Source organism: Saimiri boliviensis, chromosome 21 (assembly GCF_048565385.1).
Source record: "Saimiri boliviensis isolate mSaiBol1 chromosome 21, mSaiBol1.pri, whole genome shotgun sequence".
Taxonomy (NCBI): domain Eukaryota; kingdom Metazoa; phylum Chordata; class Mammalia; order Primates; family Cebidae; genus Saimiri; species Saimiri boliviensis.
The window spans coordinates 27,619,508-28,192,055 of NC_133469.1; the positions used below are offsets into that span (position 1 = coordinate 27,619,508).

The 572,548-nt window shown below is 48.1% G+C and overlaps 7 protein-coding genes and 1 long non-coding RNA gene across 23 annotated transcripts in view; 5 read left to right on the plus strand and 3 right to left on the minus strand.

Annotated features, from left to right (window-relative positions):
* Positions 1–584: 584 nt before the first annotated feature.
* SGSM1 (small G protein signaling modulator 1) lies at positions 585–93,181 on the plus strand. Of its 3 annotated transcripts, XM_039462332.2 has the most exons (26): positions 585–722; positions 820–863; positions 30,572–30,647; positions 33,037–33,199; positions 35,708–35,860; positions 37,352–37,419; positions 37,641–37,786; positions 37,905–38,036; positions 41,230–41,354; positions 48,207–48,274; positions 49,407–49,570; positions 49,755–49,887; positions 56,230–56,394; positions 58,238–58,376; positions 61,450–61,514; positions 65,225–65,370; positions 67,463–67,591; positions 69,973–70,155; positions 71,736–71,804; positions 73,228–73,815; positions 77,733–77,857; positions 81,421–81,503; positions 82,819–82,928; positions 86,694–86,790; positions 88,495–88,662; positions 90,258–93,181. In XM_039462332.2, exons 1-26 carry the CDS (start codon positions 704–706, stop codon positions 90,344–90,346), a joined length of 3,447 nt encoding a protein of 1,148 aa, XP_039318266.1. In that variant the 5' UTR covers positions 585–703; the 3' UTR covers positions 90,347–93,181. The 3 variants fall into 3 exon arrangements, with proteins under 3 accessions (XP_039318266.1, XP_039318267.1, XP_074247093.1); XM_039462333.2 differs by lacking the exon at positions 56,230–56,394 and having other exon boundaries at positions 589–722; XM_074390992.1 differs by lacking the exons at positions 56,230–56,394; positions 71,736–71,804 and having other exon boundaries at positions 589–722.
* A 6,824-nt stretch (positions 93,182–100,005) lies between these two features.
* Positions 100,006–111,596, minus strand: LHFPL7 (LHFPL tetraspan subfamily member 7). Of its 2 annotated transcripts, none has more exons than XM_010349209.3 (4): positions 111,479–111,596; positions 104,908–105,024; positions 103,499–103,637; positions 100,006–100,494 (listed from the first exon to the last, which is right to left on the minus strand). In XM_010349209.3, the coding sequence occupies exons 2-4, from the start codon at positions 104,950–104,952 to the stop codon at positions 100,232–100,234; spliced, it is 447 nt and encodes a 148-aa protein (XP_010347511.1). In that variant the 5' UTR covers positions 104,953–105,024; positions 111,479–111,596; the 3' UTR covers positions 100,006–100,231. The 2 variants fall into 2 exon arrangements, with proteins under 2 accessions (XP_010347511.1, XP_039318269.1); XM_039462335.2 differs by having other exon boundaries at positions 104,908–105,125.
* Positions 111,597–117,896: 6,300 nt separating this feature from the next.
* KIAA1671 (KIAA1671 ortholog) lies at positions 117,897–364,684 on the plus strand. Of its 9 annotated transcripts, none has more exons than XM_039462324.2 (13): positions 117,897–117,987; positions 198,722–198,873; positions 200,993–202,576; positions 205,396–205,483; positions 210,126–212,867; positions 222,103–222,237; positions 339,730–339,848; positions 343,131–343,380; positions 346,855–347,029; positions 348,862–348,986; positions 351,647–351,789; positions 357,149–357,231; positions 359,183–364,684. In XM_039462324.2, the coding sequence occupies exons 3-12, from the start codon at positions 201,048–201,050 to the stop codon at positions 357,225–357,227; spliced, it is 5,385 nt and encodes a 1,794-aa protein (XP_039318258.2). In that variant the 5' UTR covers positions 117,897–117,987; positions 198,722–198,873; positions 200,993–201,047; the 3' UTR covers positions 357,228–357,231; positions 359,183–364,684. The 9 variants fall into 9 exon arrangements, with proteins under 9 accessions (XP_039318258.2, XP_039318259.2, XP_074246988.1 ...); XM_039462325.2 differs by having other exon boundaries at positions 200,996–202,576; XM_074390887.1 differs by lacking the exon at positions 359,183–364,684 and adding an exon at positions 359,067–359,176.
* LOC104652958 (uncharacterized) lies at positions 245,613–246,545 on the minus strand. Its single transcript, XM_039462346.2, has one exon. It carries the CDS (start codon positions 246,543–246,545, stop codon positions 245,613–245,615), a length of 933 nt encoding a protein of 310 aa, XP_039318280.2.
* An 86-nt stretch (positions 364,685–364,770) lies between the features above and the next one.
* On the plus strand, positions 364,771–374,223 carry CRYBB3 (crystallin beta B3). The gene is made up of 5 exons (XM_074390889.1): positions 364,771–368,272; positions 369,765–369,883; positions 370,861–370,993; positions 372,280–372,422; positions 373,787–374,223. Exons 1-5 carry the CDS (start codon positions 368,198–368,200, stop codon positions 373,950–373,952), a joined length of 636 nt encoding a protein of 211 aa, XP_074246990.1. The 5' UTR covers positions 364,771–368,197; the 3' UTR covers positions 373,953–374,223.
* Positions 374,224–377,057: 2,834 nt separating this feature from the next.
* CRYBB2 (crystallin beta B2) lies at positions 377,058–393,343 on the plus strand. 2 transcript variants are annotated; one of them, XM_074390869.1, is made up of 6 exons: positions 377,058–383,358; positions 385,090–385,169; positions 388,577–388,695; positions 389,312–389,444; positions 391,010–391,152; positions 393,078–393,343. In XM_074390869.1, the coding sequence occupies exons 2-6, from the start codon at positions 385,116–385,118 to the stop codon at positions 393,244–393,246; spliced, it is 618 nt and encodes a 205-aa protein (XP_074246970.1). In that variant the 5' UTR covers positions 377,058–383,358; positions 385,090–385,115; the 3' UTR covers positions 393,247–393,343. The 2 variants fall into 2 exon arrangements, with proteins under 2 accessions (XP_074246970.1, XP_010347514.2); XM_010349212.3 differs by having other exon boundaries at positions 377,058–385,169; positions 393,078–393,331.
* Positions 393,344–480,165: 86,822 nt separating this feature from the next.
* LOC104652951 (uncharacterized) lies at positions 480,166–484,666 on the minus strand. The gene is made up of 3 exons (XR_012515373.1): positions 484,510–484,666; positions 483,062–483,465; positions 480,166–480,618 (listed from the first exon to the last, which is right to left on the minus strand). It is a non-coding gene; the product is annotated as an uncharacterized LOC104652951 (long non-coding RNA).
* Positions 483,193–572,548, plus strand: part of GRK3 (G protein-coupled receptor kinase 3) — a 144,195-nt gene continuing 54,839 nt past the window's right edge. The window contains exons 1-6 of one of the 4 annotated variants that reach the window (XM_074390769.1): positions 483,193–483,285; positions 519,903–519,979; positions 552,151–552,224; positions 564,956–565,057; positions 567,316–567,390; positions 571,372–571,433. In XM_074390769.1, the coding sequence (XP_074246870.1) occupies positions 519,916–519,979; positions 552,151–552,224; positions 564,956–565,057; positions 567,316–567,390; positions 571,372–571,433 (377 nt within the window). In that variant the 5' untranslated portion in view covers positions 483,193–483,285; positions 519,903–519,915. The other 3 variants (XM_039462500.2, XM_074390771.1, XM_074390770.1) reach the window with 3 other exon arrangements.

Below are 572,548 nucleotides of genomic sequence, written 5' to 3' on the forward strand. Positions count from 1 at the left end.
TAATTTTTGTATTTTTAGTAGAGACGGGGTTTCGCCATGTTGGCCAGGCTGGTCTCGAACTCCTGACCTCGTGATCCGCCCGCCTCGGCCTCCCAAAGTGCTGAGATTACAGGCGTGAGCCACCGCGCCCGGGCTATATCCATTTTAAAGATGAGAAAACTGAGGCTTGGAGAATGTCGGTAGTAGCCCCACCATCTCCTACCGCTTCCTGGAACCAGGCCCACAGAGGAGGGTTCACGAAGGGCGCTTTCCTTCCCGACCCCAGGGGAGCGGGAGGGACACGGGCGCTGGCATGGAGGGTGGGGGAGCCCGAAAGGCCAGGGCGCTGGGTGCAGGGAAGCGTGCGCGGGGGCTTTCCGGAGGGGCGGGGCGGCCGCGGAGGGTCCTGACGTCGGACCCCCTCGGGCCGTCAATCAGCGCTCGGCCCCGCCCCGCCGCGCAGTGGCTTTCCAGATGGGCGGGGCGGCCGCGGCGGGTCCTGACGTCGGACGCCCTCGGGCCGTCAATCAGCGCTCGGCCCCGTCCCGCCGCGGGGTGACTTTCCGGAGGGGCGGGGCGGCCGCGGCGGGTCCTGACGTCGGACTCCCTCGGGCCGTCAATCAGCGCTCGGCCCCGCCCCGCCGCGGCTGCAGCTGCCGCGCCAAGGCCGGAGGAGCAGCCGCCGCCCCCACCTCCCGGACTGGGAACTCAGCGGCTCGGAGCCATGGCCTCGGCCACCGCGGGTAAGGGGCTGCGGGACACGGGGGCGGCGGGAGGGCAGCCCCTGGCCCCCGCGCCCACCCCTCGGCCGACCCGCGGCTCTCGCGTCTTGTCCCACAGAGGCGGAGACCCGGCAGAGGCTGCTACGCACCGTCAAGAAGGAGGTGGGTGCCAGGGTGGGGCGCAGGGCAGGACCCCCCACCCCCCGGGCAGGGGGCAGCAGCAGCCAAGCTGGGGGGGGGCGGGGGAGGAAGAGTCTCCGTGGAAGGGTGGCCTCTGGCGGTGGAAGGGCGGCCAGACCTGGTGTGGGGCTCACCTGGGTGGGCATCGACCTCCCGCAGGGCTGGAGGAGCGGCGAGGGAGTTTGGGGGTGGGCGTGGGTATGGAGGGGGCTTTGGCTGTTCGGGGGCTGTGTGTGGGGGCGGATGCAGCGTGAGGGTCCTCAAGTGTCCCAGTAGGACCTCCTCTTGTGGAGGAGCAGGTGGGTGCGGCAGAGGGAGGGGACCTTCCAAGAGAGACAGGCTGCTGAGGGGACCCCCCACAGGGTGTGCTGGGGGAAGGGCTCTCAATGGGGCTGCCAAAGGTGGGGTACGTTCCAGGAAAAGGGAGAGGTTCGATTTGGGAAAATAAAGCTTCCCTCCTCAGCCTCCAAATTCTCAGTCCTTGGAGCCACCTCCAGGAGCCAGGAGACTCCCTCCCTGAGAGTCCCGGGTGAGTGAGCTGCTCCCTTGGCAGTAGGGACCCCCTCACCCCCACCCCCACCCCACACACTCAGAGGGTGAGAATCAGAGAGGTTCTTCTGCCCCTCCACTCTCCCTGGGGTCAGCGGAGAGCCCAGTCTAGTCTTTAGGGCTAACGGCCAATGACCTCCCAGAACCCCATTGACAGGGAGAATTTATAGTCCTTGGGGCCTGGGGTGGCATTTTGTCACCTGGACTGTGTGCTCTGGTGTGTACGCCTGCGTGGGTGAGGACCTGTGGCTGTGAGTATGGCAAATGAGAATGTCTGGGCGTCTGTCTGGAGATATCCAAGTGTATCTCTTAGCATTGTGTGTACACATATCTATATGTGTCTGTGTGTAGATCTGTTTTTGTGAGGGTGCGTCTGTGTGTGTGTATTGTGTGATGCATGAGTCTGTGTGAATAAGTGATGCCGTGACTCTGCATGTGTATCTTGAGTGGGTGTGTGGCATGTGATGCATGAGTCTGTGAATAATGAGGGCTGTGACTCCGTGTGTGTGTGTGTGTGTGTGTACGCGCGTGCACGCATGTGTGTGTTGCCCTCCCCATTCTCCAGCCTCAGGCTCGATGGCCGCTGTGTCTTCGTGACTTTTGAACCTTATGAGTGCTTAGCTCAAGACCTTGCATGGCAGCAGACCTTGTGGGCTGGCCTGGTTTCAGGGCCTGGCTTTGAGTGTGTGTGTGTGTGTGTGTGTGTTGGGGTGTCGGCTGAGATGGCAGCATCAAGCAGCACTGATGACCCCTCCTTCCTTGCACAGTGGCACGCAGCCACCAAGGGCAGCCTGGAGGCTTGGACCTGTTGCTGCCCCTCCCTCCTCAGGGAGCATGGGTATGTGTCTGTGTGTGTGTGTGTGTCTCTGTGTGTGGCATGTCCTATTTTGTTTAAAGAATCAGCTCCAGGGATGGTTGCACATTCTAGCATTTTCGAATGAGACACCCAAAATACATTGGATCCCTCGGAAAGGCCCGGAAGTTTTCAGCTGAGCCCCTGTACAGATTCCTGTGGGTACTCCAAGGGACTCTGTCTAGACCCTCTTTTCAGCGGAACTCACAGACCAACAACCTTCTCATGACTATCTCCAGGGGAGGGGCGTATACCTTACAAAACACCTGCTGTCTTTTCGTTCATGGTTTAACCAGACCCACGTGTAATATGTGCCCCCAAGATGTTTTTGCCTGGAGTAGCTTTGTTTTTATTTATTTGTTTATTTTACTATTAAAAAAAAAAACCATTTTCCTGAAAAGAGATCACATCATAGGTAACTCTGTTTTTAAGGCGATGGTTGAATTGGGGCAGGGGGTGCAGGCAGAAGAGAACACCAGTAAACATCTATCTGGAGAAGGCTGTCGCTGAGACCCAGGTCCCAGCTCAGCTACCAGATTGAGCTTGGTTTCCTGAACAGGTCCCTTCTCCTCTCCAGGACTCAGTTTCTCGATCTGCAGAAGGATACATTGGTACCAGTGCCCTTTGAGGTTTGATCTGTGTCAGTCTAGTTTGGGTCTTGGGCTCAGAAAGGGTGGGTAACTTGCACAAGATCATCCAGCCAAGATGAGACAGAGCTGGGACTTACCCCCCAGGTCTTTTTGATGTCACAGCCAAACTCTGACCCTCCCATCCCTCAAATGTGCTCATCCAAATGCACACGGTGCCACTCCTTGGACAGAATGTGTGGGTGGTACAGTTTCCATTGAACAGATGAGAACACTGTAGCCTAGAGACAATAAGATGATTTTATTTATTTACTTTTTTTCCTTTGAGACAGTATCTGTATCACCAGGCTGGAGTGCAGTGGCGTGATCTCCGCTCACTGCAACCTCCGCCTCCCGGGTTCAAGCGATTCTCCTGACTTAGTCTGCCGAGTAGCTGGGACTACAGGGGCCCACCACCACTCCCAGCTAATTTTTGTATTTTTTAGTAGAGACAGGGTTTCACCATGTTGGCCAGGCTGGTCTCGATCTTCTGACCTCATGATCCACCCGCCTCAGCCTCCCAAAGTGCTGGGATTACAGGCATGAGCCATCACGCCCGGCCAATAAGTGATTATTTCAAGGGGACAGAACCAGTGCAGGGGGCAGGCTCCAGTCTTCTGTCTTGGAGCTCCTATTCAGCATCGCTATCCTGAGAAGATGGCGGCCACTCTGTGCCCCACCCAAAGCATGTCTCTCCTGTCCTTTCCTTTCTTTGCTTACCTCTTTGCGGGGGCATCTCTCTCAGTGTCAGAGAGCCAGTCTTCAGTGGAATAGAAGGGAAAGCTCTTTGCCTAGAAATCTGAGAGTCAAGTCGGGTCTTCCTCCTCCTGGGTTCAGAGGAGCCACATCTCTACCTGTCACAGCCTCACCCAGGCACTGCATTGTGTGTACTCATATCTATGTGTGTCTGTGTGTATATGTTTTCTGTGTGTTGATCTGTTTTCTCAGCCTTCTTTCTAGAAGGGCTGCCCTAACAATCAACAACTCTAGATAGGCTGCGCCGCTCTGCAAGCTTTGCAAAAGCCTGTTGCAGCCACCAAGGGGCCAGCAGAGATTGGGAGCTGGAAACTGTCCAGTGCTGACCTGGGGAGCCAGTAGGACCCAGCACCCATGAGGCAGGTCAACAAGCAACTTTGGGATCAACTAGAGCTGAATTCCAATCCCAGATGCATATTGACTGAGGGCTGTGTGTCAGACCCTGGTCTAGGTCCTGTGGAAATAGCAGGGACAGGCTCCCTTGTAAACAGACCGCATCCCTGTCCTTCTGGGGCTGACCTTGCAGTGGTAGAAACAGACCCCCAACAGATCCTTGATCATATTTACCAGGATAATTACAGGCTGTGCACAGAGATGTGAAGGACAGGCATCCAGGGCTTAGAGAACGCAAAACAGGGAGAACTGACCATGTGCAGGGGCCCCGGATGTGTCGCTTCAGAAGACAGGTGAAAGATGAGTCTGACTTTCAGGTGAAGATATGGGGGTTGGGAGAGACTAGGGAAAACCGTTCCTGGCAGAGGGATTTATACATGCAGAAGCTTTGTGGCCGGAGGGAGCACTGTGAACTTGAAGGAACTGAAGTGACTGGAGCAGAGAGAAAGGAGAAAGGTGCAGAGGCAGAGAAGGCAGAGCATGGGGTCTTATCCCAAAAGGAAGGGGAAGGGAATGGGGAGGGCACCATGAACAGGGAAAGAAGGTGAGGGAGATGAAATTGATGGGCTGTTCACTGCACAATCTTGGACAAGATCTGTCTTTACCTTTATCAGTGTGTGGGTTTTGGTTTATTCATAATGGGGATGAAAATGATTCAGCTGGCAGGATAAACCCTTTGAGAACACCCACCACATTAGCCTGAGCTCCTCCAGGGCAAGCGTTCTTACCACCCACCCCCGCACCCCCCTGGCTCTGTCCTTGGTACCACCAGGAGAAAGCTGGAAATAAGGTGGCCTCAGTGTGATTTCCTCCAGTTAAATCCCACCAGCTCTATCTTGGCTCCTTCCTGGCTTGCTTTTCCCTCCCTGCCACCCCTTAATTTTGTTTTGGTTCCCGGAGCGAGCGAGGACTGGCTTCTTGTTGCCGTGACAACCGCCATTAAGGGAGCCAGCTATGTGATGCCTGTTGATAATGCAAGGAAAGTGACTAACTGCCTTGTTTTTCCGCCTCTTAGCTGGGCCTAGACAGCCTCTTAATTGGAGGGGAGAATGCAGGGGCTGGTAGGAGGCAGATGAGACCCCAGGAAGGAGACAGGGAGATGAGGCAGGTCCTGGAGGGGAAGCTACATTTAGCTCTGCAGACTGGAACTGGTGAAAGGGCTATAATTGTGGAGCCACCGTCACAGCTGCTGAGCAGAGCGTGTTTGGAGGACTGAGCCTCCCAGCCTCTGGGTTAGGGGCAATGAGATGGGAGAGGAAGGCAGGACTTGCTGAGAAGGTTGGAGAAAAACGAGAAAAGCGATTGCTGTTGCCATGGGGACCCTGCTGTTTGACCCTGTGGTTCTTAATGAAGGGGAGCCATTTTGTCTCCCATCCCTAGGTTGGCTAGATACCATCCAGGTCGCCCAGTTAAATTTGACTTTAAGATAAACAGTGAGTAAGTTTTTAGTATGAGTATGTATTGCTAAATCTGGCAGCCCTACTCCAGGGGACATTTGGCAATGTCTGGAAATATTTTTGGTTGTCACAGTTGGGGGTGCTACTGGCATCTAGTGAGAAGAGGCCAGGGATGCTGCTCACGTTCCTGCAATACGCAAGACACCCCCTCAGCCCACCACCAGTAGCAGCACAAAGAATTGGCCAGCTCATAATGGCAACGCTGTTAAGGCAGGGAAATCTCCCCCTGCCCCTGCCCATCCTGCACCCACCTTGCCCTTCACTCCTCTAGGCTGGGCTGATATGAATGTCATATTTTCGTTTATTTTTTTGAGACGGAGTCTTGCTCTGTCACCAGACTGGAGTGCAGTGGCACCATCTTGGCTCACTGCAACTTCTGCCTCCTGGGTTCAAGCAGTTCTCCTGCCTCAGCCTCCTGAGTAGCTGGGACCGCAGGTGCACGCCACCATGCCTGGCTAATTTTTTTTTTTGTATTTTTAGTAGAGACGGGGTTTTACCATGTTGGCCAGGACGGTCTCAACCTTTTGACCCCTTGATCTACCTGCCTAGGCCTCCCAAAGTGCTGGGATTACAGGTGTGAACCACCATGCCAGGCCAGGAATGTCCTATTCTTGAACAACTCATTCTCACTGTTAGATTGTTTTAGATGCATATTTGGGGTCCAGAGCAGGGGTGGGAGGCAGTGAATGAAGTCTTGGCTCCCTAGCGATGCCATTTTGGGAAAGCTTCCCTAGAATGCCCCAGTTTCTCACCTATAAAATGGACTTAGGCCATAGAAGAGAGATTGTACTGTGTAATAACATTAGTAGTTCCTGGCTGGACCTGGTGCTCATGCCTGTAATCCTAGCACTTTGGGAAGCCGAAGTGGGAGGATCACTTCAGGCCAGGAGTTTGGGGCCAGCCTGGGCAACATAGCAAGACCCCATCTCTACAGAAAACAAAATAAAAATGGCCGGGCATTGTGGTGAATGCCTGTAATCCTAGCTCTTTGAGAGGCTGAGGCAGGAGGATCCCTTGAGCCCAGGAAGTTGAGGCTTCAGTGAGCTGTGATCGTATCACTGCACTCCAGCCAAGGCAACAGAGCAAGACCCCGTCTCAAAAAAAAAAAAAAAAAAAAAAAAAAAAAAAAAAAATGCGGCCAGGCATGGTGGCTCATACCTGTAATCCCAGCACTTTGGGAGGCCAAGGCGGGGGGATCACTTGAGGTCAGGCGTTTAAGACCAGCCTGGCCAGCAAACATGGTAAAACCTCATCTCTTCTAAAAATACAAAAATTAGCTGGGTGTGGTAGCATGTGCTTGTAATCCCAGCTATTTGGGAGGCTGAGGCAGGAGAATCGCTTGAACCCAGGAGGTAGAGGTTGCAGGGAGCTGAGATGGTGCTACTGCACTCCAGGCTGGGTGACAGAGTGAGACTCCATCTCAAAAAAAAAAAAAAAAAAAGCAATTCCTAATTTCCTGCCTGTTTGCTGGGGGCTTACTCTGTGCTGGGCACTGTGCCATGAACTTTCTGAGCATTTATCTCCTTCACTCCTCGTAAAAGCCCTAAGGGAGAGAGTCCTCAGCTTTTTCCTTGATGGATGAGGCACTGGAGGCACAGAGATGTTATGTATGCAGCTCACTTTAAGGTCCCACAGTCAGTCCGTGGGGAAGTCAGGATTGAAACCTCACATTGCCAAGATCTGGAGGGGGTGGCCTCATGACCTTGGCTTACAGTGGGCAGTGGTGGGGAGCTATGAGCTTCAGAAAAGTCCCTGGAAGCACAGCTTGGGTTCAGGCGTGTGCAGGGGAAGGAAATGGGACAGGAAAGGTCCGTTTGTCCTAGCGTGTGCAGGGCTGTTAGTGCCAGGCTGTGACATTTGAACTTTCCACCGTGGATAATGGGGAACTATAGAAGATTTATGAGCAAGGGAGGGTTTTGGTTAGAACTGTACTTCAGGAAGTTTCAGCAGGGACCAGGATAGAAAGTTTCTGCCTGCTCTTAGAAGAAAACTCTCTCCCTCCCTCCCTCCCTCCCTTTCTTCCTCCCTCCTTCCTCCCTTCCTTCCTCAAATATTTATTGAGCATCTACTATGTGCCAGGTCCTGTTCTAGAAGCTGCAGCCTGAGAAGTGAATAAAGCAAAGTCTTTGCTCATATCCCCTCATTCAGTGTATAGTATATGGTAGGAGGGCATACAGAGAAAACAATAAATATATATTAAAGATGACAAGGGCTCCAAGGAAAATAAAGGGTGCAGAGGGATGGGAAAGGCTTGCCGGAGCAGGTGGTCAGGGATGGCCTCACTGATGGGATGGCATTTGAGCAGAGACCTGAAGGAAGGAAGGGCGCCGTGTTGACATCTGCAGGAAATGTGTGCCTGGCAGAGGGAACAGCATATGCAGAGGTTGTGAGTTGGGAACAGAGACCAGCTAGGAGGCCAGTGAGGCTGCAGTGAAGTCGGCAAGAGTAGACAAGAGGGTAGAGAGAGTGGGAGATTGATTATTCAAGACCTTTTCCCATCGGAGGCTTTGGCTTTGACTCTGGGTGAGATAGGAGCCATGGGAGTATTTTGAGCAGGGGAGGAACAGGCAAGCTTTGGGGACAAGTCGGGAGGAAGCAAAGACACCAGATCATCGGATAAGAGAGGAAACGTCTGTCTTTGCTGAGCTTTCCATTCTTAGGCTGGCATCATAGCCCCCCCACCCCCTACTTGCCCCGCTGTGCCAAGGAGAGGCTCCAAAAATGCATGTGCTTGAATGAAAGCAGGAATGCCAGGTGGGCTATTTTGGGGCTCTCTGATGCTTCCAGGATTGACTCAAATCAGCTTGCGTGTGACGTGTTTGCTGGCTTGAGAGGACAGAAACTCTCCTCATGAATAATGCAGCCATATCCGCCCGATGCGTCTTGATGCTTTTTCAGGTCTCTGGCAACCTGGCTTCCGGGAGCTTTTGCTGGTGCTGAGCGTCTGCAGCAGCTTGGGCATCCTGGTTCGATGTGGCGAGGCTGCCAGGAAGGCCCCTGACTTGCTTGGTTGTGTCTCTTGCACCACCTGGCTGGGTCTCCCCCAGCCACCTCATGAGGTGCTCCAGAAGCTGGTGGTAGCATTTGTTGCAGGTTGGCACGTAGGAAAGGGCATTTTGGTCACCCCTGAGGGCCCTCAGTTGCTGTCTGCAGAGCCCAGGATGGGAAGTGGGGAGTCCGGTGTCTTTGTTGCAGTTCCGTCCCCAGTAGTGGGTGTGGCTCCTAACAGGTCTGTTCACAAGGTCTCATTTTTCGGCTTTCTAAGTGGACGAGGTTGGACAGCTCCAGGATTCTAAGAACCTCAACTCATCTCATTTGGCCAGCCTCACTCTCTGAGAGCCAAATCTTTCATGTTTTCTCTATTCTGAATTTGCCACGTCTGTATTGAGGATGATTAAAACTAAGTAGCTGATAAGAGTTTTTTGAGTGCCTTCAGTTCGCTCAAGGGAAACAAAACCAGGGCTTAACTAACGTCATTCTCATGGGATAAAGATTTTTAAAAACCCCAAAACCAGCATATACTGAGCATTTCTTGTTGATGACCTCATTATTTATTGATACCCCATGAAGTGCATAAAACATCCTCTTTTATGGATAAGGAAATCGAGGCACAGGGATGGCAGGGAACTCCCTGTAAGGTCACAGAGATTGTCATTGGTGCAGCCCAGGGGTCTGGCCGCACAAACCCGCACAGGGTTCCGAGCTCCACTGAGAGTATGGGGTCAGGGAGAAGGCCAGATTTTGGAACCACACAGCCCTAGGTTCAAATAGTGGCCCTGCCATTTAGTAGCTGCATGAACCTGTCTGACACTAGTTTCCTCGTGTGTCAGATGACAAGGATTTCTGTTCTAGGAGTGTGCAAACCCTTGAAGTTGTACAAACCCCTTGTCCTTGCTGTATGGAGAGAGTATCCTCAGCTTTTGTCAGGACCTCTAAGGAATCCACAACCCAAATACCCAAAGACGCTTCAGCATCACCCTGTGTCTTAGTTGGGGCTGGTGTAACAAAAGTACCATGACCGGGTGGCTTCTAAACGACAGGAATTCTCACAGTTCTGGTGGCTAGAAGTCTGAGATCAGGGTAGCAGCATGGTTGGTGTCTGGTGAGGGCCCTCTTCCTTTTTGCAAGCTGTAGACTTCTCCTCATGTCCTCACATGGTGGAAAGCAGGTGAGAGAAGTCTTTGGGGTCTCTTTTATAAGAGCACAAATCGTGGCTGGGCTCAGTGGCTTACGCCTGTAATCCAAGCACTTTGAGAGGCCGAGGTAGGGGGATCACCTGAGGTCAGGAGTTCAAGACCAGCCTGGCCAACATGGTGAAACCCTGTGTCTACTAAAATTACAAAATTGTCCAGGCGTGGTGGCGGGCCCCTGTAATCCCAGCTACTCAGGAGACTGAAGCAGGAGAATCTTTTGAACCCAGGAGGCGGAGGTTGCAGTGAGCTGAGATTGTGCCACTGCACTCTAGCCTGGGCAACAGAGTGAGATTCCATCTCAGAAAAAAGAAAAGGAAAGAAAAAAAAAAAAAAAAGAACATTAATTCCATCCAAATCCAAGGCCAAGAGCCACCCTCATGACTTAATGACCTCCCAGAAGCCCTTTCTTCTAATACCACCACTTTGGGGATTAGGATTTTAAAATACGAATTTTCGAGGGGTATGTCAGAACATTCAGTCTGTAACTCCCTGCAGGATGTGCAAATCAGAGATGAATGCAATACGGTTTTCTGTCCTCAGTGTGCCCAGAAATGAAGTGGTACCTCTTAGTTTCCAAACCAGTTCCAGTAATAATAGCTTTCTAACAAAAATAACAATAATCACAACCCCAGTAATAATTATAATTAGCATTTATTGGGCACCTACTCTCTCCAGGCCTGCCTTGTTCCAGTATATTAGCCACGAGTCACCAGTGCTTATCTACATTTCAATCAAGTTAAATTTAAATTAAATTTAAAATGCAATTCTTCAGTCACACTAGCCACATTTCAAGTGCCCAGTAGCCGCGTATGATCGGTGATACTGTGGGACGGCACAGGGATCGAGCGTTTCCCCAGAAGTCTAACCTGTTCTAGACAGTGTGCCGTGCACTTTGCATTCATTAGTATATGTAATGTGAAAAGTAAACAAACTCAAAAACCATCAGAGGGAACAGATGAGGAAACTGAGGCCCAAGGTCACCCAGCAAATGGCAGAGCTGGAGACTGACCTGTGCGTGTGTTTACTACCCAGAGCGCCTCCCTTGATCTGGCACCGGCTGGGTGCTGCACCCTGTTTGAGGTCCTTATGATCCTGTTTGACAGATAAGTACTGTACATTGAAGCACAGAGAAGTGAAGTGACTTGCCCAAGGTCATGCCGCTGGGAAGAGGTGGAGACAGGATTTGAAGCCAGTGTTTAGACACACTATTGAATTGCTGCTCTTCCTTCTAAGGCCGGGTGGAGGTGGTTAGTCCCTATCCAGAAAGATAATAAATGCTTTCTGATGTATCCTGATGGACCTGTGTGTGTTTTAAGCAGCTGTTTGGGAATTTCGTTTTCCTATTTTCGGCAGCTGCCCAAACCACCTTCCCCACCCCACCCCCCCAACGTTTGGCCATCTTCCAGGGATCTTGGGCGAGCTCTGAGTCTGCGTGTATCTTCCTCATCCGGGAGGCCCCTGGGTCTGGGGAGATGGGGGTGCTTCCAGGGGAGCCAGACGCAAGCAGTGGGCAGGCTCCCAGGAGAAGGCCAGCCAGTCTCCAGGGTGTGGGCTAGGAATGGAAAACGTGCAGGCCGGCTTCTCTGGGGATGGAGGAGGCCAGGGAGCATTTTCACAGCTCCATCCTCTCCTGTGCATGGGCGTGGCAGCCTGAAGGACCTTTATACCAGGATGGCCCCGGGAGAATGCCCTGGAATCAGGCCCCAGGGGAGCCTTCTTGTCAAGGGGTGTCTGAGGAACCTGGGCAGGGTGATAAGAGGAGGCTCATTTGTAGGAACCCCTGCCCCAGAACACCCCTTCCAGGTTGTGGCAGGTTGGCGGGTCCTCACACTGTCACAGAACCATGCTGGCACCTATTTACAGCAAGCCGGTAAACGATTAACTGGGGCCAGGCTGGCAGTAGCCAAGTTAGCGGTGTTTGCTTCTCCCGTAAGCCCCAGTAACCACATTTAGGGCAGGTTACGCAGGGAGGGATTGAAGGAAGAATTTTTCTAATACTCTGAAGACCCACAGGCCACTGCTCTGTGACTTTTCATTCCCCGCTCCCCACTGCCACCTACCCCATGGCGTGGACCGACTGTAGGACACCGCTCTGTGGCTTTGCTTTTGTGATCTATGCCGTGTGGAAGTGACAGGAAAGATGGAAGGGTGTGGGCAGAAAGTGGGGGGCCAGTGTGTCCTGGAACCGCATGTGAGAGCGAGTCCAGGACAGGAAGCTTTGATCCGTCCACTCACCAGCATTTGCTGAGCACTTAACTGGACGCCAGGCTCTGTGCTGGGCATGGGGGAGACAGCAGGGAGCACACCAGGTGAGATCCCTACCCGCAACCTAGAGGGCAGAGGCAGATGGTGACCATGGCAACAGGTGGAGAAGCATGATGAATTCAGAAATGGATGAGAAAACAGCCATACAGCCGGGGGAGAGAGGCCGGGCTGAGGCAGGTAGGTGGCAGCTTACCTAGGCAGTCATGGCAGGCCTCAGAAGGTGGTATATGAGCTGATCTGTTTTTGTTTCTGAGATGGAGTTTCACTCCGTCACCCAGGCTGGAGTGCAATGGTGCGATCTCGGCTCACTGCAACTTCTGCCTCCCGGGTTCAAGTGATTCTCCCTCCTCAGCCTGAGTACCTGGGTTTACAGGTGCCCGCTATCATGCCCAGCTAATTGTTGTATTTTCAGTAGGGATGGGGTTTGACCATGTTAGGCAGGCTGGTCTCCATTACAGGCACGAGCCACCGCGCCCCGCCTGAGCTGATATCTTAATGATGAAAAGACAAGGCTGTGCAGAGAACTAGGAAGGGCAGAGAGCATGGCAGGAACAAAGGCACTGAGGCAGCGAGGAGCCTGCAGCATTGGAGGAAGGCAAGGGAGCAGGAAGTGAGGAGGAGCGCGATAGGAGACAGGCCAGGGACATCGTTCCCTGGAACGTCCCCTGTGGAGGTGGCAGGGAAGGTTTCTGAGCTGACACCGCCGGACACCTTCTCTACAAAAGCCCCAAAGCCCATTGCAGGTCATAGTGGGCTGCGAGCACAGGGGAGCCCATTGCGAAGGAGGCGCTTAGCCTGTCTGCTGAAAGTCAGGATCCCTGCCAACATCTTCTGTGACTGACAGTGTGAGGAAAGGACATGGTTTTCTTATTCCGCCCCCCAACCCCAAAGTTTGTATTTAAGACTTTTATTAAAGTCTTTTTAGAGCAGTCTTAGCTTCGCAGAAAAACTGAGCAGAAGGTGCAGAGGTTTCCCACATATCCTTGACCCTCCACACGTGTAGCCTTCACTCTGTCACTGTCCGCGGCCAGAGTGGTGCCTCTGTTAGAATGAATGAACCCACATGGACGCTTATCCCCCAGAGTCTGCAGCTGACATCGGGGTTCACTCTCGGTGCTGTGCCTTCTGTGGGCTCGGACGAATGTCTGATGGTGTGCATCCACCATCGCAGTATCACACAGAGAGTGTTTCCAGCGCCCTGCAAACCTCCCATGCCTTACCTGTTCGTCTCTGTTTCCTTCCCGACCCCTGGCAGCCCCTGATCTTTTCATAGCTCCATAGCTTTGCCTCTTCCAGAATGTCATATTGTTGGAATTGCGTAGTACGTAGCCTTTTCAGATTGGTTTCTCTCGCTTAGTAAAAGGCATTTAAGATAGGCTATTTCTTCTTGTCACCATGATTCCTCTTGGGGAGCTGACGTGGAGCAGAGAGGGAGCCAGGTGGTGCTGGGCGTGCAGGGAGAGCTGTACTGTGAGAAATGATAGCCAAGGGCAGAGATGGAGCTGGCAGGTGCCGCGTCCCCTGGCCCCACGAGCAGCAAGTTGGCTGTGACTGTGATGTTCAGCCTCAGTGGGCTAAGGGAGCAAGTGCATGGCTCGCCCTACCACTGGGGTCCCCACTGCAATATGGGGCTCCAGAGCAAGAGACTTTAAGTCCCAGCCTCCTCACAGGTCTGATGGCGTTCACCTCTCACAGCTCTGCTGCCTCATTGGGAAAATGGGAATAGCAGAGGCACCTACAATGCATGGTAGTTGCAAATCTTTGGGCTCAAGTGTGTAAAGCACCCAGTTGTGGGAAACACCCGTAGGTGTATCTTGAATGAATGAACAAACCTGTGTGCCGGGCTCAGTGCAGGAAAGACAGTCTTGGATTTGAATCTTGCCCTGCCATTTCCAAGCCTTGTGCTCTCAGGTGAGTCATTTCAACTGACCAGAACTCAGTTTCCTCATCTGGAAAGCAAAGAGAGTAATTGTACCCATTTTACAGAATTACATGGAGAGTAGATGAGATCATACTCCAAGCCATAGTGCTGGGCACTCAGTAAACATTTTATAAATAAAAGCTGGCCAGGCACAGTGGCTCACACCTGTAATCCCAGCACTTTGGGAGCCTGAGGCAGGTGGATCACGAGGTCAGGAGTTTGAGACCACCCTGGCCAACGTGGCAAAACCCTGTCTCTACTATAAATACAAAAAATTAGCAGGGTATGGTGGTGCCCACCTGTAGTTCCAGTTACTCAGGAGGCTGAGGCAGGAGAATTGCTTGAATCAGGGAGGCGGAGGTTGGAGTGAGCTAAGATCGCACCACTGCATTCCAGCCTGGGTGACAGAGTGAGACTCTGTCTCAAAAAAATAAAAATAAAAATAAAAAAAGAAATGCTGGATATGATGACTTAAAACAAATGTGTTAAGTACTGAGTAGGCAGCAGCTATTGTGTCAAACGTTTGAAAGGTATTGTCTTGGCTGGGCGCAGTGGCTCATGCCTGTAATCCCAGCACTTTGGGAGACTGAGGCAGGCAGATCACTTGAGGCCAAGAGTTCAAGACCAGCCTGGGCAACATTTAAAAAGAAATGGCTAGGCGTGGTGGTGTGTATCTGTAGTTCCAGCTACTCAGGAGGCCGAGGCGGGAGGACTGCTTGAGCCCAGGAGTTCAAGTCTGCCGTGAGCCATGATCATGTCACCGCACTCCAGCCTGGACAACACACTCTCTCTCTAAAAATATATTCAAATAAATAAATGTATTATCTTATGCCAGTGAGGCAGATGCTGCTGATATCACCCATTTCACAGATGGGAAAGCTGAGGCCCAGAGAAAGGACAGGATTTGCCTAAGGTCATGCATGGATAAGCTAGCATTGGAATTCTGGGAGTCTGATTCAGGGCCTGATGCAGCAGGTGTTACTCCAGGAGCTCAGAAGAAGACCGGCGTGGAGTGCTGGGCTCGCGAGGGAATGTGGAGAGGGCCATGTGACGTGGCCCTGGAAAATAGGAGGATTTTTCCAGAGCTGGAGGAGACCGAGCTGGGAATGGGTGAGGATGTCAAGTGGAGGGGCCTGCATGGGCAAGGACCAGGAGGTGAGAGTCACCTGGGTCACACAGAAGAAATGGCACCTGTGACTGGAGCCTAGGGTGTGGGACAGGAAAGGGACAGGATTCAACAGGGAAGAAGGTTTGGCCACAGTATGGAGGCAGACACAGCTTGCGGAGCTGGGGCACCGTCTCTCCCCCATCCCCCACCCCAAGTCTGTTTGTGTCTGTCCTTTGGAGCTTCCCAAAATACTCCTGTCCCCACCCCATCACCACCACCAGCCCCGCTCCAGCCCCTCCCAACTGTCACCTCCCGTGTGCCTCACCCAGAATAAATTTAAAAATTACGAGCCGCCAGCTCTTTCCGTAGACTGCTTCTCCCTGATACAATGCCCTTGCATCTGTTCCTTCTTTGAAGCTCCACGGCAGCTATGTGGGGGCAGTCACAGGGGCGATTTTTTTTCTCTCCTTTAGAGTGGGAGAAATTGAGGCTTGGAGAGTTAATTTATATTTGTTCTTCAGATTTTGAGCCATCACCACCTTCAGGAAGCCCTCCCTGACCTTCCCCGCTGCCCTGTCAGGTCTGGTGTCTTCGTTATTTGTTCTCCTAGAACCAAGGTGCAAAGAACTGGTCTCACTTTGTCATCATTTATCCACTTTGTGATCTCGTTTATATCTCTTCATCTCCCTGGACTGTAGTGCTTGTGAAGACAGGGACCGTGTCTGCCTGCTGAGTGCGTGAATGACAGTGTTGCTCCCGTGATATGCGCGGGGAGGGAGGTATTAACGGGAAATGGAAGAGGCACACTTGTCCCGGCTTAGGGGAGTCCAGGAAGGGTTCCAGGATGAGGCGGCACCTTGGCTGAAGCTTGAAGGCTGCATTGCAGCTAGCCAGCTGGAGCATTCGCGGAGGGTCATCTGGCAGAAGGCGCCACACGAGCAATGGTACGGAAGTGAGCATGTAGTGCCACCTCTGGGGACCAGGGCTGAGGGTCAGTGGTCCAGGCAGGGCTGAAGATGCTGGTCCGTGCATCTTGTCCTGGGAATCCCACGAGCCTGTGCCTGCAGCAGAGTGGTACAACCTGCCCTACGCTTGCTCCCGTTGCCCTAGTGGTTGCTGAGGGGCTTCTGAGTCACCCCCTCTTCTCTCCACTTTCCTCACATGCTGAGTCATTTTTGGTTGTTTTGAGATGGAGTGTCTCTCTGTTGCCCAGGCTGGAGTGTAGTGGCATGATCTTGGCTCACCGCAACCTCTACCTCCTAGATTCAAGCAGTTGAACCCTGCCTCAGTTACCTGGTAGCTGGGATTACAGGCTTGCACCACCATACCCGGCTAAGTTTCGTATATTTAATAGAGATGGGGTTTCACCATACTGGTCAGCCTGGTCTCAAACTCCTGACGTTAGGTGATCCACCTGCCTCAGCCTCCCAAAGTGTTGGGGTCCTAGGCGTAAGCCACCATGCCCGGCCTGAGAGTTATTTTTAAAGCCACCCCGCAGGGCCCCCCAGGCATCCTCTCCACTGCGAGTTTCTTCTGCAGGTAAGCGTCAGGGAGCCCATGTCATAAGTGGGTGCCAGCTCGGTGGTCCGCACCCCACCTCAACCACCGGAGACCCCAGGCGGGGAGTAGAGGTGGGGCGCTCTGAGTTAGCAGGGCCTTGGAGGAGCAGGGGGCAGCCTGGCTTGGGTGATTTTTATTTAGACCTACTGTGTGCCACAAGCACTGTGCTGGGTGCTTTAAACCAGGGGTGTCTATAGGCCAAATCCAACCTGTTTGTACCCACCCTTTACATGTTCAAAGGGTTATAAAAACCCTTTGAAACATACTGTGAGATAGATTGTGTGTGGCCTGAAAATAGGTCACATACAATTTGTATTTGCCAGATTTGGCAAATAAAAATTCAGAATGCCTTAAGTTTGAATCTCAGAGAATCATCAACAGTCTGTATAGCATTTGGTGCATAGCTATACTCAAAAGATTATTCCTTATTGATCTGAAATCGAGATTTAACTGGGCATCCTGTGATTTGTCAGGCCGTCCCACCCCGAACCCTAAAATATTTGCCACCCAACCCTTTACAGAAAAAATTTACTGATCCCAGCTTTAAACACATATCAATGGGATCTAGAGCCAGGGAGGCTTAGGACACCCCCTAGAACCAAGCTCAGTAAGCATTAGCTGCTGGTGTTAATGTTGCTAATGTAGTCCGATTGATTGTCAGCATTTATTGAGCACCTACTGTGTTGCCCGGGCACTGTCGTAGGGATTCAAGCTCTTCATGGGAGAGATGAACACTAAATGGATGAGCACAGAGATGTATAAAGAGAGGTCAAGTGCATGAGTCCTAAGGAAGAGAACACAGCAGAGGAAAAGGGTGGTAATGGCAGGTGTGAGGCCCTGTATCAGTCAAGGTGATCAGGGAGCCTCTCCGAGGGGCAGACACATAATGGAGTGGGGATGTGGCTTCCTGGGGGCTACCCCTTCTCCAACCCTCATGGCGTGCCTGGCCCTGTTCCAGTGCTATGTATGTTTTGCTCATGGAATCCTCACACAGCAGCCCTGTGAGGTGATGCAGGTACCGTCCCCATTTCACAGATGAGGAAACTGAGGCCCGAGGTCAGCCAGCAAATGGCAGAGCTGGAGATTGACTTGTTTATGCTTTTACCTCCCTAGAGTGCCTCCATGGATCTGGCACTGGCTGCGTGCTGGGTCCTGTTTGAGGCTCTCTGCGTCTATTTTCTGCAATCTTTATGACAGCCCTGCACCCGGGGGTATGTTTCCCATCTAGGGCCCTGAGGAGTAAACCCAACCCATACAGTATGGGGAGGCAGGGAAGAGTGGCAAGTTAATGTGGAACTGGCAGGATTCAAGGTGGGCAGCAGAAGGTACCTGGGTGTGGGCAGGTGGTACGTGAGAGGGCGGGAGAAGATAGGGCAGGCCCAGGAGACCCAGAAGTCCCCCTTCCTACTTCACAGATTGTGCTGGGTTTCCTTGCCTGGAATTAGCGTTCACTCGCCCTGAGTCCCTCCTGAGATTAATCCTCTTTTTATGCTGTTTAAATATTTGCAGGTGGAGAGAAGGAGGGAGGGAGGGTGGGGCTGGAGGTGGTGGGGCAGGTGCTCAGAGGCCTGATGTGGTGGAGCGGGGCGGGGCTGCAGCCCCAGGGACTAGCCGGGAGGTGGGAAGCCCAGGGAAGGCGGCACACTGAGCTGAAGGCCTCAGCAGCCGGCCATTCACCTGCCGCCCATGAGCACCTCCTGGGTAGTCTGAGTCATTTCAAGTGCCTCTATCATTTGAAGAATCCCTGCTGTGTGTCAGGTAGCATCTCCATGATCTCATTCAGGCCTCCTCAAATGTGGATATCTGTAAAGTGAGGTAACAGCCTAAGAGGGAGGGGTGCTGTTACCACCCACCTCACTTTGCAGGTATCCACATGAGGTTGGAAACTTGCCCAACATCACACACACAGTGAGTAGCTAGGATTCGACCCCAGGTCAGTGACTCCACATTCTGGGCTCTCAGCCTCTCTCAGCTGCCTCCTGACACCCTGTCCTTTATGCTAATTTGCTGGCTCCAGAAGGAATGAGCTCCCCATCATTGGAGGACTACAAGCAGGTGTTGGAGGACCCCTTAGAATGGATGCTGGGGAGGAATAAAAGCCTCCTGACCACCTGGACCTTTGTGGACCCCCATCTCCTGAAAGACTCCCCTTTGGGTATGATTCGTACAGTCTTTCCAGTGAACCCAGTTCTCCTAACTCCTAGGGTGGTGTTTCTTTTGGTCCTCAAGTTGGGAGAGGCTGAGGAATCCCTTCTCACGGGTTTCCTAGCACCTTGATTTTCAGATGACCCAGTACTGGGCAGGTCTGGCGGCCGGGCTTTAAGGCAGGCCATCAGACAGGCCTAGGTTCAAATTCCAGCAGTGCCCCTTCCTGGCTGTGTGACCCTGGGAAAATTGCATAAACTCCCTGACCCTCAGTTTACACTCCCATCAGCCCCATCTTTAAAATGGGAATAATAATGGCTTTTTGAGGATTAAATAAGTGTTCTATAAAAGCACCTGGCACATAGAGGATGTTCAAGTAAGGAACTTTAACAAATTTATGGGGAAAAAAAAATACACCTCATTAAAAAGTGGGCAAATGACATGAACAGACACTTCTCAGAAGAAGACATGCATGTGGCCAACAAGTATATGAAAAAAAGCTCAACCTCACTGATCATTAGTGAAATACCATCTCACACCAGTCCGAATGGCTCATTTTTTTTGTCTTGCTCTGTTGCCCAGGCTGGAGTGCTGTGGTACAGTCCCAGCCCACTGCAGTCTCCGCCTCCTGGGTTCCAGCAATTCTCCTGCCTCAGCTGCAATTACAGGTGCCTGTAATTCCCAGCATCTGTAGCTGGTTTACAGGTGCCTGCCACCATGCCCAGCTGATTTTTTTAAATTTTTAGTAGAGACCAGATTTCACCATGTTGCCCAGGCTGGTCTCGAACTCCTGACCTCGTGATCCACCCACTTTGGCCTCCCAAAGTGCTGGGATTACAGGCTTGAGCCACCATGCCCAGCCACAATGGCTAATTACTAAAAAGTCAAAAAATTGGGCATATGTTATCAGGATTCTGTGTGCTCGCCATGTATGTGTGGCAAGTGCCGGGCACATATAGATAAGAGGAATAGTATTATTTTCAGAGACAGTCACTGGCTGAAGCTTCCAGAGGTGCAGTCAAGAGTGTGGGTTTAGCTTCCATTTCTGCTCACTATATGACCTTGGGCCTGTTATTTAATCTTTCTGCCCCTCAGTCTTATCATCTGAGAACTGGGTATGAAATACAACCTGTCCTCACAGCACTGCAGAGAGGGCATAATGAGCAAATAATACAGATCAAACCTAGATGCCACCTGTTCAGCTGAGGCTGGCACATGAGGAGGGCTTGGTCAGAGGGAGAGATGATGAGGATGATGAAGATGGTGGGAATGGTGCTCTCGGTGGATCTGTTACTTCACTAGGGTTGCCCTAACAGGGTACCCGGAATGGGCGGCTTGCACGACAGAAACTGATTTTCTCACAGCTCTGGAAACTGGAAATCCAACATCAAGGTGTCTGACGGACTGGTTCCTTCTGAACTCTGTGGGGGAAGGATCTGATCAAGCCTCCCTTCTTGGCTCATAAGTGGCCATCTTCTCCCTGATCTTCACATGATCTTCCCTATGTATCTGTGTCTAAATTTCCTCCTTTATTTATTTATTTATTTATTTATTTATTTGAGACAGAGTTTCATCTTGTTGCCCAGGTTGGACGGCAGTAGCATGATCTTGGCTCACTGCAACCTCTGCCTCCTGGCTTCAAGTGATTCTCCTGTCTCAGCCTCCGGAGTAGCTAGGATTATAGGCACCTGCCACCACACCTGGCTAATTTTTGTATTTTTAGTAGAGACAGGGTTTCACCATGTTGGCCAGGCTGGTCTGGACCTCCTGACCTCAGGTGATCTACCCACCCTGACCTCCCAAAGTGCTGAGCCACTGTGCCTGGCCAGTTACTCTTTTTTTTTTCTTTTTTGAGACAGAGCCTTGCGCTGTTGCCAGGGTGGAGTGTGGTGGCATGATCTCAGCTCACTGCAATCCTGGGTTCAAGCTATTCCCCCTGCCTCAGCCTCCCAAGTAGCTGGGACTACAGGTGCGTGCCACCACGCCTGGCTAATTTTTTGTACTTTAGTAGAGATGGAGTTTCACCATGTTGGCCATGATCTGACCTCATGATCTGCCTGTCTCGCCCTCCCAAAGTGCTGGGATTACAGTTGTGAGCCACCGTGCCCAGCCCCAATTTCCTCTTCCTATAAGGGCACTTACATTCACATTGGATTAGGACCCACCCTAATGACCTGATTTTTGACTTAGTCACCTCTGTCAAGACCTAATCTCCAAAGACAGCACATTCTGAGACAGCAGGGTTAAGATTTCCACATATGCAGTTGGAGTGAAGGGGATACAGTTAAGCCCATAGCAGTCGGGGAGGTGACCATTCTGCGTGATCAGATTTCTGAGGGTGGAAGAGGCATGACACAGGAAAGGAAGGGAGGATGAGGGCATCCCAGACAGTGGGAGGTCAGAGGAGTAAGTGGGGAGACCCTGAGGGGTGCTGCCTGCTTGAAGGCATCTGCTTGTTGGTGACAGAGCTAGAACTTTCCAAAGCTGGCATGCCCCCCTTCCACCCTCCCACCATGTGCTCTGGAGAAAGCCAGGGGTTTGCCACATGTCCTGAGGGAGCTCATGGCTTCCTTTTGTGGAGGGAACAGGTGGAGCCTGGTAGCCTCTGTGTTCACCATGAGGGAGAACACAGACAGGTGGCCGGGCTCCTATGTCAGAGCCACTCTGGAGGTGACAGCAGATGGCTGCCTCCAAGGAACAGGAGGACGTTAGCAGGACAGCTACAACCTTAAGAGAGAGCCGGCCACGGTGTATGGGAGTTGTCAGTCACGTCAGCACTGACCCCGAGTGCTGTCCCAGACTGCGGACCACCTAAGTATGCTGTCTGGGTCATGACTTGGGATAGAGGGGCAGTTCTTTTGGCTGGAGCTGCTAAGTAGACCAGCCTGGTGGATGGAGCCAAATGTTCCTGTGCAGTGTTGGTCCTCAGGCCAAATCCAGCCCTCCCCTGGTTTTTGTGAATAAAGTTTTATTGGGACACAGCCATGCCCATTCATTTCAATACATAAATGAATATGTAGCTGCTTTCATGCTACAAGGGCAGAGTTGAATAGTTAACATGGAGACCATGTTACCAGCAAAGCAGAAATTATTTACTCTCTGGACCTTTACAGAAAAGAGTTGCCGACCCTTGGTCCTCTGCTTTGTAGTCTAAAGTCTTGAGTGTCAGGCTTGGCCCTGGCCCTTCCTGGCTGTAATGATTTAGAGAAATACCCCCTGCCCTCTGAGTCTTAACTGCCTCCTCAGCCCGTAGGGATTGTATTCACCTGAAGTTGTGAGGCAAGGCAGGCGGGAGAGAGCTTTACAAACTGCAACTCGCTCAAGACATACTAGTTTTTCTCTGCGTTCAACCTGCCTGTTGCCCACTCTCCCTCCTCACGCCCTAGGCAAAACTCCTTTCCATACCTGCTCCATACTGCCCTTAGTGGTGGGGTTTCCCCCTGCAAAGTTTTGTTCTTTTCTTAACCCGATTTTTACCTGCATAAACACGCCTGATGAGTAGGGAGGTGGGATGCACAGACCAGATGTAACTTGGTCCAGGGAAGCAGGGGTGTCTCCGTCATCATGATTCAAATGCTGCTGATTATGGAGCACACACTGTATACCAGGCCCTGTGCTAAAAGCTTTGCCCGCGTCGTCTCATCTAAACCTCCCCATCAGGGCATTCATTCAACAGATAGATACTGAATGCCTGCTCTGTGCCGGGCACTCTGGGAGTAGAGCCCCAGATGGCAGAGATGAATTCCTGACCTCATGGAGTGTGGAGGCCACTAAATCAGAGAGTTAGGGAATAAGGCAAATAAGGAAAATCATGAAGGACTATGGAGAGAAAAAAGGTAGAAAATGGGGTATGTAGTGTATCAAGTCGGGTGAGGGTCGGGGAGTTGCAATTTTAAATAGGATGGTCAGGGAAGGTGACATTTGAAGAAAGAGTTGAGGTTTCTGGGGAAAGAGCGTTCCGGGCAAAGGGAACAGAAGTTGCAAAGGACATGAGATGGGCAAACATCAGGGAAGCCTGTGTATATAGAGTAGGTGTTGGGATGGGGGAGAGGGGCTTGGGAGGTCAGCAGAGGGCCCTCCCTGTGGGGGGTGGTGAGGACTTGGACTGTTACTCTGGAGGAGATGGGTGCCATAGAATAGTTCTGGGCAGAGGAGGAACCTGGTTTGATGGAACTTTCTGTAAAAAGAAAAACATTCATTTATTTATATTGTGTGAATACACAACATATGCACATTTTAAAATGGTAAAATATACATAATTTAAAATTTGCCTTCTTAACCATTTTAAAATATACCGTTCAATGTTGAGTACGTTTACATTCCATGTGCCAACTTCCAGATCTCTTTTTGAAAGATAAACTCGACACGCATTAAATAACACCTCCCCATTTCTCCTCTCCCCAGCCCCCCAGCGACCGTCATTCTCCTTGCTTTCTCTTTTAAATTTGACAACTCTAAGTACCTCATATAAGTGGAATCATGAAGTATTTCTTCATTTGTGTCTCGATTATTTCACTTAGCACAATGTCCTCAAGGTTCATTCATGTTTTAGCATGTGTCAGAATTTCCTTCCTTTTTAAGGCTGGGTAGTATTCCATTGTGTGTGTAGACCACATTTCGTCTATCCTTTCAGCCATCGATGGACACTTGGGTTCCTTCCACCTTGTGGCTGCTGTGAATAATACTGCTGTGAACATGGGTGTACAAATTTGGCTTTGAGACTTTGCCTTCAGTTGTTTTGAGTATATGCCCAGAAGTGGAATAACTGGATCATATGCTAATTGTATGGTTAGTCTTTGGAAGAACTACCATACCGTTGACCGTAGCAGCTCCACCACGTTGCCTTCTGATCATTGCGCAAGGGTTCCGGTTGCTCCATATCCCCACCAGCATTTCATAGCAGCCTCCTAATAGGTGTGAGTGGTATCTCACTGTGGTTATGATTTACATTTCCCTAACGATTAATCACGTTGAGCATCTTTTCATGTGCTTGTTGGTCATTGGTATATCTTCTTCAGAGAAATGCCTATTCAAGTCCTTTGTCCATTTTTGAATTCGGTTGCTTTTTGTTGTGGAGTTGAAGTTCTTCATAGAGTCTGGACATTAACCCTGTATCATGTACCTGATTTGCGGATGTTTTCTTCTATTCCATGGGTTGCCTTTTCCACTCTGTTTATTGTGTCCTTTGATGCACAAAAGGTTTTAACTTTGCTGTCCAATTTATCTGTTTTTACTTTCATTACTCCTGCATTTGGTGTCATATCCGAGAAATCATTGTCAAATCCGACGTCATGAAGCTTTCCCCCTGTTTTCTTACAGGATTTTTATAGATTTAGCTTGTATTTAAGTCTTTGGTCCATTTTGCATTAATTTCTATATGTGGGGTAAGGTAAGGGTCCAATTTTATTCTTTTGTATGTAGCTCTCCAGTTTTCCCAACACCATTTGTTGAAAAGATGATCCTTTTGTTACTGAAATACCAGGGGTTTGGTCTAGGTCCTGCTGCTGACTGCACAGAAAGTCGATCACTGAAATGACAAGTATTTCCAAGGAAGATTTAATCGAGTGCTGCAGCTAAAGAGATGGGAGCTCAGTCTCAAATCCATCTCCGAGTGACTAAAACTAGGCATCTATATAGCTGGGAAGAAATGCAACAATGTGTAAGAAAGCAAGAACCAGGGAGTGACAGGGAAGCAATCATGGGGAATGAGGGGGTCCCCCCACTATCTGATGTGGCGGGTTTCAGTTCTCTGATACTTTGAGAGGCCCGAAAGACCTTCTCTGAGGAAGGAACTCAGATAAATACAAGCTTCAAGCTTTTTAAGACTGCAAGGGTCAGTTTCTATGTTTATCAAAAAGAAGAGTTTATGGTGCAATTGGGTCAGTTTCACTTTCCCCTTTGAATGGGCATGGCCCCCTTGACAAAACTTATTTGATGTGAGGTTTTAGTTATATATGTGAGGTTTTGGTTCTGGGCTCTCTATTCCATTTGTCTAAATTTTATTTATTTATTTATTTGTTTATTGCTTTGCTCTTCATTTTGAAGATTTTTCAAGATTGTTTGGCATTGAGGGTTCCGTGAAATGTTTCTTGATATTAATTTTAGGATAGATAGTTATGTTTCTGCAGAAAATAAGAAGCACCATTGGGATTTTGATAGAAATTTCATTGAATCTGTCAATTACTTTGTAATGTCAACATTTTAGCAATATAAAGCCTTCTAAACCATGAACAGAGGATGCCTTTCCATTTATTTGTCTTGTTTTTATTTTGAGACAGAGTTGCTCTTTTGCCCAGGCTGGAGTGGTGTGATCACGGCTCACTGCTGCCTCAACCTTCTGGCCCAAGCTGTCCTTCCACTTCAGGCTCTCAAGTAGCTGGGATTGCAGGTGCATGCCACCATGCCTGGTTAATTAATTAATTAATTAGTTTATTAATTTATTTTTTTTTTGTAGAAGTGGGATTTCACTGTGTTGTCCAGGCTGGTCTCAAACTCCTGAGCTCAAGTGAACCTTTGACCTCAGCCTCAGCCTCTGAAAATGCTGGGATTACAGGCATGAGCCACTGCACAGTGCCTGACCATAATCCTTTTTTTTTTTTTTTTGAGATGGAATCTTGCTCTGTTGACCAAGCTGGAGTGCAGTGGCGCAATCTCAACTCACTGCAACATCCGCCTCCTGGATTCTAGCGATTCTCCTGCCTCAGCCTCCCAAGTAGCTGGGACTATAGGTGTGTACCACTATGCCTAGCTAGTTTTTTTGTTTTTTGAGGTTTTTTTTTTGATTTTTAGTAGAGACAGAGTTTCACGGAGTGTTAACCAGGATGGTCTCAATCTCCTGACCTTGTGATCCGCCCACCTCGGCCTCCCAGAGTGCTGGGATTACAGGCGAGAGCCACCAAGCCTGGCTCATAATCATTTTAATATGCTGTTGAATTCTGTTTTCTAGTATTTTGTTGACGATTCTTGCATGCATATTCATCATGGATATTGGTCTGTAGTTTTTTTTGTGTCCTTGACTGGCTTAGGTTTCAGGGTAGTCCTGACCTTATAAAATGAGTTTGGAAGTGTTCTTGCCTCTTTAATATTTTTGGAAGAATTTGAGAAGAATTGGTTCGCTTCTTTTGGTTTGGTAGAATTCAGCAGTGAAGCCCTGTGGTCCTGGGCTTTTCATTACTGGAAGGTTTTCAGCTTACTGATTCCATCTCCCTGCTACAATATGTCTGTTAAGATTTTCTATTTCTTACTGATTTGGTTTGTAGATTGTGTGTTTCTAAGAATTTATTCATCTTATCTAGGTTATCCAATTTGTTGGCATACGTTTGTTTATAGTATTCCCTTATAATGCTTTTTTCTGTGGCATCAGTTGTTATGTCCTCACTTTCATTTCTGATTTTAATTTTGAGAATCCTCTTTTTTTTGTGTGTGGTCAGTCTGGCCAACGGTTTGTCAATCTTGTTGATCTTTTGGACAAACCATCTCTTGGTTTTGTTAATTTTCTCTGTTTTTTAATTGTTCATTTATGGCCGCTCTAATCTTTACTTTCTAATTGATTAATTATTTACTTATTTTTTTGAGATGAGGTCACGCTCTGTCACCTAGGCTGAAGTGCAGTGGTACAATCTCGGCTCACTGCCAAGATCCCTGCCAGAACCTCTCTACCGATTCTCCCGCCTGTCTCCAAAGTAGCTGGGATTACAGGCATCTACTATCATGCCCGGCTAATTTTTTTGTATTTTAGTAGAGATGGGGTTTCACCATGTTGGCCAGGCTGGTCTTGAACTGCTGACCTCTGGTGATCCGCCTGCCTCAGCCTCCCAAAGTGCTGGGATTACAGGTATGAGCCACCTTGCCCAGTCTAATTTTTAATATTTCCTTCTTTCTGCTAGCTTTGGATTTAGTTTGTTCTTCTTTCTCTAGTTTGTTAAGGTGTGCCGGTAACTTGTTTCTTTGAGCTCTTTCTTATTTTAACGTAAGCATTTTCAGCTGTAAGTTCCTTCCTAATACTGCTTTTATGGCATCCCACAGGTTTGGCCATGTTGGGTTTTTGTTTTCATTTAACTCAATACATGTTCTAATTTCCCTTGAGATTTCTTCTTTGACTCCTTGGTTAAGAGTATGTTAAGACTCATTTTTGTGGATTTTCTAGTTTTCCTTCTGCTCTTGATTTTTTGTTTCATTCCATTGTGAATGAGAAAGATGCTTCGTATGATTTCATTTTTTAAAAGTTGCAATGACTAGTTTTGCATCCTAATACATTCTCCCTCCCGGAGGATGTTCCACGTACACTTGAGAAAAGTGGGTATCCTGCTGATCCTGAGTGGGGTGTCTGTACGTGTCTGTTAAGTCCAATTGTTGCTTTGCAGTGTTGCTCAAGGCCTGTGTTTCCTTATTGATACTCTATCTGGTTTCTCTTGACTTACCTTTTAACGAGATCCTTCTGGCTGCATGAAACTGAGCTTCTTAGAAGTAGATACAGGGCAACCAGTAAGAGTCTACCGCATTGATTCTGGGGAGAGGTGATGGTGACTTGGACCAGGGAGGTGGCAGTGGGGAGGGTGAGAAACGGTTGGAATCTGAGGACATTTTGAAGGTCTATCCAACATATTTGACGGAATCTTTAGAAGTTGGTACTGTTATCCTAAGGAGGTAAAGGAATTTGCCCAAAGTCTGATAAATGGCTCATCCAGGATTTGAACCCAGGTCTGTCTGTCCCCAGATTCTCAGTTCTTAATTAACCATGTGCTTTCCTGAAAGTGCTCCTGACCCAGTTGTCTGGGCTCCCCACCCACAATGCCTCCTTGACGGTCCTCTACCATCTATGACTGAGCCTGAACTCACTCCCTCTGCTACTATATCCCCAAATGTCATCAGGGTCTGGGTGATTGGCAGCTGTCTTCTAGCAATTTCTCAGCTTCACCATGTCCTGCCTTAGAGGAGCAAAGAAAAGAAGGAGGCAGATTCCCGCAGAGGGGAGAGAGATGTGCAAACGCTCTGAGACCACATGGGCTTCATGACATGTTGTAGAAGGACCTCAGCCCCTGGAGGCAGACAAACCTGGATCCAAGCCTCGAATCCACTCCTCGCCAGCTGTGTGACCCCAAGAATATGCCACCTCTCTGGGCCTCTGTTTCCTCCCTTGACCAATAGGGATAATAATGTTACTCTCCATTATCTACAACTATGGTTATAAGAAAATGTTTCTTTTTCAAATAAAATATTCTACCAAAGGCTGAGATCCATCATGATTCTTGGAGCCAATCATTTTTCAAAGAGAACTTTATTGAGCACATACCACGTGCTGGAACTCGAGGTGGTTGCTGGCACCATAGCTATAAAGCAAGGAAACATAGAATGCTTGCCCTCATGGCGATCAGAGCCTGGCAGGGAAAACGAGTTGCTGACCAAATGTTATACATCTGACGGGTGTTTCAAAAGCAGCTTCTCTAGGAACCCAAGCATGGGAATTTGATGTCCTGAACAGAAAACCTTCCAGCCAGGGCCAAAATAACAATGACAGCGGGGGCCAGGTAAGGTTTCAGGCAGAGGTGACGACCTGCAGGCAGCCGACATTTATTGGAGCCCACGCGTGCCAGGCCCTGTGCTCCGCACCTGATGATCGTTGTCTTATGCAGTCTTCCCAAGCGCCTTGAGGCTGGTGCTATTCCTATAACCTTTTTAACGAAGGAAAAACTAGGGTTCAGAGAAGTGACATGATTTGCCTGAGGAAACACAGCTAATAATGGGAGGAGCCAAGATACGGCAATTGGGAGCCACGATGAGAGGAGAAAAAAAAATGTGAAAAGTTTGAATTTCTGCTCTGCTCCTTCCTACTGTGTGACCTTGGGCGGGCCAATTTGCCTCCGTAAGACTCAGTTTCCATATCTGTAACATGAAGCCAATTTCCTGGGCCTCCCTAGGTAGTTTTCAGGCTTAGAAATGCTGCAGGTGACCCCAGCTTGGAGTTGGTGGAGCACGGAGGTCGGTAGCTGTTCATGGTGCTGATGCTGACTTGGTTGTGTTGGGTAGGGGTGCTGAGCCAGCTCTGTGCGGAACACTGCCATGTGTTTCTGCAGAGAAGGTGGACAGGGATTCACCGAACTCTGCATCTCCAGGAGGTAAACAGAAGGCAGGGAGAGGGGACAGGGAGGGCCTGGGACAGCTCTCAGCTGGATGCATGGACGTGCTGGCATGGTAGAGTCTGGATGGGCCACAGGACAGTGGGAAAGGGTGTGGGGACCCATTGGGTAGGCGTAACTCAGAACTTTGCTTTGTTTACCGCAACGTCAGAACCCTCAGGGTGATGTAGAGCTGGAACAGGCCTTTGGGATTGTCTTTTCCAACTTCCTCAATCTCAAAGTGGGGAAACTGAGGCCCAGAGAGGAGACAGTCTTTGCTTAAATCCCACAATGACTCTGGGCAGAATCGGGCCCAGAATCCAGTAGAAAAGAAGGGAATTCAGGCTGCCAGAGGATCGACGCCAAGAGCAGAAGCACAGCTGCCCTTTGGCACTGTGTCCCCGTGCCTGGCACATTAGAGGCACTCAGGTGAGAGTTGTTGAGCAAGTGAGTGCACTGGGAACAGCACACAGCCTAGGTGTCTGTCCTGAGCTGCAACCCGTGACAAGCCAGCGTTGCCTCCTGGGCAGGTGCCTTTATTTCGCTAAGCATCCGTTTCCTAAAATAAGATCAGAAACTCAGTTGGGAGGTGTCCGAGCAGGCTGCAGGGCAAGTTTTTTACCCTGCAGCCTCCTGATTCCTTTATGTATCTCATTTATTCATTCATACGCGGATTCATTTATTCATTCAGTCATTTAGAAAATGTAGATTGAGCTTCTGCCCTTGTGGAACTTAAATGCTAGAAGAGAGAGACAGATAGTCAACAAATCAACTCATAGAATGGGAATAGTGGTAGGTCGGGCGCAACGGTTCACACCTGTAATCCCAGCACTTTGGGAGGCGGGCAGATCACTCGAGACCCGCCTGGCCAACGTGTTGAAACCCCATCTCTACTAAAAATAGAAAAATCAGCCAGATGTGGTAGCATGCACCTGTAATCCCAGCTACTCGGTAGGCAGAGGCAGGAGAATGGCTTAAACCTGGCAGGTGGAGGTTGCAATGAGCCAAGATCGTGCCACTGCACTCCAGCCTGCAAGAATGAGACTTTGTCTCAAACAAAACAAAACAAAACAAAACAAAAAGGAGGCCAGGTGCGGTGGCTCAGGCCTGTAATCTCCGCACTTTGGGAAGCCGCAGTGGGCGGATCACCTGCCATCAGGAGTTCGAGACCAGCCTGACCAACATGGAGTAACCCTGTCTCTACTAAAAATACAAAATCGCCGGGGGTGGTGGTGCATATCTGTAATCCCAGCTACTCGGGAGGCTGAGGCAGGAGAACTGCTTGAACCTGGGAAGCAGAGGTTGCAGTGAACTGAGATCGTGCCATTGCATTCCAGCCTGGACAACAAGAGCGAAACTCTTGTCTCAATAAATAAATAAATAAAAAGAATGGGAATAGTGGCGAGTGCCCTACAGGAACTAAAATAAGGGATGGGATTGGGGAGGGGAATGCCTTAGACAATGTGGTCAGGAAAGGAGATGATGTTTTTGTGTGATACCTGAGAGAAGCAGGAGCCTACTGTGCAAAGAACCTGAACAAATAATTGATAAAATGGGAAGCATGTGGCTGTGACAGTCCTGAGACCTACAGAAGACAAGGTGAGGAGGTGGGAAGGAAAGCAGCTATGAAAACATCCCCAGCAGCCCGAAAAGCCTTGTGGGGAGCAATGCAGCTCTTTTGGGGTACCTATACCCAGGTTACCTTGGTCACCTCGGACCTCTTCCCCTCCGGCCGCCTCTGCCTTCCAGGTGAAGCAGATCATGGAGGAGGCTGTGACACGCAAGTTTGTCCACGAAGACAGCAGCCACATCATCTCCTTCTGTGGTGAGTCTGTGGCCTGGGAAAGTGGCTTCTTTCTCTGTGGGCTGCCTCAGGGAAGTGGTGTCTTTGAGCCAATGTTTTGCTTTATAACTCTGAAGTTATTTTGGGGCTCCGGATGGGAGACTCCATTGGAGAATTTGACAATGCAGAACAGTGTAGAGAAACAATTAAAAATAACTTCCTTACCCCATGAAGAGGTCAGTGTGGTTAACACTGTAGGGGTTGTCTTCCCTCCCCCTGGGCAATGTTCACACCGACCACGCTCCAAGTGACACTGTCTTGCATCTGAGGAATGGGCTCCTGTCCTTCACTCTGCCTGTGGCTATTGCTAGGTAAAGGGAGAGGGTAGATGGGGAATTTTTTAAAAAGGGAACTATGAGCCCTTGACACATCCTGAAGGGTGACATCCATCTGGCTCGGCAAAGGACGCAGGCCCAGGGCTCAGGGCGTGACTCAGCCATGTCTCCTTGAACCAGCTCTGCTCACAAGCTTCCAGAAATAAACCGATGCCCAGGCTCTTGGTGTACTTTGAGAATGGCTAGGGATGTGTTCTGAGTGTCCCCGGGGTTGGGATAATCAGTGTGTACATAGAAGTTGGAGCTGGATTTTAATTTAATAATTGGAGTGTCTCATAATGAAGGACATGTTCTAATTCCCCTCCCATGATCTTGGTCCTGTGGAGAGGCCTGAGCTAGAAGAGCTGGTCAGCCTGTCAGCTGCTGTCCAAATGGCTGGGGGCCCCACCCCACGAGGCCCACAGCATGCTGAGCACACACTGTGACCCAGGAGGCTACCGGTCTCAGTTCACCCCCTTTTCCGCCAGGCAGACCTGGACTCATCTCTGCTGCTTTCTCTTAATTGACGTTGGGCAAGATCTTTTTTTTTTTTTTTTTTGAGACGGGGTCTCACTCTGTCACCCAGGGTGGAGTGCAGTGGTGCAGTCACAGCTCACTGCAGCCTCAACCTCCTGGGCTTAAGCATTCCTCCCACCTCAGCCTCCCGAGTAGCTGGGACCACAGGAATGTGCCGCCACACCCGGCTAATGTTTAAATTTTCTGTAAAGATGGAGTCTTGCTATATTGTCAGGGCTGGTCTTAAATTTCTAGGTTCAAGCAAACCTCTCTCCTTACCTCCCAAAGTGAAGATCTTATTTTTTAAGTGGGATATCTTTATTTAAACCGAAAGCTACACACACATACACAGACGCCCATATACACACACATCAAATTACATACATATATGTATGTGTATATGTACATATATGCATTCCCAGCTTTTTATTTTTTCCTGAATATTTTTATTTTCGAATAAAGTCATATGCATGTCCATGTTAAGACTTGGTAGCATGCCTACCAATTAAAGGCTTAGAGGAATAAAAGTGATAAAATATTATAAAAATTCTGCAACTCTATTCAAAATATTTGGGTGGGAGAACTGGAATGGCAGTAAATGAAGCCTAAAGAATCTCCTTGAGTTTTCTTTTCTCCACTGTTTCTTGTAAGCCATTGTCACAAAGAATTAAACAATGTCTCCAAAGCCTGAATAGACAGTTAACTTACATCAGCATACGCAAATGAAAAGTACTGCATACGGACCAGACGTGGTGGCTCATGCCTGTAATCTCAGCATTTTGGGAGGCCGAGGTGGGTGGATCATGAGGTCAGGAGTTCAAGACCAGCCTGGCCAAGATGGTGAAACTCCATCTCTACTAAAAATACAAAAAAGTAGCTGGGCGTAGTGGCACGTGCCTGTAATCCCAGCTACTCAGGAGGCGGAGGCAGAGAATTGTTTAAACCGGGGAGGCGGAGGCTGCGGTGAGCTGAGATCCTGCCACTGCACTCCAGCCTGGGCGACAGAGCAAGACTCCGTCTCAAAAAAAAAAAAAAAAAACTGCATACGTAAGTTAAAAATAAGATATCTAAGAGATCATCTCCTGGAATATTTTAAATCCATGGGCAGATTAGGCAATATTTGAATATTTGACCATTCATGGAAAACAAAGTTATTTGGTAACTCAAAACAAAACAAAACAAAAAACCAGAAACAGTGACGAGACCCAAACTTCTCAATATTCCTCCTTGCACATAGCATACCCTTGGTCAGGCTCTGCCCCCCTGGGGCACTGCTCTTTAGAGCTTGCATTTCATGTAAATAGCTTACATTTAATTGTGTCACAAGAATTAGGAAAGGTACACCTTAACAGTTATCCGACACCCATCGGGTGCCTAGTAAGAAGTACTTGTTACGTAGTTGCGAGGTCCCCGTCTCTGGGGTAAGACAGAAGGTGAGAAGATCCAGAGGGCTCTCTTCGGTTCCCGTGTCTGACAGAAGCCCTGGGCCGTGCTGGGAAGCGTGGGCAGGGCAGGGCCTGCTGACTGCCATGTCCCCGCAGCGGCTGTGGAGGCTTGCGTCCTGCACGGGCTTCGGCGGCGGGCGGCCGGCTTCCTACGCAGCAACAAGATCGCGGCTCTCTTTATGAAAGTGGGCAAGAGCTTCCCGCCGGCGGAGGATCTGAGCCGCAAGGTGCAAGACCTGGAGCAGCTGATCGAGAGCGCGTGAGTGCAAAGCGTGGGGCGCAGGTGGGAGCAGCTTCCCAGAGAATAGTTCACAGTCCTCCCTGGGCCCCAAGAGAGCCCGCACCCCCCCCCACCGTCTCTCTCTTTACTCTCCATCCTGCTCTTTAAACCCACCAGACTCTTTCCCACCCCGGGGTCTTTGCATGTGCCACACCCTCCACCAGGCTCACGCATCTGATTGTCTGTAGCTGCTTTCTTGTCATTATTCAGACTTTACGTTAGCTCAGAAAATTCCGGCCCTCACCCCATCTTCTCTTGGGTATCACCGTTTATTTTCCTCCCAGTTGTTATTGATTGACCATCTGTAGTTACTCACGTAAGGTTTATTTGTTTTCTCTCTGTCCCACTTGACGCTGAACCCAATGAGAGGAGGCAACTAGATCTGTTTTTCCCCATTACGTCCCAAGCGTCTGGGACAGTGTCTAGAACCTAGCAGATGCCCAAGAAACAATTGTTGGAGTGAGTGCCTACTGGGAGCCAGCCACAGCCTATTCTAAATGCAGCGTAAACAAAATTTGATGGAACCAATATGGACTCTGTCTGCATGGAAGCTGCCCACCTTGTCCCCACGTGCCATCAAGTGGCTCCCCATCATATCACTGTGTGATATGATACAAGGGCCTCATATCAATAGGCATATTATATCACATTGCAATACACTGATTAGAAGTTAAAAAAAAAAACAACTCAAAGTACCTTTGAAGGGGTGAGGTGGCTTCTCTCCTCGTCATGGTGGCTGGTGGTGTGTGCTGTGGGGAGGCTCATCGACGGAGTGTGTGCGTGTGAGTACCGTCAGCCAGAGCCACTCCCTGGGAGGTCCTGACTGTACAGCCAACCCCCCTGTCCACAGCCTGGTCAGGGATGACAAATTTGGTTTCAACTCCTGGCAACAGTTGTGGTGCTGGTGGCTTCCCAGAGGAATGTGCTGTGATTTTGAAGCTGTGATCAGACGTCCTGGGGAAAAGCACGTGGATTGATTGGTCATATCTGTCAAGGGCAAAGGCAGGGAAGACGCAAGCGTGTCAGATGTTTGCCGTCTCTGCTGTGGGTGGTCACTCCACTTCACTGGATGAGAATAGCCCTTTCTTTGGCTCTCAGGCCCTGCCTGCCCAGGGCTACCGGCCAGAACTGTGTGGTGGTCAGAGCCCAGGATTTGACCCTGCCAACTCCCATTTGGAATAACTTCTCAGCCAGCTGGTCTTTGGGTACCTTCCAGTCCATCTGCTGAGTTCCCAGGTGTTTGCAGATAACTTCTTAAAGGGTTAGATTTGTCATGGGCCTTCCACAACACTGGGAGTGACCACCTAATGGAGGAATTAGAGATGCATTTATTCATATATGCAATCATTCATTCACGAACGTTTACTAAGCTTCCTCTGTACGTCAGCCACTGTGCTGGGCCCTGGAGATAGGCATGAAGAGGGCCCATGCTTGCCACATGGCAGCCTCTCAGTATTTTATTTTTATTTTTTTGAGACAGAGTTTCGCTCTTGTTACCCAGCCTGGAGTGCAATGGCGCGATCTCGGCTCACCGCAACCTCCGCCTCCTGGGCTCAGGCAGTTCTCCTGCCTCAGCCTCCCGAGTAGCTGGGATTACAGGCACGTGCCACCATGCCCAGCTAATTTTTTGTATCTTTAGTAGAGACGGGGTTTCACCATGTTGACCGGGATGGTCTCGATCTCTTGACCTCGTGATCCACCCGCCTCGGCCTCCCAAAGTGCTGGGATTACAGGCTTGAGCCACCGCGCCTGGCCAGTATTTTATTTTTTTAAAAAAGAGTTGCCTATTTCATATCCTCAAGATGACAGTGTGGAGGGGAAGACAGAAAAGTGAGCAGGGAGTGCGGCTGCAGAGGCTGACGGCACGGACCAGCTTTGGTTGGTCCAAGAGGGCTTCCTGTATGTAGAGGGTGAAGCCCACGCTGAGACCTGAAGTATGAGAGGGATCCGCCTGGGAGTGGGTGGGGAGGGAACCAGGAAGAAGCAGAAGCCCAGGGAAAGGTTTCAGATGAGATGCTGGTGGCCTCAGGCATCTGCACATATCTCTGTCTGGCTGAATCATGGAGTGAGAAGGGTTAGTGGTAAGGAGCTTGCCGGAGAGGTGAGTGGGGCAAGGTCTTGGAGCTCTCTGCCTGTCGTGTTGAAGAGCTTGCCTCCCAAGGGCACTGGGGAGCCACTCAAGGATCTACACTTGAAGACTCTTCTTGGCCAGCACTCCTTTCCAGAGGAGAGAGGTGAGGGGATATCAGTATGAGAACCTGGCTTTTGCCCACTGGCAGTGTAGGAAAGTGTCTGTTTAACCACATCTGCACACTCACCTGGTATTATTATTTTTTCAACTCCTGACCAGCTTGCTGGCAGCAATGTGGGCTCTTGTTGTTTAGCGGCCACGCCTTCATTTCCCCGAGAGAGAATCTCTCGTTTGCCTATTGGTCCTGTGGATTTGCTCTCGTGAGTATCTGTTCCCCTCCTTTATCGGTCTTGAAGGAGAAACCAGATCCAGGGCCTCCAGGAGAACGTGCGGAAGCTGCCGAAGCTGCCCAACTTGTCCCCACTTGCCATCAAGCATCTGTGGATTCGCACGGCCTTGTTTGAGAAGGTCCTGGACAAAATCGTGCATTACCTTGTGGAAAACAGCAGGTGAGAGGGAAAGACCAGACACCTGACCGTGCTCTGCCTCCACCTGTTGGCCGTCATGGGAATTGCACCCCCGGCACAAGCTGCTTGCTTTTTTTCCTTGACAGCCACCAAGTTTGAAAGCGATTAAATGCTTGGAACCTTGGGAAGATTCATGAGCTTAATGGCAGTGCAAGGTCTTCGAAGCATAGGGATCCTGGGTTTCTTCTTTCTCCTGTGGATTACTCCACCCAATAACTGTGGCCCTAGAAAATCGCTTAGCCTCTCTGTGCCTATTGTCTCTTTTGGTAAATGGCATGGAGACTCCTGAGACTCCCAAAAAATGAGAAGGGAATTTGGTGAATATGCAGTGTTTTGAAAATGCATGGTGAGCCTTTTCACATTTTCTCCACTAGCTTAATCTGATGTGAAAGTTTTATAGTATGAGCCCTCTTGGGTAAGCATTCATCCATGCATTCATTCATCCAGCAAATATTTCATGAGCATCTGCTGTGTACTGGCTCTAACCTAGATGTCAGGGATACAGGGGTGATGCCTATCATGTTATAGAGCTTGTACATCATCTCAAGAGCAGTGAGGAGCCATGGAAACATTTATTATGATACATCTCATGGCCAATATGCCTCTCCCGCCCCCAAGAGGTGGCAGGAAGGGACAGAGAGAGAAAGAGAGAAATATCCCAGAATCTCCCCATGTTTCGGAATATGAAAGTGCCGGATTAACCACATCTTTACAAAGTGGTTGCTTTTATTATTATTGTTTGCCCCTTTGCAAGGAAAATCTCCATGAAAGTGGAGAGAAAAGTCCCTCTTCTCATGAAGTTCACGTGCTTGCAAGGAACACCAGTCCACAGTCGTGGTGATAACATGTGATGGGTGTTCCAAGGGGGTGTGCCGGTGTTTCATCTTCTCCCGGTGGTCAGGGAAAGCGTCCCAGATGGTGCAACCGTTAAGCTTCCATGTGAAGATCATGGAGGCATCAGCCAGATGATGGGATGGGGAACAAAGTGTTTCCGGTGGAGGAAACACAGGTGCAGAGCCTCGTGGCAGGAGGGAAACTGCAAGAAATCCAAGCTCTGGATCTCCAAGCGGGAGGATCGCTTGAGCCCAGGAATTCAAGACCAACCTTGGCAACATAATGAGACCCTGTCTCTACAAAAAATTAAAAAATTAGCCAGGTGTGGTGGTGCATGCCTCTAGAGCCAGCTGATCAGGGCTGAAATGGAAGGATCGTTTGAGCCCAGGAGTTTGAGGTTACAGTGTACTTTGATTGTGCCACTGCACTCCAGCCTGGGCAACAGAGAAAAACCTTATCTCAAAAAAGAAGTCTTTCTGTCAGCCCTATGAACTATATTATTATTATCCCCATTTTACAGATGGGGCAGCTGGGGCTCTGGGTGGTCACTAAATGACACTTGGGATTGAACTCCGGTCTGTGGATTGTACTTCCTCTGCTGGCCTCCATCCAAACCTGCATGTTCTCTCCTCTTGCTAGTAAATACTATGAGAAGGAAGCTCTCCTGATGGACCCTGTGGATGGCCCCATCCTTGCGTCTTTGTTGGGTAAGTAGTCCTGTGCACTGAGCTTCATCTAGACTCTTGGTCTTGAGTCTCAGGGGCACCTCCTCAGGGACTCTGTCACCCCTGTCCAGCCTCACCCATTGAAACGCAGCACTGTTCTAGCTGGCTAGAGGGGAGGGGAGTGAGATGGGCAGCCATCTGGTAGTCAGTGAGTGGGAGGACTTTCCGCGACAGTGGGTTCCCAGCCCCCACATGCCCCTCAGTGGGGCCCTGTGCCCTAGAGTACACCAAGATGAAGACTGCAGATCACTTCTGGACCGACCCCTCGGCTGATGAACTTGTCCAGAGGCACCGCATTCACAGCTCCCATGTGCGGCAGGACTCGCCCACCAAGCGTCCTGCCCTCTGTGTGAGTGGGGCGGATGGTGGGGCTGTGGGAGGGACCTTGCATGGGGGCAGGAAACAGGGTAGGAGCCCTCAGGGTCACTGCGGGCCTCTTCCCTCTATCTCCCCTCGCGCTCTACCAGATCCAGAAGAGGCATTCCAGTGGCAGCATGGACGACCGGCCATCTCTCTCTGCCCGCGACTACGTGGAGTCCCTGCATCAGAACTCCCGTGCCACCCTGCTCTATGGCAAAAACAACGTTCTGGTTCAGCCGGTGAGAGGTTATCGTGGGCCCAGATCTTGCACTGAGGGTCTCACTCCAGGCTGTAGAGGAAGAATTCCCTCTGGCTCCAGGTTGCCAGTCCGTTCTCCATCTGTCCACTCACCCATGCACACATCCACCCAGGCAACACCTATTCAATCGTCCATCTGTATTTACACCCACCCGTCCTTAGATCCATCCATCCACCCATCTTTACATTCATCCATCCACTCATATTTACATTTCATATATCCGTCCATCCGTCCGTCCGTCCGTCCATCCATCCATCCATCTTTACATTCATCCATCCACTCATATTTACATTTCATATATCCATCCATCCGTCCGTCCGTCCGTCCATCCGTCCATCCATCTATCCATCCATCCATCCATCTTTACATCCATCCATCCACTCATATTTACATTTCATATATCCATCCATGCATCCATCCATCCATCCATCCATCCATCCATCCATCCATCCATCCATCTGTCCCTTTATTTTCCCATCCATCTCTTCACTCACCTGCATACCCAGGCTTCTGTCTGTTCACTGTCTTCTCACTCACTGATTTCAGCAAACGTTTCCATGGACCTGCTATGTGCTTGGGTGTGTATGATGTCAAGATCTTCATTCTCATGGCCAGTATTTCTTGATGCTTCCTATGTGTCAGGCACTGTGCAAAGTGTTTTCAACTGTATTAGCTCTGAAACTTCCCAACGACCCTTTGAGGCAGGTACTGTTTTTACAGGCCTCGGTATTACCATCTGATAATTAATTCCCTGCCTGGACAGGGGAAGTAACGTGCAGACAGTTATGATTTGAATTCAGGCCAGCTGATGCCAGAGTCAGTGCCATCCCTCAGTCACCTTCTCTGCCCCATCACGCGCTGGGCTCCAGGGATGAGTGGCAAGCAAGGCATATGTGGTTCCTGCCTTTAGGCAGTGTCTCCTTCAGCTGTCCCCTGCCCGGGGCCATTTGGTTGCATGGTCATTGTGGTGTTTGGGCAAACCATCAGCCACTTCATCTCTGCAGTCACAGTTTTAATCACTGGGTGATGTTGAGCAAGTCACTTTTCCCTCCAAGCCTCCATATCTGCGTCACAGTGGGTCCAAAACCCTATTGCCACAAGTCTAAGAAGCCAAGACACTAATTTAAGGTATACCATTTCTTAACATAATCTCAAACAATTCAAAATGCTATTTAGATTTTATACAATTTTTTTTTTTTTTTTGCTATTTAGAAATTTTACCCTATACTTTTCGAAAGAGGTCTTTGAAACTTATATGGATGTAGTTTTGTTTTTTAAATCTATATCGCTTTTATAAGTAACACAAAGGGAAAATATCATTGAAATACATTGAGATAGTCTTCAAACTTCTTCAGTTCAGAGTTCCATCTTCTCTATCACTTTTTGACTTAGGAGTCATCAGTGCCCGCATTTTTCCATACATCATTTTCTGCTCCATCAGGAGAAGGAGTTAGCAATCATCTGTGGGCCAGATGTGGCCCTCCACTTGTTTTTAGCAATCAAGTTTTATTGGAACACAGCTACAACCTGTGACTGCTTTCAGGCCTTGCTGGCGGAGTTGAGGGGTTGCAGCCGAGCTTGTGTAGCTTACAAAACCAACAAATATTCCCTATTTGTCCCCTTACACAAAACGTTTGGTGTCCCCTGACCCAGCACAGGAAGTACAGTGTTTCTTGCAAGAATGTCCACTCTCATCTCAGGGATGGTTTTTTTTTGTTTGTTTTTGTTTTTGTTTTTGAGACGGCGTCTCACTCTGTTGCCCAGCCTGGGGTGCAATAGTGTGATTGCAGCTCACTGCACACTCTGCCTCCCAGGTTCAAGTGATTTTCCTGCCTGAGCCTCCTGAGTAGCTGGGATTACAGGCACCTGCCACCACACCCAGCCAATTTTTGTACTATTAGTAGAGGTGGGGTTTCACTATGTTGGCCAAGATGAACATGAACTTCTGACCTCAGGTGATCTGCCCGCCTCAGCCTCCCAGAGTGCTGGGATTACAGGTGTGAGCTACCACACCTGGCCTTTTTTTTTTTTTTTTTTTTTTTTTTTTTCCACACGGTCTCACTGCCACCCAGGCTGGAGTGCAGTGGTATAATCATGGCTTACTGCAGTCTCAAACCCCTGGGCTCAAGCAATCCTCCCACCTCAGCTTCCTGAGTAGCTGGGATTACAGGGGTGTTCCACCATGCCTGGCTCATTTTTAAATTATTTTTTGTAGAGATGAGATCTTGCTCTGTTGACCAGGCTGATCTAAAACTCCTGAGCTCAGGTAATTCTCCCGCCTCAGCCTTCCAAACCTCTGGGATTGCAAGTGTGAGCCACTGCCCCCAGCCTGTGATAGTTCTTAAATCCTGTAAAGTATTTGGTTGTTGCTTTACAAGAAAATCTTGGCGGGGCATGGTGGCTCACACCTGTAATCCTAGGACTTTGGTAGCCCAAGGTGGGCAGATCACCTGAGGTTAGGAGTTCAAGACCAGCCTGGCCAAGATGGCAAAACCTCATCTTTACTTAAAAAAAAAATACAAAAATTAGCTGGGTGTGATGGCAGGTACCTGTAATCCCAGCTACTTGGGGGTCCGAGGCGGAAGAATTGCTTGAACCTGGGGAGCAGACATTTCAGTGAGCCGAGATCGCACCACTGCCCTCCAGCCTTGGCAACAGAGCAAGACTCCATCTTAAAAAAAAAAAAAAAAAAAAAAAAGAAGGAAAGAAAGAAAATCTGGACTTGGGGGCTTCCCTGCAGGGAAAAACACATGCCTAGCCTGCCAGCATCACACAGGCACTCTACCACTCTTCCCTCTTAAACCTGGCCAAGATAAATGCCTTCTGTTTTGAAAAGCGTCATTTTCAGTGGGGCAGAGCCTCCTTCCTGGTTCTAAAGGAAGCTGGGGTCAGGGACGCTTGAGCTCAGGAGGAAGTCATGAGTGTGAAAGTGGTGGGGGTGGGAGGCTTTCTAGAGCTGGATGACGTAGAACCCATCCTGGGAGGCTGGCTGCAAGTGGCTTTGCTTAGCATGGCCATCTGGAAGGAAGCATAGAGTCTTCTAAGTGGCCAGGGCCTTGAAGGGATTAACCCAACCTCTTAGTTCCGATTAGGTGTACTTGAGTCACGTGGGCTGCGACCTATGTCCCCAGCGACTCCAGCACCGTGGCTAGACCTGAGTCCTCTCTCTGCAGAGGGACGACATGGAGGCTGTGCCAGGGTACCTGTCCCTGCACCAGACGGCTGATGTCATGACCTTGAAGTGGACGCCCAACCAGCTGATGAACGGGTCTGTGGGGGACCTGGACTATGAGAAGAGGTAGGGCACTGGGTCTGCTCTGCGTCCTGTGGGTTCCTCCACTCCCCTTGGCACAAGGAAGTTCCTTCCCGGGGAAAGGAAGCTTGCATCTCACCCTGCTTCTGCCCGCTACTCTGCCTGGCTGTTAGGGCCACTTGACTCAGCCTCCCTGCAGCTCTGGCCTCCTGGGAAACTCAAAGGCTTGGGAGAATCTGGAAACCAACTGGAAGAGTCTTAGGGCATGGGAGTTGGTGGCAATGCCCTGGACAAAATCCAGAGGGAGAAATCTTTATAAAGCTCTCCTATGCCTGCAAATGGCAAATATTCTTCGGTCTCTGTCCTCTCTTGCATCACTCAGTAAAAAAGGAAGGCAGGAGGTATTAGCGAGTATCTGGTCCAGGGCTGTGGTCTCCCATGAAATCCTGGGATTTCTAAGACCCAGCAAAGGCTTTAGAGTCACGCTTGGAAGAAGTACTGGGACAGAGGATTCCCTGCTTCAATGCCTGGGTTCCAGCTCAGTCAGGGAAGACTTCAGGAGCAACAGAGAAAGCCATGGTGCAGAGGTGCGGCCGGTTCCAGTATTTCAGGTTGAAGAGTCTCGGCTGCTGGTGGGGAGGAAAAGCAATGGTTTTTGCTACTCCAAGTCCACATCTCATCTTAATTTCTTCTACATTTTATTGCTTTCCTAAAAAACCCTTTTACAATGAAGAATTTTTAACCTAAAGATAGACAGAACTCAGGTACCCATCAGCCTGCCCTCATGGCAGCAAACCCATTCCCTCCTCCCCAGTAGTCTGAAGCAACAGGCAGACATGATATGATTTCATCTGTAAATATCTTAATGTGCGTCTCCAAGAAAATAAGGAGTCTTTTCAAGAAACATCACCAGAAGGCTATTACCGTGTTCCGTTTAATGTGAAGGCCTGGTGTGGTTAACATCAGACTTTGGAGTGATTACAAGTGTTCTCGGTTGGACGTGGTGGCTCACGCCTGTAATCCCAGCACTTTGGGAGGCTGAGGTGGATGGATCGTGAGGTCAGAAGTTCGAGACCAGGGTGACCAATATGGTGAAACCCCCGTCTCTACTAAAAATACAGAAATTTGCTGGGTGTGGTGGCGCACACCTGTAATCACAGCTGCTCAGGAGACTGAGGCAGAAGAATTGCTTGAACCCAGGAGGCGGAGGTTGCAGTGAGCTGAGATTGTGCCACTGCACTCCAGCCTGGGTGACAGAGTGAGACCTCTGTCTCAAAAAAAAAAAAAAAAGTATTCTCTAAGCTGGTCACTTCCTGTGGAGGAGTCACCATCTGTCCTCAGAGCTGGTCAGTTGGCAAGACAATTGTCCCGTGATGGCACAATAACTCAGCTCCAGTCAGACCCTGCAGTCTCTCTCTCTTTTTAAACATTTAAATGTTTAAATTTTATTTAATTACTTTTTTTTTTTTTTTTGAAACAGAGTTTCACTCTCTCACCCAGGCTGGAGTACAGTGGCTCAATCTCGGCTCACTGCAACCTCCACCTCCTGGGTTCAAGTGATTCTCTCACTTCAGCCTCCCGAGTAGCTGAGATTACAGAGACCTGCCACCACACTCAGCTAATTTTTGTATTTTCAGTAGAGATGGGGTTTCATCATGTTGGCCAAGCTGGTCTCAAACTCCTGACCTCAAGTGATCTGCCCATCTTGGCCTCACAAAGTTATTATTTATTTTATTTCTATTTTATTTTATATGGAGATGGTGTCTCGTTTTGTTGCCCAGGGTGGTCTTGAACTTCTGGCTTCAAGCAAGCCTCTAATCTTGGCTTCCCAGACTCTAGAGTTTCTAATCGGGAGACTGTCATGGAAGAATAGGGGAAGGGGGCCAGGAGTGATGGCTCATACCTGTAATCCCAGCACTTTGGGAGGCTGAGGGGGACAAATCACGAGGTCAGGAGATCGAGACCATCCTGGCTAGCAGGGTGAAACCCGGTCTCTACTAAAAATACAAAACATTAGCTGGATGTGGTGACACATGCCTGTAGTCCTAGCTACTTGGGAGCTGAGGCAGTAGAATCACCTGTATCCAGGAGGCGGAGGTTGCAGTGAGCCAAGATCACACCACTGCACTCCAGCGTGGGTGACAGAGCGACACCCCATCTCCAAAAAAAACAAACCAAAAAAAGAATAAGGGAGGGGTCCCAGGGGTGCTCTGGGCCTGGAACCTCATCTCACCCTCTTCCTCCTAAACCTTGGTTTAAAGCCTTCTTTGACCTCCCTGCTAAGTCCAGATCACACAGCCCCGAATCTCCTTGGTAGCACTTAGAGAACTGCAGGGGCACAGTGGATCTGTGCCTGTATACCTGCCGTCTTACCCTCGAGAGCTCAGTGCCTTAAAGACAAGGGTCCTGTCTTGTTTGCATCGGATCCCCAGCCCCTGCCACAGCTTGTAGCACATAGTAGGTGCTCAGATCAGCTTTGTGAAATGCAGCAGGGAAGTCAGGCGACCTGCATTCATTCACTGGATGTTTGCTAAGCACCTACTCCATGCCAGCCACTGTGCTAGATGCAAGGGAGACGGCAGTTGTAGAAAAGGAGGGGGAGTCTTTACCTCTTCAGAGCTTACATTCTACTGAAAGACAATGAATGGGCAGGAGAGGGATGGATATTTGCTATGGGACCCAGCCTTTGCTCCGTCCTCACCTTGCTGGATGTGACACACCAGGGGTGTGTCACTGCACCTCAGTAAGTCTCAGGGTTCCCTTTCTATTAAATGGGGAAGTAGGGCGAGATGGTCTCCTTAGGATTCAAGGCATTCCCAAGGGGTCTGCAGGGGCTTCTCAAACGTTGAAGTGTCTTGGACCCAACGTCAAAGCTTTAACAGCTTGAGGAGCCTGTTTGTTGCCTGGACTTGAGCCAGGGTTGTGGGGACCAGAAACCTGACTCTAGTGTTTTGGGAAAAGCACTGGATGCAGTGAGTGCCAAGCCCTGCCCCCAGCTCAGATCATCGGGGACCCCATGTTTCTGCATCATCTTCTGTTTGTGAACGGGTACCTCATAGGTGCTTTGATACTGAGTTCTGGCTGAATCAGACCTTCCAAGGTCATTACCCAGGAGCTGGGGGGTCCCTAGCCCTGGGCTGTGAACCCCTGTCTCTCCTTGTTATTCTCACTAGAGAACCTGAGGCTCAGTGGAAGATAAAAGGCAGGAATCAGAAATGTGGGGGTTGGTGTGTGGGGAAGGGGTTTACCCAGGAGCTCCAGCATCCCTTGGGGGACCGTGAAGCAATGGACTGGGGAGGCTTTTGTCTGACCTTGTACGGGAGCTATTTTTACTTTTCATAGCCAACCTCACTCCTGCACAGCCGCAATCTTCACTTACCAGCTAAAGAGCTGGATATTGGGGTTCTGGAGTCAGGCTGGACTTGCCTCCAATCTGAACCCTACTGTGTGGAGAGCAGTGGGACCCTCCTACCCTGCTGGTGGGACAACCAACTTATGGACTGGTTCGGCATTTTCTTGTAACATCCCCTTATCATGTGGCCCAGCAATTCCACTCCCAGGAATCTACCCAAGAGAAATGAACACTTACGCCCACACAAAAACTTACAAATGCTCATAACAGCATTATTCGTAATCGCCTAAGGCTGGAAGCAACCCAAACGTCCATCCACTGGAGAATGGATACAGACATTTGTGGTCCATCCATGCAGCAGAATATTATTTGTCCATAAAAGGGTTTGAATCACCGGTGGACATTACAACATGGATGAACCTCAAAAGCGTTATACCACGTGAAAGAAGCCAGCCGCAAAGGTCACCTGTTGTAGGATTCCATTTAGATGACAGGTCCAGAAAAAGGCACATCTGTAGAGTCAGCAAGCAGCTTGTCAGTTGCCTAGGGCTGTGGGTGGGGATGGAAGATTGACTCCCAACAGGCAAGAGGAATCTTTTGGGGGTGGTAGAAATGTTCTAAAACTGCCTTGTGATGATGGTTGCCCAGATCTGCACATTTACTCATCAGACTGTACACTTACGGTGAGTAAATTCTATGGTGTGTAAATTACACCTCAGTGAAGCTGTTAAAACATGCAAAAGAAAACTAGAAACTCAGCCCTTGCTCCTTCCTAGCTATGCGGCCTGGGACGATCAACTCCACTTCCTTGAGTCTCAGATTATTTATCTTTAAGATGGGAATGTGGTAAGGGAGCCTCTGAATAAGCACGTAGGGAGAATTTTTTTTTTTTTTTTGAGACGTAGTTTCGCTCTTGTTACCCAGGCTGGAGTGCAATGGCGCGATCTCGGCTCACCGCAACCTCCGCCTCCTGGTTTCAAGCAATTCTCCTGCCTCAGCCTCCTGAGTAGCTGGGATTACAGGGACACGCCACCATGCCCAGCTAATTTTTGTATTTTTAGTAGAGACGAGGTTTCACCATGTTGACCAGGCTGGTCTCAATCTCTTGACCTCGTGATCCACCCGCTTCGGCCTCCCAAGTGCTGGGATTATAGATATGAGCCACCACGTCCAGCCATACTCTGTTTACTTATTTATTTATTTATTTTGAGACGGAGTTTCACTCTTGTTACCCAGGCTGGAGTGCAATGGCGTGATCTTGCTTCACCGCAACCTCCACCTCCTGGGTTCAGGCAATTCTCCTGCCTCAGCTTCCTGAGTAGCTCGGATTACAGGCATGTGCCACCATGCCCAGCTACTTTTTTGTATTTTTAGTAGAGACGGGGTTTCACCATGTTGACCAGGATGGTCTCGATCTCTTGACCTCGGGTGATCCACCCGCCTCGGCCTCCCAAAGTGCTGGGATTACAGGCGTGAGCCACCATGCCTGGCCAGGGAGAATTTATGTAACAGAAGTGCATAGGAAACCCTTAGCTGGGAGCCTGGCACCTGGACAGGGCTGTTAGTCATGGGGGCTGTTGGTGTCGCTTTCATGGGTCCGAAGAGACTGCGGCTGCAGAGCTCCTTGCTGATGGCTGGTGGTGGCTGGTGGTGGCTTCATTTGCTGGGCATTTCCAGTGCTCAGCATTCACTATACACTGTGAACATTCTCTGAGCATCACAGAGAAGTGAACGAAACAGAGCCCCTCTGCTGCCGGTGTTGAGCACCCTTTGGGGAATCAGGAGAAGACACGTACTTGCAATGCTGGGCACCCAGGGATGTGGGAGCCCGGGGAGGGACACCTTGGCGAGACTGGCTATGTGAGGGGCTCAACAGAGGCGGCTGCTCCTGTGTCCTTGACTGTCCTTGAAGGGCATTTACTTCCGTGAACTCTGGTGAGGCTGATTCTGTTGCAGGCCAGGGCAGGAAGGGCTTTCAAAGAGAAAAGGTCCCCAGCAGTGTGACTTGAGGGTTTCTCTGAGCCTCTTCCACTTTTCTCACTTTACAGCTGGGAAAACTGAGGGCCAGAAAGGGATAAGAAGTGGCTCATGTCTCTGGTGGAAGTGGGATTTGAACACTGTCTGACCTTGAAGTCTGTGTTAGTTTGGGTCCTCCAAGAAGCAGGCACCAAGACAGAGATTTACTGGGGACGTACCTGTGCAGGTTAAGGGAGGGGCAGGAGTGGACGGGCAGAGCCTTCAGGCTGCCATGCAGGGAGGGAGAGGAGGAGGGACGGAAGGTTGGGCAGAAGGAGTCTGAGCCAGCACAGCTCTAAGAATGGCCGGGTCACATGGAAGTCTCCTGGACTGTTGACTGAGAAGAGTCCCTTGTCTGGCAGGAACGGGTGGCACTAGTACCCAGGCATGCTAGGTCCTGGCTGGGAGCAGCCCAGGGGAGCCTGGCTTCGGTGCAAACATGGCCTCCGAAGTTGATCAGCACGGCTCCCCTCAGCAAGGTCTTCCGAAGGAGATCTGATGGCGCATTTCCGTGGCCACCGCAAAGCCCGAGTTCCTGTGGTCTCCATCTCCTGTGTGTTCTGATGGGAAAAGCTATTTGTTTCAGGACAGCTACAAGGTTTTCAGCTGGAAATGGAAACACTTAAATAAGTCATCACAGGGACCACTTCCCAGGAATGTACTTTTTAATGTGTCAGCTCTGCTCAGCCCTTCAAATAAGTGATTCTATTTAATCCTCACAGCAACACTGTAGGGGGGTATCCCTCTAGCCTCCATTTTATAGATGAGGAAACTGAGGCTCAGAGAAACCCTCAAGTCACACTGCTGGGGACCTGTGAAGCTGTTGAGTGGCTATTCCAGCTCCTGCCCATGGACACATGGTGGCCTGGAGCTAGGATGTGAGTTAGTCAAGACTCTTAGATGCCAGTTAGTGAAAACCAAAGTCAAGCTGACTTAAGCACTGGCCCATGTGAGCTGACACTCCAGGGGCAGTGGCTTCGGGCATGGATGGATCCAGGGACTTGAATGATAGGGACCTGCATTCTTTGCGTCTCTCTGCTCCGTCTTCCTGTCTGTTGGCGCCTTTCTCAGGCACGGTTGCTTCCGTCTTCCGACTTCTGTCCTTACCACTGGTCTCCAGGCCGAACGGGGCAGCTCTCTCCCACTCATTCCAATGTAAATCTAATAATCCAGTCTCATTGGTTTTGCCAGTCAGGAGTCAGTCCTGCACGGAACACTGTGGCTGGAGCAATGAGACAGCCTGGCCTGGGTCGGGTGGCCGGCCACTCCTGGAGTCCCAGGGTGGAGAGTGGGTGACGTCCACCTCACCTCCCATATGGACTGGGGGTGGGGAGGATGATAACCTCGGGAAATTGGGTTTCTTGAGACCAGAAGAAGGGGAGATAGCGTCTGGGCAGCTGGGACCCAGATGCTGGGGAGCCGGTGGGAAGGGTGGAGGAGCTCCTGGGTGTGGTCTGCTGGCCTCTGAGCCCCTCCCCACAACGGGGTAGGCAGAAGTCCTGCAAGCCTGACCCTCCCTCCCCTTCCAGCGTCTACTGGGACTATGCCATGACCATCCGCTTGGAGGAGATTGTGTACCTGCACTGCCACCAGCAAGGTAGGGACCCTGGGGACAGGAAGGGGTCTGTATTCCCTCTTGGATCCCCTGCCTGTCTCCAGCCCTGCCTACTCATTAGCATCAGGAGACCGTGATATGGTGGACACCACATATTACCTGTGCAACCTTAGGCAAGCGACCTCACCTCTCTGTGCCTCAGTGTCCCCATCTGTAATGGGATTATAACAGCACCCTCTCATGGGGTAGTTGTGAAGATGAAATGATGTATGTTACGGGCTCAGCATGACACCCATCTGTGGCTATGGTGTTAGCCGCTGACACTTACTAAGCATTGCCAGTGTGCCAAGCACAGTTCTGAGCACTGACACTCCTGTTACTCAGTCATCACAACCACCGCGTGACAGGGGTGACATCAGTTCCATTTTGGAGGAGAGGAAGCAGCTTAGTATAAGGGTACACAGCCTGGAAGCTCCAGAGCTGGGACTGGATCCAGCTTTTTGTGACTGCAAAGTCAGTGCTCTGAAGATCTGGGGTCAGTAACTGCAGCATTCCTTTAAAGACAGAAGCAAGTACAGTCCGAGGAAGCAGAGGGCCATCCTGCTTTAGGAATGAACTGGATTCAGACCCAGACTTTGCCACCGATAAGCTGTGTGACCTTGCGGAAGTTACTTAATCTCTCTGAGCTTTGGTTTCATCATTTGTAAAATCGGCAATAATAGATAGGACTCATAGGGATATTGTATTTCAATAAGGTAGTGCCTCTGACATGCGGTGCTTGTATTCAGTAAGTGCTCACTACGGGCTAGCCAGAGTCAGCTACTGCCCTGGGACAGGGGAAGTCTAAAGGCCTCTGTACAAAAATAGATCAGGTAGATTTGTAGAGGATTCCTGAGGCGTGGAGGATGCTAGGGGGCATCTTTTTCCTTTGGTGGGTAACGTCAGGGAGGTCAGCTCTGCTCTTCACCAGTCAGAGATGGATGGTGAGTGAGTTGAGGGAGGCTCAGGGGACGTAAACACTGCTCCCGACCTTTGCCCAGGCTTTCCCCAGAGCTCAGAGCAGGATCCCTGGGTCTGGCTTGGCACCGCTGGGGGATGCGTTTGCAGGGAGGGGCTGTCACCATGCCTCATAGTGACTTCCCGCTGGGTCTTCTCTGGCTGGTGGTGGTGGCAGTGGACAGCGGCGGGACGGTGGTATTGGTCAGCCAGGACGGGATCCAGAGGCCACCCTTCCGCTTCCCCAAGGGTGGGCACCTCCTGCAGTTCCTCTCGTGCCTGGAGAATGGGCTGCTCCCTCATGGGCAGCTGGACCCGCCACTGTGGTCTCAGCGGGGGAAGGTGAGTGATCATGGGGACCCAGGGAGGCTGGGGTGGAGGCTGGTCACAGAGAGGGGTGGTTTTTGCCTGTGTGCCCTTAATGTGGCTTTATGGCCTCATGCACTCCCCACTGATGCCCCCAGACGGCACAGACTGTGGGGACAGATGTATCCCAAGGACCTTGCTTTGGGATTCGTTCTTGCAGGGCAAAGTGTTTCCTAAACTGCGCAAGCGAAGCCCTCAGAGTTCTGCCGAGTCCACATCTTCAGACAAAGACGATGACGAGGCCACGGATTACGTGTTCAGGATCATCTACCCTGGCATGCAGTCGGAATTCGGTGAGCTGCCCTGAACCGGGCCCCGGGACTCACCTGCTAACTGATCCTCTCCTGGTGTTTGGAACTAGACGATGACAGGTCTGGATTCTGGGATTCACAGGAGGATCTGGAAACAGGAAGTTGGTTTCTTAGCAGCATCAGTTTCGCCCTAGATGGGAACAAGTAACCACCCTCTCCTTGACTAATAGAGATGCCACTGGGAGAGGTGGCCTGGGGTAGTGGCAACGGCATAGGCTGTGGAATCCTGGCTGAACTCGGGCAAGTCACGTCAGCCCTCTGTGTCTCAGTTTCCTCATCCTTAAAACGGGCATGTTCATAGCACCAGTTTCATAGAGTCATTCTGGGGATTAAACGAGATAAAGTGGCTGGGTATGTCGGCTCACACCTGTAATCCCAGCACCTTGGGAGGCCGAGGTGGGTAGATTGCCTGAGCCCAGGAGTTAAAAGACCAGCCTGGGCAACATGGTGAAACCCTGTCTCTACAAAAACTACAAAAATTAGCCAGGCGTGGTGGCATGCATCTATGGTCCCAGCTATGTGGGAGGCTGAGGTGGGAGGATCACCTGAGCCTGGGGAGGTCGAGGCTGCAGTAAGCCGTGATTGTGCCATTTCACTCCTGCCTGGGCAACATAATGAGGCCCTATCTCAAAATGAATGCAAATTAAAACAGTTCTAAAATGAGATAAGGCATTTTGCACATAGAGAACATTCAAATGTTGTTAATATTCTACTTCACTTTGTTGTTGTTGTTGTTGTTGTTGTTGTTTGAGACAGAGTCTCACTCTGTCACCAGGCTGGAGTACAGTGGTATGCGTGATCTCAGCTCACTGCAGCCTCCACCTCCCGAGTTCAAGCGATTCTCCTGCCTCAGCTTCCAGGGTACCTGGGACTACAGGTGCATGCCACCACGCCCAGCTAATTTTTGTATTTTTAGTAGAAGCGGGGTTTCACCGTGTTGGCCAGGATGGTCTCGATTTCTTGACCTTGTGATCCGCCCGCCTCAGCCTCCCAAAGTGCTGGGATTACAGGCGTGAGCCACCGCGCCCAGCCTACTTCATCTTGTTATATGGATTCAGTGAGATGATGAGATATATTCAGTGTAGTAATAAGTGAGGAGTGGCTGGGCATGGTGGCTCACGCCTGTAATCCCAGCACTTTGGGAGGCTGAGGCGGGCGGATCACAAGGTCAAGAAATCGAGACCATCCTGGTCAACATGGTGAAACCCCGTCTCTACTAAGAATACAAAAAATTAGCTGGGCGTGGTGGCGCGTGCCTGTAATCCCAGCTACTCGGGAGGCTGAGGCAGGAGAATTGCCTGAACCCAGGAGGCGGAGGTTGCGGTGAGCCGAGATCGCGCCATTGCACTCCAGCCTGGGTAACAAGAGCGAAACTCCGTCTCAAAAAAAATAAAAATAAAAAGTAAGTGAGGAGTAAGGCCTTGCACACAGCAGACCCTCAGTAAGTTACAGCCAAACTACGCCAGCAGAGGCGAAGCAGAGCACTCGGCACTGGCGCATGAGACGGTGACGAACATGAAGCAGGTTGCACGGTGACTGTCGTGACACAGATGCATAGCAAATGAAAGTTCCTACTACTAAGATCATCATTGTTATGGGGCTGTGGTGAGTATTCAGTGAATTAAGATTTGGAAAGTACTTAGAGGAGGGCCTGGCGTTTATGAAGCCTTGTGTGGGCGTCTGTTAAACAAATCAGTATTGAGGGGTAGGTTCTTTCTCTTCACTTCATTTTATTTAACCTGCAGCGGCCCTGATGTCCCCATCCCGTGGATAATGGCTCTGAGCCCCTCTTTGCTGAAGTCGCCACGTGCTAGGCAGTCAGGCTCTCTTGAGAGCAGATGTCCACCTGGGGCAGACTGGAATCCCTTAAGCGCTGCAGAGTATCCTGAAGTGTTCATGGCCATGTCTGTTCCTGCCCTGGATCAGGGCCTCCCAGCCACTCCATGGAACCAGGTGCCCACAATCCCGGCTGGACACCGAGGCTGTTGCGGGCCCCAAGGCTGAAACAGGCTCCATGTGTGAGGGTGAAATCCCCTGGGATTCTGAACAGCTTCTGTTCTGTTGCCCAAGAGCTTGGGCTTCCCACCGCTGTGAAGACCAACATTCATTAAGTGCTCCACTGGAGAGCCAGTTAGCAGAGAGGGCCAGATCCCCGTAGGTAGCTGCCTTCCCAGGAAACTCCGCAGCTTCTCCTCCCACGGGTAACGTGCAGCCCCCCTAGGAGCTAGGCAGAGTGCTGGCTGTTTCATTTACTGGGAGATTCTCCATGTCCTCCTCCTGTGGCTTGATGTGGGCCAGTGGAGCAGACACTGGCTGTGCGCCCCACCTCCTCAGCATTTCTTATAGTGTGCGTGCTGTTCAACTGCCAGCTGCAGCTCCCTGCCTCAGTATCCCTTTGCCTGAGGGTTTTCTCTGGCCACCGGAGTCGCTTCTGGCCAGGAATGGGGCATATTGGAAGCGTCAGGGAACCAGCGCCTTCCTGGAGCAGCCCCTTAGCTCATGGCTGATAGGAGTTAGTGCATCAGCGTGCCAGCGCCCTCTCCCTTTGTGGGGCAAGCTCTGGCATGCGTGTTCTGCACAGCCTCCCAGAGGGTCGATGGGAGATTAAGTGCCGTTACCCCTCGTGGGACCTTGGGTGGCAACCAACCCTTTACCCCCTGTCCTTTCCCTCCTTTGTCTCCTTTGCCTCTCCCTTACTGACTGCCTTGGGAACTTGCATTTGGATCCTGGTCTGCCTTTGAGGAAACCCCCAACTAATTTGGTTTGTCTAGAACTGGACATCTGGACCTTAGGGCTTCTGACACTGGGGATGGAATAATTCTTTGTTGTAGAGGGAGCTCCTGTGCATTGTGGGATGCTGAGCGCCCACTAGATGCCGAGTAGCAGACTTACTTTGCTTTAAGTTATGACAACCAAATATGACTCCAGGTATTGCCAAGTGTCCTCTGGAGGGCGACAGAATTGCCTGTGGTTGAGAACCATTGGTTTGGAGCAAGGAATGCATCACTGTATTCAGCTCTGCCACTGCAGTGCAGTTAAGTGACCTGTCCTCTGCAGGCCTCACTTCCACCTCTGTAGAATGGGGTAACAGCATTCCCCACCAGCATCATATTCTGAGGAGCCAGCAAGATCATTCCTAAAACACCTGGTGACCTGGCACGGGGCCTGATGCTTGGCAGATGCTCAGTGAGCAATAGTAGGTCTCGTGTCTTGAGTGCCACTGGGTGCCAGACCCACTTCTGTCTGCTGTCCTGCCACCCCTATCTTAATTCTTTCTGTCCCCACCATAGCCCTCCCAGGCAAGTACCATTGTCATCACCATCCCCCATTTTTGCAAGGAGGAAATTGATCCACAGAAGGGTTAAACGACTGGTCTAGGATCACACAACCAATTCTTGTCATGGCTGGAATTTGAAAGCAGGAGGTCTGGCTCTAGAGCCTGTACCTCTAACCACCACTCCATGCATATTATGTTGACTGGCAGGAAGAGGGCATTGTGGTTTCACTGCCTTCATCCTCAAGGTCAGCTTCAACGCATGTGGAAATGGTAACCACGTTCTTGGTTGATTTTCTGGGGCCTGAGCCACACAGGCTCAACAAAACCAGTCATCTTACAGTTTCTATCTTTGAGAGGTATGAAGTCGTTTCTGGAGTAGTGCCTAAATCAGAAGTCAGCAAGCCCCTTTCCATGGGCCAAATTCGGCCCACTCACTTGTTGTAAATAAAGTTTTATTGGAACACAGCCACATCCATTCATTTATGTATCGTCTATGGCTGCTTTCGTGCCACAGCAGCAGAGGTGAATCATTGTGACAGAGATCATATGGCCCACAAAATTGGAAGTATTTACTCTCACGTCTTAATAGAAGAAATTTGCAGATAACGTGCCTTAAATAATTAGAAAAGAATTTCACCCTGTGGGGGGGAGGTGTGACTATAGATGTTTGTAAACTGCCTCTCAGTGTCCCTTCTGCCCTGTCTCCTCTGGGTTCTTTGCCTGCCCCTTGTGCTCTGGGGAGGAACAGACAAGTCCCAAAATATGTAGACAGTTTACATTAGATCAAGGCATTCTCAGACCCCTCTGCTTCTGAGATTGTCTTTGTACTGTCTAGCAGGGTAGCCATGTGCTACATGTGGCTCTTGAGCACTTGAAATGTCGCCAGGGTGAATGGAGATGTGCCAGAAGTGTAAAACACACACATGATTTTGAGACTTTGTTAAAAAAAAAAAAAGGCTTAATGATTTTATATTGATTATATGTTAAAATAGTAACACTTTGGATAGATTAGGTTTGACAAAATATATTGTTGGAATTGATTTTACCTGTTCTTTTAAACTTTCAATGTGGCTACTAAAATTTTTAAATTATACCGGGCTCAGTGGCTCATGTCTGTTATCCCAGCACTTTGGGAGGCTGTGGCGGGTGGATCATGAGGTCAGGAGATTGAGATCATTCTGGCCAACACGGTGAAACCCCCATCTCTACTAAAATACAAAAAATTAGCCAGGCGTGGTAGCATGTGCTTGTCATCCCAGCTGCTCTGGAGGCTGAGGCAGGGGAATCACTTGAATCCAGGAGGGGGAGATTGCAGTGAGCCAAGATCATGCCACTATATTCTAGCCTGGTGACAGAGTGAGACTCTGTCCAAAAAAAAAAAAAAAAAAAGTGGCTCAGTTGTAATTTTTTTTTTTTTTTTTTTTTTTTTTTTTTTTTTTTTTTTGGAGGCAGGGTCTCGCTCTGTTGCCCAGGCTGGAGTGCAGTGGTATGATCATGGCTCAGTACAGCCTCAGCCTCCTGGGCTCAGTCGATCCTTCCACCTCAGCCTCCTGGGTAGCTGGAACCACAGGCACAGGCCACCACACCTGGCTACCTTTTTTTTTTTTTTTTTGGATTTTTTGTAGAGATGGGGTTTTGCCATGTAGCCCAGGCTGGACTTGAACTCCCGGGCTCAACAATTCACTCGCCTCAGCCTTTCAAAGTCCTGGGATTGCAGGCTTGAGCCCCTGCCTGGCCTCTTGATTGTGTTTCTATTGGATAGTGCTGGTCTAGTTTCGGGTTTCTTAACCCTCAGCACTGTTGACATTTAAGGCCGAATAATTCCTTGTGCGGGGGTTGCCTTGTGTATTGTAAGATGTTGAGCAGTTCCCTGGCCTCCAGCTGCTAGATGACAGTAGCACCTAACGAATCCTCAAGGCATGACAGCCCAAAATGTCTCCCGACATAGACAAGATTGCCCTGGTTGAGCACAGATGGTGGGGAGGGATAAGTATCGATGGGAAACCAGCTGAGGGGGAAAGAGTAAGATCAGATTCAGGTCCTCAGGCCAGGCACAGTGGCTCATGTAACCCCAGCACTTTGGGAGGCTGAGGCAGGAGGATGGCTTGAGCCCAGGAATTTGAGACCAGCTTGGGCAACATGGTGAAACCCCATCTCTACCAAAAATTTTAAAACGTTAGCTGGCCATGCCAGTGTGTGCCGGTAGTCCCAGCCACTCAGGAGACTGAGTCTGGGAGATCAGGGCTGCAGCGAGCCGTGTTTGTACCTCGTTGGGAACTGGGCTCTTCTGCTTATTAGCTGGGTGGTCTTGGGCATGTTGCTTAAACTCTCCATGCCTGTTTTCTAATCTTATGTAAAAGAGAATAATGATATGTAATCCCAGCACTTTGGGAGGCCGAGGTGGGTGGATCACGAGGTCAAGAGATCGAGACCATCCTGGTCAACATAGTGAAACCCCGTCTCTACTAAAAATACAAAAAAATTAGCTGGGCATGGTGGTGCGTGCCTGTAGTCCCAGCTACTCAGGAGGCTGAGGCAGGAGAATTGCCTGAACCCAGGAGGCGGAGGAGATCGGTGAGCCGAGATCGCTAATAATAGTACTGTACTCAGTAGGGACAGCTGTTTGTAGCGGAAAGAAGAGAGGGACTTTAGTCAAAAAGACTAGAAATGTCTGTTACTACCTGACAGGGCTTTGGGTGATTAAGTTGTACAATTAAGTTGTGCCATCATTCTGAGCCTCAGTTTCTTCTGAAAAATAGAAGAAGGAGGATGTATCCCTACAGGGTCGCGAAGGACAGTAATTGCTTTGCTTAGGTTTGCTCAGGTCGCAAACTGCCTAGCCTGACACTCAGCACATAGTAGGCAATTTATAAAAATCAGCGTTTTTTTTTTTTTTTCTTGTAATTGAACACAGGATATGTGGAAGCGGTGTAGAGCTGGGCAAAGGGAGGGTTGGAGCCCCCAAGAATTGGCTCTTCCACCTGTCTCAGTTTCCTGCCCACTGCAGAACCCCCACCTGACTGGTTCTTTTCGTTTCGTGTCTCAAGTTGCCCCCAGCCTCTTGGGCAGCACTTCCCCCGTCTCTGTGGGCCCTGCCTGGATGATGGTTCCTGCAGGCCAGTCCATGCTGGTGGTGGCCAGAGGGAGCCAGTGGGAGCGAGCCAGATGGGACGCTACTCTCCCCACGCCGAGCCTGAAGGAGCAGCTTCCCAGTAATGCCTGGGATCTCCCCTTCCCCAGGGACTGGTGCCAGCCACCTCTGCCATGTTGTCATTTGAGTCCTGGTCCCAAGGGAGATGGAGGCAGGAAGGGAGATGCAGGCAGAGAGATCGATGCCCTCCTGCTGTCCAGCCTCCACCCTGCAGAAGGCAGCTTGCGGTGTTGTAGGTTGAGCAGCAGAGGGATCAATTGGTGATGTCTGCACGGATGTGAGTGCGAGAGGCTGGGAGGGGGAAGGCACGGTTGCCATACTTGGGCTACACTGGTCAGTGCATCCCTGAGATTGGCTAAGAACTGTAGGGGCTATTTTTCTAGAACATTTTACAGGGGCTTGTTGGACTTTCTTGCCTAGCTCATGGGTGAGACTACATGGGGAAGGATAGCGTAAGAAGCCTCTTTGGTGTTTGCAAGAACCGCATGGTGGTGTAGGCAGCTCCCTCTTCTGTCAGTGGGTAGGGGCTGACCTCGTCAGCTACTGAGTGCTCTGATGGAAAGAGGACCCATTCCACAACTCTCCCTTACCTTGGGGCCCAAGGGAAGAGTCAGGCCGGTTGTCCTGTGGGGACCATGACGTGGGGGAAAAAGTGTGCAACTCTCTTCATTTCCTACAGCAGGGTTACAAAACTAAGATGCATGGGCTGCATTCAGCTGCATTCTGTACTAGCCTATGAGCTAAGAATGGTTTTTCAAATTTTAAATGATCTTAAAAAGCCAAAAGGAGAGTAGTATTTTGTGACTTGAAAATGATAGGACATTAACATTTCAGTATTTACAAATAAGGTTTTATTACAACATTTGCGTGCTTCCTTTTTTACATTTTGTTTAGGGCTCCTTTTGCACTAAAGCAGAGTCTGGTGCTCATGACCGAGACCAAATGGCTTGCAAATGCTAAAATATTTACTAGCTGTCCCTTTACAGAAAGACTTTATGGATCCCTGTTTTCAAGAAAATAAAGCTTTTGCACCTGTCTAGGACTACCGAGAGGCCAGGAAATTGACTATAAAAATTGTAGTGCTTATGTCCCCAGTATGTTTGTTACGTGGTTTTGTAGGCACTGCAGCTTCTACACAGCTGAGAAAGAAAAATAAATAAAGGAAACCATGAATGCTGTATCCTGTGAGTGGCTGGTCAGGAATCACCAGTGTCCAAAAGTTAGGAAATCAGAGTCTGTTGAATGTACCTGCTGCATCAAAATTGCTTTAGAAATAGAGATTTGAGAGCTCTGTCTCCAGGATTAGTTGAGTAGGCCAGGAGTGTGGGGCAGGCATATTGGTTTTTAACAAGCCTCCCACGTGATTTTAGGGAGTCGCTAATAAGTTTGAGACCTGCTTGGTGGAGCACCTTTAACCTCAGAACCATGGACAGCGCAAGTGTCGGCTTCACTGGGTCTCTTGCCCTTGAATGCCCTGCCTTATCTGTTGAGTCAGGCTCCCTTCCATCTCACCCATGAGGCCTGTCTCCTCCAGAATCACCCAGCAGGCTCCCCTTCCCTCCTGCTGCATCCTGTGAGCATGACTAAGTGACAACATGGTGAGGCTTGGCCTTCTGCCCTGGGATTGGGCCTGTTCCCTTGGCTGTTGCCTCTCTGTGTCTTCTCTCTTTGGCGATCATCAGCTCTGCCCATCTGCTAGGGCCCCAGATTTTGGTGGTGGCTTTCACTGGATCAGGCAGACTCAAGGATGATTGGGGCTGCTGTTTCCTACTGTCACCTTTAGGGTCTTTTCCTATCTCTGTGCTGCCTGGGGTGGGTGCGCTGCTTGCTCTGAGGTGATGTTTCTGTGACCCACTTGGGTTTAACCAGGATGATTCTTCTGCCCCCACTTCTATCCACCACAGTCCCCCAGGATCTGATGGATGTCTCTGTGAGCAATCTCCCGTCCCTATGGCAACCCAGTCCTCGGAAGTCCTCCTGTTCATCCTGTTCACAGAGTGGCTCGGCTGATGGTAGCTCAACCAATGGCTGCAACCACGAGAGGTACGAGGGGCTCGGGCTGCAGGTGGAGGGAGCTGAAGCATGTACCAGAGATCTGTAGATGCCCATACCTCACCCTGCACTCAATTCAGAGGAGTCAGCCAGATCTATGTGAAATCCTAGCTGTTGGAGCTTACATGTACTAGTCAGGTTAAACAAGGTTATGGTGCAGAAATAAACTCCTAAAATCTCAGTGGCTTTTTTACAACAGAAGTTTATTTATCATGCATGCCTTGTTTCTATCATGGGTCAGCTGGTGGCTCTGTTTTTTCCACGAGAAAGGGCCTGGCTGATGGAGCAACTACCATCTTGAATGTTGCCAGTCACAGTGACAGGGAGAGGTAGCTCAGCAGGGGCTTGAACCCACAATAAAAAGGCTCTGCCCAAAAGGAGCACATGTCATATCCAGTCACACTCCATTGGTCCCGTTAACAAGGAGACAGTAAGTGCAGCCCTACTATACACCTGGAAGGCAGAATAATCCCAGAAATATTATTTAATGACAACCACTTTCCAGCTTGCTCCTCCACACAGTGGAAATTCCTGTTCTTACTTTATATGCCTGTGGTAAGGACTAGCTCAAGTCATGGTTTAACGTGGCCACAGTGTGGCACCTGCACGTGGTACTATTCAGTAAATGACACTTACTATCTTGCTGTATAAAGAGAAATCTCAAGCGCATCTCCTATTTGCCTGTAGATCTTTTGTCTCTTTGGAACTATACAGCCAATTCATGAGACTGGTTTTGTTTCCCCCTGGTACAACCTGGCCTGGCCTGAGAGAATCACCTTTTGTCCTTGCTGGGCTTATGTCTCAGTGGGTGGTCCAGTCATCAGCCATAGGATATAAGGGGTGGGGGCCGGCATCAAATTTTTGAAGCCATCCAACTCCTGGTTCCTCAGGGTGTGGTCTGTGAACAAGCATCAGCACCCGGGCAGATCCTCAGTCTCTCATCCCAAACTTCCTGAATCAGAACCCGTATTGGTTCTGATTTTTTGGAAACAGAGTCTCTCTCTGTTGGCCCAGGCTGGAGTGCAATGGCATGATCTTGGCTTACTGCAACCTCTGCCTCCCAGGTTTAAGTGATTCTCCTGCCTCAGGCATGTGCCACCATGCCTGGCTAATTTTTGTATTTTTAGTAGAGATGGGGTTTCACCATGTTGACCATGCTGGTCTTGAACTCCTGACCTCAAGTGATCTGCTTGCCTTGTCCTCCCAAAGTGCTGGGATTGCAGATGTGAGCCACTGCGCCCGGCCTGGAGATTCTCTTTTGTTGTTGAGACAGAGTCTTGCTCTCTTGCCCAGGCTGGAGTGCAGTGGCACGATCTTGGCTCACTGCAACCTCCGCCTCCTGGGTTCCAGTGATTCTCCGGTCTCAGCTTCCTGAGTAGCTTGGACTACAGGCACGCGCCCCCACACCCAGCTAATTTTTGCGTTTTTTAGTAGAGATGGGGTTTCCACCATATTGGCTGGGCTCTTCACAAACTCCTGACCTTGTGATCCGCCCACCTCAGCCTCCCAAAGTGCTGGGATTACAGGCATAAGCCACCATGCCTGGCTGAGATTTTCTTATTGTACATCAGAATCACCTGGGCCAAGTGGCAAAACATATCAGTTCATGGACTATTTCCTAGAAGTCCTGGCTGAGTAGGTATGTGCAGGGCCCAGGAATCCACATACTGGAGAAGCTCCAAGTAACTCTTGGGCTGATGGTCCATGGACCAGTGAGAAATGCTGCTGTAACCCATCGCCCCCTCTCCTGTTGTAACATCTGCTTATACACATGGAGTGATGGAGAGCTCACTACCTTGCACAAAGCCAGGTCTGCAGTGGGAAAGCTGCTGATGTGACCCTGTTCTCATGTAAACTGAGCAAGTCTGAGCCTCACCAATGTGAGGGCACAAAGGGGGACTCTTTACTGTTTAATGCGCCTGACTACACAACGGAGGACTCTTTACTGTTTTGTTTTGGTTTGTTTTTATAAAGACGGGGTTGCACCATGTTGGTCAGGCTGGTCTTGAACTCCCGATCTCAGGTGATCTGCCCGCCTTGGCCTCCAAAGTGCTTGGATTACAGGCGTGAGCCACCACGCCTGGCCCTCTTTACTGTTTAATGTGCCTAACTGGAGGACTTCAGCTATGCTCCTCCTGCCCCGCCCCAGTCTACCTGTTTTTTCTGGATGTCTCTTGGGATGTCCTGAGAACAAATACGCAGATATTCTTTCATTCTATCCTTTAGGACAGTGTATAGCATTCCCTTCAACAGTCCTGGATTTCTCCACCAATGCTAGAATCTGACTCCTCTCACCTCTTTCAGCCAAAAAAGTTCCCCAAAATTCCCACGTGAGGAGAAGCCTTGAGACCTCACCTACTTGACAATCAGCCAGACTCTGAATCCCAATTTGGCTCAGCTTGGTTCAGCTGTGTCACTTTGGAAATCAGAACTCTTTGCAAGTGATGGAAACCCACTTCAAACTGGATCAAGTAAAAAAGAAAATTTGTTGGCATCACTGAGACGTCCAGAGGCACAGCGGCTTCAGGCATGGCTGGATACAGATGTCGAAACAGGAATCTCTGCTTCCTCAGCTCTTGGCTCTGCGTGTCTCTGTGATGGTTCCAGCCTCAGGCAGGCCCTTCCTATGCATTGGCAAAGATCACTCCCAGCAGCCGCTGCCTTATATCCCACGGACTTAGAAACCCAAGCAGAAAAGTGGAATTCCTAGTCATTGCAACAAAAGTCCCACAGCTGATTCTCATTAGCTCAGGTTGGGTAACATGACCATCTCTGCCCCAATCACTATGACTCCAGCCTGGGTCCTGTAGTGGCCAGTCATCCCCATGCAAACCACACGGGCGGAGAGTTGTGGAGAGTGTGATTTCTCAAGGGAAACTCAGGTTGCTGGGAGCAGAAAGGGCAATGATACTGGGCAGGTAGAGGTGACAGCAGCCCTCCCTACAGTTCCCCTGAATGGCTGATTTTAATCTGTCCTCTAGAGATAACGCACCATGCTCTTCTCCAGAAAATCTGGGCTGTATTTAGATTTATTCTAAGCATCTCCCTCTTTCTCCACCTGCAGGGCTCCCCTGAAACTTCTCTGTGACAATATGAAGTACCAGATCCTCTCCAGAGCCTTCTATGGATGTACGTATGGGGCTTCATTGCCACTGTGGTCTTCATGGAGCAGCTGTTGGTGCCTGCCGTATGCCAGCAACATCAAGAGATATTGGCTCTTGATGGAGTTTGAACCTCTCCTCTATCCCCTAGATGTCTGGTTTCAGTGACGTTACATGAACCTCTCTGAGCCTCAGTTTCCTTGTCTACCGATTGGGGGTAAATTTTATTCCTGCATCCTGAGAGACGACAGTGGACAGTGAGATTTGGTTTAATCACACTGCATCCCCAGGTGCCGCAGCGGAGGACTTGTTTCTCAGGATCGAATGAGGACCACGTAGAAAGCCCCTAGTGTCTGATACTGCATGCTGTAGGTGCTCAATAAATGTCAGTTTCCTTCTCTCATGGGCAGAAGCAGCAGAAAGAGTAAGGTGACCATATCCCTACCCCAAAACTTAAATATTAAATTCACAGTACTCATATTCTGATTACTCTTATTTAACAGATGGAGACACTAAGGCACAGAGAGGCAGAATGACTTGCCTGAGGTCACACAGCTAGCAAGTGGCAGAGCTGGGACTCAAACCCTGGCCTGTTTGACTCCAAAAGCGTTGTGTTTTCCTCTCTGCTGTCTCTCTCTCTCTCTCTTTTTTTTTTTTTTGAGACAGAGTCTCACTCTGTCTCTGTCACCTAGGCTAGAGTGCAGTGGCGTGACCTCGGCTCACTGCAACTTCTACCTCCTGGTTCAAGTGATTCTCCAGCCTTTGCCTCCCGAGTAGCTGGGATTACAGGCGTCCACCACCACACCCAGCTAATTTTTGTATTTTTAGTAGAGATAGATTTCCAGGCTGGTCTCAAACTCCTGACCTCAAGTGATCCGCCCGCCTCGGCCTCCCACAGTGCTCAGATTACAGGTGTGAGCCACCATGCCCACCTGTCCCTGCTGTCTTGATTTTTTGGTTTTATTTCCCCAGCTTCACAGCCTAGATGGGGAAGATGGGTAGGTATTTTCAGGGATCCTAGAAACATCTTAATACAACCTGCATGGGCCTGAGCACCTGCAGAGGCAGGGAGAGTGTGATTGTACTAGGAGACGGGTTTTATCTGTTCTGTTGCCACCCGTCCTCAGTGCCTCATGCAGGACCTGGCATGAAGCAGGCATTGGGGAAGCATTTATTGGACCCAAATGGAATATCTTCCTGCAGGAAGGGGTGGGGGTCGGGATGGGTCTGGAACAAGGTCATTGGACAATGTGGCTTATCCCTAACAGCGACTGAGAACCCAGGTTCTGGAGCCAGGTGGCCTGGTTTCAGATCCCAGACATGTGACTTGGGCAAGTAACATAACCAGTTTGTACCTCAGTTTACCCCATCTATACCATGGAGCTAATAATAGTACCTGCTTCCTAAGGTTGTGGGGAGGATGGGATGGGTTAAGTTACGCAACTCTGGGAACAGCTTCATACCGTGTAATGTGTGCTGTGTAAATGTGAGCTGTTACATCATCGGCATCCTCATGATCTTCACCATTCTCATCACCCCCCCAGTGTCTCTTTTGTTAAAGCGTAGTCTGCAGTCTCCAGAAGGTCCAGGGTTCTCTCTGAGAATTTAGGATGCAGTAGCCTTGGAGAGCCAGAAGGAGGGGGCACAGCCAGAGCAAACAGCACCGGCTGGAATTTGCTGAGGCACTTGACCCAACACCATCCAGGTGCCAGCATGGGCCAGATAAGGGGTGTCACGTTGGTGGGCATGCTTTAAGAAGGCAGGGCAATCTTTGAAGGCAGACTGGGTGCCCCTTCAACATCTCCCTGGTTATTGACTTGGAGGCCTTTCTAATCCAGCTGCAATTTTTATATTTTTTAAAGTTTTAATTTAAAATTTCTATTTTTATTTTAGTTTTTTGAGACAGGGTCTCACATTGTCACCACAGCTAGACTGCAGTGGCACCATCATGGTTGACTGTAGCCTCCACGTCCCTGGCTCAAGTGATCCTCCCACCTCAGCCTCCTGAGTAGCTGGAACTACAGGCATGAGTAGCTGAAATTACAGGCATGTGCCACCATGCCTGGCTAATTTTTTTTTTTTTTTTTTTTTTTTTGGTATTTTAGTAGAGATGGGGTTTCACCATGTTGGCCAGGGTGGTCTCGATCTCCTGACCTTGTGATCTGCCTGCCTCAGCCTCCCAAAGTGCTGGGATTACAGGCGTGAGCCCCAGCACCCGGCCACCTAGCTAATTTTTTGTATTTTTTTGTAGAGGTGTGGTCTCACTGTGTTGCCCAGGCTGGTCGTGCACTCCTGAGCGCAACACATCTGCCCACCTAGACTTCCCAAAGTGCAGGGATTACAGGCTTGAGCCACTGTGCCCCGCCCTGTTTTTAATTTATTTTTTAAAAGATGTATTGTACATATTTTAGGAGTACGTATGATATATTGATAGATGTATCCATTGTGTACCGATCAAGTCTGCGTAATGGTGAAATTTCATCACTTTCAAACATTTATCTTTGGGGAGCATTACAGTTCTTCTTTAATAGCTATTTTGAAATACACATAAATTCTTAACTGTAATTTCTCTCCTGTACCAGCCAATACAAGAATGTATTCCATCTAACTATATTTTTGTGCCATTAACCAACGTCTTTGCATCCTCCTTCTACCTCCTTCCCTCTCTAGCTCCTGGTAAGTACCAGTCCACTCTCTACCTCCATGAAAACTACCTGTTGAGATCCTATATATTAAGTAAGAACATGTGATATTTGTCTTTCTGTGCCTCGTGTTTTTTTGCTTAACATAACCTCCAGTTCCATCCACGTTGCTACACATGATAGGATTTCGTTCCTTTTTATGGCTGAATAATATTCCATTGCATTCATCTACCACAGTTTCTTTATCCATTCATTCATTGATGGACACTTGGGTTGATTCTGTATCTTGGCTATTGGGAATGGTGCTGCAGTAAACGTGGGGGTGCAGATATCTCTTTGATATGCTGATTGCCTTTCTTTCGGATGAATACTCTCATTCAGCTGCAGTTCGAACAGGAGTTGTCCACATTTCACCTTCTCTTTCTTGCCGTATGAATTAGAGGCAGACAGAGGCACAGCAAGCCCACAGAGTCACTGGCCACCTTCCTTTCTGCCCTTTCTCTGCCTCTAGCCTATGAATTAAATGCTTTGGCTTGGAGCAGAGAACTGGGTGCCATCACCCTGACTGAGGCTGAGAAAGGTGATAAGGCTTCCCCAGGGTCATAGAGCTATTTACAGTCCAGCCAGCAAGTGCGTCAAGCCCCGTCTTCCTTGTCTAGAAAAGAGGAAGTTTACAAGAATTCACTGAGTCGTGAAGTTTAGTAAGATCCAGAGTGGGCCAGGTGCAGTGGCTTGTGCCTGTAATCCCAGCACTTTGGGAGGCCAAAGCAGGAAGATCACTTGAGTCCAGGAGTTCCAGGCCAGCCTGGGCAAGATGACAAAACCCTGTCTCTACAAAAAAAAAAAAAAAAAAAAAAAAAAATTACCAGACATGCTGGCACATGCCTCCAGCCCCAGCTGCTCGGGAGGCTGTGGTGGGAGGATTGTTTCAGCCTGGGAGGTTGAGGCTGCAGTGAGCCAAGTAATAGAGCAAGACTCTGTCTCAAAACAAAAATTTGAAAAGATGGTGGGTGGGACACCATTCGGGAAGCCCCATGAGATAAGGTGAGGGGCTTCAGGTGGTGGCTGATGACACTTTCCCTCCCTCCCTCAACAGGGCTGGCCTACTGCAGACATCTGTCCACCGTGAGGACCCACCTGTCAGCCCTGGTCAATCACAGGATCGTGTCTCAGAACTTGCCCTGCGATGCTGGACAGGGGCTGACAGCCGGGATCTGGGAGCAGCACCTTCAGGATAGCACAGTAAGGCTCAGCCGGGCTTGCTCTGCGGTGATGCAGAGGCTGCAGGGGGCCATCTTATTACCTGGGAAATAAGCCCACCTGTTGTGGGGACTCTAGCTGACGTGCTTGGATTCTGCATATGCAAATTGGAGTTCTCCTTTTCTTGAGAGTTCCAAGACCCACAACTCACTGCTGCCTGTGAGTGTGGAAATTGAATGGGAGGTAAAACACGCTGACCTGGAAGGAGTAAAGAACAAATCGGTCTGTAAGCATTTATCATTAAGCATCATCTGGGCCGGGCGCAGTGGCTCATGCCTGTAATCTCAGCACTTTGGGAGGCCAAGGCGGGTGGATCACTTGAGGCCAGGAGTTCAAGACCAGCATGGCTAACATGGTGAAACCCTGCCTCTACAAAAATACAAAAATTAGTTTGTCATTCTGGTTGAATACACCTAAGAGTAAAGTAAAATAGGCTTTTAATATTGGAATGTGACTAGATGAGACGGAACAGGCCCCGGGGCCCTTCAGGGCAGCCCTCTAACACCATCGCCACTTCCCATAACACATGTAGTTAGAACCTGCTGGCCTCACAGCTCAACTAAGTGTAACTGCAAAACCTTTGCCTGAAAATGAAATTTTAAAAAAGAAACAAACTCAACTCCACGATACATCACATACCTGTTAAAGTCATCCTGGTGTGCACAAAAGATCGTCTATGAAGTAGTAGCTACGTTTGTTCATTTTGGATTAATTTGCTTCACAGAAATTTTCTTAGAGCTGAGTCAAGATTAATAATTGCAAGGTAATATTTTCTTTTCTTTCTTTCTTTTTTTTTTTTTTTTTAAGATGGAGTCTTGCTCTGTGGCCAGGCTGGAGTGCAGTGGCATGATCTCGACTCACTGCAACCTCTGCCTCCTGGGTTCAAGTGATTCTCCTGCCTCAGCCTCCTGAGTAGCTGAGACTGCAGGCACACGCCACCACGCCCAGCTAATTTTTTATATTTTAGTAGAGACAGGGTTTCACCATGTAGGCCAGGCTGGTCTCCAACTGCTGACCTCAGGTCATTCACCTGCCTCGGCCTCCCAAAGTGCTAGGATTACAGGGCTGAGCCACTGCACCTGACCAATAATATTTTCGAATAAGCATAAGACAAAAAATGGGCTGAAAATTAATTAAAATATTAATTCCTTATAGCCTGCCCTTTCTCTTTTTATGAAGACGGGCTTATACTACGTATGTTTTACCACTTATATTTTTTCACTTAACGATACACATTGAGCACTTTTTCTTGTGGGTCCCCATAGATGCACCCCTCGATCTTTTACAGCTCTGTGTTGCGTACTTGTGTAGGGACACACATTCACCCATTGCTGGGCAGTTGGAAGGTTGCCTGGGCTTGGCTTTTTTGTACGATGCCACGATAAATAACCAAGTACCTATGATTTTGCTTATTCAGGCCAGGGTATCTGAGGGCTAGGTCCAAGAAACAGGACTGCCGGATCACCGAAGTAGATCATAATGATACAGTTAGGGTGTTGCCAATTAGTATTCTAGAAGGGCAGGTGCACAGGAGTTGAGGAATATTGGTGAGAAGTTAGCTCAGGGCGGCCGGGCATGGTGGCTCTATGTCTGTAATCCCAGCACTTCTGGAGGCCAAGGTGGGTGGATCACCTGAGGTCGTGAGTTTGAGACCAGCCTGACCAACATAGTGAAACCCTATCTCTACTAAAAATACAAAAATTAGCCAGGCATGGTGGGATGAGCCTGTAATCCCAGCCACTCAGGAGGCTGAGGCAGGAGAATCGCTTGAACCTGGGAGGCGGAGGTTGCAGTGAGTCAAGATTGCACCACTGCGTTCCAGCCTGGGTGACAGAGTGACTCCATCTCAAAAAAAAAAAAAAAAAAAAAAAAGAAGAAGAAGAAGATAGCTCAGGGTGGCTGGGTGCAGTGGCTCACACCTTTAATCCCAGTACTTTGGGAGGCCAAGGCAGGCCAATCACTGGAGGTCGGGAGTTTAAGACCAGCCTGGCCAACATGGTAAAACCCCATGTCTACTAAAACCACCCCTGGTCTTCTGTTGACTAAACTCTTTACTCCTCCCCACCTACCACAGAGTTACGAGGAGCAGGAGCTGCTGCGCCTCATCTACTATGGGGGCATCCAGCCTGAGATCCGCAAGGCTGTGTGGCCCTTCCTCCTGGGCCACTACCAGTTCGGGATGACGGAAACAGAAAGGAAGGAGGTTGGTTACCCGCCATGGGCACTGGGGTGTTTGACAACAAAAGGAGCCAGAGAGTGTGGGATTGGGGAGCTCTGGTCTCGTGCTGGACCAAGGAGGGGCAGGAGATACAGGGGAGATGGAACCTGAAGGCGGCTCTGTCCGGTAGGAACACAACACAAGCCACATGGGGAATTCTTAACGTCTTTAAATGTCAGACTAAGTGTAGATTCATATGCAGTTGTGAGAGCTGAATGCAGAGAAATCTCATACATCTTTTGCCCAGTTTTTTTTCTGTTGGTAACATCTTGCAAAACGTTGAGGCCGGAAGATATCAGAACCAGAGAATTGACATTGATGTAATATACTCATCTTAATCAGACTTTCCCATATTATTTTTGCCCTCTGTAGTGTGTGTGTGTGTGTGTGTGTGTGTGTGTGTGTGTGTGTGTGTTTTCTTTACAGTTTTCTCACATGTGTAGATCTGTGTCCATCACCACGGCCGACATACAGAACACTTTTAATGCTATAAGGACCCCCACGTTGTTTTATAGAGCCAGACTCACCTCCCCCATACCCACACCCTACCCCTAATCCCTGGCAATCACTAATAATATGTTCTTCATTTCTATAATTCTGTCATTTCAAGAATGTTATAAATTGGAATGAGACGGTGTGTAACATTTGGGGATTGATTTTTTTTCACTCAGCATAAATCCTCATTCAAGTTGCTGAGAGTATCGAGAGTTGATTCCTTTTGATGGCTGAGTAGTATTCCATGATATGGATGTAGCAAAGTTTAACTTTCACCTGTTGCTAGACAGCTGAGTTTTTTCTAGTGTTTTGGCTGTTGCTAATCAAACCGTAATGAATATTTGTGTACAGTTTTTGTATGAGTATAAATTGTCATTTCTCTGGGATAAATGATGAAGAATGTAATTGCTGGGTCATATATTAGTTGCATGTTCAGTTTTATGTGAAACTTACAAACTTTCACAATAGCACATGCCTTTAGTCCCAGCTGTGGGAGGCTGGCGCAAGAGAGTCACTTGAGCTCAGGAGTTCAAGTTCAGCCAGGACAACATCTGGAGACACTGTCTCTAAGGAGAAAAAAAGAAGGTGCCACCCTTTTGCAGTGGCTGTACCATTTTATATGTCCACCAGCAAAATGGGAGTGCTCCACTTCATCTTCGCCAGGCTTTTGTCTTGTCACTATATTTAATTTCAGCCACCTGACACGTGTTTGTTTTTATTTGCATTTTCCAAATGGCTAGTGAAGTTTAAGGTCTTTTCATGTGTTTATTTGCCATTATGTATCTTCTCTGGTGAAATACCTGCTAACGTCTTTTGTCCACTTTCTAATTGGATTGTTTTTTTTTTTTTTCCTGTACAGTTAGAGAGTCCTTTATATACTCTGACAACAGTCCTTAGTTAGGATGTGGGACTTGCACATATTTTCTTCTAGTCTGTAACTTCTCATCTTGTAACAAGCAGGATCTTCTGCAAAACAATTTTTTAAATTTTTAATGAAACTCAGTTTATCAATTTTTCCTCTTCTGAATCGTGCTTTTGGTGTCACGTCTAAGAAATTTTGCCTAGCCCTAGGTCTTGATCTTCTCCTACGATTTATCCTAAAAGTTGTCTATTTTGCATTTGATGTAAAATCTTTTGATTTTTTTTTTTTTTTTTTGAGACGGAGTTTCGCTCTTGTTACCCAGGCTGGAGTGCAATGGCGCGATCTCAGCTCACCGCAACCTCCGCCTCCTGGGTTCAGGCGATTCTCCTGCCTCAGCCTCCTGAGCAGCTGGGATTACAGGCACGCGCCACCATGCCCAGCTAATTTTTGTATTTTTAGTAGAGACAGGGTTTCACCATGTTGGCCAGGCAACTCTCAAACTCCTGACCTCAGGTGATCCACCCGCCTCGGCCTCCCAAAGTGCTGGGATTATAGGCGTGAGCCACCGCCCCCCTGGCCTTAAATGCATTTTTGACTTAAGATATTTTCAATTTAGGATGCATTTATTGGGACATAACCCCATCATAAGTCGAGAAGCATTGGTAATTATAAGTTCACAGGAAGCTGCAAAAGGTAACAGAGGCCCCAGGTGCCCATCACCCAGCTTTCCCCAGTGGTAACAGTTTATGTAACTAAAGTACCCTGTCAGAATCAGAGCATTAACACTGGCACAATACAGCTAGCTAGACTACAGGCCTTACTAGGATTTCAGCAGATCTTGCATCTGCTTGTGTATGTTTTTATGTGTGTGTAGTTCCATGACATTTCATCAAGATGAGATTCATTTCAGTATTTTCTTTAACCAGATATATCCAATATGTTATCCCTCTGTTGACACCTTGGGGCCCCTCTGTTGACACCTCAGGTGACATTGCATCTGCCCTGGCAGGTGGACGAGCAGATGCATGCCTGCTACGCACAGACCATGGCCGAGTGGCTGGGCTGCGAGGCGATCGTGCGGCAGAGGGAGCGGGAGTCCCACGCAGCCGCCCTGGCCAAATGCTCGTCCGGGGCCAGCCTGGACAGCCACCTGCACCGGATGATGCACAGGGACTCAACCATCAGCAACGAGGTGATGGGCAGCTGGCCTCGGGGGAGCCAGGGGCTGGGGTCTGCTTCACTGGGCTGTTCTAAGAGTGGTGAAGGCTGGGTACCTGGGGGCCTGGTGACAGTCTCACCCCTGGCTTTTTCTTTAAGAGGGGGGTGACTTTGGAATCAGACCTGAGTTCAGACTCTAGTCCCACCATTTTATGGTTCTGGGGTGTCCTACCAGTACCTTTTCTTCTTCTGGGCCCAGTCTTCTGCATCTGTAAAATGGGAATAACCAGGTGTAAAGGAGGTTTGTGTACAGTCCAGACAAGACAATGTGTATAAAGTGCCCAGCACACTGCCTGACTCTCACTGATCCAGCAAATGCTTGTTGAGTATCTACTGCGTGCAGGTACTCCTGGGAGTATCCTGGGATATCAGGAATGTTCCAGTGACCCAGACAGGCTTGTCTGACCTCCCAGAACCTTAAGCTTAACAGCCCAAAGTAGGAGCTCAGAAAAAAAGTTAATTCTTGGCCGAGGACAGTGGCTCACACCTGTAATCCCAGTACTTTGAGAGGCCGAGGCAGGTGGATCACCTGAGGTCAGGAGTTTGAGACCAGACTGGCCAACATGGTGAAATGCTGTCTCTACTAAAAATATAAAAATTATATTTTTTATATAGCCTGTAATCCCAGCTACTTGGGAGGCTGAGGCAAGAGAATCACTTGAACCCAGGAAGTGGAGGTTGCAGTGAGCTGAGATTGCGCCACTGCACTCCAGCCTGGGCAACAAGAGCAAAACTCCATCTCAAAAAAACAAACAAAAAAAAACACGTTAACTCTCTTCACCAGTGATTGTATCAGTCATCAGTTGCCACAATAACAGTGAGTAACAACCAACCACCAAAAATCAATGTGGGTCAGCTGGGAAGTTCTGTTCTTAGCTGGGCTGGGTGAGGCTTATTCTGGCACCAGCTGCCTGTAGCTGGTCAACTAAAGCACTTATTTATCTCGATTGCTCTCTCTTATTTGTCTGGGGTGACTCAGCTGTGCTCCACGTGCCTCACTGCCCAGCAGGTTAGCCCAGCCATGCCCTCATGGTGAAAGCACATGCCATAGAGAGAAAACAGAAATGCACAGGGGGATTGAAGCCTCTGCTGAGTCAAGTTTGCTAACATCCCATTGACAAAAGCAAGCCACATGGCCAAGTCTAGTGTCAGAGTAGACACGGACTATGAGGTTGTAGGGCAGAACCATGTATACAGGAATCAGGTTTAAAAAAAAAAAAAAATGGAGCCATGAGTAGAACCAGTTACTCTGTGAGTTGAACTGAAATATTAGCCAGAAGTCTCAACTACAGAGCAGTTAAAGGTGGGATGCAGTAGTTGCAGAGGTGAGAGGTGGGGACCCAGAGGTCAAAGTGGTCTCTGAGGAGGTTCCAGGAAGCAGGGAGTGGTCTCCCGCTTTCATTTTACAGCTAGGAAGCTGATGCTGTGAGAGAGGACTTGTGCAGGTTAGGAATAGAGATGAAACTAGACTTCCTGGCTCCCAGCCCAGCCGACCCTCTGCTCTGGGCAGGGTGCAACCTCACCCTCCCTCCCTCCTGCTCCTTTTTCTCTCAGTCCTCTCAGAGCTGCAGTTCGGGCCACCAGAACATCCGCCTACACAGTGACTCCAGCAGCAGCACACAGGTGACCTTGTGGAGTCCCCGCCCCCTGCCACCCATGTCTCTCCCTTTTGCCTGGGGTCATGGGGATTGGGTGTCCATCATCTGCAGGTCACCTTTTGCTTTATTTGTTTTAGCTTTTTATATTGGCATTAAACATCATTTTTTTTTAGTGATGAAAGAAATATGTGGATCTGTCACCCCTGTAAAACACTAAAACGTTGCAGGGAAAGTCAACAGCTGCTTTGATCGTCCTTAATCTCTGCCTGCCCTCCCTTGAAATAACACCACTATCGTCAGTTTGCAGTGTTTCTTTCAAAACCTTCTGTATGACTGTACAGACACAGGAATATGTAGATAATATATAGCAGTTTGGTAAATGTTTTAAAAATGTGTACATAAATGTCATCCTATCCGTTGTTCCAGCCTGGGCAACAGAGCGAGCCTCCATCTTAAATAAATAAATACACACACATATACATAAAGATAAAATTACGTGCACATGGTAAAAGTCTGTATGAAGAAAAGCAACTGTCTCCGCTTATTTTTGTTCCCTATTACCCCTCCCCAGAGTAAACTGCAGGCAGGACGTGGTGGCTCATGCCTGTAATCTCAGCACTTTGGGAGGCCTAGGTGGGCAGATCACTTGAGGTCGGGAGTTCGAGACCAGCCTGACTAACGTGGTGGACCCCCATCTCTACTGAAAATTCAAAAATTAGCTGGGCATGGTGGCAGATGCCTGTAATTCCAGCTACTTGGAAGGATGAGGCAGGAGAATCGCTTGAACCTGGGAGGTGGAGGTTGCAGTGAGCTGAGATTGTGCCACTGCACTCCAAGCTGGGTGACAGAGCGAGACTCCATCTCAAACAAAACAAAACAAAACAGAGTCAAATGCAGTACTTTATTTCTTTCTAGATTATTCTATGCATGTACAAGCACAGAGGTCACTTTTTATTGTTTCAGATGGTGTCTCACTCCCACTGCCCAGGCTGGTGTGCTGTGGCACAGTCCCAGCTCACTGAAGCCTTGAGTCCCTGGGCTCAGGTGATTCTTCTACCTCAGCCCCCCAAGCACCTGAGGTGTGCACCACCACACCAAAATACCACACTCATTTTTTTGGTATTTTTTGCAGACCGGATTTCACCACCTTGCCCAGGCTGGTGTCGAACTCCTGGGCTCAAGCAGTCCGCCTGCCTCAGCCTTCCAAAGTGCTGGGATTGCAGGCGTGAGCCACCATGCACAGCCTACATTGCTTTCTTATTTGTCACAAATGGGAGCCTATCTTCCACCTTGTTTCGCCTCACTCTTTTCCCTGGCTGTATGATATTCCACTGCATGCTTGATTCATATTTAAGCCGATCACCTGTTGTTGGATATTTAGGTTGCTGCTGTAAGTAGCGCTGCCGTGGACATGTGGGTTCATCTGTTTTTGCGCACCTTGTCCTCAGGTGTTTGAGTCTGTGGATGAGGTGGAGCAGGCGGAGGCTGAAGGCAGGTCGGAGGAGAAACAGCCCAAGATCCCCAATGGGAACCTAGTGAACGGCACCTGTTCCCCAGACTCGGGCCATCCTTCCTCGCATAACTTCTCTTCGGGCTTCTCAGAGCACTCAGAGCCCAGCCTGAGCACAGAAGACAGTGTCCTGGATGCCCAGCGGAACACCCCCCCGGTGCTGCGACCTGGGGATGGCAGTGTGGATGACAGGCAGAGCAGCGAGGCCACCACATCCCAGGATGAGGCCCCCCGGGAGGAGCTGGCCGTGCAGGACAGCCTGGAGAGCGACCTCCTGGCCAACGAGAGCATGGACGAGTTCATGTCCATCACGGGCAGCATGGACGTGGCCCTGCCTGAAAAGGACGATGTTGTGATGGAGAGCTGGAGGGACAGCGAGGCAGAGAAACGTGGCCAGGCGGATAGCGAGGACAACCTCTCGGAGGAGCCTGAGATGGAGAGTCTCTTCCCTGCTCTGGCTTCTCTGGCTGTGACTACTTCTGCTAACGAGGTGTCCCCCGTGTCTTCCAGCGGCGTCACCTACTCTGTAAGTCGCCAGAACCCTCCGTTCCATTTCCTTCTTTCTGGCTGCAGGAGGGAGGGGTGTACTACAAGCCGGGTATCCGGAATGACCCAGGAGTCAGACCTCTGGTTCCCTGCATTTCTTTTTCCATCATGGAGGATTCACTGTAGAAACCCATTTGGGAGAGAAGGTCATATAGTATCTTAAAAAGGCAGGCTTGGCCGGGCACGGTGGCTCAAGCCTGTAATCCCAGCACTTTGGGAGGCCGAGGCAGGTGGATCACGAGGTCAAGAGATCGAGACCATCCTGGTCAATGAGGTGAAACCTCGTCTCTACTAAAAGTAGAAAAAATTAGCTGGGCATGGTGGCGCGTGCCTGTGATCCCAGCTACTCAGGAGGCTGAGGCAGGAGAATTGCCTGAACCCAGGAGGCGGAGGTTGCGGTGAGCCGAGATCGCACCACTGCACTCCAGCCTGGGTAACAAGAGTGAAACTCCGCTTCAAAAAAAAAAAAAAAAAAAAAAAAAAAAAAAAAAAAAAAAAAGGCAGGCTTTGCTGTCAACTGTGCTGGGTTCGAATCCCACCTTCAGCAAGTCACTTTATGCTTCTGAGCCTCAGTTTTCCTATACGTCTCTTCCTTTCCTGAGTGGTTTTCAGAATAAGTGAGTTGAAGTCCGATGTGCCTGCTGCATGGTAACCACCCAGTCGACAGCAGCCTTGTGACTTAGGTCCACTCCCTTGTAAATATTCAAATTTGGTTTCTTACCAGAAAGACTAAGCCAAAGGACGTCATTTGAAAGGGAGGGTTGTATTCATTTATTTTTTAAAAGAACTTGTGATTTCTTTCAAAGATAGGCAAATCCATCCAGGGTCAAACACTTAGAAAAGGTTGAATATTAAACCCAGAAGATACCTGCCCATCTCACCCCATTTAACCCTCCCCAGAGGCAATCATATTTACTTATTCTGCCCAAATTATCCAGTGTTGACCCCATGTCTCTGACACACCGGCATTGCTGCTGCTTGATAATTTTTTCTTTCAGTTTTAGACATTTTCTAGTAACTCCCCACTATGAAAGAGGATGACCGCCGGGCGCGGTGGCTCACGCCTGTAATCCCAGCCCTTTGGCAGGCGGAGGCGCGCGGACCACGAGGTCAACAGATCGAGACCATCTTGGCCAACGTGGTGAAACCCCGTCTCTACTAAAAATACAAAAAAATTAGCCGGGCATGGTGGCACGCGCCTGTGGTCCCAGCTACTCGGGAGGCTGAGGTGGAAGAATCGCTTGAACCCAGGAGGCGGAGGTTGCAGTGAGCCGAGATTGAGCCACTGCACTCCAGCCTGGCGACAGAGCAAGACTCCGTCTCAAAAGAAAAAGGATAGTTTAGTTCCCATTTCCTCCCAACCCCCAGCTCTTACCACACGTGACCCCATCCCATCCCTGTCCTTCTAATATAGTTATGTAATGATTTAAATGTGTATAGTGTTACCATATTTTTATGCATATACTGTAAATGTCAGTGCTTGCATATTTATTTATTTATTTATTTATTTAGAAACAGTGTCTAGGTCTGCTGCCAGGCTGGAGTGCAGTGGTGGGATCTCGGCTCACTGCAACCTCTGCCTCCCAGATTCAAGCAATTCTCCAGCCTCAGCTTCCCAAGTAGCTGGGACTGCAGGTGCATGCCACCACACCCAGCTAATTTTTTGTATTTTTCGTAGAGACAGGGTCTCACCATGTTGGCCAAGATGGTCTCAATCTCTTAACCTCATGATTTGCCTGCCTCGGCCTCCCAAAGTGCTGGGATTATAGGCGTGAGCCACTGTGCCCAGCTGCTTGCATTATTTTAACAGTATAATACATAAGCCATGCAGTAAACTGCTCTAATTTTTATCTTTCCTGCAAAAAAACAGAATAGTTTTTCCAGATGTGTTTTTATTTTCCTGTTTGCTTTTTCTTAGTTTGCTGCATATTTAAAGTCAATTCACCCCCAGAAGTCTTTATCGTTTTCCTAAATCTCTTTTTTTTTTTTTTTTTTTTTGAGATGGAGTTTCGCTCTTGTTACCCAGGCTGGAGTGCAATGGCGCGATCTTGGCTCACCGCAACCTCCGCCTCCTGGGTTCAGGCAATTCTCCTGCCTCAGCCTCCTGAGTAGCTGGGATTACAGGCACGAGCCACCATGTCCAGCTAATTTTTTGTATTTTTAGTAGAGACGGGGTTTCACCATGTTGACCAGGATGGTCTCGATCTCTTGATCTCATGATCCACCTGCCTCGGCCTCCCAAAGTGCTGGGATTACAGGCGTGAGCCACCACGCCCGGCCCCTAAATCTCTTTTCAAACATTCAAACTTACCAGGTTTTCTGTTTGTTCTGTGTGTTTAAGGAGTTCTCTCCAAAACACTACTGAGGCCCTGCACTCCACTGCACTGATGTGTCGTTATCATTCACTGTCTTGCTTCATCCTTGTCTTGAGCTTCCTTTTGTATCGTCACGTTTTCCTTTCTCTTAGCCTCCTCTTTGGTTTAGTTGAACCACATACCTCAGTGGCATCTACTTTTTTGCTTTTCATTTTTCTTCTACTGCAGGCCTCTAGTCTGGGATCATTGCATTTTTGTATGAAGTTCCTTTAGAATTTCTTTTAGCAGAGTTTCTCATTTGTATTTATCGTGAGTTGTATGCATTTTGCCCTCATTCTTGAAAGAGTCCCACTGAATACGCAACTCGAGATTGCAGGGATAGTTTCTCAGGACTTTGAAGATACTGTTCCCCTGTCTCCCAAGTTCCATTGTTGCTGTTGAGAAATCAGATGTCCAATTGTCATTCCTTTAAAGATAATCTTTTGTTCTTGGCTACTTTTTTTTTTTTTTTTTTGAGACAAAGCATTACTCTGTCACTCAGGCTGGGGTGCAGTGGCACAATCTCAGCTCACTGGCAACTTCCACCTCCCAGATTCAGGCAGTTCTCCTGCCTCAGCCTCCCGAGTAGCTGGGATTACAGGTGTGTGCCACCACACCCAGCTAATTTTTGTATTTTTAGTACAGGTAGTATTTTGCCATGTTGGTCAGGCTGGTCTCAAACTCCAGACCTCAGGTGATCTGCCTGCCTCAGCTTCCCAAAGTGCTGGGATTACAGGCATTAACCACTGTTCCTGGCCCCTTTGGCTACTTTTAAGATTTTTTTTTTTTTTTTTTTTTTTTTTTGGTCTTGTGTGTGATTATGTGTCTAGGTATGGGTTTCTTTTCCTCAGATGTTTCTTCTTATCTTGTCATATCATTGAGCCATTTCAAAATTAAGGTTATTGTTCAAGGCAGCCAGGCCAGTTGATTAGCAGAATTTGACCTCTGTTCAGTCCTTCCATCCCCTTCTCCAGTTTTCAGCAGGGAGAGGTTCGTTTCCAGCTATAGCGGTAACTCTCTGAGGGAGAATTTTCATCCTGCAAATTAAAAGACCCTCTGGCCAGGCGCGGTGGCTCACACCTGTCATCCCAACACTTTGGGAGGCCGAGGCGGGCGGGTCATGAGGTCAGGAGATCGAGACCATCCTGGCTGACATGGTGAAACCCGGTCTCTACTAAAAATACAAAAATTAGCTGGGCGTGGTGGCGCACACCTGTAGTCCTAGCTACTTGGGAGGCTGAGGCAGGAGAACTGCCTGAACCCAGGAGGTGGTTGTAGAGATGGTGCAACTGCACTTCAGCCTGGTGACACTGTGAGACTCTGTCTCAAAAAAAAAAAAAAGAAACAAAAACAAACAAACAAAAACCACCCTCTCAGAAAACAAACAAACAAAATCAGACACCTAACTGGTCCAGGTGGGAGATGCCTTTTTAGTGACAACAGGAGAAGATGAGGAGGAGGGAATAGGGTTCCTGCCCCCGCGTGGGGAGTCAGATGTAATTTTTCATTTCTCCCCCTCATCCCCCGCCTCGGTGGCCTGTAGCCAGAGCTGCTGGACCTGTACACGGTGAACCTGCACCGCATCGAGAAGGATGTGCAGAGGTGTGACCGCAACTACTGGTACTTCACGCCGGCCAACTTGGAGAAGCTGCGTAACATCATGTGCAGGTGGCTGGTGGCAGCGAGGGGATCAGGGGGATGGGATGCAGGGGTGAGATGGGGACACAGGGGGCCCACCTAGAAGTTATTTCAGCTTCTGAAGTTGACGTCATACTCACCTAGGATCTTACTTTAGCCCACAATGAAAATGCAGTAACGATAATAATATAGAACATTTATTAAGCACTTATTGTATACCAGCCACTGTCCTGAGTCCTATACTATCATCACTCACTTATTCCTCAACCCTTTGAGATGAATATTAACCCCTTTTATACGGGACGATGCGGAGGCTCCAGGAAGAGCCTCATTGCTGAGTGGGCGTTGGGCGATGGCTGAGCGGGAACTCAGCTGCGACTCCCTGGCTCTCGAATCTGTTCTTTTTCCTTTTTTTTTTCCCTTTAAGCCAAGATCTAAGATGGCTTATTACTGTTCACTAAAAAGATATTATTCCTGTAATCCCAGCATTCTGGGAGGCTGATGTGGGAGGATCACTTGAGTTCCTCACAGACTTCAAAAAAGTAGAGACCAGCCTGGGCAACATAGTGAGACCCTATCACTACAAAATAGTTTTTAAAAACCCAAAACTCAACATTTAGCTGGACATAGTGGCATGCACCTGTAGTCCTAGCTACTCAGGAGGTGGAGGCGGGAGGATAGCTTGAGCTCAGAGTTAGAGGGTTGCAATGAGCTGTGATTGTACCATTGTACAGTCGCGCCACTGTACTCCAGCCTGGGTGACAGAGCGAGACCCCATCTCTAAAAAAAATAATGAAAAATTATTGTTGATATTTCTAAACATGCGAAAGTAACACACACTTGTTAAAAATCTAAATCACGGCCGGGCGCGGTGGCTCAAGCCTGTAATCCCAGCACTTTGGGAGGCCGAGGCGGGTGGATCATGGGGTCAAGAGATCGAGACCATCCTGATCAACATGGTGAAACCCCGTCTCTACTAAAAATACAAAAAATTAGCTGGGCGTGGTGGCGCGTGCCTGTAATCCAAGCTACTCAGGAGGCTGAGGCAGGAGAATTGCCTGAACCCAGGAGGCGGAGGTTGCGGTGAGCCGAGATCGCGCCATTGCACTCCAGCCTGGGTAACAAGAGCGAAACTCCGTCTCAAAAAAAAAAAAAAAATCTAAATCACGGCCAGCGCAGTGGCTCACACCTATAATCCCAGCACTTTGGGAGGCCGAGGCGGGTGGATCACCTGAGGTCAGGAGTTTGAGACCAGCCTGACCAACATGGTGAAACCCCATCTCTAGTAAAAATACAAAAATTAGCTGGACGTGGTGGTGCACACATGTAATCCCAGCTACTCAGGAGGCTGAGTCAGGAGAATCGCTTGAACCCGGGAGGTGGAGGTTGCAGTGAGCTATAATCATGGCATTGCACTCCAGCCTGGGAGACAGAATGAGACTCTGTCTTAAAAAGAAAAAAAAATCTAAATCAGTCACAACTCTAATTCCTGCACTTTGGGAGACCAAGACAGGAGGATCGCTTGAGGTCAGGAGTTTGAGACAAGCCTGGGCAACATAACAAGACCCCATCTCTACAAAAGTTTTAATAAATTAGCCAGGCATGATGGTGTGTGCCTATAGTCCCAGCTACCCTGGGAGGCTGAGGAGGCAGGATGGCTTGAGCCTGGGAGGTTGAGGCTGCAATGAACTGTGATCACACCACTGCACTCCAGCCTGGGCAATCAAAGAAATTAGAAGTTCATAAGACAGAGAAACTCTCCTTTCATCTCTGCCCATCAGTGCCACTTACCCAGAATTATGACTCCTAACTATTGAGTAATATCTAATGGATTATATATTGTATAACATAATATGAATGTACTTTTTTTTGAGACAGGGTCTTGTTCAGGCGCCAGGCTGGAGTCCAGTGGTGCGATCTCAGCTCACTGCAACCTCCGTCTTCCGTGTTCAAGCAATTCTCCTGCCTCAGCCTCCCAAGTAGCTGGGACCACAGGCGCACGCCACCATGCCCATCTAATTTTTGTATTTTTTAGTAGAAAGGGGGTTTCACCATGTTGGCCAGGCTGGTTTCGATCTCTTGACCTCATGATCGCCCACCTCGGCCTCCCAAAGTGCTGGGATTACAGGCATGAGCCACTGTGCCTGGCCTACTTTTTTTTTTTTTTTAATGGAGACGGAGTCTTGCTCTGTCACCCAGGCTGGAGTACAGTGGTGCTATCTTGGCTAATTACAACCTCTGCCTCCTGGGTTCAAGCAGTTCTCCTACCTCAGCCTCCCGAGTAGCTGGGATTACAGCCACACGCTGCCGCACCTAGCTAATTTTTCATATTTTAGTAGAAATGGGGTTTCACCATGTTGCCCAGGCTGGTCTCAAACTTCTGAGCTCAGGCAGTCGGCCCGCCTCAGCATCCCAAAGTGCTAGGATTACTAGCATGAGCTGTCGTACCTGGCCTGAATGTACATAACTTTTCAATGTTTTAAACTGATATAGACTGATGAGTGTTACATCATTTTAATGTAACACTTAAAAAGGGCTGGGAAGAAGTAAAAATGAACTGACTTCTCCCTGGTTAAGGCATAAGGAGAAATCCTGGAAGACTTCACAGAGGTGGTGACCTTTTGAGATGGATTTTGACAAAATTAAGAAAACTAACGAAACCATAGGCCAGGCACAGTGGCTCATGCCTGTAATTATAGCACTTTGGGATACTGAGGTCAGGAGTTCGAGACCAGCCTGGCCAACATGGTGAAACCCTGTCTCTACTAAAAATACAAAAATTAGCCAGATGTGGTGGCACACACTTGTAATCCCAGCTACTTGGGAGGTTGAGGCAGGAGATTTGCTTGAACCCGGGAGGTGGAGGTTCCAGTGGGCCAAGATTGTGCCATTGCACTCAGCCTGGGCAAAAAGAGTGAAACTATGTCTCAACAAAACAAAACAAAAGAAAAGGAAAACTAAATAAACCGTGTAGCATAGAGGCTAAGGCCTCCTAGGTTCAAATACTGCCTCCGTCACTTATTAGGTGTATGATTTGGGGCATGTCATTTATCTGTCTATGCTTCAGTCCCTCGTCTGTGAAATGGGATAATAATGGTCCATATTTCACATGACCAGTTTGAAAATAGCGTGTGGAGTATACAGTAAGGGCTCAGTAAATATAAGCTGTTATTAGCAAGGGGAAGATGGGAATTCCTGACAAAGGGATCCCAAAGGGACCTGTAGGGGACAGTTACAGAGACGTATATTTGGGGTTTATTTGTTCAAAGTGAATATGTCAATGTAGCTGGCGAGGAAGACAGAAGTGACGTTTGAGGATGTGAAGATGGGTTGGGAGGAGGTTATTACTCCTTGTACCCCTAGTGAAGGAGTTTGGAGAACATCCCAGCAGACAGCAGGGGGCTTGTGCGAGTTTTGAGCCTAAAGAGGCCTCCTTGAGTAACGCTGCTGACTGCACATAGGCTATTTGAAGAGAGAGATTGGAGACAGGGATGCAGGCCAGAGGCTGAGGAACTGGGGACCGATGGGGAAGGGGGACTGGGTTGGAGAGGCAGGTCGTGGCTGCCATCATTGGCCCCTTGTGTCTCTTCTAGTTACATCTGGCAGCACATCGAGATCGGCTATGTCCAGGGCATGTGTGATCTTCTGGCCCCACTGCTGGTCATCCTGGATGACGGTGAGTGTGTCCTTCCTGCCTCAGGGCTGGGGGTGCGTTTCCTTTCCACTGCGCGGCAGAGGGGTTAACCTCACTTTGTGACTCTGTGGAATGTGGCTCCAGCCAGGTGTTCTGAAGGCCTGTCTGGTGAACCCATCAAGATCCCAGTGAAATCAAAAGTCCTTTAGTTCCTTGGTGCCCCGTACTTAACAGACAGGCCTTCGCTAGCCACTGACTATATGAACCCGAATGAGAGCAAACCAAAAAACACAACAACCCCAGACGGCTTCACCGGTGAGTTCTAGGAAGCGTTTAAAGAAGAATCAATGCCAGTTCTTCACAAACTCCTCAAAAAAGTAGAAAAGGAAGGAACGCTTCTTAACTTATTCAATAAAGCCAGACCTTATATGAGGACTGGGTGTCTCATTGGCACCCAGCCACCAACACCAGACCAATATCCTTCATGAATACAAATGCGGAAATTCTCAACAAAATACCAGTACACTTAATCCACCGAGATTTAAAACATATTATATGCCATGACCAAGTAGGTTTATCTCCAGAATGCAAGGGTGATTTGACATGCAAAAATCAGTCAGTTTCATTCACCACATTACCAAAATAAAGGAGAAAACCCACACAATCATCTCCATTGGCACAGAAAAACAAAACAAAATGCAACACACTTTCATAATAAAATTCAACAGAGCAGGTGTAGAAGGGAAGTGAACGTGAAAGAGGGCATCTCAGAAAACGTCACAAATACCATCAGGCTCAATGGTGAAAAACGGACACTTCCTAAGAGCAGAAGCAAGACAAGCGTGTCCACTTCTGCCACCTTAGGTTCAAGCCAGGGCAATTAAGAGAGAAAAAGAAGTAAAAGTCATTCAGATTGGAAAGAAAGTAACACTATCTCTGTTCACAGATAATATGATTTTGCATATAGATCTTAAGTAATAAAAAAAAAAATTAGAACTGATAAACAAGTTTGTCAAAGTGGCATCTGCTTCTGGTGAGGTCCTCAGAAAACTTCCAATCATGGTGGATGGTGAAGGGGAGCCAGCGTGTCACACGGCAAGAGAGGGAGGGAAGGAGTGCCAGGCTCTTTTAAACAACCAGATCGCACGTGAACGCCACAGAGTGAGAATTCACTCGTGACTGCGAGGACAGCCCCGAGCCGTTCATGAGGAATCCACCCCCATGACCCAAACACTTCCCACGAGCTCCACCGCCAACACGGAGGCCATATTTCACCATCAGAGTCGGAGGGGACAGACATCCAGACCATGTCACTCGGGCAGCAGGGGCAGCTGACTTTTCTGTGCTGCTTCCTCAGAGGCCCTTGCCTTCAGCTGCTTCACGGAACTCATGAAGAGGATGAGCCAGAACTTCCCCCACGGAGGCGCCATGGACACGCACTTTGCAAACATGAGGTCGTTGATCCAGGTATGACTCGGAGTCTGGTTCTGCTTCGGACGTTTTGGGGAAACAGTAAGTCAAGCTTAGTGGCTTCAGACTGAGCTATTGAGAGCCAACAGAGTCTCACTCTGTCACCGGGCTAGAGTGCAGTGGCACAATCTCAGCTCACTGCAACCTCTGCCTCCCGGGTTCAAGCAATTCTCCTGCCTCAGCCTCCCGAGTAGCTGGGACTACAGGCACATACCACCACGCCCAGCTAATTTTTGTATTTTTAGTAGAGATGGGGTTTCACCATGTTGGCCAGGCTGGTCTCGATCTCCTGACCTTGTGATCCACCCACCTCAGCCTCCCAAAGTGCTGAAATTACTGGCGTGAGCCACTGCACCTGGCCTCTTCTATATATATATATATATATATAGAAGATATATAGAATATATATATATATATAATAGAATATATATATATGTATATATTTGGTTCATTTGGATTGTGAAATGCCTATTCATATGCTTTGCCAACTTTATATGTACATTTTCCCCATCATTAGCATCATTTTGTAGATATTTTTCTTTTCGTACATTCTTTTTCAAACATACTTTTTTCCCTCACTGAATAGCATATCCGATAGCTGGAGGTATTCTTCCACCATCTGTTTTCTTAACAACAGTTTTGTTAAAATATAATTTAGATACGTAAAATTCCCCATTTTGAAGTGTATGATTCAGTGGCTTTTAGGATATCACAGAGTTATGCAACCATCACCAATTTGAGAACATTTTCATTACCCCGGAAGGAAACTCTTCACCCACCATCAGCCACTCCCCATCCCCTTTGTCTCCCCAGCCCCTGAAAAACCAATCAGCTACTTTCTGTTTCTGTGGATTTGCCTTTTCTAAACATTTCATATAAATTGAATCACATACTAAGTGGCCTTTTGTGACTGGCCTCTTTGACCTAGCATTTTGATATCAAGGTTCACCATGTATGTTTGATGCACTGTAGCACATATCAAAACTTAGCTTGAGGCTGGGCATGGTGGCTGACGCCTGTAATCCCAGCACTTTGGGAGGTCAAGGCAGGTAGATCACCTGAGGTCAGGAGTTCAAGACCAGCCTGGCCAACATGGTGAAACCCTGTCTCTACTATTACAAAAATTAGCCGGGCGTAGTGGCAGGTACCTGTAATCCCAGCTACTTAGGAGGCTGAGGCATGAGAATCACTTGAATCCGAGAGGCTGAGGTTGCAGTGAGCTGAGATTGTGCCACTGCACTCCAGCCAGGGCAATAGAGCAAGACTCAGTCTCAAAAACAAACAAACTTAGTTTATTTTTATTGCCAGATAATATTAAATTAGATGGTATGGGTGTGTCACTTTTTATGTATCCATTCATGTCTTGATGGCATTTGAGTTGTTGGCTATTATGAGTAATGCTGTTACACTCATTCATTCATGTACAGATTTTTATGTGGATATGTTTTTGTTTTGTTTTTCTAGACAAGGTCTCACTCTGTCACCCAGGCTGAAGACAGTGGTGTAATCATAGTTCATTGCAGCCTTGAGCTCCTGGGTTCAAGTGATACTCCCTCTTTAGCCTCCTGAGTAGCTTGGACTACATGCCCATGCCACCATGCCAGGCTAATTAAAAAGATTTTTTTTTTATAGAGATGGGATCTTACTATATTGCCCAGGCTGGTCTCAAACTCCTGGCCTCAAGTGATCCTCTTGCCTTGGCCTCCCAAAATGCTGAGCCACCACATTCTTCTTGGGGATACTCCTAAGAGTGGAATTGCTACATCACGTGGAAATTCTGTGTTTAAGTTTCTGAGTCATTACCGAACTGTTTTCCACAGCAGGCACACCATTTTACATTCTCAGAAGCAGTGTGTGCGGGTTCCAATTTCTCTGCATCCTTGCTAACACTTGTTATTATCTGTCATTTTGAATTTTAACTATCCTAGTAAGTGTGAATTGGTATCTTGTTTTTTGTTTGTTGTTGTTGTTGTTGTTTTTGAGACAAGAGTCTCACTCTGTTGCCCAGGCTGGAGTACAATGGCGTGGTCTCGGCTCACTGCAACCTTCGCCTCTCAGGTTCAAGCAATTCTCCTGTCTCAGCCTCCTGAGTAGCTGGGATTACAGGTGCCCACCACCACTCGCGGCTAATTTTTGTGTTTTTAATAGAGACGAGGTTTCACCATGTTGGCCAGGCTGGTCTTGAACTCCTGACCTCGTGATCCGCTCACCTGTGTTTCCAAATTGCTGGGATTACAGGTGTGAGCCACCGCGCCCATCCTTGTGGTTTTGATGTGCATTTTCCTAAGGACTAAGGGTGCTGAGCATCTTTCACGCGCTTCTTGACCATTTGTGAATCTTCTTTGAAGAAATGCAGGGTCCAGCCCTACAGGGTCGTGGGGTGTCCCCGATGGCTGTGCTGAGGCCTGGGTCCGGGAAGTAAAGAGACAAGACACTGGAAATGACTGGATAAGCACAGCCGGGCTGGGAGGCCAACGCCACTTGTAAGCAGAGACAGGCGAGGCCCCGAGCATCCAAGCGCATCTGTATTTATTAGGTATAGGTCAGGGGGAAGGATAGTGAGTGAGGTCATCTTAAGATAGTGATAGAGTGAAGACATTAACGTGAGGGATAAGCAAAGGGCCCACCTCCATTAGGTCAGTGAGCCAAGGAGGTGGGCAGTACAAGGGGCCCACCCCCACTAGGTCACCAAGGCAAGCGGGTAGGCAGTGTGCGGTAAGGAGCGTGCAGTGTGCAACAACTCTTACCTAGGGGCAGGCAACTTCTAAGGATCCCTATGGGAGGAGTCTTCTAAGGATCCCGATGGGAGGAGTCTTCGAGACAGCATAGTTGGAAGAGAGCTGACAGGCTATACAGCCACCTCGGCGCGATTATACTGGAGGGGTTTTAAGCCCTCAGATATTTGCGAGATTGCCAGCCTGAGGCCAGCCTTCCACCAGAACTGGACACAAGCTACTACAGCTCCCTTGCAGGAGGAGTGACTCTTGCTCCAAGCCTGCCATACAGCGGGTATCTTTACGATACTGAACGCTGCCGCCTGGGCTGGCCTGCCGTGTAGTGCGTGCCCTTTCAGGCGGGGGCACTGCCACCGGGGCCGTTGATTCTTGTCCCGGTATGGCTTTTTCCCTAGTGCATGCTCTGTGCCATGTCTGCTCTAGATACTCCTCCGACTACAAACTGAAATATGGTTAGATGTATAAAAGGAACTAAATGAGCAGTAAGCTCTTCAGGCACGAATTGTGCCGGGGGTCTGCTTAGCTCTCCTTCCTCGGTGCCCAGGACGGAGTTACCCACGGAGAAATGACTATTCAGACCCTTTCCCATTTTTGAAACTGCACCTGGCTCCTTCTTTTTTTTCAAGTGAAGTCTCACTCTGTTGCCCAGGCTGAAGTGTAGTGGTGTGATCCTGGCCCCCTGGGGTCTCCACCTCCCGGGTTCAAGCAGTTCTCCTGCCTCAGCCTCCCGAGAATCTGGGATTACAGGTGCATGCCACCACACCCGGCCAATTTTTTATATTTTTGGTAGAGATGGGGTTTCATCATGTTGGCCAGGCTGGTCTCAAACTCCTGACCTTGTGATCCACTGGCCTCGGCCTCCCAAAGTTCTGGGACTACAGGCATGAGCCACTGCGCCTGGCCTACCGCAGCTGGCTGCTAAGGGCTATGTGGAGTCTGGTGTGCCAATGTACCACCATTTATTCGGCTGTCTCCTCTGCTCCAACCTTTTCCCCGGAGGCTGATGCTGCCTTTCCTTCCTTGACAGATCCTGGACTCAGAGTTGTTCGAGCTGATGCATCAGAACGGGGACTACACTCACTTCTACTTCTGCTACCGCTGGTTCCTGCTGGATTTCAAGCGAGGTACAGACTTTAAACTGGGGACCTGTCTCCAGACTCTTGGTAGCAGAACTTTCAGGGGGAAAGATCCCACGGAGATGAGGTTGAGGGGTTTGCAGCACAGGCAGCAGAGGAGAGTTTGCAGAGTTTAGACTGTTGCTTCGCCTGCCTTACACTGGCACTCTGCAGTGGGTGCCGTTAAGATCTTCATCTTACCAGTGAGGAGACCGAGGCTGAGAAGGGTTTACTTCTGAGCTAGGGCGAGTACAGCCAGGATCTGAACCCACCTCTTCCATTCGTATCAGAGCCCAAGAACTCTAAAGCCCATGAGGCAGGGTTTATTTCATGCATGTTTCCAACATGACTTAAAAGTGATGTATAGCACAGTACCTTGTTGCTATTGTTCAGATTTGGGGTGATGTTAGTAATTATAATAATACCTGACATGGGCCAGGAGCAGTGGCTCATGCCAGTAATCCCAGCACTTTGGGAGGCCAAGGCCAGAGGATCACAAGGTCAAAAGATCAAGACCATCCTGGTTAACACAGTGAAACCCTGTCTCTACTAAAAATACAAAAAATTAGCCAGGTGTGGTGGCACACACCTGTAGTCCCAGCTACTCAGGAGGCTCAGGCAGGAGAATCGCTTGAACTTGGGAGGAAGAGGTTGCAGTGAGCTGAGACGGCACCACTGCACTTCAGCCCGGGCAGCAGAGAGAGACTCCACCTCAAAAAAAAAAAAAAAAAAGAAAAAAAAAAAAAGGGTCAGGCGCTGTGGCTTACACCTGTAAGCCCAGCACTTTGGGAGGCCAAGGCAGGCGAATCACAAGGTCAGGAGTTTGAGACCGGCCTGGGTAACATGGTGAAACCCCGTCTCTACTAAAAATACAAAAAACTTAGCTGGGTGTAGTGACAGGCGCCAGTAGTCCCAGCTACTCAGGAGGCTGAAGCAGGAGAATGGTTTGAACCCAAGAGGCAGAGGCTGTAGAGAGCCAAGACTGAGCCACTGCACTCCAGCTTAGGCTGTGACAGAATGAGACTCTGTCTCAAAAAAAAAAAAAAACAAACAAACAAAAAAAAACTCTGATATGTATGGTGTTTTAGTGCCATGCACTGTGCTGAGTCATTTGTATGCATTAGCTCTTTAGTCTTTTTCTGCTGTCAGCTTCACCCCACTTATAGGTGAGGAAAGAGAGAGGCTCATGGAGAAGTAAGTACCCCAGCGTCCCCTTACCAGGAAGTGATGGCGGAAGGATTCACATCAAGTGAATCGAACATAGGAAGCCTTGCTTTTAACCATCACTCAGAAACTACAGCAGCCTCTGCCAGTGTGTAGGGGAAGGGAGAGAGGCCTCCAGGGGTGCTAATGGAGATTGGGGTGCAGGGATAGCAGGTGTTGCTGGTCGAAGGGGCAGAGCAAGGACAGATCTGTGTAATTCAAACCCACACATGCCTGGTTCCTCCACTCATGGAACGTCAGAGCCAGAAGGAACTTAGCACTCACCTGGTTCACACAGCCCATTCTACAGATGGGGAAAACTGAGGTTTCTGGTGGTCAAATGACAGAGTCCAGATCTCCTGCCTTTTGACCTGAGTTCTGTCCACTGCACCAGGTCAGAGGTGTAAGGCAAAACTTGCCTGGGGTTTTCCCAGAGGGACTTCCCAAGGGAGGGCCACGCTGTGAGCCCGGTCGCCAGTTCTCTCCCCACGCGTGTCGGTGTCTTGGCAGAACTGGTCTATGATGACGTCTTCCTGGTCTGGGAGACCATCTGGGCAGCCAAACATGTCTCCTCTGCGCACTACGTCCTGTTCATCGCGCTGGCTCTGGTGGAAGTCTACCGCGACATCATTTTGGAGAACAACATGGATTTCACAGACATCATCAAATTCTTTAACGGTACCCACACGACTGGGGCCTCATGAGAGGGGTGCAGGCTTCTGCAGGCCCCTTCTGGGGGTCTCAGGAGGCATGAGAATGGGCTGAGATGGATGTACGTTGAAGGGAATGAAGAGGGCTCTGCCCACTTCTTATGGCTATTCCCAGAAAGACAAGTTGACATCGTGTCATGCTGAGGGTGCCTTTTTCTCAGGGGTCCGGCAGAGGGAGCACGGGTGTTGAAATCAGCTCAGGGGCAAAGCCTGGTTCTACCGCTGACCAGCTGTGTCCATGGACAAGTCACGTTCCCCCCTCATATGTGAAATGGGGCAGCAATGTCTGCTTCGGAGTGTTGACATGCAGAGGAAGAGCAGGCCCAGGACAGCAATTGAATTAACACAAAAAAGACACAGCCTTTGAAATGAGACAGATGTGAATTCTGATCCAGGCTCTTGGGAGCTGTGTGACCTTGTCCAAGTGACTTCACGTCTCTAGGCCTCGGATTCTTCAGGGATAAGATGGTACTAACACTCCGTCACTCACAGGGAGGCCCAGAGGATTACATGAGACAGCATGGGTAAACCCCAGCATGCTCACACGAGGGAACTAATAATTGAAAGCTATGGTCCCTGTTATCACAATTTAATTTTTTTTAATGAAAGAAAGTTCTGGAGAAAAAAAAAACAATTGTGACCTCACTTTTAAAACATTAGTAGGGTTCTCACTTTAAACTTTTTTTTTTTTTTTTTTGAGATGGAGTTTCGCTCTTGTTACCCAGGCTGAAGTGCAATGCTTTGTGTAAAAAAAGAAAAAATTATAACAGCACCTCAGGCCAAAAGTTTCATTTAGTAAGTAGTTAGGTCCAAACCACTTAACAAATATTTATATCCTAACAACTTAGAAGCCATTGAAAAAATAATACATACATATCTTTAAAAAATAACATTTTCACTTCATTCCTAAATAAGCACAATTGCTAATGGGGTGTGTGCACCTGCTGGGCTTTGCACACCTTCTCAGGCCTCGGAAAGGGACTGCACACCACCCCTTTCGTTTTCTGCTCCATAGTGACTTGCACGTGGTACTTGCTTTGTATTGCAGCTGCTGCTGAAAACCTGGCTTTGCAAAATCAGAGAGTCAATGATGGGATGCCGGGCACGGTGGCTCATCTTTGTAATCTCAGCTTTTTGGGAGGCCAAGGCAGGCGGATTACTTGAGGCCAGGAGTTCCAGACCAGCCTGGCCAACGTGGTGAAAGCCTGTCTCTACTAAAAGAGCAAAAATTAGCCGAGCATGGTGGTGCACACCGGGAATCCCAGCTACTCAGGAGGCTGAGGCAGGAGAATCACCCGAGCTTGGGAGGTGGAGGTTGCAGTGAGCCGAGATCACGCCACTGCACGCTCCAGCATGAGCAACAGAGTGAGACCTTGTCTCAAAAGAAAAAAAAAAGCAAGTTATTAATGGGAGCGTAGTGAAATGTGTGAACTCACTCCAGCTAACAGTTGACATGGCACTCAACTTTGGTGGAGTGTTGCTGCGCTTCCCTCAGAGTACCCAAATACTCCACAGACTGGACACGGAAGGAGGCTCATGAGATTTTTCCTTCTGCTCTTTCAGAAATGGCTGAGCGACACAACACCAAGCAAGTCCTGAAGCTGGCGCGGGACCTCGTGTACAAGGTGCAGACTCTGATCGAGAACAAGTGAGGGGCACCTCACCCAGGCAGCCTCTGCTGAGATGCCACCTGTTCCTCGACTGACTTTTCCTCCTGGCCGGACGGCCACCCCAGGAGCGGGGTCCTGGTGTCTGTTCACAAGCATGGACTTCAGTGCAGAAAGAAACTACCCTGACTTTCACTTCTGGGCAGATGGGGTGGAGGGAGTACCCCTTCAATTCAGCCTTACGTTTTCCTGTTTGACCAAAGATTGCCCAAGTCTGGCGTGCCCCGCTTACAGGAGGTGGGGCTTGTTGGTGGGGCAGGACCCAGCTTTGTTTTCCTGATGTCCGGAATGACCTTCTTCTTTCCCTATTCCTCCAAACCGTCTTGTGAGATGAGACCTGGGAGGGCATTTCTTTTTGGAAATCGATGTAGAAGAGGTCTGTGGGGCTGCCTCTGCGCTGCTTTGCAAGGGGCCTTTGGAGATGTTCTGGCCATGCTAAAGACTGGCTTAGAGATCAACCCTCCATCTCCACATTGCTGATATTTGGGGCCAGGTGACTCTTTTTGAGGGGATTGTCCCCTGCATTGGAGGATGCTGAGCAGCATTCCTGGTGTCACCGGATGCCAGTAGGATCATTCCCTACCCACACCCCTGGTTGTGACAACCCCCAAAAATGTCTCTAGACATTGCCAAGTGTTCCCTGCAGGCAAAATTGGCCCCATTTGAGGACCACCGACTTGGAGGAGGGGCTACGAATGTAATTCCTGCCCCATTCTTCTGATGCTAAGCCACCCTGGTCCTGAGGCCTCCCTCACTTAGAAAAGGCACGCAGGAGGCCGGGCATGGTGGCTCATGCCTGTAACCCCAGCACTTTGAGAGGCCAAGGTGGGCGGGTCATGAGGTCAGAAGTTTGAGACCAGCCTGGCCAATATAGTGAAACCCTGGCTCTACTAAAAATACAAAAAGAAAAAGAAAAAGAAAAAGAAAAAGGCCAGGTGCAGTGGCTCACACCTGTGATTCCAGCACTTTGGGAGGCTGAGGCAGGTGGATCACGAAGTCAGGAGATCAAGAGCATCCTGGCCAACATAGTGAAACTCCATCTCTACTAAAAAGACAAAAATTAGCTGGACATTGTGGTGTGCACCTGTAGTCCCAGCTATCTGGGAGGCTGCGGTGGGAGAATTGCTTGAACCCAGGAGGTGGAGGTTGCAGTGAGCCGAGATCGCGCCACTGCATTCCAGCCTGGTGACGGAGTGAGACTCTGTCTCAGAAAAATAAAAATAAAAATAGCTGGGCATGGTGGTGGGCACCCTGTAACCTCAGCTACTTCAGACTGAGACAGGAGAATAGCTTGAACCTGGTAGGCAGAGGCTGCAGTGAGCTGAGATCACGCCACTGCACTCCAGCTCGAGTGTCAGTGTGAGACGGTCTCAAAAAAGAAGGCGCTTAGGAGTCCCTCACACATCTCTCTTGGGAGTCTGGGATTCGATTTCTTGTATTTTCTCCTTTTCTCTCCTGTGTCTGATGCCAGGAGATTTTCAAGAAAAGCATCTCCCCACATAGGTGGTGGGACCCAAAAAGTGTCCGGAGGCCTGAGACAAGAGCTCTTTGGGATCCTGCTCGGAGCCCCCCAGGCAGGGCAGAGCCTACATCCTGCTGCCAGCTTGCAGGAAAAACTGCCTCACCTTCCAAGTATTGGGTCTTGCAAAGGTGTGTGTTTTGTGAAAGCTGCTGGATGGTGGGGGAGGGCGGCTTTTCTCTAAGTGCGGTTACTCGGGACAAAGGAGGGAAAGGAAGGCAGAGGTCGGCCAGGGTAGAGTCTGGTGTGTGTTTTCCTTGGGAAATACCTGCTGAAGAACCAGATGCAGGGCTGTGCTGGGTCTGGGAACAGTGCCCTGCAGGGCTTCACACAAGAGTGTCACCAAACCACAAACAGACCCGAAGTGAGCGAGTTTACTCTGCCTACGTCCTTTCGATAGAGCAGTATGGCCGCTCTTCTGTTCTGAGAATGCACCCAGAATCGGAGAAACCCAGCAAGTATCTGAGGGAGACCTGCCACCTCTAGGGTGGTCAGAGAATGACAGCTGGGGTTCTGGAGAGGGGAGAGGATAGGTGAAGCAGCGAGGCGAAGCGTTTTCGGAGGGGCGTATTAGTCCTCCCACCCTGAGCACGCCGGGACGGAAACGCATCCTTGCCTTGTGTGCTTGTGAAGGCTGCTTGCCCTCGGCTGCAGCATCTTCAACGGCACCCGAACCGCCAGCCTCTGCCCAACCTCTGGTGCAGGGTGGATGGAGGTCTAGTCAGCCCTTCCTGACGACAGCTCCGTGGGAGATGCAAGGCTACAGTAGCCTTCACGGCTCCCAGCTCCTACCCCACCCCACTAAAGCAGAAACGGGAGACAGCAGCGTTCTGGCTGCCGTCAGACTTGGGTTGCCTGTCCTAGGTACCCCAGCTTCCCAGGACAAGAAGAAATGTGCAGAAGGCCCCTCTGGAGAAAACGGTATTTTGCTCTTCAGCTGTTCGCTACAGAGGATGTTATTTTAGCAAGAGCCAGGTCCCAGACCTTCTGATTCCTATTTATTTTTTTAACAGACTAGTCTCAAAGTACAGCACAAAATCTCTTCTCTGCCTTCTCTCATGATGTTCCAGAGAGCATCTGTGGTCGTGATTTGGCATAAGTCATATTTATTTGGTTTACTGTGCCTATTCAGATCTCTGTACATTGTGTGTGTTTCTGTGTCCTGGATTGGATGCGTGAGAGTTGTTTTGTCTGTGGAGTGCACTCTTTTTTTTCAGTGTGGCCCACATATCTTGTAAGTGTTTGCTGAAGAGTTGTGTCTATATATAGAGAAAGTATATATAAACAGAGAAATATGTGAATCGGTTATTTTTTGTGTCTTTTTTTTATTTGAAAGAAATGTTTCCTTCTGAAGACTGTGTCCTCCCACTCACACCCTAGTGACCCTACATGGGGTCAGATTTTTGTGATAGCTGCCTGGCCTTTTCCCAGAAAAGGTGAATCACTCCTGACCTCTTGTATTAGTTGGCTCTTACCACAAGTAGTGCTGCATTACAAATTACCCAAAATGTAGTAGTTTAAAACAGCCATGTATTTAGCTCATACTCCTGTGAGTCAGCAGTCCAGGCTGGGTTCAGCTGGGAGGTTCTTCTGTTCTCAGCCAGAACGCTTCTTTATGTGTCTGTGATCCGCTGATGTCCAGATAAGCAACTCTGCTTCTGATGGTTGTCGGGCTGTTGGCCAGGGTCGTAGGAAAAACTGGATTCCGCATCTCCCATCCTCCAGCAGGCTAGCTTAGGCTTGTTTACATGGCTGTGATGGCAGATGCCAGGAAAGTCAGCTGAAGCATGCACTCTCTCTTGGTGTCAGCTTCACTGGCATAAAGTCATTTCTGCCACATTCTGTTGGTCAGAGTAAGTCACATAGCTAAGCCCAGATTCAAAGGGTAGGAAAATAGACTAGACTTCCTGATGAGAGTCTATGGACAGTGACACTGAAAAGGAGCATGGGCCAGGCACAGTGGCTCAGCCCTATAATCCCAGCACTTTGGGAGGCCAAACCAGGAGGATCACCTGAGGCCAAGAATTTAAGACCAGCCTGGGCAACATAATGATACTCTGTCCCTACAAAAAAAAAAAAAATTAGCTGGACGTGGTAGCTACTGTGGTCCCAGCTACTCAGGAGGCTGAAGTGGGATGATTGCTTGAGCCCAAGAGACCGAGGTTGCAGTGAGACGTGGTCATACCACTGGAACTCAGCCTGGGTGACAATGCAAAACCCTGTCTCAACAAAAGAAAAGGGCACAGATGCAGGGTGGGAGATAATTGAGGCCATTTTTGTGAAGAGTCTAGCACATTCCCAAAGGTCCTGTGCACCACAGGCATTGCCAGTCCGTCAGCTATTTGACGTGGGAGCACAGCTCTAAATTAACACTTCCCTGAATCCCGACTGCTGAGCTAGCTCATTTCTCACCTCTGATGCTCCCAAAGACAGCAAGTTCACTTCCCCCGACATCTCTGGGTCTCACTCATGGCTGCCATTCAGAACTATAGTCATCAGGCAGTGAGCACCTTGCACAGATCCCCACCTCTGTCAGTCTCTAAACATGGACTGAGGAAAACTGGTTTTCAGCTACAGACGCACAGCCTGATTTAATATAATGAGCACCATCAAAACTTCAGGTTTTAAATTGAAAAAGATTTCCAACTAAGCTAGCAAAGTAGAGGAGTTTCCAGGAGGCATTGGCTGCTTGGGTGTGCCACGTCACCGCCTTCTTGGAAGACTCTTAGCAGGAGCAAGAATGAAACCCATGGCAGCCAGCAGGTGGAAGCTCTTATTTGGGACATACGCTTCCGCCTCGGGAAAGCTTCTCGGCAAATACTGGTCCTGATGTTGCCACTGTCCCTTGGAACCTCCAGTCTAGTTTCTCTAACTTCAACCTAAACTCCATCTGTTGGGCTCTCCTCCTGGAGGGCTTCACTCTTGTTTGCAGCTGCCTGGCATGGCCAGACCTGGGGAGTGCTGGGTACCTGTTGCGTGTCCACAGATGCCTGGTCATGGGCACTATTGGCCTCTGATCATTAGCAATACATTTTATGGGGGAAAAAATCCTAAGAACATTTGTGCTTTCGTAAAGGCTTTTCTAACGACATACACTTGGGCTGGGCATGGTGACTCACACCTGTAATCCCAGCACTTTGGGGAGGCCAAGGAGGGTGGATCTCGAGGTCAAGAGATCAAGACCATCCTGGCCAACATGATGAAACCCCGTCTCTACTAAAATACAAAACTTAGCTGGGCATGATGGTGCGTGCCTGTAATCCCAGCTTCTCAGGAGGCTGAGGCAGGATCATCACTTGAACCCGGGAGGCGGAGGTTGCAGTGAGCCAAGATCGTGCCACTGCACTCCAGTCGGGCAACAGAGCGAGGCTCCATCTCAAAAAAAAAAAGTTTCTTTTGCCAAGGTTGAGGATGTGCCCATGATGCCACAGCCTCAGGAAGTCCTGAGGACATGTGCCCAAGGTGGTTGAGACACTGCTTGGTTTTATACATTTTAGGGAGACCTGAGACATCAGTCAATATATGTAAGAAGTACATTGGTTCGTTCTGGAAAGGCGGAACAGCTTGAAGCAAATACAAAAGACTTGAAGTGGGAAGAAGCCTACAGGTCACCGGTGAGTGGGACACAAGCTTGCATTCTTTTCAGTTTCTGATTGGCCTTTCCAAAGGAGGCAATCCGACAGGCATGGCTCTCAGTGAGCAGAGGGCTACTTTGAATAGAATTCGAGGCAGGTTTACCCTAAGTCATTTCTAGTGCGTTTTCCTTAGTGATTTGGGGGACCACGATATTTTCCTTTCGCACCTCTCAGCCTGAGTTTCCACTTCTGCAAAGGGGAGATAATAATTCCTCCTTTGGTTCTGGACTGAGCCTCGGCCCCTCCGCCTCATTCGCTGGAACCCTCTGCCCCTCAGCATCACTGAGGATGGGGCTGGGAACCCGTTTGTCCTAAGTTCCCACCATCTGTCTTTCTCGGGTTCTCAGGCGAGACTTTGAAACTTCAGAGAATGTGCCTGTAGGAGGAGACCTTTGGAAAAGGCGAGCCTTGGGCCCTCCTGGGCTGTGTCTTAGAGAAATTCCGAAATCGGGTGTGATGAGGCCGTCAGTTCTTGACGGGAGCAGCATTTACAGTGATCTGCACCTGCTTCTGCTGTCAGGAAAGGGCTCCCCAGCGCCACATCTTTCTGGCCTCATCAGCTTGAGCCCAGGACAGGTATAAACTCTGGAGGAGCACAGTTTGATACTTCATGAAGTACCAGCCTGGCAATTCATTTCTAAGTCAACTTCAGCAGAATTCAAATGACCGTCAGGATTGTGGAGACTTTCCATTACACAAGGATGTGCGACAGGGACCCTCTGGTGTCTTCCTGGCTTGCTTTTTTCTGATTTGTAGGCACAGTAATTTCCAGGCTTTGTAGGTGCGGGACTCCTTGCAGACAATGAATGCCTCTTGTTTTGATAAAGAAAACATAGCCCTCCATCTGTTGCCATATAAAGACAACAGAGTCTCTCTGTAACTGATTTAGCTTTATGGGCTGGAGAATCATTCCCTTTGGCATTGCTGAAACGGAGCAAAGAGAAAGTTAAGAAACTTGAGGACTGTAGTGAGATTATTACAGAGAAGAGGTAGCATGTTCCAAGCACCAGGAGGTGATGTGTAGACTGAGTTTGGGTTCTGCTTGGTGGCTTCCACTTGCCCCTCGTTGTACTGGGATCTGCCTGAGGCTTAAGGAATCTTCCCACGTGAGACTGGTTTGCTTCTGATAACAGTTGAAATGAACCACTTGTCTTCAAGTCCATTTGAACACCTTGTGGTATCATCCTAGATTTTCTATTACTTTTTTTCTGTTCTATTCAGTTTTTAAAAGCTGTCAAGTTGTTCTTATTGTTCTTACTGCAAGATAAACATCAAGCTGCCTTCTCTGTGATCTATGTGTCTTCAGAGTAATAGAATCACTCTTGGGGGTTGTTCATGTATATTCTCGGGTGGGTGTTTCAAGCCAAAAGAGTTTGATTATGATGAGCTGGATGGGTGGGGACAGAGGAAACAAATCCAGGTGTTATTTTGCATCTACCACAGAGTCTGACAGATCTAGGTTCAAATCCCAGCTCCTCCACTGATAGGCTGTGTGGCCTTGGGCAAGTCGTTTGACCTCTCTGAGCCTCAATTATCGCTTCTGTGAAGTTGGGATAAGAAAGACTCCCTTAAAGAGAGAAATGACCCTTGAATGTTTCTGCCTGCTCGGCATCCTGCCCCACTTCCAGTACCAGCAATCCCCCAGCATCCTTTGGGGAACTCTAACGGTGACCTTCTAGTGAGACCGCTGACATGCTCCTCCCTGCCCAGGGGTGGACACATGGCCCGTTGCAGGCTGATCAGAGTCCTTCCCTGGGATTTATATATACCAAGAGAGGAAAGAGAAGTTCACTCTTTCCTCTGGGGCAGGTATGCTAGGACAGGCCAGCCTAGGGCCGCCTATGACCATGTCTCCTGCAGAAAGGAGTCAGGTGTGGCTGGGTCCAGGTGTTCAGATGAAGTTTTTGTTTTGTTTTGTTTTGTTTTGAGATGGAGTTTCACTCTTGTTACCCAGGCTGGAGTGCAGTGGCGCAATCTTGGCTCACCTCAACCTCCGCCTCCTGGGTTCAAGCGATTCTCCCGCCTCAGCCTCCCGAGTAGCTGGGAGTACAGGCGTGCGCCACCATGCCCAGCTAATTTTTGTATTTTTAGTAGAGACGGGGTTTCACCATGTTGACCAGGATGGTCTCCATCTCTTGACCTTGTGATCCACCCGCCTCGGCCTCCCAAAGTGCTGGGATTATAGGCTTGAGCCACCGTGCCCCGCTTAGATGAAGTTTTTAGAGCTCCACCTCTCTCCATCTCGTCCTCCATGCTGGCTTCCACAGAGCCTATGCCCAACTCTGAGTCAAACCTTCTGGCCAGGCTCGATTTGCCAGAAGGGCAAATCTTAAAGCCCAAGGTAGCCGCAGAGTGGATGCAGGTCATTTTTTTACAGGGAGATTAGGTGCTGCTCCCAAAGAAGAGCAATGTGTCAAGACAGGAGAAAACCAACAGATCGACTCCTGACAAAGCAAGCAGCATGCGCCAAGCTGGAGAGGTGGGAATATTCCCCAACCCAGCTGAGGGTCAGGCTGCTATTTCTCGTGGCCCAATAAAGAGACGCAGATGAACTGGTGAGGAAGAAAGTTTTTATTTCTGTAACTGGTTACAGGGAGATGGCCTGGAAATTATTGCCAGACCAACTCAAAATTACAAAGTTTTTCAGAGCTTTTATATCTTCTAAGTTATATGTCTGCATGTAAGTGTGCATTCGTCTAAAGGCATGAGTGGGCCGTGGGCAGTGCTTTGTACCGGTAACCCCAGCACTCTGGGAAGCTGTTTGAGACCAGCCTGGCCAATATGGTGAAACCCCATCTCTACTGAAAATACAAAAATATTAGCTGGGTGTGGTGGCACAAACCTGCAATCCCAGCTACTCAGGAGGTTGAGGCATGAGAATCGTTTGAACCCAGGAGGCGGAGGTTGCAGTGAGCTGAGATCACACCATTGCACTCCAGCCTGGGCAACAAGAGCGAAACTTGGTCTCATAAATAAATAAATAAATAAATAAATTAATTAATTAATTAATAAAAAATGACTTCTTTTAATCTATAACTAAGGTCTGAGTCTTGAAGAGCTTCCTCCGGAGCCTCCATAAATTTACTTAATCTAAATGGGTCCAAGTAGTGGGGTGATTACCCTTATCTCCTGCTGAATCACAGGTTTTTGGGGAATTCCTTCAGGCCTCCAATAAACTTGTTTGTGGAGGCCTGGGGAGTTTCTTCAGACTCCCGATAAAACTTGTTTAATCCTAAATGGATCCTGTTCAGAATTCCTTCATTGTTTTGTCATGCTTTGAGGCCCAGGAAAGGCCTCGGCAAAACTCTTGGTGGGCTTTTGTTCCATTCCAGCCTTTGTATAAGGGCACTGGCTTTTAATATTTAACTTAACCACTCGGTATTGAAAAAGTGGTTACAGAGGCCTGCATTTGGTGAGACCTGACCTGCTGCAGGCCTCACTGTGGCTGGAAGGAGAGGCATAGGGGTTGGGTGGGTGACAAGAGAGAGTCTGAAGAGACAGGTTGGAAATGGATTCTAAAGAGTCCCAAGTAACAGTGTAGTTTCCACGTCAGTGGGATTATTTGCATGAGGGATGAGACAAGTCCTTAACTCCTTCTCCCGCACCCAACATTGGCTCAAAATATTTTTTTTTTGAGATGGAGTCTCGCTGTGTTGCCAGGCTGGAGTGCAGTGGCGTGATCTCAGCTCACTGCAACCTCTGCCTCCAGGGTTCAAGCAACTCTCCTGCTTCAGCCTCCCAAGTAGCTGGGACTACAGGTGTGTACCATTACACCTAGCTAATTTTTGTATTTTTAGTAGAGGCAGGGTTTCACCACAGTGATCAGACTGATCTTGAACTCCTGATCTTGTGATCCACCCACTTCGGCCTCCCAAAGTGCTGGGATTACAGGTGTGAGCCACCACACCTCAGCCCATTGGCTCAAAATCTTGTACATAATAGGCACTCACTAAATATTTAATGAGAAAATAAATAATTTAAAAATTACCTAGAAAAGGAAAAATTATAAAAAGAGAAGGGAGAGGCTGGGCACGGAGGCTCACGCCTGTAATCCCAGTACTCTAGGAGGCCAAAGCAGGTGGATCACGAGGTCAGGAGTTCAAGACCATCCTGGCTAACATGGTGAAATCCCATTTCTACTAAAATACAAAAAATTAGCAGGGCATGGTGGTGGGCATCTGTAGTCCCAGCTACTCTGGAGGCTGAGGCAGGAGAATCGCTTGAACTCGGGAGGCGAAGATTGCAGGGAGCCGTGATCATGCCACTGCACTCCAGCCTGGGTGACAGAGAGAGACTCCGTCTCAAAAAAAAAAAAAAAAAAGAAGAGAAAATATGCACATGCCCATTAAACAATGTAGCTTTTGAGTGACAGCCATGAACTCAGAATTAGCCTGGGCACTTTTCATGAAGATGCTGAATTCTCAGCACAGTCCTATGAGGTAAGGATTATAATAATAGTAGCTAATGTTTATTGAACACTATGGGCCGGACATGGTGCAAAGTGCTTTATTTACCTAGAGTATTTCCAGTGAATTCTCACAACAATCTTATGAGGTAAGCATGATTGCAACTTTCATTTTCCAGAAGAAAAAACTGTTCCAGAGAGGTAAAGTGGCTTGCCTGAAGTCACACAGCAAGAAGGAGCAAAGGTGGGATTGGAATTTGGCTGCCTCATGATTTCATAAAACTCTGGAGTTTGCTCCTCCCAGGAGATGTTTATTTGTTCATTTCTGGCACGAGGATAATTCTCTCGGTGGCACTGGAGAAGATGATGGTTCTCCCTTGGACCTCGGTCGTGTGGGGCCAGCTGATGATGGGTAGGAGGCTGACCAGGACCGCACTGAGGATAGCGGTTATGTAACCCCAACCCAGCTGGCACTTCCCACCGTGGTACATGGAGGAGGCTTCGCAGACTTCCTTGACGAATGGAGAGGCCAGGCCGATTGGGAATACCAACAGCCCCACAATCATGGCAGTGGCTGGAGATAGCAGGAAGGAAAGCCAATGTGTTGGCCAAGGGGCAGCTCACTAGCCTTCCATCCCACAATTCATCCACCCACCATCCACCCACCATCCACCCAACCATCTATCCACTCACCCATTCATTCATTTGCTTATTGATTGGCTCATCTCTCGTTTTATGCACCCACTCAACTATGCTTCCTGCTATCTGTCCATTCACTAATCTGTCCATTCAAACATACTCTTACCCACTTATTTTCTCTATCCTTCTATTGACATATCCATTCACATATAGATCCATCTATCCATTTTCCTACTTAACCACCTGCTTCCACTCGTCCATCCACCCACCCATCATCCATCCTCATCCAGTCTACTCATTTTCTTTATCCATCCACTAAAATATCCAGCCATTCATTCATTGTTTATCCATCCACTAACCAACTCACTCATTTATGACATTTCCTAACCCACCCAGCCATCCATTCACTTATTTATGGCTCAGCTCTCCTTTGATCAATTATACCCGCTCACTCAACTACACCTCCACTCTTCTTTCCAGCTGCTCATCTATCTGCTCAACCATGTTCATCTCCACTTATTCTCTCTCTCCCTCTGTGCACCTATTTGCTCACCTATTCATCTGTCCATCTGCCTACTTAGCCACCTACCCTCCACCCATCCTTCCATCCACCCATCCCTCATCCTACATCAATCCAACTATGTTCTATTCTATCCATTTTTCCTATCCTTCCATCCATCCACCCACCCATCCATCCATCCATCCACCCACCCATCCCTCATCCTCCATCAGTCCAACTATATTCCATTCTATCCATTTTTCCTGTCCTTCCATCCATCCACCCATCCATCCACCCATCCATCCATCCATCCATCCACCCATCCCTCATCCTCCATCAATCCAACTATATTCCATTCTATCAATTTTTCCTATCCTTCCATCCATCCACCCATCCATCCACCCATCCATCCATCCACTAATACATCCATCTATGCATCCATCAGTTCATTCATCCGCTTACCAACACACTCATTCATCCATTCAGCCGCTTACCCACCCAACCACGTGTTCATTCATCAAAATTCCACCTAACTGTTAGCGGTGCTGCAGTGGACATTAGTGATACCAACGAAATAACTGGACACCTTCTTGCTTCCAAGGCAGTCATAACAGAAATCAGAAGATCCCCTGGCCTCCCTTGCTGCTCTCCAGCCACGCTTGTCTACTTTCAGTTCCCTGCACATGCCTTGCTCTCTTGTCTCCATGCCTCTGTCCTTTGTGTTCCCATGACCAGAAATGACCTTGTACTCTTAGCTAACTGCTGCTCATCCTTCCACACTCAGCTCAAGTGGCACCTCCTCCAAGAAGCTTGCCTTAACCCATCCATACACTGGGCCCATCCATACACTGGGCCCATCCATACAGGTGCTTCCTGGAGTTTTTCCTAGCATCCTTTGCTCATCTCCATCATGTAAAACACAGCTGATGCCCTTCAACACCCCACCAACTAGACACTGCAAGCAAGCCTAGGACAAGAATCATGTCTTCACCAGTTGATTCAGCAAAGGTTTATTGTGCACCTCTTATGTGTAAAGCACTGTAGGGGCTGGTGATAACAAGACAGACAGACATGTCCTTGTCCTCATGAAGCTGATGTTCTTTGGAGAAAGAGGGACAATAATCAAGTAGACAGATTAGATATTTCAGATAAGTATGGGCTATAAAAAATATAGGCCGGGCGCGGTGGCTCACGCCAGCACTTTGGGAGGCCAAGGCGGGCAGATCACAAGGTCAGGAGCTTGAGACCATTTTGGCCAACATAGTGAAACCCGTCTCTACTAAAATACAAAAAGTTAGCCAGGTGTGATGGTGCACACCTGTAATCTCAGCTACTCAGAAGGCTGAGGCAGGGGAATTGCTTGAACCCAGGAGATGGAGGTTAGAGTGAGCCGAGATCGCACCACCGCACTCCAGCGTGGGTGACAGAGAAAGACTCCGTCTCAAAATAGAGAAAAGAAAAATATAAAGCAAAGTAAGATGGAGAATCCAAGGAGAGGGAAGCTCCCTTAGCTGTAAGTCATGGAAGACCTCCTGGAGGCAGTGGTATCTAAGCAGAGCCCATAAGGAAATGAGTAGCAAGACCTGAGAAAATCTGGGGAAAGAGGGGTCCAGCAGAGGGAGCAAGTGTGGTGTTTATGAGCAACAGATTGCAAATCAGAGTAGCTAGAGCACACTGAGACTGGCAGGGGAAGAAAGAGATGAGGTTGGTAAGGGATCGGGGGCTGGGTTAGGTGGAGCCTCATAGGCTACAATAAGCAATTTGGATTTTACTCTGAGTATGATGGGAAAGTGACTGGAGGGTGGATAAACCAGCCTGAGTGGCATGATCTGATGTCAGCTTAACAGGACTCGTTCATCCAGTGTGCGGCCAAATCGACACTGAGGGGGAACAGTGAGAACAGTGAGACCTGTGAGGGGCTTATTGCTGTAATCCAGGCAAGAGATGGTGGAGAATTAATTGAATGAGGATTGCAGTGAAGACCAGGCTAGTACATTCAAAAACTACCTATGAATTAGAGAAAAGCAGTTTCAACTTCTCAAGAGATGTAGTCTTGCAGGTTCACAGCTTAGCAAGTGAAGCATGGGCTAGATTTCGGCACCTTCTCAGTTCACAGCTGGGCATGCTTGCAGTGCACAACATCCTCAACCGTGTATGGTGGCCCTGGTAAGGATGACACGAAGTGGATGGATGAGAGAGAAACGAAGGGGGACAGATGATTAGGAATGGGTCAGCTGAGAGCAGGAATCGGTGGCACTAAGGATGTCATCTCTCCTTCCCCCTGATTTCTGGCTTACCGAAGGACTGGGGATAATCAACAGTCCTCAGGTTCATCTCTGAGATCGGACTCAAGAGGCCAACCTCTGCTCACAGATCATTCATTCATTCATTCCATGAATTCGTTTAGAGTACTGACCACATGCCTGTGCATTGGATTTACCTGCCACTGCCTGCACCCCCGGTATCGGACCACTGCTTCCCCTTGGGCACAGCCCCTTAGGGGCCACAGCCCAGGACAGGAGGAAAACTGCATTGAAGGCCAGCAGGAGCCAGCTTCCAAGGAGCATCACAGCTGAGACCTGCAGGGAAGAGATAGAAGGAAGGGTATTGGCTGGGGCAGGGGCAGGAGGGCACTCCCTCTGCTCATTGACCACCTTCTGAGTCCTCTCAGCATCACCACGTGCTCTGTGCTATTATGATCCCCATTTTACATAGAAACTGTTGAAGAAAATAAATTGTCCGATGAAAGTGCAAGAAATTGAAGTCATTTGCCTCAAATCATGGCTAATTAAGTGGCAGAGCCAGAATTAAGTTCCACATTGACTGACCACCACATGGCACCTTTATTAAGCAATTGCTACATGTGAGGATCATCAGGAGAGGCACCTGGTGGCTGCTGTTACATCACCCTTAGAACGATCGACGTGGAAGGCTGCATATTCTTCCTTAGAGGTGAGGAGTCCTTTCTCATTCTCCCCATTGTTGGTTTTGGCAGCATGCATTGTAACAGGGACTTTTAACACCTTAGCTATCTTCCACTTTATTTTCTTTTTTTGACAGAGTCTCACTCTATCACACAGGCCGGAGTGCAGTGGTACAATCTCAGCTCACTGCAACCTCCACCTCCCAGGTTCAAGCGATTGCGGTGCCTCAGCCTCCTGAGTAGCTGGGCTACAGGCATGCACCACCATGCCCAGCTAATTTTTTGTGTTTTAGTAGAGATGGGGTTTCACCATGTTGGCTAGGATGGTCTCAATCTCCTAACCTCATGATCTGCCCGCCTCAGCCTCCCAAAGTGCTGGGATTACAGGCGTGAGCCACCACGCCTGGCCAGCTTTGATCTGTAAACCTAGCAGTGTTTAGAGGGTGGCCAGGTAGGAGAGTGCAGGTTGTATACTGCACAACTCTCAGACGTGTTGGGGACTGTCATAGATTTGCAAACTGATCACCGTGACTTTCCAGCAGGGGACAGTAGAGCGTCCTGAAGAAGGGAGGCCTTTTCCTAAATTGCAGGCAGGTGCTATATTGACTGACAGCTGCCTTTGGAATCATCCTGCGTGTTTGCTGAATTATCAGTAGCTGGACCGCACTCCGCGCCTACAGAGACAGGGGATCCCAGTGTAGCAGAGAACCTGACATTTTTGCAGAGTTCCACCGGTGTTTCTGAAGGGCTGTCAGGTTTACACATCTCTGTGCTCAGTTCTAAGGAGAGTAATGGCAAATGTATAGGTATTGGGACACCCAGGCAGTGAGGAAAGCATCCTTGAATTCCACTCAGTCAACTTTCCTGCCCTGATGAGTTTCACCGAAGCCCCCGAAAACCCAGCGACTTGGTGTGCCGGGTCTCACCTTCCAGGCAAAGTCAGGAATGTCCTCCAGGGAACTGAAGGTCATGCAGCTTTGGTTCCAGCTGTCACCCTGAGGCCAGGAGCAGTAGGTGAGGATGCCAAAGGAGAAGGTCGAGGTCTGGAACCAGGCAGGGGAGATGAGGCTGAGGGCTGAGATGCAGGTCAGAGAGAGCCCCAGAGCTGCCCGCACGCTGCTCAACATTAGGAAGTATTGCTGACCTAGGGGTCAGTGTTGAAGATGACTGATGGAGACTGCAGGGAGAAGGAGAGAAACGAGCAGGCAGAGGTGCTCCCTAGCCAGGGATCTCGTGCTATGATCAGATCAGAGATAATCAGCTCCCCCTTGAGACTGGCGATGCAATGGGAGGTAGTAATAACTGTGGTCTTGTCCTGGGGGTTACTTTGCCCTAACAAATTCTAGAAGTCCAAGCCCCAAGTCCTAGAATAAATGTAAGCCCTCACAGACCTTTGGATATTTGCCCCTCCGCCTTCCACATGCTGCACCGTCCTCACTGGTCCATGGAGGGCTCTTCCGATATTTCATTCATACTTTCATTTGTTCATTTGTACATTCATCCATTCATTTATCCATTCTTTCTGCTTCTACCCAAATGGGACACCTTTTAAAAATTCATACACATATGCCCTTTCTTCCTTCTTTCCTTCCTTGCCCCCCCACCCTTTTTTTTTTGAGACAAGAGTCTTGCTCTGTCACCACATGCCAGGCTGGAGGGCAGTGGTGCCATCTTAGCTAACTGTAACCTCCACCTCCCAGGTTCAAGTAATTCTCCTGCCTCAGCCTCCCGAGTAGTTGGGACTACAGGCGTGTGCCACCACGCCCAGCTAAATGTTTGTATTTTTTTAGTAGAGATGGGGTTTCACCATATTGGCCAGGATGGTCTCGATCTCTTGACCTCGTCATCTGCCTGCCTTGTCTTCCCAATACAGGTGTGAGCCACCGTGCCCAGCCCCTTCCTTCCTTTTCTAAGAGAAAGGCCTTGCTTTGTTGCCCAGGCTGGAGTGCAGTGGCATGATCATAGCTCACTGCTGCCTCAAACTCCTAGGCTCAAGTGATCCTCCTACCTCAGCCTGCTGAGTAGCTGGGACTACTGAGGCACACCACCATGTCCAGCTAATTTATCTTTTTATTTTTTGCAGAGACATGCCATCACATGTGGCTAATTAGAATTTTTTTTTTAGAAAGAGTTTCGCTCTTGCTCTTGTTACCCAGGCTGGAGTGCAATGGCACGATCTCAGCTCACCGCAACCTCCACCTCCTGGGTTCAGGCAATTCTCCTGCCTCAGCCTCCTGAGTAGCTGGGATTACAGGCGTGCACCACCATGCCCAGCTAATTTTTTGTATTTTTAGTAGAGACGGGGTTTCACTGTGTTGACCAGGATGGTCTCGATCTCTTGACCTCGTGATCCACCCACCTCGGCCTCCCAAAGTGCTGGGATTACAGGCTTGAGCCACCGCGCCCGGCCCAGAAATATTTTTTCTTTTTTGTGGAAACAGCATCTCCCTATATTGCCCAGGCTGGCCTCAAGCAACACAGATGCTGTTTATAGCAGCTCCCCTGTTTTTAAGTTTCAATTATTTAATGCATGTCATTTTTTGTGGAGATTTTGCAAAATTGGTGTGGTGCTATAATGCATGCATTTCTCATTGCTGCAGATGGTATTATCTTTTTTTTTTTTTTTTTTGAGACTGAGTCTCGCTCTGTTGTCCAGGCTGGAGTGCAGTGGCACCATGTCGGCTCACTGCAACCTCTGTCTCCCAGTTTCAAGCGATTCTCCTGCCTCAGCCTTCCAGTACCTGGGACTACAGGTGCGCACCACCACACCTGGCTAATTTTTGTATTTGTAGTAGAGATGGGGTTTCACGACGCTGGCCAAGCTGGCAGACGGTATTATCTTATGTATTGCATTCTGCCTCCTACTTTCGGGCTGAAGCACCGTGGTTTTAGACGGATGCGTGTTGCCATGTGTATACCTGTCCTACCTGTCTTGGTTTGGGTTCCTTTGAAGCGGATCCCAAGGGTCTGACTTCCTAATATCATCACCTTGGGGGTTAGGGCTTCAACATATAATTTTTTTTTTTTTTTTTTTTTTTTGAGATGGAATCTCGCTCTGTCGCCCAGGCTGGAGGGCAGTGGCGCCATCTCAGCTCACTGCAACTTCCGCCTCCCGGGTTCAAGGGATTCTCCTTCCTTAGCCTCCCAAGTAGGTGGGACTACAGGCGGTTGCCACCACGCCCAGCTAATTTTTCTGTATTTTTAGTAGAGACGGAGTTTCGCTGTGTTAGCCAGTTTGGTCTCCATCTCCTGACATTGTGATCCGCCAGCCTTGGCCTCCCAAAGGGCTGGGATTACGGGTGTGAGCCACTGCCCCAGCCAGGGTTTCAACATATAAATTTTGGGCGGACATAAATATTCAGTCCATAGCAAGACTCTAGTGAGAATCTGTTGAATGTGGTTTGATTTTGCTTATATTTGTTCTTTTTTTTGGGGGGGGGGAAGGGCATGTTTTCCAATGGAAATTAAAATGTATTTTAATAATAGTGGCTGAGGCTGGAAGGCGATTTGCTAGCATACATACAGCCAACCCTACCATTGATGGCCGGATAGGAAGGCCAGAAGGGTGAGTCTGCCCAAGGGCACTCAGGGTCACAAGCCGCTGAGCTGTCAACCAGGCCAAGGGCACCTAGGCCGATTTTCCAGGCTACTGCCATCAACCTCGGCTTTCACTTTGGCCACCTAAGCCCAGCCACCCACTAAACATGTCGGGAATGCTGGGGTTGGAGGCCAGCCAACCCCTCCACCATATCCCAGCTGCGGGACGTGGGGCAGGTGGCTCCATGGCTCTGGGCCTCAGTTTCTGCATCTATGCAAGAAGATTATGAACCCCTTCATCTGTACTAGGGGCAGAAAGTGTTGGGATCAGTCAGTGGGCATGGTGGTATGATGAAAACGGCAGAGAAGCCCAGATCCTCCCCTTCCCATCTATAGGAGCTTAGGGAGATGGCCCCACCTCTCTGGAAAATGGGAGAGGGGGTTGTTGTAAAGTTTCAAGGGTGTTAAAATACGTGTGTGTACGGGGGGCGGGGGTGCAGGGGGAGGAGCAGAGATCAGCCTGGACAGGTAGGTCTGGGTCAAGTTGCATGGGCTTTTAACTCCAAGATTAGAAAAACCTCGTAGCTGCTCGCCAGCAAGTGAAATGCGCTCCCTCGAGTGAGAGGGGACAGTATTTTTGTGGGGTTGTTTTTATCCCTACACCAAAATCAGCCTTTCCTTTGGGTTGGCAAGATCCTGAGGGGTGTAATTCCAGCCAGGAAGCTGGGGAGAGCTGAATCCGTGGCGGCCTGTGATTGTACCTCTCTCTGGCTGTACCAGTGGCTCTCCAGGTGTTTCTGACCTTGAAAGGAGTTTTGTTTTCCAGATAAAGCTCAATGTGATCTGGGAAAATCACACCAACCGTCCAGGTACCCAGAAACCTAAATGAGGCATTAAACCCAAAACCACATCCGGCCAGGCTGCCATTAGCAGGAATCCACCTAAGGGAAGCTTGAAAGGGACTATTTTCTCCTCTGGCTCAGTGGGCTTTTAATAGCAGTCAAGAATTTCTGGGCGCTGCAGTCTAAGCACCTGTAAGCCTTGTGGCCACCTGATGAGGTAGATACTGCTGTCATTGCTCCCATTTTACAGATGACGAAACTGAGGCTCAGGAAGTGAGCCATAGAACTGGGACTCACACTTAGGGAATCAGGCTCTGGTTCTGGGCCCTAAAACCAAAGGGATATTAAGGACTTAATTTGAAGTCTAATTAACCCAGTGGCTTACTAGGGCTGCCCAGGGTTAGGGCACGGAACTGTCCCATCAGCTCTACCCTGGGAGCAGGGATGGTTCCAAAGAAGCCATAGGAAGCCACAGGCAGAATCTCAGCAGGAGAAATCGGTTTGGGAGTTTTGAGGTGGCTGCTACGGACTTGCTATGTCAAGCTAAGTCCCTTTCTTCTTCTGGCTTCACATTTTTCTCCGTAAACTGGAGGGAGTTAAATCATTCATTAACTTTAATGCGCCCAGCTCAATGTGACCCCTTAACCCCATACCCCCAGGATACAGCGGTGAATGGGACACAGTCCCTGCCTTCAAGGAGTTTAGAGTTTTGTGGGCAAGACAGACCCACAAGATTACAGCAACGTGTCTGCTCATCCATTCAACAAATACGGGGTGTCTGCGATGTTCCCGGAACTGTTTTAGATGCCGGGGGGAATCCGCAGTGAGGAAAACAGGCGAAGCCCCTCTTTATGGAACTTAGGCTCTGGAGGGAGACGGAGGGAGGGAGGGAGGAAATTAGCCAGTCAATATGTAATATGCTAGATGTCAATAAGTGCCCTAGGGAAAAATCACGCGTTGGAGGGGGACAGCAAGTGATTGGGTGACTGGGGGATGCTCACTAAAGCTCCGTGAGAAGGAGACCTTTGAACTGGGGCCTGAAGAAGGTGATGGAGGGAGCCACGTGGAGAGGGGTCAGAGCAGGGAGCAGGTGCAAAGGCTCTTAGCACATCTGAGGATGCAGAGGGCCGTGTGAAACTAGGAAAGGAAAGAGCAGTGGGCGTTGTAGTAGGGATAAGTCTTGCTCCGTTGCCCAGGCTGGAGCACACTGGTGCAATCACAGCTCACTGTGGTCTCAACCTCCTGGGCTAAAGCAATCCTCCCACCTCAGCCTCCCAGGTAGCTGGGGCTATAGGCGTGCACCACCATACCTGGCCTTTTTTTTCTTTTCTTTTTTATAGAGATGAGGTCTCTCTATGTTGTCTAGGCTGGTCTTGAACTCCTGGCTTCAAGAGATTCTCCTGTTTCAATCTCCCAAAGTTTGGAGATTACAGGCATAAGCCACTGCACCTAGTCTGACTTTTTTTTTTTTTTTTGAAACGGAGTTTCGCTCTGTCACCCAGGCTGGAGTGCAATGGTGCAATCTCGGCTCACCGCAACCTCCGCCTCCTGGGTTCAGGCAATTTTCCTGCCTCAGCCTCCTGAGTAGCTGGGATTACAGGCACGTGCCACCATGCCCAGCTAATTTTTTGTATTTTTAGTAGAGACGGGGTTTCACCATGTTGACCAGGATGGTCTCGATCTCTCGACCTCGTGATCCACCCACCTCGGCCTCCCAAAGTGCTGGGATTACAGGCTTGAGCCACCGCGCCTGGCTAGTCTGACTTTTGACTTGTGAGTGTGGTAGAGAGTCTTCGGCTGGTCTTTAGCAGGGGAATGGCATGAACTATCTTAGGTTTTCAAAACCATCCTGGCTCCTGGGTGGAGAACAGGCAGAAGGGAAGGAGGGTGAAACCTTCAGAAGATGACTCTTTAGTCAGACAAGAGTCAGAGGTGGCTGTGGATGGCCATGGAGGTAGGGGTAGGGAAGGGGACAAAGAGTGGTCAGATTCTGGATCTATCTTGAAGGGCAAAGGCTGATCAGATTTGCTAAAAGAGTCCACCTGGGGTGTGAGGGAAAGCCAAGAGGCAAGGATGCCCCCAGGGCTTCCGACCTGGGACTGAGAACCTGCCGAAGCAACAGGTTTTCTGGGGCAGGTGGAGGTGTCTGAGTGTGAAGTTGTGTAAGTGAAGCTTGAGATGTCTATCTTCTCCAACCCATCAACTGGTATGTTTACAGGTATGAGCGCAGGCACGGCTCCACACCATGAAAAAGCCTGGGGTGACATTGGGGACAAGCACAGAGGAAGGGCACCCGGTCCAGCCTGGGGGGGTGCAGGCGACGTCCAGGCTGAAATGCACAGATGGGCAAACTAGGTCTGGGGAGGAGGTTTCCTTTCATCTCTTTTCACATCCTCCCAGCTATGCAGCCAGGTGAGTCCAACTACTGGGTCTATTCCAACATCTGTTACAAATTGGCTATGCCACATAGGGCAAACTCTGTAATGGCTCTGAGCCTCAGGTTCCCGGTCTACAAAAGAAAGGTCAGCGGGACTCAACCTTTTAGAGGTGATGCATTCCTTTGAAGATGCGATGTAAAACTATGGATGTTGGTTGGGTGCAGTGGCTCATGCCTGTAATCTCAGCACTTTGGGAGGCTGAGGTGGACGGATCACCTGAGGTCAGGAGTTCGAGACCAGCCTGGCCAATATGGCAAAACCCCGTGTCTACTAAAAATGCAAAAATTAGTCTGGCATGGTAGGCGGGTGCCTGTAGTCCCAACTACTCAGGAGACTGAGGCAGAAGAATCGCTTGAACCTGGGAGGCGGAGGTTGCAGTGAGCCGAGATCACACCACTCTACTCCAGCCTGGGCAACAGAGCAAGACTCTGTCTCAAACAAACAAACAAAACAAAACCATGGATGTTTCCACGTGCACTCTCACACGAGCAAGCATGCACACATGAGCGCGCGCGCGCGCACACACACACACACACACACACACACACACACACACACTATTGTATGTCATTTCAGAGGCTCCTGGAACCCCTGATGCCCATCATAGCCCCTGAGCAGTGCTCTGCACTGTCCCAGTTTCCTTCCCTCCCCTCTCAGGTCACTTTTCCCTCCAGACTCACCACACGTTAGACCCTGCAACGTGGCCAACCTCTGCTCAGCCTCCTGCTTTCAATCCACATCTGTGACCTTGTAAAATTCTCCTTTCCTTTGAAGGAAGAATGGCACTCGTAGAACAATGCCCAGGCACGCTTGATAAACTGGTCTGAGGGGGTGTGTGTGTGCGCATTTTCCTTTCCGCTTCCTTAAAGCAATAGCCTTTCACTCCAGGCTTCTAGGTGGCCTGAACGAAGAGAGGAAAGCCAGCCCCAAGTGGGGACAAGGGGTGGATGTGGTGTTATTTCTCAGATCTTCCCCAAGAGCTGTGAACTTCTCAAAGTCAGGCACTGTGTCTTAAATATCTTTATCCTTAGCACAAGACTTGGCATAGAGTAGGGGCTGGTATTTTCTTTAGGTATAAGTGATGGAAGCACAATTCAAATTGGCTCAAGTAGAGATGAGAAATGTATCGGCTCACATAACTGAAAATTCTCTGGAATGGGCTTCAGGCACAGCAGGATCCAGGTAAATAAGCAATGTCTTCAGAGCCCCTCTCTCTCCACCTCTCAGTTCTGTGTTCTGCTCGGTTGGCTTCACTCTCAGGCAGATTCTCTCCAATAATATTGTATTTTGGTGGCTCCAGGCTGACATTCCCAGACTCAGCAACCCCAGAGAGAAGAAAGCCCCTCTTTGCACACAATTGCAGCAGGTGTGTTGTGATTAACGACATCTGGACAAACTTGGCGCACATGCCCACCACGAACGAATCACTGCGGTCAGGCAAATAGGATGGTCCGATCGGCCAGACCTCCATCCTGTGTCCTGGGGTTGAGGGTTGAGGGTTGGAAACTGACGCCCAAATAAGGGTGTCAGGAGGCTTACCCGCCTTGAAACTCCATGGACTGAGTGTAGGGGATGGGATTCTTTCCTGGAGGAAAACGGAGATGCTGTTGGCAGAGGGGAGGTGGCCGTTGGAAGGTGAGAACAAGAGACCCCCCCTCAGTGTACGGGACATGCTAGCTTTTCCCTGCAGCTTCACGAATGAGCACCCAGCAGCTGGTATTGTTGGAAGAGGGAGGTTTCCAGCCAGTTAGAGGCAGAAAATCTGAGTGAAGCCCGAGACGCAGGCTTCAAGTCCCAGCTCTGCCACCTCAGTCAGTGTGACCGGAGTTGGGGCTTCTCTGCCTCCTTGGCCTCAGTTTCTCTACCTGTAAAATGAGGGCATCTGACGTGGTGGTTGCCAGGATGTTTTTCCCACTCATTCATTCATGTATCCGTTTTTCCCCTTTCAATCGATATGTGTTGAAGGGCACTGGAGTTAGCCTAAACTGGATCTGGATTTCATTCCGATGCTGACTTGCGGTATCAGGCTTGACTGAGGCACCTTCTCAGGTGTGCCCAGCCGCGTCCCTCCCCAGCAGCCACTAGCGCCAGACAAGATCCAGCCTCTTCTTACTTTTGCCTGCAGGCGGTTTGGGTCAGTTGCTGCAGTCACTCGGCCACCTCGGCCTGCATCTCCCGCTGTCATTCAAGCAGACCTGACCCGATTTAAGGGAGGGAGCCCTGGACCCTCCTCATCTGGGCTCAGGTGGAACTGACTTCCCTTGGGGCTGTCTGGAGGCACCGATAACACTGTTGGGCCCAACTGTGACTAATGGCGGACGGGATGCCGTCAGCTGAGATCGCGCCATTGCACTCCAGCCTGCACGACAGAGCAAGACTCTGTCTCCAAAAAATCAATAAATAAAAACCCAACTGCATGTCCCTCAGATCTTAGCTTCTACATCAGTTCCTCAAAGAAGCCATCCCTAACCACCAAAACTACCAAAACTGATTAGATGTCGCAGCATCTGGGGCTGGTACCCGCATCCATTAAAGTGCTGATCACACTGTAGTAGAATTGCCCCAGCCAATGAAGTCCTTGCCCTCCGTCATCCCTTCCACGGTCTGTCTGTTTCACGTGGCTTCTGTAGCCAGCCTAGTAAGGCATGTCTTATATTTGCTCTCCCTCCTCTCTTGCCTTGAAGTCCCCTTCCCTTCACCCTTGCTGAGCTGGGATTTCCTTCTTTCTTTCTTTCTTTTTTTTGAGACGGAGTTTCACTCTTGCTGCTCAGGCTGGACTGCAGTGGCATGATCTCGGCTCACCGCAACCTCCGCGTTCAAGTGATTCTCCTGCCTCAGCCTCCCGAGCAGCTGGGATTATAGGCATGTGCCACCACGCCCGGCTAATTTTGTATTTTCAGTAGAGACGGGGTTTCTCCATGTTGGTCAGGCTGGTCTCGAATTCCCGACCTCAGGTGATCTGCCCGCCTCAGCTTCCCAAAATGCTGGGATTTAACAGGTGTGAGCCTCTGCGCCTGGCCTGCTGAGCTGGGATTTTATCCCTAATAAAGCATTAGCATATAAAATTTGCCTTGGCCTCTGTTTTCCAGGGATCCAGGCTGAAATGCTAGCTGCGTGACCTTGGGCAACTTACTTAACCTCTCTGAGCTTCAGATCCTTCATCTGTAAAAAGGTAAATAATAGAACAACATCTCAGCGGGGCACAGTGGCTCATGCTTGTAACCCCAGCACTTTGGGAGGTTGAAGTGGGTGAATCACTTGAACCAGGAGTTCAAAACCAGCCTGGGCAACATGGCAAAATCCCGTCCCTACAAAAATACAAAAGTTAGCTGAGCATAGTAATGCACGTCTTGGGTCCCAGTTGCTCAGGAGCTTGAGGCTGGGGAATGGCTTGAGCCCAGGAGGGCAAGATTGCAGTAAGCCAAGATTGTGCAGTCCAGTCCGGGTGACACAGCAGGACTTTGTCTAATAATAATAATAGAGCATGTCTTAAAAGTTGTTGTGGAGTTTAATGAGACAGCACAGGCAAAATACTTGGCTGAAGAAATGAGAGCCTTCATTAGTATCATTACCATGAACCAAAAGCTGGATTCCAGCACTTGAAAACATTTACCCAACATTGACCTTCGTGAATATTTATTGGGTGTCAACTCTGTTTCAGGTAATACACTGGCCTCTTCCCACAAGGACTTAGCCTAGAAAATGAAAGAAAAGTCACTGGGCAATTATACTACAGTGTGATCAGCACTTTAATGGATGCGGGTACCAGCCCCAGATGCTGCGACATCTAATCAGTTTTGGTAGTTTTGGTGGTTAGGGATGGCTTCTTGGAGGAACTGATGTAGAAGCTAAGATCTGAGGGACATGCAGTTGGGTTTTTATTTATTTATTTTTTTGAGACAGAGTCTTGCTCTGTCACGCAGGCTGGAGTGCAATGGCGCGATCTCAGCTGACTGCAACTTCTACCTCTTGGGTTCAAGCGATTCTTCTGCCTCAGCCTCCCAAGTAGCTGGGACTATAAGCATGTACCACCACACCCGGCTAATTTTTGTAGTTTTGTTGAAATGGGGTTTTACCACATTGGCCAGGCTGGTCTTGAACTCCTGACCTCGTGATCCGCCTGCCTCAGCCTCCCAAAGTGCTGGGATTACAGGCGTGAGCCACGGCGCCCGGCCCAGGGACATGTAGCTGTTAACCAGATGATGGGGAGGCAGAGGGCAAAGTCTTCCTGGCAGGGGTAAGGGCATGGGCAAAGGACTAGAGTTGAGGGAAAACATCTCAAAGAACATACTGGTTCTCACCCTCGAGATGCAGGTAAATTTCAGGAAAAACAAAATGGATGAATATGCACCAATGAAAATGCATGAACATGGCCTTTGCAAGGAGTGTGTGAGGTGTAGAGCTATACTCTATTCCAATATGCTAGCCAGGGCCACGTGTGGATTTTAAAATTTATGCCAATTGGCTGGGCGCGGTGGCTCACACCTGTAATCCCAGCACTTTGGAAGGACGAGGCGGGCAGATCATGACGTCAAGAGATCGAGACCATCCTGGCCAACATGGGGAAACCCCGTCTCTACTAAAAAAATACAAAATTAGCTGGGTGTGGTGGCATGCACCTGTAGTCCCAGCTACTTGGGAGGCTGAGGCAGGAGAATTGCTTGAACCTGGGAGGCGGAGGTTGCAGTGAGCTGAGATCCCGCCACTGCACTCCAGCCTGGCAGCTGGCAACAGAGCGAGACTCTGTCTCAAAAAAAAAAAAAAAAAAAAAAAAGCTAATTAAAATTAAGTAAAATATAAAACTTAGTTCCCTAGTCTCCCTGACCTCCTTTTAAGTACTCAGTAGTCATCTGTGGCTAATGTTGGACAGTGCAGATATAGAAAGTTCTATTGCACAAAGCTGACAGAGGCTAATCAGGACAGACTTCCTGGAGGAAGGGGCAGAAGAGTGCAAGGAAAGGTTCTGGGAAAATCCCTGGGGAAGCACTGCGCTCTATTCTCAGAAAGAGAAAAGCCAGGGCTGGGAAGGTGAGATGGGGAGAGGGAGGGGTGTTGCCTCTGGAAACAGTGTACAACCTGACACCTCTTTGGTTAGGGTTTACCTCTGGGTATGTGCGAGGTGGCATCTCTCACCTAGGTGGGAAGACACAGGAATAGAAGGGGAGCCAGCTAAGGTGGGGCTGAACCAGGAAGTCCTGCCCCTTCTGGGTCCAGGTTCAGGAGGACTCTGGGAGTTGTAGTTCAGCACTTCTAGAATCCTCCTGAAGCTTGACAGGGATAGAAGAGCTTACGCCAGCTGGGCATCTCTTGGGGCGGAGAGGGGGGTTGATGGTTAGGGTTGGGGAAATGTCTGGATTTGGAGTGTCCGTGGTGGGTAGGGTGGCAGGAGGAGGACTGTCTTGTCCCCTCCCATCCTTATGTTCTGGGATAGAGAGAAGATGCCGGGGTTGAAGACTGCATTGGCTAGGTAACTGAGAAACACGAACATTTCGTTAAACAGAACCCCCAGCCTACGCATTCTGGTTCATGGAGATTTGCCCAGGAGAGACGGGAAGCTCCCATAAGGTTAGGGAGGAGGGGCAGCAGATGTCACGTCATCAGCTGTTGGTCATTCATGCACTCAGCATATATTCTTTGAGCACCTACTGTGTGCCAAGCCCTGTTCTAGTCACCGGGAATCGGGATTGAATGAAAGACAGACGTCCCTTCCTCCAGGAGTTCTAGATAAAAGAACAGACCATCAACAGTGATTTGCCTTTGATGGTAGAACATACACATGCCAGGTAAAAGCCTGACTTCCATGAATGTTGAAGGATTTTAAGTTTCAATCCAGCCATTCCTGGTCTCCTCCTCACAAACTTCTCTCTGGAAGTGGGACTCATTGTAAAAGCAGCTGGGTTTGATCCTTTTGATGATTGTACTCAAGATACCCAGATAATAAGCAGAATGTTCTGAGATGCGAGACTTCATGGGACCTCTGCCGTCCGATTTCTGGGCTCCAGCACTGTGCACAAGTCAGCCGGGGGTTCTCGGGCTGCTGTCTGGTAAACAGGGCGTACCCTGTTTGGGTCTGAGGGTGATCAGACCTTCAAAAGGGTTGCAGTGGAAACGGTGTGTAACGGGAGCTGCCCTTGCTTTTTACACACACCCATCAACCGAAGAGCAAGCTGAGGCACGAAGTCTTCCCACCAATCCTCCTGAAGCCACAGTGTGTGATGTCCTTTTCTTTCTCAACTTTATTGCCTATCTTGCTTATAGTAAAGGCACATTGATTTTAGGTCCTCCAGTTATTCATGCTCTGTACATTTCCCATCGGAGCACATGTCACAGATGCAATAGATACACTCGTGAAATTGTTTGTTTTGATATCTGTAAGCTGCACAACAGCCTGGATTTTGCCAGCTGCCCACCACTGGGTCTCCAGCACCCAGCATGCGATAGGTGCTTAATAAAGATCTGCTGAATGAAATGGGTAAAGGATAACGAAACAGGTATTTTCTCTTTCAGAGCCGACTTCCTACAATTGTCTCAACTTGTCCACAAGTTCCTATATCCATTACCCCACAACCCACAGCCCAACACAGTGGCAGGAAGATTCCCATACAGTAGGCGCCCCGGCGGAGTGAACTCCCGGGTGCAGTCCCCCTATTTGCCGCGAGGGGGCGCCAGCACCGCGCACAGACCTTGCCAGCCCCCGGGCCGGCACCTGCACCCCAGGCAAGCCAAGCCTACATTTAGACAGAGCCTCCTGAACTCCTGGGCTGCATTAGGTTCGGGGTCGCAGGCTGGGCAGCGGGTCGGTGCCCGTGGTGGAGGGATCCTGGCCGGTGACTGGGGAACATCCAGGAGACGCGGGAGGCGACCGGGAGCAACGCTCCCAGTTGCACCGAGCGGGTTCGGGGCTCGAGGGGCGGGAACGTTTCCGGGAGGGGTGTCCGGGCGAGTCGTGACCTCTGACCGCCGGAGAGATCCCAGGCCCAGGCGCTACTGCCGACCCGGGTTTTGCCGGCTCTGCTCCCCTCCGCGCAGGCGCGGCCGCCTGCAGTTCCCATGGTGACGGGGGCGCGTCCCCGCCCGAGGCCCCGCCCCCAGCAGGCTAGGCTGCGCTGGGCTGCGGGCGCCGCGGGCAGGTGCCGCGGGCTGCGGGCAGGTGGCGGCGCGGCGCGGGCTGGCTGGCGGCGGCTCCACGGTAGGTTGCGCAGCGGCTGTGGGGAGTCGGGGCCGGCTGGTCGCCTCCAGTCCCCGGCCCGCGAGGTAGCTGGGGGTGACGGCGGCTAGCGAGGGCCGCCAAGTTTCTGCCCGGCCGAGGCCCCGGGAGAAAAGTTGGCAAAGTTGGCCGGGGAAGAGGCGGGGACCCGAAGGATTTCCCCAGACTCCGGGTCTGCGGGGAGGGAGGATTCCGGTTTGGGAGCCGGGGAATCCGTCTCCCGAGACTTGGGAGTGGATCCCGCGGGAAGATCCCGCACAGGGCAACCAATGGATCACGTGCCACCTGATTGGCGACTTGGGAGTCGATCCCTGGAGGGGATTGGGCGCTGGAGGCCTGGGGTCCCACTGGATCCCCAGTCAGGGGTGACTGCGGAGGGTGATTCGGGATTGGGAGCTAGAGGATCAATCTCCTCCCATGCCGGGCTGAGCCTTGGGAATGGATTCAGAGAGATCCGGCGGCCGGGAGCTGAGGGATCTCTGGAGATCTGGGTTACTTAGCCTGGAGCTGCTAGGGTCTGGACATCCGTGTGGGTCGGAGGCCCCGAAGGTGGACAGTGTGGAGCAAGGGCGATGATTGAGACGGAGCCCCGGGCGAAGGGAGCCCGGAAGACAGCGGGGGTGTTTCGGGGGCGTGAGAAGGGCGGCGCGGGGCCCCTCCGGCGCGGAGGCTCTGGACGCGTCCTCCTGGCCTGGCCTGGCCTGCGCCCCCTTCCGCTCGTCTTCACAGGGCAGAGGCGCCTTGATGGGATTAAGGCTCAGCCCCCCTGCTCCCAGGCAGGCCCGCGTGGTCCCCGCCCCGGTGGCGGCGCGGCCCGCCCGGGCTCTCGGGTGGGGCCCCCGGGATGGGAAGCGGCTCATTGACCCCCAGCCGAACCTGACCTTTTCACGCCCTCTCGGCACACAGTCGCCTGGGAGTGGGGGCGCTGCGCGGTGAAACCGTGCTATTTGTCCAGTCCTGGAGCAGGCTTTGACCTCGGAGCCGCGCGATGCCTAGGTGGCCAGGGCTTCCTGCCTGCCGTGACTGAACTTTCTGTAGCCAGCAGCAGCCATTATATTTTGGAAGGGAAAGGACTGTACCTGTTGCACAAAGAACACTTTCTTTGCAGCTTCTTTGTGACCTTGGGGAAAACGCTGAACCTATCTGAGTCCGGATAGGAATTCTCTGGGCCAAATGGGCTTGGCCTAGGAGGGTCTGCATTCTCCCTCTTCTAGGAGGCTGGCAGGATGGATCGGGATGAAGGGTATGAAACAGGCAGGGGCTCTGGAAGTATCAGTGCCTCTCTCAGTCTATGGCCCCTCCTTTCCCATGCCCCATCCCTCGTGCTTGCCCTGCAATATCTACAGATTCCAGAAACTCTACTTGCTGTCTTTTGAAACTGCAGGATTAGAGAGATAGTGAGCTTAGCCTTTCTTCCAAATGAGTTAATTGCCCCTGTGGTCCCCCCTGGCAGATGGAAGCTCTGAAGTTTGGCTAATGAGTAACCAGGACATTTGGACAAGGCTTCTCCCTTGGCCTAGCTTTCCCTCTGCGAATCCATCAAGGCTCCCGGACAAACCCGTGTGCACCCCGGACGCTGGTGCCTCCTTCCTTCCTGTAGCAGCCGGGGACAGTTCCTGAGGAATGTATACAGACACAAGCCCAGATCTTCGTGGCTCTGGTGGGGGAAGGGGGAACCTTTTTAAAGGATTTGCATGCTTTTGAAAGGGTGCAATTACCCAAGAGAAGTGCAGAGTTTCAGTGCAGTGTCTGGGCATATAATTCAGCTGGGCACGTGAACAGGTTGGCTCCATCAGCCAGCGTGTATCGAGCACCTACCGCATCTGGAGTGCTGTGGAAATGGCGTTGGAGTTATTTTCCGTCTATGGAGCAGTCAGCTTACCCGCTAGTCTAGTACTGATTATTGATGTTGGGGTTACATTTCTCACCCTAGCTTCACAGACTGGAAGCTGCTCCTACCCCCATGGAGGACCTAGAGGCTTTTTTTTTTTTTTTTTTTTTTTTTTTTTTTTTTTTTTTTTAAGATGCGAGTCTCACTCTGTAGTCCAGGCTGGAGTGCAGTGGTGCAATCTCGGCTGGCTGCGATCTCCACTCACTGCAACCCTGCGCCTCCCGGGTTCAAGCAATTCCCCTGCCTCAGCCTCCTGAGTAGCTGGGACTACAGGCATGCGTTGCCATGCCTGACTAATTTTTTGTATTTTAGTAGAGATGGGGTTTCACCCTGTTGCCCAGGATGGTCTCGATCTCCTGACCTCGTGATCCTCCCCTCCCAAAGTGCTGGGATTCCAGGCGTGAGCCACTGCACCCAGCCAATTTTTGTATTTTTAGTAGAGATGGGGTTTCACCATGTTGGCCAGGCTGGTCTGAAAGTCTTGACCTCAGGTGATCTGCCCACTTTGGCCTCCCAAAGTGCTGGGATTCCAGGCGTGAGCCACCGCACCCAGCCAGGGCTGTTTTTTAGTCAAGGCTGACGGTGGCAGGAGAGTGAAGGAGCCAGGTGTCTGGCTCTGAGCATTTCTCCTCCCAGGCTACATCTCTGACCAACTCAGAAAAAGAGCCTTACAGGGATATTTTATATGTGCATTCATTCATTCATTTATCATTTGTTCCTTCAACAAATATTTCAAGACAACTGTGTCAAAGATGAGGCTAACCACACCCTTAAGGGGATACTTTATGTCCTTAACTTTATGTGCCTTTGTGAACATAAGGCACTTGTCTGGAAGGGGAGAACCATGATCATACGAAGAAGGGCTGATGCCGTTGGCTGTAAGGAGGGATAGGGGTCAGAGAGTTCAGTTTTCTGGTCAGCCAATGGGAAGAACTTGGTGTTACTGTCCACGGAAATGGAACAGCTTGTGCAGAGGCCTGGCGCTAGGGGAGTGCCTAGGGTGTTGACTGGGGCAGGCCGGCCATGCTTAGTGGTTTGGACTTTATTCCTGGGGTGTGGGGCGCTGTGGATCCCAGTGGAAGGTTCTCTGCAGGTGGGGGTATATAGATAGTCAGATGTGTGTTTTGGGAAGCTTGCCGTGGCTGGTGTGGGGAGGCTGGGGGCCAGTAATCAGGCTGCTAGAAAAATCCAGATGAGAGACCATGGTGGACTGGACTTAGAGATGGGGCAGTGGGGTCAAAGGGTGCTCATTGACAACTTTGACATTGATCGGTGTAATATTTGGCGAGCCACTCACTTTGAAGATCCCTTCCTCAAGGTGGGCATAACAGTCTACCTGGGGGAAGGAACCCCTGAGAGGAGGTGGTATCAGTACTTAAGAACCCTATGCCTGCCTGCCCAGGGGTGGACATAAAACGTTCCAGTCCTCAGGGACTTCCCGTGGGGAGACGTGGGGCACATTATTCCCACTTCACGGCTGCAGGGCTCTGTGGCGTGGTGAGGTCTTTGCCAGGCAGCAGTGGCCAAGCAGGAATTTGAACTCACTTCCAACTTGCAACTAGTGGCTATTTGGAGTCAGGTTAAGCAGTGGAGAAGCAACAGGGGCGGGTGGGTTTGGGTTGGGTGCAGTCGGGGTAAACTGAAGGAGGCTTCCAGGAGGAGACGGATAGAAAGGAGGGAGCCAGCCGGGGGTACCTGAGGGCAAACCCTGGCCTTGCCCCTCTTGGCTGTGGCCTTGGGCACGGTTGTGGTTCTGAGGCTTGACTTCCTTATCTGTAAAGAGGGCTCATGATAGGATGCCCCCATTCTCAAAGGGTTATTACGTGAGTTTGACGAAGCCGCACATGGCCAGTGCTAGGCCCCGTGTCGGTGCTCTGTAAGGGGCGGGTATGATTATTATCAGGATAGCCTGTCATCAGGATAAGTTCCAGGCGGGTGGTGCTTTGCTCAACCTGCCGTGTGTATGTGTGTTGAGGGGAGGGGGGGGGGACTGAGCACGGTGATACTTGAGCTGAGTCTTAAAGGATGAGTAGGAGGGAGGGCTGGGGGCATTCCAGGCAGAAGCAAAAGAACCGCACGCTACTTGATATACCCACAATTCAGGGTGTGCTGAATGAATAAAAGACCATGGGCAGCAAAAATTCTCTTTATACCCTGGACACTTCCTGAATATCTAAATCTGAAGGCTTTGGCAGGTTTAGGGCAGAGAGGAGGGCAGGAGCATCTCTGTCCAGGAGTTCCCCTCCAGATTACAGAAGTGTGAACCTAGGCAAGCCACATCCCCCTGGGACCCCAGGGTCTTCCTCTGTAAAACAGCAGGACTGGAGAGAATGTAGGTAAAGCACAGAGGGCGTCAGAGCAGCCACTGTTATGCCGGAATCCGGGCTGAGCTCTTCTGTTCCTTTTTTAGTCTTTACAACAAACCCAGGTGGTGCCTGTTTTTGAGACCCTCGACTTTACAGTTCATGAAACTGAGGCTTCAAGAGGTTACGTACTTGCTATGAGGTCACGCAGCTGCAAAGTGGAAGAGCTGGGATTTGAACCCAAAGCTGTCGGCCTCAAAGCCATGCCCTTCCCACTTCTGTGGCCCCCAACACGAGGAGGGGCGCTTCTGCCTGGTCTTACTACTCAAATTGTTGCCATTTAAAAAGAAGCTAAGGCCAGGCTCAGTGGCTCCCATCCACTGTGGAGGCTGAGCTGGGAGATGGGAGGATTGCTTGAGCCCCGGAGTTTGGGACCAGCCTGGGCAATATAGCGAGACTCTGTCTCTAAAAAAAAAAAAAAAAACAATTTAAGGCCAGGTGTGGTGGCTCATGCCTGTAATCTTAGCACTTTGGGAGGCCGAGGTGGGCGAATCACCTGGGGTCAGGAGTTCAAGACAGCCTGGCCAACATGGTGAAACCCCATCTCTACTAAAAATACAAAAATCAGCCAGGCGTGATGGCAGGTGCCTGTTATCCCAGCTATTCAGGAGGCTGAGGCAGGAGAATCACTTGAACCCTGGAGGTGGAGGTTGTAGTGAGCCGAGATCGTGCCATTGCACTCCAGCCTGGGTGACAGAGCAAGACTCCATCTCAAAAAAACAAAGAAAAGTAAAGAAAAGAAAATCCAAACAATTTAAAATTTGCCTGACTGGCTGGGCACAGTGGCTCATGCCTGTAATTTCACCACTTTGGGAGGCGGAGGCAGGCGGATCATCCGAGGTCAGGAGTTTGAGACTAGCTTGGCCAACATGGTGAAACTCCATCTCTACTAAAAAAAAAAAAAAAAAAAATTAGCCAGGTGTGGTGACAGTTGCCTGTAATCCCAGCTACTCAGGAGGCTGAGGCAGGAGAATCGCTTGAACCTGGGAGGCAGAGACTGCAGTGAGCTAGATTGTGCCACTGCACTCCAGCCTGGGCAACAGAGTGAGACTCAGTCTCAAAAAGTAAAAATAGGCTGGGCGCAGTGGCTAACGCCAGTAATCCCAGCACTTTGGGAGGCCAGCGCGGGTGGATCACCTGAGGTCGGGAGTCTGAGACCAGCCTGAGCAACATGGAGAAACCCTGTCTCTACTAAAAGTACAGAGCTAGCTGGGTGTGGTGGCAAATGCCTGTGATCCCAGCTGCTCAGGCAGGAGAATCACTTGAACCCAGGAGGCAGAGGTTGTGGTGATGTGGTGAGCTGAGGTCATGCCATTGCACTCCAGCCTGGGCAACAAGAGCAAGTAGAAATAGGCCGGGCATGGTGGCTCACGCCTGTAATCCCAGCACTTTGGGAGGCTGGAGCGGGCAGATCACCTGAGGTCGGGAGTTTGAGACCAGCCTGACCAACGTGGAGAAACCCCGTCTCTACTAAAAATACAAAACATTAGCTGGGCGTGGTGGCGCATGCCTGGAATCCCAGCTACTTGGGAGGCTGAGGCAGGAGAGTCACTTGAACCTGGGAGGCAGAGGTTGCTGTAAGCCGAGATTGCGTATCACACACACTCCAGCCTGGGTGACAGAGCGAGACTGTCTCAAAAAAAAAAAAAAAAAAAAAAAAAAAAGAGCAAAAGGAAGCTAACAAACTGAATTGAGGCGCGCGGGCGCGCGCGCGCACACACACACACACACACACACCCCCACATTTTCCTTCAATGCAGTGAATCTTTTACTGAGCATCTTAGGTGGGCAAGGCACTCAACTTGTGAAAAATTCCAAAGATCACCTGCCCTTAGGAATCCTCTGGTCAAGGGCACGAGAGGGAGGAAGGGGGCGGGGCAAGGTGAGACAAGCCAGCAAATCATGGTGGAGTTGACTTCTGGGTAGAAGCTATCACAGCTCCATTTGTTAATTGCTCAGTTAAGTGACCTTTGAAATCTTCTGTAGCCTTGTCTCTATTAAGCAGATGAAATACATTTCCAAAGCATGATCTTTGGATGTTTACATGACTGAGTCAGAAATAATAAACACATCAAAATTATTTCGTATTACGAAAACAGTGTACAATGCACTGAGCCCTTCCCAGATGGCAAAATAATATTCTAGAAAGTAAAAAGCGAGTCTCCTAACCCGGACTTCCAGTCCTGCTTCTGAAAGAGCCAGCAGTCTCTCCTGATAATCTAGAAACTTTGCACACACACACGTTCTGTTTACTTCCATCCACATTCCTATTGTACTCTGCAAATGATCAAGGTTATTCTTACCTTCAATTTGGAGCCAGATGGAAGGAGTTGAACCCTAGCTGTGCCACTTAGGGGCTGTGTGACTTTAGGCACGTGACTTAACTTCTCCGAGCCCATTTCCTTACCGGAGAGTGGGGAGGCAGATGGTTATGTGCTCAGTATGTGTTGATGCTGTTATGATCCTCATTATTGCTAGCAGTGGTTCTTGTGGAGTTAGGATTTTTAATGACTTTCCCCCTACCTTCAGCTCCTAGGAGGCAGAAACCCTACTTACCTTCACTGCTCTTTGTATTACAGCCAGTGCTCGACTTACGACCATGGTCGGGACCACAGAGCGGGCGTAACACGACTTGGTCGTAAGTCGAGTAGGCTCTATGTACAGTTGAAATGGTGCACGCGGAGATGGTAGTGCTGCCGGAAGCTGGTCCGCACTGTTGGTCGCCCAGCTGGGCAATGTTTGCGCTGCCAGACGGGGAGCAGTCGTGGCTAGCGATTGTGGTCATAAAGCCGAACGGTTGTGAGTTGCATAGGTCGTAAGTCGATCAATACCTGTATTCCTAACTGGTACCGCTGGACGCAGAGTTGGTGCTCAGGACATAGCTGTGAAATACACCAACGAATCCACATGTGTAAACATATTCTTTTAACAAAAATAGTGACAACAGTAATAAAGAGTTTCACATGGGAATTAATAATAGACTTGGGGCCAGATGTGGTGGCGCACACCTGTAATCCCCAGTACTTTGGGAGGCCACGGCAGGAAGATCGCCTGAGGTGGAGAGACCAAGAGCAGCCTGGCTAACATGGAGAAACCCTGTCTCTACTAAAAATACAAAATTTAGCTGATGTGGTGGCGCGTGCCTGGAATCCCAGCTACTCAGGAGGCTGAGGCGGGAGAGTCGCTTGAACCCGGGAGGTGGACGTTGCAGTGAGCTGAGATGGTGCCATTGCACTCCATCCTGGGCAATAAGAGTAAAACTCTGTCTCAAAAAAGTAAAACAATTAAAAAAAAAAAAGATTTGGGGACTTTTCCATTTCAGATTGTATTGATGTACCTCATTCTTTTTGAAAGCTGAATAAGGCCAGGCGTGATGGCACACTCCTGTAATCCTGGCACTTTGGGAGGCCAGGTGGATCGCTTGAGGTCAGGAGTTCGAGACCAGCCTGGCCAACATGGTGAAACCCCCTCTCTACTAAAAATACAAAAATAGCTGGGCGTGGTAGCTGTAATTCCAGCTACTTGGGAGGCTGAGGCAGGAGAATCGCTTGAACCCGGCAGGTGGAGGTTGCAGTGAGCCAAGATCGTATCCTTGTACTCAGGCCGTTGGCCTGAGGGAATGTGAGACTTCTTATAAGTGGCACAATATTTTTTAATCCCTTGGGGTTCTTTTTGTTGCTGTTTTTCTTTGGATACAGGGTCTTGCTCCATCATCCAGGCTGGAGTGCAGTGGTGCGATCTCAATTCACTGCAGCTTCGACCTCCAAGACTCAGGTGGTCCTCCCACCTCAGCCTCCCAAAGTGCTGGGATTACAAATGTGAGCCAGCACACCCAGGCTGGCCCTTGGGTTTTAATACACACTGCCAGGGACTGTATCTTGGAAGATATTTGCCCATGTACACATGAGTCTTTCTGGAAATACGTGGTCCCTGTATTAGTCGGGCTTTTCTGTGATCATACTGTGTAACAGACATCGACATCACAGTGGTCTTTATTTTTTTTATTTTTATTTTTTTTTGAGACGGAGTTTCGCTCTTGTTACCCAGGCTGGAGTGCAATGGCGCGATCTCGGCTCACCGCAACTTCCGCCTCCTGGGTTCAGGCGATTCTCCTGCCTCAACCTCCTGAGTAGCTGGGATTACAGGCATGTGCCACCATGCCCAGCTAATGTTTTGTGTTTTTAGTAGAGACAGGGTTTCACCATGTTGACCAGGATGGTGTTGATCTCTTGACCTCGTGATCCACCCACCTCAGCCTCCCAAAGTGCTGGGATTACAGGCGTGAGCCACCGCGCCCGGCCCACAGTGGTCTTTAACAGCAAACATTTGTTTCATGTTCATGAGTCAGCAGGTAGCTTGGCTGAGCTTAGCTAGGCTCTGCCAGCCAGGCTGGACCCCAGGCTTTGGATTGGGTTTAGGTCTGCCTCATGAATCTTCACCCAGATTCCCAGGCGGAAGGGCAACAGCCAGCCAGGGCGTGTTCTTCAACAGAAGCCTTCTTTCTGAACTGAGAAGCTGTGACTTCTGCTCTTATGCTGTGGGCTGAAGCAGGTCACATGGCAAGGCTGACATCAATGACTTGAGGTCTACTCCTCTCATGGAGGCTGAATAAATATTTACTGAACAATAATAGAACCTGCCACAATCATGTTTCTGATGGGGCGGGAGGGGTCCTTGCAGGAGTAGAGGGTCTTTCTGGAGGGCACAGGTAAGAATCATGGCTTGTGATCTGTGTGGGACAAGTCACCTCAGAGCAGAGGCTCTGGGTAAGGAGACCTGGTTTGAGTTTATAATCTGGGCCAGGCAGTTCACTAACTGAGTCACAGTCTCCTCATCTGGAAAATGGGAATAATTTGTCTTCTCTAGCGAGCTGCTGGGAAGCTCAACGATTTGACTACATAAGGAGGGTGCTTTATATCTGTGATGTGAGGTGGGAAATGAGAGGTGATTGTCTTGATGATGATTTTTGTGCCAGGGCTGGTTTATAATTCTCTGAGCCGTGATACCTGTAGCCAGTAGAGTGAGAGAACGCAGCGACGCCACGGTGAGACCGTGGGAGGGATAGGCCTGGCTTTGCATCCCGGCTCTCCCCGTTATGAGCCACGTGACTTTTGCTCAGCCTCATCACGTCCCTCAGCCTCAGTTTGCCTGTCTATAAAAGGGACACAGCCTGCCTGCTTGTACCCATTAACGAGTACTGTGAAATGCTTGGCATGAGGTAGGTGGTAACCAAATGGTGGCTGTGAGGATTGGCATGGAGCTGGGGAGTCCTGCTAGGGGCAGAATGAGGAATTCTGCAACCCGTTCCCTTGGGAATACTGCAGGGAACCTAGCGCTAGACTGCTTGGATTCCAATTCCAGCTCCATCACTTACCAGCTGTGTGGCCTTGTGCAAGGCAGTTAACCTCTCTGGGCCTCAGTTTCCTCCTCTGCCAACTGGGAGTAATGATAGAGCCTGCCTCATGAGGTTGACAAGCAATAATGTGTTAACACATAGTACCTGCTAATGAATTTACATGAGCCTTAGCTGAAATTGTTAGGATTATTAGCATTATTACTAGTCTGTGGAGGCCCAGAGAGGTGGTTTCCCTTCCTGGGAGCCACCAGGGCCTTGGGGAAAGGAGTGATGAGAAGGAGATGTTTTTTGGGCCCCTGCTTCTGAGCTGGTGTGCCTTCCCTCTGCTGCTGCAGCTGACATAGGTCACCCCAGAGCAGGTCTCAGGATGGACAAAGTGCCTTTACCAACCACATAACCCTCCTGAGTCCTGAAGCAGCCCTGATCGAGCCAGGGAAGAGTCATGGGGAGCTCTGATCTGAGAAATACTTAAATGGCACCACTATGAAAGCACTCAGCAAGCTTCCAACAGCCCAGGTTTATGAGTATCCAAGGAGGCCACCGGAGCTAGGTGCAGGGTTAGAGGCCACTCACTCTCTCCTTCAGTTGTTCACTCCATAAAAATGTATCATGTGGCTGGGCGTGGTGGCTGTCGCCTGTAATCCCAGTACTTTGGGAGGCCAAGGCGGGCAGATCACGAGGTTAGGAGTTCGAGACCAGCCTGTCCATCATTGTGAAACTGTCTTTACTAAAAATGCAAAAATTAGCTGGGCGTGGTGGTAGGTGCCTGTACTCCCAGCTATGCAGGAGGCTGAGGCAGGAGAATTGCTTGAAACCAGAAGGCGGAGGTTGCAGTGAGCCGGGATCACGCCACTGCACTCCAGCCTGGGCAACAGGAGTGAAACTTCGTCTCAAAAAACAAAACAAAACAAAACAAGTATCATGTATATCAATGGGCTCATGCCAAGTCTGGGGAGAATGAGAATCTGCTGGGTATCAGGAGTGGGTTTCCAAAGTAAGCTGGGTGGGAGGTAGCATCTGCGGTGGCTCAGGCTTGGGCTCCCTGTGTGACCCTGGGCAGCTGGCTCCATGTCTCTTAGCGTTTCCCATCTGCGCATTGATCAGATGGGCACTGTGTCATTGGTGGTGAGAAATGACATCCCTTGACCTGTGTGGTGGCTTCTGCCTGGCCTCTTTGCCTTTAGAAGTTTGTGGAAGATAACCAAGGCTGCCTCTCATCTTAATGCAGACCCCGCTTTTGAGAATAATAATGTTATCTGTAATAAAACAAAAATATGTCTGGGCATGGTGTCATACACCTGTAATCCCAGCACTTTGTGGGGCTAAGGCAGGTGGATCACTTGAGGTCAGGAGTTCGAGACCAGCCTGGCCAATGTGATGAAAATACAAAAATACAAAAATTAGCCAGGCGTGGTGGTGTACATTTGTTACCCCACTACTCATGAGGCTGAGACAGGAGAATCGTTTGAACCCGGGAGGCTGAGGTTGCAGTGGGCTGAGATCACACCTTTGCACTCCAGCCTGGGTGACAAGAGTGAAATTCCACCTTAAAAAAAAAAAAGGGGAGACGTCCCCCATAAAAAGAAGAGCTTAAGGTTTTTTAAAAAAAAAAAAAGTGTGTAAGTTGTCCGAAAGAATGGTTTTATAAATTATAATGTAAACCCTCCTTGTTTGTTGTGGTAACAGAAATAGCAACAATGGCAATAATAAAAAGTAAAAGCTAAACATTGGCTCACTGCTTCTCCTGGGCCAGTTTCTCTGCCATAAATTGCATGTGTTATTTTATAGGATCCTCATAACAACTTATGAAGAAAGATGCTAGTGTTATTCCCATCTTACAGATGAGGAAACTGAGACCCCAGGAGATGAAACGCCTTGCTTTTCCGGCCAGTGGCAGGCAGGGAGGACTAGAGCTTTGTTATGATGACATGAGAATCTCATTCCAGCGCAGTACCTCTGCCTGTTGGAGAAACAGCTGTATTTTCACAGGCCCCAGGCCAGAGCCAAGGTTCCAAGCTGACTTTGTGTTGATATTTCTTTTCTTTTTGTTTCGCTTGCTCAGTGAGGAAAGTTTTTTTTTTGGGGGGGGGGGAGTCCTGTTTACCCATGGCATAGTGAGCACTTCGGAGGGAAAGAAACTTTGGAGTGCAGGGGCCTCCCTGCAGAAGGGGAGCCCAGCGGGTGCCCTGGGTGTCCTGAGGTCACGGTGCACTCACACCACCCGGCCTGTCTGGACTTGAAGCCTGGGTCATGGCAGGCACTGCCCATTCAGCCTTGCCAAGGACCCTGGGCAGGGCTGGAGAGTGTCTTGGTTAGGGAACTCCCAGCGTCCTTTGGCCTGAGAAGCTGCCTGAATTTGTCTTTCCCTTTCATTCTGGGGCCCAGCACTGGGAAAGCCCTTGCGTGTGTCTAGAATGATTGCTGACCTCCGTACCTTGGACTGTACTTATGTGAAGCGATTCTAGGCCATGAGAGAGAATATAGAATAGAATGTATTAAAATGAGCCCTAGGCTGGGCATGGTGGCTCATGCCTGGAACCTTAGTGCTTTGGGAGGCCGAGGTGGGAGGATCACTTGAGTCTGGACATTTGAGACCAGCCTGAGCAACAGAGTGAGACCCTCTTAAATTTTTTTAATTTAAAAAAAATTTAGGCCAGGCGTGGTGGCTCATGCCTGTAATCCCAGCACTTCGGGAGGCCAAGGCGGGTGGATCACGAGGTCAGGAATTCGAGACCAGCCTGACCAAGATGTTGAAACTCCGTCTCTACTAAAAACACAAAAATTAGCTGGGTGTGGTGACACACACCTGTAATCCCAGCTACTCAGGAGGCTGAGGCAAGAGAATCGCTTGAACCTGGGAGGCGGAGGTTGCAGTGAGCCAAGATCATGCCACTGCACTCCAGCCTGGGCGACAGAGTGAGACTTCATCGCAAAAAAAAAAAAAAAAAAAAAAAAAAATTAACCAGGCATGGTGGTGCACACCTGTAGTCTCAACTGCCCCGGAGGCTGAGGCCTGAGGATAGCTTGATCCACGGATGGTTGAGGTTGCAGTGTGCTGTGATTGTGCCACTGCACTCCAGCCTGGGTGACAGAGCAAGACCCTGTTGCAAATGAAGGAATGAATGAATAAATGAATGAATGAGTTCTAGGCCTGAAGTCAGACTTCCTGAGTTTTACTCTAGCTTCTCTGCTGTGTGTTCTGGGGTATATCCCTTCTCCTCTCTGGGCCTTTTTTTTACAGGAGGACAAGGAACTGCCTAGGTAGATTCTAGAGCCTTTTATTTCTCCCATATATTCTGGGAAGAGTTAAAACCAGCCTTTTAAAAGACAGGGCCTAGAAAAACCACAATTTGCTGACAGAGCCTACTGCATGCCAAGTCCCTTGTTAGGGAGGTACTGTGTTAGGTGCCTTCTTGTCAAATGCCCGGAATGATTCGGGCAGTTGGTATTACTAACCCCCTTTACAGTTGAGGCAACGGAGGCTCGGAGTGGTAAAGCCCTCCTCAGCGTTGTGAGCTTGGGGTAAGAGGCCGCAGAGCCTGAGTTTGAACTCAGGTCTTCCTCCTGCACAGCTCTGATTCCATCAGAAAAACCTTCTCTCCCCTCAGAAGTTCAGTGCCATGCGTCCTTTCTTCTCTTGGGATAGTTGATCATTTTCTTTTCTTTTCTTTTTTTTTTTTTTTTTGAGACGGAGTTTCGCTCTTGCTACCCAGGCTGGAGTGTAACAGCGCGATCTCGGCTCACCGCAACCTCCGCTTCCCGGGTTCAGGCAATTCTCCTGCCTCAGCCTCCTGAGTAGCTGGGATTACAGGCACGCGCCACCACGCCCAGCTCATTTTTTTGTATTTTTAGTAGAGACGGGGTTTCACCATGTTGACCAGGATGGTCTCGATCTCTTGACCTCGTGATCCACCCGCCTCGGCCTCCCAAGATCATTTTCGTCTTTGTTATTTATTGAGCACCTACTGCTTACCAGGGCCTGTGCTGGGCCCTGGGCCTCAGAGCTCCCTGGAGCCTGGCCTCTGCCCTCAAAAAGGACAGAGAAGAGGAGGCAGAGAAAAGCAGACGTAGGACTCTGACCTCAGCTCGGCCCTGTCATCCCCCAGCCTTGAAGCAAAACCGTTTCCCTTGATGCACTTAAGACTTGGATGAGACAGGATGATTTGGCAGCCAGCAGACCACCTTCTTGGAGAGGCAAAATGTGCCTGGTTACTGTCAGATTTAACTCGAGAAAGGCAGTGGTAATGCTTCCAAGTCCTGCCACCAAGCAGATGTCTTAATCATAGCCCCTCTGCTTCCCTGTCGTTTAATTCATGAAAAGGTAGGGAAGCGGGACGGCGGGGCAGGGGAGAGGAAGCAAAAGGCATGGAGGAGTTTTTGGAACGCCCAGAATGCTGGCTGACCCAGCAGAGCAGGTGTGGGCCGTCTTCCCTGGCTTTGGTTGGAGTCTGTTGGGCATGCATGGAGGCTCTCTGGGTGCCATCCAGTTCCTGTCCTTGAGGCCCGAGTCACCCCTGGGAAGCCAGCTCTCCTGTGAGTGCAGCTGCAGCCTGTGGTGGAAGACGGCGCCAGGGTTCGGAGCCAGGCAGTCCTGGGTCACGTCCTGGCTCTGTTTTCTCCCCTGCCATGGGAATAATTTCCCATGTCCGCCCCAGCATCCACACCCATGGAATGGGGGTGCTCATATCTGTCTTTCAGCCTCGCTGGGAGCCCTTAGCAGGGTCACATGGTGAACGCTGGGACAAATGGGGTGTCCGTGCGGTTCTTTTTGGGGGGATGAGGGGATGGTGATGTTAAGTGAAGCCCCCCCTGTGTTCATGGAGCTCTCTATAGAACGGAGACATTCCCAGACTGTGGTTGATTACATTATCTTATCTACTGGAGGGCCCTTCTACTAACCTGGCCTTCCCTCCACACCATGCATGTGTTGGCATGAGATGACTTTCTTTTCATTTTCCAAACTGATCACTTTTATGCTCTTTTTATCCTTACGATGCAGCGATACACTTTTATGGTTTAGTTTTGTTGAGTCAGGGTCTCGCTGTGTCACCCAGGCAGGAGTGCAGTGGTGCGATCGCGGCTCACTGCAGCCTCCACCTCTCAGGCTCAGGCACTTCTCCCACCTCAGCCACCTGACTAGCTGGGACTACAGGCGTGTGCCGCCGTGCTGGCTAATTTTTAAGATTTTTTTGCAGAGACGGAATCTCCCTTTGTCACCCAGGCTGGTCTTAAACTCCTGGACTCAAGTGATCTGTCCACCTCAGCTTCCCAAAGTGCTGGCACTACAGGTGTGGGCCACCATGCCCGGCCTCATTCTTGTTGTCAAACATTTCAAAATGTAGTTGTCCTTTAGTATACTTAGGGGATTGGTTCCAGGACCTCCCTCAGATACCCGAATCTGAGCATGCTCAAGTCCTTTATATAAAATGGTGTAGTATTTGCATATAACCTACGCATATCTTCCCGAATACGTTAAATCATCTCTGGATTACTTACGATACCTAATCCAGTGTGAGTGCTAGGTAAAGAGATGTCGTACTATATTGTTTAGGGAATAATGACCAAAATGCCTGCATGTTCGTTACAGGCACCACCATCCGTTTTTTACAAACAATATTTTTCATCCAAGCTTGGTTGACTCCGTGGATGTGAAACCCACAGATACTGAGGGCTGACTGTAAGAGAAACAAGAAGGAGATACAACTCATAATCCCACATTCTAAAGATAACTGGTGCTAATATTCTGGGCTATGATTTTAGACTTGTTCATCACACCCTGCATACATACATATTGATTGAGATTTCAGCTCTGTGTCTTGGGGCGTGTGTAGAATGCGGGCTTTATACTGAGGTGGCTTATGTGAAACCCTGGCTGTCTAACCCCTTGGCTGTGTGACCTTAGGCAGGTTACTATCCAATTCGAACTTCAGTTTCTGTTCCGTAAAACCGAGTCGCTGTGAGGATTAAATGAGTTAAAGTCCATGCGCTGTTTAGAGAGGGGCCCCTTCTATGGATGCTGTAATTGATAACTAGTGAATTTAGAACACAGGCTTCAGAGAAGACCCCCACCCCCAGGCATGGCGCAAAGGTGCTTTCTTTAGCTCCTGAAGTGGGAGCTGCTCAGAACGGGGCTTGCGCCAGGGAGTTTCACTCACACAAAGCACTGGGCAAGCTCTCAAGCCAGTCCTGATCTTTATCGCTCCAGGATGCTTCCTGTCCCTGCCGAGGCCTGGGCATTGTCCAAATTAAAGCCACCAGACGGTCCCAGCAGGCTGGGAGGTGGCCCCTGTAAAATGAGCTCACCAAGAACCCTTCTACCTCCCTCGCTGACTGAGCAGTGGCTTCTGGAGGACAGGCTCCAGGGGAGAAGGGTAAGGTCAGCTGGCTACCTCCAAGAAGCTCTGAAAGCTGTGTCACCTGGACACTGTGGGATCCCAGAAGGCCAGAGAGAGGAAAGGGCGGGGGGAGCCTTAGGGCAGGGCAAGTAATAGAGCCCGGTTTTCAGAGGGGAGTTTGGGCTTGGAGACATCTGTAGGGAAGTGAAGGTGCCCTGTACTAGCTCTGTGACCTTGAACCAATAAATTGCACAACCTGGTCCATCCTTGGTTTCCTTGTCTATAAAATGAGGCGAATGGAGCCGGGTGCGGTGGCTCATGCCTGTAATCCTAGCACTTTGGGAGGCTGAGGCGGGCGGATCACCTGAGGTCAGGAGTTCGAGACCAACCTGTCCAATATAGTGAAACCCCGTCTTTAAAAAAAAAAATGGGGCTAACGGTAGGGCTTGCCTAATAGGGTAGATGTGCCTTTATCATGTAAAGGCTTCCAGCACAGCCAGCCACATACCTCTTCCTCCTCCTCATCGTCATCTGGTACAGCAATCCAATTTTTGGCTTCCCTGGGCTACATTGGAAGAAGAAAAGTTGCTCAGGCCACACGTAAAATACACTAACACTAACAATAGTTGATGAGCTAAAAAAAAAAATCTCATAATGTTTTAAGAAAGTTTATGAATTTGTGCTGGGCTCGATTTAAAGCTGTCCTGTAGTCTGCGGGTCATGGTTTGGACAAACGTGATCTGGTACATTTATACATCACCGACAATGCAGACCGAGCCAGACCCTGTGCTGACCACTTGCTATGCACTCTCACTGAATCATCTAAATCAACTGTAGCCACTGTTATTTATTTATTTGTTTATTTATTTAGAGACGGCGTTTTGCTCTTGTTGGCCAGGCTGGAGTGCAATGGTGCGATCTTGGCTCACTGCAACCTCCACCTCCTGGGTTCCAGCGATTCTCCTGCCTCAGCTTCCTGAGTAGCTGGGATTATGGGCACACACCACCACATCTGACTAATTTTGTGTTTTTAGTAGATACAGGGTCTCACTGTGTTGGTCAGGCTGGTCTCGAACTCCTGACCTCAGGTGATCTGCCCGCTTTGGTGGGCTCCGAGCCAGCTGCTTTATTAACACTACCATCGGCGCAGTGGCTTACGCCTGTAATCCCAGCACTTTGGGAGGCCAAGGCAGGCGGATCACCTGAGATCAGGAGTTCGAAACCAGCCTGGCCAACATGCCGAAAACCCCGTCTCTACTAAAAATACAAAAAAAGTAGCCGGACTTAGTGGCTGGTGTCAGTAATCCCACCTACTCTGGAGGCTGAGGCAGGAGAATCGCTGGAACCCGGGAGGCGGAGGTTGCAGTGAGCCGAGATTGAGCCATTACATTCCAGCCTGGGTGACAGAGCAGGACTCCATTTCAAAAAAACAAAAAACAAAAAACTGCTCTCTAGCTGTCTGATTCCCCCTGGGAAGGGCTCAGTGAAGGCCAGCCGTAGTGGGTTATTCCTGTTTTTGCTGGTGCTACCCAGAGCTGTCTGTGTGAGACATAGCTCCCTTTCCAACTCAATAGCCGCAAATGGGGGCATCTACCTCTTCAGCAGAAGTGAGTCTTCCACTGGGGCTGTTCTTGAGAAGAGCTCCCTTTTTTTCTTCTTCATGACACCTGAGTGCCACGCCAGGTGTCCCTTAGTTTGTGGTCCCTTGAGCCCTGTTTATCTGTTTTAGTTTCCCTGAAGGATAGCTGCTGAATCTTGGGGTTATCCCATGGGGTCCCCCAGTGTGAATGTTGTACCCACAACAACGGGACATTCCCAGTGCCTCTTTCAGATTTGCGGGTGATACATCTGGCGGTTGTGGGATGTGGTACTGAATCTGTACCCGGAAGTTGGTGTTTTTTGGGGGGTCGTGGATGATGAAGGAAAGAGTTTGGCTTGTAGGCAGAGGGTTGGAAGGGTACCCGGGCTTCCCCTGTGTTGCTGGCCTGGGCTGTGGCCTGAGTGCCTCCTCAGACAGGCTGGCATTCTTAACGTGCCACCGTTTCCAGAGAGGTTTCTTTACCCCGGCTGGAGTGACATGGCGCGATCTCGGCTCACCGCAACCTCCGCCTCCTGGGTTCAGGCAATTCTCCTGCCTCAGCCTCCTGAGTAGCTGGGATTACAGGCACGCGTCACCATGCCCAGCTAATTTTTTGTATTTTTAGTAGAGACAGGATTTCACCATGTTGACCAGGATGGTCTCGATCTCTTGACCTCGTGATCCACCCACCTCGGCCTCCCAAAGTGCTGGGATTACAGGCGTGAGCCACCGCGCGTGGCCCCCAGAGAGGTTTCTTTAGCAGTGCATCCAAAGGGAGCATGAATTGGGGATTTCATGTTCCAGGGTGTGTCTAGTGGGAGGGGCTGAGGGAGGGTAGGTGCCTGGAATAGGCTAGGGTCCCATCTGGTGACTTAGTTTCCCTTCTTCCTGGTCAGGGCTTTGAAGTTCTAGATCATGCTAGAGAGAGATGGGAACCTTTAAATGTAAGTCTTTCTGTGGTGTCTATTCCTAAAACAATGAGGATCATTGCAGAACGTGGAGGAAAAACAGGTAGGTAGGTAGGCAGAACGTTATCACCCAGATAGGGCAGTGGTTAATAACAATGAAAATCGTGGTCATGAACATAGTTAACAATGACTGAACACTGGCCACATGTTTTACCTTATTTCACTACTCAGAAAATAGTGCTCTGAGAGATCGACATTCAGCACCCTGTGCCCATAAGCATATTATCTGAACTACCCATTCATTCTTCTGTCTGCCATCTGTCTGCTTTCCATCCATTCTTCCATCCATGCCTGCATTTTGCATTCATCATCTACCTGACCATTCATCCGCTCCTCCATCTGTCCATCCGTCCGTCCATCCATCCGTATATACATCCATGCATTTATCCATCCATCCATGCGTATATCCATGCATGCATGTGTGTATTCATGTAACATTTCATTCATCTTTCCTTCCATCCACTTATCTATCCTTCCTTCTTTCTATCCATCTGTCCGCCTACCTTCCCTCTACTTATTCTTTCTCTTTTCCCTCTGATTTTTTCTCTCTTTCTTTCCTCTCTCCCTCTTTCCCTCCCTCCCTCTTTCCCTCCTTCCTTCCATCCATCCATCCATCCATCCATCCATCCATCTCATCTAACAATATTTATTAAGCACCTTCTCTGTGCCAGGCACTGTTCTGGGCCCCAAGGAGGCAGCAGGGTCCAGTGCCTTCATAGTCGTGACATTCTAGTGGGGAGAAGCAGGTACAAAAATCAGTTCATAAACCAGAACTTTAGATAATGATTAAGAGAGATGGTGGCTCAAGCCTGTAATCCCAGCACTTTGGGAGGCCGAGGCGGGTGGATCACAAGGTCAAGAGATCGAGACCATCCTGGTCAACATGGTGACACCCCGTCTCTACTAAAAATACAAAAAATTAGCTGGGCATGGTGGCGCGTGCCTGTAATCCCAGCTAATCAGGAGGCTGAGGCAGGAGAATTGCCTGAACCCAGGAGGCGGAGGTTGCGGTGAGCCGAGATCGCGCCATTGCACTCCAGCCTGGGTAACAAGAGCGAAACTCCGTCTCAAAAAAAAAAAAAAAAAAAAAAAAAAGAGAGAGATGGTAAAAATAAAAGAAGGCAATGTGGAAGATGGTGTGTGCTTTCGATGGGATGGCTAGGGAAGGACTCTGGGAGGAAGTGACCTATGCGCTGAGACCTGAAGGAGGCAAGGGGCCATCCGAAGAGCCCAGGGGAAGGTGTTGTAGGTAGCAGGACTGGTGTGTGCCAAGGCCCTGAGGCAGGAGCAAGCTGGGCATCGTGCTGGGAGGCCTGAAGGCACAGGGAGCCAGGGGGAGAGGTTGAGGAGGCGGGGCCAGTGCAGGGCAATGTGGGGTTTATTTTAACTGCAGCTGCCTTGCATGGCAGGACTTGGTTTGGGCTTTTGAAAAGTCCTGGGTGCTGAAAAGGGAATGGACTTGTGCTCTGGGGCGGGAGTGGAGGCCGGCAGGACGGTGAGGAGGCTGCTTCTGTGCAGGTGGGCAGGGTGGGAGTGCACAGGGAAGGACAGCCCTCCTCATGACCCTCCCATTCCCTGTTCTCAGTATGGACCCCAAACTGCAGATGACTTTTTTTTTTTTTTTTTTTTTTTGAGACAGAGTCTTGCTCTGTTACCCAGGCTGGAGTGCAGTGGTGTGGTCTCAGTTCACTGCAACCTCCACCTCCCAGTTCAAGCAATTCTCCTGTCTCAGCGTCCCTAGTAGCTGGGATTACAAGCGTGTGCCAGCATGCCTGGCTACTTTTTTTGTATTTTTAGTAGAGACGGGGTTTCACCATGTTGGCCAGGCTGGTTCTAACTTCTGAGCTCAAGTAACCCGCCCTGAGCTCAGAAGTTAGCCTGAGCGCGGTGGCTCAAGCCTGTAATCCCAGCACTTTGGGAGGCCGAGTCGGGTGGATCACGAGGTCAAGAGATCGAGACCATCCTGGTCAACAAGGTGAAACACTGTCTCTACTAAAAATACAAAAACTTAGCTGGGCATGGTGGCGCGTGCCTGTAATCCCAGCTACTCAGGAGGCTGAGGCAGGAGAATTGCCTGAATCCAGGAGGTGGAGGTTGCGGTGAGCCGAGATCGCGCCATTGCACTCCAGCCTGAGTAACAAGAGCGAAACGCCGTCTCAAAAAAAAAAAAAAGTGTCTCAGCCTCTCAAATTGCTAGGATTACAGACAGGAGCCATCGAACATGGCCATTGCATATGGTTACTTATATATTTGTTTCTCTAATACTGCCTGTCTCCTCTATGGAACTATGAAGGTCCAGGAGGACAGGGCCTTTGCTTCCTGCCCTGTCTCAAGTATGGTTCCTGGCACATAGTAGAGAAACTTAATAAATATTTGTCAAATGAACGACTGATAAGTTCCACCCCCCAAATCTAGGTGAAAATAGTAATGATGCTGAATAATAGAGATGACTACATATTGATAATAATAGGCCTGGGCTTGGTGGCTCTGGCCTGTAATCCTGGCACATCGGGAGGCTGAGGTGGGCTGTTCACCTGAGGCTGGGAGTTTGAGACCAGCCTGACCAACATGGAGAAACCCCGTCTCTACTAAAAGTACAAAATTAGCCGGGTGTGGTGGCGCGTGCCTGTAATCCCAGCTGCTCAGGAGGCCGAGGCAGGAGAGTCGCTTGAACCCAGGAGGTGGAGGTTGCGGTGAGCTGAGATTGTGCTATTGCACTCCAGCCTGGGCATCAAGAGTGAAACTCCGTCTCAAATAATAATAATAATAATAATGACAGTAATACAAGTAGCAAGCCTGTGCTGAATATGCTGTGTAGACCGGGGCCTGGCCCTGCCCACCCTCTGCCCACTTGCACTTCATTGGTGGTTTGCACGATGGGACTTTCACCAGCTCTGGGTGGCCCTGTCACCTGGCAGGTCTTTAGGAAGTGACCGGCTGATTTGCAGGCTGCGTGCCCTTTTGGGAAAGGATTTATCAGCCGGACTTGGGTCTGGGTGGGGCAGGTTTGGGTGAGGCCTCTCAGCTGCAGGAGTTAGAACTTCAGTGTAAGCTGAGGACTGAAGTTCACGTTTCCAGCCTGACTCTTCCCGGCCCTGTGACTTTGGGCAGGTCCCACCCTCTCCATGAGCCTTCATGTGTGAAGCGATGGTGGTGACAGGTAGCAATACTACTGTTTGTTAACCCCCCCGGATGTGCCAGGTACTGTGTTAGGTACCTTAGTTCTCACGGTGACACACTATGAGGCAGGAACTATTCTTATTCTCGTTTTCCAGATGAGGAAACTGAGGTTGAGAGAGCTTAAGTCATTAGCCCATGGTCAGTCGGCTAGAGGTGGTGGAGCTGGGATTTGAACCCATGTAAAGCTAAGGCATGAACTCAGAGTTTAAACTCCAAACTGCAGTCATTCTTATATCACTGGGATTTTCTTTATATGTGTATATACCACCTGGGCTGTTTTTCGGTTAATATTTTTCTTGAACTTGTCTCTTTTCCAGTACAGTCGTATTAAGACAGAATTCACTTATCATCCAGTTCACTTCTTTTTTTTTTTTTTTTTTTTTTTGAGACAGGATCTCTCTGTTGCCCAGGCTGGAGAGCAATGGTGTGATCTTGGCTCACTGCAGCCTCTACTTCCCGGGTTCAAGCAATTCTCCTGTCTCAGCCCCCCACGTAGCTGGGACTACAGGCGTACTCTGCCTCGCTCAGCTAATTTTTGTATTTTTAGTAGAGACAGAGTTTCACCATACTGGTCAGTCTGGTCTCGAACTCCTGACCTCAGGTGATCCACCCGTCTCGGCCTCCCATAGTACTGGGATTACAGGCGTGAGTCACCATGCCCAGCCCAGTTCCCCTCTTTAAAGTACACAGTTCAGTGGTTTTTAGCATATTGATAAATATGTGCAACTCTCACCATGACTGATTTTGGAACATTTTCATTACTACCAAAAGGAAACCCAATACCCATTAGTGGTGCCCTTCACCAATTTCCTCCCCAGCCTTGGATAACCACTAATCTACTTTCTCTATGGATTTGCCCATTCTGGGCATTTCATATAAATGGGATCATACAATATGTGACATTTTGGGACTGACATATTTAACTTAGCAGAACTTTTTTTTTTTTTTTGAGATGGAGTCTCACTCTGTCGCTCAGGCTGGAGTGCAGTGGCGCAATCTTGGCTCACTGCAACCTCCGCCTCCAGGGTTCAAGTAATTCTCCTGCTGCAGCCTCCTGAGTAGCTGGGACTACAGGTGCACGCCACCACGCCCAGCTAATTTTTGTATTTTTATTAGAGACAGGGTTTCACCTTTTGGCCAGGATAATCTCGATCTCCTAATCTTGTGATCCACCTGCCTTGGCCTCCCAAAGTGTTGGGATTACAGGCGTGAGCCACTGCACCCGGCCACTTCATTCCTTTTTAAATTTGTTTTGAGACAGGATCCCACTGTGTCACCCAGACTGGAGTGCAGTGGTACAATCATAGCTCACTGCACCTTCTACCTACTAGGCTCAAGCAATCCTCCTGCTTCAGCCTCCCAGGTAGCTGAGGTACAGGTATATACCACCATGCCTGGCTAATTTTTTTTATTTTTAGTAGAGATGGAGTTTTGCTATGTTGCTCAGGCTTGTCTAGAACTTCTGAGTTCAAGTGCTGGGATTACAGCTGTGAGCCACACTGCTCCTGGCTGTGACCAGCGCTGACTGTTCCCACGTATGTGCTACACCCATGCACATATTGAAATATGTGAAATTGCCATTTTATAGGTCAAGAATGGCAGATACCAAAATTTCATAGGGTACAACCTCAGGAAGACCCCATCATATAGGCAGTATTGATACAAATCAATACTGATTTCTTTCTCCAGATGAGAAAACTGAGGCTCAGAGAGCGAATTGACTCGACCGAGGAAACACAGCCAGGATGGCGCAGAGCGGAATCCAAATTCCCCGTCGATTTCAGTCTGTTCCTCCTGCTTCCCTTTGTGCTTGGTGATGCTGCTGCTGACTCACCAGCAGGGGATGAGAGCTTCGGCTAATTTGTTCAGCAGCAGGGATGGGTTTCCCTGCACCATCCACACTCCCGCCAGTGTTCAGCATGGGCTTCCTGTGAGGCTACTGGACGCCTTGTGGGAAGGGGCAGGCATTGGGGTGGGAATGGGGACTGAGCAGGTTTGTGGATTTCTAGTCTCTGGGGCCTCAGACCGCATGGTCCTCCCCCGCCCCACCCTGAGCCAGCGACGGCAGGCCCTTGGCCCTGCTGCAGCTGGGAACACTGAGCCGGGCACATCCCCCTGGGAAGAACTGCTCCACATTCTGCAGTTCCCTGTTTATGGAGCAAGCAGAACCCCCAGGGGTGGGCACTGGATCCCAGCCCTAACAAGGCTGTCTGGATTTTCGTGCCTTTTTTTTTTTTTTTTTTTTGAGGGGGAAGCTTTCTTTTTTCAGAGGAGGTAACAAAAGGCTTAGAGAGCATGAGTATTTTGCTGAAGGTCATTCAGCCAGCCAGGAGCTGAGCAGGGACAAGATGCTAGGTTTTGGCTTCCCAATCCTGTTTCTTTCTACCTGCCATCCCTCTCTGCCTCCCCCACCCTTCCTGGGCCCCCCTGTTGTTGTATGTGGAGGTCTGTCCATGCCGCCCCCCACCCACCTTCCAGTGGGTATGAACTGCTCAGGGGTGCTGAGGCCCAGGAACTGTCGGGGTGAGGCTCGAACACCCACTGGCCACCTGCCAGACTTGGACACTCCCACCTGTGACGCAGAGAGCCCACGGGGCTGGTGGCGACATGAAGATGCTCTCGGCACCCAGCACCCGGGTGGGTGGAAGAACGGGTTTGGGCTCTTTCCCCACCTGCTCCCCACATACTGGGGCCCACCCCTAGCTCAGCCCATGGGGGACCTGCCTCTGGCTGCGCCTGGGACTGCAGGGCCCTCGTGCAAGAGACACATTGCCAGGCTGTGGTGCCTGGCCTGGGGACTCTGGCTTCTCAGAGACCTGCCAGTCTGGAGTGGGACCTTTTTTTTTTTTTTTTTTTTCAGACTGAGTCTTGCTCTGTCGCCCAGGCTGGAGTGCGGTGGTGTGGTCTTGCCTCACTGCAACCTCCGCCTCCCGGGTTCAAGTGATTCTCCTGCCTCAGCTTCCCGGTAGCTGGGAGGAGTCGGACTATGTTATTGGGTCAGGGGAGGATAGAGCAAAGCAGGTAGGCTCCCGCGTCCTGTAGGTTCGAGTCCTCTGCTTCACCACTTGCTGCCTGTGAGATTCTGGGAAATCCATGGCCTCAGTGTCTCTGCCTGTACAATGGGAATTACATTAACAGTTGAACCACCTCACAGAGCTGTCGTGAGGACCGGCTGAGAGGCTGCCCGTGAGGTTCTGAGCCCAGTGCGGAGCGTGTTGTCGGCAGCTGTTATTACGGTGACTGTCAATGTGCTCATCATACGGACGTCTCCGTAATCAGCATCAGACACATTCACGTGTGTTTCCTGGTGAACTGGCTTCGTCGGAATGGCGTTTCTTTGAAAAAAGGGAAACTGACGGGGCAATGGAAGCAGGAGGTGGATCATGTGACCCTTTAAAGGCTCTTGGTGTCCAGGCTTTTTGGATAAAAGGTTTGGTCCACGCCTGGGACTGTGAGCTGTTGTCTGCTCCTCCAGAACCTTGATAAACAGGGCTGGAGGCCCGAGTGAAGCTCGGGGGAGATGGTGGGGGGCTTCTTACCCCCCCAGCTTCCTCCTTGGAACAGCGTCCAGGTCTGGCCTCACAGAGCCTGTGAATCCGAAGCAGAAAGGCCTGCATGTGTCTGAGACCCTCTAACTCTGATCACTTGGGGAATCTACCTCCCCTGGCCCACCCTGGGGCTCCAGAGGACCCCCAGGGGTCTGCTGTGCTGACATGCCAGGACCGTGGACTGGCTTCCTGCCCTTAGATTCCCAGGGTGGGGGGCGGAGGGGCGGGGCCTGCTGCAGCCCAGAGCAGGCAGGGCCTTGGCCTGCATCCCCCTGCAAGTGGAGACAGAGGATTCTTGGCTCTGGGCTCTGGGCAGGGACATTTTATTTATTGCTGAGTTGGCCTCTGTCCTCACAGTTTAATTTCTTAGCTTTCCCACATTCGTCACCATAGTGCTTATTCCATAGTCCTAAGTGGCTTCTTGTCCTAAACAAACCAAATCCAAAGGCCAAAAGTCTCCCTGGACCTGCAGAGCGTCTTGTGAGTATCATTCAAAACCTCGGGGCTCCAGCAGGGTGTGGAGCAGGAAATGATCGTCACCGCCACCACCACGACCCTAATCATAGCAGTTAACGTACTGAGCGAATGCTGTGAACTAGGCACTCTGCAAATCACTTTTTACTGATTAACTCCGTCCCTCCCCCAGCAGCCCCAGGAGGCAGGTGATATGCTTTGGCTCCGTGTCCCCGCCCCAATCTCATCTTGAATCGTCCGTCTGTAATTCCCCTGTGTTGTGGGACGGACCCAGTGGGAGACCATTTGAATCATGGCGGTGGTTTCCCCCGTGCTGTTCTTGGGGGAGTGATTACCAGCTCTTACACAAGAGCTGATTGTTTTCTCAGGGGTTTTCACGTTTGCCTCTTCTTCATTTTTCTCTTGCCGCCGTCATGTAAAAAGCGTCTTTCACCTCCCGCCATGATTCTGAGGTCTCCCCAGCCATGTGGAACTCTAAGGCCTATTAAACCTCTTTTGCTTCCCAGTCTCAGGTATGTCTCTATCAGCAGCATGAAAACAGATTAATATGGCAGGCATAATTACTTTTATACCCATTTTACACCTGAAGAAACTGAGGCACAGAAGCAAAGTAACTTCAAGGCGGGAAGCTAGCATGTCATAGAACTAGGTTTTGAATTCAAGCAGCTGGGACCCATGACTATGCCCCAGTGTCTGACTTGTTTAAAAAAATCCCTCTTTTGGCCAGGCATGGTGGCTCATGCCTGTAATCCCAGCACTTTGGGAAGCCAAGGTGGGCAGATCACAAGGTCAGGGGATCAATACCATCCTGGCCAACATGGCGAAACTCTGTCTCTACTAAAAATACAAAAATTAGCTGGGCGTGGTGGCGCATGCCTGTAATCCCAGCTGCTGGGGAGGCTGAGGCAGGAGAATCACTTGAACCAGGGAGTCAGGGGTTGCAGTGAGCTGAGAAGGCGCCACTGTACTCCAGCCTGGATGACAGAACAAGACTCCGTCTCAAAAAAGAAAATCCCACTTTTAAAAACTGTGAAATACTAGGTACATTTACCATCGTAATCTCTGTCTCTTTCTTTCTCTCTCTCTCTTTTTTAAGGAATCTTGCTGTCACCCAGGCTGGAGTGCAGTGGTACAATCTTGGCTCACTACAACCTCCGCCTCCTGGGTTCAAGCGATTCTCCTGCTTCAGCCTTCCGAGTAGCTGGGACTACAGGCGTGCACCACCATGCCCAGCTTATTTTTGTATTCTTAGTAGAGATGGGGTTTCACCATGTTGGCCAGGCTGGTCTTGAACTCCTGACCTCAGGTGATATGCCTGTCTTGGCCTCCCACAGTGCTGGGATTGTAGGTGTGAGGCACCCCTCCCAGTAAGCCATCTTAATCTTTTTTTTTTTTTTTCTGGCAGAGCCTTGCTCTGTTGTCCAGGCTGGAGTGCAGTGGTGCAATCCTGACTCACTGCAACCTTTGCCGCCTGGTTTCAAGTGATTCTCATGCCTCAGTCTCCCAAGTAGCTGGGATTAAAGGTGACCGCCACCATGCCTAGCTAGTGTGTGTGTGTGTGTGTGTGTGTGTGTATTTTTTTTCAATACAGACAGGTTTCTGTCATGTTGTCCAGGCTGCTCTTGAACTCCTGACCTTGGGTGATCCACCCGCCTCGACCTCCCACAGTGCTTAGGATTACAGGTGTGAACCACCGTGCCCGGCCAATCATCTTCATCGTTTTTAAGTTTACAGTTTGGTGGCATAAGTACATTCACATGGTTATGCAACCATTACCACCATCCCTTTCCAGAACTCTCTTTTCTTCCCAAACTGAAACTCTTCTATCCATGAACAACTCCCCATGCCCCCTCCCCCAACCCCTGGCAACCACTGTTCTGCATTCTTTCTCTGTGAATTGACTGCTTTAGGCATCTGATATAAGTGAACCATACAGTATTTGGCCTATTGTGATTGGTATATTTCACTTAGCAAAATGTCTTCAAGTTTCATCTGTGTTGTAGCATGTAAGGATTCCCGCCCCCCCCCCCCCACCCTTTTTTTTTTAAACAGAGTCTTGCTCTGTAGCCAGGCTGGAGTGCAGTGGCACAATCTCAGCTCACTGCAACCTCCGTCTCCTGGGTTCAAGTTATTCTCCTCCCTCAGCCTCCTGAGTAGCTGGGACTATAGGCACATGCCACCACGCCCGGCTAATTTTTTGTATTTTGTTGGAGATGGGGTTTCACTGTGACCAGGATGGTCTCGATCTCCTGACTTTGTGATCCACCTGCCTTGGCTTCCCAAATTACTGGGATTACAGGCATGAGCCACTGTGCCCGGCTTCCCTTCTTTTTTAAGGCTGGATAATATTCCATTGTATGGCTAGACCACATTATTTATTCATCAGTGGACGCTAGACTCGTTTTAGCTAGTGTGAATAAAGTCCCTACATTCAGTTTCTTTGGTTTTATACCCAAAAGTGGAATTGCTGGATGATACGCTAATCCTGTTTTTTGTTTTTGTTTTTGTTTTTTTGAGACGAAGTCTCACTCTGTCACCACCAGGTTGATTCTCCTGCCTCAGCCTCCCAAGTAGCTGGGACTATAGGCGTGCGCCACCATGCCCACCTAATTTTGGTATTTTTAGTAGAAATGGGGTTTCACCACATTGGCCAGGATGGTCTTGATCTCTTGACCTTGTAATCCACCTCCTCAGCCTCCCAAAGTCCTGGGATTACAGGCGTGAGCTGCCGCACCCGGCCCACTGATCCTGTTTGGAACGTTTTAGGAAACAGCCGTACCGTCTTCCACAGCGGCTGCACCATTTTACACTCCCGCCAGTGGCACAGCAGGCTTTCAATTTCTCCCCATCTTTGTCAACACTTGTTACTTTCTGTGTGTATGTTTTACTGTAGCCGTTGTTAAGGGTATGGCTGGCATGTGATTTAATTTGTGGGGGATTCGTGGGCTCTGTGTTTGTTGGGCCTCTGTCTCTATGTGAGGTGAGGTGCCCGGCAGGGTCTGGTTCCTGCTAGAATGTTGGTCACATCATGCTGTGTTTTCTGGAAATACTTTGTTCTCCCTCACTGGACTGTGGACTTTCCGAGGATGTACCCTGGTGTCCCCACGGAGAGCTGGCCTGGGTGAGATGCTGAGGAAATACTTAAGAACCCACTTCTCACTGACCCCAGGCACACCCTGGTGTGTGTCTTTGGTGGGAGAAATGCTTGAACCCTGCGTTCATTCTTCCAGAGTGCTCTACGCTTGCTAGGGAAGAAGCAGCCCCGGAGTGCCTGAGACGTGACTCTTAGCCCTGGATGCTCTGGAGAAACTCCCTGGAAAGCTTCATAAAAATACAGATGCTGGAACCACCATCTAGAGACTCAGGCTCAGCTGGTCTGGGGCGGGACCTGGGTATCTGTATGCAAAGGGAAAATTCGGCCAGTTGTGGCCCATGCCCGTAATCCCAGCACTTCGGGAGGCCAAGGCGGGAGGATTGATTGAGCCAGGAGTTTGAAACCAGCCTAGGCAACATGGCAAGACCCCCATCTCTACAAAAGATAGAAAAATGAGCTGAGTGTGGTGGCATGCGCCTGTATATCCAGCTACCCGGGAGACCAAGGTGGAGGATCGCCTGAGCCTGAGAGGTGGAAGCTGCAGCGAGCTGTGATTGTGCCACTGCACTCCAGTGTGGGTGACAAAGCAAGACTTTGGCAAACAAAACAAAACAAAACAAAAATGGAAAACTCCCCACGTGATTCTTACGGCACCTGGCCTGAGAGGCTTAACCATGTATCCCTGGACTCTGCCTGAATTAGCTGAGGAGAGACATGCGTATACGTGTACATCATGGGTAAAGTAAGTGAATGAATGAATGAATGAATGAATGAGAGTCTTCCCAAGCTCTGTCATCCAGTGATTTTTTTTCCACATCTTTTTACTTCCCGTGTTACTATTCCCCTAACTCTTTAAAACCACCCCACCTAGTTGTACTCAAACAATTCTGTGTATTATTACGGTCAATGGACGACACCAGCGATCCTGGCCATAAATAGATGACTTTAAAAACACAGACAAAGGGGCCAAACAGGGTCATCCGGTTCCCACTAAATAAATGCCGCTTTCGCTGCAGGTTTTTGCACCAGAAGAGATCTTATCCTCTCTCTTTGCTGAAAAGCATGATTAGCAAGTGTTGCGGAACCGTTAAAGACAGGCTGGCACCTCATGGAGACTTCCTTCTGGCTGGAACTCCTTTCCTTCCATGAGTCAGTGCTACTGAATGTCCATTCCCTGGACTGTGCCTCCCACACTCATCAATGCAGAGCTAGGGAGTGAGGGGGTGTGAGGCAGGAGCCAGGTGGGTGCAGGGTTGTGGATCTGTATGGGTGAGGGCCTGTTTCTTGAGTGGCCTTTGCTGGTCGCTGGCATCTGCCCTGTGGGTGCTGGGGTAACCAGAGTCCAGGGCATCCCTTGCCCTACAGGAGCCCCAGAACCTCAGGAGGGCCCAAGAGGCTTTTATCTCCAGGGTCATTGAGCTGGGATGGTCCCTGCCAAGGTCATGGCGTTGGCTGGGCACAGAGCCCAGAGGGCACAGGCCTGGGGGTTGGGAATCGGGAGGGAGAGGGAGCTTCTCCTGCAGGACCCAAGTCCTTGCAGGGTGAGTGCCAGCATCCTGGCTCCTTCCATGACTTGTGGGGAGGCCAGTGGTCTGGGTGCTGGTTCCCCTGGCCTGCTTCCACCTGCTGTGTGACCTGGGATGAGTCCCTGGGCCTCTCTGAGCTTCATTCCAGGCATCTGTCAAATCCATTTGAAAAGTACTCCTCTGATATCTGCTGTGGGCCAGGCTCTGTGCTGGGTGCTGCAGGGAGCCCTGCCGCTGACATCCTTCTCTCTTGGGGTCTGTGGGCTGGAGGGAGAGGCAGATATTGCAGGAGGAATAAAGAAGACCAGGATACTTTGAAGAAAATGAAGGATGAACTTTAGCTGAGGAGACAGCTTAGGCTTTTCTGAGTGCGCCTTACCAAATTATCACAGTGTGGGTGGTTTCAAACAACAGCAGTATATTCCCCGACATTCTCGAGGCTAATAGTGTCCTCAGGTCCACACCACGTCCGTGGCTATAAAGGAGAATCCCTCCTTTCTTCTTCCAGCTTCCAGTGGCTTCCGACCATTGTTGGCCTTCCGTGGCTTCTAGCTGTGTGTCTGTGTCTTCTTTTTTTTATAAGGACACTAGTCACTGGATTAGGGTCTGCTCTAATGTATAGTGACCTCGTTCAGACCTAACTAATTTTATCTACAAGAACTCTGTTTCCAAAGAAGATCACATTCTGAGATTCCAGGTGGCCCTGAATTTTGGGGAGACACCATTTCTTCTATTACATTGTAAAGCAGGCGTCCCCAAACTTTTTACACAGGGGGCCAGTTCGCTGTCCCTCGGACCGTTGGAGGGCCGCCACATACTGTGCTCCTCTCACTGACCACCAATGAAAGAGGTGCCCCTTCCTGAAGTGCGGCGGGGGGCCGGATAAATGGCCTCAGGGGGCCGTAGTTTGGGGACGCCTGTTGTAAAGGGCCGTGAAATCTCAGACCTAAAGGCTGTGTTTATGGTGGGGGATGGGGGGGTCAAAGTGGGGTTGTTTCAGCAGAGGGAACAGCTTTTGCAAAGGCTTTGTGGCACAGAGGCCTGCGTGAGTGTGCAGTGGGGGCTGAAGCCAGGGGTCTGGGGGCCTGGGGTCTGGGCCCGTGGAAAGGTGTTCGGATGTAACTCTCAATGCCCCTCAGGGGCTTAAGCAGGGACATGTTGTGGTTGGATTCCCTTTTAGAAGACGGTTACTTAACTAGGAAGGGGCTTGACAGTGACTGAGGGTATATGCCTTAAGGGTTACCCTCAAGCACACTTAGATTCCTCCAGTGTTCTAAGCCCCAAACCCCTTGCAGATAGGTAGAGAAGTACTGTTATCTCTTGAGGAAATGCAGGCCCAGAGAGGCTAAGCAGTTTTCTCAGGGTCACACAGCTAGGAGAAAGAACGCTCAAGGCTCCAGCTAACATCTTTAGTCTTGTAAGTTGTCAACACACCTGGAGGCAGGGGACCATCCTCAAATACAGCTGGATGTCCAGGGCATGGGAAAGGTCCCAGGACAGGGAGCACTGATTTCATACCTGTTGGTGCAGGTGATGCGTCATCTGCCCAGTCAAGAGACAGGGTTAGCTACTGGGCAAGGGATAAGGTAGCTTCAGCAACTTAGTAAGCGCAGAATGAATTCCCTTGTATCTGTGAGCTCCGGTGAATTTTCCCATTCAGAACAAAGCTCAGGACAGAGGAGAAAAAGCAGGCAAACAGCAGTCAGTGCTGAGCTGTGTCCACCAAGGAGCATGTTAGAGGGCTGTTCTAGACTCTTAGGCCCGCGGCCCCACGGCAAGATAATTCCATCCATTCCAGAACCACGGAGCTGCTGGTGCTCTGATTTTTTGGATCTATATTCACGTGGAGAAGAACTTTCTTCTTACTGGGAAGTAAAAATACATCTCTATTCAGATAAAACATCTCTATTCACATTCCAAACTGGGAACATACCAGTTTTTCCCACACTGGGATTTAAAACATAAATTAGGTGCTGTCTCCGAGGTATTGAGGATGCTAATATCCTCCTAAGAGATGGACTTGTTGGCTGGATCTGAAATTCTCCGTGGAGTGAAAGGCCCTTATTTCCTGCCCTGTGTCTTGTTTCTTCAGTTCCCTCTTTGTCTCAGTGCCTTTTGAGAGAGGAAGAGAGGGAGGGAGTGTGTGTGTGTGTGTGTGTGTGTGTGTGTGTGTGTGTGTGTGTGTGTCTGGGGAGGGGAGAGAGAGAAAATGAGAGAGAGGAACTACTCTGATCTCCGACGCCACCAGAAACCTCTGGAATAGCTCTTTTCCATTGAGGATTTTTCTCCAGCTGTGTTTTGAGAGGGCTGGGGGGTGGCCCTTCAGGAGAAATCTGCGTCAGTAAGTGCCGATGGCATCTCCTGACTGCTGGGATGGGCACCTTCCCCAGCAAGGTGGAGCGATGCCGTGTGTGCGTGTGCATGGTATGGGGGTTGGGGACGTGTGAAAGACAGGAGTTAAATTTGGTCCCGGATCTGAAGACAGGTTTCCTTCCTCTCCTGTGAAAGGCCCTGTCTCAGATGAATCATGTCCCAGACGTGATCAGCGTTCTGGGCCCACACAATGGCAAGGCCAGTCTGGTGCTGTTGGAGGGATGCCTGCCCAGGGGATGTCAGACTCTGGTTTGGGACTCTGGAGGGACTTTGGGCCACCCCAAGGGATGACGCCTGTGGCTTCGACCAGAGCATCTTCCCTATGCAGTCTTCCCTCTGTATCTGTGGGAGACTGGGTTCCAGGACCCTCCTTGGGTACCAAAATCCTCAGAAGCTCAAATCCCTGATACAAAATGGTGTAGTATTTGCATCTAACCTATACACATCCTCCCAGATGCTTTCAGTCATCTCAAGATTACTTATGATAGTTTATACAATGTAAATACCAGGTAGGTAGTTGCTATACTACATTGTTTATGAAATATGACAAGAATAAAAACCTCTGTACCTGTTCAATACTGATGGAGTGCAGTGGCCTCTCAGGTTCAAGCAATTCTCCTGCCTCAGCCTCCCAAGTATCTGGGATTACAGACGCACGCCACTGCGCCCAGCTAATTTTTTAATTTTTAGTAGAGATGAGGTTTCATCCTGTTGACCAGGCTGGTCTTGAACTCTTGACCTCATGATCCACCCGCCTCCACCTCCCAAAGTGCTGGGATTACAGGCGGGAGTCACCACACCCAATTCATTTCCCAAATATTTTCGATCAGTGATTAATTGAATCCATAGATGTAGAGCCCATGGATACAGAGGGCTTACTGAATATTCATTTCATTCATCCACTCTCCCACCCACCGACCCACCCATCGCAAGCCTGATGCACAGCCCTGTGCTGAGGGCAGGGCCTCATGTTAATCATCCACCCACCAATTGTTATTTGAACATCTGTCAAGAGGCTGACCCCTTTCAAGCGCTAGGGAGCAGCCACAGAAATGAAGGACAAGGACCCTCACCCTCTAGAGGTCACAGCCTAAAGCAGGAGTCAGCCAGCTTCTCCTGTAAAGGACCAGATAGTAAATATTTTCAGCTTTGCAGACTGTAGCACCTCTGTCACACCTGCTGGCCTCCGCGGTCAGCCAGAGACAGGATGTAAATGAGCGGGCGTGGCTATGGTTTGACTCCAATCACAAGTTATTTACAGCCACACATATCTGATTTTTTTTTGTTTTTGGAGATGGAGTCTTGCTCTGTATCCAGGCTGGAGTGCAGTGGCGTGATCTCGGCTCACTGCAACCTCCATCTTCTGGGTTCAAATGATTCTCCTGCCTCAGCCTCACAAGTAGCTGGGACTACAGGCGTGCTCCATCAGCTAATTTTTGTATTTTTAGTAGAGATGGGGTTTCATCATGTTGGCCAGGATGGTCTCGATCTCCTGACCTTGTGATCCGCCTACCTCAGCCTCCCAAAAATGCTGGGATTACAGGCGTGAGCCACCGCGCCTGGCCTGGATTTTGTAATTTCTCCTTGGTCTAGGTTGGCGTCTTCTGCAGGGCAGGGATCAAGGCTTGTTCACTTCCGTATCCATAGGGCTTGGTACATAGCAGGTATTTGGGGGTCAGCACCTAGCAGTGAGAACCTAAGGGCAATAAGATGAGACCCCAGCCCTGGAAGAAGACGGACAAGTGATGGGTAGCTCTGGTTCAGGGGATGAGGCAGGAGGATTCCTTGAGCCTAGGCGAGGCTGCAGTGAGCTGTGATCATGCCACTGTACACCAGCCTGGGCAACAGAGCAGGACCCTGCCTCTAAAAAATAAAATGAATTGGTGGGGTGGTGGCTCACGCCTGTAATCCCAGCACTTTGGGAGGCCAAGGCAGGCAGATCACGAGGTCAGGAGATTGAGACCATCCTGGCCAACACGGTGAAACCCCATCTCTACTAAAAATACAAAAAAATTAGCTGGGCATGATGGTGGATGCCTGTAGTCCCAGTGACTCGGGAAGCTGAGGCAGGAGAATTGCTTAAACCCGGGAGGCGGAAGTTGCAGTGAGCTGAGATCACGCCACTGCACTACAGCCTGGGTGACAGTGCGAAACTCTGTCTCAAAAAAAAAAAATAATAATAATAATAAAATGAAATAAAACAAGAAAGATTAGCTTCCGCTGGGCACTGTGGTGTGTGCCTGTAGTCCCACCTATTCAGGAGGCTGAGGTGGGAGGATCACTTGAGCCCGGGAGTTCTGGGCTGTAGTGTGCCATGCCGATCAGGTGTCTGCACTAAGTTTGACATCAGTATGGTGACCTCCTGGGAGTGGAGGACCACCAGGTTGCCTAAGGAGGGGTAAACTGGCCCAGGTCGGAAACAGAGCAGGTCAAAACTCCTGTGCTGATCAGTAGTGGGATTGCGCCTGTGAATAGCCACTGCACTCCAGCCTGGGCAACATAGCGAGACCCTGTCTCTTAAAAAGAAAAAAAAAAAAAAAAAAGATTCACTTCCATCAGGTGCTTGGCACAGGGCAGAGGTGCAGGAAATGTGTTCTTAGTTCCGTAAGGATGACGCTGCGTGGGGCTTCGGTGGGCTAAACCAGAACTAAAGAAAAACATCCAGATCATAATGCCTAGAAGGGTGAATGGGACCTCACATGAGGAAAAAAGTGGTGGGAAAGGCAGGGGAGCCATTGTATTAGTCCATTCTCACAGAGCTATAAAGAACGTCCTAGATTGTGATGCTCCCCTCCCTGTGTCCAGTGTAAAATGCAATTAAAAAAAAAAAAGCCCTAAGACTAGGTAATTTATAAAAAAAGAAGTTTAAATGAGTCACAGTTCTTCATGTCTGGGGAAGCCTCTGGAAACTTACAATCATGGTGGAAGGGGAGGCAGGCACGTCTTACATGGCGGCAAGTGAGAGAGAGAGAGAGAGAGAGAGAGAGAGAGAGAGAGAGACAGAGACAGAGACAGAGACAGGCTGAGTGAAGGGGGAAGAGCCCCTCATAAAATCATCAGATCATGACTCACTGCCATGAGAACAGCATGGGAGAAACAGCCCCCATGATTCAATCACCTCCCACCACGTCCCTCCCTGGACACATGGAGATTATGGGAATTACAACTGAGATGCGATTCGGGTGGGGACCCAGAGCCAAACTGTAAAGCTGTGCCTTCCAGTCCCTCTACCTCCCAGACTTGCACTTCTCACCGCTGGATGATCCCTGGCGTCTCTCTGGGAGTTATTAAAAAAATGCTCATGGGCTGGGCATGGTGGTTCACATTTGTAATCCCAGCACTTTGGGAGGCTGAGGCGGGTGGATTGTTTGAGATCAAGAGTTCAAGACCAGCCTGACCAACATGATGAAATCCCGTCTTTACTAAAAATACAAAAGTTAGCTGGATGTGGTGGTGCATGCCTGTAATCCCAGCTACTCGGGAGGCTGAGGCAGGAGAATCACTTGAATTTGGCAGTGAGCTGAGATCGTACCATTGCAGTCCAGCCTGGGCAACCGAACAAGACTCTGTCTCAAAAAAAAAAAAAAAAAAAAAAAGCCCTTGTCTGGGCCCCACCTGCAGAAATTCTGATTTCCCCCAGTACTCCCTCTGGTTATAGATATTGATCCATTCCTTCTTCTACCTTGGAATGGTGAGGGCTTCTGTGTTAGTTCTCTGTGGCTGCCACAACAATAACCACAAACTTAGTGGCTTTGAACAACAGATATTTACCCTTTAATAGTTCTGGAAATTGGAAGTCCTGTGTCAGTTTCCCTGAACAGAAACCAAGGCATAGCCGGGCTGTGCTCTCCCCAGGAGCGTCAGGACTCTTCCCAGCTGTCAGAGACTCCCGCATGCCTTGCGGTAGGGACCCTTCTCCGTCTTCGAAACCAGCCGCACGGCATCTTCGAGTTTCTCTTTGCCGAGGTTGTCACGTGGCCTTTTCTCTTCTGTCGTCAAATCTCCCTCTGCTTCCCTCGTGTAAGGACATGTGATTAGATTTAGGACGATCTCCCCATCTTAAGATCCCTAATTTAAACACATCTGCAAAGCCTCTTTCTTTCCACGTAAGGTCACATTCACCAGTTCAGCTGTTGTTGAGCCCCCTAGAGGGTGGCATCCTCCTTGTAGTCCTGAGAATGCATTTTCTGCATCTCTGGCCGTGCCAAACACTCCCTGACAGCAAATTTTAAAAAATTGTTTTTTTCTTTGGAGACAGTCTTGCTCTGTTGCTCACGCTGGAGTGCCATGGTGTGATTATAGCTCATTGCAGCCTCAGATTCCTGGGCTCAAGTGACCCTCTTTCCTGCCTCAGCCTCCTGGCTAACCAAGACTACAGGCATACGCCACCACACCTGGGTAATTATTTTATTTTTTGCAGAGGTGGGATCTTGCTGTGTTGCCCAGGCTGGCTTCAAACAATCCTCCCACCTCAGCCTCCAGAATAGCAGAGATTACAGGTGTGCACCACCACCCCTGGCTAAATGACAGCTATTTTTATAGATTCCTGCTAGATTGGGCATATTATGTGTGCTTTGCAATTGAATACTGAGACATGGGGAAGGAGAATTACTTTCTAAGCAGAATGTACATTGGAGCCCCGCCCTGTAGCCTCTGACCCCTGTGATGTCTGCCTTCTCTACAGTCATCTCCAGAGCTCTCTGCCCTGGGGCAGGAGATTCCATCTACAGCATCCCAGGACTGTCAAGACTCCTGCCCAGATCACAGCCCTGCAAACTGGAACACTTGTTATTTTTAGGGGTATCTGTATTCTGAACCCCTTCCTCAGTGGGAATGATTCCAATTTTTGCTTCATATGATCCTTTGGACAGAAAATCACTATTTATATTAGTTCTTCAAAAATGGGTTTGGGGCCGGGCACAGTGGCTCACGCCTGTAATCCTAATCCTTTGGGAGACCGAGGTGGATGGGTCACTTGAGGTCATGAGTTTGGGACCAGCCTGGCCAACATCGTGAAACCCCATCTCTACTAAAAAATACGAAAGTTAGCTGAGCGTGGTGGCCAATGCCTGTAGACTCAGCTACTCAGGAGACTGAGACAGGAGAATCACTTGAACCTGGGAGGTGGAGGTTGCAGTGAGCCAAGGTGTCCCTACTGCCTCCTGGGTTCAAGGGATTGTCCTGCCTCAGCCTCCCGAGTAGCTGAGACTACAAGGCACCCACCACCACACCCAGCTAAATTTTTTGTGTTTTTAATAGAGACAGGGTTTCACTATATTGGCCGGGCTGGCCTCGAACTCCTGACCTTGTGATTTGCCTGCCTCGGCCTCCCAAAGGGCTGGGATCATAGGCGTGAGCCACTGAACCATGGTGATCTATTGCCTTCATAGCCCTGGTCAGCTCTGAGCTCAGTCTCCTCACTGCTGTAACAAGGGAGCTAGGGCTTAGTGGTCTTTAAAATGAAAACTTTGAACTTCTAAGCCCTATGAATTCAGGGCTGGTCAGGGATCTGGGACGATGCACTGGCCCAAAGCTAGAGTGGGAGAAGGTCTGACCCTGAGCCACAGGAAAGGGAGAGTCCCTGGGTGGAGAAGAAACTATTTGGGACGAGTTCCCGAAGCTTAGCAAGAGCTCTAGAGCCCCTTTCCCCACCACTCCCCGAGAAAACACGCACTATTGTCTTAGCTGCAGTTTTGGTGCTGGGAGGGTGTGCGGGGTTAGTGTCCGCCTAGCGAAGGGACTTCTGCCAAAGGGACTCTTGTTTATTTGAGATCGGAACAAAAAAAGGCTGTCCTCTTAAAACCACAGCTCCAGAAACCTTGTTGGGGTTTTGGGATCAAAGAGGAAGCTGAGAGGAAGCTGTTTCTGGCTCTTTGTTAAACATTAAAAACATAATTCTTCTGATAGAACATTGTGAATACCAGACAGCAGGAACAAGAAATACTCAGAAGCCCATCATCATTGGGCAAGCACCGTGAAATTTTGGCAGGGTAACTTTTTTGTTTTTTCTTTTTGAGGCACAAGAGTCTTGCTCTGTCACCCAGGCTGGAGTGAGATAGCATAATCTCAGCTCCGTGCAACCTCCGTCTCCTGAGTTCAAGTGATTCTCCTGCCCCAGTCTCCCAAGTAGCTGGGATTACAGGCACCGGGCATCATGTCCAGATAACTTTTGTATTTTTAGTCAAACTATCCTCCTATCTCAGCCTCCAGAGTATCTGGGATGCCAGGTGTGTGCCACCACGCCTGGCTAATTTAATTAGATTTTTTTTTTTTTAAAATATGGAGTATTGTTTTTGTTGCCCAGGCTGGAGTGCACTGGTACAGTCTGGGCTCACTGCAACCTCTGCCTCCCGGGTTCAAGCGCTTCTCCTGCCTCAGCCTCCTGAGTAGCTGGGATTACTGGTGTCCATCACCACGACTGGCTAATTTTTTTTTTTTTTTTTTTGTATTTTTAGTAGAGACGGGTTTTACCATGTTGGATAGGCTGGTCTCTAATACCCGACCTCAGATGATCCACCCGCCTTGGCCTCCCAAAGCTCTGGAATTACACGCGTGAGCCACCATGCCTGGCCATTTTAAAATTTTGGGGGAGAGATTAATGTGGCCATGCTGCCTAGGCTGGTCTCAAACTCCTGGCCTCAAGTAATCCTCCTACCTTGGCCTCCCAAAGTGCTGGGATTATAAGTGTGAGCTACCGTGCCTGCCTCATACCTTCCTGATCTGCCCCTTTTACTCTCATTACAGTTTGTATCGAAACGTTCATTGGGTTTCTCTGAGTTCTTCTCATCTTCCGGTCCCCAGACTGTGTGCTGCCTGGGGTAGGGATGTGACCTGCTTACCTGCCTGCTGTTTGTTGCTGTAACCTCAGGGCTCCGAAGGGGATAAGGGAGTCTTGGTTTCATGCCTCTTAGATGTTCATTCTTGTTTTGTGAAAATAGGGCCTCAGCTTTCCTCTTCCAACGGTTGAGTGGGGGCAGGTGAGCAAGTTTTATGATAGGGTGGGGGAATAAACTTTTAGTCCCCAAACATGAAGCAAAAATGAAATGGCCCCACAGACACATGCCACCTCATCAGGTTCCTCCACTGCTGTACCACGTGCATATGGATCTGCGTGATGACAGCGGTTACCATGGAGATTCTGAGACGTCATGGCCACCGTGAGAAGAACAGGAGTTGCTCTTTATTGAGCACTTACTATGTGTCAGGCACTGTGCTGGTGCTCTTCATGCATTTACTCATTTCATCCTCACGGCAGCCTCTGAGAGAGATGCTATCATTATCCCCGTGTTACAGATGAGGAAACGGAGGCTCAGGGAGAGAGTCGTTTGCCCAGGGTCACATAGACTGTAAGTGGCTGGGGCAGGATAGAAATCCAGATGGGGCCGGGCGCAGTGGCTCACACCTATAATCCTAGCACTTTGGGAGGCTGAGGTGGGCGGATCACAAGGTCAAGAGATCGAGACCATCCTGGCCAACGTGGTGAAACCCCGACTCTACTAAAAATACAAAAATTAGCTGGGCGTGGTGGCGCGTGCCTGTCATCCCAGCTACTCGGGAGGCTGAGGCAGGAGAATTGCTTGAACCTGGGAGGCAGAGGTTGCGGTGAGCCGAGATCATGCCACTACATTCCAGCCTGGGTGACAGAGCAAGACTGTCTCAAAAAGTCAAAGAAGAAAAAGAAAAAGAAATCCAGATGGGATGGTTCTTCCAGGTTCTGTGTCTGTACCTCCAGGGTCCCCCACTCCTCACACACCCACACCTAAGCCTCTCCGTGCACACCACAGCCACTTAGACCTAAACCACACACCTTGCTGTCAGGCCCCCGCCCCAGCCCCTGCCCTGTCTGTTCTATGTCCATCACCGTCACACAGCCAGGCTTCCACACTCCCTCTGACCCTTCACAAGCACCAGGACACAGCTCCCAGCCCCACAGGCAGAGTGACCAGAGGACATGTGTACTGTCACTGTTCTGTTATTTTTTTTTTAGTTAAAGTCTTGCTTGGTTGCCCAGGCTGGAGTACAGTTGCAGGATTTCAGCTTGCTTCAACCTCTGTCTCCTGGGTTCAAGGGATTTTCCTGCCTCAGCCTGCTGAGTAGCTGGGATTACAGGCACTTGTCACCAAGCTGGGCTAATTTTTATATTTTTAGTAAAGACAGGGTTTCACCATGTTGGCCAGGATGGGCTCAAACTCCTGACCTTAGGTGATACACCTGTCTCGGACTCCAAAAGCGCTGGGATTCCAGGTGTGAGCCACCTCGCCCGGCCCGTTACTGTCGTGTGCTCCTCCCTAGGCACCTCCCACATATGACTCAGTACCCCCAAACATACACAGACATATCACGCCCACCCTACCTCCTGGAAACATGTTCCCTGGCCCCCCCCACACACCGATGCTCACACATGTGCATGCCCCACGTGCACCCAGGCCAGCAGCAGCCGTTCATGGTGGGATTAGGTTTGGATTGAGAACCACTACCTCCAGCCCAGTGCTGGTGTGGACAGGCCACTTCTGGAGTGTCAACATGTGGGACACAGCAGGCACCTGCTCACACCCTGGCCTTGCCCTTCCTTGAAGGGTGGAGCAACCGTGGCCCTACGGTGGCCCGGCCTGCGGGTGGCAGCTTCTCGAGTGTTGGTCTGGGATTCCTGCCAGAGGCCAGAGGCCCAGTCTTCCCTCCTCATCTGTAGGAAAGGCCAGGGCTCGGTGGGTGAGCCAGACTCTGAACTAGGTCCTTCTTGCCCAGCCGGGGAAATTGAGGCTCGGGTGCCATGGCCGAGGTCATAAGCCAGGACCAAAGGCTTCCGCTTGACCACACTGCCCCACTTCTGGCCGAGGGCTGGCCCAGGCAGCTCCTGTCACCCAGGCCTCCTCTGGGGACACTTCCTTCCTTATTTCGTTTTATTTTTTTTGAGATGGAGTCTTGCTCTCTCACCCAGGCTGGAGTGCGGTGGCCCGATCTTGGCTCACTGCAACCTCCGCCTCCCAGGTTCAAGCGATTCTCCTGCCTCAGTCTCCCAAGTAACTGGGATTACAGGTGCCCACCACCACTCCCAGCTAATTTTTTTGTATTTTCAGTAGAAGATGGGGTTTCCCCACGTTGGTCAGACTGGTCACGAACTCATGACCGCAGGGTGTTCCCCCCACTTTGGCCTCCCAAAGTGCTGGGATTACTGGCAAGAGCCACCGCGCCTGGCCCCTTCCTTCCTTATCTTTAGGATTGTCCCCTCTCTTTCTTTCTGCCACTCCAGCAGAGCGGATCAGCCTTGTGGCTCTGGAGTTTGACAAGATGAGTGACCTTGGACAGACAGTTCATCTCTTTCAACCTGTTTGCTCCTTTCTGATGCAGGGAGAATAATAATCCCCGTAGTCACTGAGTCATTGTGAGCGATCATGGCCAGAATCTCCATTCCGAGTTAATTCCGGAGCCGGGGATGTGTGTAACCAGCGTGGCCTGTGTGCTTGTTTTCTCATTGAGGTTGTTATTTCCTCTGGTGTTGGGCACTGGGCTTTGCCCTGTCTCCTCCCGTCTCTTCCTGTCCCCTCCTTGGCATGGCTACATTAGCATTTTTGGGTTTGGGCTCGGAGGACCCCTCCTCCCATTTGTAGAGCGGGCAGGACATGACTCATGTCTACACTGGCAGGCACTACCCTTGGCGTAACTGGCCACACCCAAAACTGATGTCCTGAGAGATTGTCTCTGGGGCTTAGGGATGTCACCTTTGGGGCATTGGAACAGTGGATGGAGTTTGGACCCTGTAGGAGCTGAGTTACCCTAAAGAGCTGGATTCCTTAAGGATGTCCATGCCTGGGGCTCTGTCAGGAGACTGGAGTCTTAACTTTCAGGGTTCACATGGTGACTAGTAGGCTCTGGGCTTTTACTGGGGTCTCAGATGGAGGGAATGTACCTACCACATGCCTGTAAAATTGTGTCTGTTTGCCATTACTGAGCTCTGTAAACACTGCATTTTTTCCCCTGCTTGACTGAACACTGGCCCTGTCTTGTTCATACCTGTATCTCTGGCTTTAGGGCGGTGCCTGGCACTTAGTAGGAGACTGCTAAAAGTTTCATCAATAAATGAACAGTGGCTGGGTGTGGTGGCTCAGGCCTGTAATCCCAGCACTTTGGGAGGCCGGGGCAGGTGGATCGCCCAAGGTCGGGAGTTTGAGACCAACCTGGCCAACATGGTGAAACCCACTCTCTACTAAAAATACAAAAATTAGCCAGGTGTGGTGGTGGGTGCCTGTAGTCCCAGCTACTCGGGAGACTGAGGCAGAAGCATGGTTGAACCTGGGAGGCAGAGGCTGCGGTGAGCCAGTACACTCCAGCCTGGGCGACAGAGCAAGACTCCCATCTCAAAACCAAAACCAAAACCAAAAACAACGGCAAGCACTTTTTTTTTTTTTTTTTTTTTTAGTCGGGGTTTCTCCATGTTGGTCAGGCTGGTCTCGAACTCCTGACCTCAGGTGATCCACCCACCTCGGCCTCCCAAAGTTCTGGGATTACAGGTGTGAGCCACCGCACCTGGCCCGCCAAGCACTTTTTGATGTATGTTCTTATCAAATAAGCTACTATTCAAAGCAGATAGGATGGTTTAATCCATCTAACAGGTGGGGAGACTGAGGTTTGGGAGGTTAAGAAACTTGCCCATGCTCATAGAGGTAGGATTTGAACCTGAGTCTGCGCACTGTTGACTGCCAGCCAAAGCTCTCTCCCCGCTGAGACTCGCAGGTGCCAGCTGCTGATCTTGAAGCCAGCCTCTCTGCCTTTCCCTCTATCTGCCTCGGAGCCAGCAGCTCTCACCTGGATGCACAGGACGGAGGATGCTGACATGGGAGATGCTGTCCCCCCACCAGGAGTGGAGACTCAGTGAGCCTCCTGGCAGGCAGGCGCTAACTCCACCCTCTCCCGCTCAGGAAAGCAGATTGGAGTGCTGGGAGGCAGGGTGAAGGAGGTGATTCTGGGTGGCCTCAGAGTCCTGCCAGACACTGTCCATTGTTCTCTCTCCAAACTCAGCCCATGCCACTTTCCTTCACCCTACTCCGGCTGTGCAGTCAGAAATTTCTATTCCTTCCATGCCCAGAGTGCTTCTCTGACTCTAGACCTCATGACTTTCCCTTGGCTGGCTCCCTCTCACTGTAGGTTATGCAGCTGAAATGTCACATCCTCTAGGAAGCCTTCCCGATTGCCCAACCCATGCAGCCCAGCCGTGATTCACATCACAGACCCGGTTCTCTTCACCTCCCTTGTCACATGCTACCATCTTCGTCTTGGCGCGTGGCTTATCCACTGCCTGTCTTTTCCACCCTCCACCCACTAAACCCCATGCAAACAGGAACTGTTGGGTTTATCCGTATCTATCACCAAACATGGGGGATGGCACATAGTAGGTCAGTACATCTTTTGGGTACATTGGTAAAAGAGCAGCTTTTTAAAAATTCAGCAAGTGCAGGTGTTAGAACCTCATCATCTTGGTAGTCAGTGGTTTGCCGACACATTTCAAAATGGGGTGCGTCTCCCCACTGCCACTATACCTTAGGAGAGAGCTTGTATTCCAAGCCAGTCCTTCCATCGTGAGTCAGAGATTCTAAGAAAGAGGAGGGTCATAGGTTGGGTTTCCCCAGAAGCAGAGCGTCAGTCAAGAGTGCAAAGGCAAGCAGTGTGTTTGGGTAGCAATGTACCTTTAGGGCGAGATAAGGAGCAGGTTCCCTTGCGGGGCAGCTGGGGCTGAGCTGTGCTGGGGACCTCTGGGGGCCTACAGAACATGCCATTCAATTATCCGACCTGAGTGCTAGGGAGCTGGGGTGTTTATCTCCCAGCTGCAGAAAGTTATCCACCAGTGCTGAGAGGATTTGGGTGGAGTCCAGCAGTATTTGCTGTGACAGAGCCGGCCCTTCCCAGGTACCCCATGGTGCCTGGGGTGCCACACCTCTGATGAGGACCTGGCTGGCTCCAGCAGGAAGAGAGTTACCGTGGCTCAGGTGAACCAGCGCATGAGGTCAAGGGAGTGGCTTCCCTGTTCCTGCTTCTGCCTGAAATCCAGGGCTGTTTGCAGAAAGGTGCCTCTCTGGGCATATGAGGATCTCTGAGGCCAGCAAGGTCATTTTCTTCAGGTCTTCTTTTAAGGATGAGTGGTATCATCATCAGAGCTGTTGTGTACTGAGCACCTGCTGTATACACTCTCCGGGCCTCTTTGCTTCCGTGTGTCCTTTGGCATGGGGTTGGGGGGGTGTCCACTCTATCCCCTTGGGATGGGGGACAAACCGTGTCCCTCTTGATACCTTCCGGCCACGTCCCTGCATTTGTGCAGAAGCTGTGCAGCCTAACTCTGAAGGCTCCTTTCTTATCCCAGTCTCTGCTGTATGTAAGCTTTATTTTTGGCAGGGGACAGGGTCTCACTCTGTTGCCCAGGCTGGAGTGCAGTGGTGCAGTCCTGGCTCACTTCCCTGTCTCAAGCGATCCTCCCACCTCTGCCTCCCTGGTAGTTGGGACGACAGGCAGGTGCCACCAGGCACCTGTGTTCTGTGTAGAGACGGGGTTTAACCATGTTGCCCAGGCTGGCCTCCAGCTCCTGAGCTCAAGCTGTCCACTGCCGTGGCCTCCCAAAGTGCTGGGATTACAGGCATGAGCCACTGTGCCCAACTCCAGTCTCTTTAAATAATGAATAATAATAGTGTTGTGAGGACAATTACTGATGGAGGTGTTGACCATTATGCGATCTCATTTAATCTTCACAAAAGCATGTGAAATACCTACCCTTCCTTTTTCTTTTGACCGGAATCCCACTCTGTCTCCAAGATCTTGGCTCACTGCAACCTCCACCTCCTGGGTTCAAGCGATTCTTCTGCCTCCGCCTCCCAAGTAGCGGGGACTACAGGCACCTGCCACCCACCCGGCTCATTTTTGTGTGTGTATTTTTAGTAGAAGCCAGGTTTCACCATGTTAGCCAGGATGGTCTCGATCTCCTGACCTTGTGACCTGCCCAGCTCAGTCTCCCAAAGTGCTAGGATTACAAGCATGAGCCACCATGCCCGTCCGCTTCCATTTTATGGATGAGGAAGCTGAGACTCAGAGAGGTAGAGTGAGTTGCCCAAGGTCACACAGCGAGTACAGGTGGACACAGCTGGCTCTGGAAGTCCCTGTTCTGAATGGCCGTACAGAGGGACACAGACAGAGAGAGGAGACTTGGGGCCCCCAGCTGCCACTCCTGCATGTCACGCCCTGACGGCAGTGTCCTGTGAACTCCTAACGTGATTTATGCTGGGTAAAATCGGGATCTGGGAGAAGTGAAGCCAGGTGGTGTTTACTGAATTTAGGAGATTGTAGAGTGTTTTTCTCTAACAAGGCCAGGTCAGTCATCTTCAGGGGAGGAGCCCACGAGGACTCATTTGGGAACCGACCCCTGTGTGTGCAGGTCGCTATGCTGAGAGCTGGTGATGGGGCAGGGTGACTCAGTGGAAGGCTCCCTCAGACTCAGAGGCATGTTTTAGAGCTTCATTGCTGAAAAGGTAGGTCCTTCTGGGCATTGCGAACCAGCAAGTAGACCCTCCCGACATGTGCACATGTGCACCTTATGGATTACATGTCACCTTACAGCCTGGCCCCTGGGCTGGACACTGGAATTGCCATTCCTTTTGAGACTTAGATTTGGGAGACACTGTGTCATTCCGGAGTGCGGGTGAGTCCATGAAAGCCTTAAGTTCTGTCTTATGCTGGGTTCCCCAGAAGGAGAGCTTGGGACAGGAATTCTATGAAAGTGATTGATTTATCACGCCTGTAATCCCAGCACTTTGGGAGGCCGAGGCGGGTGGATCACGAGGTCAAGAGATCGAGACCATCCTGGTCAACATGGTGAAACCCCGTCTCTACTAAAAATACAAAAAATTAGCTGGGCATGGTGGCGCGTGCCTGTAATCCCACCTACTCGGGAGGCTGAGGCAGGAGAATTGCCTGAACCCAGGAGGTGGAGGTTGCAGTGAGCCGAGATCGTGCCATTGCACTCCAGCCTGGGTAACAAGAGCGGAACTCTGTCTCAAAAAAAAAAAAAAAAAAAAGAAAGAAAGTGAAACCCTGTCTGTACTAAAACTACAAAAATTAGCTGGGTGTGGTGGCACTTGCCAGTAATCCCAACTACTCAGGAGACTGAGGCAGGAGAATCACTTGAACCCAGGAGGCGGAGGTTGCAGTGAACAGAGATCTCACCACTGCACTCCAGCCTGGGTGGCACAGCGAGACTCCTTCTCAAAAAAAAAAAAAAGAAAAGTGATTGATTGGAGTTGTGACTCATGAGTCCCCGAGAGAGGGATGGGGGGGTAGGGCAGGGGAGGGGACATTTGGCTTCAGCCCAGTCCCCTGGGGCACTCTGAAGCCACAGAGTAAGTCCTGCCTTGAGGCAAGGGTAAGTAGCTCCTTGAAAGCCATTGGCTGTGGGAAGAGGGATTTACCAGGAGGGGTGGAGACTGTGGACCAGCTTGTTGGAGGACAGCCCTCTTGGAAAAGGGTGTAACCATGACCTGTGAGCAGAAAACCTTCAAAGCAGCTGGGGGCTGGGTACAGCAGCAGGAAAGGGGAGTTGCGGGAGGGGCAGATCCAACAGCATCTCCCTTAGGCTGCAGCGCTGGATTCATCCCTCATTGGCTGTGTGACCTGAGGCCAGCCTCTCAGGGCCCGAATTTCACCTTCTGTACGCCAGGGTCCTGCAGAGAGCCGCTATGGGCTCTATCGTATTCTTACCCTCCATGCAATGACTTCCTGATTTACTTCAGCAGATGTTTATTATGTGCCTAACACATGTCAGGTACCTTGCAAGGCTCTATACAACCGAAAGGGTCTCTGCCTTCAGGGAGGAAGGCAGACAGATCAGCAGGCAGAACACAGGGGGGTTGGTGTCACAAAGAAACAGAGAATTATGGGAACCAAAGTCTACCTGGGCTGGTGGCAGGGGTCTGGGAAGGCTTCTTGGAAGAAGAGGTGTCTAATTAGGGACCCATGCGCATTAGCAGTCGTGGGTACTGATGTCGCTCAGGAAAAAGAGAAGGCGACTGGCAGCTTTCTGTGGGTCTCTTTCCCATCCCAGGACGGAATTCTTCCAGATCTTGACTTCTCCCATGTCTTGCTTGAGAGAGGAAATTGCTGGTGTGAAAAACAGTCACAACGAAACTGACCGTGATGTGTGGGACGATCAGCTAGGAGCTGGGAGGGAAAGGGTGCCGGTCGGGGTTGTCGCTGTTGAGAATCATGGCTCGCGGGAGGCAGAGCATGAGGCTGGTGGAGCCAGTTGATGGTGGGGACAGGAGATGAGGTCTCTGTGGTAGACTAGAGGAGGTAAGGCAAGGCCGTGGCGGGGCGTGTGGACTTCATTCTGTGAGCACTTGGAGGCCACGGGAAGTTGTGGGTTGGCCTCCTTAAGCATAATGTACATACAGGAAGGTACACACGTTTTAGATGTCAACTAGACACACGTTTACATATGTATACAACATGTAATCACCCATATCAAGATACAGAACATTCCCAGGTCCTCAGAGAGGGTCTTTATACCCCTTCCTGGTCACAGTCCCCAATGGTAATTGCTGTTCTACCTTCTGTCACCCTACCTCATAAAAATTTCGCCGGAATTTCATATACATGCCATTTTACAGAACATTTTAGAATCCTGCTTGTTTTGCAAACCTTAATGCCTGTGGTATTTATCCATGTTTTTCCCTTACTTGTTTTACATTTTTTTATTTTTTTGAGATGGAGTCTCACTGTTGCCAGGCTGAGTGCAGTGGCATGATCTCGGCTCACTGCAACCTCCACCTTCTGGGTTCAAGTGATTCTCTTGCCTCAGCCTCCTGAGTAGCTGGGACTACAGGTGTGTGCCATTACGCCCAGCTAATTTTTGTATTTTTAGTAAAGGTGGGGTTTCATCATGTTGACCGGGATAGTCTCGATCTCTTGACGTCATGATCTGCCCACCTTGGCCTCCCAAAATGCTGGGCTTACAGGCGCGAGCCTGGCCTATCCATGTTTTTTTCTTGTTGCCATACGAATATTTTTTAGTTACAATGGGGATGCATCCTGATAAACCCATCATTAGTCAAAAATATTGTAAGTCAAAGTTGCATTTAGGTTAGGTATGGTGGCACATACTTGTAATCTCAGCACTTTGTGGGGCTGAGGCAGAAGGATCGCCTGGGCCCAGGAGTTTTAGACTAGCCTGAGCAACATGGTGAAAACTCTCTCTCCAAAAACAGAACATAAAACACAACAACAAAAAATTAGATGCGTACGGCAGATCTAGCTACTTGGGAGGCTGAGGTGGGAGGATCACTTGAGCCGGGAGGGCAGGCTGCACTGAGCCATGATTGCACCAGTGCACTCCAGCCTGGGTGACAAAAAGTAAGACCCTGTCTCAAAAACAAAAGAAATTGGCTGGGTGCAGTGGTTCATGCTTCCCAGCACTTTGGGAGGTCGAGGCAGGTGGATCATGAGGTCAGGAGATCGAGACCATCCTGGCCAATGTGGTGAAACGCTGTCTCTACTAAAAATACAAAAAAAAAAAAAAAAATAGCTAGGTGTGGTGAGACGTGCCCGTAACCCCAACTACCTGGGAGGCTGAGGCAGGAGAATCGCTTGAACACGGGAGACGGAGATTGCAGTGAGCTGAGATCGTGCCACGGCTCTCCAGCCTGGTGACAGAGCAAAAAAAAACCCCTGGTGACAGAGCATCAAAACAAACAAACAAAAACAAAATAAATTGCATTTAATACTCTGATAAATGTATCACTTATTGTAAAGTTTAAAAACTGTAAGTGGAGCCATCACAAGTGAAACCATCCTATGTTGGAGACTATTTTTGCAGCTTCTTTTGTTTATTGCTGTATTATGTGCTATCATGTGAATGTGCCACAATGTATGTATCAAGTGTAGTGCTGATGGACAGTTGATGGTTTCCAGGTTCTGACTAGTAAGGAGGAAGCTATTGCAAACATTCACATATAAGTCTTTTCGTAGATTCAAGCATTTCCATTGAGTAGATACCTAGGAGTAGAATTGCCAGGTCTTAAGTTAAGAGTAGAGATTCAGCTTTTTTTTTTTTTTTTTTTTTTGAGACGGAGTTTTGCTCTTGTTACCCAGGCTGGAGTGCAATGGCACGATCTCGGCTCACGGCAACCTCCATCTCCTGGGTTCAAGCAATTCTCCGGCGTCAGCCTCCTGAGTAGCTGGGATTACAGGCATACGCCACCATGCCCAGCTAATTTTTTGTATTTTTAGTAGAGACGGGGTTTCACCATGTTGACCAGGACGGTCTCGATCTCTTGACCTCATGATCCACCCGCCTCGGCCTCCCAAAGTGCTGGGATTACAGGCTTGAGCCACCGTGCCTGGCTGCCCTTTTTTTTTTTTTTTTTTTTTTTGAGATGGAGTCTCTCTCTGTCACCAGGCTGGAGTGCAGTGGTGCGATCTCAGCTCACTGCAACCTCCATCTCTCGGGTTCAAGCGATTCTCCTGCCTCAGCCTCCCAAGTAGCTGGAATTACAGGTGCGTGCCATCATGCCCGGCTAATTTTTGTATTTTTAGTAGAGATGGGGTTTCACCGTCTTGGTCAGGCTCGTCTCGAACTCCTGACCTCATGATCCACCTGCCTCGGCCTCCCAAAGTGCTGAGATTACAGGCGTGAGCCACCGGGCCTGGCTGAGATTCAGCGTTAATAGGTCCTGCCAGTCTCTATAACCTTAGCCATTGTGGAAGATGTGCAGTAGTATAGTATTTTATAAGCTATATAGTGTATAGTGTATAGTGTACACACACACACACACACACACACACACACACAAACAAAACGCGTGCACATTAGGGTCTTGCTCTGTCACCCAGGCTGGAGTGCACTGGCGCAATCATGGCTCACTGCAGGCTTGACCTTCTGGGTTCAATCCACCCACCTCAGCCTCCTGGGTGGCTGAGACTACAAGCATGCACCATTATGCCTGGCTAACTTTTTAATTTTTTGCAAAGACAGGGTCTCCCCATATTGCTTAGAATCGTCTCAAACTCCTGGCTCAAGTGATCCTCTCTCCTCAGCCTCCCAAAGTGCTGGGATTGTAGGTATGAGCCACCGCACCTGGCCTTGAGGAGTATGGTATCTCATTGTATTTGCTTTGTTTTCTTATTGTAGCTTTTGTGTTGTTTTAGCCCCGGCTGGACTGCAGTGGCATAATCTTGGCTTACTGCAACCTCTGCCTCCCGGGTTCAAGAGATTTTCATGCCTCAGCCTCCCAAGTAGCTGGGATTACAGGAGCACGCCACTCTGCCTGGATAATTTTTGTATATTTAGTCAAGCTGAGGTTTCACCATGTTGGCCAGCCTGGTCTGGAACTCCTGGCCTCAAGTGATCTGCCTGCCTCGGCCTCCCAAAGTGCAAGGATTTACAGGCATGAGCCACCGCACCTGGTCTTTTATTTTTTAAATTTTTTTTGAATAGAGGTGGGTTCTTGCCCTGTTTCCTGGGCTGGTCATGAACTGGCCTCAAGCAATTCTCCTGCCTTGGCATACCAAAGTACTTCGATTATAGGCATGAGCCACTGCTCCTGACCCTCATTGTCTTTTTGTGTTTTTCCAATGACCAATGAAGTTGAGCTTTTTTTTCATGTGCTTATTGATCACATGGAGATCTCTCTCTCTCTCTCTCTCTCTCTCTCTCTCTCTCTCTCACTCTGTGTGTGTGTGTGTGTGTAGTACCCATTTGAGTCTTTTGTGCTTAAAAGAAAAAACTGAGTTGTCTTTTTTCTTACTGACTTGTAGTTCTTTATATTTCTGAACAGAGTGCTTTGTGAAATATGTATGTATGTGTATGTAGGTGTGTATATACATGTATGTGTGTGTGTACATACATGCATATGTATCTATGTCTATGTATATACTTTTTTTTTAATATTTTGAGATGGAGTCTCACTCTGTTGTCCAGGCTAGAGTGCAGTGGTGCCATCTCAGCTCACTACAACCTCTGCCTCCCATGTTCAAGCAATTCTTCTGCCTCAGCCTCCCGAGTAGCTGGGACTGCAGGTGTGTGCCACTATGCCCGGCTAATTTTTTTTTTTTTTGTATTTTTAGTAGAGATGGGGTTTCACCATGTTAGCTGGAATGGTCTCGATCTCTTGACCTTGTGATCCGCTTGTCTCAGCCTCCCAAGGTGTTGGGATTACAGGCGTGAGCCACCGTGCCCAGTGTATATACATATTTTTAATCCCAGTCTATGACTTGCTTATGTCATTCTTAATGGTGTCTTCTAATGAACAAAAGTTTCACTTAAGATCAATCTATTCCATGTTTTCCTCTAGAAATGTTGTGAAGATTTTCACTGAAAGATTTTTGTGTAGGGGATAAAATGTTTGCAGTTACATTTTGGAAAGTTGATGTCTGCCCCAGTAGGGATGTGGCCATCGGGGAGGCTGATGGAGTCCTCCAAGCAGGAGAAGGTGGTGGTCTGAACTGGAGTGGGGGGAGATTGGCCCAGGGAGTAGATGGAGGGAAGTGGGGGATGTGGAGAGATATTCAGAGGCAGACTGAATAGGATTAGAGTGGGGTATGATCTCTTAGAATCCTTTAGGGCACTTTCTATTTTAAAAAATGCTAACTCATGAGTCCCTGGAGCAGACCATCCTGCCAGGCCTGTCCAGCCTGTCTCCCACACCTGGCAGGCCTGAACAGCTGTTGGTTTTCACACCTGCTGTGTGGTCCTGTTGGCCCGTAACACAGGATTCCTGTAGCTGGGAGAACCTGCGTTTATAGCATCCTTGGACTAAAGCAATTTTTACATTATGTAAATAAGTATATACTTTTATGTTATATAAATATACAATATAAAATATATAATTGTATGTAAGTATATGCATTTATATACATATACAGACATACATACATACATATACACACACATATTGCATCATCAATCAGGAACTCTAAGTTCTAGTGGTAATTCTGACTGGCAAGTGTCCCACCTCTGATTAGGAAAAACACTTCTCTCTCCTATTTCCCATTGTCCTGCCCTAAAAAACAAGCAGGCTTGCCTTATTTTTGGAGTTAGCATTTGTCATGGAGGTGCTGTGGTTTAATGGTCCAGGAAGAAAACCACTTTGGAGTTTCTGCTCCTGGTAACCATTGGTAACCGGTGGGTAGGGGAAGCTCAGCATGTTCAGCTGTTTTAGGTTGGGCTTCCCCAGAAGCAGGCCCAGAGACAAGGAGGGAAACATGAATGGCTTTTTGGGGAACTGACCCCAGCAGCACTGTTGGACGAGAGTGGAAAGTGAGACAGGGAAGCCAAGAGGCCAGACGGGGAGTGTTAAGAAAACCACACACCTCAGGCTTCTTCCCCAGAGGAGGGAGGGAGCTGGGGTATTGATACACCAACTTCCTTCGTCTTTGGCGGAGGGCTGCTCTGGGGCATTAATTGGCTGCGTTTCTGTCCTGAGCTGCTCCCACAGCCAAAAACCAGGCCTTTAGCCAGAAAAACAGCAGATGTCCTTGGGCCATCTTCTGTTTCTAGAGGTGAAGACCGCAATGTTCTTAGCTTACCTTCTGCATTTACAGGTGAATGCCAAGGGCAAAGGGCTGGGCACCAGTGGCGGTCGCTGAACCCTCCTTGAGAAACATTTGGATGCTGTGACATTTGTATATTTGGAAATTTAGTCCGTCGAACTTTATGTTTTAACTTCATGGTCTTTTTTTTTTTTTTTTTTTTTCAGACAAGGTCTCACTCTGTAACCCAGGCTGGAGTACAGTGAGGCCATCTCAGCTCACTGCAGCTGCCCCTTCTGGGGATCAAGCGATTCTCCAGCCTCAGCCTCCCAAGTAGTTGGGACTACAGGCACAAGCCTCCCACGCCCAGCTAATTTTTGTAGAGATGGGGTTTTGCCATGTTGCCCAGGGTGGTCTCGAACTCCTGAGCTCAAAGTGATTCACCCGCCTCAGCCTCCCAAAGTGCTGGGATTACAGGCCTGAGCCAGTGTGCCTGGCCTGTTTGGCATTTTTTAAAAAACTTTTTTTTTTTGTTTTGAGACAGAGTCTCACTCCGTCACCAGGCACCAGGCTGGAGTGCAGTGGCACAACCTCTGCTCACCGCAACCTCTGCCTCCTGGGTTCAGGCAATTCTCCTGCCTCAGCCTCCCGAGTAACTGGGACTACAGGTGCGCACCGCCACGCCCAGCTAATTTTTTTTGTATTTTTAGTAGAGACGGGGTTTCACCATGTTGGCCAGGATGGTCTCGAACTCTTGACCTTGTGATCCGCCCACTTTGGCCTCCCAAAGTTCTGGGATTACAGGCGTGAGCCACCGCGCCCGGCCTAAAAAACTTTCTTTTCCCTTCTTACTACAAACACGTTCATTTATCAGAAGGCAACACAGCAAAGGAATCAAGAGAGTGGGCTTCATGGTGTTAGTGTCTCTGAGTCTCAATTTCCTCATCCGTAAGATGGGGGTAAAATACCACCTGCCTCCGAGGTGGCTGGGATAAATCATTTTTTTGTCTGTGAAGCATTTCACATAGAAACTGGCTACACATCCAAATACAAATACTTCTCTTGTTATCGTTACATAAAACTTATAACGGCCGGGCGCGGTAGCTCAAGCCTGTAATCCCAGCACTTTGGGAGGCCGAGGTGGGTGGATCACGAGGTCAAGAGATCGAGACCATCCTGGTCAACATAGTGAAACCCCGTCTCTACTCAAAATACAAAAAATTAGCTGGGCATGGTGGCGCGTGCCTGTAATCCCAGCTACTCAGGAGGCTGAGGCAGGAGAATTGCCTGAACCCAGGAGGCGGAGGTTGCGGTGAGCCGAGATGGCACCATTGCACTCCAGCCTGGGTAACAAGAGCGAAACTCCGTCTCAAAAAAAAAAAAAAAAAACCCTTATAACTACACAAAAAAGATTAAAATCAGCCATAGCCTTACCTTTTTTCACTTGGAGATAATTTTTGTAAACATTTTCACATGTGTTCCTCTTTCTCTCAGTATCCATACATACATTCAAATTTATATACCCATCCTTCTGCCTCTATATAAAATGGAAAATAGGATTTTTTTTTTTTTTTTTGAGACAGGGTTTCACTCTGTTGTTCAAGCTGTTTTGCAATGGTTTAATTGTAGCGCACTGTAGCCTTCAACTCCTGGGCTCCAGTGATCCTCCTACCTGAGCCTCACGAGTAGCTGGGTCTGCAGGTGCAAACCAGCACACCTGGCTAATTGTTGTAGTTTTCGTAGAGATTGGAGGGGGCGTCTCACTATGTTGCCCGAGCTGGCCTTGAACTCCTGGCCTTAAGTGAGACTTTGGCCTCCCGAAGCACCTGGGATGACAGGTGTGAGCCACCAGGCCCGACTGAAATGGGCTCTTATGTTCATATTGTACCTCTGTGTTAAATTTGACTTTTATTTATTTGGCTAGCTAATACATTCGATTCAAAGTGAAAAGATGCCCAAGTGTGGACACGAAAAATTCTCTCTACCATCCCTGTTCCTCCATCTGCCCATTTCCCTGCCCTTCAGGGAACACACTTAAAACTTAGTTTTAATTTATTTTACGTCCCCCCAAACTCTTTGTAACTGCTTTTAGCTGAAAGCATAGAATATTTGATTGTAGTCATTACAACTCATTAAGTGTCAATCAGTGTATCTTGAATGAATTCCATATAGGTGACAAAGGTTACCTTAGAAATTGAAAGGTTGGCCGGGCACGGTGGCTCACCCCTGTCATCCCAGCACTTTGGGAGGCCCAGGCAGGTGGATCACTTGAGGCTGGAAGTTTGAGACCAGCCTGACCAACGTGGAGAAACCCCGTCTCTACTAAAAAAAAAAAAAAATACAAAAATATTAGCTGGGTGTGGTGGCGCGTGCCCGTAATCCCAGCTACTTGGGAGGCTGAGGCAGGAGAATCGCTTGAACCCAGGAGGCAGAGGTTGCAGTGGAGATAGAGATTTTCCTAGTGCCTGTATGTTGGTTAATAAGGGAGACGGATTTGGGGGTGGAGGGGGCTGTGGTGGATCATGCAAACTCACTGCACTCCCCGGTCTAAACCACAAGTGCTCTCTTCCTGTAATAATAACTCACTTCACTCCCTGTATCCTCCGCTAAGCAGAACCCTTCATTAACCCAAGATCTCTACTCTACCTGCCTCATCGGAGTGCGCCCGGCATTTAAGCAGAGGGACAAAGATGTCAAAATAAACTCTTCTCAGTGGTGCCAAAGGTCATACATAGCTCCTTCCAGTGAGGAAGTAATTCGTGGTTAAATTAAATAAGGTGGCCGGGTGCAGCGGCTCATGCCTGCAGTCCCAGCACTTTGGGAGGCTGAGGTGGGCGGATTACGAGGTCAAGAGATCAAGACCATCCTGGCCAACGTGGTGAAACCCATCTCTATTAAAAATACAAAAATTAGCTGGGCGTGGTGGCGGGTGCCTGTAGTTCCAGCTACTTGGGAGGCTGAGGCAGGAGAATTGTTTGAAACCGGGAGGCAGAGAGGTTGCAGTGAGCCAAGATCCTGCCACTGCACTCCTGCCTGGCGTCTGGCAACACAGCAAGAATCTGTCCCCCCCCACCAAAAAAAAAAGAAAAAGAAAAGAAATAAGGTTGGGTCTGGGGTTGGACCATCAGCCCTGTGTCTTCCTGTGTTGAGAAGGCAGAGAATGCAGCTAGAAGATCTGAGTTTTGAGTGCCAGCTCTGCCTTTTCCCACTCAAGTGACTTCCTCTTTCTGAGCCTCAGTTTCACATCTGTATAATGGGGTTCTGCAGTGCTGTCCAGGAGAACTTTGCATGCTCTCCAGTGGGGTACCTAGCCTTGTGCACCTGTGGAGTGCTTGAAATGACACCTGTGTAACTAGAGCACTGAGCTGCCAATTTTAAGAGTCTTTTTTCAAGCCGGGCGCGGTGGCTCACGCCTGTAATCCCAGCCCTTTGGGAGGTTGACGTGGGCGGATCACCTGAGGTCAGGAGTTCAAGACCAGCCTGACCAGTATGGTGAAACCCCATCTTTAAAAAAAATAAAATAGCCGGGCGCGGTGGCTCAAGCCTGTAATCCCAGCACTTTGGGAGGCCGAGGCGGGTGGATCACGAGGTCAAGAGATCGAGACCGTCCTGGTCAACATGGTGAAACCCCGTCTCTTCTAAAAATACAAAAAAATTAGCTGGGCATGGTGGCGCGTGCCTGTAATCCCAGCTACTCAGGAGGCCGAGGCAGGAGAATTGCCTGAACCCAGGAGGCGGAGGTTGCGGTGAGCCGAGATCGCGCCATTGCACTCCAGCCTGGGTAACAAGAGCGAAACTCCGTCTCAAAAAAAAAAAAAAAAAAATAAAACAAAATAAAATAATAAAATAAAATAAAATAAAATAAAATAAAAAGAAAAACAAGTTTCTTTCTTTTCTTTCTTTTTTTTTTTTGAGATGGGGTTTTCACTCTTGTTGCCCAGGCTGGAGTGCAATGGCACGATCTCAGCTCACTGCAACCTCCACCCCTCACCCCGGTTCAAGTGATTCTCTTGCCTCAGCCTCTGGAGTAGCTGGGATTACAGGCACGTGCCACCATGCCCAGCTAATTTTTGTACTTTTGGTAGAGACGGGGTTTCACCATGTTGACCAGGATGGTCTCGATCTCTTGACCTCGTGATCCACCTGCCTTGGCCTCGCAAAGTGCTGGGATTACAGATGTGAGCCACCACGTCCACCGTCTTTTTTTTTTTTTTTTTTTTTCCTGAGGCACAGTCTCCCTCTGTTACCCAGGCTGGATGGAGTGCAGTGGCATGATCTTGGCTCACTGCAAACTCCGCCTCCCAGGTTCAAGTGATTCTCCTGCCTCAGCCTCCCGAGTAGCTGGGACTGCAGGTATCTGCCACCATGCCTGGCTAGTTTTTTGTATTTTTAGTAGAGATGGGAGTTCACCATGTTGGCCACTGGTCTCAAACTCCTGACCTCAGGTGATCCACACACCTTGGCCGCCCAAAGTGCTAGGATTGCAGGCATGAGCCACTGCACCTGGCCTTTATGTCATTTTAAATGAACTGATATTTAAATTTTAGTAACTACATGGGAAGTACAGTATCAGGGCCTACCTCCCAGGATTCGATGCTGTTAAATGCTTAACAATTAGCAACGGGAGAATTGAGGTGTCTGGTGGCCCTGGGGGGCTGACCCAGACAAAGAACTTCCTGAGTTGTGGTCTTCAGGGTTATTCAGGTGGCCATTCAGCTCAATACTGCCTCCTTCAGGAAGCCCTCCCCTTTTATCCCCAGCCAAGTTAAGCTCTGTACACATTTCCTATGGTGCTGTAACAGATTCTTACAATTTAGTAGTTTAAACAAATCTCTTACTTTATAGCTGTGGCGGTCGGAATGAGTGTGTCCCTTCTGAGGCTCTTGCGGATAATCCAATCCTTGCCTTTTCTGGCTCCTAGAGGTTGTGTCATTCCTTGGATTTCGGCCTCACATCGCTGTTTCTGTCCTCGCATTCTCTCTGAGTCCGCCTTTCCTGCCTTTCTCTTATGAGGACCCTTGTGGTGACACTGGGCTCAGAGGATCCAGGATAATCTTCCTGTCTCAAGGGCCTTAACTTAATCACACCTGCGAAGTCCCTTTTGCCGTGAAGGCACTATATCTGTGGGTTTGGGGGATTAGGACCAGCCATCTTGAGGAGCCATTAATTCTGTTCACTGCAGTCTCTTCTTCCTGTGGGTTTCCGTCATGCCTCTGAGCCCCACGCTGCTGCGGTCACCATCTGTGGCCATGCCTGCCTCCTGCACCAGACCGTGCCTCAAGGACAAGAATGTTCTGCCCCCAAAACTTGCCAGAATACCTGCTCTGAGCTGGGTGGGCCCTGTGCTACCCTGGAGTTAGAAGGTCTGCTCGTGTTGAGGGAGGAGGTGGGACTCGACTCTGGAGGTGGGGCTCAGACTCTGGACCAGACTGAAACAGGGAAGAGGCGAAAGCCCGTCTCTGTAAGACATGTCCACCAGTGCCATGTCCGTTTATTGTTACCATGGCAACACACAGTTGTTATGGCCCCTTTCCATGGCAACTACCTGATGACCCGGAAGTTAGCATTTCTTTTCTAGAAATTTCGGCATAATTTTCCCCTTGACTTGCATGTAATTAAAAGTGGGCATAAACATGACTCCAGAACTGCCTCTGAGCTGCCACTCTGGGCATGCTGCCTGTGGGGCAGCCCTGCTCTGCTGCTGTACCCTGCCGCTTCGAGAAAAGTGGCTGTTGGCCGGGCGTGGTGGCTCATGCCTGTAATCCCAGCACTTTGGGAGGCTGAGGCGGGTGGATCATCTGAGGTCAGGGGTTTGAACCAGCCTGGTCAACATGGTGAAACCCCGTTTCTACTAAAATTACAAAAATTAGCCAGGCGTGGTGGCAGGTGCCTGTAATCCCAGCTACTCCGGAGGCTGAGGCAGGAGAATATCTTGAACCCAGGAGGTGGAGGTTGCAGTGACCTGGGATTGTGCCACTGCACTCCAGCCTGGGAGACAGTGTGAGACTCCATCTCAAAAAAAAAAAAAAAAAAAAAAAAAAAAAAGCAAAAGTAACATCACTGGCTCACCAGTTCTTTCCTGGGCAAAGTCAAGAAACTCCCAGACCAAACCCCAATTTTGGGGCTTGTCTGCCCTGCCTCAGCTCACTACGTGGTTGGCCACTGTAAATCACTTTGCCTTTCCAAACCTCAGTTTACCACCCTGTAAAATGGGGTTAGTAATAGCATCAACCCCAGGAGGGTCATTGAGGGTATTAACACACATGCATGTAGGGCCTTTGGTATGTCACCGGCACTTGGGTAACACTTCATAACACAGCAACTATTGATGCTTCGAAGATGAACAGGGTGGGATTTCGATTGAGGCCACGTGCGTTCAAATCCTGGCTCCACCATCTGGGCCACTTGCTCCTCCTCCCTTGTTGTCATCATTCATGAAATGGGCCTCATCATGAGACCCAGCCTCAGAGGGTGGGTTAAATGGGGAGATTCATTTAATGCGCTGTCTGGCACAAAATCAGTGGTAACGATTTAAGGATGATAATGACTAATACCAGACTTTCCCAGGGCCCGGCACTTACGGATCTAAGGACAGTGCAGCCCAATAAACTTGGAATGGTTCACCGAGTTCCCTTTTTGTGGTTAGGGCAAGTGTGTCTCTTCAGCTAGATGGAGGCCCAGGAATCGGCCTGTTGTCATGCCCCGAGGTTGGCAGTGCCAGGCCCTGATGGGTTCATGGAGCCTTGGACTTCGGTGTCAGAGGAAGAGGAGCCAGATGGTTGCCTGAAGGATGTGGGAGGCTCAGAGATCCTCCTGGGGAAACAAGGAGAGGACCTGTCAGCTGTCGCTTTGTCACTTTGGGTTTATTGGTATAGACGGCATAGAAACGGAAATGGGGAGTGGAGGGGAGGGTACTGTGTGCTGCAGACAGAGATGGACCCAAGACACAGCATCAGGACATGGGCTCTGTCTCAACCACCCTTGAGGCTTTTCTTGCCTCCTGGCTTAAGGGGTTGTTGTTTGGTGTTTGTATTTCTTGTCACCCTCCCTTCTCCAATTTTGTTTTTTTTTGTTGTTTTTTTTTTTGTTTTGTTTTGTTTTGTTTTGAGACAGAGTCTCACTCTGTCACCCAGGCTGGAGTGCAGTGGCGCAATCTCACCTCCCTGCAACCTCTGCCTCCCAGGTTCAGGTGATTCTCCTGTTTCAGCCTCCCAAGTAGCTGGGATTGCAGGCACCTGCCACCACACTCGGCTAATTTTTTGTATTTTTAGTTGAGATGGGATTTTGCCATGTTGGTCAGGCTGGTCTCGAACTCCTGACCCCAGGTGATCTTCCTACCTCGGCCTCCCAAAGTGCTGCGATTACAGGTATGAGCCACCTCACCCGGGCCCCTTCCCCACTTTTAATCAAGACCTGTACAGGTGACAGACTTGTATGAATCACAGGCCAGACTTATCCAGTTGAACAACATCCATTTGGCAAATTGTCTCTCATCACCCCCTCCCTAGCTGTGAAATGACACGATTCAACAGTGGATAAAGGCAGACTTCTGGGTTGGGTGCGGTGGCTCATGCCTGTAATCCCAGCACTTTGGGAGGCCCAGGTGGACGGATCGTGAGGTTATGAGATCGAGACCACCAGCCTGGCTAACACGGCAAAACCTTGTCTCTACTAAAAATACAAAAATTAGCCAGATGTAGTGGCACTCGCCGGTAGTCCCAACTACTCAAGAGGCTGAGGCAGGAGAATCGCTTGAAGGAGGGAAGTGGAGGCTGCAGTGAGTCAAGATTGCGCAACTGTACTCCAGCCTGGGTGACAGAGTGAGATTCTGTCTTAAAAAAAAAAAAAGGTGGATTCCCTTGAATTACTGCCTCTTCCAGATTGTTTCTTTAGAAAGCTACTGCTTCGGATCTTAAATGTTTAGACAGTTCCCCTCTCCCCGCACCTCTGCAATTTCATCAACTCACAAATATATCTGCGAGTCTTCATATTCTGTTTGCACATTCATTGTGCATTTGTAGAGACCAGTTATGTACCAAGCCTGCTGGTAGATGTTTTATACGCACTGTCTTCTTTAATCCTCAGATTTGAGGTAGGTGTCTTTGATCTCACTCATAAAGAAACTGGTTTTTGAGAGGTTAAGTGGCTCCGTTAAAGGCACTACAGCCACTGTGTGCACTTAGAGGGCATCTGCCGGCTGAATCCATTTGCACCAAACTCCCTGTGTCCATTAGGATTATTTTTGCCTGCACGTAATAGAAACCCAAAGTAACAATGGCTTAAGTGGGTAGAGTTTATTGTTTTTCACATAAAAAATCGAGAGGAGAGTCAGTGGTTTAACTATAATATATCAGGTTATTTTCTGTGTCACTATCCTTAAATGGGCTTGTGGTCTCTTTGTCCCAAGATGGTTGCCATGACTCCAGGCATCATATTCTTGTTCCAGGTAGGAAGGAGAGGCCGTACCACAAGCTGTATCTGCCTGGGTTTTTTTTTTTTTTTGAGACAATTTCACTCTGTTGCCAGACTGGAGTGCAATAGCGTGATCTCAGCTCACCGCAACCTCTGCCTTCTGGGTTCAAGCAATTCTCCTGCCTTAGCCTCCTGAGTAGCTGGGACTATAGCTGTCTGCCACCACACCTGGGTAAATTTGCATTTTTAGTAGAGACAGGGTTTCACCATGTTGGCCAGGCTGTTGTTGAACTGTTGACTTCAGGGGATCTGTCCACCTTGGCCCCCCAAAGTGCTGGGATTATAGGCGTGGGCCACTGTGCCCGGCTCACTTCTAACTTTCTTTTTCTTTTTTTTTTTTTTGAGACGGAGTTTCGCTCTTGTTACCCAGGCTGGAGTGCAATGGCACGATCTCAGCTCACTGCAACCTCCGCCTTCTGGGTTCAGGCAATTCTCCTGCCTCAGCCTCCTGAGTAGCTGGGATTACAGGCACGCGCCACCATGCCCAGCTAATTTTTTGTATTTTTAGTAGAGACGGGGTTTCACCATGTTGACCAGGATGGTCTCGATCTCTTGACCTTGTGATCCACCCGCCTCGGCCTCTCAAAGTGCTGGGATTACAGGCGTGAGTCACCACGCCCGGCCCACGTCTAACTTTCAATAGCCAAGCAAAAACCTCCCTAGAAGTCTTCCCCATTTTCCTGAAGGTCTCAAATATTTTTTAAAAATCAAAATTGGGTCACATGGCCACTTTGAGCTGCAAAGGAAGCTGAAAAAAGCAAGTCTCTGGCTTGTTAGTTTTAAGGAGGGAAGCTGTCAGAGAGTGTGCATCTGTCCCGTTGACGCCAATATCGTGTTCTTTCCGCTTTCCTGGTGATTTCCCTGTTCAGATTAAAGAAACAAAAACCCCATGAGTTACTACCGTGTCCACTTAACTCCTGTACTGTTGTGCTTTATTTTTAAACGTTTTGTTTTTTTTTTTTTGGAGACAGAGTCTCACTCTGTCGCCCAGGCTGGAGTGCTGTGGCATGACCTCAGCTCACTGCAACCTCCACCACCTCCTGGGTTCAAATAATTCTCCTGTACCCGAGTAGCTGGGACTATAGAGATGCATCACCATGCCTGGCTAATTTTTGTATTTTTAGTAGAGACAGGGTTTCACCATGTTGGCCAGGCTGGTCTCAAACTGCTGACCTCAGGTGATCCACCTGCCTCAGCCTCCCAAAGTAAAGTGCTGAGATTATAGGCGTGAGCCACCATGCCAGGCCACTTTTCCCTTTCTCAAAAGTTAAATATATTTGTTTTAAAAGGAACCTTTCATAAACTCTATTGTAAACAGAAAACCAGCGTTGCTTGTTGTAAGTAGAAAAATAACAGTAAAAAATAAATATAATAAAAAAAATCAGCTGCTACTACAGCAGCTAATGGTCTGAGCATGAGGCTGTTTTCTTCTGTTAAATTGGGAGATGAGCAGATGATGGAGATATAAGTGTTAAAGTCATAGTGGCACCCAGCAGAGACTGTCTAGCAACTTCTGAAAGCTCCCATGAGGATTAGAAAGGCAATCAGGCATTTTAGAGCTGTGCCTGGCTATCAGAGCCTGCTAAAGCCACCTTGTCTCCCAGGTGGCTACCTCCCGACTCTCAGGAACTCAATCCTGTCCCACTCGGTCTGTCCTGTGCCAGGCACTGAGTAGGTTCTAGGAAGGGGAACTCAGAGTAGAGGGGTTTTATCCTCTGTGTAGAGGGGGATGGCACTGGATGGGTGATGTCAATCTTGTTAGAGTGAGAGTCTCAGGCTTTTCTCTGGTGCAAGGCATTTTGATCAAGTCAATTACCCTGGAGGTTTGGAAGTCATTTTGGCCCAGGAAAGCAGCATAGGCTTCCTGGAAGAGGCCTCCTTTAAACTGCTCTGAAAGGATGAGTAGTAATCAGGGTAATGGACATTGTAGTGGGGGTAAAGGGCTGTCTATGAAGAAGGGATAGGATGAAAAAGACACTCAAGTCATTGTATTTGTTTGAGAACGTGAGACTGTGGTCAGGGTCTGTAGTATTGACTAGGTTGATTATTTTGGTGGGGGGTGGGTGGGGATTGGGGAGGTTGCCCAAGGCAATGGACAGTGGGAACCATTGATGATTTTAGAGCTGGGGAGTGATCAGACTGTCCCAGGATTTGGAGCTTTGCACATAAGGCAGCATTTGGACCAGCATAATCGAATTCTTTCAGAAATCTGTTTGTGCCTGGAGGGAATTATTTCTTTATTTTTCTTGCAATGCAATATGCACATCTCAGCCTCCCTAAGGAGAGTGCGTGTTATGCTTAGATTTTTCTGAGTCAAGCATTGTGCTGCTGTGTTTTATGTTGAATTGAACTTGAGGATTGAGTTTCCTCTGCTCCAAACACCAGTTCCGGGGCTGGGTCTTCCTTCCTGCTCCCTCTTCCTACACCAGGCTGGACACACACAGCCGCTGGGCTGGTCCCAGACTCACTTGTCTCTGTGAACTCTTCAGATTGCCCTTGGAAACCTTCTAGTCAAGTTTATGATGATCTTGCCATAAAGTAGAGCCAGTAAAGCTCCAGGTGAGGGCAAGGCCTGGTTTATTGCTCATTAGACATCTTTATTGAGTCCGCCCCAGGGGAGGGATTGAGAACCCTGACCTCCTAAGCTTTGAACTGAGTCACCTTAAGTGTGATTCAGCATATATCCAAAGTTCCAGAAGTAATGTGCTCCCTTTGAACAGAATAGCCCAATTCTAGGCAAAATTTCACTTGGGAAAATAATTGTATGTGGATGTGCGTTGCAATGCTGGTTTTAAAGTTCACTGATTGGCACGCTGACTGTTAAAGGATCCAGCGGTGGGGGATCGGTTATCTGATATTCATATAATGGAATATGATGAAAGTTGTAGAAACTGCTATATAGGGTATAAAGCTATTGTCCTCCCAAAGTGCTGGGACTAGAAGCACACACCACCATGCCCAGCAGATTATTTTATCTTTCTTTCATAATGGATCTTGCTATGTTGACCAGACTTGTTTCCAACTCCTGGCCTCAGGCTATTCTCCCGCCTCAGCCTCTGAATGTGTTGAGATCACAGGTGTGAGCCACCATACCTGGCTGGATGAAGGATTATTAAAAACACTTTTGCTCGGGCTGGACACGGTGGGTGGTGGCTCACGTCTGTAATCCCAGCACTTTGGGAGGCCGAGACGGGTGGATCACAAGGTCAGGAGATCGAGACCATCCTGGCCGACATGATCAAACCCTGTCTCTACTAAAATACAAAAAATTAGCTGGGCATGGTGGCGCGTGCCTGTAATTCCAGCTAACTGGGAGGCTGAGGCTGAAGAATTGCTTGAACCCGGGAGGGGGAGGTTGTAGTGAGCCACGATCGTGTCACTGCAACAGGCGTGTGCCACCACGACCTAACGACCTGACCAGCCTGGGGACAGAGCAAGACTATCTCAAAAAACAAAAAAACACTTTTGCTCGTGTGTATTTCTGAATTTTTTTGTTGTTTTCATGTGGAACACCTGAAGAAGTCTAGTGGTGGGGTGAGTCGGAGCCAAGAGCTTTGGGTATTTGAAGGAGGACATCCTACTCTTAGGGGAAGTCCAGTCTCAGGAGACTAAGATCTCCCCAGTCTAGAGCAGGGGTCAGCAGATTTTTGTCTGTAAAGAGCTATAGTAAATATTTTAGGTTTTCTGGTTCATATGGCCTCAACTCTGTCACTAAGTCAGAGCCTTAGATAAAGGCTCTTGATTGAAGGAGGCCATAGTCTGGGCAATATGGTGAAAGCCTTTCTCTACAAAAACTTAAAAAAATTAGCAGGTCGGCCAGGTAGGATGGCTCACACCTATAATCCCAGCACTTTGGGAGGCCGAGGCAGGCGGATCACAAGGTTAGGAGTTTGAGACCAGCCTGGGCAACACAGTAGAACCCCATCTCTACTAAAATGCAAAAAATGAGCTGCGTGTGGTGGCAGATACTTGTAATCCCAGCTACTCAGGAGGCTGAGGTAGAGAATCCCTTGAGCCCGGGAGGTGGAGGTTGCAATGAGCCGATTGTGCCACTGCACTCCAGCCTGGGTGACAGAGTGAGACCTGGTCTCAAAAAAAAAAAAAAAAAAAAAAAAAAATTAGCAGGTCATGGTGGTGTGTGCCTGTAGTCCCAACTAGTTAGAAGGCTGAGGTGGGAAGATTGCTTGAGCCCAGGACATTGACGCTGCAGTGAGCTGAGATGGAGCCTGGAACACAGAGCCCCTTGTCTCTTAAAAAAAGAAGCAGCAGCAGCCATAGATAATATATAAATAAATGGCTGTTTCTGTGTTCCAATAAAACTTTATTTGCAAAAACAGGTCCCTGGGCTAGTTTGGCCTGTGGACTCTAGTTTGCCAATTTCTGATCTAGAGGAAAACAAGGTTGGGGGGGGGCGGGAAGCAGCTTAATTAATGGTTTCAGTGAATGCTCAGCCAGTCCAAAAATAACACAAATTGTAGGAAGGAACAGGCCAATGAAAACTGAAAAGACGGATGTTTAAGCAGAGAGGTAAAAATAAGTCGTAACATTGTTCGTCCACATCAGCAGTTGCACCTGGACAAGGGGCCTGGGAGAGGCAGTTTGGATTATGCTTTAGAAGGTCTAAAAGGCAAATCATATTAAAGGCTCTGACAAGTCCTGCTGGAATGACGCCTGTTTACCATTGTTGAACCCAGCATTTTCCACAATTATTATTATTATTTTTTAAAGAGGTGGGGTTTCTCCATTTTGGTCAGATTGCTCACAAACTCCCGACCTCAGGTGAGCCGCCCACCTCAGCCTGCTGAAGTGCTGGGATTACAGGCATGAGCCACCTTGCCCTGCCCACAGTCTTTTAATATACCACAGAATGCTTTTGTGGGTGTGAGTGTGCCCTGTGCACATCCCATGGTCCAGGGGAAGTTTGGGGAAAGCCATCTCAAGCTGTTCCCCTGAATTCCAGAGTCAGAAATGCCAGATGTGCTGAACACTAATGATGGAATTTACACAAGAGTTGAGGCTTTGCTAATTGTGGCAATTCTTAGAGAAACAGTACACACTCCGTAAGAAAATTAGCTCTGCTACTTCTGTCATTTTGAAGTAAGAATTTCTGTATTTTTGTATTTTTTTTTTGTATTTTGTATTTTGTATTTTTTTGTATTTTAAGTAGTATTTTGTATTTTGTATTTTTTTTGTATTTTACAAAATTTTTTTGTATTTTTTTTTAATAAGAAAAAGAATAAAGAAGAGGAAGAAAGAGAAAGAGGAAGAGGGAGAGAGGATGGGGGTATTGCTTTATGCCCGGGCTAGAATGCAATCTAAATATGGGTATGCCTATAATTGTCCTTACTGATGAAGATATAAGAGAAAATGAGGGAAGAGAATAACAAACAAGGAGCCAACCAAAATTTCATTTAAACTTCTAAGTTGATATGATGTGGTACTGATAAGAGTATATATTTTGTATATTTAAAGTGGAGAGTTCTATAAATGTTAATTACATTTACTTGTTCCAGATCTGAGTTCAAGTCCTGGATATAGTTGTTAATTTTCTGTCTCACTGATTTGTCTAATATTAATGTTGAAGTCTCCCACTATTATTATGTGAGAGTCTAAGTCTCTTTATAAGTCTTGTATGTCTGGGTATTCCTGTATTGGGTGCGTGTATATTTAGGATCTTTAGCTCTTCTTGTTGCATTGATCCTTTTATCATTGTATAATGTCCTTCTTTGCTTCTTTTAATCTTTGTTGCTTAATTGTAACTTCTGGTTTTTATTTATTTATTTTAGCTCTCTGGTTGGTTGGTAAATCTTTCTCCATCCCTTGTTTTGAGTCTTTGTGTATCCTTGAATGTGAGATGGGTCTGGATGCAGCATACTGATGGGTTTTAGTTATTTATTCAAATTGCCTGTCTGTCTTTGGATTGGGGGATTTAGTCAATTTAAATTTAGAATTAATAATAATATATGTGTGTTTAATAATGCCATTTAATATTAACTGGCTATTTTGCCCATTAGTTGATGTAAATTCTTCATTATATTGATGCTCTTTTTAATAATTTTTTAAGAAAGGCTGATACTGTTTGTTCCTTTCTATGTGTAGTGGTTCTTTCAGAAGCTCTTGTAAAGCAGGCCTGGTGGTGATGAAATCTCTGAGTGCTTGCTTATTCACAAAAAACTTTATTTTTCCTTCACTTTTGAAGCTTAGTTTGGCAGGATGTGAAATTCTGGGTTGAAAGTTCTTTTCTTTAAGGATATTGAATATTGGTCCCCACTCTCTTCTAGCTTGTAGGGTTTCTGCTGAGAGATCTGCTGTGAGTCTGATAGGCTTCCCTTTGTGGGTAACCTGACCTTTCTCTCTGGCTGCCCTTAGTATTTTCTCCTTCATTTCAACCCTGGTGAATCTGACGATTATGTGCCTTGGAGTTGCTCTTCTTGAGGAATATCTCTGTGGTGTTCTCTGTATTACCTGGAGTTGAATATTATCCTGCCTTACTAGGTTGGGAAAATTTTCCTGAATAATGTCCTGAAGCATATTTTCCATCTTGGATTCATTCTCTTCGTCACATTCAGGTACACCTATCAAGCGTAGATTAGGTCTTTTCACATAGTCCCATATTTCTTGGAGACTTTGCTCGTTCCTTTTTATCCTTTTTTCTCTAATCTTGTCTTCTTGTTTTATTTCATTGAGTTGGTCTTCGACCTCTGATATCCTTTCTTCTGCTTGATCAATTCGGCTGTTAAAACTTGTGCATACTTCACGTAGTTCTCGTGTTTTTCAGCTCCATCAATTCACTTATTTTCCTCTCTAAATTGTGTGTTCTTGTTAACATTTCGTCAAATCTTTTTTCAAAGTTCTTAGTTACTTTAGATTGGTTTAGAATAAGTTCTTTTAATTCACAGAAGTTTCTTATTATCCACATTTTGAAGCCTGCTTCTGTAATTGGAACACACTCGTTCTCCATCAAGCCTTGTTTCGTTGCTGATGAGGAACTGTGATCCCCTGCTGAGGGAGAGGCGTTCTGATCTTGGGTATTCTCAGTCTTTTTTGGCTGTTTTCTTCCCTTCATTATCAATTTATCCATCTGTGGTCTTTGTATTTACCGTCTTTGTAATTGGGTTTCTGAGTGGACGTCCAACTTATTGATTCTCAGCGCCGAAATCTGAGCAACCCACTGCGCCGACTAAATCAGCAGCGTTAAGATTGACGGTGCTTTTCTGACTCTGCACCGAGAACCGACGCACTGAGGCGCTGGCAAAACCGCCTCGCCGGTCACAAGAGTCGCGCTGGCGACCCGTGGGGCTCCTCCGCTGGGAATCTCCTGGTGCGTGAGCAACAAGAATTCATGTGAAGGTGTGGCGTCCTCTCGTTCTTTGTGCTTTTACTGGGAGCTACAATCCCGAGCAGCTAGTGATCAGCCAGCTTGGATCTCTCCTTGAAATAAGAATTTCATTTGACCCCCCTCAACACTTCTTTATGGAGCACCGACTTTTTAGGGAATCACAGGGGCTTCCTTAAGAGAAACTAAGAATACACATCTCAGAATCCAGAAGGTTGTTCTCCATGGGGCGACTGTGTCAGTTGCAGAGAAAAGTGGAAAACAACTGATGAGTCTTGGGCAGGCATCCCCAAACTTTTTACACAGGGGGCCAGTTCACTGTCCCTCAGACCGCTGGAGGGCTGCCAAATACTGTGCTCCTCTCACTGACCACCAATGAAAGAGGTGCCCCTTCCTGAAGTGTGGCCGGGGCCGGATAAATGGCCTCAGGGGGCCGCATGCGGCCCACGGGCTGTAGTTTGGGGACGCCTAGTCTTGGGGTTGAGCTGAATCAGAATCACAGAGTCTGACAGGAAATTTGGCCGGGTGAGGTGGCTCACACCTGTAATTCCAGCACTTTGGGAGGCCAAGGTGGGTAGATCACGAGATCAGGGGTTCGAGACCAACCTGACCAACACGGTGAAACCCCGTCTCTACTAAAAATATAAAAATTAGCTAGGCATGGTGGTGTGTGCCTGTAATCCCAGCTACTCAGCAGGAGAATTGCTTGAACCTGTGAAGTAGAGGTGGCAGTGGGCTGAGATCGTGTCACTGCACTCCAGCCTGGACAAGAGTGAGACTCCGTTTAAAAAAAAAAAAAAAAGACAGGAAATTTAGCAAGTGCTGTTCAGCCTCTTGTGTCTGAGGCCCAGACTAAGGCAGGGGCTTGCCCAAAGCCGTCATTGCAGGTTCCTAGAGGAGGTGGGTCAAAAACTAGGGCGAGGGACATAGATTCGTTTTACAAAGTATCCAGAGATGGCAAATATACGGAGGTAGAAAGTAGATTAGTGGTTGCCAGGGGCCTGAGGGAGAGGGGAATGGGGAATGATTACTTAAGGAGTATGGGATTTCCTTGGGGATTATGAAAACGTTTTGGAACTACATAGGGGTGGTGGTCGTGATATACTATAGGCAAGCCCCAGAAGTGGGGCTTAGCCTGGGAGTGTTCTTGGATTTGCCCAGGAAGGAATTCGGGTGAGCCAGTGGTGTTAAACAGCAACTGTGGCCGGGCGTGGTGGCTCATGGTTGTCATCCTAACACTTAGGGAGGCTGAGGTGGATGGCTCACTTGAGGTTGGGAGTTCGAGACCAGCCTGGCCAACACAGTGAAACCCCCGTCTCTACTAAAAACACACAAAAATTATCTGCTTGTGGTGGTGGGCGCCTGTAATCCCAGCTACCTGAGAGGCTGGGGAAGGAGAATTGCTTGAACCCAGGAGGTGGAGGCTGCAGTGAGCTGAGATGGCGCTACTTCACTCCAGCCTGGGCAACAGAGTGAGACTCCTTCTCAAAAGAAAACAAAAAGCAAAAAACCCAGCAACTGTTCTTGAGGCAGCAGCGTATGGCAGTTCCGCAGTCATGTTCATACTCACTTTTAATTATATGCAAATTAAGGGGTGGTTTATGCAGAACTTTCTAGAAAAGAGATGTAACTCCTGGGTTTGTCGGTTGTTGCCCTAGAAAGGGGCGGTAACTTGTGGATGTTGCCATGGCAATAGTAGACTGACAGCAGGTAGGTACACTGCCCTGACCTGTTTTAGCTAGTCTTCAATTTGGTCCGGGGTCTGAGCCCTGCTTCCAGAGCTGAGTGCCACCTCCTACCTCAGTTGCATGATATAAATGTACTAAAGGCCGCTGCACTGTGAACTTGAAATGGTTGAAATAGTAAATTTGGGGCCGGGCGTGGTGGCTCAAGCCTGTAATCCCAGCACTTTGGGAGGCCGAGGCCGGTGGATCACGAGGTCAGGAGATCGAGACCATCCTGGTCAACATGGTGAAACCCCGTCTCTACTAAAAATACAAAAAATTAGCTGGGCATGGTGGCTCGTGCCTGTAATCCCAGCTACTCAGGAGGCTGAGGCAGGAGAATTGCCTGAACCCAGAAGGCGGAGGTTGCGGTGAGCCGAGATCGCGCCATTGCACTCCAGCCTGGGTAACAAGGGCGAAACTCCGTCTCAAAATAAATAAATAAATAAATAAATAAATAAATAAATAAATAAATAAGTAAAAAGAAATAGTAAATTTTATGTTAGGTGATTTCTACCCCAATTTTTTTAAAAGGAGGATGATTGAATAATTTCTTGACCAAACCTAGACATCTTAGAGAGTAAAAGGGGCCTGTCCCAGGTAAACCGGCAGGTGGGATCACCCTGACTAAAACCATCTTGTTCTGGCTCCTCAGCCAGGGCTCCTTACACCTGGATGCAACCTGGACTCAAGTTAACGAAAGTGTTTTCAGGGTAACCAAAGTGTTACATTCTGCTGCATCGGGACACCTCTCATTTTTAGAAAGTTGAATGTCTCCACAGCCCACTTTCCCCCACAGAGGGTAAATGAACTGTGTCCCGACCGCGTTTATCCCATGCCTTTGGGCCTTTGCATATGCATTTGCTCTGCTGACACCAGCCTTCTCCTCCTCTGCTTGGCTGACTTCTCTCCAGTCTCAGGTGTGATGCCTTCTCTTCCAGGAAGGCTTCCCTGACCACTCTTTCTTCGGGCTTGTATAACTCCCACGTCTGCCCCCATCAGGGCACCTCCCAAATTTCAGTGTTTCCTTTACACCGCCCCTACTACCCTGTGCACCACTGTGATCAGGAATGCTTCCCACTGCGTTCCCTGCCCAGGCAAAGTCCAGCAAAGACCGTGAGGGCTTTTAGTAGAGATTCACGTGGAGGACATGGGCCCCCATGAGCTGGGTCACGTGGTAACTAGAGCTTAAGTAAGCATTTGGTTCCCTTTATATTTGCTTTTTGGTTGTTTATAGGTTTTTGATTTTTTTTTTTTTTATTGTAGTAAAATACACATCACATTAAATTGACCATTTTAACCATCTTTAAGTGTACAGCTTGGTGGTGTTAAGTACACTCACATTGTTGTGTGACCATCATCACCATCCATCTCTAGAACTTCTTCATCTTCTCATTTTGAAACTCTGTATCCATTAAACAGAACTCCCCATTCCCTCTTCCCCCCAGCCCGTGGCAACCACCATTCTACTTTCTGTCTTTATGAATTTGCCTAAACACCTCCAATGAATGAAATCTCACAGCACCGGTCCTTAGATGTCTGGCTAATTTCATTTAGCTTACTTATGTCTTCAGGAGTCCTCCACCTTGCAGCATATTGTAGAGTTTCCTTCCTTTTGAAGGCTGAGTAATATTCCATTATACGGATAGACTACGTTTTGTTTATCCATCCATTGATGGATATTTGGTTGTTTTCACCTTTTGGTTATTATGAATAATGCTACTTTGAACATTGAGGAACAATATCTGCTTTCAATTTTGGGAGGGTATCCTCTTAGGAGTAGAATTTCTAGATTCTGTGTTTAGTTTCCTGAGGAACTCCTGTAGTAATTCCCACAGTGAATGTGCCATTTTATATTCCTACCAGCAAGCTATAAGGTTCTTGTTTCTGCGCATCTTCTCCCACAGCTGTTTTCTGTTTTTGTTGTTATTGTTTGTTTTGTTTTACTAAGTAATGGCCACTCTCATGGGTGGGAAGTGCCTTTTAATTTGAACGCCATAACAAGCAGTTGTTTTAATTAAGCCCATGTGGACTTTGCTAGAAATCTGATAGAAAGGGAGGGTGGGATCACAATTCCAGCCACCCACGAGCAAGTCACGGCACTCCAGCCTCAGTTTACTCATCTGTAAATGGAAGTTGTGATAGGACCTGCGTCTTTGGGTTGGTAAAGGGATGAAATAATCCTTGTAAAGCATTTCGTGTAGTGTCTGGCACATGGTGTGAGCTTAATAAACGATAGTTATTTTTTTATTCTTATTTTTTGAGACAGAGTCTAGCTCTGTTTCCCAGGCTGGAGTGCAATGGCACCATCTCAACTCACTGCAACCTCTGTCTCCTGGGTTCAAGCGATTCTCCTTCCTTAGCCTCCTCAGTAGCTGGGATTACAGGCATGCACAACCACAGCAGGCTAATTTTTGTATTTTTAGTAGAGATGGGGTTTTATTGTCTTGGCCAGATTGGTCTTGAACTCATGACCTCGTGATCTGCCTGCCTTAGCCTCCCAAAGTGTTGGGATTACAAGCATGAGCTACTGCATGCAGCGAAACAATAGTTATTTTTATGCTTCGCTTTTGAAAGTGGGCAGGAGAGAGTCTTAGTACCTGTACCTTTCAATTTGATGATGGAAAGAACACAGCTCAGAGGAAAACCCCTGGTATTGAAATGTAAAAAAAAAAAAAAATTGTTTGCACAAACAACATTCATGAACATAAAAATAAATTTTAAAATTTACCAACAAGTCTATTTCAGGTCTCCAACATTTAAAAAAATTTTTTTTTTTTTTTTTTTTTTTTTTTTTGAGACGGAGTTTTGCTCTTGTTACCCAGGCTGGAGTGCAATGGCGCGATCTCGGCTCACCGCAACCTCTGCCTCCTGGGCTCAGGCAATTCTCCTGCCTCAGCCTCCTGAGTAGCTGGGATTACAGGCACGCGCCACCATGCCTAGCTAATTTTTTGCATTTTTAGTAGAGACAGGGTTTCACCATGTTGACCAGGATGGTCTCGATCTCTTGACCTCGTGATCCACCCGCCTCGGCCTCCCAAAGTGCTGGGATTACAGGCTTGAGCCACCGCGCCCGGCAAAATTTTTTTTTTATTTTTTGAGACGGAGTTTTGCTCTTGTTACCCAGGCTGGAGTGCAGTGGTGCAATCTCGGCTCACCGCAACCTCCACCTTCTGGGTTGAGGCAATTCTCCTGCCTCAGCCTCCCCAACTATTTATTTATTTTTTTCAATTTGCCCCTGTTCTCTTCCAGAGCTTGAATCATTTGTATATAAAAACCTTTGCTGGCCAGGCGCGGTGGCTCAAGCCTGTAATCCCAGCACTTTGGGAGGCCGAGGCGGGTGGATCACGAGGTCAAGAGATCGAGACCATCCTGGTCAATATGGTGAAACCCCATCTCTACTAAAAATACAAAAAATTAGCTGGGCATGGTGGTGCGCACCTGTAGTCCCAGCTACTCAGAGGCTGAGGCAGGAGAATTGCCTGAACCCAGGAGGTGGAGGTTGCAGTGAGCCGAGATCGGGCCATTGCACTCCAGCCTGGGTAACAAGAGCGAAACTCTGTCTCAAAAAAAAGAAACTTTGCTATTGTCTTGGCCTTGAACACACACACACACAGAGAAAGTATCCCTTCTGCTTCCCCTACCAATTATGCTAAGTGCTTTCCGCTTTCCTGTGCCTACAGGCAACCCTCTCTTTCAATGGCAACAAAGTAGCCCCTTCCCTTTGGCTGAGATACATTCTTTCAAAGTTTCCCTGTTATTGTTAAGGCAACCATCTTTTCTGATTCCAGACTTGGGATGCGATGGGATTTTTGTGCAGGCTGGGAATTGGAGGTCTGCTCTCCCTGCTGACAGGTTGCAGCTTTTGTGACATTTCAAATGCTTATGAGTCCTGGGTTGTTTCAACTAGGTGTTATTGCCAGGGGTCTATTCTTGCTGTGTTTGGTTAGATAACACTGCAAAGGACATCTTTGTACATATAACTTTTCTTTTGGATTACTTCCAGAGGATCAGTTTTTAGAAGTGGGATTACTGAGTTGAAAAGAAGTTTTAAGTGTTTTGCCGGGGTGAGGGGAAAATATTTGATTTGGAGTCAGAAGACTTGGATTCCAACCCAACCTCTCTACTCCTCACTAGCAGTGGGAATTTGAACTGGCTATTATTTCTGGACCACATTTTTTTTCTCATCTGTTAGAAGGGTGGTAATTAATAGCTTGAACAGCACAGTTGTTGAGAAGATGAATGGGAGAAGGCAGAAGATCACAGAATCATTGAGCATGGTGCCTGACTCTTAATGTGGGTCTCAAAAATGTTAGTTGAAAGTGAACATTGCCCAATTGCTTTTATAATTTACATCGTCGCTAGGAGCAGATAAGCAAATCCGTTTTCCCACACTCGCGTCTACATTGATTATTATTATTTTCTTCTCTTCAGGTGTTTTTTGCATACTGACTTTATGGCCCTTAAGGTTCAGACTCTAGACATAGCCATGAACGGGACCCAGGACTCTTCTTGCTAGAAGTTCACAGTCTAGTGGAGGAAACAGAGGTAGTCAGCAGGTATTCGTCTGTGCTAGGCAAGAGGGAAGCAGCAAGTGAGATACTGCAGCACAGGAGCCCCTGAACCAGCCCCAGCCCTAGAGCATCGGGGGAGGCTTCCTGGAGGAGGTAGCATTGAGATTAGGTAGGCAGTGAGGTAAGGGTGGTGCAGAGGCATGAAGGTGAGAAAGTGTACTCTGTGTCTTGTGGCCTGTCTGGGGTTCATTATGCTGGTATGTGAGCGTGTGACAGATAAACAGATGGGATGGGGTCGGTCATTAACTGAAGCTGGGGAGATGAAGAGGATCCGGATCCTGCAGAGCCTGGGGGAAGACGCCTGGTCTTTATTCAGACTGCAGCAGGGACACCCGAGGGTGTCGAGCAGGGGAACGACATCCTGGCGCTTGCGTATTGGAGTATCATCCCTGGCTCCTGCTAGGTGAAAGGATTGGAAGAGGCCACAGCTGAGGCAGGCTGCTCAGTCAGGAGGCTGAATTTAAGACAGGGTCTGGCTTTGTCACCCAGGCCGGAGTGCCATGGTGTTGTCTTGGCTCACTGTAACTTCAGCCTCCTGGGCTCAGGCGATCCTCAGCCTCTGGAGTAGCTGGGAGATTACAGGCACACACCACCACTCCCAGCTGATTTTTTTTTTTTTTTTTTTTTTTTTTTTTTTTTAGTTAGTGGAGATGGTTTTTTTTTTTTTTTTTTTTTTTTTCCATGTTGCCCAGTCTGGTCTCGAACTCCAGGGCTCAAGTGATCCTCCCACCTCGGCCTCCCAAAGTGCTGGGATTCCAGGCATGAGCCACTGTTCCTGGCCAGAGGCTGATTTTAAATGTCCCTTCTCAGTGAAATCCTCCCTAGCGAGCCCTTCTCACATTCCCTCTTGTTCTGTCACTTATGTAACATTCTGGAGATTGTCCTTCTGTTGTTGTTTTTGTCTTTTTTTTCCCATCTTCTTGAAAGTCCATTCCATGGGAACAGGGTTTTCGATTTGTTTTCTTCACTGCTATGTCCCCAGCACCTGGCCCAGAGCCTGGTACCTAGGTGATAATTGCGTATTGGAGGGAGGGAGGGAAGGAGAGAAGGAACGAAGGAAGGAGTGAGCACGCTCCACAGTCGTGGGGACAGAGACAGAGGATGCAGGCACCCCAGTGATACTGGACATTTTGATTGGGCCCTTTCTGTCTGACACCCACAGAGGGCAGACCTCCCGTGCACAGCAGCCTTCCTCCTCTGGGAGGGCACCGGCATGCACTTTGCAAATCCATTCCTGGCTCTTTCCATGGCTCACTGCACAGGATGGATTTGCAGATTTGGGGGCTAAGGTCACATTCCGGAAGATGCTGGAAGGTGTCAGGATCAGCCCACGCCCTTGGCCAGATGGTGGCATTCCCAGGAAGTGGCAGCCAGAGATGGTGGAGTAAATGACCGAGAAGCTCTCAGATAGAATTTAAGGGCGTAATTATGAAAGATCTTCCACAGCTATTAGAATGAATCAGCGCCTCTGAATCTGGGAGAAAAGCTGCCAAACTGTTTGGTTTTGAATGGAAGTGCTTTTCTTCCCTTTTCTCTTGTGAATCACTCGGATTCCCCCAGGAGGCTTCAAGCTCCGTGGCTGCGTCCCCAGCACCAAGCACAGAGCCTGGCGCTTGGGAAGGGGGCAGTGAGTGTTCGCGGAAGTAGGGTCAGAAGGGTGGACAAATCAATGCTTTCCAATGATCCTGTTGCTCTTGGGTGACTCCCTTCTCAGACATATGATTTTTTCCTGTACCACAGGCAGAAAATGGGAATTTTGCACTCTGCAAATTAGGCTTGGGGAGATCAAGTCTGTGGACTTGGCAGGTTCAGCAACAGTAGAGAAACACTCATTGCTAGCCCAGTGCCTGGAGTCAGACTGATGTCCCCTCTGCCATGGTCCCACCGCAGCCTCCTGACTTTCCCAGATGGGTGCCTTGGTCTCCATCTGTTCCCTGTGCTACCAGGTCACTCGGACTTGGTTGCCCTTCTTTCTTTGGGTAGTTCTTGTTGACTTGGCTTTGGTCATCATGCTCAGCTAATATACTATTTAAACAAGAGACTGGCTGGGCATCGTGGCTCATGCCTGCAATCCCAGCACTTTGGGAGGCTGAGGCAGGCAGATCGTGAGGTCAGGAGTTCGAGACCAGCCCAACCAACATGGTAAAACCCTGTCTCTACTGAAAGTACAAAAACTAGCTGGGTGTGGTGGCACATGCCTATAATCTCAGCTACTCTGGAGGCTGAGAGGCAGGAGAATCACTTGAACCCAGGAGGCGGAGGCTGCAGTGAGCCAAGATTGTGCCACTGCACTCTAGCCTGGGTGACAGAGCAAGACTCTGTCTCAAAAGAAAAAAAAAAAAAAAAAGGAGAGGCTGGGCGGCTGGGCATGGTGGCTCACGGCTGTAATCCTAGCTCTTTGGGAGGCCGAGGTGGGCAGATCACAAGGAGATTGAGACCATTACGGCTAACACGGTGGTGAAATACCATCTATACTAAAAATACAAAAAATTAGCCAGGAGTGGTGGCATGCGCCTGTAGTCCCAGCTACTTGGGAGGCTGAAGAAGGAGAATTGCTTGAACCTGGGAGGTGGAGGTTGCAGTGAGCTGAGATTGTACCACTGGACTCCAGCCTGGGCTACAAAGTGAGACTGTTTAAAAAAACAAATAAAATAAAAATAAATAAATCAATAAATAATAGTGAACACATCCACCCCAAGAATAAATAGCAGCTGGCCTCTCTGCTAGTGGGCTTCAGAAATGTTTTGGAAGAGACTAACATCTCTTAAATCAAGTGTAACATATGTGATACATTTAAAGGAAGGTTTTTAAAGCATACAGTTAAATTGGTTTCCTTCTATTTTACAGTAGGTTAAACGAAAACCTGAGAATCATGGATTTCTAGGGTTGGGTAGGACTTTAAAATATTACGGAAGCATCTACTATGGCATTTTAAAAACTCCTTTTACGGCCAAGTGCAGTGGCTCATGCCTGTAATCCTTAGCACTTTGGGAGGCCGAGGTGGGTGGTTCACTTGAGGTTGGGAGTTCTAGACCAATCTGACCAACATGGAGAAACCCCGTCGCAACTTAAAAAAAAAAAAAAAAATTAGCATGGTGTGGTGGCACATGCCTGTAATCCCAGCGACTCGGGAGGCTGAGGCAGGAGAATTTCTTGAACCCGGGAGGTGGAGGTTGCAGTGAGTGGAGATCGCACCAAGAGTGAAACTCTGCCTCAAACAAAACAAAACAAAACAAAACAAAAACTCCTTTTACTTTTCTTTGTTCATTGATTTATTAATTCATTCATTGATCTGTTCATTCATTCGTTGACTTATTTGTGCAACTGCATTTACATACCAGACATTTGCTGGGCATTTGCAGTGATAACTTGGTAGGCAGTTCCAGACATAAAGCAGACGACGGGTCAGAGAGGGACTGTTTGATGCAGAGGACTGTGGATCAAGGGTCTTCGTTTCTCTTGTCTTTCCCCTTTTCCTTCCATGCAGTATAGTCGCTGAGAGGGGTTCAAGGATCCCAAAGTGGGGTGACATTTGTGTACCCAGCAAACGGTTGCTCTTGGTGACTCTTTACCCAGGGAAATTCGTGCCGAGAATCATTCATTCCACATTTGGGCAGGTGAGCTGGCGTGACAGCGTGAGGTTGATGTGGATGCAGCAGGTGCCTGCCCTGAGGGTGGACTCTGCTGTGTGGCCCAGTGAAACTGATAGGGGTCTCTGGGTGAGGGATGGTGGATTGAGCTTCTGGCTGAACACTTTGCAGCCCTTTGGTTCTGTCATCTAGTAGCCACAGCCACAGTTAGAGTAACTCATCTTAGGTCCCAGATTGCTTAGAGTCATGTGGCATGAGGTTCATGGTACCTGGACTTAATTATTTATTTATTTTTGAGACGGAGTTTCGCTCTTGTTACCCAGGCTGGAACGCAATGGCACGATCTTGGCTCACCTCAACCTCTGCCTCCTGGGTTCAGGCAATTCTCCTGCCTCAGCCTCCTGAGTAGCTGGGATTACAGGCACGCACCGCCATGCCCAGCTAATTTTTTGTATTTTTAGTAGAGACGGGGTTTTATCACGTTGACCAGGATGGTCTCGATCTCCTGACCTCGTGATCCACCCGCTTCGGCCTCCCAAAGTGCTGGGATTACAGGCATGAGCCACCGTGCCCGGTCGGTACCTGGACTTATTTAGCATCTTAGAGGGTGGGCAGCAGGGGCAGAAGAATATTTTTTCATTCATTTACTTTTTCACTCGACAATGATTTGTTTCTCTATTCAATAATCATGTATCTGGTGCTTTTCTGTGCCAGGCTGCTGTGCTAGCTGCTAGGGATCTGAGGTGTCCTCAGGGGGGCTTACCCTAGAATGGGAGAGACTGATGTGACAGATGATGTCCTATTAAATGTAGCAGTGCAGCTGTGCTGAGTCCTGCCAAGCCTTCAGGTGTATGTGGTGCTCTTTGAACAGGCCGGAGTCGGGGGGGTTGTTGTACCAGGTTGAAGGGGGACAGAGATGTCTGAGTGGTGTGTCTGTATCTGTGTGTGAGTAAGATGCTGGTCCCAGGGAGCAGGCGTTTGGAGGGCTTCAGAGAAGTGCAATGTCCAAATATTGCTGATGAGCAGAAGCAGCTCCCAAAGGAGTCAGCACCTTGAATGCTCAGTAGGCATCTCCTCTAAGTCAAGTGAGTTTTCCAGGACCACCAGTTCCAGTTCTAGGCAATTAATCCTCCTTTTTGCCCCCACACCCACATTAAAGAAGTGACATTTGGGCCGGGCGCGGTGGCTCAAGCCTGTAATCCCAGCACTTTGGGAGGCCGAGGTGGGTGGATAATGAGGTCAAGAGATCGAGACCATCCTGGTCAACATGGTGAAACCCCGTCTCTACTAAAAATACAAAAAATTACCTGGGCATGGTGGTGCGTGCCTGTAGTTCAGCTGCGCAGGAGGCTGAGGCAGGAGAATTGCTTGAACCGAGGAGGAGGAGGTTGCAGTGAACCGAGATTGCACCATTGCACTCCAGCCTGGGTAACGAGCGAAACTCAAAAAAAAAAAAAAAAAAAAAAAAAAAAAGTGACGTTTGTTACCCAGTTGCAATTGCTTATGTACGTGTGTGTATATGTGTTTCTTACAGAAGACTGTGAGTTCCATGGTTGCAGGGGATATTTCATGCTCATCTTTGTACACACCACAGGTGCTCAATAAACATGTATCAGAGAACAGGGATGATTTTTATTGAGCATGTACTGTGGGCTCCGCACTATTTATGCACACGTACATATAAGGCTACAAAATCAAAAAGCCAAAAGGAGCATACGTTTTACAAGCTGGAGTAGATGCCAGCGGATGCATTTGGAACTTGAAAGCTTTTGTGCCGTCTGTTCCCGTACTGCCAGAACTCCGGAACTGAGGCTGTCATCCCGTGTCTCCCCAGACCTGCTGAAACTCAGCCTGCTGGGACGAGTCTGCTTTCCCCCCTCCTGTTTCTGCCATGGAAGTGTGTGGACAGCCCTGTTGACGATGACATGTGACACCATTGGCTTTCCCTGGCAGTCACACCCCTTGACCCACGGCCTGCCAACTTGGGTGAGTGGGGCCCATGCTTGACCGGAGCTTGAGGGCTGGAGCGTCCGTGTCGTGGAGATCGCCTGTGGGTTTTGCCAGACAATTTTCTCTCTGTCCTTTGAATCCTGTCATTGTTTTATGTCTCATGTCCTGGCTGTTACGTATGCATCCCTGATCAGGGTTTCCAGAGGTCACAGGGGCTGGCCCTAAAGGCAAATGGCCCTGATTCTGGGTGGGATTCTGGAGCCTTAGAACTCTGACTGGGGTCTTTGGGGTTGGAAATTCTCCAGTTCTCATAGTGTTCCTATCTGTCCCTCCATTCTACTTCTAACCGTGTCTAGACAGTGTTCTCCATTTTGGAGAGATGGAATCTGTTAGCACCATTGAGCGTGTGAGGAAGAGAAAATATCAAAATCTGTCTGCCTTTCTTTCCTGGAGGCTGCTGAGTGAGTCAGAGCCGGGGGAGCAGTGTGGGGCCCCAAGGAAGGGAAGTGGAGAGGCTTGTGTTTAACTAAAATACCTTGGACTTTTTTAGTCTATCTAGGTGGGGGCCAGCCGGGGGCAGTTTCACAGGGAAGGAAAACACTGGCATGAAGGGAGAGCGAGCACAGCGACTTACCTGGCATTTTTTAAGGCCAGAAAGGAATAAAAAATGATTTTTAAAAAGGCAGAGCCGAGTGTGGGTGGTGGACTTGGGGTTAGGTTTCAGCTGGATGATTGTAGGCAAGTCTGTGACCTCTCTGGGCCCTGCCCCTTCTCCGTGAGGGAGATAACCATCATTCCTGGTGGATGAACGAGAGAGGAGGGGCCCTGCTTTGAGAAAACCTCTGCTAGCAGGGTGAACAAGAGGCTTCTGCCCGAACTGCTGCAAAATGGGGTCTCCTAATCATACCCACTAAAGAATGTTGTGATGAGGATGAGATTTGTAAAACACAAGAAGCATGTGGCATAGCTTGAGATCTCACTTAGGGGAAGCCCTCACTGTTGGATGTTTCTCTTCTTCTTATTATTATTATTTTGGGGGATGAAGTCTTGCTTTTGTTGCCCAGGCTGGAGCGCAGTGGCACAATCTTGGCTCACTGCAACCTCTGCCACCTGGGTTCAAGTGATTCTCCTGCCTCAGCCTCCTTAGCAGCTGGGATTACGGGTGTGCGCCACCAATGCCTGGCTAATTTTTTACTTTCCTTTAGTAGAGATTGTGTTTCACTATGTTGGCCAGGCTAGTCTTGAACTCCTGACCTCAGGTGATCCACCTGCCCCGGCTTCCCAAAGTGTTGGGATTATAGGCATGAGCCATTGTGCCCGGCCAGATGTTTCTCTTTTTGTTAAGAATGTGAAGGCAGTCAGCATAAAATGCGTTTTCAAAAAAAAAAAACAAAAAAAAAAAACACAAAGCAAACAAAAGCAGGTTTAGTGAGAAAAATCAGAATGGCTTTTTAAAATGGCACCTGGAAGTAGGGGGATGGGAAAGAAACGAGACTAAAGGACGATTGGGCGGGGTTGGTGGCGAGGGCGTGGGTTCCAAGGTCACTAACCAGCTTTGGGCTCCCAGGCACTCCTGAGCTGCATTGCTGTGTGGCCTGCAGCAGGTCAGTTGCCTTCTCTCTGCTAGATGCTTTTACGCTTGCGATGAGGATCACCTGGGATGTGGGCAGGCTCTGCCATGGGAAAACAGGGTAACAGGAGCGAGGGAATGTGAGGATGCTCCCACTGCGGCTTTTGCGAGGAGTGTGTGTGCTGTGAGTTTGGCGTCAAACCTGGTTGCAAATCCTGACTATACCTCTTGCTTCCTGGGTGACTCCAGGCCAATGACGTGGCCTCTCTGAGCTGGTTTACTTATCTGTATAGCAGAGATCACTGCTCTTTGCCTCTAGATTAGCCGAGTCAGGGAAAAGTCCTTCAGCCAGTGTTGATGCCTTGTCTACACCCTCGGAGCTGGAATGCACTTCAGGGATGGGCGTTTCGTCCAATTCCCTCATCCAGAGCTCCGAGATGGGGCGAGGCAGGCCCAGGCCTGCCCAGGGCTGTCGCACGCAATCTGGGGCTCAGGACTCTGTCCCATGTCTCCAACCCCTTCTGCTTCCACCCCGACGCAGACTGTTTGCCAAATGTACTTTTTTTGTTCGTTTCGTTTGTTTAGCAGCGGCCTCTCCATTCTCGATGTTCCTGATCCCCATGGACCCACGACTGTAGCCATGGCCACGCGGGTGGAGGTGGGCTCCATAACGCCCTTGACGGCGGTGCCAGGCCTGGGTGAGATTGGCAAGGAGGACACCCTGACGAGGACCTACTTCCTCCAGGCTGGCGATGCCTCTGGGGCTCCCCCAGCCCGGATCTTGGAGGCGAAGAGCCCCCTGCGGAGCCCGGCCCGCCTACTCCCTCTGCCAAGGCTCGCCCCCAAACCTTTCTCGAAGGAGCAGGACGTGAAGTCTCCTGTCCCGTCTCTGCGGCCCGGTTCGACTGGACCTTCTCCCTCTGGGGGGCCCTCTGAGGAGCCAGCAGCAAAGGATCTGGACAGGAGGGTGCCCGGCTTGGTGGGGCAGGAGGTGGGCAGCGGGGAGGGCATGAGGGCAGGCTCGTCCCTCTTCCACAAGGCTGTGTTCCTGCGCCCCAGCTCCAACACCATGATTCTCTTGGAAACCACAAAAGGCGGCCCCGCTCTGGGGAAGGCGCTGGGCGAGGGGGCCGAGGAGGCCAAGCCGGGTGTGGCCGGCTCCCGGCCCGAGGTGGCCGCCAAGCCCGCCCTGCCCACCCGAAAGCCTGCGGGGACCCTTCCCCGGTCAGCGCCCCCTTCATGGGACAGAAAGCCACCTATACCCCAAGAGGAGGCCGGCCAAGACCAGCCTCCCTCGAAGGCCAGCAGTGTGGAGGACACGGCACACCCCCCTGTGGAGCCCAGGCCTCGCCTGAAGAGAAGGCCCGTGTCCGCCATTTTCACGGAGGCCATTCAGCCCCAGAAGCCAGGCCCCGGCGCGGTGGCCACGGTGGGCAAAGTGCCCCCCACCCCTCCCGAGAAGACGTGGGTGAGGAAGCCCAGGCCCTTGTCCATGGACCTCACGGCCCGCTTTGAGAACAGAGAGGCCTTGCTGAGGAAGGTGGCCGACGAGGGAAGTGGGGCCACGGCCGGGGCCACGGCTGGGCTGGACAGGCCCAGGGCAGAGCGCAGGCCGGACCAGGCGGAGGCTCCTCTTCACGATCCGGATTCGGACTTCCTGGAGGTGGCCAAGAAAATCCGTGAACGGACGGAGAAGATGCTTTTGAAGGAGGAGACGGGCAGCCCCAGAGCCCCGGGGGGCTCAGCCAGGGTCACCCCCAGCAATGACCAGCGTCCCTGGGAAGAAAAGGCCAAGATGGACCTGGAGCCAGAGAAGGCCGCTGAGTCCCCCTCGCCCAGGCTGGGAAGGGGCCTAGAACTCTCTGAGGTTAAGAGCAGGGCGGACCACAGGGAGACCCTGGCCCCGGCGGGGGGAGAGTGGGTGTCCAGGGGGAGCGTCAGGAAGTGCATCAGCCTGTTTCGGGAGGACGGCACCTTGGCCTTGGGGGTGGGGGCTGAACCCCCTCTGGCTACCCCTGCGCCCCCGTCGGTGGCACCAGAGACGGAGAAGAGGGTTGTGAGCGTCCAGGAGCGGATCAAAGGCTGGGCCACCGAGGGCGCCGAGGCCAAGCCGGAGGTCAGGAGAAGGACGATCCAGGCTCGGCCGCTGTCGGCGGATTTGACCAAACTGTAAGTAGGCACATCGCACACCCCTCCCTCAGTCACCCACCCGGAGACCCTGAGGAAGAGGAAACCGGGCTCCCTGCCGGGCACCTGCCACCCCTCTCAGTTCACCCAGAGCCCAAGAGGAGGTAGCGGCAGGGTCCATTTCTCAGAGAGGCTGGGTGTGGCCAGCCAGGGGGCCCAGAGCTCCATTTTCATGGCTTTTTCTCAGCTTCGGATGTCCCGTGTGATTGAAGCGGGAGCTGTGTGCCCGTGTGACAGAGGCAGAGCAGGGCGTTGGGAGCTGGGTATCATTCCAGCCCAGCTGCAGCTAAGCCTTTCGTCTCTAAAGTCAGAGAGAACACTTAAGATTAGCCTAAGCCTCTATGAGTGGCCCATAAAAGAAACTCAGAGGAGTCAAGGGAATTTGGGCAAGTCAGTTGGTTAATAATGATATTCTATGTCAGTTGGTTAGTAATAATACTCTAAGTCAGTTCGTTAATAATGATAATCTAGGCCGGGTGCGGTGGCTCACGCCTGTAATCCCAGCACTTTGGGAGGCCGAGGCGGGTGGATCACGAGGTCAAGAGATCGAGACCATCCTGGTCAGCATGGTGAAACCCCGTCTCTACTAAAAATACAAAAATTAGCTGGGCATGGTGGCATGTGCCTGTAATCCCAGCTACTCAGGAGGCTGAGGCAGGAGAACTGCCTGAACCCAGGAGGCGGAGGTTGCGGTGAGCTGAGATCACGCCATTGCACTTCGGCCTGGGTAACAAGATTGAAACTCCATCTCAGAAAAAAATAAAAAATAATATTGATATTCTAAGTTTCTAAGTCAGTTGGTTAGTAATGATTTTGTTTTCTTTTTCTTTTCTTTTCTTTCTTTCTTTCTTTCTTTTTTTTTTTTTTTTGTTGAGACTGGAGTTTCGCTCTTGTCTCCCAGACTGGAGTGCAGTGGCACAATCTTGGCTCACTGCAACCTCCGCCTCCCGGGTTCAAGCGATTCTCCTGCCTCAGCCTCCCGAGTAGCTGAGATTACAGGTACCTGCCACCACGCCCAGCTAATTTTTTTTTTATTTTTTTTATTTTTAGTAGAGATGGGGTTTCACCATGTTGGCCAGGCTGGTCTCAAATTCCTGACCTCAAGTGATCCACCCATCTCAGCCTCCCAAAGTGCTGGGATTACAGACGTGAGCCACCGCGCCTGGCCTGTGACACTCTAAGTCAGTTGGTTAATAATGGTGTTCTAAGCTTGGCCCGCCTCCGACATCTCTTCTTTGTTTTCCCATAAGTGGCCACAACAGAGAGATGCCACTGGGCATGATCGACCGGCTCTTAATGGCATGCGTGCTACTGGCATACTTTGTCCGGGGTGGAGCTTGCAAAGGCAGGCTCTCTGGGCAGACTGCCCTCCCGGCCCTGGGAACCAGGACAGCCAGCTGGGCCAAAGCTAGACCACTGGCCCTTAGCACACTAGAATAACCCAGAAATATGCCAATGCCTGGGTCCCACCCCTAGAGATTCCAATTCACTTGGTCTAGGGAGGGTCTCACTCATACTTTGGTAGGTTTTAAAAGCTTCCAAGTGAATCTTATGTGCAACCAGGCCTGAGGACCCCTGAGTTAAGATATCAGAGAAGGGGCCGGGCGCGGTGGCTCAAGCCTGTAATCCCAGCACTTTGGGAGGCCGAGGTAGTTGAATCACAAGGTCAAGAGATCGAGACCATCCTGGTCAACATGGTGAAACCCCGTCTCTACTAAAAAAAATACAAAAAATTAGCTGGGCATGGTGGCGCGTGCCTGTAATCCCAGCTACTCAGGAGGCTGAGGCAGGAGAATTGCCTGAACCCAGGAGGCGGAGGTTGCGGTGTGCCAAGATCGCGCCATTGCACTCCAGCCTGGGTAACAAGAGCAAAACTCCGTCTCGGAAAAAAAAGATATCAGAGAAGGACACCTATGCCAGGCTCCTCATATGCTTCCTCTCACTATGTCCTCGAAGAGGAGAGGCCGTGTGATTATCCCCATCTGACAGATGGGGAAACTGAGGCTCTGAGTTTGCTCGACATAACTCATCTCAGCCTCACACATCCCAGGAGGCAGACCCTGGGTTGTGGAGTGTGGGTTAGGTTTTAGTGGTTTGATTTCTCTCCCTTTCCTGTTATTCAAAGTCCCCAGCTTTGAACTAAGCACATGCTACATCTTCAGGTATTTATACCAGAGAGCTCTCCAGAGATGGAGATTCTAGCTCTACACCCTCTGCCCTTTTAAAGGTGGGGAAAAGGAGGCCCAGAGAGGGATAGTGACTTGGTCCTGGTGATCCAGAGAGGCAGAGACGGACCTGGGCCCCCGCACATTCCCTGATGGCCCATTGCCCTTGAGTCTGGGGGCTGCTCTGAGGTGGGGCTGCTGTTTTACCTGGCATTGCTAACAGCAGCCATTCATTATCCCTCCTGGGGCATCTTCACTCTTCCCTAAACGCCCTCACATAGCTATTAGGGCCTTGAGTAGCCTCTTATCTGCCCTATAAAAGGGATGGGGAGGTGTTAATTATCCTCTTTTGATAGATGAAGAAACAGAGGCTCAGGTGAGGTCCCAAGCCCAACCCAAGCTCCCCCAGTGAGGAGGCAGTAGAGCTGGCACTAACCTGGGTGTCTTCGCCCAGCCTGGGGCTCCTTCCACCTCGAACATGCTGTGTTTAAGGTAGGCTCTCCCCACTGGGCAGTTCTCCTTTTGGTAAGTGGAAAGGAAATGTCCTTTCTGAAAGTTAATTGGCTGAGCTGCTGTGTGGGCTAGGGGGAATAACAGCTTCTAGCTCCGGACAAATAACTTGGATCTCTGTACCAGGTTTTCGAGTTCTGCTTCAAGCAACGAAGTCAAATATGAGAAGTGCGCTGAGCTGAGCGGGGAGCTTCCTAAGGAAACGAGAGAAAAGGTAAAGAGTGTCTATGTGACACATCTCTCATTAACTAGCAGGCAGTTATGGCTGCTGGAAAAAGAGCCTCCGTCATCTCCTAGACCCAGGAAAGAATCAGAAACATGTCATGCACATGATAAAACATTTTTTCTTCTAACATTGGGACTTTGAAGTTTATTCTGGCATGAAGACTTGTGATTCCCACTCCCAGATGTTAAATGCTGTTAACCAATGTATTAGGTATTTTTTTCTTTGCAAGGAGGCAGAGGGGGGCATGGCTTTCTTATATAGGAGTGCCTGCTTTATTAAGATACTGAAATTTAGGTGTAAGATGTTAACAGAAACTCCCTCAAGGTCCTTCATAATGGTTCTTACTGCCTTCCCCCTACTTACCACCTAGCCACAGAAGGAAGAATTAGGTCTGGACACAGTGGCTCACATCTGCAGTGCTGCACTTTGGGAGGCTGAGGTGGTGGGAGGATTGCCTGAGCTCACAAGTTTGAGACCAGCCTGGGCAACACAGTGAGACCCTATCTCTAAAAGAAAAAATACATGTATTTTAAAATTAGCTAGATGTGGTTGTGTATGCCTATAGTTCTAGTTATTACAGAGGCTGAGGCAGGAGGATTGCTTGAGCTCAGGACGTTGAGGCTGCAGTGAGCCATGATTGTGCCACTGCACTCCAGCCTGGGCGACAGAGTGAGGCCTATCTCTAAAAAATAAGCATATAAATTAAAACAGAAAGAAGTAAGTTACCAGCAATTAAATTGAAAAGTATTATTATTTCATCAATTTAATAAGAGAAAGCTCATAAAATAACTGCTAGCTATAACCAGTTTGTGATTGATGCTTTCTGCAGAGTCTTCGTTTTTTTAAAAACAGCTTTAATTGAGATACAGTTGACATAAAGAGCACAGATTTAAAACATTAAACTTGGCGGGGCGCCATGGCTCACGCCTGTAGTCCCAGCACTTTGGGAGGCTAAGGCGAGTGGATCACAGGGTCAGGGGATCGAGACCATCCTGGCTAACATGGTGAAAACCAGTCTCTACTAAAAGTACAAAAAAAAAATTAGCCGGATGTGGTGGCACATGCTTGTAATCCCACAGCTGCTGGGGAGGCTGAGGCAGGAGAATTGCTTAAATGTGGGAGGCGGAGGTTGCAGAGAGCCAAGGTGTATCTAAAAAAAGAAAAAAGAAAAGGAAAAAAGTACACATAACATAAAATATACTATTTTAACTTTTTTATTTTTTGAGACGGAGTCTTGCTCTGTCACCAGGCTGGGTGCAGTGGCCCAATCTTGGCTCACTGCAGCCTCTGCCTCCTGGGTTCAAGTGATTCTTCTGCCTCAGCCTCCCAAGTAGCTAGGACCACAGGCGCGTGCCATGACACCTGGCCAATTTTTAAATTTTTTTTTAGTAGAGACAGGGTTTCAACGTGTTGGCCAGGATGGTCTTGATCTCTTGACCTCGTGATCTGCCCGCCTTGGCCTCCCAAAGTGCTGGGATTACAGGTGTGCGCCTCCGCGCCCGGCCCTATTTTAACTATTTTTAAAGAAAAATAATGAGTTTTTTTTTGAAATTTACAAAATTTATAAAGTTTCAAAAATTCACAGTCTAATATATATACATATATATAAATAATGCAACAAAGAGAGAATTCTGAAAGGCTCTTCAAGGATCATAACCCATTGGCAAGAACTGTTTTCCAGGAAGGGGGACTGGTATTTGAACAAGGGAACAAAAAAGATTTGAATTTTGGCTGGGTGCTGTGGCTCGTGCCTGTGATCCCAGCACTTTGGGAGGCTGAAGTGGGCGGATCATGAGGTCAGGCGATCGAGACCATCCTAGCCAACATGGAGAAACCCCATCTCTAATAAAAATACCAAAAAAATTAGCCGAGCGTGGTGGTGCATGCCTGTAATCCCAGTTACTCGGGAGGCTGAGGCAGGAGAATCACTTGAACCCGGGAGGCAGAGGTTGCAGTGAGCCGAGATTACGTGACTGCACTCTCTCACAGACAGCAAGAGTGAAACGAACTTTGTCATATTGTTTAGATTTTTTTACAATCAGAATGGATTCATACATTGTTTATGTAAAATTTACATATTAAAATAAACAGGCCGGTTGTGGTGGCTCATGCCTGTAATCCTAGCACTTTGGGAGACTGAGGTGGGTCGATCACTTGAAGTCAGGAGTTGAAGACTAGCCTGGCCAACATGGTGAAGCCCCGTCTCTACTAAAAATCCAAAAATTAGCTGGGTATGGTGGTGCATGCCTGTAGTCCCAGTCACTCGGGAGGCTGAGGCAGGAGAATCACTTGAACCCAGGAGGCGGAGGTTGCAGTGAGCCGAGATCAGGCCACTGCACTCTAGCCTGGTGACAGAGTGAGACTCCATCTCAAAAACAAACAAAAAAACCCAAATATATATATATATATATATATATATATATATATATATATATGTATATATACATATATACATATATATTGAACTCTCAAACACTGTTCAGACCAAATATATATTTATATATATTTTAGGGCCCTTCAATGGCATTCCATCATTTATAGCAGGGGTTAGCAAACTGGCCCTGCCCTTATTACAGCCATTTTAAAGTGTACACTTGAGTGGCATTAAGGATGTTTTCAGTGTTGTGCAAGCATCTAGTTCCAGAATTTTCTATCATCCCAAATAGAAACCTTGTATCCTCATCCCCCATTCCCAGGCATCCACTAATCCACTTTCTGTTTCTATGGATTTACCTATGATATATATATGCTGTATATAAATGGAGTCATAGAACATGTAGCTTTTTGACTGGCTTTTTTCGCTTACAAATATATATATATATACACACACACATACATATATAAATATATATTTATATATGTTTATATATATTTGTAAGCAAAAGAAGCCATATATGTACATATATAAATTTATATATACATAGATGTATATATAAATTTATATATACATAGATGTATATATAAATACATGTATATATAAATTTATATATACATAGATGTATATATAAATACATGTATATATAAATACATGTATATATAAATTTATATATGTATAGATGTATATAGAAATATATATATATATATATTTTTTTTTGAGACAGAGTCTCTCTTAGTTGCTAGGCTGGAGTGCAGTGGTGTGATCTCAGCTCACTGCAGCCTCTGCCTCCTGGGTTCAAGCAAGTCTCCTGCCTTAGCCTCCCAAGTAGCTGGGACTACAGGCCCACACCAGTACACCCAGCTAACTTTTATTTTCAGTACTGACAGGGTTTTACCATGTTGGCCAGGATGGTCTCAATCTCTTGACCTTGTGATCCACCCTTCTCAGCCTCCCAAAGTGTTGGAATTGTGGCTGTGAGCCACTGTGTCCAGCCAGTTTTTCAAAATTCATCTATAATGTAGCATGAATCAGTATGTAATTCTTTTTATTTATTTATTTTTTTGAGACCAAGCCTTGCTCTGTCGCCCTGGCTGGAGTGCAGTGGCACGACCGTGGCTCACTGCAATCGCCGCCTCCCGAGTTCAAATAATTCTCCTGCCTCAGCCTCCTGAGTAGCTGGGGTAACAGGCACGCGCCACCATAGCCAGCTAGTATTTTTAGTAGAGACGGGGTTTCACCGTGTTGGCCAGGCTAGTCTCCAACTCCTGACCTCAGGTGATCCTCCCACCTCGGCCTCCCTAAGTCCTAGGATTACAGGTGTGAGCTACTGCACCCAGCCTTTAATTCCTTTTTAAAAGACTTTTTTTTTTCCTAGAGACGAGGTCTTACTATTTTGCCCAGGCTGGTCTCGGACTCCTGGAGTTTAGGGATCCTCCCATCTCAGCCTCCTGAAGTGTTGGGATTACAGGCATGGGCCACTGCACCCAGCTCGATCTGCCTCTTTCTGTGGTCACAGATGCCTGTGCAGTAGTGCATCATTTGGGATAGGATAGCAAGCTTTAGCCCGTGCCCTTCAGTGAGCATTCGGGTTGCTTCTGTGTTCTGCCTGCACCAACAGGGCTGTCTCAGCTCTATCGTTCGTGTAGACTTGTGCTTGTGGGCAGAGTCTGGGATGAACTTGGCTAGATAAAAGGAAATGAGTATTTTTTTTCTAGATGGAGTCTTGCTCTGTAGCCCAGGCTGGAGTGCAGTGGCGCAATCTCGGCTCACTGTGACCTCCGCCTCCCGGGTCCCGATTCAAGCAGTTCTCCTACCTCAGCCTCCCAAGTAGCTGGGATTACAGGCACAAGCCACCATGCCCAACTAATTTTTGTATTTTTTAGCAGAGACAGGGTTTCACCATGTTGGCCAGTCTGGTCTTGAACACCTGACCTCGTGATCCACCCACCTCAGCCTCCCAGAGTACTGGGATTACAGACATGAGCCACCTTGCAGGGCCAGAAATGAGTGTTTTAACATCAGGATAGATACAGTGCATTGCCCAAAGTCGGGTCCATTTATGTTCTCTCCAACAGTATCTGAGTGTCCATTTCTCCACATCCTCACCCACACTGGGTGTATTCATTCTTTTCAATTTCATAGTATTTCATGGTTTTAATTATGCAAACGGCCCTTTCAGTCACCTCACTTTTTCCTTTCCATCTCAAATCCTTTACCATTGAGATATTTCTTTCTGTTTCTGTTTCTTTCCAGCAAAAGGAGGGGCATGGTGTGGATAAAACATGCATCCCGAGAAGCCCCTGGAAGTCTGGAACACTCCAGGAGAAGTCCAGGCGGACGGAGCAGACGGTTAGCTCTAACCAGGACCCTGACAGCCGTCACGGTAAAAGCTCAGTGGAGGCCCCGTGCCCTTCTGACATCACTCGGGAAGATGACCGGAGCTTCCAGACCGTGCGGGCCACCGTGTTTGAGCACCACGTGGAAAGACACACAGTGGCTGAGCAGTCAGGACGTGGGCTCTCCACACTCCCTGGGGACACGGCTGATGCCCGTGTCTCAGAACCCAGGCCGAGGCCTGAGATAGGCTCTTGGCTGGCCAGGGACCCACCAGACATGACAAAACTCAACCAAGAGAACTCCAGGGGGTTTGACCATCCTGAGGAGAAGCTGGGGAGAACCGCCCTTTTGAACGGTGAACTGAGACCGTATCACACGCCTCTCCGGGAAAAATACCTTTTGGCTGAAAGACTCAGTAATAACCCCTCACTCAAGCCCTTGGACAACCCTCCCACTTCCCAGAGGGTTGAGCCCAGGTATGACGTTGTGCATGCAGTCGGGGAGCGCGTGCACAGCGAGACCATCTCACCCGCGCCGGAGGAGAAGGCGGTCACGCTCCGCAGCCGCAGGTCCTGGCTGAAGGACAGGCAGCTGTCCCAGGAGGCCACCCCTGCTGACCTGGAGTGTGGTCTGGAAGGTCAGGCAGGGTCCGTCCAAAGGGCCAGTTTGATTTGGGAAGCTCGAGGGATGCCCGAGGCCAGTGGGCCGAAGTCACCCAAATGGCTAGGCGCGGCGGTGGTGAGCTCACACAAGGCCACCGCAGTGGGTGGCGAAGAGCACTGTGCTCCTGGTGCCACCCCCGGCAGGGCTGTCAAGGCTGCCGTCTGGGAAACCCAGCATGATGGTCCAGAAGGGGCCAGAAGCAAGCCAGGGGCTGGAGCAAGGGGTCCACCCCAAGGATGCCCCCTGGATCCTCCTTCCAGGGCGACGAATGGGCCTTCTGACTCCCAAGCACGAACACATCCAGATGCATTTTCTGTGCAGAAAGGGCCCTTTGTTGTGGCCGCCAGGGAGGGTGATCCAGGGCCAGCCCCGGTGCCGCAGCCTGCAGTCAAAATGCGGAAAGCCAGCCCCACGGACCAGAGAATAGACAGATGGCGGCGGCGGACTTTACCCCACAACGTGAAATTTGACACGTTCAGTTCTCTGGTTCCAGAGAACTCTTCACAGGTGGGACACAGACAGACAGAGTATGTGAGCCCCACAGCCAGTGCCTTAAGGAAACCTCAGCTATCCCACTCCAGGGTGGAGACCCAGGAGGTGAGCCCAGGCGCTTCCTGGGACCAGACCTCCCCAGCAGTGAAGCAAGGGTCACCGGTGGAACCCAAGGCGACATTTTTTGCAGTCACCTATCAGATTCCCACTACTCAAAAGGCAAAGGGTGTGGTTCTGTCAGGGGCTGAAAACTTGCTGGAATATTCTAGAAAAATCACTCCACCCTCTTCTCCTCATTCTTCAACATCCACTTTAGTTTCTCTTGGCCATGAAGAGGCATTGGAGGTGGCAGGTAGTCAAATGTGGACGAAGGGACGAGAGCATGAAAATGCAAGCGTTTCAAAAACTCTGAAGCCAACAGACCGTCCATTATCTCTTGGGGCCAGGATTCTGGACCCTTTCAGTGGAAGAATCATTGATGTGGATGCCTTACGGAGTCATCGGGGATCCGAAGATAGTCCTCGTCTTCAGAACGATCGCAAGGAAAGTGGGAACAAGGTGTCCCCCAGCGGCGAAACTCCCCAAACCACCCCGACTCTGAGGAGTCGTCCAAAAGATCTCCCTGTGGGAAGGAAGACTGATGTGATCAGTGAGACGTTCCCAGGTAAAATCAGAGACGGCTACAGATCCAGCGTTCTCGACATTGATGCCCTGATGGCTGAGTACCAGGAGCTGTCACTGAAAGTCCCTGGGGAGGCTCAGGAGAGGAGGAGGAGTCCCATGGCAGAGTCCAGCACGTTGCCTCGGGAGAGGCCAGGCCAGCCGGGCAGGGTGGAGCAGAGAAGGAGGAGCCTGAAGGAGGTGCCTGATGCTGGGGGTCTCTGGAAACCGGCCAGCTCTGCTGAAATAAACCACAGTTTCACTCCTGGCCCAGGCAGGCAGCTGGCAGAGACCCCAGAAGCAGCCATGGGCACCAAGTCTAGCCCTCCTTTCTGGGCTCTGCCACACTCGACTCCTTCTGAAAAGTATCCAGGGGTCTCTCCTATCTCTGCGGATCCCAGGAGAAAAACCCTGGGGTTTGCTGAGGGTGACAGAAAGGCCTTTGCCGGTAAACACCACGCTGCAAAGAGTCAGAGTTACCTGACTGAGTCACAGCCCTCTGGTCGGGAGGATCCAAGCAGTGGGGTCAGGGTGTCACCCACTCTGCCCCCCACTGACCAGATGAAAGGGACCCCAAGAAAATCTGCCAGGCGGGGAGAGGAGGGCAGTGTGGCCTACTGGGGTGACCACCCACGTGACTGTGGACGGGGGCCGCTGGATATCAAGAGGGCCTACTCGGAGAAGGGGCCCCCCGCCAATATCCGAGAGGGCCTGGCCATCATGCATGAAGCCAGGGAGAGGAGGCGAGAGCAGCCCAGAGGGAGGCCCAGCCTTACTGGAGAGAATTTGGAGGCCAAAATGGGACCCTGTCGGTGGGAGTCAGGGACTCGAGACAGTCAGAAGGTAAGTACCAGGACTTTTTAAAATTTGGTCAAACGTGGATTAAAAATCTAGTCCAGGGGGCCGAAACTCAGATTTTGTGTGGCCCACATGGGTACATAAATGAGTGGAGTCGGGCTGGGCGTGAGGCTCCAGGGAGTGGTGTGGATTGCGGCCAATGGAGAGCTCATGCCCTGTCTGTTCAGGCTGGAATGCAGTGGCACAATCGGCTCACTACAGCCGTAACCTCCTGGGCTCAAGCCATCCTCCTACCTCAGCCTCCTAAGTATCTGGGACAACAGGTGTGCACCACCACGCCTGGCCAATTTTTTTATTTTTTGTAGAGGTGGGGTTTTGCCATGTTGCCCAGGCTGGTCTCAAACTCCTGGGTTCAAGTGAGCCTCTTGCTTTGGCCTCCCAAAGAGCTGGGATTATGGATATGTGCCACCACGCCTGGCCCAGCTGGTTTTTCACAGGTGGGAATGTTGGTCTTGAGATGGCAGACATTATTTATCAAGAGAATCTGAAAATCTTGATATTTATTTGTAATCCTCACATTAGGAAATGGGGAGCACTTTTTTTTCTTTTCCTTTTTCGTTTTGCGATGGAGTTTCATTCTTGTTGCCCAAGCTGGAGTGCATTGGTGCAATCTTAGCTCACTGCAACCTCTGCCTCCTGGGTTCAAGCGATTCTGCTGCCTCAACCTCCTGAGTAGCTGAGAATACAGGTGTTGTGCCACCATGCCTGGCTAATTTCTTTGTATTTTTAGTAGAGACAGGGTTTCACCATGTTGACCAGGCTGGTCTTGAATTCCTGACCTCAGGTGATCCGCCCACCTCGGCCTCCCAGAGTGCTGGGATTACAGGCATGAGCCAGCCCGCCTGGCCGAGAACTTATTTTTAAAATCGCTGTCAGCCCAAACAAGACTTGTCTGCTAGCCCCATACAGCCTGTGGGCCAGCTGTTTGACACTTCTGTCCTATAGTGGCGATAATGATAGTATCAGTGGTAGCTTAATTGTGCTTCTGATGTATGCTCGTCTGTTGTATCCTATTCATTATTATATCCCCAGAATTCAGTATCATCCTTGACATATATTGAACGTTCAGCAACTATCTGTTGAACGAACAAGTGATCTTACGTGAGCCTCAAAAGAGAGGTCATCATGGTTTTGGGTTCCAACAGAAGCAGACCCTTGTAAGCACTTTTTAAGGGGGGTGATCCCAGGAAGAACCGGCAGGGGAGAGAAGTGAGGCAGGTGCGACAGGTGCCATGGTGTGCTACTGAGGCACAGCCCCAGTGGGGACCCTGGGAGGCGGCATGGAGCACCTCTGGAGCTGTCGCGTCCAGGGGGCAAGGGATCTCGAGTGTGTATTTTCCAATCCCTCTGTCCTTACCTGAGGCTGTTTGTGGGGTCATAAAATGAAATTCAGGCTTTTCGATCCTGGCTGGCACCGTGCTCAGTGGAAGAAAGAAAATCCGGCTCCCTTTCTTCAGTGACGAACAGAGAGAAAGAAAGAGATGGGGGGGTGGTGGGGAGGGAAGGAGGAAGGGAGCACCTTAATTTCAGGCACACTCTTTTCCGGGGTACGTAAGCAGAATGGCTGTGAGGAAACCCTTGCACGAGGAAGCCACCTTGTTTCTAATACACACGCAAATTTAAACCCACCCAAATATCCATCAGTGAAGCTCTTGAGTGTTGGCCGGGGGCCCCTTCTCCAGATCTGTGGCATATACTTGAGTGTTGGGAAGGGTGCTGACGCTACCTGCTGTTGGTGCGGTCATCTTCCTGTACAGATGGGAAGAAAACAAAAACAGAACCAGAGGCTCAGAGAAGTGAAGTAACTGGTCCCAGGTCACACAGCAGTAAGTGGCAAAACTGGTATTTGAACTGAAATCTGGCCTGTTACCCAAGAGGTAGTGGTCCGTGTTCTAGGAGACCATTCTGGTGAAGAACTATGGGGCGAGGAGGTGCGGAATCTGAGGCACAGGGACCACCTTTGGAAGCCTCTGATCTCTGTAGGGAGATTGGACACTGCGATCCAAGACTGGGGAGTGACGGGGTGCAGAGGGAGGACTGGGGAGGAGGCTCAGGGCATCCTGGAGAAGGTGCTGGCCGCAGCCCAGCTTGGGGGATGGTCGTGCATTCGGTGAGGTGAGGGCATTCTCAGCAGGGCGCAGCACGGACAAAGGTTTGGAGGTGGGAAAAGCATGGGATGTTGTGAGGTGCACGTAGAAACTGACTTAGCACCGCCCTGGTGCGATGTGGCATTCGCAAACCGGGCCCCAGATTCCACCTTTGCCACTTGCAGACTGAGTGACGCAGGGCAAAACCTTTCACCTCCCTGTGCCTGAGTTTTCTTTTGAGACAGAGTCTTGCTTTGGGGCTCAGACTGGAGTGCAGTGGCACGATCTTGGCTCACTGCAACCTCCGCTTCCCGGGTTGAAGTGATTCTTCTGCCTCAGCCTCCTGAGTCGCTGGGACTAGAGGCTCCTGCCACCACGCCCGGCTACTTTTTGTGCTTTTAGTAGAGACAGGGTTTCACCGTGTTAGCCAGGCTGGTCTCTTGCGCTTGACCTTGTGATCCACCCACCTCTGCTTCCCAAAGTGCTGAGATTACAGGCGTGAGCCACCAGGCCCGGCCTGTTTTCTTGTCTGTAAAGGGACTAGGTGACCAGTCTGGAAGGGGATGCTGCAGAAAGGAAACGCTAGGATGCTGTCAGCAGTGGTCGTGCAGTGAGGATTTGCCTCAAGTTAAGAGTGGTCAGAGGTGGAGTCAAGCTTTGAACCCACGTGTGTTCCCAGGAGGCCAGGTTCTCTAACACCATGTTCAGGATCACGCAGACTTGGCGTCTGAATCTCCACGTTGCTTCTTGCCTGCTGTGTGTAAAGCAGTGTCTTGGCCTCTCCTCGCCAAAGTTTCCACGCCAGAGTTGACAGGGATTCCAGCCCCAGAGCACTGTTGTTAGACTGAATGGAAATAAAGCACCTGGCTTGGGCCGTCCCCGTATGCTTCCGGAGAAGGGTTTCATCTGTCCCTACCCACAGGCTGATACGGTAGCAACAGTGGAAGAAGGAAGAGGCCATGGAAATGTGACACTTTCTCTGTTTGCCAGCTTCTTGCTGCGGGCCCGCTGGTGGTGGGGCGTCGGGATGTTGCGGAGTGAGGAATTCTGGGCTCAGCTCTGTCCCGCGGCCCAGCCTTGGACGCCCGCCTGAAGCACGCAGGCCCCAGTAGTGCCGGTTGTCAGGGGATCTGTTTTCTCACCAAGGGATTGGGAGACCTTGGACCAGCTTCCCGGTTTCTCTCTCGTCTCCTGCCCAAAGATCTTTGGTTCTTGATTTAAAACAAACAAACAAACAAACAAACAAACAAACAAACAAAAAAAACCCAAAAGTAAAAACACACCAACACAGAAGGAAAAAATGTTGGTGGTTAAAATTTCAAACCTTACCGGGGCACAGAAAATAAAAGGTGAGCGATCCCCGTAGACAGCCACCATGACCCTTTTTTGTGTCCTTCTGGACCATTGACAGTCACTCGTCCATCACATATATGTGCAGAATTGGCATGTTTTTCAAATCGCAATAGTAGCGAAGGCTTGCGTCAAATTTGAAATGCTAAGAAACGTGGTGCAGAGAGATCGCCTTTAAATACTGGGTGTGGGGCCGGGCGCGATGGCTCACGCCTGTAATCCCAGCACTTTGGGAGGCCGGGGCGGGTGGATCACGAGGTCAGGAGATCGAGACCATCTTGGTCAATAAGGTGAAACCCCGTCTCTACTAAAAACACAAAAATTAGCCGGGCGTGCTGGTGCACACCTGTAATCCCAGCTACTCGGGAGGCTGAGGCAGGAGAATTGCCTGAACCCAGGAGACGGAGGTTGCGGTGAGCCGAGATCGCGCCATTGCACTCCAGTCTGGGTAGCAACAGTGAAACTCCGTCTCAAAAAAAAAAATAAATAAATAAAATAAAGTAAAAAATTTCCCTAATACCTGCCATGGTAATTTCTTCCACCTGGTAATAACTTTTACTCCTTTTTTGGGTCCATATTCTTTTGGAGCTTCTTTGTGAAAATACAAGCAGATACAAACACATATTTTCATTTTTGCTTCAGTTTTCCATAGTAGAGAACATTTTCTCTAAGTGGTTGAAACTTTGGCTGCTTAATAGGAGTAACACCAAGAATCCTAAAAGATAGCAATGCGTGGGCCTCACTCCAGGCCAGTAAGGTCAGAATCTCTGGGGTAGGACCTGCCTTTGTTATGAAACTTCCCAAGGGGAATTTTGGGTTGAGGATCTCTGCTGAACCAACAGATTTTCTACCTTTCTGTTTTTCATATAATGTGTCTTGACAGTTTTTTTTTTTTTTTTTTTTTTTTTTTTTGAGACGGGGTCTCGCTCTGTCACCCAGGCTGAAGTACAGTAGCGAGATCATGGCTCACTGCAGCCTCAACCTCCTGGGCTTGAGCAGTCCTCCCACATCAGCCTCCCAAGAAGCTGGGACTATAAGCACATGCCACCACGCCTGGCTGATTTTTTTTTCTTTTTTGTAGAGGCGGAAGTCTCCCTATGTTGCCCAGGCTGGTATCAAACTCCTGGGCTCAAGCGATCCTCCCGCCTTGGCCTCCCAAAATGCTGTCACTGCAGCAGGGAGCCACTGTGCCCGGTCTGGGAGGGTTTTTGGATTCAGCTCACAGAGAGCATCTTGATTTTTTTGGTTGCTTGTGGATATAGGAAAGTGTCTTTAACCCTTTCCCGTGGATGGTATGTCCCATCCTTTGTGTCACAAACCATGTATATGTATCACTGTGCACACCTGTAGGTATAGCCACAGGCGCACCATGGCTACTGCCCTTCTAAGGCCATTTCTATTTTCTTTCTGTAACCCACATGCTTATGCGTCACCTGCTTTTCTTTGAGGATGTTTGTTCTTTTCTCATTGATTTCTTAGAGCTCTTTGTTAGGAGATGAACCTTTGTACTGGTATCATTTGATTTCTTTCTGGAATTGGCCCCAGACTGCATACTGGGCAGCCCTAGGATGACACCCTGCCTTCAGTGACTCTGGGCACCTCACCAGACCTCTCTGAGCCTTACCTTCCTCATCTGTAGGATGGGGCTTCTGCCTGCTTCACGGACTTGTCAGAGATTTATCACGACGTAACATGTGATCAACCCTTTACCCAGGAGCTGGGGTGAAGAGCTTGACGAAATCAGACGGAACCCCAGCCCTCTGTTCAGCCCATGCCAGACCCTGTTCTGGGTCCCAGGGACTCTAGGCAGGACCTAGATGTGGCTAAGCTCACCATCTCCAGCTGTGTGACAGCTACTTGCCCCTGCCGGTGATTTAAATTTAAATTAGCTTAAATTAAACGCAGCTAAAAATTCAGTTCCTCAGTCACTGTGTCCCCATTTAGATGTTCCAAAGCCACACATGGGTCTTGGCCACTGTGTAGGACTTGCAGGACATCTCCATTTACTACAGAACGTTCTGGTGCTCAGGGCGCGTCTAGAGAGGCAGGCAGGCAGGCCTCCAGCTTGTGAATGAGTAAGGTTATTCATGGAGACTGTGAAGTCCTGGAGGTCAGAGAAAAGGGGGTGACAGGAGGTCAGGGATGGGCTCTGTGGGCAGGGACTGAGAGGTGCTATCTGAGTGATGGGAGGAAAACACCTGGGAGCTCAAGTGACGATGCCCCATCGTGGGGATGAGCTTGTCCTGGGATGCTGGAGGGATTCCAGGGGCACAGGGGTGTGGGTCCCAGCTGCAGTTGAGAGGTGGGTGGCCAAGGGCACGGGAGCCACAGAGGGTTCTGAGCACTGCTGTCCTGCTTGTGTCTTAGAGAACCCATCACCCCATCAGCTGCTTTGTGTGGAGACCTAGGGTGGAGGCAGGGAGTCCAGTGAGGAGGCTGCTGTGGTCCTAAAGGCTTAACAGGGCTTGCACCAGGGTGGTGACTGTGGAGGTAGAGAGAAGTAGAGAGGTTGGTGGCTTTTTTTTTTTTTTTTGGCAACAGCTTTATTGAGATATAATTTATGCCCCATACAATTCGCCCATTTAAAATATACAATTCAGTGGTTTTTAGTATATTCACAGAGTAGTGCAACCATCATCACTCTTAAGTTGGTTTTATTTTTTTGAGACAGGGTCTCACTCTGTCACCCAGGCTGGAGTGCAGTGGTACGATACAACTCTCAATTTTAGAATATGTGTTTGTTTTGTTGTTGTTGAGATGAAGTCTTGCTCTGTTGCTCAGACTGGAGTGCAGTGACGTAATCTTGGCTCACTGCAACCTTCTGTCTCCTGGGCTCAGGCAATTCTCCTGCCTCAGCCTCCCAAGTAGCTGGTATTACAGGTACACACCACCACTCCCGGCTAATTTTTTCATATTTTTGGTGAAGACGGGGTTTCACCATGTTGGCCAGGCTGGTTGTGAACTCCTGCCTTGGCCTCCCAAAGTACAGTTTTAGAATGTCTTTGCCTCTTCCCTCCAAAAACCCTGTACCCAGTAAGCAGTCACTCCACATTCCCTGCCTTACCCTTCAGTCCTGGACAATCACTAATTCCCTCTCTGACTCTAGAGATTTGCCGCTTCTGGACATTTCATATCAATGGAATCAGACAGTATGTTGTCTTGTGACTGTCTTCTTTCAGTTAGCATGATGCTTTCAAGAATCAACCATATCCTAACATGGATCAGGACTTTATTCCTTTTTCATGCCTGAATAATATTCCATTGTTTGGGTAGACCACAGTTTCTCTCTCCATTCATATGTTGATGGGCATTTGAGTTGCTTCTGCTTTTGAATCTTAAGAATAATGCTGCTGTGAACATTCGTGTACAAGTTTTCATGCAGATATATGTTTTCATTTCTTTGAATATATACTGAAGATTGGAATTACTAGGTCATATGATAACTTAGTTTTTGCTTTTGAGGAACTGCTAGACTGTGTTCAAGAACACCTGCACCATTTGGCATTCCCACCAGCGGCGCACGAGAGTTCTAGTTTCTCTGGATCAGGCGTCCCCAAACTTTTTACACAGGGGGCCAGTTCACTGCCCCTCAGACCGTTGGAGGGCCACCATATACTGTGCTCCTCTCACCGACCACCAATGAAAGAGGTGCCCCTTCCTGAAGTGCGGCGGGGGGCCGGATAAATGGCCTCAGGGGGCTGCAGTCTGGGGACGCCTGCTCTGGATCCTTACCAATAGTTGTTACTGTCTGTGTTTTTATTACAGCCATCCTAGTAGGCCGGACCTGAAGCAGTACCTCACTGTGGTTTTGATTTCCATTTCCCTGGTGGTGAAGGATGCTGAGCATCTTTTCACGTGCTTGTTGGCCATTTGAATACCTTCTTTGGAATGATGCCTATTCAGATTCTTTGTCCATTTTTAATTGGGTTGTCTTTGTTATTGAGTTGTCATTGTTCTTTATATATTGTGGATACGAGTGCTTTATTGGACGTATGATTTGCAGTTTTCTCCCATTTTGTGTGTTTTCTTTTCCCTTTCTTTTCTCTCTCTCTCTCTCTCTCTCTCTTTTTTTTTTTTCCGAGGCAGAGTGTCATTCTGTTGCCTGGGCTGGTGTGCGGTGGCGTGATCTCGGCTCACTGCAACCTCCATCTCCTGGGTTCAAATGATTCTCTTGCCTCAGCCTCCTGAGTTGCTGGGAATACAAGCATATGCCACCTTACCCAGCTGATTTTTGTATTTTTATTAGAGAGAGGGTTTCACAATGTTGCCCAGTCTGGTCTTGAACTCCTGACGTCAAGTAATCCACCCTCCTTGGCTTCCCAAAGTAGTGAGATTACAGGCGTGAGCCACCGTGCCCAGCCTCTTTTCCCTTTCTTAATGGTACCCTTTAAAGCACAAAAGTTTTCAATGTTGACCAAGTCTATTTTATCTATTGTTCTTTTGTTGCTTATGCCTTTGGTACCCTGTTTAAGAAACCACTGCCTGATTCTAGGTCTTAAAGACTTACACCTGTATTTTCTTCTAAGAGTTTTCTAGCTTTACCGTTTACATTTAGGTCTTTGATCTATTTCAAGTTGATTTTTGTATAGGATGTCAGATTTGCAGCATGTTTTGCAGGTAGAGTCTCAGCTTTGCTGATGGGGTGGAGAGAAGAGGGGAAGAATGGAGGGCAACTGGAGGGTCTTGGCCTCCCCATCTGAGGGATGGGTGGGCAAGGTGGGAGGAGCAACTGTGGAGATAATGGAATTCAGAGGCATGTTTTGAACACCTGGATCTGAGACGAGTGTGAGCTTCCAAGATGTTGAGTGAGCAGTGGGATCTCCGCGTCCAGAGTTCCAACACCGAGAAGCAGAATTGGCAGGCATCTGGGTGTAGATGGGATTTATTTAAAGCCATGGGGGGCGTGAAGAGAGATCCCAGAGGGAATGATGTAGCAAAAGGAGAAAAGGCTCTGTGGCTGGCCTGGGACATGCGGGAACACTGATCCAGAACAGCTGGTGAGGAGGTATGAGCAGAACCAGAGGGTCTTTGAAGGCATCCAGAAAAGAGGCCGTGAGGGAAGGGATCAGGAATCCAGCCTTGCTCTTGCTGATGCTGTGTTCTTAATAAGCAGGTCCCCTTTCCTTCTTCACGCAGGGGGAGTGTGAAGCACATAAAATATGCATCCTGGAGTCCTGGCCTATGAGTGTGTCCCCTATATATAACGAAATGGAAAAAAACAGCAGGATTTTGATGTACGGAAGGTGCCGTGCTGTTCACGCACCGTTTCTCTGTGTGCGCATGCGTGCATGTGTGTTTCGGTGCATAAAGAGATGATTAAAATAAGGTCACCAAGAATGACCACTGGCCGGCCCACGTTTATGGAGGCGTCCCCAGGTGCCAGAGATGGAGGCGGCTAGGGTGCGCCAAGCCAAGTGCCTAGGATTCGTGCACGTCTGCCCCCTGGTGGCGATACTGTGTCATGTACTCTCCGTGTGCTGTTCTTAACCCCTAGAAGCTGAGGGCTGTTACCATAGTTCCTTTCCCGGATAATTGAGACTCAGAGAGGTTAAGGCACTCACTTGAGGTCACACAGTTATTAAATGGCTGAGGCTGGGTCACTTGAACCCAGAGCTACCGCTCTACATGTTACCTCTGATCATTAAGGTGGGGAGATTTCTGCGGGGGGGGGGGGTGCTTTTTTTACCCTTTTTGTTCCAGAATGGACTCTTGGTGTCATATGTTTTTTTCCCATACGTGAGAAGGCTCCCAGTAAAGTCCTTTTCTTGTGCTCTGTGCTTCAGGTGCTGCCACGGGAGCTGGAGAAGGGGGATGCCCCCCAGGAGAAGGAGCGGCTGCTCCAGCAGATGTCCCCTGTGGCCTTAGTCCCCCGGAGAAGCCACAGCTTCTCCAAGGACAGGAGGAGCGGACCCTTTGTGGTAAGTGATACTGCATGGCTGGAGAGGAATGCCCAGGGGGTGCTGGTCGCTGGACGCTGCTGTGAATGTGGCTGGTGGAGCATCCGGATGGCCCAGGGCCCTGAGGGGGTTGAGGGTAGCAGGCAGCTGCCCAGGAATCTGGTGTCACCTGACTAGCTGTGTCGTGATGTGGAGGGTATTTGGTGGCTCTGCTGGGGAAAGCCTCCTTCATCTTGGGTTTCCAGCCCAGCATGGAATAGTAACCCCACTGCCTGGCATGGAGTGGTTGAGGGAACATACGCTGGTGTTGGAAAGTCCTGGGTTCGAATCCCAGCACTGTCTCCCGTCAACCTCTTTGAGATTTCGGGCAGTTTATTTAATTTTGTTGCACTTCTGTTTCTTTACCTGGAAACCAGGATCTTGGTTCCTGTTTCTCTAGCTCTGTTGCGAGGGTGGAATAAAGTGTGTGTGGGGCCTAACACGTCATAACACGCTCAGGAACTGACAGTCATGGGGATAACAGGAGGCAGCAGAGAGCTGGTTCCAGAGCGAAATTGCCTGGGTTCCAGTCCTGGACCTACATGCGTTTCATGTGTGGCCTTTGGCTGGCCTCTGGCTTCAGTTTCTTCATCTGTAGAATGGGGATAATAATCGTATCTACTTTACAGGGCTGATGTGGTTGAGAGAATGTATGAAGTGCTCGTAATTATTACTGTTGCTGTTACTGGCATGACTGTCCGTATTTCCAAGTCTCCCTCTGGCTCTTGCTTATCTTTGTGTCTTCGTGCCTTCCTCCTCCCCGTCCTGTTTCCTTACTTGTGAAAGGAGGTGAGTACTCACTGAGCAGGCCCCAGGGACAGCGGCCCCCTCCGGAGCCTCGGTGTACCCACGTGGGTTCCAGGGCCTTGCCACTTCCAGTGAGTTTCCTTTCGGACTTTAGTTCCATGCTGTTTGGAGTTTTGCACTTGCCCATGAAGCCGCTTCCCGCCCATACGGGGGCGTTGAAGACAGGTGGCTCCTAAGAAGCGACACTTCTGCTCACAAGAGCCTCTTTGCTTGCTCAGCTTTGTGAGTTTCAGGGAGACCTGGGCCTGGTCCCACGTGTTGGAGACGTACGATTCTGCATTCAAGCTCCATTGAGAGTCCATCCATCCCTTCCAGTTTTATGGCCATGGACGAGAAACTTTGTTTCTGTTTCTGTAAAATGGGGTAAAGAAGATACCCTGGTGCGGGGTTTGTGCTAGGAATAAAGCGGAACAGCCACAGCCTGAGCCTGGCCGTGGGCCGGGGGTGGCTGGCTGGGAGGAACTCACCTCCCAGCGAGGTGTTTACTGAGCAGCCGGGGAAGCTTCCTTGAGGATCCAGATCCCAGCCCCAGATTCACACACATTTGAAACCTGCCTGGATTTTTTGATAAACGTTCCCTTCCACTAGCTGCTTTCTCAGCCATTTCTCTACTTCCTCTCAGATAGCTCTGACTCAGCTTATCTGATTGTACTTGAACTTTTCTGTGTGCATGAAGACAAAGGTGATGGGGAGAGAAGCATTTAAAAGCTGTCTTTTTAGAGTCTCTGCTCGCTGGCATCCTCCGGGGTTGCCCAGCTCCTCCTCTGTCACTCTCTGTCATTGAAGAACTTTTGTCCTTGGAGTCCTCGGGTAGCTTGCCTTGGCTCTTTCCTTCCGGCCTCTGAGGCCCCTGCCCCACGCCTGCCTGCTTGATTTTCTCTCCTCTGGAGGTAGGTGGGTGGAGGGACTTAGCCTGAACCCGAGAGTGCTAGGGCCTCAGACCTCATTCCCTGCTTTTGGGACTTATGCCTGCAATTCTGGGGAGCGGCCACAAGGAGGAGGTGGTGTTCGGCACCTATCCTGGTGGCTTCAGCAGCCCAGCCCAGCCCAGATGGACCTTTCAGTATTGGGCTCTGGAGGCTGAAAGAAGCCGAAGGGGCTTTAAGTTCTAACTCTGCCCCTGTGTGACCTTGGACAAGTGACTTCATGGATGTCACTGAATATCAGTTTTTTCTTCTGTAAGATAAGGATGGTCCTGTGTGACCTCAAGAGTATTTTTGTGAGTAGTGAAGGAGATAACCCAGAACACAGTAAATTCTCAATGTCTCAGCTGCAGGGGTAGCTTTCCTTCTCTCTCCCTCTTCTCTTCCTCCTTGCCTGATCCTTGCCTTTCTTCTACTTCCCCTTCCCTTTCTCTTCCTCCTCCTTCCCTTTCTCTGCTCTCCCTTTTTTTCTCACCCGTCCAGTTCTCACTTTATAAAAGGGGAAAGTGAGGCCTGGAGAGAGGACCTGACTTCGCCAGGGTGACCCACAGAGGAGGGCTGGGGTCCCGAGCCCCTGCCGGCTGCCCCTGTTCCTCTGGAAATCGGTCATACATTCCTTTTGTGTCTCATGAGGTGTTTGAAAGGGATTCACTGATCAGTGTGTCTGCTCTGATTCTCTTCCCTGCTTTGGTGAATGACTTCACTTTCCAGTGTAAGTTCATGTTCATCTTCACTTTTGGAGGCTCTCAGGCCCTGTCAGTTCCTACTTCAGCCTCATATTAGAGACCATGAATCCTATTTTGCAGAGCAGGAAAGTGAGGCTCAGAGGGATTCAGCCCCTTGCCCAGGGCCACACAGTTAGCAGCTGGGGGAGCTGGAATGGAAACGGGGCCCATCTCGCTCCAGCCTTGGCCCTGGGCCCTGCCCACCATGGACCTGTGCTTCTGGCTTCTGGCCAGCCCCTGCCAGCCCGTCTCCCGCACTGGGCCTGTAGCACTCTCTGCATTAGCTGCGTGAGGAAACAAGACACCCTGAGCCCTGGGACCCTCCTGGGGCTGAGAATATGATATTTGCTCTGCCCGGAGTTGGCCATCAGCTGCTCTGTTGCTGCTGTCTTCCAGAGGGTGCCTGGGACCCACCAGGCCAATGCCCTGCTGATTTGCATAGCCCTACCACCGTTGCTGAACCACAGACCCGGCCACTTGCTAAAGGCCTTGAGTCAAGTGAGTTTATCACTCAGTAAAGTGGTGACTTCTATAAAGAGAATAATGATAGCAATAATAATGCCTCGTTCTTACTATGCTTACATGTAGTATAGATACTATTATTATTCCCACTTCACAGATGGGCAAACCGAGGCTCAGAGCCATCAAGTATCTTTCCCACGTTCTGGGTCTGCAGTCCATGCTCTTAAGTATGTGCTGAACTTTCCACTCCTCTTATGTGGTGGCCCAAATGAGATGATGCTTACAAATGGGGGCAGAGCCCAAATGGGATGATGGTTACAAAGCTCTTAGCACAGCGCCTGACACCAAGAAACAGCTTAATAAATCGTTGCAGCGTTTTAAATTGTTATTATTATTTTGAGGACAGAGCCCAAACGAGATGATACTTACAAAACACTTAGCACAGTGCCTGACGCCAAGAAATGGCTTAATAAATCCTAGCAGCTATTATTATTATTATTATTACTGGAGATGAGGTGTCGCTGTGCCGCCCAGGCTGGAGGGCAGTGGCATGATCTCGATTCACTGGAGCCTCTGCCTCCCCGGTTCACGCGATTCTCCTGCCTGAGCCTCCTGAGTAGCCGGGACTATAGGCATGCACCACCACACCAGGCTAATTTTTGTGTTTTTAGTAGATATAGGGTTTTGCCGTGTTGGCCAGGCTGGTCTCAAACACCTGACCTCAACTGGTCCACCAGCCTTGGCCTCCAAAAATGCTGAGATTACAGGCGCGAGCCGCTGCGCCTGTCCTATTATTTCATTACTATTTACTGCCAGGTTTTTTTTTTTTTTTTTTTTTCTATGCCCTTCCGAAGAGCTGATGGGGAAGACGAGCATCCCTACTTAGTCTTAGAAGTTTTTCTGCAGTTGAGGAAATAGGCCTGGTGCAGGGAAGTGTCTTGTCTGTGGTCCTGTGGCCTCCAGAGGCAGGGCTGGGGCTGGAGTTCAGTCTTCATGACTCCTTGGCCAGTGTTCCCTGTTTTTCCCTGTCGCCCTTGTTCCTCTCAGGGTTCCCCTGGGAATCCCAAGTTCACATGGCGAATCCAAGACCCCTGTCAGGCCTCCTCCCTCCCCTCTTTTTCCCAGGAAGAGAGCTTTGGTCTGCATTCTTGCAGGGGCCATAAAACACAGTTACTCGGTTGTGGGCCGTGACCTTGAGTCACAGTTTACTCTGGAGGCCTCTCTTGTGACAATGAAGGCATAGATTGATCAGCTGTGAGGTCTCCTTGCAGTGGGTGGCGGGGAAGGCCTCTGGTAGTCTCTAGAATTTTCTCCCAACCCCCGAAACCTATCAGTCAGCATGGGTTGGCTCATTTCGTCTTGAGTTTCTTTCTTTTTGGCCCTACTCTGCGCTAGGTCCTTCATGAAGGGTCCTGGAGATTTTCCCCATTAGCCTCCTGGAATTCACAGCCCGGGAGTTTGAAGATGATCTGGGAGGGTCCAGTTAGGTGCAGGAAGTAGGAGGGGAAGCGTTCGGGAGTGAGAGCTCACACAGGCAAAGTGGGGGTGCTTGGGGGACATTGAAGAGACCAGTTGGGCTGGGGTGGAGTGTTGAGGGATTTGGGTCCTTTTTTGGACAAATATTTGTCTGCATGTGCTAAGTGCTAAGCTGACCAGTGGGCTACAGTTATGACTAAGGCATGGACAATTTAGAAGGTAGGTAAGGCCGGGCGCGGTGGCTCAAGCCTGTAATCCCAGCACTTTGGGAGGCCGAGGCGGGTGGATCACGAGGTCAAGAGATCGAGACCATCCCGGTCAACAAGGTGAAACCCCCGTCTCTACTAAAAATACAAAAATTAGCTGGGCATGGTGGCGCGTGCCTGTAGTCCCCGCTGCTCGGGAGACTGAGGCAGGAGAATTGCTTGAACCCAGGAGGCGGAGGTTGCGGTGAGCCGAGATTGTGCCATTGCACTCCAGCCTGGGTAACAAGAGCGAAACTCCATCTCAAAAAAAAAAAAAAAAAAAAAAAAAAAAAAGAAGGTAGGTAAATAGGCCAGGCACAGGGGCTCACGTCTGTAATCCCAGCACTTAGTGAGGCCAAGGTGGACAGATTGCCTGAGCTCAGGAGTTCGAGACCAGCCTGGGCAACATGGTGAAACCCTGTCTCTACTAAAATGCAAAAAAAAAAAAAAAAAAAAAAAAAAAAAAATTAGACGGGAGTAGTGGTACGCGCCTGTAGTCCCAGCTACTCAGGAGGCTGAGGCAGGAGAATCACGAACCCGGGAGGCGGAGGTTGCAGTGAGCCGAGATCGTACCACTACACTCCAGCCTGGGTAACAGTGAGACTCCATCTCAAAAAAAGGAAGGTAGATACATAATTGCAGTGGGTTCTAATAGCTACCTTTCCCCCTTAAACAACAGAAGTTTACTTTCTCACAGTTACAGAGGCTAGAATTCCAAGATGAAGGGGCTGTCAGGTTGGTTTCTGACGAGGCTCTTCCCTGTGGCTTACAGCTTGGTCCTTCCTCAGGCTTTGCACGGCCTCTCCTGTGTGTGCAGGGTGGGAGGTGGCGGATAGGTAGATATCTCTGCTCTCTCTTCCTCTTCGTTTGCCAGTTTATTATAAAAGATAAGATGTAGAAGCGGAGATGCACAGGGCGAGGTTTGCGGGAGGGAACACAGAGCTTCCGTGCTCTCCCTGGGTGCGCCACCCTCCAGGAACCTCCGCTGTTCAGCGATCTGGAAGCTCCCTAATAGCTGCTGTTGATTGAACATTTACTGCATGCCAGGAATTGTGTTATGTGCTTTAATTAAATTTAAATTTGTTTAAAGTCTCCCTGGAGGAAGGAGGGGGTGTCTCCACTTGGGGAGGGCTGGCAGAGAAGCAGGGGTTGGAGACCGAGGAGTTTGAGTTCTAAATATTGAACGTTGAGCAAGTATTTGCCAGCTGACAGTGATCTAGGGAAGAGCGGTTTGCCCCTGACCGAGGGAACAGCACGGGCAAAGGTTTCCAAGTGTGGAACTGTGCTGCATACAGTGGATGTCGTCTGGGGTCCTTTCCACCTTAACTTCTGTGTGACCTTCCTGGACACCTAAAGTGTTTGGTTTAATGCGGAGCTCAGACTTCCCCACATCTCTCACTGGTGAGACCGTGGTCCTTCGCTTCTAATCTCAGCTACTCGGGAGGCTGAGACGGGACAATCACTTGAACCCAGGAGGCGGAGCTTGTGGTTGTGTGACTTTGAGTGGATTGACATCTCTGTGCCTCAGCTTCCCCATCTCTGAGCCTGGGATAATAACAGGCTGCTGCTGTGTCATCATTGTGCCAGCATCTTTGTAGGCAGTGTCTGCCAGGGCAAAGGTTGGGAGGTGTGAGAGCATTTGGACCCGACGACTCTGTTATTAAAACTGGAAAAAGGAGGGGAGAAATACTTGGATTGTGCTGACAGCAGTGGTCATCCTTGTGAGTGTAATCTACTTGAAATAAGCAGGAGCTTGTGATGTCGCTCCCCCCGCCCCGACCCGCCCGAGAACATATCCTGGATGCTAGAGAGTCCCTCTGGATTTTAGTTAGTTGACAGGGAGTCCAAATGGGAAGGAAACAATCAAAATGAAAGACCGCGCAAGGACTGCTGAAAGTAACTCATCAAAGGTTGTGACTGGAAAAACAAGCTGTGGGCCGAGTGTGCTGGCTCATGCCTGCCATGCAGTGAGTCAGGAGGCCAAGATAGGAGGATTGCTTGAGGCCAGGAGTTCCAAAGCAGCCTCGGCAACATAGTGAGACCCCATCTCTAAAACAATAAATAAATAGATAATTAAAAATTAGCCAGCTGGGCACAGTGGCTCACGCCTATAATCCCAGCACTTTGGGAGGCCGAGGTGGGTGGATCATCTGAGGTCAGGAGTTCAAGAGCAGCCTGACCAACATGGAGAAACCCTGTCTCTACTAAAAATACAAAATTAGCTGGGTGTGGTGGTACATGCCTGTAATCTCAGCTACTCGGGAGGCTGAGACAGGACAATCACTTGAACCCAGGAGGCGGAGGCTGTGGTTGTGTGACTTTGAGTGGATTGACATCTCTGTGCCTCAGCTTCCCCATCTCTGAGCCTGGGATAATAACAGAGCCTACTTGTTAGAAAAGCAGTGAAATGAGATGAGTTCCTGTGAACGAGGCAGAATGCACAGCGCCTGATACCTAGTAGGTGCTTTCTGAGTGTTGGCTGTTGTTGCTGTGACTATGTTAGATGCTGAGTGTCTATGTGGCAATGCTGTGCTAAGCACCGCACAGATACTATCCCATCATCCCTCTTCATGGTCCCGTGTTCCACACGAAGTTCCATTTCCTGGCACGTTCCCCCTAAGTAACCTCACCATATCGTGAAGTGCCAAGAAGATGCCCATTTAAGAGATTCTGAACCTGAGGCTCAGAGAGGGCAGCTGACTGGCCCAAGGACACACAGTGAAGAAACAGTGATGGCTGGATCGAATCCGACCTGAGGACTCGTCCCTTGCAGCTTGGGAGGAGAAACGCTGTCTAGCGGCGCAGGCTCCCGAGGTGGAAGAAGGACGCCTGGCTTCGGTTTCAGCAGTGCTACCTGGAGCTCTGGGGCTCTTTGGGTCCCCGGGACCAAGGCCACTGAGGGCCCCTAGCTGGATGCCAACACGCCCACTGAAGAGACGACAGGGACACCTGTGGTTGCAAAAGCCTCCCTGGTGGGGCCGGGCCAGCATCTTGGCGCGCGCACCCCTCAGTGGAACACCGCGCGATTGCAGGCGCTAGGGGCTCCCCCTCCCTGTTGGAAGGAGACGCAGGAGAGCATCAGCCTTTTCCACGTGCTAACTAACCCATTATCCCAAACGCACTGCCGCCATCTCACAGATAGGAAAACCGAGGCCCAGGAAGGTAACGTCACATGTCCAGTGTGCGCTGCTGCCGGGCATTTTTTTTTTTTTTTTTTTTTTTTTGATACAGGGTCTCATTCGTTCACTTAGGCAGAAGAAGGGCGGTGGCATAATCACGGCTCACAGCAGCCTCGACCTGGGCTCAAGCGATCTCCTGCTTCGGCCTCTCAACTACCTAGGCTCACAGGCAGGCGCCAGCACGCTGGCTAATTTTTGTATTTTTTGTAGACACGGGGCTTCGCCATGCTGCCCAGGCTGGTTTGAATTTCTGGGCTTGAGCTATGTGCCTGCCTGGGTCTCCCAAAGTGATGGTATTACAGGCATGAGCCACTGCAACCAGCCTCGTCCCTCTTTTGAATGGAATCCGTCCTAGCACCCTGGATTGTGGCAGACATGAGTTACGGAGAAAGCAAGTTTAAGACTTCAGGGTGTGGTGAAGGATCCAGATTCCAGATCCAGCCCACCGGTTGGAGCTTAGATTTCTTCTGGAAATGGAAAGAACTTTCATGTCTGTGTGACTGAGCCTAGCCCGCGGGGTCTGTCACACATGCCGAAGTGCAGCGGGTGGCACAGTCACGGTTCATAGCAGCCTCTACCTGAGCTTAAGTGATCTCCTGCCTCGACCTCCCAAGAACCTCGGACCCCAGGTATGTGCCCCAGACATGGCCAGAACAGTGCGGCTGCTGTAATTGGAGGGAAGACATGTGGTCAGTTCTGAAGATCTGTCTGGGTGAGCGCTCTGATGAAGGGGCACAGAGAGACGTGGAATTGGTGTACGGTGATACTGTGGGGTGACAAGTCTTTGTTGGATGAGCATGGAGGGGGTCAGCATGTTGCAGGCCAGAGGAGGAGGAGATTGTGAGGAGCTGGGCCCACAGGAGGAGGTGGGTTTTGAGGGATGGATTGCTGCAGGCAGAAAGAAAGGAAGCGTTGCTGGGTGTTGGCCTTTGCCTGTACTCCCAGCTACTCAGAGGCAGAGGGGGAGGCGGGAAGAATGCTTGAACCTGGAGTTTGAGATCAGCCCAGGCAATAGAGTGAAACCTCATCTCTAACAGAAGTTTTCAGGCCGGGCACGGCAGCTCACACCTATAATTCCAGCACTTTGGAAGGCCGAGGCAGGCAGATCGTGAGGTCAGGAGTTCGAGACCAGCCTGGCCAATATGGTGAAACCCCATCTCTATTAAAAAATACAAAAATTAGCCAGGCGTGGTGGCATGGGCCTGTGGTCCCCGCTACTCCGGAGGCTGAGACAGAAGAATTGCTGGAACCTGGGAGGCAGAGGTTGCAGTGAGCTGAGATCAGGCCACTGCACTCCAGCCTGGGTGCCCACTCATCCACTCATCACTGAGAAGAGAGGAGGGTTCCAGAGGGAAAATGGAGAATTTGGTTGGGGGACAGAATTCTGAGGGCAAAGTCGCCTCGTAACTGCCTCAGAAATCCCTGGATCTGGGGCTTCCTAAATGCCAGGCCTCCCGCAAGGCACCGGGGCACTTCAGGGTTTCTAAAACTGGATTTGCAGATCCCTTCCCCGGGGGATTCTGTATGGGGAGCTGTGCCCCAAAGCCAGGTCACACGGGGACGGGGATTTCGTGACAAACGGTGGGGAGGAGGCGCTGCCCCTGCATCCCAGCCCTTCCTCGCCCCGAATGGTTGCTTGGATCATCCAGAACTGATGATACTGATTTTATTTATTTATTTATTTATTTTTGAGACAGAATCTTGCTCTGTCTCCCAGCCTGGCGTGGAGTGGCACGATCTCGGCTCACTGCAACCTCTGCCTCCCAGGTTCAAGCGATCCTCCTGCCTCCGCCTCCTGAGTAGCTGGGACAACAGGCGCGCGCCACCACGCCTGGCTCATTTTTTGTATTTTGAGTAGAGATGGGGTTTCACTGTGTTAGCGCCAGGAATGTCTTCATCTCCTGACCTTGTGATCTGCTCGCCTCAGCCTCCCGAAGTGCCGGGATTACAGGCATGAGCCACGGCGCCTGGTCCCTGGAGGTCTTATGAGTCACATTCATTATCTTACTGGATCCTTGCCGTGACTCTGGGAGACCCACGGGAAACTGAGGCTTGGCAAAGCGAACTGACTTGGCCCTGGCTCCGACACTGGGCAGGTGGCACAGATTTTCTATTTTACCCACCCGTTTCCTTGTGCAGTGTTCAGAAATGACCACAAGAGGGCAGGATGGAGGCGGTCTGTTTTCAACATTCTGTTTTTAATGTGCTTTTCAGCTGTTTTACATTGGGGCCTCCATTCCAAACGTGAAACATCCAGGTTTTCCATAACCACTTAGATGTTCATCTTTTTTATGCAGCCCACTAGTTTTGGTAGATGTGTCACTCTGCCTTGCCCCTCATCGGGCCCCCGTGTCGGTTTCTATTTTGTGAACCTGACGTCAGAGCTGCCCAGCTGAGCTTAGGGTGTTTCTCTGCAGCTTTCACGGCCCTGGCTGCCCCATTTATTTCCCTGGATGATGTTTTCTCTTCTGGAGAAAGTATTTTTTGGAAAAATATTTTGTTTTTGTTTTATTTTTAAAAAGAGTGTGGGGTGATAGCCTAACCCATAGTGAGAATCTTATGGATACAGAAACAGCATTTCTGCCTTAAGCAGATGTATTTCCAGAGATGCTGAATCTTTCAGTTGAACTGGACGTCTCTTGAGAATAGGGACAATTTGTCGTATTTCAAGCCTGGGCTCTGTGCCACCTCCTCCAAGAAGCCCTTCTGGGCTGTACCCTATCCTGTGAACTGTACCATTCCAGGCCCTCTAGCCTCCAGTGCTGTAATTTATTTCCAAGTGCTTCTTTTACAGACCGTGAGCCCTGCTGAGGGCAGGAATCCTACCTCACTCATGTCCCTAATGCTCCACACTTAAGCCTCAAGGCCTTTACTGATTGGGCACTTGCAGTCAGTCTGCTGGGTGCTTTTCTGACATCATCTGACCTCTCCCTCACTGCCGCCCTGTGAGGGATGAAATTATCATGACTGTTGTTGTTATTCTCAGCCTTACTTTACGTCTGAAGAAACTGAGGCACAGAGAAGAGAAGCAGGTGGTCCTGGATGACACTGTTTGGCAGGGCGGGAGCTGGGATTTGAACCCCTAGCCTACCTGAGTGCAGATCCCTGTTCCCAGCAGCTTCGCTCCCGGCTCCTGGTAGGGCTCAGTGGTGTTCACTGACTGACTGGGGAGTGAGCGCTCCAGCTGGGGTCTAGGTGCTGCTGGCTGTGCCCATGTCCAGGCGAGCCCTTCTGTCTTGTTTCTTCCTCTTTTTCCCTCCCCTGGCATGGTTGGCTCCTCCTCCTCCTCCTCTTCCTCCTCTCTTTCCTCTTCCTCTTCTCTTCCTCCTGTACTTTTTTCTCTTCCTTTTCTTCTTCCTCTTTTTCTTCCATTTTTATCTCTTCCTCCCTTTTCTCCTCCTTCTGCACTTTAAAAAATTTTTTTTTCTAAAATTAAGACAGGGTCTGGCCACGTTGCCCAGGCTGGTCTTGAACTCCTGCGCTCAGGTGATCCTCTCACCTCAGCCTCCCACAGTGCTGGGATTACAGGCCTGAGCCACTGCACCGGACCCCTCTCTTCCTCTTCCTCCTCTTCCTCTTCCACCTTGACCCGTTCCTCTCTTTGCTCCTCCTTCTCCTCTTTCTTGCTTTCTTCTTCCTCCTCCAGTAGCTTATTGAGATATAATTTACAGACGACAAAAAATTCACTCATTCGAAGTGTCCAATTCCGTAATCTTTAGTAAATGAACAGAGTTGTCCAGCGATCACTCTCTTGCCCAGAACACTGTCCTCACCCCAGAAGGCAGCACTGTACCGATTAGCAGGCACTCCCCCCGACCACCCCATCCTGTGCGAGCCCGTGGTCAGCACCTGTCTGCCGTCTGTCCCTGCGGTCTTGCCTGCTTTGCTCATTTCCTGTCAGTGCGTTCCTGCCGCGTGGTTTTGTTGTGTCTGGCGGTTCTTTAAGCATCGGAGTCGGTTGCATCAGGACTTTTAAGCTTTTGGGCTGGGCTGGCTCCTTCTTGCTGAGTCCTGTCTTCACTGACCTCACCCACCCCCAGTGCCCCTCTGAGTGGTGGAGACATCCGACTGGTCAGGCTGGGAATTGAGAGGATGAAAAATGTGCTTGCTGTTTTTCCTCGCTCCCTAGTTACGTGTTTGAAGTGATTTCAAACGTGCTGTAGCTGATAACACTCTTCAGGGCTCTGTCCTGGGACTGGCTCAGAGCTGCCTTGTTTGGGGCAGATAACCCCCCTTTCTGATGGGCTCACCCCAGTTTGGGCTCCCTCTTATTGCTCTGCTAGCCAGGGTGGCTGAACTGGATGTGCCGTTGTTACCAGAAAAGAGGGTCTTGAAACAGACCCCAAGAGACGGTTCTTGGATTTTGTACAGGAAGGAATTCAGAGTGAGCTCCGGAGTGCGGTGAAAAGGGATAGTTTATTGAAAGCTACTCTGTTACAGAGTGGAGCATCCTCAGAAAGTGAGAGGAAGACCCCCCGCCTGGGGTTTGCTTTTTAAGTTTTTCTTTTTTTGTTTTGAGATGGAGTCTCTGTTGCCAGGCTGGAGTGCAGTGACGTGATCTCGGCTCACTGCAACCTCCGCCTCCTAGGTTCAAGCGACTCTCCTGCCTCAGCCTCCCGAGTAGCTGGGACCACAGGCACGCGCCACCATGCCCGGCTAATACTTTGTATTTTAGTAGAGAAGGGGGTTTCATCATGTTGGCCAGGATGGTCTCTATCTCTTGACCTTGTGATCTGCCTGCCTCGGCCTCCCAAAGTGCTGGGATTACAGGCATGAGTCACTGTGCTGGGCCATTTTTAAGTTTTTCTTATAGAGGGGTGTTGTCTATGTAAAAGTTAAGCTAAGCTGTGTCCGTGTGCAGGTGAGCGCACGGCATGACAACATGTTACTTTATTGATTTAAAGAAAACATGGCACATATATACCATGGAATACTACTTCAGCCACAAAAAAAGAAAGGAAATAACGTCTTAATGTCTTTTGCAGCAACTTAGACGGAGCTGGAGACCATTTTTCTAAGCGAAGTAACTCAGGAGTGGAAAACCAAATATTACATGTTGTCACTTAGAAGTGGGAGCTAAACTCTGAGCATGAAAAGGCATAAGAATGATATCGTGAAATTTAGGGATTGGGGGCACGGTTGGGAGGGGGTGAGGGATAAAAGACTACAGACAGTGCACACTGCTTGGGTGATGGGTGCCCTAAAATCTCAGAAATCATCCCTGTAGAATTCACCCGTGTAACCAAAAACTACCGATCCTCCCAAAAACTATTGAAATAAAAAACCATCTTGAAAAGCAAAACGAAACCATCCTTGATAGTTTTAGCACGTGAGTATTCCAAAGCATAACTACAATTATCTTGAAAGTAGGGACTGTTATGGGTATTGGGACGTCTGGACTCTGTGCTGATGTAGAAGTGTGTCCTTGTAGCTATCTCGGGTGTTTCCTCAACTATAAACATCCCATGATTATCTTGTGACCAGCAAGAAATGTGGCTTTTTAGTTTCAGTTTTTTTTTTTTTTTGATACTGAGTTTCGCTCTTGTTGCCCAGGCTGCTTTTCAATGATGTGACCTCAGCTCACCACAACCTCTGTCTCCCGGGTACAAGCGATCCTCCCGAGTGGCTGGGATTACAGGCATGCGCCACCACACTCGGCTGATTTTGTATTTTTAGTAGAGATGGGGTTTCTCCGTTTTGGTCAGGTTGGTCTCAAACTCCTGACCTCAGGTGATCTGCCCTCCCAAAGTGCTGAGATTATAGGTGTGAGCCACTGTACCCAGCCTGGGTTTTCAGTCTTAAGATGGAGTTGAACTAAACATGGCGTTACTCTGGCTCCCATTTCCCTAACATCCCCAGGCACTCATAGCTAAGATTATTATTATTATTTTTTTTTTTGAGACGGAGTCTCACCCTGTCACCCATGCTGGAGTGCAGTGGTGCCATGTCAGCTCACCGTACCCTACGCCTCCTGGGTTCAAGCGATTCTCCAGCCTCAGCCTCCCGAGTAACTGGGATTACAGGCATATGCCACCACACCTGGCTCATTTTTGTATTTTTGTTATCGTAGAGATGGGGTTTTGCTATGATGGCCAGGCTGGTCTCAAACTTCTGACCTCAAGACCACCTTGGCCTCCCAAAGTGCTGAGCTCACAGGCGTGAGTCACTGCGCCTAGCATTAAGATGTGTTCAGCCTTTACTGTGTCCTGGGCTCTGAATGCTTTGTACCTTCTACCTCATTCATGCCTCCCAGCAACCCTGCGGGGCAGACACTGTCATCATACTCATTTTACATGAAGGAGTGGGGGCCCGGAGAATTTAAATAACCAGCCAGCCAGTGTGGAAGCAAGGCAGTCTAACTCCATCCACACCTTTCCCCTGGCCCAGGGATGCCTCTGTAACACACCGCATTCTCTCCCTAGGCCTCAGTTTCCCCCTTTGGGAACCTGTTCTTTTCTGTCTGTGTCCTGACCTTTCAAAGAATCATAAAGCCTTTGAAGCTGGGCACATGTCTGGCTTCCCTGGGTCCGCTTTGGTGGCTGATCATGCCTAGATCTAAAGATGATTTCATTGTGAGCAAGACTGTTGCTGGGGCAACTGGGAGTTTGGTGCCTTTTGGAGAATGGTTACAGAGCACCTGGTAAGCCCTGAGCTAGTGCCTGGCCCCGAGACCGCAGAGATTACCTGGGACCCAGGCTTTGCCTGTGGGGAGCTCCCTGCCCTGTGAGGAAGACAGGCTGTCCTCACCCAGCGCATCCTACTGTTCCTGAAGAGAAGGCACAGTGACTCATTTTTTGCTGTTTGCATTAGGCTTAAAAGACGGTTGAACCGGCCGGGCGCGGTGGCTCACGCCTGTAATCCCAGCACTTTGGGAGGCCAAGTAGGGCGGATCACAAGGTCAGGAGATTGAGACCATCCTGGCTAACACGGTGAAACCTCGTCTCTACTAAAAGTACAAAAGATTGGCCGGGCGTGGTGGCGGGTGCCTGTCGTCCCAGCTGCTCCAGAGGTTGAGGCAGGAGCATTGCTTGAGTCTGGGAGGGGGAGGTTGCAGTGAGCGGAGATTGCACCACTGCCCTCCAGCCTGGGCGACAGAGCGAGATTCCATCTCAAAAAAAAAAAAAACACAAACAAAAAAGATAATTGAACTTCCACAGAAGGAAAAGGCATTCCTGGCAAAGGGCCCTGCCTGGGCAAAGGCTGAGCATCTGTGTGCGGCTGGGCACTGGTTTGGCGAGGGCAGCAGGAGGCAGCTGTCTGGTAAAGGGCACTGAAGGAGGATGCAGGAATGGTGGCCGATGATAAATGAGACGCTGGTGGGGCTGAGCACCTGAAAATAAAAGGGTGTCAGCTCCCAGTGCAGGGCCCGGCACACAGTAGGCCCACAGGGAGAGCATGAGGAGTGTGTGGCCACCTGGGCTCCTGGAGGGTAGTATTTCGGATGTCCGGGCTGAGGGATGCGGAAGGAATGTCACTGAACCATTCCCCAGGTGGCACGTGCCATTCCTGCCCCTGTCCCCACACAGGAATGCAGGCCAGCAGGCCGGAAGATGACGTTGCTACCTGCGGGTCTTCTGATGCTTCAATGTTGGTTAATAACTAATTCAAATAAAACAACGTAGTGTACCGCCTTCCTCTTCCCCCTGCCAAAAAAAACACAACACTCAAACTTATACCTAAGGGGGGGTACCATGTACCATTTTCAACCTTTTTTTTTTTTTTTTTTTTTTTTTTTTTAGAATTATTATTTTTCATAGAGACGGCATCTCACTATGTTGCCCAGGCTGGTCGTGAACTCCTGGGCTCAAGTGATCCTCCCACTTTAGCCTCCCAAAGTGCTGGGGTTCCAGGCGCCCCGCCTAGCCCTCTGTTTTCCTTGTGAACGCTGATGTTAACAACCTTCTCATCTTTAAAAAAAAAAAAAAAAAATAGATGGTGCTGGGTGTTGCGACCCAGCACTTTGGGAGGCCAAGGTGGGCAGAGCACTTGAGGCCAAGAGTTTGAGATACTGTGGCCAACATGGTGACACCCTGTCTCTCCTAAAAATACAAAAATTAGCTGGGTGCGGTGGCGCATGCGTGTAGTCTCAGCTTCTTGGGAGGCTGAGGCGTGAGACTCACTTGAACCCAAGAGGCGGAGGTTGCAGTGAGTTGAGACTATGCCGCTGCACTCCAGCCTGGGCAACAGAACAGGATTCTTTCTCAAAAAAAAAAAAAAAAAAAAAAAAAGATGAGAAGTTTTTTGCTAAAAGCTCAGCCTTCCCTGTGAATTCGCAGGGTTCTTTGTACGTTAAATCTACTTTAGAATGAAGGAATGAATAGTGTCAGAAAGAGTTGCCCAAGGACCAGTGGTAGCCAGGGGTGGCACCAGGAGGTGGGGAGCCAGGCCGGCCAGGCTTGGGCTTTCAGTGAGCTGAGCAGTGAGGAGGTGCTGGAGGAGGAGCAACAGAATGAGGAGTTAGGCCAGCCGAGGAGCCCTGGGACCCTGTGGCTTGGGCCCACCCAGAGCCTGGGCTGGGGGCTGCTGGGGACCAGGATGCTCGGATCCTAAGCTGGAGTCCCCAGCATGGACGAGAGCTGCCCAGGTGAAGAGGAAGGGGACGTGCGTTCATCTCCACGGGCCTCCATAGTGAGCTGACCCACACCCAGTGGCTTAAAACACTGGAAAGCGATTCTCCCGCCGTTCTGGAGGCTGGAAGTCCGGAATGAAGGTCACTCCGGTCTCTGCCTCTGTCTTCGCATGGCCTTCTCTGTGTTCTCTTCTGTATCGCATGAGGACACTTGTCATTGGATTTAGGGTCCATCTGCATGTCTTAGTCCATTCGAGCTGCTGTAACGAAATAACTGGAGACTGGGTACTTGAAAAAAACAGAAACGTGCGGCTCAGTCTTGGAGACTTCCCAGTCGGGGATCGAGCTGCAGCAGGTTTGGCTTCTGGCAGGGACCTGCTTGCTTGTAGATGGTGTTGTCTGGGTTTCCTCATGTGGAAGTGAGGGAGGGGATGGAAGGGGAGAGCTCACCCCTTCAAGCCCTTTGATTTTTTTTTTTTTTGAGACGGAGTTTCGCTCTTGTTGCCCAGGCTGGAGTGCAATGGCGCGATCTCGGCTCACCGCAACCTCCGCCTCCTGGGTTCAGGCAATTCTCCTGCCTCAGCCTCCTGAGCAGCTGGGATTACAGGCACGTGCCACCATGCCCAGCTAATGTTTTGTATTTTTAGTAGAGACGGGGTTTCACCTTGTTGACCAGGATGGTGTCTATCTCTTGACCTCATGATCCACCCGCCTCGGCCTCCCAAAGTGCTGGGATTACAGGCTTGAGCCACCGCGCCCGGCCTGATTTTTGTTTTTAAATTATTTTTATGATTGTTTTTAGAGACAGGGTCTGGCTCTGTCATCCTGGCTGGAGTGTGGTATTGCAGTCATAGTTCACAGCAGCCTCGAACTCCTGGGCTTGAGCAATCCTCTGACCTCAGCCTCCCGAGCAACTGAGACTGCAGGCACACACCACCACACCAGGCTAAGTTTTCTACTTTTTATAGGCATGGGGTCTTGTGATGTTGCTCAAGATGGTCTTGAACTTCTGGCCTCAAGAAATCCTCCCACCTAGCCTCCCAAAATGCTGGGATTACAGGCGTGAGCCACCATGCCTGACCTCAAGCCCCTTTATATGGCCATCAATTTCATTGTGGAGGTGTCTTGACTAATCACCTCGAAAGGAGTTCCTCTTCTTAACACCCTCATCTTGGGAATTCACTTCCCGCTGATGAAGTTTGGAGAGACACGCACATTCAAACCATAGCCCCGGGGAATCCAGGATGATCTCATCTTATGACCCTTAAACTCATTCCATCTGCAAAGACCATTTCCAAATATGGCCACATTTGCAGGTTCCAGGTGGAGGTATGTTTTTAGGGGTCTCCATTCAGCCCACTTTGGGGAGGAAGCCTGCTTTCGACAGCATGGGCAAAGCCTTTGTGGGTGCCTTTCTCACAGGGTGGGGTCCAGTGGTGGGAGGCTCACGGGGCCCTGGGGTGGGAGGGGGCAGGTTGGATTTCTCCCAAGAGCAATGGGGAAACTAGGGAAGGCATTCAAGATGTGTGTATGTGGCCTGCCTTGGTCACATCCGGGCTTGCAGGTGGCCCCTGCCGTGGAGAATGCCCCTGGGGGCAGGAAGACAGACACTGTTCCACGTCATCAACCCGGCTGCCTGGGCCCACGGGGCAGGGTGGTGGCCAGGGCGGTCAGAGCAGGATAACAAGGCCTGAGCACTGGGGGCCGCTTCTCCTGGGGCATGGCCTGGTGCCTTTACCATCGCTGGCTGGGAGGCTGGGACTTGGGGGTTTCCATCTTTGGCACCTGCCCAGCACCCCACCCGCTACCTCCACCCCCTACCTGGTCTTCGATTGGCTCTGTCTCCACCTTGGACTCACCGGCTCTTAGACTTTTGAATGTCTCTTTTTATTCTTAGCTCCCTGCCCTGTCACCAGTGTCCCTGCCACCTCCAGCTTTCTCTCCAGCTGTTCCTGGGGCTCTGCGTCCCTGCCCGCCTCCTGGGCTGGCTGTCTGGCCTGCTTTTTCTGACTTCCTGCGGGGTTCATCCTTCGCCCTGCCTGCGTCGCTCCCCTGTTGGAGCCCCGGCCCCACCCGACTCCCTCTCCTCTCCCTCCACGTCTCTTGTCTTTCTCTTTCCTCCTTTCTCCCTCTGTGTTCCCTGTCATGCCCTTCCCTCCCTGTCTCATGCTTTTCCTGCCTGTAACTTCTTTCTCTCTCCTCCTGCCTTCCTCTCTCTGCCCTGCGCCTGGCCTGCCGTCGTCTCTTCATCCACCTGTCTCTGGCATCCCATCTGCCCCTTCCAGCCCCTTTCTCTCCAGGCCCTTCTCCATCCTGGGCGGGTGGGAGACCAGCAGTCAGCTCTTAGCAGCCTACATGCTGACGGTGGCCCTTGTCAGCCAAGGGGTGTCAGGAGGGCTCTGGCGGGCCCCTGTGTGTTTACAGTAGCAGTCATTGAGTAGGGCAGCCACACGAGCCGCATGTCCCACTGTTCCGTTAGGCCCTCATTGAGCACGGCCTAACCCCAGACTTGACAGTCATCAGCCAGTCAGCCAGGACCCGCAGCACCAGGGGTACGGCCAGGCAGCGGGCACTGTCCCTCCGGCGGTATTGCTGGTGCAGAGGGCCCAGCCCCTTCACTGCGCTTCTGTCAGTCAGCAGGACCCAGAGCTCTGGCTGGACTGTCAGCTGGGGCTGTCCTCTGACTGGTGCTGTCAGCTGGTGAGCAGGGCTGGCTCTTCAGCTATACTGTCTGCCAGTCGGAGCGGGGCCGGCCTTCCAGCTGTCCTGTCAGTGAGCAGGGCCGGCTTCCGACTGTACTGCCGGGGAGCAGGGTGACCTGACTTTACTGTTGGGGAGCAGGGTGACCTTCTGACTGCTGTCAGGGAGTGGGGTGGCCTTCCGACTGCACTACCAGTCCCTGGTTCTTCCGTGGCTGGGGCCAACCCCTGACTATCAGGTGGCGAGCAGCTGAGACCCACTGCCTGCTGGGACTGGGGCTCTGAGAATCGGTGAAACCACAGGCCTGCCTCTGAAGAGCTTTGAAGCTACCCGGTGGTTTTCTCAGCTGCTGCACCCAGCACCCTCTCCTTGTTTAAGTGAGTTTCCTGTGAGTTGCTCTGCCTGGTGTCGGGTGGTGGGCCTGAAGGACGCAGCACAGATAGGCCCAGGCTGTTGCTGGGGCAGTCCGTGTGCAGAGCTCCAGGCTGGGGCGGGAGCCCGGTGCAGAGCTGGGGCCTCTGCGCAGTGCCTCCGTGAAGTCCCCCTCCACTTGAGTCTTCCCCTCTCAGCAGTGGGAAGGACTTCGCCTCGGAAGCACAGCTCTCCCGCATCCGGCGCTCACTCCCCCAAGTCTCTGGGTTATAGCATTGGCTGATGGGACCCGGTGTTGAGTCGGGGATCCAGGTGTGTCGGGCTTGGGTTTGCATCCCCGTCTCACTGTTTAGCAGCCACTCACCTCGGCAAGCTCTGTTTGTCCCTGTGAGCCTTGGTTTCCTCATCTGGATGGTGGAGATGATGACAGTGCCCTCATGATGTGACCATGAATATGAAACTGCATGCCTTGGCAGGATTCTACCTCGCTGAATCCTCAAAGCCCTGAACGCAGGGCTGCAATCCATCCCATTTTACAGAAGGGTTAACTGAGGCTTGCTAAAGGAAGATCAGGTGACTTGCTAAAATCATGCTCTTTTGAAGGAAACATCTAGGAAAGTTTGCCTTGGGTTTGCCCTAGGTGTGCTTTATTTTGCATTTTAATCTCTGAGAATTGACGCTCCCCACACTCTCTGCCTGGTGCAGCTGGCAGCTGGTGCCGCGGGGAGCTGATCCCTCCCTTCCTCATGCTGGGCTGGGTGCCTACAAGAGGGGATGGGCCCAGGACTCATGGCAGGGAGGACCAGGTTCCAGCCTTGCTTTGGTTGCCAACTCACCCTGTGACCTTGGCCAAGTCCCTTGACTTCTCTGGGCCTCAGTTTCCCTCTCTGTAAAATGGGGATGGCCACACCCTCCTTCTAGGGGGGATCGGAAGCTTAGCTGAGTTTAAAAGGACCGTGACTGACATCAGAGGAGCCCTGTGAACCGATGGGATCCTGGGTTGATTTCCTTCCCTGTAATGAGTGGCAGGGGGCCTCCTTCTCCTCATGTGGTTTGCGGAGGAGGAACCACACGCACTTGGGCTCACACGCGCAGCACAGTCACATCCACACATGCACAAAACATACTTGTCTGCACGCACACTTGACCACATAAAAGCGCATACACTCACACTCCTTCACGCATTCTCTCTCTCTCTCTCTCTCTCTCTCTCTCTCTCTCTCTCGTTCGGTTCCCAGGTATCACCTTCTCTCTTCTTGCCTTCTTGCTGTGCAGTTGAAAAGTCTCCATGCCTAGGGCTCCTGGGAGGGTGAGGGTCTAGGCAGCTGGATTCAGAAGGAGCCGCCCCTGGACCCGCCCCACTGGACGAGAGGCCAGAGATGTCCGGGGCGGGGCTCATGGGACTGAGCGGTGGCTTCTCAGTCCCCTGGGCAGCCGTGGCCCTCAGTGGAGCCGTCTGGCTGGTCCCCTGGCTGTAAGCCGGCTTCTGAATGATTTATGCCGTCTTGAACTTGACTCCAGCGTCACAATAGGAGTGGGGAGAGCTGCCCCCGCTAGAGAAAAACTGGAAGCCTGCACCGTGCTTACTGCATAACTTCTGGGTGCCGGAAATGGAGTATTACTACTGCCCCAGGCTGCTGAAGCTCTTGCGATACCTCTGGGTGAGTGCAGGCTCCAGGATGGGGTCACCTCCTTTCCCTCTCCTCCCGCTTTGCCAACTTTGCTTTTTGGCTGTGTCTGGTTCGCAGTGTCTCCGTTTTCTTTAAGAAATGGTGGAGTTTACAAGGAAGAGAGAATGATGGGGAAAGAGGAAAAGGGCTGGGTTTGTAGGAAGAGCTGAGACTTCTGAACAGGAATACAGATCCTGGGTCTGGTCCTCAAGAGAACGGGAAAAATGAGAACCATGTCAGTGAGTTTTTCAGAAAGCAACATTTATTTGATCTAAAGGACAATTCTTGATTCTGAAATTACATCCCTCTTGCCTTTGTGTAAGAATGTCCCTCTTCTATGGGATGAAAATAATAGATTTTGATTTCCTTTTCCTGAGCCTAACACAGTGCTATAGAAAGAAGTTGGGACCCCTCCTCCCAACACACACATGCTGTGCTCTCTCATCTGTATAACAGAGAAAAAAACCCGGGACATTTTCTGATGAGATGTCAAAGTCAGGGAACCTGCCCAGAAGCGCTTTGTGGGGTATCAAACGCTTTTAGCTCTCACTTGGACTGTGCCACTGGTCTGCTCTCTATGGCTGGGCAAGTTACTTCTCTCCTCTGGGTTTCTGTTTCCTCCTCTGTGAAACTAAGGAGTAGGTGGAGGTGATTCTGGGTTGTGTGACATCCATCAGGGCTCTGGGCATAGAGGGGCTTATCGAACAGTTGTCTCGGGCTGGTCTCAGAGTTTTCCAGAATAATTGCCACTGGTTTCAGGACACCCAAAAGGGAAAGTCTTAGGAAATATTATCTTTCCCATTGCTGAATGTTTGCAAATACTTCAGATGCCTTCTTGCCCAGAGAATTTTCCAGTGCTCCTAAAAATACAGTTTTAGGAAACGTTGCTTTTCAGCCGCCAGTCCCAGAGCATCTCACCTCCCTCCTGAGCCCCGCCGGAGCAGCTGGGAAACAGGAGATCCTCCCAATCTCTGTCGTTCAGCCACTGGCATATGACCATTCTCATCTCATAAACATAAGGCAACATTGATTGATTGACTGATTGATGTTTTAATTACGAAAATAATGCATGTGCATGGTAAAAAAAAAACAAAAACATGGAAAATTCAGATGAGCACAAAGAAGAAAAGAAGTCTCCAATAATCATTTTTTTGGAATTCTGTGGTTTGCAAGATCTGGCTATCCTTGATGTGCCTGCCTGCGTGTTGGGCTCTGGGCTTGGTGCTGCAGATGCAGGAATGACTAAAATACAGTCCATGATCCCCAGAACTTAGAGCCTGGCATAGGTGTTGAACTCATCCACAAATGGCTATGATCTTATGTTCATTAAGCACACACCTTCCAGCAGTAATTTGGAGCTAGCCCCAGGTACTTGGAATACAGGAGTGAGACGGCATGGTCCCTGACCTCATGGAACTTAGTCTGGTGAGAACTTGGTCTTTGCTCAAGGAACTGAAACGAAGACTGGGATATGTTAGGAGGGGGGTGGTGCACAGTGCCTCAGGGGACACGGTCTCATGGGGGTACGGGGGCCAGGAGAGTCTCCCCAAGGCAGCTGAGCACTGGAGGGGAGTAGCTGGGATTACAAGCGTGCACCACCACGCCCGGCTAATTCTGTATTTTTAGTAGAGGGGCTTTCATCCTGTTGGTCAGGCTGGTCTCGAATGCCTGACCTCATGACCCACCCGCCTCGGCCTCCCAAAGTGCTGGGACTACAGGCGTGAGCCACCGCGCCTGGCCGGGTCTAGACATTTTAACAAGACATAAAGGCCGACCCTGAACCTAAGTGTGTCTGTGCTGTACGGTGCAGTCCGTGCTGTACGGTGGCTACTACTTCACTTTTGTATCATTCTGTCTTATTAGCAAGCTACATTTCTAGGTTAACAGTTCTACCAAATATGAATATGAAAGTTTATTTTTAATGAGACAATGTTGCAAACTGTGGTCAACCAAGATCTTTTCACCAAATACTTCAAGCATAAAAAATGAGAATCTTTACAAAAACATACAGAGACACCACAAATTGGTAGCTGCCCATAACATTAAACAAACTGGACTCTTAAGAGTGGCTTCTCAACAGCATATCATTTTAATTATAACCGTTGCCTGGTATAGGGAAAACTAGCAAGTGTTTTTTAAGCATCGTTGCAACATTGTATTCCTGATAATTTAAGTAAACCAAACTATGAGTAAATGATGCATGCCTAAAAATGACCATGGTTTATACCATCAGTGGCCACTGGACTTAGGACTAGTCCGAGCCCTTGATCTAGATTTTGACCTAGACCTAGACTCTGGTCTTGACTGAGATTTGGATCTAGGTGGTTCTTTTATCCTTGATCCATTTTCACGCCTTGAGCTAGACTTATAATGTGTTTTGGAGTCTGTTTTAGAGGTGCCTCTAGCTTTGGTGTGAGATGCAGACCTAGAACGTGATTTAGCCTTCGTTTCTTTCTTGCGCTGGGACTTGGATCGCGATCTTGAATTGGATTTAGATCTTGGAAAAGATCGATTTCGGTGTTTGGATCTATCAGTGTCGGAATGGCTTCTGCTATGCTGTGGTCTTCCAGTCGGACTATTTCTAGGACTATACCATCTTCTATAGTTGTGATCAAAAGACCGGCTTCTTGATCTCCTTCTTTCGTAACTTCGGCTTCTTGAACGTCTGTATCTGTCATAATCATCATAGCCTGAAGAACTGTACACATTCCTCCCTTCCTTGGCTTTCATCTGATTTGGTGTCTTCCGATCTCCCTGGGCAAACTGTATTTCAATCTGCCGTCCACAAATCCACTTTCTGTCTGAATTATGCAAAGCATCTTCAGCATCACGAACATCCTCAAATGGAACATACGCACATCCCCTTGGACGGCGAGTGTAGAAATCAAGTGGAACATACACATCAACTGTAGGACCATAACGACCAAATTCACGCCGTAAATCTTCAGACCTGGTGTCGTCGGCCACGTTCCTGATGAACAGAGACGTGTTTGGGGGGACGCAGGTCGCGGGACACGGTGGCGGCGTGTCTTGGTCAGGCGCACTAACGGGTTCAGCAAACCGTCCACGGCTCCGGCACCGAAGCCTCCGCCACAAGTTCTTTGTCCATTCATCTGCCACTGGACACCTGGGGGTTTCCACGTCTTGTGCTGTATTGAGCATGGGAGGGCAGACATCTTTATGGGATATTGATTTCATTTCCATATGCCCAGCAGAGGGATTGGTGGATCTATTTTCAGTTTTTTGAGGAACTATACTATTTTACGCAACAACTTATTTTAGAATACTTGAGAAAAGTTACAAAGATAGTAGCGGGAGTTCCTGCATACCCTTCGCCCGGTTCCCCTAATGTTAGCATGTTACTATAACCATGGTTCAGCCATCAAAAGAAAGAAGTTAACATTGGTGCATGACTGTAAACTCCAGACTAAATTCCGGTGGTTTGCACGGGGGCGACTTTCCCCTGCAAGGGACACTTGGCGATGTCTGGAGACAACGTTTGGTTGTCACAGCTGAGGACAGGGGTGCTACTGACATGTGGTGGATAGACACTGAGGATGCTGCTTCATAGCCTGTAATGCACGGGATGGGTCCTCCCTTCCCCTCCTCTCCCCTCCCCTCAACAGCACCAAGAATGATCCTGGCCAAAATGTCGGCCGTGACAAGGTTGAGAAACCCTGTCTTATTCCGCTTTCACCAGTTTTTTCAGAAATGTTCTTGTTTTGCTCCAGGGTCTAGTTCAGGGTCCCACATTGTGTCTTCCTGCTTTGCTTCCTCCCTCGCAGGGCCTCATCACTACCAGCCGAGTGAGGGAATCAGCGCTTTCCTTGCCTTTTCTTTTGAGATGGACTCTCACTCTGTCGCCCAGGCTGGAGTGCAGTGGTGCCGTCTCTGCTCACTGCAACCTCTGCCTCCCAGGTTCGAGCCCTCCTGCCTCAGCTTCCCAAGGAGCTGGGACTACAGGCACGCGCCACCATGCCTGGCTAAGTTTTTGAATTTTTAGTAGAGATGGGGTTTCACTGTGTTAGCCAGGATGGTCTCCATCTCCTGACCTCACGGTTTGCCCACCCGCCTTGGCCTCCCAAACTGCTGGGATTACCGGCATGAGCCACCACGCCTGTCCATCTGTGCTTATCTTTTTGTGTGTCCACTGACAGCATGAAAAAATCTGCCACGTTATTTAAAAATAGTTTGTGGGCCGGGCGTGGTGGCTCACGCCTGTAATCCCAGCACTTTGGGAGGCCGAGACGGATGGATCACGAGATCAAGAGATCGAGACCATCCTGGTCAATATGGTGAAACCCCGTCTCTACTAAAAATACAAAAATTAGCTGGGCATGGTGGCGCGTGTCTGTAATCCCAGCCACTCAGGACGCTGAGGCAGGAGAATTGCCTGAACCCAGGAGGCGGAGGTTGCGGTGAGCCGAGACTGCGCCATTGCACTCCAGCCTGGGTAACAAGAGTAAAACTCCGTCTCAAAAAAAACAAAAACAAAAACAAAACAAAACAAAACAAAAACCAGTTTGTAACCGTGATATTTAATAGCTGCTTCATATTCCTCCCTGTTGTCAGCCTTGGTTTATGGGGCACTGGTTTCATTTCCCTTGGGTATATACCCCGAAGAGGGATTGGTGGCTCTGTTAGCCAGTCCTTTGTGGTAGGACACTTAGGGTATTCCCAGGTATTCACTGTATGCACAATTGTTCTCAGCCTTAAATCTTTATTCACATTTCAGCTTATCTCCTATGTCAGCTTCTTAGAAGTGGGGCCGAGCATGGGCCGCAGCAGGCTTTCTGCAAAGCTGTCCCTTGTTGGTGGGATGTTTTTAGCTGCCTATTGGCGGCCCGAGTCCTTCTCATAGCTGCACTTCTCTTCTGGGGGGAGAAAGCACTATCTCTGTCAAGCCTGGTGCTGGCCCAGCAACAGTTGGGATATGGGGAGAGAGATCAAGTTTCTCTTTCAAACCATCGGTAAGAGTAGATGAGGGCTGCTTCTGGCGTGGCTGTTGGGAGTTACTTAATCTCCTCTTGCTGAGATAACCTCTCCAGATGGTCCCAAGGCCTGTGGCCTTGCTGGGGCGTAGGCAGCAAGCTGGTGCCTGGGGGTTGTCAATTACAGGAGTAGTAATTAATGAGGCAAGCAGTAGTGATACAGTGATAAAAGTGACCGTCACCACCACCGCTCCTACTGAGTGTTCACAAAATCCTGGGCCTGTGCCAGGTGCCTTTCCGAGGGGTCTCATTATATCCTTATAAGAGCCCCAGTGGGTTGATCTCATTATTACCTCCCTTTTGCAGTTAGGGAAACTGAGGCCTAGAAAGGCTAGTCAACTCATCCAAGGTCCCCAGCTAGAAAGTGCTGGAGCTTATATTTGAACCCAAGTCTCTCTCTCTATTGTTTTTACTACTTCATGGAGTCCGATCTTCCAGTTTGTCACATGAGGAAACTGAGGCCCATGGTGTGGAAGCAACTTCGCAATCTACAGGAAAGCTTTCTGTGCATATCAAGCTCTGCAGGGTGGAGGATGATGGAAGAATGTTGCCCTAGGCCAGGTGGGGCTCTGGAGGGAGAGCCCTGGAATCCAGGCCCTGTCTCTACCAGCTTTGTGGCTTATGGCAAATCACATGATGGCTTTGGACCTCAGTTTCCCTCTCTGGGAGTGGCAGTGGTCAGCCCATTAGCTAAGATAAGGGGCATTAGTGTCGTTGACACGGGGCTGCACTTAGAGTGGGCACTTAATATCTAGATGGTCTTTGTTGGGGGCTGGGGAGGGCTCTGATGTAATGGCAGGGACCCCCACTTCCGGCCCCACGCCCTTCCAAGCTGACTGTCCAGCCCCCAACAGGGCCTGTGAGGCTGACTCTCCAAGGCTTCCTCTACTCCAGTCTCTCATGGCAATGGGGGCTGCTTTGGGCGTAGTAAGGAACCGCTGAGTGGCCTTGAGGCCACGGTGACCTGTGGGGCCTTTATCTTTGTGTATGTGTGTGTGTTGTTGGGCAACATAGCAAGACTTGATGTCTACAAAAGAAATATTTTTTTAACAACCAAGTGCAGTGGTGTGTGCCTGTGATCTCAGATATTCAGGAGGCTGGGGCAGGAGGATCACCTGAGCCCAAGAGTTCGAGGCCGCAGTAAGCTATGCTTGTACCACTGCTCCCCAGCCTGGGAGACAGAGCAAGACCCTGTCTCAAAAAAAAGTAAAAAATACAAATAGAGGTGGGCCGATGGGCCACCCTGCTGACCTGACATGTGGAAGGCTATCGTGGGGACACACGTCTGTGAGCGTTATCCTGGTGCCTGGCACTCCGCACACACCCCAGAAGCAGTTGCTGTTACCATGGTTATCTTCATGATCAGCTTCTGGATCGCAGATCTTGGTGCCTTCAGTTCGTGCCAAGGGTCTGGTTTGGCTCTGTCTCGGCAATGTCTGTGGCCGCAGTAGAAGAACTGACTATTTCTGTGCTGTTTTGAGTTGGGCCTGAGGTTTGGGCCACGGGACAGTTGACATCATGAGAGGTTTTCGTCTGACGGGAGCCATGGCTGCGTTTTTAGGCCCAGCCGTGGAGGGGAGAACGGGCTCAGAGTCATCAGTCTCTCCTGCTTCTGATTCGTACTGGGCCACTTACTAATAGCTCATAAGGCCTCGAGCAAATCTCTCAGCCCTCCCAGAAACCCAGCTTTGCCATCTGTAGAGTGGAAATAATGATAGCAACTCCCTCGTGGGATGGCCTGAGGATTCAGTGAGGCAATGCAAACAAAGCTGGGCATACAGTAGGGGCTGAATAAGTGCTGGCAGCGGATGCTAGTGCTAGGTACCCGATGGGTCCTCGGTTCGGTTCAGTCACACGCACCAGGCTTTGTTCTCAGGGTTTGGGGTACATCAGTGCATGAGACAGTCATGATCGCTGCCCCAGGGACTAACACTTTTTTTTTTTTTTTTTCCCCTCCTGAGGCAGAGTTTTGCTCTGTTGTCCAGGCTGGAGTACAGTGGCGCAATCTCGGCTCACTGCAGCCTCCACCTCCTGGGTTCAAACGATTCTCCTACCTCAGCCTCCTGAGTAGCTGGGATTATAGGCGCCCATCAACACGCCTGGCTAATTTTTAGTAGAGATGGGGTTTCACCATGTTGGCCAGGCTGGTCTCAAACTCCCAACCTCAGGTGGTCTGTCCACCTTGGCTTCCTAAAGTGCTGGGATTGCAGGCGCTGAGCCGCCGCGCCCAGCCAGGGACGAACATTCTAGTGGGGTGTTCAGTCAGTCAACAATGGGCATGATATGTAAGGATGTCGTATACCATGTCAGGAGGTGGGGTGTGCTGGGGAGAGGGAGAAGGAACTGGGTAAGAAGCTTCTGGAGGGCTTGGGTGTGTGGGGCCTCGCCCTCTCTAAGAAGGTGACATTTGAACAGAGACTTTGGAAGCAGGGAGAGACGAGGCCAGGGGAGCTTGGTGGGGAACAGGAATAGTCAGTGTAAAAGCTTTAAGGCCCAAGCGTGCACAGACACATTTGCAGAACAGGAGGGATGCCAGGGTGGCCACAGCAGACTGGGTGAGAGGAGAGAGTGGGCAGTGAGGGCAGGGAAGCGACATGGCCTGAGCATGATGGGCCTTGTCGTCACTCTGAGGACTGTGCCTTGTGCTGGAGGGCACCAGAGCCATGGGGACGTGTCCCTTTGCACAGGACTGACACAGCCCAACCGGGCCTTTGAGCGGGTCTCTCTGGCTGTCAGGTGGGGAACAGACTCAAGTAGGGGGCCAGTGAGGACCCACTGCAGTTGCTCAGGTGGGAGGTGACGGCCACTCAGACCAGGGGCAGGAGGAGGGGAGAAGTGGGCAGGTTATGGGTGTAGTGGGAAGGTTGAGCCCCAGGATGTGCTCATGGATTGGACACGGGATGGGAAAGACATCTGCTAAAACCTGGAACTGGCCTCGGCTTTCATTAGGAAAACTGCAGGGTAGAGGGTGTTGGGGACAGATCAGGACCCGGGTTTGCCCTTGTCGGTTGAGTTTGACGTGTCGACTAGACATCGGTGTTGGCATACATTCTCCTCCTCCTCCCATACCTCGCCTTCCCCATCTGTAGAATGGGAAGGGTCACTCATGCCCTGCCCATGTCTAAGAGTTATTGGGATGCTCAGGTGGGAGGGGCATTTTAAAGGATTAAAACACCAAGCTCTGTTATGAAATCCGTCAGACCCTTGGAAAATCCTCACCATTTCTGAGCTCCAGGAAGGGGCACCCAGAACCTTTGAAGCAGAAGGCCCTGCTCACATCCACTGGAGGGCTTGAGAATTCAGCTGGGCCCGGGCTAGCTCCCCTCAGCACCTCTCTCACTGTGACAATCTCAAGACTCTTGGCTTTCTATTTATTTATATATTTTTTAGGGACAGGGTCTGGCTCTGTCACCCAGGTTGGGCTGCTGGGGTGTAATCATAGCTCAGTAAAGCCTCGAACAGCTGGGCTCAAGGGATCCTCCCACCTTGGCTTCCCAAAGCGGTGGGGTTACAGGGATGAACCATCACGCCTGGCCAATTTCAGACTCTTTGTGTGCCTGTTACTGCCCCTCCAAGCGGGACCACTGCCCTGCCTGTTAGTCCACAGGGTCCTTGTCATATGTAAAACAGATTGCTTTTTACAAAAATGAAGAGAGAGCCATCTGGTAACAATGGGTCCCCAAGCCTAGACTTCCACTTCCTGGTTTTTGGTGGACCTCAGTCACCCTCCCGTGCTGTTGGGAGCTTTGTCCTGAGAGGCTGAAGTGAACCCCACTCTCAGATGGAGGTCTTGGAGGCCCCAGCCCTAGCTGTTCCAAAGCAGTCATTGCTGGGTATCAGACATTCCAGGGCTTAGAGCAGTCAGAAGGGGCATGCCAATCTAGACTGCTGAAAGGAACCATCAATGCAAGGCAGAAGCTTGGGAGTGCTGGGCATGTGGGCAGAATACTTCTGGGAGTCAGGATTCCAGGATGCAAATGCTTTGTGATCCTGAGCAACTGTTTGCCCTCTCTGCACCTGAGTTTCTCTGTAGGTATAATGAAAGATTGGACTAGAGTCTCCTTAAAGTTAATTCCTGTGCACAGTCTCCCAGTTCTCAGAGTCCAGTAGAGTGGAGCTTCAGAGGCAGGCAGACCTGGGTTGCCCTTGCTGCTCTGTGACCTTGAGCAGGTGACTTCATGTCTCTGATCTTGTGTCTCACCTGAGGATGAGAAACTCCCTTTCTCAGATGAGGATTATGTAAGCATTCCGTTGTGGAGACCAGTGGGAAGAGTGCCTAGCATACAGTAGGTGCTGTCTTTCTGCATTTCCAGGTGAGGAATTGAACTCACAGGGTTCAAGTTGCTGGCTGCCTTGAAGGTGGAATGATTTCCCAACTGAGGCACTAGAGGGCACCCCAGTTCTAACAAATCACTTAGAAGGGCAGCTGCTTTTTAAAAGCACGTGCAGAGTTACCCCATTTCACATCTGAGTGTGTGTGGCTGTCTCAACAGCCAGTGAGGCAGGGACTCTGATTGTCCAACTTTTACAAACGAGGGCGCTGAGCAAAGCCTGACTTGCCCAAAGGTTGCACAGAGCCCCTGGAAAGTCCCACATCAGGAGAGAATAGCGTGGCGTGTAAAAGAAGGAAGGTTGCCGATTCACTCTACTGACTGTTTCTTTTGCCGTGCAGAAGCTGTGGAGTTTGATTAGGTCCCATTTGTCTATTTTGGCTTTTGTTGCCATTGCTTTTGGCGTTTTGGTCATGAAGTCCTTGCCTACACCTATGTCCTGAATGGTTTTGCCTAGATTTTCTTCTAAGGTTTTTATGGTATTAGGTCTGATGTTTAAGTCTTTAATCCATCTGGAGTTAATTTTGGTGTAAGGTGTCAGGAAGGGGTCCTGTTTCTGCTTTCTGCACATGGCTAGCCAGTTTTCCCAACACCATTTATTAAACAGGGAGTCCTTTCCCCATTGCTTGTTTTTGTCAGGTTTGTCGAAGATCAGATGGTTGTGGGTATGTTGTATTTCCTGTGAGGCCTCTGTTCTGTTCCATTGGTCTATATCTCTGTTTTGGTACCAGTACCATGCTGTTTTGATTACTGTAGCCTTGTAGTATAGTTTGAAGTCCGGTAGTGTGATGCCTCCCGCTTTGTTCTTTTTGCTTAGAATTGACTTAAAAAAATCGGGAAACAACAGATGCTGGAGAGGATGTGGAGAAATAGGAACACTTTTACACTGTTGGTGGGAATGTAAATTAATTCAACCATTGTGGAAGACAGTGTGGCGATTCCTCAAGGACCTAAAAATAGAAATCCCATTTGACCCAGCAATCCCATTACTGGGTATATATCCAAAGGATTATAAATCATTCTACTACAAGGACACGTGCACACGAATGTTCATTGCAGCACTGTTTACAATAGCAAAGACCTGGAACCAACCCAAATGCCCATGGATGATAGACTGGATAGGGAAAATGTGGTACATATACACCATGGAATATTATGCAGCCATCAAAAACGATGAGTTCACGTCCTTTATAGGGACATGGATGAACCTGGAAACCATCATTCTCAGCAAACTGACACAAGAGCAGAAAATCAAACACCGTATATTCTCGCTCATAGGCGGGTGTTGAACATGGACACAGGGAGGGGAGCATCACACACTGGGGTCTGTTGGGGGGAAATGGGGGAGGGGCGGGGGGTGGGGAGGTGGGAAGAGATAGCATGGGGAGAAATGACAGATACAGGTGAGGGGACGGAAGGCAGCAAAGCACACTGCCATGTGTGTACCTATGCAACAATCTTGCATGTTCATCACATGTACCCCAAAACCTAAAATGCAATAAAAAAAAAAAAGAAAAAAAAAAAAAAAAAAAAAGAAGGAAGGAAGCGGGAAGATTGCTTGAAGCCTTGGAGTTCTAGACCAGCCAGGGCAACACAGCAAGACCCCATCTCTACAAAAAATGTAAAAATTAGCCAGCTGGGTAGCGCATGTCTATGGTTCCAGCTGTTTGGGAGGCTGAGGCAGGAGGATCACCTAAGCCCGGGAGTTGGAAGCTACAGTAAACTCTGGAAGGCTTGATGCGGGTCGAGGCCCTCTCTGTACCCCCTACCCCTAATGTTTGCTGCTGCTAGGCAGATGGATTCTCCAGAGCTGAAAAAGGACTCAGATTTGTGGGTTTCAAGCCGAGTGGACACGTGGTTTCTGTGCTTGAGGCAGAGTTGATGAGTGTGGAGCCAGGATGCTGTGACCTGGTGTGAGCCACCACCGCCCGCTCTGGGCCCAGCATCTTACTTGTTGAAATGCATTAACTTGTCTCACAGTTGGCTTGCTGTGCACATGTATTAGTGCCTCCCCTGGGCTAGGCCTGAGCTGGGTCTAATACCTGAGTAGGACTAGAGAAGATGGACATCTGAGAGGCTAAACCACAATGTGCAGAGGCCGGGCGCTTCTGGAAGAGGTGGGAGATTTGAGGCTGTCACTGTTTTTTATCACTGTGATTGGAGCCCAGAGGATATAAGGTAACTACTTCAGTGGTTCAGCCATGCGTGGATGAGAAGGTTGTCATGGAGTTTGGTCTGAATTATTACAGTTTAAGAAAACCTGATGTTGGCCAGGCCTGGAGGCTTGTGCCTGTAATCTCAGCACCTTGGGAGGCCCAGGTGGGAGGCTCACTTGAACCCAGGAGTTGGAGACCAGCTTGGGCAGCATACCAAGACCCCGTCTCTACAGAAAATTAAAAAATTAGCTGGGTGTGGTGGTGCATGCTTGCAAGTTTCAGCTACTTAAGAGGCTAGGCGGGAGGATCACTTGAACCCAGGAGTTGGAGGCTGTAGTGAGCTATGATTGTGCCACTGCGCTCCAGCCTGGGTGATACAGCAAGACTGTCTCTCTAAAAAACTAACAAAAAAAAAAACACCTGATGTTTCATATAGAAATTCTGAGGCAGGGACGCACAGCTGCAGGTGTTTCATGTTGTATTAATATTTTGTATCAAACATTTACGTTAATAGAATCTAAGCATGTTTGCCTTGACCTAATGTTTTCTAGCTATAATATAAGCGTAATAATATCGTAATCAGCGATTTTTGTTTTCCTCCTTCTATATGCTAGTGTATTAGTTTTCCAGGGCTGCCATGTTAAAAAAAACCAGAGACTTCTGAATGGCTTAAACGGAAGTTCTGGAGGAAGTTCCTCACAGTTCTGGAGGCTGCAAAGTTCAAGAGCAAGGTGTTAGCAGGGTTGGTTTCTCCTGAGGTCTCTCTTCTTGGCTTGGGGATAACTGCTTTCTCTCTCTGTCCTCACACCGTCTTTCCTCTGCATGTGAGCATTCCCCTGTTTCCAAATTTCTTCTAATGAGGTGAGCAGTCAGATTGGATTAGAACCCAACCTAACACCCTTACTTTAAACCTTATCGCAACTTTACAGGCCCTATTTTCAAATAACAGTCTCCTTTCGATGTACTATCAAAAGGGGGGTTAGGGCTTCAATATATGAATTTAGGGGGAATATAATTCAGTCCATAACAGCCAGGTACTAGGAAAAGCACTTTAGGTGGTTTCTTTTTATCCTGACAACAGTCCTAGAATGGAGGCACCGTTACTATGTGCATTTTGCGGAAAAGGAAAGCAAGGCTCAGAGAGGTTAAGTCACTTGCAGAAGATCACACAGCTGGTCAACAGTGCAACCAAGATTCGATCCCAGGCTGTCTTACTTTGGACCCTGCACTGTTAGTTTATGTTTTTCATTGGACCTTAAACCTAGGGATATCTTTCCACATTTGATTGAATTTACCAAGCCGTCCTCACTCCTCACTGTACTCTGCCCTCACCCTGTTAAGGCTGAGATTGGAAAAGACCCAGATAGTGGGGAGGAAAGGCCCCTGCTGGACGCCACTGCTGCCCCAGCTTGCCTGGGCCCCACCTGGCCCGTTTGGCCCCCTGCCCAGAGGGTCGTGTCTGGGGCCACCCGTTTCCAGCTCTGCCCTGACCGTTCCTGTTTGCCTGGGCCCAGTGAAAGCCTCCTTTGTCCTCCGGTTCATTCTTCCTGGAGGGCTGACCTAAGTCTTGTCTTGGGGACAAAGCGGCAGCCTGCCACGTGAGTGCAGGTCAGCCCCTGTAGTCTGCAGAGTCTCCCAGGCTAACTGAGGTGGGTGGTGGCCTTCGTTATACTTTACCAAGTGAAGTGGGGTCCGGAAGGGTGCAGAGCCCCGCCCCCATGTCCTGAGAGGTCATGCCAGTGGCCCCTGCATGCACAGAACTTGACAGTGGGCCAGGTGCAGTGGCTCACACTTGGAATCCCAGCACTTTGGGAGGCCGAGGCAGGCGGATCACCTGAGAGTCAGGAGTTCAAAGCCAATCTGGCCAATCTGGTGGTGGCGAAACCTCATCTCTATTAAAAATACAAAAATTAGCCGGGTATGGTGGGGGACACCTGTCATCTCAGCTAACTACTCAGGAGGTTGAGGCAGGGGAATTGCTTGAACCTGGGAGGCAGAGGTTGCAGTGAGCTGAGATTGTGCCACTGCACTCCAGCTTGAGTGACAGAGCGAGACTCTGTCTCAAAAACAAAAAAGAAAGAAAAAACTTGAGAATGTATAAGGTGTTTTGTGCTTTCTGGTTTATCTGATCCTCCCAGATGCTGCAGGGTGTGCAGGGTGGGGACTCGCTGAGGAAACGCCTCCAGGTCAATTACCAGCTGCTGTGACAGACAACTCCAAATCACAGCAGTGCAGACCAGCCACAGTTCATTATGTTCATGGATCCTTTGGTTCAGGACTTAGCAGGGTTCAGTGAGTGTGGCTGCCGCATGTCTGGAGTGTCAGCTGGGAGCCTCAAACAGTTGAGAGGTAGAACCATCTAGAGTCCGCTTCACCCACATGTCTGGTGCATGTGATGGTTCGAAAGCCAGGCTTCCCTGGGACTGTCAACCAGAGCACCTAAACACGGTCTCTCCTGGTGGCCTGGGCTTCCTCACAACATGGCGGCTCAGGGCTCTGGAAATGAGTGTCGTGGCAAGGAAGGCAAATGGCCACACTTCCCTTTATGATGGCCGCAGCCAAGGGACTCACATAGTGTTACTTCTGTTCTCTGCTGGGCCAAGCAGTCACAAGGGGAGGGGACACGGACCCCCTTCTCAATGACAGGTGTGCCATAGAATGTGTGGCTGCATTCAAAACCACCACACCTTGCAGTAAATAAAATGTGCCCCGGTGACCTGCACTGGGCACCTACTCTGTGCTGGGCGTTGTGCCAAGGGCTTCATGTGGGCACATCTCTGCACTTTCAGCAGCCCCAGGTGGTGGTGGATTGTTTTCCTGGCAGGCATTTGGCCTGGGAGGGCAGAGGAGCCAAAGGGAGCTGCAGTGCTGCTGGCAGTTTGGTATTGAGTATGCCACAGTCGGAAGATGTGGGCTGATCTTTTTCTCTTCCTCCTCTAAACTTAGAATATTCCTTGAGTTCTTGAAAATCCTCACTGAGATGTCTGAATCATCTCACTCACCAAACCCTCCCTCTGGTGTTTATTTCCAGCAGTTTCTCTCTCCCTGTGGGCTGAGTGGCCCCCAACTTGCCCCCATAACCCCCTGTCCGCCCTGTGGCTCTGTGGGAGGGGCGTGTTGCCTGCTGGGAGCATTTGAGGAACCATTGGGTGGGGCCTCGTGGCCCTGACAGAGGAACCAAGTGATTGCTCACTCTGTTTGTGAGCCGGTGTTTCTATGACTCCCTTCAGATCCAGGTCTGCTAGGGTTCATTCATCTGCCTTCCCACAGCCTCATATACAGTAGGTGCCCAATATATGTAGAGTGAACCAAACTGTTAAATGGGGAGGAGGGGAGGGAGAAAGGAAGGAAGGGAGGGAGGGAGGGAAGGAATGAAAGGGAGGAAGGCAGGCGGGCAGGCAGGCTGTTCAAGAGCAGAGATTCTCTCTCCTGAACATCTGTGCCCCTGACACATAGTAGGCACTCAATAAATGTTCACGGCACCGGATGAATGAAAGAGTGAGTGGATGAGTAAGACTGATTGAGAGCAGAAACAGCCCCTCTCTGTGTCCGTGTCATATAGCACAGTGCCCGGTGCTCAGGAGCTTCCATCAATAAATGTTATGCTGAACGTGAATGAATGAACGAACCACTTAAGTGAACTCTTCATCAGTAGTGACTGTGTCCTGTTTCATCTCTATATGCACACCGCTTAGCAGAGGGCTGAGTACCCAGCACGTGCTAATTAATCATTTATAGAACTGAAGGAAAGAGTGAAGGGAAACGATGAATGTGAAAATGAAGCTTTTCATCCTCAGAATTCAAGTCTTGGTTCATCGCTGTCCCTCCACTTCCTAGCTTAAGGCCTTGCACACAGCAGGTGCTCATTAAATGTTACTCTGAATGAATGAGGGAGCGGGTGAGTGAAAAAGTGGTTCTTGAGGGTGGGGACGTGTCTTGTTCATTAGTTCCTCAGTTCCTAGAACAGGGCTTGGCACACAGTAGGTGCTGAATAAGTATGTGTGGAGCTGAAGGCATGAGTAAGGGAGTGCATAAATAAACTTCTTGGGGGTAGGGGATGTATCTTGTTCATCCTTTCCCTCAGGTCCTACTGCAGGGCCAGCCGTGGAGCGGGTGCTTAGCCAATGCTTCCTGCGCTGCCCTGACCTTTGTAGGGCGTCCATCTGTGAATGGATTGAGGAGGGAAGCCCGCCAGGAGGACCTCACCCCTCTCGGTCGGCCTGCGCCCTGCCCCATCCACCCAGACCCACTGCAGACTCTTCCTGTTGTTCTAGTCCACACAGGTGGACAGGAAATCCCCCCACAGGCCTGCCCGAAAGCTGTTTCCCATATTTTCCCCACATCGAGCTGGCTTTGAGTGGGACTGAGGCACCACTCCAAGCCCCAGGGCTGCCTGCCTGTGGAACAGTACCCTCCAGGGACCCCTCTTCCTGACCACGTTGGCAGGTCTAAATTTAGAGCCGGCTGAGCAGCTTGCACCAGGCAAGTAAAGCCGGGGGAATGTTCTTCCCACAGCTAGCCCCTAAAATAACTATGTTCAGCACTGGCTAGGCCTGTTAACCCCCAAACAGTGGAGCAGTAGGTATGGAGGGAAGAGTTAAGGCTTTGGGGTGCAACAGAGCAGGGTTCAAATCTACCTTCTTGACTTCGAATTTACAATCCGTGACGACAAAATTACTTATGTGAGCCTCAGTTTTTCTCATCTGTTAAATGGGTTTAATAAAACTTTATTCTGCTGCTCCACCCCGTACAGCATTAAAGGAGACCTGGCACCTTCAGCCAGGCTTCAGGGTATTGACTCAATTAAATGAGATGCTGGTTGTAAATTGGCCAGCATGGAGTAGTCAGTACTCTGTGGATGGTCATTTGGTGAAACAAAAGCTCTTAAGAAGATGGAAGTGGTTTTAATGGTGTTAATGATGTCTTTCTTTTTTTTTTTGCGACGGAGTCTCTGTTGCCCAGGCTGGAGTGCAGTGGCGCAGTCTCGGCTCACTGCAACCTCTATTTCCAAAGTTCAAGTGATCCTTATGCCTCGGCCTCCCGAGTAGCTGGGATTACAGGCGTGCTCCACCACACCCAGCTAATTTTTGTATTTTTAGTAGAGACAGGTTCACCATGTTGGCCAGGCTGGTCTCTAACTCCTGACCTCAGGTGATCTGCCTACCTTGGCCTCCCAAAGTGCTGGGATTACAGGCATGAGCTACCATGCCCGGCCAATGATGTCTTTCATTGCTCAGGCACTTACTGAGTACCACCAGATGCCAGGCTCTGCAGAAGGGTGCAGGGGTGCGGCTCCCACATTTCCCATCACTAAACAAGGGTGACAGACGTAGAAATGGATACACGTATGATAATGCAATAACTGCACTGTCTTCCCACACTGGAGGGAACTGAGCTCACCTTTTAGGGACAGAACATTTAATGCAAGGGATGACCAAACACTAAAAATAATTAACTTGACTGGCACAGTGGCTGATGCCTGTAATCCAAGCACTTTGGGAGGCCAAGATGGGCAGATCACGTGAGGTCGGAAGTTTGAGACCAGCCTGGCCAACATGGCGAAACCCCGTCTCTACTAAAAGTACAAAAATTAGCTGGGCGTGGTGGCAGGCACCTGTAATCCCAGCTACTCAGGAGGCAGAAGCAGGGGAATCCCTTGAACCCAGGAGGCAGAGGTTGCCGTGAGCCAAGATCGAGCCACTGCACTCCAGCCTGGGTGACAAGAGCGAAACTCCATCTCAAAAAAACAAAACAAAACAAAAAACAATAAAAAAAAAAACCCCAAACTTATTTTGTTTATTGGAAAAGTAATACACAGAAATGTTTAACTTTTCCAACAGCGCAAAACAATGTTCTAAAGAGAAATTGGTCTCCCTGCCACCTCCAGGGTGGCAGTCCCGTCCTCTGGAAGCTGGTGACAGGTTCATGTGTCTCCTTTTGAAAATATTCTTTGCGTACATAAGACAGTATCTGTGCCCATATCTGTGTCTGTATCCTGGTGTACATATGTATAGACACACAAGCACGTGCATGCACGCACATAGAACTGGCCCTTTGGATCCGTGGGTTCCGTATCCGTGGATTCAACCAACCACAGATCAAAAACATTCAAAGAAAAATGTGTGGTTGCATCTGTACTGAACATGTACTGACTTTTTCCCCTTGGCATTATTCCCTAAACAATACAGCATAACAGCTTTGACTTAGCGTTTGCATGGCATTAGGTATTATAAGTAACCTACAGAGGATTTAATGGATATGGGAGCGTGTGCGTATGTTCTATGCACATACCACACAATTTTGTAAGAGACTTAAGCATCTGTGGATTTAGGTAACTGTGTGGTTCTGGAACTGATCCCCCACAGATACCAAGGGATGACTCTGTGTGTGTGTGTGTGTGTGTGTGTGTGTGTGTGTGTGTGTGTGTGTGTTAACTTTTAACACAGTCAGATTGTGCTATGCAGAGTCATCAATGTCCTGCCTTTCCTTTTCTCATAATGATGAGATTTTTCCATATCAGCGCAGTCAGGCTACGTCCTTCTTTCTACGGCTTTATGTTCTTCCTTGCACTGTCGTTTTTTGAACCAGTTGCCTCTAGACAGACATGCCAGTCATTTCGAGCTGCGTGCACTATAAACAGTGCTGCAGTGAACATCTTTGTGCAGACGTCTTGGTGCCTCCGAGCTGCGTGCACTATAAACAGTGCTGCAGTGAACATCTTTGTGCAGACGTCTTGGTGCCTCCGTGCGTTTTTCTGCTGGAGAAATGCCTGGCCATGGCGTTTCTGTGTCATCTGAAGATTGAACAGGGGTTTTCGGGTGGGCTGGGACGGGCAGGGTGATGGGGCATGCTCAGGCATGTGTCGTTGGTGTCGAGGCTGGAAGCTGAGCAGAGGGCGGCGTGCTCTCAAACACAAACAGCTCTGCTTCCTCGCACCTGGGCTCCAGCCTGACGCCTAAATGGCCCCACCTCTGCCAGGGCTTCACTCCATCTGTGAGGATCCGGGGACGCAGAAGGAGTCTGGCCCAGCAGCTTTTTCCTGCTGTCAGGCCTCAGGGTTTGCACAGGAGTATGCTGAGCTCTGGAGCCCTCAGCCCTACCGCTGTGCCAGTGGAGAGTCCGTGATTCCTCTCTTCAGTCTCTGAGGTTCCGATATCACCGGGCACGTGGCTGGTGTGGTGAGAAGCCCACAGTGGCAGGCTGTTCTCAGCATCCTCCATCCTCAAATTTTGGGTAGTTCAGCCGGGACCTTACCCTAAACATGCTCAGGACTCCAGCCTCATTTGGGATCTGGGTTGCTGTTAGGTTAATCTGTTTCCTCTTCCCTGGCCTTCCCTGCACATTTATTTTGAAAGTTGAAATCCCAAATGTCTCCCAGACTCCCTCTGTCCTTTAGAACCTAGGCATTCCTTTGGGAAAACTTGGCACCCAGAGAACTTTTCCGAGGACTTTTCAGGAGGAATAGCCAGGGGCCGGCCCTCCCCGCCTCTATAAGGTAAAAGGAATCGTTAGTTACTGGGTGCTTGCTGTGTATCAGACACCACACAAGGCACTTTTCCTGTCATCTCATAGGGTACATGTAGCACCTTCATCAAGCAATATTGTTATCATCATTTTACCCCAGGCTCAGAGAGGTGTCGTACTTGCCCAGGGTCACAGTTGTTCACGGCTGTATCCCTGGAGTCTAGCACAGGGCCTGGCACACAGTAGGCCATCAGTGAACTCTTGTTAAATGACTGAGTAAATGAGTGAAGGTTAGATTAAGTACTGGTCCATTCGATTTCTTTGTCTTTTTTTTTGAGACGGAGTCTTGCTCTGTCACCCAGGCTGGAGTGCAGTGGCATGATCTTGGCTCACTACAACCTCCCCTCCCGGGTTCAAGCGGTTCTCCTGCCTCAGCCTCCCAAGTAGCTGGGATTACAGGCACCCACCACCACGCCTGGCCAATTTTTGTATTTTTAGTAGAGATGGGGTGTCCCCATGTTGGCCAGGCTGGTCTCTAACACCTAACCTCAGGTGATCCGCCTACCTTGGCGTCCCAAAACGCGCCCGGCCTGGTCCCTTCTATTGCAAGCAAAGGTGTTGTTGTTGTTGCTGATGGTGATGAACACGATGATGATCTTGTTCCAGTCTCAGAATTGAAACTCACGCTGCTAAAGACAGAACTATTCTTTCTTCGCACACCGGTTTACCTTGTGGGAATCTGGCATTTTGCATTTCTTCCTCTCCAAGTCAGATGAGGATGCCTATTCTATAAGGGTGTCAGCAGAGATAGAAATCAGAACATTTCCTTCAGAAATTTCTGCGTAAAAAACTAAAGCGAGGCACAACGGCACTTGAAGATTTCGGTTACCATGGCTATGGGTGATACAGGGAATCATGTTCTTACGTTCGTTCTTCCTTAGACCTTCAACTGCTGTATCTCCATTACAGGATTTTGCCTATTAAATGCATTTTATTCAGTGAGGGGTTGAGAGGAGATACCCCCAGCTGAGCCCCCGCTGACTGAAAGGTTTCCACCAGCAAGGATTTGTTGAACGTCTCGTTGGCCCTGGTTCCTCAGGGGTTAATCTTCATCACCATCCTTGGGTGTTGGGATTGCCACCTCCATTTGAGAGATGGACAGGTGGAGCCTATAGAATTTCGCTTGTGTGTGTGTTTGTGCATTCATTCATTCTTTAGTTTACTCGTTCATTCATTTATTCGTTTCTCCGCTCAGCGAATATTTATCAAGTCATTTCCCTGTGCCCGGCGCTGTTATAGTCACCAAGCATCAGAGGGGAATAAGGAAAACACAGTTCCTGCCATCACTGAGGGTGGGTTCTATTGGGAGACACAGGTATATATATGTGAAAGATAAATAATTCCAAATACAGATAAATGCATGAAGACAAGGAAACAGAACGATGTGATAATAAAATGGGTGATGAGACTGGGAGGAATAACATTTGAGTGGAGCTCTGAGGATGGGAGCCTGCCACTTGGAGGCCTGGGGAAGGAGGCTGCAGGCAGAGGGAACAGCATGTGCAAAGGCCCTGTGGTGGGAACAAGCTTAGAGAGGTTGAGGCATAGTAAGAGGCCAGTGTTGCCAGCCTCCCATTGAGCCAGTAGGGGAAGCAGGTGGGGGGTCTTGTGGGCCCGGGCAGAGCGTGTAGAGTTTATTCTGGCTGTAGTGGAGAGATGAGGGAGCATTTTTGGTGGAGGCTAACATCACAGGATGGAGAATTGTCAAGTCCAGCCAGGCTGATGTGTGGGGAGTGGACTAGTGGGGCAGGAGGTAAAACAGGGAGGCCAGTGGCAGTGGGGACTTGGATCCAGTGCTGGGTGGGATGGGAAGCAAGGAGAAGTGACGGGGTTCAGTCTGCAGTTTCAAGCTCAAGTCAATGGGAATGGATCTGGAGGACCTGGGGAAGAAGAGACCCTAAGGAGGGTCCCCAGCGTCTGGCCCGAATCACAGGCAGGGTGGTATAAACAGGCGTTCATAGCAACAGCGAAGAGTGTGGAGGGAGCAGCTCTGAAGCCCAAAAGGGCAAGAGCTCTGCTCTGGTGCATTACATTTGAGATGCAGTTAGGTTTCCAAGATGGGATTGAAGGAGGTTTCCATTTGTTTTGTCTCGGTTTTGGGACAGGGCCTCTTCCTGTCACCGCGGCTGGAGTGCAGTGGTGCAATCACAGCTCACTGCAGCCTTGACTTCCCTGGCTTAGGTGATCCTCCCACCTCAGCCTCCCAAGTAGCTGGTACTACAGGTGTGTGCTACCACACCCACTAACTTCTTATATTTTTTGTAGAGATGGGGTTCTTGTCATGTTGCCCAGGCTGGATTTGAACACCTGTGCTCAAGCAATCCACCCACCTTGGCCTCCCAAAGTGCTGGCATTACAGGTGTGAGCCACCATGCCCAGCCTCCGTTTGGTTTTTAGCAAGTGATGCTGAAGCTTGGCTGATGGGGCTGTCCCAGTAGAGGGGGAGACAGGGTTGCTGTAGGGGACAGAGGGACAGTTAGATGCAGGGGAGCTGTTGTGAATTGGTGAGAAGAGATGGCATCTCACAGCACAAGAGGAGAAGCTGGCCTGGGCTGTGAGTGTGGACCCTCCACCCCTCCACCCCCTGCACTGGAGGGAGGCAGGGTGGGCTCCCAGATTCAGGGAACAGGGAGGGTGAGCTCGAGGTCACCAACTGAGTGTGGATGGGAGAGCTGCAGATTAGTGGAAAGAGAGAATTTACTAAGTTTTGGAAGCAGACAGCTTCCTGGTTTAAATCCAGCTGGCAAGTGACCGTGTTCATTGAGCACTTACTGTGTGCTAGGTAATTTCTAGACAGCATCTGACACAACTCGCACAAGGTCTACAAAGCGATTGCTCTCGTTATCCCCATTTAGATGAAGACATTCAGGCTCAGAGAGGTGCAGTAACTTGTCTGAAGTCACACAGCGCATTGGTGAACGGGCCAGTTTTGAGCCCAGGCAGCATAGCTATGCTTCACATCCTAGGAACCGGATCAGAGGCTCAGATTGCTCGTCTTTCAAGAGGAGAGGCAAGACTTTGCAGGGCAAGACTTTTGTTAGTGTAATGCCACGAAATAACGGATGGCAACCCCTGTAGAGCGCCTAAGGGACGGCCACTCCCTCCCCTGACCTGCTTCTGTTCGCTTGGTTTCCATTAAGTGACACTTGGTGCTGGCAGCTCATTACCGCACATCGTGTTCAATTGCTTGGAGAAGTCCTTCCTCCCGGGGATCTCATTAAGTCCGCTTTGAAATGAGAACACTTGGTGGGGAGAGGGGAGGCAGTTATTATTATACTCTAAAGTAACTTGTTTAAGAATGGAGAGGCACTGGGATCTTCCCTGCCCCCGACAGACACACACACACACACACACACACACTCTCTCTCACACACATATGCCGTCTCACACACACACACACTCTCACAAACACACACACAAACATGCACACTCACACACACACACACAGTCTCACACACACACACACAAACACACACACACTCACAAACACACACACACAGAGTCACACACACACACACACTGTCTCACACACACATACTCACACTCCTTGTCCCCACTCCTTCTGCTTCTGCTCCTGGCAGTGATGCTGGTTTGCAGGCCCCTCGCCCGCCCCCTGCCTTGCCTCCCAGGGCATTTCGCTTCGGGTTAAAGAAGGGAGGGAGGAGAGAGAGATACAGGGGGTGCCCTGAGGGTTGCGCAGGTGTCCACATCCAAACGCAAAGGCCGCTGGCAGCTTAAAGCATCGCTCTTGTGTTTGAAGAAAGCAAACCAGCAGCTCAGACCTTCCTGAGGGTGGAGTTGTTCTGTCCAAGCTCCAGACGGGACATTTTCTGTTGCCTCCTTGAACCCGGGGAGGAATGGTGGCTGGGCAGTGCTGCCCAGTTATACGCACGCGTGGGTCATTTGCCTGGAGCTCGGAGCCCTCCAGAGGGACCTGCTGGCAGCACATGGAGACCCCCAGGGTGGCTTTGGGGAGTGAATGAGTGGGGGGTGGACACCTGAAGGGCCCTTACAGATCCTCATGGCAGCCCCTCCTTGTTGACTGTGAGGACACAGGCCCAGGCGGCACCTGGGTCTATTCAAGGCCCTTCAGCAGGTGGGAGGCAGCAGGCCCTGGGGTGGGAAGTACAAGGTGAGAATGAGAACACCCCTCCAGGGAACCTGAAGGAGGAGGAGAATGGGACCAGCTGGTTGATTCTAGTGAAGGCTGATGCAGCATAACCCCGGCCTTCCTCTAGGGACCGCTCCAGGCCTCCTTTTCTTTCTGAAAGGTTTTAGGAGGCCGGGTGAAAGCTCTAGGCAGTGTTGTTAGAAAATACTTGGCCGGGCGCGGTGGCTCAAGCCTGTCATCCCAGCACTTTGGGAGGCCGAGGCGGGTGGATCACGAGGTCGAGAGATCGAGACCATCCTGGTCAACATGGTGAAACCCCGTCTCTACTAAAAATACAAAACATTAGCTGGGCGTGGTGGCGCGTGCCTGTCATCCCAGCTACTCAGGAGGCTGAGGCAGGAGAATCGCCTGAACCCAGGAGGCGGAGGTTGCGGTGAGCCGAGATCGCGCCATTGCACTCCAGCCTGGGCAACAAGAGTGAAACTCTGTCTCAAAACAAAAACAAAAACAAAAACAAAAACAAAAAAAAACTTGGGGAAGGTGATTGTGAAAATGAACACTTAGAAAGATGCAGTCTGAGCCCGGCTCCGGGAGGCACACGTCCCACATTCTCAGGACTTTGACTTTGTGTTTTTGAGAGCACAGCCTGTGTCCCAGGTGGCTCTGGGAGCTCCAGGAAGCCAACCCTTCCTTCCTGTCTGCCTCCTCCCACCCTCTGATTCTCGCTGATCCCCAGCTCCGTTCATGGTTCTCTGCTGCGTCCACTTGTTCATTCCTCAGCTCTGTATTGAGCGTTTTAAGGGGTGGGGATACTGTAGTTAACGAGACGGATATGAGTGCACTGAGTCTCATGGGGGGTTTCCTGAGACGTGGGGAAGGCTCCCTCCAGAGTGTATGTGCGAAAGCTCACCAGCCTGCAGACCAGACAAGCCCAGGACCAGGCCTCCCGCAGTTACTTCCTAGCTGAGTGACCTTGAACACAACACTGAGTATCTCTGAACCTCAGTTTCCCCCTCTGTAAAATGGCGGAGATACCATTCAGTCACTCTGCGATTCTAGAGATTTTATGGGGAACAGTAGTTGTGGGTCTTAGGAAAGGCAGGGTGCCATGCAGTCCAGTCTTTGCACAGAATCACATTCCAGCATCCAGGAGAAAATAAATAAATAAATAAATAAATAAATAAAATGACAAACGCTAATGTTGATTTGCATCTCTAAAAGAACATCAAGAAACATGTGAATGATAAGTTACAGGAATACCAATGACTGGTAAATCCCGCAGACTCATCTCCACGTGCCCAGTCTTGCGGAACCTCGTTTTTTCTCCTGTTCCTGGTCCTGTCTGTTTCCTGATCCTTTTTGACTTAGCATGACCTCACCGTTCTAGTTAGCTTTGGGCTTCCGCCTCCCTTGTCTCTGGTCCTGTTCTTCTCTAGCCAGCACAGAACATTTCTTTGAAGGTGCCACACCCAATGGAGGAAGCCTGGGTTTTCTGCTGGGACTGCCCACAGTAGCACTGTCCCTGCGATCAGACGCAAAGGGAGGATTTGGAGCTTCAGAGCCAGATGTGTTCCCTGCCTGCCGCAGAGGGTCGTTGGGGAGCTGAGCTGGGAGTTCTTCCTGTCCTCTCTGTGATGAGTTGGGGAGAAAAAGCCTAGAGCTCCCGGGGAATTCTGTTGTGTGTCCCCGGTCTTGCCAGATGAGAGACCATCTGCAGGGTACATGGTGAACCTGACACACCAACTCCAGCATCTGAGAACTCCAGAAAGGGCTTCTGCACAGCCCACACGGGGCCTTGAGGCTCCTCCGCCCCACTGGGGCTGGGGTGGCAGTCACAGCCGCTTGTCCGCGGGCCGTCTCCAAGGGCTGCCTCTCTGTGCCTGTCCACCAAATAAAGACATCCAGGAGCCTGGTCTCACTCGTCCTCGGCTACGTTAGAGTGGACAGAGGTGGTCTTAGCGGGCACCCAAGACACACAAGGCCTTCTGGGGCCCCCAGCTTCCCGGGCTTCCGTCTTTCCACCCTGCTGCCTCTCTGCCAGTCTTTGGGCGGTTCCCATTTGTCTCAGACATTCCCATCCTGTGCCCTTCACCCTCAAAGTTCTGCCTGTTACAAAATCCAACACCGTTACTATTTTTTAACAGTTCCGAAAAGCCGTAACTGACATACAATCAACTACATATTTCAAGTGTACAATCTGACGAGTTTTGACGTACGTGTATTCCCGAGGAATCATAACGCCAGTGAAAACAATGAGCACATTCCTTACTCCCTGAGGCCTGCTCCTGCCTCTTCGGAACCCGTCCCTCCTTCCATCCCTGTCCTCAAGCAGCCACCGTTTGCTGTCTGTCACCACGGATTGGTTTGTGTGTTGCAGACTTGCAGGTGAATGGGGTCGTGCACTCCACGCTCTTCTTCATTGGTGTCTCTTACGCAGCGTAATTATTTTGAGATTCGTCCACATTGAGGTGCATACCAATAACTCGTTCCTTTCATCGGAGCGCTTTTCCATGGCGTGGATGTGCCAGTGTGTTCATCCCATGCACTTGGTGACCGGCCTTTGAGTCGATTCCAGTTGAGAGCTGTGATGAATGAAGCCGCTGCGAACATTCCTGTACAAGTCTTTGCATGGACAAATGCTCTCGTTTCTCTTGGGTAAATACCTGTGAGTGACATGGCCAGATCCTACGGTAGGTGTACGCTAAACTTGTTGAGAAACCGCCAAACTGTCAAAGCGTTTGCAGCGTGTTGCACCCCCAGCCTCAGGGTGCGAGCGGCGTGGTTGCTCCATGTTCTCACTGTGGTCATTGGGTGCGATGCTGGCGTTTCATCATTGGAGATGCTGAAAGGAACAAAAACCCCATAAAAATGGGTCTGACGATAAGTTCACCAGTTGGAAAGGGAGTGTTAGTGTGGGGTTCAGCAAACTATGGCCTGTGAATCGAAAATGAATTTTGCATTTTTAAAAGGTTGCAAAAGAAACCCAAAACCACCCAAAACACGAAGAAGGTATGACAGAGACGGCACGGGACTTTCAGAGCCGGAAATATTTACTATATGGCCCTTTACAGGACGTTTTCCAAGTCCTGGATGCTCAGATCCACCCATGTCCTTCCCATCCTCCTTCGCCCTTCTCGGCATCTTATTCCCTCATGGTCCCCAAATGGCTGCCACAGTTCCAGCCATCCTTGGGATCCTGAACGACATCCCACCAGGGAAGAGGTGCATCACCGGGAAGACGTCTCCCCATAGTCTACCCGGCAGACTTCTCTCCAGGTCCGGTTGACCAGGATTTGGTAGGCCGAGGGTTGTGGAAATACAGACACTTAGAAAATGGCAAAAGGAACGCTGTGATGTAAGAAGCCCAGGAGTTGAGGAGCAGAGAAGGTGCTTTACTTGGAGGGCAGAGCAGCACAGAAGGCTCCCTGGAGGTGGCGACCTCAGCACAAAGCAGAAATTGGCTAGAGAAAAGGGCAGGGAAGAGAAGGTATTGCATTGCAAATAGAATAGTAGTTCTTCCATCCCTCCCCTTCCCTCCCCTCATCTCTCTCCCCTTTCCTTCCCTAAATAAGAAGCATTGGCCGGGCATGGTAGCTCACGCCTGTAATGCCAGCACTTTGGGAGACTTGGGTGGGCGGATCATAAGGTCACGAGTTGAAGACCAGCCTGGCCAACATGGCGAAACCCCATCTCTACTAAAGATACAAAAAATTAGCTGGATGTGGTGGCACGGGCCTGCAATCCCAGCTACTTGGGAGGCTGAGGCAGGAGAATTGCTTGAACCTGGGAGGCGGAGGTTGCAGTGAGCCAAGATGGTGCCACTGCACTCCAGCCTGGGAAACAGAGTGAGACTCCGTTTCAAAAGCAAAGAAAACAAAACAAGAAGCATCAAGGCTCTGTAGGATCTGCAGAGAGTTCGGGTTGCTGAGGGGGGCAGCCTTTGCAGCAGGAGACGACTGGGTGGGGGGGCTAGGGGGGTTTTCTTTGATTGCCCTGATGCTGGGGATTCTGGAAGAGATGAAATCCAGGCTAGCCCACGGTCTAGGACTCTGAGGCTGTGGAATGTGCATTGTACCCCAAAGACGGGCTGCCACGGGGACCTATGGAATCACACCCCTTTGTCGAGATGCCAAGGCTGCCTGGCCGCCCCGTTTCCTGCCCTCCCCGCCCACCCCAGTGTGGCTCCTGGCACAGCGTGGGTGGCGCAAAGGAGAGGCTCTCCGCGTGCAGAGAAGCAAGACATGTGAGAACAGACCTCCAGCCGCGTCAGGAGAAAGCACTCCTGGGTGGGGACTGCGCCACAGCAAGACCATTCCTCACAGCCGCTGTGAGATGAGAGAGGGGCGGGGCTGCCCAGCTGAGTGATGGAAATGATGGGGGTGGGGCGTGTGCCACTGCTCCCTTGCCCAGAGAGCCAAAGCTGCTAAGAGGGTGGTTCAGAGCGCAGGCCCTCCAAGTCAGACGTTGCCACTAAGCTGCTACACAGCCTCCAGCCTTCACTCTCTGCCTCAGTTTCCTCCTCTGTACAATGGGGATACTTGTTTTGTTCCCATGATTTCCATCTGGAAAAGGAGGCAACTGAGGCAGGAGAAGGCTGTGTAAGGTCCCCGGGCCATACAGCATTTGTAACTGTGTCTGGTGGCCTTGCAGAGGAAGGCCGGTCAGAGCATATAATGCTACCACCACCTGGTAGAAGGCTACGGTTTTTCTTCCCCTTTTAAAGGCAAAGAAGGGGAAGCTCAGGTAAGGTACGCTGCTTGCCCAGGGTCACACAGCAAGGAGCTGGAGGGCCAGGCAGTCAGACTCTGGAGCCCTGCCCTAAACCGTGCCTGCGAGGATGACATGAGATGATGTGGGGCCCGGCACACATGATATGGCCTGTCAGCTCTTAGGAAATATGTGCTCTATCAGAGCAGCCTTTGGACGAGTGTGGATTTAGCCTGGGGAAGGGAGCGTTTCTCTTTTTAGGTTTGTTTTTCAAAATGTGAGTACTTAAGACACTCATTCCAATGGTGGATTCCAGTGGGGCACTCCCCAGTGGAATATCTGTGCCTGTGGCTGGGGGTCTGCTGTGTGCTTTTGGCTTGCACCAATACCTGGGAGGTAGGTATCATGATTTCCATCTGCAAAAGGAGGCAGCTGAGGCAGGAGAAGGCTGTGTAAGGGCCCCGGGGCCACACAGTATTTGTAACTGTGTCTGGTGGCCTTGCAGAGGAAGGCCGGGGGTTTCGAGCTGGTCTCTCCTGTGGTCTTCCTGGATAGCCCCCTTGGGGAATCAAGGCCCAGAGAGGAGGGGAGCACTGCCTGGGGCCCCACAGTAGTGTGGGCAGAGCCCGGCTCTTCTTCTGAATTCAGCCTGGGCAGGAGGGCATACAAGGTGCCCACCCAGACCCGCTGGTCACTGGAGCTGTCAACGTGGTTGAATTTTTGTCAGAACGGAGTATGGGGGGCGGTCCCCCTGCTGGCAAACCTTGTGTTTTTCACCATCAGGCTTCAGTCAGGGTTCACGGCCAATCTAAGTGCGAGTAGGAGAAAGCAAAATGGAGCAGAGGGAAGGAGGCACACAGGGCGGGGTCTTCCCTCCCGGGACCACATCTTCTGCCCCCCATGATCCAGCTGACACAAATGGGGGTGTTCCCAGGGGCAGGGTAGCGCGGTGGTTAAGGCCACAGGTTTTGAGTTCCACCCAGCCGTGGGTGGTGTCACACAGCTCTACGCATAGCAGATGCCTGACTTGGACTAGTGACATCATTGTTCATAGCCTCTGTCGTCCCATCTGTACAATGGAGATTACACCCTTCCTGGATTACACCTGGCGAGAAGGCAGTAGAGCGCATAGTAGGCCACTGGCGAGTGAGAGCTCCCGTGAGGTGTCACTGTGCTTACTCCAAATGCCAAGTAAAACAGTTGCACAGGCTAGGGATTGGGTCGCTGGCTTCCCTGCTACAGTACCTGGTTCCAGAAGAAGGCATTCAAGAAAGAGCTGGTTGAAGTCAGAAGGACGGGAGGGAGGGAGGAAGGGAAGACAGAAAGGCCTTCTCCTCCTTTCAATATTTTAGGGTACCCATGGAGACCTTTACAATCTCTGAGTGTTGCGTAGGGGGCAGTTCAGCCCAGGAGCGCAAACTCACCGGTCAGAAATACATTTCCCAGGGGAGGTCACGTGTCCCTCATCCCAGTTCTCACTTCTTGTTTCCCAAGAACATCTTGCTTTGTTTGGCTAGCTGAGCCAAAAATGTGGAGCTTCAGCTGCTGTGGTGGAAAGAAACACGTTGTCTAGCCCCAGGCGAGGTGGCAAAAGACACGAGCAGAGCTCCCCTACTCCTGCCCAGGGGGCTGGTTACCCCAGAACTGCTGGGTGGTCCAGTGAGTTAAGTCAGGCAGGGGAATTAGGTGGGGGGCCTTCCGCCTGCCTGCTCCCATTTTAGAGAAGGCCAGGGTGTGCAGCCTTAGGAGATGCCGGCCTCATGGAAGACGGGCTGTAATTATAGACTGGCTTCTCCATGCCAGCCAGGGCCACATGGCAGACCGTCCACAGTGTGGAAACCGCTGCTCTCTGCTTGAGCTGAGGGTGGGTCCTGATAAAGGAAGGTGATGAGTTTCTGTCTGTTTCTAGAAAAATTTCCTTGCTAGATGATTATTTTTTTGCTCGTCGCAAGGTTAATGAAAGACATCTTGGGTCACTAAAATGACTGTTTGAAGAAGAATGTGATAAATTAACACAAGGAAATCTTCTTGGGCTTGGTTTATAAATAATCTGGGATTGACTTGTAAAAGCAAGTCATTTCTATTTTTTTTTTTGTCTTTTATCTGAATTCTTTTCCCTGTTGCCTTGGAAACAAGTCTCCCGAGAAGGATGTTGGGAGTTCTGTGACTTGGGTTCAAGCCTCAGTGATTCCTCCATTTCGCACGGTGGGTGTGAGAAGATCCTCTTGAGGATGATGGGTATCAAGGGTGGACAGGACACGTTCCTGTCGCCCATGGGTTCAGCACCCAGAGGGGAAGACTGATGGGTAAACCAAATAACAGCCAGGTACACTGTGTGATTCAGTGGGGTTTATGTAGGCAAGGTGGGAGCCCAGAGGTACCCCCTGTCCCCATGGACATAAGGAAATGGGAGTATTAAGCTGAGCTGTGGTGGACTGGATGCTGGCCAGGTGAGGAAGGGGTGGAAAGGCGTCTTAGCCAGAGGGAACAGCATGTGCAAAGGGCTGAACGAGAAATGGTGTGGCACATTCACGGATGAACATCTGTCCAATTTGCCCAGGGTAGAAAGGACTGGGGAGACAGGTGATATGTGAGGTTGCAGACGCTGTCAAAGTCCAGATCAGGCACAATTCCTGGGAGATATCAGCGAGGGCGCCTGCTGCCGATGGACTGTGAGGTCTTAGGGCAGCCCTTGATTTAGGCTTGTTTCTTTATTATAAAGTGGGAGGGTTGGCCTAGGTTGGACCCTGCTGGTGTCCTGGTTCTGACTGTCTAGGGTTCTGTGCTTCATTTCAACAGTGAGATCGTAGGAATTAGAACAGAAAAACCATCATCCCTTGCCATTTATTGAATGTTTTTCTTGTTGTTTTGAGACAGAGTCTTGCTCTGTCGCCTAGGCTGGAGTGCAGTGGTGCAATCTCCGCTCACTGCAGCCTTCACCTAGAGGTTCAAGCAATGCTCCTGCCTCAGCCTCCCCAGTAGCTGGGATTACAGGCACACACCCCCATTCAAGCTAATTTTTGTATTATTTATTTATTTATTCTTTGAGATGGAGTCTTGCTCTGTCACCCAGGCTGGAGTGCAGTGGCATGATCTCAGCTCACTGCAACCTCCACCTCTGGGTTCAAGCAATTCCCTGCCTCAGCCTCCCAAGTAGCTGGGAATACAGGCACCCACCACCATGCCCAGTTAATTTTTGTATTTTTAGTAGAGATGGGGTTTCACCATCTTGGCCAGGCTGGTATTGAGCTCCTGACCTCGTGATCCACCCACCTTGGCCTCCCAAAGTGCTGGGATTACAGGCGTGAGCCACCGTGCCTGGCCTAATTTTTGTATTTTTAGTAGATCTGGGTTTTGCCATGTTGGTCGGGCTGGTATTGAACTCCTGGCCTCAAGTGATCCACCCGCCTGAGTCTACCAAAGTGCGGGGATTACAGGTGTGACCACCACACCCGGCCTTATTGAGTGTTAACTATGTACCAGGGGCACAAATTATCTCAGTTTGTTGTTGTTGTTGTTGTTGTTGCAACCTTTTGAAGGGGGTGGGCTTCATACAAGATGAGAAAATCATGACTCTGGTGACGTAGGCCTTAGGCGGATGCCCCGCGCCATCAGCTACGTTCTGCCTGACAGTGTTGCTTCATCCGAAAGGGAGAACACAGTAGGTCGAAGCTGAGTTCGCGAGCCAGCCCTTCCCACTTGTTGTCCTGGGAAGTCGTCTCCAGGCCAGTCGACAAGAAAGGAAAACTACTGCAGCTGGGCAAGACTTCAGAAGGCTCTTCCTGACCCTCACGAGAGGGCTGGGGGACAGAAGTGTAGAGAACGAGGTGGTGAAAGGCTTTGGGATCAGACAAGTCTGGGTTCCAGTCCCAGAGCCTTCTTGCCAGCTCAGTGACCTTGGACAAGTCCCTTTGGCTCTTCCTACCTCACCGTCCCCTGTAAAATGAGGATCATCACTAATAGGACTCACGCTTGACGGTTGTATTGATGGTTAAGTGAGGTAAGATGTGCGAGAACCACTTCCTGGTACACAGTAAATCCTCATTAGTGGTGGTTATTATTTCCAATGTACCCCCTTCTTTTCTGTTTGTTTTGTTTTGTGATAGAGTCTTACTCTGTCTCGCAGGCTGGAGTGCAGTGGCGTGATCTCGGCTCACTGCCCACCTCCGGGGTTCAAGTGATCCTCCTGCCTCAGCCTCCTGAGTAGCTGGGATTATAGGCACCCACCACCAAGCCTGGCTAATTTTTGTATTTTTAGTACAGATGGGGTTTTTGCCATGTTGGCTGGGATGGTCTTGAACTCCTGACCTCAGGTGATCCACCCGCCTCAGCCTCCCAAAGTGCTGGGTTTACAGGCATGTAACGTGCCCAGCCCCAACCTTCTTTATTAACGTAATACGAGTGTACCTCTTGGTCTAGGATGCACAGTCCTGGAATGTCTAATCTTTTAGGAAGCAGGATGTGAAGAGGGTAGTATAAATGAGCCTTCTGCAGGAGATTTGGGGAAAGCTGAAGGTTATCTTGGAGGTGAGAGAGGAGGGGAAGGCAGCCATAGGCAGGGATCTCACATGTCCAAAACTCCAAGGGCAGGACGGAATGTGCCCTTACTTCCTGACCTTTCAATGTGCTATTCTGTCTTTCAGCCCTCTTGGAATACTCCTGTTCATGCTTCAAAACCCCACCCGGATACCCCTCTTTTCATTGTAAGTCCTTAATAAGTGATCCTTTCCCCTGGGACCTTCTTTCCTCAACCTTTGAGTTTCTTGGTAGCGGTTCACCCCTCCCTGTTATGTTTCCAAGCGTGTTACTCACTTGTTCATCAGAACCCTTGGCAATTGTTCTTTTTTGCCCTCCCGTTTCTTCCACCAGACCAGAGATTCTGGAAATTACATGTTGGTATTAGATATGGGGGCAAAAATGGGATAGCCTCAGATTTCAGATGGCCTTTGGGGACACCTTCCAACATTAATGGCTAAGAATCAGATAGATACACTGAGCTCTTCAGAGGCCATAGGTCCCCTCAGGACCAACACTGTCTTACAGAAAGTAACTCTCCAGGGAATGTTTGTTGAATGAATGAATGACTGACATTCTGATTTCTTTTCTTTTTTCTTTTTTTTTTTTTTGTGACTGAGTCTTGCTCTGTTGCCCAGGCTGGAATGCAATGGCATGTTCTCAGCTCACTGCAAGCTCCGCCTCCTGGATTCAAGCAATTCTCCTGCCTCAGCCTCCCAGGTAGCTGGGATTACAGGCGCCCACCATCACACCCAGCTCATTTTTGTATTTTTAGTAGAGACAGGGTTTCACCATGCTGGCCAGGCTGATCTCAAACTGCTGATCTCAGGCAGTCCACCTGCCTCAGCCTCCCAAAGTTCTGGGATGACGGGCGTGAGCCACTGCGCTTGGCCCATTTTCTGATTTGTGAAACCACACGTGCTTATCTGGACATGGCGATCTCTGTGTCTCACCTCACATTGGAGATGAAATTCCCATTTGCTTCCTGGATCTCAGCAGCTTCTCCAGCATTTTTTGGATTAATTATATAAGAAAGAGATGGTTTTCTTTCTTTTTTGATGCCCAGAAACATCCCAAGGTTTCCTGGAGAGAACAGAAGACTTTGCAGAAAAAGTCCTCTTGCGGGGGGGATTGGGGGGGGGATGCTTGTGCTGCCCCAGTTTTCAGGAAGCGAAGCTTTTTATAGTCATACTTGCAGACCGCTCTGTACCTAAAGGAAGCCAGGAGGGAACAAGCAGACATCTGGCTTCGTAGCTCACTTCTGTGCCCCTCTCCCGCTTCTGGAAGGAGGCAGAACTGGGTGATCCCACCTGCCATTTGGTCCCTGCTTTTCTGGGCGCTCGTCTGCCATCCAGACTGATTTGGTGAGGGCCAGGATATAGAGCTTGTCACAGGTGCGAGGCTGGGCATGCCAAATTCTACGACCTAACAGTCATGTGACCTTAGGTTGGTCATTTCACTTCTCTCTGTCACAGTTTTTCCATCTGTAAAATGGGAGTGATACTCATATTAATAGTATCAACCTCCTTTCATTGTTGGGAGGAGCTGATGGTGTGATACACAGATGCAATGCAGTGCAATGCCTGCACATACTAAGTGCTCAGTCAGCAGTGGTGATGGTGGTGGTGGTGGTGGTGATGGTGGTGGTGGTGGTGGTGGTCTTTGGTTAGATTCCTTAGAAGCAGGGACTGATGAGGATTCTGGTGCAGTGATTGATTGAGGGAAAGCTCTCAAGTGAAACCCATAAGAATAAAAGGGCAACAGACTGGGGCAGGGGACAAAGCTAAGTTCAGACATGGTTTCAGCTGAGCCCCAGCCTCAGCCCAGTCCCATGGGTGTGAATTACATCAGTGAGTTGGTGGCGCCCTGAGGCAGGGAGACCTGGGGGTTGCGTTCCGTATTGGTCAGTCATCTGCAGTGGGCATCTGAGCGTAGCCTTCAATAAGGGCAGTTCTCCAGAGGAGGGTGGAGCTCGGAGTCTTTTGTAACCGGCATTCACAACAGCTGAATGGTGTGTGCACCTTCTAGAAAAGGGGATGTTAGTCAGGGGAGGTGCCAGCTGCACTGACGAAAATGATGCATTTGGTGAAAACCAGAGAAGTCAAGTAATTTGCTCACCATCACACAGCTAATAAGAGCTATAGCTGGATCTCCAAACCCTTAATCATGATACTCTACTTATTTAGCAAAGATGAGATGGGTCTGGAATAAGGCAAGTGAGATGCTTACATAGGGCATAAAATTGGGAGACATCAAGAAAAGTCAGTGATCATTATATATAATATTTTAACTGTCTTTTAAAAATTAAAATTAATGCAAAAATTTATGATGAGAAAAGAATCAGAACTGTAAATAAAAACAGGATCAGTATTATTTTTTTCCTCTTGCCTCTGGCGCCAGCGTGGCTTACACAGCACTGAGCAAGTCCCTTTTTGAATAGTTAGGTTCTTACCCTTTTTCATCGTTAGCTATGTGACTGTGATGAGCATTCTTGTAGCAAAATGTTTGTATATTATTATTGTTCTTTCCAAAGGAATTCCCGTGTGTAGAATTGGATCACCAACTATTGGGTCAAAAGTTAGACACAGGCCTCCGCCAAACTTTTATTATGAAAATGTTCAAACACATAGAAAAATTATGTAGGAACACACCCATCAGCTACATTCTATAACATTTTGCTGTGGATGCTTTATAAAGACACACCCATCCATCCATGGCACTTTTTTTTTTTTTTTTTTTGAGACAGGGCCTCGCTCTGTTTCCCAGGCTAGAGTGCAGTGGTGTGATCACAGCTCACTGCAGCCTTAACTTCCCAGGCTCAAGCAATCCTTATGCCTCAGCCTCCAGGGTAGCTGGGACTACATAGTTCAAATAATCCTCTCACCATGGGCTCCCAAAGAGCTGGGATTACAGGCATGAGCCACGTTACCCAGCACTCCATTTTTTTGTGTGTGTGCATTTCAAAATAAATTATTGATTGGCCTGGGGTGGTAGCTCATGCCTGTAATCCCAGCACTTTGGGAGGCTGAGGCGAGCAGACCATGAGGTCAGGAGTTTGAGACCAGCCTGACCAACATGGTAAAACCCTGCCTCTGCTAAAAATACAAAAATTAGCCAGGCATGGTGTTGTGTGTGCCTGTAATCCCAGCTATTCAGGAGGCTGAGGTAGGAGAATCGCCTGAACCCGGGAGGCAGAGATTGCAATAAGCTGAGATTATGCCACTACACTGCAGCCTGGGTGACAGAGTGAGACTCCATCTGAAAAAAAAAAAAAAATTACAGACATCAGTACACTTCAGCTGTACCTTTCAATATGCATGTCATTAACTGGCAAGCCATTATTTTTAAGGCTTTTGATCTAGGGTGTTAAATTTCCTCCAGGAAGTATATACCAGTTTTCATTTCCAGCTGCTGTGGGTATTTGTGTCTGTTTTACCCCCACAACCTCGACAACACTGGGTATGATCATTTTAAAGGTGTTTTACGTTCTACTTTGACTTAACATTTTTCCTTGTGAGGACCCCAGTGGATTTTCCACCTCTGTGTCCAGATGGTCTGTTAAAAAGCTGTGTACCATTCCAGTCATCTAAGTATTTCTGGTGTGACTCTCCTGGGGCCAGCAGGGAGGACTCAGCTCTTTCTCAGGTCTGTTCCTGTGTCCACCCTGGATGTCCCTGGCCTGCGTGGTGAGGGAGCAGGGCCATGAAGAGGCCTTCCTGGTGCTCACGATGGGCACTCTGTGTGGGGAAAATTGGCAAACTTTGGAGGCCCGCTTTGGATGCCAGAAGTCATGGGACCTAGAAGGCTGCATGTGGTGGAGGGTCGAGCCAAGCACCCGTGGAAGTGGAATCTGGCCCCGTGTATGTTTCCTCACCTGCATGGTGGGGTAATGCTTCTGGATATATCAGTTTAAGGTATATAGGCTGCTCCCAGAGCCCCTTGCCCCTCTTGTAAGCTGCCCCCTCCCCCCATCTTCTGCTTCAACCTTCGGTGTTCTCATGGATCAGGTACCTACTTGCCTCTGGGCATTTGCATCTCTGTGATTTCTGTGGGCCAGGAATTTGGGAGCAGTGTGGCTGAGTGACCCTGACTTGGAGTTTCTTAGGCGGTTGTGCTCAGTGTATTGGCCAGCTAAGGGTTTGACTAGAGATGGGGCACCTGCTTCCATACTAGCTCACTCACACGGCTGGCAAGTGCTGCTAGCGGCTGGCTGGAGGCGTCAGATTCTCTCCATGTGGGTTTCTGTGTGTGACTGCTTGAGCATCCTCACAATATGGTGGCTGGTTTTCCCCAGCATGACCTCAGAGAACTAGGTGGAAATCATGATGCCTTTTATGACCAAGCTTTAGAAGTTCTGCACTATCACTTTTTCTTTTTTCTTTCCTCGCCCTTTTTTGTTTGTTTGTTTGTTTTTGGAGACAGAGTCTCACTCTGTTGCCCATGCTGGAGTGCAGTGGTGCGATCTCCACTCACTGCAACCTCTGCCACCCAGGTTCAAGTGATTCTCCTGCCTCAGTCTCCTGAGTAGCTGGGATTACAGGCACCTGCCACCGTGACTGGCTAATTTTTGTAGTTTTAGTAGGAATGGGATTTTACCATCTTGGCCAGGCTGGTCTTGAACTCCTGACCTCGTGATCCACCTGCCTTGGCCTCCCCAAAGTGCTGGGATTAGAAGTGTGGGCCACCATGCCCAGCCCATCATTTCTTCTTTACTGTGCTAAGCACATGAACCAACCTTCCTTCATTGTGGGAGGGTCTGAATAAAAGGGGGCAAGGATTATTGAGAGTCATCTTGGAGGATGCCTGTCAGGCATGACCTTGGTATATGATTTCACCTCTGTGGACCTCAGTCTCCTCCTTTGTCAAATGAGTTCATGCAAAAAAATTCATGAGTTGATTCCTGTGAATGCTTAGAAGGTGTTAGATACTTAGTTACCTCTCAATAAATATTAGCCACCACTGTCATCCCCTGGTGGGCTATGAGGCGTTTGTTCTTAATCTCTATGCAGTTATTAATCTCTCTGGCTCAGAATAGGCACCCTCTGAATCTTTATTAAATGGAGGAGTGAAAGAATGAATGAGGCTGGATGCGGTGGCTCATGCTTGTAATCCCAGCACTTTGGGAGGCTGAGGCAGGTGGATTGCTTGAGACTGGGGGTTCGAGACCAGCCCGGGCAACACATCTCTACAAAATTACACACAAAAAAATTAGCTGAGTGTGGTGGCACATATCTGTAGTCCCAGCTATTTGGGAGGCTGAGGTGGGAGGATTCCTTGAACCTGGGAGGTCAAGGGTGCAGTGAGCTGTGATCACACCACTGCACTCCAGTCAGGGTGACAGAGTGAGATCCTGAATCCAAAAAGAAAAAAAGGAAGAGAGAGAGAGAGAGAGAGAGAGAGAGAGAGAGAGAGAGAGAGAATGAATAGTTGTAAGGAGTAGGAATACGTAGACAAGAAAGAGGTCTGTCGGCCCCATTGCCGTAGAGTTCTTTGTGATAAACTTTTCTCAAGTGAGGCCCTTTGACCAGTGTCTAGAAAACAAATATTTGTTCAGAACTGAAGTCAGGTGATGGTGGAAAGGACATGGGATGGATTTGGAGCGACCTGGGTTTCAATCCTGGACTTGGTGTCTGAACAATAAATATTTACAGAGCCTTAACTCTGGGCCAGGTACCGTATCAGACCTGGGAAAAACCTGGGGTGGGAGCAGCTCTGGTGCATGCCCTGGTGCCATCTTTGCTGTGTGACCTTGGGCTAGTGAATCTATGTCTCTGAATCTGCATCTCCTTGTCTGTAAAAGTAGTGGGTTTAGGGGTACATGGATCCCTGCTGGGAGGAGAAACCTCCTTTAACAGGTGTGCCTGACCTGCAGGATCCAGCTGCTGCCCACCCCTTTCTAACAACCCCTGACATGTTTGGATTATCCAGACAGAGGGCAGAGAATCTGCCTGGGTGAGATGGGCAGGGCCTGGCGAGGGAAGCCGGTGTTAGGGTCTAGTCATACCCCCAACCCCCAGTACTCCAGCTCTGTAAGGGTTAAAACCCAGTGAGCTCGTGTGACCTGGTGTAAAGCATGAATCATTCCCATTGCTCCCAGTGCTGAGCCTGCCACCCAGGATGGGGCAGATGCTGTGCCCCAGGTTGCCATGGAAACTCCGCCTGTACTGAAATACAGCCTGCTCCAGTCCTTCCTGGCAGGGGGCCTCAGGGGCTGTCTCACCTGGCTCAGTGTTGACTTCCAGGGAGGGAGGGAGAGACAGCTGAGAAGGAAAGAGAGAGAGAGAGAGAGAGAGAGAGAGAGAGAGAGATAGAGAGAGAGAGAGAGAGAGAGAGGAAGAGAAGCCAGTGGAAGTTGAGGCACAGGGAGAGGGAGGAGAGCGGGGCTGAGAAACCAACAGTGAAACAGACCACGAGAGGGAGACAGACTGACAGGCGACCAGAGGTCCCAAGATGCTGCCTGGAACTGTAGAGGCAGAAGCAGTTTCCCAGCAGTGCTAACCTTCCCGGGGCTGCCAGATCTCCGACATACAGGCGCGCGCGCGCACACACACACACACACACACACGTGCAGCCGCATTTCCTGGTGCGCTTGCAGCGAGGGCACAGGGGTGGGTAGACTGGCAGGCACGTGAAGTTGCCATCAGCCCCGAGGGACCGTGAGCGAGTTGAGACTTGGGGGAGAAAACAATGGGGGCGGACGTCAGCTCCCTGGGCGGCCGCTGCCACCGCCCCCGCCTCTCCGAGGCCCCTCCTGCATTCCTGGGCAGCGAAGCCCCTCGTTAAGGCGGGGGCTGATGTCATCCCTGGCTGCTCAGCCAGGGGACCCGGGGGCCCTGGTGGCTGCCTCCGGAAGTGAGCTAGCTGCCTGCCGGCTGACAGGTTTGGAATCTCCAGCCAGAGGACAGAGAACCTGCATGGGTCAGGTGAGCGGGGTCTGGCCGAGGGCAGCTGGGCAGGGGACAGCAGGGTGCAGCAGCCTGCCCACTGGAACCTTCCGGGGTGCACCTCAGGGGGGCTGCCTACCTGAAGGGAAGTGAGGACGAGGGTGCCCAAGGCCGCCCCCTCCCCCCCCACCTTTCGGGGGCCGTCACGCCCTGGAGTGAGAGCCGCCTGCTCGTTCCTCAAAGCTCCTCGTCGCGGCCGATCAGCTGGGCGAGCCCTGCGGTTGGAACCTGGACTGCCCAGTGTGTTGACTTTACGGCTCCGCTGGGGTGGACTCCCAGCCTGCCACTTAGCTGCCTCGTAATTCCGAGCGGTGCCCGTGGATGCAGCCGGCTGCTGGCTCAGGGATGTTTACTTACCCTTGGTTTGCCTGAAGAGAGCTGCTGGGTTTTCCTGTTTTTTTTGTTTTGTTTTGTTTTTTGGTTTTTTTTGTTTGTTTGTTTGTTGGCTTTTCCTCCAAGCAAGCCCAGAACTTCCATGAGCAAAAGAGTCGTAAGAGGGGAGAGGAGCCTGGCATTTTAATTGCTCTCCCTCCCTCACCTCCTCCTTCCCTCTCCTCCTGGCTGGCCCCATGGATTACCTGGGAGATAAACTCACAGTGGCTCAGACCCACATGACCCAGTGGATGGGCACCGTTAGGAGGTCCTTCCAGGAAGCCCTCAATTTGGTGACCACCACGGTGGGGCACGATCGGACGAGCGCAGAGCCGGCCAGCCGCACCCCCTTCAAGCGCACCTCCTCCTTCCGACACCTGGCCTCCCGGAGTCGGGAATCTTTCCGCCGCTTCTCTGCCCGCAGCCAACAGAGATTTTCTTCACTGAGGAAAAGACAGACAGACTCGGAACCGCCAGATATTGTAAGCTTACGATATTTTAGAAAATATTAAAACAATACTGAAAGCTTCCTCCCCTCCAGTCCTCCCAGGGAGGGGGTCCCAGACATCAGACGAGGGAAGTTACTTCTCCCAGAATAGTTGTCAAAGCCCAGGCCCTCCGGGTTCCCTGCACCTGGGAAGGAGGCACGTAGCCATAGTTCCTCTGTCTCCTGAAGTCGGTCAGGAGATTTTTGCTGGAGTCGAGGTCTGTGTGGACAGGGCCAGCACGTGAGTTGCGCCGAATTTGCCCGGTTGATTTATGTTTTAAGTGTGAACGCCCCAGCCCCTGACACGAAAGCTTGTCCTTCCCCCTATTTTTAGGGTGGATTAGTGGCACCTGCTTCAGCTCCTGTCACCCTGCTAGGAAGAACAAGTGGCCATGTCTTGGGCACGCTGAGCTGTAGCTTCTGTGGTCCCACTGAGCTCTCATCTCATTGCCAAGGAAAGGGCTTTGTGAGACCGAGGTGGTGGGCGAGTTTACTCGCTGACCATGAACCTGGGGCTTGGTGTGAGTGGGCCAGGGCGGGAGGCCTTGATTTCTCACTCAGGCAGGCTCGGGAGAGCTTGGCTGGAATGACAGCTCATGATTAAAAGCTCGGCCTGTGTCCTGCTAGGGGACGGTGCAGAAACAACTATAGAGACCTTACGACCATTTGGAGAGGTGGGACTGGGCCCCGAGTGCGAAAGTGCCTATGCTGTGGGGCAGCACAGTGAGTGAGTGGCAGAGCCGGGACCCGAACCCCAGGCCCTGACCTGCCCATTCAGGGTTCTTTCCAGTCCAGCTCCTGGTGGATGTTATCCCCTGGCTCTCCCGATAACCTCAGGTCTGCCCACGTCACCGACCAGGCCTGAACCTAAAGACAGTGCCTGGCATTTTCACATAGGAGACGTCTGCCACCTGACTGCGCTGGCTCCATTTGCAGGAGCACCTGAGGACAGGCGAAGGCCTAAGCCAGCCCCTTTTCTGGGTTCCTGCTAGTCAGGAGTGCCTACAGGCATGAGGGGACCCAGCATTTAGGAGGAGCCCTGAGCTGGCCCTCCCTACACTCGAGGTGGCAGGGCTCACAGCTGCCCTGCCAGGTACAGGGACTCAGTATCCCCTCTGCTGGCCCAGAGGTGGGGTGACACTCACCCCAGGTCACACAGCAGCTGGAGCGGGCAGGTGAAAATGTGGGACATTAGCTGAGCGCTTGGGCATGACACAAGGCTCATCGACAGCATGTCGCCTTCACACTGGGCCTGTGCTCCTTTGTGGCCTTGGACAAATTAGTGGAGCTTGAATTTATGCGACAGATTCCCCAATCTCTGGAAGGTGTGACTTGGCACAGGGAAACAAGGCCCCTCCTTCATGCTGTCTCCCCCTGCGTGTCTCTCTGTGTGATGTGTCTCTCTGCCTTGCTCTGTCTCTCCCTCTCTGTCACTCTTGTTCTCTCTCAGGGTATAGGGTTGCAGATAGGCAGGCTCTTTTGACATCGCTCTTTCCTCAGGCTGGGGAGTGGTGTGACCCCTGAATACCCTAGGCCTCTTCCGCTGTGTTACAGGTTGGTGCCACTGGCGAGAATGGCCTCTCCAGCTGGTTGAATGAATGAAGTTGCGTGGTACAGAGCCATTCCCTGTTATATCGAGATGCCTCCAGCAGTGTAAATATAGGCTAAATACATTCAAGCTTCGGGCTCATTTCCATGTAGCCACCTACCGGGTGGTAGGCACCAGCTGGCCTTGGCCTTGACAGCTTGAATCAGACTCCTGGCTGAGGAGCCCTGACCCATTCTTAAGCTTCAGTTTCTTCCTCCGTCCAATAAGGAGAACCAAGGGCTTGGTATGAGATTGAAGCAAGCCCCTGGCACAGTGGCAGGCACACAGTAGGTGCACAGTTATGAATATCCTCTCTCTTTTTGTTGCCTAGACACTCTGCCTGAGCAGGGTAAAGGCAGAGTTGGGATGGGAACGTGTGCCGTCTTGCAGAGAAGTCAACGAAAATGCAAGGCCAAAGAAAACTGCCTGGGGTTGAGTCCTGACTCTGCCAGTTCCCAGCTGTGTGACCTTGGGCAGACTCCTTCCCTCTCTGTTCCTTGATTTCCTCCTCTCTGAAATGGGGATGATCGTGTATTGATGGGCTGGTAAACGTGTGGTGGGTGTGGCTGTGTTTGGTGTGTGGTATATGTGCCTTAAAAATTTAATTCTTGTGACAACCAAACCTTTCCGCTCAAACCGTCCTTTCAAAGATTTTCAATGAGCTGGAAAACCCACACACGCCCCTTTCACTCAGGAACTTTACTTAAATCTGCGTTTTATGGGAAGAAACTTTTTAAAGCCGCTGACAATTACTTAAGAGTTTGGGACAACAGCCGTATCCATGGCTGGGGCTGGGAAGGGCCAGGATTTTAGTCTTTCCGACCTTGTCTGCGTGATTTATCTGAATAATCCATTCTTTTCATCGTGGTTCCTGCCTCTGGCTTGTATTTACTTAGAGCAATGTAGAAGAATCTATCACGGGCATAAAATAACCCTCAGAGGCGTGCCCTGAAATGTTTTCTAAAGCCAGCCCCGAAGTAATTTGCTAATGGCCTGCCTGCCTCTGTGTCCAAGGGATAAAAAGGAGAAAGAGGGAAAACAAACGCTTTGTCTCTGAGCCACAAAGGCAGGAAGAGACACGTTTGTGCTGCAGTCCCGTTTGAGCCTGAGAAGCATGCCTGGGACGCAGGCTTTAGCCCAGGAGACGAGGTGGGCGCCAGTTAGAGGCCAGACAGAAAATTCCAGAACCCAGGAACAATAGCAGTGGCACAGGGGCCAAGACTGGAATAAAAGTGGGAAGTTGGGGGGTCTCTGAGGCCACGGGGTGCTGCACGGAGAGGGCTTTGGAGTCGGACAGCCTTGGGTCTGAGTGCTGAGTGACCTGGGCCACCTTAAGTCACCTCTTTCAGCCTCAATGCCCTCATCTGAAACGTGGAGATTCAGCCGGGACTTGTCTGGCGGGTGGGTCCATGAGACAGCGTGGACTAAGAGCCAGCACAGCCCCGGCTGGCATGCAGGAGGTGCTGAGTAAATGTTCATTCCGCATTGCTTTCTGGGGGGCCTCAGACTGTAATGCAAGTCCCACCTTCCTGGAAGGCTTGACTGATGCCTTAGGGAGCAAAGGAAGAGCCTGGGCCACCTCTGTATTGACTGTGCGCAGGACTCCACGCTAGGCATCAGGTGTGTATAATCTGTGTGTCTTCATTAATTCACTCACTTTTTCATTCAACCAGTATTTATTTTTATTTGGTTACTTAGTTACTTAGAGACAGAGCCTGCTGTGTCGCCTAGGCTGGAGTGCAGCAGCATAATCTCAGCTCACTGCAGCCTCCGCCTCCCGGGTTCAAGAGATTCTCCTGCCTCAGCCTTCCCAGTAGCTGGGATTACAGGCCCGCCACCACACCCAGCTAATTTTTGTATTTTTAGTAGAGATGGGGTTTCACCATGATGACCAGGCTCGCTGGGATTGCAGGCGTGAGCCACTGCGTCCCGCCTATTTTTATTTATTTATTTTGGAGATAAGGTCTTGCCTTGTCACTGGGGCTGGAGCGCAGTGGCACGATCAGAGCTCACGCAGCCTAGAGCCCCTGGGTTCAAGCCATCCTGTTGCCTCTGGAGTAGCTGGGACTACAGACGTGCGCCACCACACGCAGCCATTTTTTTTCTTTTGTGTAGAGACAGGGTCCTGCTATGTTGCCCAGGCTGATCTTGAGTTCCCAGCCTCAAGTGATCCTCCCACCCCAGCCTCCTAAAGTACAGGAATTGCAAGCATGAGCCACTACACCTGGCCCCCTCCACCAGTATGCATGCATGTATGTGTGTATGTATGTGTGTGTATGTATGTATGTGTGTATGTGTCTATGTATGTGTGTGTATGTGTGTGTGTGTGTATGTGTGTGTGTGTATGGATGTGTGTGTGTCTATGTGTGTGTATGTATGTGTGTATGTATGTATGTGTGTATCTATGTATGTGTGTGTGTGTATGTGTGTATGTATGTGTGTGTATGTGTGTATGTGTGTATGGATGTGTGTGTGTATTGAGCTGCAGTCTCCCTCTGTTGCCTCGGCTGGAGTGCAGTGCTACAGTCTTGGCTGATGACAACCTCTGCCTCCCGGGTTCAAGCGATTCTCCTGGCTCAGCTTCCTGAGTAGCTGGGACTACTACCACCCACCACACCTGGCTAATTTTTGTATTTGTAGTAGAGACAGGGTTTCACCACGTTGGCCAGGGTGGTCTCAAATGATCTCCCCACCTCAGCCTGCCAAACTGGTGGGATTACAGCTGTGAGCCACCACACCTGGCCCCCTCAACCAGTGTTTACTGAGTACCTACCACAACCCTGGTGCAGGAAAAATGGCTGTGAATAAAAGAGACAAAACTTTTGCCTTCACAGAGCTGCTTTCTAGTGAGGCTGATACTAAAACACATCAGAATGTAAATATGTCATGTATGTGCTGAAAACGACGGAACTATCTTAAAATATCAAGGATCTGTCTGTAACCTCAAACTATTGCTGTATATATCAGTAACCTCGAACTATTGCTACATATCAGAATTTCTCAGCCTCAGCTCCAATGATATCTTGGGCTTCTTTTTGGCTGTGGGGGGCCAGGGGTGGGGTCTGTGCATTGTAAGCTTATCCCTGGTTCCTAACCACTAGAAGCCAGTAGCATGTCCCACAGTTGTGACAACCAAAAATATCTCCAGATATTGCCAAGTCCCTTTGGGGCAGAATCACAATGCCTTTCCCAGCCCCCTCCACATTTGAGAACACTGCCATATCTTATTTGGTGTGGGGCACAGTAATTATAGCTGGGGTGTTCTCTAAGTGACTTAACTATGGGGAGGAGGGCAGGGATCCCACATCCACTGAGCCTCTCCTACTTGCACTCAGCTGCCCCTATGGGGTGCATGCAGCCCATACTTTGTGAATGGAGAAATCTGAAGCACAGAGAGGTGAAGTCACAGGCCTGGGGCCACACAGCCGGGATCCATGAAGTGGGGACTCCATCCAGCATGTGTTGGCCTTGCTGGGAGCATGACCACACCCTCCACTGGGGATTCACTATTAAACATCAGCCCCAGAGCTGAGTGTTCAGTCCTCCAGCCTAAGGCTGAGTGGGAGTATTTGCTTCTGTGTTAATTATGGACTGGAATGGCTGCTTAAAATATTCAGCAGGGCTCAGCATCTCCCCCCGCCCCCCGCCACACACAAATCCTTCTTTAGTGAGTCGGGGAGAATTGAAAGGAAAGGGTACACAGGACTCTTGCCTTTGGAAGCCCCATCTCAGTTCATCTCCATCAGTATCTCTTCGTACTAGGATCCTCCAGCTCTGTAATAAATTACCACAAACTTGGTAGCTTAAAGTAAGATAACTTTATCTCTCACAGTTCTTGGGTCCAGAAGTCTGAAATCAAAATGTCAGCGGCCAGTGCCCCCTCCAGAGGCTCTAGAGGAGCGTCCTCTCTCACCTCCGCCAGCGCCTGGTGGCTCCAGGCCTACTTTGGCTCGTGGCCACATCACTCTGCGTCCGTTCTTCATGTCACTGTCTCCTCTTCTTTGTCATCTCCTCTCCTGTCTCTGATAAGGACACTTGTCCCTGAACATAGGAGCCTCCTGGATTATCTCGGATGAGCTCAGCTGGAGACCTGTAGCTTAATTCCATCTGCAAAGGTCCCTTTCCCATAAGGTCCTGTTTGCAGGGTCTAGGGGCTAGGATGCAAACATAACTGTGGTTTTTTGTTTGAGACAGGGTCTCCTGTCACCCAGACTGGAGTGTGGTGGTGCAGTCATGGCTCACTGAAGCCTCAACTTCCCAGGCTCAGGTGACCCTCCTCCCTCAGCCTCCCAAGTAGCTGAGACTACAGCTGTACGCCACCACACCCAGCTATTTTTTGTGTGTTTTTAATAGAGACAGAGTTTCACCTTGTTGCCCAAGCTGGTCTCAAACTTCTGGGCTCAAGGGATCCGCCTACTTCAGCCTCCCAAAGTGCTGGGATTACAGGTGTGAGCCACCATGCCTGGCCGACGTATCTTTTTAGGGGCCACTGTTCAGCACCCCATCCACTCCCCACAGCTTACACTCTGGCCCTTCCCATCCAGTTCATTCTCCCCACAACATACCCAAGAGATCAGGTCATTCTCCACCTCATCCCAGACTTAGATGCCCAGTTTTCCTGAGCGACCTGGCCCCCGCCTCCGTCCTGACATCAGCTCCTGCCTCTGTCCTTCATGCTCACTCTGCCCTTGCCACTCTGACCTCCTGCTCTTCATCAGTCACCCCATGCTCCTTCAAGACCCCAGGCCTTTGCCGTCACCATTTCCTCTGCCTAAAATGCACTTGCCCTCTCTTCACCTCTGCACAGAGGCTTCCCCACATCCCAGGCCGTGGTGAATCCCCTGCGTTTCCCTGTACCCATCCCACTTCACTTCTTCGTGGGACCTGTCTCAGTCTGTGCTTACTTCATGTCACTTGCTCCCTGGTTTATTCTCTGACTCCTTCCCTAGGCGGTCAGCTCCACGAGGGCCAGGGCTTTGGCCGTCCTGGTTCACCTTGGGATCGCCAGTACTGGGAACAGTGGCTAGGAGCTCACAGAATATCTGTCTTCCTGAAATCCACTCTCCTTCAGTCTTGTGTCCACCTCGTGACACCATATCCATATTATAGATGGGTAAACTGAGGCTCAGAGAGGATAAGTGACACTTCCCTGGTGTACACCTCAAAAGAGAGGACACCAAGTGTACAGCCACACCAGCCTGAACGCTCCTGGGCCCGTCTGATCTCAGAGTTGACACCAGGATTCTAGTCCAGGGAGGTCTGGAGTTCTTTCCTGGTAGAGGGCAGTCTGGAAAATCTGAAGTATAATGGTAATAAAAAAACCACTCATTCTTTCATTGAGTACCTCTTTTCTGCCAGGTACTGTGCTCCAGGGAGGAAGAAACGGGCAGGGTCTTTGCCCCCAGAGGATTCATAGGAGCAGGAGACACATTAAACAACTAAGTAAACCAATGAATGAACAAAGAATGTGTTCTCAGATAATGTGAGGGCGCTAAAGAAAATGTAACCAGGGCATTGGGACCGTGGGAGCGTGTTTGAGGAAGAATGGTCAGGGAAGTCTTCTCAGGAGGTGACATTGGAGCAGAGAGCTGCATGAGTGAGGGGATGAGCCCCAGAAAGTTTGGAGGGACATTGGAACGGCAGGAAAAGCAGTGCAAAGGTCCTGAGGCCCATTGGTGCCCGGTGTGTTTGAAGAGCAGCAGCAAGGAGCCCAGAGTGGCTGGAGCAGCGCGGGTCAGTGGGAGAGGGTAGAAGTGAGCTCAGAGACGTGGGCCAGGGGCCAGGGCGGGGAAGGCCAGAGAGCGGGGCTCCGATAGGATGTTAGATTTTCGCATTGGAGGGTATTGAGCAAGGGAGAGCGCTTCAGATGATCAGGTCTGTGCCTCTGTGTGGAATGCCGGAGGAGAAGAGCAGAATAACAACTCCAGCTGCCACTTACTGAGTGCTCTGTGTGCTGGGCACAGGCTGTCACTAACGCATTTCTCCTGGAGACCTGGGCTTCAAAGCAGTGGGGTCCTGCTGCCGGGCACCCTTCCTCCATCTCCTGCTGCCAGTTGCCACCTGCCGCCTCCTGTCCAGAAGCCCTGCCAGGTGCCCTGGTCTCGGGCCACGCCTTGGGGTGTGGATTTGAGGGGTTAGACTTAAACCGAGCCCCAAAGGCCAGCATGATGTCACTTCGTTCTCTGCTACAGTGTCACCAGGCAGGCAGGACAAGCGGCTTTCTTTTGGGCTGGCCTCACCCAATTTCAGGTCTCCTTTTCACCCTCCTGGCAGCAGAATGATGTCACCCAGAGAACAATGGTTTCTTTATAGATCTCGCCCGGGCCAAAGGCTGGGTCTCAGAGTAGGTGCCTCTGGGAGAGACCTAGAATGAATAGAGGGGCAGAACAGAGGGCTCGGGCGCTCCACAGGGACCTGCTTTTCTTCAATAATGTTAATCTCCTTTCCTCTCTCCCTGGCCAAAAAAGAGCATGTGCTCAATGTACACTTGGAAAATATAGAAAAATATAAAGCAGGTGTCCCCAAACTACGGCCCGCGGGCCGCCCCCCGCCGCACTTCAGGAAGGGGCACCTCTTTCATTGGTGGTCAGTGAGAGGAGCACAGTATGTGGCGGCCCTCCAACGGTCTGAGGGACAGTGAACTGGCCCCCTGTGTAAAAAGTTTGGGGACGCCTGCTGTAAAGAACACAAAACCCGCTCATTCTTTAACATCACGTTGATGAAAACCACTCCTAGCACTGGAGCGCATTTCCTTCTTGTCTGTTTTCTTCCCTCTTCCAAACAAAATCACCAACCCTCTGTCTCTTTCTAGCCTTTAAAAATGAACATTTTATATGTCTTTATAACACTTTTAATGCCCTTGCAACATGAGACAGTTTGTGTACTTCATAATTTATTAACCTGTCTGGCTGGACATTTGGGTCATTTCCCGTTCTGGGCTATCAGAAGTGACCCCTGCAGGGGCGGGGTCTGTGCGTGTACCTCTTCCTCTGGATTTCTGAGAGGTCTCTGAGGTTTAAGTAAGCTCATGTTGCTTTTGGTGGTCAGAAAGTTGTTACTCTCACTTTTCTCTCCCTCTGGCAGCATTTTCAAATCCCAGATGTTTTGTTCAGACAAATGTTTCTTGCTTCCTCATCAGGAAGTCAGAAATTTCAGGAAGGAAATCAGGATTGATACACATCATAGGGAGTGTTATGTTTTTGGATTTCATGAATAATGGAGTCTTTAGCAAAAGAAGTCCTTACAAGAGAAATAATGTATTAGATTAGTTGTAAAGGCGTGCTGGTAAATGTTTAACAAGCCCGTCTTTTTGGGGAAAAAGCTCTGATTGGTAGCATTTGCCCAATTTCGTGGTATAAATACTCCCACCATGGCCAGTTGTAAGCTTCTAATTAGTTAAAACCCAAAGTTGGGGAAAGATGGACAGTGGCTCACTATTCTTTTTTTGAGATGGAGTCTCGCTTTGTCGCCCAGGCTGGAGGGCAGTAATGTAGTCTCGGCTCACTGCAACCTCTGACTCCCAGGTTCAAGCGATTCTCCTGCCTCAGCCTCCCAAGTATCTGGGATTACAGGTGCCGGCTACCACACCGGCTAATGTTTTGTGTTTTTAGTAGAGACAGGGTTTCACCATGTTAGCCAGGATGGTCTCCATGTCCTGACCTTGTGATCCGCCTGGCTCAGCCTCCGAGTGTGCTGGGATTACAGGCAAGAGCCATCGTGTCTCGCCCGAGATCATGGTTCTGTAGTATTTTTACCATATGGATATAATAGACATAAGTGACCCCAAGACCATGGAAAATAATAAAATGTAGCAAAGTAATTAGGAAGTGCTGAGATGTGAGTATTTGTTACCTTTGCTTTTAACGTGATTTCTTTAAGTTTAGATCATTTAATCTTTAGTAATGGCTGTGTTTAATATCTGGCTCCTGAAAATTGCAGTTGTCCCTGGGGGGCCAGGACAGGCCAGCTCCAGTATACACTGCTGGTGAAGAGAGTGAGTTGTGGGATCTGAGAGCTATGAGTCTGAGTCCTGGTTCTGTGTCTCCCTTGCTATGTGACTTTGTGTAGTTTTCATACGTTTTTTTAAAGCCTCAGTTTCCTCTTTTGTAAAGCGAGGCCAACAATATTGCCTCCCTGCACAGTGGCAGTAGAGACTGTGTTGAGGTGGAACACTTAGCACAATGCCTGGTGCTTAATAGGGAGGTAGGAAGTGGGACTCGACTCCAGAGATGGGGGTGGGGCACCGGACCAAATTGAGAACTAGCTAAACCAGGACCAGGGCAGAAGCAGCTTTCCAATCAGACACGCTTACCAGTGTGATGTGCCAGTTTCCCACTGTCAGGGAGTTACTGCCCCTTTCCATGGCAATGACCCGGTCACCCAAAAGTTACTACCCCTTCCCTAGAGATTCCTGCATAAATGACCCCTTATTCTACACGTTATTAAAAGTGCATATAAATATGACTGCCACACTGCTCTGAGCTCCCACTGTCTGCCTTTGGGGTAGCCCTGCTCTGCGGGAACCGTCACAGAGCTGTAACACCACCACTTCAATAAAGCTGTTCTCTTCCATCTCCAGCTTGCCCTTGAATTCTTTCTTGGGCAAAGCCAAGAGCCCTCACGGGCTAAGCCCCACTTTGCCTGTCCTGTGTCAGTAGGATCCCAGTAAACAGTTGTTATCATCAACACCATTGTTATTTGATCAGAGCTTCACAGTTGGCAAGGCACAGTCAAACATGATAGACAACCTCTCAGGTGGCTCCCGCAGGGATTCCTGCCTTCAGGTATTCACACTGTTGTGAAGTCCCTGTCTATGCGGTCCTGGGTTGGTCAGTGTGACCAACAGAATACCTGCTGTTACTTCTGAGATGACGTTTTGTTTGTTTGTTTGTTTGTTCGAGATGGAGTCTCGCTCTGTCACCCAGGCTGGAGTACAGTGGTGCGATCTTGGCTCACTCCAACCTCGGCCTCCCAGGTTCAAGTGATTCTCTTGCCTCGCTGGGACTGCAGGCACATGCCACCATGCCTGGTGAATTTTTTGTATTTTTAGTAGAGACAGGGTTTCACTGTGTTAGCGAGGATGGTGTCGATCTCCTGACCTCATGATCCCACCCACCTTGGCCTCCCAAAGTTCTGGGGTTACAGGCTTGAGCCACTGTGCCTGGCTGAAATGAGGTTTCAGAAAACACTGTGGCTTCCCTCTTGGTCACTCCCTCCCTTTCTTGGAGCATTCACTCTGGGAAGAGCTGCCGTATCTTGAGGAACCTCAAGCAGTCCTGTAGAGAGGCTCACATGACGAGGAACTGAAGCCTCTAGTCCACTACCACGAAGGAACTGAAACCTGCCGACAGACTCACAGGTGAGCTTGGAAGCAGATCTTCCAGCCTGCATGTGAAACTGTACCTCTGTCCAACAGTTTGACTCCAAACTGATGAGATGCCCTGAGCCAGGACCATTTACTGAAATCCTCCCTAGATCCCTGGCTTCTAGAAACTGTGTGAGATGGTAAATGCTTATTGTTTCAACCCACTGAGTTGTGGGGCTATTTGTTATGCAGCCAGTGATAACTAGTACACATTTCTTCTCACTTACGCCTATGGGAATAGTCCAAGGATGGCCAGGAAGTATTATTTAATCCCTTGTCTTGCAGATGAGTAAATTGAGGTAGGAAGACCCGCCCATGGTCTGTAATGTGGGAGGTGTTGGTATTCCCAGTGGATGCCTTTTTTGTCTCATATGTTCTTGCCCATAAAGGAGGCTGGCTGCTCAGCCTGCCTGGGGTCAGGGTCCCAGGGGCTTTTGAGTAGCTCATCCTTTTAGGAGTTGGCATGAATCTCCCAGCATGGGATGGAATTTATTTCTTGGATTCTGAGTGCTCATTACCCCATTTAACTCATCAAACATTCATTGTAAGAGCTGGGCCATAAACAGCAGTGAACTCTATGCAGAGATACGAGAGCATGGTGGCTCTTCTCCAGCATCAGTTTCTAGTCCAGAGAAGTCCGGTCAGATTGCCTTGCTCCCTTGAAAGGAGGGTCTGAAACATACCTTATTACTAAGAATTAAAAATTGCAGAGTTTGTGAACGAGTTTGACTTTTGTTTTCTACGCATAGATCTGGTATCTTCGGCTGTTCTTTCTTGATTGCAAGAAAGGAGGGTTGCATACAGTTCAGAGCTTGGCTCTCCCTTCAGAGGGTTCTTAGTTTGAATCCCAGCTTTGCCACTAGCCAGCTATGGGACCTCAGACAGGTGACTTTAATTCTGTGAGCCTGAGATTCCTTGTGAAGTACCCGGCACAATGCCTGGAACCTAGGAAGTACATAATAAATGCCAGACACAGTTGCTGTCCTTGTAACCTTGCCACGTTAGTCAGATTCGAGTATGCTATGCTGCGGTCAGAAACTGCCGGCTGTCAGACACTCAACACCACGTGTTTGTTTGTTTTGAGACAGGGTCTCACTGTCACCCAGACTGGAGTGCAGCGTTGCGATCATAGCTCACTGCAGCTTTGACCTCCCAGGCTCAAACGATCCTCCCTCCTCAGCTTCCCCAATAGCTGGGACTGCTGGCATGTGTCACCATGCCTAGCTAATTTTTTTGTAGTTTTTGTACAGATGGGAGTCTCATTATGTGACCCAGGCTGGTCTTGAACTCCTGGGCTCAAGCAATCCTCCTGCATCAGCCTCCCAAAGTGCTAAGACTAGAGGCATGGGCTACCGTGCCTGACCGTATATTTTGTATTCATGCAAAGTTAGCTGCTGGTCCAGGGGCTGGCTATGGCAGCCGCCTCTCCAGGTTGTTTGCATCTGGCAGCTAGGCCATCTGGGAAGATGTGACTTCTTTATAAACATTTCAGAGAAAAAAAAACGTGGAGGGTCACATCAAGGGAGAGGCTATCGTCCCATTTTACAGATGGGGAAATTAAGGCTTAAAGAGTAACATATTTTAAGCATTGACCATGTGCCACCCATTGGGCCAAGGAGATTGTCTTAAATCCTTATAGAATCCTCATCCAATAGGTATTATCTGTGTCATGTCTGTTTTGCAAATGATAAAATTGAGACTTGGGGAGAGGTGACTTGCCCAGAGTCACCTAGTTCACAGTTGGCCAACCATGGACTCCAGCCCAGGTCTGCTGACATCTCGTTTCTTGTGCCTCCCATTTGAGGCAGTGGATTGAGAGAGCTGGGATGCCTTTCCTGAGAGGTACCATGGTATAGACCGGGTTTCACACCATGGTGACACTGGCATGGGGACGGATAGCTCTCTGTCATAAAGAGCTGTCCTGGGCACTGTGGGATGCTGCTCAGCCTCCTCCTACTAGATGCCAGCACCATGCTTCCCATCCCCAGTTGTGATGCCCAGAAGTGTTCCCAGCCATTGCTAAATGTGGGGGGCAAAGTCACCCCTGGTTGAGAACCACTGATGTGGATTGTCAGAGCTCAATCTGGGAGCCAAGAGATGTGAGTTCAAACCCCTGCCAGGCCTTCAGTAGCCATTCGGCCTTACCCAGTAGATTCTGGGCAAGACCTAGGCCTTAGGAGTAGGCCTTTGGGAGACCCTAACTCATAGGTAATAGAACCTTTGATTCCTGATGTAATTTAGGGCAAGTGTCTCTGCTCTGATAAAGAGTTTTTCTTTCGCTACAAAGTGGCACAGACAATATCAGTTCACAGAGTTGTTTTGAGAATGACAGGTGATGCCGGTGGAGAGCACATAGTTATTTATAAATGGTGGCTTTTATTGTCATTCTAGTTATCACCTGTCAAAGCGGAGATTCGGATGGGGGCAGATTTTCTGGTGTTTGGAAATACTCTTCACAGTGTATTAATTCCCAGTCCCACACCTGGCTCCAGATCCAAATATTCGCTTTCTGCCAAAGCCAGAAATTATCCAGCACCTTACGTTCCCACCATCACCAGCTTGATTTCTAGAAACAGCCCTTCCCTGGGCACACCTTTGATTTCACACCTGTAATTCCTTAATGCGTAGCTAGGAGCCTGTTCTTTTCTTCTTGGTCATTGCCTTCTGCTTTGGCAAGGATGAAGGATGAAGGTCTGCCACGTGGCAGACGTCTTGGCAGGAAAGACCTGGAATGTTCTGGAGCCTCTGGTGCTGCATTCGAAGAGCAGCGTACAAAGGTAGCCAGGCTGGCAGAGGATGGGTGGAGTTTCATGATCTGTAAATGTTTTTAAATGACCCCTAGGTGCCCATGTAAACAGGTAGCTGACGGGCAGGTCATTGGTGGGGAATCGTTCTTCATGGAGGAGTTCCTGCGCCTTGGTTGTCAGAACACGTAGATGCCTCCAGTTCACTCCTTTTTTGTTATAGCTGAGGAAGCCAGGGCCCAGAGAGGGCAAGAGACCTATGCAAAGTCACACAGCGAGTTAGTGACAGACACAGGACTGGAGCTTGGGTTTCTAAATTCAGTGTTGCAGCTTCGGAGGCCAGGCGGTTTTCAACTTTGACACCCTTTGGAGTTTGAGCCGCGGACATTTTTTGGGCTCCTGTCATGTGCAGAAAGCCCTGTAGTCAGTTGTGTGATGCATTAAAAATAAAGGGACTCTGTTCCTGCCTTTTGAGTTTTTAGAAAAGTGAGCATATGTGTATCCCAGCGGTGCAGCTTTGAACTGACATCCTCTCCATGACAGTGGCTATGGGCCTCAGTTTCTCCATATGGTTTTAGAGATTGTGGTATGACCTCTTAAGATCTTCCCAGTAAAATCAGCTCAGATTCAAATCCCTGCTCCCCTCTCTACTAGCCGTGAGCAGGACTTTGAGTAAGCCTCAGTTTCCCAGTCTGTACAAAGGGAATCATAACGCTGTTCATGGCAGTGAAATTTCCGTATGGCAACGAGTGTGCCGGGCACGTGGTAGGTTCTCAGCCCTCTGCTGGCCTCGCTTCCGGACCACCGGGCCACCGGGCTGCTCACAGCTCTGCGACCACATTCCTTTCTCCCGGCTTTTGCATAAGCTGTTCCCACTGCCTGGAAGGACGGAACCGTGGCACACGCTCCGCTGGCGTGTTAAGAAGCTTAAGCCTCTTCTTCAAACTGTGCCATTTTCTCTCCAGCATGATCCCCACCCTCTGGTGTTTAGTTATGAGAAGGGAGGGGGGTGGACACGTGGGCCTGGCATAGAGCCAGCAGCCCCAGCGTCTTCTTCCCAGCCTCCTTTGCGTCCACTGGGCTTCCCCGCCTCCCCTTGTAAGATTCGTCCCATCCCATCCTGCCCCACCCCACCTCTGCATTGCTACTTGATGATCAAAGCGTATTTGTGTGTCATCAACAGCCACAGCTAATTAGGAAGGAAGGGTTAAGTAGGAGGCATTCCTATATACGCCTGGGGGCTGAACAGTTGGAGATTTTTCATATCCTCTGTTGGATTTTGTTTTCCTCTTCTCTTGCATAAATAGTCTTTTTGTGGGCGAGATGAGAAAAGAATGGAGGTCATTAGAGATCTGCTTAGTGAGTTTGCTAATCTTTTCATGGGACGGGGATGGGGAGCCCCATGGATTTTCAACAACTTAGTGCCATTGGCTGAAAAATGGTTTCTGAGCTGAACTGTGGTGAAGCGGCTGTGGTGGTCCAGTGGTGTCTGATTGCTGGGATGGGGGTGGAGGAGGAGACAGCTGGGGTACAGATGGGCCTGAGTTCAAATCCTGGCACCGCATTTCTGACATCTACGACAAGGGCCTCGACCTCTTTGAGTTATAGTGTCCTTGCATGCGCAAAGGGCTAAAGATGTGAAGATTGAACTCAAACGTGAGTGGGCATCAGATGTGTCCTGGGTCTTGGTGCCATGAGGAGAGTACCAGGCAGGTGCTTTGGGGTCTGACGAGGGCCCCAGGATCTGCTTGTATGGCAAGAGCTCCGGGTGAGCCGCAGGTAGAGATGGTTATATGAGGAGAGTACCAGGCAGGTGCTTTGGGGTCTGAGGAGGGCCCCAGGATCTGCTTGTATGGCAAGAGCTCCGGGTGAGCTGCAGGTAGAGACGGTTATATGGGCACCGCTCTTTAAGGACCAATTCCTTAATGTTTGTTTGTGTTCATAAAAATAAATACTGATTCATCTGATGGATGAATGAATGAATGCATGAATGGATGCCACGTTCCTAGGTGGCTGCAAGCCAGATGTTGGGTGGGTGATGAGGGCTCAGCAGAGCTGTGCTTTCTGTCAGGATCATGATTTGGAGAGGCTCAAGATTATACATCCGAATTCCTTGTTGAACAGCAACTTGTGTCCAAGGGGGGACGTCTCCCTTCTCTGAGGACTGCAGAAGACTCTAGGTCTATTGTGTTCAAGTCTCAAGAATTCAATGGTCAGTCTTTGTCATGACCAACTAGAGAAAGTCTGGTTTTGTTCTCACTCCCCTAATTGGTACCCTCCAGGCTGTCTCAGCTTTTCTGTGGGTACCCCAGCCCCAGCCCTATCTCTGTGCACCCCCATAAGCCATTGCTCTAGACCCGAAGATTCTCACAGCAGTGCCAGACTGACAGATCTCCGTTTTGGCGGCTGTGTGGGATTGGAGTCAGGCAGCCTCCCCCAGAGCGAATCTCAGATCTTTTCTGAACTAATACAACACATTGCCAAAGGGAGGTTCCCGAAGGCTTCTCATTAGCTGGTTTGGATTCTGTCCTCGGCTCGTTTGTGCAGCTGACCTACTCCTGTCAACCCCCTGCTGTGTGCCCGCTGTGGTACCCGGTGCATTCACATACCTGACATTGGATGTTACCCCTCAGAATCCCGAGGATGGAGATGAAGGGAGGAGCCACACTTAGCTCCAAGGTCCTAGGTGCAGAGGCTGGGGCTTCTCCTTGCTGTCTGTGCTCTGTCACTCCTTCAGGCCCGGTCAGGGGTCCTTCGTTATGTTTCTCTCCCGAGCATGAGGGTGGGGTGGGGGAGGAGGGGCCTCTATTTTGCAGAGTCAAAAAAAGCTAGTTAGTGCTAAAAGCACAGATTCTGGAGCCAGAAGGCCTGGGTTTGAATCCCAGCTTTACAAACTACCAGCGTGTGACTTAAACAACTCGCTTGATGGCATCGTGCCTCAGTTTCCTTCATTCTCTTTCCTTTTTAAAATTTTATTCAAGACAGGATCTTGCCCTGTTTCCCAGGCCGGAGTGCAGTGGCATGATCACACCTGGCTTCAGGCTAGAATGCCCAGGTTCAAGCACTCTTCCTGCCTCAGCCTCCCAAGTAGCTGTGACTGTAGGTGCAACCTGCCATGTCCAACAGTTTCCCTGGTTCTAAAGTGGAGAAAATAACATTATGCTGTGGAGTTCTTGTGAAGAATACATCTGTTGACATATACAAAGCTCCTAGAACAGTGCCTCGCACATAGTTGGCTCTAGAAGTGCTTATTATCAGGCAGAGAGCAGTGGCTCACGCCTCTCATCCCAGTCGGGAGGCCACGGCAGGAGGGCCGCTTGAACCCAGGAGTTTGAGACCAGCCTGGGCAACAGAGTGAGATGTCATCTCTATAAAATTTTTTAAAAATACATAAATAAACAAGCGATTATTATCAATATGATTATATTCACTGCTATCTTATAAGAATATTATAAATACGTAAACTGTTATAAATAAACATTTTGGAGGTATGATTTACATACAGCAAAAGGCATGTATCTTAAAGGTAGAGCGTGAGTTTCGACAAAGGCACACACCCGTGTAAGCCACACCCTGTTAAGATCTAGGACATTCTCACCTTCCCGGGACCGTTCCCTTAGCCCCTTTCCACTTAGTTCCCCATACCTGGCACTCAATAAATATTTCTTTTCTTTTCTTTTGAGATTGAGTTTTGCCCTTGTTGCCCAGGCTGGAGTGCAATGGTGTGATCGCGGCTCACCCCAACTGCTGCCTCCCAGGTTCAAGCGATTCTCCTGCCTCAGCCTCCCAAAGTAGCTGGGATTTCAGGCTTGCGCCACCACACCCGGCTAATTTTGCGTTATTAATGGAGATGGGATTTTTCCATGTTGGTCAGGCTGGTCTCGAACTCCTGACCTCAGGTGATCCGCCCGCCTCGGCCTCCCAAAGTGCTGGGATTCAGGCGTGAGCCACCGCGCCCGGCCATAATCATTTCTCGAATGAATGAGTGGGTTAAATAATGTATACTGATAACCCTGTGAGAGGTATAAAAATAAAAAAATAATAAAAAAAGAATGTGTACTGAGAATCCATTGTGTTTGATCCCAAACCTCTTTATGCCAATTGTGCTACTTGTGGTCGTCATGACATAACGTGATTAGCTGTTATATGAATATACGAGGCACAACTGCAAAGAGAAAGAGAGTCGTCATACTCTGAAAACTTAAACACTTCGAAAAGATTTCATGCAGGCAAATTGCTAAGACGAAAAAGAAGTCCCATCCTAGGAGGGGCGGAGGACACTGTCAAAGACAAAGGTGAGGAGCCGTGAGCATCTAGATGAGCTCCGCACTCCCCGCTCCCCTGGAGTCTGGGCCTCCGCTCGGAGCTCCGGCTCTGCTGTGTTCCTGCCTCTGGGTGGAGAGCTCCCCCCTGCTGCCCTCCAAACCTGGCCCTCCTGCGGGAGCAAGCAGCTTCGATGCTTAGAGTCCCAGGCCTGAATGTCGGGGGCAGAGGCGTGGGGGCCTCGGAAGACTGAGGTGGGATTCCAGGGCCCCAGTTTCCTTCATTCTCTTTCCTTTTTAAAATTTTATTCAAGACAGGATCTTGCCCTGTTTCCCAGGCCGGAGTGCAGTGGCATGATCACACCTGGCTTCAGGCTAGAACGCCCGGGTTCAAGCACTCTTCCTGCCTCAGCCTCCCAAGTAGCTGTGACTGGAGGTGCAACCTGCCATGTCCAACAGTTTCCCTGGTTCTAAAGTGGAGAAAATAACATTATGCTTACCAGTTCCCACCACACCCCAAACCAGGGTAGCTCCTTGGCGTCTTTAATATATTGGACTTCTGTGATTTTGCTTAAAGAGATTTTTTTTTTTTTTCTAAAGCTCAAAAATGAGAAAGAACGTGGAAAACTGGTGAGGTGATCTGGCCACCACCCCCAGTCAGAGACAGGGAGATTTTCAAACAGGGTGGGGACCTTGCTCAGTGACATACAGGGACGGCTGTGGAAGAGACCGGGCTTTCAACTTGGAGTTCTTAGCGTTTCCCATGGTGATTTCTGCGCAGTGATGAGGAGGGTGCCGACTGGGTGTTTTCCGGCCCTGGAGAGCTGAGGCCATGCTCAGAGGACACAGCTGCCACCCAGGCAGGTCCTTTTCCCTCCCTGCCTACATGGCACCCTCGGCAGAACTGAAGTTTTGCACAGATTTGGGACTTGGGATGCACAAGGTACCCGGCGCGTACCTGGTACCTCTTCAGCATGCAGGTAGTGCCCGCATCCATGGGCCTGGCAAGGTCTGTGCTGCTTCTAAGGGGACTAGGGTCTTTGGCTCAGATTTTCTCCCTCTGGGGCCTGGCAGGTGGCATGGGATTGCGCATCCCTGAGGGAGAGTTAGGGATGAAGTCACCCGCCAGGTCTCTGGCCCGGTCAGGTGCAGAGGCCATTTGTATGGGCTCAGGCTGATGTCACCCCAGGAAGCCATTCAACACTGGGGGCCACCTTCAGCCCTGGCTGCCTGCCTGCCTGTTGCCTATGTCCTGTTTTGTTTGTCGTGTGGGGCGGGGTCAGGGAGGAGCCGTTGGCGCAGACAGTCTTCTCTGCTGTCTGAGAACAGGGTGACGCCATCATTCTCACTGAGGCACCTCAGGTTGGGAACAGGCTGGTTCCCTGTTCAGATCCCAGCTCTGCCATCCGCCGGCTGGGTGGCTGTGGGCTGGTTACTTTGCCCCTCTGCGCCTCCCTGTCTTCCTCTCTGAAGGGGGTGGCCGGGGCATAACCACATAGGGCTGTTGTAAGGATGACACGAGGTGATGCGTGTAAAACTCTGTAGCGCAGCGTTGGCCATGAGGAACACCTGTTAGCCACTGTTGTTGCGATGACAGTGGTGGTGATGGCTGTGATAATTGTCTGGGAGATGGTTATGAGTGTTGTTATATTATGCCCAGAATTGACTGAAGTCATGCTTTTCAAAGAAAACGGACACGTTTGTGTCTTCTTGGATCTCTATTTAAATCAATGCAGCTTACCTAGACACATAGAATCTGTTAGCAGGGGCTTGCATTGTTTCCAAAACCTTTACTGAAGCTCTCACCCTTCCAGTTTGCAAAACGTTGTTAGAGAACAGAGGCTCTCAAACAATGCAGGTGCCCAGGCCCCACCTCTCAGACATCTGACATAACTGGTCTGGGATACGGTCCAGGCAGTTGGAGTTTTAAAAGCTCCTAGGTGATTCTTCGGGGCAGCCAGAGCTGAGACCCACTGGGGTCAGGTGGCATAGCAGAAAGAACACAGGCTGTGGAGTAAGACAAAGCAACTTGGGGGCACATGTCTGCCCCTCTTGGAGCCTCGGTTTCTTTATCTGTAAGGCGTTTCAGGAGTCTGTTGGGAAGCACATGAGATTCATGTGAATGCTGCCTCTGACGTGGCTGGTACGTCCGAGTGGACGTTTCATAGATACCTCTCCTGAGTATCAGGGCTTGGAAGTGACCTTAGACCCTGCCAGCTGGTCCCACCTTGTCTCTTTACTGAAGATCCCTATTACAGATTCCCCCTCACTTTCACAGTCTAGACATTTCCCAGAGTCCTTCGTGGGAACACCTGGCCTGTAGATGAGGGATCCTTGAATAAAGAACACCAACACCTGTCATCCCAGCACTTTGGGAGGCCGCGGCGGGCAGATCACCTAAGGTTAGGAGTTGGAGACCAGCCTGGCCAACATGGTGAAACCCGTCTCTATTAAAAACACAAAAATTAGCTGGGCACGGTGGCGGGCACCTGTAATCCCAGCTATTTGGGAGGCTGAGGCAGGAGAATGAATGACAGTGGGAGACTCCATCTCAAAAAAAAAAAAAAAAAAAAAAGGAAAGAAGAATACCAGAGACAACACATTTAAGAATCACTTGGTTAAATAATGTTTTTAATGCAGAACTTTTCAGAGCCTTTTGTTATGCGGCGATGGTCGTTGACATCCTGCTGTATTTCCGAGGTCTCAGATGAGAGAAGTGTTGTAGATTTGCTCACTGACTCGAGTGGGGAGGCGTCTCTCACTATGCTGAACGCACACACCAGTGGTAAGATGTCCACTTTCAGAAATGCTAAGTCTGGGGCAGAAATGTGCCTCAAACTGGGAGGATGTCCCCTTGGAGTGGGACAGACTTGAATTTAAATCGAGTCTGGGAGGATTCAGTAGCATGTGTTGACTGCGGAATTCACAAAGCATTTCGCCAGGTTGGTGTCTTGCTAAGTTACACACTTGAAATGGGCCTGGTCATTTTGTCTTCCTTTTAGAATGAGATAGATTGGCTGTCTGTCATCAAGAGACTCTGTTCTTCGAATTGTCTTTATATAATCAACGTTACTTCCTTCTTCCTCTGTTTTTTATTTTTTGTTTGTATTTAGAGACAGGGTCTCGTTCTGTTGTGGGGGCTGGTGTGCAGTGGCACGGTAATAGTTCACTGCAGCCTCGAACTCCTGGGCTCGGGCGACCCTCCTGCCTCAGCCTCCTGAGTAGCTGTGACTACAGGCACCCGCCATGGTGCCTGGCTAATTTTTTAAAATTTTTTCTTGTAGAAATGGTGTCTTGCTATGTTGCCCAAGCTGATCTTGAACTCCTGGGCTCAGGCGGCCCTCCCACCGTGACCTCCCAAAGTGCTGGGATTACAGGTGTAAGCCACCGCATCCTGCCCCTCCTTCATTTTTATTGGGCAGAGAGGAAGGTACACACGTAGATGTGGCCATCACCCTCGGTGTGGACATTGGTGTCCCTTCCCAGAGGCAAAGATACAGGCCTGAGACGGCCCCGAGATTCCACAAGGGGAACTTTCCATCTTGTCGTCCAGGACCTCTTTTATTTAGATAAGGGAGCCCCAGCCCAGACAAAGAAACACCTTGGCCAAGGCGACACCGCCTCTTCGGAGCAGGCCTGGAAGGTGGAACTTTGCCCCAGAGCTGAGTTTTCTTTCGCTGCCCTCCCCCGTGACTGAGAACCTTGCATGCTGTTTTCTGCCCTCCCCCGTGACTGAGAACCTTGCATGCTTGGCCTCCAGTTATGATTGAAATGAGCGGAGGTTTCCGGGAACACAGCAAATCCATAGAGTTTAATGAATGACTGTGCCAGAGGGTGTGGCAGCTGGATTCCTGTGTTTACCATGGGCTTGGCTGGCAGGAGATTCAGGAAGAACTTCAAGGTGGGTGGGGTCCATCTCCGTAGCCCTGCTGGCTCTCCTGGTATGTGTGTGTGTGTGTGTGCGTGCGTGCGTGCGTGTGTACCTGACATCTGACTCTCCCAACTCTTTTATAGACATACGGTGCATAAGGCTGTTTTCATTCCTGTGTTTACAAGTGTTGGCATTTTATTTTTTACATTTATCAATTTGTCGAAACAAAATCATCCCCCCCGCCAGCGACCTTGGAAATAGTAGTTAAATGTCTCTGACTCAGGGAGACCAAAGTGTAAGTTGTGCTGTCTGTTCTGTCGTCCGGGTTGGGGCTGTGAAATGAGCAGTAAAGCTCAGATAACCTCACTGCCTCCAGCCCAGAGAGCGGAGGCGGCTCCAGAGGGCTGTCTTGCCATGCGCCTGCTCTTCAGCTTTGCAAAGCTGGGAGGCCGAGTGCTTTCAGGCCTTGGAGTGGGACAGACTGGAGTGTAAATCCCAGATCCACCACTTGCCAGCTCTGTAACCTGGGGTAGACCCCTTAACTTCTCTGAACCTTAGTTTCTTCTTAGGTAAATTGGGGATAATACTATATACGCAGACCTGAGGTAAAGATTAAATGAGATAATACAGGTAAGCACTTGGCACAGTGTCGCACAGCAAACACTCTAATCATCACATAGGCATTCCATTTTCTAGGGGTGACCACTGAGTTGTGGGTAGATTCATTGACTTGCCAAAGGGTTGACATAACATTGCAATTAGGGATTTGTTTGTGACACTCCCCGTCCCTGCCCGCCCCATTTTGTTTATATTCACAAGGCTAGTCTGCATTTGGGCTGTTAATGCCAGTGGCTTTCACTACACGGATTTTTTTGATTTTTTTTTTTTTTTTTTTTTTTTTTTTGAGACAGAATTTCCTTCTTGTTACCAGCTGGAGTGTAGTGGCATGATCTCGGCTCACTGCAACCTCCACCTCCCAGGTTCAAGTGATTCTCCTGCCTCAGCCTCCCGAGTAGCTGGGACTACAGGCGTGTACCACCCCGCCCAGCTAATTTTTTGTGTGTATTTTTAGTAGAGACAGGGTTTCACTGTGTTGGCCAGGCTGGTCTCGATCTTCTGACCCTGGGATCCACTTGCCTCGGCCTCCCAAAGGGTTGGGACTACAGGTGTGAGTCACCATGCCCTGCCAGATTTTGGAATTTTTATGTGTTTCTTTGTGTAGCATTGGCTGCCTGTTCTTCCCTCTGCATTCACACTTTTGAAATTTGCTTCCCACTCTAGAAGTCTAAAGAATTGAAGCCAGATGTGTGACTAATTAACACCTCTTAATTGGGGAAATATGACCTTTTGGATGTTATAATAAAAGGGCAGCTACAAAAAGAGGGTGATTCTTCTCCTCATGCAGCCGCCTGGTGGGTGTCAGCTCCGGATAAGGACAGGGAGAGCATATCCTCCTGGGCTGTCCTCTTTGGTACTGTGTTTCTGGTTCACTGTGAAGTCAGACAGCAGCCACGTCATGACAGCGTCTTCACAGTAGTGATGGCTGATGTGCATTGAGCAGTTACTATGTCCCCAGGGCAGCAAGCAAAGTGCTTCAAGCCCTTTGATGCTTTTCATCCTTGCAAGCCATCTTGTGAGTTACAATTAGGTATTATCATCCTGCTTTACAATTGTGGGAACTGAGGCTCAGGAAGGCGAAATGGTGTGCCCAAGGTCACATAGCTGGCAGGTTACAGGATCAGCATTTGAGCCAGGGCTTGCACTTGAGACCGGGAGCAAAACCTATCCCAGAGTTGTGGACTCTGCAGCTAACTTGAGCTCTGAGTAGGAAACTCCCCAGGCCCTATCTAGAGGAGGAAGCCAGGGAGGGAGCGCATATTCTTGAGGTATTTACTCTGCTTCATGTGCCTTTTATATATCTTTCATTTCATTCTTGGTTTGTTTGTTTTGTGGGGGATGAAGTCCTGTTCCGTCACCCAGGCTGGAGCGCAGTGGCATGATCTCGACTCACTGCACTCTGCCTCCTGGGTTTAAGCAACTCTTCTGCCTCAGCCTCCCGAGTAGCTGGGGTTACAGGCATGAGCCACTATGTTCTGCAAATTTTTGTATTTTTAGTAGAGATGGGGTTTCACCATGTTGGCTAGGATGGTCTCGATCTCTTGACCTCATGATCCGCCCACCTCGGCCTCCCAAAGCACTGGGATTACAGGTGTGAGCCACCGCGCCCGGCCTCATTCTTGGTTTTCAGTGCCCCCTCCTTTCTCTCTTTCATGCAGACACATAAGCAATCAGCATTATGATCCTTCCTTTTCAGATGAAGAAATCAAAGCTCAGGGGTATCAAGGGGCTTCACCCAGATCGCACAGCCAATAAGCATCAGAATTTGAACCCAGGTCTGGCTGATTTTGAGCTGATGCATTTTTTTCTACACTGAATCAGACTGTGGCATTTCTGATTATGTCCTCAAAGGAGAGAAGGGATAATGTGAATTCAGAGCTTGGCATCACACAAACAGCCCTAAATCGTGAGTCAGGAAGCCTGGGGTTTCTGGGCAGTACCCTGCTGTGGGGCCAGAAAATCCTGCCCCTGTTTTTACTTCCATTGTCCCATTTGTACCACAAGGACATGGTCAGGTTCCCAAGTCTCTTCTGCATATGTATTCTGACTATAGCCAGAGATGCTTATCTCTGTACCCTGGGGGAGATGGAGCTTGGGGCAGAGCTGTAGACCTTTGAGAGGATCCCTGGGGTAGGTTTTTTTCTTTAAAAACCAAAGAGAATCTTTTCCCTAGTTGGGGGATAGACAAGTAGTGAGTGTCCCATTAAAGGGGTACATTTTTGAGGCATTCAGAGTGATACAGATACTTCAGGCATTAGGGAAAGTGAAATAGGTTAAGCAAGCAGAGGCTGGGTGCTTTAGATGCAAATACCTTTTAGCTCCGTAATCCTATTATTCTGATCAAAGATAACCAGCCATTGAGCCCATAGCAGGGTACCAAGTGGCTTTCCCTACAGCTGCTAACTCTAAATGACTGGGAGTGGCTGGCCAGGGCGCAGTGTTAGGGATTCCTGGAGTTTATCTGCGCTCAGTTCTGTAATTGATTATTGATGTCTGCCATGGGCAAGGGAGTGTTAACTGACTTTCTGCTTTCATCTTTGCTCTTTAAGGGTAACCATTTGCGTTTCTAACATGAAATTATTACTTTTTTGTTTGTTTGTTTAATCAGGGAACAGGAGGGCATGGATATCAGCAAGAATAGGAAGGGCAGTCACCAAATTCCACAGCCAGAATTCTCTGTCCTACATTACCAGGCCTGTGGTAACATCTCTCTGTAAAGATCAGAGGCTAAATTTAAGAAAGTGTCATGAAATTATGGAACGTGTATTATTCATGATGCCTGTCTTTTGTTTCCCTCGGTTCTGGAGAATTACCTAATGGCCAGTAATTGAGGCTAACAAAACAGGTGGTAAACAAGAACGTTTGAGATTGGTCTCTTGTTTCTTAAAGGGGCACTTTTGTTTACCTGCCTGGTTTTCAAAGCTGTCCCTGATCAGTAGGTGAACTGGACATGTGCTGAGGAATCGAATGGGGCACAGTTCGCCAACTTCTCTAAGTGTATTTTTCACTTTCTGCTTAATCACTGTTATTTACCACTGTGTCCTCATCAAGTGATTTTTCTTTCAAAGCAAAATGAAAGTTGCTCAACCCTTTCTGGGAGAGTTAGTCCTCCCGTCAGTACCTGCCTGCAGCTGGGAAAGTTTCCAGGAAGTCAACAGTTTCCAGTGGAGGAGATTGAGGCCCAGAGAGGTTATGCAACTTATACCCAAAATGTCACCCAGCCAAAGAGTGGCAAAGCTGGGACTAGAACTGAGGCCTGTTCATCTCAAAAGTCCCTGCACTTGAATATGCCAAGTGAATGCCTGTCCTGCAATAGATGTTCAAGGTACAGTGACTCGTTTTTCTTGTACTTGTCCAAAAATTGTTTGCCCCTGTGTCTGTCAGGATCAGCCAGGTTGTGCTGCAGTGACAAATAGCCCTCAAAACTTTGGTGGCTTAAAACAGAAAAATAGGTTTTGTTTTTATTTTTTTGAGCACTCTGCATGCCCACTGTCATTGCCTGTGTCTGTGTTCCATGCTTTCTTTACTCAGGTGGCCTAGGTTGATGGAATAGCTTGCCTAGGGGAACAGCCAGCCGCATGGCTGATGGAAAGACGTCGTGGCCAACCAGTCATTGGGTCTTAAGGTTTCTGCCTGGAAATCAGTGACATCACTTTTTGCTTGCATTTCATTGGCTAGGGCAAGTCACATGAGTGCACCTGAGTCCAAGAGGGATACGCAATCCTTGTGTAGGGAGTGACATTGGGTGTGTGTGCCTTGCAGTATGGTCTGCCTGACACAGTCTCAAAATGATCTTTATCAATTCATTTGTAGAAATAAGTCTGCCCAAGTCCATTTTTTCCTCCTCTGAAGCATAAGCCACCCTTTTGGATTAACTCTGCCCTTGTCCCTTAGATTGATTAAGGCTCCCTGAGTTGAACATTCACCTGTTCTCATGTACAGCAACATCTCTGATTTCAATATGTTCATTCATTTATTCATCTGTTGGCTCATCCTAGAGATGGACTGGAACCTGCAGTGATGAAAAAAACAAAAAACAAAAAACAAAAAATCACCCAACCTTCAAATACTAGAGTTCTTCAAAGAAATGCAGAGTTCTTTAAAGACATTCAGCCCCACATCTCTTCAACCCGCTAAAATGTTACTGAGCAGCTATTTGTGCCTGCGGTTCTCCAGGTGGGCAGCGTTAACCGAGTGCCTGCCATGTGCCAGGTGCTTCTGTGACCCAGGAGGCTTTCAGAGATCTCAGGGAGATGTTTTGTCTTTGGGTGCTTGAGAATCCCACCTCCTTCCGTTTTCCTTCTGAGGCAAATGGAAAAGCAACTTCAGTGCTTAAGCAGAGAGAAGCGCCAGCCGCTGCACACCACCCCCAGACCCCGACTGGGAAGCAGCAGAGGAACGTTAATACCGGTTTTAGCCAATGTCTTAACGGGTCTCCTGAGCACCCGTGCTCATCTTTTCTCAGTTGGGAATTCTGGGGATGCTGCTTGGAAGATATTTATAGAAGAAATGCTCATTGCCTGGGGTTCTCAGAGAGGCAATTACATAGTAAGAAGGGGGAGCCGAGGCCCCCTGATGGGGCTCATCCTGGGAAGGCTGCAGGAAGATGCAGGCTTGGCAGGCTGCCTTCTCCTATGAGGAGCCCCACATCAGAAGCAGGCCTCCCTGGTTACAGGGAGGCTTTAGGAGGTGGAGGGGAGGCTGCGTGGTGTGAAAGTGGGGTCCAGCAGACTTGACCGTGAATCTGGACCTTGCCACCTACTTGCTGTGTGACCTTAAGGAAATTCCATGACCTCTCTGAGCTTTAGTTTCTCCTTCCATCCAGTTGTCAAAGCTGTGGTAAGATTTAATGAGACCGTCTGTCTCCTCAGCAGATGCTCGTTGCCTGCCTGCTTTGTGCTGGGGGTTAATCAGGAGCAGACCATTTCCTTTGCGACTGGAGTTGGGAAGGGAGCTGTGACCGACAGCAAAAGCAATCTCATATCGGGGTGGTGAGTGCTCTGATGAAAAGTCAGCTCAAGTTGGGGAGATAGGCCTGGGGCTGGGGGACGTGTACTTTACACAGGAGGCTGGGGAAGCCCTCTTTGAGGAGGGAACATAGAAGCAGAGGAACGGTTTGTGGCTCGGAGCTGTGCAGATGTCTGGGGGAAGGAAGAACATGCCAGAAATGGGCACAGCGAGTGTGAAGGCCGAAGGAAGGAGTGTGCCGTGCTTGGCTTACTTCAGAAAGCACACGAAGGTCTTCGTGGCCGGGCGGCCGTGAGTGAGGCTGAGAGGCGGTGTGGTGGCAGTGCATTGATTAGTACTGCCGCGTAACAAATGATCACAAACTTAGTGGCTTGAAATAGTACAGAGATCTCACAGCTTTTATCAGTCTGGAATCCAGGCCCAGCTGAGGGAGGTCCTCCACATAGAGTTTCACACGGCTGGGCTGCGTTCTCAGCTGGAGGCTCGATGGGAGAATGTGCTTCCAAGCCCATTTGGGTTGTTGGCAGAATTCGGTTCCTTGAGGTGGAGGAATGAGGGCCCTGGCCACTTGCTGGCTGCCAGCCAGAGTCCAGTGTAGAGGCTGCCCACAGTTCTTTGCCACATGGCCTTTCTCATGGCTGTTTGCTTCATGAAGCCAGCAAGAGGCATCTCTAGAGTAAGCCCTGCCAGCAAGGCAGGCTCTTCTATAATGTGATGCAGCAGGGGAATTCCATCCATTCCTCTTTGCCACATTCTATTGGATGAAAGCAAGTCACGGGTTCCCCCTGCACTCAACGGGAGGGGCTCCCTTGTGTGAGCACCAGGAGGGATCCTGGGAGGGGCTCCTCAGAGTCTGTCAGCCACATGCAGGGAGCCGTGAGGGTTGGTGGTGGTGACGTGGGGAACGGGACAGTGGGCGAGGGCCCCTGGGATGCACTGAGGATACTGGGACTTTCTGTGTGTATGATGGGCATCCATAGGAGGTTCTTGGGCAGAGGCGTGGTATGAGAAATTGTCCCTGCCTCAGAATGCGTTTCATACGTGGTCATGGTCATCACTAACAGTTATTCCACCTCCTTGGCAGGTCATTGGTCAAAAATATATAGGAAGGAGAAGTGAGAGGGAGTTGGAAAAATCGAGTTCTCTTTTGGGCTTTTCCTGGGACTTGCTGTGGAACTTTCTAGAAGGCCCTCAGGTCTCTGAGCCTCTGGCCCTCCTAAGACCATTAAACGATAAGACTGGGCTCCGAGGAGCTCCTCAGCCTACTGAGAGAGCCAGATGTTAAACACACAATCACCCTGCCAGATTACCCCTGTGTGTTTATTCGAGCTTTATACAAGGATCAAAGAGTGGGCAGGGGGTAAACAGTGATTCTCTTCAATAGTGAGATGCTGAGTGATTTTAATATCTAATACATGTATCTTTATATCTAGACCTATATTTATATTGTACAGTGAAAATATATAACTTCTGGAATCAAGGGTCAAGCCCCTAATCACCAGGGTTTGGGGGCGACATGTCTCTTTTCTAATTAACCTCCGCTACCTTCTGGGAACAGTCCGTCTGGGCCTGCTCAATCCCCACCTTTTATTTAAGAGGTATGCATCACCGGATTTTCCTTTCTCGGCCTCCTGAAGCTGAGGTCCAGAGGTTCCGACTTGGACCACAGGTTCCTGAGCCTGTCTGGTGTCTGGCTCCGTGATGCGTTAGCTGTGACTTTGGTCGAGATCCTGTGTCTGTTCATGCCTCACATTTCCCAGGCTTTAAGGATAATGCTATTTCACCTTTACCTTCTAGGGAAAACGGGGAGAGATGGGATGGGGTGAATCCCTGGGAAGCACCCTGTAAGCTGTGAGACACCACCAAAATAGTTGCTTGTTCAAGATTAAGAATGCATGAGCTGCCAATTTCCCCATCAGGCACTTCTGCAGCAGACCCTTAACCTCTGCAATGCCCGCAATTCCGCACTAGCATCCTAGGGGTTGGTGTGCGGGGACCGTTTACTTTAGCGGCAGCCTCTGGTTGCCTAGCAACAGGGAATCCATCGCGGTTGATACTCTCAATTCGTGGGAATGTTCTGCCCACTGAGACGGTGCCGATATTCAGTTACACGAGAAGGGGAAATCAGCAGTGTACACAACTTGGCCACAAGTTGCAGAACCCGACCCCTTCTCAGAGTCCTCTCAGCCATAATGAAGATGCTAGAGGCCACCGTAGAATCACAGCGCTGGCTCTTTCCCAGAGGTTCCACGATCACCAGGAATTCTTGGCACCATCCCCCTGAACGGGCTCCAGTTGCCATCTTGGCTGGAGGTTCTGGTTTGAAATGGTTTTTTGGGTCCACAGGGGCTGAGGCGAGTGGGATGTTGTGTGCTTCCTTTAAACCAGATGGATGGACCCAGTATGATGACTCAGGCCTGTAATCCCAGCACTTTGGGAGGCTGAGATAGGAGGATCCCTTGAGTCCAGGAGTTTAAGACCAGCCTGGGCAACATAGCAAGACCCTATCTCTATCCAAAAAAAAATTTTAACTAAAAAAGATGAGAGTGATAATAACAGTACCAATGTCACAGGATTTTTCAGGGGCTTGTGAAAGTGTTTGATTGGTATGCAAGAAACACATGTGCTCTCAGTCAATTTCTCCCTCTTTTTCCTCCTGCTTCCCTTTTTTAACTGGCATTGCCTAATTTTCAAAATGCTCCAAGTTTTTCTGCCTTTACATGTTCTGAATGGTCTTTGTCCCCTCGTCTTTATCTGTTGGCACTTCCCAATCCTCTGAGGTCCAGTTCACATGCCTCCTCCTCCAAGTAGCCCACGTGCTTCACCCACACGTAGACTAATCCCCACTCACTGCGGGTAACAGACTCTAGGGGTCTGCAAAGACGCCTGGGGCCCCTGGTGCTCATGTGCTGGGAAATGTGACCTTGTGGCTCCCAGCTCTCCGGGGGTTCAGGGCCTCACTGCCTTTCCATAGGGTCCAGTTCAGTAAGTGACATTTTCTCCTTGAGGCCACCGAACAAACTCGTAAAGTAGCTCTGTGGTTTAACAGAACGGAGTGTGGACTTTGGGCTGGAACACCCTCTGGAGCCCCATGGCCTCCCATGGGAGGCGAATCAAAGTCAACAAACCCTAAACAAATACCTGTACAGGTTTTACGGCCACCGAGTGAAGTTTATTTCTTGTCCCCATTGTATAGGTGAAGAAACTGAGGCCCAGTGAGACAAAGGGACTTGCCCAGGGCCCCACTCCCAGGCGTAGAAAGGGAGGGACTCAGGACCCAAGCCTGTCTACTCCAGGGGTTTCCACACCAAACCTCCTCCTCCTGGGAATCCCCAGGCAAGCCCCATTCCCTGTGAGTTAACACATGCCTTTCCGGGGTCTGGCGTGACTGGACGTTATCTGATGTGTCCACACAAGAACAAAGAAGCAAGGGTGTGTTCGCTACTGGAGTTCTGTGACTTCCAAATTCCGGAGGAAATGCCCTTTTGCTCTTAGAGTCCTTGACTAACCTTCTTCTAATTTCCCTGGGCCACGCACATCTTGGTCCAGATGCTGGTAGGAGTCCCTTCCCTTGAGGGACAGTGGATCCCAGAGGTCCCCAGAGCTACCTGACAGCCACAGGGCCAGCCCACCTGAGGCCTGGGGCCCAGCCTGGGTTCCCTAATTATTGCAGAAAGCCATCCCTCGCCTGTCAACATTCTATAAATAGGGAGCTGGAGGAAGAATAAAAAACACCACCAGCTCTTTTCCACAGTGGGGGTGGGTTGAGTTAAAAAGCCTCTGAAATAGCAGCATCCATGGTATTGGAAAGCCAGAGGGAGTGGGGAGAGCTGAGAGGTCGCTGGGACCATTTTCGTCCCTCAGAGGACCTGGCTGCGGGCCATGAGGGTGATGGTGGTTTCCCCAAGGCCACACAACGTGGCCCCTCTCTGACAGCTGTTCCCCCAGGGACATGGTGTAGGGACGTTCGGGCCTGGGGAAGACTAGTCCTGGTGATACCCCACCTGTGCTTCCTTCAGGTCCCCTATGGACATGGCCACCTCTGGCTTTGTCACCTGTGCAGGTCACTTCCCCTTCCCTGGGCCTCAGATTTCATGTCCCTAAAACAAGGTCCTTGCCAGCTCCAAGGCACTCAGTGGAAAAGCCAAGCTAGAGAGGACAGGTACGGTGACTCACGCCTGTCATCGCAGCATTTTGGGAGGCCGAGGCGGGCTGATCGCTTGAGGTCAGACGTTTGAGACCAGCCTGGGCAACATGATGAGACCCCATCTCTACAAAAAAATTTAAAAACTAACTGGGTGTGGTGGCAGGCATTGCAGTCTCAGCTACTCAGGAGGCTGAGGTGGGAGGATGACTTGAGTCCAGAAGTTCAAGGTTGCAGTGAGCTATGATCACGCCATTGTACTCCAGCCTGGGCAACAGAGCACGAGCATAGCTCTAAAAGAAAAACCCAAGCTGGAGAGTGGAGCCATCTTTCGCCAGTGGTCATGTGTGTGAGTGTGCACGTGTCCCGTACGATTGCAATTCTCTTTAAAACTCAGTGACACACTCAGGAAATTACCTGTGCAGAGAGTCAACTTATGACTGGTTAGAAGGTCCTTTGAGGCCAGAGTTTGATAGCATCTAATAGTAACACTACCCAATAATAATAGTAAGTTCTAGCAGCGGCTACTACATATGGTCTCAGAGAGGTTAAGGGAGTTGTCCGAAGTCACACAGCTGGTGGGCAGCAAAACCAAGACCCAACCCCGGTCTGTCTGATCTCAGACTGGTCTTAACAGTTGCACCTCCGTTTCAAGTAGGCTTTGCAGGATTAAGTTGCTCCAACAAATCCCTGACCCGCACTTCTTTTGTTTTTTGTTTTGTTTTGTTTTGTTTTGTTTTGAAAAGCATCTCCCTGCTTTTCCCAGCCTTGCCCCCAGTCCTCACAGCAGAGTACTGACATGTCATTTATCAGGAAAACATCTGAACGATAGCAGTGCAGTTCCCAGACTTGCGGCCCGGTTGTCACCAGGAGGGAATATGCAGAATGAGTGGGACAAGGAAGGGAACCTAGGAAGTGACACTGAGCCCAGACCGCCTGGCTGTGACTCCCAGCACTGCTGGCCTTGTGCCCAGGGCAGGTCACCTCCCTTGGAATCTGTTTCCCCTTCTGGAAAATGGGATCCTGGCAATAGATCATCTTCCCCTCGGCTCCTCCAGTGGGAACAGAGTATTTGAAACCCTTGCTGTTCACATTTGGAGATACACTCACCAGAGGATGTTGCGTGTAGAAAGTCAGCGCCCAATCAGCGTTTAAAAGGAAAGAAAGGAGAGCAGAGTGCGGTGGGGACCGTGTGGGAACCCAGGAGCTAGGTGAGCCGGGCGGACCTCAGCCCTGGGCTCCGCTCCCTTCATCTCCCCTGGAGATGTGGCTCATCTTCCACTCTGCAGGGTTGGAGCAAACCTAACGTTGTGTGTGCCTTATCTGTGTGTGTGTTTGGGAAGCTCCGGGTTTAAGAGCAGATGAGGGCAATGTGATTTTGGGAAATTTAGAGAGGGAGAGAGGGTGACGGATGATGCTCCAGCCCCTTCCGTGCTCCTCGATCCGAATGTCAAAGACTCTGTCTGTGCCACGCAGCATTTCATCCAATTTAATTTATTTATTTGTTTTGAGACGGAGTCTCATGCCGTCACCCCAGCTGGAGTGCAGCGACACCATCTCAGCTCACTGCACCCTCCGCCTCGCGGGTTCAAGTGATTCTCCTGCCTCAGCCTCCTGAGTAGCTGGGATTACAGACATGCGCCACCACGCCCGGCCAAGTTTTGTATTTTTAGTAGAGACAGGGTTTCTCCATGTTGGCCAGGCTGGTCTCGAACTCCCAACCTCAGGTGATCGGCCTCCCTCGGCCTCCCACAGTGTTGGGATTACAGGTGTGAGCCACCGCGCCTGGCCCCATGCAGCATTTTATGACAATACCCCACCTCCAGTCCTCTGCTCTGGCTGTGCCTTCCTCTTGGAGGTCCTCTTGGCTGAAGCCCTCATCTCTTTGCTCAGGTGTCACCTTGTCACAGGGACTTCCCCCGACAGCCAGCCCTGTTTAAAATCATAGCATTCCCTCCGCTCCTACTCTTCAGCTGCTCCTTCCCTGCCTTATTTTTCTCTGCAGCAGGTGTCACCTTGCAGTGTCATTTGTGATCTGCTCTGTTCTGTGAAAGAGGGGAAGAAGAAGGGAGGGCTGGCAGGTGGGCTTCCCGTGTGCTGGGGGCTCTCACTCACTATTTCATTTAGTCTGTAACCACTCAAAGAGGCGGGCTCTGTTTTTCCTTTTTTTTTTTTTTTTTTTTTTGAGATGGAGTTTCACTCTTGTTGCCCAGACTGGAGTGCAGTGGTCCATCTCAGCTCACTGCAATGTCCGCCTCCCATGTTCAAGTGATTCTCCTACCTCAGCCTCCCCAGTAGCTGGAATTATAGGCACGTGCCACCACTCCCAGCTAATTTTTTTGTATTTTTAGTAGAGATGGGGTTTTACCATGTTGGTCAGGCTGGTCTCGAACTCCTGACTTCAGATGATCCACCTGCCTCGGCCTCCCAAAGGGCTGGGACTACAGGCGTGAGCCATCGCGCCCCACCTGTTTTCCCATTTTTATAGATGAGGACATTGACATCCGGTGTCTCAGGACCTTTATAGTATCTGCATTCTGGGATTGGTCCTGGCTCCTTTTCTCCCTTCCTTCTCTCCTTTCCTTTCCCTCACCACCTCTCTTTCTCCCTCTCTCTTCTCTCTTTTTTTCCCCTCTGTCTTTACACATTCATTGAACACTTACATGGTGCCAGCTTTGGCCCTGGGAAGCAAGAGATCAGCCAGTGTGATCCCAGCCCTCCCTCAGCCCCAGCCCTCCCTCAGCCGTAGAGTGGGGCTGGGCAGAGCCAGCACAAGCCCCTGCTGTCCAGGGTGCTAAGTGCCCTGGGAGAGTTACGAGTAAGGAGAGTGCGCTCCCTTGGGCTGTGGACAGGAGGAGCCCCCCAGCAGATGGAGGCAAGGAAAGGCATTCCAAGCAGAGTTCACAGCAGGGGCAACTGCGGGGCTTCTGGGGAACAGCACTCAGTTTTTTCTCACTGAAGCAGGGCAGGATCAGGGAGCAGCCTCCTGTGATGGGCCTGAGAGGTGTCCTAAGAGCAGAGCCAAGGAGCTTGAACTTTATCTAGCTGGCACCAGGAGGGACGTCAGCCCAGGGGCTTCCAACTCACTTGGAATTTTTGCCCTTCAGAGCCTTGCAAAGGCTTAGGATGTTAGAAGGGCTCAGCTGAGGTTTCTCAGCCCAGGACTCTCCTGCCCTGACCTTGAGTCTTATTTGCATCTCGCTCCTGTAAGTGCTCTGGTCTACCCTTCAGAGAATGAACGACGTTTACTGTGAGGGCTTTATTTTCCAGAAGCAGAGGGTAGTCACTGCAGCAGTGATTCTTACAGTTCCTGTAAATTTCACCATCACCTTTGACTGGGCTGATCTAGAGCAAGAATTCTGAAAAGAGCGAGTTCAGAAAAGCTTGTTGTGTCACCCCACCTCTTGGGCTTAGTGTCTCCTGCTGGTTTCAAAGCCACAGAGCAGCGATTCTGACTCTTATGAGCGCCGTAACAATCACAGTCATGTCCTGAGCACCTCCTCCTTGCCAGGCACAGCACTCAGCACTTCTTGTACGTCGTGAGCTCATCCAGTGCTTGCCTCAACTCTGGACATTGGAGCTGAGGCTCTGAGAGGTGTGGTGACTTGCCCAAGGCTGCACAGCCTCTAACTTCCTGAGAGCCAGGATTGGAGCCAGGGTCTGCCTGACCTGGGGCTTCTCTTGCCTGAATCCTTGTGACCTGCATGGTCTGAAGCTGACGTCTTGGCCCCTCAGGGGACAGGGACCTATTTTTTTTCTTCACTCCTTCAGGAAGTCATTGGAGGTGGAGAGAAGTTTCAGGGAGGAGGAGAGTGGAAGACATGATTTTCTGGGGTGCTGGTCACCATCCCTGGCGTGACTCCTTTTACCTTCTCCTCCACAGAGTGCTCCTTCCGACCCTGTCCCTGGTGCCCCAAGCATCTTGCCTCCTCCCTTCTCTGAGCCCTTCCTCCTTGCCCCTCCCCAAGATTGGACCCCCACTTTTATTTGCCTTAAATGCATCCACTTCTCTTTATCCCATTGCTCGGCCCTGGGTCCGGCCTCTGTGGCCACTCACCTGAACAGTGGTGGTGGCCTCTCTACTGGCCCCCCGGCTCCTCTCTTGCCCACTCCAGCCCATCCCACTTCATAGCAGGTGGAGTGTTAATCTTTCCTTGGCGTGGTAATTCTGCTATATAAATCACACATGGTCCCTGTACCTTTGCCTTAACTGCTCTTTCCTTTCCCTGGCTTATTTCTTAGTCTTCATTAAAGACTCAACACAAAAGTCACCACCTCCAGGAAGCCTTCCCTGACCCCCTCCCCACGCCCTTCCTCTGTGTTACATCCATTCCGTCCACTGCAGCCTCTGCCCTTGCCCGTCCCATGCCCAGTTGAAATGGTTGGCTTATACATCCATCTCCCCAATGTGATTTTAAGCTTCCCCGGGGCAGCTGTCTGAGGCATCTCGGATCCTTAGCATAGTTCTGGCATACAGTAGGTGCTGATGAGCTGCTTGTTGTCCTGAGCAAGCGCCAGACAACCTCTGAGCACACTCTGCATTCTAAGTCCCCGATCCCGTGGTCTGGGTGGCGGACTGGCGTTGTTTTTCTCTGCTGCTCTCATCACTGCATGATGGTGTTGCAGAGGAGGGGACCTGATGGGAGCAGCCGCAGTTGGCCCAAGAGGGTGGCTGCTTTCTGCCTGACAGCAGAACCCCTGGATTCTAGCAATGGACCTCCATTTTACAGAGGGGGAAACTGAGAAACTGACTTACTTGAGGCCATACAGCCAAGGAACACCGCTCTGTCTGCCCTCTGAGCCCTTCCCGGTGCTAAGCCATGGAGGCAGCTGGGAGCCCAGGGCAGTGGAATTCTCAGGAAGGTGCTGCCTGCACTCCTGTGGGCTACCCTGTCTCCCCCAAACTACCCCCGCCCCGACCCCAGCCCAGCCTTCTCTAAGGCCTAATCTGCCTACTCCTCACCTGGAATCTACCTCTTGCTCTTCCCTGGCATGGTCTCATAAAATACCAAGACCCGGGAAATAGAACTCAGGCCATAGCTCGGTGCCAGGCAGAGCAAGCCGGTCTATAAGAGGTGCAGCGCCAGCTTCACTGGGGTGGGGAGAACATGCAAGCTGGGGCTGAACAGCACCCCGCTCCCCCCGTCCATAGGTGGACAATCATACTGTGCCTAACTGGGTTTAGAGCTATGTTCTGGGTCCTTTTCTTATTTTAAAAGAATTACCCAAGCCCACCATGCCCACTGTAGAGAAATAAGATCATCGAGAGAAAGAAGAACAAAGTTATTTAGCATCCCATCCCCTGGAAACAATCCTTATAACATATCTGTATCCTTTAAGAATTGTTTGCATGTATATATGCAATATATACATATATGCATATATAATAAATATATGTATACATATATTTTTGCATATATACACACATATGTATATATAGATAGATCAACAAAGTCCAGTTACAAAGCATCAACATGAACTCTTTTTTTTTTTTTGAGACGGAGTCTCACTCTGTCACCCAGGCTGCTGGAGTGCAGTGGCGCCATCTCGGCTCACTGCCACTTCTGCCTCCTGGGTTCAAGCAGTTCTCCTGCCTCAGCCTCCTGAGTAGCTGGGACTACAGGCATGTACCACCGCACCTGGCTAATTTTTGTATTTTTGGTAGAAACAGGTTTTGCCATGCTCAGGCTACTCTCGAACTCCTGGCCTCAAACGAGCTGCCCACCTTGGCCTCCTCAGCCTCCCAAAGTGCTGGGATTACAGGTGTACACCACCACACCTGGCCGACTCTCTCTCTTTTTTTTTTTTTTTGCTGGAGTACAGTGGCACGATCTCGACTCACTACAGCCTATGCCTTTCAGGTTCAAGCAATTCTGGTGCCTCAGCCTCCCAAGTAGCTGGGACTATAGGTGTGAGCCACCACACCCAGCTAATTTTTGTATTTTTATTAGAGACGGGGTTTTGCTGTGTTGGCCAGGCTGGTCCTGAACTCCTGACCTTAAGTGATCCTCCCGCCTCAGCCTCCTAGTGGCGTGAGCTCTTTGGTAACTAGTGTTCGTGCATTTTCTCTGCCGTGACTGACTTCCCGTGTCAGTGAATCTTGACCAGCAGCGTCATTTTTAGTAGCTGCACTGTATTCTGTTTTTCGGGTTACACCCACCGTATTTCGTCAGGTCCTGAATGATTTTTGGATACTTCGGTGGCTTCCAGTTTTTCTGTCTTATAAATAATGCAGCAGTGAACATCACTGAGTATTCATTCTCACACACCTGCGTAATCAGAATAACTTTTAGCAGTAGGGTGACTGGGACCCAGGCCAAGCCCACATGCGTTTTAAGGCTGTGCTGCACATTGCCGAGTGGGTTTAAAAGTCCATTGTCACGGTCATTTACGTGTGTGAGGGTGACTAAACCACTCCCATGTCAGCTAGACCTTGGTGTGAGCACACGTGTATACTGCACATATGTGCAGGCACACAGACATGCACGTTTACACAGGAACACATACTGACTAGGTGCCTCATTTAGCAGAGCCTTAGTTTTCTCCTATAGAAATGCCCCACCCGGTTTGCAATCCCATTCCACCCTTCTGAAATCCGAAAAGCTCTCCTTCAAGCAAAACTTGCCCCTGTACCAGTCTACCCAGGCTGGAATGCAGTGGTACAGTCTCAGCTCACTGCAACCTCCACCTCTCACGTTGAAGCAATTCTTATGCCTCAGCCTCCCGAGTAGCTAGGACTACAGGCGAGAGCCACCACACCTGGCTCATTTTAGTTTTAGATTTTTTTATTGTTTTATGAGTTCAAGTGATTCTTCCTCCTCAGCCTCCTGAGTAGCTAGGATTACAAGCACACGCCCCCAAGCCCAGCTGATTTTTCTATTTTTAGTAGAGACGGGGTTTCACCATGTTGGCCAGGCTGGTCTCGAACTGCTGACCTCAGGTGATCCACCCACCTCAGCCTCCTCAGTGCTGAGATTACAGGCGTGAGCCACCACACCCAGCCTAAGTTCTGTGTTTTTAGTCATGGTATTTTTTTTTAATCCCATGTGGTGAGACTCTTCCTACGTGTCATGAAATATGCACGTTTGCTTGTGGGGTGTTGTCTGACTCGTATGTTATGACCCTTGTTCTTTTCATTTATCGTCCTCCAAGGGGCCTTTCTGAACACTTTTTCCCTGGTTGCCTTCCCAAGAAAGTTGACTACCACTGATATGTTGTCTATCTGTGTATGTGCCATCTGCATATCTGTGCATCATACATTGAAAGATAAGATATTTTTCACACACATCCCCCAAGCAACAGTTTTTCCCCCTTGGGGATGACACCATCCCCAAGAATCTAGTTAGTGCAATTACTTGAACTCCTGACCTCATATCAGTTCAAATATCAGGAGTGCAAGTACCTAGTTAGTGCACTAACTAGACCAGTAGTTCTCAACCTGGGGCGAGTTTGCCCCCAGAACATTTGGCCTTGTCTGGAGACATTTTTGGTTGTCGTGATGGGATGGGGTGCTGCTGACCTTGCTGGCTGGAGGCCAGGGAGCCCACATTGCACAGAACAGCCCCTGCCAGAAGGCTATAGTGCCGTGGCTGGGAAACCCCACCCTAGACCTCACTGGGGGAGTCTTGCAATATACAGTACGCCCATGCATTGCCTTTCTAAAACCTGCAAAGTCCTGAGATGGAATCGTACCTGGCCCCTGGGTTTGTGACTGGGGCTGGTGGAGCTGTGACAGTAGAAGCCACCTCACAGTGTTGGTGGGAGGCCCCCTTGGGGGCTGGCATAGCCAGGTGCATTGCTGAGCACCTGCCCACACAGTGTGTGATTGCCCAAGAAGAACCCAAACGCCTAGAATCCTGAGCACTCGGATGTTACCCTCCATTGAGAAATGGGCTCTGATGCCACAGGCATCCTGGCTGCAGCATCCCAGTGGCCTGTGGGAGCCTTGAAGAATCAGAGAAGTGCAGTCCTTGCCCAAGGATGCACAGCTTCTTAGTGCCTGGGAGCCAGGATTGGAGCCTGGGTCTGCCTGACCCCAAGGTGCCTGCTAATTTGGTGTCTCTCTTCCATGAATTCTGTGACCTTCAAGGTCTGCAGCTGACATCCTAGCACCTCAGGGGCTGAAGACTACTTATTTTCTTCACTGCTTCAGGAATTCTTGGAAGGTACAGAGAGGTATCAGAGAGGAGGAGAGTCTACGCGTGACTTCTTTTTTTTTTTTTTTCTTTTTGAGATGGAGTCTTGCTCTGTTGCTCAGGCTGGAGTGCAGTGGCACGATCTCAGCTCATTGCCACGTCCGCCTGCCAGGTTTGAGCGATTCTCCTGCCTCAGCCTCCAGAGAAGCTAGGATTACAGGCGCCCGCCACCACACCTGGCTAATTTTTTAATTTTTAATAGAGATGGAGTTTCACTGTGTTGGCCAGGCTGGTCTGGAACTCCTGACCTCAAGTGATCTGCCCACCTTGGCCTCCCTAAGTGCTGGGATTACAGGCGGAGCCACCATGCCTGGCCTAGTTGTGATTTGTAAGTCAACCAAGTAACGTCCGGCTCCAAGGATGACCAGGGCTTCCCTATGTGCCTGAAAGCCTGCATATGCAGTGGGTTTGTTGTCTTATGTGTGGGCTTTGTGTCTGCCTGAACTCGCCTCTGGGTTCTCCAGATGTACCAGCTTTGCAGCCAGCCGATAAGCTGGCTTTGAGGGGCCCAGTACTGTGTCTCTGTGTTTCGGGTTTCACAGTTGCGGCCTCCAGAGAGCTCACCAGATTGCTCTGACCAGCTTAGGACCTAACACCCATACGGTGCACAGATAGTCGCTTGCTCATTCCTCCTCAGGACGGACAGGAACAATGCAGGAGGCAGTTCTGCCCTGACTTGGGCATCGTTAAGAGCTGGCCAAAGACGTACCATCCACTTGGGTGTTTTCCAGGCTGCCGGCTTACCATGGGGTGGATTGGGAAATGGGGTGGGTGGAGCTAGCTGTGAGTTAGAACAGACGGCACTCTAGGCCTGGGCAGGGTCTCTGAACAAAGCCACAGGCTGGGCTGAGCACCAGAAGGAAACAGAGCCCTTGGCTCCATCTCAGGCGATGGAATGTCAGCTCGACTGGTTTTCCCTCTTTCTCCGGGGTGGAGTATTCATCAACAAAGGAATATCCTTGCTGGTTGACAGCCCTGAGCTTCCTCACCCCCTCTGCAGGACCCCCAACTCCAGAGGCAGAGAGACTCCTTCATGCTCAGCTTCCTATCGGCCCCCGCTCTGCCAGGGCAGTCGTGCAAGGCCACTCTGCAGGGCAGGTGGGAGGGGGCTGTCCAGTCTCACAAAATATCTTAATAGATACGACGCTTACCTTCCCCAGGCTGTTTCCTCTGGCTGCTTTGCCTTCCCTGATGTCCCCACCTGTCATGTCACACCCTCCTTGGAGCCCTCTGTCACCTGCCACTCAGGATCCTCTACGCCCTCTCCCACTCTGAGGCCCAAGGGACCTTGGATATTTGGGGCAGGAAATTTTGATTAATCAGCGGAGCTCAGGATGACCAAGGTGATTCAAGATGGCATTTCCTGCCCCTTGCTCTTTTAAAACCTATTCATAATGATTCTAGCTCTTTCCATAGCAGCCAAACTTCAATTTCTACCTTTTAAAGAGGTAGTCATTATTTTTAACGGGCAAGCTATAGTTTATGTATCAGCTGCTCTTGTGGAAGGACAGTTGGGTTGTATTTGCTGTTACCAAAACTAGTATTGCTGGGACCATTCCTTTGTGTGTGCATTTGTGTGTGTATCATATATGTTTTGTGTATATGTGTAGTTGTGTCTGTTTCTGAGTATTTGTGTATGTGTGTGTTTGTGTGGGATTTTTTTGCTGGTATGTATTTGTGTATATTTATGTGTATGCAGCTGTGTTTGTGTGTGTGTGTGTATTGGGTGCATGTATTTATATGTGTTTTTGTGTTGTATTTTTTGTGTATGTGTGAGCATTGGTGTAGATGCCTCTGTGTTTATGTTTGTGCATATTATATATATGTGCTTATGTATATTTGTGTTTTTGTTTATATGCATTTGTGTATACATATATAAGTATGCATATATTTGTGTGTTTGTGTATCTGTGTTTCTGTGGTTATGTGTATATCTTTGTGTATATGCATTTGCGTTTATTATACCTATGTGTGTATTTGTATTTGGTAACTGTGCTTGTATCTGTTTGTATATGTGTGTGTTTATGTTTGTATTTTTTGTGTGCATATGTATTTGTGTATATATGTGTGTATTTGTATGCATCTGTGCTTGTATTTGTGTATGTGTATATGTATTTTTAGTCTTGTGTGTATATATGTGTGTGTATTTGTGTGTGTATGTGTATAGTTTTGTGTGTATGTATGTGTGTATTTATGTGTATCTGTGTGCATATATGTGTATTTGTGTGTATGCATCTGTGTGTGTTTGTATTTTTGTGTGTACATGTGTTTGTATGTGTATGTATGGCTCTGTGTTTGTGTTTTTGTGTATATTTGTATGTGTGCATTTGTGCGTGTTTGTGTGGTGTTTTGTTTGTGTGTGTGCATCTGCATGTGTTTGCGTGCTTGTGTTTTGTGCATTTGTGGATCTATACATGTATGTGTGCATCTATGTGTGTTTTGTATATGTACATTTGTGTGTGTAAACATGTATGTGTATATTTGTGTGTGTAGGTGTTTTGTGCATGTACATTTGTGTGTGTATACATGTATGTGTGCGTCTGTGTGTGTGCACATCTCTCTGCTGGATGGGCTCCCAGAAGCAGGGATGGTCAAGCCGGTTTGTGACATTGGAATGTGATGATTCTCACAGAACACAGCTGAACTAGTGGCAGTGTGCTGCCAGGGAGAGAGAGAGCCCAGGCCTTGGGCTAGAGGATTTGGGGTCCTTGGTTAATGGGGAGACACACCCAGCTCCCTGCCTCCTCACTGGGTTTACACGTACGCTGCAAGGCTGCAATTCTGTCACCTGACAAGTTGAGCCCTCGCCTGAAATAAACTGTGAGAGAGATGTTTTGACATGTGATGTTTCAAAAAAAGAAGTCAAATTGGGCTTAGGCTGTTTTAAGAATCCCTCCAAGAGGAGCCAAGTTGGGATCAGCGGGAGCAGATTCCATTAAAAGGAGATGCTGGGAAACGTAAAAGAATTATATCCTTACATATAATTATACATTTTTGAAATGTACTTTTTATATCACTAGCCGCAAATGTTAGAAAATACAAAAAGAGGTAGAATTAAAAAATGTCCTCTCTCCCCATCCTCTGGTCACGCAGTTCCTCCCCTAGAGACGAGGATGATTGCAGGTTTCTCGTGTCCTTAGATATTCTGTACGTTCTGATCTTTCCTTTCCCCCCCTCACACATGGCAGGGTCCTCCACCTGTTACTCTGCACCTTGCTTTACTCACCAGACGGTGAATCTTGGAGGTCGTTCTAGGTCAGCAAACTTACGTCTGCCTCATTCATTTTAACTATTCTTTCTAACAATTAAATAGCGTTCTGCATTATAATCATTCTATAATTTAGGTTAAATACATTTTTTTAAAAAAACTCCAAATTCTCTTTTCCCTTGACTCATCATAACCTTAGAACTGTAGTGCGAATATTAATGGAAATTCTGGGTTAAAAGGAAAATCAAATTTGCCTATCTCCATGAAAGAGTGCCACAGTACTTCTGGAATGTTCTGTGCCCCTCCCCTCTCCCAGTTTTTTTTGGGGATTTTTCTTCTCCCTCAGGATCAATCTCTCCTATTTTGCACCGTAACTGTATCACACCGGTCACCCCAGTTTCAGTGTCAGCACACTGCACATAGTGTTCTGTGAAAAAGAATTTAATTGTTTTAAAAAGCAACAGGAATTAACTTTTAAGGGCATATATAAAAGTAGATGGTCCTGTGATATATCAAGAGGGTTTGGGTAGTGTCATTCTCAGACATTAGAGAGAGGGCAGGGAGTCATTTATGGGTTCATTCACTTCATCTGTCCATCTGTCCGTCCGTCCGTCCATCCGTCGGTCCATCCGTCCATCCGCCCATCCATCCATTTATCATCGCTTGCTTCCTGTCTATTGTGGCTGTCTCTGAACTTGGCACTAGCATTTGAGGGTGAACAGACCCCAGTTCCTGCCCTCAGGGAGCTTACAGTTTGGAGAAGACAGTCAAACAAATTATAACCGCAGCTCAGCCCAGCCCAATAATTTCTATGATGGGGTGAACACAGAGGGTTCTATGGTGATCTTAAAAACCCACCAGGGATGCGGGCAGCCAGGAGAGGCTTCCAGGGGGAGTGGATAACTGAGCCGCATTTTAGGGACACATTCCAAACAGAACCCGGGCCGCACTGGCAGCAGCTAACAGACTGGACGGAGGAGCCCTTCCTGGGTGGAATTCCAGCAGGTGTTGGCAGAATGAGGAATCACAGGCCAGTGACTTGAAGCCCAGCCACCTGGGTTCGAATGGAGCTCCTCCCTCTCTGTGCTGCAGCCTTCTCCTCCAGAAAGTGGGGGTAGTAACAGTACCTGATTCCTCGCATTGTTGGGAGGACTGAATGTGGCAGCCCAGCATGCAGTAAGCGCCCTCTGAGTGTCTGTTGTTGTTACTGTTTAACATCTCAGAGCCACAGCTGCCTTATCTGTGAAATGGGGATATCAGTGGTATCCATGCGGGAATTAAACGTGATGGTCTACATAAGGAATTCGACATGGTGCCAGGCATGAAGTTAGTGCTTCTTAGGTGTTTGTGGTTGTTACTACTCTGATTGCCGCCTTGCCCACCTCTGACACCCACGGCACAGGCTCTAGGGTGCCCACTGGGCTTCTTGGGTCGAGGGGAACCCTGCCTCTGAGGCTGACAGGAGTCTGGACCTCCCAGCCCAGCTGTTGTTTCGGTTTATAGCCTCCAAGGAAGCCCCCACTGAGCCTTGTCAGGCACTCCCAGCCGGGAAACCCAATACACCTCCTGCAGACCAACTGCAAACTTGTGTTCCTGTCACTTTGGGTAACGCTTGTCCTGTGGAGACAGCGTGTCTCCGCCACAGCCATCATTTTGTGGCCTGTGCACCGCAGTGAATGACTCATCGGCCCTGCAGAGCTGGGTACCTCCCCCAGGGTGCCCTTGGAGGGAGCAGCTGACCAGCATCAAGTCCAGGGAGATGCCGGGGGATCTGGTTTACGTAGCCACTCTGGTTCTTAGCTAAAAGGCAGAACTGTCAAGCCTCATCAGAACCTGTTAGCACTTTGTCATTTTTTTTTTTTTTTTTTTTTTTTTTTTTTGAGATAGCTTCTCACTCTGTCGCCAGGTGCTAGGCTGGAGTGCAGTGGCACAATCTGAGCTCACTGCAACCTCCGCCTCCCAGGTTCAAGCAATTCTCCTGCCTCAACCTCCCAAATAGCTGGGCCTATAGGCACACACCATCACGCCCACCTAATTTTTGTATTTTTAGTAGAGATGGGGTTTCACCATGTTGGCCAGGATGATCTTGATCTCTTGACCTCGTGATCCGCCTGCCTTGGCCTCCCGAAGTGCTGGGATTACAGGCTTGAGCCACCGCGCCGGGCCTGTCATGATGTTTTTAAAAATTATGTGTTTGGGAACTGAACAGTGGACATCAACTTGATCCCATGGACTGGCATCTCTTTGGCACTGACCGTGTGCCAAGCCTGTGCCAGCTCTCCCCAGACATTGACAGAATCCTGCCAACACCCCCAAGCTTCCCATTTTACAGATGGGGAAGTGGAGGCTAGGGAGGTTGGGTTGCAGCTAGCAAGTGGTAGGCCTGGATTTGCCCCAGTCTGCTCGGTCATAGAGCCCTAGCTCAGAACTGCTAACCCAGTGTACCTCCAACGTGTCAGAGCAGCGGGATAGGTTAATTTCACATCTGCAGCCTAAAAGTTGGTGATTTAGGTTGCTCATCAGCAGAGGCTGTTAGCATATCTACAGAATATGTATAATAACTGGTTTCATTCAAGCCCCGAGGAGTGAGCCCCATTATTTCGTCATTAGTTGGGTGAGTGCACCACCAACAGTGTGGACGACCTGAGTACATGCTCATTTAAAGGGGAATGAGCCGGGTCCTTTATGCCAGCAGTCCACGCGGCAGGTTTTGTGGACACTGGACATCAGCCAGCAGTCAGAGATGAGCCATCAAACTGCAGAGAGCCACTGAGACCTCCAGTCCCAGACCACCGACTCACCAAGAGAGTAAACTGAGGCACAGAGAAGGGCAGAGCCTTGCTTGAGGTCATCTAGGGAGTGGAGCCAGAGCTGAGGATGGCACCTGTGCTCCTGACAGCGGGTTAGGAGGCCCAGCTCAGCCACGTGCACACAGGTGTGCCCGGCGGGTGGAGCTACAGAGCCGCAGCCCGGGGGGCCCATCCCGCCCCCTCGTTCGGAGGCGGCGGCTCACGTGCCCTGCCCCAGCTCCCTGTTGCTTTTCCCCGTGTCTCCCTCCGCGCCCACTTCCGTGCTTGTCGGTCTGGGCTCGCTCTTGTTGGTTCCCACTCCGCATCCCTGCCCTTGCTGCTTCCCTCTCTGCTTTCGTTTGCCTGCCTGTCTCCGTCGCCCTCTCTTCTCCCCTCCCTCCTCTATGCCAGGCTTGCACAAACCCCAGGAATGACCTCAGGGCCTTCGTGCCCCACTGAGTGGTGAAGGGGCCGGGGGTCGGTGGCTGCTGTCCCACAGCTTTCCCTGAGAAGTGCCATTCCTCCCTTGGCATTGAGCTGGGCAAGACTTGGCGTGTGCTGTGTCCCCGGCAGGGACACAGTGGCCTGCCCAGAAGCCCATCATACATCCAGACTTGTCTCCTAGTTGGGGCCAAAGTCCATGGGAGGGGGTGCTGTGCAGGTTTCTGCTGGCAGCTTTGGGAGAGGGTCCTGAGGACTCTGCCTGGCCTCGTACCGCGTCCAGTCCCTTCCAGTCGGACCCCCATCCTTCCCCTCTCCTTCCCTTCTTTCTCCTCCCTTCCTCTCCGATCTCCTTCTTCTATTCCTCCCGTCCTAACTTCCCTTTTCCTTCTTCCTTCCCTCCTCCCCTCCTCCCTTCCTGCCTTCCTGTTTATTGAGCACTCACTACGTGCCAGGTGCTGTAACTAAGCACTGAGAATTGTGACAAAACTCAGTGACCCCCTCAGAGACCGCATGTGCTGGGAGGGACACACATTCAGCGAGTCATACAAGTGATTTCAGTCCCACCGGCTGAGGCCAGGGCTCTGAAGGGGAGTACTGCCGTGTAGACCGTCGGGGGTCAGGAAAGCCCCTCGGAGGAGCTGACATCAGTGTGCCCTCTGAAGGATGAATGGGCCTGGGCCAGCGAAAGTGGCATCCTAGGCCGAGCCAACAGCTCAGACAGGCGCCCGTGGCACGATGGGGCCTGTGTGGGTGTGAGGGTCACGTGGCCGGATCAGAGGGGGTGAGGACACCAGAAGCGAGTGCTGGTCAAGTGGGGACCCCGGCTGTATCTTCAGAGTGCTGGGAAGGAAGCCGCTGGAGGGGTGGGAGCGTGTGTGCTGAGGCCGTGCCCGGCCTTCTGAGAGATGGTCCTGGCGGCGGTGGGTGCAGGGTGGATGTGAGACACGTGGGGGACTTGGCCCTTCCTTGGCCTCCAGCCCCTCCCCTTCTCCTCTGCTCAGACCCACTGCGACCCTGTCTGTCCGTGGATGCACTTAGGGATGGACTGTGGTGACCAGAGCACTGGCCAGGGAGTCAGGACGCTGGGTTTCAGGTCTGGCTGGGCGTGTTTCCCATTGCCTGGTCCTCAGTTTTCCCCTCAGTAAAATGTCATTGAGGACCCAGGAAAGCCCTCAGTGACAAACCAGAGCTAGGAGAATGTGCTGCCTTTGCAGAGCACAAGCTTGGGTGCCAGGCAAACTGAGGTTCAAGTCCCAGCTCCACCCCTTTCAAACCACGTGACCTTGGGCATGCCAGATCGACTCTCTGGGCCTCAGTCTCCCCCTCTGTAAAATGGGTTCGTCGCGGTTCCTACTTCATAGGCTTCTTGGGAGCTTTCCCTGGCATAATGATTGGCACATCGTCAGCGCTCAGGAGTGTCAGCCCTTGCTATTGTCGTTGCTGTTACTGCTTGGCCATGGTGCTGGTCTGGCCTGGACACAGGATGAGAAGCCCCCCTGGGCCCACGGGGGCACTGAGACAGAGCACATGTCTCCCATGCTGGCCCGGGCCCCATGACCACAGCGCTCCCTGCACAGCTGGGGGTATAGAATTGCAGAGGGGATCGGGACACACTTCTGGAATCTCTCAAAACTGCTCTGTCAGCTGTGGGCCGCCGAGCACGGCCCTGACTCAGGGTTCTTTCTTAGGCGGATGTGTCAAACGCCCCAAAATACATGCAGGTGTCATCTTTTCCCTTTTTTCCATCTCCTGTGTCACTATATCACCTTTTCTATTTAAGAAGCTCATGGCTACTCACTGCCAAAATACTGTTCTCAGAAACACATTCCTCCAGCAAATCGGTATTCCACCTCACAGAAGTGAGGTGTCGTTGTAAGTGCTGGGGTACTGTGATGAATGAAACAGCCCCTATCGATCAGGGATCAGCAGACTACTGCCTGAAAGCAACATCTAGCCAGCTGCTGCTTTTGTAAATAAAGTTTTATTGGGACACAGTGCACACTCATTTAGCTGTTAGTCTGTGCTGCCTTTGCATTAACATTAGCAGGATCAAGTAACTGGAACACAGACCATCATGACCCACAAAGGCCAGAATATTTATTGCCTGGCCCTTTATGCAAACAGTTTGCTACACTCTGATGTAGATTGACTAAGAGACTGTTTCTGATTTGTACTTAATTCATGATGTGTACATACACTCCCATTTTATGTGTTTGTTTTCACAAAACTGGTGTCACAACACACATATGGTTTTGTTACCTTAAAAAAAAATAAAATATTTTTTGGCCTGGCATGGTGGCTCAGGCCTATAATACCAGCCCTTTGGGAGGCAGAGGTAGGCAGATCACTGGAGCCCAGGAATTCAGGACCAGCCTGAGCAACATGGTGAAACCTCACATCTACAAAAAAAACAGAAAAATTAGCCAGGCATGGTGACATGTGCCTGTAGTCCCAGCTCCTCAGGAGGCTAAGGTGGGAGGATCGCTGAAGTCTGGGAAGTTGAGGCTGCAGTGAGCTGTGATGGTGCCACTGCACTCTAGTCTGGGCGACAGAGTGAGACCCTGTCCCCCACTGCAAATTTTTTTTTTTTTTTTTTTTTTTTTTTTACATTTTCTAGTTGATGGCAAACATCTTTCTGTGGCAGTAAATAGTATTTCTGAACATTATTTTCCTTGACTGTATTTGCCGTTGCATGGATATTGTGTTTCACCCTTCCCTGCATTTCTGGACATTGAGCTTGCCTGTAGTATTTTGCCGTCATAGCTAATCCTGCAGGGAGGTGCCCGTGTTCATAGACCTTGGCAACGGTCTTGGATGGTTTCCTCAAGGTAAATTTCTGGAACTCAATGAGTTAAGGATATGCACATTTTAAATCTGGGGACATATGTTGTGGGCTGTTTTAATATATAGCCTTTAGGAGGTGCGTGTTAGCCTGGCCTTCCCAAAGCTGTCCACTGAGGCACTCGTCTTTGCCTGCAGGACAAGGGCCCAGAGTTTTCACCCTGCAGTGGCTTCAGGGCTTGGCAGACTAGTCCAAGCAAGTGTTTTTTTTTGTTTTGTTTTTTTGTTTTTTTTGAGACGGAGTTTCACTCCTTACCCAGGCTGGAGTGCAATGGTGCGATCTCGGCTCACCGCAACCTCCGCCTCCTGGGTTCAGGCAATTCTCCTGCCTCAGCCTCCCGAGTAGCTGGGATTACAGGCACGAACCACCATGTCCTGCTAAATGTTTGTATTTTTAGTAGAGACGGGGTTTCACCCTGTTGACCAGGATGGTCTCGATCTCTTGACCTCGTGATCCACCCGCCTTGGCCTCCCAAAGTGCTGGGATTACAGGCTTGAGCCACCGCGCCCGGCCCAAGCAAGTGTTTTATAAACCTGCCTCAAGTTCCTGAGGTTTTTTCAGAGCATGGAAACCTACCTCTCCTTCTTAGAGCCTCCTGACGCATCATAGAAAAGGTGGGGCAGACAGAATGTTGGGGGCAGGCAGGAGCACTGGGAAAGGAGCCCAGAGCGTGGGTTCCAGTCTCCCCAGCCCCACTTCCCACCCACCAGAACTAACAGCCCATAGCTGTTCCTGTTTCTGGGCCTCCGTTTCCTCATCTGAAAAGGAAGGGCCGACTAAATGGACTCAGAGGGCCCTTCCAGGTCTACATAACAGGATTCAGTCAACCTCGTGTGACATATGATCGAACTGAGGGAGGGATGGAGACTTGGATAAATGAGACCAATTCAGACAGAGCTCTCTTGCTGGCTTTGAATTCATCATGTGTATTTTCAGAGTATCTTGTAGCTTATCCACCTGCCCACAGTCTCTAAGGGACTTTTCTACAGCAGCCTGTGAAGCCAAATGAGGTGGAAGAACCTCCTGTCTTAAAGCGAATAAAACTATCCAACTTTTAGAAAGTAAGTTGCAGGGCTGGGCGCGGTGGCTCACACCTGTAATCCGAGCACTTGGGAGGCCGAGGCGGGTGGATCACTTGAGGTCAGGAGTTCGAGACCAGCCTGGCCTACACAGTGAAACCCTGTCTCTACTAAAAATGCCAAAAAAAAAATGAGCTGGATTTGGTGGTGGGCGCCTATAATCCCTGCTACTCGAGAGGCTGAGGCAGGAGAATCGCTTGAACCCGGGAGGCAGAAGTTGCAGTGAGCCACGAGGGTGCCACAGTATTCCAGGCTGGGTGACTGACATGAGCAAAAGTTCGTCTAAAAAAAAAAAAGAAAGTGAGTTGCAGGCCTTAGTGTGTGTGTGTGTGTGTGTGTGTGTGGTTGATCTTGAGGCCTCGTAGCTCTGGGAGCTAAGCTCAAGTCCTGTCAAGGTCTGGTAGAATGATGAGGCGTGACTAACTTGGAACGCACACAGGGTTACAAGGATAGTCACTAGAGAAAGTGCTGATTAACAGCTTGCCTTCTTAAACTGCATTTACAAGGTGAATTCCCTTAGATAACCCTACTCCCTGCGTGACTCCGAACGTGAGCGTCTGTGTTAAAGAATAGAGAATGCAGTTTTAGTCACCGAAACATTGAGACACGGAGAAGTAGCTTGTCCAGGGTCATGTGGCAACTGTATGGTGGTCCCTGGTTTCAAGTCCAGGGATTCTGGCTCCAGAAACAGTGCTTGTCCAGGGAAGCCTGCTGAGAAACTGGTAAATGATAATTATGATATTGTGGAAACTTCTATAGCAGTGCTGTTCACTAGAGCTTTCTACAGTGATAGGAATGTATTCTCCATGCTGTTCAATATGGTGGGTGGCTGTGGAGCCCTTGAAATATGGCTAATGCCACAGGGGAACTGAATTCTTAGTCTTATTTAATGTCAATTAATATAAATTAAATTTAAATAGCCGTAAGTGGCTAGTGGCTACTCTATTAGATGGCATAGATATGGAGACCTGAGGTCTGGGGGACGATGGGAGCCTGGGGTCTTCTGAGCCAGCCTTTCGGGGGAGGATGGTGGGAGAATTTAGGGAAGGCTTCCTGGAAAAAGAGCCATCAAAGTTGAAATCTGAATGATAACTCAGAGGTGGTGGCTGCTCCACTGGGTCTGGAGGTGAGAGAGGGGACTGTGAGGGGAGGAAGTGGGACTGGAGGAGTCAGTGGGAGGGGCTGGGGGGTGTAAGGAGGGGGACCAGAGGGAGCTGCAGAGCCCATCAGGCCCTGCACCCCTGCAGGTCCCACAGGCCCTGACCCTGACCTTAACCCTCACCCTAACCCTAACCCTGACCTTAACCCTCACCCTAACCCTGACCCTAACCCTCACCCTAACCCTGACCTTAACCCTCACCCTAACCCTGACCTTAACCCTCACCCTAACCCTGACCCTAACCCTAACCCTAACCCTAACCCTGACCTTAACCCTCACCCTAACCCTGACCCTAACCCTAACCCTAACCCTGACCTTAACCCTCACCCTAACCCTGACCTTAACCCTCACCCTAACCCTGACCCTAACCCTAACCCTAACCCTGACCTTAACCCTCACCCTAACCCTGACCTTAACCCTCACCCTAACCCTGACCTTAACCCTCACCCTAACCCTGACCCTAACCCTAACCCTCACCCTAACCCTGACCTTAACCCTCACCCTAACCCTGACCCTAACCCTAACCCTAACCGTGACCCTGACCTTTACCCGAGGGACACGAGGAGCTGCGGAAGGGCTTTGAGCAGGGACCCTTGCAGTTTTGGAAAGCAGAATGAGAAGACATCCAGGGCGAGGGATGCCAGGGGAGCCCCCTTGGAAGCTGCCACGGGGGGCGAACGGAGAGCCGTCCGTAGCCATATGGAATGTTCCAGAAGGAGAGTTTGAAGGACTGAGGATCGATGCAGTATGGCAGTGAGGCGAGAGCGGAGGCGGGGACGCGGCCCTCAGAAACCCTCAGACTAGCATTAGGCAGTGGAGGAAGAAAACCCATCCATCCCTGCCTGTTGGAGAGTTCAGGTCCCTGAGCCTGAATCCCAAACCTCTGTGGGGAAGACACAGATGGGAGTATAAAGGGAAGCCACCATGTTTTGGTTGGACACCATTTATCCACAGGACCACCCACAAGAGTTCTGGAAACAGCCCCCCTGCCTCCACCCTGACTTCCCCCTCAGCAATGGACCTGACCTTTTGGTTTCCAGAGGCCCCTGCAAATCCCTTCTTCCATCACTCAGCACCGAGGTGGGGGGGATCCCCATCTCTCGGGAATTTTAAGAACTCTTTGCCAAAGCTCCATTCCCCTGCCTGACTCGAAAGAGGGCCTGAAAATTGCCCCAATCATGATACCTCCCTTCTCCTGGGCACCTGCTTATGTGCCAGGCACTGAGCTTAACACTTTCCAGGGATTACCTCCTGCTGACTCAGAGCAGTCCTTGTTTTTCCAGTGTGAAAACTGAAGGTTGGATGGGTCGAGTCACTTGGCCAGGCCACACAGCTGGGCAGAGCAGAGACAGCAAGCCCTGCCCCGCTGTCCCCACCCTAGCTGTAAGCTGTCCCCAAGCTGTCACTCCCCTGCCACCCACTGAGCTTAGCACACCCAGGCACAAGCCCAGCATCCCCCCTGCAGCCTCGGGAAAACAAGCTGCTTCGGACAACGTCTTGTCCTCCACCGGCAACAACCCCTAAGTCTCCAGCGTCTGACCTCCGGAGGGGATTCAGTTCGGGAATAGCCAGTTCCGTCACATCTTTGGAAGCAGTAAGCAGCTGGGAGCGGGCTGGGATGACCACTTCCAGCCCCGCGTCCTGGGGAGAATCCCATCAGGGGTGCTGTGCCTCTGAGTCAGTCAGATGACCTTGCAAGGCGAACAGATAACACTTGCCCCCAGCGTCCCTACAGCGCGCTAACAGCTGTCCCCGGTGCTGCCCGTGGGCTTGGAGGTCAGGCAGCCTCTTCCACAGCTGGCTTCTCACCTGGATCCCAAAGCCGTTGGGCCTGGTGACTCTGTACCTACGAGTTTCTCTTACGGGAATCATCGCAGAGATGAGTTGATTTAGCCTCAGGGATGTTCGTCATATGATTGATTATAGTGGCAAGGAAAATCCTCAGTGGCCGAAAGGCAGCTCTTGGGGACTGTGAGTTGGAAAATGCTGTCTCCGAAAAGGGAAATTTTCGTCGCCAGTACGATGGTGTCGGTGACTGGACCCTGAGAAAATTCTGGGCAGGACTGTGATGGGACATAGTCTCTGGGTGATGAGTTCTTTCAACGTGTATTCTTTGTCACTTTCTGTAATTCCTAAATATTGTACCATGAGCAAGGTGTTAGGTTGTGACTGGAAACAGAAGAGCTCCTGCAGACGGAAGAATTCAGAGTGGACGGCGGCTGTCGTTCGGTCTGTGCTGTAGCCACTTAGCAGGGGTGACTGGGGGATTTATTCTGCACTCCCGCCCTTGTATACACCTCATTGGCAGTGTTCCCACGGACATCAGGGGTACATGAGCATCTCCAAAAGGCCAGAGAAAGGGAATGGGAAGAAGGTGACCCTTCACGGGATATTTCCTGAGTGCTGGGCCTTGTTCTAGGAGCTGTCACGTTTGCGTCTATGCTGTGGGGTGACCATTATCTTCTCGCTGAATTCTTATAACTTCTCTGCACCTCAGAGAGGGAAGTGAGAACCCGGAGGCCATAGAGCAGGCTTTTCCCCAGGCACTTGCTCATTCTGCGTGTGGTTCCAGAGAACCTGAGGAGAGAGGCTGGCTCCCCGAGGAGCAGTCAGCCCACCTCCACTAACTAAGCACCTACCGTGTGCCAGGCAGGATCCCAGAAGGGGATAGAAACAAGGGCACATCCCAGTCTTAAAGGGCACATCTGATGAGTTGCAGAATCCTGGAGCCTGCATCTGTCCTGTGACCCTGTGACCTCCCACGCCCAGTTCCCCGGTGCCTAACATGTAGGTGCTCAGTAAATATCTGTTGCTTAAATAGCTTACGTGTCACATTCTGCCTGGTACAACTGATTAGTCATCCAGGGTATACAGTGGTGGCTCGTGCCTGTAATCCCAGCACTTTGGAAGGGTGAGGCGGGCAGATCGCCTGAGGTCAGGAGTTCGAAACCAGCCTGGCCAATGTGGCAAAACCCCATCTCCACTAAAAATGCAAACAAATTAGCCAGGCATGGTGGTGTGTGCCTGTAATCCCAGCTACTCAGGAGGCTGAGGCAAAAAAATTGCTTGAACTCGGGAGGTGGAGGTTGCAGTGAGCCGAGATTGCGCCACTGCACTCCAGCCTGGGAGACGGCGAGACTCCATCTCAAAAACAAAAAAACAAAAGTTTAGGGAGAGGCTATGCCGTGGGTTGCAATCGCTTTGGGTAAGAAGGATGGATAGGAAGGTGGGAAGGCACAAGCAAAGCCGCAGAGGCCGGGAGTGTGTGAGACTTGTGTGGGATACGGCATGCAGTGAGCCAGAGAGTGGGACAGAGAGTTTATCTGGAGCAAGGGTGGCGGATGGGATCAGACGGGAAATGTGGAGGCTCGCTTGTAAGGGACCTTGGATTTCTGCAGGAGGACAGTCGGGAGCCCTGGAAGGTTTTTGAGCAGGAGATGATCGGAAGCATATTCTAGGATAATGTGTGCCGCCTGTCTTCCCATGGAACAGATGAACCCCGTTGGTCTTTCTGGGCCAGTCGCACACCCTAACCCCCATCTCCAAATTCCTCACCAAAAGACAGCAACTGAGGCCAGCCATGGTGGCTTACGCCGGTAATTGCAACACTTTGAGAGGCCGAGGCAGGAGGGTTTCTTGAGCCCAGGAGTTTAAGACCATCTTGGGCAATGTGGCAAGACCCCATCTCTACCAAAAAAAAAAAAAAAAAATTTTTTTTTAAATAGCTGGGCATGGTAGTGTACACTTTTGCTCCCAGCTACTTGGGAGTCTCAGGCAGGAGGATCACTTGGGCTCTGGAGGCTGAGGCTGCAGTGAGCTATGACTGCACCACTGCACTCCAGCCTAGGTGACAGGGTAAAGACCCTGTCTCAAAACAAAACAGAAAGTCGGTGACTGAGCACGTCATTCAAAGCTCAGGCAGCCAAGGCCATCTAAACCATCAGCGTGCCGACGGCCAGTCCGAGGACAGGACAGGAGTGCTCTAGCTTCTCCCCGCTCGGCAAAGCACAAGCCCGATGGCAGCCACTTCAGTGGCCACATCACAGGGAATGGCCTTTTAATTTGCGAGGCAGACAAATGAAGGAAGATGGCAGTTCGGTCGTTTAATGGGGATGGATGGCCTGTCCTCCGTGTGCCAGGCACTCGGCTCGGCCCCGCGGTCAGTTCTGTGCTCATCAGCACCCTTGCTTTCTGCCTTCCCCCTCCGAGGACCCAGGCCGAGGGCTGAGACCAGCAACAGACTAGGCAGCAACAGCCCGAAGGATTGATGTGGCCTCAAGCGCAGTGGTTTGGACCTGGGTGTTGAATTCCACTTCACTGGCTGTTGACTGGCGATTTGATTTGGGGCATGTAATTTCATGCTTCTAAAGATGGGGATCGTACTAAGATCCACCCATGGGATTGTCGAGGGGCTGTTGTTCAGCCAGGTGATCTCATGTCCAGCGCTCAGCCCAATGCCTGTCCCAGGTTCGGTGCCCCACAGATGCTGTGTCTGGTGATGTGGGTGGGAAACACCGTGGCTGCAGGAGCCTGGCCAGGCAGGGGCATGGAGGTGCCCTAGCCAGATCCATGAGTTGGGTAACGCTGAAGGTGGAGAGAAGTGTGGCTAGCCTGTACTGTGCGGAGGAGACAGGGCCATTGAGGAGGGGCCGGGAGATGCCCCGCAGGGCTCTCCGTGCCAGATGGGGTGACCACTCCATCCCAGTGTGCTCACTTTTAGCCCTGAAGGTCCCAAATCCTGTGGTATCTTGGACAAACCAGGACGATTCATCACCCTAGTGCCCAGCCAAGATGTCTGGCCCCACCTAGGAGGGCAGCAGGGAGCAGGGATGGGTTTGAGCTGGGGGACATGCGTTGTGATTTGCGTGTCAGCCGGGGCGGGGGTTCTGGGCACGTTTCCTGGTAGAAATCTCACCTCTGGCTTGTCTTTGCAGGACCAGCTGAAGCAGTGTTTCTCCCGGAGGCCCGCTGAAGCCAAGGACACTGATACCCTCGTGCACGAAGCCGACAGCCAGTATGGGACCTGGACAGAGCAGCGCCAGAGCGGGGAGAGGTGAGACGTGTGTGGCGGGATACTGGCTGCCAGGGGGCTTCTGGGCTGGAGTTGCTGCAGCCCACCCGCCTCCTGATTTCCATGTTGCTAAAACCGCTGATCTGTAATTATCAGAGGAAACCATTCTTGTTTTAAAAAAGAAATTTAGGAAGTACAAAAAAATAATAATAAAGATGGTGGGCCGGGCTATTTAGGAAGTACAAAAAATAATAAGATGATGGGCGGTGGCTCACGCCTGTAATCCCAGCACTTTGGGAGGCCGAGGCAGGTGGTTTGCCTGAGCTCAGGGGTTCAAGACCAGCCTGGGCAACACAGTGAAACCCCATCTCTACTAAAATAGAAAAAATTAGCTGAGCATGGCGGCATGCATCTGTAATCCCAGCTATTTGGGAGGCTGAAGCAGGAGAATTGCTTGATCCTGGGGGGCGGAGGTTGTAGTGAGCCAAGATTGTGCCACTGTACTCCAGCCTGGGCGACAGAGCGAGACTCTTGTCTCCACAAAAAAAAAAAAAAAAAAAAAAAGATTATGGGTCAGGTGCAGTGGGTCATGCCTGTAGTTCCAACATTTCAAGAACCCCAGCAGGCAGATCAGTTGAGGCCAGGAGTTTGAGACCAGTCTGACCAACATGGTGAAACCCTGTCTCTAATAAAAATACAAAAAAAAAAAAAAAAAATTAGCTGGGTGTGGTGGTGGGTACCTATGATCCCAGCTGCTTGGGAGGTTGAAGCATGAGAATCGCTTGAACCTGGGAGGCAGAGGCTGCAGTGAGCCAAGATCATGCCAATTCACTCACTCCAGCCTGTGTGACAGAGAGAGACCCTGCCTCAAAAAAAAAAAAAAAAAAAAAAAAAAAAAAGATAATGCTACATGAAATATCCAAGATAGGCAAATCTCATAGAGACATAAAACAGATCAGGTGCTGGGGGTGGGGAGCTGGGGAGTGACCGGTCGGTCCATAGGCACCTGAAGGCTTCGTTTTTGGTTGATGGAAGTGTCTAAGATGACAGTGGCGATGGCTGTACAACACGTGTGACCATTGGCAAATTGTATTTTACCACGGTGATAAAAATTACGATAAAGTCACCGATATTAAAGCTGGGTGGAGGTTGATGGAACTGAAAATAGATAAGAAAAAGTCGAAGGAAAGCAAAGGGTTTTTCCAGTACCTGGGAAAGCTGTTTTTCCCACTGACCCGTGACATGTGTGTTTAGTTGCGAGCATACGTAAATTTCTCTAGAATGCTCCTGCAGGAGCACTGGGCTGAGAGTCTGGAAAGCCAGGTCTTGTTTTTGCACGTGTCGCTGTGTGACCCTAGGAGCCCCTTCTCTCTCTTGGGGTCTCCCTTCCCCAGCTCTGACCTTGGGACCCGTGGGACCGACCTAGAGCTTGGACTTGGGCGCACCCTGTGGGTGGGCGCCCCCTGCTGTCCCGCAGAGGCACTGCTGCTTCTCCTCCTTGGGCCACCCCAGGAGCATGACGCGCCCAGCTTTGAACAGTGGCGCCACCTGCTGCCTCTCGGTGGTATTACCCTCATCCCGTGTGGGTTTGCCTCAATCCACCGTACAACCTTTTATATGGCTAGTAATAAAATCATCCCAGAGCTGACAGAAAGCATGGCCAAACGCCAGCACGCCTACGGACAGTTCTGCTCAAGGGAGCAGCCGGGTGGTCTTCCAGAGTCGGTCCCCCTGTCAGGTGCGCCCACCTGCCCTTTCTCAAGGTAAGGGTTTCCCATGACCTGGAGGCTTTGCTAGGCTCTTGGCTTAGGGGTCTTTTTTAATACGTGGGCGGAGCAGGGCAGCATGTTGTTAATGACCTAAATTATTTGTAAATTTTCTGTCTTGTGTGGTTCCAGTGACCCAAGGGATACCTGACTATATCATCATAGGAAGAGAGTTCAGAAGTAGGAGAGAGCCAGGGACATGGACACAGGAGTGGAACTGCCTGGGCTTAATCCCAGTTGTGCTGCTTGGGGCAAGCTAATTTACGTCTCTGTGCCTCAGTTTCCTCACCTTTAACAAGGTGAATATTTAAGCTCATGAGGCCAATGATATTAGTCTGTTTTCACACTGCTATAAAGAACTGCTGGTGACTGGGTAATTTATCGAGGAAAAAAGGTTTAATTGGCTCCCAGATCCACAGGGGTGGGGAAGCCTCAGGATACTTAATCATGGTGGAAAGTGAAGGGGAAGCCAGGCATGTCTTACATGGCAGCAGGAGAGAGAGAAGGGGAAAGTGCCCCACACTTTTAAACCATCAGATCTCAGTATCACAAGAACAGCAAGGAGGACCATCCACCCCCATGATCCAGTCACCTCCCCCCACCAGGCCCCTCCTCCAGTTTGACATGAGATTTAGATGGGAACACAAGTCCAAACCATGTCACCAATCCCAACTCGTACGATTGTGGCAGTTACAGGATAATCCTCACAGGACTGTTGGAGAGGATTAAATGACACATTTTTTAGCACAGTGCCTGGCACATAGGAAGTGCTCAGTATGTTTTTATTGAATGAATGAAGTAATGCGGATCCTACCACCTTCTCATCATGGGTGACTGTTGATAACAATTTGACCTACGTCAGCACTGTCCAACAGAAATACAACATGATGATTTGATTCTTATGCAGTATATCCATGTATCGAAACACGCTCTGTACCCCAGAATCATGTATCATTACTATGTAGCAATTCTAAATAAAAAAGAATTACAGTGTAAGCTGTAAAGCAAGACATATATATTTTTTAAAATGTCCTGCTAGCTACACCAAAAGAATTTTTAAAAAGTGAAATTATCTTCAGGAATGTATTTTATCAAAACCAGTGGATCCAAAGTCCTATCATTTTCACATGTAATTAACATGAGAATTTATTAACAAGGCAGTTTACATCCTTTTTTCCATTCAAAGCATTGGAAATACAGCGTGTAAGATACTCATGGCATATCTCAGCTCTGTCACTTGTCCCATTGCAAGGACCAAACAGCCAGCTGCGGTAAGCAGCTCCCATCCAGGACAGCGCAGGGTTAGAGGGTCTGGAGTGGCCCAGGACTGACTCCTCCCATTCTGTGCCTGGCCAGGTGTTCCAGGCAGCACCTTAAGCAGCACCTCGCTGGCATACCTTGTGCTGTTTCCAAAGAGGGTCTTCTGCTGGGATGCTGTGTCTGTCATTACCGGGTCAAGCACACTCCAAGCTATGCCACCTGCGGCATCCTTCACTTGAAAGCCTGTTCTCTGAAACATTCTCCACAACCATGTCTCCCTTCATTCCCTTTTTTGCAGCTTGACCACTGAGTCCCCAGATAGCAGTGCCACATCAACAAGGAAACAGCCCCCCAGCAGCCGCTTGTCCTCTCTGTCCTCCCAAACGGAGCCCACCTCGGCCGGGGACCAGTATGATGGCTCCAGGGAGCAGCGGAGCACCAGCGTGGACCGCTCCAGCACCGACCTGGAATCCACCGACGGGATGGAGGGACTGCCCCCGCCGGATGCCTGCCCTTCAAAGAGAGTGGATGACTTCTCTTTCATTGATGTAAGTCGGTAGCCAGGAGCACGTGGCTGCATTGGAAATAGTCATTTCTTCTTAAACGGAAATTCCAGCCTCTCTCTGTGCATTGCTGCTTCAGGTGTAGGATCTGTATGGCAGGGACCCTTGGAGTGGGTACAGAGGACACTGTCTTTGAAAGGGAATCACTTGTGCATATGTCTTGGACCTACCATGCACCTGCTGTATGTCTTGGGGCAAATGTCTTCACCTCTCTGAAGACCTCCTTGTTCACTCGTAACCAGCACCGTCAGCTCCACAGCCTCAGATACGATTGTGTGTGTTCACATTAAAACTGATCTAAGCCCTCGCCTGCCAGCTAAGCAGGGAGTCTGACCACTTACCCCTGGGACGTCATCCTGAGGTTTATAGTTCCAAGCATGAAGAGGCTGGAGTATGCTCGGAATGATTCTGCTGAACGTTCCCACTGAGGTCTTGCTTGGTAGAACGGTGTCCCTGGTACCAGGCGATCCGGCTGTCTCTGTTGTGGCTCTTCCAGGACAGAAAGCCCCCTCAGGCATGGGTAGCTTTCATGAGGGTCCCAGGGGACAGCCCCTAAAACTTGGCTCTTTCTGGTCCCAAGCACAGCCAGGATGTCAGCTGCCCCCCCGCGTAGCAGCTCAGACAGCCTCCTGCTCTAGCAGCTTCCACACCAGAACCTACCCTCTTTTCTCCTGGGAGTCCCACCTCCAGGGGGCAGGCAGGGCTTCCTTTTCAACCCTTGAAACCCAGGGGTGGTGTGTTATTCTCCTCCCTTCACAGTAGCGCTGCCTGCTCACTCTCCAGGGCATGGAACATCCATGAAACCTGGAAGGGACCCTCTCTCCTGGCAGTAGAGCCTCCTAGCTACACACTTGGGCATGGCTACCCACATCTCCCCAGAGGAGGAACACCACTGCTTTAGAAAAACAGCTTGGTCTAGGGCTTCAAAGGGGGTTCACCTTCAGTGTATGGCCAGGGTCTCTTGCTGGCACCCCTAGATCAGGGCAGAGACAGAGAAAGACACCAGATCAGCCTTGATTGGGGATCCTCATTATATAAGCATGGCTATGGCCATGCCCACCCCTCTGGGTGTCATCAGGACTTCGTTGAGTGATGTATTCAGTTATTCACTCAACAGACATTTATCAAGACCTTGCTATGTGCCTTTCGTCACTGAATCATTAACTTTCCTTCTAGAGCATACTAAGTGGTTCCTTCTCGATGTCTGTTATACACAACAGTCCCTGAGTGTTGACCACTGGCCCAGGCACCTGCTAATGACCCCGGAGGCAAAACTGTCTGCCCATTTTGCAAATTGGCAAGTTGAAGTGGCCATGGAGTGACTCTAAATGCTGGTGGTGTCCCTAAGCATAGGCCGAACACTTTTTGAAATTATACTGAGGTTTATGTGTGGTGCCCACCACAATCTGGGTCTCCTGTGGGGATGCTGAGGGTTATGTATGGTGCAGACCGAGATTTAGGTCTCCCGTGGGGACGGTTTGGAGCAGAATGGGGAAGTGGGTGGTGGGTGCTAAGGAATCCAGTCTCCGTAGCAGGCTGAGGATGCAGGGGTGGCACCGTCTCCGCTTCTGAGCCAGCCCTCTGTCAGAGTGACTCTGTCCTGCTCTCTCAGAGTCTGCCCACCTGGCTCTCTTGAGTGGTTAGAGAAGCACCCGCCTCAGGTGCAGCAGGTATTCTCCGATTTTCGTCCCTCCCCATCTTTTCACTGGTACCATGCGGGTCCCCTCACAAGACGCCACTGTGGCTGGTTTGGGAAGTAGATGTGTAGATGTCAGCTCCCTCCACCACCCCTAGTGGGGCATTTGTCACTTACCATCTTTGGGAAATGATCCATTGAAATTAGCCTGTTATCACTGACTTAAAAGGCCTTGGGTGATGGAATTTCTCCAAAGTCAACCTAAGCGGAAGAAACCAACATTTCATGTAAGAACGCGAGCCTGGCCGGACGTGGTGGCTCAAGCCTGTAATGCACCCCCCCCAGCACTTTGGGAGGCCGAGGTGGGTGGATCACGAGGTCAAGAGATCGAGACCATCCTGGTCAACAAGGTGAAACCCTGTCTCTACTAAAAATACAAAAATAATTAGCTGGGCATGGTGGCGGGTGTCTGTAATCCCAGCTACTCAGGAGGCTGAGGCAGGAGAATTGCCTGAACCCAGGAGGCAGAGACTGCGGTGAGCCGAGATCGCGCCATTGCACTCCAGCCTGGGTACCAAGAGTGAAACTCCGTCTCAAAACAAAAAAAACAAAACAAAAAAAAAAAAAAAAAAGAACGCAAGCCTGCCGGAAAGAGCTGTTGGCTGTGAGCCTTGGTTGGTCAGGCACTGTCTGAAGCAAGGGCTTTCCACACCTGAGCTCAGGGAGTTCTCGGCCGCTGTAGGAAGGCGACGCTCTGATTACCTTTTTATAAACAGGGACACCTAAACTCAGAGCAGTGAAGCGCATTGCCCAAGGTTGTAGGAGTTCAGTCAAGGGAGTGGGAAATTGTAGGGGAAGGACACACAGCTTGGAAGGCTGGGAGGTTCTTGCAAAAACCTCGGAATAGGATTTGGCTGAAGGCAGCCAGATTCTCTTATCTGGCGCTTGAAAGCCCAGACCCCTAGCCCATTCCTTCACTTAATATCTGTGTTAAGTGCATTTGTTCATAAATCACTAAGTCAAAGTCTGTAAGTCAGACCCGACACAAGGTCACACAGCCAGGATGGAAACTCAGAAGAGTTTGATCCAGAGCTCTGAGTACTTCACTGCTCTCTCCCAGGAGGCTTCTGAGCTAGGCACTTCCCATCTCCTTATGGGGGCCCACCCAGATGGCCTGCCCCCCGCACCCTTTCACTGGGGACAGCAGTGACTTGGTAGCCCTCACCGACCCGCCTCCCCAACCTGTCACAGCTCAGAGTGTGAGTCTTCAGGGAGGACTGTAAACGGATGTCTGATGTTTAGTGAGCTGTCCCCTCCCTTCCCACCTGCACCCTAGATTATGTGAATAAATGAGGAATAGCATGGAGAACCTCTCAGCCTGGGGACTCTGTGTGAATATGGTTGACAGAAGGATTTAGTTAGACGTTGAATCCAGTATTCATTCAATAAACTAACATTTATTGAGCTCCTGCTGTGTACTGATCATTGGTGTAGCTTACATGCTTGTGTGGTGGATGTCCCTGGGAGGGAAAAGGCGTTAGTATTATGTGCCTACTGTGTGCCTGGCAGCCAGGCAGGCACTGTACTAGGGCACTCAAGGCCCGTTGTTCCACCTGGCTCTTGTCGTCAGCCTATGGGTTATGTCTTATGGGGAAATTTAGGCTTTGGGTGTTAGGTTTCTATTAGAATGTGGAAGCACTGGCCTAGGTACTAAGTAGCCTCTCATCTATCAGTGAAGCTGTGTACACCACCCCTGCCAGGGTGGTACCCTCCATTGATGGTTCCCTTGCTTTTTTTCCTCTTCCTCCCTGCTGCCCCTAAAGCAAACCTCAGTCCTCGACTCAAGTGCCCTCAAGACCCGGGTGCAGCTCAGCAAGAGAAGCCGCCGCCGGGCCCCCATCTCCCACTCCCTCCGGCGCAGCCGATTCAGTGAGTCTGAGAGCAGATCGCCTTTGGAGGATGAGACGGACAACATGTGGATGTTCAAAGACTCAACGGGTATGCTCATGCCTTCCCGCCTCCTCAGATAGCTCACTGAACAGCAGGAAGGATTTAGACTAAGCCCTAGGAAAAAGTTCTTGACTTGGAAGGCTGTATATCACTAGAACACAGTTACATAGGAAACTGATTTCTTGTTATGCAGAACTTATCAGAAACTAGGTACAAAAGTGTTTTGAAGATTAATATGTTAATTGAGGCTCTTTGAGTTACAAGAGACAGAGACACAACTTACTAAGGTTTTACTGTTTCTGCTTTTATTTTTATTAAATTCACCCCATACTCCCATTAGGTTTGCTTGCTGGTCCCTGAGTTGAAAGATCAGTTCATTTATTACCAGTCTTTTCTGTTTTCTAATGTATCATTTAAGGCTATACATTTTCCTCTGAGGACTGCTTTGGCTGCATACCTTATAAAACCTGAGCTGAATTTTGAAGAATGGATAATAATTAGGGAATGTTATTCCGGGCAGAAGTATCCACAAGATCAAAGGGAGAGAGGTGTGGAAAGAACATTCGGTGTGTGGCAAGAGCATCTCTAAGCAGTTTAGTGTTGCTCAAGCTGTGAATTACAGGAATCATGCTGGAAAGGTAGGCAGGGGCGGCCAGATCATGGAGATCCCGGATGCTTTGCTAAGACATTAGATTTCATCTGTAGATGGAGAGCCAGGAAAGACTTTTAAGAAGAAACAAAATTTCTTCTTGCAGTGGAAACGGGAGCAGCTGACCTTCCCACTCTATCCAGACACAGCCCTTAGTCCTCACGAACATCTTGTAGGTGCCCTTGTTCATTTGCGATTTGCCCATGGTAAACATTAGGATATCAGACCAGGCTCTGAGCTGAGTGAGAGGCATTGCTTCTGACCAGATACTTTAAACAAACGCTTGGAGAGTTCCCTCCCGCCCCATCCCATTTCTGTCATTAAAGGAAATGTTTAAGTGCCTTGGGTGAGACTTCTCTGCACACTGTTTTGGTTTTCTGAGCCAAGCTCCATTAAACCACCTGGAGCAAATGAAGACCATAGTAGGGATGAAAGCACGCAGATACCCCCAGCTGGAGCACGGCAGCAGCAGCCCTGGCTCCCATCAGCCTTGAGGAGCTGGCCAGGGGCTGGCTGGAGAAGGCAGGGTCTGTGTTTTCTGAGCATCCCTCAGGTCCCTGGGTGGCCCAGGGGCTCCAGAGCACCAGGTCTCGCCTTGTCCATCCCACACCATCCTCCAGTTCTCACTGTCCGTGCCAGCATCCAGATCTCAGGGAGGTAGAAGTTCCTCCCATATCACTCCTGGCAGAGTGGACCCACAGCCCATCATTCAAAAGCTTGAGTGATCAGCTCAGCCTTAAGCACGGGGCTGGGGTTAAGTCCCAGAAAGGGGAGCCGGGGTCAAGGAAAGTGGCTTTTCCTGGTCCACCTTTGGGCCTCCTTTCCACAAGACACACGAAGCTCTCCATGTTCTCCTCAGAGCATAACCTCAGTGCATTGTTGGCTGAAAGCATTTGCATCTACTTTCCCGCCTCTGCCAAAGATTTCCTTCTATTTCTCTGACTTGGAATGAGCCAGGGGCCCAGGAGATGGGTCTGCCTGCACCCCCCCACCCCACCAAGAGAAAACCTGCTCTGCCTGTCATCAGTATCTTCTGGCAAGAAGCAGAGTTATGAGAAGAGAGGGCGTGAAAGCAGGCACCTGGATTGTCCTTATCTGTAAAATGGGCCGTAGTATCTTCTGTGCAGGTCTGATGTGAGCATTGCGTGAGATACTGTGTGCAAATTATCTGGCACTTAGACCTCAATACGTGGCAGCTGCCAATCATTCAGTGCCCTTTTCTTTGCAACAGAAGAGAAATCACCCAGGAAGGAAGACTCAGATGAGGAGGAGACGCCATCCAAGGCTGAGAGAACCCCCGTCAGCCATCCTCAGAGGATGCCCGCGTTTCCAGGCATGGATCCGGCAGTGCTGAAGGTACCAGACCTCTCACCAAGAGCCATTTGGTGGGCATGCTCCTCAACCTTAGCATCATGAAGAACAGACCCCTTCCTCCCTTCCCTTTCTCCCTCTCCTCCCTCCCTCCCCCCTTCCTTTCCCTCCCTCCCTCCCCCTTCTTTTCCCTCCCTCCCTCCCCTTCCTTTCCCTCCCTCCCTCCCCTTCCTTTCCCTCCCTCCCTCCCCCTTCCTTTCCCTCCCTCCCTCCCCCTTCCTTTCCCTCCCTCCCTCCCCTTCCTTTCCCTCCCTCCCTCCCCCTTCCTTTCCCTCCCTCCCTCCCTCCCCCCTTCCTTTCCCTCCCTCCCTCCCCCCTTCCCTCCCTCCCTCCCTCCCCCCTTCCTTTCCCTCCCTCCCTCCCCCTTCCTTTCCCTCCCTCCCTCCCCCTTCCTTTCCCTCCCTCCTTCCCTTCCTTTCGCTCCTCCTCCCTCCCTCTTTCCTTTTCTCCCTCCTTCTCTCCTCCCTCCCTCTCTTGATTCTTCCTTTTCTCTTCCTTCTCTCCTCCCTCCCCTTTTCCTTCCTTCCTTCCTTTTTTTATCCTACCTTTTTTCCTTCCTTCCTTCCTCCTCCCTTCATTCCTTCCATTTTTGAAATAGTTTAAGATTTAAAGGAAGTTGCAAAAATAACGCAGGGAGTTTCTCCGTGCCCTTCACTCGGCTTCACCCCCGTGGTAGTATCTCAGGTGACCACAGCACACTGGCAAAATTAGGAGACTGGCCTTGGTACAGTACCGTAGACGATACTGCTCACTTACTTGGGTCTCACCAGGGGCCCTGTGTGGCCGAATCTCTGCTTTCTGTCTTTCCTCCGCCCCCAGACCTGCTGCTCTGTTTGGTGTCGTAGCTAAGCCGTGGTTTGCTCATCTGTGAAGTGGGCTGAGCATCCAGTTGAGGCACTCTGACACTCACCAGGGCTGAGCTTCACACCAGGGAAGCAGGAGTGAGCAAACCCAGCCTCCTGAAGCCCTTGAGGAAACCGGTCTGCTGGGGAAGGCAGGCATGCAAATGATCATTTCCAAGCAGATGACACAGGAAGCCAGTGCTGGAACCACATCCGAGTCCCCTCAATTGCACAGAATGCCACCTTACTATGCAGTGCTGAGGCGAGGGCCGGCTGCCTCCCTCCTCCCCACCCCCAGCTCTCACAAGACTCTCTCCTAGTCCTGGGACCAAATGGCACTGAATTTGGGTGAGGAAAGAGGCCCCCTTTGCCCCCCTTCTGTGCTGGACACCAGTGCTTGCAAACTCACTTTATGCTCCAGCAAGCTTGCAAAAGGTAGCTCTACTCTCCCTTTTATTGAAGAAGAAATGAAGGCAAACAAGCCTGGATTGTTGGTGGAACCTCTCAGCTCTGTGTGTCCTGTGCTGCACACAGTCCCCCTACGGGAGCGCCATGGCTGTTAGTCCTTCAGTACACGGGGTTTTGCTTTTCTGTCATTTCTTGTGAGACCAGAAAGTCAGTTACGGTGGGTGAGCACTCGCCTCTGTCATTGATTTCACAGGCCCTTGAAGTGTGAACATCTTTCAGCCACTAGTTTGCAGGTTTTCTCACCCTCTCCCTTCCCCTCCCCTCCCTTCTCCTCCCCCCTCCTCCCCACCCCACACAGCAAGTGATCTTACAAGGTAGCCTAATGTGGGGGCAGAGCCACAGGCCCTGGGTGTCGGTGAGACGGAGGCACCGACTGAGGGCTGAGGCAGACCCTGGGATCCTAGAACACAGCTCCAGTCCACTGCGCTCCGAAAACGGGGCTCCTGCCCTTCACTCATCCGTATGAGCTCAGACCTCTTGATGAATTAATCTCTGCCACAGCCGTGCTGGGCGATTATTAACACCCGGAGGAGGTTGTGGGGCTCGTTCTGGAAAGAACCCTGGAGTTGGGCCGCGGGCGGACCTGGTGTGACTCCCCGTTGATAAAAGCCATGAGACTTTGGGCTTGACCTTTGAGTTTTGGGCTCCCACCCTGTAAAATGGGGAAAGCCAGGATCTACCTTAAAAGAATCTTACGCACGTGGAACGAACTCACGGTTTTGATATTACTTAAGCCTGGTAGAGCCCAAATGACAGGTGGTCAGTGCACGGAAGCTGTCAGGGGACAGTGGTGGTGACTGCTGTTGCCGGGGCCTGACCCAGCACTGCCTGAGAGACAGAAGCCACCTGCCACCACTCACACCTCAGGTCCCGCGAGGGAATTTTATGCACACCATATTCCCAACACACCCTCCAGAAACAGGTGGTTAGCCGCCCTGTCGTTTTCTTATGGGACTCTAACGGACTGTTAACACTTCATTTTATGTCCGTGGCTCCAGGAGTAAGGAGCCGAATGGAGCTGCAGCGGTTGGATGTAGGGTCCTTAGGGTGGCCTGCCGTGTGCTGAGATCAGCACGGATGGCGGCTTTTCAGCAAAAGAGAATGTGATGATGTGGGGTTTGGGTGGTGACGCGATCTCGGGGGTCGAGGGTGGCTGCTTGGAATGCCGGGCTGACCTCTGACTTTCCTCAGCCCCCGTGTTTCCTGCCCGGGTTCATTTTGATTCAGGGAGCCCCGAGGGTTTGCAGAAGGCTCATCGTACCTGACGTTGCCATGGAAGGGGGCCCTTCTCAAGACACAGGGTGGTCTGTAGACTCAGCTCTCTTCTCTCCCCAGGCTCAACTGCACAAGAGGCCAGAGGTGGACAGTCCCGGCGAGGCCCCCAGCTGGGCACCCCAGCCCAAGACCCCCAAGTCGCCCTTCCAGCCCGGGGCACTGGGCAGTCGTGTGCTGCCTTCCAGCATGGACAAGGACGAGAGGTGAGGGGTCCTGGGGAATGGGGGTCCCCGTCCTCCCAAACTCGGGGTGTACTTCTAGAGAGGTGCTCGCATAGGTTTTAGAGCTGAATAGGGGAGAGTTTCTACTTTTTAATTTTATCTAGCAGCAGAAGCTCTGTTCATGTGAACTCTCAACCCTCCAACACATGAAAAGTACAAAAGTACAACTGAGGGTGGGGAAGGAAACTGGGAGTCAGGCCAGCTGGTCTCCCCTCGTCGCCTGCCCCCTGCCACCTCCTCTACAGAACGCCAGAGGGCCATTGTTGGAGAAGTACTGATCTAATTTAGCCCTCTCCAGACCAGTGGGGAAACTGAGGCATTCTCTCTCCTCTTACCCTCTGGGAGACCTGGGAAGGCGGATCAAAGGGCACAGGCAAGTTGAATGAGATCAGTTTTACTCCCTTCATGGAGCAGCCGTCCCGATCCTGGGCTTGGCCTGCTCTGTGTAGGGACAAGCACAAAGCAGCTTCTGCCCTGCAAGAGGCTCCTAGACGGGGGTGTTTCAGCAGCTGGGGGTGGAGGTTAGGGGCTCTAAGGTCATACAGCCAGGGTTTAACTCCAGCTTTGCAGCTTAAGAGCTACATGACCTGGGGAAAGGCACTTGAGCTCCTGAACCTGTCTCCTCATCTGTAAAATGGGCTTTCTAGCCTCCCAACCTTCCGGGGTGGTCGTGAGGATGAAAAAGAGTATGTCTAAAACCCTTTGCCTGGGCCCTGGCATGGAGAAGTACTCAGTGAAGGAGAGTGGAAATCTGGTCATGAGCACTGGGAACCTGTGACGGGTGGGATTTTTCCTGAAGCTAGAGCTGTAATGATAGTAAGTGCTGGCTGCGTCGGAGCCAGGGTGGGTAAGCTGTGGTCCTCAGGCCAAATCCAGCTCACACCTGTTTTTGTAAGTAAGCTTTACTGAAGCACAGCCACGTGACTCCTTGACATACTGTCTATGACAGCTTTGGTGCTGCCGCTGCAGAGTTCAGAAGTAGCACAGATGGCGCATAGAATCAGAAATGTTTACTCTCTGGCCCTTTCTCTGACCCCTGTGATAGAGAAAGGCAGAGGGAGGGCTGCTAATGCACACTTGAGGATGGCTGGCCAAAAAGACTTCGAGCTGGGTGCAGTGGCTACGTCTGTAATCCCAGCGCTTTGGGAGGCAGAGGTGGGAGGGTCGCTTGAGGCCAGGAGCTGGAGGCTACAGTGAGCTATGATGGCACCATTGCACTCCAGCCTGGACTACAGAATGAGGCCTTGTCCCTATAAAAAAAAAAAAAAAAAAAAGAAAGAAAGAAAAGAAAAAAAAATTAGCTGACCGTGGTGGCACATGCCTGTAGTCCCAGCTACTCCAGAGGCTGAAGTGGGAGGATCCTTCGAGCCAGGAGGTGGAGGCTATGATTATGCCACTGCACTTCAGCCTGGCCCGGGCAGTAAGTCCCTGTATCTCTTAAAAAAAAAAAAAAAAAAAAAAAAAAAAAAAAAAAGCTTCCAAGAGAAGGAGATACTTGAACTAAATCATGGTGGACAGTTGGGTCTTAGCTGGACCAAGGACAGTGAGAGGGGATCCCAGGCTGAAGCCACAGCACATGCAAAGGCCTGGAGGCCACATACACCTGGGAGCCTCAAGCCGTACAAAATACATAGCACAGAGTGGGCTGTGGGAACCAGAAGGGCGAGATGTTGGAGAGAGACGGGGCCACAGTTGAGACCATGCCTCCCTGCTCTGGAAATGCCAGAATTCGGGCTCCAGAGTCAGCTGAGGGCACCAGCATTTCTCCGCAGCCTGAGGAACCCCCAGGGTCTCAGAGGTACCTCCGGAGGCCTGGGCTTGTGTCTCCACTATTATGCAAGGCTTGGCTGAAGTCTGGATACCCTAGGGGGGTATCCAGATGTGCCCAGGGGGTCCTCTTCTTCCTCATTCCTAGGCTGGCAGGCATAGCAGTTCAAGGCCTGCCCCTAGACTCCAGAGTCAACTCATCTCTCATCTCCTCAGCTGAAGACCCCCACCCCACCACCAATCAGGCCAGTATCTTTTCTGGGCCCTCCAGGGCCACGGGTCTCAGGAGCTTTCTCTGAGATCGAAGTCAGTCACGTCCTGTGTGCATGTGTGTTTGATTATAAAAGCAGATCTTCACTGTAGAAAATATAAAAGGAATACAGAGGAGGAAAGCAGAAAAGAAGATCATCCATAATCCTACCCTGCAAAGACTGCTTCTGCTGGTATTATCTCTACTTCATTTTCTTTTTCTTTTTTTTAAACGGAGTCCTGCTCTGTCACCCAGGCTGGAGTCCAGTGGCGCAATCTTGGCTCACTGCAATATCCACCTCCCGGGTTCAAGCAGTTCTTCTGCCTCAGCCTCCCACTACAGGCATGCGCCACCACGCCTGGTTAATTTTTGTATTTTTAGTAGAGATGGGGTTTCACCGTATTGGGGTTTAGTAGAGATGGGGTTTCACCAGGCTGGTCTCGAACTCCTGACCTCACGATCCGCCTGCCTCTGCCTCCCAAAGTGCTGGGATTACAGACGTGAGCCACTGCGCCCGGCCTCTTTTTCTTTTTCACACAGCTGAGATCACGTGTGCCTGGTTTGATGCCCTTGCTACCTGTTCTATATGAATACTTTCCCATGCCCATTTAACAATCTTCATTAACATGATTTTTTTTTCCTTGAATAATGTTTTAAACAATGGTGACTTTACTGTTTTTTGTTTTATTTTTTGTTTTTGAGACAGGGTCAAAAACAAAAAATAAAAAAAACAGTGCAGTGGCCTGATTCTATATTTGTTTTTGAGACAGTACCTCACTCTGTCGCCCAGGCTGGAGTGCAGTGGCACAATTACAGCCTCAACCTTCCCATTCTCACGTGATCCTCCCACCCCAGCCTCCCTGAGTGGCTGGGACCATGGTTGTATACCACCACGCCTGGCTAACTTTAGTATTTTAATGTCGAGATGGGATTTCACCGTGTTACCCCCGCTGGTCTCAAATTCCTGGGCGGTCCTCAGCCTCCCAACACGCTAGGCTTACAGGCGTGAGCTACTGTGTCTGGCCTGACATTATTGTTTTTTATTAAAATGTTGTGTTCTCGTAAGAAATTCTGAGAACACAGAAAAGTGCTAAGAAGAGGGTAAAAACAGAAAACTTAAAAAAAGTACCGTTTAGATGGTGGTTACGGAAATGTATTCACCTTGAGAAAATTCACTGAGCTGTGCGCATTTGGATTTCAGTGTCTTTCTGTGTGCGTTCTTCCATTTAAAAAAGTTTAAACAAATCTCACCTCCCCAAAACAATTCCTGTTGACATTCGATGAACAAAAGGTATCTCTCCGTGTCTTCTGGGCATTGTATTATTCAGAGTTCTCCAGACAAATAGAACCCAGAGGATCTCTGTGTGTGTGTGTGTGTGTCTGTGTGTGTGTCTGTGTGCGTGTGTGTGTGTCTGTGTGTAAATAATGCAGCTGACCCCTGAACAAGGCAGAGATTAGGCATATTGACCACCTACTGTGTGTGTGTGTGTGTGTGTGTGTCTGTGTGTAAATAATGCAGCTGACTCCTGAACAAGGCAGAGATTAGGCGTACTGACCACCTACTTAGTCAAAAAGTTGCATATAGCTTTTGACTTTCCTAAAACTTAACTACTAATGGCCTACAGTTGACCAGAAACCTCACCCATAACCACATATATTTTGTATGTTATGTTTTGTGTACAATAAAGTAAGATAGAGAAAAGAAGATGTTATTAAGAAAATGAGAAGGAAGAGAAAATATACTTCCTGTTATTAAGTGGAAGTGGATGATCACAGAGGTCTTCTTCCATCATCCTTACTGTTTTCCCACTGAGTAGGCCGAGGGGGAGGGAAGAGGGGGGATTGGTCTTACTGCCTCAGGGATGGCAGAGGCAGAAGAAAACCCAAGTGGACCCACGTAGTTCAAACTGTGTCGCTCAAGGGTGAGCTGTATGTACACGTGCATACGTGTGTATGCGTGTGTGGATGCATGTGTGTATGTATAGGGATCGATTTTAAGAAATTGGCTCTCATGATTGTGGAGGCAGGCAAGTCCAAAATCTGCAGAGCAGGCCAGAAGGCTGGGGAGGCAGGCAGGTCACAGTTCAAGTCCAGACGGCGTCCCGCTGCTTCCTGGGAGGTCAGACTCTTTCTCTTCAGGCCTTCAAGTGAGCAGATGAGGCCCATTCATATCACGGAGGGTGGTGTCCTCTCCTCAGCGCCTACTGATGTTAACCTCATCTAAGAAAAAATATCTAGAATAATGTCTGACTAAATATCTGGGTACACGTCAGGTTTAAGTTGATGCGTAAAACTAACCATCGCAGACACTTCTGGATAGAGAGATGGAAGGCTGGGATAGCGATTTGCATGACAAATGGATGGATGGAAATAATTTTATATAAGATGAATTTTGTTTGTTTGTTTTCTTTTTGTGGAGAATGGGGTCTCACTGTGTTGCCCAGGCTGGTCTCAAACTCCTGGGCTCAAGCTGTCCTCCTGCCTTTGCCTCCCTCCAGTGTTGGAGTTACGGGAATGAGCCACTGTACCCAACCAAGATAAATTTTTATAGCTGTATGTAGAAGATCTCGTAGAACGGTTATACTGTGATTTATTTCAGTGGTCCCCAGCCCTTGGCACCAGGGACCAGTTTTGTGGAAGACAGTTTTTCCACAGACCAGGGGTATGGGGGGTGGTTTTGTGATGATTCAAACACATTACATGTGTCGTGTACTTTGTTTATATTGTTATTACTTTGTAATTAGAATGAAATAATTGTATGGCTCACAGTAACGTAGAATCAGTGGGAGCCCTGAGCTTGTTTTCCTGCATCTAGACAGTTGCAGCTGGTAGTGATGGGAGACAGGGACAGATCATCAGGCGTTAAGAGTCTCATAACGAGCTGCAACCTAGATCTCGAATATGCAGGGTTCACAGTAGGGCTCCGGCTCCTATGAGAGTCTAATGCCCCCGCTGATCTGACAGGAGGCGGAGCTCCGGTGGTGATGTGAGTGATGGGAGGGGCTGTAAATGCCGATGGAGCTTTACTCACCCACCGCTGACCTCCTGCTGTGCAGGCCGGTTCCTCACGGGCCATGGACCCCTATCAGTCTGTGGCTCAGGGAGTTGGGGACTCTCGATTTATTTAACATTTCCCATTGTTGGACACTGTGGTGAATTCCTACCTCTTGCTTATCAGTCATGTTAATATGGGCGTCTCTGCCACCTGAGTGCTCAGCGCAGCCCTGCCTGGGCCCAGGGATAGAGTCAGGTACCGCTCAGTCCTGCCTGCAAGGAGCTCACAGTGTGGTTCCAACTAGTCTCTCACTGGCTTTGTGGTTTCAGGTCGGATGAACCCTCTCCCCAGTGGCTAAAGGAACTGAAATCCAAGAAGAGGCAAAGCCTTTATGAGAACCAAGTTTGACCAGGTATGAAGAGGCTCTGCTGGGGAACCTGGGAATGGGGAACTCAGTTGCAGGGGCCAGCCCTCAGAGTCTGGGGCTGCTGTGCCCAAGGAAAGAGGCTATGCAAGGGGAAAAGCCAGGGGTAGGGGGTATTCTGAGTTCCTGTAAAGAGGTTGGTGATGTCTGTTTCCATTTAGGGAGACAGCAAAGCTGGGGTAGCTGGAGTGGGTGAAAGGCAGCAGGCAGGAGGCAGGTGACCAGGGTTCCGGGCCCATGCACTTGGCTGGCCCTTCTAGCTCTATCACAATTCCCTGTGATAAAACAAAAGGGCGGGACATCGGAGGTTACCGTAATCGGAAATGGTTACACTTTTTTTTTTTTTTTTTTAGACAGAGTTTCACTCTTGTTGCCCAGGTTAGAGTGCAGTGGCATCGTGATCTTGGCTCACTGCAGCCTCCACTTCCTGGGTTCAAGTGATTCTCCTGCTTCAGCCTCCCAAATACCTGAAATTAACAGATGCCTGCCACCACGCCCAGCTAATTTTTTTATGTTTTGTAGAGACGGAGTTTATGTTGAACAAGCTAGTCTCAAACTCCTGACCTCAGGTGATCCACCCATCTCAGCCTCCCAAAGTACTGGGATTATAGGCATGAGCCACTGTGCCTGGCCAGAAATGGTTGCTTTTTTTTTTTTTTTGAGACGGAAGCCCACTCTGTCACCCAGGGTGGAGTGCAGTGGCAAAATCTCGGCTCACTGCAACCTCTGCCTCCCGGGTTCAAGCAGTTCTCTGCCTCAGCCTCCCGAATAGCTGGGATTACAGGCACCTGCCACCATGTCTGGCTAATTTTTTTTTTTTTTTTTTTTTTAGTAGATACAGGGTTTTACCATCTTGGCCAGGCTAGTCTTGAACGCCTAACCTCGTGATCCACCCGCTTCAGCTTCCCAAAGTGCGGGGATTACAGGTGTGAGCCACCACCACACCCAGCCAGAAATTGTTACAATTTTTATGAGGGGAATGTTTCATGTACAACCTATGTAGTTAAAAATTACTTTGAAAAAATAAACATTAAAAAATTAACGATTAGCTAGGCCCTGGTGTAAATGACAAATGACCAAACATCATGAACTTCAGTTTCCTCATCTGTAAAATGGGTTAGCAGTGTCCACATCGCTGAGCTGCCCTCAGACCTCACTGAGAATGCACCCGCGGTGCCTGACTGAGCACTGCCCGTTTCCCCTCAGTATGGAGCTCGTGGTATTTGTACCGTCAAAGTCAGCATTGGTGTGATGAGCACAAGAGACTCACCATCCCTTTCCACAAACCTGAATTCCAGAGAGCTCCGCAAACAAAGCTTTTCCTAACTCAGTGGTAAAACCTGGCCTGAGTGCACATAATTCTCCTTGGACTCTGTTTTCTCCACTTGATATGAATGTTCGTAATACAGTTAAGGCTTATTATCTGCTTGATGATGGCAGTGTTACATATGTATATATATATTTGCAAACGCTGTATATATATATACATCCAAGTATGTATGTTACAGGATTATTTCTGTATGTATGATGCACATATATATGTGTATAATAAACTCTAAAAATTATACAGTCCCAAATAAAACTATGCTCAAGGGATTTGGATAAGGGATTGGGACCTGTGTTTATTTTGTGTTTGGTGCAGTACATGTAATATCTCATTTAAGCCTCCAGCAACCCATTTGAGGAAACTGAGGCCCAGAATTGAGAGTGGAACCCTGACCTGACCCTCAATTTCATGTTGATTTCACTGTATTCCATGCCTGCCACCCTCCTCAACTTCCCTTTCTCCCCCCCGACACACAAAATACCTTTTCTGACCTTAGGCTTCTAGGGGTAACTTTATTGGAGAATATCCGGCAAGGTTTTCAGGCCTGATGGTAGAGAGAAATGGAGCCAAATATTCCCACCGCTGACACCAGGACTGTCCCTTACTCTCCAGCCAGGGAACACCACATCTACTTAACAGAAGCCTTAACCGTCAGAACCCGCAGACAAGGCCAAGCTGCTGCCGTTTCTTCCTGCACAATGTTTAAAACGTGCCTGGGCCCTTCCCGTTGGATTGAGAACGCTGTCCAGTGACGCTGTCCTCGCCAGGCTCTCCCTGGATCCAGATGGGAAGACCCAACCTCCGGGAGCACTCGCTCATCTCCCCAGACAGCACTTCAGGATGGGAAAGGAGCCAGGCTGCCCAGAAATGTCCATGTGGGTGGTTTTGCTTTTTACATAAAAATCTGCATTTCTACCTACTTTAGACGTCTTTAACAGCTCCAAGAGCGTCAGCATGAGGCTGGGATGTCTCCTCAGATTCTGAAAAACACCTGATTTTGTGAAAGCGCCTCCTCACCTGACCCCAGGGCAGGCCTTTTTTTTTGGAAGGACATTTCCAAGGAAGATCAAACTGTTCATTTCCAGCTGTAGTCTTGGTGCAAGGCATTACCACTGGGTTGAGGGTTTTTTTTTTTTTTTTTTTTTTTTTTTTTTGGTGAGTTCCTTCTTCCCCTCGAGGAATCGGCAGTTCCAGTTTTTAAATGTACTCTCCCTGATCCTTTGAAGCGTATTTCTCTTTCCAGTTGGGGCTGTGTAATTGTCATTTTTGTTTGCTTTAGAAGGTGATAAAGCAATAATTCAGCCAATTTTCTTTGAAACTTGATACGTATATGTGTGTTTACATTAAAGGACGGGAGGACAGATGTGTGAGTAATTGGTTCTGAAGTATCCAGTCACCTCAGGTTACCTCATCACTATCCAAGCTGTTTAGAAGTTGTAATTGTCACTATTGTGTATATTTCCCTGGCTTATTTTCATTTGAGCTCTGGTTTCTGTAGGATGACCTTTGTCGCTTGACCCTAAGGGTTCATAAACTGCAGCCCACGTGGTGGTACCTTTGTCATTGAATCATCAGACCTGCCCTAAGAATCTTTTTCTCCAGAGTCTTCTTCGAACGTGACCTGGGCTGCTGGCATGGAGTAGCTGTTCCGAACTGGCCTCAGAACAAATGTAGGAATGAAGGGTACTTCTTGCTTTTACTCACGTCTTTTTCCCACGTCTAACTCCACCTGACCAAGTGCAGGTCTTGGTGAAAGCCCTTCTCTGGAGGGGAGCTCCGCAGCCAAAGACTCTGGACAGAAGTGCTGGGTGCTAGGTGACCAAGCGTGGCCCCCTTTTTTCTTGCTAGCTATCAGCTGATTCTGGGGAATCCTTAAGACCTCTGAGGGCTCCAGACACTCTCTACCTTGTCTTTGTTTTGGAAATGCCCAACACCAGCCTCTTCCACTCTAAGTCCTAAGGCTGTAGCAGACACCCTAGATGTGCTTGGCTGGCTGCCTGCCGTGCCTGGAGTTGCCATAGTCTGTGTGCCAACCTTGCCTGGGAGATACCCATCATGAGGTGCTTGGGCAGTTCATAGAGAGCCTGTGACGTGGGGTGTAGTTTCCTAATGGATCCATGCACAGCGCTGGCTAGGTAGGGAAGCGGAAGGCATGTGTGCCCTCCACTCCCTCCCAACAGTTTCCCAAGAGGTCAGTCTTTCTCGATAAATCCATTCATTGCAAATGGCTGTCAAAACATGCTTCCCTTCTCCCTGGCTAGTTCTCAAGAGTTCATTTGTCTCTCCATCTCAGCTTCCTCTCTCATCTCTCTTTACCCCTCTTCTGTCGCTTAGTGGATGGATGGGCGTGGATAGAAATCCCGTTTCTCTAGGTTAAGACAAACACCTGGGCCCTGGTGAGGGGGTTGCTGTTCAGCACCAGGGACAGCAACCGCAGGGCTGTGAGGTGGGAGCCCACCATGTGTCCTGTTCCATGAGTTTTGGCTACTGATGAGCAATTGGTAGACCATGTCACCCCCCACCCCCCTAGCCTTTTACATGTGGGAGCCTCATGCATCTGGGTTTGTGAGTTTGGCCCTGCTCAATGATTGATTGTTTTCTCTTAATTCCTGTAACTGCTTCAGTTGATTTCTTTTTTAAAGATCGAGTTTATGTTTTATAATAATTTTGATGTTATGGCTTTCCAAGTCAATGGGATCCCCTTTAAAATACACTCCTGGTGTTTTGTTTTGTTTTTCGAGACAAGGTCTTGCTCTGTTGCTCATGCTGGAGTGGAGTGGCACGATCATAGCTCGCTGCACCCTCTAACACCTGGGCTTAAGTGATTCTCCCGCCTCAGCCTCCCAAGTAGCTGGGACTACAGGTGTATGCTACCACAACCAGCTAATTTTTAAAAAGTTTATAGAGATGAGGGTCTCACCCTGTTGCCCAGGCTGGTCCCGAACTTCTGGGCTCAAGCAGTACTTCCCCTCAGCCTCCCAAAATGCTGGGATTACAGACGTGAGCCACCGCACCTGGCCGAAAACATACTCCTCGCCTGTTGTTCCTGACTTCTTATCTTGGCTGCTGTCTGTCTTTCCTTCAGGTGGAAAGGACCCTCGGTACCATCTCAAGCAGTAGGAAAGGACTTGCTCTTACATATATCGATGCTCACCATGCAAAACTCTCAGTTCTTCATTAGTCATGTCTCAGCTCAATATCAGATATATCTCAGCAACAAGGATATCAATTGCTCAAGGAATGAAACACACTTGAAAATGAGATTGGCCTGGAAATTTTTTCCCCTTAATCTCTCATACCTTAATTGAGAAAAAAAATCTATTTAATTCTATTTTAATTAGGACACACAGAGTTGACCTTCCTTGAAAGTGACTAGGGCAAGCCCTGAAGATCTTCCTCACCTCCTTTTACTTTTCTATAACCTTGTCTCTTCCAGCACCACAGGGCAGACAATCACAGTGGGTCAAGGGCGACCCTCTTTCATGCAGACTCCGCCATGACCTGCTTATGATCCATGCAGTGAAGTTAGAAGTAACTGATAGCCTTTGCAGATAGCTGGGCAAATGGGTGATTTACTTCTCCTCATTCTAAATGGAGGGAGCTCTCTTTGAGGCTAAGCAAGGGAGCGTTGTACGCTAGTTTCTAGACTTTGCCTGGAGCCCCCTTTGGAAATCTGTCTTCTTTTTAAACTCAATATGCCTTAATCATCTCTGTGCAACCGGGTCATCCAACCTTCCTCCCCTGGGGCCTTGGCTGTCCTCAGTGAGCGTCTCAGGCAGAATGGAAAGTCCTCTATATGTATAATCTTTTCCTCCCTCGTTTCTCTTCCTCCTCACCTCCCTTTGCACATCAGCATTTTGACAGCTGGTCTTTTGAGACGCCTGTATCTTTTTTCCTCTCCAGTAGATACACCTTCTTTTCATGGTCCTTTGCCCAATGAAACAGAGGCCTTTGGCCTTTGAAAATCCATGACAATGCCTCAGAAATCAGTGTTCTGGAGGATCGCTCCCTGCCACCAGAGAAACTCTGGTGAAAGAGAAATCTTATGGTGTTTAGGATGTTGGATTTTGAATGAACCTGACCTGATAGCCTCAGGTTGTGGAGGATTCAGGGAAAGGACAATCAGACCATGGTGTTTTCCAGGGGGACACACCAAATCACGTGGTTTCAGACAATGGTGTTTTCCTTTGTGCCTCCCTAGAGGGGAGGGCCACCTTAAGGGCATCGCTAAGAAGCCAGAACAGAAAGGCTGGGCAAGGGATTTGGAAAAACCCTTAGCGTGATTTTCCTGAGAGAGTCCTCAGCTGCTCTGACCTGGTGCCGATAGCTGCTTTGTCGATCTGTGCTTTCAAATTTTCTTTACAATATGCCCCCAGATGGCTTCTGGAACTAGTCACAATTGCAAACTGTAAAAATCCCTCCTCCCCAGTTTAGATTCTGAAAGCAGAGTAAGTGATAGGAAGACATTCTGTGTTCTCTGTGCCTTCCCCCTCACCATGTGTCAAAACCCAAAAGCTGAGGACCCACAGCATCATGATTCCGTGGGGCTGGGGGAGGGGACCTACCCCACTTCTAGAGGGGGACCTGCTTTGGGCTCAGTCCCCTTAGCGACTGGGGGACCCTTGCTCTCTGCTGAGAAGCTGCCAGGGCTCACCCAGTTGGAATTCCAGGCCGGCCAAGGCTCGGGAAGCCTAGAGCCTCGTAAAAAGCCGGTAGGCGTGAATGTGCCGGGTCTTTGTGAGCCTTCCTCTCCTTTTGCACCCCCCAATCCAGAGGGTTTTTTTTTTTTTTTTTTCCTTTTGTCTGAATTGGCTCCTGCAGGGGGAAGGCCAGAAAGCTAGGCCCTCTGCTCTGGAAAGTCGGCCCGAGGTTTCTGGCAAGTTAACGCTTCGAATCGACACCTCTCAGCCCTCCCTCCCCTTTGGCCTTCCCAGAACCTCCTTCAATAGTTGCTCTGGCACCCGTGCCGGGACATCTTCCTCCATGACTTGGACTGGTACTTCCTTGACAATCCCTGTTGGCATCAGACCGACTAAAAATGATGCTGTTTTCTAAAGAATTTGAACTTTTTTTTTTTTTTTTTTTTTTCCTGAGACCAGGTCTCGCTCTGTTGCCCAGGCTGGAATGCAGTGGCACCATCACAGCTCACTGCAGCCCCCAACTGCTGGGCTCAAGCGATCCTCCCACCTCCACCTCCTGAGTAGCCTACATGACAGGCACACGCCCCCATGCCCGGCTGATTTTTTAAATCTGTTTTTTGTAGAAACAGGATCTTGCTATATTGCCCAAGCTGGTCTCAAACTCCCAGTCTCAAGCGATCCTCCCACCTCAGCCTCCCAAAGTGCTGGGATTACAGGCATGAGCCACAACGCCCAGCTGGATTTGAGATTTTTAATAATCTCATTCCACATAGCCTTACAGATCCTGTAAATAGGGGGTCACAAAAGTAATATATTGTGTTATGGAAGATATTTTGTACTGTGCTGTTCCTAAATCATACCAATATCCTAAAGTCACACACTTCCCAGATGATTGTGATCATCAAAATGCTTTGTTAAGATGGGGCAGGACGTGGAAACACACACACACATGTGCACACACACACAGACGTACACACACACACACACAGACACACACACACGTATAGTATATATTTTCCTAATCTCTCTTCTGGGTCCTTCCTCAGATATTTGAGTCATAGTAGAGACGGAAATCGAGTTCCTTGTGTAGGAAAGTTAAGCTTCCTGCCTGTGGTGTTCTTGCAATTGCCTTATGAATTCACAAGCTCCAGGAGTTCTGAATGGAAGGCAGACGAGAGGCACTTTATCCAATCCCAGAAAGAATCTCTAACCGTGCAACTGAGCATTCATCTAGAAAAACTTATATTTTTAATGTAAAAAAAAAATGGGGCACCCCGGACCTCACAGAGTATCGGACGTCTACAAGTGCTTTTATATTTTGTAAGTGTAAAGAGGTTTCATAGGCACAGAAGAGCAGTTGGAAATCTGGTCGACTGCAATAAAACAAGGTGACTTTTGCATGTACAAAGATGTTGCATTCAGACTATGAAAACAGCAAATAAAGCTTTGATGCAAGTTGCATTGGAGAAGTCAATGCATCCGTGTGTGAGTGAATGGAGTCTCCCAGGCATGGAGGCCCTGACTGGGGCCGGCTGAGTCAGTCCTCGATGCTGAGCTGTGGACCGGCCAGCAAGAGGGATAGCTGGGGTCCTGGGAGGGGGTGTCCATGCAGAATGGAGGCCATGGAAACAAGGCAGGATTTCCATTCAGACTGACGGGGGTCCAGTCCTCGTTCTGCCACCTCCTGGCTGGCGGCTTCCCTTTAAGCACTGGTTCTCCTTAGCTGTACAGTGGAAGTGGTGATCGGGACATTCGCAGGTAGGCGTTGAAGGTGGTGTTCTCAGCTGGGTGGATGGTGTCCTCCAGAGCACGTCTGGCAATGACGGGAGGCATTTTTGGTTATCACAAGGAGGAGAGAAGATGCTCCGGGAAGGGAGTAGAGGCCAGGGAGGCCGCCAACATCCCACAATGCACAGGACAGCTCCCACTGCGACCCCACCACAAAGAGTGACCCGACCCCAAATGGCAGTAGTTCAAGGTTGAAAAGCCTGGATTGAGGAGATGGAGCACATCCAAGTGCTGCACACGCAATAGGTCCGCAGGATCCTGAAAGATGTGACGGGAGGGGGAGCCACGCCAGCCTCCTGCTATCCCAGCTGGCGGCAACTACATCCCAAAAGAGGGAGTCCACACCAACTCCGTTTTCTATGATCTCCAGCAGGAAGTAGCCCCTTGGCTTGACTTGTCCAGAGTAGGCGGGATGCTGGGAATAAAAGTGAGAAAATAACAGGTACTGTGCACAGTGCTTTGCTTACATGACCTCCCAAAATGGCTCACATAGAAGGTTCTCCTGAGCCCTTCGGGAACGCCCCCAAGGTCACACAGATGTGCCAGACTCAGAGTCCAGCATCTCACCACCCTCTGCCTCTAGCCTTGTAAACTCACTCCTTTGCTCCATAATCATTTTCTTCATACAATAATCTTTATCAGATATTGATCACAGGCAAAATTATACTGTTAGACACTTAAAAAAATTCCCAGAAGCTGGATGCAGGTGCCTATAGTTCTGGTTACTCAGGACACTGAGGAGAGAGAGGATCGCTCGAGCCCAGGAGTTTTGAGTCCAGCCTGGGCAATATAGCAAGATCCTGCCTCTAAGTTAAAAAAAAAAAATTAAAAATGCCTGGATCTACGTTTTTCTTTGGTCATAAATAAGTTGACTGTGATGATCACTTTTATTTCTGTCAAGGGTGAGATCCCAGGCCTTGGGGCAGGCCAGCCCCTTTCTCTCTGCTGGGTGATTCTGAGTAAATGAGTTTCACTTCTCTGGACTCAGTTTCTCCGTGTGTAAAATGGGTGAGGATTCCACACAATGCTTATGAGGCTGGCACAGTGCTGTGCGTGTAGTAGGTGTTCAATAAATGGTAGCTATTATTCGTGCATGCCTTCTACCTGAGGAAAGTCCGTCTGCGTCGGTTCTGTGACGGCATCCTATGGAAACGGTTGGGTGGATTTGCACCCAAGCTGGAGGGTATGGTCAAGGTGATCTGACTTACAATTAGGCCACGCGGTATGTGGAAAATGGAGAGTCCGGGGTCCCTCACTTTAAGAACTAGAATCTTTCCGAAGGTTTCATGTACCCCAATAGGAAATGGTGAACCCGAGAAACCACAGAAAGGGAGTTGGTGGTTGTGAGGAGACAGTGGAGAGCTTCCCACCCTGCTGGCCCTCGTCCGGCACTGCTGGGCTTCCCGCAAAGCCAGTGAGGTCCCTCTGCCCCCAGGAAGTCATCAGAGGCTGTGGCTGAGAAGACAGGTTCTGGGGGCCTCCGTGGACCCGCTATTGGAGTGAAATGGCCTGGATGGAATTGGGCGGACAGGGTGCTGCCTCAGCAGGCTGGGATGTGCTGGGCTGTCAGAACGTGCCCATAAATAGCATGCTCCTTGCGAAGGCGGGCCGAGTCTGCAGACGGCCGTGGCTTCTCTGTTCTTCCTGAGGCTACAGCAACAGGTTCATTCTGGGATGGGTTGGGGGTGGAGAGGCAAAAGCCACCCTGGCAGGCCTGGACCTTTGCTGGTCTCTGTGGAACACGCATGGCTGACCGCCTGCAAAAAACCCAGGGACTCCCTTAAGGTTCAGGTCCCAGTGAGAGGACCCAGCCAGCCCAGGTGGGGGTGAAACAGGGGGCCCTTGTCTGCGGTGGCCAGAGTCCACATCCCTGGATGTGTGCTTGGGGCAGGGGACCTTCAAAAACTGAGTCCCTCTGAGGGAGGGGGGTGGGCACACACATGTCCGCAAGTCCCCCAAAAGTCCTCCATGAGCTGGACCAAGCCCTGTTTGCTGATGAGGCTGGGACAGACAGAACAAGGCAGCCTGCAGGCTGTGCCTGGTTGGGCCCGCGTCCAGAGTATGTGGGCTGTGCAGCTGTGCGTGCTGGAGTGGCTGTGCTGGGAGCCATGGGGGGGGGGTAACAGCTGGGGGTGGGTGTGTAGAGGTAGGCGCCTTGCCCATCTGCCCCCAGGAAGTCAGAGGCTGTGGCTGAGGAGACAGCCACTGTGGATGTCTGAAATGAGCAGGTGTGCGTGCGTGTGTGCGTGCGTGTGCTTGTGTGTGTGTGTGTGTCAGAGACAGAGAGAAGCTGTCCTGTGAGCCCCCGGGTGGGATATGATGGACCATGACCATAGAAACTTTTGTGTGTGCACACAAAAACAGAACAGTCCTGCGTGTGTCCACGTGTGCAGCAATGATGAGAATTCTTCCGTGTGACTGTGGCAGGGGCCTGTACGGCATGTCACTGTCCCTGTAGCAGGAAGGGGAAGTGTTGGTGTCTGGGTCTTGAAGCGGCTGGTGTACAGTTGTGTTCGATAAATGCTTAAGGAATGAGTAACTGAATGCAGGGAAACTGACCAGGAGCAGGTGTCCAAGGACCTGGTCTTACAAGGGCTTTCTCTAGAGGTCTGTCTGTCCACCTCCTGACATTTGGGGTCTCCTGTCCATCCTGGTCACCCAGCCCAGATCCTGGCACTGTGTGGGTGCTCATGGAATCTTCAGTGAACAAAGGAACCAGCGAACGAGAGTTCCTGGAGTATGGAGGTGGGAGAGACCCGATAGAGAAAACGCCCTGAAGCCCACCCTTTAGCCAGGGTCTGGGGGTGGTACATCTGCAGAGACCTCTGAGGGACCTGGGTTTGGGGGAGCATTTGCATCAGGGGAAAAGGGCACCGGTCTTTGGAGCCAGGCCCGACCCAGGCCGCTTCCTTACTGTATGCCTGAGGAAGCGGCCTTGCTTTGCTGAGCCTTAGTTTCCCTCTGTCCAGTAGGGCCCCTGACCCCACTGTCTCAGTCCACAAGGCCCATGGCAGGCACTCAGTGGATGTTTGCTGAATGACCGAATGACCGAATCTCGATCATAAGTAATGACTGTGTCCCATGGGCAGCAAGGTTCTGTAGCTCATCCTGGACTCCGGTCACATCAACACCTGGCTTCTCCCAGTGGATCCAGTGACCCATTTCCCTCTGGTCCGAAGCTGGAGGTGTTCCTGGGGAGATGGCAGGACAGCATGGAGTACCTGAGCAGGCTGCAGCTGGCAGGAGCCATGGAGGCCTTGGAGGCAGCTACAAGGTACTGGGCAGGGCGGGGGTCAGAGGGCTCCAGGCCCAGGGCTGCTCCTGGGTCTCAAGGGCATCTTCGCAGCCAAGCAGCACCTCTGCAGAAAGGAAGAGCCATCCTTCCAACCCCCCAGGCCAAGACGAAAACGCTCCGGGTGGGTCCTCTCACTGTCACCCTCCCGTTAGAAACTTGCTTCATGAGCTCGCTGCATCTTCCCTCGCCTGCAAAACGGAAATGGTCACCCACATCCTCCCTGCGTCAGTGGATCAGAGGGGCCCGGGACTTTCCGGAAGCATGGTTCGAGCTCTGACTCTCCTGTCTGACCTCAGCCTGGTGTCTTGCCCTCTCAGGGCCTCAACAACCCCGTCTTTGAAATGGGGATGGTGCCCAGACTTCATGTCTAGAGTTGGTGTAAAGGCTAAAAGGCATGAGTGAAGTCAAGTTCGCAGAGGGAGGCACACTGGAAATCTGAGAGAAGGTTTGAATGTGTTGGCTGTGCCCTTGCCAGACCATCTCTGCGATGTTTTTGGGAAATGACTGGAGACAGAGTCTAAGGATGGGTTGAATCCCAGTGCCTCCTCTTAACAAGCTGTGTAGACCCAGGCCAGTAGCTTACCCTTTCTGAGCTGCTTTCATCCCCTCTGTAAAACGACAGGGGATCTTCTACAAAGTCAGTGTGTGTTTCCAGGTGGGCGAGAGAGGTAAAACCTTGGTCTGTCGTTGGAGCCCCTCTTTTCCTAGGCTTGACAGAGGCACCGTTTTCTCAGAGATTCATTTATCCTGCACTGAGATAAATGCATTTGAAGGGGGAAATTTCACATTAAGGAAAATGCAGATTTCTGACCTCTCTCGAAAAAATGGGCACTGGGACGTCATTCCCTCATTGCCAGAAGCAGCTTCATTTCCCTACGGTCGTCTCTTGGGTTATTTGAGTCCTCTGGGCTCGCCGCCTGTCTCCTGCGGGACAGGAGAGTTGCAACCCCCTCGTTTAATTGGTCTCTGAAGTTCCTGAAGGCATTTCCCCCCACGGCCATGAGAGGGCAGTGCAGGCACGCCTTGGTGCCGGCTCCAGGCTGGAGCGAGGCCGAGCCGATAAAGCAGGTGGTATTGGCCGGGCGCGGTGGCTCAAGTCTGTCATCCCAGCACTTTGGGAGGCCGAGGCGGGTGGATTACGAGGTCGAGAGATCGAGACCATCCTGGTCAACATGGTGAAACCCCGTCTCTACTAAAGGTGCAAAAAATTAGCTGGGCATGGTGGCGCGTGCCTGTAATCCCAGCTACTCCGGAGGCTGAGGCAGGAGAATTGCCTGAACCCAGGAGGAGGAGGTTGGGGTGAGCCGAGATCGCGCCATTGCACTCCAGCCTGGGTAACAAGAGCGAAACTCCGTCTCAAAAAAAAAAAAAAAAGCAGGTGGTATTTCCCTCTGATGATGCCCCAGGGAGGGGCAGAAGCTGGAGCCCGGAGCCCAGCAGGGGTGGGATGGTTAGGACGCTGCTCTTCCAGGTGATCGTGTACGAACTAGAGAACTTCCAAGGGAAACGCTGCGAGCTCTCAGCCGAGTGCCCCAACCTGACTGACAGCCTGCTGGAGAAGGTCAGCTCCATCCAAGTGGAGTCCGGGCCGTGAGTACCTAGACCCCCCCAGGCCCTCGACACAACCCTGAGCCTTCTAGGGGTGTCATGCGCGAGTCTGAGCTCTAGATCCGTTGTCGGGCTTTTGACAACTCCCCTGCCTTCTCTCTCGGGCCTCATTTTCCCCATCTGTAAAATGAGAGTTGAAGAATTCTCTGGCATATTAGATTTCTGGAGAGAATCCCAGGATAGCTGAGACTGGCTGAAGAACAGCAAGGACAACCTAGCACCTGGCTCAGTGACTGGAACCTGGGATTCAATATTTATAATTTTAATAATGATTGTAACGCCTAAAATTTAACGTGCGTTATGTCGTTGAATCCTCATGACCCTGTGAGAGCGGTGTCATTCTTATTCCCACTTTACAGATGGGGAAACTGAGGCCAGAGTAGTTAAGTGTCCCATCTATGCCCATAAGGCAGGCAGGTGTCCCAGCTGGGCCTTGAATTCCCATCTTTCAGTTGCACGTCCAGGCTGTGGCACTAACCATGTGGGGGATCTTTGGCAAGTTGCTTCACACACCAGGCCTCTGTTTTCTCAGCTGTCAAATGGGGATGACAATGGTACATACTTCAGAGAAAGTTTGCATGAAAACGAATGGAACGATGCAATAAATACATATTAATAACAATATAATACCAAGAAGAAGAAAAGGGGGAGGAAGAGGTTGCTGTCACCTATGGACTACTTAAACTGTGTGCCAGGCATTTTGCTAAAGGCTTTTCTGAGTACCTTGCAGAGGCTGGATTCTTGATAACATTTCCTAGGATGGCCTTCCGGCCCAGAGTCTTAGACAGTTCCCGGTATGCCCTAGCAGCTCCTTTAATTACAGGTCCAGGAATTAGCAGTAGGGTTGGAGGGAGGGTACGAGGTTCAAGGTCAGCACGTCTTGGACCCTTCCCTCACTAAACGTGAATCCTCCTTCAGCTGCAGCAACAGTGACGCAGCCAGGACTCTTCCTCCCGCAGGTGGCTGGCATTTGAGAGCAGGGCCTTCCGTGGGGAGCAGTTTGTCCTGGAGAAGGGGGATTACCCTCGCTGGGATGCCTGGTCCAACAGCCGTAATAGTGACAGCCTCCTGTCCCTCCGGCCTCTGAACATTGTGAGTATGGCTCCTGCCCACTTCTGGGAGTTCTTGGAAGCAGGTTGCACCCCGACCTGGTCAGGCAAGCTCATTGCACAAGCTGGACTGAGGGCTTGGCCCTTAGGGACCCGGCCTGGGAAGCGCCCTCATATTTCTGATCGGAACAGCTTTGTGAGGTAAGAAGTGGGATATTGAATGTACATTGGCTTGGGGCTTGAGACACCAGGACTCACATCTTGAATAAAACCAGCATAGCACTGGGACTTTTCTTTGTAACCCTACTAAAATGATGAGCCACATGGTCCATTCTCAAATCAGTATTGTTATCAAAGGGATGCTGTCCAGGAAATAACTTCAGAAAGTAACTTCGAAATACAAGTTTTCCACTTGTGTTTCTCTAGCACCTGAAAGGGACACAGTTCATGCACAGTGACACTTTATTTATTTATTTTTGAGACAGACTCCTGCTTTGTCGCCCAGGTGACACTCTCTCTCTCTTTTGAAACATTTTTATTTCATTTTGAGATGCTGTCTCGCTCTGTCACCCAGGCTGGAGTGCAGTGGCGCAATCTCTGCTCACTGCAACCTCTGCCTTCTGGGTTCAAGCAATTCTCCTGCCTCAGCCTCTTGAGTAGCTGGGACTACAGGCACATGCCACCTCGCTGGGCTAATTTTTGTATTTTTGGTAGAGACGGCATTTCGCCATGTTGGCCAAGCTGGTCTTGAACTCCTGGACTCAAGTGATCTGCCCACCTTGGCCTCCCAAAGAACAGGGATTACAGGCGTGAGCCACCACACCTGGCCCACAGCAACACTTTAAACACCACCCTTCTTCCTCCCTTGCTTCGCCCACACGCAGGAGCTGCTCCAGCCCTTTCTCCCTGTCCCATAACTGAGTCCTCCTTAGAGGGCCGTGGAAGTGGGGAAACTGAGAAGATTGAACTGGCCTCTGGTTAGGACAGAGGGAGAGCTCATGTGTGCTTACATTTGATCTCCATCCATTCTCTCCAGGCCTGTTTCTCTGTCATTTAAATGAAGGGAATGAACAAGATCTGAAAATTCCTTTTCAGTTTCATATTCTATGGCTCTAGGTTCCTAAATCAACCAGCTCTGGAGGAATCTCCCCGTCCCTCCTACAGTGAATTTGGGGGTGGATCCATCTCCTGAGTCCCTTCCCTCCTGCAGCGAGTCTCGGGGTGGGTGTTACTTTGGGGTGACTTACTGATTCTTTCTGGCATCTGGAGCCTTCTTGACCTCTGTTCTGGGTATGGGAGCAGACGCTCACCCCACAATATTGCCCTCAGGATAGCGCGGATCACAAGCTGCATCTGTTTGAGAACCCAGCTTTCAGTGGCCGCAAGATGGAGATAGTGGACGATGACGTGCCCAGCCTGTGGGCTCATGGCTTCCAGGACCGTGTGGCGAGTGTCCGCGCCATCAATGGGACGTAAGGGACCCACCCCTCACCTTTGCCCCGTCTTCTGCTCAGCCATGCCTGTGGCTCCAAACAGAATCAGTGCCCATAGTTTCTTACATGATTGATGGTCCCTATGCTCCTGTACTGTTGAGGTTTCTAGGCCGCCTTGACTTAAATCAGGTGAAACTGTTCTCTCCACCTGTTCCCATTTGAGTCCTTCCCCTTTTTTTAAACATCCCTTTGAATTATTCTTGAAATGTGCTTTCCCCTCACAACTCTTGTTCTTTTTACCAAGGGGCCCCGGGTGGATGCAGCTATTGAGGTGTGACGCAAGCTGTATGGAGGAGAGTAGGCTTATCACCTCCCTCTTTCTAGGCTTAATACCACCTCTGATGCAGTCTTAGGATCACCTGCCTTTTGTAGTTGGTTACATCTCACTTGTGGGCTTGTAATCTGGGGTTGGGCTTTGAGAGGTGCCACCTATCCCTGATAATAATTTATTCAACAATTTTTTTTTTTTTTTTTTTTTTGAGACAGAGTCTCACTCTGTCACCCAGGCTGGAGTCAGTGGTGTGATCTTGGCTCACTGCAACCTCTGCCTCCTGGGTTCAAGCGGAGTTCAATTCTCCTGCCTCAGCCTCCCAAGTAGCTGGAACTACAGGCGCACGCCACCACGCCCGGCCAAGTTTTTGTATTTTTAGTAGAGACGGGGTTTCACTGTGTTAGCCAGGATGGTCTCAATCTCCTGACCTCGTGATCTGCCCACCTTGGCCTCTCAGTGTGCTGGGATTACAGGCATGAGCCACCATACCTGGCCTATTCAATAGTTTTTTTACTGAACATCTACTATATGCTGGTGTACAGATACACAGAACAACAAGAATGGTACATCCTCTGCTCTCAGAAAAATTACATAATCTGACAGGGAGACAGAGAAGCAGGGATTCACAACGTATTGTGATCAGGACTGTGGCTGGGATACACAAGGGGCTCTGGGAGTCCCAGTGAGGTACTCGATTCAGCCTGCAGGAGTCTGGGGGCATCTAAATTGAGATGTAAAAGATACGAGTGGGGGAAGGGGGGAAGGGGAAGGATGAGGTGAGGAAGTGTTCCAGGCAGAAGGAATCATGCATACAAAGGCCCACACTCACAGCAGTTTCCAGGAAAGAAAAATAAGAGAGGCTGTGATGTCGAGTGTGAATGAGATATTGAGAGGTAAGGCTAGAGAGGCTTTGCGAAGGGTCCTATGAGCAGGGTAAGGAGTTTGGATTCATCCTAAGGGCTCTGGGGAGCCAAGGAGGAATGCGGGCAGGCAGAGCACACGGTCAGTTGCTGGCTGGAGGCTGGGCGACCGGAAGCAGACCGTCCACATCCCAACCTTGGTCTCCTGGCAGGTGGGTTGGCTATGAGTTTCCCGGCTACCGTGGGCGCCAGTACGTGTTTGAGCGGGGCGAGTACCGCCACTGGAATGAATGGGACGCCAGCCAGCCGCAGCTGCAGTCTGTGCGCCGCATCCGCGACCAGAAATGGCACAAGCGAGGGCGCTTCCTCAGCAGCTGAAAGGCACTCGGACCTCAAGGACCCAGACCCACCCTGCGGGGGCTGCCAGGCCAACAGGAGGAGGCTCCAGGGCTGGGATGAGGGCCAGCCTGTCCGCCCTCCCCTGGAATCTGCTCAATAAAGCCTGGGGTTGGTCCCCCATCTGCCATGTTCCTCGCCCTGATCTTGTGTTTGGTGGTGCATCTTTCCATCTGAATATCTGTTCACTCTCCCATCCATCCACCCACCTATGTGTGCATCCATTCATCTATTCAACCATCCATCCATCCATCCATCCATGCATCCACGCATCCACGCATCCACCCACCCGCCCATCCACCCACCCACCCATCCATCCATCCATCCACCCACCCATCTATCCATCCATCCATCCATGCATCCACCCACCCGCCCATCCATCCATCCATACATACATCCACCCACCCGCCCATCCATCCATCCATCCATCCATCCATCAGTCCATCCATCCACCCTCCCACCAATCCATCCATCCATCCATCCATCCATCCATCCATCCATGCATCCACCCACCCGCCCATCCATCCATCCATCCATCCATCCATCATCCATCCATCCACCCACCCGCCCATCCATCCACCCGTCCCTCCATCCGTCCACACCCACCCGCCCATCCATTCATCCATCCATGCATGCATGCATCCACCCACCCGCCCATCCATCCACCCATCCCTCCATCCATCCACACCCACCCGCCCATCCATTCATCCATGCATGCATGCATGCATGCATCCATCCATCCATCCATCCATCCATGCATCCACCCACCTGCCCATCCATCCATCCATCCATCCATGCATACATGCATCCACCCACCCGCCCATCTAGCCAGCCAGCCATCTGTCCATCCATCACTCCATCCAGCCAGCCGCCCACTCATCTACCCATTCATTCATGCATTCATCTACCTACCACCCATTCATCCATCCATGCATCAGCCATCCATCCATTCATTCACCCACTTATCCATCCATCCATTCATTTATTCTTCCTTCCATCTCCCTATGTTATTTCTTCTTTCCATTAATTCATCCATTTTTCCTTCCACTCACCCATCTTTCTGTCTATCCTTTATCCACGTATCCATCAATTTTTCTTTCGATCTACTTGTCCATCAATCTGTCCATCTGATCTTCTTTCCTTCCTTCTTTCCTTCTTTCCTTCCTTCCTTCCTTCCTTCCATTATTTCCCCCTCCACCTCTCTGTGGGTCAGTATCTGTTGTCATTAATGTATTCGGCAAATGCCATGCCTTTTCCAAGGCCTAAGGACACAGCGCCATGTCCTACCCTTCCCACCCTCTCTGGGAGAGACAGAAAGTAAATAAACAGGTCAATTTGGGCCATGGTGCTGGGAGGTGGTAAATACCAAGAGCAATAAAGCTGGATAAAAAGATGGAAGTGATGGGAATGGTGACCAGGGAACTCTGTGCAGAGGAGCTGAGACCTCAGTGAACCACCAGAACATTCCAGGCAGAGAAATAAGAGCTGCAAAGGCCCTAGGCAAGAGTATGCTGGCCTAACAGGAAGCAGCCAGGGGCCAGCAGGTCTGGAATGGAGTAAGAGACTGGGGCTAGAGGTCAGAGGGAACAGGGTCAGGTTATTTAGGGCTCCACAGACCTTAGTGGACTTCGCTTGTTCTCTGAGGGAGGTGGGAGCCATGGTCTGCTTTGGGATTTAATAGAATCACGCTGGCAAGGGTGCAAATAATACGGTTAGTGGCCAAGGGAGGATGCAGAGAGACCAGTTGGGAGGCCACAGCAGAGAGTCTGGTGAGCTGTGCTGGTGTGGTCCCCCTGAGCCTCTCTCTCCCATGCCTCAGCATCTCTGTCCCCTCGCCCAGAGGTCTTCTGCAGCCTCACCTGGGGAACTGAGTGCCCATCTCACCTCCCACCACTGCTTAGGCCCCTGTGGCTTCATCTGGGCAGTGGGAGTTGCTGGAGAGCTGCATAGGAACACTGGGGCAGTGCCAGGCATAAATGAGGCCTCTTTTTTTTTTTTTTTTTTGAGACAGTCTCGCTCTGTTGCCCAGGCTAGAGTGCAGTGGCACGATCTCAGCCCACTGCGACCTCCACCTCCTGAGCTCAAGCAATTCTCCTGTCTCGGCCTCCTGAGTAGCTGGGACTACAGGCGCCTGCCACCATGCTAAGCTAATTTTTGCATTTTTAGTAGAGATGGGGTTTCACTATATTGGTCAGGCTGGTCTCAAAATCCTGACCTCAGGTGATTCACCCACCTCAGCCTCTCAAAGTGCTGGGATTACAGGCATGAGCCACGATGCCTGGCCATAAGTGAGTCTCTTCTGCCCGCAGTGGGAAGCCAGCTGATAGAGGATTTCTGGCAGGCAGGCCCCAGGACCACCCCTCACCCGTCCCACCTCCAGGCATCAGTTCCTGACTTTGTTCCCTGTTGTGCCTGCAGCCTGTCTCAGCCACCTGCAGCCTCCCAGCGGCTGATGCAGCTGGTGTGTGGGAGGCCTATGGGGGCCTCAGGAAGGCGTCGAAAAGGATATAGTAATTTTCAGTTACTTTAACCTGCGTATTTTAAAAACATGCACAGGAGAGAAATCACGTTGACATTTTCTGAGCGTATGGGAGACCTGGGTTGGGCATCAGGGTCGGATAGGGCAGGGGTGCCCAGCAGTGAGACAGATGTAATGCCTATCCCTTTCTCCTCCCTGGATCCACCCCTTCTTCCCTTTCACAAGGAGGGGCCTTGCCATGCTTAACTCTTTTTTTATTTTTTGAGATGGGTCTTGCTCTGTCTTCCAGGCTGGAGTGCAGTGGTATGATCATAGCTCACTGCAGCCTCCAACTCCAGGTCTCCAGCAATCCTCCCACCTCAGCCTCCCAAAGCACTGGGATTGCAGTTGCATACCACCATGCCCAGCTAATTTTTAAAATGTATTTTTTGTAGAGATGAGGGTCTTGTTGTATTGCCCAGGCTTGTCTCAAACTCCTGGACTCAAGCGATCTTCCCACCTCAGCCTCCCAAAGTGTTGGGATTATAGGCATGAATCAGATGACTCCCAGTCTGTCATGCTTTTTTTTTTTTTTTTTTTTTTTTTTTTTTTTTTGAGATGAAGTCTCACCCTGTCACCCAGGCTGGAGTGCAGTGATTCGATCTCTGCTCACCGCAACCTCCGCCTCCCAGGTTAAAGCGATTATCCTGCCTCAGTCTCCTGAGTAGCTGGGATTACAGGCACGTGCCACCACACCCAGCTAATTTTTTTATTTTCAGAGATGGGATTTCATCGTGTTGGCCAGGCTGGTCTCAAACTCCTGACTTCATGATCTGCCCATCTTAGCCGCCCAAAGTTCTCGGATTACAGGCATGAGCCACCACGCCCGGCCTGTCGGGCTTTATAAATCAGTGCTTACTCCATCTCATTGAACCCTAAGAATGTCATTGGGAGGTAGGCGTGGTTATGATCTTATTTAACAGATGAAGAAACGGGCTCGGGGAGGCAACATCACCTTCCTAGAGCCTCACAGATAAGAAGCAGTAGAACTGAGACCTGCGTCCTGAGTACTGACCCCAGAAATGCCATCCCTGAGTGCCACGCACTCTGATGTATCCCTCAAGGACATGAAGGCACCAGGGAAGTACAGACGAAAATAGCAACAGGAGTTGCTGCAGAAACCATGGTAACAATGGCTGCCACTGTGGAGCTGCTGCTAAACCCCAATCACATTATTGGGTGTTTTAGAGTGTATTCTCGACTCTACAGACAGTCAATAGTGGTCCTCAAATGCAGAGAGAGAAACTGAGGCCCGGAGAACTGAAGCAAATTGCCCCAAGTGTCACAGCTCTTAACCGGTGGGACCAGGACTCACATTCAGGTCTGCCTTCCTTTCTCTGGCTTATGTCCCCACTCCCTACTTCCTGATGCTCCCTGGGATCCTGTCCTGAAAAAATTATCTGCACCTGAACTGTTGTCTTAGCGTCTGCTTCTGGCAAAGCCCAAAAAAGACACCCTGGGTCTTTATCATTAATTAATTCAATCAGTCAGTTACGTATTTTCTGAGCACCTACTATGTGCTAGATCCTACTATGTGCTAGAGACGACTGAGCCTTGGCTCAGCTCTCCATGAGCTGGCTCATTGGCTAAACAAGAAAATTGCCCAGGTCACATAAAAAACAAAGGTTGGCTGGGTGCAGTGGCCCACGACTGGAACTCTAGCCCTTTAGAAGGCCAAGGCAGAAGAATCACTTGAGGCTTAGAGTTCAAGACCTACCTGGATCCCATCCCTAATTTTTTTTTTTAATTAGCTGGGCACGGATGTATATACCTATAGTCTGAGCTACTTGGGAGGCTGGGACAGGAGGATCACTTGAGCCCAGCTCTTGGAGGCTACATTGAGTGAGTGATTAACACGGCTGTACTCCAGCCTGGGCAACAGAGCAAGATCCTATTTTAAATTTTTAAAAATGGCAAAGCATTTTGAGATTTTTAGGAACCTATTGGCTGTAAGTTGCACCAGGGTGGGGACCCTATCTGTGTCACTCCCCACTGAGTTTATAGCTGACACATTTGCTGGAAGCAGAAATGAATAATGAGGGAGTACAGAGAAACACGCAGGTTGCTGACAGTCTCTGTCTTGGCACCTACTTGGAGTGACGGAATGAAAAGAAATAAATATAAAAGTCTTCAAAAACATTGCCATCTGCACAGATGTAATAATAATGAACAGCATGAAAGCCATCGTTACTGAGCACGTTCTGTAATATTTGTAAGAGCCGCTGCCGAGGGCTTCACGTGGCTGGCTCATTTTACAAAGGATTTAATTACAAACACTCTAAGGCCCATGGACCCAGATATTTAATTCTTCACAAGTGTGAAGGAGAAGGAAACTGAGGTAGAAGAGAAGTAGGGTAGGCTGAGGGTTTTGGAGTCTACAAATCCTGATCTCTGAGTTCAAATCACAGCTCTACCACTTCTTGGCTGTGAGACTTTGGGCAAGAAAGTCCCCTCTCTGAGCCTCGCTTTGCTTGTCTGTAAAAGTAGAAATAGTCAAACGTCTCTGTAGCATGGTTTGCCGCTTCTGTCAGCCGTTGGGAACCCTGACTGCTTCCTCCATGAGCATAAGAGGTTGGTGCAAAAGTCATTGTGGTTTTTTGCCATCAAAAGTAATGCCAAAAACCGCAATTACTTTTGCACCAATTAATGCATGGTGCAGGGATCAAGGACCTCATTTCTGATGGGGAAATTGAGGTCTGGAGGAGAAAAACGTCAGGAAATTCCCAGAGCTTAGTAGGAAGTTTTTTTTTGTTGTTCTTTTTTTTTTTTGAGGACAGAGTCTTGCTGTGTTGCCCAGGCTGGAGTGCAATGGCTCTACCTCGGCTCATTGCAACCTCTGCCTCCCGGGTTCCAGCCATTCTCCTGCTTCATCCTCCCAAGTAGCTGAGACTACAGGCACACATCACCACGCCCAGCTAATTTTTTTGTATTTTAGTAGAGATGGGGTTTCACCATGTTGCTGTGAGCTCAGGCAATCCACCCACCTAGGCCTCTCAAAGTGCCAGGATTACGGGCATGAGCCACCACACCCAGCCAGGAGGCTTTATAGTTTAAAAGTTAAGAGCGTTAAGTCTTGAAGTCAGACTGATCTAAATTCAAGTCCTGGTCCTACCACTTCCCGGCTGTGTGACCTCGGACAAGTCACTTAAGCTCTAGGAGCCCTGGCTTCCTAATCTGTATTGGGGGACATTAATAATACCTACTTCAAAGATAGTTGTGAGGATTGAATTAATGAAACCAGACAGTTTATGGCTCAATCCATGAAGCCTAGTCCTTACTACGCACTGGCTGTGCAACCTTGGGCAAGTTGCTTAGTCTCTCTGAGCCTCAATTTCCTCTTTTATAAAATGGAATGATCAATAAATACAACACTTACCTCTTGAGTTGGTTGGAAGGAATTAAAAAGAATGAGTATGGACAGTGCCTGACTCATGCCAAGCTCTCATACTATCCAGATATTAGGAATTCTTTCTTATTTATAAGGACACAGCCAGATCTTGAATGCATTCATTTATTCAGTAAATATTAACTGAGGTCTATTAAGGGTTGAAATGTGTCCATGAAAGGTATTCCAAAGTCCTAACCCCCAGTACCTCAGAATGTGACCGTCTATGTGGCAATTGGATCTTTACAGAAGGAATCCATTTAAAATAAAATCACTAGGGTGAAGTTACCAAACGAAGTCACCTAAGCCAACATGACTGGTATCCTCTTAAAAAGGAGAAATTTAGGCCAGGTGTGGTGGCTCACGCCTGTAATCCCAGCACTTTGGGAGGCTGAGGCAGGTAGATCACGAGGTCGGGAGATTAACACCATCCTGACTAACATGGTGAAACCCCGTCTCTACTGAAAACACACACACACACACACATACACACACACATTAGCCGGGTTAGCTGGGTGTGGTGGTGGGCGCCTGTAGTCCCAGCTACTCCAAAGGCTGAGGCAGGAGAATCGCTTGATCCCCAGAGGTGGAGGTTGCAGGGAGCCGAGATTGCGCCACTGCACTCCAGCCTGGGCGACAGTGTGAGACTCCATCTCAGAAAAAAACAAAAAAGGAGAAATGTAGACATAGAACCAGCCATGCACTAAGGGAAGAAGATGGCCACGTGATTAAAGTGATGCAGTTCCCATCCAAGAAACACCAGCCATTACCAGCAGACACGAAAGGCTGGGAGAGACAAGGACGGACCTTCACCTAGAACCCCTGGAGCAGGCATGGCCCTGCTGACACCCTGATGTCAGACCTCCAGCCTCAGCCTCCAGAATTATGTAACAATAGACTTCTGGGCTTTTTTCCGGACATTTTTATGGCAAAATAATGCATAACACAAAGTTAACCATTTTAACCATTTTTTTTTTTTTTTTGAGACGGAGTTTCGCTCTTGTTACCCAGGCTGGAGTGCAATGGCGCGATCTCGGCTCACCGCAACCTCCGCCTCCTGGGTTCAGGCAATTCTCCTGCCTCAGCCTCCTGAGTAGCTGGGATTACAGGCACGCGCCACCACGCCCAGCTAATTTTTTGTATTTTTAGTAGAGATGAGATTTCACCATGTTGACCAGGATGGTCTCGATCCCTTGACCTCATGATCCACCCGCCTCAGCTTCCCAAAGTGCTGGGATTACAGGCTTGAGCCACCCCGCCCGGCGTTTTAACCATTTTTAAGTGTACAGTTGATTGGCATTGTTATGGGACCGTCACCACTAACCATCTCCAGCTTTTTCATCATCCTGAACAGAAACTCTGCATCCATTAAACCATAACTCCCCATTCCCCATTCCCCACTCCTCCCAGCCCCTGGTAACCTCTATTCTACTTCCAGTCTCCATGAATCTGCCTACTCTAGGTAACTTATGTAAGTGGAATCATACAATATGTGTCCCTTTTGTGTCTGGTTTATTTCACTTTGCATAACATTTCCAAGCCTCATCATGTTGGAGTCAGAATTTCCTTTCTTTTTAAGGCTGAATACTATTCCATTGTATGGATAGACCACATAGTGTTTATCCATTCACCCGTTGATGGACATTTGGGTGGTTTCCATCTTTCAGCTATTGTGGATAATGCTGCTATGAACATGGGTGCGTAAATATCTTTTCAATTCCCTGCTTTCAATTCTTTTGGGCACATGCGCAGAAGTGGAGTGGCTGGCTCATATGGTAATTCTATGTTGGGTTTTTTTTTTTTTTTTTTTTTTTTTTTTTGAGACAGCCACACTGCTTTCCATCTTTGCAACACCATTTTCCATTCCAAGTTCCTATTGTTTTTAAGCCACTCAGTTTGTGACACTTTGTTACAGCACCCCTGGGATTTTCAAACAAGTACCTACTATGTGTCAGGCACTGGCCTCTGGCGATACCATGGTAAACCAGAGGGGCAACGTCTTTGCTTTTGTGGTGCTTGTCTTCTCATGGGAAAGATGGAAAATCAATGAGTAACAGAAGGCTAGGTGTTGGTGAGTGCTGCAAAGGTAACAGCACAGCTGGGCGCTGGGGCGTGTGTATGTAGAGGGTGTACACGTGTGTGCAAGCTTATGTGCCTTGGGGAAACGAGAGACGGGGGAAAGCAGGTACACTTGACCCAGTTTCCAAGCCTCAGATTGGATCAAGACACCACCTGGGCTGCAAAGGTTTGTGCACTTAAGAAACGTGAATAAAGCCTGGGCACCCTTGTGGCAGTGATGGGACCAGCGGTAGGGATGTAGGAGCCCCTCACTCTAGGACAGTGGTTAAGAAATGGGCCGGGTGTAGTGGCTCACGCCTGTAATCCTAGCACTTTAGGAGGCCAAGGCAGGTGGATTGCCTGAGCTCAGGAGTTCGAGACTACCCCGGGAAACATGGCGAAACCCCGCCTTTACCAAAATACGAAATAAGTAAAAATTTAGCCGGATGTGGTGGCATATGCCGGTAGTCCCAGCTACTAGGGAAGCTGAGGCGGGAGAATCACTTGAACCTGGGAGCAGAGGTTGCAGTGAGCCGAGATTGCACCACTGCACTCCATCCTAGGTGTCAGAGGAGATTCTGTCTCAAAAGAAAGAAAGAAAGAAAGAAGAATAAAAGAAACAGCCAGGGGCCGTGGGAATAAACTGTGCTCTCCACAGTGGGCCTCCCTGGCCCTGCCACATCAGGCCCCTGCCCACTTTGGCCCCCTGGCACAGGCCCTATTTGTCACATGCCACGCTTTCGCTATGTTAACCTGTTTTCAGGTCTTCTTGAAATACACCCTGCAGGTTCCTTGTCTGTGGGCCCTTCCTGCTTGGAACTTTCCTCCCCACCCTGTTCCCAGGCTGCTTCCTCTTCTCCATCCCCGAGGGATGCGCTACCTCCCTGTAGCTTTTCTGAATGGCCCAGGCTAGGGTAGGTCCTCTTCCTGACCTTCTTCCCTAGAACAGAGCTTGGTGCCGAGTGGATGCCCGGCAAATATTCATTGAATAAATAAATGGGTAGATGAATGAAACCCAGGCTCTGCCAAACAAACCACCCTTCTTTACCTGTTCTTCCTCAAGCCCACTGAGATTCTCCTCTGTCTGCCATGCCTCGGGGCCTGACTGACCGTACCGGTGAACCCGGTGTGCCCCCGGCCCTGGCAACCGGACGGCTGATGCATGCAAAGCGGGCATCTCCTTGCCCAGCCGCCTGACCGCCCTGGCGCGGCCGAATCTGAAAGCTAATGACATTATTGTGCAGAGACACAATGTCTGTGGGCATTTGCTGACCCAAGCTTTGGTGAGAGCTTAAGCCAGCATTCTCACCCTGCTTTTCGCAGGAACGCAGCCGTCACTCATCTTGGCACCGGCACTTCTGGGGAAGGTATAAATGCCACCTCCCGCTGGCCGAGCTTCACGGCACTCGCAGGGGCTGGTGTCACTGGTAAGATTGGCTCTCTTGCTTGTCTCCCCTTCTCTCACCCTCATCTCTGTCGGAAAGCATGGGAACACCTGCCGCTTTCTGACAAGGTGACTTTGGGCAGAGACTTCGGTGCTGTCAGTCTCAGTTTTCTTTTCTGGTAAATGGGGAGAGGGGTTAAAAAAAAGCCTTCTTTGTTGTGTGGATTCAAGAGAAGGTAGGTGACTCATCCGGCACAGTGCCTGGCACATAGATGGTACTGGGCAACATCCTTTATTATTAATATTCAGCGGACTACCAGGGTCCTTGTTTTGCCAGCCACTGATGAGGACAATGTAGCTGAGGGTTTTGCAAGAATAAAATCAGTGGCGGTTCAGCATCGTTTCTAGGTAGGTGAGTCAGTTCTTCACATCTGCAATTATGGGGCGCCCACTCATGTCCAGCCTCTGGGAGCGCTAGGGGATACGACACAGCCCCAGGTACGTGAGCGCTCCAGCAGCAGGTGATTTTAATGCCACTGAAGCGAGGTAACAATGACTGTAATAATGCCACAGTTGCTGTCATTGGCTGCATGCCGAGTCTGGGACCATGGCAGAGTGCTTCCCGTCTGATGCATTAGGTAGTTGAATTCTCACAACCTGTTCACAGGTATTATTAGACATCGTGGCTGCCCCCATGTCACAGAACAGGAAGTTGAGGCATCGGGAGAGGAAGTGACCTGCCCAGAGTCTCAATTTTGGTAGGCAGCAGAGAACAGCTCCTGAACTGGACCAAATGAGCTTCTTCAACCTGCGGACGCTCAGGACTGGGAAGCGGGCTGGTGGGACCTCAGGCGCTCTGACAAGCCCAGGGGGCTGGTTTCTTTCCCAGGGCGCTTAACTGAATTTCTTCCTTCTGGGACACATCCAGTCCTGGCCTTTGACATGGAAGGGGCTTCTGGAAGCTGGGCGTTATCTCTGAAGAGGGAGGCCAGGCATCCTCTCTTACCCTTGGGGAAACACAGCTGGGGTTGGCCACCCCTCCTGCAGGAAGGGGAAGAGGCTGACAATTTTCCAGTTTTTTCTGATGTTCTCACTAGCTACGGCAGGCCTACCTTGCTGCCTGCCACAGTGTCTGGATTTCTACCATCGCACCCATTTCTTCCCTTTCTTGTAACATTAGTTCTGTAGCAGACAATTTTACTAGTAGGGGAGTAAAACCAGTGGCAGAGAAGAGAAATCCAGGTACCGGGATGGGGAGACGAGTCCCAGGAAGAGGTGGGGGAAGGAGCAGGTGCACGCGAAACATTGTGAGTTCCTAAACTGGGAGCCACCACACCACCAAATACAGGCAACGCATAGGTTTTGTTTGTTTCACACCGTTTTCTTAAATTAAGAAATTTCTGCATAAAGGCAGCAGTTCTGGGATTGACCGATCTACATTCTGCGTGGTATCTATTGTCTGGGGTTGGCTGATGGGGACCCACTTGGAACCTATTTAAGCTCTAGTTGATCACCGCCCGTTTTTTGAGTAGACCTCATTTTCCCCTCCTTCTGGAGCTGGCCTGGATACAAATAAATGAAGCTAAGGACAAAGCTAAGGACAAAAGGAAGCTAAGTTCAAGTAGCTGCTTACGGACTCGCAGCTCTGGAACGGGCTGAAACCAGGAAGGAAAGGAGAACGTTTGGGGCCAGAGAGGAGCAGTCCCCAGGCCCCACAGAGTGAAAAAGCCAATGGCCCCTCCAGGTCCTCACTGCTGCTTCCCGTGTCTTCCAGGTCAGTTCTGCACAGGGCAGTCCATCATGGCCTCGGACCACCAGACCCAGGCGGGCAAGCCACAGTCCCTCAACCCCAAGGTGGGTACCTCTCGGAGGAGGGGCGTGCAATGCTCCTCTCCCAGACTTAGTTACCCTTCTGTAAAAGGGGCTTGGCATGTTTCTTCATGGGTACCTCCTCTCCACCCCTGCCCCTCTCTGGGACTGTCTCTCCTACCCACACACTTGGGGCTGATTCTGAAGGTTCCCTTCCCAGCCCATAGCTGGCATGCTGGGGTTCCCAGCACCAGCTTCCAACTTTGGAGACTTCAGTTTCTGTCTTTTACCTGCGTTCCCACACCCCTTTGTCCATACGGCTCCCTGAAATTGGAGCAGACCTCATTCTCAGTCAGAGATGGGATTTGTAGACGGAAGTGGGCTATGAGTCCGGGCTCTGCACCTGTTATGTGATCCTGACCAATTATTTGATCTCTCTGAGCCTCAGTTCCGTCTCTGTAAAATGGGGAGGGTCAGATTTATTGCATAGGAAAGTTGTGAGAGGCAGAAACCAGGCTCAGACTAACACCCAGCCTGAGGTGTGCATTCACCTAATGCCAGCAAATAATGGCTTCTTTGATTTCTCATCCACCTGCCCTCCCAAGGGTGGCAGGATCTTCTTCCAACATCAGAGGCTTGTCACACCCAGTCTGCCCTCAGATCTCTATCGTGGAGCGCCCACCTGGCTGCCCTCCAGTGCCTCGCCACTTTGGTAGCCTTGGGCACTGGTTCCATCAGGAATGGCCCCTTTGTCTGATTCGGTGCCTTCTGGGGTAGGGAACCCTGAGGGTGCAGCCCCTCTCCTGCTCACCCCGATCTGTCCTTTACGGGGCTTACTTCCCAGAAGGACAGAAAATAAACAAATGAATATCTGATTTCCAGTAGTGAGAAGTGCTACAAATAACTGTAAACCAGGGGAAGGACTTCCTGAGAGTCGGAATGGTTGTGTTAGCTCAGGTGATCCAGGAGGGCCTCTCTGAGGAGGCAGACACCTCTCTTTTGAGCAGAGGCCTGGGTCAAGGGAGGGAGCGGCTATGTAAAAATTGGGGGTGCCTTTGCAAGGCCAAGGCAGGAGGATCGCTTGAGCCCAAAAGTTTGAGGCCAGTCTGGGCAACACAATGAGATCGCATCTCTACAGAAAAATAAAAAGTGGGGGTGAGGGTTGATGAGATCATCCAGACAAAAGGAACAGCAGGTACAAAGACTCAGGTGGGAATGAGCTGCGGGGAGTCTGGAAGGAAAGCAAGCAGCACTTTTCACTAGGCATATAGCGTGAGTCACATAGGTCCTGCAAAATTTTCTAGTAGTCACATCATAAAAAGTAAAAAGGAATAGGTGAAATCCTTTTTCATATTATATTTTATGAGACCCAGTATATCCAAAAGATGGTCATGTTAATGTATAATCAATGTAAGAATCATTAGGCAGATGTTTTACATGATTTTTCCATTCTGAATTTTCAAAATACGATAGCACAGTTTAAGTGATAGTACCGGCTAATGACCCGTGTTCGGTAGCCATTGTCACTAACGGCTGCTGTGTGGGACGGGGCAGGCTTAAAGGATCAGACAATGTGTTAACGGTTTACCCTCCACTCTGTTGATTCATAATAACAATGCTATTGAGCTCCTGGGTCCTCTGAGCTTCTGGGCTTTCGAATGCATGGAGAAACTGCCCTTTCTCACCTGCCTACCCCTCTTCAGGTGGGCACCCCAGGCCTGCTCCCTCAGAAACTGCATTTGATCAAGACCCCAGGTGCTATGTGCACAGGCTAGAGTCCGCAGAGGGCTGCTTCAATTTCAGCTGCATCAGGCAAGCCTGGGCTTCAACTTCAGCTCTTCCACTTGTCACTTGGGATCAGTGTAGCATGTCTTTTAATTAACATAATTATGTCTCCCACTAGCAGAGCAAATACTATGTGCTAACCATCCCCAAGCCCCTGTGTCCCAGGCCAGGGCAGTAATAATAAACTGGCCCCGAACTTCCATGTTCTTGATTTCCCATTTTACAGATGAGGGAGCTGAGGCCCAGAGTATTGAATTGCTTTTTAGGTTTGCGCAACTGGATCTAACAGGGCACATCGGGGCTCTTGTCTCCTGACCCTATCTCTGGCTGAGTCAGTGGCCGGCTGGGTCACTGACTGTAAAGGCTGGATTGAGCCCATGGAATTCACCTCTAAGCCCTGTTGGGCACCCCTGTCCCTTTCTTTGTGTGGCTAATCCCAGGCCTGGGAGAGAGGGCTATGTTTATCCAGCCAGTGCTGACCGTGTCGATTCTGTAGATGCCTGCACTGGGAGTGTGCTGACCTGAGCCCATCTTTTCATCTACAGGCAGTTTGCTGGGGAAATGTGGCTGGAAAAGCTCAGCCCCCAAAATTCTCACTGGAACCATGAAAGGGGGCAGTAGCCTTTCATGGTTAATGCTTGCATGTGGGATGTTGGGTGGGTCCCTTCACTTTGCAGAGCTTCAGTTTCCCTGAGGGGGATCCTGTGAGCCCCTCCCTTGGGCTGATGAGTGAAACCAGGTGAGACAAGGGGAGTGAAGTCATCTTAAGAAGCATTTCAAGGGGGAGGTCATAGGGAGACTTGATAATTCTGTGGAGGCTTGGAGAAAGGGCCCAGGTGTGTATAGTTTTACAGGTGAAGTGGAGTTAAGGGCTGTATCTGAAGGTACTGGTGCAGCTCTAATGGGAAGAGGAGAAGCTCAAACAGTGTGGTCCAGCACGTCGCTACTCCTAATTTGGTCCATGAGCCAGTGGCACCCGCTTCACCTGGGAGGTGATTGGAAATGCAGAATCCAGGGCTGCATCCCAGACCTGCTCCTTCAGAAACTGCACTTATCCAGATCGCAGGTGCTACATATGCGTGTTAGGGCTTGCGAAGTGCTGCTTCCATTTCAGCTGCATCAGACAAGCCTGGGCTCCAGTTTCACCTCTACCACTTAATGGGATCTAGAGCATATCTCTTAATTAACGTAACTGTGTCTCCCACAAGCAGAGCAAATACTGAGTGCTAACCATTATGCTCCCCTGAATCCTTCTAGCAAACAACACCATAAGGCAGTTTCTGTCTTTGTTTTTCTTTTTTTAAAGAAAATTAGAAGTGGGGTCTTGCCATCTTGCCCAGGCTGATCTGGAACTCCTGAGCTCAAGCAATCCTTCCAACTCAGCCTCCTAAAATGCTGGGATTACAGGCGAGAGCCACCACACCTGGCCTGGGTTCTGTCTTTATTTCCTATTTTAATAGGAAGACTCAGAGAGGAGAAACGCAGGCTCCAGGCCCCACAGCGGCTTACAGCCAGAGCCAGGGCTGTCTGATTTTCCGTTTGGTTTGTCCCTCTGGAGGCTGAACCCTTCAGCATCCTTGGGTTCTCTGAGCTCCCTCCCACGTCTACCACCCTGCTCTCGCTCCTCTTCATCATGCTGAGGGTCTGAGTCTCACTTCCTGTTGCAGATCATCATCTTTGAGCAGGAAAACTTTCAGGGCCACTCGCATGAGCTCAATGGCCCCTGCCCCAACCTGAAGGAGACTGGTGTGGAGAAGGCAGGCTCTGTCCTAGTGCAGGCTGGACCGTAAGTACCTGGGTGGTCTCCCCTGGTCAGGGATGGCAGGTGAAGTGATCAGGTTGTGGAGTCGGGGGAATCCACCCTTGCCGTGCTCCTGTCTGCAGTCTGGGGACCGAGCTTTGGGGTCTGGCAGCCTATGGAGAGAATTCACGCTTTGCGGTCAGAGCACGGCTTGGTAACAGCTCCACCTGCAGCTGTGTCATATCGATAGCTCGAAATCTGCCACGTTGGGAGCATTTACACCATGGAAATTGGCAAACGCTGCAAATCAAGACTGTTAATTTTTGTTCCGGTTTTTGAGGGTTGGCTGTTCATTCACCAGCATACTATTGGCTCTAGTGTATGGCATCTATATATTGGTATTTGTTGCTGGTCCGTCATTGAGACTGCCTTCTTATTTCTTAACTGCATTCCAGGTGGTTTAAGAAAGCATAGCACAGAGTTCTGGATAACTGAGGGCATTGTGCACCTGGGTTTGCTGTACTAAGGTTTGGGTGGGGCTGCTACATCTTGCTGGGCTGGGCAAGGGTGAACCCTGGGGCCAGTGAGAGTAGCCAAGATCCTGCCATAGGAAGCTTGGAGTGGAACTGACCTGCCCCCTTTCTGTCTGTCTCCATGGCAGCTGGGTGGGCTATGAACAGGCCAACTGCAAGGGTGAGCAGTTTGTGTTTGAGAAGGGCGAGTACCCCCGCTGGGACTCGTGGACCAGCAGCCGGAGGACAGACTCCCTGAGCTCTCTGAGGCCCATCAAAGTGGTGAGTCCCTGGCATCATTCTACTATCTCTCTCTGCCCATCATCCTACTTTTCTCTCTGCCACCTTGGAGCCAGAGGGTCTGGGGACCAGGAAGGAGCCTGCCCCTCTAGCATCGTGCCCCTTCTGATTGGTGAGGGATCTCCTCACTGGGTGACCTTGCAAATCCCATTTTACTTCCCGGAGACTCAGTTTCTTCATCTGTAAAATGTGCATATTAGTATCTACCGTCCTGAGATTCCAACGTGCTTATTAGCTTGTGGGTTGACACACTGCACAACTCTAGGGGGGCTCCAATCACAAGACTACAAAATGCTTCAGAGAGCACATTTTATGTGGTTGGTGCCCCACTGGGGTTGGGCAACTCCTGTCACAGAGTCGTTGCTCAATAACCAATAGCCATCATAAATACTAAAATCCTGAGTTCAGGGCTGGAGAAGGTGGTTTCAATCTTCTTCAAGACTCGTGTCAGTGTGAGTTTTTATTGCTTCCGAGGTCCTGATTCTGACTAGTGTGTGAATGTTGGAACTCTCGAGGAGGAGGCAGGGTCCGTCACTGCTCAGTTACACTCACAAACCCTCTAAGCCCAGTCTAGTTCCTCCCAGCATTAACTGGAAAGTTGCAGAATGCTAGACTTAGCCCCCCACAGACCCGGGTTCATATGATGGCTGTGCTACTCCCAGCTGTGTGACCTTGAGCAAGTCATTAGACCTCTCTGTGCCTCACTTTTCTTATCTGCCAAAAGAATTTTATGTTTAAGGGATAAGGGTTTTATGTTTAAAGGATTAGATGAGATAATTAAGGAAAATGTCATAGGAACAGGAGGATGGGAAGAGATGCAGAAATGAAGGAAAATCAAAATATCTCAGGTGCCAATTAGAGGCACAATTAGCCTGTGCCTGTGTGTGTGCCTGTGTGTGCCTGCGTGTGTGCTGTGTGTCTGTGTGTGTTCATGTGTGTGCGTGTGTGTGCATGTGTGCCTGTGTATGTGCATCTGTGTGTGCATGTGTGCCTGTGTGTGTATGTGTGTGCGTGTGCCTGTGTGTGTGCGTGTGTGTGCATCTGTGTGTGTGCCTGTGTGTGCATGTGTGCCTGTGTGTGTGCCTGTGTGTGCATGTGTGTGTGCCTGTGTGTGTGCGTGTGTGCCTGTGTGTGTGCATGTGTGCGTGCGTGTGTGCCTGTGTGTCTGTGTGCGTGCATCTGCGTGTGTGCCTGTGTGTGTATGTGTGTGTGCGCCTGTGTGGGTGTGCACGTGTGGGTGGGTGGGTCAATCATTGCTGCCATTTATAAAAGAGAAACTTGAGGCGTAGGAGGAAAAATGACATTTCAGAATCAAATATTCCCTGAAGTGTAGTATCTCAGAGTGTCTGTTACATGAAAATGACCTAGTAGAAACTTCACAAATGGCTGCAATCCAACAGCAGTTGTCATAGCCACGTGGTGGGTGCATTGGACAGCGAGTCACGGGTGGAACAGGCTGATTCCAACTCTGGGGCATGAGCATGGGCTGGGAAGGCCAACCCCGGGCCCCTGCCTCACACTCACTTTCCCCCATCCTCTGCCAATAGGACAGCCAAGAGCACAAGATCATCCTCTATGAAAACCCCAACTTCACCGGGAAGAAGATGGAAATCATAGATGATGATGTGCCCAGCTTCCACGCCCACGGCTACCAGGAGAAGGTGTCCTCTGTGCGGGTGCAGAGTGGCACGTAAGTGCATTGGCAGCCCTGGCTCACCCTGCCCCAGGAACTGAGACTCTGGGGCCTGCTCTGCCCTGTACACGCTGGTGATCTTGCACACATCAGTATACTCCGCTCACCTCTGGCTTCCCACTGGAAAATGAATGGGAATTCCCCAGCCACAGGTGGTTTACAGCTGCCTTTGGGGAAATGGCATGCCTCTGAAGTGGAGAAACCTTGGCCTTAACCTCAGCTCCAGTGAGCAGGACATGTGTGTCAGAGGGAGGATTAGGCTGAGGCAGAAGGGAAGGAGTGAGTTGAGGAATCTTAAAGCTCTGAGCCACAGGACGTCCAGCCCAGGCTGTCTTTGACAGCACACGTCCCTGAGTTTGGGAACAGGAGGTTTCATTTCCTGCTGAATTAAACTTCTTGGGCACGTTGATCTTGGCCATCAGCAATGAGGGATTTCTCATGGTAAAAAAATTTGAATTCCATGGGCGTCCATAGATGAGCTCTGGGCAGCGATGTGCTGGAAATAGCTTATACCAGCTTGTGAGAATCGACTCTTACATTTTCAGAATTTGTGTGAACTGGTTGACTAAGCACTGGTAGCTTGAAAGCAGCCACAGCATAGAAATCAGCAAATGCTAGAAAGTAAGGCTCTTTCCCCCCGGCAGAAACAGTTTAGCCAAGCATACTGGCTTCTTGGGGTTTGTCAGACTCCTGAAATAGAGCGCAAAGTTCTGTGCTCCTATTCCCTTCCATTCCCTCATTCATTCCCTCATTCATTCATTCTCTTATTCATTCATTCATTTAATTTGTCAGTACTGCCATGCCAGACGTTGCATCAGGTGCACAGTGTGATGGAGATTAGAGATCTGGCTTCTGCCCTGTGTAGCCAACAGTCTAGAAGGAGCAACTGTTAATAATTTAAGCATCCACGCGAATCTAAGCTATTTCCTTGAAGAAAAGATAATTGAGCTGAGATCTCAAGGAACAGTATGGAGTGCAGGGGTAGAGGCCAAGGAAGAGCATCCCAGACCACGAGAGCAGCATGTGCAAAGGCCCTGTCGTGTGTGTAGCGGGGAGCCTGGTAGCTCTGAGAAACTCTACAAAGGCCACGGTGGCTGGAATGCAGAGATGTGGGAACATAAGAATGCAAAGTAGAGCTGGAGGTGTCCACAGAGACAGGCCCGGCAGGTCCTTGCAGGGCAGGCCTGTGTGACATTTTCTGGAGCAACCACCACTTTGATGAAGTAGCCCCTGGAACCTCCCCCAACTCTTCTTTGGCTTTGCAGCTGAGCTTGGGGATGGGACAGGAGTGGACGAAGATGGTTCAAAGGCCTGGCTTATTCTAAGCTTCAGTGAGCTTAAGATTTCACCCCTGGCTGGATGTGGTGGCCCATGCCTGTCATCCCAGAACTTTGGGAGGCCGAGGCCGGTGAATCACAACGTCAGAAGTTCGAGACCAGCCTGGCCAACATGGTGAAACCCCGTCTCTACTAAAAATACAAAAAATCAGCTGGGTGTAGGGGAAGCACCTGTAATCCAGTTACTCGGGAGGCTGAGGCAGGAGGATCACTTGAACCCGGGAGGTGGAGGTAGCAGTGAACTGAGATCACGCCACTGCACTCCAGCCCTGGCGACAGAGTGAGACTCTGTCTCGAAAAAAAAAAAGATATCACCCCCTTGCCCTGACCTCAGTACCAGGCCTTCAGTCAAAATGTGCTTCAGGAGGCAGTGAGCTCCCCATCAAGAGAAGAAAGAAAGTAGCGGCTCAGTGCTGCGAGGGTGGGGTGGAAGGGGCGTCCCACTTGCCCCTGGGCAGTGGCAGTGGCTGGGAGGCTTTGCCCTTCCTAGTAGCTTATGGATGCTCAGTCTCTGTCCCCTCGCCTCTCTCTCTGCTTCTCACCCTGTCCCCCCTGTTCACCCTCCTCTCACCTCTGGCCCTGCAGGTGGGTTGGCTACCAGTACCCCGGCTACCGCGGGCTGCAGTATCTGCTGGAGAAAGGAGACTATAAGGACAGCAGCGACTTCGGGGCCCCTCACCCCCAGGTGCAGTCCGTTCGCCGCATCCGCGACATGCAGTGGCACCAGCGTGGCGCCTTCCACCCCTCCAACTAGTGCCCTCCCCACCATGCCCCCTTCCCGGGAACCAGGGCTGCTGCCCAGGAACCCTCCAGACCTCCCAGAGAGTGAATAAAGTGTGTCTTGCAACTTGTCTGCTCTGGGTCTTTGATCGTCCCCCTGGAAGCTGGTGTGTGTGGTGTGTGTGTGACAGACAGACAGGAATGAGAATCAGCAAGTATCTGGGCTAGGAGTAGGGCAACAGAACCCTTATTGAGTCTTACGATTCTGCAGCCGCTTAGCTGTGTGACTTTGGACACAGTGCCCAACCTCTCTGAGACTCTGTTTCTTCACCTGACTTGCAGGTCCCTTGCCTCTCAGTGGCTGGCTTGGTTGGGCTCTGAGCTCCCTGTAACGTGCTGGTTGCTGAGCACGTTAGAGGGCATGTGATGGGTGCCCCAGTCCTTAAAAGCATACCCACTGTGTCCACTGCCTGTCATTCTCACATTATCGCGTCATCCCCTTGAATCGGGGAGTCTTTTTGGATCTGCAAGAGAAGCCAAGACTCCCCACCCCCCACCCCATCCCAGCGAGAGATCAGAATGCCATGTTTGTGAGTGCGTTCACTGGTCTCCTCATTCATCACATGGCTGGGGACAACTGTTATAATTTAAGAATCTACACGCATCCGAGCTGCTTCAGTGAGGAAGACTATGGAGCTGTGAGCATCTTGGCTGTAGCCAGGCTCAAGGCGATTGCAAGGGTCTGGGAATGAAGGCTGGGTTGCTATTGCCCTCCTGGAGCACTGGCCAGGGATAGAGGCTCAGGTGAGTCCTTTTGCTTTCAGAGCCTTGATGATTCTACTCAGGAAGATGGGAGAGAAACGGCACCTTTCTAATAGGATGGCGGTGAGCTGAAACGAGTTGCTGCAGGCCTTCTGTCTTTACACTCAGCTTTTTTGGTTAATGCATAGTGCAAATACCGCTTCCTGGGCGCCGCCTCTGGCCACTTTATTTTTTGGTATCTCTTGATGCCATTTTAAATTTTAATGTAGTCAAACAGCAACATTTTCCTTTAAGGTTTGTGCCTTTCATATCTCCTTGAAGAAATTCTTTCTCTCCTTCCTTCCTCCCTCCCTTCTTTTTTCCTTCTTTCCCTTCCTTCCTTTCTTCTCCTTCTTTCTCTCTACACCTCCCTCCCTCTCTTCCTTCCTTCCTTTCATTTTCTTTCTCTACCTGTCCCTCCCTCTCTTTCTTCCTTCCTCTTTCTTTCTTCCTTTCTTTTCTCTCTCTCTTTTCTCCAAGATAGAGTCTCGTGCTCTCTCTTTTTTTTCTCCAAGACAGAGTCATGCTCTGTTGCCCAGGCTGGAGGGCAGTATTGCAATCTTGGCTCACTGTAACCTCTGCCTCCCGGATTCGAGCAGTTCTCTTGCCTCAGCTGGGATTACAGGAGTATGCCACCACACCTGGCTAATGTTTGTGTTTTTAGTAGCAATGGGATTTCATCATGCTGGCCTGGCTGGTCTTGAACCCCCAAACTTGTGATCGGCCTGCCTTGGCCTCCCAAAGTGTTGGGATTATAGGTGTGAGCCACTGTACCCGGTCAGCCTTGAAGAAATTCTTTCTATCCCCGGTCACAACGAAATTCCGCAATATATAGTTTTTCCTAAACGTTTTAAACTTTGGCTCTTCACATTTGCGTTCTTAATTTTTCTGGAGCTGAGTCTTACATAGAGTGTATGTTAGAGACTCAGTTTTTCTTTTTTTTTTTTTTTCACTTTGGACGTCCCATGTTCCAAAATAATTCACGACGGATCCACTTCCTCCACTGCGGTGCACCGTCACCTTTCTGATCCTGCCCCTTCCCCCCAGGTGGGGTGATTCTGTGGGCTGTCTTTTCTGATCCTGTAGTCTATTTGTGTATCCCTGCCCTCTTGCAACATGTTAATGACTATTGCTTTATAGTCAGCGTTGAGGTCCCATAAAACAGGGGCCCTCAACCCCTGGGCCTCTCGGAGCCTGGAACGGAGACTGCACAGCAGGAGGTGAACATTACAGCCTGAGCTCCCCTCCTGCAGGATCAGCAGCAGCACTAGGGTCTCATAGGAGTGCAGACCCTGCTGTGAACTGCGCATGCGAGGGATCCGAGTTGCACGCCCCTTATGAGACCCTAACGTCCCCTGCTCACAGCCCATGAAAAATCGTCTTCCACAAAATCGGTTCCTGGTGCCAAAAAGTTTGGGGACCACTTCCCTATAACATTACTCTCCTTCGGGAATGTTTTAGATATTCTTGCTCCTTTATGATTCCATTTGGAAGCGTCCCCTCACATTTGGAAAAGTGGAAAACCTTGTTGAATGAGCGAAAGTGGTTAACATGATTATCATAAAGGTAGGCACCATGGAGGGGATGCTTCTAAACGGAATCATAAAAGCTTAAGAATAAAAGAGAATCCTGTCGCCTCAGCCTCTGGAGAAGCAGCGACCACAGGTGTGCGACCACACCTGCCTAATATATATATTTTTTATTTTTTATTTTATTTTATGTAGAGATTGGGGGGATGGCTCACTGTGTTGCCCAGGCTGGTCTCAAACTCCTAGCCTCAAGCAACCCTCCCATCTTGGCCTCTCAAAGTGCTGTGACCGCAGGTGTGAGCACTTTGGGAATTCCATTTGCCTGGCGAAATGTAATTGGTTCTATTAAGTCCATGTGTTTTCATTGTTCGACTCCTACTTACGAGTGAGCACGCGTGGTGTTCGGTTTTCTGTCCCTGCGTCAGTTTGCTGAGAACGATGGTTTCCAGCTTCATCCACGTCCCTGCAAAGGACAGACTGCAGCGGGGTGGCCCCTAGTCTAATGTGACTGGTGTCCTAGTGAAAACGGGAAATTTGGAGACAGACCACGCAGGCAGGGAGAATGTCATGTGACGATGAAGCTCGGGGTGACGTTTTCCGCTAGGCAAGGAGTGCTGCAGGCTGCCGGCCACTCACCAGAAGCTAGGAGACATACAGGGAGCAAAGCGTCACTCGCAGCCCCCATAGGGGCTGACCCTGCCCACACCTTGACCTTGGACTTCCAGCCTCCCTGGGGACTTCCTAGAGCGTGGTCTGTCCGTCCTCCGTTTCCTCGCCCTCCTTCTCCCTCGGGTGGGGTGTGCTCCCTCCGTCCTCCCTTGTCCCCTCCCCTCCTGGCCCACCGGTCCCGCCTTTCCCGCCCCTGCAGGACCCGGCCGACCCTTTCTTCCCGTCCTCCAGGCGCCACTTCCCCCTGCAGCCACCAGGTGTCAGCAAAGCGTCATCCTCGGGGCTCCCGGCCGGGCGGCCCGAGCTGCGCAGGCCCTGATTGGAGGCGAGCGCCGTCAGTCACAGGCGCAGCCCAAACTGGGCGGGACCTCAGTACCTCGCCACCCTCAGTGGGGAAACTGAGGCTTAGAGATCCCGGAGCCCAGACAGTCTCGTCCCTGGGCCGCTGACAGCGCCGGGGCAGGCCTCCAGAGTCCCGTGTCTTTCTGCAACCTTGCTTTCCAAAACTTGTTGGGAGGGGGAGAAAAAAAAAAAATCAAACAAATCCAGCAACCATACTTTGCCTTAGGAGGATGCGCCCAAGATTCCGAAGCACTTCCTCACCCATGATGTCCCCGGAAGCCACGGAGCAAAGCCTCAGTCCTGCCACTCAGGCATCGGACAGAGCAACCGCTCCGTGCTTCAGTATCGTCTAAAATGGGAGCAGTAATAGTGCAGCTCATGAGATTGCAGTGGAGAGTTCAGGAGATGACGCTTGTGAAGTTTGGGTCAGAGCCAGGCAGGCAGCAGGGGCCTCAGTAAATGAGTGCAGTGTGAGAAGGGCTCAGAGGTGGCTGTGGGGGGCGGGGTGGGGGCTGGGAAGGCTCTCCGGAGGAGGAGGCTTGGGTTTTGTTGGAGGAGTAGGAGTTTGCCAGGTGGCCTGTATGGAAACCCTTTCTGCATGTTCATTCACAATTCACTCATCATTCATTCCTGTCAAAAGACAAAATTACAGTCCTAATTGACTTTTTTTTTTTTCTTTTTCTGAGAGGGAGTTTTGCTCTTGTCTCCCAGCTGGAGTGCAGTGGCCTGATCTCAGCTCACTGCCACCTCCACCTCCTGGGTTCAAGCAATTTTCCTGTCTCAGCCTCCCGAGTAGCTGGGACTACAGGCGCAGGCCGCCACGCCTGGCTATTTTTATTATTATATGTTTAGTAGAGAAGGGGGTTTCACCATATTGGTCAGGCTGGTCTTGAACTCCTGACCTCAGGTGATCCATCCGTCTCGGCCTCCCAAAGTGCGGGGATTGCAGGCGTGAGCCACCGTGCCCAGCCCTTGATTGACTTCTATTTGCCATTCTAGAATTGGGCAACACCCCATTCTGTAAAATAAAATGTGTGCCTGGATGAGTTGAACAGAGGAGATTTCTTTACAGACAGCAGCGGGCAGAAAGAAACGGAACAAAAAAGCAGAATGATCCTTTCAAAGTTACTTTCCTTGTAAAGGTTAAAGCCTAGGGAACTTCCTTCTCTTGCTGAATGCAACTGGAAGGCTAGGCAAACGCCTTGGTTTGGGCTTGCTGGTGTGGCACGCCGGGAAGAGGGACTCCACTGTGGTTTGGTCTGTGCCACTGAGGGCAGGGGCCAGTCCAAACCAGCGGCCTCCTATACATTTCTTGAGTGTCCCTGTCTTCCTCCTGCCACCCTTCCTCCTCCTCTCCCTTTCCCTGCTCTTCCTCTGGTTTCTCCTGCTGTATGCCCCCCTCTCCTCCAACCTCCACCTTCTCTCCTTCCTCTACCTCTCCTCACTGTCATGCCCCCAGGGTGGGCTCAATCCCAGATGCAGCGACGCAGCCAGACCCCAACCTCAGCCCCTAGCCTGATGCGGTGGAAGGATGGGCAGCTGGAGCAGGTGGGCTTAGGAAGGCGGGCAGACCACTGTCTCTAAGCAGCCTGTGGAGGGTCCCGCTCACTGTCTGTAGGAGCCTTGGGTTTCAGAGGGACTGGTTCTTGGTGTTGGAGAGCTGGATTCGGCAGCCGGACTAGTCCCTGGGAAGTGGGCTGGAGCCTCACAGAAACTGAGAGGGAGCCGCAGGGGAGGCAGAGGAGCCGGGCCCCCGGAGTCAGGCAGGACTCGATTCCAGTCCTGGATCTCCTACTCACTGACCGTGTGATGGTGGGCAGATTACCTTACCTCTCTGAGACTCCGTTTCCTCATCTGACCAAGGGCCATACAGGGGTTTTTACCCCATTGGTAATTTTCAGACACCTGGTCACCAACTTGCCACGAAGTAGTTGCTCGATAAATGACAGTCTAGCTGCCTTTTCACTCTTCATTCTTTCATTGAACGGTGCTTGGGGAATTTTTCCCATGCTGCCCATTGCTCAGCGTACCAGGATACAAAGCAAAGGAGCCTGCCTGTCACTTGTTGAGAGGAAGTCCCGCTCCCTCCTAGAGCAGCTCCCGGATACTGAGCCATGGGGTATGCACGAGAACCAGGAGGGATGCTTTATAAAAACCAGGGCCCAGGTGCAGCCCCAGGTGAGGCCAGCTCAGGGCGGCAGGCAGGTGAAACTGGAGGAAATTGGGATACAGCCGGGGGGAGGGGGAAAAGGTGAAACCTCTCGCCTCCTCCTCAATGCCTAAAAAGGTCTGAAGCTTGCTCAAAGCTTAAGGATTTTAAACCCAAACTAAGACATCAGCCAATACTAAATATTTGCAAGGATTGGGGAACAAAAGCTCTCAAGTGCTTCTGCAGTGATGTAAATTGGGGCCATCGCTTCGCAAAAAGGATTTGACACATCCTAGTCATGTTGAAGATGCTGCAGACACAGCTATTTCCTCACTGTGTGTTGACCCTGGCCAATCTCTCCCACATCTGTACCAGGAGATAGCTTCAGGGTGCTCAGAGCAGCAAAGAATCTGGAAACAACCTACATGTCCATCAGAAGAAGATGGAGTTAATAATCAGCAGGCAATGATATCATCATGCAACAGACAAAAGGGATACACAAGATCTCATGTAATCAACACGAGCACATGTCAGAAACATTGCCAGAGCTAAAGACAACAGGCAAGTCACAGAGCAATATTTGATATATACAAGAATGTTTTAAAAACACACATCTGTATTGAGGGGTCAGTTTTTGTGTTTTACCTTTTTTGATCCCGTATGGACTGAAAAGTTAGTAGAGTACAATACAAATGAATTACTGGAAATGCAAAATGAAAAATACAACAATCATCCCCAATTTTAAAATTTTATATTAATAAAAACAGACTGACAGATTATTAAAAGTCTTTTTTTTAAGAGACAGAGGGTCTCACTATGTTGCCCAGGCTGGTCTTGAACCCCTGGCCTCAAGAGATCTTCCTGCCTCAGCCTCCCAAAGTGCTGAGATTACAGGCATGAACCGCCACCTCAGCCAAAAGTTTCTAAAGTCTTATTCTCAATTTCTGTGTTTATCTCCTCACAGATTGGTAACAAACAGTTACCACCGACCAGACTTTGAGTAGGTGTTGGCAAACTTTTTCTGTAAAGAACTAGGTAGTAAATACTTCACATTTTGGGGGCCGTATGGTCTCTGGAAACTACTCAACCCCGCCGGCATTACATAGAAGTGGCCACAGGTAAATGAAGGGTGTGGCTATACCTCCGTAAATCTTTATGAACACTGAAATTTGAATTTCATTTTCATGTATTACACAAATTTTTTTATTACTTTTTATATTCTGAAAATATCATATTTATTCATATTTTGGGGATAGATGGGATATTTTGAATCATGTGTATAATATGTAATGATCAAGTCAGGGTCATCAGGATACCCATCACCTCAAACTTCATCTGTTATCTTTTCTTTGTGTTGGGGACATTACCCAACACAATTTTTCTCTTCTGGATATTTTGAAATATATAACACATTATTGTTAACTATAATTTCCCTGCTGTGCTCCTGAATACAAGAACAGTGTTTTTTTTTTTTTGAGACAGGGTCTCATCGTGGCTCACTGCAACCTCAGGTTCCTGCGTAGCTGGGATTACAGGCATGCGCCATCATGCCTGGCTAATTTTTGTATTTTTTGTAGAGGCAGGTTTCGCCGTGCTGCGCAGGCTGGTCTCAAACTCCCGAGTTTAAGCGATCCACCTGCCTCTGCCTCCCAAAGTGCTGGAATTACAAGCATGAGTCACCGTGCCCGGCCTGAATATAAAACATTATTTCTTCTATCTAACTGTATTTTTGTACCATGATCCAACTCGTCTTTGGTCTTTGCTGCTCCGCGTTCCCTTCGCAGCCTCTGGTAACCACCAATCTACTCTCCACCTCTATGAGATCCACGTTTTAAGCTCCCACATGTGAGTGAGAACATGTGTTTCTTCCTTCGATTTTTTTCCCCCAACCATTTAAAAATGTAAAAACCATTTTTAGCTTGTGGATTGTATAAAATGAAGCATTCGGCCAGTTTCATCTTATAAGCCATGGTTTGCTGACCTTCCCTTTAGCTTATTCAGCAGTAGACATAAATAAACATAACATTTGTTTCTTTTTTTCAAAAAGATTTAACATAGCTGCTACACAATTTTCTTTCTAAAACAAAAAGTTAATGATTTTGATATAGGAGTTACATAATTTTTTGAAAGTAGACACACAGAAAAAAGACTGGAAAACATGCTAGATTATTAAAAATGGTGAGTCTGTGGTATGGGCCATTTAGGCAATTGTTACCGCTTGCTTTGTGCTTTTCTGTATTTTTAAAAATTTCCAGTAAGTTTCTTTTTCCATCATCATGAATCCTGGAAGGGTGCTGTGTTCTGTCCCTCTCACTCCCGACTGCCAGTGGATCTCAAAAATTCCCCACCCAGGAGGAGGGAAAAGGTAGAAGTGAAGACACAGTCACTGGTCTCAGGAGCAGCTGAAAACAGTCATCAGTCCCTAGGAGAGGGGGTTTCTGCACATCCTTGGCCATCTCTGTCCTCTGGGGTGTTTCAAGTTTTTCTGGCGAACAGGATCATTTTGTAGAGTGAGTCTCAGGATCTTGGCAAGGGGGGAACAAAGCTTTTTTTGTCTTTTTGGTGCACCTTGGGCTGAAATAAGAAAACCACAAGGGGTGAGTCTTCAAAGCAGAGACCACCCAGGTGAGCAGAGTGGTGGGGAGGGTTTAAATTGAAAAAAGAGAGAGGGGAGCACTTTCTTTCAGATAAGATCTCATCCGATGTGTAGAACAATGCACACTCAGGATGGGATGCCTGCCTCGGAATCCCCTGGGATGTGGATTTCCACCCCACCCATCTTCTGCTACAGCAACTGAGTTGGTTTCTATCAAGGTGAGACTTAGATGTCGGGCAGGTGGATTATCACCTCCCAGGTGATGAGGCGGCTGGCTGGGGATGTGGACGAGGAGGAGCTCAGAGGCTGCCCCACGCTCCTCCCAGCACCAAGCTGAAAACCAGACCCTTCTGACCCTAGGAGGCTATCAAGTGCTTCCTAGCTCCTCTTGTGAGAAAAGAGACTCAGTGAAGCCGGCCTCATATTAGTGAATCACGAAAGATATTCCCAACTGCCCTGAAGCTGTGGTTCTCAGCGTGTGAACCGCAAACCAGCATCACCAGCATCACCTGGAATCTTGTTAGAAATGCAACTTCTGACTAGGAGCCGTGGCTCAGGCCTATAATCTCAACACTGTGGGAAACTGAGGCAGGAGGATAGCTTGAGGCCAGGAATTCGAGACCAGCCTGGACAACATGGTAAGACCCCATCTCTATAAAAAATAAAAAAATTAGCTGGGCATGTTGCTACACACCTGTAGTCCTAGCTACTCAGGAGACTGAGGTGGGAAGATCGCTTGAACCCAGTTTAAGGCTGCAGTGAGCTATGGTCACGTTATTGTACTCCGGCCTGGGCAAAAGAGTGAGAACTTGTCTCAATAAATACATAAATAAAAAGAAATGCAGGTTCTCAGTCCTATGCTAGACCTACTGAATCAGAATTTGGGAGGGAGGGGTGTTCAGCGATCTTTGTTTAACAAGCCCCACCCCAACTACAAAACCAACTTTGAGAATCATTGCTTTGCCAAGCTAGGGTCTTGCTCTGTTTGCCCAGGCTGATCTTGAACTCCTGGGCTCAAGCGATCCTCCTGCCTCAGCTTCCCAAAGTGCCGGGATTATAGGTGTGAGCCATTGCACCTGGCTACCATTGCCTTTGCGTTTTGTATTTCTTTAAATCGTTCACCTTTCTGCATCTTTCTTTCATTAGAATAGGTGGATGATATGTTCGTTTTCCAAGACCGGTTTATAGTGAATGTCGTTCCTTCGTGAAGTTGTTATTCTTTTTCCACTAAAGAGGGCAACGTTGAGTGGCCTGGGCATGCATTTTCTTTCTCTCCATGAATCCAGGAACTAGGAAACACCAGCCAGTGATTCACGCTGCCTTTTCCCGAGACAGCGGTTTCTGTCCAAAACATTGGTCCACCTATCGGTCAAATCCTCATTTTCTTCCAGGCACACTTCATATTCATCATTCTTATACATTCAGGAGGCAGACTGTATTCTTTTTAGAAACAGGGTCTCACTCTGTCGCCCAGGCTGGAGAGCAGTGGTGCCATGATAGCTCACTGCAGCCTCGGTCTCCGGAGCTCAAGTGATCCTCCTGGCTGAGCCTCCCATGTAGCTGGGACTACAGGTGTGCACCATCATGCCGGGCTCATTTTTTGCTTTTATTTTTAGTAGAGGTGGGGTCTCGCTATGTTGCCCAGGCTGGTCTCAAACTCCTAGGCTCAGCTCAAGCAATCTTCCCATCTCGGTCTCCCACAGCACTGGGATTATAGTTATGAGCCACTGCAGCCAGCCTTCAATTTTTCTTTAATGTTGGTTTCCTCATTAGAAGAAAAGCTCAGTGAAGTACATCTGTTCACCATTGCGTCATCACCACCGCGTACCACCACAGGCTCGCAGGAGGCATTTATTAAGTGATTGTTGGCTGGTTTCCTCACGCCCCAACCTGTGACCACCTGTGGCTTATTCCCATTTTCCAGGGAAAATGGGAATAGCACCTGAGGATCGGAAAGTGGGAAATGACTTGCCCAGGGCCATGCTGGTAGAAAATGAAAAAGCTGGGTTTGAAGCCAGCCCGCGTGGGCTCGCTCCAGCCTGCGGTGGTCAGCCTCTCCCGCTTTCCTTGCACCCCAAAACCTCCTCCAGCCACTCTGGAGGCCCGTGGTCACTGCACAGCCCTGTGTACAGAGCCTGTCTCTGGTGCTGGGCTGGCGGGAGATGAAGCTTTTGAAGCTTCCAGTACAGGAAATGTTGGTGGGCAGGGCGCCCTGACCCCAGCTTTAAAAATAAGGAGCCTGAAATAGCTCTTTCTGGGGCTCCCCCTTGCTGTGGCCTTTGATGCCGCCTGGGTGTGCTGGGCTGAGGTCTGGCGTCCTGTGGCTGCCCTGGACAGGCTGTGCGGGGAATCCGGGCTGGAAGCCAGGCCCGGGTCAGAGCCACAGTCCGCCACGGCAGTGGCTTCCCAAAACCAAATCTTTGTTCCCCATCTGGAACTGGGGAGTTGATTGGTGATGGACTTGGCCATCTGGGGGACTTGGCGGGGCAGCCCTGAAGGAGATCCCAAAAGAAGGTGTGTGGTCTCTTCATGCAAACATCCTGAAATTCCATCACCCATTTGAGCTGATGAATTTGTTAAATTCACACACTTCTCACCAATCCCCCGAGGCTGAACCGAGTCCTTTCTTGTTCACACAGCCCCGGGAGCCTTCTCACAGGTCCGTCTGCACTCCCTCCGTCCCCCTACAAATCCCACGCAGAGGTCAGAGGGATCTCAAAATGCAAATCCGATTGTGAGGCCTTCACCCGCTGGATACAGAGCCTAATTACTGACTCTTGAGACCGATGTGGATCAGCCCTTGCCCTGTCTCTTCAGCTTCCTACCATGTAAGTACACTTTTTTTTTTCCTGTCCTATGTGCCCTTGATGAGTGCTCCAGTCACAGGACCCTTGCACATGCTGTTTTCTCTTCCTGAAACATAGCCCCTCCCCAAGTTTGCCTAATTATCATTATTATTATTAGAGACAGAGTCAAGGGTTCAAGGGATTCTCCTGCCTCAGCCTCCTGAGCAGCTAGGATTACAGGCACATGCCACAATGCCTGGCTGATTTTTTTATTTTTAGAAGAGATGGGGTTTCACAATGTTGGTCAGGCTGGTCTCGAACTCCTGACCTCGTGATCTTCCCACCTTGGCCTACCAAAGTGCTGGGATTACAGGTGTGAGCCATGGCGCCCAACCCAATTTTTTAAGATTTTTTTTTTCCTGTGTACCCATGTGTGAGCACCCATACACTCACATACATGCATGCACACACAGACACAGGTGTATCCTAACCATCTGGCTTCCTCTTGTTCAGGGAGGAGAAAGTGTGGGGTGAATTTGGGGTGAATTTATTACCTGCAATCTTTTGGCTTTGGGAACTCAGGAGGAGGAGGAGGAGGAGGAGGAGGCAGGACAGAAAGCCGATGGAACAGGTACACTTTTGGTTAACCCGAGGGGACATTTGTGGACTAAGTGGGAAGAAAAAAGTGTCGTTTTGTCGTTTTGTCTTACTAAGCTATTTTGGTGGCATTAATTTGGTTTTGAACGAAAGAAGCTGAATTTTAGCAGTGATTGGACATGAGATTTGTTAGCGAACAGCAGCAACCACAGTAACTCTGGGAACTCTGGGGAAAGTACATGGGGCCATGGGAAACGGCCCGCTCTCCCCTCATCCAGAGGTAGCTCATGCCAATCTCCTGGCATGGCCTGCCAGACTTCTCTTAGGATGCACTATGCATGGTGGCGAGGACTCTGGGCATCAGACTGACAGGGCTGGCATGAGTGAGGGCCTTTTTCAGAACGAGGGGTCACGCGTGCAAAATTATCAAGGAGAGAAAAGCTACTGGGTGGGAGGGAATGGAGGTGGCTCTGCGTACATCGGCCGTGGCTTCTGCAGGGTGTGGGAACAAGCATGGTGGCAGGTGAGGCTGGCAAGGCAGCAGGGTCCAGGTCGTGGAGGTAGATGTTGACCCTGGAAAGGAGTTTGGGCTTGCTTCTGAGGGCACTGGGGAGCCATGGGAGGATTGTGAGGGAGGGAGTCCCTCACTATTGGTACTGGGGAACATTCCCTCTGGCTAGTGTGAGGATTTGGGGAAAGGGAAAAGGCTGGAAGCTGTTCCCTTTGTTTGAGTGACAGAGGCCACCACTTGCGCGGTCCAGGTGAGGGCCTGCCAAGGACGGGGCAGGATTTCCCTGCCGCATCCATTCCTTGTAAGGGGGACTGGGATCCCAGCAGTCTCAGTGTGCCATGCGGTCCAGTCTTCTGCACCTTTCTGCTCTTTTGACACAGAGTCATGCTCTGTCACCCGGTCTGGAATGCAGTGGCGCGATCTCAGCTCACTGCAGCCTCTATCTCCTGGATTGAAGTAATTCTCATGCCTCAGCCTCCTCGGTAGCTGGGATTACAGGTGCGCATCACCCTGCCCAGCTAATTTTCTTGTATTTTTAGTAGAGAAAGGGTTTTGCCATGTTAGTAGTGGCTGGTCTTGAACTCCTGGCCTCAAGCTGTCTGTGTGCCTTGGCCTCCCAAAGCACTGGGATCACAGGTGTGAGCCATAGGGCCCAACCTGTACTTTTCAAAGCGCATTTGTCCATTTGTTTCAGACATTCTTTTGCTTAGAAACAAAATGTTACATATAAAGTGGAAGCCTGCTGGGCACTTACGTCCCTGACACGGGTCCCTGTTCTCCTCCGGCTTTAATTCTTGTATCTTTATTTTAACTACATGTGTGCCTAATCCCAAGCAATATATAGTATTGTTTCCACACTTTCCATAAGTGTTAAACTCTATGTATCATTTAGCAAATTGCAATTTTCCCTTCAACATTATGTTTTCAAGTTCGGGCAGGGAGACTAACGCCTATAATCTCAGCACTTTGGGAAGTGGAGGTGGGTGGATCATTTGAGGTCAGGAGTTCGAGATCAGCCTGGCCAACATGATGAAACCCTGTCTCTACTAAAAATACAAAAATTAGCCAGGGATGGTGGCAGGTGCCTGTAATCCCAGATACTCAGGAGGCTGAGGGGCAGGAGAATCCCTTGAGCCCAGGAGGTGGATGTTACAGCGAGCCAAGATCCAGCCACTGCTCTCCAGCCTGGGCAACAGAGTGAGCCTCAGCATCAAAAACAAAAACAATATGTTTCCAAGACATATTTACAGTTGACCCTTGACCAATGAGGGAGGGAGGGGCACTGACTCCCTCATGCAGGCAAAAATCCATCTGTAACTTTTGACTCCCCCCAAAACTTAACTTCCGTTGAACAGACTTGCCAGTACCATAAACAGTAGAACGACACAGGGTTTGTATGTTGTAGGTATTCTATATCATATCTTTGTAATAAAGTAAGCTAGAGAAAAGAAAACATTATTAAGAAAATCATAAGGAGGAGAATATATAATTACTATTCACTAAGCGGAAGTGGATCACCATCAGAGTCTTCCTTCTGGTCATCTTTATATTGAGTAGGCAGAGGAGGAGGAAGAGGAGGCTTTGGTGTTGCTGTCTCAGGAGTGGCAGAGATGGAAGAAAATCCAGGAAGAAGTGGACCCCCACAGTTCAAACCCATGTTTGAGGTCACCTGTAGATTGACCCACACGCAGTAGATTTAGATCATTCATCTTGGCTGGTGTGCAGTGTTTCACTGCGTAGGTATAATGCAAGTTATTAATCCAGTCTTTTTTTTTTTTTTTTTTGAGACGGGCTCACTCTGTCGCCCAGACAGGAGCACAGTGGTGCGATCTTGGCTCCTTGCAACCTCTGTCCCCACAGGCTCAAGCAGTTCTCCCGCCTCAGCCTCCTGAGTAGCTGGGATGACAGGCGTGCACCACTGTGCCTGGCTAAATTTTGTATTTTTAGTAGAGACAGGGTTTCACCATCTTGGCCAGGCTGGTCTTGAACTCCTGACCCTGTGATCCGCCCGCCTTCCAATCCCATTTTGATGGACACTTACGTTGCTTCCTGTGGCGCGCTGCCGTAAACGGTGCTGCAGTGAACAGCCCACGCATGCGGAGCATACGTCACTTCACCGCTCCTCGAGGGACCTTGTGACCGTGCCAAGAGGAAGAACCCTGCGCCGGGGCTGAGCGGGTTCGGATCCCAAATCTGTAATTTATGAGCGGGGCAACTGAGCATGTTACTTGAGGACGCTGTTTCTTCATCCTGAAAAATGGAGATAATAGCAGTACTTCCTTTAGCGGTTGTTGTGAAGATTAACCTGTTAGCATCTGTGAAGCGCTCAGTACTATAAGGCGTTTAACATAATTATTAGACAGCTAAAACTTGGGCATGGGGATGTTCTCACTTATTTGTGGGAGCTAAAAATTAAAACAATTGAATTTATGGAATAGACAATAGAAGGCTGGTTACCAGTGACTAGGAAGGGTAGGTGGGGGTGGGGTGGGCATAGGGCAGAAAGAGGGGATGGTTGATGGGTATAAAAACATAGAATGAATAAGATCCAGTATTTGGTAGCACAACAGGGTGGCTATAGCCAAGAATAATTTAACTGTACATTTAAAAATAAATAAAATAGCTGGGGGCAGTGGCTCATGCCTGTAATCCCAGCACTTTAGGAGGCCGAGGTGGGCAGATCACAAGATCAGGAGTTCAAGACCAGCCTGGCCAATGTGGTGAAACCTTGTCTTTGCTAAAAACTCAAAAATTAGCTGGGTGTGGTGGTAGGCACCTGTAGTCCCAGCTACTCAGGAGGCTGAGGCAGGAGAATCATTTAAACCTGGGAGGCGGAGGTTGCGATGAGCTGAGATTGAACCTCTTCACTCCAGCCTGGGCAACAAGAGCAAAACTTCATCTCAAAAACCAAACCAAACCAAACCAAAAAAAAAAAAAAAAAAAAAACAAACCCTAAAATAATATAATTGGATTGTTTGAAACACAAAGGATAAATGCTTGAGGCGATGGATACCCCGTTTACCTTGATATGATTATTACGTATTGCATGCCTCTGTCAAAATATCTCATATGCCCCATAAATGTATACACCTACCATGTACCCACAAAAAATTAAAAATTGAAAAACACTGAGCACAGGAGAGGGTATGAATGAAGCTGTCTCAGTCTCCCCTTCCAGCCTGTGCAGCTTTGAACAGGTCACTGCACTGTTCTGGGTCTCACCTTCTTCAGCTCACACCTGTAATCCCAGCACTGGGAGGCCAAGGTGGGCGGATCACCTGAGGTCGGGAGTTTGAGACCAGCCTGACCAACATGGAGAAACCCTGTCTATTAAAAATACAAAACTAGCTGGGTGTGGTGGCACATACTTGTAATCCCAGCTACTTGGGAGGTTGAGGCAGGAGAATCGCTTGAACCCGGGAGGCAGAGGTTGCGGTGAGCTGAGATTGCGCCATTGCACTCCAGCCTGGGCCACGAGAGTGAAACGCTATTTCAAAAAAAAAAATAAAAAAAGGCGGTATCTTAAAGATAACATAAGATGCTGTGTAGCCTGTAACAGACACTTAACCAAGATTCATTTTCCTTTTCTCACTTCTTTTCCTCATCCTTGTGAGTTTGTTCAGGCATGTTGTCACATTTTCCCACAAACACTGTGGCTCAGAGAGATGGAGAGACTTTCTGCAGGTCGCCCTGCGTGTCAGAGGCAAATAGACTCTCTGCAGGCAATGTCCCTGGGTTGGGTCCCAGTGGTTGTGGTTGCCACTCTCTGGAGCCAGCCCAGCTCCCCCCGCAGACCCCATTACACAGCCCCTGCCCCCGACCTCCAATCCTACCCTTCTAGCTTAGCCTCCAAGCTTGGCCACCCACTGTGTTCTTGTGATGAGGTGGAACTGATACAAGCCGTCATCCACGTGGCCTCTTAGAAACAGCCACCAAATGCTCCCGTATCATGGCAACCACAGAATCAAAACAAGCTCTTAATGAAAGATCAAAAAAGACAGGGAGGTGGAAAACCCAGTCCCCGAACCAGCCGGCCCTGTGAAGATTCCTACTGCTGGGTTTTCGGTTTAGGGAGCTTAGTGGGTTGGGGTCTTCAAATTTAAAGGAGTCTCCTCCCCGCTCTGCATTGTTAACATCTAGTAGACTGTGGCTGGGAGCCAGGAAGTGGGTTTTAAAGACACAAAAGGAAACAGAGCATGGTGAGGTCTGGAGCAGAGAAGCCACCAGAGAGTGGGTGTTCTGGGGGTTGGCAGATCATAGAGACGCTGCACCATGCTTGGGGCCAGGGAATGACTTTAGCTTGGCCTTTGAAGTTTCTGGGGGCTGAACTTCAGCGCTGCAGCCCCTTGTACCCACTGCTCAGACTTTAGTTGGCTCCTTGCAATGAAATCCCAGAAGGGAAAGGCAGGAAGGCCCCGGAAGACCATTTGATCCAATGGTTTCCAAACTTTTTTTTTTTTTTTTGAGGCGGAGTCTCACTCTGTCACCCAGGCTGGAGTGCAGTGGCACGATCTCAGCTCACTGCAACCTCCGCCTCCCAGGTTCAAGTAATTCTTCTGCCTCAGCCTCCTGAGTACCTGGGATTACAGGTGCACACCACCATGCCCAGCTAATTTTTGTATTTGTAGTAGAGACGGGGTTTCACCATGCAGGGCAGGATGGTCTTGAACTCCTGACCTTGTGATCCACCTGCCTTGGCCTCCCAAAGTGCTGGGATTACAGGTGTGAGCGGCTGCACCTGGCCCAAACTTTTATTTAAGTGAATAAACTGTTTCCTGGATAACCTCACATAAAACATCCCAGTATGTAAAGCGGATAATGGTGTTCGAATTGAGGAACTTGGAATTCTGACCCTGGGGGGCTCTTCCCCTCGTCCTCCCTCCAGCTTATGCTTCCAATATCAGTGGCTAAAGACACTTCAGACAAACCCAGCCCTTGCATTCACAGATGGAGACATTATCGTTAGTAGCAGTAAATATTAGCTAACTACTAGTATTTACACTTTAAACATGCCTGGCATAGGAGAATGACTTTATATGTCTGATAGGATCAAATCCCCACAACGACTTGATAAGATAAGTATTATAATGATCCCCATTTTGCAGGAGAGTAAACAGAAGTCTAGAGAGGTACAATCACTTCCCAAAGTCATGCAGCTGCTAAGTGGCAAAGGCAGAATTCAGAGCCTAATGTGGCTGATTGTATAGCCTGTGCCATTCACCACAGGGTTGCCCAAGGAGGTTAAAGACGGTCCCACAGTCTTGCAGGAGCTGAGCCGGGACAATAAGTTGGTCTGGTATAGCAGGAAGCTCATGGGTGTGTGGGGCTGGAGCTCTGAGCACAAGATATTCATCAGGCACCTGTTCTGGCTGTTTGGTAAGAGAGTGAGGGTGAGTTGTCACTGAGCATGAGAGAAGGAAGGAAGCCTTTGGAGACCACACTGGGGAGCCTGGAGCTAGGGAGCTATAGCAGGTGGAGAATTAAATCCTACCCTTGGCTGCATGTCAGTATTGGGACAATAGGCCCAGATGTTTCATTCCTAATAATCACCATGGTGCAGGATGCTGCTCAAAGCACTTTACGGGGATGGTCTTAATCATCAAAAAACCTTTATGAGAGAGGTGATGGCATTATAACCATTTTACAGATGAGGTCGCTGGGGGCTCAGGGAAGTGAAGTGGTTTGTCCAGGGTCACATGGCTAGTGAGTGGGGGAGCTAACACTGGAAGCCACGACTGGCTGACTTTCAAGCGTACATGCCTCTGTCAGTTAAGTGAGGTGACGGTAATGCTGTGTAACAAACAAGCCCCCAAATCTCAGTGCTGTAGGATAGTAAGTGTTGATTTAGCTCACATGTCTAATATAGGTTGGTTCAGCCAGGCTGGGCTCATTCCTGGGTCTCTCATCCCCTCCTGGGATCAGTGGGCTAGCCTTGACATATTCCCCTTCTGCTTATGGCAGGAGGGCAAGAGGGTGAGCAGAAACACACCAAGGCTCTTGAGGCCTAGACTCAGGACCACACAGAGTCACTCCTGCCTCATTCTATTGACCCCAGCAAGTCACAGGGCCAAACCCAATGTCAGTAGGTGGGAAATGGTACTCTGTTCCTTTAACGGGAGGAACTGCAAAGTTGCTTGGTAAGGGTGAGAATACAAGGAAGGGTAAAGAATTAGAGGCAAGTTGCATTATACCATATTGTCTGTACTGGTTTAAAATATGTCCACACTGTCTTTGATAATCCCTTCAGAAGACGGAGCCTAATTCTACATCTCTTGAGTGTGGGCTAGCCTTAGTGACTCCCCTTTAATGAACAGAACAAGGTAGAAGCAACTTCCAAGGTGAGGTCATAGACGACACTGTGGCTCCCTCCTTGCTCTCTTGAGGATCACCCACTCTAGGGAAGCCAGCTGCCATTTTGTTAGGATACTCAATCAGCCCAGTGGAGAGACCCATGTGGAGAGGGTCTGTGGTCTCCAGCCAGCAGCAGCTCCTCCAGCCCCAGTTCAGCCTTCAGATGAGACTGCAGCTTCAGCTGACATCCTGACTGCAACCTGATGAGAGATCCAGAGTCAGAACTGCTCAGATTAAAGTTGCCCCTGAATTTCTGACCCGTAGGAACTGTGAGACAACTGTTTGTTATTTTTAGTTGCCAAGTTCTGGGGTAAATTTGCTTGCAGCAATAGATACGAAGGCTGTGTCTAAATATTCTGCCAGCTCACTGCTGCCATAGCAAGGCCCATCATAACAAGTGAGGCTGGGATGGAAGCAGCTTTGTCTTCTCCCAAGAGAACCAGCAACATCCCAACAATTTACCGAGATTAGAGAACCAAAAATACTCATGGAAAACTATAGTTGTTAAGAAACATCTGTTTTTGAGCTGCCCAAATTGGGTAGTTCTCAAAGGGAATAAAAATGTATCAGAGGATGGAGACAGCTGGGTGGGGATGGATGCCAACTGCCAGGCAGGCTCAGCTGGTCACTCGGTTTCCTTCTCAGAGCTGAGGCAGGGAGAACGATCCAAACGAAGATCTGATGGGGCAGATTAGACAGAGCTGCCTGTAACAAGGCACCGAGGGCTGTGTCCAGCTGCAGGGGGCAGTACTTATACTTGCTGCACCCCTACTATGTGCCAGGGGTAGGGTGGGCACTTAAAACCCTGCATTTGAGGACCAGGGGTTGGGGTGTGGGAAGACTTTGGCTTTAGGCCAGGACTGAATGGTGAGTGGCAGTATGGAGAAGGAATGAAGAGCCTGTGGAAAGGGCCTGCGCTTGAATCTTAGCATTGATGCTTACGAGCTCTGAGGATTGTACGTGGCCACTCACTCAAACAGTTTCCCCCACTGTAAAATCAGCATAGTAACAGTGCCTACTTGACCCATCCTTATGGTTCTCTCAAGCTTGCTTTGTGGGACTCCTCCTGGACTCCACAGGTTTTATCAATCCTGGTGCCCTTCCATGGTAGCACGTCCTCAGCTCACAGTGGTAGGTTCAGGAATAGACACATGACCCACGAGAGGCCAACCAGGTAAATATAGGGAGATCTTCTTTCTTTCTTAAGGTGGCTACCTTTAGGACATGAGGCAGGGTTGCCAGTGTCACCCATCACATGTACCATATGAAGGACTCTTGTCTAAGACCTGGCAAGAGAAGATGGGGCCTGACATTGTTAAAGATCCTGGATCAAGCCATACCTGAAGCTTACCCAGAATTCATGCTGAGTATCTGTACTAGTCAAAGTTCTCCAAATAATATATAGAGGCATACCTCAGAGTTGTTGCAGGTTTGGTTGCAGGCCACATCAATAAAACCAATATTGCAATAAAGTGAGTCATAGGAATTTTTGATTTCCCAGTGCATATAAAAGTGATATTATATTGTAGTCTGTTAAGTGTACAATACCATTATGTCTAAAATCACTGTAAATACCTTAATTAAAAATACTTTATTGCTAGGAATCATCTGAGCCTTCTGCAAATTGTAATCTTTTTGCTGATTGAAGGTCATGCCTCGATGTTGATGGCTGCTGACTGATCAGAGTTGTGGTTGCTGAAAGTTGAGGTGGCTGTGGCAGTTTCTTTTAAAATATGACAACAATAAAGCTTGCCCCATTGATGGACTCTTTCCTAAACGTCTTCTCTGAAGCACATGATACTGTTTGATGGCATTTTACCCACAGTAGAACTTCTTTCAATATTGGAATTAATCCTTTCCAACTCTGCTGCTGCTTTAGCTACTAAGTGTATGAAATATTCTAAATGTGGCTGGGTGCAGTGGTTCATGCCTATAATCCCAGCACTTTGGGAAGCTGAGGTGGATGGATCACCTGAGGTCAGGAGTTCAAGACCAGCCTGATCTACATGGTAAAACCCTGTCTCTAATAAAAATACAAAAATTAGCCAGATGTGGTGGTGGGCACCTGTAGTCCCAGCTACTTGGGAGGCTGAGGCAGATAACCACTTGAATCTGGGAGGGAGAGGTTGTAGTGAGCAGAGATCATACCACTGCATCCTGGGCGACAGAGTGAGATTCTATCTCAAAAAAAAAAAAAAAAAAAAAAATTCTAAATGTTTGTTGTCATGTCAACAATGTTCATAGCATCTTCACCAGGAGTAGATTCCATCTCAAAAACCACTTTTTTGGTTCATCTATAAGAATCAATTCCCCATTTATTAAAGTTGTTTTTTTCAAAGCGTTAGAATCTCACTCTGGCACCCAGGCTGGAGTGCAGTGGTGGGATCACAACTCACTGCAGCTTGAAATTCCCAGGCTCAAGTGATCCTCCTTCCTCAGCCTCCCAAGTAGCTGAGACTGCAGGAGTGTACCACTACACCCAGCTTAAAGTTGTACTATGAGATTGCAGTAGTCCAAGAACCAGCAGAGTAGATACTTAAAAAGAGCTCATGTTTTTGTTTGATTTGGAAGACAGGAGAAGACCAGTATCCCAGCTCAGAGCCAAAAGTCAGGAGAATTTCCCCCTAATTTGCAGGAGTATGAGCCTTTTGTTCTATCCAGGCCTCTAACGAATTGGGTGAGGACCACCCATATCAGGGAAGACAATTTACTCAGTCTACCAATTCATATGTTGATCTCATCCAAAAGCACCCTCACAAACACACCCAGAATAATGTTTGACCAAATATCTGGGCATCCTGTGGCTCAGTCAAGTTGACACATAAAATTAACCATCACAGTGTCCAAGTTATGTGATCTAATACCTTCCCCTATTTGCTTTAAACACATTTTGGTTGATAGAACTTGCTCATAACCAATAGTCTTGAATGATATAAATGTTTATTTTGTAGGGATAGTGAAACAACAAATGATCTCTCTCATAGCACAGTGCCTGAGGGAGAGAGTAAATGCTCAAAAATAATAATCATTGATGCATGTTATAGAGAAATATCATGGGAGAAGTCAGAAAACAGTCAGACATTTCTTCTACTTCCACTACCACTACATCGTGTCCTCTCTTTATCAGGTGTACCCAGTGGTTTTAGGCAGATGGAACCAACCCTCTAATCCACAGACAAACCCTATCTTCTAAGATGCTTGGCACAATTATTCATAAGCTCAAAGATGAGGAACCTGTAGAATTCTTCCTTAAGGCTATCATCTGATAAATAATCAAATTTTGAATGTCTAAAGCTTAATATCACCTCTGTCTTTCTCTTTGCATTTTCTGTGATAAATTCTAATCTCACCTAAACTAATGGATGCCTAGGGCAGTAGAGATAAAAATCTGCACTCAGGAAAGCAAAATGAAAAACACATTAAAAACTTTTAACCTAGTTATCCCTGCAACATATCTTTTGAAGCATGGTGGATGTATTGATTTTGACCACTAGCATCCCTTCCTTGATGAAAAACATGCCTCCCTCACTCCCCAGAGGCTGTTAATCACTGTTGTCTGCCCTCCTCAGTACAGTGGAGAGCCTATGATCAGGCTGAGCCAATTCTAGCACCCATGTCAATGTCCTCTTGGGCTCAGGGATTGATCCTAAGATGAACATGTGACCCAAGCAAAGCCAATCCAAATACTTCACTGGATTTCTGTATGGGTGCTGAGAGAGAGGGAGATCCATGGTCAGATAGATTAGATAGATAGATAGATAGATAACTAGATGTCAGGGACTAGCCTGCAGACCCCAAACCAGCAACGAATGAAAAAATTCACTCACACAAATCTCCAGTGAAAGAGTGGGCTTGGGGTGTCTGTGGCCACTCATGGACACTCCTGAGAGTGATGGCAGCCATGGCCTTGTCCAGTTGGCATTCTAGGAATTTATTCAGTATAGATTTAATTACAGAGGCTCTGCGTCAACACACTTACGGATAATGATTAAAGGCCAGGTTCTGAGGTCTAAAGCAAACATGATTTGCTGGTGATAAATCTGGTCACACTCTCCCTGAGAGAGCCATCTGGCCTGTGAAAGATTAAAGGTTAGTTTTAGGACCGCATGAGTAAACAAGTTATTCAGATAAACCCCGCCACATTCCATAGTGATTTGCTTTCCTTTATCAACTAAAGGTAAAGGGGATTAGGCAGCCTTCAGCCAAAACTTCTACAGAAACTGTGCAAATTTCTTGGCCTTTCAAGAAGATTCGTGACTATATTCTATAATTTTACAATCTTTCCAATCATCCTCACTGAACCCCCACAGATAGATAGATAGATAGACAGAGAGACCTTTTGAATGACAAGCCATAAGGATGAAACTTGAGACTGCCTTTGACCATTCTTCCTACTTAATAGAGTAACACAAAGAAAGAAGAGAGATGAAGAGAGAATTAAATGCCAGCCACCTGGGTAAACAGCACATGAGCACCTGATCTTGCAACATTTTCCCTATCTTGCTTAAATTCATTTGGGCTAAAATAATGATCTCTGGCTGTTTCACACATGTCAAATTCACTTAAAAATGATGAAGAAAGCTACAGTCCTGTTTGTGCAAAAGAGTTCCAGCTTGGACCATGCTAGGCTGAGCTTCTCCATGCCAGATGGCCAAGACTCCCACTACCCTTTTGTGCTCTGGAAGTCTTTCCTGGTGCTCCAATCTGCAGATCTTGGATGGAGACGACTGGAATACAATCCCCAAATCCTGACTCTCTGAGCCTCAATTTTCTTCTCTATCATCTGTAGATAACAGTTCCTACCTCAAAGGACAGTAAGAAAATTAAATAAGAATAATTTTATCAGTTAATAAATTAATGGGCTGGCACAGAGGAAGTACCCCATCAGCAGGAGCTGTCTAGCCCCAATACTCAAAGTTCCCAGCCTGCTGCTCCCTCTCCTGCCTGACCCAGTTTTTCATCTAAATTTGGCCATTGGCCCAGGCCCTGGCCTATTTTAGGTACACCTCTTTTTGTTGCAGGAAAAAGAGACCCAAACAAGTTACCTTAAAACAAGGGGTTTATTGTAAGAATGAATGGGGACAGGAACATGGAGGGGGTGGAGGCAAGGAAACCCTCAGGACTGAAGCTGTTTTGATGTAAGAATCCATTTTTTTCTTTTTCTCTTTTAGAAGGAGTCATTTCGCTTGTCACATATCCTTGCAAAAAGGGCCTTGTGCCAGGCCTGGATGTAAATAAACCTCAGAGAGTTGTTGTCAAAGGCTAAGTCTCTTCTGTATTGGTAGGGAGAGAATGGATTTATTGTTGTTGCTGTTGTTGTTACTAATAATTTGGGTTCAAATTTTAACAGCTCTCAGGTCCATGAGTTCTGCTTTGAGAAAGCAAGTGAGCAGGAATGTCAAAATGGAGGGATGTGTGAAGTGACTGTAATGTATTATCCAAAGCAGGACACTTTGAGAATGAAAGAGGCACCATGAAGAATTACACAGGGGCAACAGACATGAAAACAGTACAGGGAAACCAGGACACAGGCTTGCCTTAAGAGCACAGGGGGCTGGGAAGGGAGGTAAGGGAAAAGTGGGTTCTAAGACTGGAAAGAGGCTCAAGAGTGTGGCTATTCCCTAGGAAGTGCCAGGTTCATAAGCTGAGGGCTGGACACCTGGGAAGGAAGCACCTGGGTACTTGGATGCCCAGAGATCATGTTATATTACCTGCCCAGTAGGTGGACAACCTTCAGGTATGGCTTGATCCAGGGGCTCAAAAACAAATCCTGTTTCTCTCTCTCTCTGTGCTCATGGAACTTTGTTCCATCTGCAACAAAGGCCAGTGGCAGCCCACAGCCTGCACAGAGGGAGGACCAGGCCCTTTCACTCATCTTCTCAGATGTTCACTCTCCAATGTTTGAAACCATAGGAGACTTCTGTATACTGGCAGGTAATGGAGAGAAACTCCCCATATACTTAGAGTGGGAAAGTGGGACTGAAGAGGAGCAACCTGGGTCAGTGTGGGCACCCTCCCTGTGACATGCCAAGCTCTTCATATCACATCTGTACACTCAGAACTCGATGTGTGCTGCGAGCCTTCCCTGCCCTTCCCCACTTCCTCCAGGTCTCTGCTTTCTAGTGACTGCACCTCTCCTTGACTCTTCCCTTTGTCTTCCTGACCGACTCCTACCCCTGACCCTTGTCCTGCACGGTGTGCCCCTCACTCCAAGCGCCAGCCACCTGGGTGACTTCCCAGGTCCTTGACTCAGCAAGCTCTTTCCCACATTGGGGCCTTTGCAGATGCTGGTTCCTTGGCCAAGAATCCCTTTTCCATATCTGCACCTAGTCATCTTCTAATCCTCCTTTAAGTCTCAGGTGAAATGTCACTTCCCCAGCAAGTCCTTTGTAGCCTTTAGTCTAGATCAAGCCAACCCATTTTACATTCTCATAGCACTCTGTGGCTTGTCTCTTGTAACTGTAACTCTGTGCCTAGTCACTCCTTAGGGCCTGTCACAAAACCTGGCACATAGTAGGTTCTCAGAAACATCTGGATAAGTGACTGTAGCAGGCACAAATCCCACCAGCAGGCAGCACAGAAAGGGAACAAAGATCCAAAGGGAGGTGGTGACTTGCCCAGGGTCACACAGCAAACCCATATACACCTGAGTCCAGACTCTTTGGTGCTCTTATGAGCCCTTGAGGTGGCTGCCTATCCCTTTGCCTGTAGGTGCCTGTTTCTGTTTACATCCTGAAGGTCTTTTCTGAAACTCTGCAGCTGCCCTGCTGATGGAAGGCCTGGGCAAGTGGCAGAGATGTGAGCCCAGCAGAAGGCATGGCTGTCTTGGGGCCCAGCAAAGACGAGCTGGGTTAATGTTTATCCCATTTCCCAAATACCCGAGTTATTAGACCAAGAGCAGGTGTGAGAGGCGTGACTGTGTGGGTGAGACCCCTGTGTGTCAATGGCCCTGAGATTGCTACAAGGCCCAGAACAAAAGAGGCAGAAGGCCCTGAATGCAGTAATTTCTTCTCCTGATGCTCCACCATGACCAGTGGCTACACTCGGGTTTCAATCCCAGCTCTGATGCTTGCCAGCTGTGTGACTTTAGGCAAGTTACCTCACTACTCTGAGTCTGCTTACCCCTTTGCGAAACAGGAATATTAATAGTAACAACCTAATTAGGTAGTAATGAGAATTAAATTAGAAGATAACATGTGACTGTAATTGCCTTATCCAGAAAACGTACCCGAATTGCACCCCCTGGGCAGTGGCTTAATATGCCTACCCAAAAAGCAATTGTAATATTTATTGCTTTGTTTCTTATTGTCTGAACCTCCTCCAGACTGTACACTCAACAAGGGCAGATTTCTAATGGGTCATGTTCACCAGTGAATTCCTGGAATGGTGCCAGGCACATAGAAGGCACTCAATAAATAGTGAATGGATGGGCAGATGGGTAGATGAGTGGATGGGTGGGTGAATGGGAGAATGGACGGATGAAGAAATACATGGATTAATGGATGGGTGGATGGGTGGATGGGTGGGTGGGTGGATGGATGGATGGATGAATGGATGGATGGAAAGGTGGGTGGAAGGGTGGGTGGATGAATGGATGGATTATGGAAAGGTGAGTGGAAGGGTGGGTGGATGGATGGGCAGGTGGATGGATGGATGGATGAATGAATAGATGATGGAAAGGTGGGTGGAAGGGTGGGTGGATGGATGGATGGGCAGGTGGAAGGGTGGGTGGATGAATGGATGGATTATGGAAAGGTGAGTGGAAGGGTGGGTGGATGGATGGGCAGGTGGATGGATGGATGGATGAATGAATGGATGATGGAAAGGTGGGTGGAAGGGTGGGTGGATGGATGGATGGGCAGGTGGATGGATGGATGGATGGATGGATGATGGAAAGGTGGGTGGAAGGGTGGGTGGATGAGCAGATAGATGCGTGAGTGGATAAAAGGATGGGTGGATGATAGATGGACGCATGAATGGAGGCATGGATGAATGGATGGATACGCAAATAGGTGGAGATGTGGAAGAGTGGGTGGGACGGGATGGATGGATGGATTTATAGAAAAAATTGTGAGCTTTGGTTTCTGAAAACCTAGGTCTCCAGCCTTGGCCTTAGGCTCATGTCCCCAGTTATCTTCCCTCTCTCATCTGGGTGTGCATAGCCAAGGGTAGCTGTGAGTGCAAAAAACAATAGGATAAACATACAGCACTCCCCTCTGGGTATTATTTTTAGTTTCCATGCTTCAGAGGTCAGAGTGTCAAACAACAAAGAGAGATCTTTTCTCTCTCAAGGAAAGAATCAGTCACATCTGTGTGGGCGGCCGTGGAGGTGGGTGTGTGTTTGGTTTAACAGCCATTTGACTCAGACCTCCTGCCAGCAGGAGTGGGTGACCTTTCCTCGGAGCTCTGGGCACCGAGCCAAGCCTCGGAGGGCAGTTCCCTTTGCTCATGAGCTCTGTTAATGGAACTGTGTCCTGCTGACATTCAATTCCCACTGACTTCCCTGTGGCCGCCAAATGTGTGGATATGAGAGTTCTGCAGAAGTAAGAGTCACAGGGGCCTGGAACGAGAGCAGGAGGAGGAGGTGAAGACATTTAAATGCTAGTCATACACACCCTGTTACATTAACTCCTTACGGTGGACGAAGATAATCATAACCCCACGAAGAGTCTGTCTCTTTGAGTCCGCACTCCTTTCCGATGTAATTGTCGCTTTTCCCCTCTTGCATTTATGACTCGCTTTGGCCCTCGGGATGTGGGATGAATGATGCTGATCACTTTCCTAGGCTAGGTCTTAAGGGTTGCTGCAGTTTCTCCTGCTGTTTCAGACCTCTGGTTCCGTCAGCCTGTGTAGAAGGCTGGTTTCACCTGTGTGGATGAGAAGCCACGTGAAGAGAACTGGAGATGGCCCAGTAGACAGCCAGCACCAAATGCCAGACCCTGGCAGTTAGCCCCTCCAGCTCAGCCAGTCTTCCAACTAAACGCAGCCTTGTGAAGAAACTCAGGCAAAACTGGCGGAGGAATTGCAAAAGCAACCCAAAGACTCAGGAGCCACGAGGCAACGTTGTCTTAAGGCACATGGTGGGGCGGTTGGCAAGCCAGCAAAGGCTAATGAAATGCCTCTGTAACAAACATCCCCAACACTCAGGGCTCGAATGATACACGTTTTCTTCTTGCTCCCATTCCAGCCTGGTGTGGATGAAGAATTCTGCTTCCTGTAGTCATTGTGGAGCCCAGATTTTCTCTAGACTCCTCTAGCTTTTATTATAAGGTTCCTCTACTAAATCCTTAGGTAACGAGGAAAGAAACAGCGTGAACGATGTCCCAGGAGGCTTAGAGTTCAGGCCTAGAAGTGACCCCTATCACTCCACCTCTGTGCCACTGGTGAAACTCAGTCTTACGGCTAGGTGGATAGAGAGAAGCGGGAAATGGTATAGGAAACAACTAGCCAGCTCCAGCCTCTCTTGCCAGACTCTGGGCTCAGTGCTTCGTCCTCAGCATCTCATTAAAGGCTCATGGCCACCCTTTGGGATAGGGACTAGTCGACGGTCACCCACGGATTTGCACAGCCGCCCAACTTGAGCCAGTGATGAATAAAGACAGATTCGGTTGATGTTCTCGCGGAGCTTATATCCTAGGGGAAGAGGTCAATCCAGAAACAAGGAGACTAATACGTAAGGAATTTCGGAGAGCGACAGATACTATGAAACATGTGTCCGGGTGGAGGTTTCGAGTGAGGAGGTGACTTCTGGATAGGGTGGGCAGGGGAGCTTTCTGTAAGGAGGTGACTGAACTAAGATCTTGTTGTGAAGATATTTAGTTGCCTGGAACCTTCCACTTCTCCCAAGTGAGACAGCTATGCTCTACTGTTGAGTTCGGCAATAACCCTGGCTATATAAGCACGTTTCCTAGCTTCCTTGCAGGAGGGTTGGATAGGAGTAAAATAAGTTGTTAGACGGACATTTCTTTTAAGTTTCTTAAAGGAAAACTCAATTGAGAATAATTTCGCTGTTCCTTCCTTTGTCCTGCCTTTAATGCAGTTGTGATGGCTGGTGCTGCGGCAGCCATCAGACACTATGAGGTGAGTGAGATGCTAAGAATTGTAGGGCAGAAAGACACAAGGAGCCTGGGTCTTGTGTTGAAGCGCTATACTGCCCCGGATGTCATACTTCTATACTTCCTTTGTGTGAGGGAAACAACCCTGGTATATTTCTTTACACCATTATTATTTGAAATTGCTGCTGCTGAATGCAATTGCTAAGTGATACAGGCCGTAGAATGCGATTTTATGATGAGCACGGTGAGACTTAGAACAGTGAGCACTCCTTGCAAAGTACCACAGTGGAGTTAAGGAGTTAGGATTTGAACTCAGGTGTGTGGGGTCCTAAGTTCAGAGTTTTGGAGGTAGCCCAGCCTCCCTTGGCTGGGGGTGGGGGGGGGTGGGGCTGGGAAGAAGGAGTTAGCCAACAGCATCAACCATGGAAAAGAGTGTACTGACTGGTCCGAGCGATGGCTGCAGAGACCCCAGGTTCCCTTTGAAGAGGTCAATTTTTCCTTCTGGCTTTGTGATCCAGATATAGGTAGTGGGATCCTAACTGCTTCAGCCTCATCTCCTTCCCCTCGATCCAGTGGATCTAACTTCTTCTTGCTGTCTCCACACACTCTTGCAAGACCCTCACCGCAGCAGCACTCGGTGAGATGCCCTCCCAGGACCCTCACAGAACATCTAAGCAAGCATCAGCCCAGTCCTTTGCTCCTAGTGCCAGGTTCATCCCAGGAAAGCCAAGTTAAAAAACAAATGCAAGGACATTTTGAGGGGAAAAAAATCTCACCGATGGCCAAGGTAATATAGAAGCTGGAGAAGATGCCTGCTGCCAGGCATCCCGGCTGGGTTTTATGGGAGGTGGGGGTTAGTGATACGCGTGCGTGGCAGTCATTCAAATCCCTCTACCTCCAAAGCATGCTGCCTCCCGGAATCACTCCACTCGACTTTCCCACCCACGATTCCTCAGGCTTCCTGCAAATTGTGGGGCTTGCAGAAATCACCCCAATTTTTGCTGAATCCAAGAAATTTTCCTCTAAGCCGACAATAAGCCCTTAGATTAAATTGACTCACATTGCACACTCAGGAAGAGATGAGACACAGCTTGGCAGAAAGTCGGATTTGTGCAGCTCGAAAAGCATGTTCAGGCTGGGTTTGGTGGCTCTCGCCTGTAATCTCAGCCCTTTGGGAGGCCAAGGCGGGCGGATCGCACGGTGGGGCGGTTTGCGACCCAGCAAAGGCTAATGAAATGCTTCTGTAACAAACATCCCCAACACTCACGGCTCGAATGATACAAGTTTTTCTTCTTGCTTCCATCCCAGTCTGGTTTGGATGAAGACTTCTGTTCCTTGTAGCCACTGAGGAGCCTATATTTTTTCTATCCTCCTCTGGCTTTGATTATATTATAAGTTTCTTCTACTGAATCTTTAGGCGACAAGAAAAGAAAGAGCATGGGTGATGTCCCAGGAGGCTTAGGGGTCAGGCCTAGAAGTGATCATGTCACTCCACCTCTGTGCCACTGGTGGAACTCAGTCTTCTATCTAGGTGGATAGCAAAAAGACAGCTTGAACTCCTGACCTGCCTGGCCAACATGGTGAAACCCCATCTCTACTAAAAATACAAAAATCAGCCAGGCGAGGTGGCAGACGCCTGTAATCCCAGCTACTCTGGAGGCTGAGGCAGGAGAATCGCTTCAACCCAGGAGGCAGGCGTTCCAGTGAGCTGAGATTGTGCCACTGCACTCCAGCCTGGGAGCAAGACTGTCTCAAAAAAAAAAAAAAAGAAAAAGAAAAAGAAAAAAAAAGAAAAAGAAAAAGATGCTCTTCTAATTCCTGCAAAGCCTGTGTGACATCTAAAGGACCCTGGACGCATACCCTTGCCCAAACCTTTGCCCGTGCTGTTCCCTCAGCCAAGAACTTTGCCCTCACTTTTCACATGACTGGCTCTTTCTAACCGTTGAGATCTCAGGTTAAATGTCATCCCCTCAAGAAATACAAACATGTCCACACAAAAACCCTATGCAGAAATGTTCATAGCAGAATTATTCATAATAGCCCCAAAGTAGAAACAACCTAAATATACATCAACGGATTGATGATTCAACAAAACGTGCTACGTACGTTCTACATCCATACAACACGACATTATTTGGCCATCAAAAAGGATTGACGTCGCCTTCCTTTCCCTCCCTCCCTCCTCCCCACCACCCCGTCTCTCTCTCTCTCTCTCTCTTGCTCTCTCTCTCTCTCTTCTTTTTTCTTGAGACCGAGTCTTACGCTATTGCTCCGGCTGAAGTGCAGTGGCTCACTGTAGCCTCAACCTCCCAGGCTCAAGCAATCCTCCTGCCTCAGCCTCCCAAGTAGCTGAGACCGCAGGTGTGTGCCACCACACCCTGCTACTTTTTTTTTTTTTTTTTCTGAAATGGAGTCTTGCTCTGCTGTCCAGGCTGGTCTGTAACTCCTGGGCTCAAACTCCCAACTCAGCCTCCCAAAGTACTGGGATGGTAAGTGTGGGCCATCGTGCCTGGCAGGACTGATATTCTGATACATGCTGCAATATCAACAAACCCTGAAAGCATTACACTAAGTGAAAGAAGTCAGGTTCAGAAGGCCACATGTGGTACGATTCCATTCATAATAAATATCCAGAATAGTAAAGTCCATAGACACAGAAAGTAGGTTAGTGGTAGCAGGGGCTTTGGGGGAAGGTGAGAACGGGGAGTGACTGCTAACAGGTACAAGCTTTTTTTGGGGAGTGATGAAATGTTCTAAAATTAGACTGTAGTTATGACTGCACAACCTTGTGAAAATATTAAAAATCACCAAAGTTTGCACTTCAAAAGGATGAATATTACGATATATGAATTATATCTTAATATATCTGTTTAACAAAATATCACTCCCTCAAAGAGGCCTTCTGTGAGACCTCTCTCTGAAGGTGATTCCCTAATGTTCTTCTAAAAAGACTTTTTTGAGACAGTCTCGCTCCGTCACCCAGGCTGTAGTGCAGTGGTGCAATCTCAGCTCACTGCAGCCTTGACTTACCCGGCTCAAGCGATCCTCCTTCCTCAGGCCCGAGTAGCTGGGACCACAGGTACACACCACCATGCTCAGCTAATTATTTTTACTTTTCTTTTTTTTTTTTTTTTTAGAGATAAGGTCTCACTATGTTGCCCAGGCTGGCCTCAAACTCCTGGGTTCAATTGAGCCAGGACTCTCCTGTCTTGGTGTCGCGAAGCGCTGGAATTACAGGCATGAGCCACCACACCTGGCCCCCTGATGCTCTTTAATTCGGCCCTTGCTTTTTTCGATACTTCATCCTGTTGGCCACCGGCTGTGATCATTTGGTACATTTACGTGTATGTGGCGTGTGTGTGCCTACCCATGCGTCTGCGCCCATGCACGTGTGTGTCCCCATTTCTAGGAGTAAGCTCCATGAGAGCAGGGGGCTACACCAGAGCTGTTTCTCCAGCACGTACTACAGGGATGGTTGTTGACTGAATATCTGTTGGTTGATTGAAGGAGTCCTAGCGAGCTGTAGCTGGAAGGGAACTGAGTGCTCATCCAGGCCTTCCTGTTGCAGGTGCGGAGGCCAGCTGCTCAGAGCGGGAGGGGCTCACTCAAGGACTCAGCTTTCAATGGCTGTGTTCTTTAATTTTATTTTCCCTCAGTTGTTTTCCAAAGATTTAGGAGTCCAATAAACTACTGGCCAAGTAGAACAGACAGACTGTTCTGAACTTAGCTGCTAAGTGACAAAGATAAATGAGGTTGGGGGGGGGTCCCCGCTGAGTTAATAGATGTATACTCCCTCCTGTGGCAATAGACGGTGTGTGGCCTTAATGTCGATGAATGCCACTCGTGTAACCATGAGGACCCAACCTCTGCTGAGCTAGTGGCAGATGCTGCCGCGGGGAATGGGGGTCCCAGCCAACTTGAGTCGTGCTGTGGGACCCAGCTGACAGGGCACAGTAGCCCGGCCGTGCCCCATCCTGGCAAATTGCTCCTCAGTGAGCCAGCTGGCTGCTGGCCTGCAGAGCTGTGGGGTCTTTTGTGCCTTGAAGTAATTAATTATGCCATATGGCAAGGAAACACAACAAGATTTATAGCAGAGTCAGCGACAGATGGCCCCGAGAGAAAAACACAGATCTGCGGAGAGGTGCGGAGACGCTGGGCGTCCCAAGCCATGGGAGCTGATGTGCGCGTCGGGGGAGCGGGGAGGGAAAGGACACTTGGCTGGGGTCTGGGGCGCTGCCACTTCTGTGAGACTGTCCATCAGAAAGCAGATCCTTTCTTCCCCTTTGGAATTTTTTAATTTACTCCCCTCCCTGTGTAGGGAAGAATTGGGCTCTGACTTCCAGGGTGTCTGTGTGGGATGAGAGAGAAATGCCAATTGAGCGATACAGAAAAGAGTGAGAAAATCCTGGAGAGGACGGCGTTAGTGTTCCAAGAGCCCACGGGCCCCCTGAGCTCCGAGAAGCTTCCAGCTTCAGCGTTCCGAGCCGCCTTCTGCGTTTTGATCCGAGGAGGGTTCCATCTCCACTGCAGTCATCTCAATGCTCCAACACCTCAAACGCAGCCTACCCCAAGCAGAAGGTGTCCCTTCTCCCTGCTCCTCACCCAGCTTCTACTCTGGTTTCTCCTCCACGCCCCAGGCAAAGCCCTCCTTCTAGAATGCAAGTCTGGCCACATTACCCCTTGTTCCCCCACCACACTTCATACCCACTCCCCAGCCTCTTCCCAGGGTCTTCTACATCCTTACCCTCTAGGCACATCTCCCGGCATCCCTCCCTGGCTCCCCCTTATACCACATCTGCAGTTTTCTTTTTTTTTCTGAGATGGAGTTTCACTCTTGATGCCCAGGCTGGAGTGCAATGGCGCAATCTTGGCTCACTGCAACCTCTGCCTCCTGGGTTCAAGCGATTCTCTGGCCTCAGCCTCCCAAGTAGCTGGGATGACAGGCATGTGCCACCACGCCCGGCTAATTTTGTACTTTTAGTACAGATGGGGTTTCTCCCTGTTGGTCAGGCTGGTCTCGAACTCCCAGTCTCAGGTGATCTGCCTGCCTCGGCCTCCCAAAGTGCTGGGATTATAGGCATGAGCCACCATGCCCCGCCACATCTGCAGTTTTCTAAACTCAGTACCCTATTTCACACTCTATGCCTTTGTAAATGCTGTTCCCTCTACCTGGACTGCCTTTCCTCAGCTGGCTTGCCAGAAAATCCTGTTACCCGAGCTCACAGATCTCTTCCTCTGTGTCCTTTCTCTGACATGTTTGAACAGAGTTAATCCCATGCTCCTCTATGCTGCCACCAACATTTGAATAAGGCTCACTCCTGACGCTCAGCACTTGGTTTTTACAGGTCCGATATCCTCTAGTGGGAAAGAGCTCCTCCATTACTTCCTTTTTTTTTCTGAGCCTAATACGCTGCCTGGTGCATAGTAGGCGCCCTTGAGCTTCCCCTCCACCATCCAGTGGTGGGTCCTGCATCATAAATGCATGTATACTAGAAAGATGAAAGAGCAGCTAGGATTTCAACTCTGAGCCCAGGATGGGCGTCCCAGGAAGAACATAATGGAATTTCTTCATTGATGTTTGCTGTAGATTGATTACGTGGGTTGATCCCAATTCATGGCCTCCCTGTATCCACATTTTTCCCAATGAGACTCTGAAGCACCTCCCATCAAGAAATGGAGTCTATTTCCCCACTCTGAATCTAAGATGCTCTCATGACTTTGACCCACAGAACGTGATGGAAGTGATGACATGCAAATCCCAATCCTTACAACCTTTCTCTCACTGTCTTGGAACTCTGCCCAGCGGCCGTGTGAGCAAGCCCAAGCCACTCTGTTGGAGGCTGAGAGACATGTGGCTCAAGAGACTTGCTGTCTTAGCCGAACACATTCCAGACCAGCGCAGTCTAGCCAATCTGCAACTCAAGTTTAGCCAGTCACATCCCAGGTCAACAAAACCACCAAGCAGACCTATGAACTATGAGCTGAGTAAATCCCTGTTGTTCCAAGCCATTGATATTTTGTGTGGGGGGGAGTTTGGTTTGTTACACAGGCATAACAGATACATGATCCAACGTGAGCAGAAACCCATTATGCTGTTACTTAATAATTAACTGCGACCCTTGATTGGAAAGAAGTTGTTGTGAATGGGGCAGTCATTCTAGGGCCTTTAATTTTCCTTCTGGTAAAATAAGGAGAGAAGGAAAACAAGAAAACAACACCAAGCCCTTATGGCTCTTTCTCTTCCCACCAAGTTATGGGTCTTACGGTTGAGCTAGAACTCTTAACACCAAGTTGTCCAGTTTTTCTGAAATCGTGTCCCACAGGGCATTCATTCTAAGGGACGTTGGCAGATGTTACCAGGAGGAAAAAGGAAGATCTTTTGGCTCAAGACATTTGGAAAACACTGGCTTCATGAAAGCAAATCAAAGTCTTTGACAGAGTGAATTGTCAGGGCCTTTAATAGGCTCACGATGTATTCTAAGTCTGAGAAGGAGGACACAATGTTCAGTGCATCTCAAATGTGTTTTCACTGCAGTTCTGTGGGACACGCTTTGGCAAAAGGCTTAATTGGCATAAGCATCCTTCTGGTACACCGAACCAAGCTACGGCATTCTTGAAAAGCAGTCAGCCAGCCGAGACCCAGGGCTGAGAATGTTTAGTTAGACAAGTGACTGGATTTTCATTCCTGTATTAACAGCTAGACCCCTAAATTTACATCTTCTGGTCCCACAGAACTTGCACAAGTGTCAGCCCTCCAGAAATCGTATCTTCCTCCTCTCTAGTCTCCAACCTACTCTAAGCAAAACATTTCCAGTTTCTTCAGTTACATCTCACAAGGCTGGTCACAAGCTCCTTTCATCTACCTGCCCTATTTTATTTCTTTTTCTTTTTTTTGTACTTTGAGGAGTACCATAACAATTTAAAGTACTCCAAGTATGGTATCATCATCTCCCTCATTTAGATCCTAGACCTCTGTTAATATGACCTAGACAGGCTTTAGTTTTGTGTCTCTGTCAATGCACTCTTGATTTACACTGAGTTTTCTTTGAACAAAAATCCCATCTATTTTACTCATTGGAGCATTTGCAAACTTCATCTTGTACTTGTGCCATTTTTAAGACCTAAGTATAAAGCTTTATATTTATCCCTTGTAAATGTCATCTTCTAAGATTTGCCTCCTCACTTCTGTTTAGATCTTGATTCTGAAATCCCTCCTATTTTCAGTCTCTTACAGAGCTCTGCCTGCATCACGCAGTTTAGCATATGACCTTTGTAGTGGCTATGTGATAGGCTTCCCACCCAGAAACTCTTCTAGCAACAAACAGCACCACGACTTTCCTCTAGTAGATTTCCTTCCTCACTCCCCGCAGAACTTCAGGTGGAGTTGATGCCACTTCCCTTCCGGGAGGAGCATGTGACCAACTTCTGACCAATCAGAGTGTGGCACACCCCCCATCTCTGATTGGTTGACAGATAGTCACATGATAAACAGCCCTACGAGGGAAACATGGCGGTTTACTATGGAGAGATTGGGAAAGTGGCCGGAAATGCTTCATTTTCCTCCAGGTTTGGTGCAGTAAGGATGAAAACCAGGAGCCGCTGACAGCTGTCTGGCTGGTGGTGACACACAGGGGCCTATCTGAGGGCAGTGGTGGCACAGAGGGAGGCTTGGAAGAGAGAAGAAAGTAGAGAGGGAGTCAGGACCTTGTGGCACTCTTTAGCCATTGAATGCTGGTTGAAGGCAGTACGGCCCTCTAGGAGGAGTTTGGAAGCTGTCAAGGTTTTCAGTTGTCTGGAGGACGTGGTTCTGACTGGAACTTTTTGGAACACAGTTGGCATTTTCTGTTAAAGCCAAACACATACACCTAACCTAATGTCCAGCAATTCTATTTTTAGGTATATACCCAACAGAAATGCTGTGAATAAATATGTTCACAAAAGACTTGCAAAAGAATGTTCATAGCAGCGTTTTTTCTCTAATAGCAAAGAAAGAAAGAAAAGAAAGAAAGAAAGAAACATAGTCCTTTAGTGGTAGAATGAGTCATAAAATTGTGTTTTCATGCAATTGAATACTATAAAAAAAAAAGTGTTTCTCTTTACGACATAGATGAATTTCACAAACATAATGATGAGTGAAAGAAGCCAGTCAGAAAAGAGTATAACTGAGAGATTCCATGTGTATAAAGATAAAAAACAAACAAAAATAACATAGGGTTATAAAAATCAGAGTGGACGTTACCTTCAGTCAGGGTGGGTAATGAGTGCAGAGGACACGGGAGGCTTCTGAGAGGCGGAGATGAAGAATGTTGCTCCGTGCCTTGTTCCAGGGTCTGGTTACAGAGATGTGTTTGCTTTGTAAAAAATTAAGAAGGTATATGCTTATGGTTTGTGCACTTTTTTGTATGTATAGTACACTTTAATAAACCTTTACTTACAAAGGTGATTGGGGGTAGTCAGAAGTTTCTGAGCAGGGGCAGGGATGCCAGGCAATACTACACGATGAATTGTCCCCCAGCGCAGGCTACATTCAGATGCCCCAGCTGGCATTGAGTTTGATGAAAATTTTGTAATTATTTCAACCAGGAGCTGAACTCCTTTTTTTCCCCCTTACTCCAAATCCGCATGGAATTTTCTGGACGGGAGACCCTGCTATAAATCTAATAGAAGGAGAATTGTGTTTTGTTTTATCTGGAACAAGCATTGTTTGGAAAACCTTATCACTCATAGCCATACCACTGGAGGTAGATCATGGACATAGCCTGGAGCTGACATATTCACGGAGGATGTAGGCAGCTCCTGTTTACTGCTAGTAAGCCATTCTTTTTAAAAAAGGCATAACTCATATACAGTAAGGTGCACAAATCTTAAGTGTACAGTTTGACAGTTTTTTTTTTTTTTTTTTTTTTTTTTTTTTTTTTTTTTTGAGATGGAGTTTTGCTCTTGTTACCCAGGCTGGAGTGCAGTGGTGCGATCTCGGCTCACCACAACCTCCACCTCCTGGGTTCAAGCAGTTCTCCTACTTCAGCCTCCTGAGTAGCTGGGACTACAGCCACGTGCCACCATGCCCAGCTAATTTTTTTTTTTTTTTTTTTTTTGTATTTTTAGTAGAGACAGGGTTTCACCTTGTTGATCAGGATGGTCTCGATGTCTTGACCTCGTGATCCACCCCCCTCGGCCTCCCAAAGTGCTGGGATTAGAGGCGTGAGCCACCGCGCCCAGCTGGCGGTTTTTATAGATGTAGACTATTGCACCACTGCCTAGCTCAAGATACAGAAAATGACCGTATCCCCAGCAGCAAATTCCGTCACGCCCCTTCCTAGTCAGTATACCACCAAAAAGCAACCACCATTCTGAATTCTATCATCATAGACTAGTTTTGCTTGTTTTAGAATTTCAAATAAATGGAATCCTACAGTACATACTGTTTTGTCTCTGGCTTTTTTTCAACATTAAATTGATGACATTTCTCTATGTTTTTGTGTGTGATAATAGTTATTCCTTTGCATTGTGGTATATAGTTTTCTGGTGCATGAATATATCACAACTCAGTAATCATTCTTAAAAATCAGATGTTCTATGTAAAAATACTATGATTGAAATATAGAAACTTTACCTTCCTTTATGTTCCTTTGCCCTCCTCTTATGTCTTTCTTTGCTGAGGATTTCTATTTTTTTTGTTTGTTTGTTTCACATGTGTTTGTACTTGCTTGTTGAAGCATGTTTATCAAGATATCTCTACAGTCACCATGAGAGAATTCTCACATTTCTGTCGTTTTAGTGTTGATTGTCTTTTTTTTCACTCAGTTTGAGATCTCCCTGGTTCTTGGTATAAAAAGTGATTGTTGATGGAAACCTGGACATTTTAATATTATGTTATGAGACTCTGAATCTATTTAAGTTTTCTGTCTTAGCTGACTTTTTCCGACACTGCTCTGAAAGAATATCTGGCAGGATGCCACCTAGTCACTACGAGAAAGAGATAGAAGTCCACATTTCTCATCACTGACACTGAAAAGGGGGTTGTTTCTTGTTATCAGTGGGTGAGTTTGAGAGTTACAGCTACCCTTGTGGTACCACAGACACCGATGTGGCTGTGGCCTAATTACCACTGGACAGTGGTGAAAGTTTTGACTGTTCACTAGGCCTCCGCAGACACCCATCCCAACAGATGTGTTGAACACCTCGTTACAGCCTCAAGAGGATGGAATTCCAGGCTCCTCACTTGGTCTTTGCTGGTGTGGGTGTATTCAGGCTACTGACTTTCCTATGTTTGGATGCAACAGAACGGTTATTGTCTACAAGTCTTCTATCTCACTGGGTAATCTCTTTCTTGGTGCTTTGCCTGGAAAAAGCAGGGTTTTGTTAGAATCTTTTTTTTGGTCTGCACCCACTGGTGTTTCTGGGTTGCCAGCTTTTTCAGCTTCAACTCTGAGATATATGAAGCCAAAAACAGTTTCCCAGAACTCACCACTATACTGTTCTTCAAGTCCTGAAGTCTCTAGCCAGTCCTTGCTCCAGTTCTCAATGTCTTCTTATATTTGTTTACATGCAATGTCCAGGGTTTTAGTTGTACTTAGTGGGAAGAAGAGGGAAAAATACATCTGCTTCATTATCCCAGAATCAGAAGTCTTCGTTTTTATTATTTTAAAATAGGAAAATGATGATGCCTTTGTTAACCCAAATCCCCAACCAATTTCTTAAAATGTAATTGAAACACAGTAAAATTACTATATAGAAGTGATAACTTCTTATTTAGGATGTAAAATATCTCAAGCATCTCCACAGTATCAGTCCCGTTGTTGGTGCACAGTTGTTTGGTTCAGTGGCTGGCTGAGACTGGGAGTGTGGAATGAATTGCAAAGGGACACAAGGATATTTGTGGGGGGTGATAGGTATGTTCTTGTGGCAATGGTTTCCCAGGCATATACATCTATCAAAACTCGTTGAATTGCATACTTTATATATTTTTATTTTTTTGAGACAGGGTCTTGCTCTGTCACCCAGGCTGTTGTGCAATGGTGCAATCTTGGCTCACCACAATCTCTGCCTCCCAGGCTCAAGCCATCCTGCCATCTCAGCCTCCAGAGTAGCTGGGACCACAGACATGCACCACCATGCAAGGCTAATCTTTGTATTTTTGTTGTTGTTGTTGTAGAGATAGCATCTCACCATGTTGCCCAGACTGGTCTCAAACTCTTGAGCCCAAGCAATCTGCCCACCTCAGCTTCTCAAAGTTCTGGGATACAGGCATGGGCCGCCACACCTGGCCTGAACTGCATACTTTAAATGGATGCAGGCTATTGCATGTAAATTATATTTCAGTAAAGGCGATAGAAAAGAAAATGAACTGTAGTTTCGTTGATATTGACATGGCTTACTTTGCAGCAGTAACGTGAAAGATTCATGTACCTTTTGTTGGGTGGACTTTTCAAACTGGGATCCTGATGTTCCACCGATTGTATTTAGAGTGTAGCATCCAACTTATTCTGTGCGGCATTTTGTTTACAATGTTGCATTGAATGTCGGAGAATCAAACATAATTTTCTCCTATGTTAACATCAACATACATTGAGAGATACATATGTTTCATGATGTTTGAGTATGAAAATCCAAGAGGCATTCTACCAGGAAATGCTAACTAGGAAGACTTTCTGAGAGATGAGATATGTATATATGTATGAAGATATCTATGTTGCCATTATTCTAATTTGTTAAATACAAAGTGAAACTGTTGACAATATTCAGCTAAATATTGCCTCGCATCTGTTAAAAGTACAAGCTTTTGATGACTTCATTACATCTTCTAGTGGAGTTGTGTGTGAACATTTATATATTGAAAAATATTTTTTATTGTAAATCTATTTTGTTCTCCTTTGTAATGCAGAGAGGGCACTTGGGGTTTTCTATTAAACTATAGGGTAGGTAGATATATTATCTGTGAATTTAATTTCAGAATTCATAACATGATAAATTATTTGTTATAGAAAGATGTTAGGCCTAGTAGTGTTGACACCCCCTGATCAAACCAGACCTGATGATGTATCTGTCCCAAGCTCTAAACCACTACCTTGGCCTAAGCCTCTTAGACTAACAGTTTAAAATTAAAACTAAAAACTCTTTCATTTTATAGGTCAATAGGTGCATTTTAAAAAGCTAATTAGAGTTGGTATTTTTTTTCCAACTAGGCACATCCTGACTCATACAATTATAGATTATTGTATTATTAGAGATTATTATATTACAATTATACAATTACCATTTGTTTTCTGTTTCCATGGGCTCTCTTTCACGGGCAAGGCTGTGAGCTCTTTTAAAGCAAAAATTGCATCTTGTCCAGGTCATGGCTTTCCCCATATTGTAACCAGAAGAGTGTGTGTTTTGAGGATTTAAATTTATTGATTATCTCTTATGTGTTCAAGGTCTGGGTCACATTTATTTTTAATATCTGTTGTGCACCCATCTGTGCTGGGGACTCTGCTAGGCACTTTGCAGGTACAATCCTCCTGAACACTCCAAACAACTCTTTGCTATATAGGTATTATTATCTGATATTGCTGACATAGGAAAGAAGTTCTGAGAAAACACTTGTCCAAGGTTGTACCAGGCAAGGAGCAAAGTCAAGATCAACCCCAGCTGGGGCAGGAGGATCAAGTGATCCTCTTGCCTCAGGCTCCCAAAGTGCTGGATTACAGGTGTGAGCTGCCAGGACCAGCTGGTTCATTTTACTTTCAATGCCTATTGTCCTCACTTTGCTGGATGTTACAGAAGCACAGAGAGGCTAAGTAACTTGTCCAATGCTGCACAGAAGCTAAGCGGTGGAGCTGGGATCCGAACCCAGGCTATCTGACTGTACTGACAAACAAAAGACACATCAAAACCCAAAAGGGCGAGGTATTATGGCCATTACTGGAGGGAAGCGAGAATTTAAGTTTTCCTAGTACCTCCCACACTACCCAAGAAATCCTCCCTCTAGTCTCAGCGTAGCCCTGGGTTACAGAGTGCAATTTCATGTACCTTTCTCACTTTCCTCCCTAACACTTCATTAATCACCGTTTGAATTCTCCTCTCCTTGAAAGCGGCAGGTCATCTTTGGCAATCAAAAATCCTGCCAGCTGGACACAGTTCAAGTTCAATTGCGTCTCCCTGACCGGGCAGAACACATCCGTGTTGAAATACTTGGCCGATAACAGCCAAGGAGATGAAGCCAACACAGGGAAATGGATTGCTCACAGATTGGTTTGCTCTGCCTCCAGCTCAGGATAATATGTGGGCAGTGACGTAAAACAAATGGAGCCTTGGCTGGGTTACTTCAGGGCCTCACTGCTGCTACCCTGGGGCCTTGGAGCTGTTACTTCACAGCCTGCAGGTCAAAACCTGTAAACTGTGTATTCACAAATTCCTAAAAATATTCCCCAATGGTCTTGAAAAAATTAATGCCCTGTGACATGTTAGCATAATTTTCATGATTGAGGTGTTGAATATAGATTCTGTGTATATTTATTTATATAGAAACCAACGCAGACTGGGGCATAATATTTTTAATTTTTCATGTTTCTGGCAAAACAGTGACTGAGTTGCTTTTATTTATTTCACAGAGGTAGAAATTTCTTTTCACTGGAGAGATAAGTGGGTAAGTTATAAGAGACAAGAGGAGGACAATCTTATTAAATACTCTCCGTACTTTAAGAATTCCTGCTTTCATTTCCTTTCTTTTTGTATCTGGTGATAATTTTAAGAGTCCAAGTGTTTGAGGATAGGTCCTAAGACCATCACCCAGGCCCCCTTTTCAGAACTCCTGTAGCATATTCAGTCTGGACCCCTTAAAGTTTAAGACTTAAATAAACAGTTATATCCTAAGAGGCAGAGAGGGACAGTGAAAACTCATTCCACTCAAGTCCTGGGACCTGAGGTTCCACTGAGGAGGAAGAGGATTTTAAAGTAGCTCTGTAGCTGTTAATACTTTTTGGGGTTCCTTGTCTCTTGAGAATTTGTTAGATGGTAAATGTACACCCTCTCCAGAAAAGTGGACATACAATGTAAAAGTGGACCCACAATATAGGGTATATAATTTTATGTGTATCAGTCAGCTATTGCTGTGATTATGCCACATAACAAATCATCCCTGAACTCAATGGCTGACAACAACAAGCATTTATTTTTCTTGCTCATGCATGTATCAATTGCTCAGGTGTTTCTGTTTGAGACTGTAAACTGGCCAAGCTTGGCTCTAGGCTTTGGGACAGTTCAACTCTGCTCTGCATGTCTGATTCTGGATTCCATGCTGAAGGGGCAGCTGCTATATAAGGCAGGTTCTTTTTGTGATGAGGGCAGAAGTTTGAGAGACGGGTCATGGTATGTAAACATGCTTCAAGATTCTATATAACGTCTGCTCACATTCAGTTAGCCGAAGTCAGTCAAATGGTCTAGCTCAAGGTCAGTGGGGCAGAAAAGAATACACTGCCCCAAAAGGAAGGAAAAAGTGAGAGAACATGTGCTGAACAGTACTCCAATTTATTACCAATAGGTCATGGAATCTTTGAAGTCTGAGTCTCGTATGGTGATTCTAAAACCTCAGCTGACATAGACATCATCTGAGGAATCTGGCTCAAAATGCAGACCTGAGACTATTCTCCTCCTGTTCTGATACTGATGGCCCAGAGTCCATACTTCGAGAATCACTGGCTTAATGGTTCTGAGCATGTACTCAGGGTTCGGAGAGGTGAGTTCAAATCCCAGCTCCACCCTGGCTTTGACTTTTATAAGTAGCTTTGCTTTTAGAGCCTCCGTTTTCTCCTCTAAAAAAAAACTGAGTTAACAGTAATGCCTCTCTTAGGATTTGTAACAGTCAGCGTTCTCCAGAGGGATAGAAAGACACACCCAGGAAGAGTACTTTGCATCCTTCGATCCAATCAAGTTTTGACACTCAATATTAACCATCACAGGGTTGTAGAGAGGATTCAGAAATGGTGCCAGTAAAGGAAGTAGCATGGTGCTTGGGACAGATGAAACCAATAAAGGGTCGTTTGCTGAAGCTGCCACCTGAGCATCACACAATAGCATCCTTATCACCTCCTATTGTCATCATGGCCATTGCCATTGTCTTCATGTGACATCATCAATCATCACCGTTGGGTTTCTTCCAGCTCTAGTAGTCTATGATTCCACACCACTTCGCACTGTTCTTTGTCCGTAAATCTTCTTTCTTCAGACTGTTAGGCTTCTGGAATTCTTTTCTTGAATCCCCATGGTGGGAAATGTTCTGCTTATGATGTGGTCCCATGTCCAAATTTAATTTCACCCACCTCATGGGGCCATGGTGTTCTGGATGCCGCATGGCAAGTAGAGATGAATGTTCCCCATTCAGAACCAAGTAGACCAATTTCTGAAGGCTTAAAGATTCAGAGTAGTGGCTGGGCACAGTGGCTCACGCCTGTAATCCCAGCGCTTTGAGAAGCCGAGGCGGGCGGATCACGAGGTCAGGAGATGGAGACCATCCTGGCTAACATAGTGAAACTCTGTCTCTACTAAAAATACAAAAATTAGCCAGGCGTGGTGGCACGTACCTGCAGTCCCAGCTCTTTGGGAGGCTGAGGCAGGAGAATCGCTTGAACCAGGGAGGCGGAGGTTGTAGGGAGCCAAGATAGTCCCACTGAACTCCAGCCTGGGTGACAGAGCAAGACTGCATCTCCAAAAAAAAAAAAAAAAAAAAAAAAAAAAAAAGATTCAGAGTGGTTTAAGAGCAGTGAACCATGGCTGATCATCATTGCAGAAGGAAGCAATGAAAGCAAGGTACATGTATACCCTGAAGCTCACAGCTCACAATTCAGGATTTCCTTGTATCCTTTTCATTTTCTGACTTTCTCTTTTACCCTTTTCCTTGTTTCCATATTTCTGTGTTTCCCTTGCTGCTTTTTCCCCCTTCCCTCTACTTGTTTCTCTCTCTGTGTTTCTCATTTCCTTTTCTTCCTTTTTTTTTTTTTTTTTTTTTGAGACGGAGTTTCGCTCTTGTTAACCCAGGCTGGAGTGCAATGGCACGATCTCGGCTCACCGCAACCTCCGCCTCCTGGGTTCAGGCAATTCTCCTGCCTCAGCCTCCTCAGTAGCTGGGATTACAGGCACGTGCCGCCATGCCCAGCTAATTTTTTGTATTTTTTTTTTTTTTTTTTTTTTTTTAGTAGAGACGGGGTTTCATCATGTTGACCAGGCTGGTCTCGATCTCTTGACCTCGTGATCCACCCGCCTCGGCCTCCCAAAGTGCTGGGATTACAGGCTTGAGCCACCGCGCCCGGCCCCCTTTTTTTTTTTTTTTAATATCTTTCTTGTTTTTCTGTATGCCCTGCTCTCCATAATACTCTCTGCCCCCACCCCCTTCCTCCTGCAGTGGAATATCTGATGCCTGATGCCTAGTGGATGTTTGAGAAATGTATCAGTGAAGGAATGAGTAAGTGAATGAAAAAAAGCCTCCTGCATCTGAAGTCCGGTTTTCCTTCCTCGCACTCCGGTATGTCTCACTGCCGGTCTCCTTCTCCTGGTGAATGCAGGATCGATGAGCTGAATGAACAGCAACAACACTCCCCTTCAAAATCAGCCCAGGATCTGATCCAATCTCTTGCCTTTTAGAAGCACCGTTTACCACCCAGCATAACCGCCCGACAGCTTGCTTTTCTTCCACATCTGAAGTTTTCTTTCCCGAGGCAAGTGTTTGTCCAGATTTTGAATAGCTTTTCCTTTCATCTCCCTACCTGTTGAAGATGCCATTGCTGACCTCCCTGGGCCCCGCCAAAGCCTCCACGTTCCTTACCTCTTTATCATCTCTGCCGCTTTCCATTGGTTCTTCCTTGATGGCTGGTTTCTTTACCTTTCTAGCCCAGGTGTCGGCAGACTTTCTCTGTAAAGGGCCAGTGAGAAAACAGTTGAGGCTTTACAAGCCTATTCTGCCTCTATTATAATGACTCAATTCTGGCTTTGTAGACAGAAGGCAGCCGTAGACAATAAATATATGAATGAATGAGTGAGTGCGGCTGTATTCCAACAGAACGTTCGTTTTACAGAAACAGGTTTTCTCAATTTGGCCCTCAGGCCACGGGTGGCCAATCCCTTCTCTGGTCGATAGCGTGGTTTAGACTTGGCACTAAACTCCAGGTCCACCATGCCTAGCTATGTGACCTTGATCCAGTGAATCGTATATAGAACCTCAGATTCACCACCTGCAAAATGGGTTTGAGCTGATCAGTGGATGAATACCTCTAGGTCCTTACCACGGAGTTTGGCATAGAACTGCTCAGCAACTGCTACTCGGTACCAAAAATTTGACTCTTATTTATTTGCCTAATCTTTACAGAGCACCTACTGTGTGCAGACTGAATTCTACAGAGATTCAGACGGCTAGAGCTGGAAGGATTTTGGAGATTGCCTAGTGTAAAGGTTGAAAACTGGCAATGTATTCCTAATCTTTCCCAGAGAGGAATTCTTTCTCATTTGTCAGCTGTGTGACTCTGGGACCGGTTTCTGAACATCTCTGTGCCTCAGTTTCCTCACTTGTAAAATGGGAATAGGGCCTACCTCAGAGGGCGTTGTGAAATACAAGTGAGCTAATACATGTGAAGGGTTTAGGATAGTGCCTGGAGTAATCAGTGCTCAATGGTGTCCACTGTTATTATTATTATTTGTATTATCCCTGTCGATATTGTTAACAGTTTTCTCTTAGGCAGGGCATGCACTATCTGGTTTCCCTAAATTCTTAATCCTGCTCTCTGAAATCACTTCCTTTACCTGGTGTGCCTCTGAAGCCATTTAATTTTTCCACGCCTGGTTAAGCCCAACCCAACCCTCTTTTTTTTTTTTTTTTTTTTTAGATAGAGTCTTGCCCTGTTGCCAGGCTGGAGTGCAGTGGCATGATCTTGGCTCACTGCAACCTCTGCCTCCTGGGTTCAAGTAATTCTCCTGCCTCAGCCTCCCAAGTAGCTGGGACTACAGGTGCATGCCACCACACCCAGCTGATTTTTCTATTTTTAGCAGAGACAGGGTTTCATCACATTGGCCAGGATGGTCTCGATCTCCTGATCTTGCGATCCACCCGCCTTGGCCTCCCAAAGTGCTGGGATTACAGGTGTGAGCCACTGCATCCGCCCCCGGCCCCCATACTTTATAGACAGGAAATCCAAGACCCAGATCAGAATGAGTGACTAGACTGAACTCCCTCAGCAAGTCAAGAACAAACCCATTTAGAGTCCTGGCATTTATTCTCTACCTGTAGGGTGCACACAGCTCTTCACAGCCACAAGCCACACACCTTTCAAGCCAGAATCTTCCTCCTCAAATCTTTCCACACTTACGACCAAGGAGTTGGAGACTGCTTCGCTTTAAAGCACTGTGTCCCAGTGGTGACATGCTACAGAGGGGCCACCGGCCACACTGGCTGGGAGACAATCTTTGTGTTAGGGATTTCCACCCACATGTACTTACGTGGGCTCATGGAGCTAACGGCGTATAATTTAAGGGGTGGGGAGCCAAGCTACAAGGAAAATCCAGGTCGCTCAATGGCATTTCCAGAAAGGGACCAAAGAGACATTTCCAGGAGGAGCCTGACTTATGACTGAAACATTTCTGCTGCAAAGTCATTGAATGTCTGTCATGGATTAAAAGTCAGTCGTGCATGGAGTGAGAAGGTCATCCTTGTGGTCACAGGAAAACCAGTAAGTTCACCTTGATTCAATCTCGAGTAAGTGGCAGATGCATGAGCTGCCTTAAAATTACAGGGACCTTGAAAAAAAAAAATCACTGTTCTGGTCACTCAGTTTATCTCAATCAGGGCATGTGGCTTTTGTTCAAAACTTCTTTGGTAATGAATTCCATCATTCGTTTCTGCTGAGTTGCTATCAAAAAGACAGTTGAGAGCTATTTCTTCTTGGTGAAGGAGAAAGAAGGATGGTCTTTGGGGGAGGAAATCATTAATAAACAAAGGTGGTGATATGCTTGCATGGAATTGTATATTTCCCCCCTGAATTAGCTTACATAAAACCTCTCATCGATAGCAGTGTGGATGATGGGAACCACAGGGTTTAGCTATGACCACGCATGCGTGGAAATGTCCTCTGATCAACTCTTGCATGACACATACATCAAACAGGTTTGCACAGTGGTGAATTTACGGTGTTATTGACCTTCAATACCCAAAGTAATCCCCTTCAATTGATATTTGCCAAAGACTGCAAATAAGTTGACTCTCATTTCATGTAATACAAAAGCCACTGGGTGAGTGGAAGGGAAAAAGTAGATTCTGGGTCAATTCTGCATGGACAGCATGAACTGGAAGATCTTAAGGGCAATTGAGAATATCAGAGAATTTTTGCTCGATAGAGAAACAAAAGCTGACACTTCTATTATGGACACCCCTCTAGCCTCAGGGTACCTTTTAGGGGTGTGACCCAGCAATATTTGTGGCTTCTTATCATATTTGGCTTCCCAAATTCAGAGAGGCAAGCATGGAGATGGGAAGATATCATGGGCTTGGGATTAAGTCTTGTGTTTGGTATCAGCCGCATCTCCTAGTTGCTGGGTGAAAATGGGCACATGAGTGAATATTTTTGAGCCTCACAGTATTTGTCATGAGGTTTTGAGTGTTAGAAGAGACGGTGTACATGATTAGGTAACTGACATTGACTAGGTGCTCAATAAATTTTGGCCCCTTCCAGCGGTGTGTTGAATAATTGGCTTTCAAAAAAAAAATCCTCTGATTTAGCATTGGCTAATATCTGTGGTGTAAATACTATCATCGTGGCCAATTTCAAGCTGTTCATATGATGTCACAGCATTTGGAGGTGAGATGACAGGTAGATGGGTGAAACTGATAGTCACACAGCCTATCAGTGGCGGAGCTGGGACTATACTGTGTGCCTCCTCACTCCCCGTTCAGATCACTTTTCACATTCTGATGTTCTTGGAACTTGCTATGGGGCTGTCCTCCCTGGCAAAATGGCCACATAGAGAGATTTTTGGGTGATTCCAGTAATTAAGTCCTTCTAGCCAGGCTCTGATAGGCCAGCCTTGCTTTTGATTATACAATTGATCCTTGACCACGGCAAGGGTTGAAAATCTAAGTTGAATCTATTCAGTTGCAAATCTAGGTATACATTTTTAATCCTTAAAATCTTTTTTTAAAAGTATTTATTTTATCTGTATTTTTTTTAGAGACAGAATCTTGGTCTATTGCCCCGGCTGGAGTGCAATGGCATGATCAAAGCTCACTGCAGCCTCAATGTCCTGTGCTCAAGTGATCCTCCTGCCTCAGCCTCCTGATCAGCTGGGACTACAGGCCCATGCCTCTGTGCCTGGGTAATTTTTGTATCTTTTGTAGAGATGGGGTCTTGATTTGTTATCCAGGCTGATTGAACTCCTGGGCTCAAGCAATCCTCCTGCCTCAGCCTCTCAAAGTGCTAGGATTACAGGCACGAGCCACTATGCTTGACTCCCCAAAATCTTAATGACTCATAGCCTCCTGTTGACCAGAAGCCTTACCAATAACATCATCAATTAGCATATATTTTGGATGTTATTCATATTATATATTGTGTTCTTATGATATTGAAAGCTGGAGAAAAAAATGTTATTAAGGAAACCGTAAGGAAAATAAAATATATTTACTAAGTGGAAATGGATCATCATAAAAGTCTTTTCCTCATTGTCTTCACATTGAATAGGCTGAGGGAGAGAAAGATGAGGAGGGGTTGGTCTTGCTGTCTCAGGTGGCAGAGACAGAAGAAAATCCACTCATAGGTGAAGCTGCACATTTCAAACCTGTGTTGTTCAGAGGTCAACAGTATATAGAAAGAGGTTGCTTAGAAGAACTCCTAAATGTGTACGCAATGTTGACAATGAGATTGTCTCATTTTCTAGCCTTGTGCCTACCCCTTCCCCCACCTGGATTTCTTGTCATCATGGAATGAAGCTTCTGCATTTTAATGTCCTTCAAGCTCTAGACCCCGAAGTTGGATAAGCTTCCCTTGTACTGTGATACAAACCGTCCTGGGAAAGATGGATCAGCCATGTCTAGTGTCGTGGGCAAACAAACTATGGGGACCTTGCCTTGATGTTGCTCCTACACGACCTTTCTGGTCCAGGGGCATTCAGGTGATGTCACTGGAGATCAGATGCAAGGTTTTAGGAGAAACACCATCCATGTAGAATCTTTTGCTTTCACACCTATCAGTTTATTCTAATTCAATGAGAATGTGTAGAATACTTACCATATGCTCAGTTCTGTGGTAAATTTCTGAGCCTCAGGAAGAGTATAAGATATTGTTCCTGACCTGGTCTAACTTTCACAAAGAATATCTTAAAACCTTTCTTTCTTTTCTTTTCTTTCCTTTTCTTTTCTTTCCTTCCTTCCTTCTCTCTTTCTTTCTCTCTTTCTCTTTCCATCTTATGTATTTATTGTCTATCTAGCAATCATCTATCTATCCATCTGTCTCTATCTTTATCTCACTTTCTTGCTAGCTGTCATTCATTTGCATTTCTTCATTTAATCAATCAAGCATTCATTTGGCATGTTCCATGTGCTGGGAGGAACTGTGTTCACAGGTGGCGGATTCAAAGATAGGTGGTCTATTTTTGATTCCACAACTTGTGGATTCGAAGAAAGAGTCTTTAGAAAACATGTTTACATGGGATATAAAAGTACGCTTTATAGTCGGGGAGACCCAGATTCAAATCCCAGCTCTGCTACCTACTTGCTGAATGATTTTGGACAAATTGCCTCGTGGGTTTGCCACAACTTGCAATTGAGAGCGTCTTATAACACAGTAAAGACAGAGTGGAAGATTCAGGTCCTTAACGGCTGTAAAATGCCTTGGGTGCTCATTTAATAAATTACAACTCTTTCCTCAAAGTCAAGGGGGACTTCTTGAAGCAAAGAATGGGGTGAGTGATCAGGTTCTTATATTTTAAATGTCTTGCTGGATGTAACATGGAAGCTGGATTGAAGTAGGGCAATAGTGAACAAGAGGGGCAATATGGGACTCAAGGGAAGTTTAACAATTGCCCAAGTAATGAGTGTACTGTGGTATTCTGGATGAAACCATGAAACAGAAAAAGAACATTAGGCAAAAACTAAAGAAACCTGAATAAAGTACAGACTGTAGTTAATAATTGTCTTTGTGCATTTTGTGTTGCTATAACACAATACCACAGACTGGGTAATTTACAAAGAAAAGAAATTTATTTGGCTTATGGTTTTGCAGGTGGGGGAAGTCCGAGCACATGGTACCAGTATCTGGCAAGGACCTTCATGCTGTGTCATCCCATAGCATGAAGGTCCTTGCAAAAGGTAGAAGGGTAAGTGAGCATGGGAGAAAAAGGAAATCAGGTAGAACCCATCCTTTTCTCAGGAGCCCACTCCTGCAATAGCTAACCTACCTCCCCCATGACACCATTAATCCATTCATGAAAGCAAAGCCCTCATGATCGAATCACCTCTTAATGGTCCCACCTCTTAATACCATCACAATGGCAATTAAATCTAAACACCAGTTTTGGAGGGGAGGTACAAACCACAGCAATAATGGTGTATCGATATTAGTTCGTTAATTGTGAATGGTGTTTCATGTGAATGTAAGATGTTAATAATAGGGGAAATGGGTGTGTGGTTTGTTGGAGCACTCTGCACTAACTTTGTAATTTTTCAGTAAATCTAAGACTGTTCTAAAACAAAAAGGTTATTTTAAATTACCTTTAAAAGGCAGGTAAAAATGTTTTGGTTTCAGTGTCTTTATGCTTTCATGTCTATTCCTTTACTGACCTGCAAGTATTTACTGAGCACCTACTCTATGCCAGGCTCTGGGCTGAGTCTGGGGAATGAGCTGGTATCTTGTTTAGGCTCAAGAAAACATTAATGGTTTTATCTTCCATCTTGTTCACATGACCACGAGGTCCACAAGTAATGGCCCAGAACTCTGGCTGGAATCTTGGGTCCCTGTCTTCACCTTACCAGTAACTGTTAACTATGACTTCACCTCTCTGGGCCTCTATTTCCCCCTCTGTCATTTACAAAGATGTGTGCCTGCTTTGCCTACATGGGGCTCCAATGTGTGCCAGAACGTAAAATCAGGCCATGGCTTGAATGGACTTTAGTGTCTATCCAGACCAACTGCTATTTGATACACAGAGAAACTGAGGCCCAGAGAGGGAAAGTGAATGGCACAAAGTCACACAGCTAAGTCCAGAGATCAGACCTTCTCATGCTTTCCACTATCCAAGGCTGGAAGGGTCCTGGAAAGTTTAAAAGCTTATGTAGGTAAATGCAAGGACAAATTTCTGTTTATACAAGTTCCAAAATTGCTACATTCAGACTTTGGGTTTGTATCTTTGGCCAATTCAGGTAGGTTTTGGCCATCAACTGAAATTCGTATCTAAAAGGCAATAAAGCAGGATAGGGATTCTCAGTCTGCCTACCACTCCTTCTGCATATCTTTTTATTCGTTCATTCATTTATATTCAACTTCATTTCATATTTTTGAGCCTAGTTTCACCCTACTCTGTATGATTTGGCCAAGTTAGTAATTTCTCCTTGTTCCCATATTTCAGCAGGAGGAGGGAGAGGGCAATGCTGCCAGTAGCATCTCTCTCCCGCCCGTCTCACCATGCTCCCACTTCTGGGAATCCTAATACTGTTCACTAGTAAGGCTAGGGGCAGAGGGATGACAACCCGTAGCGAAAGGAGTGGCACTGCCTGGCTCAGGGATCTCCACAGCTGGCCCGTGACCAGGTGGCAGCACAGCACAGTGATTATGTCCAGAGAGGTTAGATGCAAACTGTGTGATAGAAATTCCAGCATTTCCTAGCAACAAAACATCAGACCAGTTATTCATTGACCCTGTGCTTCTGTTTCCTCATCTGTAAAATATGGACCCCCCACCCTTACCTCAAGGGAGCATCGAGAGAATTAAATGAGATAATACATGAAACGTGCTTAGCACAGGTTGTGACGTATTGTAAAAGTTTAAAATTACTGGTTCAGGTCCCTAATCTGATCCAATCCACGTGTTTTTCCACTCAGGAAAACTAAGGCCCAGAGAGGTGGTAAGACCTCGTGGGAGGTAGTCACCCGGTGCCACTGGAGTCCTTCAATATTCACAGATCGTGAGGAGCTCTAAGAAGGTCCACGTGGTGGTTTCACTGGGGTGGAAGGATCTTGCTCTCCAATCCTCACCTTCCAATCCCGTTTCCATTAGTCTTCACTTCTGGTCCCTTAACATTTCATCCATCCCTACTACAGCTACATCCCCGGTGCCCTCCTGACATTCCCCTGGTTTCTTTCCCAACACACAAGAGAATAATTAAAGGCCCTTTGCTAGGGGTGATGGAGCTTGGGGGAGGAGGAGGGTGGAGAATCAGAGGAACAAGACTCTTTGACCGTTATGCAGTCAGTCATGTAAAAAAGAAAGTGGAATCCATTTCTGCATATAAACCCAGAAGAACTGAAAGCAGAGTCTCAAAGAGATATTTGTGCACCCATGTTGACAGCAGCATTATTCACAATAGTTAAATGGGGAAAAACCCACGTGTCCATCCAGCAACGCATGGATAAACAAAATGTCATCTATCCTTACAGTGGAATATTCTTCAGCCTTAAAATGGAAGGAAATTATGACACAGGCTACAACATGGATGAACCTTGAAGATGTAATGCTAAATGAAATCAGCCCCTCACAAAAAGACAAACACTGTGTGATTCTGTTTCAATGAAGTGCCCAGAATAGGCAAATTCATAAAAACAGGAAGTAGAATGGTGATTGCCAAGGGCTAAGGGGAAAGGGGAAATGGGAGTTATTGTTTACTTGGTACGGAGATTTAGTTTTGCAAGATGAAGACTTGCGGAGGTGGATGGTGGTTATGGTTATACAATAACATGAGTGAACGCATGCCACTGAATTGTGCACTTAAAAATGGTTGAGATGGCAAATGTTACATTATGTGTTTTTCTACAATTAAAAAGGAAAAAAGGTGGGAGAGCTCTAAAATGAGAAGGTGGCAGTTTCATTACCTGTTACCAGTTTGATTAATGGATTAGTGGCATGAATGTATCACTTCCCTTTTGAACGTGGCTCAGATCTCCTATGTTCCGATACCAGCTCTATCACTTTCTTGCTGAGTGACCTTGAGCAAGTTGCTTGACCTCTCTGAGACGCTTTCCTTACCTGTAAAGTACAGATAATAACAGTACCTATGTCACAGGTGTTGTTGTGAAAATGAAATGATGTCATCCACAAAGAGTGCTTAGCACAGAGCCTGGCATATTTACTTTTCATTTAGCAAATATTTATTAAGCTCCTACTATGTGCCGGTAAGTGCTGAAGATGCAACAGTGAACACAACAGACAAAAGTCTCTGCCCTTGTGGAGTTTATATGTCCATGTGCATTAGCCTGCATTTCCCATAAAGCAAAACTAAAGCAAAAGCTTATTTGTTGCTCTTTTACAAGAGGGAGCCCAGTCCCAGGGAAATATGAGTGAAGGAAAAGAGAAATGAGACAGGGAAGAACGGAGGGATGGCACAAGCATGCAACCCTGTCTGGACATCTCTTGATATCAAGAGCTACTGGCTGCTCCTCTCGTAGGACCATCTTTGGTGGCGCTACATGAATTACTGTGTTTAAAGATCATTCAACTGGGAATAGGAAGGGGGATGAACAGATGCATCAACTCCCAATCTAGATTTGTCAAAGATTTGCTGCAAAGGGCAATTATGAAAAATCCAATTTGCTTATGAATGGTTGCCGAGTCAGCTCTGCTGCTCTTAAGTCTCAGCATCAACGTGAAGGTGCACAAGGGCTGCAGAGCTTTCCCTGTGTACAGGTGTCAGAGCCCATGCACAGTCGATCACTCCCATGGCAACTGGAATAGAACCAGTGGCCAAGGGTCCCCAGAATAGCAGAGGCCAGAAGTCCACAGTGGTGCCCAAAAGGTGTCAGATACAATGTATGTATTGCATGTGCATGTAGCTACCCATGTCTAGGCACATATTATAATTAAAACTCGTGTCTCCAGCATATACAGCGATGAACACTTTCAGGCAAATAGAGTTCTGCTCATCATCCCTAGAAGGACCATCATGTTATATGACCAATGGGTTTGTATGCCCACGGTGCAGTAACATACCAATTACAATTACACTGAGACAGCAAGGTTTGCAACAGAGAAAGAGATTCATGACCATAGGGCACTGAGTGAGGCCATGGCAGGAGACCCAAGGAGTCCAAATCCATCTCCCCAAGAAGTTCTGGGCTGGGGTTTCTAAGAGGATCATGGAGGGTGAGGAACTAGAGAATTGGGGTTGTTCATTGATCAGGGAAAGGGGGATGAAATCATCAGGATGTGAAAACTGCTTTCTTTGGCAGTTAGATTCTCATGGAGTCCTTCAGACTGGTTGAAGCTATGGTCTTACTAGTCTACAGCACCTGAAAGACTATCTCAAAGAGAAAACTAAGTGTTTTATAATGTTCAGGTTGTTATTTATAGAGCAGTTAAGGGGAGCTATAATCTTGTAACAGGGTCTACGTGATTGTAGGACAATGGGTACCAAGCAAATATAAGGAAGCCGGTCAGAGAGCTGACTTAATGATTCATGCTGAATGTGCTGCAAGTTTGCTTATTTTCATTTCTCCTCCTCCTTTTTTTCCTGATTAGTTTTAAAAGGTTCATAGGGGTTATTTCAAACACATGGGAAATTAAAACCTTTATTATCAGAGTCAGAGCCTGAATATGTTGATTGAATGAAACTTTCCTTTATAAAATGCAAAGTATGTAAACAATTCCAACACAGTCACATATTCATGAGTTTTAGAGAAGAGAAAATATTTTACTTAAAACTGGCACACAATGATCTCTGACATTATGTAGCCTGAACCTGGAGTTTTGGTTGATGGGTTGTCTCAGCCTGTGGCAGATTTTAGCTGGCTTTGGTTCATTTTGAATCACACCCCCACACTTACACGCTCACACACTGTCTTAGTCAGCCCAGGCTGCCATCACAAAATACCATAGACTGGGTGTCTCAAATAACAGAAGTTTATTTCTCACAGATCTGGAGGCTGGGAAGTCCAAGATCAAGGTGTCGGCAGATTCAGATCCCCAGTGAGGGTTCTCTTTCTGTCTTACAGGTGTCCACCTTCGTACTGTGTCCTATAGCAGAGAGATAGAGAGAGAGGGATAGAAAAGAGAGGGAGGGAGAGAGAGAGCGAGAGTGAGAGCGAGAGAGAGAGCAAGAGCGAGAGCGAGCGAGCGAGCAAAAGAGAGAGAGAGAGAGAGCGCGCACACTAGCCCTGGTCTCTTCAACTTCTTAGAAGAACACTGATCCCATCATGGAACCTGGCCCCCATGACTTTATCTAAACACAATTACTTCCCAAAGGTTCCCATTTCCAAAAACATCATGCTGGGGGTTACAGCTTTAACATGAATTTTAGGAAGACAGCAACATTTAGTCATACCCTGTGGTATACCCCCATAAAATAAATACATGGAGCGGCTGTTGGGTATGTCTTCCGGTGGAAGGATCTGATCCTCTGAGCTTCCAGATAGGGTTATTGAATGATCCACACCACACCTACTTCAGTGCTGTTCAAGAAGCTGGTACAAAAGTACAGACTCTCAGGCCCCACCCCAGGCATTGCAAGTTAGGGTCTCTGGAGCTGGGGCCAGGAATCTGCATTTTGAACCAGTCCTTCTTTCCTCCACTTCCTGCCCAAAAGATTCTAGCAGCTCCCAAAGCTTGAGAACCATTGCCCTGTGCCTATGCATCCCCCGGAGATTTTCCAAAACTGGTGTATCTTCTTAAATCAGTTTTTTTTTATAATGGCTGTGACACATAACGCCATGTGATACAGCAAAGGCTGAGCTGGGTGCAGAAAGGGTCTTTTGACTACAGTAAGCTTTGGAACATAGATTTAATGAGCTACTACTTTGGTGAGTAGAGAAAGGGGGAGTAAATTCTCAGTGGGTCAGGATTTTTAAAAGTGAATTTCTGTTTGAAAGAACAGAGAGAGAAGCGCATTGCTTCCCCCAAAACTAAAGCCCTTTCTTAGTCATATAAATGACTCTAGTGTCTTCGTGCTTGGTGATTGCTTTCTGTACCCTGCTATGGAAGATGCTGCCTGTTTGTGACACAGGACTGATAGAACTCTTCTGGAAGGAACTCCTAAATATCAAAACTGTTAATTATTGTTATTAGTAATTCCTTATTAATATTTTAATAGCTCAAGTACTATGATTACTTATTCAGGTGGTTTTTTTTTTTTCTAAATTTCCTTTTTTAAGTTTCCCTTAGTTCCTCAGTGTTCCTTTTTTAAAATTTGTTTTTCCGGTAGCAATGTTATTTGAATGCCAACTTCAGATTTCAGCCTCCCTTCGACTTAGGTGATTGTGAATCTATAAATTCTTACCAAGGAGCAAATGTGTCGAATCTGTAATGCTTAGATTTTGTTATTGGAACAATAGAAAATGTTGCATTTGTGGTGTCAGACTCTATTTAACTGGTAAGGACAAAGCAAGAGCTAAGGCCAATTACTTGCCATCATCATCATCATCATCATCATCATCACATTTCTAGAGCATTTACTATTTACCAGGCAGTGAGCCAACATTGCATATTCATCCTAGCATTTGGTTCTCATAGCAACTCTATGAGGTTTGTGTCCACATTATCCCCATTTTGTAGATAAAAAAAAGCCAAGCCCTGGCTGGATGCTGTGGCTCATGCCTGTAATCCCAGCACTTTGGGAGGCTGAGGCAGGCAGATCACCTGAGGTCAGGAGTTCAAGACCAGCCTGACCAACATGTAGAAACCCCGTCTCTACTGAGCGAGACTCTATCTCAAAAAAGAAAAAAAGTGAGACTCCATCTAAAACAAAGAAGCAAACAAAAAACCAAGAGCAAGACTCCGTTTTAAAAAATAAATAAATAAATAAGCCAAGCACCAGCAAGTTTAAGTAAATTGTTCAAGGTCCACAGCCAGAACCAGTTTACAAAATCAGGCAGTCCAATTCCAGACTCCCAATTCCTAACCCTTGTGCTATTCAGCCTAATGAAAGGAGCGAAAGATTCAAGACAGACTACTGTATATTGTCAAGGGCATGTTCAACACCAAGGTTGTTTGTTTCTAAATGGTATTCAAATCCACGAACAGCTTTTCGCTAATGTTTGAAGCAAGTGATAAAATGCATCCAGCAAAGAAAAATGTGGACACATCCATGCACACTGGAGAAGTAGCCCAGTGGTTTAATGTTGTGTTGGAGAATCACAGGCCAGAATGAAAGGTACTTTTTACAACCCAAAGGCTTGTGCATTTCTAGGAAGATGGTTTTGGTTGCTGCATTGTGAGTGGTTGGAGGGGAGGAACTGATGGCAGGGAAACTAGGCTGCTGCTACCGTCCATCATGAAAGATGCTGGTGGAGAGATGAGGCCAAGTGGAAAGGAGAGGGAGGCTGGATGTCTGAGAGCCTGAGTGCTGGCATCAGTAGGACATACAGGCAGCTAGCAGTGATGGGAAACAGAGGGAGAGCATGCAATGATGCGGTTGAGGCTTCTAGCCGGGGTTGTGCCCGTCCTGCAAGGCAGGGAGCAAGTTCAGCCTGTGATGTTTCAGTACATTCTCTTCGTGTATCTATGGAAGAAAGTTACAAGCATGGCTGCGTTTGTGTCGTCACATTAATCATAAAAGCTTTCAGGGGAAAAGAATCCAAAGGGAATAAAGATTTTCTGAAAGGCATTCTTGTCTGAAGGAAGCTGCATGCAAATGGGAAACCTTGACATTTAATTGATTTCAGTAATCGTAATGACATTGTGTTTTCATTCAGGTTGTGCAGTGGGGCTTTGAAACTGTGGGAAATTGACAGACAGGCCCTTGCTACGGGAAACAAAAATGGCTTCCAGTTTCAAGGTTGAATATGTTTCTTTTCATAGGAAAAAAAAATACCCCATCATTTCCAACAGTCGGAATGACAGTCTTATTTCTCTTCATTAGCAGATAAAACCGAACGTTTTCTGGACAATAAAAAGCAGTCTGAGAGAGATGGATGACACATTTAAAAATACTAACATCTGAAAATACATCATTTTGTAGATTTGACTCAGGAACCATGTGAATTTCTTTTACGGTGATAGAAAATCAAAAAGAAAATAAAAATTAATTCTTTAAAACCGAAAGGAAAATGAAACAAATGAACCTACCCATGTTGGCTTAGTGACCACATACATGTGACTTCAAACAGCAATCTGACATTACAAAATAACAATAAAAACAAAAAAGGAAGAAACTATTCTCATTAACCATACTATTAGCAAAAATACTGGTATTGTTATTTCAATACATAGTGGGTAAAATAAATAGATTGGTAAATTAGCATTGTTAGCAACCAAGATTTTCAGCATAAGAGAAAACATATAAAAATACAAGATCGCCTAAGTGAATGAAGCCTTGTAATTCTAAATTTGAACTGGAAATAGTATGAACTTATGATGCATTCCTCTCTCCCTCTTTTTTTTTTTTTTGAGACGGAGTCTCACACTGTCACCTGGGCTTGAGTGCAGTGGTGCGATCTCAGCTCAATGCAAGCTCCACCTCTCAGATTCAAAGGATTCTCCTGCCTCAGCCTCTCCTGGGATTACAGGTGCCCACCACCATGCCCGGCTGATTTTCTGTATTTTTAGTAGAGACGGTATTTCACTATGTTGGCCAGGCTGGTCTCGAATGCCTGACCTCATGATCCACCTGCTTCAGCCTCCCAAAGTGCTGGGATTGCAGGTGTGAGCCACTGTGCTTGGCTTCATGCATTCCTTTCTTAAAATTTTTAATTCCTAGCTTTGGTTATTGTGACTATTAGGTTGGTGCAAAAGTAATCGCGGTTTTTGCCACTAAAAGTAATCGCAAAACCCACAAATTCTTTTGCACCAACCTACTACCTAGAAACAATGACTAACCCAGCAATAACAAATTATGGTCTCTCAGAACACTTTCAAAGTAAGAGAAATTACAGTTCCTGGGAGAAATGGCTGATTCAGGATTGGGCCAGGCAATGCACAAGATAATCTTAGGACATCTTGTTAATTAGAAGAAAGTAGGCTATCAAAGACTACGATGGTGGTGTCAAAAAGACTCAAGAACCAACCCCCGTGGCTCTCACTGGCTGAAGGTGAAATTCTATGAGCATCTGAAAAAAGAATAATTACAATGCAGTGAAACACATGAACTATTCTAAAGTCCACGAGTTAACAATGGCTCTAAAAACAAAACAAGTCAAAACAAAATTCATTAGCCTCCTTTAGAAGGTATTAAAGAACCAACTTATTATTCTGAAAATTGGCAAAGAAAAGAATCAAGCATTTATCTTGCCTTTCCTGGAGGTATTGCATCTTAGTCAATGAAGAAAAGCTTTCTCCATAGAGGCAGTCCAACTAATAAGTGAAAAAGGAGTGATAGACTTAAAATAGAGGCATTTTGCAAGTGCCCAAGGAAATAATGGCTCTAGGGAATGGTGATCTTCAGCTGCTAAAATCTCCCAAAGAGAGACGGCCAGAGGTCATGAGCCTGCTGATTGAATAATGCAACTAACTATGAAATATTCTTGCTGAAAACTCAAACCTGAATCAGATCAAATCTTTAAATCTAATGACCAGTTTATGGGACATACAAGGGGTGCAACAACACATTACAAGATGCCACAAGGATACAATGAACAGAACCCAGATTGTGAGGAACTCGACAGAGCAAAGATCCAGTTTTTAAAAACATGGCAATTACAAGGGAAATTGTAAAACTTTAGGGGGAGAGAGAAGCCAAAGATAAAAGAGACTAAAGAGATAGATCAGGCAAAGGCAAATGTGTGGAGGAATAAATCCTTTCCTGGTAGTACTCCGTCTTTTTTTTTTTTTTTTGAGACAAAGCCTCACTCTGTTGCCCAGGCTGCAGAGCAGTGGCATGATCTCCGCTCACTGCAACCTCTGCCTCCCAGGTTCAAGTGATTCTCGTGCCTCAGCCTCCCAAGTATCTGGGATTACAGGTGTGCATCCCCACGCCCGGCTAATTTTTGTATTTTTAGTAGAGACGAGGTTTCACCAGGTTGGCCAGTCTGGTCTCGAACTCCTGACCTTAGGTGATCCACCTGCCTCAGCCTCCCAAAGATTTGTTTTTCCTACCAAGAAACAAACAACAATGATGTTACTATTTGGTCCTCTCTCCATAATCTCTGGAGCGTTTGTGATATGTCACACTGCTTTCATATGTGACCTCCTTTACATATCTCTACCGTTCTAGGAGGAAGCCACCTTGATGATGATATTTTATAGACAAGGAAGATAAAATGCTGGGAAGTTAAGTGACTTCCCCAGGACCACACAGTCAATCAATGTAAGGCAGACTTAGAATTCAAATCTAGCTGTCCTTGACTTCAAGGTCTATGCTGAAATTTTCTCTTTCATCCTCAAGGACGGCCCTGGTTCTCACATTTCTTAACAATACACTCTTCGTTTGAGAATTGATTTTGATTTCAGACAAGTTATGAGGATTGTGCAGAGCATTCTAACATACCACCCAGTTTCCACTATTATTAATGCTAATTATATCTTACATCAATATGGTACATGTGCCGGAAGTGAATCTGTACTGATCATTAACTAAAGTTGTTACTTTATTTGGATTCCCTTAATTTTTACTTAATGTCCTTTATTAACTTTTTTCTTTCTTTCTTTCTTTCTTTTTTTTTTTTTTTTGAGACGGAGTTTTGCTCTTGTTACCCAGGCTGGAGTGCTATGGCGCGATCTCTGTTCACCGCAACCTCCGCCTCCTGGGTTCAGGCAATTCTCCTGCCTCAGCCTCCTGAGTAGCTGGGATTACAGGCACACACCACCATGCCCAGATAATTTTTTTGTATTGTTAGGAGAGATGGGGTTTCACCATGTTGACCAGGATGGTCTCCATCTCTTGACCTCGTGATCCACCTGCCTCGGCCTCCCAAAGTGCTGGGATTACAGGCTTGAGCCACCGCACCCGGCCAATTTTTTTCTTTCTTTTAGTTTTGTGGAGACCGGGTCTCGCTATGTTGCCCAGGCTGGTCTCAAGTGATCCTCCCACCTCAGCCTCCCAAGGTGTTGGGATTACAGGTGTGAGCCACCCCTCCCGGCCAATCGCCTTCTTCTGTTCCAGGATCCCTCCCAGGATAACATATTCCGCTTACTCACTGGGCCTCCCCAGGCTCCTCTTGGCTGTGACAAGTAATGAGACTTTGTTTTTGATGATCTCGACAGTTTTGAGGAGTGCTGGTTAGGTTTTCTTTACAGAATGCTCCTCACCTGGGTTTGGTCTGGTGTTTTTCTCACGGCTGAACCAGCGAGGTGGGTTTTTAGGAGGGAAACCACAAAGACAAAGTGCCGTAACTCATTGTATCATATTAAGGTCACCTACGACACCATGACTTAACCTTGGTCACGTGGCTGAGGTCGAGTTTGTCAGTCTTCTCCATGGTAAAGTTACTCTTCCCTTCCTTCACCCTCCCCCCACCTTGTACCCTCTTTAGAGGGAAGTCACTACGCACAGCCCACACTTAGGGAGTGGGATGGGACGGTCCCCGTCCTTGAGGGCGGAGTGTATATGGACATTTTTTGCAATTTTTCTGCACAGGAACTTGCCTATTTTATTCTGTATTTATTTCATGTACCTATCAGTATGAACTCAAGAATTTTTTTAATACTTTGGTTTGTAATACAATGCAACTTTATTTTCTTGCTCAAATTGTTCCAGCTTTGGCCATTGGGAGCTCTTTCAGTGGTCCTTGTGTTTCTTTGACACACCCCCATCATAGTGTGCGTGTGTGTGTGTGTGTGTGTGGTTTTGTTCGAACAGTTGTTAGCACTATAAGATACTCCAGGCTCATCCTGTCCATGTTCTACCCTGGTAGGAATCAACAATTTCTCCAAAGTTGTTGTTTTTTTTTTAAATTGGAAAATGGCATTTAAAACAAAGATCTGGGTGCTAGGTGCCGGCTCTACTACTTTGGGTTGTGGAAGGTTCCCCCTTTTACACCTGGAAGTCAGGGCTTTTCTCCAATTATTTTTGACTTTTCAGAATGGGGAACTTAGGTCTGTAGTTCCTCTCTGCTCTTGGTGTCTGAACCTCTTCCAGCTGCATTCACAACCATATTGACTCTTTTGTAAGCAAAACAACCCCATGACTTGTAGGCATAAATGCTTCATGGTTATGAGTGGTGGGGGTGAAGGTGGTGGTGGTGGTGAGTGGTGGGTGGTGGTTTCTGTCTTGATTCCAGCACCTTCCTGCTGCTGCACAGTGCCTTGTTGACTCCCTTGTCTTCGGAAGCCCTGGATTCACGTCATGAGGAGCGAAGTTAACCACGGCTCTGGAATTCCATCTCTGGGTCATGGGTCATCTCAGAGCATATTATCTTCAGCAGAGTCTGGAATATTTCCTTCAACATGCACCTGACACTTCTGTAATATTTTCCTACCCCTTTTTTTATTGTTTCCAGTAAAAAAGTAACCTGGGAAAACACAGTATCCTTTGTAAGCTTGAGCCACTCCACCATATTGGCTCATTGCTGCACAGTAACACATTTCAGTGACATCCGTCACTAACTCATGACCGTGCTTGGTGGGTGAGTTGTGGCTGATCTAGGCGGGCTTGGCTGGTTGGCTCTGTTGATCTCAGCTAGCTTTGCTCACACATCTGAGGGTTAGCAATGAGGGCTGGGCAATCTAGGCAGAATTGGCTGGAGGGGCTCTGCCCCATGTGTCCATCATCCTTCTCCTGGTTCCAGCACACTAGCCCAGCATGTTATTCCAGTGGCAACAGCAGAGGCACCAAAGGGCAAGTGAGAACTGCAAGACCACCTGAGACGTAGGTCCAGAACTAGCAATGGTGGCTTCTGCCTCATTCTGTTGGCCAAAGTGAGTCACACTGCCTAACTCAGCATCAAGAAGTGGAGAAACAGACTCTGTCTTTTTAGTGGAGAGGGGACAGGCAGTCGATATTTCTCAACAGCAGTCTACCACATCCCACTCGGCACTTCCCTTTGTGGATGACTTCTCAAAGTTAAAAATGGTGTTTCTGGGATCTCTGAATTTTCTTTAGTGAGCACAGGAAAGAACGGCACAGATTCCAGAAGCTGTGACTGATGGCACACCGTTAGGAAGGTGCTGGTGTTCGCCAATATCCACGTTCCCACCTCTACCTGGGTACCCACCATTCTATACTCCCAGCTCTGCTGTATGTAGGTGGCACCATGTGACTAGTTCTAGCCAATGGGAAGAGACCAAAAGTGTTGGGTGTTACTTTTCAGTCAGACAATTAAGGGTGGCGGTGCCTTTTCTGTGTGCTTTCTTTCCTCATCTGCTCCTTGGATGTAACACATCTTGTGAGAATCCCCAAGGCCCTCAGGCACAGGAGAGCTATTTGATGGAAAGAGCCTGGGTCCCTGAATGACTATGTGGAAGACAGTGGTCTCTACACCATGCTACCTTGGGCGTCTTTGACAGAGTGGTGTTGTGCCAAGTCACTGAGATTTGGGGATAGTTTGTTATAGTAGTTTGCATATCATGACTAATATAACCCACCTTCCTGGTGGCTGCTAGTGACCCCTGTTGATTCCTTTGAGTTAGCTCTGGAAACTATGACTTTTTTTTTTAAAGAATTATGTGTCTGAGTGTTCATTTTTGACAAGTGACCTGAAGGTCTACTTCAGATATCCACCCACCATTCCCAACTTTGACAACATAACTGATTTTGCTTTAGGGAAATCATCCTCTCTCTAATCTTAGCTTATGTAATTCTAAAGAAGGTGACTCCACTTTCTAGGCTCTAGGAGTAGAGTATGTAACCCAAGCTGAGCCATGAGGTCCTTGTGTTCCTCCAGCCACAGCAATTGCTTCAGGAATGCAGGGGTGGGCAGGTGACCTAAGTTGGTCCAAACTAATCTTAAGAAGTTGGCTGGGCAAACTGAAACACTGAGTGCCTTTACTAGACATTACTAGGGAAAATGATAGATAGTTACGGTAGGTGCAGACGGCAATCCTGTAATTATAAAAGCAGCCTGCCTAACATGGTGGTGTGTGCCTGTAATCCCAGCTACTCAGGAGGCTGAGGCAGGAGAATTGCCTGAACCCAGGAGGTGGAGGATGCGGTGAGCCGAGATCGCACCATTGCACTCCAGCCTGGGTAACAAGAGCAAAACACCGTCTCAAAAAACAAAACAAAACAAAACAATACAAAACAAAAACAACAAAAAAAACCCAGCCTGCCTAAGGAGGAAGCTTATACTAAGGATGGCAGAAGCTTACACTAGGAAGGGCAGAACAGATCAATGGCAAGAGCAGGTCCTTGGCATCATATTGGGTAGCTGGATCAGGACTTGCCTGAAGCTGCACTATTGAATTCTCGTTCAAACAAAGGTCAGTAAGTAGCTTGTATAGGTTAAATAATTAGTTGAGTCTTCATTACTTATATGCAAACTATTCTCAGTGGATTCAGCCTTTATCACTTTTCTAATCAAATAAACAACATTATTTAGAGAATGCAAAACAATATCAAAATAAATGATCTTCAGGGAGCACTTCTAGTTCTAAAATTTAGAGTTTATAAGACCTAGTATGAATTCCTAGCACTTACAGTGTTTACACTTATCTATACATAGGAATGTCTGTTTATCTTGATAGCCAGGGAGAATCTAATTGTTTGGAGATTTGGGCAAGGATGATAAATATTCCATAAAAGAAGTACAGGCCTTCCCACACACGAGCAAACCCCCTCCATGGTTCCCATGGCTCTTAACAGGTTTTATACCTGACCACTATCCACCTATTTGACCTTACCAGTTACACTCCCACCCACCCCCCAACTCACTGAACATTAACTCCTCTGAGCTCCTTTCTGCCCCAGGACCTTTGTACCTGCTATTCTGTTTGCCTACGATGCATTTGTGCCGACTTCTCCTGGAATCTACCCTAGATTCTCCTCAGAGAGACCTTCCCTGATCACCCTGTTAAAGAAAGTCTTCCTTCTTTGACACTCTTTACAAATTACCATTTAGTTCCTTCACAGCATTTTTACAGACTCACAGTATCTGGTTCATTTATTCCCTTGTCATCTGGTTCATTCATCCCCTGTTAGAATGAGAGTTCTTCAAGGGCAGAAAATTGCCCATGCTGGTGTCCCTGGTGCCTCCAGCACCTAACACATGGCTGGCACAGAGCAGAAAACAATCAGAGCCTTAGGAGGGAAACGGAGGCAGTAGTGGATTTTTTTTTAAAGAGTGGAGTAACGAATAGAAGGTACTTGTAGTGTCATGGTGAGGGAGATGGGGAATTTCTGGGAGTGTGAGCAATGTTACAGGGAACAGGGAGCAGGCTGCTGCTTGGGAATCGTTATCCAGGTTTATTCATAGAGTACTTCCTTTCTTCTTCTCCTCCTCCTCCTCCTCCTCCTCTTCCTCTTCCTCTTCCTCTCCTCCTCTTCTTCCTCTTCCTCCTCTTCCTTCTTTTTTTGACAGAAGAAGAAAGCTCTGTTACCCAGGCTGAAGGGCAATGGTGCAATCATACCTCACTGCAGCCTGAAACTCCTGGACTCAAGTGATGCTCCCACCTCAGCCTCCTGAGTAGCTGAGGCCACACCCAGCTATTTTTTTTTCTTTCTCCTTCCTTTTTCCTTCCTCCCTCCCTCTCCTTCCTTCCCTCCTCTCCCTCCCTCCCTCCCTCTTCCTTCCTTCCCTCCTTCCCTCCCCTCTCTCCCTCCCTCCCTCCCTCCCTCCCTCCCTCCTTTCTTCCCTCCTTCCCTCCCTCCTCCCTCCCTCCCTCCCTCCTTCCTTCCTCTCTCCCCTCCTCCCTCTCCTCTCCCTCCCTCCCTCCCTCCCTCCTTTCTTCCCTCCTCCCTCCCTCCCTCCCTCCCTCTCTCCCTCCCTCCCTCCTTTCTTCCCTCCTTCCCTCCCTCCCTCCCTCCCTCCTTCCTTCCCTCCCTCCCTCCCTCCCTCTCCCTCCCTCCCTCCCTCCCTCCTTTCTTCCCTCCTTCCCTCCCTCCCTCCCTCCTCCTTTCTTCCCTCCTTCCCTCCCTCCCTCCCTCCCTCTCTCCCTCCCTCCCTCTTTCTTCCCTCCCTCCCTCCCTCCCTCTCTCCCTCCCTCCCTCCTTCTTCCCTCCTTCCCTCCTCCCTCCCTCCCTCCCTCCTTCCTTCCCCTCCCTCCCTCTCCCCTCTCTCCCTCTCTCCCTCCCTCCCTCCCTCCCTCCTTCCTTCCCTCCTTCCCTCCCTCCCTCTCTCCCTCCCTCTCTCCCTCTCTCCCTCCCTCCCTCCCTCCCTCCTTTCTTCCCTCCTTCCCTCCCTCCCTCCTCCCTCTCTCCCTCCCTCCCTCCTTTCTTCCCTCCCTCCCTCCCTCCCTCCTTTCTTCCCTCCTTCCCTCCCTCCCTCTCTCCCTCTCTCCCTCCCTCTCTCCCTTCCTCCCTCCCTCCCTCCTTTCTTCCCTCCTTCCCTCCCTCCCTCCCTCCCTCCCTCTCTCCCTTCCTCCCTCCCTCCCTCCTTTCTTCCCTCCCTCCCTCCCTCCCTCCCTCCCTCTCTCCCTCCCTCCCTCCTTTCTTCCCTCCCTCCCTCCCTCCCTCCCTCCCTCCTTTCTTCCCTCCTTCCCTCCCTCCTTCCCTCCTTCCCTCCCTCCCTCTCTCCCTCTCTCCCTCCCTCCCTCCTTTCTTCCCTCCCTCCCTCCCTCCCTCCCTCTCTCCCTCCCTCCCTCCTTTCTTCCTCCCTCCCTCCCTCCCTCCTTTCTTCCCTCCTTCCCTCCTTCCTTCCCTCCCTCCCTCCCTCCCTCCCTCTCTCCCTCCCTCCCTCCTTTCTTCCCTCCTTCCCTCCCTCCCTCTCCCTCCCTCCCTCCCTCCCTCCTTTCCTTCCCTCCCTCCCTCCCTCCCTCCCTCCCTCCCTCCCTCCTTTCTTCCCTCCTTCCCTCCCTCCCTCCCTCCCTCCTTCCTTCCTTCCTTCTTCCTTCTTTTTTCTCTGAGATCGAGTTTCAGTCTTGTTGCCCAGGCTAAAGTGCAATGGCGCGATCTCAGCTCACCGCAACCTCCACCTTCCCAGGTTCAAGCAATTCTCCTGCCTCAGCCTCCCAAGTAGCTGGGATTACAGTCATGCACCACCATGCCCAGCTAATCTTGCATTTTTAGTAGACACAGGGTTTCACCATGTTGGCTAGGCTGGTCTTGAACTCCCGACCTCAGGTGATCCACCCGCCTTGGCCTCCCAAAGTGCTGAGATTACAGGCATGGGCCACTGCACCTGGCCTTTATTTCTTTTTACATTTAAAAAAATTTTTTTAGAGATGAGGTCTCACCGTGTTGTCCAGGCTGAATCTTGAACTCCTGGACTCAAATGATTCTCCTTCCCTGGCCTCCCAAAGTGCTGGGATTACAGGCGTGAACCATGGCGCGTGATCTCATAGAGTATTTTTAAAAGGAATAAATGTGTGTGTGTGTGTGTGTGTGTGTGTGTGTGTGTGTGAGAGAGAGAGAGAGAGAGAGAGAGAGAGAGAGAGAAGCCAATAGAAAGACAGAGGAAGAGACCATTCCTCATCCAAAAAAAAAAAAATAATAATAATAGAATGAACATTGGAAGCTTCATCAGATGCTTCACTTAATTTCTGCCTAACCCCTGATATTTTAGGTCTGTGCCCTCCCAGAGCCTTTATTACCCATGCGAGCTTCTCCTCAAAGTTGCAATCTGAGAGCATCCACTTGAGGGAACAAAAGGACACTGTGGGCCATTGCAGTTCAGTTTCATCATAACATTTCACTTCCTTTTTATGAAGATGGGAATAAAGATAGTTCCTTAATTTCAGAAGATATGAAAATAATTTTTCTTTGGGCCATTGGGTAAATGCTGTTCACTCAGATCCATATGCCCCTTCAGATTTTGGGGGAATTTTCTTAATCAAATGTTGTTATTGAATGCAAACCTCAAAGCAGAAATTCAAAAGAATGAAACTCCAGGAAGCTGTATCTTGTCTTTGTTTTGCTTTAACTGAGAGTTAGACTATGCGATCAAAACCTATCTTTCCCTTCCTTATCCCTCATTTGTCTTTTTCCAGCAGATAAGAAAAAAAATAGCGGTGCTTCTCTGAGGACTTAATTTTCAGAATGATAATATCATACAGAGTTGCAGCCTCAGAAAACTGCTCTGGAAATTGATGTGCACACAGCCTGTTCTTGATGAGCTGAATGAAGCATGAATGTTGAAATGGAGCTGAAAAGGCCGTGGCAGGATGGCAAGGGAGACTGTACATATTTTTCTTCCAATTTTTCCTTTTGAACATTGTAACATTTTCTTATTGTAGTTGAACAAACCTCTACAAACCTGGCACCTGGTACCACCCCGCTGTAGTTGATATAGTTTAAGGCGTCTCCTTTGTCTGTTTTCTCAGTTTTACATGTTCATATTTTTTGGTTCATTTGGTTGATTTGATCCCTGTTGTCATTATTTGAGGAGTTGTTTTTCTTTTTTTTCTTTAGTGGGTGTTTGCTCTTTTGCCCAGGCTGGGACACAGTGGTCCAAGCTCAGCTCATTGCAACCTCTGCCTCCTGGGCTCAGGCCATCCTCACACCTCAGCCTTCTAAGTAGCTGAGACTACAGTGTGCACCACCGCATCTGGCTTTTTTTTTTTTTTTTTTTTTTTTTTTTTTTTTTTGAGACGGAGTTTCGCTCTTGTTACCCAGGCTGGAGTGCAATGGCGCGATCTCGGCTCACCGCAACCTCCGCCTCCTGGGTTCAGGCAATTCCCCTGCCTCAGCCTCCTGAGTAGCTGGGATTACAGGCACGCGCCACCATGCCCAGCTAATTTTTAGTATTTTTAGTAGAGACGGGGTTTCACCATGTTGACCAGGATGGTCTCCATCTCTTGACCTCGTGATCCACCCGCCTCGGCCTCCCAAAGTGCTGGGATTACAGGCGTGAGCCACCGCGCCCGGCCTTTTTCTTTTTCTTTTTCTTTTTGTATTGTTTGTAGAGATAGGGTTTCATCACGTTGCCCAGGCTGGTCTTGAACCCCTGGGCTCAAGTGATCTCCCCGCCTTGGCCTCCTCAAAGTGCTGGGATTACAGGCATAAGCCACCACACCCAGCAGAGAAGTCCTTAAATTCTGGTTTTTGTGCTGGCTACTGGATGGGGAAAGAGGAGACAGCCACATTTGATTGAGGAGCCATGGTCCAGAAACAGTAAATATTTACTTGACAAGTGATTTATTCCCTTTCATGCCATGATTAAAGTTTAACTTTCATTGAACAATTGCTCCATTTATGTAGATGAAAATAAATAATTGGTAACATGTGTGACAGCGCTTTCACTGGTCTCCCCGCACTCTCTCTGTCCACCACCCCCCGCCCCCGCCAGTAACCCATTATGTTCACAGCAGTTTTTGCAAAAACAAAAAAAATCATGCCCCAGTGCCTGCCTAACACGTTCAATGGCTCCCTTTTGCCCCCAGAATTCAGCCCACACTTCCTAGCTAAACTTTGAGGGCTTGCAGTCTAGCTCTTGATTGACGTCTCCAGTTGAATCTCATTTCTGCTCTTGGAAGAGAGGGATGGCGGTTTGGGGTTGGGTGGCAGAAACTGGGTGTGTTGGCGAGAGGTGAGTCTGGGCAGCAGACTCGCACGGTGGTATGTTTGGAGTAACAGTGGCATTACAGGAATCAGAAGATGCGCACTTGCGGGAGAAGCTGGGGAGGAAGGCCCACTGAGAGCACTGAGGATCGGGAGACGTCACTAACAAGGGCTGGTGCAAGTGACGGCGTCAGGAGCTTGCAGGGAAGTCGGAAGCTTGGTGTATTGAGCTGGTGCAGAGGCCCCAGGAAAGGGGCTGATCTTGAAGTCCGTGGAATGTATTACTTCTCCACGGTAACTGCCTCTGTGGATTTGCAGCTAAGGGTCTGAGGGTGGGCTTGTCGTCACTGCCGGTTGGCAGGGTCGGGGGAGAGCTGGATACAGAGCAGGGCAGATGGAGGACAAACTGGAAGCTTCTGGCCCCTCTGTGTCTGACCACCCGGCACTGCTTCTAGCCAAGGATGACCTTCAGAGTCAGCTTCACTGAGTCTGTGACCTTCAGAGTCAGCTTCACAGAGTCAGTGCAGCGACTGCAGCTTCACGTGAGCCTCCCTGGCTTTGGGCAACTTCATTTTTGGGCAACTCTAACCTAGAACCGTAGAGGAGAGGGAGGTCTGGGAAACGGGGTTCCCAGTGTAACCCAGTTGCCAACAGAATAATCCGGTAGAGTGGGGTGGGGTGGAGAAGAATGCAGACATAGTCTGTGGACTCAAAGAACAGGAAAAAAGAGCAGGGAGTTGGAAAGGGGGTGCTGGGGCAGTTTTGCTGTGTGGCGGGTGATGGAATCTCTCCCTTCATGTCTCTACCTCACCGTCAGGAAAGTCCACAGCTCTTGGCCATACTGTTTAAGTTGGATTTATTTCTTCCATTTTCCTACTTTCTTTCTTTCTTTTTTTTTTTTTTAAGATGGAGATTTTGCTCTTGTTGCCCAGGCTGGAGTGCAATGGCACAATGTCAGCTCACTGCAACCTCCGCCTCTCGGGTTCAAGTGATTCTCCTGCCTCAGCCTCCCAAATAGCTGGGATTACAGGCAAGTGCCACCACGCCCAGCTACTTTTGTATTTCTAGGAGAGACGGGGTTTCTTCATGTTGGTCAGGCTGGTCTCGAACTCCTAACCTCAGGTGATCCGTCCGCCTCAGCCTCCCAAAGTGCGCAGGCGTGAGCCAACGTGCCCAGCCCATTTTCCTACTTTGTTCCTCCCTCTCTTCCTCCCTTCTTCCTCCTTCCATCCCTTCCTCCTTCAGTCCCCTTTCCCTCTCTTCCCTCTCTTCTTCTTTGTAGAGGTCCTAGGTCTGGTCAGAACTTGGCATGGGGAAGAACAAGGCTTGCAAAGGTGGCCCAAGGACAGACAATTTCCATGTTACTAGAAGGAGACATGAGTTGTCAGTATTGAGAAATCATCACCTAGCCCAACTCTCTCATTTACGTTAACGTCGCCCCCTTACCGGGAATGAGGCAACGCGGAGGTGCAAGAAAAAAATGGAGACCTTGCAGCCTAGCTCTTCATTGGTATCTAGCTTCTCCCTGGGAAGGTGATGAAAAGGGAGAAGCTAGTGCCTCTGTACTAGCTAAACACAAGCTTCCCGACTTCCTGGCCAGGCTTCCCCTGAGCCCTACTTACTCGTTTCACGGTCAAAAAAGCGGAAGTCCAAAGAGCTAAAGTACTTTGCTCCAAATCACGCAGACTCATTTTGGTCTATAAAGGGGCCTATTAGGAATGACCCATCTCTTAAAAAGCCATACTCTCAAAGGCTGTTCTCCAAAGTGCTTACATCTACCCGAGAGGTCAGAGAGTGTCTTCACCTAAAATAATTTGCATTGATTATTATAGTCGCGGTTTCCATTTCTACATTAAAGTGGGCAGAGTGAGGCTAATTCTTAAGCTGTTGTAGGCGGAGCTTCTTATGGGGTGGTTATATCTCGGTTAGGGCCACCACGGATCAGGGGCTGACCTCCGTTTTAGAAACTCTCAACTCTATAGTTCACTTGGGTGAAGTCAATTTACATATATATTTATTTATTTATTTTTGAGACAGAGTCTTGCTCTGTCGCCAAGCACCAGGCTGGAGTGCAGTGGCAAGATCTCGGCTCACTGCAACCTCCGTCTCCTGGATTCAAGCAATTCCCTGCCTCAGCCTCCCTAGTAGCTGGGACTACAGGCACACACCACCATGCCCAGCTAATTTTTGTATTTTTTTAGTAGAGATGGTGTTTCACCATGTTGGCCAGGATGGTCTCGATCTCTTGATCTCATGATCCACCCGCCTTGGCCTCCCAAAGTACTGGGATTACAGGCGTGAGCCACTGCGTCCGGCCGGTGAAGTCAATTTATTAATTTACCTTTGCAGTGACTGGAATGCTTGTGGATTCGTCTTCAGGCTCAGGGTCTCTGAAAGTCTTTGATCATGGCGCATGGTAAGAAGTACATTTTATTTAATACAAAGCAGTGGAATACACACACACACACACACACACACACACACACACGAATCAGAAACAACTATTTCACTTAACAATGCCTAAAACTTACTGTGTATGACTCACTCTGCTGATTTTTATTCCACTCTATTTCACTTCATTATGTAAAAATGCTGCTAGCATCCCTGTAAATGTATTCCACAACCTACCAATTGGCCTTGAGTCTCAGCATAAAAAACACTAAGCTAGGGCCTGTCTTCTTGCAAGCGAAGGATCTCGGAAGGGAGTGAAATGGAATTTAATCATCATAAAGTTGCTTGTTATACCTCGAGTCAGAGTGGAGAGTGTGAGAGCAGTTTGCGGATGACTTCAGTCACAGTGTGACGGGTCTGCCTGAGTTATATCTGCTCTCTTGTGGGGCTCACATTTCTAGCGACTGGCACCCTCAGTTCGCTAAAGAGTGTTCACTGCTCTCATTTACTGAGTCCTTACGGCGTGCTCAGCAGTGGGGGACAGGAAGCATGACAGAGGGCGGACAGTATGGTAGGAATGAGTAGATAGATGTAAGTGATGGAAAGCACGCCTCTGCAGAGTCCCGTCCAGAGACAAGCATAATGAAAAGCAAGTCGTTTTCAAACCAGCTGGTGTCTGTGATATGGATGTATGTGGAAGGAAACACCTGTCATTCATGTCACTGTGGTCACAGAGCATGATATAATTTATATGGCAGGAAGAAGACGGCCAGAGGTTTTTCTTTTCTTTTCTTTTCTTTTTTTTTTTTTAAACTAGTAATGGCCATTCAGGTCTTAAACATAGGGATTAAGACGCCAAACCTCCACAGTGTTATCAGTACAAGAATATGGGAAGACGCAGGAGCTAGTCGGGAGGCTGAGACAGGTGGATCGCTTGAATCCAGAGTGTTGAAGCTGCGGTGAGATATGATCATGTCGGTCTGGGCAACAGAGTAAGACCCTGTCTCTAAAAAAGGGAGAGGGATGAGGGAGGTAGAAAGAGAGAGAGAAATAGATGTGCAGCTCTCAAAGGGTCCCAGGTGGGACATTGTGGGGAGGATCTCGCATGGAGGGAGAGAGAGAGCAAAGGAACGAGAGACTTTTTGCGTTGCGTTGGAGAACTCCAGGCAGGATGCAAGCTGTGCGTCTCCACCTGCCTCTGATCAAGTTCGTGTAGATGAGATAATGACTTGCTTAGGTGTAGATAATAATTTACATAGTTGCATAGCCATGTTGCCTCACTGGGCAGCATCATTGCGTGGAAGAAATCCTGGGCTGGGAAATGACAGATGCTCTCTCTCTTGATGTCTCAGGTAAGGACAATCAAGGTAGTCTGCTGCTCTATGGCCAAGAAGGTTAGGGGTTGGAACAGAGGGTCAACACCAAATACTTTGCTTTTATTTTCTTATTTTAAAACATATTTTATTGAGATGTAACTCAGTACGTGGATGGCTCAATAATACGTATATACCCATGTAACCATGACTAGCTCAAGATATAAAGCACATTTCCAGCTCCCAGGAAGCTCCCTCCTCCCCGTCCTGGTCAATACCACCCAAGGTAACCACTATTCTGACTGTTATCAACATTGATCAGTTTTGCTTGTTTTTCACCTTCACATTGTTGTGGTCTCAAACAATATTCATCCTTTTGTGTCTGACTTCCTCAACAGTATGTCTGTGTGAACCAAATTGCTGCATGCCAAGTGGTATGTGCTTTATCATGGGTGTGTAGTATTATGATGTGTGAACATGTTACAATGTATCCAGAAGATCGTGGGTCCCCAACTCCCGGGCCACAGACCGGTACCTGGTAGGAGCAGGGCTGCACAGCAGGAGGTGAGCTGCAGGTGAGCAAGCGAAGCTTCGTCTGTGTTTACAGCTGCTCGATATTGCTCATATTAGCACCTGAGCTCTGTCTCCTGCCGGATCAGTGGAGGCATTAGATTGTCATTGTGGACTGTGCCTGTGAGGGATCGAGGGTGTGCGCTCCTTATGAGAGTCTAACGCCTGATGATCTGTCACTGCCTCCCATCACTCCCAGATGGGACCATCTAGTTGCAGGGCTCCCACTGAGTCTACATTACTGTGAGTTGTATAATTACTTCAGTATATATGAGCATGTAATAATAATAGATATAAAGTATGCCACAAATGTAATGTACTTGAATCATCCTGAAACCGTCTCCCCAGACACACTGCCCATGAGAAAATTACCTTCTATGAAACCAGTCCCTGGTGCTAAGAAGGCTGAGGACCACTGCAACAGATGGTGGATGAGTATCTGGGTTGTTTCAGTTCGGGCTGAGAATGAAGCTGCCGTGAACATTCATGTGCAAGTTTTCTTGGTCTAATAAGCAGTCACCTCTGTAGGATCTATATCATGGAGTTAAAATTCCTTGGTCATGTATTTAGCTTTCGTGGATGCTGCTAAACAACTTTCCAACATGGTCAAACCAATTTACACTCACACTAGGGGCCTAGAAGAGCTCCGTTTGCTTCCTCGCCAGTATTGGTTTGGTTCGTAGTTTTCATTTTAGCCATTCTAACATGAAGCACACTCGTACGCATTGTGTCGGTAAATCTTCATGACAAACCTATTATATTCCTCCTTCCTAAATAAAGAACCACAGATTTTGGGGGGTCAAGCCAGTTGCCTAAACCCTTTCAGCCAGTGTATAGTAACGTTGAGGTTCAGACTGTGTATATAACACCCTGGGTTCCTTGTCGTTGCTGGATGTACTGTGCTGTGATCCATTTTCACTCTGTCACCAATCGAGTCAATATTTAGTCTAAGGTACTTTGGGATACAATCCCCATGTGTTGTATCCTTATATGTAATTATGTTATTTTATTAAGTATCGCCTTGGAGTCTGGGGAACCACCCTTCACCCTGGCTGGTCCATTCAACACCTTGTGCATTGTGTTGATAGAGCTAATTCTTTGTTAAAAGCATACATTTTAGCCAAATGATATCTCTATTTATCTATTAACTATTTATCAATCAATTACATATATGTCTCTGTGTGTATATATATGTGTGTGTATATTTCTCTATATATAGATATATAGATTGATATATAGATAGATGTAGATATAAATGTGTGTGTATATATGTGTGTGGCTATATATCTATATACCCACACACATATATACACACACATATATATCTATATCTGTATATCTATACATAGATAGATATACACACAGACACACACATGCTAAGATTTGAATGTGTTCCCTCCAAAATTCAGATGTTGAAACTTAATGGCCAATGTATGATCTTAAGAGGTCGTGCCTAAGGGGTGATTAGTTCATGAGGGTTCCGCCCCTCATGAATGGGATTCAAGCCCTCCCTCATAAAACAGGCTTCACACAGTCTGGCTTGCCCTCTGCCTTCCCCCAGGGGAAGACACAGAGTTTCCTTTCCTCTGGAGGATGCAGTGTTCAAAGCACTGTGTTGGAAGCAAAGATCAGCCCTTGTCAGGCAATCAAACCTGCTGGCGCCTTGCTCTTGGACTTCTCAGCCTCCAGAACCACGAGAAAATATATGTCTATTGTTTATAAATTACCCAGACTCAGGTATTCCGTTATGGCAGTTCAGACTAAGACTCCAGCGGACTAAGAATATATATAAATAGGTAGATAGATATGCAATAGCAAGCTATTTGAACCAGCGACTAACAGTTTCATTCTCTTCAATGGAGGAAAGCTTTCTAGAGTTGTGACAGATAGACTCTAGGCTAATGGGTGGCACCACGATCCCACCTTTTGGTATCCCTGCCCCTTTGTGGGCCCTTCCCTTTGAGTGTGTATAGGATCTATGACTGGATTTTAACCAGTACAGTTTGCAAAGGTGATGGGATGTAAAAGATGATGATGTCCATCTTGAGACGCTTTGATAAGTGAGTGGCCGTGTTTGGGAGGCCTGCGTGGCCAGGAAATTAGTGCTACTTCCAGGAGCTAAGAGCAGCGTCTGGCCGACAGTCAGGGAGAACCTAAGCGCCTAAATCCAATAGACCACAAGGAACTCAATTTTGGCAGCGCTGACATCAACGTGGAAGCAGATCCTTCCCTAGTAAGCCTCACTTGAAACCACCGCCCTGGCTGACACAGAGTTGCAGCCTTGTAAGACCGTGAACAGAGGCTCTGGCTGATCTATACCCAGACTCCTGACCCACAGGAACTTTGAGATGATAAATATGTAGTTTTAAAAACATGTATAGTTATTTTTAATTTTTAATTTCTGGGATACATGTGTAGGAGGTGCAGGTTTGTTATACAGGTAAATGTATCCCATGAGGGTTTGCTACATCTGTTAACCCATCACCTAGGTATTAAGCCCAGCATGCATTAGCTATTTATCCTGGTGCTCTCCCTCCCCCCCCCCACCCCTGACAGGCCCCGGTGTGTGTTGTTTCTCTCCCTGTGTCCACGTGTTCTCATTGTTTGGCTCCCACTTACGCGTGAGAACATGAAGTGTTTGGTTTTCTGTTTCTGTGTTAGTTTGCTGAGGATAATGGCTTTCAGCTCCTTCCATGTCCCTGCAAAGACATGATCTTGTGCCTTTTTATGGTTGCATAGTATTCCATGGTGTCCTATGTACCACATTTTCCTTGTCCAGTCTATCATTGATGGGCATCTGGGTTGATTCCATGTTTTCGCTGTTGTCAATAGTGCTGCAATAAACATATGCGTGCCTGTGTCTTTATAACAGAATGATTTATATTCCTTTGGGTACATACCCCTTAATGAGATGGCTGGGTCAAATGGGATTTCTGGTTGTAGATCTTTGAGGAACTGCCACCCTGTCTTTCATAATGGCTGAACTAATTTATATTCCCACCAACAGAGTAAAAGCGTTCCTGCTTCTCCACAGCCTCACCAGCGACTGTTGTTTCTTCACTTTTTAATAATCACATTGTGACTGGCATGAGATAGTATCTCATTTCTCTAATGCTCAGTCATGTTGAGCATTTTTTCCTGTTTGTTGGCCGCATAAATATCCTCTTGTTCTGAGCTGCTAAGCGTGTGGTCATATCGTTCCAGAGCAATGAATAATACAAAAGCTTTGTCTCTTCATGGAGATAAAGAATGTAATCAAGAAAGCTGATTTGGCTGGGCACGATGGCTCATGCCTGCAATCCCAGCACCTTGGGAGGCCAAGGCAGGAGGATTGTGTGACCCCAGGAGTTCGAGGCCAGCTTGGGTAACATTGCAACATCTCCATCTCTACAAAAAAAAAAAAAAAAAAAAAACAGAAAAGAAAAGAAAAGAAAAAGAAAATTAGCTGGGCATGTGACCCTGTAGTCCTAGGACTTGAGAGGATGAGGTGGGAGAATTGCTTGAGCCTAGGAGGTCCGGGCTGCCATGAGTCGTGATCACACCACCACACACCAGCCTGGGCAACAGAGCAAGACCCTGTGTCTGGAAAAAAAAAAAAAGAAAAAAAGAAAAAAAGAAATCTGATTTGCTCAGCTAATAGAGATAGGAAAAATCCAAGTGTTTTTTTCTACTTTCATACACCACTCCACACCGCACTTCTAACACCAGAAGTGCGGAAATTTCTTCCCATCAGCAACCAGTCAATGATTCAGGGGAGGCCAACTGGGTTTCCTCTAATTCAATTCTCTCTGACCAATTGCAAGTAGTAGGTTGTCAGTTATACTTCTGACCGATTAGCTATAAATTGCGGTTCCCATGACCCCTCCTCAAGTTCAATTAGTTTGCCAGAGTGACTCACAGAACTCAGGAAAACACTGTATTTGTGTTTACTGGCTTGTTACAAGGGCATTACAAAAGATAGAGATGAGCAGCAGATGGAAGAGACGCATAGGGCAAGGCACGGGGCTAGGAGCCTCTGTGCCCTCTCTGGGCACACCACACTCCAGGAACCTAATGTGTTCAGCTGTGTGGAAGTTCTCTGAACTCAGCTGGTTTTTCTGCATTTACATGGAGGCTTCATGATGTAGGCATGATTGATTAAATCACTGGCCATTGGTAGTCAACTCACCCGTCAGCTCCTCTCTCCTCCTCAGAGGCTGAGGGGTGGAATTAAAGTCTCAACTCTACGCTAGGTGCAGTGGCTCACACCTGTAATCCCAATACTTTGGGAAGCTGAGGAGAGAGGATTCACTTGAGCTGAGGAATTTGAGACAAGCCTGGGGAACATAGTGAGACCCCCATCTCTACAAAAAATAAATACAATAGCTGGGTATGATGGTGTGTGCCTGTTGTCCTAGCTACTCAGAGGCTGAGGTGGGAGGATCACTTGAGCCTGGGAGGTTGAGGCTGCAGTGAGTGGTAATCGTGCCACTGCACTCCAGCCTAGGCAACAGAGGCACACCCTATTTTATTTTAAGTCACAACCCTCTAATCATGCCTTGGTTTTGTGGGTAACCAGCCTCCGTCTTGAAGTTGTCTAGGGACTCTAGCCACTAGTCCTCTTATAACATGCAAAAGATACTCTTAACACTTTGGAGGTTCCAAGGATTTTAGGAGTTCTGTGTCAGGAAATGGATGAAGACCAAATATATGTGAATATGTAATAGATATGAATGTGTAATAAGAATATAGATTAATATTTACAAATCACAATATCACATCAGCCAACAGATCTGAGCCAGTCTAACCGCTGGTGATAGACAACCACACCACTTCTAGATGGGAGAAAACTCCCTGGAGAGCTGGTGAAGTCCCGTAACTCATGACCAGCAGATGAAGGCTTTCTGAGCCAAATATCCCATGACATCTGGACTGTAATTCCAGTCTTGGGAAATCGCTTTTTCTCTTGCACATTTTGCTGGACTCTAAGGGGGATCAGAAGAGTCACAAAGACTCCCCAGTGGGCTGTTAGCTGCAGCAACATTTCTTGAGCAAGGGTTTCGTCTGGGAAGCTTCCTGATCATGTGCTCAGTGTCCATACCGATGGGAGCTGGACTGATAGAAAGATCAGTGAGCACAGGGGAGAGGTCAGATGTTGTCAAATACACTGGCCTCGGGTGATCCCCGAAGAGCCTTTATCCCCAGCCAATTAGCTCAACAAGTTACCATCTATATGTGGCATCTATTTGCATAGCACACACTGTTCCCTGCACTTCTGAGGAAGAGGTGAAACAGACATTTCTTTTCAAGACCTCAAGGGTGGAAACACTTTTGCCTGCAGTTGCTCATGGTCCTTGTTTGTTTAGAAAAATTAAGGCCTGGATGGACAGAGCTATCATTTGTTTGCTTCCTCTCATTTCTATTTAAAGCAGTTTATAAGGAAAGTCCTCTAGAAAAATCCAGCCGGCTCCCCACCCCCACTCAGGCCTTTTTTTTGATTGTGTTAAAGGGAGAGAAAAGGTATCATCCAGAAAGTAGTCAGTTCTCTTTCACAAGGTCAATTGGGTCGTGTCATCTCCCTGCTGAAAGCCCATCTCTGGCTTCTCCTTGCTCTCAGCACAAAGATCCAGCTCTTTGGTGTGGCCTCCCAAGGCCCTGCAGGGTCTGGCCTCTGCCCAGTCTCAGGCGTTATCTCACACCCTACTCTTTGCTGCCCAGCTATGCTCCTTCTTTGCCACCCAGGGCCTTTGCCTGGCTGTATGGTCCACCTGGAGGCTGTCTCTGAACCCCTTCTGTTCCTCCTTCAGTTCTCAGTTTAAACATCACCTCCTCAGAGAAGCCCTCCTGGACCCACAACCAACTGCGAACTCTTCTGAGACATCTATTATATCATTTTGGCTCATAGCACAATTCTAATAAATTAATCAATTAACTGCCAATGCAGCCCCTGCAAATATGTTATTCTGTGAAGAGGGAGGGTATCTACCTGTCCATCAGAGTCATCCCAGTACCTCACATACAGTAGGTTTTCAAGATAAATTTGCTGAATAATTGGCTGATGAACTGAAGACATCAATGGAGATCAGTGTGATTGTTTAATGTGAGACCTTCCTTGGCCCCTAGAGGGCCTGGGAGAAGACCTTTCCTCATCTAGATAATTACCATGTACGGTGGCTGGATTACGATTCTTTTTAGGGCACTGATGTCTGGCCGGGTTTGGTGATGCTGATGAGGAAGGTTGTTAGCCTGGCAAGACAGACAGTGACATTTGCTGGTTACAGGGACAGGAAGGAGGGCATCAGGGCTGGAGCAGTTCCAATCCCCAATTAAGTCTTAAATGCTCCAACACTGGCCACAAGGATGTAATTCTCTGGAGGACAGCATTCTAGACTCGACAGTGACCAGGATGCCAGGACGTTTCGCGGTCTCCTGCCAAGTTCCATGCTTGGTTCTTTCCAGAAACAATTATGAGTAGTGGGGGCCCTGGGAGTGGATGTAGGTGCCTTCAAGCCCCGGCATGGGGTCCCTCAGGCCTGCTAGCATCGAAGAGGACTTCATGCATTCCGGCCCCACGGAGCCCTTATCGAGCGTCCTGGGATCTCATCCAGCCCTTACCATTACCTTTACAATAGCTAATTAGCCTCAAATTATAAAGGAGACAACTAGATTCAGAGAGAAGTCACTTAGTCTAAGATCATTTGAGTACTGTTAGAAGCAAGATTCAAATGGAGCCCTCCTTACTTTAATATCATCCTCTTTCATAAGCATAGCACAACGCCTGAAATTATTCCAGCAGAGCAAAGTCAGCCTGAATGATTCCTGCAGTTGAGGAAAAGCCTGCTGACTCTAACACATCACACACACACACACACACACACACACACACACACACACACACACACAGAGCAATCCTGTTGTATGGAAGTCCTTTAAGAAAGGCAAACCCTACTATTTTATAATCAAGCATATGTTTTAAAATTCAGACATTCCTGGCCAGGTGGTTCATGCCTGTCATGTAATCCCTGCACTTTGGGAGGCCTAGGCGGGCAGATCACTTGAGGCCAGGAGGAGTCTGAGACCAGCCTGGCCAACATGGTGAAATTCTGTCTCTATTAAAAATACAAAAAATTAGCTGGGTGTGGTGGCGCGTGCCTGTAATCCCAGCTACTCGGGAGGCTGAGGCAAGAGAAGCACTTGAACCCGGGAGGCAGAGGTGGAGGTTGCAGGGAGCTGAGCTCGTGCCACTGCCCTCCAGCCTAGGTGACAGAGCAAGACTCGGTCTAAACACAACAACAACAGCAACAACAAAAATAAATAAATAAATAAATAAATAAATAAATAAATAAAAATTTTAAAAAACCACAGACATTTCTGGAAAAGTTGATCTACCAACGAATTCGCACTAAGGCATATATGGCAGGTAGGACAGCTTTTGATGGGCGTGGCTTTTGATTAACGAGGAGAACGTGGAGAAGAGAGGGGCACGTGTTCCTGGAGGGCTAATGGGGCAAGGTGAGGTGGGAGGGAGTGGAGAGGAAGACAGTGAAAAGGAAACCAGAGAAAAGGGCTTAGGACATGACCGGAGCCCGCAGGAGAATTGTTGACAGATTTGCATTATTGCCTACAAGTGTCTCAGTGGCTTCTCTCCGAGATGCCAGTGGTGACATCTGAGCAAAGATCTGAATGGTGAGAGGCCCCCACCCCCCGCCCCAAAAAAGGCCTTGAAGGAGAGTGTTCCAGACAAACGGAAAAGGAGGACAGAACCCTCAAGGCTGCAATCACTTGGCCAATGTGACCCCGGCTTCGTGAGGGGACTTGGGAGTAGCAGGAAGGAGGTAAGTTGGAAAGAGAACTCGCATGGGGTTTTACTGTGCACTTTAACAAGCCTATTTTATGTTTCTCACTCATTGCCCCATGACTTAGAGTACAAGGACATTCAGAGGACAAGGGTTAAGGGGACAAGCCCTGGGTTGAGACTGCCTGAGTTCGATTCTTATGAATTTAGTTGTCGTACTTATTTTCCAAGTGACTTGAGATTTTTCTTTCTTTTGGCTAAAATGAGGCCAACCAGCCAGGCGCAGTGGCTCACGCCCGTAATCCTGGCACTTTGGGAGGCCGAGGCAGGTGGATCGCTTGAGCTCAGGAGTTCAAGATCAGCCTGGGCAACATGGTGACATCCCTCAGAAAACAAAAAGACTAGCGAGGTGTGGTGGCACATACCTGTGGTCTTAGCTACTTGGGAGACTCAAGCGGGAAGACTGTTTAAACCCAGGAGATTGAGGCTACAGTGAGCTGAGATCACACCACTGCACTCCAGCCTTGGTGACAGACTGAGACCCTGTCTCAAACAAACAAACAAAAGAAAATGAGGCCACCCCTCTCCATTATAAGTGTCTGAGGAATGTTATTAAGATAGTCCCACCAAGTGTTTGACATGATGGTTGGCACACAGCATTTAATAAGTGTTGTCTGTCACGATTTTCATTTGCTGCAGTCAGAGCGCTTATCTGGGAGAGCATTTCAGCATGGCTGTAAGCCTCCTGAAATTGACTATGTGCCTTGGCAGATGAGTGATTTCTTTTGAGTGCCTTCCATGTTGATGGTACTCAATAAATATTTGTTGCATGAATGAAAGCGTAAACTACCGTGTCATGGGTCAGGCAGAAATAGAAGTAGAATATAAAAGTGTGGGCGGAGCAGTTTGTAGATCGTTTGGCAGGCAATGGGGCGCTATTGAAGGTTTTTGAGCAGGGTCAGGAAAGTGCCCGATGGATTGAAGGAGGGAGGGTTAGGAAACAGAACAAAGAGCTGGCAACCTGTGTGCACCTTCCAGGTGAGAAGTCAGAGACATCTGTTCCACGGAGAAGGGAAAGTGGGAGGGCTTTCCTTTTGTACTTGACCACTTCAGAGGCCTGCAAATCACCCTGGACCACGTGCGATGTGCTTGTCTGCTTACTGCAGGTACCCTCATCTAGGTCTCTTAGACTGGACTGCTACCCTAGATCCCTCTAGGACCTCCCTTAATTCACCTATTTCCCCCCCTACCAACTGCTCCTGTATCCCCCAGCCAGAAGGATCCTATAAAATGTTCCCTCTCTCACTAGTGTAGTGGACCAAAAAAAAAAAAAAAAAAGTTCCCTCTGATTTTGTCACTCTCCTCTTGGAAACCTTCCACTGGCTTTCCAGTGCCCCGAGGACAGCTTCAGTTCCCCACTGTGGCTCCAGGTATTGCGGAATCTAGTTCTGCCGACCTCTCTGACCAGCCCCTCCCTCCTCTCCTCCTCACTCTGGTGGCTGCCCATTTGGGCTCTGGTGATCTGACCTCTCTCTAATCTGGAACTTCCTCCCCTAAGTGAGGCCAGCGTGAACAACTTCAGGGTGGGAGACAGCCTGGGCATCTTGTTCCAGTGCAGATTTGGCTTTAGTTAGGTCCGTGGTGGGGCCTAAGATGCCAGTGTTTCTGCTGTGTTAGCACCACTCTGCAAGGGGGCTTGCAGAGTGCAGATTCTCAGGCCCCGACCGGACCTCTGAATCCGAACCTGCATGTTGGCAATTCCAGCACCTAAGTGTCTGGGGGTGCTGGTGGTGAGCACATCTTAGGCGCAGGTGACCACTTTTCTGGTGGTTCCCAGGGGAGGGTAGGGGTGGTTCTTTGGGATCAGGGTTATGCCAGGTCTGGCCCAGGCAGCCTGGTTTCATAATCGAGTATGACCTATTTGAATCTATACTCATGAGCTGCTCTGTGTTGAGTAGTTTGGGAGTCATTTCTGCTGATCAAGAGAAGAAAGAGACCTGATCAGGACAGGAAAAGACGGGCTCTGAGAGTCGGGGGTGGATTTGCTCAGTACTAGCGGCCACTGGCCCATGTGGCATATTCCAAAATGACCTGTGCTTGTAAGAGGTTGGTGGGAGATGTGCACACATTTTCTCAGCAGGCTGGGGTCGTTGTTAGCCTTTCTTGGATTGGTTTTGATATAATTTCCCAGCTAAATGGCACGCATCCTTTCACACAGAATGCTGGAGGGAAGGCCACCAGGCTAATGGCCAGAGGTGACTTTGTGATGCAGAAAAGTTCTGGCCTTTTGTGACTCACATATCCAGAGGTCATCTTCTTACTCCATGAGAGGGGGACAAGCTGGGCTGTCCATTCCCATGGAGAGGCCAAGGCCTGCCCTGGCTGTCCGTGGTTCCTCAGAGCCTGCGTTCCCATTACCATGGTGGGCCCCGAATTCCCTGATTTTGCTGAAGTCTTGTTCTCTTGGTCTTACAGCTGTTCCTTGATCTCCGTCCTGGTATTGATCCCAGCCCGGGTTCCCTGACTCCCCTGCAACCTTGCATCTAAGTACCTACAAATACAAGCTGGGAAGTTGTAAGGAAAAGCAGGACATGGCTGTACAGAACTTAAAAATGCCACAGCAGACAGAAGAGCAGATGTCCTATTGCTGAATGTCTTCCAGACAACCCCACCTCCAGGCTGGCCACACACTGCACGGAGTGCCTAGCCTCAGACTGTCTTGCCCTCTCTCTTACTCCCTCTTTCAAGTTCCCCTTTAAGTCTTCTTTCCTAAGCAAAGGGCATGAATTCTCTTCATTCCTACTCCTAAAGCTCCCAGACTCACCTTTGCACAGCCAAGCACGTCAGGGCTCTTGACTGCAGGAGAGGTCTTCCAGGCCATAAGCCACACCAGGGACCAGTGGGGACCTGGCGGTTAGCTCTCCTCCTTTCATAGGATGCATCCCTGGAGTGGCACTTGTGGTTTTAAGTAGCAATTTCCCCTTCCCTTTAGGTTATTTTCCAATAGAAGGCTGAGGCAATTTACAATCTTTATGTCATTCATTCATTCATTCACTCACTCACTTATCCATCCAACACATATACTGGGCAAAGTCAGTGTGCTGAGTGCAGATGCTGGGGGAACAAATACGGACAGGCTTGTTTCCAGAAACAAGCCAATGGATTGCTCACGTCACCTGCGGACTATGGTGACACTGAAAATGATCAATGCCTTGGGTATTGCCGTATGCAACGAAACCTAAACTCATAAGATGTTATTGAGGGGAGTAAGTGCTCTTTACCTTGCAAAAGGATTCACTGCAGGATTAAATAAAGCTGGAGAATTTTAGAATTTGAAAAGACCTGAGGAGACCCACTCCTTCAATCCCTTCATTAGTTACTGGTGAAAAGTGAGATTTAAATAGTTTAGGAGGGTGGAGCGTGGTGGCTCATGCCTGTAATCCCAGCACTTTGGGAGGCTGAGGTCGGGGGATCATGAGGTCAGGAGTTCGAGACCAGCCTGACCAACATGGTGAAACCCCGTCTCTAATAAATACAAAAATTTGCCGGGCGTGGTGGTGCGCACCTGTAATCCCAGCTACTCAGGAGGCTGAGGCAGAAGAATCGCTTGAACCCAAGAGGCAGAGGTTGCAGTGAGCTGAGATGGCGCCACTGCACTCCAGCCTGGGTGACAGAGTGAGACTCCATCTCCAAAAAAACAACAACAAAAAACACCCCGCTTAGGAGACAATGCCAGAGCGGGTCAGAGCTGGCACTGTTTTATCCATTCTCGGTGCTGGTCTCTTTCCATCAGGCCCTTTATGATGTAGAGATGCTGTAACCATGCTCTGTAGATAACCAGGTCAATATTTATCGAGTGCTTTCTGTGTGCCAGACACAGTTTTAAGCGCTTTTTACAACACTGCTCTCACAGCACTCCCATTAACAACACTGGGAGAGAGCTGAGACACAGAGATTAGACAACTTGTCTAAGTTCACACAGCTCAGGACTGGTCTTGGGCTTCTCATCCGGGCCACTTGACTTCTGAGCCCATGATCTGAGCCACAGTACTGTGACTTTTCTTTAGAGTGACTCCCGGACCAGGAGTCCCCATAGAGAAATGTGTTTCCACTCACATATGGAAAGTATTTCTGTATTGAACATCATTTTAGTGCTATGAAAACCAAAGCTTGGTATCACACCTTTTGGCACATCTTTTTAAAGTTGCCACATATACAGCTGCCATTGAAGTTTGTAAAGCTTTGTGGATAAAAGTACCATGAAAAGCGGTTCGTTTGATGTGAGTGACAACCAACAGAACTGTGATCCAAATGATATGTGAAATGGGACAGTGGCGCCTGGGAGGGTAGAAATACCTGCAGAGGTTTACAGAGTGAGATGTTTGTCAATAAAACCATTCGGAAGTCAATTTCCTGTTGTTTTCTTGAGAAGCAACTCTATTTAAGAAACTGCTTTTACAAAATCAAGTTCTTTTTAGCAAGGACTGCTTTAAGTATTGCGACTGGAATGAATGAAGGGCAGTCATGTTCTGCACTTTTCAAAAGTCTTCTAACTGGAGTCTTAGAGCTGATTTTCTTTTCGTTTGTGATTAATTTCCCAGACTAACATTCCCAGCTCCCACCCCACCCAGCTTTTATAGTCCAGAGATTCTGAGAGTAGGAAGTCCTAGAAAAGCCCAGAATCTAAAACAAGTAAGACCACTCAGTTCTCTAGCTTTTTTCCTTTCCAGTTGTTAGCAAAAGAAACTTTGGTGGCTCACGCCTGTCATCCCAGCACTTTGGGAGGCTGAGGCAGGCGGATCAGGAGGTCCAGAGATCCGAGACCATCCTGGCCAACATGGTGAAACCCCGTCTTTACTAAAAAACACAAAAATTAGCTGGCTGTGGTGGCATGTGCCTGTAATTTTGAAAAAATGAAATTTACTGTTTATTTCTTTGTTACACATAGAAAATTAAAGGTAGTCCAAGACATCTCAGCCCGTCTCCCAGGTCTTTTTGGACATAATTACACACAATAATAGCAAGCCAGATTACGAATCTAGCTCAGGGTCAACTTCTTCCAGTTGAATGACTATCTCTGGAGCTAAAGCAGCAGCACCGGTTGTTGGTTCTCTGCCTCCGACTCCCACAACACTTCTTCCTTTATTTTCATAGGCTTGTTACTGACCTCCGCCTCTTCATCTGAAGACTCATTGAGCTCCCAAGTCATCATCTATGCCAATTTCAAATACTCTCACGTGACAAAAGATTGGAACTTGACACACAGGATACTTGGGAGGCTGAGGCAGGAGAATCGCTTGAATCCGGGAGGTGGAGGTTGTAGTGAGCCGAGATTGTGTTGCCGCACTCCAGCCTGGCAACAGAGAGAGATTCCGTCTGAAAAACCAAACCAAACCAAACCAAACCAAACCTCTGGAAAGCCTAAACTTTAATGCACCCATCTCAGCAGTATCTCCTCTAATGATGGAAAGTCGTAGAAATGAAGAGAACATCATGAACCTTGCGGGAACGTTGGAGTTTTGTCTATTATCACAAGCAGCGTGAGCCCTAAGTCATTTAAATCCTCTGGGGGTGGGGTGGGGTGGGAAACATAATTATTTGCAAGGGAGCATTATTAGCTAAGTACAAATGGGCTGCTATTTGTTTTCACTGTTCTTTGTAATGATTACAGGCTGGGGATGGTGTTTAGTAACAGGATCCAGCAGGTCAGTTATGACAACTTCGTCACTGTCATTAACCCCTTTTGTTTGCAATGAACACAAAAAGCCGCTCAGTATTAACAGAGTCAAGGAAAAGAGAAAGAAGAGGGGGTGGGGAAAGTGAGACACCCAGAGGGCCAGCCAGGGAACAGAAGTTCACACACCATGAATACCAGAACAAAATACCCCTGGGTAATTGACTCAGCTGACTCCCAATGGTGCGGGGGGCCTCAGTGAGAGGACCACATTTTGAACTCCCTGTTCTTTCTGCCAAAAGAATAATTGCTTGTGTTTATAAATGCAAATATTTTTTGCCATTTTGGTTCCTAGAAACGCCCTAGGGAGATGTTATTTTTGGTAAGGGGTCTTCCTGCTTCAAGGGTAATGACTGTGAACAACTAGTTTCAGTATCTTCTCTAGCACGCCAGGGTAAAATGAAGCAAAATAAATAGAGGAAGTGCTGTGACCTTTATTGGGGATCGACTGGGTGCCAGGCAAGATGAATTTTCCTTTTTTTCTTTTTGAGACTGGGTCTGTCACCCAGGCTGGAGTGCCGTGGTGTGATCTTGATTCACTGCAGCTTCCGCCTCCTGGGTTTAAGCGATTCTTGTGCCTCAGCCTCCTGAGTAGCTGGGATTACTGGTGGGTGCCACCATGCCTGGCTAATTTTTGTATTTTTAATAGAGACAGGGTCTCACCATGTTGGTCAGGCCGGTCTTGAACTCCTGGCCTCAAGCGATCCACCTGCCTCAGCCTCCCAAAGTGCTGGGATTATCGGTGTGAGCCACCGTGCTGACAAAAGGCATTTTTTATGTGCTTTTTCTCCTCTGTCTTCTCAACAACCCTGGGGTAAAAGGCCTCATGACCACTTTTCCTATGAGAACAATAAAGTACAAGGAGGTAAAAGATTGCCTCTAAGATCACCCACCTAGAGGCATAGGGCAGGGATTTGATTTCAGGTGTGTCTTGTTCCAAACTTACACCGTACTGCTGGGGGAAAACAAAAAAAGAGCAAAAAGAAAAACCCAAAGGTTCTTAACTGAAGACAACCAAGACAATGTAGGCAGAAGTCAGGTCTGATCATGTGGATGCCCAAATGATAAGCGGATACATCGAGAGCAACTGCGTTAATTAAATCATAAAAATATGTTCTGCTTTTTTGGGGAATTTACTGCTCCTCCTGGGGTGACCCTTGGCAAGATAGTCTGTCTTCCTGTTTTTAAGCAAAAACAAAGTGGGTAGGAGATGAAAGTTTGATATTTGGCTCATGCAGAGCTTTGCCTTATTCATATATTTTGTGCTTGCCTGTCACTTCGGCTTTCTATTGCCAGACCAAGCTCCGTCGACTGCCATTCCTACTTCTGACACTCGTGTTGTCCGTTTCAGGACAACTTTACGCCTACTGTGCCTTGGGTCTTGAGAAACGCATGGTAAAGCTGACCAATGGCGGAAGGCAGGCGGAGCAGGGAATCAGATTTGAGTCTCCTGGTGCGGTGGGATAGAAAACAAAACAGGGAATCAGGCTACTTGATGACTGAATTAGGCTGCTTCTGCAATGACACTACATGAAACATCTGAAATTTGACCTTAACTGTATCTGGCGGGTCCCTTTAACCCTCTAAGTTATGGACAGAACGTTGACTCAAATTCTAGCAACGTCTAGGCTCCTGGGAACACATTCACCAATTCAGGTTTTTAGAACATTCATTTCCAGCTTTAGGTCTTCCTAAGACTGCCTGCCTGCGTGTCCCTTAACACCACTCCAGCCTGAGTGTCACATGGATCCTGTATTTGGACTTGTGTGTGGACTTGTGTGTACACTGTAGAAAAAGAAGCAACAGAAAACCCCAGGCAGTGGGGTGGAGTCATGACGAAAGACACCGAGGCTGAAGATCGGGAAGCTGGAAATTCCCCCCAGTCTGGGTGTTTGGGCTCTATCTAGCTTTTCCACTTCCCTAAATCACCCTTGTGCTGCGAGTGTGCTCGAAGTAGATGCTCCCTAATTGTCTCCGGTACTGACCGTAAAACCCAAAGGGCTGGAATACTCTCTCCCTATTTCTCAACACCCATTTCAACACCCAAACTAAAACCTCTCACCTGAGTGCAAGGGAGTGGCGACCTTCTAAAGCCGAGAGCTGTTCCATCGTGGGGGGGGGCTCCCTAAGGGCAGCTGTTCCTAGCGGGGGAGCCCTCACCCCACTTTGCTCAGCCTGAGACACGCAACTTTTCTTCAGCTTTCTTCGCTGAATTCTCACGGCGGGGCTGGGGCGGCGTTCAGGGTCACGAGCGAGGGGCCCGGCCCCGCTGGGCGCTGTTCACAGGTAGCTCGGGCTGGGGCAGGGGGGCTTCATCACCGCCTGCGGGGACAGGTGGGACACAGGCATTTCCGGGGTCCTCTCAGACGACGCTGATTGACACTGTCCAGTTGGAGAGCTATTGTGTCCAGGGCGCAGAGGCTCCCCGATGCCCCTTGGGTAGTGGGCATCCGGCCCAGGGCTTCTCTGGATGAAAGAGAGCGCGTGGAGCGGGGGGCGGGAGGTCCGCGCAGCGAACGAGGCGGCGGCGGCGGCGGCGGGGGAGGGGCAGCCAGAGGGGAGGGGGAGGGGGAGGGGGAGGAGGAGGAGTCCCTCGTGGCCACCTCGAGGGGAGGGCGACCGTAGAGACTCAGTCGCGAGGCGCGGGCCGAGCCGGGCAGTTGGGACCGGGCCCCGCGCAGCGCGGACCGTCGGGCGCGCGCTCCCCGCAGACCCTCGCGGAAGAAGCGGGGGGCGGCGCGCGTGCGCGGGGCGGCGGGCGGCGCGCGAGGGGGCGGAGCGGGGAGGCGCGCGGCGACCCCGGCGGGCTGTAGCCCGCGGCGCGCGCGCGCGCGCGGGGGGCGGGGGCGCGCGGAGGGGGGGGGCTGCCCCGGGGCGGCCCCCCCAGGTCGGGGAGCGGCGGGCGGCGGCGGCGGGCGCGCGTCCCGTCCGGGTCCCGAGTCGCCGCCGCCGCCGCCGCCGCCGCCACCACTCGCCAACATGGCGGACCTGGAGGCCGTGCTGGCCGATGTCAGTTACCTGATGGCCATGGAGAAGAGCAAGGCCACCCCGGCCGCCCGCGCCAGCAAGAGGATCGTCCTGCCCGAGCCCAGGTACCGCCGCCCCGGCCCGCGCCGGCGCCCCCCACGCCGCCGCCCCCCGCGGCCGCCAGCGACCCCCTGCGTCCGGGAGGGTCAGGCGCTGCGAGGTCGGCCTCGTGGTTCCAGTCTCTGAAATGGGGCGTCGGAGGGCCGGCGGGGGGACTCCGGGAGAGCGCGCTCCAGAGTGCCCGGCGCGGCGCCCTGCGCGCAGCGAGCGCCCCGGCGGAGGGCTGGTTGTGCCCTGGCTGGCCCCGCTCGGTCCCTGTCGCCCCCTCCCGCTCAGCCCCGACCTCTCCCGTCCCGTCTCCGGGGTTCTTCCTGTTGCTTCGCTGTGGTCCCTGTCGGCGCCTTGCCTGTCGCTCCTCCTTCCCGGGCTCTGCGGTACCCCCCTTTGCAACTCCATCCGCTCAGCTCCCTCTGGGCCGCTTACCTGGGGATTGCGGGCTTGTTGCTTGTCGTCGGAGGTACTTAAACTGCTGTTTTCAGTGCTTGCTCTTCTTGAAGTCCCTAAATCTAGTCACCTCCCTAGGCTCCTCTTCTAATTTTGTACCCAGGCAGGATTTTGAACCAGTCAGTGTGTCACCTGAGCTGCTTTCCTCAACTTGCACATCTACTGGTAGCACTTTATTAAAAAAATTGAAATGGGATTCACTTAAAAGGGCACTGGAGTGGGTGATTCCAGACAGGAATTTGCTGTGAAATTATCAAAGGAGGGCCCGATTGAATTGGCGAGGGGCTCAGTGAGTTCTATACCAAATTGCAATTTTCTCTTAAATGATTTATTATTAAGGAACTAGTAACATTTTTTGCTAGTTCGTATCATTAGCACTTTCCCGGAAAAAAATAGATCGTCAGGTTAATAGTGACTTTTAGTGTATGAAAGCTTCGGTGATTTTTTTTTTTTTTTTCTAGCTCCTTTCCTGATTAACATCATCGTGAATTGTACAGCTAATGCGTTTCCTTGATGCTAAATAGCTCTTGGAATTGATGCTCAAAAGAGGCACCTTCTTTATGGTGAATTTGAAACCATGCAGTTCTGTGAAATATTGGAATCTAAACCAAAGTTTTCATTCATTTGAAACCATCAGTCCTTCAAGTGTTAGGCACCCAAGATTGCTTAAATGTTACCTAATGCTAAGTGATCATCATATGATTTTTTTTTTTTTAACAAGTCCTTCTCTGAGCCCTATGATACAGAAAATATCAGTCCCCTTGTTATTTGTTGTGAAAAGCTAAATTGTGCAAATGCAGACATGCTTGCTAGATATTTTTGGCTTGCTTTTCCTCCTCAGCCCATGCCTCTTGTTGGGTTTGCAGGGTGTGCTACTCTTTGATAGGCAATGCCAAGTAGTGAAAATCAAGGAAAACTGCAAACCTGTCTGCAGTGTGGTGAATTTAACACCCCTATTCTAGAGTCTAGCATATCTAAAGCTAATGGAAAATAAATCAATGCTGCTTAAAATTTCCGTCAAATGGGAAACTTACTTGGAGAACAAGAACTCCCATATCAAACGTAAATTTCACCAAAAAAGCTGTACGTTTCTATAAATGTGATAGAAGAAGGCTGAATTCCTTTTTCTCTTTCCTACTGTCGCTCCATCATCCAAAGGCAGGGGGTTCTGAATATGTGGGGTTTCTATAAATAAAATTGATAAATCTCAACTCATGGCCAGTTATTTTATTTGGGTAGTATATAATATTACCCAAATTAGGAACTTCTGTTCAGTTTTTTTCTTTTTTTCTTGTTTTTTCTTGGTGTTTGGAACTTAATGTGACTTCTGCTTTTTTGGTGTCCTTCTTAAGAACATACTTCTGTGCTTAGGGTGTTCACTTCCTACTATGAATGCCTTTGTTTTTCGGTGGTGTTCTTTGGTAATGCTTTCTTTTAAGGGAGAGTGAGTGGCAGCTAGCATATTTCTCATGACATTTTAAAATTGAGAAGTATCAACCAGAGAGTAATTTTAGAAAACAGCCCTTTAGTCATTGTTATTCTGTTGCTCTTTTGAAAACAGACTGGGCCATTGGAACCTCTTCCTGAGTGTCTAATTTGTTTTCTACTTAGTGGCTTTGGCTTTAATTTTGTAATGTAGCCATTTACCTAGTAACAGTCACTCCTTGTGCTGTGTTAGATTGTGCTACGTTGAGATTATTAGGTAAAACATCTTGCCAAATTCTCTCTACCACTGGATGGCAGTTAGCAGCCTATCTATTTGATTTGGAAGTTGGGGGTTGTGGGATTTCTAGATCCTGTGAGAAAGTTAATTGCATGTTAAAATGCCTCAGTGTGGTGACTTAAACGGCTGGTATGGCTGGTATGACTTCATGCTGTTGGTAAAAGGTATACGGGTCAAATGTTTTCTGATAAGAGTTTCTATTTAAACTTCATTACAGAGCGAGCTGTGTGATCACCTGTTTTTGGTATTCTTGAAAGAGACGTTCAGATTTGTATTTTTAGAATCTGAATGAGAAACATACATTTTAATTTGCCTTTGGTCTATCACTAGTGATTTTTTTTTTATTTCCAGTGAATTGTTTGCAGTCACTATTCTTTGTGCTTCCTTATTTTAGTTACTTTGCCTTTTCCACAGTTTTCCACAGAAGAGCAACAGACCGAACTGTATAGCTAATTTAAATGAAACACTGGGTTTGCAGTTTCCTGCCTATTACAGGAGAGTCTCAGAAAATGGAACGTTCTGCCCAGGGGAGATTTTGCTTCTCTGAGACGGCAAGAGGCAAACATTTTGTTATGTTGACACGTTATTCAATTAACCAACCGATGAGTGCAAATCCTGGAAAATCTGACTATTTGTCCACATGATATAGCTGCTTTAGTTTACTGAAATGTTTGTTGAGCTAATGTAGCTGATAATGGGAACTACTGGGAGTAGTAAACTGTGACCCACGGACTCCCTGTGCAGGCTTAGTTAAAACAGGAGCATTCAGATGTGCAGGACATAAGCAAAGGCCTGCAAAGGGGCAACATCTTAATCCCTGGAGTGATTCAGACAACTTTTACTGTAGGCTGTATTACTGTTACTCTGTTTTTTTCCCTCTCCGAGACGGAGTGTCGCTCTTGTTACCCAGGCTGGAGTGCCATGGCGCGATCTCCGCTCACCGCAACCTCCGCCTCCCGGGTTCGGGCAATTCTCCCGCCTCAGCCTCCCGAGTAGCTGGGATTACAGGCACGTGCCACCATGCCCAGCTAATTTTTTGTATTTTTAGTAGAGACGGGGTTTCACCATGTTGACCAGGATGGTCTTGATCTCTCGACCTCGTGATCCACCCGCCTCGGCCTCCCAAAGTGCTGGGATTACAGGCGTGAGCCACTGCGCCCGGCCTACTGTTACGCTTTTTAAAAAAAACAGAATGAAATTCAGATGACTTGAAATCACACGTAGTTGAAAGAGGTTGAGTAACGTCGACTTAATCTTTCCCCTGGAGTTTCATTTCTGTTTACTGGACATTGCAAATGTTGGATCACCTATTGCAAAGCTTATCCTCTCAAAGTATTCATACAATATGATAGGAAGGTCTGAAACAACATTTTAAAGATTCTTTATAATTTTCTAGGAGCACTGACAGTCCTTAAAGGACATTTATGATATGCTTATTACATGACTTCAGTACATAGTTGTAAGTCATTTCAATGAGCCAGGCACAGTCCCTTCCTTCATGGAGCTTATAGACTCGTGTGAAATACAGAGTTGAGCCAAGAAGGATTTTTGCTTTAAAGTGTAGTGGCTTGAAGATTTTATTTAACCATGGACAAACAGTGTATGGATGACTTTTATCATCTATATACATAGAATATAGAATGATAACAAAGAATTACTATAGAATATAGACTAATTCATAGAACACATTATGTCTGGTGTTTTACAATAATGTGTTAGTGATTATCTTTGAAGAACTATCTAAACAGTCTACGTAGTGATGTGGCAGTTTGCATCTTTCTGTTTATGTAGCCACCACGTGCAGTTGATCTTCAAAAGTGGCACCGTTTTCTTCTTTAGTGGACATGGAGTTTATTCAGTGATTTCCTAGCTCTGGTTAGTAAGTGACTGCTGGATGACTTGAAGTGTTCCTCTCTGTTTAGCCTGTAGAGTTCTCGGTGTCTCCACTCTCCTGTGCTCATAGCTTAATTTTGAACTGAAAAAGTCCCTGTTTAAAGCACAAAGCCTTTAGAAATGAAGTATTCCTTCGTATTGATAGAAGTATTTTTTTTTTTTTTAAGATGAGTTTCGCTGTCGTCGTCCAGGCTGGAGTGCAATGGTGCGATCTTGGCTCACTGCAACCTCTGCCTCCCGCGTTCCAAGCAATTCTCCTGCCTCAGCCTCCCGAGTAGCTGGGATTACAGGCACCCGCCACCACGCCTGGCTAATTTTTGTATTTTTAGTAGAAACAGGGTTTCATCAGGTTGGCCAGGCTGGTCTCGAACTCCTGACCTCAGATGATCCACCTGCCTCGGTCTCCCGAAGTGCTGGGATTACAGGTGTGAGCCACCGCGCCCGGCTTGATAGGAGTATTTCTGTGTGTAAGACAGCGGTAGCGTTCTTGCTTCCTTTTCATTAAGGTACACATTCAAAACATAATTTGTTCTGGCCTTTCAGTTATTTCATTCTTGGTCCAAGTTAATTCGTGTCAGTGACTTGAAGATGCAAGGCCTGCATGTAGTTGTCAATTCTTAGAAATGGAGGTTCCGGCGAAATCAGTTTTGGACCTAGAATCTGCCGAAGCTGAGCATCGTGAAATGCTTCGAACTGAGAGCCTCACAGAGCTGTCTGAGGCCCAAGCAGTTCCAGCTTTTACACGCAATGCGTTCTTAGAGACAGCTTCTTAAAGTGTTTCCCCCAGTACGCTGAGTTGGACTTTGCCAAATATCTGTTTGGACAAGGAAGTAAACTATCAGACGACGGTGTCAAGGATTGAGGAAGGAAACCACAGGTCTTTTTCAGTCAGTGGCTGGCCAGCAGAGTAGTGAAATGCCAAATAGTATTAAATAGCTAGCAGGACGCCTGGCCTCCCTAGGGTCCCTGGAACTCTGGCAGGGGAGAGGGTGTAATGTCCATGAACTAATAATGTAATAACTGCCTTTAATTGAGAGTTTATCCTCTGTCAGGCAGTTGGCATAATTAGTTCATTTGTCCCCACAATAGTTCTACCAGGTAAGTTGCATTAGCTCTGTTTAACAGAATGAACAGACACTAGGGGAAGGTCAAAAGCTCAGCCCAGGTGACACCTGACAGCGGCAGAGGCAGGAATGAAGCCCAGGTTTCCCCCAGCCCGGGGTCTTTCCCCAGCCCAGGGTCTTGCGGGGCTGCCTCACCAAAAAGGAATAACAAACTCCCTCATGTCTTGTTTTGCTAGGAATGGATGAAACTGAGATCCTTTTTTATTTGGGGGAAAAATCCTTTTTGTACCCTTACCTTCAGCTGCTAGTCCTCAGAGACTGATAGCGAACAGCTATTCCTTTGGGACCTGTGAAAACGGTAATTATGATTAAGTGAATAAGCAGGTTGATCCTTATTTCCCATGAGCTTGAGGGCTAAATGCCTATTCTGTTTAACACAAGCCATGCACTCTTGCGGGTGTTAATGAGAAATTGTGTAATACACCATCTCACTATCCAACCTCAAAACAGGATTTCTACCATCCTTTTATTTAGAAAAGGGGCAGCTCGAGCTGTCCCCTCTCCTGAAATTTTCATTTCTGGGAAAAGAGTAAAAGGGAAAAACAATATTTCTGGCTTTATTTGCAATAAAAGTCGCTTTCTCATTCAAATAATCTTCCTTTGTTAATACAATCACGTATCTGTGGACCCCACTGTAGGTGAAAATGTAGGCTGTCTTCCTGGCTATCAGTGTCTCCTCTTCTTTCCTGGATACTGGCAATGGGGAAATAGAAATGATTCATTTGGCACCTTTTACTCTGTTACTGCAAAATCATTTGTATGGTAAGTAATTTGCATGCTAATGGGACTGGATATCCCGGCCCCCTTCTGCTTCTCTTCTTACTTTTTTATTCTTCTCCTTCTATTTTAATCATTGATTAGAAATTGCAACCCCCGGGCCCTTTTTGATTGTTGTATGGGTCTGAAATGCAGAATAAGTAATAACTTGGCTCTTCATATCCTGCAACTGTGTCTTCTAATTTTGGAAGCCTTCTTTTGGGTCCTCTCTGCTTCCACTGGAGCACACACAAATTTGGATACTTTCTATGTAGGACACTATAGAAAGAGCCCATAGCGAACACAGTGAAATTATTTTGGGAAAAGATTTTGCGATTGGTAGTTGGTGAAGGTCAGCTTGATCCAGCCTTGGACCTGTACTCTTGTGTGCCACCATTTCCCTCTCCTACAGTGTCAGGAGCAGGAAGAGATGCTGATGTGAAAATAGCCAGCCCAGACCTCCATCCTTAGGGCACCAGAAGGCCACTGTCATTGCTGGGCCCCTTGTCTTCCTGTGCCATCCCTACGACCGGCCAAACTGTCGTGTAAGCGAAGGTTCTAAATCAGGAGCCAGGTGTAAGGATCTGATTCCACTGGCTACTTGCAGCGAGACCTCTGTAATTCACTTCGATTTGCTGTATTTAGTTTCTCCATCTGTAAAATACAGTATCTGTTCCTTTCTGATCGTAAAATGCCCCAATAAAAATGTCTTGTGAGCATTTTCTGTCTATGCAATACATGTGTAAATAATAGGAAACATTAAAAATTAGTCACATTGAATTTCAGACACAGATAAGAAAAAAGATGGGAAGAAATATTAAGAGCAGTGATTAAAAATATACCATAGGGTTATTGTTGTTGAGATTTGATATAGTATGAGATACAAGTCCACCTTTAAAAAGGTACAAAATGGTAGCAAATATTAAGGCAGTCTTGCAAGGAGACCCTGGTGCCATGTGCTTGGAGGGAGGAGGGAGTGGGTTTGGGAGGGAGGACTTCTGAAAACCTGGCTGATTGGCTGGAACTGAGAAGAGCAATTGCTGAGCGTCAGACCCATAAGAAGGGTAATTGCCCAGATTTCTCAGTTTTCCTCCTCTAGCTGCTTATTGTGGTACTGTGTGTCTTGAACCTTCTGTACATGATACCTCACTCATACTTTCTTTTTCCTTTTTTTTTTTTCTTTTAAATTATGATCCTTTAAGTTCTGGGATACATGCGCAGAACGTGCAGGTTTATTATATAGGTATATACGTGCCATGGTGGTTTGCTACATCCATCCCCCCATCATCTACGTTAGGTATTTCTTCTAATGCTATCCTTCCCCTAATCCCTCACCCGCTGCTATCCCTCCCCTGGTCCCCCACCCCCTGACAGGCCCCAGTGTGTGATGTTCCCCTCCCTGTGTCCATGTGTTCTCGTTGTTCAACACCTGCTTATGAGTGAGAACATGCACCTCACTCACACTTTCTGTCTTGCTTGCTCCCCTCCCTCCGTTTCCTTCTTACATCCATCTATGCATCCTGTAGACTCTGGGCGGGTGGTATCAGTGCATAAGAGTTCACAAGCATGCTACTTAAATAGGTGTAACCAGGCAATTAGCAGAGTGGACGCATTCTTTAGAGGTCTTTGTTTCAGAAAAGTGAATCAAAAATCATGATCTAAAAGCAGCTGGCTTCATTGTGCATAAGGCAATTCATTTCAGTCTTCCTTAGACATCAGCAGACTATATATTAGTGACGTAGACGTGTGGTATCTCATGTTTGAAAAGATCTTGGAGGACATCCAATCTAGTTATGCTTTTTGATGGCTGACTTCCCTCTCTAATATCCAGCCACAGCATCTTTGATGAGCATCAGACACTGTGGTATTAGGTCTCTTGTAATACCGTCTGGGCGCTGATCTCTTATCCCTTTGTGGTTGTGCGAAACAAGTTTAGTTCCGCTCAAATGTGGCAGATAATCAAATATTCGAAGGCCGCTCCTCTAGCTCAAGATGCCTTTTATAGGAAGCCGTCTCAGTTCCTTTAGTTACTCCTTATAATGCACACTGCTGTGTGTAATCTATGCTCATTAGTCTGCACATTACTGAGCTGAGTGAGAACATCAAAATTTATGAAGACCAAAAAGAGAACTGTAAAATTATCATAATTAATTTAGTAATGGCAAAGCTAGTAATAAATTCTATTTCAAGTGTGTGGTTGAGTCCCTCTGAAGTTCCATTTTAGGAGAAATGTTTTGGTTCCTTAAATGATTTAAAATTCATTATACCAGTTTGCTTAGGAGATGGATATTTTCAATGGTCAGAGTTTGGAAGCTAGGTATGGGTGACATGTGTGTTATGACAACAGCTGCTATTGCTGACTGCTAAGTAGGTACTAGGCACTATATAATCCTTGGATAATTATGGACTAAAATATTTCAGAAAGGAAGTGTGAGCTTTAAATATGCTGAAAAAATCATAGGATATTAGGTGGTATGTTTCAAAACATAAAACAAAATCCCATTGGCTGGGGAAGACAGCACACTTCTTTAATGTCAGCAATAAAACTTTCTTGAATAATATGCTGTTAGTATTTGTGCATTGTGTCATTAAGTCAGTCCATTCATCTGTATTGTCTTGTTTAGATGCTAATATGTCTGGTGATATTTTCAGGTGTATTTCTTCTAAATTTTCCATATCTTTATTGCCTCTGATAAGAATTTAAATTAAAAATGAGGCCGGTATGGTGACTCAGGCCTATAATCCCAGCACTTTGGGAGGCCAGGGCAGAAGGATCACTTGAATTCAGGAGTTTGAGACCATCGTGGGCAACATAGCAAAACCCTGTGTCTACCAAAAGTCCGGAAAATTAGCCAGAAAATTAGCCAGACAACAGTGGTACGCCTGTAGTCCCAGCTCAGCTACTCAGGAAGCTGAGGTGGGAAGATCATTTGAGCCCAGGAGGTGGAGGTTGCAGTGAGCTGAAATCATGTCACTTCACTCCAGCCTGATAGAGTGAGGCTTCGTCTCAAAATACAAATCAAAACAAAACACCCCAAAACAAAAAACAAGAACTAAAAGTTGCATGGAATGGCATTCACACAGCTGCTAAATATTGCAGACTTTGATTTTCCCTGGTGAATGTGTAGGGCTGTGATGGTATTTTGGAAACAACTTAAAAAAAAAAAAAATGAGGTATTTGGTGGTGGTGGTGGGTCTGTCCTCCACTTAAAATGGAATGAATCCTAATGGATAAGTAAGATTAGGGACTTTAATTTACATCTTTAACCTGGTTTTACCCTTTTCAAGTGAGTTTTCTTTGACTTTTTTTTTATATGATGACACTATAACTGGGGAAAGAATCATGCAATAAATACTGTCATCACCAGTAGGTATAGAATAGCGTGCAGAATTTCTGTGCTGTCTTTTGGTTCCATTTTGGACCTGCTTCTTTCTGTTTTGTTTCCAGTGGCAGTGGAGAAAAGCTTGTTATTTATGCAAAACATCCCAATAAGTATAGAAGGGAAAAATTGCACAGTAGCGGTGTATATGTGTATGTGTATATATATATATATATAAAATTGTACTTTAGGTTCTGGGGTCCATGTGCAGATCTTTAGGTTCTGGGGTCCATGTGCAGATCATGCAGGATTGTTGCATAGGTGCATACATGGCAATGTGGTTTGCTGCCTCCATCCCGCCCCTGTCACCCCGACAGTAAGCATCTGTCTCTTACTGTGAAACTCACATTTCTCCCCGTGTTATCCCTCCCCAACTCCCTACCCTCTGCTGTCCCTCCTCTAGGCCCCTCCCCACAGACCCCAGTGTGTGATGCTCCCTTCCCTGTGTTCGCGTTTTCATTGTTCAGCACCGGCCTATGAGTGAGAACATGCAGTGTTTGATTTTCTGTTCTTGTGTCAGTTTGCTGAGAATGGTGGTTTCCAGATTCATCCATGTCCCTACAAAGGACACAAACTCATCACTTTTTATGGTTGCATAGAATTCCATGGTGTGTATGTGCCACATGTTCCCTGTCCAGTCTGTCATCAGTGAGCATTTGGGTTGGTTCCAGGCCTTTGCTCCGCACAATAGCAGTTTCTAAGCAATGAATGAGGAGACACGCATGTCAATGACTTTGTTGTTTCTCTTCATCCCTCAAGAGTTTTTGTGGATAGAGATGTGTTAGGGTTTCATCATATCGTTGACTGGCTCTTACATTCCACATGGAACACTAGCTTGACTCTCTGCATTTCTGCCCTTTAAGTAAGGTGACCTGCTTGATGCTGGATTGATGTTTCAAATTATTTTAAACATTCAGGCTACTCTATAAGAAAAGCATATTTTGGTGGTGGAAACTCCTTCCTGTGAGATGACAGTTCTAGGTGAAGTGTTATGGTCTGTGATTATGACTAACTGGGGCAGCGTGGATGATGGTGGAGCAGATAGACAAGGCAGGGCAAGTCGGAAGCGCTCAGTGGTTCTAGCCCTTCACAGCCCTCTTTCCCTTACTTTCAGGAAACGTAGGCTTTACAACTGGGTTTTGAATTGGGCCAGTATTGAAATGATCTTAGTGAGAGGCCAACTTGCTGGACTTCTCATGTAATATCTGTATTACATAAATCTATAGTTACACAGATTAGCTCGTTAAACCCAGTGACAGTAAGTGGTCATTTATTTCGTATTTATTGCAGTAGATGGTCATTTATTTAGAGTTTAAGAAAACCCCACTAAGATTCGTAGATAGCTTTTTATACATATTAACTCTTTTTAGTTTTGCAGTTAATGCTTGGCAGTAGGTGGAAATTTTAAAAAGAAAAATAATTACTCCAGATACATCCATGTGGAGACATTGAGAGGTATATTTCATCTATCTGGGGACAACTGGTTTTCTTCTTAGATACTACTCTCTTGACCAGGCGTCCCCAGACTTTTTACACAGGGGGCCAGTTCACTGTCCCTCAGACCGTTGGAGGGCCGCCACATACTGTGCTCCTCTCACTGACCACCAGTGAAAGAGGTGCCCCTTCCTGAAGGGCGGCGGGGGGCCGGATAAATGGCCTCAGGGGGCCGCATGCGGCCCGTGGGCCGTAGTTTGGGGCCTCCTGATCTTGACTGTGGTGCAGGGAGTGGCTTTGAGCCACTTAGAAACTAGATTTTACTGTATCAGTGTACTAAGCATCTGTCTCTTACTGTGAAACTCACATCATCAGCCAAGTCTGCCTGACTAAACCATTCTCTTCTTAGAGGCCTCTGGTTCTTACTTTAAGGTTAAAAACCCTTTTGCGAATCCTACTAAGTGAGAGCCTCCCCCTCCCAGAAGTGCACTAACTCTCTTACACAGTAATTTATCTGAAAAGTTACACTGTAGCTAGAATGTCCTGTTTGCTACATGATATTAAACAGTGGCTTCCCAGGAGCCTTGGAGCCCAGCCTCTGTGCGGGTGGGGCTCTCTCTCCTGTGGGTTGCTCTTACGGGAAGCAAAATGACCATCAGAAGGTGGTGTAGTGAGCACAGACCCACAGTGGGGTGGCTCAGTTGGTTACTTGGGACCAAGTCGCCCCTCCATAGGGGTGGCTTACACTGGATGTCCAGTACTTGAAATCCCCGATGACAGGTAGCTTCAGAACAAGCCATCTTTCTTTATTTTCACAGTTCCCATTGTAATTGGTGGGCACACCTCCACTGGATTTGAGAATACGGTTCATGAACCCACTGCCAAAGCTGCCCAGACCGGAAACCTTTGGCATTTCTTGGCCCTTTGTGTTATGTATTGATTTAAAGTTTGTATTCTCAGAGAGCAAGCTTTCTTCTTTATTTAGAGATTCTTGGAAGTGGCCCTGTAATACTCATCATCTTATTTTAGAAGAAGAAAATTCAGGTTCAGGGAGAAGTTAATTGCTTAAGGTTGCATTGATAAGAAACGGCACAGCTGAGCTTCAAACCCAGGTTTTCTCATTCCACGTTCAGCATATTTTAAGCTTTCAGACTGTCTTTTGCTTGGTGAATCTTATTTGATGAGGAGGGGGCTCATAGATTTGAGTAGGGGCGCATTATCAATTACAGACACTAGTAACACAGTCTGAAAATGCATTGTATTCATTCAGTAAAGACGGTCAGCTGCAGGGGTCTGAGGAAGTGCTCCAGCAGCATAATTTCCCTGGACACTTTGACTTAATTCCCTAGAAGAAAAGATGTCATAGACTCCATGTTAAATAATAAGATAGCTATTAATAATGATGGCAGTGGTATAACTTGAGAAAAGCCGCATGTCATGTGTTGTTAATATTTTCTTACCCCAAACATCTTTTTGTGATTTTAGGTGCATTCTTAATTAAAATTCATCTCTATCTCTGCCAGTAGGTAAATGAGTATCTCTGTCTTGAACATGTTTGTCAGTTACTCTAGATACATAGAGGTTTTTTATTTTTTTGAGACAGTCTCACTCTGTTGCCCAGGCTAGAGTGTAGTGGTGTGATCTCGGCTCACTGCAACCTCTGCCTCTCCTAGGCTCCAGTGATCTCTTGCCTCAGCCTCCTGAGTAGCTGGGACTATATAGACTGTACCATCATGCCTGGCTAATATTTTGTATGTTTTGTAGAGGCAGGGTTTTGCCATGTTGTTCAGGGTGGTCTTGAACTCCTGGCCTTAAGTGATTCAACTGCCTCAGCCTCCCAAATTACTGGATTACAGTCATGAGCCACTGTGCCTGGCCCATAAAGGACATTTAGTGTTAAAATTGGCACTGATTAGCAGTTGTTGTTGTTGTTGTTGTTGTTGTTGTTGTTTTGAGATGGAGTCTTGCTCTGTCACCAGGCTGGAGTGCAGTGGCATGATCCCGGCTCACTGCAACCTCCGTCTCCTGTATTCAAACAATTCCCCTGCCTCAGCCTCCTGAGTAGCTGGGACTGTAGGTGCCTGCTGCTGGCGAATTTTTCATATTTTAGTAGAGATGGGGTTTCACCATGGCCAGGATCGTTTCCATTTCCTGACCTTGTGATCTGCCCACCTTGGCCTCCCAGAGTGCTGGGATTGGGGGCATGAGCCACCTCGCCCGGCCATTAGCAGTTCATTCTAAATTGTGATGGGAAATTAATGGAGCAGTTTGCATATCTAGCCCCTATCCACAAAGGTTGTTGAGCTCAGCCTGGGATAGAGTTGTATTTGTCAGGAACACATCTGTAAATCTGTTTATGACTTGCCTTCTTCACCTGGTAATGCATGCAGAGCTTTTCCTCATCAGCGGTATATAGATCTGTTGAGTCTTTTGAATTGCTGCAATGATAAGTCAGAACAGTAATCTACTTAACCTTGTGCTCATAATCCCAAGTACAATCGCAGTGAGTGTTCCTCGATATGTGCCTTTGGTTCTCTGTGTGAGTCTTGCTCTAGGATAGATACCTAGAAATTAGTAAGATATGGGATGCCAAATGATCCTCTACATTGTAAGGATGTATATGTTATAGTCAAGTAAAACAAAAAAGAATAATGTTAATGTTGGTTAGAACCAAGAATTTAAGTGTATATGAAGAGATACATGAGTATAAGATAAGACTTAAATAAAGACTCTGTAAGGTCAAATTTGAATTGGAAAGTTATTTGAAATTCATGATTTTTTTTTCCAAATATGAGTACTTATCCCCAGTCTTTAAAAAAAATCTGAGACACAATTTCATTTCCATCACAGTAGGCACCCCCTACAGCTTGCCCCACTCCACACATGGGCGAGATGAACCTGGAACCTCTCTGTTATCTGTTGTGTCAGAAAACAAAGAGCCATCCAAGAATTGTGGCGGGCACTATGCCTACCAAACTCCGAGGCCAGAAGAAGGGCTTCCCACTGGCTAAAAGTGAGACACCCCGAACGTCAAAAGAATATGACTAATACAAACCTGTTGCAGTGGGCAGAATAATGCCCTCCCCCTGCTGAAATATCCATGTCTTAATCCCCAAAACCTATGAATATGTTATATTATATGACAAGGGGGCATTAGGGTATAGGTGGCATCACAGCAGCTAAGGCTCTGATTTTAAGATAAAGAGATTATCCTGGATTATCTCGGTGGGTCCTGGTGCTACTGCAAGGGAGGTGGAGAGTTGGTGTTAGAGCCACGTGACGTGAGGATGAGTCAGCCAGCCACTGCTGGCCTTTTGAGGAAGTAGGAAGGGGCCATGGACCGAGGAATGTGGGCAGCCTCTAGAATCTGGAAAAGGCAAGGAAGTGGCCTGTCCCTTACAACCTTCATGTAGGACTACAGCCCTGCTGACACTCTGACCTTAGCCCAGGGAGGCCCATTTCAGACCTCTGACCTGCAGATTTGTAAGAGAGTTAGTTTCTGCTTAAGCCACCAAGTTTGTGGCAATTGATTATGACTGCAGTAACAAACTAAGATAGTCGTACTATCCACCAGAGATTCCCAAACAAGACAGAAGAGAACACCTCAGTCATCACCACCAGCAGTAGAGCCAAGGTACCTGCTGTCTCTGAAAAGCGGCAGTTGAAGGGGTCAAGAAGTAAGGATTTATCCTGCCTTTGCTGTAAAAACTGCTTCTAGGGTATTCAGAACCCTAGTTGATGGTTGGGGTGGTGGGGTGGGAATTCTTTTTTTCTTTTTTTTTTTTTTTTTGAGACAGTCTCTTGCTCTGTCACTCGCTGTGCACCCAGACTGGAGTACAGTAGTGATGTGATCACAGCTCACTTCAGGCTCAACCTCCTGGGCTCCATTGATTCTCCACGTCAGCCTCCCAAATAGCTGGGGCTATGGGCTCACACTACCATGCCTGGCTAATTTTTTTGTTTTTTTTTGTAGAAATGAGGTTTCGCCATGTTGCCAAGGCTGGTTGAGAATTCCTGGGCTCAAGTGATCTGCTCACCTCAGCCTCTGAAAGAGTTGGGATTGCAGACGTAAGCCACTGTTCTCAGCCAATGAGGGAACCTCTTTATAGAAGAATGGCAGCAAATTAATGTGGAAGGATTGGTGGACTTTTTTTTTTTTTTAAATCACCATTTTACAATTCTTAATGAAAATACTGATTCAGGCAAAGATCATCAGTGTATGAAGTCACTAGACGAAAGATTGATGGGGAATTTCAGATGAAGAGATCAGACTGTCAGCAATTGAATTTTCTAAGTAATTTTTGCATCCCTAGGATGAAGTAACAGTGTACCTTTCAATACGAAGCAATGTAAAGTACCAAAACCATCTCAAAATACTCCTGCCCCCAAATGGTAGACTCGTATATGATCAAGTCTTTTGAGGTAACTTTCAGTTTATAGGAAATACGGAGACAGAGGAACAATGAATGACCTTATAAGGAAGTGACATACAGAAAGGGGCATCCCGTGATGGCTTCCTCGGCTTCCTCAGGGGTTCGCTGCAGGTAAAGGTGAGGGGTTAGGACAGTCAGGTGCTCTCAATTAGAAGAGATTTGAGAGATAGAGCTATCGGATGAATGTGTGGATCTTGGTTAGATCCTGATTGAAACCTGCCAGCTATACAAAACACTCCTGAGTCGTGGAAATGTGGTTAGAGACTGGGCATTGAACGTGATAATAGACTGTCTTTATATGAGAAAAATTTCCATACTTTTTAGAAACACAAACTGAAATAGGCTAAAACGACATGTGGTCTGACATTTGTTTTCTATTTGTTTATTGATTGAGATGGAGTTTTGCTCTTGTTGCCCATGCTGGAGTGCAATGGCACATCTTGGCTCACTGCAACTTCTGCCTCTTGGGTTCAAGTGATTCTCCTGCCTCAGCCTCCCAACTAGCTGGGATTACAGGCATGTGCCACCATGCCCGGCTAATTTTTTGTATTTAGTAGAGGCGGGGTTTCACCATGTTGGCCAGGGTGGTCTTGAACTCCTGACCTCAGGTGATCCACTCACCTTGGCCTCCCAAAGTGCTGGGATTACAGGCATGAGCCACTGGGCCTGCCTGAGATTTGTTTTAAAATGCTTTTAAGAAAATGGAGGTGGGATAAGTTGGGCATAGTGGCTCACCTCTGTAATTGCAGCACATTGGGAGGCCAAGGTGGGCCGATCAGTGAGCCCAGGAGTTGGAGACCAGCTTGGGCAACACACCAAAACCTCATCTCTACAAAAATTAGTTGGGTGTGGTGGCACATACCTGTAGTCCTGGCTACCTGGGAGGCTGAGGTGGGAGGATCACTTGAGCCCAGGAAAGTGAGACTGCAATGAGCTGAGATTGCACCACTGCACTCTAATCTGAGCAACAGAGTGCGACTCTATCTCAGAAACAAAAAAAAAAAAAGGAAAGGAAAAATGGAGGTGGGGTAGGGAAGAGTAGCAGATAATAATCTTCATAACTTCCAATGAGGTGCTGAGTGATGGATGGGCCTATGTGTTCACTATGTGTTTGCATGTTTGAAAACTTTTGCAATAGTTTTTCGATACAGTAGAGAATGGCTAGGTGCAAAGATCACAACTGTGTCCCTGCAGGGCTGATGGACGACTCCGTTGTCCCAGGGTCATGTGTAATAGCATTGGTGACTTAAGATGTACTATATAATTTCTGTGACAGCATCAAACACAGATGCAAAATGTACCGCATCTCAAACAACTTAGATTGACAGGAGGATGATGTGTTTTTCTGAAACTGCATTAGATGACTCAAAAAGAGGCTCCGTGACACTGATTACAAAGATGTGAGTAGAGTTTTAAGAGACTCATTTGCAACCTAAGGGTCCTGACTGATCCAGCTAGAGTGGACAGATTTACAACTTCTTGACCTAAAGGCCTGCCATGGAAGGAGGAGGAAAAAAAAAATGCAGGAAGGCTATTGAAAGGAGAAGACACGGTAAGAGGTCATACTTTAGAAAACAGTATCTGTTTACTTCCTGAGTACAAAAGACTTCACTGACTTCATTCAGATCGTGGACATCTATTAAATCATGGCTCTGATGTTTAAATTTAGCAGAAAAAAAAAGCCCATGCTCTTTAAGATAATTTACCCCCTAAGCATACTATCCATGCCTAATGAAACCTTGCAGTGGCTCTCTTGTTAAAATTATGTTAACAACTTTCTATTTTTAAATCACTCACATATTAATTTGTGAAAACATTTCAAAATAATCATTTTAAAATAAGTGTTTCCTGGCTGGGTGGGGCAGCTCACGCCTGTCATCCCAGCACGTTGGGATGCCGAGGCAGGTGGATCACCTGAGGTCAAGGGTTTGAGACCAGCCTGGCTGACATGGTGAAACCTTGTCTCTACTAAAAATGCAAAAATTAGCCAGCCATGGTGGTGGGTGGTATAATTTCAGCTAGTCGGGAGACTGAGGCAGGAGAATTATTTGAACTTGGGGGGGCGGAGGTTGCAGTGAGCCGAGATCATGCACTGCACTCCAGCACTGTAGCCTGGGTGACAATAGCAAAATTGTCTCAAAAAATAAATAAATAAATAAATAAATAAAAGTGTGTTATTCTAAACCAGGCCTCACTAAATAATTCCTAACAGGACCAGTGTGAAGAAAAACAAAACTTTATTAAGAGAAAAATTTTTAAAAGTCTGAGCAAATTGAGAGCTATTGTGTATTTCTAGATAGGAAAACTTGACATTGTGAAGGTATCAGTTCTCCACCATTCATTTGTAAATTCAAGACCAAAATTCAAATGAGAATCATTCCAAATGAGAAGTTTAAAGAAACTCACCAACCAGCGCTCATTCATCTGAAGAAAAAATGGGCAAAAAGAACGAATACAATTTTGGAAAAGTAAAACAATAGAGATCTGCTCTAATATAGAACATTCCTCTAGCAACTAAAACAGTGTAAATATTCATGCACAGATGTATACACATATCAATTTCGTTTATGTTAAATACAGGTGGCATTTCGAGTCGAGGAGGAAGAGTGATGTTTGGTAGCTGTCTATCAAATAAAGTTATAATTCCTCCACGTTATACACAGAAATGAATTCCAGAGTATTTAATGAGATAACAAAAAAGTTAAAAATACAAAAAGGGAATATGTTCTTATTACTCTGGAGTATGGATGGCTTTCCTAAGCAAACCCCAAACCTGAAAACCACAAAGGAGGAGATGAATGGGTAGGAGGGCATGAATGAAAAGCTGGCATGTGGCAGCGATACCAGAATCCAAATTAAAAGACAAGCGGAAAAATTAACATTGCGTGACCTTCTGTGGAGCGCGTTTTAGTCTGTAAGTCTATCTGCTTAGATAGCGCGTGCTTACTGAAAATCCTGACTGGGTCTTGTCCTAGGGAAGAGACGGGGTGGGAGGCCTGGACGGTGTTTGGGTGTCCAGGAAGTACAGCAATTTGTATCAAAGGAGTCACCCGTTTGCTAGTGGTAATTTCATCTGTCAATCACGGGGAAGGAACACTTTGCTTTAAAAATGCCGCGGCAAGATGGATGTTAATTTCATGGGGGGGGGGGTAATGTAGGAATTCTTCTCACATGGTTATAAAAATCAGTCAGTCCAAAAGTGGAGGCTATTTGTGGCCTGGCGTTTTTCGGTGTACTCGTGTTTTTCCTGAGTTGCTGTCATTAGGTTTGTCTGTGCCATCAGGTTATTTGGTGCGTGCTAACAGGACCGCCACAATCCTTCCCGAGAGGTCCCCTGGGTTTCTCTCGCTTCAGCCTTGCCCATGGTCCCTTAGATTCTGTGCGGCCGTAGTGAACTGGGTTCTGGGCATCCTGCAGTTGACCCTGTGGAGGCAGGCCCCTTACACTGTGTTGGGACTTCCTGAGTTCTCTGCTGTCACCCCCTTTAGACATGGGCTTCTTGAAAGCAGGGGTGAGTGGGGTTCACTGTATATTCTTAGGGTCAGATTCCATGCCTGGCTCAGGGTAAGGCTGCAGCACCTCTCTTTTGAATGAGCACGTGGGTAAATGAACGGATGAATGAATCGTTTCCTTGTCCTCCCAATGAGTTCCATGTATTTAACAGCCTGTAGTAAATAGAGCTAATATACCAAGTATTTGACTCTTTAGGGACAGCTGTGGCAAATATTTGATTCTTCAAATGGTACAAGATCAGAAATTCTTGAATTCATTTGCATGTGCAAAAATATTGTGTAGGTGATAACATTATATTTTAATTCTAAATTCAGACAGATTTGGCATTATAGCTTTTATAAACTATGAAAAATAGTTTATTCTAAGCAATGCTATGGCAGCTTACGTGAGAAGAACGCTAGAGAAAAATGAATAATCTATTAATGAGTAATGAAATATGCAAATATGAAATGAATCAACTGGGGGCAGAAGTAGGGAGGTGGGAGTAAATGCCTAAAATCTTTCCGAGTACTTTTTCTACGAGACTCATTTATTTTGCAAATTGGCTTTGAAAGCTCTGCTTATAGCCATGTGTTGGTTCCCAGATTATCTGTGGTTTCAGTGTCCATAGTCCATCAAGGGCGGAAAATATTAAATGGAAAATTCCAGAAGTGGATAATTTCTAAGTTTTAACTTACATACCATTTTGACTAGAAAGATGAAATCTTGCACCATTCTGCCTGGAACGTGATTCCTTCATCCAAGAAGTCCTCAGTGTAGATGCTTTTGGCCTGTGAGTCATTAGTACCTGGCTTCGTCATCAGATCCTTTGTAACCCTTTACTTAACAATGGCCCTGAAGTGCCTGAGTAGCTGGCAGTTCAGATATGCCAAAGGGAAGCCGAAAAGTGCTGCCTTTCAGTGAAAAGGTGAAAGTTCTTGACGTAAGAGAACAGAATAAATCATATGCCCCCCCCCCCAAAAGCATATTCGGAGGTTTCTAACAAGTAAGAATGAATCTTCTATCCAAGAAATTGTGAACAGTCTATTGTTATAATTATTCTATTTTATTAGCAGGTATTGTTGATCTCTTACTGTGCCTAACTGATGAATTTAACTTTATCATAGATGTGTTTATATAGGAACAAATCATGGATATAGGATTCAGTACTACCTGTGGGTTCAGGCATGCACTAGCCTTCTATTTCCTTTTTAGACCAAGATGATTTGAGAAACTTACATAAAGGGAACTCTGTGCCCTGTCCCTTGAATGAGAAGGCCATCTTTATCAATGAAAACATGGCTTAAGCTGCTGTAACCAAGAGACCCCAAAGTGAGATGGCCCCCAAGCCCAGGCCACACCACGGACCAATCACATCAGACTCTTCCCTGGAGAGGGCCGGGCAGCAGGATTTTTAGAATTCTTCCCAGGTAGTCCAAAGTCTAGGTGAAGCTGAGAACTGCTGACCTGGAGCTGTTCAGAACTGAGTAGGGAGAAGACTTGAGTTTTGCCACCCACGGCCACCCCTCATCCTGGGCTCGTAGAACAGCTGTGCTAGCCCCACTGTGGGGCTTTCACCTCTCAGCCAAGCACCGTGTTCGTCTGTTTCCCAGGCAGGAGGAAGTGGAGTGCACAGTTCCTTTTAAGGAGGTAATGTGGAAGTAGCACATATCACCTCCCATTCCACTGGTGGGTGCTCGGACGTGTGACTATGTCACTGCAATAGAGGTTGAGAAATGTGATGTTAATCTGGCTGGCCCTCTGCCCTGCTAGTTTTTGAGTTGGGAAGGTTTCTATTACTGATAGGTAGAAGAGTATAGTGATTACCATGCTACTCATTTATTAAAACTACTTATTTTCAATCACCAATGATCAACTCTAAAACTGAACAGAGTTCAACTCACCTCGTATAGATAATTACGTTATATGAGATAATTGTACACATACACACACAGGCAAGCTATGAGCTAGATGCAAAGGCTCAGGAGGGGCTTTAGTTTATATTAAGTGTAGAGTTTTAAAGTTTTACATTCCTGAAGCTCTCAGTTTATATTAATCATAAAGTTATCACTCTTTCACTGGCATTTGTGAGTTGTTTAAGGGTGAAAGCCCTGCTGTGGGTTATTTTTTCATTCGTTTGGTGCAAGCTGTTTAAAGAGGCAGAAAAACGATTTGAGAGAAAACGTTTTCCAGTGATGTCAGTTGAAATCCAGGGGCGTAGAATCTGAAAACAGCGAAGGTTAAATAGGAATATCACTTCTGGCATCACATTTTTCAAAGCCCCCTTTTTATGATCTCGCCATATACACTCTTAATTGTAGAAACCATTCTTGAAGATTTGGGGAATGCTCCGTAGTGTTAGTGGGTCCAGATTGAGTATAAATGAATTCATCTTACTCATCTTTCTATATTCTGGTGGCCAGAATACTTCATACCCACAACAGATCCTTAGCAAATATTAACTGACATGAATATGCTTATATCATTTTGTCAAGTTTATTTAGAAAAATGATACTTTTTCATTCACTCCTTTGTGGACATTTGGCAGTGACATGTTGAGTCCTTTGGCATGCATCAGTGTTGAAGGCGGGGGACTGAGTACTAGAATGATTGCTGATGTCTCTTCAAGGGTAGTGTGAGACACAGAGACTTCTGTCATTAACAGCTGGAAAGAATGAATAAGACTGGCTGTTCAGTAACACGACTGGGTGACTACAGTCAGTAACTTAATTGTACATTTTCAAATAACTTAAAGAGTATAATTGGATAGATTGTAACTCAGAGGAGAAATGCTCGTGGGGTTGGATACCCCATTCTTCATGACATGCTTATTTCACATCGCATGCCTATATCAAAACATCTCATGTCCCCTGTAAATATATCTACCTACTATGTACGTACAAAAGTTAAAAGACAAAAACAATAAACACAATAAAAATCATGACTGTCCATTGTGGGAAATGATACAGCAGTGACATACAGCAAGCAGTAGGAACGGAAGTGGGAGGGCTCACCTCTGCAGAGTTGAGGAGGGCTGCATTGTGTTGGTGACCCCTGAACTGGGTTGTGGAGGGTGAGTAGGAGATTTTCATGTGAAAAGGAAAGGGCATTGGAGGGAATGGTATTTACAGAGTGATGGAGCTGTGGAAAAGCCTGTGTCTTTCATGAAAAGTGAAAAAATCAAGTGTGGCTGCAGTGTGAAAAAGATAATTGCAAGACGTGGTGGAGGCAGCCTCCTTGAAAATGCTCCCTGAAGTACGCTAAGGCGTTTGGACATTGGGCAAAGCAAGAGGCCCTTGCAACCATTTTTTTTTGAGACAGAGGCTCGCTCTGTCGCCAGGCTGGAGTGCAGTGGCACGATCTTGGCTCATTGCAACCTCCACCTCCCGTGTTCGAGCGATTCTCCTGCCTCAGCCTCCTGAGTAGCTGGGATTATAGGCATATGCCACCATGCCCAGCTAATTTTTGTATTTTTAGTTAGATAGAGGGTTTCACCATGTCGGCCAGGCTTGTCTCGAACTCCTGACCTCAGGTGATCCCCCTGCCTCGATCTCCCAGAGTGCCAGGATTACAGGTGTGAGCCACTGTCCTCAGCGGCCCTTGCAATCTTTTAAATGAGATGATTACATCGTCTGAGTTGTATTTGAGGAAAATTACTCTTGGAAACAAGGAGGAGGCTGCAACCCCTCCTGCATGGGGCTCCCTGACCCCGGTCCCTGTCCCCTACTGCTTATTCCACAGAGATAACACTGCAGCTGTAGAATATAGTCCCTTCTGGGTTACTCCCGATTTTAAAGGATTTTGATGAAAAGGCAAATGGATTCTGAAATGATTCTTGTAACTAATTTATTTTATTTTCATTTTTTATTTTTTGAGGCGGAGTCTTGCTCTGTCACCCAGGCCAGAGTGCAGTGGCGCAATCTCGGCTCACTGCAGCCTCTGCCTCCCAGGCTTAAGTGATCCTCCCACCTTAGCCTCCCAAGAAGCTGGGACCACAGACAGGTATCACCATGCCTGGCTAATGTTTTTGTAGCTTTGGTAGAGATGAGTGATAGGGCTTGGCTCGGTGTCCCCACCCAGATCTCATCTTGAATTGCATTCCCTTAATTCCCACCTGTTATGGGAGGGACCTGGTGGGAAATAATTGAATCATGGGGGCAGTTTCTCCCACAGTGTTCTCCTGGTAGTGGATACGTCTCACGAGATCTGACGGTGTGATAAAGGGAAAGCTGTTTTGCTTGGTCCTCATTCTTTCTCTTGTCTGCTGCTGTGTAAAACGTGCCTTTTGCCTTTCACCATGATTGTGAGATCTCCCCAGCCACGTGGAACTGTGCATCCAATTCCAACCTTTTTCCTGGATAAATTACCCAGTCTTGGGTACGTCTTTATCAGCACCATGAAAACGGACTCATACAGTAGGGTTTCACCATGTTGCCCAGGCTGGTCTCAAACTCCTGACCTCAAGTGATCCACCTGCCTCAGCCTCTCAAAGGGCTGGGATTACAGGTGTGATCCACCACACCCTGCCTACTGTAACTAATTTAAAGAGATAGTTTGAGTATAAAGGTTCAGTCTCTCTGATTAGGTAAACCAAGGACCCCATAAATTTATTCATCCTTCAGCTGGTGTCTGTTTGGGGATGACTTTGTATCTGATGTGTTTGTGGGCCAGTGAAATTCAAGTATATTTAATGTCACCTTAATATCTAGTTATATTGCAAAGGAAAAGGCATTAAAAGAGAATGTGGGTTATCAAAACATTGTAGGAAAAGCACAAATTAAATTTGTAGTTAGCTTAATTGGGTTGTGATCTGAAGGTAGATTGTCCTGTGCTGAACTGTTTAATACTATGCAAATTATTTAAGACACTTTTCTGTAAAAGACATAAGAAACTGAGGACACACAAAGAGTTGGCATTAAACTGTTTAAGATTCTTTTACAGAATACCTTCACAATCCTGGTGGAGTTCGGTGGTTTTGAATCTAGTTGTCAGGTTTTTTTTTTTTTTTGAGATGGAGTCTCACTCGGCCTGGTGTGATCTCGGCTCACTGCAACCTCTGTCTCCTGGGTTCAAGTGATTCTCCTGCCTCAGCCTCCTGAGTAGCTGGGACTACAGGCATGCACCACCATGCCCAGCTAATTTTTATATTTTTAGTAGAGATGGGGTTTCACCATGTTGACCAGGCCGGTCTCGATCTCTTGACCTTGTGATCCGCCCGTCTTGGCCTCCCAAAGTGTTGGGATTACAGGCGTGAGCCACCGCGCCCGGCCCTGCTGTCAGGTTTTTACTGTGACTTGGGATAATGGAGCTCTCTTCTGTGTGCTTGATGAGTGGTTTATGGAAAATAGTAACTACATAAAAGAAAAGTAGTTTCATTTTGGGGGAACAGAATCTTGATATAATTGTGTGGTCATTAAAAAAAATCTCTTTTGTGTTTTTTGACGGTCAGTAATGGTCACAGTTCTCATCTGTGTGCTGCTTGCAGTTTATTAAAATTTTGTTGTTGTTGTTTGAGACAAGTTCTAGCCCTGTTGCCCAGGCTGAAGTGTAGTGGTGAGATCATAGCTCACTGCAGCCTCAAACTCCTGGACTCAAGTAATTCTCCTACCTCCGGAGTAACTGAGACTACAGGTTCATGCCACCATCTTGGCCACCTTTTTAATTTTTTTTGTAGAGTGGGGTTCTCACCATGTTGCCCAGGCAGTTATCGAACTCCTGGCCTGAATGATGCTTTTGCTTCAGCCTCTGGAAGAGCTGAGATTATAAGCATAAGCCACCAAGCCCACTCACTGCTTAGAGTTTAGAGAGCACTCTCTTACAAACTTGTTCAACTTTTACAGGTACCTTACTACGTGCTACTAGTTTTTCTAGGCAATATATTACCTATTCATTAAAATATTTCCTTAAATGCATTTTATTTTGGACATTAGAATAAAACATAATTAAACCTCAGATAGAATATGTAGGCCCTTAATAATGTGAGGTTATCTAGTTATGGCCTAAATATTGTAGTTTCTCTACTAGTAAGGTGTTGACGTACAACCTGGCCCACCTATTCTTGGCCCACAGGGAGCAGATATCTGGTGACTGGTCTCTCAACCACTTTCGTAGTAGAAAAACATTAGAATTATAATACAATATTTATTATACTTACCATGCATTTATGTAGCAGGACCCCAGCAGGCCATGACGGGTAGGACTGGTATGTTTCCAGCCAGTTGGTATTAAATTAAAACCAGTCATTATGTCTCCAAGCAGTATACAGTGTGTGATATACACAACCCTTATTTTGGTGAGAAGTGTAAAAGTAATAACCCTGGACTCTGGAAGCCAGAATTTGATGCTTTAAAACTTTGTGTATTGAAAATTTCAAACATGCACCAAAGGAGAGAATAGGAGTATGAAACTGATAGAGCCATCACTCGGCTTTCTCAGTTATTAATACTGTATTAGTCTGTTCCCACACTGCTAATAAAGACATACCCGACACTGGGTAACTTATAAAGGAAAGAGATTTGATGGACTCATAGTCCCACATGGCTGGGAAGGCCTCACGATAATGGCGGAAGGTGAAGGAGGAGCAAAGTCACATCTTACATGGCAGCAGGCAAGAGAGCGTGTGCAGAAGAGCTGCTCTTTAGAAAACCATCAGATCTCGTGAGATTCATTCACCATCATGAAAACAACATGGGAAGGATCCACCTCCCTGATTCAATGACCTCCCGCTGGGTCCCTCCCACAACATGTGGGAATTAGAGTAGCTGCAATTCAAGAGGAGATTTGGAAGAGGGCACAGTCAAACCGTATTAAATACATAGCTAATGCTGTTTCATCTATACCTCCTCTCTCCCTTAGATTATTTTGAAGCATGTCTAGAGACTGTATGTATATCGTTTCATCTGTAAACATTACTATATGCATTCCAAAAAGGTAGAACTCTTTCACAATACAAAAGTGAAAGTGGAATACAATGCCACTGCTAAAAAAAAAAAAAAAAAAAAATGCTCCCTTAATATTATCAAACAGTGAATGCACATTCTCATTTCTCTATTTTTTTTTTAAGTAATACTTTTTTACTTGCATTGTGTTTTTAAGTAAGGTTCATACGTTATGCCTGATTGCTATTTATTTTGAGTCTTTTTTGACCTATACATTTCTCCACTATCATTATTTTTTCCTGAGATTTTTTTGGTTAAAGATATCAGGTCATTTTGTTGTGTAGTTTCCCACACTCAAGGTGTTGCCTACCGCTTCCCAATGGTGTAATTAAACAGACAAATAGGTTTATTGAGGTGTAATTAACCTGAGATAAACAACATATTTCAAGTGCACAGTTTGGTGAGTTTGTCTACATTGGCAAAACCATTACCAAAATTAAGATAATGAATGTCTCAATTATCTTACCAACTGGGCGTTCTACAATTCAATTGGATTCTGACAGCACCTTAAGTTGGCAAAGACCCCTCCTCACTGCTGGGTTAAGTGCTCATTCCCACAAGACTGCCCCAAATCAGATGCCAGCTAGGAATGGGGTTCCCAGTCTCCCATACTTCTGCCTGGCTGACCACAAATTCACGGGCTCCCATGACCATCCCCTCCAGTGTGCTATGTCACTAGAACGACTCACAGAACTCAGAAAAATGCTATCCATATGGTTAGTTTTATTATGAAAGATATAGCTCAGGAATAGCAAAATGGAAGAGGTACACGGTGCAGGGTCTTGCAGGGAGGCGTAGAGAGCAGAGCTTCTGTGCCCTCTCTGAGTGCACCTTCCCATCAAATGATGTGTTTACCAACCCGAAAACTCTCCAAACTCTTCAAGAGTTTTTAAGCAAAGTAGGCTTGATTGCAGAAAGCTTTGGGTGTTGATGACAGAACTCAATCCCCAGCCTCCCTAAGGTCAGGGGAAGAGGCTGAAAGTCTTAATCATCTAGTCACACTTTTGCTTCCTCTGGCAACCAGCCTCAATATTGAGCTATCTAAAAGCCCACCAAGAGTCAGCTCATTAGCATAAACTCAGGTACAGCTGAAAAGGGCTCCTTAGGAATAAGAGGCCCTCCTATCCATCAGGAAATTACAAGCGTGTTTGGAGCTCTGTGTCAGGAACCAGAGACATAGACTAAATATCTTTTTTATTATACCACATGCACCATCCTTAAAAGTTTGCTCCTGCCTCTTTGCAATCAAATGCTGTGGACTTTTTTTTTTTTTGGATGGTGGGGCGGGGGCATGGGGGGGCAGGGGCGGTGTCTGGCTTCTTTAATTCAGCACAGTTATTCTGAGATCCATCTGTGTTTTGAAAGATATTCATAGTTCATTCCTTTTGTTGCCGAGTATTCTTTCATGATAGTGATACCCAAGTTTACTTAGTCATTCACCTGTTGTGGCCACTGTGTTGCTTCCGGCTTTTGACCATCACAGATAAAGCTGCTAAGAATATCCATGTGTAAATCTTTGTATGGGTATATGCTTTCATTTCTCTCAGCTATATACCTAAAAATGGAACGAATTTATTATATGGTAGGTATAGTTTACTTTCTAAGAAGCTGCCAAAATGTTTTCCAAAGTGTTTGCTCTATTTTACATTTCCACTAGCAGTGTATGAGAATTCCAGTTATTCATTCCTCCCAGTGTTTGGTGTGGTGTTTTTTTTTTTTTTTTTTCAGAGACAGAGTCTCGCTCTGTCGCCCCAGCTGGAGGGCAGTGGCATGATCTCAGCTCACTGTAACTTTCGCCTCCTGGGTTCCAGCAGTTCTTCTGGCTCAGCCTCTTGAGTAGCTGGGATTACAGGTGTGCGCCACCATGCCTGGCTAATTTTTGTTTGTTTGTTTTTAGTAGAGACGAGGGTTTTACCATGTTGGTCATGCTGGTCTCAAACTCCTGACCTTGTGATCCTCTCACCTTGGCCTCTCATAGTGCTGAGACTATAGGTGTGAGCCACCACGCCCGACCAGTATGGTCTTTTCTAATTGTAGCCATTCTAATAGCTATGAAGTGGGATCTTTTTGTGATTTTAATTTGCCTTTTCCTAATGACTAATGATGTTGAACAACTTTTCTTACGATCGTTTGCCACCCACATATCGTCTTTGAAGTGACTGTTCAGATCATTTGCTCATTTTTTATTGGGTTATTTTCTTATTCTTGAGCGTTAAAGGATCTTTGTTAATGTTGGGTCCAGGTCCTCAATTAGATAGATGATTTGCTAGGGTTTTCTCTCAGCACGTGGCTTGTTTTTTCACCCTCTTGAGTGTCTTTTCAGGAGCAGGAGGTTTTAATTTTGATGAAATGAATTTATCAGGTTTTCTCCTGTTGTTCATGTTTTTGCCCTCATGTCTAAAGTCTTTGCTTGGGCTAGTCATGAAGATTTTTTCATAGATTTTCTTTGAGTACTATGAGTGACTTATGATAGCTAGGTTTAATTAAATGCCGAGGCAAGTAACGGGTTAATCTTACGTACTATTACAGTTAGTGATAGGGCCATCCCTGGCAGAGTTTTAGCATGTCTTGTAACTTGTTTGAAAAGTTAACCCTTCCTCTTCATCCATGTCTTTATCAAGACTCATAATTGACTTAATACTTACCATGGCTCAAGGGCTGGACTTATATTCACAGAATTTAATCATTGTACTTGATTCATGATACGCTCTCATTAATTTATGCATGGCCTTTATTTTGTAGTCATGGAATCATTCATTAATTCATTTTAAATCATATTATAAGCACTTCTAGTACCAGCATGAGAACAGGATACAGAGAATAACTTCCTTCTGCTGTGAGTTCCTTCCCCATTCATTCCATCTCCCGGCCTGTGTTGCTTTCTTCTCCCTGTAGGCAACCACTCATAACTGCACATTATGCATTTCCCTGCCTTTCAGAAATGTATGGTTTTATTATACATATGTATTTCTATAGATTATATTTTTAGTTTTGGATTTATGAGTATGCTCTCCTGTTCCATGTCTAAAAGTTGTAGGGCAATATCAAATGTTCTAACATAAGAGTAAGTGAAATATAAGAAAGAGAAGAGAAGGAGCCAACTAAAAAAATACACAAAGAGAAAATGGCTGAGAATTTTCCAAAAGCAGAGATAGAAAACTGGGAAGGGTAGGAGAAAGGGTGGGGAAGGAAGACATTTGTTAAAGGGTATAAAATGATAGCTAGCTAAGCTAGATAGCATACATTGTAGTGTTCTATAGCACTGTAGGGTGACTGTAGTTAACACTCATACATGATTTCAGTGAGCTAGAAGGAGGACATTGAATATTCCCATCACAAAGAAATGATAAATGTTTGAGATAATGGGTATGCTAATTACTCTGATCTGATCACTATGCATTGTATGTCTCAAAATATCACATTGCACCCCCTGAATATGTACAATTATTATGTGTCAATTAATAAAGTTTAAAAAACGTTCAGAGAACCTCAAGCAGAGTCAAGGTAGGGAGAGAAATCATACCTCTAGATGCATTATAGTTAAACTACTGACCAACAATGAAGAGAAATTCTTAAAGAAGCTGGATAAAGAAAGGCAGCTAGATCAAAACAAAATGCACGTACAGAGGAACGAAGATACAAATTAGAGCACAATTCTTACATAACCTATGCAGGCAGAAGACGGTGGAGTGACAGTAAGGGCCATGAGGAAACAAAACAAACCTGCCGACCCAGGATCCTATACCCAGCACAAGTATCTTTTACAACTAAAGGCACAATAAAGACTTTTTAGACCAAGAAGAGCTGGGAGAATTCATTGCTAGTTAACCTGCACTACAAGAGATGGTGGAGAAGATGTGTTGGATAGAAGGCGTATGGTACCAGGGGACACTTGAATCTCTACAAAGAAATTACAGAGCACCCACAATAATATAAAGGCCACTGAAGGTAGAGGCATTGCACGTCTAAAGCCAAAACAATAAGAATACATTGGGAGGTTTAGAACACGTAGGAAGAAAGCATGTGACAATAATAGCACAAATCAGAGAGAGGACATGGAAATGTAAAATGTTTATTTAGAGGTAGATTATGGTAAGTAGAGATGTGTACTGTAAACCCTAGAGCAGCTCCTAAGGGGGAAAAAAAAAAAAAGAAAAGAGTTAAAATAATCTAGTAGGGGAGATAAAAATTGAATCATAAGAAGAAGAAGGCAAGAAAAGAGGAAAACAGGAACAGTACAGATGAAAGCAGGTTCAATGTTATTCAGACGGCAGTTCTCGTCCTGGCTCGGTGGTGCGCACCGTGAGCCCAGCACTCTGGAGTAATCCCAGCACTTTGGGAGTCTGAGCCAGGAGGATCACTTGAGGAGCCCATGAGTTCAAGACCAACCTGGGCAATATGGTGAGACCCGGTGTCTACAAAAAAAATTATAGAAATTAGCTGGGCACAGTGGCATGCACATGCGTTCCCAGCTACTTGGGAGTCTGAGGTGGGAGAACTGCTTGAGCCCAGTGGGTTGAGGCTGCAATGAGCCATGACCTCTTCACTATACTCCAGCCTGGGCAACAGAGTGAGACCCCGTGTCAAAAAAAAAAAAAAAAGATGGCAGTTCTTCCCATACTGACCTATAGATTCACTGCAGTCCCTTTTGAAATCCAAGCAGAATAGGCAACACAATTTTGAAAAAAGAACGAAGAGGACTTAGACTGGTCTCATCACTTACGGTAGAGCCGTCATCACCAACATAGTGTTACGCTGGCGTAAAGAACATCGATAATGGAACAGAATATAGAGGTGAGACATCCTAGCATTTACAGTAATTGATTTTTGAAAAAATGCCAAGACCATTCAGTGGGGGAAGTGATAGGAATTTCAGTAAGATGATGCTAGAAAAATTGGATATCCATATGCAAAAATAAAGACAAAACCCAAAAACCCTTAGATATTTACCTCCCACCATACTCCCAGAATAACTCAAAATTGATCATAAATCTGCATTTCTGAGCTAAAACTATAACACTTCTACAAAAGCTAAAACTGTAACACTTCTAGAAGAAAGCCTAAGAAAAAGTCTTAGTGACATTGGGTTAGGCAAAGAATTCTTAGCTCTGACACCATGAAGCACAATCCATAAAAGAAAAATACTGATGAATTGGGTTTAATCAAAAATTTCAAACTTGTCCTTTAAAGACACCACTAAGCAAGTACAAAGACAAATTATAGACTCTGGGAACATATTTGAAAATCACATGTATGGTAAATAACTTGTATCCGGAATATGTAAAGAACGCAGCACTTGCATGTGAAGTTACCAGTCCTCTTCAGAATGGGCAAAATATTTAAATAGCCAATTCACTGTAGAAGTTACACGAATAGCTAATAAGCATATGAAAAAATGCTTAGTATCATTACTCATTAGGGAAATGGAAATTAAAACCGCAATGTGATGCTATTTGACACCCACTAAAATGGGTTAAAAAAAAAATTCAGAAAATAAGTATGTTCAAGGAGAAACAGGAATTCTGTATTGCTGGTGGGAATCTGAAAGGATATAGCTCCAATAGAAGGTAGTTTGGCAGTTTTTAAAAAAGTTATGCTAAAACATATTTACCATATGATCTAGCTAATTCACATACATGTATCTACCTAACAGAAATATGCAGATTGTTTAAACACTTCAGCTAAAAGACAGAGATTATCAGGTGGGGCGGAAAAGCAAGAGCCGGCTATAAAGTCGGCTGTCCATATCTGTTGCTACTGTCGGCTGACCTATCTGTAATGTTTTTTTTTTTTTTTTTTTTTTTTGAGACGGAATCTCGCTCTGTCACCCAGGCTGGAGTGCAGTGGCGCGGTCGGCTCACGGCAGTCTCTGCCTCCCAGGTTCAAGTGATTCTCCTGCCTCAGCCTCCTGAGTAGCTGGGATTACAGGCGACTGCCAGCAAGTTTTGTGTTTATAGTAGAGATGGAGTTTCACCATGTTGTCCAGGCTGGTCTAGAGCTCCAGACCTCAGATGATCCACCCACCTCAGCCTCCCAAAGTGCTGGGATTACAAGCGTGAGCCACCATGCCCGGCCATACCTGTGGGTTGTATCTGAGTGTTCAACCAACCACAAATCAAAATATTTGGAAGGAAAGAAACAATGAAAAATAACAATACAACAATAAAAATAGAAATAAAAAGCAATCCAGCATAACAACTATTTACATAGCATTTACATTGCATTAGGTCTTATAAGTAACCTAAAGATGATTGAAACTATTCAAGAGGATATGTGTCAGTTTTCTGTAGATATTACACCATTTCATATAAGGGATTGAGCATCCTAGGGTTTTGGGATCTGAGACGGGTCCTGGAACCCATGGCTTGTATACCAAGGGATGACTCTGTTGTGAACTAGAAACTTACTTTAAATATGAAGATATAAATCCTTAAAGGTAAAAAGATAGGCAAAGATAATACTGTGTAAGCACTAACCAAAAGAAACCTGCAATGATTTGATTAATATCTGACGAAATAGAATTAACAAAGATTATGAACAGGCATTAAAAAGGTACATTTTGTAAAGACCATGGGGTCATTTCATCAGGCAAGCACAACACTGTTCTTAAATGTTCATGTACTTAACAGAGCAGTAAAATATATAACGAAAACCGAATTGAAAAGAGAAATGGATTTACAGTTATAGTTAACGGTTTCAACATTCCTCTCTCAGTAATTTATAGAAAAAATAGACAGAAAATCAGTAAGGACAGAGAAAAATCTAACCAGCACTATTAACAACTCGCCCCAGTTGACACTTCCGAATCAGTGTATCCAACAGCAGGGTACACGCTCCCTTTAAGTGCACGTGAACTACTCAAAACAATAGATCGTATTCTAGGCAATAAAACTCATATCAGCAAAGCTTCAAAGAATTGAGTTATTCAAAATATGTCCTGACCATCAAAGAATTAGAGTAATAACAGAAGGATAACTGGAAATCTCCAAGTATTTGGAAATGAAGCAACACATGTCGCAGTGACTCATAGGTCAAGGAAGAAATCTCAAGGGAAATGAGAAAATCATTAGAATAGAATGAAAATGAAAATAGAATGTGTCAGTATTTGTGAGATACAGTTAAATCAATGCCTAGAGGGAACTGTATAATTTTAATTGGTTGCATTAGAAATAATTTAAATTCATTGATCCAACTTAAGTTAGAAAAGAAGCAATGAGATAATACAATGTGTGTCGAAGGATAGACATGCAGATCAATGTAACAGGATGGTCCAGAGATAGACCTGCGTGTATCTAGTGCTGAACCGACAAATGTGCTGAGATAATTTAATGGAGAAAAGAGAAAGAAGGGCGTCTTTTCAGCAAGTAATACCACAACAAGTAAATATTATAAGAAAAAGAACTTTGATTTCTATCTTGTACTCTACCCAAAAATTAACCTGAGATGGATATTAGACCATTTGTTTACACAAAAGCTAAAACTTTAAAACTTCTACAGGAAAGTATAGCTTGTAATCTTCATGACCTTGAGGCATGAAAAACTTCTTAGCACATACTGTTCATCAAAGAAATGTCAATACATTGGAACTCATCAAGGAAATACCTCTGCTCTTAGAAGGACCCCTTGAAGAAAATGAAGAGCTGAGGTGCTAACTGGGAGAAAATCTGAGCATCACATAAATCTGACATCATGCTTATTTCTGGAGTATGTAAAGAAGTTGTACAACTGAATAATAAGACAACTCAATTAAAAGGTAGACAAAAGATTTGTCTGCACACCGCCAAAAGGAAGAGAGAATTCCAATAATCATGTACAAACATGCTCAACATCATTATTCATTAGGGAAATGCAAATTAAAATACAAAGTATAATAAGATACTACTACACACCCAACGGAGTGGCTAAATTTTTTTTTGTTTTTTTTTTTTTGAGACAGGGTCTCTTTGTCGCTAGGGCTGGAGTGCAGTGGCAAGATCTCAGCTCTGTGCAGTCTCTGCCTCTGGGGTTCAAGGATTCTCCTGCCTCAGCCTCCCGAGTGGCTGGCATTACAGGCGCCCACCATACTACATCCAGCTATTTTTTGGTATTTTTAATAGAGACGGGGTTTTGCCTCGTGATTCGCCTGCCTCAGCCTCCCAGAGTGGTGGGATTACAGGCATAAGCCACCGCGCACAGTCCTAAAATGTAAAGACTTACAACCCAAGTGTTGACAAGGACGAGGAGCAGCTGAAACTATCACATGTTGCTGGTGGGATCGTAAAATGGTGCCACCGGTTTGTGATACCGTCCGTCAGGTTTTCATCATGTTAAATATGATTTTCCATATGACCAACAATTTCACTGCCTGGCATTTACCTGTGAAAAATCAAAACAAAAGCACCTTTGTTTCTAGTAGCCCCAGATGGGAAACAACCCAAATGTCTGTCAACAGATGGCCGAGTAAACAGATTATGGAATATTCATACAATACCATGCTATTTGGCATTAGAAAGGAACAAAATACTTATGCACATAGCAATATGGATGGAGCTGCCTTATATCAAACAAAAGAAGCCAGCCACAACAGACAACATATTGTATAATTTGATTTTATATAACATTCTAGAACTGGAACATGCAATCTATGTTAACAGAAAGCAGATCAACAGTTGCCTGGATTCTAGAACACAGGAAGGTTGATTGTAAAGGGGTGCTTTTTGGGGCAATGGAAATATCCTGTATCTTAACATAGTAGTTACATAGGTGTATATGTTTGTCAGAAGCACATTTAACAGCATACTTTTTTTTTTTTTTTTTGAAATGGAGTCTCGTTCTGTCCCTTAAGCCGTGGCATGATCTCGGCTCACTGCAACCTCTGCCTCCCAGGTTCAAGAGATTCTCCTGCCGCAGCTAGTAGCTAGGACTACAGACACCTGCCACTATACCCAGCTAATTTTTGTATTTTTAGTAGAGATGGGATTTTACAGTGTTGTCCAGGCTGGTCTCGAACTCCTGACCTCAGGTGATCCATTTGCCTTGGCCTCCCAAAGTGCTGAGATTATAGATGTAAGCCACCTTGCCTGGCTAGCAATATACTTTAAGTATGCATTTAATTATATATAAATTATGCTTTAATTTGTTTTAAAAAGTAAAAAAAAAAAATGCTAAGTTATTGTTAACTGTCACCATGAGTGGATGATAGAGATTCAGTTTTCTACTTTTTCCATTTGGATGATCACTTTCGGGGTTCATTTACTGAATTATCCATCCTTTCCCCCATTTTTCTGGCCTACTTCTATTATATGTCAGATCGAATGTATGTGTGACTCAGTTTCTTCACTCTCTTCTATTTCCTGGTTTATCCTGTCTTTATTATTTTAACTTCATAATAAGCCCAAGTATCTTTATTCTCTTTCTTCAGAAGGGTTTTGGCTATTCTTGATCCTGTATTTTTTGTATAAATTTTAAAGCTTACTTATTTCTAGGTTCTAAGAAAAACCCTATTGGAATGTTGATGGGGATGATATTGATTTCATAGATAAATTTGGATAGACTTTGAACTTTTACAGCACTAAATTTCTCTGTTTTTAACTGTGGTATATCTTCCTATTCAGGTCCTCTTTAATTTCTCCCAATACAATTTGTAATTTTCCCCATAAAGTTCTTGCACATATTTTGAAAGAATAATTTCAAAGTATTTGATGTTTTTATTTTGTGGCAAGCTAAATCTTTTTAATTATTTTTTGGTGCTTTATTGTTGGCGTACAGAAATATGATTTTTAAAAATCTTAATCTGTCTAGGGAACGTTTGCTCTTGCTTTAGAAAGAAGCCCAGTTTTGGAGTAGCAGAATCCTGTGGTCGGGAGGCACACGCATGTGTGGTGTGTGCAGTGCATGTAGGGTGCGTGTTGTGTGCACGTGTCGGTGCGTGCGGACACCTTTGTGAGTATTTTGGAGAGCAGATACATTGAGCGTGGGTTTTCAAATCCCTTATTTTCTGCAGTTGAGTTTCTATGAGTAAGGTTGGCCCTGTGTCGCAGGAGGGGATGGTGGCTAAGGCTCTGGCGTTTCCAGCTTTTAGGCTAGTCTGCATTTCGTGTAGGAAGGGTACCTTGTAAAGCTGGTATCTTTGAGTCAAGACACCCATATCTCTTTCATTGTGCGGACGGTTACTCACTATGCAGGTTGTATTGTTAAAACGTGTCACTCTTCCCTTCCAGTATCCGGAGTGTGATGCAGAAGTATCTCGCAGAGAGAAACGAAATAACCTTTGACAAGATTTTCAATCAGAAAATTGGTGAGTCCTGCTTGTTCATTTGGCATACTGTAATTTTAGTGATGAAACTGGGCAATGCTCTGCTAATGTATGAATGTATCCCCCCGATGTGTTATATCCTCTATAGCTGCAGCTGGGAATAAAGGAAATTTCATGTAATTAATAAGGTATTTAATGATGGCTTATATTCCTAGTAACAAGTTCTATGATAAGCTCTTGGGAGATGAGCAGTTCTAGGATTTTTACATGAAATCAGCAGTGCTGAATGGAAGAAAACAGGATACCTCTTTCTTTCCTTGCGTGTTGCCTGCCTCCTGGGGTTACTGAGGTGGTTTGCTGGGGAGCTGTGCGTCATAGTTTTAAAATTATTTTATGGCTGGAGGAAATTACTTCATGAAAATTCCAAGAAATTAAAGTTCCCTAGAACTTAATTTGTGCTGTGTTTCCATGATTGATAGACGTAGACCGATAGATCCCTTCCAGACTGCGTATTCTTCGAGATATTTCTGGGCTTGCCCTTTTGTTTGCTGAGGAGACGTAGACACAGGGAGGTGAAGTGACTTGTTCTGATTCCCACTTCTTTTTTTCTCTGATAATAAAATAATAACCAGTAAATAATGAAATAATTACCAGTAGAAACTGGTGCAGAAAGTCTTTGGAGTTTTGTAAACCACTTTCTCTGGTTTACAAAAATGAGCCTGTCTATGAAGGCGGTCTTCGGCAGGTAGAGATTCTTTGATCACCCATGTAGTACAGCGAGGAAAAGGTGGATGCGGTGATTTGGAAAAGCAGATGACATGTGGTCTGTCTGTGCCCGAGGGCTGCGTGTGGAAAGCGACTGGTCTTTGCCTGCTCCTCAGGGGTTGGTTGGGGAACAGATGAAAGCGTTTGGCTTTCATATCATTAGTTCTCACGGCTTCTCGTTATTTTCATGGTGTGTGGTTAGCTATGAGCCGCACAGATGTTCTCCGTTGCTTCTGATTTTGTACTAAGAAACAAAATAAAACTCCTGATAACAAGAGAGAGAAACTCTGTATCTCTGGGAGCGGAGGGAAAAGGAATGATTTATCTTTTCATTTGCTAGTTAAAATTTTTTTCAATTTATTTCTTGTGGATTGATTGAGGTGTATTTCATGTGGCATACAACCCACACATTGAAAGTAAACAGTTGAGTGACTTTTGTGTATTCACCGTCATACAACCATCTGCACTATCTAATTTTAGAATGTTTTCATCACCCCAAAAAGAACTTGTACCCATTAGCGGTCCTTCTCCACTCCACCCTCCCTCCGCTCCTGGCAACCACAAATCGGGTTTCTGCCTCCGTGGATTTGCTTATGTTGGACACGCCACAGGACGGGCAGCATACCCTGTGTGGCCTTATGCATCCTCAGCATGAGGCCTTCAAGGTTCATTCTGGTGGTTGCATGGATCAGAACATCAGTCTGCTTTCCTCTTCAGAAACTGCCATTCCAGTTTCTGAAATGCATCGAGGATTCTCCTTTTGTGTTTCCGTTCTTCTCTCTCCCTTCTGTATCTCCTTTCCTGTCTGCAGTCCCCCCAAATATACATACGGCACCCCCAGATGTGTATGTCCCGTTGTTTGGATTAAAGCCTTTCCTGACCCTGGCGCCGGGAGGCTCTGACCCGGGCACCCAGTGGCGTTACTGTGGTCCAGTATCTCAGCTGCAGATTCTTCCCCGAGAGCTGCCTCACTGGGTGCTGATGGGCTGTGAATTTTATCTCCAGCTGTTAAACACTGTTTAAATAAATAATTTCTTCTTTTCTTCCCTTCAATTTGTGAGCTTGGGAACGTCATGGTTACAGGAAAGAACAGTGGCTGGTTGGCAGCTTAGGGAGAGCACACATCACCATCTGTAATTACATGTTGACAGAGCTGTCTTGTGCCGTGGGCCTGGTCTTTGTTTTCTTCTGTAGTAGTCTCACTTTCTGCCTGGTCTCGGGGATTGGGGGACAGTGGAAGGTGGGCCATGGTGGGAGTATATGTGTCTGGCACTCCGGGTCTTCGTTTTCCAGGTTCCACTGTGCCTTCCGTCACTGAGCCCATGCATTCCTGCCTTCCTATTTCCCCTCGCCGTCTTCCATTCCCTCTTCCCTCATTGTTTCGCTGGTTGTCTTGTTCTGTTTCACCCTCTCTCTGCCTCCTTTTCCCTCTTTTATTACCTACCAAGTGTCCCTGACACACAGGATCAACCATAGGACTTGAGGACCGCCCTCCAGTGTGTACTGTGGCCAACCGGTAAAAATCGTTTTCCAGATGAAAACCCTGGTAGTCTTTCATTTACTTGGCCCCTGAGTCTTTGCCGAACTGGCAGATTCTTTGGCTACACCCGGAAGTGGTGGTTCTTTCATTACTTTTCAACCATAATAGGAGGGATAATAATGGTTCTGAACCATGAGGCTGTTGAGAGGATTGAGCTGGTGGTGCGCAGGAAGCCCTTAACATGACGATTGGCTCTCAGCAGATGCTCACTGAATGGCAGCTCTTAAATGAAATTGTTTATGTTAAAAACAACTAGACTAGAATAATTACCCCATATGTATGTATATGTATGTGTGTGTGTATATATACATATACACACATATGTTTGCATCACCTACATTTGATCTGTTTCACCGTTTTGCCAGACACTGTTTTCCCATCTCCTCTTTTTTTGTGGTTGCTGAAGTAATGAACAAAGTAGCCACAACATTTAGTTCTATGTGCATCTCTAAAAAGTATGCATGCTTTCTTATACAACCACAATTCCTTTACCCCAAACATGTAATTTACCATGATTCTTAGTGTACCCTAATACCGAGTTTATTGTTAGATTTCTCTGATTGTCTTACTTTTCTTTTTTTACTCTCGATTTGAATCAACATTCAAATACTGTTCTTGTAATTGGCGATAATATTTCTTGTAATCTAGAACAGTTCCCCTGCATTGCCCCCCCTCCCACATGCACAGGTAATTGACTTACGGAAGAAACTGAGTCCAGTGTGTTGCAGAATGTTCCACATTCTGGACTTTTCTTTCTGTTTCTTAATGATATCATTTTAAACATTAAAACATTTCTTTTTTTTAACTTATGTTTTGGGACAGAGTCTCGCTCTGTCACTCAGCCTGGAATGCAGTGGCATCATCTCTGCTCACTGCAACGTCCACCTCCAGGTTCAAGCAGTTCTCGTGCCTCAGCCTCCTGAGTAGCTGGGATTTCAGGTGTGTACCACCACACCCAGCTAATTTTGCAGGGCTTTGGTGAGTCATGATTGCACCACTGCATTCCAGCTTGGACAACAGAGCAAGACTCTGTCTCAAAAACCAACCCTCAAAATGCAAAACAAGTATATGCCATTCACCCATTGGAAATGTATTGTTTGATGATTTTGGTGAATTTCTATAGCGGTACAACCGTTACCACAATACAATTTACAAACATTTCCACGCCTCCAAAAGATCCTTCCTGCCCGTTTGTTGTTACTCTGCTCCCGTCCTCAGCCCCAGACGAAACACTCATCTGCCTGTCTCTCTCCATCTGCCTTTTCTAGACATTTCATAAAAATGGAATTACACAGTATAAAGTTGGTAATCTCTTGTGTCTGGCTTCTTTAACTTAGCATAAGGTTTTTGAAGTTAATCCATGTTGCTGTATCTGTACATCATTCCTTTTTGCTGCTAAATAGCATTCCATATCATGGACAGAGCACACTTTTTTTTTTCTCTTTTTCTTTTCTTTTCTTTTTGAGACAGAGCCTTGCTCTGTTACCCAAGCTGGAAGCTGGAGTGCAGTGGCGTAATCTCTCTGCTCACTGCAACCTCCACCTCCTGGGTCCAAATAAGTCACATGGCTCAGCCTCCTGAGTAGCTGGAACTGCAGGAGCATGCCATCACGCCCAGCTAATTTCTGTATTTTTAGTAGAGACGAAGTCTCACTATGTTGCCCCAGGCTGGTCTCGAACTCCTGACCTCAAGCGATACACCGCCTCAGCCTCCCGAAGTGCTGGATTACTGGTGTGAGCCACAGTACAGTACCCAGCCTGCAGAGCACACTTTGTTCATTCAGCAGTTGATGGGCATTTGGATATTTCCATTTTTTGCCTGGTATGAGCAATGCTACTATAAACATTTGTGTACAAGTATTTTATGGACATATGTTTTTATTTCTCGAGTCTTTGTGTAGGAGTAGAATTACTGGGTTGTATGGCAAATTCGTGTTTAACTTTTTAAGAAATTACCAAATTGCTTTCCAAAGTGGCTGTACCATTTTACATTCCCACCATCAATTTATGAGCATTCCAGGTTTAGCATATCCTCATCAACACTTGTTATCTTTTTAAAAATTCTATCCATCTGAATGGATGGGAAGTGGTGTCTTATTGTGGTCTTGATTTGTATTTCTCTAATCGTTAATGATATTAAACATGTTTATGCAAACTAGTTATTTATATATCTCCTTTAGTGAAATTTCTATTTAAATCTTTTACCCATCCTGAAAGTTGGACTGTCTTCATCTACGCTATTCGTTGTTTATGTATGTTTTACAAATATCTTCCTCTGGTTGGTGGCTGGAATCCAGTCTCTGTTTCATTTTCCTAATGGTGACTTTGGAAGCACAGGTTTTGATTTTGAAGTCCAATTTATACATCTTTTTCTTTTATGACTCAAACTTTGGTGTCATATTTAAGAGCTTTTTGCCTACCAAATTCACAAAGGTTTTCCTGTTTTTCTTCTGGCAGTTTTATTGTTTTAGCTCTTATATTTTGGTCTGTGGAAGATTTTGAGTAAATTTTTGCCTATGGTGAAAGGCAAGGCCCAAGTGTTTCTTTTTGGCATGTGGATATTTGACCTAGTGTTTCTCATTAAATTTATTCCTACGTATTTTAATATTTTTGGTGCTATCGTGAATGTAATTGTTTTCTTTATTTTCATTTTGGTTGTTCATTGCTAGTATATGGAAATAGAATGAATTTTTGTGTAGTGATCTTGTATCTGGTGATCTTCCTGAACTAGCTTCTTAGTTCTAGTAAGGTGTGCATGCACATGTGTGTATGTGTGTGTGTGTGTGTGTGTGTGTGTGTGTATTCATTAGGATTTTTTATGTGTGGAACCCTATTGAATAAAAACAGTTTTACTTCTTTGTTTCCAGTCTGGTGCCTTTTATTTCCTTTCAAGTTTTACTTTTCACTTTAATTTATTAAATGTTTTTTTCAGTTGTTCTCAAACGTATTTAGCATGATTTCACACAACATTTACCTAGAAAGAATATATAAATTATATTTGACATTTAGGGCCAAGGCATAAGAAATGTACCTGCTGTGAAAGTTGAAAGCAAAGGTATATGTTTCATTATATATCAAAAAAATACGTTACAGAAATTACCACCTTTAAGAGTCCTTTTTTATAAAAAAAAAAAAAATTCTGAGCAGTCCCTTTCACAATAAAGATGGATGTAGATATACCATGGATGCTTACTTTAAAAATTTGGTAATTATAAAAAAGCCCCAACATATTAAAAAACATAACTCAAACTAAAACATTTTAGGATTACTTCTTTTTGTCAGTTTCAATGAATAAAGTTGCCAGTCGATTTCATAATTTGTAAAATTATTGCTCGACATGTTTAATGATCTAAAATACAACATAGTTGGTTAAAAGCTGTATAAATCAGCAGCTTTGGATTCAAAGGTTGGGGTTAAAACACGGCAAGTAGAGCAATCTTGCAGAAGGTTGTAGAGAGGACAATCTTAACCTGCGAGCCAACTTCACCTTTGTTGTCCTCTCGTTCCTACCTTTGTTTGCAAGCGTTCATTTCTGTCACCGTGAAGGGCTTCCCCCGACAGATCCCCTGATTGACAGTGACAGTCAGTTTCCACCCTGTCTTATCTGATCTGTAAGACTTCTCCAGCCAGAGCAGCTCCAGCCTCAGAGAAGAAAAACCTGGGGTCCTATCGAGTTCTGCATCCATTATCCACGCCTTTGTGGAGACTTTTAGTGAGAGAGCCGTGTAAACTTTCAGACAGCAGGGATCAACACTGGACTTGGCACAGCTAATTGGATTTTCTGTTGAAGAGGCAGTGCAGTCACAGGGTGCCAGCAGTACGGGGAGCCTGGGTGACTTAGGGTCACGGCCTCTGCACAGTTTCAACTTGGGTTTCCTAAGAAAAATGCTGCCCAGAGAGGAAAGACATTAGGGTAGAGGGGAAAGCTGTTACCTACAAACCTACTGGCAAGGCAGTCTTTTCGGCTGACTTCATCATCTGTGTCGGACTAAGCAAGTCTGGGCATCAGCTCCTGGTGCTGGAGTCTGCCCATGCTGGGAGCTGCCACGTGCCCACGCAGTGCAGCCTCTGCACCTCTGAACATTTGGGACATCTGAGAGATTTGGTTTAAAAAAGATACAAAGAGCAGAAAAAGGCTAAATCAGTTCTATGGGAAAATTTGGTTGTCTTTTTTTTTTTTTTTTTTTTTCTTTTAAACCCGGCTTATTAGCGCTGGTTTTCCTTTTTAAAATTATTATTCAGGTTCTAAGATCAGCCATAATTATCATCCCTCCCCAAAAAAAGAATTCAGAAAAGCTACATTTTATTGGAATAACGCAGTCCTTTAACATCTGCTAATCACTAGGAACTATAGGATTGCTGATTTGCTGGCTAGCAAATATGTTGTCTTTTATTTTTAAAAAATGTTACTTATTTATGTATTTATTTATTTTTTTATTTATTTTTTGAGACGGAGTTTCGCTCTTGTTGCCCAGGCAGGAGTGCAATGGCGCGATCTCGGCTCACCGCAACCTCCGCCTCCTGGGTTCAGGCAATTCTCCTGCCTCAGCCTCCTGAGTAGCTGGGATTACAGGCACGCGCCACCATGCCCAGCTAATTTTTTGTATTTTTAGTAGAAACGGGGTTTCACCATGTTGACCAGGATGGTCTCGATCTCTTGACCCCGTGATCCTCCTGCCTCGGCCTCCCAAAGTGCTGGGATTATAGGCGTGAGCCACCGCGCCCGGCCTACTTATTTATTTTTTGAGACGGATCTCACTCTGTGGCCCAGGCTGGAACGCAGTGGTGTAGTCTCAGCTCACTGCAGCCTCGACCTCCTGGCTCAAGCCATCCTCCTCCTTCAGCCTCCTGAGTAGCTAGGAACACAGGCACAGACACGTACCAACACGTGTGGCTAATTTTTATGTGTTTTTTTTTATAGAGACAAGGATTTGCCATGTTGCCCAGGCTGACCTGGGGCTCCTGGGCTCCAGAGATCCACCCATCTCAGCCTCCCAAAGTGCTGGGATTACAGGGGTGACCCACTGCGCATGGTCATCTATTATCTGTTTAATTTTTACTGCTTAATTTTCCCTGAGCTCTTCTGATCATGTGATTAGAATACTATTAGTCGATAAATAGCATTAGTATTAGTTTAAGCCAGGGATGCTACCTGTGTACTGGATACTTCAGTGATGTGTTGGGGAAATGATGTGATCAAGTTGGCACAACTTCCAAGTGGCAGAGCCTGAGCTGGAAGTCATATGCTTTTTCCGCCTATAACCAGCAAAATTTAGTGTGGAAATCTGCATGCATATGAAGTTCTTTAAAAACAAATGACATATCAACTGTATACTTTCGATTTCTATATAATGATACTAAAATCCAGGGTTTGGCAGCTACGCACAGAGGTCTCTCTGTAGCTGGTCTACTTTATGTGGTTTGCTGAAGGAGACATTCAATTAAATATGTTTGAGTCCTTCACTAGGAATGTCTCATTAAACAAAAAGGCACATGGAGAAGACGGAGACAGTCAGGCCATAGAAGAGGCCCATCCCTAACCTGCTCATTCTGCAAAAGATGGGTAGCAAAGTATGTGTCGGAAACCCACAGACCTCTGGCATTCCAGTATTGGACAGTTGCTAAGTGTGTTTACTATCTCCAAGGAGCCCCTGAGATACCCCAAACAGCCTCCTGGTCATTTTCCTGTGGCACGAATTTAAATCCTAAGGCAACTTAGCCAAGAGGCAAGGCTTGCTGATCAGCCGGCCTCTGCAGCTGAACTCAGCCCTGTAGCTCTCTCTCTGCCAGGGTCCACATATTTTAGGAAAAAAATTATATGCTCTAGCAGTACTAGCAAATGTGGGATCTTTATCTATGAGATTAAGATGAGAACAGCGAGGAGGCAATCCGCCCCCGTGATCCAGTCACCTCCCACCAGGCCCTTCCTCCAACATGAGATTTGGGCATGGATACAAATCTATACCATTTCAGGGGCCTCTTAGAAAGCTAGAGGCTGTGAAAGATGATGCTGGCCTTTGGACCAGTGGGGTAACCATAGAAGCAAAGGGAAGTCATGGAATTCTCAATTTTGAAGACAAAGCCAATAGATTTGTAAGAAATGATGTTGCAGTGCAAAAAAAGGGTTGCAGGGAGAAGTGGCCTGCTGGGGACACTGTGTCCTCTGATCCAGTTGGGGCCAAAGGTAAAGGGAGGCTGAGAGTAGAGAAGGAGGATGCTGTTTATGCCTCTTGGAATTAAAGTCACGTGATGTGGAGAGTGGGCCATTTGCCGGCGTATTGTCACACCTCCTCTGCATTGATGCTCTGAGGTCAGCATTAAGCTAAGAGCTTTAGCCTGACACTGATAGCTCTTTCTCGATGAACAGAGAAGCTTCTTAAGGGTGTGAGTCAGGAGTGAAATCCCAGCTGGGACAGAGAGTCCTTCTAGGCCCCCAGAGATACTGTTTATAACACTGGAACACAGAGAGAGAAACTGGGACAACTTTTTAAAGCAGCAAATATTCTTACCTTGTACGATGATGCACTCACTCTCCAAAGAAATACTTTCTTTTAGTTTAAATCGTTGTCAGTGTTTGGAGTTTGTTCTTTAGGAATTCACATCCTTATCTTAAACTTTATGGCTGCTTAAGAAGCTTCAAATGAGTTGTTTTGCGGCTTCTACTTTTCAGCCAGCAAGTGAGTTCAGACTTGGTGACAGAAAAGAACTCGAAATGGAGTACCTTGCTGGGAACACTCATTTTGGCCCTTTCTTTCATTGTTGCCTTTTAGTTTATTTTCAGAATATACCTGATTTCTTTTTCTTTTTCTTTTTTTTTTTTTGAGATGGAGTTTCGCTCTTGTTACCCAGGCTGGAGTGCAATGGCGCGATCTCGGCTCACCGCAACCTCCGACTCCTGGGTTCAGGCAATTCTCCTGCCTCAGCCTCCTAACTAGCTGGGATTACAGGCAAGCGCCACCATGCCCAGCTACTTTTTTGTGTTTTTAGTAGAGACGGGGTTTCACCATGTTGACCAGGATGGTCTCGATCTCTCGACCTCGTGATCCACCCGCCTCGGCCTCCCAAAGTGCTGGGATTACAGGCTTGAGCCACCGCGCCCGGCCCTATACCTGATTTCTTATTCATGAGGTACCAAATATAAGAATCCAAGGTTACTTATTTTTTTTTTCCTGTTTACTAATAAATGTGCTCTGTGCTGTGTTCTTTTTAAAATAATGTAATTGATGTGTAATACGCATTTCCGTAACTTCAAAAAGTATAGTCTTGCCCTTTGGGTTCAACTCACCCCAGCCCTGGGCAGCCACGGGCCTGCTTTTAGTCACAATAGATTACATTCACCTTTTCTAGAACTTCATGTAAATGGATTCAAACCATACATGCTCTTTTATGTCTGGTTTACTTGGCTCAGCATAATATTCTTGAGATGCTTCCATACTGTTGCTCCCATATCAGATTTTTCTTCTTTGTGTTTTTGAGAGGGAATCTCGCTTTGTTGCCCAGGCTGGAGGACAGTGGCACGATCCTGGCTCACTGCAACCTCCACCTCCTGGGTTCAAGCGATTCTCGTACCTCAGTCTCCCGAGTAGCTGGGAGTGCAGGCACCTTCCACCAGGCCTGGCTAATTTTTGTATTTTTAGTAGAGGTAGGGTTTCATCATGTTGGCCAAATGGGTCTTGAACTCCTGACCTCAAGAGATTCACCTGCCTTGGCCTCCTAAAGTGCTAGGATTACAGGCCTGAGCCAACATGCCCAGCCACGATTTTGTTTCTTTTTATTGCTGAATATTATTCTTTTATGTGTACTTAACACAGTTCACTTGTCTGTGGACACCGGAATTGTTCCCATTGTGGGGAAAGGATGCATAAAGCAGCTACAGGCATTTATACACAAGCCTTGTGAAGGTACACTGTCATTTCTCTTTGGTAAATACCTGGGAGAGGGATTGCTCGATCCTCTCTGATAGGTGCACACGCATTACACTTGTGATGTCTTTTTGAGGAATTGACTCATTTATCACAATGAAATGTCTTTGATCCTGGCAATATATTGCTCTGGTGTCTACTTTGTCTAATATTGATTTAGTCACTCCAGCCTTCTTGATGTTAGTGTTGGCATGGGACATCTCTTCTCCCTTCTTTAATTTGAAAGTGTCTCTATTTAAAGTGTGTTTGTTAACAGGCAGAATCTGCTTAAGACCGTTTTTTAAACCCAGACTAACAATCCCTGTTATTTCATGAGAATTTTTAGATCATTTACAATTAGTTATCAGAACAGTTGGACTGAAGCCTCCCATCCTCCTCACTGTCTTCTGTGTATTCTTTCGTTCCCCTTTCCCTGTTGTCTTTTGAATCGAATGTACTTTGATGTGTTAGGCTGTTGCCACACCGGCTTATTCGCTGTCCCTCTTCATCTTATTGTTTAGTTTTTTTTGGTGTTTCCAGGAACCTGAGCACCCCTGAAGTCTTGATGCCCTCACCTCAGCAAGACCACCACGGTCTGCTTGGGTCCCCCTCCTAGCGCTGCAGTTCAGAAGGGAACCTCCGGGCCAGGAGCTGGCCCATCCTGGGATCCTCCTGCTTGATTTTCCTTCTCTGAAAGACCACAGCCCTTTCCAGGTCTGAAAACAGTTATTTCATAGAACGTGTTTGTCACGCTTCCTGGTTGTTTATGGTGAGAGATTTGAGTCCGGCTCTAATTATTGTATTACGCTCTTGAAGCAGAAGTTCCTTTTTGAAATAAAATATTTGGCTCTTGATGGGAAAATCGGTTAAATGTTTGAAACTGAGACTCCCAGTCAAATCTTAGACATAATGCTTTTGTTATAACTTCATAGTGTAGCACAAATATGATGGTTGCTTCCAGGTTACCCATAACAGCAGAGGTACGTCTAAGAAGCTTTAGAAAAGACTGTATCCGTACAGTTTGGGGTGAGGATAACAGTGATTGAGCTCCTTGGTGCTCAGTGCTCTACCTGTGCGCTCTCAGTGTGTCTAGGGAATGACCCTGTGCAGGTCATGCCTGGCCGCCTTTTACAGGCAAGGAGCTGAGCCCGGGAGGTGAAGGGATTTGCCTGGTGTCTTACACATGGTGGTGGGCTGGGCTGAGCTGGAGTCTGCCACACTCCAAGCTAAAGCTTTTGACCACTACACGAAGCTGAGTAAGGAGTTTTTTTTTGTGGTTTTTGTTTTTGAGAAAGGGTCTTCTTGTTCTGTTACCTAAGCTGGAGTTTAGTGGCGTGATCATAGCACAGTGTTGCTTTGAACTCCTGGAATCACGCGCTCTTCCCATCTCAGCCTCCAGAGTTGAGTCGTGTACCGTCCTACCTGGCTCGTGTGTGTGTGTGTGTGTGTGTGTGTGTGTGTGTGTGTGTGTAGAGAGAGAGGATCTGGCTGTTTTGCCTAGGCTGGTTTCAGACTCCTGGCTTCAAGCGATCTTCCCCGCTAGCCTCCCAAAATGCTGGGATTATGAGGCACTGAGCCCTACTAAACTAAGTTTTTGAAATGTCTTAAGGGACAGCAGGAGAGTCAGGTTAAGCGATGCTGGAACGTCCATGAAGTGGTTGGTTTCTTCCTGAGCTAGCTGCTTGTTGCCAGGAGAAGGCATTATGATTCATGTCCCACAGAAGTGTTCCGTCTCCCCCTCTCTCTCCCACTTCTCTCTTCCTTTACTCTCTCCTGCTCCCCACTTTGCTTCCCTTCTTTTGCCTTTTCTTCTTCCTCCTCCTCCTCCTCTTCTTTCTTCTTCTTTTTTTTTTGGTTTGAAGGAGCGGAGAGTTTAGGCAAGAAGGGACAAGAAGGATGGGAGAAGGAAGAAGCTCCCCTGTACAGAGACAGAGGGAGGGACACTCCAAAGTAGAGAGGAACCCCAAGTGGGGCAGAAACCTGCCAGGTGTATAGGGCTGGAGGAGGGCGGTGTCTGATTTGCATAGGGCTCATGGGATTGGTTCGACCAGACGTCATTCACAAAGCCTATGAAAAAGCTGGCCCTCCCACCCTAGCCTTTTAATATGCAAATACAGGGCACCAGGATATTCTACAGGCCTCGGGATTTGGGGGGGGGGGGTAGCCATGTTGCCAGGAACTTGTGGGGCAAGGGCAAGGGGGCTTTCGGGTATCACATGTTGGGTGGACTCAGTTTCTAATGGCCTGCATTTACATATCAAAGGTTACCCACCTGGCTGTAAGAGCAGGGGCTTTACAAGAAACTTTTCTGGAGATGCTTTAAAAAATGAAAACTTCCCAAGGACCCCTTTTTCTCTCTATCTGTCTAAAATCATTTCTTAGTAACTTCAACAACATTCCCCCCTGTGGAGATGCCACACTAACTGCTGTTAGGAGGTTTAGGGCGATGACTCTTTCTGGCTACTTCCCGCTGAAAAGGGATGTGGATTGGGGAATAGCAGCTAGGCCTCCTCCTGGGGTCCATCCGAGGAGGGTCCTCGGAAGAATGGCATGTCTATGTGTGGTTCAGTTTACAGCACCATTTGGAATTTGATTGCTTCTAGGCAGGAAGAAACATTCGAGTTACAGTATTGAGTATCCAGGGTACAAATATTAATACAAGACATACAGGTGAGACAGGGCTTAATAAAGGGGTGAACGAATTCCATAAAGAAGACTGGAAGTCATTAAAGAGGAATTATAGCCACTTGGGGCTGAAGCCAGCATTTCCCCTGAGCCTGTCAATAATTTTGATTTGATTTTTAAGTACCTATAGATTTTTCTTTACTATGTTAGAGGTGTTAACCCAAAAGTAGCATGTTTCATTTAAAAGTGCATCATTCGGCTGGGCGCCAGGGCTCATGCCTGTAATCCTAGCACTTTAGGAGGTCGAGGTGGGTGGATCACGAGGTCAGGAGTTTGAGACCAGCCTGGTCAAGATGGTGAAACCCCAACCCCGTCTCTACTAAAAATACAAAAATTAGCTGGGTACGGTGGTGGATGCCTGTAATTCCAGCTACTCGGGAGGCTGAGGCAGGAGAATACCTCGAACCCGGGAGGCAGAGGTTGCAGTGAGCCAAGGTCGCGCCACTGCACTCTAACAGTCAAACCTGGGTGACAGAGCAAGACTCCGTCTCAAAAAAAAAAAAAAAAAAAATAGGTGCATCACTAGACCCAGTAGAAAGTCCTAGCAGACTCAGTGATAATAAAACTTTCATGCTTCCTTTTTGTTATTAACTATTATCCCTGTTATAAGGATAATTAAGCAAAATACAACAGCAATGGAACCTCTGTCCAGTATTTCAGTTAGAAGGGAGTACCATGTATAACCTTATTGCAAATCGTAGTGAGGACAGCAGTTCTCACAAGTGTAGTGTGGTAGGTAATTTCCGTCTAACATTTTACTTGCCAGGATAGAGAAATCCCCTTTGGGGGGGGGCGGTCTATGAAGTTCCCTGGTTTTATTTGCCCAAACAAAGAAACCTCCAGGTTACGGGTGCCTTACTCACTTTCACTACCTGGCAGAATTTGCAAGATAATTGCCCAGAACTAGCATATTGTTTCACATTTTTACATTACCCTTCCTTTTTTTTTTTTTTTTTTTTTTTTCAAAAAACAAGCTCAGAAGATCACCACTTGATTGATAGGAATAAGCAGGGTTAGTCTAAAATATAGGCAGAAAGCTTAAAAACAATGAACGAGACTAGGATTTAATGACAAAGGTATGAGAATCTCTGGAGCAAAATTTTTCTCCCCAGTCCTCATTTTTGGTGAAAACTAATTACGCATAAACTTTAGTCTTATACTTGGCCTGATTAATTGCATAAAGTGCCGCAAAAATGGTTATTTTTACATAGGCCTTTGGATTTGATGAAACTCTATTCCACAAGGAATCTCATATATATATATATATATATATATATAGACAGAGTTTCACTCTTGTTGCCCAGGCCGGAGTGCAATGGCATGATCTCAGCTCATTGCAACCTCTGCCTGCCAGGTTCAAGCCATTCTCCAGCCTCAGCCTCCTGAGTAGCTGGAACCACAGGTGCAAACCACCACACATGGCTAATTTTTGTATTTTTTTAGAGATGGGATTTCTTGGTGTTGTCCAGGCTGGTCTTATACTCCTGAACTCAGAACAATCTGCCCGCCTCAGCCTCCCAAAGGGCCGGATTATGGGTGTAAGCCACTGTGCTCGGCCATATTTTTTTTAAATTATTCAAAACTATGGAAGGAGAGGAGCTAGCTAATGTGCAGAAAGACGAAACGACGAGATGGAGTCATGCAGCGGCTATGACGGAATCAGCCTTTCCTAGTTCCCAGGACTTTGCCAGGCTCCGCCTTTGGCTTGCTGTGTTCCTGTCTGTCTCCTGCGTCCCTGTTTGCACCTGTCCCTTTCCACAAGTAACCTCTGCACCTGCCTGATGCCACAGCGTGGGTGCAGCCTTAGCGAGCCAGCGCGCTTCAGTGCTGTGGTTCATTTCATAATGAATGAGCATTTCTAGTGTAGTGTGTCACCCTTGCCTCTGCCAGAACAGATCCGGCACCTCACCAGTCGTCTCCTCCCTGACCAGGAAAATGCAAACTAAGAAACCTACACACCTGTATGCATGCGCACACACACACGTGCACACACGCACGTGCACACACACGCGCACGCACACCTGGTGCCCTTTCCTCCCTTTCTGTTGACGTTAATGACACCACTGTTCACCAAGCTGCCCTGGAACCAAAGCTCTGAAGCCCCGCTGATGCCTTCTCGTCCTTGTCTCTTCTGCCCATTACCCTTTATTTCTATCACAGCCACCTTAGTTATGCCATTATTACCCTGACCCAGATAGTTCAGGACCTCCCTAACTGGCCATCCTTTTTTTTTTGGTCCAGCCTCCACCCCACCTCCTTTTTTTTTGAAGATGGAGTCTCACTCTGTCGCCAGGCTGGAGTGCAGTAGTGTGATCTCAGCTCACTGCAACCCTCTGCCTCCCAGGCTCAAGCGATTCTCCTGCCTCAGCCTCCAGAGTAGCTGGGATTACCGTGCCTACCACCACGCCCAGCTAATTTTTGTATTTTTAGCAGAGATGGTTTCACCACGTTGGTCAGGCTGGTCTCGAGCTCTGGACTGCGTGAGATCTGCCCACCTCAGCCTCCCAAAGTGCTGGGATTATAGATGTGAGCCACTGCACTCAGCCGTCCTTTTGTTAAACTTCATTTTTGCTTGGAAGCATAGCCTCTGGCCAGGTGTCAGGATCAGCTACTTCCAATCTACAGCCCTTTCTCTGTTATCTGGCAGTCTGAACACATGGTCTCATCACAGTGTGATTGCATTCTGAAGCTTTCCTAAGCCCCTGCGCAGGGTGCAGTTGGCTGGTTACTGTCACTCGGGTACGCAGAACTTGCCTCCATCTTTTTTCCCTCATCTTTAAATTTCAGCGTTCATTGTGAATTTCAGCGTTCATTGTGGACATGCATCATGCTTCCGGCACCCCGCATCTGCTTTCACAGCCTGCCTCCCTCTGTGGAAGGCCACTTTCTTTTGTATGCTCTTCTCAAAGATTCGCCATTCAAGGATTAGCTTAAAACCCTGATTTCTGACTATGAATAATCTCTTCTGATGTTCCTGCTCTGCTCATTGTCTGTAGCATTCATTCGGCACCCGCTGTGGAAAGTGTAGCACTGTGAGGTACCTCTTTAATTTTCCCAACTGATCCTTGAGATCAGAGCTCATCTCTGACTCTGTTTTCTCTCTGTGATTCTACAGCTTCTAGTTCAGTATTTTGCACATCTGAGGAACTGACTTTTCTTTTTTGGTTGACTTTCTGTTTCCGCACACAATGATTTCAACTGCCATTAGCGTCAAACCATTATTTGTAGCGTGTGACATAAAGAGTGTATACTAGATGATGATTCTCGTAGTGTGAAGTCTTAGTCCACACACTTGTCTCCAAGTGGTCTTACCAGAGGACTTGCAGATGTCTGCGCACTGTTGGAGTGGGTGATAGGATGAATATCTAGAAATAGAGGGATCCTTTGGACAGCTGTTTCGAGTAGGGATCAGGGAGCAGCTGCTGTTTCCACGTGCCCTTCCCTTGCACACAGGGAGTGGGAGGGAGCGTTCACTGATCAGGCCAACTTGATTTCCACTGGAGATATCTCCACTTCTGGGATGGTATTAAGGCACTGGGTATTACTCCCTTTAAAACATTCAGAGTGAATGCTCACTAGCGGTATTCACAACTTACGAGATGACTTTAAAAAAATACCTCTGTTACGTAATTGACACATGACTGTATTCAGTTGATTGTAAGGTAAAAGGAATTGGGCAAAATAATCACAGAAACCACCTGATGGCTCTAGCAAGTCGTTATTTTGTATGCATTAGATTTCAGAGCAAATATGAAAAGCAGCTTCAACCACGAGCAGGTTGGGGCGGTGTAGCACCAGGTTGCAGCTGTGAAGATCAGTGCACAGTCAGGGCTAACCCTCGCCCCCAGCGGGTTGGCAGTGGCACCCATACCGCCTGGTGTTCCACTACTATGGGTTTAACCTTTTGAGTCTTGACGGCTTTTGATAACATCTTCACATTCTAGTATAAATATTCAGCAGGGTGGAGGTAGGCAGGCACTATTAGTATGTAGGGGTTGACACCAAATACCTGTTTTAGGTGAGGTAAGGGACAGGGAAGAGGATGTAAGGGTCATCTGGGGACAGGTGTCATGGCAGGCAAGTATCATACTGCAGAGTGCCCTGGGGAAGGAGAAGGGCTACAAATGCGTAACAGCGACCTTCAGCCTCACTCTGGGACTTCGTGTTGAGGAGAAAGAGTTTCTGCTCTAAAATCCTCAGAGCTGGACTCAGGAGTGGAGTTTTTATTTTTTATGAAACAATTGCCCGCTTATTCTAAAAACGATTCCCCTGCAGGCCTTTTGGCCTTCAAAGCTTTCAGCAAGCAGAGTAAAATAGTGAGGATCCGAATTCCTGAGACTGGATCCCTTAGCCTGGAGGCTGAAGGCCACCCCTCCCTGAGCCTCCTTGGCGTAATAAGGCATACCTTCCACCTCTTCCCTGTAGGAACTTGCTCTGCCTGAATTGCAGTCGCACTCTTTCCTTACCTCAAGCTAAATTTCCTGCCTCAGAGCGCTGGCTCATTCTCTCTCCTGACCCTCTATAGCTCATTAATCTCTCCAAGTCTAGCTTGCACTTAACGTCTTCCTGAAACCATCTGTGGCTGCACCACAACCATGCTGATATTCCCTTAAGTAAATGTATCCAGCATTCATTGAGCCGATTAACTACTAGCCATTGTGCTAGGGATTAGAGAGAAAAATAAACAAAAACAGACCACTTCCCTCTTGTAGCCCACAGCCTAGTCAGCAAGACAAATGAGGAACCAGCCGCTACTTACTGAACTTGGAAGAGATGTGTCTTTCCTTAACATGATGCAAGCTGTCTATTTGAAAGGCCGGTGTCATATATAAGAGGAGAACGCTAGAGGTATTTCTATCAATGCCAGGAATGACAAGGAACCAGGAACAGGCGCACGGATCCCTCACACGGACCCGACCAAGAACCTGAGAGGTGGACAGCCGGAATATTCCTTGAGCAACAGTGTTGACTTACATGTCACAATACTGAAAAAAAAAGCCCTAGAAACTTCTAAGCAAAAGCCCCATCATCCAGGGTAAAAATGGGCACAGGCTATCGAGAGGCCGTTAAAACGGGGAAACAGACGGAACTTGAACCCAAGAAAAGATTTTCAATGTTATTCAAAAATAAGAGAAACTCAAAGTTGCTCTGAAATGTTATTTTATTATCTTTCAAATTGATAAAAAGCCCAGAGTTAAAGAACACACTTTGGGTGTGGCATCGGGTTTCAAACTGGGCACCTTTCTCCTTCGCTGGTGGGAGTGTAAACAGGTCCCAACTCCAGCAGAGGCTGATGAGGCCGTGCCTACTGAAATAACAGAACGTCCCCATGAACTTACAAGTTTTTACTCTGAGGAAGGTATCCTGCCCCTGTACCTGAGTGCATGATACACAATGGATGTAGAGGGTAATTTATTGGAGCAGAGTTGTAAAAGCGAAATATTTGGCACCGCCCAAATATTCATCGTTGGAGAGCAAGCTCCGTCAATGACGTTGTGCTGTAAGCTGGACTTCCGTGCGGTTGTGAAAGGGAATCCAGCAGCTCCTCCTGCCTGGTAGAGAGCGATCTCCAAAGCACAGTGTTTTGGAAAAAAGGCTGATGTTGACAGTGCGTATCGAGTACAGTGGAAAATGAGAGTTCATATTTGCACTTGCTTTTATATTGTATTCGAAGGTAACACAAACACCCGTAACGAGGAAACTCCAGAATGTCAGGGGGTGTACACAGGAGATGCTCTTCCTCCTTTGGTAACACTGCTTGACACGCAGGTTGTCACAAGCCTGTAACATTTGTAACAGGTTGTTACAGATCAGCGTGAGGCTTTTCTCCATACACTGAGCTCTTCCATCTTGTGGCACTGGTGTCCCTTAGGATTTGGAGTCCCTTGCGGAGAGCTGTCACATCGATTTCTTCACAGCCATGGCTCAGAGGTGACATCCCCCACTTCCTTGAAAAGATGGAAGAAACTAGTAAGAGCAGGTGCCTTGGGGGTGACGGTGGTGGTACGTGACTGGTCAAATGAAGGGCAGGAAAGAGAAGAAAACTTTAAAAATATATTTTAACGATTTTGAACCACATGATTCATAAAATAAAAAAGTAATTTTAATAAAGTTGGATCATGCTCTGAAAAAAAAACCCCAGTGCTATGGGAGTATAGAAGGGGCGACTCTGCCTCGCCTCGGGGAGCGGCCTTCTAAGTTCACTGCTTTCTGTAGTGCTTGCTTGAAGTCCTAAAGGTGTAGTGGGCATTAACCAGGGTGTTAGCCTGGAGGAAGAGGCTTGTGGGAAAGGGGGTAGACAAGTGGATGGCAGAGAGTGGCCAGGGGATTGGTGAACAGAGGCTGGGTGCTGAGATGGGAGAAGTCCATGTGAAGATACAGAGGTGGGATTTACGGTAAATAGGTTAATACAGTACGTGGAGCTGTGAGTGCTGGAACCCGCTGGAATCACCATCACCCCCAAGCCAAGCACTGTTACTAGTTTCTCCCATCTTTCCAGAAAAGTGGGGTATGTCACCTCTGGGCCAGGGCGGTTAAGAAATCAGTGTGATGACTTAGATGTCTTTTCTCCCAACTACGTGCAAAGGGACTGTTAAGTCGTAAGGGATACCTGGGCAGGCCGGGTCTGTGCCAATGTGTTTGCACGGTAGAGGTAACGGACAGAGGGTGGTGTGCATTGCAATAACACGAGTGTCTCATCCAACATCCTCTGTAACACCCATGGAAAGTTTCAAAGCAAGGAAGTGTCGTGATCAGATCCAGATCTGATGTGAGTAGCATGAAGGATGCATTGGAAGGAAGGATGGCAGGTGGCTGGGAGCTTAGTGAGGATGCTGGTGCCGTCATCTGAGGAAGCAACACGTTTTAGCATTTCTCCTCTACCAAGTGAATTTGGCACTTAATACAAGACAAGTTAAGTGCTCTCATTTTGTGTGTAGCTATCAGGCTCTCCAGTTAGATTACAATTGCATTGAGGCCTTCATTTTACATCGTAGCATCATGCCATGCATACTTACTGGCTGATTTCTCTTGTGTTCAATAAACTTTTATTGATTTAATAAAACATACATACAGAAAAGTGCTGAAATCATGAGTTCATAGCCAGATGAATTATCACAGAGCAAACTCACGTGTATCGATTGGTTGGCTCTTACTCTGTTTCTTCCTTGTTAAAAATTACGGTTAGACTCAGCATTTTACAACCTCTCTGCCACCATTTTGCCCTGAGAGGTGGATAGATAATTTGTGCTCTATACTCAGACCCTGATTTCCATAATGTCACTTGTCATATTCCTTCTTAGAGAAGTCTCTGGAAAATGTAAGTCATATGTCTGATTTGAATAATATGTCTATTTCCTTTTAAATGATTTTAAATCTCTCTTACTTTAACTGTCAGTGTGTTTACTGTCTGCTGTGCAGGGAACTGTGATGAATGACAGAAGTGACTGCAGTCTGGAGAGGAGGGTTAGCATGGTCAGAAACTGTTACTTTTCTGTCATTATATAATGGTTTTAAAAGGCTGAAAGCAATCCAACCATTGGAAGGGGTTGATAGAATTTTCTCGCCACTACATTCTTACATTTCTCTCCCAGTCCCAGTTCGCGCTGTTCCTTTCTGAGTTAAGAGCCAATTGCTTGGAACATTCCATGAATTTTTCTTTGGCCACATTCTTTTCAATTTGGGCTTTTGTCTATTGGACTCTTAATATTCATGGCTCAGAATCTCTCCATTATCTAAGTGAATGATCCCATTAATTAATCTAGGAATATTTTGTTGATATTTTGGAAGAACACATGTGTGTTGAATTTAATTTGGGGGCAGGATCGAGGACTTGGGTTTTAGAAGAAGACCCAACTATTTACGATATTCCCAAATGACGTTGCATTTATTATTTTCTCCTCCTGTCAAGTTTTAAGTCAAGAAGTAAAAGTTCCACTTTGAAAAGTAGAGTTACGTAAAAATAAATATACTTAAGGCTTCTGTAGAATAGATGATTATAGTTAACTGACTACTCACTTTGATTTATGTTTTTTTGCTCCTGTTGGAACCTGGAAGCAAAAAAGCAGAGAATTGTTCATTGGGAATGTAAGTTAATAATCCCCAGCCGGGATGGATGACACCTTATGGGAGTTTTCAGGTTTTGTATCTGTATGCTTTTTTTTCTTTCTTTATGAGTTTGCTTTTTTATTTGTCAACTACAATTTCCCTTATTTTCATTAGTAAAGAATGTTGTGTAACCACAGAGGGGTTCAGAACCACAGAGAGGTTCAGTCATTCCAGCACCATTTGTTGGAAAGGCTTTCTTCTCCTCATTAAATCATCCTTGCACCTTGGTGAAAAATCAATTGCTTATGTATATGTTGATCTATTTCTGGACTATACTCTGTTTCATTGATCTATGTGTTTATCTTTTGCGTGTGTGTGTGTGTGTATGTGTGTGTGTGAGACAGATTCTCGCTTTGTTGCCCAGGCTGGAGTGTAGTGGCATGATCTTGGCTCACTGCAACCTCTGTCTTCCAGGTTCAAGCAATTCTCCCACCTCAGCCTCCCCAGTGGCTGGGATTACAGGTGTCTGCCACCACTCCTGGCTAACTTTTTTCCTATTTTTAGTAAAGATGGGGTTTCACCATGTTGGCCAGGCTGGCTTTGAACTCCTGACCTCAAGTGATCGACCTGGCTCAGCCTTCCAAAGTGCTAGGTTACAGGCGTGAGCCACAGCGCCCAGCCTATAATATATCTTGAAACCAGATAGTGTAAATCCTTTTGTTATTTTCAAAAAGTTTACTATTCTAGTTCTTTTGCATTTTTAATATCAATTTTATAATCAATCAGTTTATTGATTTTTTTTTTTTTTACAAAAATTTCTAGTGGATTTTTGACTCGGATCATGCTAAGTCTAAATGTTGATTTGGGAAGAATGGCCATCTTAACAATATCAAGTCTTTCAATCCAGTCCATGAACATGATATTTCTCTTAATTTATTTGGATCACCTCCGATTTTGTTCATTGGCATTTTTGTAGTTTTTAGCATACAAATCATGCATATATCTGGTTAGATTTGTTCCTAAGTGTTGGTTTTTTTGGTGTTATTATTAATTATTCTGTTGCTTTAAGTTTAATTTTCCCATTGTTCAGTACTAATAAATAAAAATATCAATAGGGAATGTGCACCAAATATATGAATAACTCTAATTAATTTATTTCTCAAGGAAATTATAATTTAGGACTCTTTGAATCCATTATCTCTTGGCAAAATGGTTGATTGTGTATTTCAAGGCAATATTTTAAATAGTTGGTTTTTCATGTTTTATTTTAATGCTTTTGGTTGGTTGGACTTGAAACTTTATAAGAAAATGCGTTAAAATAATTTGATTATTTGATTATTAGGGCTCTTATCCTTGCATACAGCATGATTATGGTGAGTATTCACGATCTGCTCTTTGGATAATTTAATTTTTGTTCTTAGACCGTCATATTACTCTGCAGGTGTTTGTCCCGGGCTTTTAAGATCTTCCACTAACCAGCTTGTTTTTGTCCATTTCATTTTCTTTTTCTCTTTGATTTCCTGGTTATTAGTTATGTTTGTGTTTTTCACCATTCAATCCATGACTTTATAATTTGATTAGTTTTATTTAGAGTTATAGGATCTTAGAGTTGAAAAAATTCTGGAGATTAATCCAAGGGGTTTTTCTTTTAAACTCGAAAACTGTGCTAATATTAGAGAAACCTAACACCTGTTTTGTTAATTTTGTTCACATGGAAAGTTAAGACACAAGTTCTAATGTGTAATGCTGGTTCAGAGATCCTGGTTTAGATATAATTCTAGTATGGTCAGTGGAGCTGTCTCATAATATGTGTTGTGATACTGGATAATAAGGTGTAGGGAATTTCCAATTATATGGGAGTTAGTGTGCTTGCTTAGGGTGTTTTACTCAGAAGACTATAGAGAAATATAATACATGAAAATTATCATCTTCAAATTGTTAGGATAAAATATTTTAGAAAACTCTTGGAACATGTAACTGATTTGCTCCATTAAAGCACCTTTATGTTTCCTCTCAGAATTAAGTTTAATTATAAGGAGGCTTATTAACATTGTTCTAGTTAAATTATATTAGCATTTCCATTATATTGTGTTCGTTCAAGGATTTAAAGTGCTGTAAGTTTTCTTCCAGTGCAAAAGTCTATATATAGTTTTTAAATGGGTTGGAAATTACTAATTATAAAAGGAATAAATATTTGAAAAGCCAAATTGACAGCAATCATTTCTATTATAAGTCACATAAAATTTCTAATTGTTAAAAGCCAAATTTCAGTTATTTTTCTCTAGATTTTTTTCCCAATAATTTTAGTCACAAATGAGTTTTGTGATTTTGCCACTTTTCTTACAACTTTGTATTTGGATGTGCATTTTAAAATTTAATTTGAAATAAATTCAAACTCAGAAAAGTCATAAGAACAGGGTGAGGAATTCCATATACCCTTTAAACCAAGCTTGTCCAACTTGCGGCCCAGGAAGATAAGAGGTGTGTGTGTGTGTGTGTGTGTGTGTGTGTGTGTGTGTGTGTTTTGTTGTTGTTGTTTTAACATGTGGCCCAAGACAATTCTTCTTACAATGTGGCCTAGGGAAGCTAAAAGATGGGATACCCCTGCTTTAAACATTTTCATTATCTGTATACATTTTGCCTCATTCGTTTCATTAATTCTTTCTTTTTATGATTTTTGGGGGGAGTAATTTAGAGACATCACACCTTGATCATTATATGTTTCAGCCTGTATTTCTTAAGAACATGGTTATTCTCTTAGAGAACCACAGTACAATGTTCAAAATCAGGAAATTGAGTGCAGATATACTACTACTATCCAATTCCAAGTTCATATTTACATTTCAGCAGTTGTTCCCAAACCGTTCTTTTCTGCTATGATTTTTCCTGGTCCAGGATTGAGTCTGGGATCATGCCTGCATTTCCTTGTCCTGTCTTCAGTCTCCTTTAATCTGGACAAATCCCTCAGCTTTCTTTTACTTTCTTGACCTCAGCATTTATAAAGCGTCCAGGCCAACTGCTTTGTAAAACATCCCTTCCTTTTGTTTAGTGGTTCATAACAATTAAGCTTCATCTTAGGCACTCCTTTTGTCAGGGAGACCGTAGGAAAGATGTTGTGTTGTTCTCAAAGCATCACAATGTTGCATTGTCCCAGGTCTGACGATTGTTAATTTTGACCATTTGCTGGCATCCTCCACTGTCAGTTGTGAGTTTTTCCCTTTGTAAATAAGTAACTTGTGGGAGTTACTTTTGACACTACATCAATATTCTGTCCTATTCAGGGCTACCCACTAGTTTTGACACCCGTTCTGATTTCATCATTCATTCCGTAGTTTTTGATTGTCATTTGGCTATGAGAAAGCACTTCCCCTTCTCCCTGTTTATTTACTTATTTATATCAGTATGTACTCACGGATCCTGAATTTCTCCAATGGGTTATGATCTATGATGCTTGTTATTTATTTTTATGTTCAAATGTTCCCAGTTTGGGCTAGTAGGAGCACTTTCAAGCTGGGTCCTGTGTCCTGTTCATATAGTTCCATCATCCTATGAGCACGTGCTTACTTTCTAGATGTTGAAAGCTCATGTTGTTATTTATTCACTGTCCTTGCCCTAGAAACAATCAGCCTTTTCTCCAAGGAGCCTTAGTTGCTTTTAATGGAGAATGGTGCTTAGCAGCCTAAATTTGGACACTAGCGGTGCTCGCGGCTTTTGGTGTGTCATCGCTCTAGACCTTTTTAACAGAGCAAGGAAATGTTTGTGTATATGTGTATGTGTTCACATATTTACCTACCAAAAACAATGAGTTCAAGGAGATACTCCCGTTCCAATTCAATACTACGGTGTACATTCTCTTTCCAGGTTTTAGCTCTCTTATCCAAAATGGCTCTTATTATCCTCAGTATATTTAATCATTTGTGTAAGCCTAGAATATACTGCAAATAGTTTCCAAACTACTAACTCATACTGCTGTGAAAGCAAACCTGCTAGCTAGAGTTAATATTTGTTTCCAGTTCTTTTTAAAGGCAAATTTACTTACAGTACTGTACATAATTTAATTCTGATAAATGTATTGACCCACATAACCCCTACCTGTATCAAAAGACAGAATATTTTCATTTCTTAGAAAGTTCCTTCATGCTTCTTCCCAGTCACTTTCATGTCCATAGAGGCATGCATTTTTCTGATTTTTTTTTAAACCATAGGTCAGTTTTGCCTGTTCTAGAATTTGTATATATAGAATTACACAGCATACACTTTTTGACCAATGTAATGTCTGACATTCATTGACAGTGATGGTGAAGTTTAGTTGTCAACTTGAGTAAGTTAAATGTGATACCGAGATAGCTGGTAAAACATTATTGCTGGATGTGTCTGTGAGGATGTTTCTAGAAGAGACTAGCATTTGAATCAGTGTAAAAAGATCCACTGTCAGGGACATAGGTGGCTATTGTCCAATCCATTGAGGGCCTGCAGGAATAGAACAAAAAGGTGGAGAAAGGGCCCATACTTTCTCTCTTTTTGAGTTTGGGCATCCATCTTCTCCTGCCCTTGGACATTAGAGCTCCAGTTTCTCAGGCCTGGGGACTGCAGGATTGATACCAGCAGCCTTTTCCTGGTTCTCAGGGTGTTGAGCTTGTACTGAGTCACATCACCCGGAGAACCAGCTTGCAGAGAGCATAGCATGGGACTTTTCGGCCTCCATAATCATGTGAGCCAATTCCTATAATAAATCTCTTACTTGCTTACATGTATCTTACTGATTCTGTTTCTCTGGAGAACCCTGACTAATACAAATACAATACTGGATATATCAGTAATTTTTAAAAATTATTGCTGAATAGTATTTCATTGTGTGAAAATATCACAGTCTGCTTCTCCTCCTGTTGATGGTCGTTGAATTGTTTCAGGTAAGTTATGAATAAAGCTGCCCTGAAGATTCCCTATACAGGTCTTTTTGGAGATACATGTTTTCATTGGATAAGTATCCAACGGAGGAATCACTGCATTGTATAAGTGTGTGTTTAACTTGATAAGAAACTTTCGAACTATTTCCCGAAGTGACTGTACATTCTTTTACCATGCTCAAAATCCATATAACTCAGGGGTCTCCAGTGATACGGAAGTAATAGGATGTATATAGACAGAAAGAGACTTATTGTAAGGAATTGGCTTCTGTGATTATGGAGACGGACAAGCCCAGATCCGCAGTGTGAGCTGGCAGCCTCGAGACTCCGGATAGCGGATGGTGCAGGTGAAGTCTGGAGGCAGTCTGCTGGGAAATTCTTCCTTCCCTGTGGAGTCTGATCTTTTTGTTCTATTCAGGCTTTCCGCTGATTGGCTGCAGCCCACCCACGTATGGGGAGCAATCTGCTTACTCGCAGCTTACTGATCTAAATGTTAATTTCATTCCGGAACACTCTCCAAGATGAAATGAACGATTACACGTCCACCCCTTGTCATCTTGGTGCTCATACACATCTCCTTACACCATGATTAATCTCCAAATAAAGACAGTGACAAGGTCAGACTTCCACCTAACACAGTCCTTCTGCCTCATCTGTGTACAGCGGAAAGTGCAATGACTCTTTTCTCAGAAGAGGATGCAAAGTCCTTGAATGATGTTTGCTCTTTTCTTTGATGTCCTGCAACTTAAATACTACCATGTAAAGTTAACAGCATTTAAGTGCTACACTAGGAAGTCAGCATTATCTTCTGTTACATGATAAAGGGACAAGAAGGAGGGAAGAAAACAAAGATATTTGCTTACACACACACACACACACACACACACACACACACACACACACACAAAGGATAGAACACTCATGACAGTTGCAGTCCTCATTTCTGTAACTGGTCACCTGGTTGTAGCTGGTCTTCTTTACTACCTTCTTCCACCACACATGACATGTTCCCTTTACCATCAGCAAGCACTTCAGAAGGTCATGGTTCTTTACCTGTTGAGATGACCCAAATCACTACTCCTGAAAGGTCTGGGCCATTCATACATAGCCCTGCCTGAATTGGGTTACAGTTTTCCCTTGACAGGCCATTATAATAGTGGGGAATACCCTAGGAAATCACAGGCCATAGGAATAGTGGGGGAATACCCTGTATTCCAGACACGCTCTTCCTGACCTCTATAGTGTGGATCCCCTTGGCAGTCAGGATCAGTCATTCCAGCCAGGACAAGATCTCCCTTCTCAGCCTGTTGATTCAGAGGCATGTGGGACCCAAGGCGTTGTCTGTCCTCCTCAGCAGCTCATTCGAGTTCTGGCTGCCTCGTCTCCCTGCTGACACTTGGGGTTGTCGGTCTTTTAACTTAGCCATTCTAGTAGTTGAGAAAAGGGGTCTCTTAGAGTGGTTTAATTTATATTTACGTGATGACCAATGATGCTGGGTCCCTTTCATGGGCTTACTGGCTGTTTATATTTCTTTCTTTGTGAAGTGTTCACGTGCTGTGATGTGTTCAAATCTTCGCTGAGTTCTTTTATTGAGCTGTTCTTTTGACATTGATTTGTAAGAATTTTGTTTGTTTGTTTCTTTGGATGCAAATTTTCAAGGCATTCTTATCTAACTTGGGTTTTATAATATTTTATCCCAGTCTGTGGCTGGTCTATTTTCTTGACAGTGTCTTTTGATGAACAGCAGTTCTACATTTTGATAAAGTATAATTTATCATTTCTTTCTTTACCCTGCCTAAGAAATCTTTTGCATAAGATTTTCTGTGAAGATACTCTATTTATATTCAAGAAGCATTATAATTTTAGCCTTCACATTTAGTTCTATGATAATCCTTAATTTAATTCTTTATAAGATGTGAGGTAACAATTCCTTTCATCTTTTTCCCCATATGGATATCAGCTTTCCCAGCATCATTTGTTGAGAAGACTTAAATTGACTGTATAAATGTGGGCATATTCCTGGACCCTGTATTTCTGTTCCAGTGATTTAATCTAATGCCACTACATCATATAGCCATATTAATCAATCTAATGTATTAATTAAGATAAGTGTGGCTATGTCATGAGTCTTGAAATTGGATAGTGTTAATGCCTTGAACTTTGTTCTTTCTTAAGATGTTTTGGGTATTCTAGGTTTTTTTGCATTTCCATATGTATTTTAGAATCAGCTTGTCTGTTTCTTTAAAAAGGCCTGTTGGAGTTATGATTATAACTGCACTGAATCTACAAATTAGTTTGGGGAGAAGTAACATCTAAGTAATATTAAATCTTCCAATCCATGACCTGAGTGTATATTTCCATCTATTTAGATCTTCTTTAATTTCTCTCAGTAACATTTTATAGTTTTTAAGCATACTGGTCTTGTATGTCACTTATGTATTCCTATGTATTGATAGTTCTTTGTTATTACAAATTGACTTGTTTTTAAAATTCCGTTTTAAAATTGTGTGCTATGACTTTATAGGAATTTCACTGATTCTTATCTAATGATCTTATGTCCTGTGGCCTTGCTAAATTTACTTACATGTAGATAGGAGTTACTTATAGATAGGATTTGCCAGGTAGCTAACCAGACTGAATAGAATCCGTTTTAATTCTTCCTTTTCAATTTAAATAACCTTTATTTCCTTTTCTTACTTTATTGCATTGGCTAAGACCTCCAGTACAATGTTGAAGAGGGGTGAGATTACATATTCCAGCTTTTTCTAATCTGACCTGCGTTGTATTTTGCTTATCTCACAACTCAGAAAGGCCTTAGTGACCATTCTGTCTGAAATACATCTTCCTCTTTTTATCATTATCTCAGCATCGTATTTCATTCCTTTATATTGCTTATCATAAATTATATTTGTTTATTTCTTTGTTATCTGCCTCTTACACTAATCCATAAGGCCCTTATGGGAAAAACACTGTTTTCACAATTACATCCTCAGTGAATACTACAGTGGCTCATAGTAGGTACTCAGTAAATGTTTTGTAGAATTAGTCAATATTGGGAGGAAGTTTTAGCAGTTATGCAATCTTCTCTCCTTCCTAGTATCTTCATCTCCTTGGAAAAACTGAGGACAAGTATTATTTCTTGCAAGAAAATTTTCATATTTCCCTCTTTTCACCTTTCTAATTGTTAGGAGATTTAGTTTCATAATTTCTCATAGAAATCACTTACATTTAACATTTTCAAAAGCTCTTAACTCACATTTTATTAAAAAAGCAATACAATTCTTTCTACTAATTTTTGAAAAATTATTGTGATGGCAAATTTGGATAGTTTGCCTTTCCTGGGTGTCATATGCACTAAAAAGTTAATCAACATTCAGCACTTTGCAGCGGTTCAAATATAGAAACAAAGTAAACGCGTTTCACAGATATCTACTAAGCAGATGTTAGGTCACTATTTTTTACTCTTTAAAATCTGGAGGAATTGCAATGATGAAGTGAACTTGTTAGGCATGTTTTGCTCTAATCTGAGCCATGCTTCATTTGCTTTTTATATAATTTCAGGCTAATGAAGGTAAGTTGCATTCAGCCTAGGACACAGTAATCTAGGATTAGCCAAAAGCCAAAAATCTTTCCTCCTGCCGCTCTGTTTTAGCAGCTCCGTTTAAATAGCTGGTAGAAAGTAAGGCTTTAGTTTATGTGCACTCAGGAGGAAAATAATATTCTGTTTTTCCTATTGTATGTTAAACTAAGTCCTTGGCTTATTCTACCAACCGACAATGGAAATTTTTTGAAAGAAGTAGGTAAAAACGTTCTAAGTTGGGCGTTCATTCATTCGTCTCCTTCTTTCCCTCATCCCTCCCGTTTCTGCTGTCTTCCTTCCTCCTTTTCCCCAACTTCCCTCCTTCCCCTCCTACCCATTCTCTCTCTTCTACCTTTTTTCCTTTGTTCTCTCTCCTCAGCTGTCTTTGCCACAGTCAATGCTCTTGTGCAAACACAGTAGAGAATAAAACACCTGCACCCTATGCATTGCAGCTTATATTGTAGCGGAAGAGGTAGACAGTAAAGAAGCAAAGATATACATGTGATGATTTTTGGTCATCATAAGTGCTACAAAGTGTTTTGTGTGTGTGTGTGTGTGTGTATGTGTGTGTGTGTGTGTGTGTGTGTGTGTGTGTGTGTGTGTGTGTATGACAGATAGAGACAGAGAACAGGATATTGAGAATGAGTGAGAATCATGAAGGCCTCCTCGGGGAAAGGGATATTTGAAGTGAGCTAGTGAGTTGTTCAAGTCTGAAGATCCAGGAAAAGTGTGTGAGGCAGTTGGACTAGCCGGTAAGAATCCCCGAGAAGGGAGTGAGCTTGGTGTCAGAGAAACTACACAACAGTACAGAAGTTTGGCCTAAGCGAAGTCAGCTTGGGTGGAGCACTGTGAGATGGGGCTGGAGAAGGGAGTGGCGACTCCAGAGGGCGGGGGGCCGGCTGTGGTGGAGAGGTTCCGTTTGATTCCAAGTGTAGTCAAAAGACAGTGGTCCATGTGTGCTATTATTTCATTTTGTCATTTAGACATTTTGAAAACATCTCTAATTTGACCAGAATATCTAAGTTCCGATTCTCATATTAGTTTTCTCTTCCAAAGATAGAAAAAGAAATACATGCGGCAAAACCTGACAACGTTGATAAAAGGTGAACAAATCTCAAAAACAAAAACAAAAACAAAAACATTGAAGTTATACCAAGCATGTTCTTTGACCACAGCAGAGCTAAACAGGAATCAATATCTGAAAAATCCCCAAATATCTTGAAATTAAATTACATCCTGCTGAAGGACTCATGGATCAAAGAAGAAATGACCAGGGAAATTAGGAATTCCTTTGAAATGAATGAAAATGAAGAGACAGCCATTATTCTTAAACTCAAAATGCTAACATACAGACAGATAGAGATGTGTATCCTTCCCATTTGTCTGCTACTTGAATTTCCTACTTCCTGCGTCCGTTGGGGTCGTTGCAGTTTCTCCATGGGGTAAGAGTGGCAGTGCTTCTGCCACAGGTGTGCACCGGCCCCTGCTAAAGTCTGGCTGCGCCTATTTAACCACCACTCGTAGTCATTCTACTCTGGTTTGAGTGAACGAACACTTACCGTTTTCAAAGGTCACGTTCCGGGAACTGTGGGGGAATTTATGGAGCAGTCACAGACCAGTTCAAGTTATGAGAGCCTTAAACGCTAATATTAATTAAAATCTCATCACAGCTACTTCCTTTTTGAGTCCCACCTGGGGAATTCTGGTCCACCTCCTCTCTACATGTTCGACCTCGTGAGTCTTCAGTTCCCTTCTGCGACTTCTGTTTTTGCTAACTCTGTGTTGAATTGTTTTGACTTTTTGGAATTTATGATCTTCAAGTGTTTCTATCTTCACTCTGGTATCAGCTTGTTCTGTTCAACTTTGTTTATGTATCTAAGTGTGACCATTAGGCCTCAAGCAAGGCACTAGGTTCTCAAATGGAATGAGAGCCTTATAAATCAGATAATTAATCCGAGTGTGATAAGTATTTTGACAGAATGTTGGAAAGGCTAAGTAAACAAACATTCATTCAATGAACATTTATTGACCACCTACTGTGTACTAGGCATTGTGCAATAGGGTCTGCCTCATCAGAGAAGACTTTGGAGCACAGGTGGCTTTTGAGTCCAATTCTGGTTATTTTAGGAGTGTTCAAGGTCCAGAAAGGGGCATGGTATTCTAGGCAAATGGCATTGATTGTTTAAAGGGGAGCCATGTAGTTGTGAAGGAGTGACGAATGACTTGGGAATGGGTAATCTGCTCTGGAACTAGGTATTTGGTAGGGACTTGGAAATAATGAGTGGTAAGAGAAAGGTCTAGAAAGTTTTGGGAAGTTCTGGTGTGTGTGTGTGTGTGTGTGTGTGTGTGTGTGTGTTTGTGTTTATGGCGTTTGGTCTTATTTTAGTGGGCATAGTGTTTATTAGCATCTTGGTGATTCTCACCAATGCTTTCATACCGTCTGTACCTCCTATTCCTTTGGTTATCATTTTGGTCCCTGCAGTGGTCAGCGGCTCCAAGTGGTGGTGGGGAACTCCAGCCCTGTTGTATCATGCTTTTATAGAAAGAGGGTGGGGGACATGAATAGAGACGGAATCCTGAAGCAAGGGGCCAGGTATGTGGTACTCTTCTGCCTGGCGTATTTCCTTCCAGGAATTAATTAGTTCACTAGCTTCTTGAAATCTTTAAAAAAGAGAAAAAAAAGTAGGGGAAGAAGAGGTTGAGGTGTAAACACATTGCTTTGAAAACATCCTTGTGGGATAAAATTTCAATGAATTGCCCACCCTGAATTTTTTTATTTTTTTCCTTTAGGTTTCTTGCTATTTAAAGATTTTTGTTTGAATGAAATTAATGAAGCTGTACCTCAGGTGAAGTTTTATGAAGAGGTAAGAAGTTTTACTGATGCTTTTCTTTCAAAAGCATATTTAAACTGTACTTGGAACATACTAAGACTTCTCAATATCTTATAAATAGAAATTCATTGAAAGTAATTAGTAGTGCAAAATACAGCATCAAGTTCAGGATGCTAGCATGTATAAAAAAGCGGAACACGCGGTACGAGTTGCATCCTTAAAGGCTTCAGAGGGCTCTGGAAAGAACGAGGCACGGTTGGACTGAAGTCCCAGAGGTGGGAGGGTCATCCCGAGCTGCACTGAGGAGCGCCCCTTATTTTCTTTCCTGGCTCTGGAGATGTGAGCAGAGGCAGAGAACTGCTACTAGGTTTGAAAGAGCTATTAGCCAAGGACTTCTAGTCCTACTGGACGGACAAATTGGAGATTTGGTGGTGGGGGCGCGGGGCGGTGTGGTGAGGTGCTCAAATGCATGACGGATTTTTCCCATAAGGCATTTGGTGAAGTCTGAGGTTGGAGGGGAGCTGAAGAGAGAGGCCAGAAACTTCTGGAAGGCACCCTGAAATCTCCTGCAGGCTTACACTGCTTAGGAAACACAGATCAGCTGGAGGCTGAAAACGGAGTGGACAAGAGACGAAAACCCTAGAGGAAGTGTGGTGGTGACATTGAGGATCTGCAGCTACTTTTGACTTGGGGTGTCTGTTGATTTCAGGTGTAGCGGGCAGATGAGCATCCAGGCTTGGCTACTTCTGGGAGCCAAAAAAGTGCCGAAGAGGTTTCCGGAGCTAGAGTTTAAAAATAAAGACTAGAGAAGCCCCACATAGGTGATGAGTCGCCCTCTCAAAACACATGCCAGGTTCTCAAGCTTAGTGGGGTGGGAGGCCAAAGAGCAAGCTGAAAACTTGTCCTGGGCAGAACTGAATCCAGTGCTAAGGAAACACAAGTCTCTCACTGAACTCCATGGAGGGCGTGCCTTAGAAACAGGGTCGAGGCAGAAGCAGATGGGGTCCTACAAAAATGACAACCCAACCTAGTGCCGTCCCTTGTTGCATGATGAGCTCCCTCCTTACCCGCTTCCCAAATACAAAGGGAGCCCTTTTCTGTCTTTTTACAGGTAGAAAATAACATTATGTAAGGACCGTATAGTGTTTAGCATACAGTAAAGAATTATGAGACATGCTAAGAAGGAAGATCACGTGAACCATACACAAGGCAATAAAAGCAGACCAACAGGTGAATCAGATATTGGAGTTGGCAGACAGTAACTTTAAAATGACTATGAATCATATGTTCAAGAAAATAGAGGAAAAGATGGACACAATAGATGAAGGGATACTTAATTTCAGGAAAATTTGAATTTATTAATGGAGACTTAAGTAAACATTTTAGAACAGAAAGGACCACACTTGAAATTAGAGCTAACGGTTAAGTTCAATAGCAGATTGGTTAGCGTTCAAGACAAAATTAATAAATAGAAAGGCAGGTCAGTGGATAATCTCAAACTGACGCACAGAGAAAAGGAACTGAAAAAAGAAACAGAAACACTGAAGACACATGAGACATTTTAAAAAGGTTTGACACGTGAGATTGGAGTTTCAGAAAGAGAAGGGAGAGAATAGGGCAAAAGCAAGATATGAAAAGATAATACATAGAATTTTACAAAATGATGAAAGACGGCAGCTAACAGATTTGAAAGCTTAGGAATCCCTAAGCTGAATGAATACAAATGAAACAGATCTTTGCATGTCAATATAAGACTATGGGAACTATGGCAAAGTTTTTAAACTGTGAAAATATCTTTAAAATAGCCATGGCGAGCCGTGGGGAAGACACATCACTTTTAAAGAAGCAACAATTTGACTGACTGTGACATTATGAAAATGATTTTTTAATAAAAAATGATTTTTTTAAAAAAGACAATGAAATGGGCATCTTTAAAGGAAAGAAAGATAATTGCCAGCCTAGAATTCTACTCCCAGCAAAAATTTTCTTTAAACATGGGGGACGCAGAGGTGGAAGAGGGAGAGGACGTGCGGCCTGGGCCTCCGCCTGCCACCCCCTCCTGTCACCTGGAGCTGGCAGCAGCCACTCAGTGAGTTGCTGCCTGAAGACAGATTTGATAATGGGCTGCATTAAAAGTAAAGAAAGCAAAAATCAAGCCATTAAATACAGCCCCGAGAACCACTCCAGAGCCTGTCAGTACAAGTGTGAGCCGTTATGGAGCAGAACCCACGGTGGTGTCACCATGCCCATCATCTTCAGCAAAGGAAAAGCAGTTAATTTCAGCAGTCTTTGCACGACGCCATTTGGAGGATCCTCAGGGGTAACACCTTTTAGAGGTGCGTCTTCCTCATTCTCAGTGGTGCCAAGTTCATATCCTGCTGGTTTAACAGGTGGTGTTACTATATTTGTGGCCCTATAAGATTATGACGCTAGAACTACAGAAGACCTTTCATTTAAGCAGGGTGAAACATTTCAAATAATTAACAATACAGAAGGAGACTGGTGGGAAGCAAGATCAATCGCTAGAGGAAAGAATGGTTATATCCCGAGCAATTATGTAGCACCTGCAGATTCCATTCAGGCGGAAGAACGGTATTTTGGCAAAATGGGGGGAAAAGAAGCTGAAAGATTGCTTCTGAATCCTGGAAATCAATGAGATATTTTCTTAGTAATAGATAGTGAAATGGGTGGGCACGGTGGCTCATGCCTGTAATCCCAGCACTTTGGGAGGCCGAGGCGGGCAGATCACCTGAGGTCAAGAATTCAAGACTAGCCTGGCCAACATGGTGAAACCTCATCTCTACAAAAAAAAAAAAAAAAAAAAAAAAAAAAAAATTAGCTGGGCGTGGTGACACTCGCCTGTAATCCCAGCTGCTTGGGAGGCTGAGGCCGTGGAATTGCTTGAACCTGGGAGACGGAGGTTGCAGTGAGCCGAGATGGAGTCACTGCACCCTACCTTGGTTGACAAGAGGAAAAGCTCCGTCTTCAAACAAACAAACAAAAACTATCGTTATTTACCTGGTTTAATCATTAAATTTGAAATTCTGTGCCGTGGTCTATACGTTCAAATTCAAACCATTTTCAAACGTGGGCAAATGGACTTCATGCAAGTTGGCAATGGTTCTAGTACTAAAAATTGTTGTTTTTTTCTGTTTACATAACATGCTTAGTATTGCCTCTCTCTACCAAGAGGGTATTCCTAAGAAGAGTGATGTCATTATTTCCTCTTGTCAACAACTTGTGACATGAGATTTTTAAAGGGCTTTATGTGAACCGTGATACTGTAATTTTTCTAAGCACATTCAAAAAGGTAACAAAATTATGTTTATCTACTAAATCTGATCAGGAAAGTAAGCCAGGAAAAAATGGATGGTATTCATTAGGTTTTAACTGAATGGAACAGTTCCTTTTGTAATAACAATTGTATAGTAGAGATAAAACACTAACTTAATGTGTATTCATTTTAAATTGTTCTGTATTTTTAAATTGCCGAGAAAAACAAACAACTTTGTACACGTGAAGATTTCTTCCAAAAGCTTTTCGTCTTCAGTGTCTGAATGTGGAAGTTAACCTGTACCGAGAAAGGAAGTTGGCCAAACAGCCTTCTAGCACACTTTTAAATATGAATAATGGTAGCCTAAACTGAGTATTTTTATAAAGTATTATAATATTGTTTTGTGGATCATTGAAATAAAGAAATTCTCATGAAAAAAATGAAATCATAGAAGGATATAGTTAGACAAACAAAAACTGAGGCATTTGTCAATAGTGGACCGGCATGACAAGAAATACTAAAGGGAGATACTTTAGTCAGAAGGAAAATGATCCACCTGGAGACGCAGGAAGAAATGGAGAGCATGAATGGTAAATATGTATGTGAAATATAAATGAATGTTGACTGGATAAAGCAGTCATGTCATGTCTCTTGAGCTTAAAAGATATGCAGACCTAAAATGCATGACATAGCACAAAAGGCAGGGAAGGTTAATGAAATTGAAATATTTTAAGGTTCTAGGATTATTGGGGGTTAGCATAAGTAATTTAGTATAAGTAATAAATCACATTGGATTGTAATCAGTCAGGGATGTTTATTTTAATTTCTAAGGTAACTTCTATAAGAATAGTGTGTACAGTCATGGGCTGGATGATGTTATCAGGCCAAGAACAGACCGCGTATATGTGAGTGATCCCAGAAGATTAGAATACTGCATTTTTACTGTACCTTTTCTATGTTTGGACACACTTACTGTTGTGTTACAGTTGCCTACAGGATTCAATACAGTGCTGTACAGTTCGAATCCTGGGAGCCATAGGCTGCATCGTATGGCCCAGGCGTATAATGGGTATACCATGTGGGTTCTTGTAAGCATGCACTACGATGTTCACACAATTATGAAATTGCCTATTGACGCGTTTCTTAGAACGTATCCTTGTCATTAAGCTACACGTGACTGTTTAACAACTTAAAAGAGGGAAAAAGTAAATAAAACCACATTTACTAATCAACAGAAAGGCAAAAAAAAAAAAAAAAAAAGGAATATAAGTAAGACATAAAATAGGTGGGTCAAATTTCAACCAAAGAGTAAGTAGCTACAAATATCTTTAAGTAATTACGTTTCATATAAAGGATTAAATACTCCAAGTGAAAGATTAAGTTTTCCAGACTGAATAAAGAACTAATCCTCACCCCGTCCCCCAGCATGTACTCGTTACAAGAGACATAGTTGAAACAGATGGATGGAAGAGGTGATACAGCACAAACACTAACCATAGCAAAGCTGGCATAACTGCACTCACATTGGGCAAACTATGCAGTAATGCTGCTTTGAAATGAAGATCTATTTCTTAATGATAATGGTGTCAGTCGAACAAAAAGATATCACAAACTTAAATCTTTATATACTTTAAAGTATATAAAGCAAAAATTGGCAGATATAAAATGACAAATCTATAATCCTATTGGGAAATAGTAACGCATACCCTTCCAGAGCTTATAGAACGGGCAGGCAAAAATTTAGTAAGGATATAGAATATCTTAATAAAATGATGAGTAAATTTGACCTAATTGCCATGTATAAAATGCTGCACCTAGCAAAATGGAATTTGTACTCTTTTTTTTGAGATGGAGTCTTGCTGTGTTGCCCAGGCTGGAGTGCAGTGGTGCCGGCTTGGCTCACTGCAACCTCTGCCTCTCGGGTTCAAGTGATTCTCCTGCCTCAGCCTCCCAAGTAGCTGTGATCACAGTTGCCTACCACCACACCTGGCTAATTTTTGTATTTTTAGTAGGGATGGGGTTTCACCATGTTGGCCAGGCTGGTCTTGTACTCCTGACCTCGTGATCCACCTGCCTCAGCTTCCCAAAGTGCTGGGATTACAGGCATGAGCCACCATGCCTGGCCCACATTCTTTAACGTACACATGGAGCATCAAAATAGATCATGTGATGAGTCCCAAAGAGAGCTTTTACAAATGTCATAATTGAGTATGATCTCTGACAACAATAGAATTAAGCTCAAATTTAATAACAGAGTTAAAATAAGGAGTTCTTAACTGCCTGAAAATCAGTATACTTTTAAACAATTTATAAGTCAAAGAGGAAAGGAAAATAGAAATTAGAAACTATTTTGAATAAAAATATATTTAAGAAATTATATATACCATTGTTATTAGTGTGATGTGTCTTTATCCTAAAACATTTTAAATAGTCAAAAGAAAGCAAAGCATGTCTGGGGCTGATATTCATGTTTTTGTAAAAATTTGAGGAATGTTCTTTCTGGTTTATATCTGAAAATGCATATAATATACATACACATGAAAACTTTAAAAATTATGTTAATGTATTAGGAAGAAAGGTCAGATTATGATACACGTTTACCATAATGTAGGAAAAAAAGTAAATTAAATCCAAAAGGATTTTACTCGGTATAAAGTAACCTTATTATTTCAGTCTGAATCATAATCAGGCATTTTATCTGGATATGTAGCACAGCTTGATCTGTCAAAAAAAAATTTCTTCCTTGAGTTTCTAAAAACTTAAGCTCTCCAGTTTCAGCATTTACTAAGTCACCTTGTCAAATACAGAGAAATCTCCTTTAGCGGATAATTTTTGCTGGATTGAAACAGATGGGCAATCTACTTGTGGTTATTTCCTAACCACTTATTGCAGATATAGCGGTGATTGCTGCTGATGCGTTTCCATTTGAACTTGAAGCATTGGTGTTTCTCTTAGCTGGCATCCTCCCCAGCAATTCTCACCTCTCTTCTGTCTTGACACATGGTGGGTCTGGCTCATCAGATGATCCCCTTGGAGGATGCTGTCAATCTCCTCAGCAACCTGCTTCTGTATTCTTTCACTGAAGATACCCTCCACTCTTGGGGCTCACGGGCAGTTCTTTAAATCAGTTCAGCCTTTACACATTGAAGTTATCAGTAATTCTTCTCTGACCCCTCATTTTTGTCAGTTTAGTCATTTTTCTTTAATTGCTGCTTGTTGGCTGCGACCCCAATCCCTAGAAACCTCTTGTGGGGTATCTTGAAAGGTACATTTTGTGTGTTGTATTTCCATTTTCCTGTGTCTCCAAACAGTTATCCATTTTTACCCATTTTAAAGTTCTCACTGCGTATCCTGCCACTCAAAGTATCTTTACATTACCTAGTACCTACCTCTCCCTGTTTATTTTTCACCAACTTCTTACATAGAATGTCTACATTGGCCAAACCTGACTAACCAGCCTTCCCCAAACCCAAGACCATTCTTTTAGTTACTTTCCTATGTCCTTTCCCCAGCCTAGAATGGCGCTGCTTTGCTTGTTGAGAGCCTGGCTTTCTGTAAGGTCTAGCTCAACATGGAAAATGTCTCTGTCTTCTAGCGGGTCGGTTTGTGCAGCTGTTTCCATCTTCTGTGATGGCTGCCTTTTCTGATTCTTACACTGTTTGTTGTCTGATGCTCACGTCATGCCTACCATGTGCCTGCTGCTTGTGTATGTGTGTGGTCAGCATTTTTGCACATCAGCAGAAGACCTAGCTAGGATCTAGTGCAACGGCAGCTCTCATTTGCTGCGGAATGTGGGGCAAGTCATTCAGCAAGCCCTGAAGTATCTACCTGTATGTCAGACCCTGAGCTTACAGATGCAAAGACACACCAGCCCCGTACTTGAGGCTGTCATAGTATGAGGACTTCATATCTGAGCTTCAGTTGCCTCATCTATAAAGTAAGGCTAGTAATCATCTCCTGCTGACTTCACAGGCTAACTGTGAGGTTCAAATAGGAAACGAATTGAACAATGGTTTTCTAGCCCATAGTGTCTATAACATGCCGTTCAGTTATCTGCAACATAGTAGCCGAGAGTTCTAGTGCTGAACTCAGACTGGCTGGATTTGAACTCTACTGCTTGCTAGTTGTGTGAACTTGGGCAGACTTCTCTCATGACATAAGATTTCCTCAGCTAAGAATTGGAATGATGATATTACTTGTCTGGTAGGGTTGTTGTGTATCTACACAACACACATAGAGCAGTGATGCCCCACAGTTACTGCTCCATATATTGATTTATATACTTCTCGTTCCAGTTAGATTTTGAGGCAGCTTATAAAAATATGTACCTTATACCTAGATTTAAAAATAAATAATGGAAAAGGGAAAATAAATATTATTCCAAGGTAAAGTTACTATATAGATTTTTTTCACTAGTTCAACCAGTGTTTATTTATTATTTTTAAAATTTTGAGACAGGGTCTTGCTCTGTCACTCAGGCTGCAGTACAGTTGTGCAATCATGGCTCCCTCCAGTCTTGAACTCCTGGGTTCAAGCAATCCTCCTGCTTCAGCCTCCTGAGTAGCTGGGGCAACAGGTGTGTACCACACACCCAGATACTTTTATTTCTATTTTTAAAATTTCTGTGATGGGGTCTCACTCTGTTGCCCAGGCTGGTCTTGAACTTCTGGCCTTAAGTGATCCACCACAGCCTCCCAAAGTGCTGAGATTAAAGGCATGAGCTATATTAAACACCAACTTGTCATAACCAATATTAAACACCAATGTTATACCAGACATTGTTCAGAAGAACAGCTGCAAAGAACTGACCTCTTTGAGCTTGAGTTCTGGTTGAGAGAAACAGACAATAAATAAACAAGAAGTGTACCCGGAAGTCAAAACTGCTATGTAATGGTTCAAGATCTAACCAAAACTCAGCATGTTGTATTGTGACTTGGTGACTACTTTAGATTGATGAGTCAGTCTGTCAGAGGAGATGACGTCTAAACCCAGGTTTGAATGTTAAAGGGGCTGGTCTTCTGAAGATAAAAGCTAGGTGATGGGGAGAGCATTTTAGGCTAAAGTCGTGAACAAGACAGAGCCCCTAACATGGTAGGAAAGAACTTGGCATATTTAGGGAACTGAGAGAGGACTAGCGTGGTCTGGTTGTACGGTACGAAGAGAGGGGCAGGTAGTGTGAGAGAAGATCAGGTTGAAGAGAGAGGCAGAGTTTTGGGGGCCAGTGGAACAAATTTACATTTTATTCTAAAACCCATGGAAAAATTAAAACAGAGGAGTATTAGGTATAGGGTTTTATAAGTACCGGTTAGGTCAAGGTAGTTGATACGATCGCTTCTACATCTCTTTTGATTTTATACCTAGTTGTTCTGTCAATTGGTGAGAAAAGGGTGTGAAAATCTTCCACTCTGATTGTAGAATGTCTGTTTCTTCTTTTGTTTTGTCCATTTTCTCCACATTTTTTGAAGCTCTGTTATTGAGTACATAAACATTTTCGATTGTTCCATGTGAAATGTCTCTGTCTCTGGTAATAGTCTTTGTCTTGAAATTGATTTCACTGAGTAGTAATATAGATGCAGACACTTCAGTCTTCTTATGCCTACTGTTTTCATGATGTATCTTTTCCCATTATTCCACTGTCAGCTTTTGTTTATATATATCAAGTGTGTTTCTTTTAGACAGATATAAAAGTATCTTGATTATTTTTTCCCTCATTTGAAAGCTTCTACTTTTTACTGAAGTGATTTTAGATATCGTATTTATCCTTTGTGGGGTTTGCTGAGTTTCTTGAATCTGTAAATTTATGTATTTTTTTTTTTTTACCAAATCTGGGAAAATTAGGGGCCATTAATCTTAAAGGATTATTTTTCTACCTCAATCTTTCTTTCCTCTTCTTTTAAGACTGATTATGTATATGTTTGATCTTTGGATGTTATCTATCCTGTGTATCCTGGATGCCCCGTCTGGGTTTTTTGCCAGTATTTTTTCTTCTTTTCTTTAGATTGGATACTTCCTATAGATTGTCTTCACATTTGCTGGCATTTTCTTTTGGCATCTCTAATTGCTGTTATGTCTATCCATTGAATGTTTTATTTCAGATACTCTTATTTTTTACTTCTGACATTTTTATCTGGTTCTTCTCGTAGTTATTTCCTGCTGCCATTTCCTATCATTTTATTCATTATATGAATATTTTCTGATGACATGCTTTCTGCTATATCCAGTTATAATAGCTGCTTTAAAATCTGTGTCCGATAATTCTAACATCTGAGTTAGCTTGGATTGGTTTTCATTGATGGTGTTTCCTCTAGCATGTGGGTCACATTTTCTGTTTCTTCATCTGTAGAATAATTTTAGATTGTATCTTGAACATGCAATTGGTATATTGTAGATATTCTAAATTCTGTTATTCTCCTCCAAGGGATACTGATTTTTTCATTTGTTCATTGAAGAATACAGTTAACTTCGCTTACTCAAACTCTCAGCCCTGTCTTCTCCGCAGTGGGAGCAGATGAATCTTGTTCAGTTCTTTAAGGTTTAGCTAGGGTGCTTTGGGTCTCCCATGCTCATGTGTCATTATGGGGTCCACTGGGAATTTTGATCAAATTTATACATAGAATTTTGGAGCTTTCCTTCTGTAGCTCTTCATTTTCAGAACGATCCTTTCTTGCAGTTTCTGTTTGATGCCTTTTTCCATTCTCTATGTACCTCTGGTCACTCTACAATGCTTATTGTTTATGTGTGTCCAGAATTTTTAGTTGCTATCTTAAGAGGATTGTTCTGTTAGGAGTTAATTGGTTCTGGCAGAGCCTGAGTTTGTGTTCTATTTTGACTATAAAGCAGACGTGCCTTGCTGATGAATTGGATGTAGGAAGTGGTGGTGGCAGGGGCGTGGCAAAAGAGTAGAATCATTTTTTGATTCATTTTTTGACTTAAGCAACTGGGAGGATGATTTTACTCATTTTTGTGATAAAGAAGGCTGGGAGAGGAGACTGGTTGGCTGGAGTGCAGAGGATGTGGAAGTTAAGGGTTTCGTTTAGACATGTTAAATTTGAGATGCTCACTAGATATTCAGCTGGAAATGTCAAATACATAGTTGGATATTTGGCATCTGGAGCTCAGGAGTCCTAGAGATCCAGACTTAGTCATCAGAATATTTGAAACTGTGGGGCGCTAAGTAGCTTCACCTAGGGAGAACTTAGCTGGTGAAGAAGAGCTGCCCCCAGCACCATGGTCTGAGTCGGTTCAGTATTTGGAAGTCAAGTGGGAGAGAGGAACTCCAAAGGAGACCAAGAAAGGGAAGCCTGGAGAGGACAGTTTACAGAGGTCAGAGGAGAAAGTTTCAAAGAAGGCTTCAGTGGACAACTGAGTTGAATGCTGCTGAGAAGTCAAGATGGCTAAGGACAAAGGAGAGAGCCTTGGATTGCGCCCGACAGAGACCATTGATGACTTCACTAGACCATCCCACCGGAATGGTGGTGAAATAAAGGGTGGGCAAGGAAGTGGAGACCATGTTACCTGTGGACCAAAGTGCTTGGTCTTAGGGCTCTTAGGGCTCGAGTAGTTTAGGCCAGATGTTCAGCTGGGAGCTATGTAGCCACCAAAGCAGAAAGGGACTACAGGTCTGTGAATATTTATTATTGATGATAGTGTTTCTGTCCTGCAGTAGGAAATACTTTTCACCTTGAACCTAGACCTTTCTCTGCCCAGGTTACCTGGACAGCCAAACTTCCAGGATCAGAGGTGATATTTGCTACGCATATGCTGCAGTAGGACATCTGTTTACAGCAATTGGTAGTCGACTGCGGGGTTTTTGTTTTGTTTTGTTTTGACAGAGTCCAGCTCTGTTGCCCAGGCTGGATTATAGTGGTGTAAATTCAGCTCACCGCAACCTCCACCTCCAGGGTTCAAGTGATTCTCCTGCTTCAGCCTCCCAAGTAGCTGGGATTATAGGCACACACCACTACGCCCAGCTAAATTTTATATTTTTGGTAGAGATGGGGTTTCAGCATGTTGGCCAAGGTGGTCTTGATCTCCTCACCTCATGATCCGCCCGCCTCAGCCTCCCAAAGTGCTGGGATTACAGGTATGAGCCACCGCACCCAGCAGCTACATGTTCTTTTATCAGTGGTCTTACTGATTATAGAAAGTGAATGCCAAATTACAGCCATAGATGCTTTAGGCTCTTACTTTGCCTACCAAGAGTTACCTTTTCTGTTGTTCAAGTTGACGCTTAGAAGGCACAAGGCTCTTAGTAAAGATAGTGTTGTCTTTCAGAGCATCATTTACCCAGAAATGGTAGGATTTGACTCTTCATGGGAAGCAACTTCCATAGAATGAGACTTTGTTTAACCAGGTGTCAGTTTGCTTTGTAGGTTTCTTGGAACATAGACTTACATTTCAGTATACTTGTTTTCAAAGATCATAATTCCATGAAGGCTTATTATCCCCTGAGGCTGTTCTTATGTAGAGGCAGAAACTTGCCTTTGGTTTGGTAATAGTCTACCATTGTAACCTAGGCCATTCTGGCATTAACCTTTGGATCTGCCTAAAGCAAAATACAACAAAAGAAATCAACCAAGCCAAAACTCTTTGATTTATTTTCGGACCCTGCTTTGGATTTTGGTATCTGGCTTCTGTTACTTTGCAGCTACCATATTCACATCTAGTATGGCATTTGAACATGTTAGATTTGTCCTCCTGAATTGACTGAGGATGGTTAAGTCCTGGTCCTTTGGCTATGTTGACATTACTGGACCGATTCTTCATTAAGATGGTCTTTTGGATAGAGTATCAGCCTTCCCGAGTCTGCCGGCCTTTATGTCAGATTTTACTGTCTTTTTCAAGAAGACTCCATTCCAAGCCCTGGCAGGAACAGAAGTGTGAATTTCAGCCAACACAGTGTAACACTGAAGTCATCTGTCTGTTAATACTTTATACTGCAGGTGAGGTTCCAATCTGAAAAGCCAGTGCTTTCATCTGTGGGTTAATTCCTTTCTAAAATACTTATTTGCTTTCGTTGATTTTTGAAAAATCTCTTTGCAGGATTTCTGGCCATAAATTTTTTTCCTCCTTGTAGTTTTGGAACACTGCCGTTGAGTGAGAACAATCCCTATCATAACTCCTAGGACTGAGTTACAGCCAAATTGAAATGATCTGTGCTTTGGAGAGGAGAATTGGCAAGGATGCATGGTCTGTGGCTCGCGTGTTGTAAGATAATTGTAACCATGGCAGTGATGTGTTTCCTATATTATGTTTCTACATTTAAGTGATGAGAGTCATCATAGGGAAAAAACCCACTTGTATGTTTCTAGTTGAATTTAAATTATTCCAACTTCCTTATTACAACATTAGAAGTAGCTGTTTCCTGTGGAATAGCCGGTTCAGTCATTTGCTTTATCTCATGTGCAAGGGGTTTCTGCCTGGGCCAGTCATATATTTTAATAAGGCAGGTTTCCAGGAAGACGTAAGCTAACAACGATAACTTTCCTAGATAAAAGAATATGAAAAACTTGATAATGAGGAAGATCGCCTTTGCAGAAGTCGACAGATTTATGATGCCTACATCATGAAGGAGCTTCTTTCCTGTTCACATGTAAGTATTTCTTCTTCTTCTATGACTTTAGTACTGATGAATATGGCACCATGTCCAGTGTTTTCAGAATGGAAGTAAAACAGTAGAAAGGTGTTTGAAATTGAAAAACGCATGCCCAGAATGGAACGCATTTCTTCTACTTCGTCGTCTGTTTCATGGTAATATTAGCACGACATGTGTTGCTTCATGTAAGTTTATTTTATTTCCAAAAGCTGATACTTTCACTGCAAAAACCGATGAAATAAAATTGCTAATTTAGATCAACGAAAGAAATGGTTAGTTACAATTCAAGACATTCTGAAGGAAATTAAGCCTTATTATTTTAAATTGCACTACACTTTAACGATTAAACTCATCAGCTATTGAGAAATAATACATTTTAAATGGTCTCTGAATGAATAAGGTGGCTTATACACATTATGTTAATTTTTTTCGTTAATAGTTACATAGCAGTTGAAAGTTTTTTTGTTGTTGTTGTTTTTTTTTTTGCTTGTAAATCAGATAAACAATCTAATTTGGTCATTAGGATAAACTAGGTTCCTAGGAAATTACTCTACCAGGAGTAACTGGAATAATTAGTAATGAAAATTTACCACGTGATGTCTCTACCTGAGGAATGTTTTTCCAGTGGGTGGCCTGACGGTCCTGGCCTGCTCTCTCAAACGCAGTAGTCACTAGCTGCATGTGGCAATTAACGTTTCACTTTAAGTTCACTAAAGTCACATGGGAGTAGAAATGTGTCAGTTCCTCATGAGCCACATTTCCAGCACTCAGTGGTTACATGGGGCTAGTGGCTTTTGTACTGGATGGCACAGATGTACAACAAACACTCCCATTGTTGCAGAAAGTCCTGCTGGGCAGCACTGGTCATGGTGATGGTATATTTTGGTGCTTTTGTATTCATTGTTTATTTCCAGTTCTTGCTGACATTTGCGTTAACTGTGGCATGCACTGCTCTCTGTTCCTTGGACCCACCTGGCTTGGTGAAGGAATTTCTGGGCTGGGACTAATCGTTGCTACTCCATGCCTTGCTGCCTCACTAGGGAAGGGCTGAACCCTTGGAGAATGCCAGATGTTCAGTGGGAAAGCCTCTGTACATTTCGTTTTTTATGTAGTTCAGCAATTTAGAGAGTGTTTATCCGTATGATGGTCTTTTTAAGCCTTTCTTCTTATTGTGCATTAATAAAGAAGACACAATTTGAAGTTCTGAGCGGGGAGGACATCATAGGAACTCTTTCATTTTTTTTGAGACGGAGTGTCACTCTTGTCGCCTAGGCTGGAGTGCAATGGTGCGATCTCGGCTCACCACAACCTCAGCCTCCCAGGTTCAAGAGATTCTCCTGCCTCAACCTGCCTCTGAGTGGCTGGGATTACAGGTGTGCGCCACCATGCCTGGCTAATTTTGTATTTTTAGTAGAGATAGGCTTTCTCCATGTTGGTCAGGCTGGTCTCGAACTCTTGACCTCAGGTAATCCACCTGCCTCAGCTTCCCAAAGTGGTGTGATTACAGACATGAGCAATCGTACCCGGTCACCAATGTAATTTTTATCGGTGGAAGCGCCATTGTTTCTGCCCTAGTTCCCCTCTCTGTGGTCACAGTAAGACTTTCCTTCACTTAGAGCCTTTTACCACTATGGCTTGACTTTGGAATTCTGACATGAACTCTTAGGGATTTTCTGTGTGTGTATTTTCTCTGGTATAGTGGAAATTTTACATTTTTAGAACCCCATGGTCAGTTTGTTGATGGGTGTATGCATTTAGGGCCCAAGCAATCCTCCCACTTCAGCCTCCAGAGTAGCTGGGACTGCAGGTGCACACCACCATGCCCGGCTCGTTATTTTTAAGGAGATGAGGTTCCACTATGTTACCCAGGCTGATCTCGAACTTCTGGGCTCAAGTGATCCTCCTGCCTCGACCTCCCAAAGTGCTGAGATTGCAGGCACGAGCCAGGGCACTCGGCCTGATAATAGGATTCTTTGCACTTCATCATCAGAGTGATCTTGAACCCTTCTGAAATTGCATAATGTCAAACCCAGCACTGGTCATTCTTCTGGGCATGTATCTGAGAACTGGCTGCCCAGAGGAACAAGCATTTGCTGGGATTCCCTCTAAATACTCAACAGATTTTTAAAGAATGTTAATATAATTACCATCGTTACTGTTTAGTAATTGCTGTGTTCAGTTCATCTGTCCTGATATTATATAACATACACAGGTTTGTTACATTTTATTACAACGTTATTTTTGACTTTTGATAGCCTTTCTCAAAGCAAGCTGTAGAGCACGTGCAAAGTCATTTATCCAAGAAGCAAGTGACATCAACTCTTTTTCAGGTAAGATAAAATCATTCCGAAATACACAGATCAACTTTGTTTAACACTTGGCCGTGGTGACATTCTTTTTGCATGTGGGAATACACCAGAGGACTTGCTCTGTAAGACTGTGTTCTAATCTGGAGCTTTAATGAGACAGTTTGAGTTTACTATTGCATGTCTTCTCCTTGCAAAGCGTGCTTCTATCAACATGCTTTGTAAAGCCTTCTCTGAAAAAAGGCCACTAGAGCTTTGTAGTAACATGTTCTAGAAATCAGTCAAGATAAGACATCAGAGAAGAAAGTGTTTTCCCATTTGATATTCCAGCACCTGTGATGAGCAAAGACTCGACAAGATGTATTTTGTAGCGCCAGGCTGTTGATACTTGCTGTGATTATCCTCTACAGGAAATACGATGTATTTTCAAGATTTCAGGAGCAAATGTTTGAGTGATCTTTGAGTCATGGGAAATTGTATTTTACCTTGCTGTTCATATCTTGAACACAATGCAGTCATACAGGTTTAGATGACAAGACTTGGAAAATCAGATTCATAACGGATAGGTCTGTATTTGCCATTCTTTAGATGAAATGGTTTCACTTCCTCCCAAAAGCCTTTTCCATCCTGTGTTTCTTATAGAGGTGGCAGTGATTTACAAGGACAGTCCGATTCTCAAATGAATAAAGTGCTTTTCATGTTTCTGTGAGTTACAAGAAATAGGAAGGAATGTCACTGAGTAATATAGTGCTTTTAATAGATGAAAATAATCACCTCATCTTTTTCCTGGTCATTTAAGGGGAGGTAAGCTGCCTTTGGCATCTTATGGTAGTATTTATGCAAAGTGGATTTAATTATTCAGCAGAGCAAATATTGATTTGACAGTGCATTTCGATAGCAACAAATTGGGTGATACCTTTCTGTGACAATAATTGATTAGATGGACTTTCATAAATGCTATAGCTGTCTGGACAGTAGTGGGTTATAAGCTTGGGTTATAGGCTCTGAAATTCATTGATGTGAGGGTTTGAATCCCAGGGCCATAGCTGAAGGACCTTGGGTAAGCTTCTACATCTTCCTAACTTCAGTTTTCTCATCTGTAAGGTGGAGATGGCCCTGCGCTCTCCGTCATAGGGAGGTCTTGAGGATTCAGTGAGGAAGGGGCACATGGGTTGCTTTGTACGGGGCCACCTGTCACTGTGCTCCACAAACGTTACCTAGGATCACACACAGTCAGAACGTACCATGTGAATATCTGCTTTTTGTTGTCTCCACAATATTTGAGTGTCAGAATTTCAGTTTTCATCTGACTTTGTTGTGGTACGTAGACAGCCTTATACTCAATTACGTTTAGTATTGCTAAACTATACCTTATAATACATGAGTTTTACAAATCGGGTTTTAGTTTCTACAATAACATAAATAACATTGAAAAAAAAATTGTTCTACTTGAAATATAGAGATCACTAGGATTCTTTTCATACTTTCAAAAGACTTTCATTTAGGAGGTATTTCTTTCATATATCTTTAAAAAAACACTTTACTGATTTTTTCATTAAAAAATTAGTGAAAGGCCGGGCACGTTGGCTCAAGCCTGTAATCCCAGCACTTTGGGAGGCCGAGGTGCGTGGATCACGAGGTCGACAGATCGAGACCATCCTGGTCAACATGGTGAAATCCCGTCTCTACTAAAAATATAAAAATTAGCTGGGCATGGTGGCATGTGCCTGTAATCCCAGCTACTCAGGAGGCTGAGGCAGGAGAATTGCTTGAACCCAGGAGGCGGAGGTTGCAGTGAGCTGAGATCGTGCCATTGCACTCCAGCCTGGGTAACAAGAGCAAAAAACTCTGTCTCAAAAAAAAAAAAAAAAAAAATTAGTGAAAATAATTTTCTGGCTAAATGGATATAGAATGGGTATTATTCTTGTTTCAGAGGTGAAGAAAATATTATGAAGTTTATTAAAATAAAGAGTATATCAGTGCGATTCTGTCTCATGTACCTTCAGAGCATAATGACTAAAGTATAAATAGAAGTTATGTGTCTGAATGTCCTGTTCACAGAGAGGTACATTAACCAATAAAGTCAGTTGAAGTTCATAGTAAAACATAAATGTTCTTAAAGTAAACACAAATTCTTTTTATTAAATTCTTTTCGTTGTAAGATTGCCTTTAGAGATAAGTAAGTACATAGGTCCTTTGGTGGCAGGCTTGGGAGGGGCCATGGCTTGTGCTTGGGTGCCTAAGATGTACTGGTCCTGAGCTCAGCTCTCAGCATTCTTAATCTTGTCAAATTCTCACGACAGCCTTGCAACTTAGATATGACTATCTCCTTTACAGACTAAGGAAACTGAGGATCAGAGAGGGGAAGGAGTCTGCCCCTGATCCCACTCTTGCACTCTGGCGTTCGTACTCCTTAGCAAGCCTGTCGTGGTTCCCTCTGTTGAAAAGTGGTCGCGTGGTATGTTCTATGTAGTCTTAGGAATTCCCAGTGACACTCGTCTTTTACTTTATTAGCAGAAAGTAGGGATGTTTGATCAAGTATGAAAGAAAAATATTAATTGACACAATAGTTTTTATAAATAGAAAAATCTGTGATATATAAATATAGCGTTTTCTTAGATTTTTGAACGTGTGAACTATTTCGTCTCTTGAACCTCTGGAGGCTTGTCAAGGACTTGGCTAAGAGATGTTGTGTGTTTCCTGGAATCATAGGATTTCAGAGCTGGAAAGAACTTCAGAGAGAGATAGTTTAGCGTCCTCTTTCACCACGAAGGGGACAAAGTCCATATGGATTTCGCAACTAGCTCTAGTGCCTTCCCCAGGACAGGGATGGCTCCGCAAGTTGGCATGGACTGGCTCATGCCCCAGCATCGGTTCCTGCCAGGCTAGCATCCTTTCTGCTTGCAGGAAGCAAGGCTTCCAGAAGGACTGCAGCTGCCTCCCAGCCCATGCTTGCTTCCTGTGGCTTCTGCAGACTTCCTATTCTCGTCGCTTGGTTTGTACTGTTCCATGATGTAGTCGTTTTTTTTTTTTGTTTGTTTGTTTTTTTTGTAAACTTTCAGGATGGTCTGTGAAGACATTAAAAAGGTTAAATTTGGATCATTCAATGAGCTGAGGGTGCCAAAATATTTTCCAGAACGAATTCACTGACTCTGGGCTGACCCATGACATGTTGATACTTTATATTTTTATATTTCTTGATTTTAAAAGTTAATCACATGGAAAAGGAAAGCGGATGCGGTTTCTTCAGTCATGGGTAAAGTGGCATGATGTTGAATAGGTGGTAATTGTTCTCCATGAGGGGAAGAGCGCTGTGCATGTCAACCAGGAGCCCGTAACTCCAGTTGAGCCATGGACCTTCTCAGAGACGTTTGGGAGTGCAGCTGCCTGAGTCCGGGAGGTTCACATGCCAGATGAGGTGTGGGATCGCATCGTCTCTCCCCTGTGGTTATTTCTATGACTCTAAGAGATAGAAAATCAAGAAATAAAACAGCGAATTAAAAAAAAAATGCACTCCATGGGTCTGTTCGCTTTGAGTTTAAAAAACTCAGTGCAGATGCTTTTACTAGCTTACCAGAGGTGCCACATAACTTGTGGGGCCCAGTGTCAACATGCAGTTTTCCTCATACAGAAGTGATTAAGAATTTCAAAATGGCAACCACAGAGCTTTAAACCCAGCACCAGACTTTTCCAAGTCACACCTCCTATCAAGCGAGCTCTGCTCATGTAAGAAGTGTCTGTGACTTGTCAGGAGTCATATTAGGTAGCGGGAATACAGCGGTAAACAGGACAGACCTCTCTGCCTTCATAGCGTCAAGTGGTGTAGATAAATGTTGAGGAATCCGTTAGCGAGTGTTAGACGAGCACAGAGAAGGGCAGGGACCAGGCACGATGCCGTGGGGAGTGCATAATTGGGAATTTCACTTAACCTGAGTCTCATTGGTTTGTGTCTTTTTGATACGTTCTGATTCATTCAGTGTGGAATTTCTTTTCCATCTCTTCTAGCCATACATAGAAGAAATTTGTGAAAGCCTTCGAGGTGACATTTTCCAAAAATTTATGGAAAGGTACGAAACTTTATGCATACATATACAATTTTTTACTGTGTATGCATACCTCATTTCATGCCATCAATGCTGTCCCTAAAATGTGTGTTAATGATTCAGCAGATAGTTATTGACTATGTACAGTGTGCCAGACTTTGTATTAAACTGTTTCCTCGTGCTTTACATTATAATTTTAGGGCTTGTCTATCTTAACATCTCTTTGATCTTCAATTTCTTAGCTTCAATATGATCTAAAGTATAAATACACTGAGGAACCTCAATTTTAAAAAAGTATCTTATTGGGAGACCTTTGCTAATAATACAAACTTGACTGTAATTTATCCAATTCATTTGCTTGGATTTTGGAATCATGTCTCCCAAAGTAGGACAAGCCTGAACTTGATTCCTTATGTAGTAATCGAATTTAAGGACATAGGTCAATGTGTGTTCATGATCGCATACATTATTAGATACCTAATAAATACGCCCCTTGGTTACTCAGACTATAGAACATGATTATCATATAATATTCTGTAGTTTTTTTTTTAATGACATGTATAAAAATGTCCAGCTCATACGCTTTTCAGGCACCTACTGGTCAGTTCTTCAGTTTTTTGGGTATGTCTCTGTGACAGTGCACCACTGAAATCGGACCTTGCAAAACAGAACCTGCACTGACGCTGACTTGACTTTATCAGCCTGGCTATTTTCTACACAATATGCATGATGATTACATCTCATGCTGGTGCTTTCGGCAGCTGCTCCGTAATTGCACTCGAAGAACAAACACTACTTTACTATAGTTTCCTTCTCTGTGTACTTACAGGACTAAAGCAATTAAAAAGAAAGTTGTGTTGCAATTCTCCCGGAGTCCGAGAGAGAATTTTATCCTGGAGTAGAGTCAGTATGTTGGGAAACTAATATTCATACAAACGACTGCACAATTCTGAGTAGTAGCAGAAACTTTGCCAAAAGGCGCCAGCATCAAACGGAGAGGGTAGGCTGCTGGCTGAGGGCTGAGTGGCAGTCAAGTCCCGGGCCATCTCCGTGGCTGTTGGTCGTAAAATCTGACCTTTCCCAACTCTTGGGTAAACCCAAGTTTTGTGTGATCCTCAGGGAAGAAGGGAGAGAGGGGG

Bases quoted from the DNA above. Each gene is read 5' to 3' on its own strand.
- SGSM1 (XM_039462332.2), top strand. The intron at 864-30,571 runs GTGGGTGCCAGG...TCTGCCTTCCAG, and splicing joins TACGCACCGTCAAGAAGGAG to GTGAAGCAGATCATGGAGGA. The intron at 67,592-69,972 runs GTTGGTTACCCG...CTGCCCTGGCAG, and splicing joins CGGAAACAGAAAGGAAGGAG to GTGGACGAGCAGATGCATGC.
- LHFPL7 (XM_039462335.2), bottom strand. From the start codon at position 105,108: ATGTTGAGCAGCGTGCGGGCAGCTCTGGGGCTCTCTCTGACCTGCATC. The intron at 103,638-104,907 runs GTGAGACCCGGC...TCTTCCCTGCAG, and splicing joins TTCCTGACTTTGCCTGGAAG to GTCTCAGCTGTGATGCTCCT. The intron at 100,495-103,498 runs GTAAATCCAATG...TGCTATCTCCAG, and splicing joins GGGGGTGCAGGCAGTGGCAG to CCACTGCCATGATTGTGGGG.
- CRYBB2 (XM_010349212.3), top strand. From the start codon at position 385,047: ATGGCCCCTCCAGGTCCTCACTGCTGCTTCCCGTGTCTTCCAGGTCAG. The intron at 385,170-388,576 runs GTGGGTACCTCT...TTCCTGTTGCAG, and splicing joins CACAGTCCCTCAACCCCAAG to ATCATCATCTTTGAGCAGGA. The intron at 389,445-391,009 runs GTGAGTCCCTGG...CTCTGCCAATAG, and splicing joins CTCTGAGGCCCATCAAAGTG to GACAGCCAAGAGCACAAGAT.
- KIAA1671 (XM_039462324.2), top strand. From the start codon at position 201,048: ATGGCCACGCGGGTGGAGGTGGGCTCCATAACGCCCTTGACGGCGGTG. The intron at 222,238-339,729 runs GTAAGTGATACT...TTGTCTTTGCAG, and splicing joins GGAGGAGCGGACCCTTTGTG to GACCAGCTGAAGCAGTGTTT. The intron at 348,987-351,646 runs GTACCAGACCTC...TTCTCTCCCCAG, and splicing joins TGGATCCGGCAGTGCTGAAG to GCTCAACTGCACAAGAGGCC.
- CRYBB3 (XM_074390889.1), top strand. From the start codon at position 368,198: ATGGCAGGACAGCATGGAGTACCTGAGCAGGCTGCAGCTGGCAGGAGC. The intron at 368,273-369,764 runs GTACTGGGCAGG...CTGCTCTTCCAG, and splicing joins GCCTTGGAGGCAGCTACAAG to GTGATCGTGTACGAACTAGA. The intron at 370,994-372,279 runs GTGAGTATGGCT...TATTGCCCTCAG, and splicing joins CCCTCCGGCCTCTGAACATT to GATAGCGCGGATCACAAGCT.
- LOC104652958 (XM_039462346.2), bottom strand. From the start codon at position 246,545: ATGCTCAATACAGCACAAGACGTGGAAACCCCCAGGTGTCCAGTGGCA.